This window comes from Ranitomeya variabilis, chromosome 2 (assembly GCF_051348905.1).
Source record: "Ranitomeya variabilis isolate aRanVar5 chromosome 2, aRanVar5.hap1, whole genome shotgun sequence".
Lineage (NCBI taxonomy): Eukaryota > Metazoa > Chordata > Amphibia > Anura > Dendrobatidae > Ranitomeya > Ranitomeya variabilis.
The window spans coordinates 441,875,565-442,342,358 of record NC_135233.1 but is presented as its reverse complement, the minus strand read 5'-3'; the positions used below and the strand labels follow the sequence as shown (position 1 = coordinate 442,342,358).

Genomic DNA, 466,794 nt, shown 5'->3' with positions numbered 1-466,794 from the left:
ACGCCGCCGCTTCTGGGTCCGATGGGGCTGCAGAGCGTGCGGAGGGGAGCGCGGCTGCCTCCCCGGATTGGGGTAGGGGCTTCAGGGACCCGGCGTGCCTCTGCAGAGAGGCCTGGTCTGGAGCGACGGCCTGGTGTGTGAGAGCACCAAGATGGCCGCCGCACCGGATATAGACGCTGTCTACTTCCGGGTCCTGGGGAGCGCGCATGCGCACTGGGGACCAGCGCTTCCCTGCAACGCAGCCTGGAGGAGGGGTGATCGGCGGGCTATTTAAAACACCGCTGTGAGAGCGCCCTTTGCTGCATGCAGTCCCAGTATGGCGGACAGCGATCAGCAGCTCCAGCCGGCGCAGCCCTTACAGCCACCGCCGCAGCAACAGCAGCGTCACCACCAGCGCAAGTCGGGCGAGACAAAGAGAAGGACCTCTGCAGGCACCCGAAGTACCCGCTCCAGGAGCCATTCCACGCCGCAGAGTAAAGCCTCCAATATGTCCAGCCAGCCGACACCTTCTACTTCGGGTCTCATACAAGATCCCGTGCCTCCTCCAGAACTGGTACTTGTAGCTGCGCAAGATGGGTGAGTGATCTTCGTGAAAGTTCACCAAGTAATTAGGGTCCCCTTTTCCGTTTATTTTTTAGGCAAGAAAAAAAACGGAGAAAACTAAACATAGAGACTGTCCCTTATGTGGAGAACCCCTGTTACAGAACTGGGATAAAAAATTATGCGGTTCCTGTATAGGACAAGTCCTTTGTGAGGAAACCCCTAGTTTTGCCTCTGAATTACGTTCAGTAATAAGATCAGAGGTAGAAACAGCGTTTAAATCCCTTAAAGGGGAGGGGGTTAAGGAGAGAACACCTGTCCCCCTTTCTCACTCTGATCCTTCTAGCTCTGATGAGGATGTGTCAGACAAGAAAGGTTCCTCCTCCTCCTCAGACTCGGAGAGTGGAGGCTGCCACTGCTTCCCCTTAGATGAAGTAGATGCCCTTGTAAAGACTGTAAGATCTACAATGGGGGTCCTAGACCCACGTCCTGACAAAACGGTACAGGACATTATGTTTGGCGGCCTGGGCCAGAAAAAACGCAGTTTTCCCACTTAACGAAAACGTGCAGGCCCTGATTAAAAAGGAGTGGGAGAAGCCAGAAAGAAAAAATTCATCTGTACCCTCCCTTAAAAGGAAATATCCTTTTGCGGAAGATGATTCTACAGCATGGGACAAAGCCCCTAAACTTGACGTGGCAGTAGCTAAAGCGTCAAAGAAATTTGCGCTGCCCTTTGAGGACATGGGTACGCTAAAAGACCCCCTTGATAAAAGAGCCGCCACCTTCCTAAAAGGGGCCTGGGAGTCAGCAGGGGGATGTTTAAGACCCGCCATAGCGGCCGCATGTACTTCCAGATCTCTAATGATTTGGATAGACAATCTGGAGAAACAGTTAAGGGATGGAGTATGCCGACAAAAAGTCATCGAATCAATTCCCATGATTTGGTGGGGCGGCAGCCTTCTTGGATGACTCTTCGGCGGACTCTATCAAACTGACTTCAAAATCGGCAGCCCTGTCCAATGCAGCTCATAGAATGCTGTGGCTGAAAAACTGGCCAGGCGATCTACAGACAAAACAAAAACTTTGTTCAATCCCATGTGAGGGAAAATTTCTGTTTGGGGAAACCCTAGATGACATTTTACAAAAAGCAGGGGATTCCCTAACCTGGGCGCACCATACGTTAGGCGGCCCTTTCGGAATTTTTCCGCAGACGCCCCCCTAGAGAACAGAACAGGTGGGACGAGGGGAGAAATAGAGACAGGGGCTTCCTCTTTGGCAACTCCCCCAGAAATAAAAAAAACCCTAAGTGACACCTCCCCCAGGGTGGGAGGGAGACTGTCTCAATACCTTCCGGCCTGGGAAAAAATCTCTTCCAGTACTTGGATTTTAAACCTAATAAAAATGGGACTTCAAATAAACTTTACCACCCTTCCTCCCCAACACTATGTGGTCACTCCATTGAAACCTTCATGGCGGCAACAACAGGCCTTGGAACTAGAAATCTCAAAACTCATAACCAAAGATGTGATCCGAGAAGTTCCATTACCGGAAAGAGGGAAAGGATTCTTTTCCCCACTGTTTCTGATTCCAAAGCCGGACGGTTCCTTCCGCACAATAATAAATCTACGGAGATTAAACGGTTACGTAAAGAATCAAACATTCAAAATGGAATCGATAAGATCTACAATAAAAAACCTGTTTCCAAATTGTTTCATGGTAGTGTTGGATCTCAGCGACGCATACTATCACGTCCCCAATCACAAAAACTCACAGAAATACCTCAGACTAGCAGTAGTCATGGAGGGAGTAGTGAAAGAATACCAGTACGAGGCCCTCCCGTTTGGCATTTCGGTAGCGCCCCGTGTTTTTACCAAGGTGGTAGCAGAAATGATGGCCCACATAAGGGAGGAAGATGTTATTATAATACCATACCTAGACGACTTCCTGATTGTCAGCAACTCAGCCCAACATTGTCGCCAACAGTGCAGCAGGGTGATAAAAACTCTAACAGAATTAGGTTGGCTCCTAAATCTCCAGAAGTCAAAACTAGAACCGACCATGGTGCAAGAGTTTCTGGGCCTAACTCTGGACTCAGTTTTACAGGAATGTCGCTTTCCAGACCAGAAAAAACAAAAAATCTTAAGCATTGTGTCCGGAGCTCGCTCAAACCCTCATATGACCTTAAGAGGAGCGATGTCACTGCTGGGGTCCCTTTCTGCTTGTCTCCCGGCAGTACAGTGGGCTCAGATCCACACGAGAGACCTCCAGTGGGATGTCCTGAAAAATCAGGTTACACTGAGGGGACGCCTGGAAGGTCGCATGACTTTAAGTTCAGACACTATTCGTTCCCTAGACTGGTGGCTAGATTCCAACAATCTATCAAAGGGGGTTCCGTGGGTGATAGATGTACATCGAGTAGTTACCACGGATGCCAGTCCCACGGGGTGGGGAGCTCACCTGGGAAACAGTGTTACTCAGGGGGTCTGGACAGATCGAGAATACCAGGTATCCTCAAATCAAAAAGAACTTTGCGCAGTGAGCCATGCTCTGTCAGTTTTTCTTCCCAAACTACGGGGACAACATGTCCGGGTTTTCTCGGACAATCAAGTAGTAGTGGCCTACCTGAACCACCAGGGGGGGACCAGATCCTAAGCCCTGATGGAAACTACTTCCCAGATCTTCACCTTAGCCGAACATCACTTCCTATCCCTCTCGGCGTTACACATAAGAGGCGTAGTGAACAAAAAGGCAGACTTCCTAAGCCGTACCCAGCTGAAACAGGGGGACTGGGCTCTGAACCAAAGGGTCGTCGATCAGATCACAAAAATCTGGGGGGTACCAGTAATAGACCTCTTCGCCAGTATAGAGAACAGGAAAGTAAAACAATTTTGTTCTCTAAACCACAGAGGGAACCCCCGAGCACTGGATGCATTCTCGATTCCCTGGACTCACGGTCTGACATATGCCTTTCCCCCTTATATACTTATACCGGCAGTCCTACGGAAGATAAGACAGGATGGGGCGAGAATTATTCTAATAGCCCCCTTCTGGCCCAAAAGGGTCTAGTTTTCCTGGCTGAGAATCCTATCGGTCACAGATCCCTGGGTCCTTCCGGATCTTCCGGACCTCTTATCACAGGGGCCGGTGTTCCACCCTCAGTCGGCAAATCTACACTTGACAGCGTGGAACTTGAAAGGTCACTGCTAAGGGCAAGGGGATTCTCAGATAATTTAGTCTCCACGCTATTAAAAAGTAGGAAGACAATAACAACTAAAATCTATGGTAAAACTTGGAAAAAGTTTCTGTCCACCTCTGGGGTAAAACTACAAGATGGGGTTCCAGTGGTCAAAATATTAGAGTTCCTACAGAAAGGCTTGGATATGGGCCTATCGGTGAGCACCTTAAAGGTGCAAGTAGCAGCCTTAGGGGCGTTATACAATGATAGTATTGCCACTAACCCATGGATAGCAAGATTCATTAACCCCTTCACCCCGCGGCCCTTTTTCGTTTTTGTGTTTTCGTTTTTCGCTCCCCTCCTTCCCAGAGCCATAACGTTTTTATTTTTCCGTCAATATGGCCATGTGAGGGCTTATTTTTTGCGGGACGAGTTGTACTTTTGAATGACATCATTGGTTTTACCATGTCATCTACTAGAAAACGGGAAAAAAATTCCAAGTGCGGTGAAATTGCAAAAAAAGTGCAATCCCACACTTGTTTTTTGTTTGTTTTTTTTGCTAGGTTCACTAAATGCTAAAACTAACCTGCCATTATGATTCTGCAGGTCATTACGAGTTCATAGACACCTAACATGACTAGGTTATTTTTTATCTAAATGGTGAAAAAAAATTCCAAACTTTGCTTTAAAAAAAAAAAAAAAAAAAAAAAAAAGTGCCATTTTCCGATACCCGTAGCGTCTCCATTTTTCGTGATCTGGGGTCAGGTGAGGGCTTATTTTTTGCGTGCCGAGCTGATGTTTTTAATGATAGCATTTTGGTGCAGATACGTTCTTTTGATCGCCCGTTATTGCATTTTAACGCAATGTCACGGCGACCAAAAAACCGTAATTCTGGTGTTTCGGATTTTTTTCTCGCTACGCTGTTTAGCGATCAGGTTAATGCTTTTTTTTAATTGATAGATCGGGCGAATCTGAACGCGGCGATACCAAATATGTGTAGGTTTTTTTTTTTTTTTTATTGTTTTATTTAGGATGGGGCGAAAGGGGAGTGATTTAAACTTTTATATTTTTAATATTTTTTTCACATTTTTAAAAACTTTTTTTTTTCACTTTTGCCATGCTTCAATAGCCTCCATGGGAGGCTAGAAGCAGGCACAGCCCGATCGGCTCTGCTACATAACAGCGATCATCAGATCGCTGTTATGTAGCTGAAATGCAGGTGTGCTGTGAGCGCCGACCACAGGGGGGCGCTCACAGCTACCTGCGATCAGTAACCATAGAGGTCTCAAGGACCTCTATGGTTACCTTCCTGACGCATCGCCGACCCCCGATCATGTGATGGGGGTCGGCGATGACGTCATATCCGGCCGCCCGGCCGGATGCGGTAGTTAAATGCCGCTGTCTGCGTTTGACAGCGGCATTTAACAGGTTAATAGCGGCGGGTGAATAGCGATTTCACCCGCCGCTATTGCGCGCACATGTCAGCTGTCCAAAACAGCTGACATGTCGCGACTTTGATGTGGGCTCAGCGCCGGAGCCCACATCAAAGGGGGAGACACGGCATGCGCAGTACATGTACGGCGCATGTCGTGAAAGGGTTAAAGCCGCTGTACGGTCTAGGCCAATAAAAATCAGAAACCCTCCATCTTGGGACTTAAACTTAGTACTATCAGCTCTGACAGAACCCCCGTTTGAACCCATAGATTCGATACCACTTAAAATCTTATCCCTCAAAACGGCCCTTCTTACAGCACTAACATCTGCCCGTAGGATTAGTGACCTTCAGGCTCTATCTGCGAACCCTCCCTTCACACAAATCATGGAGGATAGGGTAGTGTTGAGAACAGACCCTGCTTATCTACCCAAAGTTGCTTCCAATTTCCATAGATCCCAGGAAATAATCCTTCCTTCCTTCTGTCCAAACCCGAAAAATCAAAAAGAGGAAAAATTCCACACCTTAGATGTGAGAAGGTGTCTAATACACTACCTAGAATCCTCCCGACAGTGTAGGAAGGAAGGCTGTCTTTTTGTCTGCTTTCAGGGACCTAGGAAAGGACTCAAAGCCTCCAAAGCCACTATAGCTCGTTGGGTTACTGATGCGATAGCCTTGGCATACTCGTCCACGGGAAACGCAGTTCGTGAAGGACTCAAGGCACACTCTACAAGGGCTATGGCGACCTCCTGGGCCGAAAGGTCGGAGGTACCAATAGATAAAATCTGTAAAGCGGCCACCTGGTCAACACCTTCAACCTTCTTTAGGCACTATCGCTTAGACCTAGCCTCTTCGTCGGACTTAACCTTCGGAAGAAGGGTCTTGCAGGCTGTGGTCCCTCCCTAAAGCAATAATCTCTGCAATTCTCTCTGGTAGTGCTGTCATGGGCGACTGAGAAAGTCGTAGTTACTCACCGATAACGGTGTTTCTCAGAGCCCATGACAGCACCTGCTTATTCCCCCCCTTATCACGTGTGCGGTGAGCACTTTATTATACGAAGTGTGTGTTTGATTTAGACACGGTGTAATCTTCATAAGTATTTTGCTAAAAATGTGTATTTCTTGTGGTCACTAATCTGGAGGTCCTCCGATGCTCTGTAAACTAAACTGAGGCAGGAGAGAGGTACCGCCCTTTTATCCTGTAGGTTTCCTGTCCCTGAAGGGCGGATTCCCTCTCTCTGGTAGTGCTGTCATGGGCTCTGAGAAACACCGTTATCGGTGAGTAACTACGACTTTTTGTTATCACTCATTCACCCATTTTGCAGGGTTCTTTTGTGACACATGGAGCTTTATTTGCATGTAATTTTTATATTCACAATTTTTTTTTTTTTTTAAATATACCACAAAGTACTAAAATTGCTTTTATTTTCTTTTAATGTGTTCATCCCCATCCTTTCCGTCATGCTAATTTTGGGGAAGTTTTTTCTTACCTTATTTTTTTGCTATTTTTTTGTTATTTTAATTATTACCATAAAGGTTAATAAAACGCCTTTTGGCGCATTTTTACCTTACAGTTTGTATTTCAGACTGACATCTAAGTGCAAGTTATAGGGGTAACGGATCCTCCTAACATGCATTGTAGATCTGATCTAGGTATTCTAAAACGCAGCAGCTTCTCGCCCCCTGGCAAACAACGAAACGTTGTGCCTCTCATCATACTTTTCTAATATACCGTACTTTTTTTTTATCAATTCTTCACCAATTTCACGATCTCTGCTTGGTGTTATTCAATGGAACTTCTATAGTTTACACTCAGAAGAAAACAAAATCTCTCCTAGTTCAGTGATGGATACAAGTCCAGAACTTTCGTCACTCTTACCAGCTCTGTGCCCTCTTGTTCATCTCATGACCATGGCAGGCTTTTATTACATGGGAACATACAATGATGGCTCCTGATAAACGACATAAAAAAAGTCAATAAAACCATAAAAATTGATTCATTAAGTTTTTTTCTTTCTGGATCAACAGGGATTACAGCAGGTCTGTAAGCCCCAGAATATTGTTCTAAAAACATAATTTCTATTTTTTTTCACGTTTGACCTTCCCTTCAAGAACTTGTCAGAGTTATAGTAATGGTATATATCATACACAAGAGATCAGTGTGGGGTGCTAGTCACTTGGCTAACCTTCAAATGTAATTTATATATTTTTTAAATTCTTAATGTTTGTGTAACGTGTCTTGGGACATTTTGGGTGAAGGGCACATCTGTAATTTGTAATTGCTGAGCTTTGTGTTTTTATTCTTAGGAAAGATTGTGGGAGCTGTTGTCGGCAGTGTTCTGGGTGCCATTGTTATCGGGGTAATAGTATTTTTTATCGTGAAGATGAGAAGGTAAGAGTCAGAACATTTTATGAGCCTATGTGAACTATGTAGCTATCAGTGCAACTCATTAAAATTCACCTGAAAAGTAAATTCACTTTTCTTGCTGATCCTGTGCTTTCTTAAATTGAACATTAAAGCCATGTTTAATTTTTCTTCTTCTGTGGGCCCGATACATCAAGGTTTTTACTCCAGTATAATGGCTTAAATTTTTTTTGAAAGGTCGCATAATTTTGTCGTAACTTGAGGGTGCTCTAAAATTATGCGACTTTTGGCGTTCTTGTGCCGTTTTTCTGACAAAGTGGGTGTGGCGACCACCGGTCATCAAATTCATGACGAGCAGCAGCATGAATCTTTCTCCAGCAGGGACTGGAGTAGGATTCGTTGTGAGGCGCACACAGAGGTGTACGTCACTCTTCAGGCGGTCCTCATTCATGAAGAGGCATTCGCCTAACTTTAGCGCTTCCCCCTCATCAAAACTGGGGTGAACAACCCTGGGAATTTATAGGTGCTCTTAAACTGTGCTTCTTTTGGTGTTTTCGTTCCCCCTACAAGTTTCTGTGAGAAAATGCCATTGCGATCTGTCAATATAAAATTGATGTCCCATCCTGGGACAATGTAAAAAAGTTTTAAAAAAAAAGTTAATAAAATTTGTAAAGCTAATTAATCAAATTTACAAAAAAAAAAAAATTAAACAAATACATTTCTTTATGTAAAAATAAACAAAAAAAAGTACACATACTTAGTATCGGTGTCCAGAATGACCCCCCCCCCCCCTATAAAATTGACCCACTAATCAACCCCTTCAGTGAACACTGTTAAAAAACATGGCAAAAAACTATGCTTAATCATCATACCACGGAAAAAAAAAAGTGGAATAGAACACGAAAGGATGAATGTAAATAAATATTGGATGTCTGAAAACGTCATCTTCTCTCACAAAAAATAAGCTGTCATGCAACTCAGTCAGTGGAAAAATAAATTTTTTTTTATAGCTTTCAGAATAAAAGCGCCAAAACATAGAAAAAAACTGTAAGTGTGGTATTTCTATAACTGTACTGACCCAAAGAATAAAGCTGACTTGTCAATTTTACCATACAGTGAACAGCATAACCCCCCCCCCCAAAAAAAAAAAAAAATTGCTGTTTTTTTTCCTTCTGCCTCCCAAAAATCGGAATAAAAAGCGATAAAAAAAATGTAATGTGGACGAATGTGATACCAATAAAAACATCAACTTGTCTCGCAAAAAAGAAGCCATCACATGACCCTGTGGGCCAAAATATGGAAAAATTATATTTATCAAGATTTGGGGATGTGAAAACTTGTTTTTGCAATAAAAAGCCTCTTTTGTGTGTGACAGCTGCAAAACATAAAAATCTGGTATTGCTGGATATTCTGCCCTTCCAGCAGTTAGGGGCTCTGTATATGAAGTCCACAAACTATTCTAGCAAAATCTGAGCTCCGTTCCTCCCAAGTCTCGTCGTGTGGCTAAGCAGTACTGTACAGCCACATATGGGGTATTACTACATTCAGCAGAAATTGTGGGACACATTTTCGTGCCATTATTGAAAATGTAAAATATGGGGCTAAAACAATATTTTGGTGGAAAAATGTAATTTTTTTTTTCTTCGCTGCCCAATAGTATAACATTTTGTGACACACCTGTGGTATCAAAATGATCACTGCACTCCTAGAATAATTAACTGAGAGGTGTAGTTTGTAAAATGGGGTCACTTATGGGGGGTTCTGATGTCCTGGCACCTCAGGGGCTGTACCAATGTGACATGGCACCCTCAAGCCAGTCCAGCAAAATCTGAACTCCAATATGGCGCTTATTCCGTTCTGAGCTTTGCACTGTGCCTCAAAAGTAGTTTTCAACAACATATGGGGTTGAGTACACACCAATGTGTACTCAGGAGAAATAGCACAACATTTTTTGGGGTCAATTTTCTCCTGTTACCCTTGAGAAAATAAAAAAAAATCGAGGCTAAAAGAACATTTTTGTGGGGAAAATGTGATCTTTTTTTTCTTTTCATGGCTTAACGTTATAAACTTCTGTGAAGCACCTGGGTGCTCGCTGCACATCTAGATAAATTACTTGAGGGGTCTAATTTCCAAAATGAGGTTACTTGTGGGGGGTTTCCACACCTTGAGTGGTGAAATTTTTAGAATAGTGTCACTTTTGAGTATTTTCTGTCATATAGGCCCCTTAACCCCTTCAAGACCTTGGGATTTTTAGTTTTTCCGTGTTCGTTTTTCACTCCCCTCCTTCCCAGAGCCATAACTTTTTTATTTTTCCGTCAATTTGGCCATGTGAGGGCTTATTTTTTGCGGGACGAGTTGTACTTTTGAACGACATCATTGGTTTTAGCATGTCGTGTACTAGAAAATGGGAAAAAAATTCCAAGTGCAGTGAAATTGCAAAAAAAGTGCAGTCCCACGCTTGTTTTTTTGTTTGGCTTTTTTGCTAGGTTCACTAAATGCTAAAACTGACCTGCCATTATGATTCTCCAGGTCAGTACGAGTTCATAGACACCTAACATGACTAGGTTATTTTTTTACCTAAGTGGTGAAAAAAAAATCAAAACTTTGCTAGGAAAAAAAAATAAATAAAAAATTGCGCCATTTTCCGATACTCGTAGCGTCTCCATTTTTCATGATCTGGGGTAGGTTGAGAGCTTATTTTTTGCGTGTCGAGCTGGCGTTTTTAATGATACCATTTCGGTGCAGATACGTTCTTTTGATCGCCCGTTATTGCATTTTAATGCAATGTTGCGGCGACCAAAAAAACGTAATTCTGGCGTTTCAAATTTTTTTCTCGCTACGCCGTTTAGCGATCAGGTTAATGCTTTTTTTTTATTGATAGATCGGGCGATTCTGAACGCGGCGATACCAAATATGTGTAGGTTTGATTTTTTTTTTTATTGATTTATTTTGATTGGGGCGAAAGGGGGGTGATTTAAACTTTTATATTTTTTTTTATTTTTTTCAAATTTTTTTAACTTTTTTTTTTACTTTTGCCATGCTTCAATAGCCTCCATGGGAGGCTAGAAGCAGGCACAGCGCGATCGCCTCTGCTACATAGCAGCGATCTGCTGTTCGCTGCTATGTAGCAGAAAATCAGGTGTGCTGTGAGCGCCGACCACAGGGTGGCGCTCACAGCTGCCGGGGATCAGTAACCATAGAGGTCTCAAGGACCTCTATGGTTACTATTCTGAAGCATCGCCGACCTCCGATCATGTGACGGGGTTGGCGATGCCATCATTTCCGGCCGCCCGGCCGGATGCGGTAGTTAAATGTCGCTGTCTGCGTTTGACAGCAGCATTTAACTAGTTAATAGGCGCGGGCAGATCGCGATTCTGCCCGCGCCTATTACGGGCACATGTCAGCTGTTCAAAACAGCTGACATGTCCCGGCTTTGATGCGGGCTCACCGCCGGAGCCTGCATCAAAGAAGGGCTTATGACCTCAGACGTACTATCCCGTCTGAGGTCAGAAAGGGGTTAAAGTCACTTTAAATGTGATGTGATCCCTAAAAAAATGTTTTTGTGAATTTTATTGGAAAAATTCCAAATAGTTGATCAAATTTTAACCCTTATAACTTCCTAACAAATAAAATAAGGTTTAAAAAAAATTTCTAATGTAATGTAGACATGTGGGAAATGTTATTTATTAACTATTTTGTGTGACAGAATTATTGGATTTAAGGGCATAAATATAACAAATTTGAAAATTGCAAAATTTTCCAATTTTTCACCAACTTTCTGATATTTTCACAAATAAATGCAAGTCATATCAAACAAATTTTACCACTATTATGAAGTACAATATGTCACGAGAAAACTTTCTCGGAATCGGTGGGATCCGTTGAAGCGTTCCAGAGATATTACCTCATGAAGAGACATTGGTCAGAATTGGTGTGATAACCGGTGGTCAAGTGGAGGAGGTTAAGAACAAAGTACACTAACCTGCCATGGTTATGCTGCTGGCAAAACCATGTCCTGCGGTGCTTATCGTGCACCTTTCGCCATCCCGGGTTCGGAGGTTAGCCGGTCACGTGGAACATCACATGATGCTGATGTCACCGCAGGTCCTCCATCCTTCAGGTCCTGCAGGATGGTTGATAGTCTGCTGTGTCCGTGCTACCTCAAGCCGCTTCCTTGTAAAATGCAAGGAAGAAAAAGTACAGCTGAATAGGGCGCTCAGACCAAGACAGACACTTGTTTTAGATAAAAAAAGAAACTTCTTTACTTGGCCAAGTAAAGAAGTTTATTTATTTTTTCATCTAAAACAAGTGTCTGTCTTGGTCTGAGCGCCCTATTCAGCTGTACTTTTCCTTCCTAGAATTGTAAAATTTGGCCTGGTCAGGAAGGTGAAAACAGGCTTCGGGGCGAAGGGGTTACAATTACCAGGGACTGAGCCTCATGAGTGACTTATTGAAAGGCTGAACCCCATTGGATTTTCCCCACCCACTCCCCTTGAGTGACAGGCCTCTCCCTGTGTGCTCTGGCTTGCTCAGTCCCAGGCGGCTTTTAAAGTATATTTTTTTTCTGAAACGCCCCAGTACGTCAGGATCAAGCATACGTGGCTGAAATCATAGAACCAGTGTCTGATATATGCTACCCATTAATCAGGCAGCATGTACGAGCTGTCAGGTTCCCTTAAAGTGCCAAATTCTATCATTTATTCACAAAGAAAACACATTTGAAAACGCTGTTTCTCAGTTTCTCAGTTCTGTACCAAAAATGCAACAAAAGAAGAAGTATATAAAAAGTCAGGAAATGTATAATATTAAAGGTGTGAAACAGATCACCACTTCTTTTTTTGGAGAAAAAAATGCAGCATGTTTACATGTGGGAACACAACATATAACATAACGTATGTAGAAATGTCTACAGTCCTGGGTGCAGGCATGCGGTGTCACTGCTGTGTATTTCTCACATACATCGCTGAGAGCAGCAGATGGCAGCAGTGCATTGCCTTACATTGCTAACAGCACTCCCTGACTCAGCCAAAAGTGGCTTTAGGGATCTTTTCTTTTTGCTGAGGTGCAAACATAATTTCCAACTTTGTAGCCCAGTTATTATCCTTCCCTGCCCGATTCTACTATTGCTGGTTGGGGTCCTGCTCTTCACTATGCAAAGTAAAGCTTCCAATAAAAGATCTCTGGTTATAGCCAGGCTGGTTTCAGATGTAAAGCCTAGGGGCAACTGAGCATTTCTTTTACCGCACCCTGGATAAATGTGTAGTGTATGTTGGCACTCCGACTCATGGCAATTGTGCTGGGTAGCCTAGTACTGACAAGTGCAAGTCCCACAGGGCTCTGGATACAACACCCCACAGTCCCACTGTGCCTCAGGGGAATGGCTGCGACTAATCCACAGCTGAGCTCAGTTACCTAGACACAAGTCACAGCTGGTTACTCCCTTTTCCCTATAATCTATGTGGTTAGATCATGTTCTTATTTGTTACAGGAAAGGAGAGAAGAAGAACCCTCGTGTCCAACTTCCGTCAATTAAGTGAGTTATTAAGTCATTTCTTCTATGTCTTGGATATGCTTTGTATATGTATGTGTATATATATATATATATATATATATATATATATATATATATATATATATATATATGCATGCATACATACATACATACATACATACATACATACATACATACATACATATACATATATATATATATATATATATATATATATATATATATATATATATATATATATATATATATATATATATATATATAAAAATTGGAACAGCACAATGCTCACCAGCGGGTGCCCGGCCTCCTGGGCGAGATGGTCCACTCATCCACCCAAGTTGCATGCAGATTAAAGAAAAGAAGGCAGCACTCCATGTCCTTTTCAAAGTGGAAACATGTGCAGTTTATTCAAACCCACATCTCTCTTGTGCGACGTTTCGGCTCGCAATGAGCCTTTCTCAAGCCTTGAGAAAGGCTCATTGCGAGCCGAAACGTCGCACAAGAGAGATGTGGGTTTGAATAAACTGCACGTTTTCTACTTTGAAAAGGACTTGGAGTGCTGCCTTCTTTTCTTTAATCTGCATGTGTATATATATATATATATATATATATATATATATATATATATATATATATATATATATATATATATATATATATATATATAATGTGTCAAGCTTTTCAGTGTATTTGTTCCAAAAGCTGAATAGAAATGAAAAAAGTGACCTCCATCCAATATACATGTTTATAGAGCAAAACAAAGTGTAAAAGTTTTTTGAACAGTACAATATATTTGCGTATATTATTATTACAAAATTTGTAGTGCTGTAAAGATAGCTTTTTATTTTTTTCACCATAAAGTTAGAAAAGTATGTATAGTTAAAATTAAATTTCTCATGATTTTGATAAATCTTTTATTCTTTTCACAGGAGATCACAGACCATGAGTACTGATAGTTTTATTAGTCATTTTGACAGGCAGAAAGCCGACTGTAATCTGGGGTTTAGTGAAGAGTATGAGGTGAGTTCTTTTTTTTTTCCAACTGTGCCTCCTATTGGTTGATTTTGTAATTGCATAAAAAAGACCTTTCGACAGTTTTAGTATATTAATATGGCCCCATAATGATAGTGATTACGGGGCTGAATAAAATATTAACTACAATTGATCAAAGCTTTTACGCCCAAAAAAGTGGCATAAAAGCTCTGAAAAGTCGCAACATTTTGGTTGCACCTACATTTTGTGACACTTGCTATTTATATGCCAATTTCTCCCGGCTCCGCTGAAAATGGGATTACCTGAAGACCATGATCACTGCCAGCAGCACAAACTACAGTTCTCGGATTTGGTCATAGAGGGCACCGAGTGTGCCTTATATAGGGGATTGTTAAGAAAACAGTCATGTTTTCCTTAGAAAAATCACCGCAATATTTTTCTAATAACTAAGCTGCAAGAACACGCAAGCCTTGCAGAGGAGTGGCTATGCTTTTCTAAGCCAAAACAACCTCTTTAGCCTAATGTTCATATGTCCCACATTTAGTGTGGATTTTTCCGAAGCTTATCTGCAATTTATCTGCAGCAAAATCCTTGTGTGTTACATGCGGATTTTGCTGCAGATTTGGAGCAAATGTAATCCTTCTCTCTATAAAGGGTGGAATCCAAACTATGCACACAGAATTGCCATGCTGCATGTTTTAAAACCGGCACATAAACTACAGCAACGTGTAGATAAGATTTAATGAAGTCTTATTTACTTAACTGCTACTGTATTACGGTGCAGAATTTCTATACGAAAATCAGCACCAAATATGCAGTTTGTGAATGTGACTTTTAGGCTAGGTGCCACCAAAAATGTTCAAAGTATGAGATCCATAGTAACATCCGCGGCATTAATTAACATAAGGCATAATTCAAATCCGCAGTGCTAGTTAATTTTGCTCTGCAATTTTCTGTGCAGCTTGTGCTTGAGATTTCTTAAATCGTCATAAACAGAGCAGTTATTGCAGATGCCGATTTTCCACTGCCTATGCTTCCCATGTGCACGTACCCTTAGTGTTATATTTTCAGGATTTTGTTAGAGTTATGATTTCTTCACTATTTCTAGGATTAGAGCAAATTAACTATACTTATTAACACTTTTCTCCTTATTTTTCATTTAGAAATTATCATCTGTTGGCACCAAACAAACGAAATTAGTTGCTGATGAGGTAGAGAATAGAGAGAAGAACAGATACACCAATGTGTTGCCATGTAAGTACGTGTAAGGGTGCCTTCACATCAAGCACACGTTCGGTGGCCTTGTTGGGGCTTACGTCCGAACCCCCCAAAACGGGATTCGGACGTATTCTCTGACCCAGCCATAGACTATAATGGTGACAGCAGAGCGAGCATGGACTCTTGACGGGCATCATTTTCCAGTGTCTACTCCTACTGAAGGCGGACACTCAGACGTACCGTAGTAGACTCTAGATGTAGTAAGCAAATTTTTGCACTTGGCAGATTTTATGTAGTAATTTCTGCAACTGAAATCTGTTCCTCATATTTATATAGGGTTATTTCTGCCGCATTTTTTTTTTTTTTTAGATTTTTACAAACTCTATTCATACGGGTCAAGAATTTAACTAAAATCTTCCCTTAGGCTATGTTAAGATGTAGTGGATATCCTGCGGATTTCCACACCTTTACGTAATGATTTCAATGCAGAAATTCGCATGCTGTAAATATTTTACATTTCCAGCTTGTCAGTTCTTTCTAAGGCATTATTGACACATGAGTATTTTGTCAGTATTTTGCATCAGTATAAACCAAAATAAATAGTGAAAAAAGTATAATAAAAAAAATTACAGCTCTTCTGTATTTTTGAGCCACTCCTGATTTTAGCTTAGAAATACTGATCAGTAATACTGACGTGTCAGTAAAGCTTATGGGTTTTCACTGTGGACTGTACCCTTTGCATAGCATTGGATGAAATCCAAAGCAATCCTACATATAATATATTTGGTTTTTGCTGCACATCCACAAAAAATATAATAATTTGCAGGATCATACACATCTGAATAACCCAGGCAGACCATTATTCATGTCATGATGCTCAGTATTAAAAATGGGCATTTTGGTTCAAATTTATCAACTAGTTTGTCAGAAAACTGACAGCACTGTGGACTAATTGTGGAGTGACACAAAAATTGTAAGACTTTTGGAGTTTTCTGGCAGCGTCGCCACAATGAGCAGAGCTGGGGAGGAACTGGGATTGGCTGTGGCGTGGCTGCGCCCGCCATCAAATTAATCAATATTGGTGTGTTTCTTCCTCCGGAAATGTTACGGATGTCTGAGTTTATTTAGTGGCATGCACCTCGTAATGACTTTGACCCATCTTATTCTGGCACACCCCTCATTAAGGCTGGCGTAGGAAATGCCAGTCTTATTGAATCAGGACCTATGTGTTGTACTAAAAAATAATTACCTTGGTAGCCAAGTAAATTTTAAGACATTGAATTTTTTATTGGTGCACGAAAATGTATAAAAGTTCCTTAGAAAAAAGTTAGTATTAAATAAAAACAAGCACCATTACTGCGAGTAAATATGATCCTCATCTGTCTATTTTTTTTTTTTCATTCATTAGATGACGTCTCTCGTGTTGTATTATCAAGTCTCGGGAACCCCACAGAAGATTACATTAATGCAAATTACATTCCTGTAAGCATCTCAAACTTCCATCCAACTTTCAAAAGAAATCTGTTTCGTGTGTATGTATGTGTATATATATACACACGATATATATATATACACTATGTTCCAAATTATTATGCAAATTACATTTTTATTGGATTTTCCTAAATGGTCGGTGCAAATGACAGTCAGTCTAATAAAAGTCATCACCCGTTAGAGTATACATCGAATTTTATTGAAGAAACCTCCCAATGATAACAGTATAATCTCCAAAATGAATAAAAACTCAAAATGCACTGTTCCAAATTATTAGGCACAGTAGAATTTCTAAACATTTGATCTATTTTAAAGAACTGAAAATGCTCATTTGTGGAATTTGCAGCATTAGGAGGTCACATTCACTGAACAAAAAAGCTATTTAACGCCAAAACATCCTAACAGGCCAAGTTACATGTTAACATAGGACCCCTTCTTTGATATCACCTTCACAATTCTTGCATCCATTGAACTTGTGAGTTTTTGGAGAGTTTCTGCTTGTATTTCTTTGCATGAAGTTGGAATAGCCTCCCAGAGCTGCTGTTTTGATGTGAACTGCCTCCCACCCTCATAGATCTTTTGCTTGATGATACTCCAAAGGTTCTCTATAGGGTTGAGGTCAGGGGAAGATGGTGGCCACACCATGAGCTTATCTCCTTTTATGCCCATAGCAGCCAATGACTCAGAGGTATTCATTGTCATGCATGAAGATGATTTTGCTCCTGAAGGCACATTTCTGCTTTTTATACCATGGAGGAAAGTTGTCAGTCAGAAACTCTATATACTTTGCAGAGGTCATTTTCATACCTTCAGGAACCTTAAAGGGCCCCACCAGCTGTTTCTCCATGATTCCTTCCCAAAACATGACTCCTCCACCTCCTTGCTGACGTTGCACCCTTGTTGGGACATGGTGGCCATCCACCAACCATCCACTACTCCATCCATCTGGACATCCAGGGTTGCTCAACACTTATCAGTAAACAAGACTGTTTGGAAATTAGTCTTCATGTATGTGTGGGCTTAATACAACCATTTCTGCTTGTGAACACTGTTTAAGGGTGGCCGAATAGTAGGTTTATGCACCACAGCAAGCCTTTGAAGGAGCCTACACCTTGAGGTTCGAGGGACTCCAGAGGCACCAGCAGCTTCAAATATCTGTTTGCTGCTTTGTAATGGCTTTTTAGCAGCTGCTCTCTTAATCCGATGAACTTGCCTGGCAGAAATCTTCCTCATTATGCCTTTATCAGCACAAACACATTTGTGCTCAGATACAGCCACAAATCTCTTAACAGTACGATGATCACGCTTAAGTTTTCGGAAAATTTCTAATGTTTTCATCCCTTCACCAAGGCATTGCACTATTTGATGCTTTTCAGCAGCAGAGATATCCTTTTTCTTTCCCATGTTACTTGAAAACTGTGACCTGCTTAATAATGTGGAACATCATTTTTAAGTAGTTTTCCTTTAATTAGAATCACCTGGAAAACCAATTATCACATGTGTTTAAGGCTACTTTTACACTAGCGTCGTACGACGAATTGCGTCGTTGCGACGTACCGACGCTAGCAGTGAATGCGCCGCACAACGGGGGCAGCAGATGCTGTTTTTCAACGCATCCGCTGCCCCATTGTGAGGTGCGGGGAGGCGGGGGCGGAGTTCCGGCCGCGCATGCGCGGTCGGAAAAGACGGTCTCGACGCACCAAAAAACGTTACATGCAACGTTTTTTGGTGGCGACGGACCGACGCAACATGACGCAACCATCGCACGACGGTTGCGACGTGTGGCAATGCGTCGCACTGCGTCGCTAATTCAAGTCTATGGAGAAAAAACGCATCCTGCAAGCACTTTTGCAGGATGCGTTTTTTCTACAAAACGACGCATAGCGACGTGCAGTGCACGACGCTAGTGTGAAAGTAGCCTAAGGCTACTTTCACACTGGCGTTAACTGCATTACGTCGCAATGCGTCGTTTTGCCGAAAAAACGCATCCTGCAAAAGTGCTTGCAGGATGCGTTTTTTCTGCATTGACTAACATTAGCGATGCATTTGCGACGCAATGACACACGTCGCAACCGTCGTGCGACGGTTGCGCCGTGCTGTGGCGGACCGTCGGGAGCAAAAAACGTTACATGTAACGTTTTTTGCTCCCGACGGTCCGCTTTTTCCGACCGCGCATGCGCGGCCGGAACTCCACCTCCCCGCACTTCCCCGCACCTCACAATGGGGCAGCGGATGCGCTGGAAAAATGCATCCGCTGCCCCCGTTGTGCGGCGGAGACAACGCTAGCGTCGGGAACCTCAGCCCGACGCTAGTGTGAAAGTAGCCTTAGATTGATTTCAGTGATCCATTGAGCCCTGAGACACAATACCATCCACGAGTTTATTTGAAAAACAAAACAATTAAATCTTTATGACACTTAAATCCAATTTGCATAATAATTTGGAACACAGTGTATATTATAATATATAATATTATTTATTTATATAGCACCATTAATTCCATGGTGCTGTACATGAGAAGGGGTTACATCAAAATACAAATATCACTTACAGTAACCAAACTAGCAATGGCAGACTGGTATATATATATTTAATTTAAATTTCCATCTTAATTATCTACGTGTACTGCAGGAGCATGCCCAGTAAGGGGGTGTTCACACATGCATTTCTGCTGCAGACCTCCTGCAGTGCTCTGCACACAGACACCATATTGATATGCTAATCATTTTAAAGAGAACCTGTCATGTTTAAAAAAAAAAATGTTGTCAATCTCAGGTATATAGCATTAAAATGCTGTCTGGCCGCTGAAATCACGGCTACTGGGAGGAAGCGAATTCATTCATATCCTTTTTGCACATGACAGTTTTGCTTTAAATTTGCTTGGCTGGTCATTTTACACTGAAGACATTTTTTGCATGATATTTCTTAAATTCTCAAGCACATTCCTAAAATTGTAATTTATAGTGGATTTTCACTGTATAAAAAACGTACCCTTGTCAGTAAAATACTCTGATCAGCTATGGCTTCTGTCTAGAATGATTCTGTCTGGATGGAAAGCCAGGACACGGCAAGCTTTGCTTTTAAAGGCAAAATCACTATTGCAAGCGATTTTGAAAAAACAATTATAGTGCGGACTCCTCTCATCCATCAGTACAGAGAGCCAGGCCCTGTCCTACAACATCAGGGTCTGACCTCACAAATGGTCTTTAGGCCTCTTTCACATTTCCATCTTTCTTTTTCCGTCACAATGCGTCATTTTGTGAAAAAAAAAACGGATCCAGCAAATGTTTCTGCTGGATCCGTTTTTTTTCTCATAGACTTGTATTTGTGAAGGATGGCCTTCCGTTTCATTCATCGTGCGCTGGATGCGTCGTAAAATTGCTGTCCATCGGGCGAAAAAAACGCACATAGAAACGTTTTTTGTGTACGTCGGAAAATCGCTCAGCGAAGGATCCTGCGCTGTTTGTCGTTGGCTATAATGGAAGCCTATGGACGCAGGATCCGTCGCTGACTGTCAGAAGCTGGAATCCAGCGACATACGCCATCTTTTGAAACTGGACATGCGTGGCAGAATTTCCCGTCAGGGAAATTCTCTTTTTACTATTGATGCTGCCTATGCAGTATCAATAGAAAAATATATAATGTTAAAAATAATTTAAGAAAAATCATGATATTCTTACCTTCCGGCAGCCCCCGCAGCCTTCCTGATGCTCCCGTTCCCAGTGATGCCTTGTGAAATGACCCGATGACGCAGCGGTGTCGCGAGACCACTACGTCATCACGGGTCATTGTCTCGCAAGGCATTACTGGGAACGGGAGCTGCTGGGAGCATCGGGAAGACTGCGGGGGACGCCGGAAGGTAAGAATATCACAATTTTTTATTTTTTTATTATTTTTAACATGTGTTGTGTTGTGTATGCGTTTTCGCAGCGGAAAAACGTGGCAAAGACTCATACACAACGTGTGCACATAGCCTCGACGGATCCGTCAAAAAACCGGACCCAGTGCATCTGTTTTTTACAATCTGCACAGGATCCGTCTTTTCAACATTTTGACGGATTGTGACTGATTGTAAAAAACGGAAGTGTGAAAGAGGCCTTAGGATGAAGGGGCAAAAATTCCCACAGATGCCTCCAAAAACTTGTAGAAAGAGAAGAGAGGGAGCCATTATATCTGCAGAGGGACGACCCCATATTAATTATTATTATTATTTATTTATATAGCACCATTGATTCCATGGTGCTGTACATGAGAAGGGGTTACATACAGATTACAGATATCACTTACAGTAAACAAACTAACAATTACAGACTGATACAGAAGGGCGAGGACCCTGCCCTTGCGGGCTTACATTCTGCAGGATTATGGGGAAGGAGATGGTAGGTTGGGGGTTGCAGGAGCTCCGGTGTTGGTTAATGTCTATGGATGTAGAATGGGAGGTCAGAAAAGCTCCTTTGGTGGGATGTTGGGGGGTGGCATATTTTTCCGTATACTGTAGATCTATAAATTTTGTACAGTGTGTTATATTATGTTGTTCTTCTTGTCTCTTTTCCAGGGTTACAATTCTACAAAAGAGTACATTGCAGCACAGGGTCCTCTACCAAGGACTGTCAATGATTTCTGGCGTATGATATGGGAAAAAAATGTTCGGGCCGTAATTATGCTCACAAAATGTGTTGAGCTCGGAAAGGTAAAACAATCAAGTTAAGGCTTATGTGCATCACTTGACGTTTTTATTTTTTTTAATGACTGAAACATTTTAATTATATGGGAATAGCAGCCGTGTAAGGGGCTTAACAACGGTTATTGACTGATATGACCTGCTTTAATTCTTTTTGGTGGTTTTTTGTACTCCATTAGTTACTACCTGCTTTAATGGACTTGCGGTACTTTGGGAGCGAGGTGTGATCCTCTCTCTGCCTTGGTGTTATAAATTGCTTATTTTGACTTTTGTTGTAAGTGCAATTTTGCAAATATTTCTCTTTCCAATCTTTGTTGTATTTTTCTAAGAGGCTGTAAGAATGATCTATAGTGTTGATCTATAAAGTACCGTATATGCATATGCATATGCTACATGTTGCATTATGTCTCAGATAGGCAGCGGTGTGATACATGTTGGCACTATATAAGCAACAAAGGGCTAAAAGGTAACTCTATTGTATCTTATGATATTTTAGGTTAAGAGTGAAGAATATTGGCCCCAGAGAAGTGCAAGGATTTATGGAAATCTTTCTATATCCATGAACGATGAACATGTTCTACAGGACTGGACAACCAGAGATTTTACATTAGTGGATGTGAGTTACCAGACTTTATTGCTTCATATACAGATGGAAGAGAACAGTTGATGAAGATCGCTGGGACCCCTACTGATCCATGGCACTGAATGAGGAAGCGCTCAGTCTTTGGGTCACATGACACAGTGTGACTTTCTACTGCGTGTCTGTGACAGTGAAAAAGGCAATCTATTACCATTCCTAAGGTGTCTCAGACACCTGATGATTATTACTATTTGTTTTTAGAGCACCTTGATTCCATATTGTTGTTCATGAGAAGGGGTTACATACAAAATATAAATTACAGAGAACAAACTAACAATGATAGACTCATACTGAAAGGAAAGACCTTTGCATTTGCGGGCATACAGTCTAATGGGAAGGAGACAGTAGGTTAAGGGTTTTTCATTAGTTCCGGTAGTGATGAGGTGGCACCGAGGTTATTGCAGGCTGTCGGTTTCTTAAACAGTTGCGTTCAGTTCAGTTCAGTTAAGTCTGAAGGATCCGAATGTGGAAGATAATCAGCATGTTGGAGCACAGAATTCCAGAGGATGGCAGACACTAGGGCGAAATCTTGAAGGCAATAGGGTGAGGAGCGAATAAGTGTGGAGAAGAGGAGGTATTTAGAGGATTGGTAGTTACGTGCTGGAAGATATCGGGAGATTAGTTCGGAGATGTATGGAGGAAACAGATTATGGACGGCTTTGTAGGTCAATATTAGTAGTTTGAGCTGGATACATTGGTGAATTGGGAGGCAATGAAGGGATTTGCAGAGGGGAGAAGTGGAGAAAGGTGAATTAGTTGGGCAGCAGAGTTAAGGACAGACTGGAGAGGTGCGAGAGTATTAGCTGTGAGGCCACAGAGGAGGGTATTGCAGTAGTCATGGCAGGAGATGATGATGGCATACACTAATATTTTAGTAGATTCAGGTTTGAGGAAAGGACAAATTCTGGAAATATTTTTGAGTTGGAGGCAGCATGAGATAGCGAGAGCTTGGATGTTTGGTTTGAAAGACTAAGCAGAGTTGAGGGTAACTCCCAAGGCAGCAGACTTCCAATACAGGGGAAAGCATGATGTCATTTATTGTGATAGATCAGTTAGGGGCATTAGGTGAGATGGAGGAAAGATTGAGTTCAGGTTTGTCCACATTGAGCTTTAGGAAGTGTAATGAGAAGAAGGATGATATGGCTGATAGACACTCTGGGATTCGGGACAGCAGAGAGGTGACGTCTGGGCCAGAGAGGTAGATCTGAGTATCCTCATATAAGTGGTAATAGAAGCCATGGGATTATATGAGTTGTCCCAGGCAAAAGCTATAGATTGGGAAAAGTAGGACAGAATCTTGAAGGACCTCGACAAAGAGAGGGCGGGATGAGAAGGTAGTGTGGAAGTGGGACACTCTTAATGTGTGATTGGAGAGATGTGAGGAGAATTAGGAGAGGGCAAAGTCTTTGATGCCAAGGGAAGAGAGGATCTGTAGTAGGAGGGAATGGTCGACTGTCGAAGGCAGAGGATAGGTCTAGAAAGAGGAATATAGAGAATTGTCTCTTAGCTTTGGCAGTAAGTCGTTCGTAATTTTGGTCAGCGCAGTTTCTGTGGAGTGGTGTGGACGGAAGCTGAATTGTAGGTCGTCAAAGAGGTAGATAGATGAGACATGGAAGGAAAGTTCAGCATGGCCATTCTGTTCGATGAGCTCGGAGATAAGCAGGAGCAGTGATGTGGGGCAATAGCTGGACGCAGAGGTCAGGTCGAGTGATGATTTCTTCAGGATAGGTGTGATCATGGCATGCTTGAAAGCAGAGGGGAAGGTACAAGAAGTTAGCAGTAGGTTTAAGAGATGGGTTAGAGCTGGGATAAGTGTGGTGGTGAGGTTGGTGAGGAGATGGGATGGGGTCGAGTGCACAAGTGGTGAGGTGTGCTTTTGAGAGGAGATGAGTAAGCTCTCCTTCAGTGATGGTGAGCAGGAAGGTTATGGGAGAGGGACAGTGACCTGTTATACATAGGAGTTGTGGTGCAGAAGCAGTAAATATTTGCCTTGTTTGGTTGATCTCATTTTTTAAATGTGTTGCAAAGTCTTCTGCAGAGATGATGGGTCTCGGAAGGGCGGTGGTGGGTGGAGGATGGAATTAAAGCTTTTGAATAGCTGGTTGGGCTTGTAGGATAAAGAAGATACAGCGGTGGTGAAGTAGTCTTGTTTAGCAGAGGTGAGGGCCAACTTGAATATGAATTTTGCATGTTTAAATGAGGTGAAGTCTTCCTGTGAGTACGTTATCTTCCAGCACCACTACCTGATGACACAGTATAGTATCCAAAACACATTAGGGGTGCACTGAGGGGATTTCTTGTTCATTTTCATATACTCTGTACTTATTTAAGAATTGATTTACAAACAATATACAGCAAATAAACCACAATATAGTAATGAAAACCATCCTAATTGAGAACTACCGGTATATGGCTTTTGGCCAGTACACAGTTGCATTTAGTCACTATTTATTGACCCACATAGATTTTCCTTCTGATAATAACCCTTTAAAATACATCACGTTTATATATTGTTTGATGGAAGCCAGTTTATGAAAACGGAGCCCCGTTCTCAGGATCGTTGGTGGGGAAGGGGTTCCATCTGTCAAAACCACAGCAATCTGTCAGTTATCCCCTATCCATAACTTTGTATCCCTTTTAAGAGGTGTAAATAGTGAAGTATCAAAGGATTACTGACACATTACCTATACTATCCAACAAAGCACACAGAAGATTTTCTTACAACTAGTTCTTTGCTGCATATTCTAAAGTCACAATCATTGCCACAATCTGCTTTACATATGCGCTATATAAATGTATATTCACAGGTATGGCTTCTGAGAAAATGTTAATTTAATTGTCACGGACAGATGGCTGAAGAATGTTTTCAAAACGCTTTATTCTTGCCAAGCTGCATATATTATCATTACTTTTATTTCCTCTTGGGAACAGATTTATATAAAAAGAGTAAAAGCAGAAAAAAAAATTATATCAGATCATGTATGTGATGATACATTCACGAAACCAAGGTTATAAAATATTAGTGCAAAGATAAACCTATTGCATGACAGTAATGGATTGAAGTGGATTGAATGCTATCTGGAACCTTCCCCCCTTGTACCACTGCATATTTACTATTTCGAACTATAGAAATCATCACTTTATTTTGTCTTTTTTTATTTAGATGAAGACAAGACAGAGTAAAGTAGTCCGGCATTTCCATTTTACAGCTTGGCCAGACCACGGCGTTCCGAAGGCAACCAGTGTTCTAATAGAATTTAGAAATTTAGTTCGTGAATACGTGACGAATGACGACTCAATGCATTCACCTATAGTGGTTCACTGCAGGTATGTGCAAAGCTTAGATAATGAGTGATCATCAAATGACCATGCGAGAGGACTATAAAAACTAGTCCAAGTAAAAATAGCTGGAGTTTGTTTGCTGAGGGAAGCAACACTGTTCTTGTACTTGGCTAGTTGCTATCAGAAGAAGAAGTCAAAATTTGCTGGACAAATCATCAACCATCTTAAATATGCAGATGATACAACATTTATGGCGACTAGTGTAGATTGAATGAAGGTCTTCTTACGAAGTGTCAAGATGGAAAGCCCGAGCGTGGGACTCCTACTCAACACGAAAAGGACAGATATTCACTACTGCCAGATGTCATACATATACAGTTGCATCTCAAAAAATTAGAATATCATCAAAAAGTTAATTTATTTCAGTTCTTCAATACAAAAAGTGAAACTCCTATATTATATAGCGTCATTACAAACAATGATCTATTTCATGTGTTTATTTCTGTTAATGTTGATGATTATGGCTTACAGACAATGAAAACCCAAAAGTCATTATCTCAGTAAATTAGAATACTTTATAACACCAGGTTGAAAAAATGATTTTAACCCCTTCATGACCTTGGGATTTTTCGTTTTTCCGTGTTCGTTTTTCACTCTCCTCCTTCCCAGAGCCATAACTTTTTTATTTTTCCGTCAATTTGGCCATGTGAGGGCTTATTTTTTGCGGGACGAGTTGTACTTTTGAACGACATCATTGGTTTTACCATGTCGTGTACTAGAAAACGGGAAAAAAATTCCAAGTGCGGTAAAATTGCAAAAAAAGTGCAATCCCACGCTTGTTTTTTGCTTGGCTTTTTTGCTAGGTTCACTAAATGCTAAAACTGACCTGCCATTATGATTCTCCAGGTCACTACGAGTTCATAGACACCTAACATGACTAGGTTATTTTTCACCTAAGTGGTGAAAAACAAATTCCAAACTTTGCAAAAAAAAAAAGCGCCATTTTCCGATACTCGTAGCGTCTCCATTTTTCGTGATCTGGGGTCAGGTGAGGGCTTATTTTTTGCGTGCCGAGCTGGTGTTTTTAATGATAGCATTTTGGTGCAGATACGTTCTTTTGATCGCCCGTTATTGCATTTTAATGCAATGTCGCGGCGACCAAAAGAACGTAATTCTGGGGTTTCAAATTTTTTTCTCGTTACGCCATTTAGCGATCAGGTAAATGCTTTTTTTTTTATTGATAGATCGGGCGATTCTGAACACGGCAATACCAAATATGTGTAGGTTTTTTGTTTTTTTTTATTGATTTATTTTGATTGGGGCGAAAGGGGGGTGATTTAAACTTTTATATTTTTTTTATTTTTTTCACATTTTTTTTCACATATTTTTTTAACTTTTGCCATGCTTCAATAGCCTCCATGGGAGGCTAGAAGCAGGCACAGCACGATCGCCTCTGCTACATAGCAGCGATCTGCTGTTCGCTGCTATGTAGCAGAAAATCAGGTGTGCTGTGAGCGCCGACCACAAGGTGGCGCTCACAGCTGCCGGGGGTCAGTAACCATAGAGGTCTCAAGGACCTCTATGGTTACAATGCTGAAGCATCGCCGACCCCCGATCATGTGACGGGGGTCGGCGATGATGTCATTTCCGGCCGGATGCGCTAGTTAAATGCCGCTGTCAGCGTTTGACAGCGGCATTTAACTAGTTAATAGCGGCGGGTGAATCGCGATTTCACCCGCCGCTATTGCGGGCACATGTCAGCTGTTCAAAACAGCTGACATGTCCCGGCTTTGATGCGGGCTCACCGCGGAGCCCTGCATCAAAGCAGGGGAGCTGACCTCGGACGTACTATCCCGTCCGAGGTCAGTAAGGGGTTAAAATCCGAAATGTTGGCCTACTGAAATGTATGTTCAGTAAATGCACTCAATACTTGGTTGGGGCTCCTTTTGCATCAATTACTGCTTCAATGCGGCGTGGCATGGTGGCGATCAGCCTGTGGCACTGCTGAGGGGTTATGGAAGCCCAGGTTGCTTTATAGCAGCCTTCAGCTCGTCTGCATTGTTGGGTCTGGTGTCTCTCATCTTGCTCTTGACAATACTCCATATATTCTCTATGGGGTTAAGGTCAGGCGAGTTTGCTGCCAATCAAGCACAGTGATACTGTTTTGTAAACCAGGTATAGGTACTTTTGGCAGTGTGGACAGGGGCCAAGTCCTGCTGGAGAATGAAATTTCCATCTCCAAAAAGCTTGTCGGCAGAGGGAAGCATGAAGTGCTCTAAAATTTCCTGGTAGACGGCTGCGCTGACTTTGGTCTTGATAAAGCGCAGTGGACCTACACCGGCAGATGACATGACTCCCGAAACCATCATTGACTGTGGATAGTTCACACTAGACCTTGGAAATCAAGGTCCCAGAGTCTGGAGGAAGAGTGGAGAGGCCACAATCCAAGCTGCTTAAGGTCTAGTGTGAAGTTTCCACAATAACTGATGGTTTGGGAAGCCATGTCATCTGCTGGTGTAGGTCCACTGTGTTTTATCAAGACCAAAGTCAGTGCAGCCGTCTAAAAGGAAATTTTTAATTTTAGAGCGCTTCATGCTTCCCTCTGCTGACAAGATTTTGGAGATGTAAATTTCCTTCTCCAGCAGGACTTGGCTCCTGTCCACACTGCCAAAAGTACCAATACCTGGTTTAAAAAAACAACAGTATCACTGTGCTTGATTGGCAGCAAACTCTCCTGACCTTAGCCCCACAGAGAATCTATGGGGTATTTTAAAGAGGAAGATGAGCGACACCAGACCCAACAATGCAGACGAGCTGAAGGCTGCTATCAAGGCAACTTGGGCTTCCATAACACATCAGCAGTGCCACAGGCTGATCGCCTTCATGCCACGCCGCATTGATGCAGTAATTGATGCAAAAGGAGCCCCGACCAAGTATTGAGTGCATTTACTGAATATACATTTCAGTAGGCCAACATTTCTGTTTTTGAAATATTTTTTTTTAAACTGGTGTTATAAAGTACCGTATATACTCGAGTGTTGTGAATTCGGTTTGTGGGCTCCCCCGGTGGTCTGTTATGGTAGTGTCTCTTATGTGCCTTCCTCCATCTCTGATTACCTGTCGCCACCCTCTTGGGGAGTTTCCTATTTAAGGCTGCTTGGCTGTTAGTCACATGCCGGCCAACAATGTGCTAGTAGCATTCTGTTGCATTCACCTGCCTCAAGTTCCAGTTCAGCTAAGTTGAATTTTGTTTCTTGTTTTGCTATTTTTGTCCAGCTATCTGCAATGTGACTCTTCAGTGCTGGAAGCTCTTGTGGACAGAAAATTACTACTCCAGTGGCATGAGTTGTCACTGGAGTTTAAAGTAATTTCTGGATGGTGTTTTTGAATAGTGATTTTTAGGTCGACCGTGAAGTAACTCTTTCCTGTCCTTCTGCTATCTAGTAAGCGGACCTCACTGTGCTAAATCTGCTGTTCATCCTACGTATGTCATTTCCTCTGAACTCACCGTCAATATCTGTGGGGGCCTACTATCATCTTTTGGGGTTCCTCACTGGAGGTAAGGCAGGCCTGTATGTTCCTCTTATAGGGGTAGTTAGATCTCCGGCTGGCGCGTGGTGTCTAGGGCATCGTAGGTACATCCCCCGGCTACTGTAAGTGTTGGGTCAGGTTCAGGTCACGGTCGACCTTAGTTTCCATCACCCGAGAGCTAGTCCGTTTTGTATTCTTTTCCCATGGTCATTGGGGTAACCATAACAGTTTGGCCGGCCAGTAAAAAATCTATGTGTTAAAATATGCACTAAAGTAGGAAGGAGAAGAAAAGGTTTTTTTTTTTTTTCTGTGTTTGAAAGTGCACCTTAGTTTGATCATTTGTATTTCTTGCTTAAATTGCAGTCTTCAGCCTTTTTTTTTTCTCCTCTCCTCTTAACATCTGAATGCTTGGGTTACACCCATTTGAAACATGGATCCACAGAGTTTAGTTGCAGGTTTGAATAACCTTGCGACAAAAGTACAGAACCTACAAGATTTTGTTATACGTGCTCCAATGTCTGAACCTAAGATTCCTCTGCCTGAATACTTTACCGGAGACAGATCCCGGTTTTTGAGTTTCAGAGAAAATTGCAAATTGTTTTTGTCTCTGAGATCTCACTCTGCTGGTGATCAGACTCAACAAGTTAAAATTGTTATCTCTCTACTGCGCGGCGACCCACAAAGTTGGGCATTTGCATTATCGCCAGGGGATCCTGCGTTGTTAAATGTAGATGCGTTTTTTCAGGCTTTGGGGTTGCTTTATGAAGAACCTAATTTGGAGATTTTGGCTGAGAAAGCCTTGATAGCTCTTTCCCAAGGGCAAGATGAAGCTGAGATATACTGCCAGAAATTCCGTAAATGGTCGGTGCTTACTAAATGGAATGAGTGCGCTTTAGCAGCTAATTTCAGAGAAGGTCTCTCTGATGCCGTGAAGGATGTCATGGTGGGGTTCCCTGTGCCTACAGGTCTGAATGATGCCATGAAATTGGCTATCCAGATTGATCGGCGTTTGCGGGAGCGCAAATCTGTGCACCATATGGCGGGGTCTTCTGAGGAAGAATCTGTGCACCATATGGCGGTATCTTCTGAGCAAAAACCTGTGCACCATATGGCGGTGTCTTCTGAGCAAAGACCTGTGCACCATTTGGCGGTGACCTCTGAAAAGGCATTAGAGCATATGCAATGCGATCGTGTTTTGTCTAGAGGCGAACGTCAAAATTACAGGCGCAAAAATGGATTGTGCTTCTACTGTGGAGATCCAGCTCATGTTATATCAGCATGCTCTAAACGTATAAATAAGGTTGATAAAAAGGTTGATAAATCTTTTTCTACAGGTACCTTGCAGTCAAAATTTCTTTTGTCCGTGACATTGATTTGTACCTTATCATCTGTGACTGTGAATGCTTATGTGGATTCTGGCGCCGCTCTGAGTCTCATGGATTGGTCCTTTGCCAAGCGTTGTGGGTTTGATTTGGAGCCGTTGGAAGTTTCTATTCCCCTGAAGGGTATTGATTCTACACCTTTGGCTAGCAATAAACCACAATATTGGACACAAGTGACTATGCGTCTTACCCCAGACCATCAGGAGATTATTCGTTTCCTTGTATTATATAACCTACATGATGTCTTAGTGCTTGGATTACCATGGTTACAGATTCATAATCCCGTCTTGGACTGGAAATCTATGTCTGTGTTGAGCTGGGGATGTCGGGGTATTCATGGGGATGCACCTTTGGTTCCTATTTCTTCATCTACTCCCTCTGAGATCCCAGCATTTCTGTCAGATTTTTATGATGTCTTTCAAGAGCCTAAAGTTGATTCTCTCCCTCCCCACAGAGAGTGTGACTGCGCTATTGAATTGATCCCCGGTAGTAAGTTTCCTAAGGGTCGCTTGTTTAATTTGTCTGTGCCCGAACATACTGCTATGCGGGAGTATATCAGAGAATCCTTGGAAAAGGGTCATATTCGCCCCTCGTTGTCTCCACTAGGGGCAGGATTTTTCTTTGTAGGTAAAAAGGATGGTTCATTGAGACCTTGTATCGACTATCGACTTTTGAATAAGATTACAGTTAAATACCAGTACCCGTTACCTTTACTGACTGATCTGTTTGCTCGTATAAAGGGGGCTAAGTGGTTCACTAAGATCGATCTACGTGGTGCGTATAATTTGGTGCGGATTAAGCAGGGGGATGAGTGGAAGACCGCATTTAATACGCCTGAAGGCCATTTTGAGTATTTGGTAATGCCTTTCGGTCTCGCAAATGCCCCTTCCGTTTTTCAGTCCTTTATGCACGATATTTTCCGTGAATATCTGGATAAGTTTATGATTGTGTATTTGGATGATATTCTTGTTTTTTCGGAGGACTGGGAATCTCACGTTCAACAGGTCAGGAGAGTTTTTCAGGTTTTGCGAGCTAATTCTCTTTTTGTAAAGGGCTCAAAGTGTAGTTTTGGAGTTCAGAGAATTTCCTTTTTGGGATATATTTTTTCCCCTTCATCTATGGAGATGGATCCTGTCAAGGTCCAGGCTATTTGTGATTGGATGCAACCTACTTCTTTGAAGAGTCTGCAAAAGTTCTTGGGTTTTGCTAATTTCTATCGCCGATTTATAGCGGGTTTTTCTGCCATTGCTAAACCTTTGACTGATTTGACCAAAAAGGGTGCTGATGTTGCTAATTGGTCCTCTGCGGCTGTGGAGGCCTTTCAAGAGCTTAAGCGCCGCTTTTCTTCCGCTCCTGTGTTGCGCCAACCTGATGTGTTACTTCCGTTCCAGGTTGAGGTGGATGCTTCGGAGATCGGAGCAGGTGCAGTTTTGTCGCAGAAAGATCCTGACTGCTCAGTAATGAGACCATGTGCGTTTTTCTCTCGAAAATTTTCGCCCGCTGAGCGAAATTATGATGTGGGAAATCGGGAACTTCTGGCCATGAAGTGGGCGTTTGAGGAGTGGCGTCATTGGCTTGAGGGTGCTAGACACCAGGTGGTGGTCCTCACTGACCACAAGAATCTAATTTATCTTGAGTCGGCCAGGCGTCTGAATCCTAGACAGGCGCGCTGGTCGTTGTTTTTCTCCCGATTTAACTTTGTGGTGTCATATCTGCCTGGGTCCAAGAATGTGAAGGCGGATGCCCTCTCTAGGAGTTTTGAGCCTGACTCGCCTGGTGATTCCGAACCTACCGGCATCCTGAAGGATGGGGTGATATTGTCAGCTGTCTCCCCAGACCTGCGGCGTTCTTTGCAGGAGTTTCAGGTGGATAGGCCTGATCGCTGTCCGCCTGGTAGACTGTTTGTCCCTGATGATTGGACCAGTAGAGTTATCTCGGAGGTTCATTCTTCCGCGTTGACAGGTCATCCTGGAATTTTTGGCACCAGGGATTTGGTGTCTAGGTCCTTCTGGTGGCCTTCTTTGTCTCGAGATGTGCGCATGTTTGTGCAGTCTTGTGATGTTTGTGCTCGGGCCAAGCCCTGCTGTTCTAGGGCCAGTGGGTTGTTGTTGCCCTTGCCTATTCCTAAGAGGCCTTGGACGCACATCTCTATGGACTTTATTTCTGACCTTCCGGTTTCTCGTAGGATGTCTGTCATCTGGGTGATTTGTGACCGTTTTTCCAAGATGGTTCATTTGGTACCTTTACCCAAATTGCCCTCCTCCTCTGAGTTGGTTCCTCTATTTTTTCAGAATGTGGTGCGTTTGCATGGTATTCCTGAGAATATAGTGTCTGACAGGGGTACTCAGTTTGTGTCTAGATTTTGGCGGACGTTCTGTGCCAGGATGGGTATCGATTTGTCTTTTTCGTCTGCATTCCATCCTCAGACTAATGGCCAGACTGAGCGTACTAATCAGACCTTGGAGACTTACTTGAGGTGTTTTGTGTCCGCTGATCAGGATGATTGGCTTGACTTTTTGCCATTGGCAGAGTTTGCCCTTAACAATCGGGCTAGTTCTGCCACTTTGGTTTCTCCATTTTTTTTGTAATTCAGGGTTTCACCCTCGGTTTTCGTCCGGTCAATTGGAGTCTTCGGATTGTCCTGGAGTGGATGCTGTGGTTGATAGGATGCATCAGATTTGGGGACAGGTTGTGGACAATCTGAAGTTGTCCCAGGAGAAGACTCAACAGTTCACTAATCGTCATCGGCGTATTGGTCCTCGTCTTTGTGTTGGGGACCTGGTGTGGCTGTCTTCTCGATTTGTTCCTATGAAGGTCTCGTCTCCTAAGTTTAAGCCTCGGTTTATCGGCCCTTATAGGATTCTGGAGGTTCTTAATCCTGTGTCCTTTCGTTTGGACCTCCCAGCATCTTTTAATATCCATAATGTTTTCCATCGGTCATTATTGCGGAGGTATGAGGTACCGGTTGTTCCTTCTGCTGATCCACCTGCTCCTGTGTTGGTTGAGGGTGAATTGGAGTATGTGGTGGAAAAGATCTTGGACTCCCGTGTTTCCAGACGGAAACTTCAGTATCTGGTTAAGTGGAAAGGTTATGGCCAGGAGGATAATTCTTGGGTGACAGCATCCGATGTTCATGCTCCCGATTTGGTTCGTGCATTTCATAGTGCTCATCCAGGTCGCCCTGGTGGTTCTGGTGAGGGTTCGGTGCCCCCTCCTTAAGGGGGGGGTACTGTTGTGAATTCGGTTTGTGGGCTCCCCCGGTGGTCTGTTATGGTAGTGTCTCTTATGTGCCTTCCTCCATCTCTGATTACCTGTCGCCACCCTCTTGGGGAGTTTCCTATTTAAGGCTGCTTGGCTGTTAGTCACATGCCGGCCAACAATGTGCTAGTAGCATTCTGTTGCATTCACCTGCCTCAAGTTCCAGTTCAGCTAAGTTGAATTTTGTTTCTTGTTTTGCTATTTTTGTCCAGCTATCTGCAATGTGACTCTTCAGTGCTGGAAGCTCTTGTGGACAGAAAATTACTACTCCAGTGGCATGAGTTGTCACTGGAGTTTAAAGTAATTTCTGGATGGTGTTTTTGAATAGTGATTTTTAGGTCGACCGTGAAGTAACTCTTTCCTGTCCTTCTGCTATCTAGTAAGCGGACCTCACTGTGCTAAATCTGCTGTTCATCCTACGTATGTCATTTCCTCTGAACTCACCGTCAATATCTGTGGGGGCCTACTATCATCTTTTGGGGTTCCTCACTGGAGGTAAGGCAGGCCTGTATGTTCCTCTTATAGGGGTAGTTAGATCTCCGGCTGGCGCGTGGTGTCTAGGGCATCGTAGGTACATCCCCCGGCTACTGTAAGTGTTGGGTCAGGTTCAGGTCACGGTCGACCTTAGTTTCCATCACCCGAGAGCTAGTCCGTTTTGTATTCTTTTCCCATGGTCATTGGGGTAACCATAACACTCGAGTATAAGCCGACCCGAGTATAAGCCGACCCCCCTAATTTTGCCACAAAAAACTGAGAAAACTTATTGACTCGAGTATAAGCCTAGGGTGGGAAATGCAGCAGCTACCGGTTAACGTCAAAAATGAAAATGGATATCAATAAAAGTAAAATTAATTGAGACATCAGTAGGTTAACTGTTTTTGAATATCCATATTGAATCAGGAGCCCCATATAATGCTCCATGCAGTTCATGATGGGCCCCATAAGATGCTCCATATTAAAATATGCCCCATACAATGCTGCACAAAAGTTAATAATGGCCCCATAAGACGCTCCATACATTATGGCCCCATGAGATGCTCCATACATTGTGGCCCCATGAGATGCTCCATACATTGTGGCCCCATGACATGCTCCACACATATATGGCCCCATGACATGCTCCTCATATATGGCCCCATGAGATGCTCCTCATATATGGCCCCATGAGATGCTCCTCATATATGGCCCCATGAGATGCTCCACATATATGGCCCCATGACATGCTCCTCATATATGGCCCCATGACATGCTCCACATATATGGCCCCATGAGATGCTCCACATATATGGCCCCATGACATGCTCCACATATATGGCCCCATGAGATGCTCCACATATATGGCCCCATGACATGCTCCTCATATATGGTCCCATGAGATGCTCCTCATATAGGGCCCCATGAGATGCTCCTCATATATGGCCCCATGACATGCTCCTCATATATGGCCCCATGACATGCTCCACATATATGGCCCCATGACATGCTCCACATATATGGCCCCATGAGATGCTCCTCATATATGGCCCCATGACATGCTCCACATATATGGCCCCATGAGATGCTCCACATATATGGCCCCATGACATGCTCCTCATATATGGCCCCATGAGATGCTCCTCATATATGGCCCCATGAGATGCTCCTCATATATGGCCCCATGACATGCTCCTCATATATGGCCCCATGACATGCTCCACATATATGGCCCCATGACATGCTCCACATATATGGCCCCATGACATGCTCCTCATATATGGCCCCATGACATGCTCCACATATATGGCCCCATGACATGCTCCACATATATGGCCCCATGACATGCTCCTCATATATGGCCCCATGACATGCTCCTCATATATGGCCCCATGACATGCTCCTCATATATGGCCCCATGAGATGCTCCTCATATATGGCCCCATGACATGCTCCACATATATGGCCCCATGACATGCTCCACATATATGGCCCCATGACATGCTCCACATATATGGCCCCATGACATGCTCCTCATATATGGCCCCATGACATGCTCCTCATATATGGCCCCATGACATGCTCCTCATATATGGCCCCATGAGATGCTCCTCATATATGGCCCCATGACATGCTCCTCATATATGGCCCCATGACATGCTCCTCATATATGGCCCCATGACATGCTCCTCATATATGGCCCCATGACATGCTCCTCATATATGGCCCCATGACATGCTCCTCATATATGGCCCCATGACATGCTCCTCATATATGGCCCCATGACATGCTCCTCATATATGGCCCCATGACATGCTCCTCATATATGGCCCCATGACATGCTCCTCATATATGGCCCCATGACATGCTCCTCATATATGGCCCCATGACATGCTCCACATATATGGCCCCATGACATGCTCCTCATATATGGCCCCATGACATGCTCCACATATATGGCACCATGACATGCTCCTCATATATGGCCCCATGACATGCTCCTCCTATATGGCCCCATGACATGCTCCACATATATGGCCCCATACGATGCTCCACACATTATTCCCCATATGCTGTTGCTACGATTAAAATAAAAAAAACATACTCACCTCTCTTCGCTCCGACCCCGGCATTTGCGATAGTCACCTTCCACGTTACATCGCTGCGCGCTGCTCTGTCTTCCATCCTCCGCACTGACTGTTCAGGCAGAGGGTGGCGCGCACATTAATCGCGTCATCGCGCCCTCTGACCTGTACAGTCACAGCCAGAGGACGGAAGACAGAGAGAGCAGCACGCAGCGATGGAACGGTGGACAGGTGACTATCGCGCAATGCTCCCCCTCCCCCGATATACTCACCCGCTCCCGGCGCGGTCCCTGGCAGCGTCTCACTGTCAGATGGTCTCCGGGAGCCGGCGGCATCTTCCTGTGTTCAGCGGTCACGTACCGCTCATTAATAGTAATGAGCGGTACCACGTGACCGCTCTACACAGGAAGATACCGCCGGCTCCCGGAGACCATCGGACATGCAGGGACCGCGCTAGGAGCAGGTGAGTATGTCACCGTGCCGCTCCCCCTCACCCGCCGACCCCCCCCCGCAGACACTGACTCGAGTATAAGCCGAGAGGGTAATTTTCAGCCCAAAAAAGTGGGCTGAAAATCTCGGCTTATACTCGAGTATATACGGTATTCTAATTTACTGAGATAATGACTTTTGGGATTCCATTGGCTGTAAGCCATAATCATCAACATTAACAGAAATAAACACGTGAAATAGATCACTCTGTGTGTAATGACTCTATATAATATATGAGTTTCACTTTTTGTATTGAAGAACTGAAATAAATTAACTTTTTGATGATATTCTAATTTTGTGAGATGCACCTGTATTTGAGATGGACGGCGACGAACTGGAAATTGTAAAGAACTTCAACCTACTCAGATCGATGATAACTCAAGATGCACCGACAACAACTGAAGTCAATAGGAGAATATCTATGGACAAATCAAAAGTGAACTCACTACACAAGGTCTTCAAATCGAAGAACATTTCCCTGGCAACGAAGACACGGCTCGTACATAGTTTGGTCTTTTCTGTGGTAACATTCGGAAGTGAAACATAGACGATAAAGAAACAAGACGGAAGGATGTTATCAAGACCATGGATGGCAAGAAGAACTAACAAATCAATTTTGGAACAAATTAATTCAGACAGATCACTGGAAGTAAGGATCACCAAGCTACGACTTGCCTGCTTTGGACACCTCATATGAAAAGAACAATCAGTGGTGAAAAATATTATGGGTTGAAGAATAGAAAGAAGAACACGAAGAAGAAGGTCACCAACCCAATGGCTTTATACTATCAAGATAACAATGGAGAAGACCCTTGTGGGCCTGTCTAGGCTTGCACAAGAATGACCTTCCTACCAAGTATTCATGCATCAAGTCGCAATGACTCAAGGTCGAGCCGAAGGCCGTTACATAATAATAGTTGCTATCCCGCTCCTCCAGATCAGTGTTATTTGGGATTTGTATGGTGGAGTTATTTGGCACTGTACAGAAGGAACTGTTGGGATGGTGTTTGATACTCTTATTTCAGCAGTCTGCGGAGAATTTACTGTTGTTTGTCCTTTTATTTGCAATTTTTTTTTATATATTATGGCTTTATATTTTCTCTGATTTTTTTTTCTCATCTAGTATCTCTTCCACACAAATAGTGGTTTTGCCCATGGGCCTCCATAGATGTGGATTGCTCACAATTGCTTCTGAATCCATTAACTTTGGGCCACTAACCTATTTTGGATTTCATTTCTTTCACAACGTGCAGTATAAATGACAAGATGGGTTTTATTCTGCACATCAGTATTAATATTCATATATATCCTATATTTTACTACTTTTGCACAATAGAAATCCTTTTAAAAATGTTTTTGTAACATACCATAAAGCTTTTTTATGTTTCCGCATATTTTATTTTTTTGCTTTGTTTTTTTTTTTGTTTTTTTTTTGCGGGATAGCCAGTAGTTTTCATTTTGGAGTACATAAACATTTTTTATGACTTTATTACATTCTTTTTTTTTATTTCTCTCCAGTCTGGGGATGCAAAAACACTGACATTGTTTTTAACTAATTGTGCCAGATAAATATAGTTTGATAAAATGGATCGTTAAGATTCCTGCTAAAAAAATGATGTGAGCTTTATTATTTTGTTACACAATAAAGCATTTTGTAATAATGGGAAAGGTTCATTTTTAATGTTTTTATATTTAGTTTTACTTTTTATTTTTTAAACTCATTAGGAGACTAGACCATGCAGTTAATTGATTGCTGATAGAATTTATGGCCATACTCCTGCATTGGCATGGCTTACGAGGAGTACAGAGATGACCAGTCTGAGGACCTTCATTAGGCCCTTGTATAATATTAAAAACCCTCTGGTACCCTATAATCACCTTTATAATTCTCTCTGATCTATACTTGTCATTCATGTACTAACTAAATTGTAGTAAACTGTGCTCAAATCTATGAAAAATTAACTTTCCTGTATCTTCTGACATGTAAAAAATATACTATCAGTTCCAGAACAAAAGGCACGTGGCCTCCTTGTGAGCACTATGCCCTTTTTAGTTATTGCTCATATATTCTGAACATTTGCTGTGCAGTCCATATTTCTGATGAAGGCCTGAGGGTTAGGGTACTGTCACACAGTGGCACTTTTGTCGCTACGACGGTACGATCCGTGACGTTCCAGCGATATCCATACGATATCGCTGTGTCTGACACGCAGCAGCGATCAGGGACCCTGCTGAGAATCGTACGTCGTAGCAGATCGTTTGGAACTTTCTTTCGTCGCTGGATCTCCCGCTGTCATCGTTGGATCGGTGTGTGTGACACTGATCCAACGATGCGTTCGCTTGTAACCAGGGTAAACATGGGGTTACTAAGCGCAGGGCCGCGCTTAGTAACCCAATGTTTACCCTGGTTACCATCGTAAAAGTAAAAAAAAAAAAAACGTACATACTCACATTCCGGTGTCCGTCAGGTCCCTTGCAGTCTGTTTCCCGCTCTGACTGACTCCCGGCCGGAAAGTAAGAGCAGAGCACAGCAGTGACGTCACCGCTGTGATCTGCTTTCACTTTACGGCGGCACTCAGTCAGAGCGGGAAGCAGACTGCAAGGGACCTGACGGACACCGGAATGTGAGTATGTACGGTTTTTTTTTTTTACTTTTACGATGGTAACCAGGGTAAACATCGGGTTACTAAGCGCGGCCCTGCGCTTAGTAACCCCATGTTTACCCTGGTTACCCGGGGCCTTCGGCATCGTTGGTCGCTGGAGAGCTGTCTGTGTGACAGCTCCCCAGCGACCACACAACGACTTTCCAGCGATCACGGCCAGGTCGTATCGCTGGTCGTGATCGTTGGAAAGTTGCAGAGTGTGACAGTACCCTTAGGATAGAATGAGATGTGTATATTTTAATTATCTACACATCAAATATATGGGCTTGAAAAGACAATTCTTTAGAGTGCCAAGGTTTTCTTTACCTACTGGATTACACAATTGTATACCACCTGTACACCCAACCTTGCAGAATGCTGTGTATCTTGCGACTCCATTGATTTTTTTTTTTTTTTACTAGTGTCTCAAGTCAGATTATAAAACAATGCAATGTATTTTTTGTAAAAGAGAAATCTTCATTGTGCAATTTATCTGCTATTTATATATTTTGTTGATGTTCCTTTTTTTAGCGCTGGAGTGGGCAGGACGGGTACTTTGATAGCACTTGATCGTGTTATGAAACAAATTGAAACAGAAAGCCAAATAGATGTGTATGGAGTCGTTTATGATCTCCGGATGCACCGAGGATTAATGGTGCAAACTGAAGTAAGTGGATGACATTTTTCTGATTTTTCACATGCCTAAGGTCTAAGGATATACTATATAATGATATATATGCATTTTAGGAGTAATAATCTTGATTTATAGAGGTCATTAGTATAGTAGTTATATACTTGTACATGGGGAGCAGTATTATAGTAGTTATATTCTTGTACATAGGGGGCAGTATTATAGTAGTTATATGCTTGTACATGGGGAGCAGTATTATAGTAGTTATATGCTTGTACATAGGAGTAGTGATGAGCGAGTGTACTCATTGCTGGGGTTTTTCAGAGCACGCTCGGGTGACCTCCCGAGTATTTGTTAGTGTTCGGAGATTAAGTTTTCATCGTGGCACCCAAATGATTTACAGCTATTAGCCAGCTTGATTACATGTGGAGATTCCCTAGCAGCCAGGCAACCCCCACATGTACTCAGCCTGGATAGTAGCTGTAAATCATTCAGCTGAGGAGATGAAAACATAATCTCTGAACACAAAAATACTCAGAGATCACCCGAGCGTGCTCTGGAAAACCCGAGCAACGAGTACACTCGCTCATCACTGCATAGGAGCAGTATTATCGTAGTTATATTCCTGTATATAAGGAGCAGTATTATAGTAGTTATATTCTTGTATATAAGGAGCAGTATTATAGTAGTTATATTCTTGTACATAGGGGCAGTATTATGATAGTTACTGTATATTCTTGTACATAGTGGGCAGTATTATAGTAGCTATAGTCTTGTACATAGGGGGCAGTATTATAGTAATTATATTCTTGTACATAGGGGCAGTATTATAGTAGTTATATTCTTGTACATAGGGGCAGTATTATGATGGTTATATTCTTGTACATAGGAGCATTATTATAGTAGTTATATTCTTGTATAAAGGAGCAGTATTATAGTAGTTATATTCTTGTACATAGGGGCAGTATTATAGTAGTTATATTCTTGTACATAGGGGCAGTATGATAGTTATATTCTTGTACATAGGGGGCAGTATTATAGTAATTATATTCTTGTACATAGGGGCAGTATTATAGTAGTTATGTTCTTGTACATAGGGGCAGTATTATAGTAGCTATATTCTTGTACATAGGGGCAGTATTATAGTAGTTATATTCTTGTACATAGGGGCAGTATTATGATGGTTATATTCTTGTATAAAGGAGCAGTATTATATTAGTTATATTCTTGTATAAAGGAGCAGTATTATAGTAGTTATATTCTTGTACATAGGGGCAGTATTATAGTAGTTATATTCTTGTACATAGGAGCAGTATTATAGTAGTTATATTCTTGTATATAGGGGCAGTATTATAGTAGTTATATTCTTGTACATAGGAGCAGTATTATAGTAGTTATATTCTTGTACATAGGAGCAGTATTATAGTAGTTATATTCTTGTACATAGGAGCAGTATTATAGTAGTTATATTCTTGTACATAGGGGACAGTATTATAGTAGTTCTATAATACTGCTCCTTTATACAAGAATATAACTACTATAATACTGTCCCCTATGTACAATAATATAACTACTATAATACTGCTCCTATGTACAAGAATATTAGTTATATTATTGTACATAGGGGACAGTATTATAGTAGTTATATTATTGTATAAAGGAGCAGTATTATACTAGTTATATTATTGTACATAGGGGACAGTATTATAGTAGTTATATTCTTGTACATAGGGGCAGTATTAAAGTAGTTATATTATTAAATGTACATTTCTGTAGCAGATGTATACTACAGTAAATTCTTGAATCAGTCTTACAGTGAGTACATTTGAAATGCAGTGTGGATTTAGTCTTAGCTGCACCAATTTTGCAGCAGACCTTTAATAATCCATATTTATAATCCACAGACCATGCAAATTTAGACTGGACTGTCTTAAAATGTGCCAGATTTATTGTAGTGGTTGATGCCATCTGATAAATCTGGCACATTTTTAGACTATAAAGTCTTTGTTTACACCACTTATTATAATTAGTTGGCTTATTTTGTGCCAGAAATTTTCACCTTGTCTGACAAAAAAAATGAAGTGTCTACAAGTGTTAAAAAAAAAAAAAAATGGGGAACGTCATTTGAGGAGAAATGAGGGGTCAGAGGATGCTCTAGTCCCCTAGCCGGAATTGCATGGACAAGGTCTCATCCCACCAAACGCCAGCTCTCCTTTTACCTTGGACGTAATACTACCATGATTATTTTTATTTATATTTCTTATTTAACTTGATAAATCTCCCTTCGTGTAAGAAAATTTCCCAATGAGTTAAAAAAGTGTTTCTTGTGAAAACTCCTTTGACTGGCAAACAAGTACATCATAATAGATTTATTTTTGCATATCAGTTTGACTGTATTGACTGTAAATATATGCCATTATGATAGGGGGAGAGGGGTTTTGATCCTAGGGGACTATCCTAAGAATGAAGGGTATGCAGCACTGGCTTCCCGTCCTAAGATTTCCCTATACAGTGCCAGCTCACCCACGTTCCCCCGTGGCTGTGCAGGGAACTGCAGCACATCTATATTTGACCTTATGTGCATGTAAGCATTAGATTAAATGGAGTATAAGCCAGTGCCTAATCCCCTTTATTCTCTGGATCTGAAGGGGTAGATTTAATCTGTCGCACCTTAAAGGTTTGTATCTAACAGTTTTATCATTCGTTTACATTGCAGAGCCAATACATTTTCCTAAATCAGTGTGCACTGGATATTATCAAGGCTCCGAGGATGAATGATCCAGATCTGATTTACCAAAACACATCAGCGATATATCAGAATACGAGTACTTCTTTTAAAAAGACAAACTTTTAACCAAGGAACCTCTCAGAAAGAAGGCTCTTGGGATTTCTGGATTTACAACTATCATAGGACCAAGAAGGGAATTGCACTTTGAATAATTAATTGTTTATATTTTGGGCCAAAGAATACAAGAAACATTTAAAAAATGCAATGTCACTGTCCATTCATGGATGCACTATTACAATCTGCTGGATAGATATAGTATATCTTATGTAAAAAGGGCAAAGATACTCTGTAACAATCCATTGGCCATTGCAGTGCCTAAAAATGTTATACATGTATACAGATATGACATTTTGACCAAATCAAATCTATTTTTTTATGGTAAATCATTTTTAAATATTGTGAAATAATTGCAAATGTATATATACAGTGTGTGTAAAATCCTACATACTGTATATATATATATATATATATATATATATATATATATATATTATGATGGACATTTATTAAAGCCTGTGTGAAGGAAAATCTAGGTGTCCCTTATAGCAACCATGACAATTGTAGATGTTGCTTTTGGCTGAACCTTTTTTCATTTGCACTATTGTTTTTATTAAAAATAAAATAATTTTTTACAAAAAGTTTTTAAACATCCTATGGAATATGCATATGGATATTTTATTACCGTATATAAATGTTATGTTTTTATTTCCAGTTTCTGCAAGTCTGTCTAGCAATGAAAATTACCAATTTATACAAAACGTGCTGAGCATTATTGTACCTGTGGAAGATTTTACTCAGGGTATTTCTTGCACTGAACCCATGCAATTTATAGAATGGAGAAGTTTTGAATTGTTGTAAATGTGTATATAAGTGAAAAACGATTTTCTTATTTTTGTGTTTGTACATACCAGATTGTGTTATACGGGAATCTAGTTGTAGAACTGCTGTAGTCAGAGGAAAACGCCTCTGGATAATATGCTGCACTGGAGAATTAACAGGACCGGTCCACTGTAGTATACAGAAATGTGTACTTCATGTCCTCCAAGTGATGACACATTCTTAACTATATGCAAATTATTTATTTTCTGAAAAGATCTCTACTAATTTCCACAGTTTGATTAACCTCCATGATACAGAAACTGTTTCATCCACTGTGAGCACTTTTAAAACATTTTTTAATTTTCAATGCATCCAACAAAAAAATAATGTCAGAACTTTGTAATCCGTTTTGATTGAAAAAAAAAAAAATTTACTTTTTAAATTTACAGCTCCTATGCCAACCTATGTGTGTCGTCTGTTACAGACAACAAACAAAACCGTCTTTTTCTTAGATGGACTCCTAACATGTAACACGTGACTCCTGTAATCATGGAGATACACAATTCTGTATTAACAAATAGAGTGGATTATTTAATATTCAGAGCTGGAAAAATCATATAAATAGAAAAAATACAAGAGACACTGCATATTGCTTGTAAAGACAGTGGACGTACTCTTACAGATTTGTATAAAACATATACATCAGGTAATAAAAGGGTTGTCCACTTCAACAAAAAAAATAATTAAAAAAATGGCTTAGAATGAGACAGGAAAAAAAGTGCTCACCACCCCAATTCACTGCCGTTATGACACTTCCCAGTCCCCATTGGTAACTAGTTCCTGCTACGCGATTACACAAGAACATGTGACCACTGCAGCCAATCACTGACTGAGGTACTGCAGTGATTAATTGGCTGAGCAGTCATTTCCTGTGTGTGTCGAGATGGACAAGGAAGTAGAGACCAGTGTCCAAAGAGGTGGAAGGTGATGATCAGTGAGGTGACGATTACATTTTAGACCGTTCTGATCCTTAAAAAAAAAAGACAGTTGGCATCGCCTTCAAATTGACTTCATCCTGATTAGAACTTTCTTTTTCTAATGTTGTTAATCCACATTAGGTTTATTATATCTGAAAGAACTTTCGTTACTTTATATTGCTGCTATCATTTCTATATGGTGATGCCATAAACCAAAGCGGCCTGCAGTTCGTTTATCGACACGTTACATAAAAATCAAGCAAACTTATAAAAAGCTTTATCTTCTCTTCCATTTCCTGAGTGTTACCAGGATAAGATACTAGCGCTAACTCTTGTTTTGGTAGTCTTTTTTACTGTAAAGAAGGGAGATATATATATATATATATATATATATATATATATATATATATATATATATATATATATATATATATATATATATTATTATGGAGCAGAGGTGTCAAACTGCATTCCTCGAGGGCCGCCAACAGGTCATGTTTTCAGGATTTCCTTAGCATTCCACAAGGTGCTGGAATCATTCTGTGCAGGTGATTAAATTATCACCTGTGCAATACAAGGAAATCCTGAAAACATGACCTGTTGGCGGCCCTCGAGGAATGCAGTTTGACACCTCTGTTATAGAGAATATTTGAAGTAATCATATATGATAATTATGCACAAAGGTGTTGGAAAACTTGAAAGATTATAAGATTTTGTTATTTAATATGTAAATGATCCGTCATGTGATTTTTTTTTTTTGTTAAATAGCCTTTGACCTAAATGTAGTTTTATTAATTTAAATGCAGTGAAGGATCCGATAATGTAAAGAATGGATAATGCGCTCCAATAGTTTAAGGAGTCAAACAGGAGTCAAATGTGAAATCTGTCATACACTGTTCGGTCTGGTGTAAACACTGTAAAGATTTACTGAACCAGCAATAAAGGTGTCCTGATCTTATGTCCTTTTTGTTTTGTTGTTCTTGTCTCTTGTATTGGAACTAGTGAATCTTGAAGGAAGTATATAATTTAGTAAAGTAGCATGAGAAGAGTGCAGAGGTTAGTCATACCCTGCGCTTGTTGTTATGATCTGGTGGCCTAAGAGCAGCATGAGACGTACTCTGGAGAAGGTGGTACCTGTACTGACCGCAGACCCTGAACTTAACACCGCAACTAGAAGTAGCCGTGGAATGTACCTATCACTCCCTAGACATCTCGACACAGCCGGAGGACTTAAATTACCCCTAGAGATAGTTTTCCCTTTTCTATCTTGCCTCAGAGAAAATTCCCAAAGGATAGCCAGCCCCCCACAAATATTGACTGTGAGAGGAGAGGGAAAAAACATACACAGACTGAAATCAGAATTTAGCAAAGGAGGCCACTTCTAGCTAAATAGAAAGGATAGGACAGAGTACTATGCGGTCAGTATTAAAACACTAGAAAATATCCACCACAGAAAATACAAAAATCTCCACAGCTAACTAAAGATATGGAGGGTATATCTGCATCTCCAGAGATACCAGCTTGGCTAAACAAATCCTTATTCAGACCAAGCTGGACAAGACAAAAACATGGAAAAGAACTGAACAATAAGGCCACAGCATGTGGACAGCAAAAATCAAGGCCAGAACTTATCTTTGTTGAAAGGAACAGCAAAGCAGGAGAGAGCAGTGTTATGACCCCAATGGCAGAGGGTCTCAGGAATCAATACCAAGTCTCCAAACACAAAAAACCAGCTCATAGGGCAGTGGTAACTGGGCTGACCATATATCTAATCCTAGCACCACAAATAGAAGTAGCCGGGGAACGTGCCTACGTTGGTTCTAGACGTCTCGCGCCAGCCGGAGAACTAACTAACCCTAGAAGGGAAAAGAAAGACCTTTCTTGCCTCCAGAGAAAAGACCCCAAAAGTTGGATACAAGCCCCCAACAAATAATAACGGTGAGGAAAAGACAAACATAAGAATGAGCTAGGTATTTAGCAAAGAGAGGCCCACTAGCTAATAGCAGAATATAGTAAGATGACTTATATGGTCAGCAAAAACCCTATTAAAATATCCACGCTGGATATTCAAGAACCCCCGAACCGTCTAACGGCCGGGGGGAGAACACCAGCCCCCTAGAGCTTCCAGCAAGGTCAGAAATCACATTTAGTACAAGCTGGACAAAAATAGTAGTAAAGCAAGTAACTCAAAAAACAAAGAAGCAAGACTTAGCTTAATTTTGCAAGAGCCAGGACCAGCAGACAGGAGCAACAGAAGGATCTGATTACAACGATGCCAGGCACTGGACTAAGGATCCAGGAAGTTAATATAGCGACACCCCTGGACTAACGAACCAGGTGAGTGCCAAACAGAAAAAAGACAATCCCAGAGTCATACCACTAGTGACCACAAGAGGGAGCCAAAAAGTCTAATTCACAACAGTACCCCCTGTTATGACCCCAGTGGACAGGGTCTCAGAGGTACGTGTAAGTCTGCGAGATACAAAAATCCAGCTCATAGGGCAGTGGTAACTGGGTTGACCAAATATCTACTCCTAACACCAACACTAGAAGTAGCCGGGGATCATGCCTACGGTGATCGCTAGATGACTCGCGCCAGCCGGAGAATCTAACTACCCCTAGGAGAAGAAAACAAAGACCTCTCTTGCCTCCAGAGAAAGGGACCCCAAAGCAAGATACAAGCCCCCCACAAATAATAACGGTGAGGTAAGAGGAAATGACAAACACAGAAATGAACCAGGTTTGTTGTGAATTTGGATTCGGGGCTCCCCCGGTGGCTACTGGTGGAATTGAACTGGTGCCTTCATCTTCTCTGTTCACCTGTTCCCATCAAGATGTGGGAGTCGCTATATAACCTTGCTTCTCTGTTAGTTGCTTGCCGGTCAACAATGTTATCAGAAGCCTCTCTGTGCTTGTTCCTGCTCCTAGACAACTACTAGATAAGTTGGACTCTTGTCCATGTTTGTTTTTGCATTTTGTTCCAGTTCACAGCTGTAGTTTCGTTACTGTGTCTAGAAAGCTCTTGTGAACAGGAATTGCTACTCTGGTGTTATGAGTTAATGCCAGAGTCTTAAAGTAATTCCTGGATGGTGTTTTGATAGGGTTTTCAGCTGACCATGAAAGTGTCCTTTCTGTCTTCTGCTATGTAGTAAGTGGACCTCAAATTTGCTAAACCTATTTTCATACTACGTTTGTTATTTCATCTTGATTCACCGCCAATACATGTGGGGGGCCTCTGTCTCCTTTCGGGGTATTTCTCTAGAGGTGAGCTAGGACTAATATTTTCTTCTGCTAGCTTTATTTAGTCCTCCGGCTGGTGCTGGGCATCTAGAATCAACGTAGGCATGCTACCCGGCCACTGCTAGTTGTGCGTTAGGTTTAGTTCATGGTCAGCTCAGTTCCCATCTTCCAAGAGCTAGTTCCTATATATGCTGATGCTATGTTCTCTTGCCATTGAGATCATGACAGTTTGACCGGCCCACTAAAGGGTTAAAATCCTTGGCTGAGAAAGGAGAGTAATAAGAAGTCTGCTGAGTTTTTTTTTTTTTCTTTGAATGGCTCTGTGTCCACCTGTTTGTAATGGATCTTCAGAGTGTAACTGCAGGTTTGAATAATCTCGCCACGAAGGTACAAAATTTGCAAGACTTTGTTTGTCATGCACCTGTATCTGAGCCGAGAATTCCTTTGCCGGAATTTTTCTCGGGGAATAGATCTGGGTTTCAGAATTTTCGAAATAATTGCAAATTATTTTTGTCCCTGAAATTTCGCTCTGCCGGAGACCCTGCACAGCAGGTCAGGATTGTGATTTCCTTGCTCCGGGGCGACCCTCAAGAATGGGCTTTTTCATTGACACCAGGGGATCCTGCGTTGCTCAATGTGGATGCGTTTTTTCTGGCCTTGGGGTTGCTTTATGACGAACCTCATTTGGAGCTTCAGGCAGAAAAAACTTTGATGTCCCTATCTCAGGGGCAAGATGAAGCGGAAATTTACTGCCAAAGATTCCGTAAATGGTCTGTGCTTACTCAGTGGAATGAGTGCGCCCTGGCGGCGACTTTCAGAGAGGGTCTCTCTGATGCCATTAAGGATGTTATGGTGGGGTTCCCTGTGCCTGCGGGTCTGAATGAGTCCATGACAATGGCTATTCAGATCGATAGGCGTTTGCGGGAGCGCAAACCAGTGCACCATCTGGCGGTGTCCACTGAGAAGTCGCCAGAGAGTATGCAGTGTGATAGAATTCTGTCCCGAAGCGAGCGGCAGAATTTTAGACGGAAAAATGGGTTGTGTTTCTATTGTGGTGATTCTACTCATGTTATATCAGCATGCTCTAAGCGCACTAAAAAGCTTGATAAATCTGTTTCCATTTGCACCTTACCGTCTAAGTTTATTCTATCTGTGACCCTGATTTGCTCTTTGTCATCTATTACCACGGACGCCTATGTCGACTCTGGCGCCGCTTTGAGTCTTATGGATTGGTCCTTTGCCAAACGCTGTGGGTATGATTTAGAGCCTTTGGAGACTCCTATTCCTCTGAAGGGGATTGACTCCACCCCATTGGCTAATAATAAACCACAATACTGGACACAAGTAACTATGCGTGTTAATCCGGATCACCAGGAGATTATTCGCTTTCTGGTGCTGTATAGTCTACATGATGATTTGGTGCTAGGATTGCCTTGGCTGCAATCTCACAACCCAGTCCTCGACTGGAGAGCTATGTCTGTGTTGAGCTGGGGATGTAAGGGGGCTCATGGGGATGTACCTGTGGTTTCCATTTCATCATCTATTCCCTCTGAAATTCCTGAGTTCCTGTCTGACTATCGTGACGTCTTTGAAGAATCCAAGCTTGGTTCGTTACCTCCGCACCGAGAGTGCGATTGTGCCATAGATTTAATCCCGGGTAGTAAATACCCAAAGGGTCGTTTATTTAATCTGTCTGTGCCTGAACATGCTGCTATGCGAGAATATATAAAGGAGTCCTTGGAAAAGGGACATATTCGTCCATCGTCATCTCCCTTAGGAGCCGGTTTTTTCTTTGTGTCAAAAAAAGACGGCTCTTTGAGACCATGTATCGATTATCGGCTTTTGAATAAAATCACTGTTAAATATCAATACCCATTGCCGTTGCTGACTGATTTGTTTGCTCGCATAAAGGGGGCCAAGTGGTTCTCTAAGATTGACCTTCGTGGGGCGTATAATTTGGTGCGAATCAGGCAGGGGGATGAGTGGAAAACCGCATTTAATACGCCCGAGGGCCACTTTGAGTATTTAGTGATGCCTTTTGGTCTTTCAAATGCTCCGTCAGTTTTCCAGTCCTTTATGCATGATATTTTTCGCGATTATTTGGATAAATTTATGATTGTGTATCTGGATGATATTCTGATTTTTTCGGATGACTGGGACTCTCATGTCCAGCAAGTCAGGAGGGTTTTTCAGGTTTTGCGGTCTAATTCTTTGTGTGTGAAGGGTTCTAAGTGTGTTTTTGGGGTACAGAGGATTTCCGTTTTGGGATATATTTTTTCTCCCTCTTCCATTGAAATGGATCCTGTCAAGGTTCAAGCTATTTGTGATTGGACGCAGCCCTCTTCTCTTAAGAGTCTTCAGAAATTTTTGGGCTTTGCTAACTTTTATCGTCGATTTATTGCTGGTTTTTCGGATATTGCTAAACCATTGACCGATTTGACTAAGAAGGGTGCTGATGTTGCTGATTGGTCCCCTGATGCTGTGGAGGCCTTTCGGGAGCTTAAGCGCCGTTTTTCCTCTGCCCCTGTGTTGCGTCAGCCTGATGTTGCTCTACCTTTTCAGGTTGAGGTCGACGCTTCTGAGATCGGAGCTGGGGCAGTGTTGTCGCAGAAAAGTTCTGACTGCTCCGTGATGAGGCCTTGTGCCTTCTTTTCCCGTAAATTTTCGCCCGCTGAGCGGAATTATGATGTTGGGAATCGGGAGCTTTTGGCCATGAAGTGGGCTTTTGAGGAGTGGCGCCATTGGCTTGAGGGGGCCAGACATCAGGTGGTGGTATTGACTGACCACAAAAATTTGATTTATCTTGAGACCGCCAGGCGCCTGAATCCTAGACAGGCGCGCTGGTCATTATTTTTCTCTCGGTTTAATTTTGTGGTGTCATACCTACCGGGTTCTAAGAATGTTAAGGCGGATGCCCTTTCTAGGAGTTTTGAGCCTGACTCGCCTGGTAACTCTGAGCCCACAGGTATCCTTAAGGATGGAGTGGTATTGTCAGCCGTTTCTCCAGACCTGCGGCGGGCCTTGCAGGAGTTTCAGGCGGATAGACCGGATCGTTGCCCACCTGATAAACTGTTTGTTCCTGATGATTGGACCAGTAGAGTCATTTCTGAGGTTCATTCTTCTGCGTTGGCAGGTCATCCTGGCATTTTTGGTACCAGGGATTTGGTGGCAAGGTCCTTCTGGTGGCCTTCCCTGTCACGAGATGTGCGAGGCTTTGTGCAGTCTTGTGACGTTTGTGCTCGGGCCAAGCCTTGTTGTTCTCGGGCTAGTGGATTATTGTTGCCCTTGCCTATTCCTAAGAGGCCTTGGACGCACATCTCGATGGATTTTATTTCAGATCTGCCTGTTTCTCAGAAGATGTCTGTCATCTGGGTGGTGTGTGACCGTTTCTCTAAGATGGTCCATTTGGTTCCTCTGCCCAAGTTGCCTACTTCTTCCGAGTTGGTTCCTCTGTTTTTTCAAAATGTTGTTCGTTTGCATGGTATTCCTGAGAATATCATTTCTGACAGAGGGACCCAATTCGTGTCTAGATTTTGGCGGGCATTCTGTGCTAGGATGGGCATAGATTTATCTTTTTCGTCCGCTTTCCATCCTCAGACGAATGGCCAGACCGAGCGGACTAATCAGACCCTGGAGACATATCTGAGGTGTTTTGTGTCTGCTGACCAGGATGATTGGGTTGCTTTTTTGCCATTGGCGGAGTTCGCTCTCAATAATCGGGCCAGCTCTGCCACTTTGGTGTCCCCGTTTTTCTGTAATTCGGGGTTTCATCCTCGATTTTCCTCTGGTCAGGTGGAATCTTCGGATTGTCCTGGAGTGGATGCTGTGGTGGAGAGATTGCATCAGATCTGGGGGAAGGTGGTGGACAATTTGAGGTTGTCCCAGGAGAAGACTCAGCTTTTTGCCAACCGCCACCGTCGTGTTGGTCCTCGGCTTTGTGTTGGGGATTTGGTGTGGTTGTCTTCTCGTTTTGTCCCTATGAGGGTCTCTTCTCCTAAGTTTAAGCCTCGGTTCATCGGCCCGTATAAGATATTGGAGATTCTTAACCCTGTTTCCTTCCGTTTGGACCTCCCTGCATCCTTTTCTATTCATAACGTTTTTCATCGGTCATTATTGCGCAGGTATGAGGTACCGGTTGTGCCTTCCGTTGAGCCTCCTGCTCCGGTGTTGGTTGAGGGTGAGTTGGAGTACGTTGTGGAGAAAATCTTAGACTCCCGTGTTTCCAGACGGAGACTCCAGTATCTGGTCAAGTGGAAGGGATACGGCCAGGAGGATAATTCTTGGGTGAATGCATCTGATGTTCATGCCTCTGATCTGGTTCGTGCCTTTCATAGGGCCCATCCTGATCGCCCTGGTGGTTCTGGTGAGGGTTCGGTGCCCCCTCCTTGAGGGGGGGGTACTGTTGTGAATTTGGATTCGGGGCTCCCCCGGTGGCTACTGGTGGAATTGAACTGGTGCCTTCATCTTCTCTGTTCACCTGTTCCCATCAAGATGTGGGAGTCGCTATATAACCTTGCTTCTCTGTTAGTTGCTTGCCGGTCAACAATGTTATCAGAAGCCTCTCTGTGCTTGTTCCTGCTCCTAGACAACTACTAGATAAGTTGGACTCTTGTCCATGTTTGTTTTTGCATTTTGTTCCAGTTCACAGCTGTAGTTTCGTTACTGTGTCTGGAAAGCTCTTGTGAACAGGAATTGCCACTCTGGTGTTATGAGTTAATGCCAGAGTCTTAAAGTAATTCCTGGATGGTGTTTTGATAGGGTTTTCAGCTGACCATGAAAGTGTCCTTTCTGTCTTCTGCTATGTAGTAAGTGGACCTCAAATTTGCTAAACCTATTTTCATACTACGTTTGTTATTTCATCTTGATTCACCGCCAATACATGTGGGGGGCCTCTGTCTCCTTTCGGGGTATTTCTCTAGAGGTGAGCTAGGACTAATATTTTCTTCTGCTAGCTTTATTTAGTCCTCCGGCTGGTGCTGGGCATCTAGAATCAACTTAGGCATGCTACCCGGCCACTGCTAGTTGTGCGTTAGGTTTAGTTCATGGTCAGCTCAGTTCCCATCTTCCAAGAGCTAGTTCCTATATATGCTGATGCTATGTTCTCTTGCCATTGAGATCATGACACAGGTTCAGCAAAGAGAGGCCAGCTTACTAATAGCAGAATAAAGCAAGATAACTTATTTGGTCAACAAAAACCCTATAAAAATCCACGCTGGAGATTCAAGAACCCCCGAACCGTCTAACGGTCCGGGGGGAGAACACCAGCCCCCCAGAGCTTCCAGCAAAGGTCAGGATACAGATTGGAACAAGCTGGACAAAAATACAAAACAAAACAAAAGCAAAAAGCAAGGAAGAGACTTAGCTTTAACAAGCAGGAACCAGGATCAGTACACAAGAGCACAACAGATTAGCTCTGATTTCAACGATGCCAGGCATTGAACTGAAGGTCCAGAGAGCTTATATAGCAACGCCCCTGAACTAACGGCCCAGGTGAGCATATAGGAGAAGACAGAAGCTCCAGTGTCAAATCACTAATGACCACTAGAGGGAGCAAAACGCAAATTCACAACAGTACCCCCCCCCTTAGTGAGGGGTCACCGAACCCTCACCACGACCACCAGGGCGATCAGGATGAGCGGCGTGAAAGGCACGAACTAAATCGGCCGCATGAACATCAGAGGCGACCACCCAGGAATTATCTTCCTGACCATAGCCCTTCCACTTGACCAGGTACTGAAGCCTCCGCCTGGAGAGACGAGAATCCAAGATCTTCTCCACCACGTACTCCAACTCGCCCTCAACCAACACCGGAGCAGGAGGCTCAGCAGAAGGAACTACAGGCACAACGTACCGCCGCAACAAGGACCTATGAAACACGTTGTGGATAGCAAACGACACAGGAAGATCCAGACGGAAGGATACAGGATTAAGGATTTCCAATATCTTGTAAGGACCAATAAAACGAGGTTTAAATTTGGGAGAGGAAACCTTCATAGGAACAAAGCGGGAAGAAAGCCACACCAAATCCCCAACGCGTAGTCGGGGACCCACACCGCGGCGGCAGTTGGCAAAGCGCTGAGCTCTCTCCTGTGACAACTTCAAGTTGTCCACCACAAGATTCCAGATCCGCTGCAACCTATCCACCACAGAATCCACCCCAGGACAGTCAGAAGGTTCCACATGACCCGAAGAAAACCGAGGGTGGAAACCAGAGTTGCAGAAAAACGGCGAAACCAAAGTGGCGGAACTAGCCCGATTATTAAGGGCAAACTCAGCCAACGGCAAGAAGGTCACCCAATCGTCCTGATCAGCAGAGACAAAACACCTCAAATAAGCCTCTAAAGTCTGATTAGTTCGCTCCGTCTGTCCATTAGTCTGAGGATGGAAAGCAGACGAAAACGACAAATCAATGCCCATCCTACTACAAAAGGATCGCCAGAATCTGGAAACAAACTGGGATCCTCTGTCTGACACAATATTCTCAGGGATGCCGTGCAAACGAACCACGTTCTGGAAAAACACAGGAACCAGATCGGAAGAGGAAGGCAGCTTAGGCAAAGGAACCAAATGGACCATCTTGGAGAAGCGATCACAAATCACCCAGATAACCGACATGCCTTGAGACACCGGAAGATCAGAAATGAAATCCATGGAGATATGTGTCCAAGGTCTCTTAGGGACAGGCAAGGGCAAGAGCAACCCGCTGGCACGAGAACAGCAAGGCTTAGCTCGAGCACAAGTCCCACAGGACTGTACAAATGACCGCACATCCCTTGACAAGGAAGGCCACCAAAAGGATCTGGCCACCAGATCCCTGGTGCCAAAAATTCCTGGGTGACCTGCCAACACCGAGGAATGAACCTCGGAAATGACTCTGCTGGTCCACTTATCAGGCACAAACAGTCGGTCAGGTGGACAAGAATCAGGCCTATCAGCCTGAAATCTCTGCAACACACGTCGCAGATCTGGAGAAATAGCTGACAAAATAACTCCATCCTTAAGAATACCAACAGGTTCAGCGACTCCAGGAGCGTCAGGCACAAAGCTCCTGGAAAGAGCATCGGCCTTCACATTCTTTGAACCTGGTAAATACGAGACAACGAAGTCAAAACGGGAGAAAAACAATGACCAGCGGGCCTGTCTAGGATTCAGGCGTTTAGCAGACTCGAGATACATCAGATTTTTGTGATCAGTCAAGACCACCACACGATGCTTAGCACCCTCGAGCCAATGACGCCACTCCTCAAATGCCCATTTCATGGCCAACAACGCCCGATTGCCCACATCATAATTTCGCTCAGCAGGCGAAAACTTCCTAGAGAAAAAGGCGCAAGGTCTCATAACAGAGCAACCCGGGCCTCTCTGCGACAAAACGGCCCCTGCTCCAATCTCTGAAGCATCCACCTCAACCTGAAAGGGAAGCGAGACATCAGGCTGGCACAAAACAGGCGCCGAAGTAAACCGACGTTTCAACTCCTGGAAAGCCTCCACGGCAGCAGGAGCCCAATTAGCCACATCGGAGCCCTTCTTGGTCATATCCGTCAAAGGTTTCACAATGCTAGAAAAATTAGCGATAAAACGACGGTAGAAGTTAGCGAAACCTAAGAACTTCTGAAGACTCTTAACTGACGAGGGCTGAGTCCAATCAAGAATAGCTCGGACCTTGACTGGGTCCATCTCCACAGCAGAAGGGGAAAAAATGAACCCCAAAAAGGGAACCTTCTGTACACCAAAAAGACACTTTGAGCCCTTGACAAACAAAGAATTTTCACGCAAAATTTTAAAGACCATCCTGACCTGCTCCACATGCGAGTCCCAATTATCCGAAAAAACCAGAATATCATCCAGATAAATGATCAAAAATTTATCCAGATAGTTCCGAAAAATGTCATGCATAAAGGACTGAAAAACTGAAGGGGCATTAGAGAGCCCAAAAGGCATCACCAAGTACTCAAAATGACCTTCGGGCGTATTGAATGCGGTTTTCCATTCATCACCTTGCTTAATGCGCACAAGGTTGTACGCACCACGAAGGTCTATCTTGGTGAACCACTTGGCACCTTTAATCCGGGCAAACAAGTCAGACAACAGCGGCAAAGGATACTGAAATTTGACAGTGATCTTATTTAAAAGCCGATAGTCAATACAAGGCCTCAAAGATCCGTCCTTTTTGGCCACAAAAAAGAATCCCGCACCAAGAGGGGAAGAAGACGGACGGATGTGTCCTTTCTCCAGAGACTCCTTGATATATGAACGCATAGCGGTATGTTCAGGTACCGACAGATTAAACAGTCTTCCCTTAGGAAATTTACTGCCTGGAATCAAGTCTATTGCACAGTCACATTCCCTATGAGGAGGCAATGCACTGGACCTGGACTCGCAAAAGACATCCTGATAATCAGACAAATACTCCGGAACTTCCGAAGGCGTAGAAGAAGCAATAGACACAGGCAGGGAATCCTCATGAATACCACGACAGCCCCAACTTGACACTGACATAGCCTTCCAGTCCAGGACTGGATTATGGGTCTGTAACCATGGCAGCCAACCAAAACAACCACATCATGCATTTTATGCAAAACAAGAAAACGTATCACCTCGCGGTGTTCAGGAGTCATGCACATGGTAACCTGTGTCCAATACTGCGGTTTATTTTCTGCTAATGGCGTAGCATCAATACCTCTAAGAGGTATAGGATTTTCTAATGGTTCAAGAATAAAACCACAGCGCTTAGCAAATGAGAGATCCATAAGACTCAGGGCAGCACCTGAATCTACAAACGCCATGACAGGATAAGATGACAGTGAGCAAATCAAAGTTACAGACAGAATAAACTTAGGATGCAAATTACCAACGGTGACAGGACTAACAACCTTAGTTATACGTTTAGAGCATGCTGAGATAACATGTGTAGAATCACCACAGTAGTAGCACAGGCCATTCCGGCGTCTATGAATTTTCCTCTCATTTCTAGTCAGGATTCTATCACATTGCATCAAATCAGGTGTCCGTTCAGACAACACCATGAGGGAATTTGCGGTTTTGCGCTCCCGCAACCGCCGGTCAATTTGAATAGCCAGGGCCATGGTATCATTCAGACCTGTGGGAATAGGAAAACCCACCATAACATTCTTAATGGCTTCAGAAAGGCCATTTCTAAAATTAGCAGCCAGTGCACACTTGTTCCAATGTGTCAGCACGGACCATTTCCGAAATTTTTGGCAATACACTTCAGCCTCGTCCTGGCCCTGAGACATAGCCAGCAAGGCTTTTTCTGCCTGAATCTCAAGATTGGGTTCCTCATAAAGTAACCCGAGCGCCAGAAAAAAACACATCAATATCAGCCAATGCCGGATCTCCTGGCGCCAACGAAAAAGCCCAATCTTGAGGGTCACCCCGTAAGAATGAAATAACAATTTTTACTTGTTGAGCAGAGTCTCCAGACGAACAAGGTCTCAGGGACAAAAACAATTTACAATTATCCCTGAAATTCCTAAACTTAAATCGGTCTCCTGAAAACGGTTCAGGAATCGGTATCTTGGGTTCAGACCTAGGATTTCTGATAACATAATCTTGTATACCCTGCACACGAGCAGCAAGCTGGTCCACACTTGTAATCAAGGTCTGGACACTCATGTCTGCAGCAAGCTTAAGCCACTCTGAGGTAAAGGGGAAAAGAAAAAAAAAAATGAGACAGGAAAAAAAAAAAAAAAACTCAAAATTTTCTTTCTTATAATCCCACTTCTGCAATGCATCAAACATTCAATACTGGCCTGGCATACTGTTATGACCCCAGTGGACAGGGTCTCAGAGGTACGTGTAAGTCTGCGAGATACAAAAATCCAGCTCATAGGGCAGTGGTAACTGGGTTGACCAAATATCTACTCCTAACACCAACACTAGAAGTAGCCGGGGATCATGCCTACGGTGATCGCTAGATGACTCGCGCCAGCCGGAGAATCTAACTACCCCTAGGAGAGGAAAACAAAGACCTCTCTTGCCTCCAGAGAAAGGGACCCCAAAGCAAGATACAAGCCCCCCACAAATAATAACGGTGTGGTAAGAGGAAATGACAAACACAGAAATGAACCAGGTTCAGCAAAGAGAGGCCAGCTTACTAATAGCAGAATAAAGCAAGATAACTTATTTGGTCAACAAAAACCCTATAAAAATCCACGCTGGAGATTCAAGAACCCCCGAACCGTCTAACGGTCCGGGGGGAGAACACCAGCCCCCCAGAGCTTCCAGCAAAGGTCAGGATACAGATTGGAACAAGCTGGACAAAAATACAAAACAAAACAAAAGCAAAAAGCAAGGAAGAGACTTAGCTTTAACAAGCAGGAACCAGGATCAGTACACAAGAGCACAACAGATTAGCTCTGATTTCAACGATGCCAGGCATTGAACTGAAGGTCCAGAGAGCTTATATAGCAACGCCCCTGAACTAACGGCCCAGGTGAGCATATAGGAGAAGACAGAAGCTCCAGTGTCAAATCACTAATGACCACTAGAGGGAGCAAAACGCAAATTCACAACAACCCCCCCCTTAAGGAGGGGTCACCGAACCCTCACCAAGACCACCAGGGCGATCAGGATGAGCAGCGTGAAAGGCACGAACTAAATCGGCTGCATGCACATCAGAGGCAACCACCCAGGAATTATCCTCCTGACCATAGCCCTTCCACTTGACCAGATACTGAAGCCTCCGCCTGGAGAGACGAGAATCCAAGATCTTCTCCACCACGTACTCCAACTCGCCCTCAACCAACACCGGAGCAGGAGGCTCAACAGAAGGAACCACAGGTACAACGTACCGCCGCAACAAAGACCTATGGAACACGTTGTGAATGGCAAACGACACAGGAAGATCCAAGCGAAAGGACACAGGATTAAGGATTTCCAATATCTTGTAAGGACCGATGAAGTGAGGCTTAAATTTAGGAGAGGAGACCTTCATAGGAACAAATCGAGAAGACAGCCATACCAAATCCCCAACACGAAGTCGGGGACCCACACCGCGGCGGCGGTTGGCAAAACGCTGAGCCTTCTCTTGTGACAACTTTAAGTTGTCCACCACATGATTCCAGATCTGCTGCAACCTATCCACCACAGAATCTACCCCAGGACAGTCAGAAGGCTCCACATGTCCCGAGGAAAAATGAGGATGGAAACCAGAGTTGCAGAAAAATGGCGAAACCAATGTAGCGGAACTAGCCCGATTATTAAGGGCAAACTCAGCCAACGGCAAGGTGGTCACCCAATCATCCTGATCCGCAGAAACAAAACACCTCAAATAAGCCTCCAGAGTCTGATTAGTTCGCTCCGTTTGTCCATTAGTCTGAGGATGAAGGGCAGACGAAAACGACAACTCAATGCCCATCCTAGCACAAAAGGATCGCCAGAACCTGGAAACAAACTGGGATCCTCTGTCAGACACAATATTCTCAGGAATGACGTGTAAACGAACCACATTCTGAAAGAACACAGGAACCAGATCGGAAGAGGAAGGCAGCTTAGGCAAAGGTACCAAATGGACCATCTTAGAAAAGCGATCACATACCACCCAGATGACAGACATGCCCTGAGACACCGGGAGATCTGAAATGAAATCCATGGAAATGTGTGTCCAAGGCCTCTTCAGGACAGGCAAGGGCAAGAGCAACCCGCTGGCACGTGAACAGCAAGGCTTAGCTCGAGCACAAGTCCCACAGGACTGCACAAACGACCGCACATCCCGTGACAAGGAAGGCCACCAAAAGGACCTAGCCACCAGATCTCTGGTGCCAAAAATTCCCGGATGCCCTGCCAACACCGAGGAATGAACCTCGGAAATGACTCTGCTGGTCCACTTATCAGGAACAAACAGTCTGTCAGGTGGACAAGAGTCAGGTTTACCAGCCTGAAATCTCTGCAACACACGTCGCAAATCCGGAGAAATGGCTGACAAGATAACTCCCTCTTTAAGAATACCAACTGGTTCTGCGACTCCCGGAGAGTCAGGCACAAAGCTCCTTGAAAGAGCATCAGCCTTCACATTCTTTGAACCTGGTAAATACGAGACCACAAAGTCAAAACGGGAGAAAAACAATGACCAGCGGGCCTGTCTAGGATTCAGGCGTTTAGCAGACTCGAGATACATCAAATTTTTATGATCGGTCAAGACCACCACACGATGCTTAGCACCCTCGAGCCAATGACGCCACTCCTCAAATGCCCACTTCATGGCCAACAACTCCCGATTGCCAACATCATAATTCCGCTCAGCAGGCGAAAACTTCCTCGAGAAAAAGGCACAAGGTCTCATCACAGAGCAACCAGGGCCTCTCTGCGACAAAACGGCCCCTGCCCCAATCTCAGAAGCATCCACTTCAACCTGAAAGGGAAGTGAGACATCAGGCTGGCACAAAACAGGCGCCGAAGTAAACCGGCGCTTCAACTCCTGGAAAGCCTCCACGGCTGCAGGAGCCCAGTTAGCAACATCAGAACCTTTCTTGGTCATATCCGTCAAAGGTTTAGCAATGCTAGAAAAATTAGCAATAAAACGACAATAGAAGTTAGCAAAACCCAAGAACTTCTGAAGACTCTTAACTGACGTGGGTTGAGTCCAATCATGAATAGCACGGACCTTGACTGGGTCCATCTCCACCGCAGAAGGGGAAAAAATAAACCCCAAAAAGGGAACCTTCTGTACTCCAAAGAGACACTTTGAGCCCTTAACAAATAAAGCATTCTCACGCAAAACCTGAAACACCATCCTGACCTGCTCTACATGCGAGTCCCAGTCATCAGAAAAAAACAGAATATCATCCAGATAAACGATCATAAATTTATCCAGATACTTCCGGAAAATATCATGCATAAAGGACTGAAACACTGAAGGAGCATTAGAGAGCCCAAAAGGCATCACCAAGTACTCAAAATGACCTTCGGGCGTATTAAACGCGGTTTTCCATTCATCTCCTCGCTTAATGCGCACACGGTTGTACGCACCACGAAGATCTATCTTGGTGAACCACTTGGCACCTTTAATTCGGGCAAACAAGTCTGACAACAAAGGCAAAGGATACTGAAATTTAACAGTGATTTTATTCAAAAGCCGATAGTCAATACAAGGTCTCAAAGATCCGTCCTTCTTGGCCACAAAAAAGAATCCCGCACCAAGAGGGGAAGAGGAAGGACGGATATGCCTCTTCTCCAGAGATTCCTTGATATACGAACGCATTGCGGTATGCTCAGGTACAGACAGATTAAATAGTCTTCCCTTAGGAAATTTGCTACCTGGAATCAAATCTATGGCACAGTCACAGTCCCTATGAGGAGGCAGAACACTGGACCTGGACTCGCTGAACACATCCTGATAATCAGACAAATACTCAGGAACTTCCGAAGGAGTAGAGGAAGCAATAGACACCGGCGGGGAATCACCATGAATACCCTGACAGCCCCAACTTGACACAGACATTGCCTTCCAATCCAAGACTGGATTATGAGTCTGTAACCATGGCAAACCCAAAACGACCAAATCATGCATTTTATGCAGAACAAGAAAACGAATCACCTCCCGATGTTCAGGAGTCATGCACATGGTCACCTGTGTCCAAAACTGCGGTTTATTTTCCGCCAATGGCGTAGCATCAATACCCCTCAGAGGGATAGGATTAACCAACGGCTCAAGAACAAAACCACAGCGCTTGGCAAATGACAGATCCATAAGACTCAGGGCAGCACCTGAATCCACAAACGCCATAACAGGGTAAGAGGACAATGAGCAAATTAAAGTCACAGACAAAATAAATTTAGGTTGCAAATTACCAATGGCGACAGGACTAACAACCCTTGTTAGGCGTTTAGAGCATGCTGATATAACATGTGTAGAATCACCACAGTAAAAACACAACCCATTCTGACGTCTGATTTTTCCGCTCATTTCTGGTCTGAATTCTATCACATTGCATCAAATCAGGTGTTTGTTTAGACAACACCACCAGAGGATTAGCGGTTGTGCGCTCCCGCAAACGCCGGTCAATTTGAATAGCCAGTGCCATGGAATCATTCAGACTTGTAGGAATGGAGAAACCCACCATCACATTCTTAATGGCTTCAGAAAGGCCATTTCTGAAGTTTGCGGCCAGAGCACACTCATTCCACTGAGTAAGCACGGACCATTTCCGAAATTTTTGGCAATACACTTCAGCTTCATCCTGGCCCTGAGAAATAGCCAGCAAGGCTTTTTCTGCCTGAACCTCAAGATTGGGTTCCTCGTAAAGCAATCCGAGCGCCAGAAAAAACGCATCAATATTTGCCAATGCCGGATCTCCTGGCGCTAGCGAGAAAGCCCAATCCTGAGGGTCGCCCCGTAAAAAAGAGATAACCATTTTAACTTGCTGAACTGAGTCTCCAGATGAACGGGGTCTCAGAGATAGAAACAATTTACAATTATCCCTGAAATTCCTAAACTTAAATCGGTCTCCAGAAAACAGTTCAGGAATAGGTATTTTAGGTTCAGACATAGGACTACTGGTAACAAAATCTTGTATGCTTTGCACACGAGCAGCAAGCTGGTCCACACTTGTAATCAAGGTCTGGACATTCATGTCTGCAGCAAGCTCAAGCCACTCAGAGGTAAAGGGGAGGAAAAGAGGAAAAAAAAAAAAATAATAATTCAGAATTTCCTTTCTTATATCCCACTTCTGCAATGCATTAAACATTCAATGTTGGCCTGGCATACTGTTATGACCCCAATGGCAGAGGGTCTCAGGAATCAATACCAAGTCTGCAAACACAAAAAACCAGCTCATAGGGCAGTGGTAACTGGGCTGACCATATATCTAATCCTAGCACCACAAATAGAAGTAGCCGGGGAACGTGCCTACGTTGGTTCTAGACGTCTCGCGCCAGCCGGAGAACTAACTAACCCTAGAAGGGAAAAGAAAGACCTTTCTTGCCTCCAGAGAAAAGACCCCAAAAGTTGGATACAAGCCCCCATAATAACGGTGAGGTAAGAGGAAAAGACAAACATAAGAATGAGCTAGGTATTTAGCAAAGAGAGGCCCACTAGCTAATAGCAGAATATAGTAAGATGACTTATATGGTCAGCAAAAACCCTATTAAAATATCCACGCTGGATATTCAAGAACCCCCGAACCGTCTAACGGCCGGGGGGAGAACACCAGCCCCCTAGAGCTTCCAGCAAGGTCAGAAATCACATTTAGTACAAGCTGGACAAAAATAGTAGCAAAGCAAGTAACTCAAAAAACAAAGAAGCAAGACTTAGCTTAATTTTGCAAGAGCCAGGACCAGCAGACAGGAGCAACAGAAGGATCTGATTACAACGATGCCAGGCACTGGACTAAGGATCCAGGAAGTTAATATAGCGACACCCCTGGACTAACGACCCAGGTGAGTGCCAAACAGAAAAAAGACAATCCCAGAGTCATACCACTAGTGACCACAAGAGGGAGCCAAAAAGTCTAATTCACAACAGAGCAGGCAAGGATGTGAATCCTCCAGGAACAATGGACAACTGGCACTGACTAAAGGGTCAAGCCAGGCTAAATAGCCCAGTCAGGATTGCAAAAACTTGACACACCTGACGAATGCTGCGATCCAGAGACAGCAGCACTACCACTTATAACCACCGGAGGGAACCCAAGAGCAGAATTCACAACAGCTTGTACAACAAGTGAGAAGAGCAGTATTAATACATGGTGTACGCTAATTTCAGCAAATTTTACTTTCAAAAAGTTAAATGGCGCTCCTTCCCTTCCGAGCCATGCTGTGCGCCCAAACAGTAGATTTCCCCCACAAATGGGGTATCTGCATATTCAGGAGAAATTGCACAACAAATTTTAGCCTCGTGAAATAAAAAAGGTTGGGTCTCCACATTGCTTCATTATCTGTGAAGTAATTGAAGGGTTAATAAACTTCTTGAATGTAGTTTTGAGTATCTTGAGGGGTGCAGTTTTTAGAATGGTATCACTTTTGGGTATTTCCTGTCATATAGGCCCCTCAAAGTAATTTCAAATGTAATGTGGACCCTAATGTGGTTTAGTAAATTTTATTTTGAAAAATGAGAAATCGCTGGTCAACTTTTAACCCTTATAACGTCTTAACAAAAAAAAAGTTTAAAAAAATTGTGCTGATGTAAAGTAGACACGTGGAAATGTTATTTGTTAACTATTTTGTGTGACATAACTAATTTAAGGGCATAAAATTAAAAGTTGCAAAATTTTAAAATTTTTTGTCAAATTTACATTTTTTTCACAAAAAAGGTAAGTCACATAGAAAATTTTTTACCACTGTCATGAAGTACAATATGTCACGAAAAACGTTCTCAGAGTCAGTGGTATCGGTTTAAGCATTCCAGAGTTATAACCTCATAAAGTGACAGTAGTCAGAATTGTAAGAATTGGCCCGGTCATTAAGGTCAAAATTGGTTCGTTCACAAAGGGTTTAAGAATCCTAATTTTCATGGATAAATCCTTTGACCACTTTTACTCAGGATCTGGCAGGCTCCCTCTGTGTCTCATTTCTATGTTATAAATGGAATCTTTTTACCATGGAAACCGTATTTTTAGACCCAAAATGTTCAAAACAATAAACGTATAGAAACTGTAGACTTTTTACAAGTAGTTTTTTTAGGTTAGAGCCATATTGTGACACATCCACTGTGCATGCATTGATCATGTTTTGTCCTTGCTGTCCTAGTTTTGCCTTTGGAGGTGATTTTTCATTCTGTGAGATTACTCTGGAGCTGCAGCTACATTTCCCAGACCCCAGGTAATTCTCTTGTCAAGACCATATCTGAATGCAACCAGCCATAATATTGTGCTCCTTATGGATCTTTTACATTTAAAGGTCAATGAATATTTTAACCCCTTCCTGACCTCTGCCATACTATTACTGCGGAGGTCGGGTCCCCTGCTTTGATGTGGGCTCCAGCGGTGAGCCCACCTCAAAGCCGGGACATGTCAGCTGTTTTGAACAGCTGACATGTGCCCGCAATAGCGGCGGGTGAAATCGCGATTCACCCGCCGCTATTAACCAGTTAAATGCCGCTGTCAAACGCTGACAGTGGAATTTAACCGGCGCTTCCGGCCGCGCGGCCGGAAATGATCGCATCGCCGACCCCCGTCACATGATCGGGGGTCAGCGATGCATCAGGATGGTAACCATAGAGGTCCTTGAGACCTCTATGGTTACTGATCGCCTGTAGCTGTGCGCTCATAGCAAGCCTGCATGTCAACTGCATAGCAGCGATCTGATAATCGCTGTAGCAGAGCCGATCGAGTGGTGCCAGCTTCTAGCCTCCCATGGAGGCTATTGAAGCATGGCAAAAGTTGAAAAAAATCTTTTAAAAAATATATAAAAGTTTAAATCACCCCCCTTTCGCCCCATCCAAAATAAAACAATAACAAAAAAATCAAACCTACACATATTTGGTATCGCCGTGTTCAGAATCACCCGATCTATCAATTAACAAAAAAGCATTAACCTGATCGCTAAACGGTGTAGCGAGAAAAAAATTTGAAACGCCAGAATTACTTTTTTTGGACGCCGCGACATTACATTAAAATGTAATAACGGGCGATCAAAAGAATGTATCTGCACCAAAATGGTATAATTACAAACGTCAGCTCGGCGCGCAAAAAATAAGCCCTCACCTGACCCCAGATCATGAAAAATGGAGACACTACGGGTATCGGAAAATTGCACAATTTTATTTTATTTTTTTAGCAAAGTTTGGAATTTTTTTTTACCACTTAGATAAAACGTAACCTAGTCATTTTTGATGTCTATGAACTCATAATAACCTGGAGAATCATAATATCAGGTCAGTTTTAACATTTAGTAAATCTAGCAAAAAAGCCAAACAAAAAACAAGTGTGGGATTGCACTTTTTTTTGCAATTTCACCACACTTGGAATTTTTTTCCCGTTTTCTAGTACACGACATGCTAAAACCGATGATGTCGTTGAAAAGTGCAACTTGTCCCGCAAAAAACAAGCCCTCACATGGCCAAATTGACGGAAAAATAAAAAAGTTATGGCTCTGGGACGGAGGGGAGCGAAAAACGAGAACGCAAAAGCGGAAAAGGGCAAGGTCGTGAAGGGGTTAATGTCAAGTAACAAAACTTTTAAAAACTTCTCTCTTTGAAATAGAATTGAAAACACACTATTTCGACAATGAGCAGATATTACATAGTGTAAATTACAATTTCTTTAACCCTTTTCCGACATCGGGCGTAATAGTACCCCGATTTCGGACTTCCTCCCTTTGATATGGGCTCTGGCACTGAGCCCACATCTTTTCCTGCACATGTCAGCTGGAATTACGATCCACCCGCTGCTGTAAGCTAGATAAATGCCGCTGTGAAACTCTGACAGCGGCTTTTAACACGCGCTTCCAGATATCCTGCCCATTTGTGACACCGTCACTTGATCATGGGTCACCGATAGGTTGGAATGACAACCAGAGGTCTCGAGTAGACTTCTATGGTTGTCACTGCTGGATTGCTATAAAAAAAAAAAAATCAAACATACACATATTTGGTATCGCCGCCTTAAGAATCGCCTGGTCTGTCAATATAAAAGAAGAATTAACCCGATCACTAAACGGCGTAATGAGAAAAAAAGTCAAAACTCCAGAATGAAGTTTTATTTGGTCACCACAACATTGCATTAAAATGCAATAACGGGTGACAAAAAGAACGTATCTGCACCAAAATGGTATCATTTAAAAACATCAGTTTTAGGCAAACTTTAGAATTTTTTTTCACCATTTAGAGAAAAAAGAACGTAGACATGTTTGGTGTCTATGAATTCGTAATGACCTGGAGAATCATAATGGCAGGTCAGTTTTAGCATTCAGTGGACATGGTAAAAAAAATAAAAAATGAAACAATAACTGTGGGATTGCACTTTTTTTTTTTAATTTCACAGCACTTGGAATTTTTTTCCTATTTTCGAGTAAACAACATGGTAAAATCAATGTCATTCAAAAGTAAAACTCATCTCGCAAAAAACAAGCCCTCACATGGCCATATTGACTGAAAAATAAAGTTATGGCTCTGGGAAGAAGGGGAGCAAAAAATGAAAATGCAAAACCAAAAATACCTCTGGTCGTTAAGGGGTTACATAGTTACATAGTTACATAGTTATTAAGGTTGAAGGAAGACTGTAAGTCCATCTAGTTCAACCCATAGCCTAACCTAACATGCCCTAACATGTTGATCCAGGGGAAGGCAAAAAAACCCCATGTGGCAAAGAGTAACTCCACCATGGGGAAAAAAATTCCTTCCCGACTCCACATACGGCAATCAGACTAGTTCCCTGGATCAACGCCTTATCAAGGAATCTAGTGTATATACCCTGTAACATTATACTTTTCCAGAAAGGTATCCAGTCCCCTCTTAAATTTAATTAATGAATCACTCATTACAACATCATACGGCAGAGAGTTCCATAGTCTCACTGCTCTTACAGTAAAGAATCCGCGTCTGTTATTATGCTTAAACCTTCTTTCCTCCAGACGTAGAGGATGCCCCCTTGTCCCTGTCTCAGGTCTATGATTAAAAAGATCATCAGAAAGGTCTTTGTACTGTCCCCTCATATATTTATACATTAACATAAGATCACCCCTTAGTCTTCGTTTTTCCAAACTAAATAGCCCCAAGTGTAATAACCTATCTTGGTATTGCAGACCCCTCAGTCCTCTAATAACCTTGGTCGCTCTTCTCTGCACCCGCTCCAGTTCAGCTATGTCTTTCTTATACACCGGAGACCAGAACTGTGCACAGTATTCTAAGTGTGGTCGAACTAGTGACTTGTATAGAGGTAAAATTATGTTCTCCTCATGAGCATCTATGCCTCTTTTAATACATCCCATTATTTTATTTGCCTTTGTAGCAGCTGCCTGACACTGGCCACTGAATATGAGTTTGTCATCCACCCATACACCCAGGTCTTTTTCATTGACGGTTTTGCCCAGAGTTTTAGAATTAAGCACATAGTTATACATCTTATTACTTCTACCCAAGTGCATGACCTTACATTTATCCCCATTAAAGCTCATTTGCCATTTATCAGCCCAAGCTTCTAGTTTACATAAATCATCCTGTAATATAAAATTGTCCTCCCCTGTATTGATTACCCTGCAGAGTTTAGTGTCATCTGCAAATATTGAAATTCTACTCTGAATGCCCCCTACAAGGTCATTAATAAATATGTTAAAAAGAAGAGGGCCCAATACTGACCCCTGTGGTACCCCACTGCTAACCGTGACCCAGTCCGAGTGTGCTCCATTAATAACCACCCTTTGTTTCCTATCCCTGAGCCAGCTCTCAACCCACTTACACATATTTTCCCCTATCCCCATTACTCTCATTTTATGTAACAACCTTTTGTGTGGCACCGTATCAAAAGCTTTGGAAAAGTCCATATATACTACGTCCACTGGGTTCCCTTGGTCCAGTCCTGAACTTACCTCTTCATAGAAGCTGATCAAATTAGTCTGACATGAACGGTCCCTAGTAAACCCGTGCTGATACTGGGTCATGAGGTTATTCCTCTTCAGATACTCCAGCATAGCATCCCTTAGAATGCCCTCCAGGATTTTACCCACAGTAGAGATTAAACTTACTGGCCTATAATTACAGAGTTCAGTTTTTGCCCCTTTTTTGAATATTGGCACCACATTTGCTATACGCCAGTCCTGTGGTACAGACCCTGTTATTATGGAGTCTTTAAAGATTAAAAATAATGGTCTATCAATGACTGTACTTAGTTCCTGCAGTACTCGGGGGTGTATCCCATCCGGGCCCGGAGATTTGTCAATTTTTGTGATTTTTAGATGCCGCTGTACTTCCTGCTGGGTTAAGCAGGTGACATTTAATGGGCAATTTTTATCACTAGTCATTTTGTCTGCCATGGGATTTTCTTTTGTAAATACTGATGAAAAAAAGTCATTTAGCATATTGGCTTTTTCCTCATCCTCATCCACCATTTCACCCAGACTATTTTTAAGGGGGCCAACACTGTCATTTTTTAGTTTCTTACTATTTATATAGTTAAAGAATATTTTGGGATTATTTTTACTCTCTCTGGCAATGAGTCTCTCTGTCTCAATCTTTGCTGCCTTGATTTGCTTTTTACAGAATGTATTTAATTTTCTGTATTTATTTAATGCCTCCTCACTACCTACTTCCTTTAATTCTCTAAATGCTTTCTTTTTGTCCCTTATTGCGCCCCTTACAGCTCTATTTAGCCATATTGGTTTCCTCCTATTTCTAGTATGTTTATTCCCATACGGTATATACTGTGCACAGGTCCTATCCAGGATGCTAATAAATGTCTCCCATTTTCTTTGTGTATTTTTGTGTCTCAGGATATCGTCCCAGTTAATTGCACCAAGATCCTCTCTCATCCGTTGGAAATTTGCCCTCCTGAAGTTTAGTGTCCTTGTCACCCCCCTACTACCCATCTTATTAAAGGTTACATGAAAACTTATTATTTTGTGATCACTATTCCCCAAGTGACCCCCAACCCTTATATTTGATATGCGGTCTGGCCTGTTGGTTAATATTAGGTCTAGCAGTGCCCCCCTCCTTGTTGGGTCCTGAACCAGTTGTGAAAGGTAATTGTCTCTCATAGTTGTCAAAAACCGATTACCTTTGCTGGAACTGCAGGTTTCTGTTCCCCAATCTATTTCAGGGTAGTTGAAGTCCCCCATAATAATGACTTCTCCTTGAGTCGCAGCTTCATCTATTTGCTTTACGAGGATATTCTCCATTGCTTCCATTAGTTTTGGAGATTTATAACAAACCCCTATCAGTAATTTATTATTTTTTCCCCCTCCCCTTATCTCCACCCACAGAGACTCTACATTTTCATTAGATTCACCTATATTATCATGCAGGATGGGTTTTAAGGTCGATTTTACATACAGACACACCCCACCCCCTCGCTTATCTGTACGGTCATTTCTGAACAGGATATAGCCCTGCAAGTTAACAGCCCAGTCATGGCTCTCATCCAGCCACGTCTCAGATATCCCCACCATGTCATAATTATGCTCCAACAACATTAGTTCTAATTCATCCATTTTGTTGGCGAGGCTTCTGGCATTAGTATACATGCACTTGATGTTACTCTCTGTACCTCTATTCTTTCTTAAATTACTAACTGTTCTAACCCCACCCCCCATGCCACCGCCACCCCCAACTTCCTTATTTGTGCCCAGGTCTCTATCTGCACTATCTTCCCCTCCTATAAAATGAATACCCTCCCCCCCAATCCCTAGTTTAAACACTCCTCCAACCTTCTAACCATTTTCTCCCCCAGCACAGCTGCCCCTTCCCCATTGAGGTGCAGCCCGTCCCTAGCGTAGAGCCTGTAGCCAACTGAGAAGTCGGCCCAGTTCTGCAGGAACCCAAACCCCTCCTTCCTACACCAATTCTTGAGCCACTTATTAACCTCCCTAATCTCCCGTTGCCTCTCTGGCGTGGCACGTGGTACAGGCAGTATTTCGGAAAATACCACGTTGGAGGTCCTTGCTTTCAGCTTGCAGCCTAATTCCCTGAAATCATCTTTAAGGACCTTCCACCTACCTCAACTTTGTCATTTGTGCCAATGTGCACCATGACCGCTGGGTCCTCACCAGCCCCTCCCAGTAATCTGTCCACCCGATCAGCGATGTGTCGGACTCGAGCGCCAGGTAGGCAGCACACCGTCCGACGATCCCTGTCTTTGTGACAGATTGCCCTATCTGTTCCCCTAATAATTGAGTCCCCCACTACCAGCACCTGTCTGGCCTGCCCTGCTCTCCTTTTTCCCTCCTTACTGGAGCAGTCACTCCTCCGGCTTTCAGAGGACATGCCTGGCTGCAGCAGTGCTACCCCTGTACTGGCACCCCCCTCATCTGCCAACTTAGCAAACTTATTGGGGTGTGCCAGATCAGGACTAGCCTCCCTGGCACTCTTCCCTCTACCCCGCCTTCTATCTGTCACCCAGCTAACTGCCACACTGTCCTGCAGCTCCATCCTACCATCCCCCTCCTCATCTATCCCATTGAGCGTCTGCTCTGTGAGCAGAAGACTCCTCTCCATATTGTCTATGGATCTCAGTGTTGCCAGCTGCACATTTAGATCCAGTATCTGGGTTTCCAAATGCACAATGTGCTCACATCTCGCACAGCAGTATGCACCCTCGACCGGCTGCTCAAGGACTGCATACATGTGGCAAGATGTACACTGGATGGCATTAACAATTGTGGAGCACATTTCCTAATGGGGATTGCACCACACAGAAACGTTAATTAAAAATAAATACAAAGTATTAATTAAACCAAAAAAAATAAAAATAAAAAAACAGAAGCAATTCCTCCCTTGGAAACTCCCTGATTCCAAAGTCACTGAATCACAAGTCACACACTTACCGCCGTTCACACTTACGCTCAGGTCACACTCAGCTCGCTCACACTCGCTGTGCTGAAGATTTATAGATTTTTTTTTTTCTCTCTATCTCCCCTCAACAGCAATCCACCTTGCTGTTCAGATGCACTTCCAAAAAGGACTTGAGCCCCAAACAGCTGCCCCTTATATCCCCTTAATTATGAGCCCCCACCCTAAGTTAACTCCTTATGAATATAGCTACTCCCAATTCAGCAACTCACTCCAATTCACACAGGTATTTGTTAAAGGCCTTCCAAATACCTCCTCACTGAATCACAAGTCACACACTTACCGCCGTTCACACTTACGCTCAGGTCACACTCAGCTCGCTCACACTCGCTGTGCTGAAGATTTATAGATTTTTTTTTTTCTCTCTATCTCCCCTCAACAGCAATCCACCTTGCTGTTCAGATGCACTTCCAAAAAGGACTTGAGCCTCAAACAGCTGCCCCTTATATCCCCTTAATTATGAGCCCCCACCCTAAGTTAACTCCTTATGAATATAGCTACTCCCAATTCAGCAACTCACTCCAATTCACACAGGTATTTGTTAAAGGCCTTCCAAATACCTCCTCACTGAATCACAAGTCACACACTTACCGCCGTTCACACTTACGCTCAGGTCACACTCAGCTCGCTCACACTCGCTGTGCTGAAGATTTATAGATTTTTTTTTTTTCTCTCTATCTCCCCTCAACAGCAATCCACCTTGCTGTTCAGATGCACTTCCAAAAAGCCCACAGCTAATTCCCACAGCTCTTTATAAACATAATCACTGTCCCCATTGGTGCTCACAATCTATATTCCCTATCAGTATGTTAGAGGAATGAGTGAGGAAACAGGAGAATCCGGAGGAAACCCACGCAAACATGGGGAAAACATGCAAACTCCTTGCAGATATTATCCTTGGTGGGATTTGAATCCAGGACCTCAGTGCTGCATAGCAACAGTGCTAACCACTGAGCCACTGTGCTGCCCCAGACCATGTTTTATACACCAGTTTTCATGTGCAGGACTAAGATGTACCAAATTCATTTCTGCAAAAATTTACATCTTCTTTAATGCTAATTATAGCAAGTATGTTAGGCATAGCTATGCCCCATTTCTACTGGAGTTAGTGTAAAAGCTCCAAAAGTGTGGATAATGTTGCACAGTTATGCATTGTGCAAAAATGTACACATTTTCTGGCAAAAAAAGGCTTGGTAAATTGGCTAATAAGTTTGTTTTTTGTTTAGTACAAGAAGCAAGATAGAGTTTCTGTGACAACTCTGTTGCCGTGTGTCCCGGGACCAGGGGCTCCTTCCTTGTTCCTAATGCTAGGGGTGCTCTAGCTCCCCCTATTCCCCAGATTACTTCTGATGGTGAAGACACCGGGGCCACGTGTTTTGCCTTAGCTCCTGAATCCACCCTCAGTCTGTACCCTTCCCTCAGGGAAGAGGGGAGTAGTAGTGTACTGGAATACATCAACCTGACTAACAAGGTAATACGAATAGGGATAAAGGAAAATACCAATCATACACATATAAACAACAGAGGTAAGCACGAGGGAGGGTGAGGTTAAACCAAAGTAGAAGAAAGGGAATTATCACACACTCAAAACTTGGCAACAGTCATAGATAAATCCACCAAACGACTTCTCCAATAGTAACCACCAACAACCTCCAGCCATGCAGCAATAGCTAACTCTGACAATAAGTGCTAGCCAGGACCCAGATTATATAGAAGATGGGAGTGGCTAACTGAGCATCTGAGAGCCTTAATGCAGGAAAGCTTCCAGGAACTCTCAACTGAGCAGATTAACCCCTGCGCTGCTAAAGGAAACATACACCGTTTAATATGAAGGTTAAGTGCTTCTAAACAGTGCAGGAGTAGGAGAAATCAGAAGCTGCAGTCTTCTGGCTCCTCTTTGTTGCGGTAAACCTGTGACAGTTGCATAAAAACAAAGACCAAGATTTTTTGCTCGTTTTTTCAGTTCTTTAAAAAAAATTTAGCTTGACAGTGAAGGAATGGTTTTAGTTATTGATGTTTTCGTAATTTTAGACTTTTCAAAATGTGACAATTTTTCTGCAGTTGTGCTCCAGTAGCGACTCTCAAGACAATAGGGACCCTTGACGTGATTTGTCAGCGTGCGTATTTTGGCCAAAATATCAACTAAGACCCGAGACCACATGCATTTTTTTTTTATCTTTGCAGGATGGAGCCAGGCCCTGTAGTTTTTGTGTGGGGAAAGTTTCTGTCCTTTCAGAGTGCTGGGCAGTATGATCAGGGCCGGCGTCAGCACCCGGTGCACCCAGGCAAGTGCCGGGGCCCTAGCGAGACGGGGGGGCCCATTTTGATAAGTGTGACCAACTTTTTGCTATTGATGCTGCCTATGCAGCATCAATAGTAAAAAGATATGTTAATAATAATAAAAAAAATCATGACATTCTCACCTTCTGACGGCCCCCCACAGCCTTCCCACTCCTCGCCATGCTCCAGGCATCTCCCGTTCCCAGTAGTGCCTTGCAAAATAACCCCAGATGACGTAGCATCACGCGAGACCGCTACGTCATCATAGGTTATTGTTGCAAGTCATCACTGGGAACAGGAGCTGCCGGGAGCATCGCTAAGGCCAGGACTGGATCTGGGGGCTGCCAGAAGGTGAGTATATAACTAGTTTTTGTTTTAATTTTTTTTTTTTAATAGGGATATGGTGCCCAGTCCCTGTAGGAGAGTCTCCTCTCCTCCACACCCGAAGGCTGAGCTATATACTACGTGGGCTGTGTTATACTACATGGCTGTGTTATATACTATATGGGCTGTGCTATATGCTACGTGGCTGTGCTATATGCTATGTGGCTGTGCTATATGCTACGTGGGCTGTATTATATACTATGTGGCTGTGCTATATACTACATGGCTGTGTTATATACTACGTGGCTGTGCTATATACTACGTGAGCTGTGTTACATACTATGTGGGCTATGTTATATACTACGTGGTTGTGCTATATACTACGTGGGCTGTGCTATATAGTACGTGTTTGTGCTATATACTACGTGGCTGTGCTATCTGCTACCCATTTTGCACCTTTACAAATGTTCTACGTTAATACTTTCTAATATTTACTTTAAAACGTTTTCCATTAAAAAATTGTCATATTCAATGTATGCAGTTTTTTCTTTGCAGCAAGTTCACCTAACAATACAATGCCTACTGGTAACTGAGGGAGTAGGTCACAAAAATGGGCATGGTTGACTTTTATATAAAGCCCCTCTGCTGTATGGTATTATAGAATTTACAATAGCTATCACTCATGTAAGAAGTGAAATCTGGCATTGTACTATACCTATATTTCTCTGCTGTATCTGTGCATTATGAATCATGGTATGTGTTACGGGAGGCCCACTGAGACTCTTTCGCCTGGGCCCTCAAAAACCTGGAGCCGGCCCTGAGTATGATTGTAACCAAGCTGATTTGGTGCACTACACTTCTCTGTGTGACTGACGCCCTATACAAGCCCTATCAATATGTATTTGAAATACTAAGCAACCCTGCCTCATAGATGATGGGTGCGTGAGTGTTGTTCGTGTTTTGCACCTTTGCTGCCTTCGCCTTTTATCACTGGGGGCTGCTGTTTGCTGCAGCACATTAGCGTTGTGACCAGGTATTGGCAAATATGGCTGCTTTTTCTGTGGCTTTTTTTTGTGTAGTCCAGGCCCTTGTGAATCACAAAATCTATTTATTTTGTGGCGATGAAGACTAACCTGCAACATTTTAAATCTTATTGAAATAATTGTTCATTTTCTTTTTATTCAGAAGAAGGTGCAAATAACGTAGAAGTGCTGAGAAAAGAAATGGCATTTTGAGTGCGTTAATTTCATCAAACATTGTGTGTCATTTTGATGAATTTGGCTTAAATTGTCCCAACACAATAGAAACATGACAAATTAAAGACTTAGAGATACGAGTAAATGATACATTTCCTTCAAGAAAACTAAATGTAACTTATTTGTATATAATCCGCCAGCTTGTTGCAAAACATCACAGTCCCAGAGTTAAAAACCATGAATACAGTATTTAAGGGGGGAAAAAACACCCCAAAACAAACTCTTGTTGTTTTTTTTTCCCCCCTTATTTTTAGAGCTCTTAATCGTGTCCGCATCTACATTTTATAGGGGTGGACTTGTTCAATTTTCAAAATATTTTTAATCAGCTAAAGTCAATTTCTAGCTTGTGAGCTTAAAGAGGAAGGTTGTATATGCCACAGCCAAGATGATGGATGAAGATTTGAGAGCTGTGATCCCGGACTGATCTCTAATGGAACAAATGCTCCTCAAAGCTATTGATTCCACAGTGCTATTAGCATATTGCTGGGCTGGATTTGTCTCCTCCAGGCTCCATCACGCACCGGAGCAGCATCCTTTCTGCTGCAAACTGTTGGCACCTGTGAAATTAATAGTGCACTGTTTGTAGATAGTAATGTCAGGTGTTTTGTGCAGTCTGGACCCCTGGGTACTGCACATATGACAGCACATAAGACTAATGGCTAGATGCCCCTATGTGCTGTGACAGCTTTGCACAATTTGATTGGCTGTGCTATCGCTTCTTGTGTTGGCAGGCCGCCAACATCACCGTATAGCCAACCGGGAACATGACCGAAGAGGCTTCGCCTGCATGTGGCTGTAGAGAATCTGTGCTGAGAAGCATCACTCATGCCTTGCTGTACTGTAAGTAGACTGCATGAACCCCCCTGAATTCTGCACTGTAGACATCTGCATTGCCTTCACTGACCCCAATACCTCTTGCAGCTTTATTTTTTTATTAATGCACAAATTAAAGTCCTCGTAATATAAAAGGGAGAATTATCCGACACAAAAAAAAATCATTTCATAAGCCCAGGCTTTCATCTCGCCACAATAAGGACATTTCAAAGGAGCACAGATCTCGCTCACAATGCAGCACCATGGATCATAATCAGGGACGGCATGTTCTCTCGTGGAAAAGCAGTTTGAAGGCGTTTTGTGGATCTAGAAGAAATTTCTTCTAATCTGTAGGTGGGGGAGAAAAAAAAAAGTATCCCGGGATCAGATTACTGCATTGCACCCAATCTAGTTGCTGTACTAATATTGACTTGAGCAAGTTTAGAAAGTTATTACTAGATTATATGGAGGAAAAAGGCAGCTAAAAATATTTCTCACCACTAAAAATATATATATATTAAATATTATATTTGTTGAGTATAACATCATAAAATCTGGGTATATCTGCGGTTAACCTCTGCGTACCCTGACATGTCACACTTGTGTACACTATACTAAGAAAATAGCGCCTATGATGCTTTTAAGTTTGGGTCAGAAGACCAGAGGCCGGTCTGTACAAGGGCAACCATATACACCACTGCAAAAATGCTGCAACTTTACAAATAGTCCTGATAAGGAATTCTCTTACCGTTTTGTGTATACAGCGCCTATGTGTCTCCATAGTTACAGACTACAAACAAACCGAGTGTAGTCTGATCCTTCCGTCATTAGTACAGACAGTAGAAATGGGGTCCTTGGGAGAGGAACAACATACATGATGACTGCAGGATCAGACTACAATGAGTTAGTTTGTAGTCTGTAACCATGGAGATGAATAAGTCTGCATAGGAGCTGCATACACAACTTTGTATTTTCAATATTGAGAGCATTTTTTAATTTCAGATTCATTAGAGCAATGTAAAAATAGATGCAAAAGTATAAAAATACCCAGAACATTTGGTGCCTGGCTCATTATAGAATTTGTACCTGTGTTTGTACTTTTCTTTTTTTTTTTTAATCTATTTTATTATTTGTTCACTTGTTTTTTTTCTGTTATTTCGCCACTTTGGGTATAGTTTAGGGTTTCCAGATGTTTTCGACTGATTTGTTTGCTTTTTTTTTTTTTTTTTTGAAAAGTTACTAAATTTGTAGCAAACACACTCCTGTCTTCCTCTGCAGTGATGTTATGTACGTCACAAACTTTGGTGCAAAATTGTAACCATTTTGCTTTAAAAAGACGCTATAAAAGTGTAAAAGACAAGGATAAAGAACGTTTTCATGACCCGGGTGCTGCATTTTGATGAGTTTGGTGCAAACAAACACTACGACTATCACAAGGCGAAAAAGAAAAGTGACTGAAAAAAAAGGGACATGGTGAATCAGGTGCTATAGTTTTTACTTCATAGTGTTGATTCTGTTTTATTAAATTATGTAATACGAAAAGTTATAAAAATGTTACCAAGCTGACTGTTATCATCAGAGATACATAAATCTTTTGTTAAAAAAAAAAAAAAAAAAAAAGAAGAAGCTGTCATCCTTGTTGATCACTTTGAATTACACTGAAGTGGTGACATGAAAAAACCCAAACAACGGTTCTAATGCATGTTGTTAGGTTCCATGCATCATTTACTTTTACAATAGAATTCCGCTGACTTCATATCTTAAAAGTACAAAAAAAAAAAAAAAAAAGAATTTACTTCTATGTCCATCAGTACTAGAGATACCAGATTTTCTTGGATTTGGGACACGATTGGTGTTGAAGGTTTCAGTGATAACAACATAGTTGTGAAGAGCCTAAAGCAAGTATGACATAGACAAAGCACGACCACGACACCAAGGTTGGTTTTACAGCATATTTCATCCCCCATTACTCTGTTGTGTTCACCAGAAATTTGGAATTCAGACCTGCCCCCGAAGAGGCCATAGATGTCAGTAAGCAAATGATAGACTATGCTATCCCTTGTAGATTGTGAGCCTTCGCGGGCAGGGTCCTCTCTCCTCCTGTACCAGTTATGACTTGTATTGTTTAAGATTATTGTACTTGTTTTTATTATGTATACCCCTCCTCACATGTAAAGCGCCATGGAATAAATGGCGCTATAACAATAAATAATAATAATAATAATAATAATAATAATTGTATGTGGATTAAGAGGCGGACACTGTCAAGAAAAGAAGGTCAAGCAGCACCCAAGTTGCATGTTTTGGGATAGGTCTATGGTGTCGCCAAGGGCATGTCTCAAATCCATTTTTTAAGCTTCAAAAAGAAGCCCCTATTGGAGTGAGGAAGAGGCTGAAATGGGGTCGGAAAAATGTCTTAGTCCAATTCAGGTTAATCACATTCGATCCGCCCACTGTGCCCCTCTGATGTTGTATGGTAGTATTTTAGGCACTGTGTGCACATTTCTGGCATTGAACGGAGCATAGTTAGCATCACGATTTCAGAACTCACAGTGAAAGACAGCTCTGCCGCCCTATGGGACCGAGGTCTGGCTGAGCTGTCAGGATTGTGAGTAACAGCTCAGCCGTCCTATCTGGCGGTCCTCCAGGTGTCATCCGTTCTGGGTGATTACAGGGCTATTTAGTACTCTCACATTGGTCAGACCTTTGCAAATTGTAGCTTTGCTGAAGCGGTGTGTGTTTGCTCTGTGCTCTGAGTTGTATTCTCATCTCTGTTGCGGACCTTGGATTTACCTTTGACTATCCGCTTGACTTACCCCTTTGTCTTGATCCGCTACTTTCCTGATACTCTGATCTTCGACTGTGACCTCACTCCGCTTTTGTCTTTTCCCTTTGTCTATTACGAGCCTTCTTGGTACTAACCCCCGGACCTCTTGACTATCCTGACTCATGGGAAGTCTGAGAGTAGTGACTAGCATCACAATGAGTAGTGACTGTCATCACACTTATCTCTGTATAGTAGGGTCTCTGGTGCTTCATGGAAACATTTCTAGCAATATATGTGTACTTCTATATGTGTATGTGAAACATGTTTGAAACAGTATGGGAGCATTTGCGGCACTACACAGTAGCATTTTTACCTCTGACACTAGAAGTTTGCATCTCCAGTTCTGTATCTGGCACTGTCTGGGGCATTACTGCCACTTTATTGCATAACTGTGACACTATGGCCAGATTTATCAATGCAGTGTTAACTTTTGGTCAGTGCAAATTTACACTAGACAGTGTTATTTTACTAAATTTATCACAGTGGCTTGTTCATTATTGATTGTGTCTTTTTATATCTAGCTTTAGGTGTTTTTAGCCAATTTTTTATTTTCACCAAAATCTTTTTACTTTGTAAATTATATCTTATGGGTTCTCCTGTTTTTTTCATGTTCATCTTTATATGCAGAGGTTTTCAGTTGATTAATCAATTGCGACTTTTTAAAAAGTCATAACATTTTTGTTCAAAGATACAGCACCCACGACCCTGGGATAATTTATGTACAACTGGAATGTTGTGACATTTTAGATGACCATGTGTTGTTTTTAATAAAGTCGCAATTGGCTGAAGGTCCATAACTTTGAAAAAAAATTATGAACCACGTGCACCATTTTGAATAGTTTGGCGCAAAAAAGAATGCAAGTGAATACCGCAAGGCTAAAAAAGAAAAATGACTTAAAAAAATAAATCACAATTGATGAATCGGATCCGTGGTGTTTGATAAATCTGGGATATTGTAAGACTGTCTAGTGTAAGTTTACACCATGTCACACAATTTTGGGGCACAGCGTTGCATCCTAGGTGTTACTCCTCTTCCTGACTAAGCCATGTCCCTTTCCAGTGAATCACATGCGACATCGTCCAGACATGATATCAAAATATGGTGCGAGTCATTAAACAGTTATTTTGGAACAAATTGTTGCAGAATTCTGGTGCATTTTCCTTGATAAATCTCCCCCTTTATGTTTGTATCACTGGCACTGTATGGAAACATCTGTGGCACAGTATACAGTTGCACGCAGTACCATGGAGGGAAAAGGGAAAAAGATGGAGGCACTAACATAAAGAGATCCCTCTGTTGACAAGTTTTGGGGGATTCTGCTTTGGAGGAATAGTTAGAATACTGGATCCTGCTATTAGCGAGCTCTAAAATGTGAGTTATGTCTCAGAAAATAAAACAATGAAATCTTGTAGGTTGTTGCTAGATATTCTCTTTATGGCTGATGTAATCCTATATAAATAATATCCGTGTTGATGACGATAAAGGTTGGCGGAAATTATTACTTTCATATGAATTTTACATCCATACGCATAGCAATTGTAATGACTCACTACTCAGGTCATGGTAATAACTGCATTTAATATTTCTATATCTGAAATTTGCTTCATATTTACTTTGCGTCATTCATATGTACCGTATATATTAAGGGGTTTACTTCATATATACCCCATATATGTATATATAATTATTATTATTTATTATAGCGCCATTGTGTATATATATATATATATATATATATATATATATATATATATATTTATTTTTTTTTTTATTTTTATTTTTTTTATTTACCGGTATGTATTTTTTATGTATGTATTTTATTTACCTGTATTACTGGGCTTCAGGCTCATTTTTCTGCCAGCATTGTATTATTAAGAAAAATAGTGAATTTTGTAAACACAAGATAACCTACCCTTTAAAGGAGAACTCCGAACACAAATATTAAATTTCCTGCTGTCCCTTAACCTTTTTTCCTCTTGCTTTTTGTGATTTAATTAAGCAATTAATAACCTGGTAATCACAAACCAGAACTGGGTTGTTGCTGTCAACTTTATTTCCACTGGCAGCTCGGACAGGAAGGGTCAGAACCACGAATATAAAAAGGTGCTACACAGATCTCCAAACGTGTATAAAAAAAAAAAAGGAGAGCACAGCAGCACTATGTATAAGTTTAGGCCATTTGAAAACACAGAAAAACATTAAAAACATAATCTAGATTTTACTACTCAAAAAAAATTTGCAAAATTTTTTATTTTTTTTTTAACTTACGGAAATGAATCAAAATGAAGGTTCTTAGCGCATAAATTGGCCAATTCATGTATTTTATTCTAGACAACTACATAAAGGAAAATAATTTACTGGGAAAAAAAATAAAACTCTCCTTTAATAAGAAATTAAAGGGGATGTCCACTACTCAGACAACCTCTTCCGAATCCCTATGTTTCTTCCCAGTAAAATAATAACACACTCACCTCCGGTTCCGGAGCCGTTCTTGTGGTGTCAGCACTGGCTCTCCCGGGGATTGTCTGACGTTGTTATGTTACGCTATACCTGCAGCCAAATAGCGCTGGCTTCACTCTCCTCTCCTATGGACAAATCAAGACATCCAGAGGAAGTGAGAGAACAGCCGCAGCTCTCACTTCGTCCGGATGTCAATTATGTCTGTAGGAGAGGACACTGACGCTGCTGGAATGGCGCTGGCAGTATAAGTGTTATTATTTTACTGGAAGGAAACATAGGGATTCAGAACAGGTTGTCCTCATAGTGGACTACCTCTTTAAATGGGTTGTCCATGACTTATATATTGGTCAGTTTAAAGGGACTCTGTCACCCCCTCCAGCCGTTATAAACTAAAAGAGCCACCTTGTGCAGCAGTAATGCTGCATTCTAACAAGGTGGCTCTTTTAGTTTGTGGTGCAGTTATAGCCAAAATAAAGCGTTTTATAATTTCGCCAAAATACCTGTCTTTAGCCCTGGAGGCAGGTCTTAACCCCTCTGCTGCAACCGCCACACTTCAGTCACTCAAATCTTCTTCGGCGCCGGGCGCCACCCCCTCCGCGCTGTTTTCCACTCAAATCCGGCGCCTGCGCTGTTTAGTACTGGCTGGGGCAGGCGCAGTGAGCTCTGGCCGTCTGACCTCACATGCAGTCTTGCAGACTGCGCCTGTGCGGCCGCCCTGCTTGTGAATCCCAGCCCTGCACTGTGCATAATGCATAACACACTGCGGGGTCTTGACCAACCCGTGGAAGCGCATTTGCGCAAAACGGCCGTCGTCTAGTGGAAGCCAGCCTTTCCCTGCCTGTCCTATATTTGACTCAATGTCGGAATAAAGATTGGATTTTATTTGGATGGTGAGTGCCCGCCTTTTTCCTCTTTCTACTTGCAGCGTAGACTTATATATGAATGTTCCCTCTAAATTAATCAAAATAAATAGATTTGCCCAGTGTTCCCTACTGGAAGATGCCAGCAAAATCCAAATCCTGAGTCTGCTTCTACGCTTATTGTACTACGAGGACTGGTTTACATAGGTACGTGCACTGTATAGACACATTTTATAGCCGTAGTGCTATTCTGCTGTTTAGGTCAGGTTCTGCCTGCTATTTACCTTCACTGCAGAGAGATGGCGCTCTATCAGAACGGAATTACACATTGCTGAGGGCATTTATGGTGTGTTGCATAGCAACCTTGCAAGAAAATGAAAAGGGAGAGGAGCGAACATTTAAGAGCCAAAAAAAAAAATCCACATTTATAGACGCGAAGGAAGAGATGGAAGCTTTCAATAATGTGTCCCGGCTTTTTTTTTTTTTTTTTTTTTTCTCTGAGAGTTATCAGATTAGCAGAAAAAATGGGGACATCTCTATGAATGGAATAGCTGCATAGTGTTTAAAGGGACAGGCACTCCGGGAATAACTCAGATTGTATTTATCATCATTTTGTGAAAGCTTGTCGGCATCATCAGCACATTTATTACTGACATTTTATCATATGAATCTCTTGTATATTACATAAAATAAAGATGGAGCCATGGATTTTATGATATTTTAGACGTCACACGGTGCGTCTTACAGACTCATCAGGGCTTCAGTATTGTCCTTGTGGATAAAGGGCTACTAGTGATGAGCGCAAGTGCTCGTTACTCGAGTTTGCCAAGGGTGCTTGGGTGAGAAATTCGTGTCCCCACAGCCGCATGTTTTGTGGCTGTTGCCCGTATGTCAGGCAATCCCCGCATGTTTTGTGGCTGTTGCCCGTATGTCAGGCAATCCCCGCATGTTTTGTGGCTGTTGCCCATATATGTCAGGCAATCCCTGCTTGTTTTGTGGCTCTTGCCGGTATGTCAGGCAATCCCCGCATGTTTTGTGGCTGTTGCCGGTATGTCAGGCAATCCCTGCTTGTTTTCTGGCTGTTGCTGGTATGTCAGCCAATCCCTGCATGTTTTGTGGCTGCTGCCCATATATGTCAGGCAATCCCTGCTTGTTTTGTGGCTGTTGCCGGTATGTCAGGCAATCCCCGCATGTTTTGTGGCTGTTGCCCGTATGTCAGGCAATCCCCGCATGTTTTGTGGCTGTTGCTGGTATGTCAGGCAATCCCCGCATGTTTTCTGGCTGTTGCCGGTATGTCAGCCAATCCCTGCATGTTTTGTGGCTGTTGCCCATATATGTCAGGCAATCCCTGCTTGTTTTGTGGCTGTTGCCCGTATGTCAGGCAATCCCCGCATGTTTTGTGGCTGTTGCTGGTATGTCAGGCAATCCCTGCTTGTTTAGTGGCTGTTACCGGTATGTCAGGCAATCCCCGCATGTTTTCTGGCTGTTGCCGGTATGTCAGCCAATCCCTGCATGTTTTGTGGCTGCTGCCCATATATGTCAGGCAATCCCTGCATATTTTGTGGCTGTTGCCCGTATGTCAGGCAATCCCTGCTTGTTTTGTGGCTCTCTAACAGTGGCGAAACATGCGGCCGCAGGGACGCAAACTTCTCACTCGAGCACCCGTGATACTCTGTACATAACCGAGCACCCTAGGCAAACTCGAGTAATGAGCATTTGCGCTGATCACTAATGGCTATGAATCCTAGCAGCAAAAATCTAACTTCAAGAATATACAGTATGTTTTCAATTCACATTATATTGGTTTAGTACTCAAGAAATAAGAAAATGAAGCAACTTTGTAAAAAGCCTAGATCAAAACTTACCCATCATTTTGTGCTTGCAGCGCTTATGCAGATCCATGTTTCCATGGTTACAGACTACAAACAAACCTTGTGTAGTCTGATCCTACCATCATGTCTTACTCTATCTGCTGGACCTGCAGACAGTAGAAGAGAATAACATGTAACATATGACTGCACAAGGTTTGTTTGTAGTCTGGAGATATATAGAATGCATAGGAGCTGTGGGCACAAAATGGTAAGACATTTTTCAAAACAATTTACAAAATTACTGTAAATATGGCCTTTTTAAAACTTTCCTTGAAGAATAGGAGTTAAATAAACAATTCTGCAGGGTCAACAAACTCCACAGCAATGTCCATGAGTTTTGGAATGTTTGTCACATTTGGATCATAATTGCCAATATTTGGAATACCAAATTAGGGGCATTTAAACCCCACCATAGAAATCACTCCATTGCTTTTTCCGGTCTAGTTTTTATCCTCATAAAATTCTTTTAAACATCGATCCGGATTGCTAACCCACAATGTTGGCTTTGGTTTCCTGAGGAAAAAGTGGGTTACACTTCGAAATGCATAGAAAAATAAAGACAAATTTTTTAATGATATTTTCTCTGGCGTTTGACATTTCATCATCATCTGGCAGCGCGGATATAGACCACAAACGTTTCATTTTTATTTGTAATTTCTGGTGAAATCACTGATGGATTTGCAGCAGCCATATAACCCTAGATCAGGTCAGCATACAGTATTGATACCGATTCTGATAATCAGCCACCGGATAAGACCCTATTTTGCGCTATTTTTTTAATCTCAGTTTTTTAACATATTTTTAACACAAAAGGTGTGTGTTATACATATGTATACATATGTATACATATGACTTAAATGTATGTCACAGGCGCCATAGATTCTAGAAGACATCCTATTATAACTATGCACTACATGGACAAAATTACTAGGACACATCCCATTGCCCCTGATGAATAACACCCAACCCTGTTTCTCCTAATGTATAACATATGTCCCCATTGACCCCGGTGCATAACTTCCAGCCCCATTGCTCCCCCAGCATATAACATCTGTCCCCTCATCACCAGGTGTATAATATCTGCCCCCTCCGCACCATGTCTTCTGCCATTACTAACATGCGACAGAGCGGCCGGTGGTGCGGAGCTCCTGATACCAGCGCGGTCCTGTAATAGGAGCCACCTGGGTAACAAGTCCATCCATGACATTTCCCTCCTAAATCTTCCCCATCACCTGTGAGTGATATTTTTGAGATATGTAACGAACTGCAACAACTCAGCCACGAAGTGGGGACCCCGTAACGATACAGAGCGGGGGGCCGAGTACTGAGGAGCAGAAAGCAGAAAAGTCACCACCGCTCTGCTGACTCCATGACTGCAGAGTCCAGACCTCCTCTGGTATCAGCACAAACACTGCACCCCCACAGGGAGCTTTGTGGCCGAGCAGCTGCATGCAGCCGTACATCACCAAGCACAATGCCGAGCGTCAGATGGAGTGGTGTAAAGCCGCCACCACTGGACTCTGGAGGAGACGTGTTAACTTCTGTGTAGTGACCGATTGCACTTTATTTACGTGTGATGGAGGAGTCTGGGTTTGCTCAGCGTTACCCACCTGACTGCATAGTGCCCACTGTAGTTTGGTGGAGGGGGATAACGCTATGGGTTGTTTTTGACATCTGCCAAAAAGTGAAGGGAAATCTTAACACTGCAGCACAAGACATTGCGGACAATTGTAGTTTGCATCTTTATGGGAACAGTTTGGAGAAGACCCTTTTCTGTTCCCCATGACTGTGCCACCGTGCACAAAGCAAGGCCCATAAAGGCATGTTTGATGCAGTGTGGTGGTGAAGAACTTGACTGGTTCACTCACTGTCCTTTCCTGCTTTTGAGGGTGAAGCCGACTCCAGGTATCAGGATAGTTTTAGGACCGCGGTACGTGCTGCCATAAGTTTCCATAAATGGTCCCTATATTCAGCTAAGCCAGAGGACGTAACTTGAACTGACCAGTAAAGATAATTACGAATACGTGTACATATTAGTCCAAACTCATAACCTAAACACCATAGGTCACACTCCGTACATAACAGCTGTTTCTTAGAACCAAAAAAGGCCCATGAAGTATATATAAAACAATTGATAAAGTTTGTTTCGAATACATATCCATAAAATCATGTAAACAGTATATAATGGATGCCTCAACAAACGACTAACAACCAACAGCAGAATAACACACTGATTCACATACAGGTATACACCATGATAAGTATCATAAACATATGGTAACCACCAAAACCATTGCTCAAATCCAATCTACTATAGATACAAGTGCTATTTATGGTACACCCTAATAACAATCAATCCATGGTGATTACCATCAATACATGTATAATGCTAAAGTGTCTATGTGCATAGTGCTACTCTATTTTGAAAATATAAAGTGCATGGAGTCACATACTAATACCTGTGTGAAGTGTCAATGCAACTGCGTCTCACCCCAACGCGCGTTTCGACTATTTTTTTTTTTTGGGGGGGGGGGCACCCATATGATTATGATACTTATCATGGTATATACCTGTATGTGAATCAGTGTGTTATTCTGCTGTTGGTTGTTAGTTGTTTGTTGAGGCATCCATTATGCACTGTTTACATGATTTTATGGATATGTATTCGAAATAAACTTTATCAATTGTTTTATATACACTTTATGGGCCTTTTTTGGTTCTAAGAAACAGATAATTACCAATGGAGAAATCTATTGGGAAATTGCTATTTATGCAGTCGCTTAGACTTTATTATGGGATTCGGATAAGATACGGAGCAGATAATACGGATGCTGTGGTCACGACCAGCTCCCGCTCCCCTCCACATCTCTGCTCATCCTCTGACATCAGACTTGTGCTTCCTCCTCCTGCTGTCCCTGTGGGCTCGTGCTGTGCTGCCTACACTCCACATTCTGCCACTGACATCGGCCGCTCTGTGCTGTAGAAGCCGGAGCTGCTAGTCCTATATCTGAGGAAAAAGGGAAAGTGAGAAGAGACTGGGCTGTAAGACTTGCATCCTCTGGAGAAGGCACGGCACACAGGACAAGGCAATGACCTGCAATGATGTTCTTGTTTTGGAGACTCCGTAGCATCAGGACAACTGCCAGTTGGGCAGTTCCCTGATGCCCTAATGTGCCACTAGATCCTGCCCTTGACTGACAAGGTAAGAAATAAGAATCCATTCTCCTTTTTTCCCTTTCTTCCTTCTGCGGTGACTCGAGATGCTGTGAGCAGACTGTGTTTTACCATTAACTGTTGCTGGTGCCTTTTATAACAGAACATAGCGACGAGAGAAATATGACAGTAATTGTAGGAAGAAAGACGTAAACAATGGCTACATCCACGACAGAGGCCGATAGGGAATGAATGGAGGTACACAAAGGGTTGTGGCGAGGGTTGTACAAATGTCTGTGGGTAAATGATCATATAACGAGGCTGTGAAACACACACAACAGTTTACAGAACTTCACCGTTATCGGGGTTTATGAATGGCCAAGAGGGGTTGTACATAGACCATGGGCATGTCTGGCGATGACCGAGGGGTATGAAGGGGATGTGCGATATGTGGATATTACAGATCATACATCCTCGTAGTTGGGGATCAAAATATGATCATTGGGTGTTGTGTGGTGGTCAAAGAAGACCATAAGGCATAATCAGGGGTCCTACAAATGACCGTGGGATATAATAAGTCGTGTAACATGTGGACATAACAATTTACACAACTTCTTAGTGGTGGGTTGGTCAAAGGTCGTAGAGTATAATGAGGGGTTGTAGAAATGACGGTAGGGGGGTATGAGAGGTGAATATAACAATTGCGTGAATGTTCATGGTGTACAAGGAGAAAGAGGTTGATCTGTTTTCTGTGAGGTATAATGTGGGCTGTTAGGATGACCATGGGATATAATGGAGGTGATACGCAATACCATGGAATATAGTAGAAAATATGCTATTAATGATGATGGAGGTAAATGAGGGTCGTGTAACAATGGGATCTACTGGGAGTTGAATGATTTGACCATTTGGGATAAGGAGAGTCATTAAAGTGAGTACTGGTCATAGTGCGGGTGTGGGGTATTACAGGTGTTGGACAAATGATCATTAGGTAAAGTAGGGGTCATAAAAGAAGTTGTACAATTGAAAATAGATTGTAGTGGAAGTCGGCATAATGACCAGCAGGTATAAGGTTCTGTTTCATCCCAGCTAGAAAACTGCTAAGTGGGTAGATAACAAGGTGTTAGTGTGAATGACTACGGGGTATGTGAAGAGATTGAGGGGGTAAGAGTCCAGAACATGGATGTAAAGGGAGCTGTACTAATGGCTATGGTATATAGTTCAGTGTATATTGATGACTATGGGGTACAGTGGTGTAACTCATATTCATAGACAAGGTAACATCTCAAACACGGCACCCAAGTATCATGGGTCGTTGTTAGTATTGGTCTTCTCATATGGGCCAAAGGGAACTTGTGGACCATCATCTGGGCTCCAGGACCTGGGTGCGACTGCAACCCTTGCACCCACTATAGTTACACCCGGTAGGTTATAGTTCGGTGGCTGAGTGACTGGAGAATAGTGGGAAGTTATACTACAGGTTTTGCCGTGCTAACAACTACGACATATATGTAAACGATATCTGTAACTCTGTATGTAACCCCCTTCTCATGTACAGCACCATGGAATTAATGGTGCTATATAAATAATAAAATAATAATATTGGGGGTTGTACTAAAGATTATTGGGTCAAATGTTGGAGAAACTAAGCTTTTGTCATAGTAAGACTGAGTTTACAACTGCATTATCATTTCCATTTTTTTTTTTGTTCTGTAATAGGAAAAATAACAATGACAGAGTCTGTCACATGATGGACTCCAAGGGCATCTGACAGACCCCACTACTTGTAATGGGGTCCGTTGTGTTTTGTCTGCTTCTCAGTAGTTCTTACAGTAAAATAGCGCTGAAGGCGGTGGTATTTTTTTGTGCCAAAAATATGCAACATCACAGCCTTAGGTCCAGTATCAATGAAAATTGTGATGTCTAACCTGTGTATCTCCCACAGAGGCCTATGCATTATGTGACTTATAGTTCTCCCACCTATGAAAATACATTATGGTTTGTATCCAGTTTGATGTTAATTCTTTTCTCCATACAATGAATCTGTGGGGTTTCTCGGGCTTCATTGCACATTCTCCTAGTGTTTGCAGGCAGACCCGGCTGATGTCACTAAGAGAATTTGTGAATAACTCTTCCTTTCACTCTCACAAAAACACTGCTGAATGCCATTAGGAAACCAGGGAAATGTGTTTCTTTGGCTGGAGACATTGCTCTCTGCCTGCTCATTAGCTGGGAAGCTGGTTCAGCTGTCACACAGTTATTCTGCTTCTCTTGGTGTCTTGCACAAAATTGATAAAAAGTTAATGTAGCTATAATGTGAGATCTTCAATGTATCCAGTGTAATTAAAGTGACAGTCCATAATAAAAATTAAAAAATATACAGTATATATAAAAACACAATGTATGATATATGACATTTTATGGTGTATAGGGTTTATTCATGTTATAGTTTCTATTAATTCCACTGACAGCTGAAGAGCCCGGCGTTGTCTGGGCATAGTAAATATCTGTGGTTAGTTATATCACCTCACTTCTCTTATTTTCCCATCACGCCTCTCATTTTTCCCCTCACATCTCTCATTTTCTCCCTTACACCTCTCATTTTCCCCCTCACTCCTCTTATTTTCCCCCTCACTCCTCTCATTCCCCCCCTCACTCCTCTCATTCCCCCCTAACACTTGTCATTTCGACCTCACATCTGTCATTTTCCGATCACTCCACTATTTTCCCTCACTCCTCTCATTTTGCACTCACACCTTTTCATTTTCACCTCACACCCCTCATTTTCACCTCACACCTCTCATTTCCCCCTCAGTATATACGTTTGTCATCTCCCTTATATATAGTATACACCTGTATGTCATCTCCTGTATATAGTATATACCTGTATGTCATCTCTTCTGTATATACTATATACCTGTATGTCATCTCCTCCTATATATAGTAAATACCTGTATGTCATCTGCCCTGTATATAGTATATACCTGCTGTATGTCATCTCCTCCTCTATATACCTATGTGTCATCTCCTCTTTTGTATAGTATATACCAGTGTTTCATCTCCTCCTGTATATAGTATACCTGTGTGTCATCTCCCCTGTATATAGTATATATGTGTGTGTTATCTCCTCCTGTATATAGTATATACCTGTATGTCATCTCCTCCTGTATATAGTATATACCTGTGTCATCTCCTGTACATAGTATATACCTGTGTGTCATCTCCTCCTGTATATAGTATATACCTATGTGTCATCTCCCCTGTATATACGTGTGTCATCTCCCCTGTATATAGTATGTACCTGTATGTCATCTCCCCTGTATATAGTATATACCTGTGTGTCATCTCCTCCTGTATATAGTATATACCTGTATGTCATCTCCTGTATATAGTATATACCTGTATGTCATCTCCCCTGTATATAGTATATACCTGCTGTATGTCATCTCCTTTATACACCTATGTGTCATCTCCTCTTTTATATAGTATATTCCTGTATGTCATCTCCTCCTGTATATAGTATATACCTGTGTGTCATCTCCCCTGTATATAGTATATATGTGTGTCATCTCCCCTGTATATAGTATATACCTGTGTGTCATCTCCTCCTGTATATAGTATATATCTGTGTGTCATCTCCCCTGTATATAGTATATATCTGTGTGTCATCTCCCCTGTATATAGTATGTACCTGTATGTCATCTCCTCCTGTATATAGCATGTACCTGTGTCATCTCCTCCTGTATATAGTATATACGTGTGTCATCATCCCCTGTATATAGTATATACCAGTGTCATCTCCTCCTGTATATAGTATATACCTGTGTGTCATCTCCTCCTGTATATAGTATATCTGTGTGTCATCTCCCCTGTATATAGTATGTACCTGTATGTCATCTCCTCCTGTATATAGTATGTACCTGTATGTCCTCTCCTCCTGTATATAGTATATACCTGTGTGTCATCTCCTCCTGTATATAGTACAGTATATACCTGTGTGTCATCTCCTCCTGTATATAGTATATATCTGTGTGTCATCTCCTCCTGTATATAGTATATACCTGTGTGTCATCTCCTCCTGTATATAGTATATATCTGTGTCATCTCCCCTGTATATAGTATATACCTGTGTGTCATCTCCCCTGTATATAGTATATACCTGTGTGTCATCTCCTCCTGTATATAGTATATACCTGTGTGTCATCTCCTCCTGTATATAGTATATATCTGTGTGTCATCTCCCCTGTATATAGTATATACCTGTGTGTCATCTCCTCCTGTATATAGTATATACCAGTGTGTTATGTCCTCCTGTATATAGTATGTACCTGTATGTCATCTCCTCCTGTATATAGTATGTACCTGTATGTAATCTCCTCCAGTATATAGTATATACCTGTTTGTCATCTCCTCCTGTATATAGTATATTCCTGTGTGTCATCTCCTCCTGTATATAGTATATACCAGTGTGTTATGTCCTCCTGTATATAGTATATACCTGTATGTCATCTCCTCCTGTATATAGTATATACCTGTGTGTCATCTCCTCCTGTATATACCTGTGTGTCATCTCCCCTGTATATAGTATATATCTGTATGTCATCTCCTCCTGTATTAGACCGCGTTCACACGTTATTTAGTCAGTATTTTTACCTCAGTATTTGTAAGCTAAATTGGCAGCCTGATAAATCCCCAGCCAACAGGAAGCCCTCCCCCTGGCAGTATATATTAGCTCACACTTACACATAACAGACAGGTCATGTGACTGACACCTGCCGGATTTCCTATATGGTACATTTGTTGCTCTTGTAGTTTGTCTGCTTATTAATCAGATTTTTATTTTTGAAGGATAATACCAGACTTGTGTGTTTTTTAGGGCGAGTTTCATGTGTCAAGTTGTGTATGTTCAGTTGCGTGTGGCGACATGCATGTAGCAACTTTGTTGAGATGAGTTTGTGTGGCGACATGCGTGTAGCAACTTTTTGTGTGTCGAGTTGCATGTGACAGGTTAGTGTAGCAAGTTGTGTGCAGCAAGTTTTGCGCATGGCGAGTTTTGCGCGTGGCGAGTTTTATGTGTGCTGCGTTTTGAGTATGTGCAAGTTTTGTGTGAGGCAACTTTTGCATGTGTTGCAACTTTTGTGCATGTGGCAATTTTTCCGCGTGTGCAAGTTTTGCGTGTGGCGAGTTTTCCATGAGGTGAGTTTTGCACGTGTGGCGAGGTTTGCGTGAGCCTAGTTTTGCATGTGGCGAATTTTGCGCGTGGCGAGTTTTGAGCGGTGACTATTGTGTTTTGACTTTTATGTGGCGAGGTTGGTGTATGTGTGGTGAAATGTGTGCTGAGGGTGATATATGTGTTCAAGCCCTTGGTAGTGTGTGGCGCATTTTGTGTGTGTGTTCATATCCCCGTGTGTGGTGAGTATCCCATGTCAGGGCCCCACCTTAACAACTGTACGTTATATACTCTTTGGCGCCATCGCTCTCACTCTTTAAGTCCCCCTTGTTCACATCTGGCAGCTGTTAATTTGCCTCCAACACTTTTCCTTTCACTTTTTCCCCATTATGTAGATAGGGGCAAAATTGTTTGGTGAATTGGACCACGCGGGGTTAAAATTTCGCCGCACAACATAGCCTATGACGCTCTCGGGGTCCAGACATGTGACTGTGCAAAATTTTGTGGCTGTAGCTGCGACGGTGCAGATGCCAATCCCGGACATACACACACACATACACACATACACACATTCAGCTTTATATATTAGACTAGCTGTACTACCCGGCTTCGCCCGGGTTAATGACTGCTGTTAGCAAAATAGAATGGTTAACAAAAATGTATTCTGCACGCAAAAACCACAAAACAAATAGATAGAAATGTAATTATTAAAAGGCAAAAACTAAGCTAATAGAAGCATTTCACAACATATATTAGCTTTGTTATACTGAGAATGTCTTTGTTGCCTATATTAACCAATCAGAGCTCAGATTAATTAACTGTAGCAAAATAGAAGCTGAGCTGTGATTGGTTGCTATTGGCAGCCTGATAAATCCCCAGTCAACAGGAAGCCCACCCCCTGGCAGTATATATTAGCTCACACATACACATAATAGACTGGTCATGTGACTGACAGCTGCCGTATTTCCTATATGGTACATTTGTTGCTCTTGTAGTTTGTCAGCTTATTAAATCAGATTTTTATTTTTGAAGGATAATACCAGACTTGTGTGTGTTTTAGGGCGAGTTTCATGTGTCAAGTTGTGTGTGTTGAGTTGCGTGTGGCGACATGCATGTAGCGACTTTTGTGAGATGAGTTTTGTGTGGTGACATGCATGTAGCAACATTTTGTGTGTCGAGTTGCATGTGACAGGTTAGTGTAGCAAGTTGTGTGCAGCAAGATTTGTGCATGGCGAGTTTTGCGCGTGGCGAGTTTTATGTGTGGTGCGTTTTGAGTATGTGCAAGTTTTGTGTGAGGCAACTTTAGCATGTGTTGCAACTTTTGTACATGTGGCAATTTTTCTGTGTGTGCAAGTTTTGCATGAGGTGAGTTTTCCATGAGGTGAGTTTTGCACGTGTGGCGAGTTTTGCGTGAGCCTAGTTTTGCATATGGCGAGTTTTGCATGTAGCGAGTTTTGCGCGTGGCGAGTTTTGAGTGGTGACTTTTGTGTTTCGACTTTTATGTGGCGAGGTTGGTGTGTGTGTGGTGAAATGTGTGCTGAGGGTCGTATATGTGTTCAAGCACGTGGTAGTGTGTGGCGCATTTTGTGTTTGTGTTCATATCCCCGTGTGTGGTGAGTATCCCATGTCGGGGCCCCACCTTAGCAACTGTACGGTATATACTCTTTGGCGCCATCGCTCTCATTCTTTAAGTCCCCATTGTTCACATCTGGCAGCTGTCAATTTTCCTCCAACACTTTTCCCTTCACTTTTTCCCCATTATGTAGATAGGGGCAAAATTGTTTGGTGAATTGGAACGCGCGGGGTTAAAATTTCACCTCACAACATAGCCTATGACGCTCTCGGGGTCCAGACGTGTGACTGTGCAAAATTTTGTGGCTGTAGCTGCGACGGTGCAGATGCCAATCCCGGACATACACACATACATACATACACACATTCAGCTTTATATATTAGATATACCTGTATGTAATTTCCTGTATATAGTATATACCTGTGTGTCATCTCACCTATATATAGTATATATCTGTGTGTCATCTCCTCCTGTATATAGTATATACCTGTATGTCATCTCCTCCTATACATAGCATATACCTGTATGTCATCTCCTCCTGTATATACTATATACCTGTAGGTAATCTGTTCCTGTATATAGTATATACCTGTGTGTCATCTCCTCCTGTATATAGTATATACCTGTATGTCATCTCCTCCTGTATGTAGTATGTACCTGTATGTCATCTCCTCCTCTATATAGTATATACCTGTGTGTCATCTCTCCTGTATATAGTATATATCTGTGTCATCTCCTCCTGTATATAGTATATACCTGTGTGTCATCTCCCCTGTAAATAGTATATACCTGTGTGTCATCTCCTCCTGTATATAGTATATACCTGTATGTCATCTCCTCCTGTATATACTTTATACCTGTGTGTCATCTCTCCTGTATATAGTATATGCCTGTGTGTCATCTCCCCTGTATATAGTATATACCTGTGTCATCTCTCCTGTATATAGTATATATCTGTGTCATCTCCTTCTGTATATAGTATATACCTGTGTCATCTCCTCCTGTATATAGTATATACCTGTATCTCATCTCCTCCTGTATATAGTATATATCTGCATGTCATCTCCTCCTGTATTAGCCCTCGTTCACACGTTATTTGGTCAGTATTTTTACCTCAGTATTTGTAAGCTAAATTGGCAGCCCGATAAATCCCCAGCCTACAGGAAGCCCACCCCCTGGCAGTATATATTAGCTCACACATACACATAATAGACTGGTCATGTGACTGACAGCTGCCAGATTCCTATATGGTACATTTGTTGCTCTTGTAGTTTGTCTGCTTATTAATCAGATTTTTATTTTTGAAGGATAATACCAGACTTGTGTGTGTTTTAGAGCGAGTTTCGTGTGTCAAGTTGTGTGTGTTGAGTTGCGTGTGGCGACATACATGTAGCGACTTTTGTGAGATGAGTTTTGTGTGGCGACATGCGTGTAGCAACTTTTTGTGTGTCGAGTTGCATGTGACAGGTTAGTGTAGCAAGTTGTGTGCAGCAAGTTTTGCGCATGGCGAGTTTTGCGCGTAGCGAGCTTTATGTGTGGTGCCTTTTGAGTATGTGCAAGTTTTGTGTGAGGCAACTTTTGCATGTGTTGCAACTTTTGTGCATGTGGCAATTTTTCCGCGTGTGCAAGTTTTGCGTGTGGCGAGTTTTCCATGTGGCGAGTTTTGCACGTGTGGCGAGTTTTGCATGTGGAGAGTTTTGCGCGTGGCGAGTTTTGAGCGGCGAGTTTTGTGTTTCGACTTTGATGTGGCGAGGTTGGTGTATGTGTGGGCAAATGTGCGCTGACGGTGGTATATGTGTTCGAGCACGTGGTAGTGTGTGGCGCATTTTGTGTGTGTGTTCATATCCCCGTGGTGGTGTGGTGATTATCCCATGTTGGGGCCCCACCTTAGCAACTGTACAGTATATACTCTTTGGCGCCATCGCTCTCATTCTTTAAGTCCCCCTTGTTCACATCTGGCAGCTGTTAATTTGCCTCCAACACTTTTCCTTTCATTTTTTCCCCATTATGTAGATAGGGGCAAAATTGTTTGGTGAATTGGAAAGCGCGGGGTTAAAATTTCACCTCACAACATAGCCTATGACGCTCTCTGGGTCCAGACGTGTGACTGTGCAAAATTTTGTGGCTGTAGCTGCGACGGTTCAGATGCCAATCCCGGACATACACACATACATACATACATACACACATACACACATTCAGCTTTATATATTAGATTACAATATAATTCTGATTACATTGCTTTTGCAGAGGCAATGAGCTGAGTACTGCAATAATTGCTAGAGTGAAGGGGCATCATTGTTAAATATGTTTCTACTTCATTTGAGGAGTGTAATATAATGTTCTGCAGCAGCTGAGGTGTGTATTATAATATTCTGCTGCAGCTGAGGTGTGTATCATGAAGTTCTGGAACAGCTGAGGTGTGTATTATGAGGTTCTGCAGCAGCTGAGGTGTGTAATGTGAAGTTCTGCAGCAGCTGAGGTGTGTAATATGAAGTTCTGGAGCAGCCGCGGTGTGTATGATGGGGTTCTGCAGCAGCTAGGGTGTGTATTATGAGGTTCTGCAGCATCTGAGGTGTATTGTAATATTCTGCTGTATTATGAGGTTCTGCAGCAGCTGAGGTGTGTAATATGATGTTCTGCAGCAGGTGAGGTTTGTATTATGAGGTTCTGCAGCATCTGAGATGTGTATTATAATATTCTGCTGTAGCTGAAGTCTGTATTATGAGGTTCTGCAGCAGCTGAGGTGTGTATTATGAGGTTCTGCAGCAGCTGAGGTGTGTATTATGAGGTTCTGCAGCAGCTGAGGTGTGAGTTATAATGTTCTGCAGCAGCTAAGGAATTTACTATGCGGTTTTGCAGCTGCTTGTGTTTGTATTTTGAAGTTTTGCAGAAGCTGAATTGTTGTTTAAAGGAGCAAAAGTTTACCTGCTTCTGCAGTAGAGATAAGCACCGATCTAGCGCTGCTCATCTCTAATTATCAGGTTGACGTTAGAATGTGAAGTTTTCTACAATGATAACAATGGGAAATTTTCATTGAAGGGTTTTCTATAAATAACGTAATATAGCGAGAGTATTACAAAATATAATGTAAAGGATGGAGGATACAGTAATGTAATATTTATGCTTATTATCTTACATATTTTCAACATCATTCCCCTGCGAAAGTGGTACTACAAACCTCAGCATTGAGATTGATAGTGTCACAACTGCTGGGGCTGCCTGGTGGCGCTTATCATGGTGGCACTTTACTAAATCCAGGCTGAGACATAATAAATTATAACACTGTGAGCAGCGAGACACTGGGAGGGTCAGCTACCTTAATTACTGTCTGATGATCACAGGATGACAACCTGCTGGACACTGCGACATTGAGACACTCAACATAAAAGGCTGCAATTTCATCTGCCCATTCAAGGGAGAAGCGGTGAAACGTCACATACAGTATTATACAATTTATGTTGTTGAATCACCGTGTAAGATAGTTCATATTACTGTATACTGTTCTTATCTAAAGTAATATTCAGAGCTGCACTCACTATTCTGCTCAAGTGATTGTTTATATGTATTACATCCTGTATTATACCCCAGAGCTGCACTCACTATTCTGCTGGTGCAGTCACCGTGTACATACATTACTGTTGTGAATTTGGATTCTGGGCTCCCCCGGTGGCTACTGGTGGAATTGAACTTGTGACATCATCTTCCCTGTTCACCTGTTCTGATTAGATCTGGGTGTCGCTATATAACCTGGCTTCTCTGTTAGATGCTTGCCGGTCAACAATGTTATCAGAAGCCTCTCTGTGCTTGTTCCTGCTCCCAGACATCTACTAGATAAGTTGGACATTCGTCCATGTTTTGCTTTTGTATTTTGGTTCCAGTTCACAGCTGCAGTTTCGTTACTGTGTCTGGAAAGCTCTTGTTGATCAGGAATTGCCACTCTGGTATTATGAGTTAATGCCAGAGTCCTAAAGTAATTTCTGGATGTGTTTTGTTAGGGTTTTCTACTGACCATGAAAGTATGCTTACTGTCTTCTGCTATCTAGAAAGCGGACCTCAAATTTGCTAAAACTATTTTCCTGCTGCGTTTGTTGTTTCATCTCATATCACCGCCAATATATGTGGGGGGCTTCTGTCTCCTTTTTGGGCATTTCTCTAGAGGTGAGTCAGGTCTTATATTTCCCTCTGCTAGCATTATTTAGTTCTCCGGCCGGCGCTGGGCATATAGGGATAAAAAGTAGGACATGCTACCTGGCTACTTCTAGATGATGCGGTAGGTTTAGTTCATGGTCAGTACAGTTACATCTTCCAAGAGCTTGTTCCTATTGAGGCTTATGCTAGTTCTCTGGCCATGGAGATCATGACAGTTTGACCGGCCAACTAAAGGGTTAAAATCCTTGGCTGAGAAAGGAGAGAAATAAGAAGTCTGCTGAGAATTTTTTTTTTTTTTTTTCTCTAGTTGTGAGTGTGCTCTTAATTGGATCACTTGCCAGTCTGTCTATGCTGCAGTCTTTCTTTTTTTTCTCTCTCCTTCTAATCTTTGAATGGCTCTATGTTCACCTGTCTATAATGGATCTACAGAGTGTAACTGCAGGTTTGAATAATCTCGCCACGAAAGTACAAAGTTTGCAAGATTTTGTTGTTCATGCTCCGGTATCAGAGCCGAGAATTCCTTTGCCGGAATTCTTCTCAGGGAATAGATCTAGCTTTCAGAATTTTAGAAATAATTGTAAGTTATTTTTGTCCCTGAAATCTCGTTCTGCTGGAGACCCTGCACAGCAGGTTGGGATTGTGATTTCCTTGCTCCGCGGCGACCCTCAAGATTGGGCTTTTGCATTGGCACCAGGGGATCCTGCGTTGCGCAATGTGGATGCGTTTTTTCTGGCCTTGGGCTTGCTTTATGAGGAACCTCATTTGGAACTTCAGGCAGAAAAAACTTTGATGTCCCTATCGCAGGGGCAAGATGAAGCTGAAATTTACTGCCAAAGATTCCGTAAATGGTCTGTGCTTACTCAGTGGAATGAGTGCGCCTTGGCGGCTACTTTCAGAGAGGGTCTTTCTGATGCCATTAAGGATGTTATGGTGGGGTTCCCTGTGCCTGTAAGTCTGAATGAGTCCATGACAATGGCCATTCAGATCGATAGGCGTCTGCGGGAGCGCAAACCAGTGCACCATCTGGCGGTGTCCACTGAGAAGACGCCAGAAAACATGCAGTGTGATAGAATTCTGTCCAGAAGCGAGCGGCAGAATTTTAGACGGAAAAATGGGTTGTGTTTCTATTGTGGGGATTCTACTCATGTTATATCAGCATGCTCTAAGCGTACTAAAAAGCTTGTTAAATCCGTTCCCATTGGCACTTTACAGTCTAAATTTATTTTGTCTGTGACCCTGATTTGCTCTTTGTCATCTATTACTACGGACGCCTATATCGACTCTGGCGCCGCGTTGAGTCTTATGGATTGGTCCTTTGCCAATCGTTGTGGGTATGATTTAGAGCCTTTGGAGACTCTTATTCCTCTGAAGGGGATTGACTCCACCCCATTGGCTAATAATAAACCACAATACTGGACACAAGTGACTATGTGTATTAATCCGGATCACCAGGAGACTATTCGTTTTCTGGTGTTGTATAATCTACATGATGATTTGGTGCTGGGATTGCCATGGCTGCAGTCTCACAACCCAGTCCTTGACTGGAGAGCTATGTCTGTGTTGAGCTGGGGATGTAAGGGGACTCATGGGGACGTACCTTTGGTGTCCATTTCATCATCTATTCCCTCTGAAATCCCTGAGTTCCTGTCTGATTATCGTGACGTCTTTGAAGAACCCAAGCTGGGTTCATTACCTCCGCACCGGGAGTGCGATTGTGCTATAGATTTAATTCCGGGTAGTAAATACCCAAAGGGTCGTTTATTTAATCTGTCTGTGCCTGAACATACTGCTATGCGAGAATATATAAAGGAGTCCTTGGAAAAGGGACATATTCGTCCATCGTCATCTCCCTTAGGAGCCGGTTTTTTCTTTGTGTCAAAAAAAGACGGCTCTTTGAGACCATGTATTGATTATCGGCTTTTGAATAAAATCACGGTTAAATATCAATACCCATTGCCGTTGCTGACTGATTTGTTTGCTCGCATAAAGGGGGCCAAGTGGTTCTCTAAGATTGATCTCCGTGGGGCGTATAATTTGGTGCGGATCAGGCAGGGGGATGAGTGGAAAACCGCATTTAATACGCCCGAGGGCCACTTTGAGTATTTGGTGATGCCTTTTGGTCTTTCTAATGCCCCTTCAGTCTTCCAGTCCTTTATGCATGATATTTTCCGCGATTTTTTGGATAAATTTATGATAGTGTATCTGGATGATATTCTGATTTTTTCGGATGACTGGGACTCTCATGTCCGGCAAGTTAAGAGGGTTTTTCAGGTTTTGCGGTCTAATTCTCTGTGTGTCAAGGGTTCTAAGTGCGTTTTTGGGGTTCAGAGAATTTCCTTTTTGGGATATATTTTTTCTCCCTCTTCCATTGAGATGGATCCTGTCAAGGTTCAAGCTATTTGTGATTGGACGCAGCCCTCTTCTCTTAAAAGTCTTCAGAAATTTTTGGGCTTTGCCAACTTTTATCGTCGATTTATTTCTGGTTTTTCGGATGTCGTTAAGCCATTGACCGATTTGACTAGACAGGGTGCTGATGTTGCTAATTGGTCCCCTGATGCTGTGGAGGCCTTTCAGGAGCTTAAGCGCCGTTTTTCTTCTGCCCCTGTGTTGCGTCAGCCTGATGTGACTCTTCCTTTTCAGGTTGAGGTCGACGCTTCTGAGATCGGGGCTGGGGCAGTGTTGTCGCAGAAAAGTTCTGACTGCGCCGTGATGAGGCCTTGTGCCTTCTTTTCCCGTAAATTTTCGCCCGCTGAGCGGAATTATGATGTTGGGAATCGGGAGCTTTTGGCCATGAAGTGGGCGTTTGAGGAGTGGCGCCATTGGCTCGAGGGGGCCAGACATCAGGTGGTGGTATTGACTGACCACAAAAATTTGATCTATCTTGAGACCGCCAGGCGCCTGAATCCTAGACAGGCGCGCTGGTCATTATTTTTCTCTCGGTTTAATTTTGTGGTATCGTACCTACCGGGTTCTAAGAATGTTAAGGCGGATGCCCTTTCTAGGAGTTTTGAGCCTGATTTACCCGGCAACTCTGACCCCACAGGTATTCTTAAGGAGGGAGTTATCTTGTCAGCCGTTTCTCCAGACCTGCGGCGGGCCTTGCAGGAGTTTCAGGCGGATAGACCGGATCGTTGTCCGCCTGATAGGTTGTTTGTTCCTGATGATTGGACCAGTAGAGTCATCTCTGAGGTACATTCTTCTGCATTGGCAGGTCATCCTGGAATTTTTGGTACCAGGGATTTGGTGGCAAGATCCTTCTGGTGGCCTTCCCTGTCACGAGATGTGCGAGGCTTTGTGCAGTCTTGTGACGTTTGTGCTCGGGCCAAGCCTTGTTGTTCTCGGGCTAGTGGATTATTGTTGCCCTTGCCTATTCCTAAGAGGCCTTGGACACACATCTCGATGGATTTTATTTCAGATCTGCCTGTTTCTCAGAAGATGTCTGTCATCTGGGTGGTGTGTGACCGTTTTTCTAAGATGGTCCATTTGGTTCCCCTGCCCAAATTGCCTTCTTCTTCCGAGTTGGTGCCCCTGTTTTTTCAAAATGTTGTTCGTTTGCATGGTATTCCTGAGAATATCGTTTCTGACAGAGGAACCCAATTTGTGTCTAGATTTTGGCGGGCATTCTGTGCTAGGATGGGCATAGATTTGTCTTTTTCGTCTGCTTTTCACCCTCAGACTAATGGCCAGACCGAGCGGACTAATCAGACCCTGGAGACATATCTGAGGTGTTTTGTGTCTGCTGACCAGGATGATTGGGTTGCTTTTTTGCCATTGGCGGAGTTCGCCCTCAATAATCGGGCCAGCTCTGCCACTTTGGTGTCCCCGTTTTTCTGTAATTCGGGGTTCCACCCTCGATTTTCCTCCGGTCAGATGGAATCCTCGGATTGTCCTGGAGTGGATGCGGTGGTGGAGAGATTGCATCATATCTGGGGGCAGGTGATGGACAATTTAAAGTTGTCCCAGGAGAAGACTCAGCTTTTTGCCAACCGTCACCGTCGTGTTGGTCCTCGGCTTTGTGTTGGAGATTTGGTGTGGTTGTCTTCTCGTTTTGTCCCTATGAGGGTCTCATCTCCTAAGTTTAAGCCTCGGTTCATCGGTCCGTATAAAATATTGGAGATTCTTAACCCTGTTTCCTTCCGTTTGGACCTCCCTGCATCCTTTTCTATTCATAACGTTTTTCATCGGTCGTTATTGCGCAGGTATGAGGCACCGGTTGTGCCTTCCGTTGAGCCTCCTGCTCCGGTGTTGGTTGAGGGTGAGTTGGAGTACGTTGTGGAAAAAATCCTAGACTCCCGTGTTTCCAGACGGAGACTCCAGTATCTGGTCAAGTGGAAGGGATACGGCCAGGAGGATAATTCTTGGGTCACTGCATCTGATGTTCATGCCTCTGATCTGGTTCGTGCCTTTCATAGGGCCCATCCTGATCGCCCTGGTGGTTCTGGTGAGGGTTCGGTGCCCCCTCCTTGAGGGGGGGGTACTGTTGTGAATTTGGATTCTGGGCTCCCCCGGTGGCTACTGGTGGAATTGAACTTGTGACATCATCTTCCCTGTTCACCTGTTCTGATTAGATCTGGGTGTCGCTATATAACCTGGCTTCTCTGTTAGATGCTTGCCGGTCAACAATGTTATCAGAAGCCTCTCTGTGCTTGTTCCTGCTCCCAGACATCTACTAGATAAGTTGGACATTCGTCCATGTTTTGCTTTTGTATTTTGGTTCCAGTTCACAGCTGCAGTTTCGTTACTGTGTCTGGAAAGCTCTTGTTGATCAGGAATTGCCACTCTGGTATTATGAGTTAATGCCAGAGTCCTAAAGTAATTTCTGGATGTGTTTTGTTAGGGTTTTCTACTGACCATGAAAGTATGCTTACTGTCTTCTGCTATCTAGAAAGCGGACCTCAAATTTGCTAAAACTATTTTCCTGCTGCGTTTGTTGTTTCATCTCATATCACCGCCAATATATGTGGGGGGCTTCTGTCTCCTTTTTGGGCATTTCTCTAGAGGTGAGTCAGGTCTTATATTTCCCTCTGCTAGCATTATTTAGTTCTCCGGCCGGCGCTGGGCATATAGGGATAAAAAGTAGGACATGCTACCTGGCTACTTCTAGATGATGCGGTAGGTTTAGTTCATGGTCAGTACAGTTACATCTTCCAAGAGCTTGTTCCTATTGAGGCTTATGCTAGTTCTCTGGCCATGGAGATCATGACACATTACATTACTGATCCTGAGTTACACCCTGTATTATACCCCAGAGCTGCACTCACTATTCTGCTGGTGCAGTCACTATGTACATACATTACATTACTGATCCTGCATTACATCCTGTATTATACTCCAGAGCTGCACTCACTATTCTGCTGGTGCAGTCACTATGTACATACAGTACATTACTGATCCTGCATTACATCCTGTATTATACTCCAGAGCTGCACTCACTATTCTGCTGGTGCAGTCACTATGTACATACATTACATTACTGATCCTGAGTTACATCCTGTATTATACTCCAGAGCTGCACTCACTATTCTGCTGGTGCAGTCACTGTGTACATACATTACATTACTGATCCTGCATTACATCCTGTATTATACTCCAGAGCTGCACTCACTATTCTGCAGGTGCAGTCACTGTGTACATACATTACATTGCTGATCCTGTACTGATTTTCAGTTACTTCCTTTATTATACTCCAGAGCTGCGCTCACTATTCTGCTGGTTGCTATTAGTACCAGTAAGGCCTGTCTACAGATACTTTCGTATATGATGTGTAGGAGGGAAGTTTTCCTAGATGACTGTACAGTGCTTATTGTAAAGAAGATACTTTCCAGATGGAAAATCAGCAGAAGACTCTTTATACAGGGAATGTTGGGAGATTTCGGCTCTGAACTGTAAGGGTACGTTCACACAGGACTTTTTTGCTGCTTTTTTTTGCTGCTTTTTTTTATGCTAATTTAGGTGCGTTTTTTTGGTGCGTTTTTGGTGCGTTTTTTGGGTACGTTCACACAGGACTTTTTTGCTGCAGATTTTTGCTGCAGATTTTTGCTGCTTTTTTTATGCCAATTTTCAGCTGCTAGGACACCTGGCAATGGCTCTTCACACCTTACTACCAGGAACTCCCTCACAATAGATCACAATCAGGACACCTCACAATGGCTCTTCACACCTCACAATGGCTCACCACACCTCACTTACAGGAACTCCCTCACAATAGATCACAATCAGGACACCTCACAATGGCTCACAATGGCTCTTCACACCTCACTACCAGGAACTCCCTCACAATAGATCACAAACAGGACACCTCACAATGGCTCTTCACACCTCACAATGGCTCACAATGGCTCTTCACACCTCACTAACCACACCCCTAAGCTCTTGGCTGTGAGATCCCTTCCTGCTGGCCATGATTTTCTGCACAAAAAAAGCAGCAAATAATGCTACATGCGTTTTTTCAGCGTTTTTGCAGCGTTTTTTTCATCACCCATTCAAGTCAATGGGTGAAAAAACGCTGCAAAAACGCTGCAAAAACGCTGAAAGAAGTGACATGCCCTATGTCCAAAAAAAGCAGCAAAGCAGAAAAAACTGATCAAACAAAAAACCAACGTGTGTGCATGAGATTTCTGAAATCTCATAGGTTTTACTGGTACTGTAAAAAGCAGCTGAAAATTAGCATAAAAAAAGCAGCAAAAAAAAGCAGCAAAAAAGTCCTGTGTGAACGTACCCTAACAGAAGTTTAGAACAGGACAAGTTATGTAAAGTATCCACAGAGTTACTAAACTGAGGTGTGGTTTATGTGCCCTGATATGCGTATTCCTGAGAAATAGGACCAGATGCAGAAAAGTCAGAACATTTGCACTATTTTCGTATGGGATTTCCTCTGCAGTCCCGCCACACTGTGCTTATAGATGACCGCAGAAAAGGCCCAATAATCTGAGGCCTCTTTATTTCTTTCATGTTTATAACATTTCAAAATGTCATATCTGCCAATATAATCTCGGAAACTGACATTTACAAATGTCATCCTGACGATGTGGAGTTTGGTTTCTCTACCCCCTCTGCCTGAATTTGACTGTCGGCTATCGTGTCTCGTCAGGCTGGGATTGATCTGTTCTGCTTTGTACTCACTGCGGGAAATAAAAGGAAAAGCCCAAAGTGATTAAGTCTAACTACAATCCAACTAAGCAAACAGCGCACACAGTTACACCGTTCATGTCTTTTATTCAGAACATTGAATAAATATCCACAGTGCAGGGAGAAAAATTAAGTAAACCCTTGAATGTAAAGGGATTGTCTCCTTTCAGAAAACTTTTGGCAATGTTTGTAGTAAGAAAATGAACAGCACTTTAATTAACTAAAACCCCCTAGGTCTTTAACAATTCTTATTTTATTGTTTGGGAGCTTTATGTGTTTCCATAAGGGTTCATGGAGCCCACCGTAGTTTTGACGGATCGCACTCGGACCAATGTTATTCTATGGGGCCATGCATGTATCCAATTTTTTCCTCGGTCTGAATATGTCCAGGAAAAAAAAACTGCAGCATGCACGATAATTGGATGGCACACGCCCATTCATGTGTATGGGTCCATGGAAAACATTGCACCGCACTTGGATGACATCCGAGTGTGGTCCGATTTTCAGTGACAGACTGAATGGAAAATATGGAGAAACTTTTTTTTTTTTAAATTTATGATCTGATCAGGGTCTGAATAGCTTATCGGAACATACAGTTCGTATGCACCTAGATCTACTCATCATCCGAAGTTGTCTGAAAGTTGTTTGCCTTGAAGCATTGTCCCCTTTAAGCAGTCCTTAATGAGAGGAAAATGTTATAGTGACCAAACTTTGATCTATTTATCTATCTATGTACAAACAAAAGAATACAACAGCCAGGGTAAGCGCTAAGATGTGCAAACATTGCATTTATGACATTTACACTGCATCACTGTTCTATAGACTATACTTATAAAATGAAAGGACTTAGCGCACAAATTAGCCAAATCATGAGAGCCCACCAACCATGACAAAAGGCGATCTTCCTGTGATGGAACCCTAAAACTCATTTTTATCTGACATGGCTAAAAGCTAAAGAGCAGGTAGGATTCAGCATCTATCTATTATCTATCTATCTATCTATCTATCTATCTATCTATCTATCTATCTATCTATCTATCTATCTATCTATCTATCTATCTATCTATCTATCTATCTAGTATATTTATCTATCTCATCTATCCATCCATTATCTATTTATCTATCATCTATCACCATTACTCCCAAGCAACATGACCGCCTGCCTTGGGGTCATACTTGATTCCGAACTTTCCTTCACCCCCACATCTGATCATTGGCTCGCTCTTCTTATCTGCATCTCAAAAACATTTCTAGAATTCGCCCTTTTTTTTATTTTCGACTCTGCAAAAACTCTTAGGCTATGTGCACACTTTGCGGTGTGCTCTGCGGGTTCTCCCGCAGCGGATTTGATAAATCTGCAGGGCAAAACCGCTGCGGTTATCCCTGCAGATTTATCGCGGTTAGTTTTGCGGTTTCCGCTGCGGGTTTACTCCTATACTATTGATGCTGCATATGCAGCAATATGCAGCATCAATAGTAATGTTAAAAATAATAAAATGGTTTATACTCACCCTCTGATCTCCTCGGCGCTGCATGCGGCGATCCGGTTCCAAAGATGCTGTGCGAGAAGGACCTTCGTGACGTCACGGTCATGTGACCGCGGCGTCATCACGGTCATGTGACCGCGACGTCACCGCAGGTCCTGCTCACACAGCAGCTCTGACCGGACAGCCGCGTGCAGCGCTGAGAGGTGAGTATATCATTATCTTTTATTTTAATTCTTTTTTTTTTTTACACTAATATGGTTCCCAGGGCCTGGAGGAGAGTCTCCTCTCCTCCACCCCGGGTACCATCTGCACATGATCCGCTTACTTCCCGCATCGTGGGCACAGCCCCATGCGGGAAGTTAGCGGATCAATGCATTCCTATGGGTGCAGAATCGCAGCGATTCTGCACAAAGAAGTGACATGCTGCGGGTTGTAAACCGCTGCGTTTCTGCACGTTTTTTCCCGCAGCATGTGCACAGCGGATTGCTGTTTCCATAGGGTTTACATGTAAATGTAAATGCAATGGAAACTGCTGCGGACCCGCAGCTGCAAAAAAGCTGCGGATCCGCGGTAAAACCCGCAAAGTGTGAACATGGCCTTACTGTTTCACTTATTCATTCTCGTCTGGACTATTGTAACTCTCTACTAATCGGCCTCCCTCTTACCAAACTCTCCCCGCTCCAATCTGTCCTGAGTGCTGCCGCCAGGATTATATTCCTCACCAACCGTTACACCGATGCCTCTACCCTGTGCCAGTCATTACACTGGCTACCCATCCCTCCAGAATCCAGTGCAAAACTACTACCCTCATCCACAAAGCACTCCATGGCTCAGCACCACCCTACATCTCCTCTCTGGTTTCAGCCTACCACCCTACCCGTGCTCTCTGTTCTGCTAATGACCTGAGGTTAGCATCCTCAATAATCAGAACCTCCCACTCCCGTCTCCAAGACTTTTCACGTGCTGCGCCAATTCTTTGGAATGCACTACCCAGGTTAATATGATTAATCCCCAATCCCCACAGTTTTAAGTGTTGCCTAAAAACGCATTTGTTCAGACTGGCCTACCGCCTCAACGCATTAACCTAACTATCCCTGTGTGGCCTATTATAAAAAAAAAACAAAAAAAAAAAAACATAATCAGGTTCCTCGCATCATGTTCTCATACATTTTATGCAGTTAATATCCCTCTGTGTCTGTACTGCTACATACTTAGGCTGTTAACTGGTTCATGCAGCTTTACATGAACACCCGAGCCTTACACTATGGCTGGTCCAAATAACTAAAGCAATTGTTACCATCCACCTCTCGTGTCTCCCCTTTTTCCTATAGGTTGTAAGCTTGCGAGCAGCAGGGCCCGCACTCCTACTGGTATCTGTTCTGATCTGTGATTATTGTTATGCTGTAATGTCTATTGTCTGTACAAGTCCCCTCTATAATTGTAAAGCGCTGCGGAATATGTTGGCGCTATATAGATAAAATTATTATTATCTATCCATCCATCTATCTACATGTCTCTATAGTAGATATGTACAAAGTATTAATTAACAAGGAAGTCTAGAAACTTCCTCAGCATCTTAGACCTGATGAAATCCTCAGCTTCTTGGATAACTCGTGTAGGGATAATGAATTGGCTTTGTTAATTTTTACCATGTTACCTAATGGATCTCATTACTGTGTAATGACTCTTTAGTATTTCGCTCTCTTGTATATTCCTTAGTTGGACATTGGATAAATGGTATCATTTGCACTAATAAGAAATGTTTATTAAAAAAAAAACAAGGAGAGCTGAACATTAAAGGGGATCTATCATCTTACTACATGACCTTAATTGCAAGGTGCTTGTAAAAAAATAAATAAAAAAAGCAACTTTACAATTTATTTATAAAAGACCCTCTCTGTTCTCAAGAATGGAAGGATTTTAATTTTATAGCTTACTGCCAAGGTTACTAGGCAAAGAGCGAGCGCTTTAAAGTCTGCAAGTGCTGCTCTGCCTCTGGCTGGGATTGCTGGACCTGGCTAGTTTTGCTCTGCTAACAGCACAGGAGCGCTCTCAGTACGGACCACTATGTCGCTGAACCAAATTGTCAATATTCAGGAGCTCACCTCCTTTGGCAAACAAGGAGCCAGGGGAATGGTGCGCTCCTGAGATAAGAAAATGAGAACACGCCTTTAATTGTTATGAAATTAAAGGGATTTTCCACTTTCACAAACATGGTGCCCAGAGAAATGTATAGTTGTAAAACGACAAACATGGCTGTGTGCACACTTTTCCCGGGGGTCAGCCTTGGGTCTCCACCACTTATACAGTCTATGTGTTTGGGTTGCATCTGTGACATCACCACTACAGCGCTCATCACCGCTGCAGCCAATCACTGAGCTCAGCACATTTAGATGGTATGAGCTGCTAAGCTCAATATTTGACTTGTACACTATAGTTGTAATGTCATCGATATTTTTCTAGTTAACTTGATGTAACTGTTTTCCTGCCGTATTGGAAGTCACTCTTGAATTAACTTCTTAGCAACTGATATATTGTGATATGCTGAAAAACGATATATTGACATATTGTGAGTATGTTCAATCAATCACAAATTTTTAGAAATTTTTGAGAAGCTAATTCAATGAAAAGCACTGATGTAGTTGCACTTCCTGTTGCCACTTTTGCAAAATGGCTGCCGCAATTAAACAGAAAAACGTCAATATCTCTGTAAGTTATAGACACATTGTTACAAAACTTTGGCTACTATCTCTTATGGTTAACTAATAAAGGTTTATGCCAACTGGGAGGAAACGTTTTATATCTTGGACAATCCCTTTAACCCTTCCTGGGTCACTCCTCATCACCCTCTGCATAACTCCAGTAAAACCTAAGAGGAAACCCCAGCTAATGACAAGGTGTTGTATATCCAGGGGGAGCGGGAAGCATCTCCCACACATCCACACGGCACATTCTGGAAGTGTTTGCAGCCAGATCTGACTGCTTTGATAAACACTTGTAAAGAGGATTTGTGAATAACTGTTCCTTTCATTCTCACGCTGTTAAATTCCATTGGGAAGCCAGGAAAATCTGTTTATTTGGCTGGTCACACCGCTATCTGCCGTTCATTAGAGAGGAGACATAACGGTTCGGTGATTACGAGAGCCACCATTGGTTTCTGTGCCCACACATATGGAGGAGATTTAAAGGGGACCTGTCACCATTTTTGTCCTATGCAATAAACATATAGTATTGGGCAGCAGCCTACTACAATGCTGATGGTCACATGTTTTATATATTTCTGTTCCAAAATCCTTCAATGCAAATCATGTCATTAAATGTCTCTTCTACTGTTTCTATGGAAAAGAGAATAGTTTGCTACAATCTATCAGTTCAGGTAAAATGTACATTCCGAAGTCTGGAATGGTACATTTGGAAATTGGGACAGATTTATAATACTTGTTGTTTCTCACAAGATTATCCAGGAAAGGCCGTACTGGGCCCCTGGCCCTCAAGAGAGGCCAGCATCACGGGGTCACGGGGAATGGCAGAGCCTCAGGGTGGGCAAGTCGGGGTTAAATAGTTTGCTTGGGCTGTGTACTTTTGAATTTGGACACAGGGGGGGCGGGGTTTGGATGAGTCAGAGAGGAGCAAGCAGGGGGAGCTTACTGAGGGGGTGATTTGGATAAGAAACTGACAATTTCACCTCAGCAACGGCCACGCTTACCTGCTGGTCCGGCGGTGGCTGAAATCAATCCCCAGTGATGGACGTGGAGGCCTTATTGCAGAGACTGCGCGAACAGGCCAGCACACAGGGCACCGAATGGCTGCAGCAGTCCGTCAGCAGCCTTCTGGACGGAGCGGTGACGGGACCAGCCCAGGTACCAGCCCAGGTACCTGCAGAGGGCCGCCGGCCGCGGAGGTCCAGGCCTCCTGTGCGCTTGAGCCCCGACGTCACCCCTCAGGCCCGGCGCCATATCAGGAGCCCCTCTAGGAGGGGCGAGCGGCGGTGCAGCAGCGGCCCGCGGCAGAGCCGGGAGGAATCCGGCAGCACGGCGGGACCTGCAGCAGGGGAAAGTGTCGGCCTCCTCCTCGGCCCGTGTGACTCACCAGGTGTCGGGACCAGGAGCGGCGGGCTGCGCCAGGTCAGGTGAGCCTGCTCAGCGCGGAAGAGCGGGTGCTTCCAGGAGACGGGGGCCTTATTCCCAGGCCTCTTGGCGTGTGGCATCTAACGGGCGGCGTTCTGCCGGCCCTGTCAGCAGCGCTCTGCCTGGGACGGGGCAGGGAGCTGGAGGGCTGACTTCCTCTAGCCAGCGCAGTCCGGGGCTGAGTCCATCCAGGGGATCTGGCCATGTCACAGCTGCAGATAGGAGCACTTCCCAGCACGGGCAGCGTTACGCTGGCTCAGGCATCTTCACAGCGGCGGCGTCAGCAGCAAGGGACCCTGCACCTTCGGATGGGGTGTCACAGGACGGCAGTCGGCCTTCTGACTTACCCGGGGACCAATGGATGGAGAGCTCAGGAGAGGAGCACGTACGTCTGGCTTCAGGATCTTCGGCTGCCGGGTCCACAGCGCTCGGGCAGCTAGGTGAGAACAATCCCTTTCTTTCATGTACCCCTGTGTTAGCTCCCTTTGTCAGTGTTAATAGGGATGTATTTATGGGGGGGTTAGGGCTTATCATGCACGGACTTAGAGATCTGGCGGCGCTATGGGGATCGGGGGGTTCAAACCTGGGGTCTTCTCCTTCTGCTGCATGGCTTGGGAATCCGGGGGAAGTTTTGGGTTTGAGGGGTTCTCTGGGGGGTTCACTGATATGAGTTCTAGGAGTATGTCGTCAGATAACGTGGGGAATGATGCTGCGGCGACGAGTGCCGCCGTACCTTCAGTTAGCGTGTCTGTTGCCAGTCAGGCAGGGGAAGCGGAAAAAGATACCTCAGTGCGTTTGGATGACGCGGCCCGTGGGGAGGTATACGTTTGTTTCGAGGGACCGTTGGGGGCACACTTAAAAAGTGAAACTAGGGATAAAATTTGGAAAGGGGAATACGTGGAAATATTCTCCTTATTACCACTAGAGCGTTTTCATTTGGACAGGCTGCACAAAGATGATTTAAAAAAAGAGGAGGAAGAAAAGAGGCGTTTTAGGCTGATTCCTAGGATGTTTTCTAATTGGTTACAGGCATTCGCCATTTTGGCGAGTGTGATTGGTGAGAGGTCCCCCGAGAACTGCTCGGGGCTTTTTTGTTACATGGATGCGATTGGGGAAGCTTATCGGACTTACGGGGGCCAAGGTTGGCTCAGATACGATGAGCAATTCCGGCAACGGAAGGCCATTAGGCCCAGTATTCGGTGGGATCACAAAGATATAGCTTTGTGGATGAAGGTTATGGTCCCGTCACGCTTCGGGTCAGGCAGCCAGTCGTTTCTTGGAAGCGCTGGGGGTTCAGGGCAGTTGGGACACTCAGCGGCAATGCAGAGAGGACTGTGCTTTGCATTCAATGAAGGGTCATGTAAATTTTGGGGAAAATGCAAATTCAAGCATGAATGTGCAACTTGCGGGGGACCGCACGGGTCATCCAAATGTTTTAAGGGTGGCAGTCAGAGAAGCGGAGACGGTTCTGAAAAAAGGAATGACGCCAATTCGTCTGGACGTGATGGTGCGATTTCTAAATAGGTACCCTGATTCACCAGCTGCAGTTTTGTTAGAAGGAGGTTTTCGGGATGGTTTCCGTATTCCATTCGTGGATGCGGAACATAAATTTTCCACAAAAAAATTGAAATCGGCTTTGCAATTTCCTGACGTGGTTGCTAAAAAGCTGGAAAGCGAAGTTAAATTGGGTAGGATGGCCGGCCCTTTTCCAGTGGCGCCTATATGCAATCTGAGGGTTTCCCCGTTGGGCGTGGTACCAAAAAAGGAACCCAATAAATTCAGATTGATTCATCATCTGTCCTTTCCGAAAGGGTCCTCAGTAAATGACGGAATTGACCCTCAGTTATGTTCGGTGATTTACACTTCATTTCATGCGGCTATGGATTGGGTGCGGGTATGTGGGGGTGGCGCACTGTTGGTGAAAACGGATATCGAAGTGGCTTTCAGGCTACTACCGGTTCACCCGGAGAGTATGCATCTCCTGGGTTGCTATTGGGATGGAGGTTTTTACGTCAATCGCTGTCTCCCCATGGGTTGTTCCCTTTCCTGCGCGTACTTTGAAACTTTTAGCACCTTTTTGGAATGGGTGGTGAAAGACGTGTCGGGCTCGAAATCTTGAATTCACTATCTGGATGACTTACTGTTCATAGGCCCGGCTCAAAGTACCGATTGCTCGGTGCTATTGCACACTATGGAGAGAGTGTGCAAGATTTTCAGGGTTCCTTAGCTCCGGACAAAACTGTGGGTCCAGTCACTGTTCTGAGTTTTCTGGGTATAGAAATCGATACCTTAGAAATGGTGTGCAGGCTGCCTGGGGATAAGGTCAGCGCTCTGAACGAGGGCATGTAGTGCTAAAAAATTGAAGCTGAGGGAGGTACAATCTTTGCTTGGCAAATTGAACTTCGCTTGCCGTATTATGCCGATAGGAAGGGCATTCTGCCGCAGGTTGTCTTTGGCGACCAGGGGCGTTCGATCTCTGGTTCATTTTATCAGACTAAAGAAGGAATTGTGTGAAGATTTGGCAGTATGGGCAAATTTTTTGAGAATTACAACGGAAAGTCTATCTGGATAAAACCGGTTGTGAATTCAGATGATTTGGGTTTCATCATTGCCGTGGTGGATGATCGTGGTTTTGGTTTGTTTTTTCAAGGCAGTTGGTTGTTGGCTGAATGGCCTGGTTTCTGGCGGGAGCAATGTTGGCTACAAAATCGGGTTCTTCCTCATTTGTTCCCTATCGTTGTTGCGTTGTCGTTATGGGGTAACAGTGTGCGAGACAGGAAGATTCGTTTTCCATGTGGGTCCGATGTGGTTGCCGTGGCGATAAATTCACTGTCGGTTGATTCAACGGCGGTAGTAAAAATGTTGCTGCGTTTGGTGTTTTTGGGCTTATCTTTGAATTTGTGGATTGTGGCGGAGGTCAGGGCGATGGCTTCTAACCCTGTCTCTTTTGCTCTTTCTCACTTGCAGGGAGATCGTTTGCGAGAATTGGTACCTCAGGCGGAGTCAACAGGCCGGGAGTGCCCAGCGGAGTTATGGAAGCTTCCTGGCGGGCAGTAGATTATCTGTTTCAGAATTCTTTATCGGCTAGGTCTTGGAGTCAGCATCAGCAGGCATGGGGTATTTGGGAAGAGTGGGGTGTTTCTTTGGGGGCGGGACTACAGGATGAGAGCAGATTATTGTTGTTGATCGGGCATTTTAAAGAGTCGGGTTGGTCCGTGTCTAGACTGAACAAGTTGTTGGTGGGCATTGCATTTGGTTTAAAGGCTCGGGGCCTTAAGGACGTCACAAAGTCTTTTTTGGTAGTTCAGACGTTAAAGGGATGGAGAAAAGGTTGGGCGGTGAGCGATAAAAGACGCCCGGTATCATACGAGGTATTGTTAATTTTGGGTAATCAGTTAGCTTCGGTCTGTTCATCGCAATGGGAAATAATTCTTTTTAAGGCGGCCGTCGCATTAGCGTTCTTTGGAGCCTTTCGGTTAGGGGAGTTGGTCAGCCCCTCTAAAAGAACCAAAGGGGGTTTGTTGAGGGAAGACGTGGACGTGTATAATGATAGGGTAGTTATTCGGCTTCGATTTTCTAAGACAGACAGTCAAGGTAAAGGCTGTAAAGTGGTGTTATTTAAGGTGGCCGGTTCCCCGTTATGCCCGGTCCTGTGTGTCAATGCTTTCATGGGGATGGGTGGAGGATTGTCCAACCCCGTTTTGGCCCATGAGGACGGTTCCTTTTTATCTCGATTTCAGTTCATAGCGGTTTTTAAGAAATGTTTGATCGCAGGGGGAATTTCACCAGGGGATTACAGTGGGCACTCTTTTAGGATCGGCGCAGCGACGGAAGCTGCCAGGAGGGGCCTGGGCGAGGAGGTGGTAAAAAAGATCGGTCGGTGGGAGTCGAGGAGATTCATTTCCTATATCCGCCCGAACTTGGTCTAATGGTTTAATAGTTGAGTTGTTTTTTTCTTATTGTTGTGTTATCTATTTCAGGCCGCGAGCACCGGCTGGTGTGGATCATGGGCCACTCTTTCGTTTTTTGGGCGGCTTTGCGGGCCGCAATTCGGCCGGACGGGCAGCAACTGGGGTTCTCAAGAGAGACAGCGATTCTGCGGTGGATCGGGAAACGAGGAATGATATGGAGCCAGCTTTTGCCGTAGTTCCACCAGTTTGTTTGTTTGGATCGAGCTCCGGATGTGGTAGTAATTCATTTGGGCGGCAATGACTTGGGCAAAAGGCCCTGTAGGGAGTTGATAAAGGACATAAAGTTCGACATTTTGAGACTTTGGGCGGCTTTTCCGAAGTTGTTAGTTGTCTGGTTGGATACTATCCCGAGGAAGGTGTGGCGAGGTGCTCTCTCAATTGAGGGGATAAATAAGGCCAGAATAAAAGTAAATAGGGTGGTATCTCAGTTCATGGCGCGGAATGGGGCATTGGAAGTGCGTCATGTAAATTTGGAATCCGGAAAGGGCGAATATTGGAGGGCAGATGGCGTGCATTTAAATGCAATCGGGGTTGACATGTGGTGTCTCGCTGTTCAGGAAGGAATTGAGATGGGTTTGAAGGTGTGGAGGGACACAAATGTTTGAGGTGTCAAAACATTTATGTTGGTGGCGGGGGAGGGAGGTCCTCGAAGTTGGTGGAAAGAGGGGAATGGCGGATTCTAAGGGGGGGACCTCTAGTGGTCCTGGACTCCCCTGGAGTGGATTGCGAGTGGATGTGGTAGATCAGCCCGTGGAGGGGCTGATTAAAGGATTTGGTAACCGGTTGATTTGGCCGGGTTGGTCATTATCTGCCTCCGAGCTGGTGCTTAGCGGCTGGAGGCAAGACTAAGCCTGGAGGCCAAGGTACACAATTTGAATTTCTGCAAGGTTATTTTTGAGGCTTCGAGGACCACCACTCCCTGGGGGATTGTTTACATGTTGTGTTTATGTTTAATAAAAGGCTGCTGTGGCCATTTATTCCAAATCTGGTGTAATGTCATATTCAGGAGGGGATCTTATGATAAGGCAGTTTACGAGAGATCCGATGCAGTAAGTAATTAAGGTTAGGCATTTAAGTCAGTAAAGAAGGCGGTCATGAGTCACGTGTACCCCTTACGTCATGAATTAGATATTTTAATGGGTCCCATGCACACCCCTCACCCCTCCAGGTAAGGTGACAGGAAGATGGCTAATTGTATGCAAGGAAAGTTGGGTGTAGAACATAATTCTAATTTGTTATATTTTCCCACAGGGATGCCTTAGTGAAATAATATGACCACCATATTTCTGAACATACTTTCAAAGTCTTAGACTCATCAAACATGGCTATGATATATCTATAATTCGAGTTGATAGTGGTTTCCCAAGGCTGAAAATCCTGGCGCTTGGAACCACACAAGCTATTATATCCTCCGATATCAAACATATACGAGGATGGTGTTCACAGCCGATTATTATTGATAAGGCTTGGAAATACTGCACTTCCATTGTGCCATGCGATGTCCCTGGTATGGACGGCAGACGTCCAGTCTACCTGGGGCAATTATCTTCCTTGCATATTTTAGTACCTCTTCGCCAGTGACGAAGCACGCAGAGAGAATTTGGTCTCCCTATAGACTGGCTGACTCCTCACTTTATTTATCTACTCACAGAGGAGATGCTGTCAGGTGTCCAGTGATATCAAATTTTTATTTGTCTAAACCAAAACACAATTCATAGCAATCTGGATAACCAAAATCACACACAATAAAAAAAAAAAACAGACAAAACTAAATAAAATTAGCTCTAAAGAGGTCGCATATTAAATAAACAAAGTTCAAATAAAAAGGCAGTATTAGAACCATTGTAGCTATTAGTCTATTAAACTGTCGCTGTGTGTGATTTTCAGGTTTTACCAATATCATCTGATTTATCAGAGTTATGAGCAATAGAGACATAACTTTTCAGCAGATCTCCCCATGTTGGATCTGCCCATGCTCTGTATATAAACATCTCATTTATGACCAGCTTTAGACAAGAGCTTCAAAGATGGTGGCCGTTGGTTGGATAATGGTTGTCAAAAATTTGGAGATTTGCAAGACATTTTCAAAACCTAGGGAAATCTTCAGAAGTGACAATTCCATTAAAATCATTGAGATAAGTCACCACGGAGTCATGTCTCAGGCTACGTTCCCACGATCAGGAAGTAGCAGGGCTTTGGACGCAGCGTATTTTTGCGGCATCCACAGCGTTGCATTGTAATCACGCAGGTAAATCCGCATGTGTTCACGGAACAATGCGGATTTACCGCATCCAATACAAATCTATTCTGGACATTTCTGTTGTGGATTTCTATAAATCCCATCCACTGTGATTGTATCGTAGAATGCTGCGGTTTGGACGTAACGCAAGTGCGCTGCTGTTCCTGATCGTGGACGCGTACCCATATAGGTGTCGATACACATTGGATTAAAGGGGTTGTCTGTTATAGAAAGGTCTGCGCCGGCTGCAGAAGTAAGACTTGCTTTGTTTGGAAGTCAGAAGACCGCTGCAACAGTCGAGTGACTAGTCACAGGCTGCAGCAGTCCTCTAGTTTCTGGAGCCTGTGCAGACCTCTGCTCTGCTGGATCTGCGGGGGCACTGGAAGATGGAGATACCACTGTTTTTTTTTTATTTATGCATATTTGTGCCTTATTTTTTTCTATATTGAGCAACCAATTTAATATCAGCAGATAACTCCCCTCTACATATTGAATCGGGAAAAATAGCCATTATATACTGTATATAGCAATTATGAAGCTCTGTGAAGGCTCCTAATGGACCGTGGCTGCGCAATTCATCCTCCCTGTTTACAGCTGATTGAACCGATGCAAAGATCAATGAAAACACAAGATCTGGTTGTTTGCCTCAGAGCAGACGTTCAGTACAGCAGCCTCCGGGATGAAGTGACCTTTCCGAGTAGTGCCTTTATCTCCTAGTATAGGACATTGATCAATACATTCCCTGGACTCCAGGGAGAATCTGCACTCCTAGTGAGTTCATGATGTCCTCGGAGCTGTGCAGCCTACAGACAGGAGGGGGCTATAAAATCAGAGGACACTATCACCAGTCTAGATGAGGATACGGATGCCCTGGAAAATCTTTAGTTTTCTGGCTGTAAGGTGCATCTGATCTAACCGCATGAATGTATCATAGATGTAGCAAAGCAGAGTGTAGCACAAATAAAATAGGAAAATGTAATCAATAATAAATCCACATCCAAGAGAAAAAGAACAGATATGACCGGCACTGAAAGCTGTGTAGTATGCGGGACTATTAACATATAGTCTTCAAAGGATAGGACAGACTTGGCTTCATGAGAGACATGGGTGGTGCTCTACATACGGAATCCACAATCCAAATAGTACACGCCAAAAGAAGAAATGCGGCACTCACCATTTTATCTTCAGCTCAATTTGTGTCCTTTATTTAGCACTTAAGCCATAACAGACATTATGTGGCATCGGCAGGAGTGAACGAGGGAGCGGGAGAGTGAAGAGACGGGACGACGGCCGTTTCCAGGGGTCCATGTGAATTACAATGGTGATGTCATTTCATTTTATAGGGTTATGCTCACCACATATACAAAACAGTTTGTACAAAATAATAAAAACAACAATCTGTCCAGTTTCAAAATCTCGTTTGTCTCTGATAAATTTTTTTTTTTCTTTTCCTTTGTCTCCATCTGTACAATTACCAGCTTTATAAGAATTTCGTAAAAAAACTGGAGAAAAAGCTGGTAATTGTACAGATGGAGACAAAGGAAAAGAAAAAGAAAAATTTATCAGAGACAAACGAGATTTCGAAACTGGACAAATTTTTTCATGGAATAAAAATAATAATAAAAAGATGTTTTCCAGAAGTCGCTCCAAAAAATTTGTTAAAAAGCAAAAATCGTCCAGAGATGGGTGGATAACAAACTCAGATTCGAGCGCAGCAGAAGAACATAATGAGGAAATAGCATCGACCTCAACATGTACTGGCACACCCATCCTTTTAGGAAAAAAAACAGACGAGGAGGTAGAAAAAAGCGCAATGAGAAAGCGCAAACAGGTTTCATGGAGGAAATAAAAGAACAGGTTAATTCCTATGAAAATGAAAATACTCTACAAATTATTAATTTATCCCAGAAAATTTTAACGACAGACCAAATTCGGGTCCTACCGCGGGGTTTGAATTTTTGTTTGCCTGAATCCTTTTATTTGTGCGAGTTCAAGATTGACTTATTCAAGAGTATTAGAAAATTGCATCTTTATAAATATTTTTGTAAGAATAAAGAGAGAGCGATATCGACTGCCACTACGGACAGCCCTGTGAGCATTGGAAGTCTGGGGTTTATGGCTTATCCAGTAACAGATGTAAAGGATATAGAAGATGCGGTTTTACTGGCAAGTTTATGTGATAGTGGCGAGGAATCAGCTACCATGCACACTTCTCCGAGTAGATCCCAGGTTGTAGAACTGTTTATAAGGGGGGTTAAGTCTAGTTTCATACCCCCGGTGTCACCGGGTAACGTTGTAGATCTATTTCATGATTTAATCATTAAAGATATAGAGGCGGTTTTATATAGACAACCAACTAAAAACCTCCCGAGACATGAAGAAAAAGCCTTATGGGATATACAAAAAACGGGATGACGTGATTATTAGAAAAGCGGATAAAGGCGGTAATCTAGTTATTCTAGACAAATCATATTACATTAATGAAGCTCTCTCACAATTGAACGATTCAGACACTTACTTTTTGTTAGATAAAAACCCGACAAATTCAAAGAAAAATTAAGAAGCCTTTTAAGAAAGTATGTGGAGAAAGGCACAATAACTAAGAGTAAAGCGGAGAAGCTCTTACCGGAATTTCCAAAATTTCCCGCATTGGTACAGCATTCCTAAAATTCACAAGAACGCAGAGAAACCACCTGGACGACCGATAATTTCGGGAAAAGACTGCTTGACAGAACCCCTGTCTCAATTTCTGGATTGGTTGTTGAAACCACTGCTTTCGAAAATTCCTTCCTTCGTAAAAGACTCAGGAGATTTTCTCCTGGCCTTAAAAGATTTTCAGTGGCAACCGACTTTTGCACTAGCCTCAATTGACATAGTAAATCTCCATACAAGAATTCCACAGCAAAAAGGGCTGGAGGCAATTTATCGAATCTTGTCAAACACAGAAAAGGATCAGAATTTCATCTCGTTCGTAATTGACTGTTTAGACTTTGTACTTTCTCATAATGCCTTTAAGTTTTTAGACAGATGGTACCTTCAAAAGACCGGTACCGCAATGGGTACTCCGGTGGCATGTGTTTTCGCGAACCTGTTTTTAGCAGCGTTCGAGGAGAAGCATGTCACCGGGTCCCAGAATCCCTACCTCAAACACATACGGCTCTACTTACGCTTCGCCGATGATATTTTCATAATATGGGATGGTGGAGAGCAGGCATTTAACGAGTTCGTTTTGTTTCTCAATGAGAACAATGATGAGAATATGAAATTCACAGCGGTCTTCGGAGATGATAAATTAGAATTCTTAGACGTAAAAATTGAAATTAAAGAGGAGAAAATAAATACAAGTGTTCCCAGAAAAATAACTGCTACTAATAATATCTTGCATTTTCAAAGTGCACATCCTGGTCATACCAAACAAAGTATTCCATACAGCCAAATGCTAAGGTTGAGAAAAATCAATAATAATGAGGACAGTTATAAAAAAACAAATTAGTGAATTAAAAACACGCTTTACCAATAGGGGATACCCAGAACATATATTGCAACAGGCAGAATTATGGGCGGCTAATTTGTCCCAGATTAAACTTTTGGAAAAGGGCAAAAAAGGAAAAAATAAAACAAAAATTGGGGTTGATAGTTCAAATATTAACCGAAGGTTTACTTTTGCATTCAAACATAGCCCAATTGATAGGGAAATTCATGCGGCCATACGAAAAAACTGGCACGTACTCCAAAGGGATGCTGACTTTTGCAATTTAACGGCATCTGCCCCTTTATTTGCCTATAAACGATCTAAAAATATAGGTGACCTTTGAGGTCAAAAACCGGCTTCAACCGATTGATAAGAATTGGCTTAAAAAAACGATGTTATGCGGCAATTGCAGTTTTTGCTATTTGCACAAAACTGATAATCCCCTAAACATTGGCACTATAGAGCACTACGTTAAGGATTTTATAACCTGTAAAAGTAAATTTATAGTATACGTAATTTTCTGCCCGTGCAATCGTTTTTACATTGGTAAAACAATAAGACCTTTAATGATCCGATTTCGTGAACACTTTAATTCAGCGTCAACGGGAAAAGGGCACGTACGTTTTGTGAAACATATGCAGGAGAAACACTGCGGCGACCCCAACCTATTACATTTTGCCGGCTTAGAGATGGTTAACTTCCCTCCGCAGGGCGGTAATCATAATAAATTACTTTTACAACGGGAAGCCAAATGGATTCTAAGAACGAACGCCCAAGGTCCGATGGGCCTAAATGACAAGCTTGATATGGCAATCTTTATCTAGTTCGCGTGTGAGAAGCAGTCAGTTGTCAGAGATTGTTGTTTTTATTATTTTGTACAAACTGTTTTGTATATGTGGTGAGCATAACCCTATAAAAGGAAATTACATCACCATTGTAATTCACATGGACCCGTAGAAGCGCCTGTGCGCGAAACGGCCGTCGTCCCGTCTCTTCACTCCCCCGCTCCCTTGTTCACTCCTGCCGATGCCGCATAATGTCTGTTATGGCTTAAGTGCTAAATAAAGGACACAAATTGAGCTGAAGATAAAAGGGTGAGTGCCGCATTTCTTCTTTTGGCGTGTACTAATCAATAATAACGATGCACCAGAAAGAAAACAACTTAATTACAAATCGAGGTTTGATACATATTTAGAATAAGCACATGCTGATTACAATATTTATTTCCAATTGTTACCATTATCTTTTATCATCTTTTCTTGCCTAAACGTTCTAAATATTAGCGCCAATATGTCAAGTAGTAAAGCTGTTCGGTTCCCCACTATGTGATTATTCTGCTGGTGTCGTCTGGCATGTGGCCAATGGTGCCATTTACACCAATGGATGATTGGTCCCATTCTGCCCGATCATTATCCTATACAGCTCTGGCAAAAATTAAGAGACCACTGTACAGTTTAATAAAAATCAGCTTCTCTACATTTCTGAAAGCCATTCCATTTCAGTGTCAGTTGAATTCCAACCAGCGTACACCTCATTCTACTAAATGTGCTTCTGATTAGGCGATCACCTGAACCAAATCTTATTTAATGAAGGAAAGTATAAAAAAAAACCTGCTGTGGTGTTCAAAACATGGTAAAACAAGTGCTAGTAATATCCCAAAAGTAATAGGAATGATAAAATAACTTTTAACCATGCCAAAGGAGTTGAAAAGAAAAGTCTTGAGTGAGGAAAAGAAGCGCTCAATTCTGGCTTTACTAGCAGAGGGATATAGTGAGCGTCATGTTGTCTCCATCTTTATCATTTCTAAGACGGCAGTCCATTACAACAAGGTTAAGCAGCAGACATTGGCGACAACAAAGCTACAGACCGGAAGAGGGCGAAAACGACTCTCCACTGAGCAGGATGACCGTCATCTTATTCGAATGTCACTCAGCAACCGCAGGATGACATGAAGTGACATACAAAAGGAATGGCAAATGGCAGCTGGGGTGAAGTGCACGTCAAGAACCATTTGTAACATGCTCCTAGAGGCAGGGCCAAAGACCATAAGGATTGACCATAGAGTATTGAATTAAGGTAATCTTCTCTGATCAATTTAATTTTCAGCTTTTCCCAAAACCTGGTCATCTAATGGTTAGACAGAGACCTGGAGAGGCGTACAAGCTACAGTGTCTTGCTGTCTTGTCTTGCCCCCACTGTGAAATTTGGTGGAGGATCCGTGATGATCTGGGGATGCTTCAGCAAGGCTGGAATTGGGCAGGTTAATCTTTGTGAAGGACGTATGAATCAAGCCGCATACAAGGTTATCCTGGAAAAACAGTTGATTCCTTTTGCTCAGGTAATGTTCCCCAACTCTGAGGACTGGTTTCTCCAGCAGGACAATGCGCCATGCCACACAGCTAGGTCAATCAATGTGTGAATGAAGGACCACCACATCAAATCCCTGTCATGGGCAGCCCAATCTGCAGACCTGAACCCCATTGAAAACCTCTGGAATGTAATCAAGAGGAAGATGGATAGTCGCAAGCCATCACATAAAGAAGAACTACTTAAATTTTTGTACCAGGAAAACTGAACTCTTCCTGAGTTAAAACATTAGTATTCTTGTTTCTAAATGATTTTGAACTTTTTCTTTTGCATTATTTGAGGTCTGCAAGCAATGCATTTTTTTTGTTATTTTGACCATTTCTCATTTTCAGAAAATAAATACAAAATTTATTGCTTGGAAATTCGGGGGACATGTCAATAGTTTATAGAATAAAATAATTTACATTTTACTAAAAATATACATATAAAGAGAGAAATCAGAGCTGTAAATGTGGCCAGGTTATGAAAACAAGCCGGACACATAACTCCCTCCATCTGCGACATCAGCCGCCCTTTTGGCACAGGTGTTCTTAGGCCGGTTTCACACGTCAGTGGCTCCGGTACGTGAGGTGACAGTTTCCTCCCGTACCGGAGACACTGACACACGTAGACCCATAAAAATCAATGCATCTGTTCAGATGTCATTGATTTTGTGCGGACCGTGTGCGGACCGTGTCTCCGTGTGCCAAACACGGAGACATGTCAGTGTTCGTGGGAGCGCACGGATTACACGGACCCAATAGAGTCAATGGGTCCGTGTAAAACACGCACCTCACACGGACATTCTCCGTCTGGGGTCCGTGTGGCGTGCCGGAGACAGCGCTACAGTAAGCGCTGTCCCCCCCACATGGTGCTGAAGCCGCCATTCATATCTTCCCTGTAGCACCGTTTGCTACAGAGAAAATATGAATCATAGTGTTTAAAATAAAGATCCATGTGTCCGCCGCCCCCCCACCCCCTGTGCGCCCCCCCCGCTGGTCAGAAAATACTTATCCGGGTCCCCCGTCGGCAGTCGCTCCTTCCTGGTCTGGCCGCGCCTCCTACTGTATGCGGCCGATTACACTCATGAATATGTGGCTCCACCTCCAATAGGGGCGGAGCCGCCTATTCATGAGTGTAAATGAGCGGCCCCACGTGACCGCATACAGTAAGCCGCGGCCAGACCAGGAAGGAGCGACTGCCGACGGGGGATCCGGGTGAGTATTTTCTGACCAGCGGGGGGGGCGCACAGGGGGTGGGGGGGCGGCGGACACATGGATCTTTATTTTAAACACTATTCTTCATATTTTCCCTGCAGCAAACGTTGCTGCAGGGATGATATGAATCGCAGCTTCAGCACCATGCAGAGTGGGTACCACACGCTCCGTGTGGTACCCACTCGCCATACGGGCGGCACACGTGTGCCGCAGGTATGGCCTCCGTGAGTTCCCAGGCACACGGACACGGATAACTCCGGTACCGATTTATTCCGGTACCGGAATTATCTGGACGTGTGGGACAGCCCTAAGGCAGTGCAGGCGACTTTGTAAGTTTCTTGAATCTGGATTTCAGCTCTTTTACTTTTTGTCTAACAGAAAAGTGAGATCAATGAAGTGTGACAGCTTAGAATTATTCTAGTAATGCAAGTGAGAGGACTTTAATAGGCGACCATCCCCATGGGGAGCTGTCATGGCTATCTGTGGTTCTTGACATTTTCCAAAGTTCTGTTGTTATAACCTAGCACAAAAGCTTGTAGAAAAGAAGACGAAAATAAAGACAAGTATCCTCCAGGCGAGTTTTGGCTTTTGGGGTGAAGAATACTCTTTATTATAGCAAATGCAGAAAAATCTCACAGTACATGGTACATGTTCTAGTACGTATGTTTTATAGACTGCTACTGGCTAATAAAGTAGTCTATTCAGAGTCATTATATTCCTTATCCGTCCTATCCATTAATCTCCATTTTATAGAACCGTCTCATTTTATCTTACATGACTGGATTTCCTAATCTAATGTGAGACATCTACAGGGAAACCTTTTCTTCACGTTCTGTACATATAGCATTATGCCGCCTAGCCCAAGATTTGTATGTAGATCCCTGGTGTTCCTTATCTTACAGCATGACTAGAGTTAAAGGGAATATCCTTCATTTTCGTGTAATGTAAATAGGACCAAAATTATGAATAAAATAATTTCTTCTGTAGCTGTCATTTCAGTTGACTTTTCAGGATACGCTGTTGCTTGCGTTTATGAAGAAAGAATAACACTATTTATAATCATTACCTAACTTGAATCCTAAAGTTCTCCCCCTTAAATTTTCAATTGTCATTGAACTAATCTATGGAAGCTAACTACTATCATGGCTCCCATGCACTGCAGACAGAAACATGAGTGATTCCTGCTATCCTTTCTCTGTATATGGCATATGTTCAAAAGTATCAGCAGTATCCTGGAGTTTAACATACATCTGTATTGAGCAGTGTAGCTGTGAGGCCGGGGTCACACTTGAGAGTGCAATGCGAGAAACTCACACTACTCTCTCACATCAATACCCAGCACTACCGCCGGCACTCGGAACCGGAGCGTGCTGGTATTTCTATTTCTCGCATTGCACTCGCAAGTGTGACCCCGGCCTAATGATGAGTTCACGATGTAGGAGAGAGGAGAAGTATTTGCTCATAATTGTATAAAGAGGCAGATTTCTCTGCTAAAGATATATTACAAGATTCTTAGATTTGCTTGTATTTTTTAGTCTTGCAACAGTGACCACATATTATATGTTTATGACCGTTAGAGATCAGTTTTTGGACATTTTTAGTCTAGAACATTATGGGTCTTATTTAAGGATTACCATTTTTCTCCACTGATAAATATTTTTAGGGATCTTGTTCATACAGATAGACATTTATATATTTCTGGAGAAATCCTTTAAAGCTAATTAGTGGATCCATTGGTAGTCTAATATATATTTGGCCTCATCCTTCAACATCTGTCATTCAGGAAAAAAAAAAGGATCAAGTTGGATTTAGGGCAATCCGATGTATTGCCTCTTCTGGAAATAAGCATAATCAGAAATATCTGCCATCTACTTTTACTCACTATTAAAATAACATAGAAAGCAGATTACAACCAGCCAGTAACTGAAGTCTATGGCATCTATACAAAAACAATTCACCAATACCTTTTTTAGTGTATCCTGAACTAATAGAGGAGGGTCCCTTAAAGGGAACCTGTCAGCAGGATTGTGCACAGTAACCTACACACACTGTCAGGTCGGCGCCGTTATACTGATTAAAATGATACCTTGGTTGACCTAAATCCGTCTTTATTTTCAGTTTGTAGTTAATGAGATTCTCGTGCCCTAAGGAGGGTCTGCAGGGAGGTCATGTGGTGCTCTGATTAGATATTCATAATGCAGACTGCTGACAGGTCACTGATCCCTCACTGACCTGCCCCCTAGTTTGCATAATGAATATCTGTATATACTTTTAAAAAAAAAAAGCACTTCTGCAGGCAGATACCAGCCATGGCACCTGCTTTGCAGCAAAATCGCATGTTTTGTGGCACAATATTACATTTTTTATTTCAGGTTATTCATGTAGAGGGGAAAAAAAATTAATTTGAAAATGGCGCCCGCCATGCCTGCGCAGTAGCTGCTATCGGTGTCTGCTGCTGTGATCCGATAGCTGTTACTGCGCATGCACCGACGGCACCATCTTATTGCAGAAGAAGAAAAAATTCTTTATCCAAGATAGCGCCACCAACGCCTGCACAGTAGCAGCTCTCGGCTATCTCCGACCTGCTACTGCAGAGGCGGCGCCATCTTGGAGGAGAAATTTTCCTCTTCTTCTCCAGTAAGTTGGCGCCGTCGGTGCATGCGCAGTAACAGCTATCTGATCACAGCTGCAAACACTGATAGCTGCCCCTGCGCAGGCGCGGCGGGAGCCATTTTCAAATTATTTTTTTTTCCTCTACCTGAATAGCCTGAAAAAAAATGTACTATTGGCACACAAAACATGTGATTTTGCTGCAGAGCAGGTGCCATGGCTGGCACTTGCCTGCAGAAGCTTTTTTACACATAGTATATACAGATATTTATTATGCAAACTAGGGGGCAGGTCAGAGCACCACATACATCAACCCGCCTTAGGGCACAAGATGTTGCCATCTTACGATTGGGCAGCATTATACAGGGGAAAAAGTTAACACCCCAGAGAAGAAATTCTGTTACTGCCTCCTTAGTTGAATGGGAAATTTGCATATTTTCATTGATATGGACTAGGCTTTTTGTTGTTGTTTCATTTTTAAATATGTTTTAACATGTATGTTGTGTGCTAATAAAAATTTCCCTGTTTTTGACATTTGGAGACTTTGCGTGGTGTGCATCCTTACAGTGGTACTTTTCCTCATTTTGGCATTTGCATATTTGGACACGCTAAATTTCAAAAACCTGTATCTCAGCTCTAATCAGCACTTCAGCCCCTTTTTATTGAGCCACAGAGTTTAAAATAAAACATGTAGTGAAATATGTTCAGGATCTTCACTTTCTAGCCAGAATTGAGAGTATCAGGTCATGTACACATGTTCAGTATTTGGTCAGTATTTTACATCAGAATTAGTAAGCTAAAACCAGGAGTGGGTGATAAATGCAGAACTGATGCATATGTTTCTATAATACTTTTCTTCTGATTGTTCCGCTCCTGATTTTGGCTTACAAATACTGATGTAAAATACTGACCAAATACTGAACATGTGACCATGGCCTAAGGAGCATCTATCCCTGAGTAAGGAGTGTCATGTCCTATGTTTCACAGAAAACAAATTATTATGTGAATACTCGTTTTGTAATACCTAATTTCACCTGTGAGGACATTGCAGGGAAAATGAGCATTTGCTACAAGATTTCGCCACAGATTAAAGTTGAATTCTGAGGTTCTAACTTGTGGACCCCTTCCGATCCACTTATGGTCAAGCTACCTTTTTAACAAATAGAGATTGTCCAAAGTGAAGGACCCATCTAAAGACTGTTCTACATGCAATACTATTTCCTACAGGGACTACTAGTCAATTGGAGACCATGTCCTGGACCTTAACAGGGCAGATTCTGAAGTCAGAATGTATTAATGATTGATTAATGATAAGATACTGTTGACCACATACTGTTCGCTGTTTTCATGCCATTGTGCGTGAGTGAATGATGTCTTGTCCTGTGTAGGTAAAGGAATTTTTCCCATGAACATGTACGCTTCGTTGTAATCAGCGGCAGCTTGTCTCCCGGTGACATTTCCTATTCTCTGTGCTGTTGTGTAATCTGTAAAGTGTCCTTATCAGAATTCTCTCAGTAAATATCTGAAAGACCTCATCCTCTTGACAGAAAATTCTCCATGAAGAGAAATGTATTTTGCTGTGACGAGACTGTGGCAGGCTGTCTGGAGATTCATTATAAATTGGTGCAGACCCGACCAAAGACACAGGAAGTTCTCGGCTACAAATAGATAGGAGGTTGCGGAACACTAATGAGATGAATGTCGAGGTGTCAGAGCCGAGACTTGTCTCCCACTCCTATCCTCGGCTGTTAGCTGCGTTGTTATTGAGATGCTGAATTCCTAATAAGTTTGGAGTAATCAGAAGACCGAGGCTGGAAAGATCAAGAAAATTCAAGTATAGGCAGATCTTAAGCCCATAAAAAAAGAACATTGTGTCAAAAATCTATATATATAATCGTCTATGGTCCACTTCCGTCTGTTTTTCTGTTTGTCAGTCACGGAAATCCCACATCACTGATTGGTTGCGGCCGGCAGTCCGGCCGCGAATTGGCGCGGGATTTTAACCACGCTTCGCTAGTTGGTCACACCCGGCCGGCCGAATCCTGTGTATTCATTGCATTATTCTGAAATCTTAATAAATAAACTACATACATATTCTAGAATACCTGATGCTTTAGAATCGGGCCACCATCTAGTATATAATCGTCTAAGGGGCACCTCCGTCTGTTTGTCTGTCTGTCATGGAAATCCCGCGTCGCTGATTGGTCAGCGACAGGCACAGTCCGGCCGCGAATTCGCCCCTTCCTACTCTCTGTCAGTGCCCGCTCCATACTCCCCTCCAGTCAGTGCTCACACAGGGTTAATGGCTGCGTTACACCGCGTTATGCCGCAGTGTAATGCAGTCCGTTAGCGCTGCTATTAACCCTGTGTGACCAACTTTTTACTATTGATGCTGCCTATGCAGCATCAATAGTAAAAAGATCTAATGTTAAAAATAAGAAAAAAAATAAAAAATCATTATATACTCACCTTCCGACACCTTTCCCGCTTATCGCGACGGTCCGGGCCATGCATTGCGGTCTCGCAAGATGATGACATAGCGGTCTCGCAAGACCGCCAAGTCATCTGGGTAATTTCGCAATGCATTGCTGGGAACGGAAGCTGGCGGCTGCATCACGCGCATAGGGACAGCTTCGCTGGACGCAGGAGGGTGAGTATATAACTATTTTTTATTTTCATTCCTTTTGTAACAGGGATATGGTGCCCATAGTGCTATATAGTACTTGGGCTGTGTTATATACTGCGAGGCTGCTATATACTACGTGGGCAGTGTTATATACTGTGTGGCCTGTTATATACTGCGTGGGCAGAGTTATATACTACGTGCTACGCAGGCAATGTTAAATACTACTTGGGCTGTGTTATATACTGCGTGTATGCTATATATTACGTGCGCAGTGCTATATACTACGTGGGCTGTGTTATATACTATGTGTAAAAAGATCTAATGTTAAAAATAAGAAAAAAAATAAAAAATCATTATATACTCACCTTCTGACACCTTTCCCGCTTATCGCGACCGTCCGGGCCATGCATTGCGGTCTCGCAAGATGATGACATAGCGGTCTCGCAAGACCGCCAAGTCATCTGGGTAATTTCGCAATGCATTGCTGGGAACGGAAGCTGGCGGCTGCATCGCGCGCATAGGGACAGCTTCGCTGGATGCAGGAGGTGAGTATATAACTATTTTTTATGTTCATTCCTTTTGTAACAGGGATATGGTGCCCACAGTGCTATATAGTACTTGGGCTGTGTTATATACTGCGAGGCTGCTATATACTACGTGGGCAGTGTTATATACTGTGTGGCCTGTTATATACTGCGTGGGCAGTGTTATATACTACGTGCTATGCGGACAATGTTAAATACTACTTGGGCTGTGTTATATACTGCGTGTATGCTATATATTACGTGCGCAGTGCTATATACTACGTGGGCTGTGTTATATACTACGTGGGCAGTGTTATATACTATGTGGGCAGTGTTATATACTACGTGGGCTGTGTTATATACTACGTGGGATGTGTTATATACTACGTGGCAGTGTTATATACTACGTGCGCAGTGTTATATACTACGTGGGCTGTGTTATATACTACGTGGGCAGTGTTATATACTACGTGGCAGTGTTATATACTACGTTGCAGTGTCATACTACGTGGCTGTGTTATATACTACGTGGACAGTGTTATATGCTTCGTGAGCAGTGTTATATACTACGTGGCAGTGTTATATATTATGTGGCTGTGTTATATACTACGTGGACAGTGTTATATGCTTCGTGGGCAGTGTTATATACTACGTGTGCTGTGCTATATACTACATGGGCAGTGTTATATACTACGTGGGCTGTGCTATATATTACGTGGGCAGTGTTATATACTATGTGGCAGTGTTATATACTATGTGGCTGTGTTATATACTGCGTGCACAGTGTTATATACTGTGTGGGCTGTGTTATATACTACGTGGGCTGTGTTATATACTACGTGGCTGTTATACTACGTGGCTCCTATATACTACATGGCTGTGCTATATACTATGTGGCTGTCTGTGTTATGTGGCCTCTGCTATATGCTATGTGGCTGCTATATATATATATATATATATATATATATATATATATATATATATATATATACGCATACATACATATTCTAGAATACCTGATGCGTTAGAATTGGGCCACCATCTAGTCTAGTATACTATAAGATCTCTTTTTGCTGTTTGTGAATGGAAACATTTATTATTTACATTCAGATTCTAAAACCTGCCTGGTTCTGTGTTACAATGTATCAGTGTAGATTAGAACTGTTGAGTTAATGCCTCCAAACACAGTAGATGGCAGTCGTATGAACGATGGTTCAGCAGATCATTCAGCCCATAGCTATCTTGGACATCTCTCCCATACACAGAAGCGCTCGTTTGGCCAAGCGCTCCTTTATTTTTCTATGAGTACGCTTCCGACAAACATCTCTGCCAACCATTTATCTCCAGGAGAACATATCGATTGGCAGTCTGTCAGACATGCCCAAGCGACACCTCCACCAACAATCAGTTGGCCATGCCTCCATATACATTACAGTGTTGTCTGAACTCATAGATATTGGAGGAAGCAGCCGACATCAGTCTAATGTGTATGGGGGCACAGAGACTGTTCTGAGTTGTAGTTGTGCTTTGCTCATAGATGTTGCTAGATAACAGAGAGGGCACATGCTCTAGAGCAGTGTTTCCCAAACTCCAGTCCTCACGGACCCCACGGGTCATGTTTTGAGGATTTCCATAGTGTTGCACAGGTGAGACAATTCCTGATGCCTTGTCGATACTTCCACTACTTGAGCAATACTAAGGAAATCCTGAAAATATGACCCGTGGGGTCCGCGAGGACTGGAGTTTGGGAAACACTGCTCTAGAGCCTCCAATAGTCACCCACACTCATGATGGCTTGGGTTCTCATATCTCGTCAAGCAGTAGCATTTATAAAAATTGGCCACCTACAAAGAAGGTCCAATTTGGGACACCCCAGGGAACCCAGCTGCAAACAAACAACCCATCACGTTCCTCCGATCACATTGGCATGTCTAATCACGTAGGTGCCATGGTTGCTGTTCATCATTGGCATTTAATTAGTAAACTTCTATGATCAGAGCTGTCTCCTGGGTGAAACAGCTGGCACCCACCAGATAAGGAACTTGCTCAACACTTGATTCAGGCGAAGTTCCCCAATGATAGGCAGTGGACATGGCCATTCCATACCAGGCCCCCCACTGATGCCATTGATGCTATGCCACTACAACTAAGTGGTGACTATGCATATATGTGACTCTCTCTAAGGGAGTCACTGTTTTGTGTCTGGAGAACCTGGCACATCTGCACATTACTTGAAAGCCCATAAATGTCAATGTAAACTGTGTAATACTTTACTTCTGAGATGACACTGCAAAGAAAATGAACACCTTCTGCCAACCTGTGATTAATTTATTTAGGAAACCCCTTTCAACTTTGGGTAAAGTAGTGATGAACCCTATAAGCTGGAGTCTACTATTTGACACTGAAGCTGTGGATTTCTCTATATTATCAAAAAATCTCACCATCCCCTTTGTACGGTATGAAAAGATTAAGGTCTTTTTCTCCTAAAGACATGGAATTATAACATCAGGAAGGAATCGTCCACTTTTACTGAATATGAAAGATTATAGGATTTCCTGCCATACGATTTAACGACTCAGTAACACACTTTTCAGTGACTGACACATTGAGCAATGTGTTACAATGTATTTGAAACTCAGAGATGGTTGTGATACAATTCTCTTTTTTGTTTTAGAAATTGTACTTTTTAAATGGCAAAATGTAATGTACAATATAATGTGTTATATTTTTATATTCCCCCCCCCAAAAAAATGCAATTCCACATTCTTTTTAATTGTCTTTTTTTGGGGGGAGGAGAGTTTATTTTTACAGTTCAATAATGGCAATATAAAATTTACATGGTCTTGTTTTGATACTTTTATAAAAATGAAAAAAAAATAAAAATATATATATATATATATATATATATATATATATATATATATATATATATATATATATATATATACACTCACCGGCTACTTTATTACACCATGCTAGTAACGGGTTGGACCCCCTTTTGCCTTCAGAACTGCCTCAATTCTTCGTGGCATAGATTCAACAAGGTGCTGGAAGCATTCCTCAGAGATTTTGGTCCATATTGACATGATGGCATCACACAGTTGCCGCAGATTTGTCGGCTGCACATCCCAAAGATGCTCCATACAAGGCAGGATGGATCCATGCTTTCATGTTGTTTACGCCAAATTCTGACCCTACCATCCGAATGTCGCAGCAGAAATCGAGACTCATCAGACCAAGCAACGTTTTTCCAATCTTCTACTGTCCAATTTCGATGAGCTTGTACAAATTGTAGCCTCAGTTTCCTGTTCTTAGCTGAAAGGAGTGGTACCCGGTGTGGTCTTCTGCTGCTGTAGCCCATCTGCCTCAAAGTTCGACGCACTGTGCGTTCAGAGATGCTCTTAGGCCTACCTTGGTTGTAACGGGTGGCGATTTGAGTCACTGTTGCCTTTCTATCAGCTCGAACCAGTCTGCCCATTCTCCTCTGACCTCTGGCATCAACAAGGCATTTCCGCCCACAGAACTGCCACTCACTGGATTTTTTTTCTTTTTCGGACCATTCTCTGTAAACCCTAGAGATGGTTGTGCGTGAAAATCCCAGTAGATCAGCAGTTTCTGAAATACTCAGACCAGCCCTTCTGGCACCAACAACCATGCCACGTTCAAAGGCACTCAAATCACCTTTCTTCCCCATACTGATGCTCGGTTTGAACTGCAGGAGATTGTCTTGACCATGTCTACATGCCTAAATGCACTGAGTTGCCGCCATGTGATTGGCTGATTAGAAATTAAGTGTTAACAAGAAGTTGGACAGGTGTACCTAATAAAGTGGCCGGTGAGTGTGTATATATATATATATATATATATATATATATATATATATATATATATACACACACGCCTCCGAAACGCGTGTTGGGGCGGAGGCGTGCGCCAGGAGTGTCTCCCGTTATTGCGGTGGGTAAATAATCGTTATGTGCTCTCTTCATTTTACCATTCTTGTGGCGCTGTACCTTTGTTTATTTGTGCAATGGTTACTATGAGTGATTTATGGCCACAGCGCTTAGCATTTATAATGAGCATGATATAATATCGGTGTGAGCCCCATACTGGGAGCGATTAATGTTTGGGTATACCGCCTCATTATCCCATTACCTTGTATATAACAATATGTTTGGTTGGTGATATCCGGGTTGGGATTAGATTGTTTGACCTCCTGTCACATGCCTCTTGCCATTTTCTTTGCAGCACTATTTTAGACTTTTTCCCGTGTATTGCTTCTTCATACCTGTTGTCATTTTAAATAATAAAGTTTTTTGATGTTTTTCACTATTACACTGAATATCATCTTTTTTCGGATATATATACACACACACTGTATGTTGCCATATTTACTGAGACTGAGAGCCATAATTAATTTCCACTGGTGGACTTGACAAACAAAAAAACAAATATCAATTCTGATTTTGTTGTGTGTTTTTTTTTTTTTTTTTTTACAGTGTTCACCTTGCTAGATAAATAACATAGTTACATAGTTACATAGTTAGTAAGGCCGAAAAAAGACATTTGTCCATCCAGTTCAGCCTATATTCCATCATAATAAATCCCCAGATCTACGTCCTTCTACAGAACCTAATAATTGTATGATACAATATTGTTCTGCTCCAGGAAGACATCCAGGCCTCTCTTGAACCCCTCGACTGAGTTCGCCATCACCACCTCCTCAGGCAAGCAATTCCAGATTCTCACTGCCCTAACAGTAAAGAATCCTCTTCTATTTTGGTGGAAAAACCTTCTCTCCTCCAGACGCAAAGAATGCCCCCTTGTGCCCGTCACCTTCCTTGGTATAAACAGATCCTCAGCGAGATATTTGTATTGTCCCCTTATATACTTATACATGGTTATTAGATCGCCCCTCAGTCGTCTTTTTTCTAGACTAAATAATCCTAATTTCGCTAATCTATCTGGGTATTGTAGTTCTCCCATCCCCTTTATTAATTTTGTTGCCCTCCTTTGTACTCTCTCTAGTTCCATTATATCCTTCCTGAGCACCGGTGCCCAAATCTGGACACAGTACTCCATGTGCGGTCTAACTAGGGATTTGTACAGAGGCAGTATAATGCTCTCATCATGTGTATCCAGACCTCTTTTAATGCACCCCATGATCCTGTTTGCCTTGGCAGCTGCTGCCTGGCACTGGCTGCTCCAGGTAAGTTTATCATTAACTAGGATCCCCAAGTCCTTCTCCCTGTCAGATTTACCCAGTGGTTTCCCATTCAGTGTGTAATGGTGATATTTATTCTTTCTTCCCATGTGTATAACCTTACATTTATCATTGTTAAACCTCATCTGCCACCTTTCAGCCCAAGTTTCCAACTTATCCAGATCCATCTGTAGCAGAATACTATCTTCTCTTGTATTAACTGCTTTACATAGTTTTGTATCATCTGCAAATATCAATATTTTACTGTGTAAACCTTCTACCAGATCATTAATGAATATGTTAAAGAGAACAGGTCCCAATACCGACCCCTGATTTTTTTAATCACTCGGATTTTTACAGACACTGTAATACTAATGTTATTTATTTTTTTATTGTTTATATTTTTTCAAGTAAACAATGGGGAAAGATTTTTTGAGCTTTCAATGTTTTTGTTTATATTTTTTTAACTTTTCCTAAAACATTTTTTTAGTCCTATTCTATATATCTCATTCTATCTTCTGTATCTTTCATATATTTTTGGCCACTTATTTGTCTATATATTTTTATTTCTTTATCATACATTCCTGACCCATTTTTTGCACTATTTGTATATATTTATATTCTGATTAAATCTCTGTCTATATGTCTGCATTTTCAGTAATTCCTTTATTGAGGATGAAATGCTGAGGGTTAAAGCTTTTCTGTCGAGCTACAAACAACAATAATAAATGCCTTTCTAGATCATATCCCGGCAGCAGCGTGCAGCTCCCAGGATAAGCGCTTAATCTTTGCTTCACCGTCTACATAGTGACTTGGTGCAGTGAGACTTAGCAGGCTCGAGATTCCTATTCCTATGTCCTAATAATTGGAAGAGGAATTTAAAAAAAAAAAGAAGTGCCCACATCAGTGTCGCTGGCACTCCTATGGTTCCGCTTCATTAACTTGACAAATTACATCCACAAGCTGAAATAATGTAACCCCTCTGCCAAGTCCAGGCCCAGGGATAATGTACGTCACAGTCCATAAATCTGTATGGATTCTGCTCTCTGACCCTGTTTCCTGGATCTTCAGCTTTTAACAAATAGATGGGGGTTTTAATTAACAGGTTACAAGTCCCATGAGGTTGGCAAAGAGGGCTCCATGCAATTTCCAGATTCATACATTTAATATAGGATCGCGCCAAGCTGTAAGTAATGAATTGTTCTGTCATACTCTGGGTCTGTAAATGATAAGGAGAGCAAAGCGTAAAATCATAATAGTAAACTACACATAGTAATATCTATGGTTTTGCACCTAGAGGATTTGCTGACACAAAGCCTAACTGGAAAGTTGCAAAACCTTTGAATTGCAATAAGTTTGGCTTGGGGTTACACTAAGGAGTGAAATCTAATGGTTTTTTTGATCTTCACACCTGTACCCCTATACAGGGACCCGGAGCTGGCTATAAGCATCATTTTCAGGGTCACAACCTTTTTTACAAATTTGCTGACAGATGTTGGATTCCTCTCTCTCTATATATACAGTTGTGTGAAAAAGTGTTTGCCCCTTCCTTATTTCCTATTCTTTTGCATATTTGTCACACTTAAATGTTTCATCACCAAACAAATGTGTTATCTTTTGTCTAATATTTACAAGTAATCACAATTTGCAGTTTTTAAAGGAAGGTCTTTATTATTAAGGGGAAAAGAAATCCAATCCTATAGGGCCCTGTGTGAAAAAGTGATTGCCACCCCCTTAAAACATAAAATAAATTTGGTCTATCACATCTTTGGGAAGCGGAGTTCAAATTTTCTAGCCACACAAGCATGTTTACTGCCACACCTGTTTTCAATCAAGAAATCACTTAAATAGGAACAGCCTGATAAAAGGAAGTAGATTAAAAGTTCCTCAAAACTTAAACATCATGCCACGATCCAAAGAAATTCTGGAACAAATGAAAAACAAAGTCTGGAAAAAGTTGTAAAGCCATTTCTAAAGCTTTGGGACTCCAGCGAACCACAGTGAAAGACATTATCCACAAATGGCGAAAACATGGAATAGTGGTGAACCTTCCCAGGAGTGGTCGAAAATTACCACAAGAGCGCAGCAACAACTCATCCAAGAGGTCACAAAAGACCCCACAACAACATCCAAAGAACTGCAGGCCTCACTTGCCTCAGTTAAGTTCAGTGTTCATGACTCTACCATAAAAAAAGAGACTGGTCAAAAATGGCCTGCATGGCAGAGTTCCAAGACAAAAACCACTGCAGAGCAATAAGAACATAAAGGATTGTCTAAGTTTTGTGAGAAAACATCTTGATGATCCCTAAGACTTTCGGGAGAATACTCTGTGGACTGATGAAACAAAAGTTAAACTTTTTGGAAGGTGTATGTCCCATTACATCTGGTGTACAAGTGACACAGCATTTTAGAAAAAGAACATCATACCAACAGTAAAATATGGTGGTGGTAGTGTGATGGTCTGGGGCTGTTTTGCTGCTTCCGGATCTGGAAGACTTGCTGTGGTACATGGAACCATGAATTCTGCTGTCTACCAAAAAATCCTGAAGGAGAATGTCCGGCCATCTGTTTGTGACCTCAAGTTGAAGCGCACTTGGGTTATGCAGCAGGACAATGATCCAAAGCAAACACCAGCAAGTCCAGATTTGAATGGCTTAAGAAAACAAATTTAAGATTTTGGAGTGGCCTAGTCAAAGTCATGACCTTAATCTGATTGAGATGCTGCGGCATGAACTTAAAAAGGGGGCTCATGCTCGGAAACCTATAATGTGGCTGAATTATAACAATTCTGCAGAGATGAGTGGCGAAAATTCCTCCAGAGTGTTGTAAAAGACTCATTGCCAGTTATCGCAAACGCTTGATTGCAGTTGTGGCTGCTAAGGGCGGCCCAACCAGTTATTAGGTTTAGGGGCAATCACTTTTTCACACTGGGCCCTGTAGGTTTGGATTTCTTTTTCCCTTAATATTAAACCAAATTAATAAAATTAAAGACCTTAATTTATAAACTGCATTTTGTGATTACTTGTGTTATCTTTGTTCAATATTTACATTTGTTTGCTGATCTGAAACATTTAAGTGTGACAAACATGCAAAAGAATAGGAAACCAGGAAGGGGGCTGTGAGGGGTTGACTCACTCCGCTGCTTCACAAAGGTAGACACAGGAACAGTCCTAGTAGAAATTCACCTGCTGGTTTATTTTAGACAGCGTAAACCTTCGCATGGTTCATGAAAACAAACAAAGCCTTTCTGGCAAAAAGGTAAAACAAAGGTAAAGTCTCTCAGAGTCCTGCAGGCTGCACTGCAGGTAATGCACACAGCTCCTTAGCTCCTACGGGAGCCACGTGGGAGTTCCACCTCTCTCCCAACACCCCCCCGACTGAACCACAGATCCAGATATATATCACATGTACTAGTCATGTGAGCATGACATCACTGCAGGTCCTGCAGGGGAAAGGAGTACGGTGAGCACCCTCCCATCCGCACTGCGGGTGCTCACATAAAACCGACCCATTAAACTCTGTACCAGCCCCTCAGCACCTAGTGTGCTGGAAACACAAAAACACTCCAGTTTCACATCACTGACCACCGCATGGGCAGTGACACGTACCTCCATTTCTCCACAAAGCCAGTGACTGTCACAGGGAAAACACTTTTTCACACCACTGTGTGTGGCTGTATGTATGTATAATACATATATATATATATATATGTGTGTGTGTGAAACGTAGTCAGATGGTCCATGGTCACAGAAGGCAAAGTTCTCCCAAAGCTGTAGAAAGAAGGCCAGTGGGAATCAAGCTGCCTGAGCTTACATTATTGCTCAGGCAGTGAGCAATGGTAAAATGGTCTCTTAATTATTCTAAGTTGGTTAAACTTTGCTGCTCAGTGACATTTCAAGAGACTAAGAATCAGGGATTGTGTACACCCTAGAGGTACACCCAGAGGTCCCAAAAGGAGGTTAGTATTGATGAGCAGGAGGATATTGTTGAGAAGTTGATTGGCAGGATTGGCAGATAGAGGTCTTGGAGCAATGATGGGTAGCAATCATACATATTGTATATCTGATGCAACATACAAATATGGATTGCATGTATGATACTGACCAGAAGATGGAGTCATTATGACCCCATAATGTATAGTCAAAACAAAAGTTGCTTAGCTAATGACATAACTACTGATTTGGTTTGTGAATACTTCAGTTTTTCCTACATGAATCATATTCATTATTTCAGAATGTTTATTGAATATATATATATATGCATAACATATATATATATATATATATAATGAACTTATAATAATTGAAAAAATGAATATCTATGGCAAAACTAGAGTTGCCTATGTGCCACTATAGGCCGCTATGTTTGTCCAGGGTACTAAGTGAGGCCAGTGAAGAAGTAGTCACAATTTGAAGAAAAGTTGATGTCTTAAACAGCTCGAGTTCAGATACATAAAAATTACAAGGGCAGGGCTGTCATGCCACACACTGAGCAATAATTCTAATCTACCATTTATTATTTTATCATCCACTGATGATTCCAATAGGATGAAACGCGTTGGATTACAGACATTATAGCCTTGACCAGGACATAGGGGCAGAGGAGTTTCTATAGAGTAAGTTTGCCAAATGTGTTTGTGAGGGAACTAATCTTTTTTAGGACGCTAGTCTCTAATAGCAGCTATGGTCTCGATGTCCAACATCCGTTTAAGAGCACTAAAGTTAACTATCCTTTTTAGCATGCTCTGTTGGTATACTTGGGGTTGGTATGAGGCTTAGTGTATATTAGTTGGGACATGAAAATAGGAAGCCTTAGGGCTGTGTATGATAATAAAACTGGTACTGGTCCCCTTAAACTGAGGAAACTGCCCATATATACTTGCCATATACATGTGTTGCTTCTTGTGCTTAGATGCTACAAACTTCACCCTGGAGTTTGAGATTTTAATGTTTCAATTGTTTGGTGCACTTTATATCCACTATATTGGTTTCAAATGTTTATAATAAAAGTTAAGTATTAAAATGCTCCACATTCTGTTTTTCCCTGTCCAGATACATAATATGGACTGGTCAGTTTAATGGGGGCCAAATAATGGTATGGGGTAATTTTGTATGGTTTGAGGGCCTTTTACTTTCAAAATCTCAATGCTCCTAAAGTTTCGCATGACAGTGACCACAGGCACAAAGTGCAAGGAATTAATTGCAAAGAGTCCTAACTTCAAACCAATAGAACATTTTTGGATTTGATTGGAACATCAATTTTAAGACCTTGTCATTCATCATCAGGGTCTCCCTAGTGGGTCACAGATGATTTCCAATGTTAGGAAAAAAGTCGAGTGTCAGAATCCAACAGGGGTCAGTCAAGAGGACAGCACAACACACACACACAGCGGGATGGAAAAATGGAGAAGGCCCTAACATTAGGGAACGAGGGATGGGGCACCTCCTAACACAGCCTGTGCCTATCCCTAAGCTCCCCTAATGCCTAGGCAGGTCCTTCCCCCCCACCGCCGTCACATGCCTAGTCCATAGCTGTAACCTCACTAAATCCTGGATAGTGCACTTGCAGCGCCCCCACCGCCGCAGGGCCGAGGGGTACCCGGTACCAGGCCTCTGAGTCTCTACTCTGGGGTTGTCACGGTGGTTAGGCCCGGTCCGTGACCCTGCCGTGGGGCCCACAGCAAATAGAAATGATGTGGTGATGATGATAGTGGTGCAGTGCAGTAAATAACGAGGACACCAGGTTGCAGTCTCTTTACCTTACTGAAGATCTCTGAGTCCTCAGTCCGAAATACGGTTCACCAGGCTGCGCAAGTCCGGCCGGTCCAATGGCACCTCCAGAGTTCTCTTAACAGGTGGAAATCTGTGCCTTCCTTCTAGCGCTATGTGTTGCGGTCCTTCCCTGCTGTGCTTACGGAAAGTCCCCACAACTGTTGTGTCTGTTTCTTAAGTTCCCTCACAACTCGATTAGATGATGTTCTGCTAATCCTCCGTCCCTCCCTGATGTTACGGTTGGGACGGCACCCGTTTGACGGGTAGGCTCGGAGCTCTTCCGGGACCCTAGAGTCGCCCCTCTCCACAAGTTGCCCCCCAAGACTGCATAGGTGATTTAGGTGAGACAGCCCGCCTTAGACTGACTGTCCTGCCGCTGTTTAGAGTATTGCTTGAAGCTGAATATTGTAATACTCCCTCGGCGTTCCGGCCGCCGGCTGTGCGCCTCAGTAGGATGTTGCCTCGGTCTTACAGCACGACTCCTACTGGTATTCTCCTTGTTGCTTTGATCTCGTTTCTCACTCAGCACAATCTATCTCGCTTCTAATCCTTTCTTGGGCACCGCCGCTATCCTGAGCAGGCACGGTCCCGTTACATTCGCTCAAGTTGCCAAGCCTCTGTCAGGATCCCACCCCTGACAGAGACCCTACTGAATCTTCCCCCACAACACCCTCTGCCACAAGGTGTTGCCTGGTTCTAACCCAGTCAGCTTTCTCATCTAACTTCCTGCCTGACCCCCAGTTTACCCACAATGGTGGGGAGTGGCCTAGTGAATAGAACCCTTAGCTCCCCCTGGAGGCCCGACTGTGAAATGTATTGGTGTCTGTGATACCTGGTCAGATGAACTCTTTCAGTGCCATCAGACGTACCATAGTTCCCCTTAGTGGCGGAGCCACAGTACTGCAACGACCAGGACTCTGGGGCGCTGCACACTGGCCTGCAAGGACACTAGCCTCACCACTGCAGATGGTACAAACACAGGGGAGAGTGACAAGCACGAGACAGACAAGGTAAATAAACTACAAAAATTTAGCTCAGCTTCTGCTGCAAGCTCCACACATCAGAGGATATGGATCCAGGAACTAAAGCAGCTTATACACTGCTGGCACCAGAGAACTCCCAAATACAAGGCTGGTCTTCAAAGAAAAACTCTATTACCAATAGTCAGCTGATGCATCATGTGGCTATTTAAAGGATGGTGGGAGTGGTCACCACCAACATCAGCTGTCCAGCAACACAGCACCTGCCAGAAAGGAAACTGACATTAACCCTTGCTGTCACGAAAGCAAAAAACAAAGTTTAAATTAAAGCAGAGCCAGAGCTGTCACGAATCCAAAAATGAATAGTGACAATGAGTTTAAAGTAGAAATGTGCTTGTTCTAGCGCTTTTGGTACTGTCTCTTTTATTGGATTCTCTTATTTTACCTTTTTAACTAAGAAATGAGTTCTGCGCACTGTGTTAATACGAGCTGACAGCGCCTGATACAAACTCATTCTTCTAATATTGAAATTCACCGGTTATACCCATTGTACCCCAACCAGGGAGACCCAGATGAAGAGGCACAATACAGAATTGTGCTAGGCGTTTTTGCACAGCTCAGTAGCCGAGCAAAGACGTGTACTGTACATCTGCACTCCTCTCTATTACCCTAACAGTGTTTCACTAGGGAGCTGATCCCTTATCTTTTTCATCTTTTGCATAGAGTGTTATTCACCAGTGGATCCAGAAGAGGCTACTCCACTGGATAGAGATACCTGGAGGAGCGGTGCGGTTGACATACATTTGAGTGGTAGACACAGTTTTTTCTGTAGATTTTGTGGGTTCTCCTGCTGCTACTTGATATCATTCATCTGCAGGATTCTGTAGATTTGTTTAGATGAGACATTTCTGGCTGTTTGCTGAGGTGTTAAGTTGTTGATGTGTTAAATTGCCGCTGTCTCTCGGTCTCTGAAGATCTAAGACTTGCCTGTACAGGGATCCATCTCCCAATGGTGCAATTACGGCTTGTTACATTTCTCTGTATTCCAGAATATATAATTGTATCATTTATTCTACTGCTCTGACTGATGAAGCTTACATTATAACCACTGGAGATTATGGGTTACGACTCCCTAAACTCCCATGTGTCACGCTCTCCCTGGACAGTCCTCTTATTTCCAGTATCTCTAGTACTTCTGGCCCTCCGGTACCTGCAGGGGACAACTCATCAGGAACATTAGGGCATAGCGACGACATTGCAGAGAGACCCTCTATAAGACAACAGCAGCTATCACTATGGCTAACCTATCCGTCCCAGCCATTATGGGCTCTGTATCATGACTTAATTGTGTCAGATCTGGCATACTTTACATAAGGGAATTTATTGAGAACATCTGAGGGGTTACCTCTGCAGCCTGTGCATGGACATGGATTTCTGCTTGCATGATTAAGATGAAAGGAACATTTGCAGAAAGCTGTGTGACTCTGTTCTACAAACGTCTCCTACGTCACAGTCTCCAGTGCCAATACCAATGTGTGATAATTAATTAATATGGCATCCGTCTTGTTCCACCTCCTCCTAGGTTTTTGCAGGATGCTGCTCCCCGGCCCTGTGTCTCACATCCCCCTGTAGCCATTTACTGGGCCAGTGCACCGAGCGGCTATTAGTTCAACCTCACTGACTATGTAGGTTACGTGTTTCTATGTAACAGAACCTGTCTAGAACAGATTGACATAATGGCTCTCTGAGTGCAGTGTTATGTAACCACCTCCTGACAGGTAGTACCATAAATGACAATGGTGGTGCGGTGGACTGGCCAAATTAATGTTACATTGTTTTTCTTTAAGCAAAAGGAAATAGAAAGCTGCATTGTGTAAATATAAGAAACTCGAACTATAATGACTGGAGCAAGTGACTAGAAATTGCTTTGTAATATTCACTGTGTACCTGCAGTCCTATGCAAAATCATAGATACTACATTGAGAGGTCACCTGGAGTTTACACTAGACAACTTATCTCACTCCTGACTTGAAACGCTTATGTCCACTTCACAAAGTGGTTCTGCAGCAGCTGAGATGCCTATCTATCTATCTGTAGCCTCAAAGGAAGGCAGCACTATACAAATCAGATATAACAAACAGGTGCACACCTCAGGATACCCAGAATCCTCCAGATACATACAGAGAAAATGGCAGCACTACAGACGTGAAATAGTGAAAAAAAAAACTGTGGTTTTTACTCACCCATGTATGTGCAATGTTTTGGCTCTTCAAAGTATGTGACTTTCACAAGCCATGAAACTCTATTTATGTATTATCTATCTATCTATCTATCTATCTATCTATCTATCTATCTATCTATCTATCTATCTATCCATCCATCCATGTTATATACACACATACAGTGGGTACAGAAAGTATTCAGACCCCTTTAAATTTTTCACTCTTTGTTTCATTGAGCCATTTGGTAAATTCAAAAAAAGTTCATTTTTTTTCATTAATGTACACTCTGCACCCCATCTTGACTGAAAAAAAACAGAAATGTAGAAATGTTTGCATATTTATTAAAAAAGAAAAACTGAAATATCACATGGTCTTAAGTATTCATACCCTTTGCTCAGACACTCATATTTAAGTTACATGCTGTCCATTTCCTTGTGATCCTCGTTGAGATGGTTCTACTCCATCATTGGAGTCCAGCTGTGTTTAATTAAACTGATAGGACTTCATTTGTAAGGCGCACACCTGCCTATATAAGACCTCACAGCTCACAGTGCATGTCAGACCAAATGAGAATCATGAGGTCAAAGGAACTGGCCAAGGAGCTCAGAGACAGAATTGTGGCAAGGCACAGATCTGGCCAAGGTTACAACAGAATTTCTGCAGTGCTCAAGGTTCCTAAGAGCACAGTGGCCTCCATAATCCTTAAATGGAAGAAGTTTGGGACCACCAGAAGTCTTCCTAGACTTGGCAGTCCAAACAAACTGAGCAATCATGGGAGAAGAGCCTTGGTGATAGAGGTAAAGAAGAACCCCAAGATCACCGTGGCTGAGCTCCAGAGATGCAGTAGGGAGATGACAGAAAGTTCCACAAAGTCAACTATCACTGCAGCCCTCCACCAGTCAGGCCTTTATGGCAGAGTGGCCCGACGGAAGCCTCTCCTCAGTGCAAGACATATGAAAGTCTGCATAGAGTTTGGTAAAAAACATATGAAGGACTCCCAGACTATGAGAAATAAGAGTCTCTGGTCTGATGAGACAATAATAGACTTTTTTGGTGATAATTCTAAGTGGTATGTGTGGAGAAAACCAAAACTATTTAGAATTGAGAGCCCTCAGTCCATTATCAGGCGTAGACCTGAGTAGTCTCGAAAGCCTGCAATTTGTTACCATCTTTTCAGTTAGCCATTAAAAGGTATCAACCACTGATGACTCTCAATTCTACATATTTTTCTATCTACTGGCTAACACGGTACCAAGAGATATCTCTTTCCTGTGGTGAAAACCAGGCACTGCTCATCACCTGGCCAATACAATCCCATTCCCAACAGTGAAACATGGTGGTGGCAGCATCATGCTATGGGGGTGTTTTTCAGCTGCAGAGACAGGACGACTGGTTGTCATTGAAGGAAAGATGAATGCGGCTAAGTGCAAAGATATCTAGATGAAAACCTCTTCCAGAGTGCTCTGGACCTCAGAGTTGGCCGAAGGTTCACCTTCCAATAAGACAATGACCCTAAGCACACAGCTAAAATAACAAAGGAGCGGCTTCAGAACAACTCTGTGACCATTCTTGACTGGCCCAGCCAGAGCCCTGACCTAAACCCAATGGAGCATCTCTGGAGAGACCTGAAAATGGCCGTCCACCAACGTTCACCATCCAACCTGACGGAACTGGAGAGGATCTGCAAGGAAGAAGGGCCGAGGATCCCCAAATCCAGGTGTGAAAAGCTTGTTGCATCATTCCCAAGAAGACACATGGCTGTACTAGCTCAAAAGGTGCTTCTACTCAATACTGAGCAAAGGGGCTGAAGACTTATGACCATGAGATATTTCAGTTTTTCTTTTTTAATAAATTTGCAAAAAATTGTACATTTCTGTTTTTTTTAGTCAAGATGGGGTGCAGAGTGGGAAATGATGAGAAAAATGAGAAAAAAACCCACTTTTTTAATTTACTAAATGGCTGCAATGAAACAAAGAGTGAAAATTTATAGGGGTCTGAATTCTTTCCATACCCACTGTACCTACAGGAATGTCAGCCTTAGTAGAACACACAATAGATCACTTGGAAGGGTCACATATGACTGAGGTGCGGAAGGCTCCCAGCCGCTGTATCTACTGATGCTGAAATTCTTCCTGAATGCAACAAAAAATAGTGTAATTAGTAAAACAGAGCATATGCTCTACCATCGAGAGCCAGCCTGGCTGAGATCTGGGTCCATATGGGAATCTATGTCTATGTTCTATTATTTAGAGTTATTTATGTGACAAGAACTAAATCAGTCGATAATACATTTTTCCAGCACCAGCTCCATTTCCTGGTTAACTTTACGCTACAACTGTATCGTCATATGGCTATTAGTATATATACCATTATTTACAGGTCTCTGCTTGTACCAAAGGCTGACTTCTGATGTGTACGGGCCTTTATACACAGTGACTGCACTAGCAGAATAGTGAGTGCAGCTCCGGAGTATAATACAGGATGTAACTGAGGATCAGTAATGTAATGTATGTACACAGTGAATGCACCAGCAGAATAATGAGTGCAGCTCTGGAGTATAATACAGGATGTAACTGAGGATCAGTAATGTAATGTATGTACACAGTGAATGCACCAGCAGAATAATGAGTGCAGCTCTGGAGTATAATACAGGATGTAACTCAGGATCAGTGCAGGATAAGTAATGTAATGCATGTACACAGTGACTGCACCAGCAGAATAGTGAGTGCAGCTCTGGAGTATAATACAGGATGTAACTCAGGATCAGTAATGTAATGTATGTACACAGTGACTGCACCAGCAGAATAGTGAGTGCAGCTCTGGGGTATAATACAGGATGTAACTCAGGATCAGTAATGTAATGTATGTACTCAGTGACTGCACCAGCAGAATAGTGAGTGCAGCTCTGGAGTATAAAATAGGATCTAACTCAGGATCAGTAATGTAATGTATGTACACAGTGACTGCACCAGCAGAATAGTGAGTGCAGCTCTGGAGTATAATACAGGATGTAATTCAGGATCAGTACAGAAAAATTATGTATGTAACAAGGTGGCGTTGTATGTAGAATATGTCTGATTGTTTGGATCAGAACAATTACCTTAAATCCTTTACTTTAAGGAAACTTATGTGTAAATTGGGTATTTCATGAAAAATGATGGTGACTCATGTAAACATTTTTCTTATCCAGAAACCTTTTACCCATAATGCACGTTAGCTAGAAGTGACTTTTGTGACAGTAGCCAATGACGTCTGTAGTTCTCACCTGACACCCACGCATTCCCGCGGGTCAGTGAGAGATCAATGTCTGTCAGCCCCTGAGAGCGCCCTCCTGACATTGCTCGGACAACCTCTGACTACTCTCATGGTGCGGACACCGGCTGAATTTTTGAGGTTCTGTTATAAACCCAACCTCGTAGCATATAGGCGGCTGCTGCTCAGGGGCTAAATGTAGAGGCTTTTTATAAGCAGTAATCTGGTGCCAGCAGTGCTGTGCAGTCATTTATATTAGTCATGGGAGAAATGTGGATTATTACTATATTCAGCAGTTGGGTCGACGTGTTCTGAGCTGCAAATATTCTCCAGAACAATATAATCATAGATTATGTGTTGACTGTAGCAATTAATGACCCTGAAGGTTGAGTCTAGACGCTGAGATCAATCTCGACGTTTAAGAAAGTCTGTTGTTGGTCATTTTACGTAAACTATGAAAAGGAGTTACTATTTTTTTTTTTATGTTATTTTCGGGAAAGCTTGTAGGGCTTCTTGGAAGACACAAGCAAGACGGCTCCTTGCTGTTGATATATTCCGTTAGGCTTTAATTTATATTCCAAGAGCTTGTTTAAAATCCTCAAAAAAGTATACAGTATAAGCTGACCATTTGTGATAGATTTCGCTCCATGCAACCGTAGCAGTTGTCACATGGAAAGAGGCGTCATTGCGGGGCACTAGGTTACACAGACACTGGTGAGGGACTCGTTGGCTGAACCTTCAAAACTTCATGTGACCCCCATGGGCTGGCTATAGAGACCTCATGAACACATATTACTATAAATCCCACATTTGCCTCCTAATTCTCACCTTTCACTTTTTATCTTCAGAAAACCTCCCCGGCGCACAACATGAAGGAGGAGAATTTCCTCCGGCGCAGATTCTCCCTGTGTCCCACCACCATTACTCCTCAGAAGAACGATAATAACAAGCTGGCGCGGAACTTGTCATTTGGAGCTGATCATGATATAAATGCACTTAATACAGGTGAGTATTGGGGTCTCCAGTGATTTATGAAGTGATCTGTTACTCCCAGACACAAGTGTAACGTCATAGATCAGTTTTCTCAACTCCAGTCCTCAAGACCCCACAACAGGTCATGTTTTCAGGATTTCCTTAGTATTGCATAGGCGATGGAATTAATGCTTGAACAGGAGATGAAATTATCACCTGTGCAATACTAAGGAAATCCTGAAAACATGACCTGTTGTGGGGTCTTGAGGACCGGAGTTGAGAAACACTGTCATTGATAAATGTATCTTCCTGAGGACCAACAACAAGCGGAAGCACTGCTGTTGATGGATCTTATCATATCTTTATTTTGATGCCAATTATGCCTCTTGCCGTTAATACACACATTGATATTACAGCTGATTTATAAATATCTAAGGCTAATGAGGGGTTCATGCTCTTTTATTGTTCCTCTGCAGGAAAAGATACAGAACATAACAATTTACCAAATGTGAAAGATGAAGCTCCGTTGACTCCAAATGCTGCTAATAAGGTACCAGATATGTATTTGGAATAATGTGTATCCATGATTTATACACAGGAGACATTTATTGTGGGAGGGTCAATTTTCAAATAACAGATACTCACTTTCTGCATGAGCGCCGTTCCAGTGATGTTGGCTCTGGGGCTCCTAGGGTTCACGTGACATTATTAGGCCACGTGAGTCCACTATTGGGATGCTGCAACTTTACTTCCCTTGGACGAATGTTGGACAAGCGAAAAAAAGAGAGATTGCAGCAGCCCGATATTGGCCGCTGATTTGTTCTTGCATCTCTGGAAAGTTGCCGGTGTGAGAGGTGAAGATTATTTTTTTATTTTACAAAGGGAACTGCTTCATTTAAAAATGAGGTGTCCAAGGTGGGAGATAACCCTGCAAGGAATCCGCTGCTTCATAGCTCAGTGACTGTGGCGTTGCCTGTGGTCCTTTCCTTGCATTATAGTCCTCTTGTCTTGTTTATTTTAAACATAATTGGATGGCTAAATGCCCATTTTAAAGTTTATTATTTTGGCTATTTTAAGGTGTTGTCTGAGACTAGAAGGGAAGAGTTTTCTTTTTCCCTTTGCATAGCGCAGCTCTTTACCTGTGTTTTCTATTGCAGCTCAGTGTAATTTAAACCTAAGAGTGATGATATTTGTTAAAAAAAATAAAATAAATCAGACTCCATCTTTCCAATCACATCCTACCCCTATAAACTTATAGCATTCTATTGCATGAAATATATGAAAAAAGAAATAGATGCTTTTATTTTTGGAGAAACAACAATTCTTGTCCATGTGCGTGAGGTTAAGCAAGCTGCAATGCAGACACAGCCTTTGCACAGAAATGGCCTTTTTTGTACAGTGTTTTTAGAACCTGGAAACCCAATTCATTGCTCAGATGCATTTTTGTGGATATGATCCAGTCCTGAAAATCTGGCTTTCTCTCTTGTGTCCTGGCAACCGAACACATGAAATATCCTCCTAAATCTTAAAGGTGTAATGAGTGATACTACTGTTGCTGTAATGGTTTAATGGAGCTGTGTAGTCAGGGTCCAGCCCCAGCCCCGGACCAGGAGACTGCAGCAGAATCTGTTCTAGCACAGATGTAAATAATTCATGTCGGAGACTCTGCAGTAAACATACTGTACATAAACCAGTGCCGTGCCCATGCATTATTCATACCCACAATCTCCAGCCTGGGAAATATGCTAATTACCCAGATTGTCAATAAACGCTACATTGTATTATTGTAACGGTTTACTCATAAGAATAAACTATTGATATCGTGAGACTGACACAATTCTTATATTCAAATGGCATCTACTCTGCTGCGGCGCCTGTGTATGCTTAACAATTATAAATGCTCATTCCTTTTTTTCTGATTCATTATATGTATACTCATTATATATGGTGTATATATATATATATTTTTTTTTAATGCAAAACTAAATTAGGTTTATATGCAATAGTTTAAAGGATATGGAAACATTTGCATAATTGTTGTAGGGCATTTTATATATTAGATGGATTTAAACATTTCTGCAATTTTCAAAGAATCAAATAATTTTTGCAGTTTTTCTTGCATATATTACAACACACTCCAAGCTGCTGAATTCTGTACAGTCTCAATCCCAACTACTGTACCTGTCCTGGGTAGTTTTCAGCTCCTCTATTTTTTCCTCTTCAATGTGAATTATAAGCCCAAAACAGCTTAGATGCGCCTTCATCAGAGGGGAGAGAGGAGCTAGAGACTGAGCTGACATACAGAGGGCTGCCAAGATTGAGGCCGAATAGTGTTAAGCAGCTTGCGATGTGCTGTAATGCATGCAAGCTGTAGAAGACAAAATGAAACAGAATAAATCTCCCTTGCTTTTCCTCTCGCATGACCATGAGAATGTGAAGTGATAGCCTAATAGGACGAAAGCACATTATAGAGAGAAACACCCTGTTCAGGACTTTAAATGAATAACATGATCCAGCTCACCCCTTTGTCAAAATTAATCCAGTTAGTGGGGAAGTCCAGAAAGTGGAATACTGCATGGCATTTTAGATAGATATGTCCATGAAAGGTAAAGAATCCAGCTTCCAGTATATATATAAAAAAATCACATTTAATTTAGTCGATTAAAAAACATACGGTACATTTGCAAAATGTTGAAGTGAATACACTATGTAAAAACCAACGCTACAGCGTTCTTAATCCAGGTCTTTCTACATGGACAAAAATATGTAGATTTTTTCACTTTTTTTAACAGATTAAATAAAATTTGATGTTTTTTTCTGTATACTGGAAGCTGGATCCTTTACCTTTCTTGGACATATCCATCCTTCTCATGACCCCTTTTTACAATCCAGAGTGACTCTAATTTTGGAGGTCTCAAACAAGCCATGTATTACAGGTGAAAGGAGCTGATCGCTAGACAGATTGCAGACCTGTTAATTGCTGGGGTGGCTTCATTCAGAAAAGAGTTTATCCTTTTAACCTTTTCACAACAAGAGGTATTTCTGTTCTTTGCGTTTTCATATTTTGATCCCCTTCTTCCCAGAGAGGTTATTTTTTATTTAAGTAGTGGAAAAAAATCCAAACTTTGGTACAAAAAAAAATGGCACCATTTTCCGAGACCTGTAGAGTCTCCATTTTTCGTGATCTGGGGCTGGGGTGAGGGCTTATTTTTTTGCGTGCCGAGCTGATGTTTTTATTGATACTATTTTGGTGTAGATACGATCTGTTGATCGCTCGTTATTACATTTTATTGCAATGTAGCGGCGACCATAAAAACGTAATTCTGACGTTTTACATTTTTTATCGTTACACTGTTAAACACAGATTGACAGAGGCATTTAACTAGTTAACAGCCAGGGGTGGATCGCAATTCCATCCGCAACTGTTGCAGTCACATGTCAGCTGTATAGATCAGCAGTCATGTGCCCGGAAAGGTGCAGGCTCAGCGCTGGAGCCCACACCAAACAGGGGGAGTCTGACATTGGTGTACTATTACACTCGATGTCGGAAAGAGGTTAAGGTTCATTGTGCTGAATACAAACATATGAAAAACATATATATTTTTTTCGTTAGTTATGTAGATTCAAATCATTCCTTTCCTTGCTACACTGGAATTTGGTTCTTCATTTAATGGCTTGTAATATTGTCAAGATTTACATTATTAACGCTGCACTAACAGACTTTGTGTGCCAAGATACTGGTTACTTTTTCTTGGCATAAAAGTCTATAGTGCTGGAGGAAATTTTTCCTCAACATTTCCCTTGGTCATAACAATAGGGGAAAGAAGTCAATTCTGTGATATTAATGCTAATAAATAATGCAAACAAGCAGAACTGCAATGTAAAGTATGGGGGAGTTGCAGAGAAACAGTTGAGTATTCTACTGGAGGTAGAGCTCAGACTGCCTCAGAATCTATTAGAAATAAAGTTTACATACTCCGCTGTTTATTAATTTTTTATTATATTCTTCCCATCATTAGTCTTTTATGAGGACCCCCCTCTATAATAATTTGCTCATACATTATAATAGATTCACTTTTAAAAATAGCAAACTATATTGTGGGGTAATTACCTCTGCTTGAGCAACTGCACCTGGAAATTTATTGTAAAAATCCAAAGTGTGAGCGTTTACGGAGAGAAGCCTGGAAGACTGGCAGCGTGAGAGTACTACTGCTGCACATTATAATAGGAGCATACAATGCCACCGAGGGAGCTAATAAAACTTGAGCAGAAATGTCTGTGAACTCTAGAATTACATTACACCCATCATTGTAGATTACTCTATTTTTTGACTATAAGACGTACCCCAGATCTAGATGATGGAAAATAGGAAAACAATATTTAATACTAATTAAAATTTCAGGTGGTTTAAAGGGGTATAGTCAAGTTGTCTCCGGCATAGCCCACAGCTTTTGAGTTTCTTTAATTTCCTGGTTGCTGGCAGGGTGGGCTCTCCTCCTTGAGCGATAGTTCTTTTGATAGTAGAATTGTAGTATTAGGAGAACTATGAAGCACAGCATACATTCCGTTATTAGAGGTTTGTTCTGGAGTAGAGACTGCTATCACTTTATTTGCATATAGAAATAACTGTGCATTTGAAAAGTACACAGCTCAGGACAGTGAGAGCAGTGATTAGAGACGCCAGTGATTTTGCAAGACTTATATCAGCAGTTCATCAGGAGCTGAGAGGGAGATGTGCAGATAACTGCTGTATACAAATCAATGGGCTGGAGAGAACCGGCTGGTATTTTAGGAGTTAACCCCTTCTCTTGGGATGTAACTGCTGCACACTCTCGGCCAGGGTCTGGGCAGGCAGAGGAAGCAAAGCTCTCACAGCAGAGAAATTATAGGAGATAGAAAAAGCAAGTCAATTGCAAACTTGCTTACTTTCATGCTGTCTAACTAAATCAATTTCTTAACATGAGAATAACCCTTTAAGGAAGTGCAAGGGATAATGCCACTAATGGTGATCTAGTCACCAAATCTGACCGGCATAATTGGGGGAAATTTTCCTAAACATGCTGCACTTGAATAGTGTATTGTGTTGTGGTGCTCCTGCTATTGAGTAGATCCATAGGGCACAAAAATGGCTCTGTCCCTATGTAAAGCTTACGGTAATTGAGGGGAGCACTGGGATTTATATATCGTGTGACAGTCCTACCCAGTAACAAGGTGAGATGGAGTGTACTGCAGGCACACAATCATTGCTTATAAAAGGTACATATACAGATAGTGCACACCAGCACTCTGGGAGTGGTGTTCAGCAAGAAGAGAACCACTTGCCTATTGTTGCCTTCAAGGAAGCAGTCATCTTCCGGACCTCCCGCCTCCAGAATATGAGATGCAGACACATTTTAGCTAGTTATTATCCTGCTAAAAAGTGAGTCTTATAGTGTGAAAAATATAGTCGTTATACAGAGCTTAATTTTCCAGTGTTGACCCTCATAAAATCCATATCTTCTGATAATTTTTAGAATCATACAACATTCTGAATCAGTTTTTAATTTCCTTCAATAAAAAGTTAGAGGTTGTTCAGGATTAAGATATTGATGATCTATCCTTAGAATAGGTCATCTGCATTAGATCGGTGGGGGTCTTAGACCCAGCACCCTTACCAAATAGTTATACGGTGAAGTGAATGGGAACTGAGGGGCAGAACCCAAGAAGGCCAGTAGGCAGTGTATGGCGCCGTGGTGTTTAGTTCTGTGCACTGTGAATTTCCTGCCACCGCAGGGGCCGGTAACGGCTGATCAGTGGGGTTACGCTGTGTCAGCTCCCAACCTATCTGATATTGATGATCTATCCAGAGGATAGACCGATGAAGACACAAATAATATAACATATTGTGTAAGCTTCCACCTGAAACCGTATTGGTGCTGTACAGTATAATAAGCCGTGTACGATGGGAGGTGGGATGTGTCCTCTTGCAGCAGATACATTGATTAATTCTCTGCCGTACTGAGGCCTCTTTTATGGATTGCCTGGGAAAGGAGATGCAACGAGGAGGATTTTCTGCTGAGAGAAGCAAGAATGTTTGTATAAAATTCCCCGGTGACATTTAACCAGCAGGGACGTGTCGCTCTTAATTTCTTTAGTCCTGTTGAGAGCAGCAGAATCCACTGAGCAGCTAAATCAGGAGGAGGCAGCGCTGCGTTACAAAGGAGCCAAGATTCCCAGTATTAACACTGCCCTAATGGACTGTGTGTGCCATTATACCCGCTGCGCTACCTCTTCTTGTCACATACATCCATTGTGCTGGAGCAAAATAGTCATCAACATTTCCCTAGGTGATAACAATGGTGCCCCCTACTGTTCAGGAAGAAGAAGGTCAGGTCTGCAATGTGAATTTATATGAAAAATTAAAAAGGCTGTTAATTGATATTATAAACTACTTTGCACCGTTTCCACCCCCCCAAAAAAAATTCAGCAATACCGTTACACCTTTACTGGCAATACTATGCATGAGATCGTTAATAAAGAGATGAAAAATAATTGAGACTATTAAGGATCCTTGTGGTTGCCACTACTACCAGTATTAATCCTTGTGGTCCTCACTACTACCAGTACTGATCCTTGTGGTCCCCACTACTACCAGTACTGATCCTTGTGGTCCCCACTACTAGCAGTACTGGTCCTTGTGGTCCCCACTACTACCAGTACTGATCCTTGTGGTCCCCACTACTACCAGTACTGGTCCCTGTGGTCCCCACTACTACCAGTACTGATCCTTGTGGTCCCCACTACTACCAGTACTGATCCTAGTGGTCCCCACTACTACCAGTACTGATCCTAGTGGTCCCCACTACTACCAGTACTGATCCTTGTGGTCCCCACTACTACCAGTACTGATCCTAGTGGTCCCCACTACTACCAGTACTGATTCTTGAAGTCCCCACTACTACCAGTACTGATCCTTGTGGTCCCCACTAATATCAGTACTGATACTTGTGGTCGCCACTACTACCAGTACTGATCCTTGTGGTCCCCACTACTACCAGTACTGATCCTTGTGGTCCCCACTACTACCAGTACTGATCCTTGTGGTCCCCACTACTACCAGTGTTGATCTTTGTGGTCCCCACTACTACCAGTACTGATCCTTGAAGTCTCTAGTGCTCCCAGTACTGGTCCTTGTGGTTCCCAATACTACCAGTACTGATCCTTGTGGTTCCCACTACTACCAGTACTGATCCTTGTGGTCCACACTGCTCCCAGTACTGATCTAGTGGTCTCCACTAATACCAGTACTGATCCTTGTGATCCATGCTATTATCAGCACTGATCCTTGTGGTCCCCACTACTATCATTACTGATTATTGATGAGCGAATATACTCATTACTCGATATTTCTCGAGCATGCTCGGGGGTCCTCCGAGTATTTTTTAGTGCTCGGAGTTTTAGTTTTTCTTGCCGCAGCTGAATGATTTACAGCTATTAGCCAGCATAAGTACATGTGGGGGTTGCCTGGTTGCTAGGGAATCCTCACATGTACTTATGCTGGCTAACAGATGTAAATCATTCAGCTGCGGCGCTAAAAACTAAATCTCCGAGCACTAAAAAATACTCGGAGGACACCCGAGCATGTTCGGGAAATGTCGAGTAACGAGTATACGCCCTCATCACTAGTACTGATCCTTGTAGTTACTACTGCTCCCAATACTGATCTAGTGGTTCCCACTACTACCAGTACTGATCCTTGTGGCCCACACTGCTCCTAGTACTGATTTAGTGGTCTCCACTAATACCATTACTGATCCTTGTGGACCACGCTATTACCAGTACTGTTCCTTGTGGTACCCACTACTATCAGTACTGATCTTTGTAGTTACTACTGCTCCCAATACTGATCTAGTAGTTCCCTCTACTACCAGTACTGATCCTTGTGGCCAACACTACTACCAGTACTGATCCTTGTGGTCCACACTGCTCCTAGTACTGATTTAGTGGTCTCCACTAATACCAGTACTGATGCTTGTGATCCACGCTATTACCAGCATTGATCCTTGTGGTCCCCACTACTATCAGTACTGATCCTTGTAGTTACTACTGCTCCCAATACTGATTTAGTAGTTCCCACTACTACCAGTACTGATCCTTGTGGCCCACACCACTACCAGTACTATTCCTTGTGGTCCACACTACTACCAGTACTGATCCTTGTGGCCAACACTACTACCAGAACTGATCCTTGTGGCCAACACTACTACCAGTACTGATCCTTGTGGTCCACACTGCTCCTAGTACTGATTTAGTGGTCTCCACTAATACCAGTACTGATGCTTGTGATCCACGCTATTACCAGCATTGATCCTTGTGGTCCCCACTACTATCAGTACTGATCCTTGTAGTTACTACTGCTCCCAATACTGATTTAGTAGTTCCCACTACTACCAGTACTGATCCTTGTGGCCCACACCACTACCAGTACTAATCCTTGTGGTCCACACTACTACCAGTACTGATCCTTGTGGCCAACACTACTACCAGTACTGATCCTTGTGGCCAACACTACTACCAGTACTGATCCTTGTGGTCCCTACCGCTGACCTTATCCCATTAATAGAATGTACTGGTTACAATGACTATTTGTTTTCTCGTCCTTTAGCCAGATTCTTATCCATGTGCATATAGTGTCCCCTAGTCCCTGCCTCTGGAGCTTCAGTATAAAGCTGGTATGTGATACAGCACTAAATGCCTTTGCAACGTCCAGATATATCACATCAGCTGTATGACCAACATCCAGATTTTCATTTACCTCCACCTAGAAACCCAGCATGTTGGTTAGACATGACTTGTAATTCATGAATCCATGCTGGTTGTTAGTTATTGTATTATTCTCTGGAATATACTTCTGCAGGTCATCTCTTATAATGCCCTAAAATGTTAGATACTTTCTTACCCTTATTCTATATTGGTACCAATCCAGTCATCCTCCAATCTTGTGGCACTGACATTATTTTATTTTTAATTACAAGAGAGTCTGAAAAATTGAGATACAGCTGTTACTGAGCTCAACTCCCTCAATACCAGTGGATGAATGCCATCTGGCCCGGGGCCTTTGTCAATATTTAATTTGCTCAGTCGCAGCCATACTTCTTGTGTTTAGTGTTATTGGGTGGTAAACTTTGATTGCTGCCTTCCTGAATGATACCTGCACAGGCACTACATTGGTGAACACAGATGGACAGTGCATGTGTAACATCTTGGCCTTGCCTTTGTCCTCTACAATTATATTCCTCTAGTCATCCTTTGTGGGCCAGAGATATTTTTCTTTTTGGCGAAAATATATTTTTAATAGTTCTTTAGATTTATTTTAATGTTGCTGTTGGCGATTTGTTTCTCTGGGCTAACTTTGTAGGTTTGATCTCCTTTCTACTTTTACTATTGAGATCTTTATATGCTTGGAATGCTATTTCTGACGCACTAGGCCTTAAAAGTTGTACATTTCTGTTGTTTTTGGCAATTGGTAAACATTTTAGTTCATTTACACACCATTATATAGATAATTAGAATGGATTATGGAATAAAAATTTTATATGAGACTTCTTATTTAATGCAATCCTAATCCTTGCCCCGCTCTGGAAGCCTCGCTTGGAGTCTTTGGAATACGTTGCAGAACTTTTCTGGTGCAGATACTATCATAGGGTAAATGTCTTAATGAAGATGTAATTTCTTACTATCATTTTATAATTTAATGTTTGACCTGTGTCTTCTAGTGCGATAATAAACTCTGCAATGGGACAGACAAGGAATGCTTATCTCCAACATCCAAGTCGGTCAAGATGGACACCCTCAAGGTAAAAGATGTCAAGTAACCATAGTCTGATATATTGTGTTACAAAGGAAATAACCAATATGACTTGCGGGCTTTGTAATACTGGAGTGTTCTCAGGGTCTGGATCATTATCAGTCTTACATCAGGACAGTGTAACATTCATCAATGTTGTGTCTTAGAGTAGCCACTGGGCAGTATCACAGTATTAAACCTCAAAATCATCTAATACTAAACCTTTCTTCCTTTGTTTTTTTATTTAAAAAAAATATATATTTTTTTTAACTTCAATATACACTGTGTTCCAAATTATTATGCACAAAAAGTTTAGGAGTGATAAGGTTAGAATTGTTTTGTTTGTCATTTAAACTCATTGATGGTGATGTGTGTCAGGGCTCTTTATATCACTGAAAGCAATTGCAGATACCTGTGCAAATTAGTTTGGCAGATGTGTCCAAATAAAGGCAAGACTACTTAAGAAGGCTGTTCCACATTATTAAGCAGCCTACATTTTTTGCCAAAATGGGAAAGAAAAAGGATGTGTCGGCTGCTGAGAAGCAACAAATTGTGGAGTATTTAGGTCAAGGCATGATTACAATCAACATTGCCAAGACACTTCATCGTGATCATCGCACAATCAAGAAGTATGTAGCTGATTCCCAGCACACACCTGTGCGTGCTGATAAAAATTGAGGACTCTTTCCAACAGGCAATTGCGTAAGGTTAAAAGAGCAGCTGCAAAAATGCCTTGTCATAGCAGCAGACAAGTTTTTGAAGCTGCTGGTGCCTCCAACGTCCCCAGAACCACAAGATGCAGGGTCCTTCAGAGGTTTGCAGCTGTGCGTAAGCCATCCTGTCGACCACCTCTATCCACTGCACACAAGCAGAAACGGCTCCAGTGGGCCAAACGATACATGAAGACTGACTTCCAAACTGTTTTGTTCACCGATGAGTGCCGTGCAACGCTCGATGGTCCAGATGGATGGAGTGGAGGATGGCTGGTTGATGGACACCCCATGAAAACACGGCTAAGGCGCCAACAAGGAGGAGGTGGAGTAATGTTTTGGGCTGGAATCATGGGGAGAGAGATTGTCAGCCCCTTTATGATCCCTGAAGGGGTAAAGATGAACTCCATATTCTATGTGGAGTTTCTAAAACAACACTTCCTGCCATGGTTCAAGAGGAAGAATCGTGCTTTCCGCAGCGAGATCATTTCCATGCATGATAATGCACCGTCTCATGCTGCAAAAAACACATCTGCATCTCTGGCTGCTATGGGCATAAAAGAGGACAAACTTATGGTGTGGCCACCATCTTCCCCTGACCTCAACCCCATTGAGAACCTCTGGAGCATCATCAAAAGGAGTGTCTATGATGGCGGGAGGCAGTTCACATCTAAGCAACAGCTCTGGGAGGGTATTCTGTCCACATGCAAAACAATTGAAGCAGAAACCATCCAAAAACTGACAAATTCAATGGACGAGAGAGTTCAGAAGCTTCTTTCGAACAAGGGGTCCTATGTGCAAATGTAACATCACCTAGAATAAAGTTTTCACTTGAAAACGGTTTGATTTCATTTTGTAATAAGCTGATAATGCTTATAACTTCACAATTGACCATTTTTTTGTTCAAAATTAAAAAAAAGGTTGAAAACTCTGCTGTGCATAATAATTTGGAGCATGCATTTTGAGTGTTTATTTTTTTTAAAATGATACGGTTTTCATAGGCATTTTGTTCCAAAACATTGCAATTATACTAGAATAGTAGATGACTGGAAAATAACAATGACTGCAATTCAGATAGGTAATTTAGAGAAAATATGAGGAAATATTATTTGCATAATAATTTGGAACACAGTGTATACTATTATCAGTAAAATTACCAACAGTAAAGAATATCCACCATATATCCCTCCTGATTAATTTCACAGTCCTTTTATAATGGACGGGTTAGGGGACTAAAACATACAGTATGTTCATGGTGCTGTTAATTTTTGCAGCCTTACCGTCCATAACATAAAGCTATTGTTTCTTGTAGTCACCAATAGAATGAGCTAATTTTATACTACTTATACAGTGAATGCAATATTAACGCCTTAAGGAGCCAATTTTTCACTTTTTTATCATCATATTCCTGAAGCTATGACATCTTTATTTGTTAGTCAGTGTAGCCATGAGGTCTTTAGGTTTTGCGGCACAAGTTTTTACTTTTTTAATGGTGCTATTTTGGGGTATATACGGTATTTATTAATTGTTTTTAGCTTTTTTATGGAAGCAAAAAAATAACAAATTCATTTCATATTTTAGATTTCAGTTTTACAGCAATCACCACATAGTATAAATGATTTGCTACATTTATTCTGTGTGTCAGCACAATTTAATTCTGAATTTATATATATATTTTATTACCATAATAAAAACTAAATAAAACATACAAATAATGAAAGCACTTAAAATGTAATTTGATTTTGTGTCTCGATTTCATGACTGCTATTCCTTTTTAATTTGTTTTTATCTGCATCAATTAGGGTTACATATGAATTTTTTATCGCATTTTATGTCACTCTTTTTTAGATCAGATAAACAAACATAGTAATTCTGTGTTATTTATTTAATTATTTGTCATGGCTTTCATGTTACGAATCTTCAAAACTTTTTTAACCTTTTCAACCCTTTTTAGCCCTACTTTCGTACTTGAACATGTTCTGATGCCTGTTCTCTTGTAGCATACACTGGAATACTTCAGTTTTGCAAAGTATTGTGACTCTCAGTGTAAACTAACAGGTATTCTAGTAGGAACATACCTAAAGGCTGAGTCACACATAACGATATCGTTGCAACGTCACGCTTTTGGTGACGTAGCAACGATCCCGCTAACGATCTCGTTATGTGTGACAGCGACCAACGTTGGTCGTTGGGGAATGATCAGGACCATTTTTTGGTCGATGATCACCAGCCGTCATCGCTGGATCGGCGTGTGTGACGCCGATCCAGCGATGTGTTCACTTGTAACCAGGGTAAATATCGGGTTACTAAGCGCAGGGCCGCGCTTAGTAACCCGATATTTACCCTGGTTACCATTGTAAAAGTTAAAAAAAAAACAGTACATACTCACATTCTGATGTCTGTCACGTCCCCCAGCGTCCACAGGGTTAAAACTGCTTTCGACTGTGTCAGCGCCGGCCGTAAAGCAGAGCACAACGGTGACGTCACCGCTGTTACTGCCGGCGCTGACACATTCAGTGCAGGGAAGCTCTCGGCAGCAGCGCATGCATTAGCAGCGCTCTTGCCGAAAGCAGTTTTAACCCTGTGGACACCGGCGGGGGACGTGACAGACATCAGAATGTGAGTATGTAGTGTTTTTTTTTTTTTACTTTTACAATGGTAACCAGGGTAAATATCGGGTTACTAAGCGCGGCCCTGCACTCAGTAACCCGATGTTTACCCTGGTTACCCGGGTGCTGCAGGAGGACTTCGGCATCGTTGAAGACAGTTTCAACGATGCCGAAGTCGTTCCCCTGATCGTTGGTCGCTGGAGAGAGCTGTCTGTGTGACAGCTCCCCAGCGACCACACAGCGACTTACCAACGATCACGGCCAGGTCGTATCGCTGGTCGTGATCGTTGGTAAGTCATTTAGTGTGACTTAGGCTTAAGGCAGTATCTAATAGGTGTACTTAGAAGGCATTCACAGGGGAGCCATTGTTTAGGCCTCTTACACACTTCCATTTTTTGCAATCAGTCACAATCCGTCATTTTTAGAAAAAAACGTATACAGCAAATGTTGCTGCTGGATCCATTTTTTTCTCATAGACTTGTATTAGCGACGGATTGTGACTGATGGCCATCCATTTCATCCGTCGTTCGCTGAATCCGTCGGGCGGAGACAACGCACAGAGGAACTTTTTTTTGTACGTTGGAAAATCGCACAGCGACGGATCCTGCGCCGTCCGTCGTTGGCTATAATGGAAGCCTATGGATGCAGCATCCATTGCTGTCTGTCAAAAGACGCAATCCAGCGACGGATTGCGTTTTTTGAAACTGGGCATGCCTGGAAGATCTTCTCTTCATTCAATTTAACCCATCTCTCTCTCGACTTGTGTTCCTTTAAATTCCGGCAGATGCTGCTTCGACGAATCCGTCAAAAAACAGGATCCAGTGCACCCGTTTTTTACAATCTGCACAGGATCCGTCTTTTAAAAACTTTGACGGATTGTGACTGATTGTAAAAAACGGAAGTGTGAAAGAGGCCTTAGACTCCCAGCTGCCAAAACAGCCCATCAAATTGAAGGGGTGCTGATGGGGTCGGTCACAGAGGGAGCACTGTCCCCACCATCATTATTGACTGTGGTATCCTTAGGCTTAAATTGCTCAGAAGCTAGCTTCAATCCTGGCAACTGTACAAGTATCAGGACTGTGAGTTACAGCTCTGCATGTGCAACTGATCTTGTGGCTGCATTACGTGCCTCTTCAAGATTAGTCTTACAAAAATGCACATCAGGATAAGAGCCAGCTACTGACCATGACATACATTTTCTTCATGAGTTGGAAAAATTATAAAAACGTATTCAGTAAGTTTCCTCTAGCTGTGTCTGCAATCAGTCAAGCTGGGTAACATAAAAACAAGTGCAAGCATAACTAAAGTATAGTGGAAATCATAGCGCTCACATAGCTGAATAAAACAAACTGTAAATCAGACTTATATCAGGATCACACTATGTGTTTGCTGGACATTTCCTCGGCTCGGCTTGTTAGCACAGTATGAGATTTAATGAAATTTCATCCTTTAGCTTTGCTGTCTCAATAAATGCCTCCATACGTACTTTATATTTGCACACGTGTTTATGTGACCTATCCGTCCTTGTTAGTGATTTAATAGTGTGACACGTGTTGACAGACTCCATATTGCACTGCGTATACGGGCAATTTAGAGCTGTGTATCAGGGGGGAAAAAATGGAGTGTTAAAGTGATGACAGCATGGTGTTCAAGGCTAGAGACTCGCAATAATTAGTAAATCTATGCAAAGTTATTGTTTGAGTTGTCACAGATACAATAAGAGCATCACTTTGTCAAAGTCTGTAAGAATGAAGGGATCAATAAAGGATACAGGAATATTGAGAGTGTTGCCATATTTTCCATTGCTCCATTGCATTTAAAATGAAAAATTGAAGCCTCCACTGTTTTGTGTGCACAGCCCCTTGGTATCTCCATGATTACAGACTACGGTACACATCCTATGTGGCCTGATCCTGCAGTTATGCAGTACTCTTTATCTTTTTGATTACTAAAGTCCTCCATGCACTACATAGCTGTCGGCCAAATGATTGCCAAGCCAGCATTTGTTTTTGCATGAATCCTCCATAGCTGAAGTTCTCGCTGTGCCAAGCACGCCTGTGTTCTCAATCAGAGAGCCAATGTCAGACATCTCTGGATATGGATTATCTGTTACAGAACAAAAGAATCGGCAGTCGGAAATCAGACAAGCTGGATCCTTATCTCATCAATACATCATCTGTCAGGGGAAAGTCGGCGTCCACTATACACAGACTGTTGGTCAAACTTCTTGATATTGACGGATTTAGCAGACGTTAGTTTAATATGAATGGGGGGCCTTTAGAAAAGGAGGAAAAGGGAAGTACCATATGACTACAAGACCCAGTTTTTATATACAACCCACTCAAGATCAAATTTTAGACTTCCAGTTCAGAGCAAAGTGTATTTTGTGCAACAATTAATCTTCCTCTATTCTATTGTTTAACAGGTTCAGAAAAAGAATTATAGGCAGGAGAAGAAGAGGGCCACAAAACAGCTCTTCAGTGCCCTAAAAGACCCCAGTGTAGTGATTGTGGCTGACTGGCTAAAGGTAATTCAACGGGAACATTGAACTTGTCCATGAATTCTGTAATGCTTCTATCAGGTGTCTACAATACAAAGTCACTGGGCTTATTATCAACAAACAGGAGCTGCTTTGGAGCAACATTACTGCTCCTCTTTATAATCACAGCGGCGACAAAATATATTTGAAGGGTATTCCTTCCAATCTCCTAAATTACATATATCAAGAGAGAGATAAAACTATAGTGACCACAAGGGATTGAGGACTGCAATAATTTATCGATATTCTTGTACATGGGGGGCAGTATTATAGTAGGTATATTCTTGTACATAGGGGGCAGTATTATAGCAGTTATATTATAGTACATAGGGGCAGTATTATAGTAGTTATATTCTTGTACATAGGAGCAGTATTATAGTAGTTATATTTTTGTGCATAGGAGCAGTATTATAGTAGTTATATTTTTGTGCATAGGAGCAGTATTATAGTAGTTATATTCTAGTACATAGGGGCAGTATTATAGTAGTTATATTATAGTACATAGGGGCAGTATTATAGTAGTTATATTCTTGTACATAGGAGCAGTATTATAGTAGTTATATTCTTGTACACGGGGCAGTATTACAGTAGTTATATTTTAGAACATAGGAGCAGTATTATAGTAGTTATATTCTTGTACATAGGGGCAGTATTATAGTACTTATATTCTTGTACATGGGGCAGTATTATAGTAGTTATATTCTTGTACATAGGAGCAGTATTATAGTACTTATATTCTTGTACATGGGGCAGTATTATAGTAGTTATATTCTTGTACATAGGAGCAGTATTATAGTACTTATATTCTTGTACATGGGGCAGTATTATAGTAGTTATATTCTTGTACATAGAGGCAGTATTATAGTAGTTATATTCTAGTACATAGGGGCAGTATATATTAGTTATATTCTTGTATGTACGTGGCAGTATTATAGTAGCTATATTCTTGTACATAGGAGGCAGTATTACAGTAGTTATACTCTTGTTCATAGGGGCAGTATTATAGTAGTTATATTCTAGTACATAGGGGCAGCATTATAGTAGTTATATTCTTGTACATAGGAGCAGTATTATTGTAGTTATATTTCTTGTACATAGGGGCAGTATTATAGTAGTTATATTCTTGTACATAGGAGCAGTATTATTGTAGTTATATTCTTCTACATAGGGGCAGTATTATAGTAGTTATATTCTTGTACAGAGGAGCAGTATTATAGTAGTTATATTCTTGTACATAGGAGGCAGTATTATTGTAGTTATATTCTTGTACATAGGAGCAGTATTATAGTAGTTACATTCTTGTACATAGGAGCAGTACTATAGTAGTTATAGTCTTGTACATGGGGCAGTATTTTAGTAGTTATATTCTTGTCCATAGGGGGCAGTATTATAGTAGTTATATTCTTGTACATAGGGGGCTGTATTATAGTAGTTATATTCTTGTACATAGGAGCAGTATTATAGTAGTTACATTCTTGTACATAGGAGCAGTACTATAGTAGTTATAGTCTTGTACATAGGGGCAGTATTATAGTTATATTCTTGTACATAGGGGGCAGTATTATAGTAGTTATATTTTTTACATAGGGCAGTATTATAGTAGTTATATTCTTGTATATAGGAGCAGTATTATAGTAGTTATATTCTTGTACATAGGAGCAGTATTATAGTAGTTATATTCTTGCACATAGGAGCAGTATTATAGTAGTTATATTCTAGTACATAGGGGCAGTATATATTAGTTATATTCTTGTACATAGGAGCAGTATTATAGTAGTTATACTCTTGTACATAGGGGCAGTATTATAGTAGTTATATTCTAGTACATAGTTGCATTATATATATGTTATATTCTTGCACATGGGGCAGTATTCTAGTTATATTTCTTGTACATAGGGGGAAGTATTATAGTAGTTATATTTCTTGTACATAGGAGCAGTATTATAGTAGTTATATTCTAGTACATAGGGGCAGTATATATTAGTTATATTCTTGTATGTACGTGGCAGTATTATAGTAGCTATATTCTTGTACATAGGAGGCAGTATTACAGTAGTTATACTCTTGTTCATAGGGGCAGTATTATAGTAGTTATATTCTTGCACATAGGGGCAGTATTCTAGTAGTTATATTTCTTGTACATAGGGGCAGTATTATAGTAGTTATATTCTTGTACATAGGAGCAGTATTATTGTAGTTATATTCTTCTACATAGGGGCAGTATTATAGTAGTTATATGTCTTGTACATAGGAGCAGTATTATAGTAGTTATATTCTTGCACATAGGAGCAGTATTATAGTAGTTATATTCTAGTACATAGGGGCAGTATATATTAGTTATATTCTTGTATGTACGTGGCAGTATTATAGTAGTTATATTCTTGTACATAGGAGCAGTATTATAGTAGTTATACTCTTGTTCATAGGGGCAGTATTATAGTAGTTATATTCTAGTACATAGGGGCAGCATTATAGTAGTTATATTCTTGCACATAGGGGCAGTATTCTAGTAGTTATATTTCTTGTACATAGGGGCAGTATTATAGTAGTTATATTCTAGTACATAGGGGCAGTATATATTAGTTATATTCTTGCACATGGGGCAGTATTCTAGTAGTTATATTTCTTGTACATTGAGGGAAGTATTATAGTAGTTATATTCTGGTATGTAGGGGCAGTATTATAGTAGTTATATTCTTGTACATAGGGGCAGTGTTATAGTAGTTATATTCTGGTATGTATGTGGCAGTATTATAGTTATATTCTTGTACATAGGGGCAGTATTATAGTAGTTATAGTCTAGTACAAAGGGGGCAGTATTATAGTAGTTATATTCTTGCACATAGGGGCAGTATTCTAGTAGTTATATTTCTTGTACATAGGGGGCAGTATTATAGTAGTTATACTTTTGCACATAGAGGACAGTATTATAGCATTTATATTCTTGTACAGAAGTATAGTGGTTATTTTCTGTATTATAGTATGTTTACATATAGAAGATATGCTGCAGATTTTCCATCTGGATTTGCAGTAGTAGCAAACTGGACAACAAACGAAAATCCTATGCAATAAAATTCACAAACTCGGGCAAGCCCTCTGAGTTTTTCAAACAGAAAATCATTCAGGAAATTCTAGCATTTTTGTCCTGTAACGGTTTTCCAGTTGTTTATTCGGCGTTTTTTCGACCCTTTTGGCTTCTGGATTTTTCGGAGTGTTTTCCCATGTTTTTTTTTTTTTTGTTATTTCCCAGTGACATTGAATAGTGAACACAATGATGTCAAAACATTACAAAAGACATCAGGCCAACTTTTTGAGCTTTCCCTTTGACTTGTATTTTAAAGTGTCCTTTAGCGGAGAGCGCCAGTAGGATAGTGCGCTCACTTCTTTTAGCCACCTAAGGCTTTGGAAACCTGAAGTGGTGAAAAGACATTCATAATACTGAACATATGCACAGCAAGACATTTTTTTTCCAAATAAATGCATATGTTCATTCTGTGAAGTATTTTCTGACATGTTTTTCACATGGTTTCACATGGCGGAATCAGCCTGAAGAAGATATTGTGTTTTTATAGCCTTTCAGTGGATTTTTATGCACATTTGCTATAGATGGGGCACAAAATCCGCAGCAGACAATTTGTAGGTGTGAATATTTTCTTCAGGCTGTTGCATTATTGGTTATTTCAGATTCGCGGCACATTGAAGAGCTGGACAAAGCTGTGGTGTGTTCTGAAGCCAGGACTGCTACTAATATACAAAACACCAAAGATCGGGCAGTGGGTAGGAACATTAATGATCCACTCGTGCGAACTGATTGAGAGACCCACCAAGAAAGATGGCTTTTGTTTTAAACTTTATCACCCACTGGATCAGTCCATTTGGGCAGTTAAGGTAATTTTTCAGTTATTCTAACACAGCTGACTTATAAGAAATGGAAAATGAATTACTGGACTATAGTCAGAAGTGATATTGTAGTGGAAGCCAAAGACTCCTCTGAGGGGGGCCCAAAGACTGATTTGATCAATAATATCAGAGGAACGAGCTTGGTAGTCAAGTTCTGATATCTATATAAGAGAAGGCTATACATGTGGATTCGGCAAAATTCTAAGAACTTTTCCATATTTAGTTACCAGACACTAAATGTCTTGCTTTTCAGGGTCCTAAAGGTGAAAATGTTGGATCCATTACTCTACCTCTTCCGAGCAGCTACTTAATATTCAGGGCAGCTTCCGAATCTGATGGTAAGCCCAGAGTTTTTTTGTGTGCAATTGTTTATATAGATAAATGATAGAAAATATGGATTATTAGATTCAATTAAATTGTTTCCGTTGGAAATCACCAACATGCATAAAAATAAAGTATTAGTACGTATGATGTGTACTTACATAGGTGATGCACAACCCACTTAATCTAATACTATGGGGACGAGACGAACAAGCTGTTAGCTAGCGTGGTGCACTACATGTTATCAATGTCACTGGCACCTTATCGATGTGCATTTATAATGCTAAGGTCCACTAACCCGCATGGATGGTAGGTGTGAGACTGGATATTTCAGTCCTTTGGACATGTTCTCCCTCCACCCCATCCATTGGTGCCTGTCTGCATTATGAAGTGAGATGGTATTTTTACCTTGCATTGTTAAGTATGGCCTAATTATGGTGATGCATCATGGATTTGATCAAATCCTTTTCTTTGAATTGCTTTTAAATTTCAGGATTCACCAACAAGTAGCACTAAATGTGGCTGGGAGAGGCTTATTCAGCTGTACCTGTAGAAATAACAGGCTTGTTTTATCAAGATCTCGGTGAATTTATCCAACTTAGATCAAATAACTTAAATCTGACCAAAGACATGAGATTTTGGCCGATGTAGCAACTACAGGTGGTGGCATCTGCTAGCAAGTCGCTAAGTTCACCTTACACATTGTATCACAGTTAATCAGTTCAACTGTACTGAACAATCATCACCTGCATTGATGAAATAAATGATTGTTTCAACCAACGAATGGCTGACAAAAGTTAGTAATTGTTAGAATACCGGTTGGGCATGTTGGCTTTTTCCAGATGATGTTCTGCACTGGCTGCATCCAATTACTATTAGATATAGCAAGTTCATATTATCGGCCAATGCTATCTGATGCTGGGGCTATGGCCGAACAATTGTTTGTTTGTTCCTCAGCCCATTTTCATCTAAGGTGTTTGGCCAACTTTGAAAACACCATGTGCACCAAAATTCACCTTATCTGGTAACTAGTATCTATGCTCAGATTTCGACTCTGAATACATTTTAACCTTTTGTGATGCCTGGCATTCTGTTACACTTTTTGAGACTTCCGACTTCGTTCTCCTTGTGTTTCAGGACGATGTTGGATGGATGCTCTTGAATTGGCTCTTCGGTGCTCCAGTCTCTTCAAGATTAATTTGCCCAAGCAAGGAAAGGAAGGAGATGCCATCACTCCACCTGATGTGACCCACAATGGGCTGTACACATTACTACAGGCATCTACCATTTCAGAGCAGGAACTCTTCCTGTAAGATTCTTAGGCCTGTAGCTAAATTGCCAAAACTTATTTTAGCCAACCTTAATCAGGCTTTAGTTGTAGTTTAGAATCATGCACAGACTTCTTGCTCAGTCTGTGCTGGGCTTGTGACTCTACACAGCAGCCAGTCCGATCAAGCAGAGCTGCAGTGTAAAGCATAGGATGGGACAGAGCAAATTAGAGAGCTATTCCTGTGCCTGCTTGTGACATTGTAGGGAGAAAAAAATCTATAGTGATCCCTCCACCCTCCATGTCACTTGATGTACAGGCTCCATTAATACATACTCATATCTCAGCTTTCTGGTATCCAAAATGAGGAGAGTCGCATTTTTTTGGTTATCGGCAGTCATACATGAATTTTTTCTAATTTTAAATAAAGTTTGTCGTTAAAAATATTATTGACATAATGGAAATCAATCTGATAGGCACTCGGATAGAAAATGTTAATAATCTGATAAGATTTGTAATAATTTGATTTAGTGAGTAGATTTTTGTGGTTTTAGGCTTCATGAATCTGTAGCAGAAAATGATGCCTTGTCTGACAAGTCAGAAAAAGACAATATAGAAGAGTCTGAAACTGAACAAAGTCGGAAAACAAGCGAGAGCGACCAGTCGGAATTACACGGAGAGATCTCTCTAGATAGAGAAGGGACCACATACATGGAGGAACTGTATGAGGAATTTGGAGAGGTGTGTTGAGACATGGTTTTATCCTGTAATATTCCGGAAAATTGCCCATTTCAAAACTTGAATGCTGGACATGCTGGGAAAACTGCAAAATCAATCAGTCATCAAAATTATTATTAATGGTTGTGTTGTTTTGCTGTTAATGCCATTGTTTATCCGCAAAATCATGTAACTATTAACAGTCTGAATAGTAGTTAAAACTAGTAATGAGCGCGTATACTCGTTGCTCGGGTTTTCCCGAGCACGCTTGAGTGGTCTCCGAGTATTTGTTAGTGCTCGGAGATTTAGTTGTCATTGCCGCAGCTAAATGATTTACAGCTACCAGCCAGCTTGATTACATGTGGGGGTTGCCTGGTTGCTAGGGAATGCCCACCTGTAATCAAGCTGGTAGTAGCTGTAAATCATTCAGCTGCGGCGATGAAAACTAAATCTGTGAGCAGTCACAAATACTCGGAGACCACCCGAGCAATGAGTACACTCGCTCATCACTAGTTAAAAAGCATGTAGGCATGTACTTCACCTGAATGATGGCCATTATGGATGCAGTGGTGTAGCTTGAAGCTCAAGGGCCCCAAAATATTCAATAGTATCCCCAACTATCAATGGGTCTTTAACAGAATTGGTCTTCTTATATGGGCCATAGGGACCTTTCATGACATCAGCCGCCGCCTGCTCTCACTGTTATAAGCGGCAACAGGCATCGGTTGATGGGAACAGTAGCCCCATCAGCTGGCATCAATGATTGAAGGTAAACTTTTTACCTCCGATCACAGCTGCGGGTTCACGTTATCATTTGACAACGTGCGAACCGCGGTAATGAGTTTACCGTCAATCAGAAGCAGTGTTTGCCGCACTGTCATGCGCATGTTAGCATGGCAAACACTGGATGTTCAGGTCCCCCTAGTGAATGAGGTTCGGGGCTGGGTACTGTTCTGGTACATGAATCCTAACTTATATTAACTGTTCGGGTAAACCCGTTAGACCCAAACATCCAGGGGTCCAACAACATGTTGTGCTGCACCTGCTAGATTTATTTTCATAATGGTTTCCCCAAGCTTTTCATACCTTCTCCTGGAGGTCTGAAATGATGACACTTGTCCAAACACTTAGTTGTCTGTTCTTTTTATTTTGCATACTACTTTTTACTGGACTGGGAACATGCAGACTCAGAGTACATTGCTTCCACTATCACGATACTCCATGTTGTACAGAGATGATGAGTCTCAGTCATTTCTTACGCTGCTCTGGTAAAACCTGAGCTCAGATTTCTATTGCCAAGAAAGACAGTTTTCCTGTAAGACAGTACTGGTGAATGGGATCCAATAAGTGTTGTCATGTACAAATCACATATGGAAAATGGGGCTGTTTTTTGTGACACATTGTGTTCAGCTTTGTTTGTCGGAAGACAATAGTTAGAAGTGGTTCATCGTATATCTGGTAAAAAATGAGGCAGAAGTTTAGAACCTGTCCAAATCTGCAATCATTGTTTGACTGCTTCAATTTTCCTTCTTGTTTACATTTGAAATGCAATGATATGGTGTCCATGTCCCTAAACTGATTCATTGTCTTACATCTATACTGTTAGATTGGAGAAGCGTCGCAGATGGAGACAGTGTCTGATGAAAACAAAAGCCTGATGTGGACGCTGCTAAAACAAATGAGACCCGGCATGGACCTGTCTAGAGTCGTTCTACCAACATTTATCCTGGAGCCTCGCTCTTTTCTGAACAAATTATCGGATTATTACTATCACGCAGACATCCTATCACAGTGAGTCCATAACACAGCAAATAAATTATATATAAGCAAAAAAATTTGAGAAGTTTAATCTAATTTGAAGATTTTTAATGTTTTTCTGTGTTTTCACATGGCCTGGATTAATGCACAGATGCTGCACTCACTATTCTGCTAGTGCAGTCACTGTGTACATACATTACATTACTGATCCTGTACTGATCCTGAGATACATCCTGTATTATACTCCAGAGCTGCACTCACTATTCTGCTGGTGCAGTCACTGTGTACATACATTACATTACTGATCCTGAGTTACATCCTGTATTATACCCCAGAGCTGCACTCACTATTCTGCTGGTGCAGTCACTGTGTGCATACATTACATTACTGATCCCGAGTTACATCTTGTATTATACTCCAGAGCTGCACTCACTATTCTGCTGGTGCAGTCACTGTGTACATACATTACATTACTGATCCTGTACTGATCCTGAGATACATCCTGTATTATACTCCAGAACTGCACTCACTATTCTGCTGGTGCAGTCACCGTGTACATACATTACATTACTGATCCTGAGATACATCCTGTATTATACCCCAGAGCTGCACTCACTATTCTGCTGGTGCAGTCACTGTGTACATACATTACATTACTGATCCTGAGTTACATCCTGTACTATACCCCAGAGCTGCACTCACTATTCTGCTAGTGCAGTCACTGTGTACAGACATTACATTACTGATCCTGTACTGATCCTGAGATACATCCTGTATTATACTCCAGAACTGCACTCACTATTCTGCTGGTGCAGTCACCGTGTACATACATTACATTACTGATCCTGAGTTACATTCTGTATTATACCCCAGAGCTGCACTCACTATTCTGCTGGTGCAGTCACTGTGTACATACATTACATTACTGATCCTGAGTTACATCCTGTATTATACCCAAGAGCTGCACTCACTATTCTGCTGGTGCAGTCACCGTGTACATACATTACATTACTGATCCCGAGTTACATCTTGTATTATACTCCAGAGCTGCACTCACTATTCTGCTGGTGCAGTCACTGTGTACATACATTACATTACTGATCCTGTACTGATCCTGAGATACATCCTGTATTATACCCCAGAGCTGCACTCACTATTCTGCTGGTGCAGTCACTGTGTACATACATTACATTACTGATCCTGAGTTACATTCTGTATTATACTCCAGAACTGCACTCACTATTCTGCTGGTGCAGTCACCGTGGACATACATTACATTACTGATCCTGAGTTACATCCTGTATTATACCCCAGAGCTGCATTCACTATTCTGCTAGTGCAGTCACTGTGTTCATATATTACATTACTGATCCTGAGTTCCATCCTGTTTTATACCCCAGAGCTGCACTCACTATTCTGCTGGTGCAGTCACTGTGTACATACATTACATTACTGATCCTGAGTTCCATCCTGTATTATACCCCAGAGCTGCACTCACTATTCTGCTGGTGCAGTCACTGTGTACATACATTACATTACTGATCCTGAGTTACATCCTGTATTATACTCCAGAGCTGCACTCACTATTCTGCTGGTGCAGTCACTGTGTACATACATTACATTACTGATCCGGAGTTACATCTTGTAATATACTCCAGAGCTGCACTCACTATTCTGCGCCTTTAGTTAATGGTCATTGGTGATAATATCCCGTTTTTCCAGGAGATAATCTGTGGTCAATGATAAATCTGGCAGTAGCTTTCTCTCCTCTTCCTAATATAACAGCACAAGAATTGAGATGATTACACAATAACTCCAGGTTGCCCCTCTGTCTGTTCCACCCCATGAGGCTCCATGAATGATACTGCCATTTATAAGGGAGTCATGTCAGCTATGGCCAATCAGTTTTATAGCCAGGGGCAGTGATGTTATTAGAAAATAAAAACTCGAGATTATCTCATGTCTGCAGGAAGCAAGTCCTATACTTGTCTGGTTTCATTCGTCATCTGTAAGTTTTGGTCCTATGTGTCTGCAGTTAGATGGATTTGTGTTGTTGCGCTCCTCCGGCCATCCGCTAAAAAGACTTGGGTTTTGCTCATTATTTCTTGACCTTATAGAGAAAGAGGGTCGACTCTCAGAGGCTTGTCTGGATTACACTCTAGTAGTCCATTAAAAGCTGGACGATGAATAGCAGATGTCTTTCTGCATTGTCTTTGGCCTATTTGATGATCCTGAGAAGAGTCATTCAATTATGAGTCCATCACTCTGATCAAAAGCAAAAGAGCGCTTACATCAGACAGCACTAAAGGCTCAGCAGCACCACGATAAGTGGCTTCTGATTGTCCACAAATGGAGCCTAAATGTATCAGAACTGTTCCATTGTGGTGGAGAGAAAATAGGCAGATTTATACGTATCTATCACCGTGCTGGGATGTGGAGACTATCCTGCAACCAGGACATACTCTCAGCTCTCCTTATTTGCCTCTATAGAGTTCTATACCCCAGAACCACACTACTGCCATACAGTGCCCAAATAATAGTGCTATTCTTTACTATACACTGTAAAATGTGCTGACCTTTAGAAATACCCTGGTTTAGGGAAAGAGGGAAAAAAAGAGACAAGTGCGGCGCTTCCTCTGAGCATAATACGGTACGTTGTTACCAACAGTTAAAAAAAAATTCTTTTAATTGTGGTTATGCTCACCTTCAATCGGTAAGAAATGCACGTTGAGATTCTCAAGGAATCAATTCTTTAGGCAACTCTTCTCCGTATCTTGTATAATCCAATAAGGTGTGCAGCTCACTTTGGAGAACTATGTGTTGATCCTGCTTCGGATCCATATAAGTGGTGAAATCAAAGGGAAAATAAACTCCAAGCAAATGTGGCGCTAAGCACCTTAGGATTTTTTGAATGCATCCACTTCCAGTGAAAATTTTTTAATAAAAGTCAATGTACTTTTTCAAAACAAAAAGAAGGAAAAAACCAAAATTATATTTTTAAAATACAGTACAGCGCGTTTCAGCTGCTATTTTTACAGTGCAGCCTTCATTAGGTAACAAAAAAAAAAACCATACAGAAGCACTAGGGGTCCCGCCCTGCTAATCCCTTCTAGGAACCCTCATAAATAAGAAAACTTGAAGGTTGTAACATCACCTTATAGTGCTTTTGAATGTTTGTTTGTTTTTTTGTTACATGATGAAGGCTGCACTGTAAATTTTTTTTTTTTTTTTTTCCTTCTTTTTGATTTGAGAAAATAAATGAACTTTTATTAACATTTTTTCACTGGAAGTGGATGCACTCAAAAAATCCTAAGGTGCTTAGTGCCACATTTGCTTGGAGTTTACGGTATTTTCCCTTTATAAAATGTGCTGAGCTATGGTTGAGACGGGGATAGGCGAGAAGCCACAGCTCTTCATACATCTTGACCCCAACACCCCCCCTCATCAAGAGTGGTGTGAAAATCCCAAATATTGATGAATCAGGGCCTATATATCATGCTAATGCAATTAAGAGCTGAAATATCAGACCTGCTCTAGACACTAAATATGTATTTCCTAAAAATAATACTATATAGTACGGTATACCAAATACCAATGCACTTCTACAGAGTCCTATGATATGTTACTTATGGTGCCTAAATCAGCAGATAACCCATGTATTACAGCCATGAAAAGCACATGAGTAAGGGTGCAGAGACAAGGCGTGTGTCACAGGTGCTGGGTGCCAGGGGGGTCACCAATAAGCTGCTCTGACTTGGCTAGGGTATTTAGATGACCGGTCAGGGCATCCTGTACATCTTCAGGAAAGAAGGTTTAATCATAATCACAGGCAGTGATTCTTTACTGTAAGAGCAGTAAGACCATGGATTCTTTACTGAACAAGCAGTGAGACTATTTCACTCTCTGCCAAATAATATTATATGTTGATTCACCAAAGAAGTTCAAGGACAGGCTGGATGCCTTTTGTGGCTCAGTGGTTAGAACTGGAGTCCTGGGTTCAAATCGCACCAAGGACAACATCTGCAAGGAGTTTGTACATTCTCCCCGTGTTTGCGTGGGTTTCCTCCAGGTTCTCCGGTTTCTTCCCACATTCCAAAGACATACTGATAGGGAATTTAGATTGTGAGCCCCATCGGGGACAGCGATGATAATGTGTGCAAACAGTAAAGCGCTGCAGAATATGTTAGCGCTATATACAAATAAAGATTATTATTATATTATTCTAAATATAATCTTACAGGATATGGGTACCAGGTTCTGTGATGGGACGTTGATCCAGGGAACTAAATTGATTGCCTTCTTGCCCCTCTTATACTGTAATTCAGTCCTTGGCACATCTATTATATAACCTCAGTGGTGTAAAAACCTGATGGTAGTTTATCAACTAAATATATGGAATAAAAGTTTCCTCCTGATCATAATCTATCAGACAGATGTTTTGCAACAGGATCGTCATGCAGAAAACAAGTCTGATCTACTTTGCTTACAGAATTGCTGGAAACCATAAAATCCTCTAGAGATTTGTTCTTTTATTTAGAATTTTTTTTTATTGTTCGTTTCATAAACGATCTGTGCAGTAATATTCCAACAAATACCTGAGAATTAGATTTTTCCTGAACAGACTCCGAAGCTCCTGGCAGGAAAAGGACGAGTCTTGCAGTTTTCAATGCTTACCTGGCTAATTGAATGTAGTTAAGGTTATATAACTTCTTCATCAGGATCACTCTCAGGCTCATTATCATTTACTTCATGCTGTAAAAATGGAAATTACCGTAAATAGAATATTGCAGTGTGATAGCGAGTCATCGGGAAATTGTGGAAAGAAACACAGAAAAATGGCTCCAGAGTGACAATAAAAGAGTCAGCAGTCAAATAGCCGCAATAGATAATATTTTTGGCAAGTTTTCATTTTTCATATGGTGCCGACATATACCATAGCGTCTATTTAATGCAATTCAAAAAGTATAAGTGAAGACTGTACCTGAGTCCTCCCTGTATTTAGGTTTTTAATACAGAAATAAGCATATATATAAAATATATTATTGCACTTGACTCTTCAGTGTTCCCATAGGTTGGGGAGTATGCTAGTGTAAGGATCTGTCTAAGGTCGTTGGCTCAAAAAGGCAACCCCCTGACAGACTTGGCACAGAGGAACCCTACCCTTAACCCTTATACTGTGATCTCGACTTAAAACCAGGACCCCCTAGGTTACGATCACAGAGTAGCTGATGGCCGCAGGAGAGAGCCTAAAGCAAGAGTTGGTCAAACAAGCTGGGTCAGTAACAAAAGAGTCAAGATGGGAACAAAATATAGAGACAAGACCATAGTCAGGGACAGGGGTCAAGTACCAAGAGGTCAAGCAACGGAGAGTCAAACTAGCCGAGGTCAGAATCAAGGGGGAAAAGCAGAGTAAGATGAAGTTAGGGTCACGAGCAGAAAGAATGCAACAAAAGCACACCACGTGTACAGGGGTACCAAATACAATAAGGCAAGGGCTACATGGCGATATCGCATTTAATAATGCAAAGAGTCAAAAAATGTTATTATATGTGTTTGATTTTCTGTAGCTGGACTCACTTGCACTAGACTTCAGTACAAATAATTTGGGACTATGATTTGGCTACTCTTTTTTTTTTTAAATCAACAAAAGGTTTTAAATAGAAGAACCAGGAGGGGATGTAACCGCTCGGGAGACGAGCACTGTGTCCTCCCTACATTTCTATATAAGCCTTCTGCTCACCAGCTATTACACCACTATTATATGTACACTTATTTATAAAGATAATAATGGTCCAGGATGCCACAGCTTCAGGCTAAGTCCTCGGATCTTACAAGCAACATTTCCTGTGATTTCAGGGCAGCAGTAGAAGACGACCCTTACTGTCGAATGAAGCAAGTGCTGAAATGGTATTTGTCGGGATTTTATAAGAAGCCAAAGGTAATAATTATGTTACCTTGTTCTATCATTAGAGAAGAAGTTAGCTTAACGGGTAATGACGAAGACTTTTCCTAATTCCCTCCATTAATCTCATAGGGAATAAAGAAGCCGTATAACTCCATTTTGGGAGAGAAATTTCGCTGCTGTTGGTTTCATCCACAGACAAATAGTCACACGTTTTACATAGCAGAACAGGTAACGGATCTTAGTACTTTAATTATGGGAAGTGATCAGGGGTTGTATGTGGTGGTAAAGAATGAATCAAGGCCTGCAAATCTCAGTGTATGCGGATAGTGGTAATGGAATACATTTTGCTCTTCTTCCCAGCCCTCATGTAGATCTCCAGTTTGCAATCTTTGTAAGGATGTGCAATGTTAGCAACTGCAAATGCCATGGATTGATGAGAAAACTGAGAGGAGCGAGACTTTTCGCAAATTGGGTCATTGCGATTTTGCATATAGGATATGCATAGTTATCTCTATGTTTAATCTACATTTTTCCTATTTCTTGCAGGTTAGTCATCACCCACCAGTGTCGGCCTTCCATGTCAGCAACAGGAAAGACGGATTTTGCATCACAGGAAGCATTTTGGCCAGATCCAAATTTTATGGTAACATCTGATTTCTTTATTCTAGATGTTAACTTTATCATTTAGTCTACAGGTCCTTCTCAAAAAATTAGCATATAGTGTTAAATTTCATTATTTACCATAATGTAATGATTACAATTAAACTTTCATATATTATAGATTCATTATCCACCAACTGAAATTTGTCAGGTCTTTTATTGTTTTAATACTGATGATTTTGGCCTACAACTCCTGATAACCCAAAAAACCTGTCTCAATAAATTAGCATATTTCACCCGTCCAATCAAATAAAAGTGTTTTTTAATAACAAACAAAAAAACCATCAAATAATAATGTTCAGTTATGCACTCAATACTTGGTCGGGAATCCTTTGGCAGAAATGACTGCTTCAATGCGGCGTGGCATGGAGGCAATCAGCCTGTGACACTGCTGAGATGTTATGGAGGCCCAGGATGCTTCAATAGCGGCCTTAAGCTCATCCAGAGTGTTGGGTCTTGCGTCTCTCAACTTTCTCTTCACAATATCCCACAGATTCTCTATGGGGTTCAGGTCAGGAGAGTTGGCAGGCCAATTGAGCACAGTAATACCATGGTCAGTAAACCATTTACCAGTGGTTTTGGCACTGTGAGCAGGTGCCAGGTCGTGCTGAAAAATGAAATCTTCATCTCCATAAAGCATTTCAGCCGATGGAAGCATGAAGTGCTCCAAAATCTCCTGATAGCTAGCTGCATTGACCCTGCCCTTGATGAAACACAGTGGACCAACACCAGCAGCTGACATGGCACCCCACACCATCACTGACTGTGGGTACTTGACACTGGACTTCAGGCATTTTGGCATTTCCTTCTCCCCAGTCTTCCTCCAGACTCTGGCACCTTGATTTCCGAATGACATGCAAAATTTGCTTTCATCAGAAAAAAGTACTTGGGACCACTTAGCAACAGTCCAGTGCTGCTTCTCTGTAGCCCAGGTCAGGCGCTTCTGCCGCTGTTTATGGTTCAAAAGTGGCTTTACCTGGGGAATGCGGCACCTGTAGCCCATTTCCTGCACACGCCTGTGCACGGTGGCTCTGGATGTTTCCACACCAGACTCAGTCCACTGCTTCCTCAGGTTCCCCAAGGTCTGGAATCGGTCCTTCTCCACAATCTTCCTCAGGGTCCGGTCACCTCTTCTCGTTGTACAGCGTTTTCTGCCACATTGTTTCCTTCCAACAGACTTACCATTGAGGTGCCTTGATACAGCACTCTGGGAACAGCTTATTTGTTGAGAAATTTCTTTCTGGGTCTTACCCTCTTGCTTGAGGGTGTCAATGATGGCCTTCTTGACATCTGTCAGGTCGCTAGTCTTACCCATGATGGGGGTTTTGAGTAATGAACCAGGCAGGGAGTTTTTAAAAGCCTCAGGTATCTTTTGCATGTGTTTAGAGTTAATTAGTTGATTCAGAAGATTAGGGTAATAGGTCGTTTAGAGAACCTTTTCTTGATATGCTAATTTATTGAGACAGGTTTTTTGGGTTATCAGGAGTTGTAGGCCAAAATCATCAGTATTAAAACAATAAAAGACCTGACAAATTTCAATTGGTGGATAATGAATCTATAATATATGAAAGTTTAATTGTAATCATTACATTATGGTAAATAATGAAATTTAACACTATATGCTAATTTTTTGAGAAGGACCTGTATATATAAACTCGGGGGTAGACTTGGCATATAGTGGAATGGCCAGTATAACAAAGCCAGATATACAGCATGGGCACATGAACACCCTAGAACACAGATACTTAAAGTACAAATGGTCAATATTACCTGAATCTAACAGGATAAAACGCTAGTGCATAATATATCTACATATACAATGCTGTGCTGCAGAGAACTGGTCATGCAGAAAATGTTAAGAAAAAAATCATATACGCATAGGACATGTTAAAAATGATGTAGGGGGAGGAGCATGAAATTTAGTATTACCCCTTGTACATACAGTATAAAAGCCAAACTGATATCCCATAATAATGACATTATGTTAACTGAAAAATATGTGCCATTAAAGGGGTACAAGAAATGAGGTTGTGTACCTATATAAGGCAACTGCTCACCTCCGCTCCTACACCCCGAGGAAGCATGTAGTAAAACACATGGAGAGATGGGCGCAGGAGTTGTTCTACTATAATATAAAACTGCGTCTATCAGTGGCTATTATTTGTTCTTATGTGACTGACACTTTGGCCTCTTTACTCTGATATCTTTTGTGTCTAATTCTTATTGTGTATATCTATACTATACTTGCACTGCTTCTTGTTCCCCAGATTGACTTTTATACCGTATTAGCCTATGATTGTATACTGAAAGATAATGACAATACTACTCCTCAACCACCGTTGTTTTTCACTTGTCTTTTATGTATATGGCTGTTTTCAACATTTTTGTATGCCCAGTTCTTAGTTCTTAGCATTAAAGGATTGTATATTTAGTGATATTGTGTACGAGCATTTTATCCTGTTAGATTCAGGTAATATTGGTTTATTTTCTGTCATGTAATGGGACTGTGGGTTTCGCCATGGAGGGGCCTACCTTCCTATGATATGGCCCTCCGTTATGTCCACCTTTACACAGGATTATAGAGAGCCTCTCACCAGTTTTAGCATGCTATACCGGCCACATCATGGAACAGTGGCTGCAGAGCTGAATAAAACGTCTGCTATTTTTTACTTTCTCATCTCTGTTGCGTAGATAATAGCTTGTAAAGTTTAGGTTAAAATTTGTGATTATCTGAACTGGGCGTTACCAGAGATTTGTTTTTGGGGGCTTGTTCTTTTTTCCCATGCATGATGTTGACCAATCATAAGCAAGAAGCGTCATGCAGGGGAAAGAGAACACACCCCCGAAAGGTCAGAAAAACATGCTTTCTCCTGTCAGATGTAATGATAGATAGCCGTGCGGTCTGCATCTAGTGTATATAGTACAGCAGAGCCGAGTGTGATTACAAACATCTCCAGTATTCATCTCAATGCAGTCAGTGTGGGGGTAAGGGATGACAAGGCTGAGAGAGAAGAGCTCCAGCTACAGAGGTGTTTGTATTGACACATAGCTCAGCAATATGCCCCATCACCCCACACTGACAAATGTGAGATGTAAGCTGGAGGCGTTTGTAATCATGCTCAGCCCTGTTGTACTCTACACTGTAGCTGCAGATATCAAGGCTAGCTATCATTACTTCTCACAGGAGAAGGCAGGTTATTCTGACCTTCTTGGAGCATGTTTTTTTTTCTACATTCTGCTTAAAATTCAAAGCATATAGGTCAGTGTCATGCAGTGGTAGAAGAAAACGTCCCCAAAGACAAATATCTGTTGACGCCCAGTTGGACTTATAAATTATAACCTAAACTTTACAAGTTAATCTCTATGCATCAGAGCTGAGAAATGCAACTTTTTTTTTTAAGCTCTGCAGCAAGTATTTCAAGATGTGGCCAATTTAATTTAAGCAAAAACTGGTAAAAAGTCCTCTTTAGAAAACTGCAAAGAGCCCTTGCTACTTGTGTAAGATGCATTGATGTTCCAGATAAGTAATACTCTATATAGTATTATGTAAGTCATCTGAAGATCATACAAAAAACACAGGATTTTTTGTACCCATTGGGATTGTCACATAGAAAGACGACACTTGAGGACAGCTAATTGTGCATTAGATTTTGCTTGACTAGAACAGTTACTGTATGTCATTATACACTGCAGAAATGAGCAATTAGAAAATATAATATGGTGCCAATTCTCTTTATTACTTTACATTATGACTCATTTTTTAGCTTCTACTGTGTAAATAAATATCTTGTTGCTGTCTGGAAATAGCTAACAAGCTGATCTTACTATAACTTATTTATTGTAATTAAGACTTGTGCTATCAGCCCAGGCCAGATGACCTCATTAACTCATAACACCCATGATCACCCCAATAAAATGGTTATTGAATATGGTAGCTTCAGCATTATATGTGTTAGTGAAGAAGACTTCTGGGACTATTAAGTTGTCAATCAATCTTTTCAGGATTCAAAGTACTAAATTCACATTAAACTGATAATAATGGATCTATACATACAAATCCCAGAATCTTATATTCTCCCTGACCTCCAGGATACGTCCTCTGCCAGTATCAGCCAAGCAGCGTGGCCATGTCACTCCATGTAAGTGAAGAGAGGTGACAGCCCCTGTCATGTATCATTCAACAGTTCCAGGGAGAATGATAACATTTAAAAACCAAGCCAAAATATCTTAGACGTCAGAGTGGTAAAAGATATTCTGTGTAGAAACTTTCACTGTCGAGGTATATTCTAAGAGCCTCAATAAAGTATTTATGTACCGCCAAGAGAAAATGAGAACTCAAGGAAGCAGGAACTTTTTTTTTTAAGAGATTAAAATTGACATTCCTATTTTTAAAAATGAGAACAGACCTAATAGTGGATTATTATTCCATCGTTACATAGTTTAGTGTCTGTGCATTGTCAAGCCAGATATGCATTACTGGATGAGCAGTTTGACTACCAGAGGTACCGTGGGACCCAAGATGGGAAGGGGCTGTGACACCTGCAGGAGCGGCAGCTGCTCCGCTCAGATTTCTGGATTGAGTTCAAGACTAGCAAAGGACCCAGGCTTATGAAGAGTTTCAGCAAACAGATGTTTTTATAGAGTTTTTACAGTTTGGTAGTTGCTCATGTGCAGTAGGAAAGGGTTAAAATGTCCCATGTATTGCATTCAAAATTTGGGATTTGTGCCATAAGTGATAGAGACAGGGGTTAGCAGAAGGTGCCAAGATCCTACATATAGTGGTGCATGGGGATGAAAAATACTGTACATATACAATACAGGACTGAGAGGAAACTATATTTGTATATTAGGAAATGCTTCTTTTCCTGATGTAGTACCAGATCACAATTCCAGATTATTTACACTGTCCAACAATTTATATAGGAAACTCGCTGTCTGCAATACTAGATGGAAAAGCGAGGCTCACGTTTATGACCCGCGATGAAGACTACATCATCACCATGCCGTATGCGCATTGTAAAGGTATGAGAAGGTGTTCCTTTTAACATGGTTGACTGCTGGATAAGATTGGAACTTCTGGGACCACAAAATTGGATTAATAAGGGTCTGACTCTGATTTATAGTTTACCAGTAGTGATGAGCGAATGTGTTTTGATAAGTTGTTATCCGAGCATGCTCGTGCGCTGAGTGTCTTCGGTGTGCTCAGAAAATAAGTTTGCGTCCCCGCGGACGCATGTCTCGCGACTGTTCGACTGAGCAAACACATACAGGGATTCCATGTTTGTTAGAATGACAACGGGAGTCCCACACTGTCGCATCAACAGACGCAGCTGAATCCCAGGCAGGAGCAGTCTGTGCCGGGGAAGAACAGCACCGGGCACAACAGGCAGGAAAGTGCTAACACAGATGTGTTTTTTTGGGGGGGGGATAATACAAAAACCCACACATCTTGAAACTGCAATTATACACAACTCAATATAACAATATCTAACCTACCATATAGAACAGACTGACTATAAGTGCCATAAAGACATTTTATTGAATATATATATATATATATATATATATATATATATATATATATATATATATATATATATATATATATATAAATTTTGTTTTTTTTAAACTATTTTTATTGAAATTATAATTATAACAAGAAACAATTCAAATAATGTCATCATTGACAAGAATAAGAAATTCTGCAATTCCCCAAACCCCCCTACCTGCGTGCACATGTTATAACAAGAAGATCAAAATATATATATTTTTTAATATCCTCCTGAGGAAGTTACATTACGAAACGTGCGTTGGGGTGGCAGGATAACCATTAATGCCCGGTCTGCACATGTAAGTTGCTATTTAGCATTTTACCATATGCCTTAGCATTTGTAGACTGTAGCACTTTATAACTCATGCACCTTAATAGGCAATGTTAAACCCGTGTGTATAATATCACGTTTTTGAGCTTTGCAGCCTCTGGTACTCTGTATTTTATTGCCTTTTAAAAATATATATTCAATGAAATTTCTTTTTATGGCACATATACTCAGTCTGTTCTATATGGTAGTTTAGATTTTTTTTGTAAATTCCCGGATATACCCTTTAATAGATATATATTCTAATAAGGCATTTTCATATGGTTTGTCCTCATGGGTCAACCCCTTATAAAGCGTAGTTCTACATTAGAGCTCCACTCGACATAATTGGGGAGAGGTAAATGGTATCTATATTTTATGTCTAATTTAATCGAGATCATACATAACATCTTATAGGACTTCTGTACGGCACAATGACAATGGAGCTCGGAGGAAAAGTTACAATAGAGTGTGAGAAAACCAGGTACACGACGGAGCTGGAGTTTAAACTGAAGGTAAGAAACCTGTATATCGTAATTAAATAAACGTTGGGCAATTTTTGCTTCTGGCTTCTCACCAGATGGATCAAGATAATTCGTAGGCCTCTCCATTAGCGGTGTATAGATATGCCGATATGAAAAATACTGCTCAATTTACTTTTCATTTATATTAGAATAAGTACTACAAAGTGAGGCGTTTATGTGACTAAACCATTGATTACCGCAGCGATAGAAAGGACTGTGCAGATTAAAATCACTTTGGTAAATACTGACCCCCCTTCTGAGCCTCAGCAACAATAGGTCCATTTACTGCGCAAGATAATCGCGAAATGAGCGCTACTAGGTGCATTCATGTCATAATAATCCTGTAGTCTAATCAGACTGCTAATTATCTGATGAAGGAGAAAAATCCTTGTTCATCAGGTGAAATGATCTTTAGAGCTGCACAATAGATCACTGTTCTTGGCAGCGCATTGTCCTGTGTGAACAAAACTCACACTATCAAGAGCAATGGCAGCCTATGTGCGCTGAGCAATCTACTACAGATTGTTCAGTGCACAATGGTAAGTTGGGTCTGCCAGTGTAAACAGGCTGCTTAACGACCATCGATCTGGAAATATTTACTGATCAGAGGTGCAGCCGGTCGGTTTATATAAAGGAACCCTAAGGGCTGACAGACCGACCGTGCTTCTGATGTGCATAGGGCAAACCATAATAGTTTGATCGGTGCGCATAGAGTGCGCACTATATAAACACAATACACAATGTATAAAAATTTTTTTCCTTAAATGCAAATATTCGGGGTCAAAAATCACTTTTGCAATTTGGTTTCATTACACATTTTGCACCATTTTGCTTTTAAAGGCTTTCTGTTTCCGCACATTCAGCTTCCATGTGGTCTGTGGTCATAAATTAGCTGGGCATTAAGAGTTACAAACTCTCCCATTGGTTTCTCAGAAGAAGCTCACTGATTGATTCTCAGTTAACTCATTCTGCAGCAAGCAATAGACAGTGCGACACAGAGGCTATAGAAGGCAAACGCTGCAACATGTTTAATGAAACTCCATTAAATAAATAATTTGTAGCTAAATATGCTTGCATTTAACCCCTTAAAGACCGCCGATACGCCTTTTAACGGCGGCAGTTAATGGTACTTAAACCACAGCGCCGTTAATTAACGGCGCTGTGGAAAAAGTGAATAGCGCCCCCCAGAGTCGGATTTTCTCTGGGGTCTCGGTTAACGGGGGTAGCAGAGACCCCAGAGAACATGATTCAGGGGTTTTTTACCTACCCTCAGGTTGCGATCGCCGGTAATTAACCGTTTACCGGCGGTCGCAAAAAAACCCCAAAAAACGCGATTTCCCATTTAATTTCTCTGTCCTCCGATCTGATCGCACATCAGAGGACAGAGAAATGGGGTCCCCGATTGCCCCCCGATACTCACCTGTCTCCCCCGGTGCTCCTCGTGGCTCCCAATGGGTGCCACCATCTTGTTCCGGCCAAAAAATGGCGGGCGCATGCGCAGTGCGCCCGCCGGCCGGCACCCGGAAGATCTTTGGGGGTCTCTGCTGCCGGGGGTAGCCGAGACCCCAAAGAACATGATCGGGGTCGGTTTTTACCGACCCCTGTTTTGCGATCGCCAGTAATTAACTGTTTACCGGTGACCACAAAAAAAAAAGCGGTGTAATTCTCTCTGTCCTCTGATGTGATCGCACATCAGAGGACAGAGAAATAGGGGGATTCGGGGACCCTGTTATACTTACCGGTGTCCCTGGGTCCTTCTGTGTCCCCTCCTGGCCGCCGGCTTCTTCCTTCGGTGAGAAAATTGCGGGCGCATGCGCAGAGCACCCGCCATGATCTGCCGGCCAGCAGCTAGAGGAGTTGGGGCTAAAATTAGGGTTAGGATTGGGGCTAAAGTTAGGGTTAGGGTTGGGGCTAAATTTAGGGTTAGGGTTGGGGCTAAAGTTAGGGTTAGAGTTGGGGCTAACTTTAGGGTTAGGGTTGGGGCTACATTTAGGGTTAGGGTTGGGGCTAAAGTTAGAGCTAGGGTTAGGGCTAAAGTTAGGGCTAGGTTTAGGGCTAAATTTAGGGTTAGGGTTGGGGCTAAAGTTGGGGTTGGGGCTAAAGTTGGGGCTAGGGTTGGGGCTAAATTTAGGACTAGGGTTGCGGCTAAAGTTAGGGTTAGAGTTCGGATTAGGGTTAGGATTAGGGTTACGTTTGGGATTAGGGTTAGGTTTGGGATTAGGGTTAAGGTTAGGGTTGGGATTAGGGTTAGGGGTGTATTGGGATTAGGGGTAGGTTTGAGGTTAGGGTTGAGATTAGGATTAGGGGTGTGTTGGATTTAGGGTTCTGATTAGGGTTATGGTTGTTTTGGGGTTAGGGTTGTTATTATCGTTAGGGTTGTGATTAGGATTATGTATCGGGTTGGGATTAGGGTTAGGGGTGTGTTGACGTTAGGGTTGGAGTTAGAATTGGGGGGTTTCCACTGTTTAGGTACATCAGGGGGTCTCTAAACGCCACAGCCAATTTTGTGCTCAAAAAGTCAAATGGTGCTCCCTCCCTTCTGAGCTCTGCCGTGCGCCCAAACAGTGGTTTACCCCCACATATGGGGCATCAGCGTACTCGGGATAAATTGGACAACAACTTTTGGGGTCCAATTTCTCCTGTTACCCATGTGAAAATAAAAACTTGGGGGCTAAAAAATCTTTTTTGTGGAAATTTTTTATTTTTTTATTTTCACGACTCTGCATTATAAACTTCTGTGAAGCACTTGGGCATTCAAAGTTCTCACCACACATCTAGATAAGTTCCTTGGGGTGGTCTAGTTTCCAAAATGGGGTCACTTGTGGGGGGTTTCTACTGTTTAGGTACATCAGGGGCTCTGCAAATGCAACATAACGCTCGCAGATCATTCTATCAAAGTCTGCATTAAAAAACTGTGCTCCTTCCCATCCGAGCTCTGCCATGCGCCCAAACAGTGGTCCCCCCACATATGGGGTATCAGCGTACTCAGCATAAATTGCACAATACATTTTGGGGTCCAATTTCTCCTGTTACCCTTGTGAAAGTAAAAATTTGGGGGTGAAAAGATCATTTTTGTGGAAAAAATATGATTTTTTTTATTTTCATGGCTCTACATTATAAACTTCTGTGAAGCAGTTGGGGGTTCCTAGTGCTCACCACACATCTAGATAAGCTCTTTGGGGGGTCTAGTTTCCAAAATGGGGTCACTTGTGGGGGGTTTCTACTGTTTAGGTACATCAGGAGCTCTGTAAATGCAACATGACACCCGCAGACCATCCCATCAAAGTCTGCATTCCAAGCGGCGCTCCTTCCCTTCGGAGCCCCGATGGGTGCCCAAACAGTGCCCCCCCCACATATGGGGTATCAGCGTACTCAGGACAAACTGATCAACAGATTTTGGGGTCCAATGTCTCCTGTCACCCTTGAGAAAATAAAAAATTGCAGGCTAAAAAATCATTTTTGAGGAAAAAAAAAGGATTTTTTATTTTCACGGCTCTACGTTATACATTTCCGTGAAGCACTTGGGGGTTTAAAGTGCTCACCACACATCTAGATAAGTTCCTTAAGGGGTCTAGTTTCCAAAATGGGGTCACTTGTGGGGGGTTTCTACTGTTTAGGCACATCAGGGGCTGTCCAAACGCGACATGGCGTCCGATCTCAATTCCAGCCAATTCTACATTGAAAAAGTAAAACGGCACTCCTCTTCCAAGCTCTGCGGTGCGCCCAAACAGTGCTTTACCCCCACATATGGGGTATCGACGTACTCAGGAGAAATTGCACAACAACTTTTGTGGTCTAATTTCTCCTGTTACTCTTGTGAAAATAAAAATTTTGGGGCAAAAAGATCATTTTTGTAGAAAAAATGCGATTTTTTTATTTTCACGGCTCTACGTTATAAACTTCTGTGAAGCACCTGGGGGTTTAAAGTGCTCACCACACATCTAGTTAAGTTCCTTAAGGGGTCTAGTTTCCAAAATGGTGTCACTTGTGGGGGGTTTTCACTGTTTAGGCACATCAGGGGCTCTCTAAACGTGACATGGCATCCGATCTCAATTCCAGCCAATTCTGCATTGAAAAAGTCAAACGGCGCTCCTTCTCTTCCAAGCTCTGCGGTGCGCCCAAACAGTGGTTTATCTCCACATATGGGGTATCGGCATATTCAGGAGAAACTGCACAACAGTTGTACACTTGTGAAAATAAAAAAAAATGGTTCTGAAGTAAAATGTTTGCAAAAAAAGTTAAATGTTCATTTGTTCCTTCCACATTGTTTCAGTTCCTGTGAAGCACGTAAAGGGTTAATAAACTTCTTGAATGTGGTTTTGAGCACCTTGAGGGGTGCAGTTTTTAGAATGGTGTCACACTTGGTTATTTTCTATCATATAGACCCCTCAAAATGACTTCAAATGTGATGTGCTCCCTAAAAAAAAATGGTGTTGTAAAAATGAGAAATTGCTGGTCAAGTTTTAACCCTTGTAACTCCCTAACAAAAAAAAATTTTGTTTCCAAAATTGTGCTGATGTAAAGTAGACATGTGGGAAATGTTATTGATTAACTATTTTTTGTGATATATCTCTGTGATTTAAGGGAATAAAAATACAAAGTTTGAAAATTGCAAAATTTTAAACATTTTCGCCATATTTCCGTTTTTTTCATAAATAATCGCAAGTAATATCGAAGAAATGTTACCACTAACATGAAGTACAATATGTCACGAAAAAACAAACTCAGAATCAGCGGGATCCGATAAAGCGTTCCAGAGTTATAACCTCATAAAGTGACAGTGGTCAGAATTGTAAAAATTGGCTCGGTCATTAAGTACCAAATTGGCTCTGTCACTAAGGGGTTAAGTTAAAAAAAGTCACCAATGCATTATAATCCCCGAGCCAGGATAGGATGCAGCACCCGGCAATTGTGCTGGGACTTTTTGGATACCTTATAGTCACTGTTTTCTCAGGTGTAAGTAGATTGAATATTCGCAGGACCGCAGGCAGCATTGATTCATGTTCGGTGGACGTGTGTCTGGGAATATGCGTCTTAAAGCAGCAGCCTGGGATCCCGCACTATATCATTTCACTAGAAGTGATTTTGTCTTGCAGATTATTAAGGACTGTAACAGAACAGATGAGAAAATAGGACATTTCTGTCAAATGTAGAAATGGATAGAGCAGTAAGGAAACTATATCACATTCAGCCAGCAACATTTGTATGCCGCGATTGCAAATAGACGACCACTTCACTACATATAGTATGATTTGTCTCACAAGCGGAGATCTTAAAAACCCTCCGGAGATCTGATATAAAAGTATCTTGGAAAATCATAGAACTTTCCATGTTACTATGAATAACATTTATTAAATCTGGAATATCCATATAATATCCATCTGGGGCTCTGTGTTTCTAGATATGCTGGGTGTAAAGCTGGCGTTGTGTGTCAGTGGTGCAACATTATTTATCCCACATGCAACATATTCATCATATAGATCGGGCATAGACTAAAATTGCCTCAGACTCCTAGTAGGAAATTGGTGGAATTATTTTCCAAATTTACCTAATTCTTCCAGTCCCATTCATATGTAAAAATAAAAGAGGTGCAGGTGCTTCATAAATGTGGCGATCGGCTGGTTATTGATCATGTTTATTTTTCTGCTTGTAAATGAGTCCATTTAGTGCATGGCTGGTAATAGTTACTCCGTTTATCACACACTCTGCTACTCTTTCAGCCTTTCTTCGGGGGAAGCGATACATTAAACCAGATCTGTGGGAAGATAAAAACTGGCGGCGAAGTTCTGGCAAACCTGGATGGACATTGGGTGAGAATCCTTTGTAAAGTAGGACGTAATTCAAGGGAAGAGGGAAAAGTTGTAAATTCTTATTTAGGGTACGTTCACACAGGACTTTTTTGCTGCTTTTTTTTGCTGCTTTTTTATGCTAATTTAGGTGCGTTTTTTTGGTGCGTTTTTGGTGCGTTTTTTGGGTACGTTCACACAGGGACTTTTTTGCTGCAGATTTTTGCTGCAGATTTTTGCTGCTTTTTTTATGCCAATTTTCAGCTGCTAGGACACCTCACAATGGCTCTTCACACCTTACTACCAGGAACTCCCTCACAATAGATCACAATCAGGACACCTCACAATGGCTCTTCACACCTCACAATGGCTCACAATGGCTCTTCACACCTCACTACCAGGAACTCCCTCACAATAGATCACAATCAGGACACCTCACAATGGCTCTTCACACCTCACAATGGCTCACAATGGCTCTTCACACCTCACTAACCACACCCCTAAGCTCTTGGCTATGAGATCCCTTCCTGCTGGCCATGATTTTCTGCACAAAAAACGCAGCAAATAATGCTACATGCGTTTTTTCAGCATTTTTGCAGCGTTTTTTTCATCACCCATTCAAGTCAATGGGTGAAAAAACGCTGCAAAAACGCAGCAAAAACGCTGAAAGAAGTGACATGCCCTATGTCCAAAAAAAGCAGCAAAGCAGAAAAAACTGATCAAACAAAAAACCAACGTGTGTGCATGAGATTTCTGAAATCTCATAGGCTTTACCGGTACTGTAAAAAGCAGCTGAAAATTAGCATTAAAAAAAGCAGCAAAAAAAAGCAGCAAAAAAGTCCTGTGTGAACGTACCCTTAAAGTGCAACTCCAAAGCAAAATAGGAAATTGAGCTTTTATCCAGAGTTATGAAGCTGTACTCCAATATTTCGGGTCGTGTTAAACTGTGCTGGGATTTCTGGCCTTAACAAACGGATAGGAAAATGGACTTAATGATTATGTGATACTTCCCTCATACAGGGAGGAATAGATGGGTTTCCCAAAAAGTGATCTTGTCCAACATTGGGGACCATGATGAAGTCAAGCAGTACAAGAAAAAAAGCGATCTCTGTTTTAATATAGTCAAATTGAAGGGAAAGTTAGAGAATTGTAGGGGGGGGGGGGTTAGATAATATTTGCATAGGGAAGCCTAAAATAGTGTATGATAAGTGGAAAAAGTATACTTCCACTTTCAAAATAAGAGAGAAGTGACTTTTTTTTAATCTCTCATCCTAAAATCCCCCATGAACAGTGTCAGGCAATGTTTCCTTAGAAATAAGTTTCACCCATAAATAATATCAGTCAGAGATCCGAGGAAAAATGGCAGCAGTCATTTCATATTGACTCTTCAGCACAGACACCATAGGGGCAAAATATTTAATCAATATTAATATCTGCCTCATTGTAAAAAGGGGGAAACTGAACTTTAGGGGTGTCATACAGTGAAGTAGGAAAACTTATCTGTGCTCTTATTACAGGATCGGGAGGTTTATCTCAGTGATGGACACACCGGACACAGGGACATATTCTGGAATCCGACTGCCGAGATCCGAAGGCAAAGGCTCAAACGTCACATTGTGCTGTTTGAAGAGCAGACGGAAATGGAGTCAGAGAGGTGACGACAACCTACAGGCCCTGTATAGTAACCGGCAGCAATGATCCTCCATGTATACTGTATGTCAGTGGTCTACAGATGATGGCAAACTACAACTCCCAGTATGGCAGGGCATAATAAAAGTTGTAGTTCTGCAACAACTAATGAGCAAAATGTAAAAGAGCAGGACAGTATATAAGAATTAAAGCAATGTTTCGTATCATATCACTGTATGCTGGAGTCTAAAAACAAGGGCCAAACCATCTACAAATCAAATCAGACCCCTTGTAAGAATTTGCTGCAAATTTTTGATGGAATATCAGTGAAGATGAACAAATAAAGATATGAGTGAGACAATGAACTTGGTAGAAGGCGTGCCACTTTCAGGACCCTGATATTTTATCTAAGGGAGACTGTAAATAAGAGTGAGGTGTAATGCTCAGTCTCACCTGTGGGGGCACTGCTGGGAAATTATACAATCGCTACCAGATCCAACACGGATTAAATCTGACCACTGAGGACCCCTCAGCCTAATGTTGGGGACCCCTGATGACAAAAAGGAGCTGCCGCAGAGAAGAGCCCTTTTAAGGAACTTCTCGTTGAAGAAAATGAAATGTGCTATAAAAGTAGCACATTTGTTGGGTGCTTCATATTTCTAAAAAATGGGAACCCTTTTTAGTCGGGTTGTGACGTGTCATTTTGGAAATGTGCGTCACTGCCCATAGATCCCCTTATTCTTTATACGCTCTGCTTTTATAAAACCGGTAACTGATTGCATTCCCACGCGTTTCACGACTGTCGGTGACTCTTGCATTACTCAGTCTAGCAGTGAAGGCCTCTCCTATGGCTGTATATAGTTACTCCAATTAAACTTATATGATCATTATGGTTACCATGGCAACATCAATGACAGAAATAAGGTGTAATTAACTGAGCAATCGAAAAAAAAAAATATGTGGCATTGCGAGTACAAATTAAAACTTTGAATGTGTTTCCGTTATAGACTCTGGCAACACGTGACCAGCGCCATCAATGATGGTAACCAGCATCAGGCCACTGATGAAAAGTATATTATAGAGGACGCTCAACGAAAAGCCGCAAGGGAGAGGAAGGAGAGTGACGAGGAGTGGAGTCCACAGCTCTTTGTCTATGACGACATCCTGACAGAATGGCGCTATAAGTATGAAGAGTGAGTTGCCTCTTAAAGAAGAACGTTACCCCCCTCACTTACGAACCGCTAGGTCTCCATATGATCTATAGAATAAAACTCTGCAAAGTCCTGCCTGAATAGGGCAGAGGTGTGAGTGCTATCCTCCGCTCCATTTACCATCTATGAGACTGCAGGAAATAGCTGAGCGCTGCTCTCCGCTTTTTCTGGCGGTCTCATGGATCGAGGATGTGCACTTCAGCTCCATTCAGAGAAGGTCCTGGATACCACCATATTCAGGATCACTGGGATTTCCAGCCATCAGACCTACATTGATCAGTGAGTTATCTGCTATAGTATGGATAGGGAAAAACTTTCAATTGTGGGAAAACCAATCAGGCCTGTCAGGCAATACGAGAACATAAAATAATTTCACTGCCATAATTAGACTAATGCGTTAAATGTCATGAATTCTGCAGCAGCCGACCCTGGCATCCTCTGACTGACATTGCACAATACGAGAAGGATGGCGTTCTGCAAACCGTGAAGAGGAACCTGACCAGTATGCTGGCCCCACGGGCGGACCTCCAGCACAAGGTAGACACCTCTGATTCAGCTAAGGTTGTATTCACACACAGCTGATTTGTGTGTGCAGAAATTTCTGTCACGGAGAATCTTTTCCATTCATCTGAATAGATGCAGCTATTATAGCGCATTGATTTGTGGACCCACCAGTCAGATACATGAGACAGTGGCAGAAATGTATTCAACAAATCTGCTGCCTGTGAATGCATCATAACACTTGCAAGCACAGGGCAGGTAACACAGGGCAGGTATCACAGGGCAGGTATCAGCAGGTATCACACGGCAGGAATCAGCAGGTATCACAGGGCAGGTATCTGCAGATATCACAGGACAGATATCACAGGGCAGGTATCAGCAGATATTACTGGGCAGGTATCACAGGGCAGGTATCACAAGGTAGGTATCAGCAGATATCACAGGGCAGGTATCAACAGGTATAACAGGGCAGGTATCAGCAGGTATCAAGACAGGTATCACAGGGCAGGTATCGCAGGGCAGGTATCGCAGGGCAGGTATCACAGGGCAGGTATCACAGGGCAGGTATCAGCAGGTATCACAGGGCAGATATCAGCAGATATCACTGGGCAGGTATCACAGGGCAGGTATCAGCAGATATCACAGGGCAGGTATCACAGGGCAGGTATCAGCAGATATCACTGGGCAGGTATCACAGGGCAGGTATCAGCAGATATCACAGGGCAGGTATCACAGGGCAGGCATCAGCAGGTATCACAGGGCAGGTATCACAGGGCAGGTATCAGCAGATATCACAGGGCAGGTATCACAGGGCAGGTATCACCAGATATCACAGGGCAGGTAGCACAGGGCAGGTATCACAGGGCAGGTATCAGCAGATATCACAGGGCAGGTATCACAGGGCAGGTATCACAGGGCAGGCATCAGCAGGTATCACAGGGCAGGTATCACAGGGCAGGTATCAGCAGATATCACAGGGCAGGTATCAGCAGGTAGTACAGGGCAGGTATCATCAATTATCACAGGGCAGGTATCATCAGGTATCACAGGGCAGGTATCATCAGGTATCACAGGGCAGGTATCAGCAGATATCACAGGGCAGGTATCATCAATTATCACAGGGCAGGTATCAGCAGGTATCACAGGGCAGGTATCATCAATTATCACAGGGCAGGTATCAGCAGGTATCACAGGGCAGGTATCAGCAGGTATCACAGGGCAGGTATCAGCAGATATCACAGGGCAAGTATCAGCAGGTATCACAGGGCAAGTATCAGCAGGTATCACAGGGTAGGTATCACAGGGCAGGTATCAGAAGGTATCACATGGCAGGTATCAGCAGGTATCACAGGGCAGATATCACAGGGCAAGTATCACAGGGCAGGTATCACAGGGCAGGTATCAGCAGATATCACAGGGCAGGTATCAGCAGATATCACAGGGAAGGTATCACAGGGCAGGTATCAGCAGATATCACAGTGCAGGTATCACAGGGCAGGTATCAGCAGATATCAAAGGGAAGGTATCACAGGGCAGGTATCAGCAGATATTACTGGGCAGGTATCACAGGGCAGGTATCAGCAGGTATCACAAGGTAGGTATCAGCAGATATCACAGGACAGGTATCAGCAGATATCACAGGGCAGGTATCAGCAGATATCACAGGGCAGGTATCACAGGGCAGGTATCAGCAGATATCACAGGGAAAGTATCACAGGGCAGGTATCAGCAGATATCACAGGGCAGGTATCACAGGGCAGGTATCAGCAGATATCACAGTGCAGGTATCACAGGGCAGTTATCAGCAGATATCAAAGGGAAGGTATCACAGGGCAGGTATCAGCAGATATTACTGGGCAGGTATCACAGGGCAGGTATCAGCAGGTATCACAAGGTAGGTATCAGCAGATATCACAGGGCAGGTATCAGCAGATATCACAGGGCAGGTATCAGCAGATATCACAGGGCAGATATCACAGGGCAGGTATCAGCAGATATCACAGTGCAGGTATCACAGGGCAGTTATCAGCAGATATCAAAGGGAAGGTATCACAGGGCAGGTATCAGCAGATATTACTGGGCAGGTATCACAGGGCAGGTATCAGCAGGTATCACAAGGTAGGTATCAGCAGATATCACAGGGCAGGTATCAGCAGATATCACAGGGCAGGTATCAGCAGGTATCACAAGGTAGGTATCAGCAGATATCACAGGGCAGGTATCAGCAGATATCACAGGGCAGGTATCAGCAGATATCACAGGGCAGGTATCACAGGGCAGGTATCAACAGATATCACAGGGCAGGTATCACAGGGCAGGTATCAGCAGATATCACAGGGCAGGTATCACAGGGCGGGTATCAGCAGATATCACAGGGCAGGCATCACAGGGCAGGTATCACAGGGCAGGTATCAGCAGGTATCACAGGGCAGGTATCATCAATTATCACAGGGCAGGTATCATCAGGTATCACAGGGCAGGTATCAGCAGATATCACAGGGCAGGTATCAGCAGATATCACAGGGCAGGTATCAGCAGATATCACAGGGCAGGTATCATCAGGTATCACAGGGTAGGTATCACAGGGCAGGTATCATCAGGTATCACAAGGCAGGTATCAGCAGGTATTACAGGGCAGGTATCACAGGGCAGGTATCATCAGGTATCATAGGGCAAGTATCAGCAGATATCACAGGGCAAGTATCAGCAGGTATCACAGGGTAGGTATCACAGGACAGGTATCAGCAGGTATCACATGGCAGGTATCACAGGGCAGGTATCAGCAGGTATCACAGGGCAGGTATCACAGGGCAGGTATCAGCAGATATCACAGGGCAGGTATCACATGGCAGGTATCACAGGGCAGGTATCAGCAGATATCACAGGGCAGGTATCACATGGCAGGTATCACAGGGCAGGTATCAGCAGATATCACAGGGCAGGTATCACATGGCAGGTATCACAGGGCAGGTATCAGCAGGTATCACAGGGCAGGTATCAGCAGATATCACAGGGCAGGTATCATCAATTATCACAGGGCAGGTATCATCAGGTATCACAGGGCAGGTATCATCAGGTATCACAGGGCAGGTATCACAGGGCAGGTATCATCAGGTATCACAGGGCAGGTATCAGCAGGTATCACAGGGCAGGTATCAGCAGGTATCACAGGGCAGGTATCAGCAGGTATCACAGGGCAGGTATCACAGGACAGGTATCACAGGGCAGGTATCATCAGGTATCACAGGGCAGGTATCAGCAGGTATCACAGGGCAGGTATCAGCAGGTATCACAGGGCAGGTATCAGCAGGTATCACAGGGCAGGTATCACAGGACAGGTATCACAGGGCAGGTATCAGCAGGTATCACAGGGCAGGTATCATCAGGTATCACAGGGCAGGTATCAGCAGGTATCACAGGGCAGGTATCAGCAGATATCACAGGGCAGGTATCACAGGGCAGGTATCACAGGACAGGTATCACAGGGCAGGTATCAGCAGGTATCATAGGGCAGGTATCATCAGATATCAGGGAAGGTATCACAGGGCAGGTATCAGCAGGTATCACAGGGCAGGTTCACAGGGCAGGTATCAGCAGGTATCACAGGGCAGGTATCATCAGGTATCACAGGACAAGTATCAATAGTTTTATATAGACAAGTACCCCTGCCTCTAACAGTAGAGATCAGAGCTAGATCCAATCTCTGCTGTTTAACCACTTAAATGCCACTTAAAATCTCTGACAATGGAATTTAAGTCACAGAATCCCAGTGGCGTGCCTGTTCAGGCATCCATCTCACCCCCTTCAATGTGATTGAGAGGTATAGATTGGTTGCGCATGGTCTGCTGAAAGCCCCCCTCTATGGCATCTTGGTACTAGTGCTGCAGGCAGGGCTTCATAGGAGGCCGTCATTTTTATTGTATATTGCAATCCAAAGGTATTTGCAGTATATAGAACAATAATTATAATAAATAATGAATAATTGCAGGTTGAAGTTCCATTTGGGGACTGTAAAATAAAGTGTAAAAAAATGTTTTTGAAAAAATAAATAAATAAAAAATATATATATATATATATATATATATATATATATATATATATATATATACCGTATATATACAGTACAGACCAAAAGTCTGGCCACACCTTCTCATTTAAAGATTTTTCTGTATTTTCATGACTATCAAAATTGTACATTCACACTGAAGGCATCAAAACTATGAATTAACAAATGTGGAATTATATACCGTATATACTCGAGTATAAGCCGAGATTTTCAGCCCAAATTTTTGGGCTGAAAGTGCCCCTCTCGGCTTATACTCGAGTCACGGTCGGCGGGTGAGGGGAAGAGGGCGCTGAGGCATACTTACCTGCTTCCGGGGCTCCTGGCGCTCCCCCTGCCCGTCCCACGGTCTCTGGGTGCCGCAGCTCTTCCTCTGTCAGCGGTCACGTGGGACCGCTCATTAGAGAAATGAATAGGCGGCTCCGCCCCTATGGGAGTGGATCCCATAGGGGCGGAGCCGCCTATTCATTTCTCTAATCAGCGGTAACGGTGACCGCTGACAGAGGAAGAGGCTGCGGCACCGAAGACCAGCTGTCCGGGGGAAGGAGCGGGACGCCGGGAGCAGGTAAGTATTACATATTCACCTGTCCGCGTTCCACACGCCGGGCGCCGATCCATCTTCCCGGCGTCTCTCTCTCCGCACTGACTGTGCAGGTCAGAGGGCGCGATGACGCATATAGTGTGCGCGCCGCCCTCTGCCTGATCAGTCAGTGCGGAGAGACGCCGGGACGAGACGCTGAGGAGCTGCAAGCAAGAGAGGTGAGTATGTCATTTATTATTTTTATTGCAGCAGCAGCACAGCTTTCTATGGCACAGCTATGGGGCAATAATAAACGGTGCAGAGCACTATATGGTACATCTATGGGGCAATTATGAACGGTGCAGAGCACTATATGGCACAGCTATGGGGCAATAAGGAACGGTGCAGAGCACTATATGGCACAGCTATGGGGCAATAATGAACGGTGCAGAGCACTATATGGCACAGCTATGGGGCAATAATGAACGGTGCAGAGCACTATATGGCACAGCTATGGGGCAATAATGGTGCAGAGCACTATATGGCACAGCTATGGGGCAATAATGAACGGTGCAGAGCACTATATGGCATAGCTATGGGGCAATAATGAACGATGCAGAGCACTATATGGTACATATATGGGGCAATTATGAACGGTGCAGAGCACTATATGGCATAGCTATGGGACAATAATGGTGCAGAGCACTATATGGCACAGCTATGGGGCAATAATGAACGGTGCAGAGCACTATATGGCACAGCTATGGGGCAGTAATGAACGGTGCAGAGCACTATATGGCACAGCTATGGGGCAATTCTGAACGGTGCAGAGCACTATATGGCACAGCTATGGGGCAATAATGAACGGTGCAGAGCACTATATGGCACAGCTATGGGGCAATAATGAACGGTGCAGAGCACTATATGGCACAGCTATGGGGCAATAATGAACGGTGCAGAGCACTATATGGCACAGCTATGGGGCAATTCTGAACGGTGCAGAGCACTATATGGCACAGCTATGGGGCAATTATGAACGGTGCAGAGCACTATATGGCACAGCTATGGGGCAATAATGAACGGTGCAGAGCACTATATGGCACAGCTATGGGGCAATAATGAACGGTGCAGAGCACTATATGGCACAGCTATGGGGCAATAATGAACGGTGCAGAGCACTATATGGCACAGCTATGGGGCAATAATGAACGGTGCAGAGCACTATATGGTACAGCTATGGGGCAATTCTGAACGGTGCAGAGCACTATATGGCACAGCTATGGGGCAATAATGAACGGTGCAGAGCACTATATGGCATAGCTATGGGGCAATAATGAACGGTGCAGAGCACTATATGGCACAGCTTTCTATGGTACAGCTATGGGGCCATAATGAACGGTGCAGAGCATTATATATGGCACAGCTTTATGTCGAGCATCTATGGGGCCATAATGAACGGTGCAGAGCATTATATGTGGCACAGCTTTATATGGAGCATCTATGGGGCCATAATGAACGGTATGGAGCATCTATTTTTATTTTTGAAATTCACCGGTAGCTGCTGCATTTTCCACCCTAGGCTTATACTCGAGTCAATAAGTTTTCCCAGTTTTTTGTGGCAAAATTAGGGGGGTCGTCTTATACTCGGGTCGGCTTATACTCGAGTATATACGGTACTTAACAAAAAAGTGTGAAACAACTGAAAATATATCTTATATTCTAGGCTCTTCAAAGTAGCCACCTTTTGCTTTGATGACTGCTTTGCACACTCTTGGAATTCTCTTGATGAGCTTCAAGTGGTAGTCACCGGGAATGGTTTTCACTTCACAGGTGTGCCCTGTCATGTTTAATAAGTGGGATTTTTTGCCTTATAAATGGGGTTGGGACCATCAGTTGTGTTGTGCAGAAGTCTGGTGGATTCACAGCTGATAGTCCTACTGAATAGACTGTTAGAATTTGTATTATGGCAAGAAAAAAGCAAAGTAAAGAAAAACGAGTGGCCATCATTACTTTAAGAAATGAAGGTCAGTCAGTCTGAAAAATTGGGCAAACTTTGAAAGTGTCCCCAAGTGCAGTGGCAAAAACCATCAAGCGCTACAAAGAAACTGGCTCACATGAGGACCGCCCCAGGAAAGGAAGACCAAGAGTCACCTCTGCTTCTGAGGATAAGTTTATCTGAGTCACCAGCCTCAGAAATCTCAGGTTAACAGCAGCTTGATTAGAGACCAGGTCAATGCCACACAGAGTTATAGCAGCAGACACATCTCTACAACAACTGTTAAGAAGAGACTTTGTGCAGCAGGCCTTCATGGTAAAATAGCTGCTAGGGAAACCACTGCTAAGGATAGGCAACAAGCAGAAGAGACTTGTTTGGGCTAAAGAACACAAGGAATGGACATTAGACCAGTGGAAATTTGTGCTTTGGTCTGATGAGTCCAAATTTGAGATCTTTGATTCCAACCACCGTGTCTTTGTGCGACGCAGAAAAGGTGAACGGATGGACTCTACATGCCTGGTTCCCATGTGAAGCATGGAGGAGGAGGTGTGATGGTGTGGGGGTGCTTTGCTGGTGACACTGTTGGGGATTTATTCAAAATTGAAGGCATACTGAACCAGCATGGCTACCACAGCATCTTGCAGCGGCATGCTATTCCATCCGGTTTGCGTTTAGTTGGACCATCATTTATTTTTCGACAGGACAATGACCCCAAACACACCTCCAGACTGTGTAAGGGCTATTTGACCAAGAAGGAGAGTGATGGGGTGCTACGCCAGATGACCTGGCCTCCACAGTCACCAGACCTGAACACAATCAAGATGGTTTGGGGTGAGCTGGACCGCAGAGTGAAGGCAAAAGGGCCAACAAGTGCTAAGCATCTCTGGGAACTCCTTCAAGATTGTTGGAAGACCATTCCCGGTGACTACCTCTTGAAGCTCATCAAGAGAATGCCAAGAGTGTGCAAAGCAGTCATCAAAGCAAAAGGTGGCTACTTTGAAGAACCTAGAATATAAGACATAATTTCAGTTGTTTCACACTTTTTTGTTAAGTATATAAATCCACATGTGTTAATTCACAGTTTTTATGCCTTCAGTGTGAATGTACAATTTTCATAGTCATGAAAACACAGAAAAATCTTTAAATGAGAAGGTGTGTCCAAACTTTTGGTCTGTACTGTATATATATATATATATATATATATATATATATATATATATATATATATATATATATATATATATATATATATATATAACCTGTGTAAAATAAAGAAGACAGATTGTAGAATATATAAAACCATTCATATTAATTTACAAATTGGCCTAAAAGTGACATCAGATACCTAAAATGCAAATTATGCCTGTTGGAGTTCCAGGTAGGCAAGAGCTCCCTCTGCTGGTAATCTTTTGAAATAAGGGGATACTTTTTATCATGTGCGCAGTAGAGGGAGGCTGCCTCTGCCTTACACTCTCTACAGTGGTACTGTCTAAATTGTGAGCATTAAGACTTAACTTCTCTATAAGGTAATATATTACATTAAGAGCAGCTTTATGTGAGGAACTTGCAAAAAAACCCCCACTTTTTGTCATTTTGGGAGTTGAGGGGTTTCAGGTTTGTATTTTTTTCCTGATACAATATTTCTGAAGTCTAATGCTTCACGCTGTGATATCATGAGTCCCGATTCTGATTTCTTACATATTTTACTAGAGAGGAATCCATGAAGGAAGACATCGGAAAGCCAGCAAGCAGCCATCCATCAGCAGCCAGACCACGGAGAGCAGCTGCTCCACTCCTGAGCCCAGACATGAATCTTCCGATGATGACGGTTTGTTATGACCCTCCTATCAGACACATATAGATATCCATTGTTTTTGGAAAACTCCTACGTTTTAAAAATCTGATCAGTGAAGTCTTCTATGAAAATGACGGCCTATGGTGAAAAAAACCTTAATAGTAATAAAGCTGTCTTCATACTGAGTTCACCCTCTATTCATTATTTCCTTGGTGTTCTCTATATCCATTTGTCCAGAACTAAACATAACATACCAGGGTTTCTTTACTAATCAGACAGTGTAAACTTAACTAGAAAGTCTCAAAATTCAACAAATGTCTTTCAGAGGCTCACACTGAATGATATATTTGGTGTCTCTTTAGACTGTCATCCAATAGTTGGCTTACTGTGTCCCGGAATGTATCAGTTATACTGAAAATGGCAGACTATGCGTCATTTTGTAACTAATTGTAAGTTTAACACAGTTCACCCTGTACCAATCATTTTGTTACATTTTTGCATTGGAAATGTTGGCAAGTATGCAATGGTGGCATCTAATCAGTTAGATAAAGGAAGGACAAAATACATAAAATGCAGTGTATTATAGAAGTAACTGAATGACCACATGGTCAAGGTCCATAAGGATATGTGCACCGATCAGGAATGGCTCAGGATTTGACGCAGGTGAAACCTGCACCAAATCTGCATCTGAAGTCACTGGCAGGTCACCTGCGTTTTTGATGCGGTTTTTCCGCATGCGTTTTTGTCACTTGAAATAAAGCTAATTGAAAGTAGGCTTCTGCGAAGGAAAAAAAAAAGTGATTTCCTGTATGCAGATATATTGGGGTATGTGCACACAGTCAGTATACGCTGCGGGTTTGACCAAAATACTTATTTTCCACCATAATTTGCAAAATAAATCTTGCCAAATCAGACAAGGTGATTTTCTGGATTTGTTTTCTCATTTTAACTCTCATAGTTGTGGTCTACCTATGATGTCAATTACAGGCCTCTCTCATCTTTTTAAGTGGGAGAACTTGCACAATTGGTGGCCGACTAAATACTTTTTTTCCCCACTGTATATGGGGTCCATTATACTGCCTGGAACATTATATGGGGTCCATTATACTGTATGGAGCAATATAATGGGGCCATTATACTGTATGGAGCAATATATGGGGCCATTATACTGTATGGAGCAATATATGGGGCCATTATACTGTATGGAGCAATATATGGGGCCATTATTCTATATGGAGCAATATATGGAGCCCATTATACTGTGTAGCAGTATTTGGGGTTCCATTATATTGTATAGAGCAATATATGGGGACATTATTTTGTATGGAGTAATATATGAGGCCCATTCTGTATCGGGTAATATATGAGGCTCATTATACTGCATGGAGCACTATGTGGGTTCATTATACTTTATGGAGGACTATGTGGCGTGTCTTATGTTATTCTTTGTGTTATATAATTGAGCTTCATGCTGCTTTTATTGATAGACTCGCATTTACACATTTGATCTGCTTTCTACGTTGGCTATCTTTTGATCAAAGACAGGTCAGGTATGATTTTTATCCTCTTAGATTCCTTTCTTTGTTGGAGAGCATTTCTATTCAGGTCTTCAGGGGCATGTCACATGTCAGTAAAAATTTTAGACTGTGAATTTGAGTCTAGTGGTCCAGAACATTTTTTTTATTAGGTAGGCAACCCTGCATCCCACACAAGCACAAGTTAATGCATACATTGCTATGCAGTGCCATTATGTTTTTCTCCCCTGATGATTGCCTACCTGTTACATTATCACTACATGTAAAACCCGCCTTGTCACAGATCTTAGGTTAACGATAATATATGCAGTTGTTATTCCAACAAGTGCTGGGAGGTGACGATACATACCAAGCATTAATTTTTTACGTTTTTGTGTTTTTAGGTTTTCAGGGACCATGTTCTCAGTGTGGAAAAGAGAAACATGAACTTAAAGAAATCCAGGCTGCAGTGTTATCACTGCAGAAAACACAACAGGATATAAATAGGTGAGTTATAATACTGCCCCTATGTACAAGAATATAACTACTATAATACTGCCCCTATGTACAAGAATATAACTACAATAATACTGCCTCCTATGTACAAGAATATAACTACTATAATATTGCTCCTATGTACAAGAATATAACTACTATAATATTGCCCCTATGTACAAGAATATAACTACTATAATACTGCTCCTATGTACAAGAATATAACTACTATAATACTGCCCCTATGTACAAGAATATAACTACTATAATACTGCTCCTATGTACAAGAATATAACTACTATAATACTGCCCCTATGTACAAGAATATAACTACTATAATACTGTTCCTATATGCAAGAATATATCTACTATAATACTGCTCCTATATACAAGAATATAACTACTATAATACTGCCCTATGTAAAAAATATAACTACTATAATACTGCCCCCTATGTACAAGAATATAACTATAATACTGCCCCTATGTACAAGAATATAACTACTATAATACTGCTCCAATGTACAAGAATATAACTACTATAATACTGCTCCTATGTACAAGAATATACAGTTAGGTCCATATATATTTGGACAGAGACATTTTTCCAATTTTGGTTATAAACATTACCACAATGAATTTTAAACAAAACAATTCAGATGCAGTTGAAGTTCAGACTTTCAGCTTTCATTTGAGGGTATCCACATTAAAATTGGATGAAGAGTTTAGGAGTTTCAACTCCTTAACATGTGCCACCCTGTTTTTAAAGGGACCAAAAGTAATTGGACAGATTCAATAATTTTAAATAAAATGTTCATTTCTAGTACTTGGTTGAAAACCCTCTGTTGGCAATGACTGCCTGAAGTCTTGAACTCATGGACATCACCAGACGCTGTGTTTCCTCCTTTTTGATGCTCTGCCAGGTCTTCACTGTGGTGGTTTTCAGTTGCTGTTTGTTTGTGGGCCTTTCTGTCTGAAGTTTAGTCTTTAACAAGTGAAATGCTGCTCAATTGGGTTGAGATCAGGTGACTGACTTGGCCATTCAAGAATATTCCACTTCTTTGCTTTAATAAACTCCTGGGTTGCTTTGGCTTTATGTTTTGGGTCATTGTCCATCTGTAGTATGAAACGACGACCAATCAGTTTGGCTGCATTTGGCTGGATCTGAGCACACAGTATGGCTCTGAATACCTCAGAATTCATTCGGCTGCTTCTGTCCTGTGTCACATCAATAAACACTAGTGACCCAGTGCCACTGGCAGCCATGCATGCCCAAGCCATCACACTGCCTCCGCCGGGTTTTACAGATGATGTGGAATGCTTTGGGTCATGAGCTGTACCAAGCCTTCGCCATGCTTTTCTCTTTCCATCATTCTGGTAGAGGTTGATCTTGGTTTCATCTGTCCAAAGAATGTTCTTCCAGAACTGTGCTGGCTTTTTTAGATGTTTTTTAGCAAAGTTCAGTCTAGCCTTTTATTGTTGATGCTTATGAGTGGCTTGCACCGTGCAGTGAACCCTCTGTAGTTACTTTCATGCAGTCTTCTCTTTATGGTAGATTTGGATATTGATACGCCGACCTCCTGGAGAGTGTTGTTCACTTGGTTGGCTGTTGTGAAGGGGTTTCTCTTCACCATGGAGATTATTCTCCGATCATCCACCACTGTTGTCTTCCGTGGGCGCCCAGGTCTTTTTCCATTGATGAGTTCACCAGTGCTTTCTTTCTGTCTCAGGATGTACCAAACTGTAGATTTTGCCACTCCTAATATTGTAGCAATTTCTCGGATGGGTTTTTTCTGTTTTCGCAGCTTAAGGATGGCTTGATTCACCTGCAAGGAGAGCTCCTTTGACCGCATGTTTACTTCACAGCAAAACCTTCCAAATGCAAACACCACACCTCAAATCAACTCCAGGCCCTTTATCTGCTTAATTGAGAATGACATAACGAAGGGATTGCCCACACCTGCCCATGAAATAGCCTTGGAGTCAATTGTCCAATTACTTTTGGTCCCTTTAAAAACAGGGTGGCACATGTTAAGGAGTTGAAACTCCTAAACCCTTCATCCGATTTTAATGTGGATACCCTCAAATGAAAGCTGAAAGTCTGAACTTCAACTGTATCTGAATTGTTTTGTTTAAAATTTATTGTGGTAATGTCTGTAACCAAAATTAGAAAAATGTTGTCTCTGTCCAAATATATATGGACCTAACTGTAACTACTATAATACTGCCTCTATGTACAAGAATATAACTGCGGTACTATAATACTGCCCTATGTACAAGAATATAACTACGGTACTATAATACTGCCCTATGCACAAGAATCTAACTACTATAATACTGCTCCTATGTACAAGAATATAACTACTATAATACTGCTCCTATGTACAAGAATATATCTACTATAATACTGCTCCTATGTACAAGAATATAACTACTATAATACTGCTCCTATGTACAAGAATATAACTACTATAATACTGCTCCTATGTACAAGAATATAGCTACTAGAATACTGCCCCATATGTACAAGAATATAACTACTATAATACTGGCCCTATGTACAAGAATATATCTACTATAATACTGCCCCTATGTACAAGAATATAACTGCTATAATACTGCTCCTATGTACAAGAATATAACTACTAAAATACTGCCCCTATGTACAAGAATATAACTACTATAATACTGCCCCATGTACAAGACTATAACTACTATAATACTGCTCCTATATACAAGAATATAACTACTATAATACTGCCCCTATGTACAAGAATATAACTACTATAATACTGCTCCTATGTATAAGAATATAAATTACTATAATACTGCCCCATGTACAAGACTATAACTACTATAATACTGCTCCTATATACAAGAATATAACTACTATAATACTGCCCCTATGTACAAGAATATAACTACTATAATACTGCTCCTATGGGTAAGATTAGAACTGACTATGAGTGATATACAACTGCATCCAAATATGAAAGGTCTATTAGTAGCAATGAGATATTTCACTTTTCATTGCTTGATATTGATACATTATTATATTTTTTTATGCCGGTTTCTTATCTCTTTGCTCTCACTACAGCACTGTATAATATTTGCCTCTTGTTTCTCTGCTTACAGGAACCTCAATTCTCTGACATCTCACCGCTCGTTTTCTGCATGCTCACCATCCAGGGCCTCTTTGCTGAATTCCCGCCATTGGCTCCTTCTCTGCCTTTTTCTTGCCTGTCAGCTTTTCATCAACTTTGTCTTTAAATAAAATCTAAAAATGGACAGCACGGACACAACGTATTGCACCTCCAACATCATTGTTAACTCCTCTTGCCTGGACATTAAGGGAGTGAAGCCTGGGAATGGTCGCTTCCATTAGTTATTATCCTAATGTGTGACTTAACCACCTTTCAAGTGACGAAAAGGTTAAAACGCTAGGTTAACAAGCAAGCATGAGCTACAGAATAACTTATGGTTATGTTTCACAGGGACTGATAGAATTATGCAGATTTCATACCATGTTTTGTCCTGTTTGCAGTGCTGAGTACTTGCCTGGCTGAAGATCATTTTCCTTAAAAGGCATTTCCACCTTATAAAAATAATAATGTAAATAAAAACCAGTCGTCTTTTTATGTCAAGTTTTAGATTTAATTATTTAATAATTTCTTACAACTTGACAGCAAAGGATGACTGACCAGTGAGCGCAGCTCGCTTCTATACACCCCTCCTGATTGTACCTCCTGGGCCAGATGAGTGGCGTCAGTGGAGATGTAGGAAATCTTGTACTGAAAGTTTCATCAGAAAAGTGCTTGTATATACGCATCTGTTATAGAACTAGATGGACACTGCCACCTTGACACCAATGCCCCTCACTCCACACATTAACCCCGTGATCAGAGGAGGCGGAACCAGGACAGAGTATATAGAAAGTTGCACTTTATTGCTGCTAAGTTTTTGTTAAAGTGTATGGCTCCTTGAAGATGGAAATTCTTTGTAACACTGTCCATCAGAATCCAGCGTAGCCCCGATGCTCTTGGGATTTCATTTAAGGAAATAGCACAAATGTCCACAGGTTTAATGAGGCACAAACTGTTTCACCTCCGTCACCGTGAGACCTCAGTGATGTATCGTTCTTTTGTATTTTTGATGTTTGTTTTTTTATGCAACCTTTATTGTCTATGGAAAGGGACTGTACAGCGTACCAGCACCCCTGTTCCTCCATAGCCTGCCACCAATCACCAGGTCTAGAGCATGCCTAGCACTTTATTCTGCATCCAGAAATCAAGAAATATTCCATTCCAGACTCATGTTTTTTATCACTTATGTCTGTCTTTCTATCTCTTAGTTTCTATTGCTCTATATGGTATTTTAAACATTATATTTAAACCACGTGTCCTATGAACATCTTATGTATTGATTTAATCTACATATAAAAGGTTTAATCACCTTATAGATAAATTACATTATTTACCTTGTGCTGATCCTGAATTATATCCTGCATTATACTTCAGAGCTGCACTCACTATTCTGCTGGTTATTATTGGAAACAGCAAGTTTATCCACAGACATCGCATTGCAGGGAAGAGTTAGGATTCCTGAAATAAGACAGCTTTACAATATCCGGTGTAAAGATGAAAATTCCCAAAATGCAAATCACAAGAACAATCTCTGTGCTGCCACTGAACTCCCAGCTCTCAAGCTGTAGAATTGTGAATGCAGCTCTGGAGTATAACACAGGATGCAATTTAGAATAATTACTAGATGGGCAATGTATTTACAAAGTCACACTGTAGATTAATTCTATATGTAAAAGATGAAGATATATTTTAACATAAAGTAATAAAACATAATATATATTTATTTGGTGGGGGGCATATTCCATGTATATTTGTGTCATCACAAATACTCAGATTCATCTATTTTCAGATTGTCTTGTTTCTTTATACATCACACAGAACAAAAATGTACAAAATAAAAATAACTATATATATATATATTACCTGCAGTTCTGCATTGTGTTTTTGTACAACATAGAAATAAAAAAAGATTAGTTCTGCAGGGGAGGAGCAGGAGCAGCTACAGTATGGCACTTTTTTAACACCTCCGAGAAAGCCGCTTACCACTCAAAGTCCCTTAGTGGCTTAACGAACAATACTACTGACTCCTGGGGAAGAATCATCAGAACTTATGGACAGAAAATGTGCCGCAGCTGCTCATATCAACCAATCAGAATACAGACTTCATTTTTAACGGCTCTACATAAAAAAAAAGAAAGGCTGAAATTTCTGCAATTCGTCTACTTTTTCACTACAAGGAGATACAGCACAGCAATATGTATAACAGAAACTGAGTGCTTACGCTTGGCTGCATAACAACCAAGGGTCGGAAGTGCCGGGTGTTGCACCCCCACGATCACATATTGATGATGACTTATCATTACAGCAGGCCATCAATATAATAGTCCTGGATAACCACTTTGAGTACTGAACAACCCCTTAAAACACTTCTCCTTCTGAAGTACTACATTGCCCAGTGTAAAATGAAAATAATAGATGCTCAGCTCCGTGACTGCACCATTCCAGTGGTGTCTTTGCCAGGTGTCCCAGGGCTCATATGACATTGGCTGCAGTAGTCCCCTGGCATAACAATCAGTGACTGCTCAACACACTTTCTTTAGAATAACCTTGGAGGGCAAAAGGAAGTGTGAGAACTGCTGTCCATTCGTGGCTGCTGATTGTTATTCCTTATGACCATTGCAGCCATTGTTACACAAGCCTTTGGAGATCCAACTCCAACATTGGCACAATTGTGGCGGTGTGGGAATTGAGTATCTGTTATTTTTATTTCACACTGGTAAATATCTAATATAAAGAAAAATGGTTGTCCGAGTAGTGGACAACCACTTTAGGCAATTAGTTCTTCCTACTTCATTTTTAACGTTTTATATATCTTGCTCGTTTTTTGCTAATAAAAAAAAAACTGAAAAAGACAACATTTTAACACCCAACAGAAAAGTGCTTTTTTTCCCATATTTCTGACAGCCACAGCGGTGAGTCTATGCACCCTGTCTTCTATTCTTCAAACAGACTGCTTTTCAGCATTCCCCAAGGTGTAATATGGAACACTGACATGCTCTGAATTGAGCCTCGCCCATGTCAGCTCTTTGAAAACAGGCTGAGGACAGCGATTCTCAATAACAGAGACTAAAATGCTCTCTCAGGACACATGATACCTCCAATCCCAGCTACCACCCCCCCCCCCCCCCCCCCCAAAGGACCAATACAAGTATAGCTCGGTCTGTAAAAGAAAAAGTGAAAGTAAATTACTGCTTAGGGCAGGAAATGTAGTTAGTTATGAACTAAAGATGGTTCTATCATTTGTTATTATACAACTAATATGGAGCTCACTTTATGCCTATCCCAAATGTTTCCCCTGAAGACTGGGATCATAATCTTCAACCTCATCAGCCTCGTAGCTGGTAAGTCTCATCGTCATTCTCCTATCATTATGTCTGCTGCAAAGTGTAACTGTGTGGAGAGACTGGAATATGGAGTGCTGTAATAATCTATGAACCTACAGTTAGTTATACGCTGTAATATACATTTTTATCCTTTATCCAACAGGACAGTACCAAATATAGGGAGCTATCTGGGAATGTCAAGGGTATGTCCAGGTAATGGTGGCGCAGGGAGTCCTTAGATAAAGTCACATAACTGGGCAGCAGACGCTAGCTCAGAGGATCAGGACACACTGACAAGTGCTATGCTTGAGTGAGCGTGGGTAGGGGACAATTGTAAAATTGTAAAGTTCTACTTCTATCAGAGTAGCAAAATTGAGTGATTGTTCTGATAAATGAAAGTTTAAATTACAAATTCTCTCTCTCTTTGATTCTATTAGTAATGTTCTGCATGATACCATAATTATATTAATCGAAAAAGAAAGAGGAAGTACAAGACCAAAAGTAAAACTAAAATATTTTATTCACAATAGGTTAAAATTGAGGATCATCAATATAGAAAGGGGAGTCAAACAGGGCAGAGTGAGCTCCAAGCAACCCATAACATGATTTAGGCTAGGTTCACATTGCGTTAGTGGGTGTCCGCTGACGGAATCCGTTTCATAGCGGCACTAACGCAATGTAACGGATCCGTTAGCGCACCTATTGACCACAATGTATGTAACACATCCCTAACGCATGCCATTTTTGGCATGCGTTAGCGATGTTCCGTTATTTTGTGACGGACCTCGAACGCTGTCTGCAGCGTTTTTGGGTCCGTTCTCGCTAGCGCAGATCGGGCATCTGCGCTAGCGCGATTGCTAAACACGATCCCTTTTTGGACATTGTGTTAACGCAGTCCGTTAGCGTATGCGCTAAACGGACTGCACTAACGCAATGTGATCCTAGCCTTATAGTGATGACAACCACATACAAGATCATAAAAGCCAATAAATCCTGAATAGGTCAAAGTGTTTTAGTGGTTTTAGCATATATGAAACAAAGGTGCAACAGCAAGCTCTGGATTATTGGAATACATTTCAGAAAGACCAGTGTGATTGATACACAGTCTGCCTGTAATGGCTAGAGGTAGCTAATGCTAAGGTGCAAGTGCATAAACTGTAAACATATCTCAATATATCAGGTCAAGGGAGGATATCATGTAAGGGCTAAAAATGACTTGTATTAAGGTGCAAGTGCATAATTGTAAAACAAGTCTAAATACATAATAGACCTTATGAGAACCAGAGCCTAGAGTAAAAGAGTAGTGACACCATGCTGTCTATTACCTGTGTTGTGGGGATTGCTGGGAGGAGAAAAACAATCAATCTTAAGAGGAAATGCAAAAATAATGAAAAAATATTTGAAGAAAAACAAAACCAAGTTATACCAGGAATGATAATATACTATACTAATGCTCGCCGATCATGATTAAAGAATATAAAACAAAAAAAAAAAGAACAAAAAATGTATATTTATAAACTACAATTGGCTTTAAAAATAACACAAAAGTCAAGCCATTGCTAAAAAACAAGGGAGAACAGGAGAACAATGAATTAATGTTATAATTCAAAAAGGTAAAAAAATACAGGGAAATAAATAATGATGAATGGAAATGTATGATATAAATACTACATAGGTGCTCTAAAAATAACAATATATACTCTGCATTATAACAGTAGTGACCAACAATAAGTAGAAAATGAGCGTGCGCAATTTTTTTATTTTCTCAAGGGTAAAAGGAGAAACTGGACCACGATCGCTGTTGTCCAATTTGTCCTGAGTACGCTGATACCTCACATGTGGGGGTAAACCACTGTTTGGGCGGACGGCAGGGCTCGGAAGGGAAGGAGTGCCATTTGACTTTTTGAATGAAAAATTGGCTCCAATCTTTAGCGGACACCATGTTGCGTTTGGAGAGCCCCCGTGTGCCTAAACAAGTGACCCCATTTTGGAAACTAGACCCCCCAAGGAACTTATCTAGAAGCATAGTGAGCACTTTAAACCCTCAGGTGCTTCACAAATTGATCCGTAAAAATTAAAAAGTACTTTTTTTCACACAAAATTTCTTTTAGCCTCAATTTTTTCATTTTCACATGGGTAACAGGATAAAATGGATACTAAAATTTGTTGGGCAATTTCTCCTGAGTACGCAGATACCTCATTTGTGCGGGTAAACCATTGTTTGGGTGCACGGCAAGGCTCGGAAGGGAAGGCGCGCCATTTGACTTTTTGAATGGAAAATTAGCTCCAATCGTTAGCGGACACCATGTGCCTAAACATTGGAGCTCCCCTACAAGTGACCCCATTTTGGAAACTAGACCCCCCAAGGAACTTATCTAGATGCATAGTGAGCACTTTAAACCCCCAGGTGCTTCACAGAAGTTTATAACGCAGAGCCGTGAAAATAAAAAATAATTTTTCTTTCCTCAAAAATGATTTTTAGCCCGGAATTTTTTATTTTCCCAAGGGTAACAGGAGAAATTGGACTCCAAATGTTGTTGCCAGTTTGTCCTGAGTACGATAATACCCCATATGTGGGGGTAAACCACTGTTTGGGCGCATGGCAGGGCTCGGAAGGGAAGGCACGCCATTTGGCTTTTTCAATGGAAAATTAGCTCCAATCATTAGCAGACACCATGTCGCGTTTGGAGAGCCCCTGTGTGCCTAAACATTGGAGCTCCCCCACAAGTGACCCCATTTTGGAAACTAGACCCCCCAAGGATCTAATCTAGATGTGTGGTGAGCACTTTGAACCCCCAAGTGCTTCACAGAAATTTATAACGCAGAGCCGTGAAAATAAAAAATCATTTTTCTTTTCTCAAAAATGATGTTTTAGCAAGCAATTTTTTATTTTCACAAGGGGAACAGGATAAATTGGACCCTAATAGTTGTTGCCTAGTTTGTCCTGAGTACACTGATACCCCATATGTGGGGGTAAACCACTGTTTGGGCACAAGTCGGGGCTCGGAAGAGAAGTAGTGATGTTTTGAAATGCAGACTTTGATGGAGTGGTCTGCGGGCGTCACATTCCATTTGCAGAGCCCCTGATGTGCCTAAACAGTAGAAATCCCCCACAAGTTCCCCCATTTTGGAAACTAGATCCCCCAAGGAACTTATCTAGATATGTGGTGAGCACTTTGAACCCCCAAGTGCTTCACAGAAGTTTATAACGCAGAGCCGTGAAAATAAAAAATCATTTTTCATTCCTCTAAAATTATGTTTTAGCAAGTAATTTTTTATTTTCGCAAGGGTAACAGGAGAAATTGGACCCCAATAATTGTTGCCCAGTTTGTCCTGAGTATGCTGGTACCCCATATGTGGGGGTAAACCACTGTTTGGGGCGCACGTCAGGGCTCGGAAGGGAGGGAGCACCATTTGACTTTTTGAACGCAAGACTGGCTGGAATCAATGGTGGCGCCATGTTGCGTTTGGAGACCCCTGATGTGCCTAAACAGTGGAAACCCATCAATTCTAACTCCAACACTAACCCCAACACACCCCTAACCCCTACTCTAGCCATAACCCTAATCACAACCCTAACCCCAACACACCCCTAACCACAACCCTAACCCTAATCCCAACCCTAACCCTAATCCCAACCCTAACCCCAACTTTAACCCCAACACACCCCTAACACTAACCATAACCCTAACCACAAGCCTATTCTTAACCCTATTTCCAACCCTAGCCCTAATTCCAACCCTAACTCTAATTCCAACCCTAAGGCTATGTGCCCACATTGCGGATTCGTGTGAGATTTTTCCGCACCATTTTTGAAAAATCCGCAGGTAAAAGGCACTGCGTTTTACCTGCTGATTTACCGCGGATTTCCAGTGTTTTTTATGTGCATTTCACCTGCGGATTCCTATTGAGGAACAGGTGTAAAATGCTGCGAAATCCGCACAAAGAATTGACATGCTGCGGAAAATACAACGCAGCATTTCCGCGCGGTATTTTCCTCACCATGGGCACAGCAGATTTGGTTTTCCATAGGTATACATGGTACTGTAAACCTGATGGAACACTGCTACGAATCTGTAGCGGCCAATCCGCTGCGGATCCGTAGCCAAATCCGCACCGTGTGCACATAGCCTAATTCTAACGCTAACCCTAACCCTAACCCTACCCCTAACCCTAAACCTAACCCTACCCCTAACCCTAGTTCTAACCCTAGTGGAAAAAAAAAATATTTTCTTAATTTTATTATTGTCTCTACCTATGGGGGTGATAAAGGGGGGGGGTTCATTTACTATTTTTTTTATTTTGATCACTGTGATAGGTTTTATCACAGTGATCAAAATGTAGCTGGAACGAATCTGCTGGCCAGCAGATTCGGCGGGCGCACTGCGTATGCGCCCACCATTTTGGAAGATGGCGGCGCCCGTGGAGAAGACGGATGGACACCAGGAGGCCCAGTAAGTATGAGGGGGGGTATCGGAGCACGGGGGTGATCGGAGCATGGGGGGGTGGGATCGGAGCACGGGGGGAGCGGACAGAAGGACGGGGGAGCGGACAGGACGACGGAGGGGAGCGGAGCACAGGATGGAGGACTGGGGAGGCGATCGGTGGCGGTGGGGGGTGGACAGATCAGGGTTTCCAGCCATGGCCGATGATATTACAGCATCGGCCATGGCTGGATTGTAATATTTCACCAGTTTTCATAGTGAAATATTACAAATCGCTCTGATTAGCTGTTTCACTTTCAACAGCCAATCAGAGCGATCGTAGCCACGGAGGGGTGAAGCCACCCCCCCTGGGCTGAAGCACCACTCCCCCTGTCCCTGCAGATCGGGTGAAATTGGAGTTAAACATTTCACCCGATCTGCAGGGACGCGATCCGTCCATGACGCCACATAGGCGTCACAGGTCGGATTGGCACAGACTTTCATGACGCCTACGTGGCGTCATGGGTCGGGAAGGGCTTAATACAAACCCTGCATAATGTAGCAATTCTCTTGTTCCCCGGCCATGAATTCTGACTCGCGTTTCGCATAACCTATATTAGCGAATGAGGTAGAAGTGTGTCCCCAGCTGACTCCTGGAAGCTGTTGTCGTGTCGGATCCCCCCCTGCAGCTATGTCCAAAGCCATGATCGAGGCCCTGCGGCAGAAAGCAGCACAGGAAGGTGAGCAATGGTTACAAGCCCTTATGTCTGGCCTAGGTGCTCACCTCCCTGTGCCCTCTCATGACTCCCTAGCCTCCCCTCAGGCCCCCTTCATCAACATCCCCCAGGGCTCCTGACCTCTCCTTAGTCCACGCAGGCAGCGTCGCTCGGTATCTCTTGGTCCCCTCTTCTAGGCCGTCTCCCCCTCTGTTGACTCACCACTGCCAACCGCCGCGCTTGCGGGAGAGCTGTCCTCCCCTGGCCAGCCCGCGGCCCCTTCCGTAGCCACCGGTGTCCACACTCCCGATGGTGCGGCGGGTATACACTCTGCGTGCTCCTTCCGCCCCCGGAGCGTCTTCATGTCGGCAGGGAGGCGGCGCTTTCCAGTTGCCGTGCCCGCGCTGCTGCCCCGTCCACCGCTCCGGGGGGTACGGCGGGCGCCATGATCGCTGAGCGCCGCGGCCGACGTCGTGAAGCCCGGACCACAGGCCCACTTGTTCCGGTCTCCATTCTCTGCAGCTACCGTCCATGCCCAAGCTTCCGCCCAAAGCGCAGGGCGAACCATGGTGGCCCCGCCCACTTCCACACCTGGTGTTGCGCCCCAAGCCCCCACAGCCCCAAGCCCCCACAGCATGCGCCCATGGCTCCTGGCAGGTCCCGCAAACTACACCACTGCGGACCACCAGCCAGACACTACCTGGCCCACAATCTCCCTACTGCAGTCACAGCTGCAATGCCTGCACAGGGGGCCGCGGGGTCAGTTCGCAGAGCCCCCAACAGGGGTCGCAGAGCACGCTGATTGGTCCGACCAGCGCGCTCTGCAGCCAATACAGTATGTCACAAGTACGCACATTGTCACACGTAACATGAACACGCCAATCATAAACAGCACACCACCAACACCCCCAAACACTCAGACACAAATCGATAACGATTTTCCATCAACCCCTTCAAGCATATCCCATGTGGCAACTCTCGCGGATATAACGCCATCTCTTTCATCACGCCCCACACCTCTAGTCATGGCCCATAGCCAGCATAACGACCCCCTTAGCCTCGAAATAAGCATCACCAACACATTCTCTAACCATGACAGTCGCAGGCATATACGCCGCAGACCCTCCCCATCCTCCTCCGAAGATTCCCGCCATCATCATTGCTGTCCCTCTAATTCTTGCTATTCCCCCTACCGACGCAGCTCACGTAGGTGCCCCCACAGATCTCGTTCCTCTAGATACGATATGTTATGATACACTTTAGTGATCCCTGGGGAAATTACGGTATTACAGCGGCAATGCAAACAAACAGCAGTTCATAAAATATTAGGACACAAATCTTGCACAAGTATACTGTCACGGCTTCCTCTTCTGCAGCCATGCCTGCTGCTAGGACCACCGCCGCTCCCTCCGCTCATACTTACCTGCCAAGGTGCGCTCCTCCTGTCGCTCCTGCTGCCAGGTCCACCGCCGCCATCTCCGCTCATACTTATCAGCTGCGGCACGTTCCTCCTGCAGGCGCGTGTCCCCTCCTTCAGTCTTCTCCGCTCCCTGGCTCTCGTCGGGTACGCGTGCGCACCACCCACTCCAGCGCTCCTCTGCGCACACGCACTTCCTCTCTATGATTTACAGATGCTCTGTATCTCCTCTCTGTGTTCCTGGAGGACCCTGACCCGGAAGTCCTACAGCACGCCATGTATTTAAGGTAATTCCTTCTGGTGCTCCTTGCCTGTCTGTCAATTGTGCTTCTTTGACTCTGGCCCACTTTTGTCTAGCACTGCCTGTTCTGAGTCTCCTCTCTGTCCAGCCAGTTCATCTTCTCTGCCTTTCCCAGGTTTCCTTGTTTCCTCGTCCAGACTAGTCCTCCCAGTGTCCTCTCCTTACCCTGTCGGTCAGGTGTCTCTGTCCTGTCCTGCTTCCTTTGTGTCTTCCTCTTCCCAGGGTCTCTTAGTCCCGCCTGTACTCTGCATATAACAAACCGTACCTCGTCTTTCCCGCTCTGTCCGTTCTACGTCCAGCTTCTCTATTTAGTATCTCTTTCTACCTGTTCTGGGTTCCAGCTTCTGCGGTAATAGTCTCCCTTGCGCCTGCCCCTAACGCTCCCTGTATAGGGGGTGGTCTACCTGGTCACCTCACCCTTGGGAGGTTCATTGTCGCGGATCTGCGGGTCCACTCCAGGTGTTTTGAAAGACCTTACAGTACAGACAGGCCATGGATCCCGCTGGTATCCAGACTCCTACCCAGAAGAATTATTGTTCCTTAGGGAAAATCAGTCTAGGATTATGTCCTTTTTGAAAACCTTGGAATCTTGTCTTTTGTCCCTGCAGGCCTCTGATCCTGGGAGCGCTTCACAGTTAGCTAGTCTCCAACAGGAGCTGGCCCAATAGCGTGACACTCAACTCATATTCTAAATTTTATGGCTTCTGTGGATGATTGTCTTCGCGCCCTCCAGTCTTCTGCTCCCGTCTCTTCTCAGGCCCCGGCTCCTCATCCACCTCCCCGTCTGGCTAAACCTCCTCGTTATAGTGGGGATCCTAAATTATGTAGAGGGTTTTTAAATCAATGCCAGCTTCATTTTGAGTTACTTCCTATGCAGTATCCCACTGACCGTTCTAAAGTGGCTTTTGTTATCTCTCACTTAGAGGTTGAGGCCTTGGCATGGGTTAATCCTCTCTGGGAGCGGGATGATCGTCTTGTTTCTCAACTCTCCACCTTCCTTGATACTTTTCGCAAAGTACTTGATGAACTGGGTCTTTTGGCCTCTACCACCGAGTCTTTGTTCAACCTTCTACAAGGTACTCTTTCGGTGAGTCAATACGCTATCCGGTTTCGCACCCTTTCATCTGAGTTAGGATGGAATAATGAGGCTTTGGTGGGAGCCTTCTGGTGGGGGCTTTCTCCTCGAATTAAGGATGAGTTGGCGGGATGTGATACTCCGACTTCCTTGGAGGATCTCATCTCGTTGGCAACCCGCATTGACTTACGTTTTCAAGAACATTCTCGAGTGTCCGCTAGAGAGAGATTTCCTCGACTTCCTCCTGTTTCTCCTAGTCCTTCCCATCCACGGTCTGAGTCTTCTTCTGCTAATCCTGCCCCAGAACCCATGCAGGTGGATTGTCTTAAGCCTGTGGAGCAACGTCGGAAAGAAAGACTTACTCAAGGTCTCTGTTTCTATTGTGGTAGTGCGTCTCATCTCTTGGGTTCCTGTCATTTGAGGCCGGGAAAAGCCTCCACCTAGGACAGGTAAGAGAGGTCTCCCTAGGTATCCCAGAACCCTCTCTACCCCTCACTCTTTCTGTTCTTTTACATCTGGGTAATAAATGTTTCTCTGACTGCCTATATAGATTCCAGGGCAGCCGGGAACTTTATTCAACTCGAGGCAGTTAGGAGATTGCGGATTCCGGTCAGATCCCTGGAGACTCGTCGACAGATTGCGTCAGTTGATGGCCAACCTCTGCAGGAGTCCGTTACGTTGGTAACCGAAGAACTGGAACTTCAAATTGTAATCCTGCATCAAGAGATGATCATCTTCTATGTGCTGCCTTCTTTGTCCCACACGTTTCTTCTTGGACTTCCATGGTTGAGGACTCACGAGCCTTGTATTGACTGGCGGTCTGGTGAAATCCTGCGTTGGGGACTCTTCTGCCAGAGTAACTGTCTGCTTCCTGTTTTGCCCAGAAGACCTTCTCATCCAATTTCGGTGTCTTCAAATTTACCTTCTTCGTATTTGTCTTTCCTGGATGTCTTCGATAAGAAAGAGGCAGAGACTTTACCTCTGCATCGACCCTACGACTGCCCAATTGATCTTGTTCCGGGCTCTACTCCTCCCCGTGGTCGAATCTACCCGTTGTCTCCTACCGAGACTCAAGCCATGACTGAATACGTCCAGGAGAATTTATCCAAAGGTTTTATTCGCAAATCTTCCTCCCCTGCAGGTGCGGGTCTTTTCTTCGTCCGTTCGTCCTTGTATAGACTACCGTGGTCTCAACAATCTCACGATCAAGAACAAGTACCCGCTACCCCTCATTCTTGAGTTGTTTGATCGCCTGAGGGGAGCCCGAATTTTCACGAAATCGGATCTTCGTGGAGCGTACAACCTAATCCGTATTTGTTCAGGAGACGAATGGAAAACCACTTTTAACACCCGAGATGGCCACTATAAGTATTTAGTCATGCCTTTCGGCTTGTGTAATGCTCCAGCGGTGTTCCAGGAGTTTGTGAATGATGATTTCCGAGATCTACTCTACTCCTGTGTGGTGGTATATTTAGATGACATTCTGGTGTTCTCCTCAGATCTTGCTTCCCACAGAAGGGATGTCCGCAAAGTGCTGTCTCGTCTTAGAGATAACTGTCTTTATGCCAAACTCGAGAAGTGCGTTTTTGAGCAGTCTTCGCTACCATTTCTTGGCTATATAATTTCTGACTCTGGCTTGCAAATGGACCCGGAAAAAGTATCTACTTAACTGGCCACGTCCTCAGGGAATGAAAGCTATCCAACGCTTTCTCGGGTTCGCAAATTACTACCGGCAGTTTATCCCACACTTCTCCACTCTGGTCGCCTCAATTGCTGCTTTGACTGGCAAGGGTTCCAACCCCCACATCTGGTCTTCTGAAGCTGAAGATGCTTTTTGCTCTCTGAAGCAAGCCTTTGCCTCGGCTCCCGTACTCCGTCGGCCTGAGGTCAACAAGTCCTTAATTCTTGAGGTAGACGCTTCTGCCATTGGTGCTGGTGCAGTACTCTCCCACAAAGATCCTCTTCCGGACAACTGGCTACTTGTGGTTTCTTTTCCAAGATCTTCTCCGCCTCGGAGAGGAATTACGCCATTGGTGACAAGGAACTATTGGCCATAAGATTGGCGCTGGAGGAATGGCGTTATCTGTTGGAGGGAGCTGTTCACCCTTTCAAGATCTTCACAGATCATAAGAATTTGGAATATATTCGCTCGGCGCAAAGATTGAATCCTCGACAAGCCAGATGGTCGTTATTCTTTGCCCGCTTTGACTTCGAGCTACATTTTCATCCTGGAGACAAGAATTTCAAAGCCGATGCTTTGTCCAGGTAATTTCTCGCATCCGATGTTGAGGAGCAACCGGCACACATCGTGAATCCCAGCAAAATTACAGTATTCTCGTGGCTCCGGTTAACATGTCTTCTTTACCACCAGGTAAAACCTTTGTCCAGGTGAACGAGAGGTCTTGAGTCCTACGTTGGGGCCATGCCTCAAAACTGACAGGCCATGTAGAATACACGAAGACACTTGCTCTCATCACTCGCCACTAGGGTTGAGCGAAACGGATCGTTCATTTTCATAAGTCGCCGACTTTTGGCAAAGTCGGCGTCTCATGAAATCGACCCGATCCCTGTGTGGGGTCTGCCATGCGGTACGCGACTTTCGCGCCAAAGTCGCGTTTCAATGACGCTAAAAGCGCCATTTCTCAGCCAATGAAGGTGGACGCAGAGTGTGGGCAGCGTGATGACAAAGATCTCAGTCCCCACCATCTTAGAGAAGGGCATTGCAGTGATTGGCTTGCTTTCTGCCGCGTCACAGGGGCTATAAAGGGGCGTTCCCGCCGACCGCCATCTTACTCCTGCTGATCTGAGCGTAGGGAGAGGTTGCTGCCGCTTCTTCAGAAGCAGGGATAGTGATAGGCAGGGTACATAAAGCCACAAACCGCTTGTGCTGTAGCGATTTCCACTGTCCAACACCACCTTTTGTTTGCAGGGACAGTGGAAGCTACATTTTTTTTTCCTCAGCGCTGTAGCTCATTGGGCTGCCCTAGAAGGCTCCCTGATAGCTGCGTTGCTGTGTGTGTACGCCGCTGTGCAAACCAACTGCTTTTTTCAAAGCACAAATCCTGTTGTTCCTTCCTTTCTGCACAGCTATCTTGTGTGTTTGACCCCACTTTTGTGTGCAGCAGTCCTTTTTATAGCTGCCTGCCATACTTTCCTGAGATTACTGCAGGGAGATAAAGATTGGCAAGTCTGCCTCTGTGCCAGTCCTGTGTGTGTCATCTGTCTCTCATTGTGTGCCACCACAAACCACTGTGTAATACTGGTCCTTTTTTTTTTTTTTTTAAATTCTCCCTTTTAAAAAAAAAATAATTAGTGGGAGATAAAGATTGGCAAGTCTGCCTCTGTGCAAGTCCTGTGTGTGGCATCTGTCTCTCATTGTGTGCCACCGAAAACCACTGTGTAATACTTGGCCATTTATTTTTTTTGGGTAAATTCTCCCTTTTAAAAAAATAATTAGTGGGAGATAAAGATTGGCAAGTTTGCCTCTGTGCCAGTCCTGTGTGTGGCATCTGTCTCTCATTGTGTGCCACCGAAAACCACTGTGTAATACTGGGCCATTTTTTTTGGGGGGGGTAAATCCTCCCTGTAAAAAAAAAATAATTAGTGGGAGATAAAGATTTGCAAGTCTGCCTCTGTGCCATTGCTGTGTGTGGCATCTGTCTCTCATTGTGTGCCACCGAAAACCACTGTGTAATACTTGGCCATTTATTTTTTTGGGGTAAATTCTCCCTTTTAAAAAAATAAATAATTAGTGGGAGATAAAGATTGGCAAGTCTGCCTCTGTGCCAGTCCTGTGTATGGCATCTGTCTCTCATTGTGTGCCACCGAAAACCACTGTGTAATACTTGGCCATTTATTTTTGGGGGTAAATTCTCCCTTTTAAAAAAAAAAAAATTAGTGGGAGATAAAGATTGGCAAGTCTGCCTCTGTGCCATTCCTGTGTGTGGCATCTGTCTCTCATTGTGTGCCACCGAAAACCACTGTGTAATACTGGGCCTTTTTCTTTTTCTAAATTCTCCCTTTTAAAAAAAAAAAAAATAGTGGGAGATAAAGATTGGCAAGTCTGCCTCTGTGCCAGTCCTGTGTGTGGCATCTGTCTCTCATTGTGTGCCACCAAAAACCACTGTGTAATACTTGGCCATTTATTTTTTGGGGGTAAATTCTCCCTTTTAAAAAAATAAATAATTAGTGGGAGATAAAGATTGGCAAGTCTGCCTCTGTGCCAGTCCTGTGTGTGGCATCTGTCTCTCATTGTGTGCCACCGAAAACTACTGTGTAATACTTGGCCATTTATTTTTTTTGGGGTAAATTCTCCCTTTTAAAAAAAAAAAAAAATTAGTAGGAGATAAAGGTTGGCAAGTCTGCCTCTGTGCCAGTCCTGTGTGTGGCATCTGTCTCTCATTGTGTGCCACCGAAAACCACTGTGTAATACTGGGCCATTTTTTTTGGGGGGGTAAATTCTCCCTGTAAAAAAAAAATAATTAGTGGGAGATAAAGATTGGCAAGTCTGCCTCTGTGCCATTGCTGTGTGTGGCATCTGTCTCTCATTGTGTGCCACCGAAAACCACTGTGTAATACTGGGCCTTTTTTTTTTCTAAATTCTCCCTTTTAAAAAAAAAATAACTAGTGGGAGATAAAGATTGGCAAGTCTGCCTCTGTGCCAGTCCTGTGTGTGGCATCTGTCTCTCATTGTGTGCCACCGAAAACCACTGTGTAATACTTGGCCATTTATTTTTTGGGGGTAAATTCTCCCTTTTAAAAAAATAAATAATTAGTGGGAGATAAAGATTGGCAAGTCTGCCTCTGTGCCAGTCCTGTGTGTAGCATCTGTCTCTAATTGTGTGCCACCGAAAACCACCGTGTAATACTTGGCCATTTATTTTTGGGGGGTAAATTCTCCCTTTAAAAAAAAAAAATATTAGTGGGAGATAAAGGTTGGCAAGTCTGCCTCTGTGCCAGTCCTGTGTGTGGCATCTGTCTCTCATTGTGTGCCACCGAAAACCACTGTGTAATACTGGGCCATTTTTTTTGGGGGGGGTAAATTCTCCCTGTAAAAAAAAAATAATTAGTGGGAGATAAAGATTGGCAAGTCTGCCTCTGTGCCATTGCTGTGTGTGGCATCTGTCTCTCATTGTGTGCCACCGAAAACCACTGTGTAATACTTGGCCATTTATTTTTTGGGGGTAAATTCTCCCTTTTAAAAAAAAAATAATTAGTGGGAGATAAAGATTGGCAAGTCTGCCTCTGTGCCATTCCTGTGTGTGGCATCTGTCTCTCATTGTGTGCCACCGAAAACCACTGTGTAATACTGGGCCTTTTTCTTTTTCTAAATTCTCCCTTTAAAAAAAAATAAAAATTAGTGGGAGATAAAGATTGGCAAGTCTGCCTCTGTGCCAGTCCTGTGTGTGGCATCTGTCTCTCATTGTGTGCCACCAAAAACCACTGTGTAATACTTGGCCATTTATTTTTTTTGGGTAAATTCTCCCTTTTAAAAAAATAAATAATTAGTGGGAGATAAAGATTGGCAAGTCTGCCTCTGTGCCAGTCCTGTGTGTGGCATCTGTCTCTCATTGTGTGCCACCGAAAACCACTGTGTAATACTTGGCCATTTATTTTTTTTGGGTAAATTCTCCCTTTAAAAAAAAAAAAAAAATTAGTGGGAGATAAAGGTTGGCAAGTCTGCCTCTGTGCCAGTCCTGTGTGTGGCATCTGTCTCTTATTGTGTGCCACCGAAAACCACTGTGTAATACTGGGCCATTTTTTTGGGGGGGGGTAAATTCTCCCTGTAAAAAAAAAAATAATTAGTGGGAGATAAAGATTGGCAAGTCTGCCTCTGTGCCATTGCTGTGTGTGGCATCTGTCTCTCATTGTGTGCCACCGAAAACCACTGTGTAATACTGGGCCATTTATTTTTTTTTTGGGTAAATTCTTCCTGTAAAAAAATAAATAATTAGCTGTGTAATACTGGGCCATTTATTATTTGGGGGGTAAATTCTTCCTGTAAAAAAATAAATAATTAGTGGGAGATAAAGATTGGCAAGTCTGCCTCTGTGCCATTGCTGTGTGTGGCATCTGTCTCTCATTGTGTGCCACCGAAAACCACTGTGTAATACTGGGCCATTTTTTTTGGGGGGGTAAATTCTCCCTGTAAAAAAAAAAATATTAGTGGGAGATAAATGTTGGCAAGTCTGCCTCTGTGCCAGTCCTGTGTGTGGCATCTGTCTCTCATTGTGTGCCACCAAAAACCACTGTGTAATACTGGGCAATTTTTTTGGGGGGGCGTAAATTCTCCCTGTAAAAAAATAAATAATTAGTGGGAGATAAAGATTGGCAAGTCTGCCTCTGTGCCATTGCTGTGTGTGGCATCTGTCTCTCATTGTATGCCACCGAAAACCACTGTGTAATACTTGGCCATTAATTTTTTGGGGGTAAATTCTCCCTTTTAAAAAAATAAATAATTAGTGGGAGATAAAGATTGGCAAGTCTGCCTCTGTGCCAGTCCTGTGTGTGGCATCTGTCTCTCATTGTGTGCCACCGAAAACCACTGTGTAATACTGGGCCATTTTTTGGGGGGGGGGTAAATTCTCCCTGTAAAAAAATAAATAATTAGTGGGAGATAAAGATTGGCAAGTCTGCCTCTGTGCCATTGCTGTGTGTGGCATCTGTCTCTCATTGTGTGCCACCGAAAACCACTGTGTAATACTTGGCCATTTATTTTTTTGGGGTAAATTCTCCCTGTAAAAAAAAAAAAATTAGTGGGAGATAAAGGTTGGCAAGTCTGCCTCTGTGCCAGTCCTGTGTGTGGCATCTGTCTCTCATTGTGTGCCACCGAAAACCACTGTGTAATACTGGGCCATTTTTTTTGGGGGGGGTAAATTCTCCCTGTAAAAAAAAAATTATTAGTGGGAGATAAAGATTGGCAAGTCTGCCTCTGTGCCAGTCCTGTGTGTGGCATCTGTCTCTCATTGTGTGCCACCGAAAACCACTGTGTAATACTTGGCCATTTATTTTTTGGGGGTAAATTCTCCCTTTTAAAAAAATAAATAATTAGTGGGAGATAAAGATTGGCAAGTCTGCCTCTGTGCCAGTCCTGTGTGTGGCATCTGTCTCTCATTGTGTGCCACCGAAAACCACTGTGTAATACTGGGCCATTTTTTTTTTTTTTTGGGTAAATTCTCCCTGTAAAAAAAAAATTATTAGTGGGAGATAAAGATTGGCAAGTCTGCCTCTGTGCCAGTCCTGTGTGTGGCATCTGTCTCTCATTGTGTGCCACCGAAAACCACTGTGTAATACTTGGCCATTTATTTTTTTTGGGTAAATTCTCCCTTTTAAAAAAATAATTAGTGGGAGATAAAGATTGGCAAGTTTGCCTCTGTGCCAGTCCTGTGTGTGGCATCTGTCTCTCATTGTGTGCCACCGAAAACCACTGTGTAATACTTGGCCATTTATTTTTTGGGGGTAAATTCTCCCTTTTAAAAAAATAAATAATTAGTGGGAGATAAAGATTGGCAAGTCTGTTGTGAATTTGGATTCTGGGCTCCCCCGGTGGCTACTGGTGGAATTGAACTTGTGTCATCATCTTCCCTGTTCACCTGTTCTCATCAGATCTGGGTGTCGCTATATAACCTGGCTTCTCTGTTAGTTGCTTGCCGGTCAACAATGTTATCAGAAGCCTCTCTGTGCTTGTTCCTGCTCCCAGACATCAACTAGATAAGTTGGACTTTTGTCCATGTTTGTTTTTGTTTTTTGGTTCCAGTTCACAGCTGCAGTTTCGTTACTGTGTCTGGAAAGCTCTTGTTGATCAGGAATTGCCACTCTGGTATTATGAGTTAATGCCAGAGTTCTAAAGTAATTTCTGGATGGTGTTTTGTTAGGGTTTTCTGCTGACCATGAAAGTGTTCTTTCTGTCTTCTGCTATCTAGAAAGCGGACCTCAAATTTGCTAAAACTATTTTCCTGCTGCGTTTGTTATTTCTTCTAAAATCACCGCCAATATATGTGGGGGGCCTCTGTCTCCTTTTTGGGTATTTCTCTAGAGGTGAGCCAGGTCTTATATTTCCCTCTGCTAGCATTATTTAGTTCTCCGGCCGGCGCTGGGCATATAGGGATAAAAAGTAGGACATGCTACCTGGCTACTTCTAGTTGTGCGGTAGGTTTAGTTCATGGTCAGTACAGTTCCCATCTTCCAAGAGCTTGTTCATATGTAGGCTTATGCAATGTTCTCTGGCCATGGAGATCATGACAGTTTGACCGGCCAACTAAAGGGTTAAAATCCTTGGCTGAGAAAGGAGAGAAATAAGAAGTCTGCTGAGAGTTTTTTTTTTTTTTTTTGTGCTCTTAATTGGATCACTTGCCAGTCTGTCTATGCTGCAGTCTTTCTTTTTTTTCTCTCTCCTTCTAATCTTTGAATGGCTCTGTGTTCACCTGTTTATAATGGATCTTCAGAGTGTAACTGCAGGTTTGAATAATCTCACCACGAAAGTACAAAATTTGCAAGATTTTATTGTTCATGCTCCGGTATCTGAGCCGAGAATTCCTTTGCCGGAATTTTTCTCGGGGAATAGATCTGGTTTTCAGAATTTTAGAAATAATTGCAAGTTATTTTTGTCCCTGAAATCTCGTTCTGCCGGAGACCCTGCACAGCAGGTTGGGATTGTGATTTCCTTGCTCCGCGGCGACCCTCAAGACTGGGCTTTTTCATTGGCACCAGGGGATCCTGCGTTGCGCAATGTGGATGCGTTTTTTCTGGCCTTGGGGTTGCTTTATGAGGAGCCTCATTTGGAACTTCAGGCAGAAAAAACTTTGATGTCCCTATCTCAGGGGCAAGATGAAGCTGAAATTTACTGCCAAAGATTCCGTAAATGGTCTGTGCTTACTCAGTGGAATGAGTGTGCCCTGGCGGCTACTTTCAGAGAGGGTCTCTCTGATGCCATTAAGGATGTTATGGTGGGGTTTCCTGTGCCTGCAGGTCTGAATGAGTCCATGACAATGGCTATTCAGATCGATAGACGTTTGCGGGAGCGCAAACCAGTGCACCATCTGGCGGTGTCCACTGAGAAGACGCCAGACAGTATGCAGTGTGATAGAATTCTGTCCAGAAGCGAGCGGCAGAATTTTAGACGGAAAAATGGGTTGTGTTTCTATTGTGGGGATTCTACTCATGTTATATCAGCATGCTCTAAGCGTACTAAAAAGCTTGATAAATCTGTTTCCATTGGCACTTTACAGTCTAAATTTATTTTGTCTGTGACCCTGATTTGCTCTTTGTCATCTATTACCACGGACGCCTATATCGACTCTGGCGCCGCTTTGAGTCTTATGGATTGGTCCTTTGCCAATCGTTGTGGGTATGATTTAGAGCCTTTGGAGACTCTTATTCCTCTGAAGGGGATTGACTCCACCCCATTGGCTAATAATAAACCACAATACTGGACACAAGTAACTATGCGTATTAATCCGGATCACCAGGAGATTATTCGTTTTCTGGTGCTGTATAATCTACATGATGATTTGGTGCTAGGATTGCCATGGCTGCAGTCTCACAACCCAGTCCTTGACTGGAGAGCTATGTCTGTGTTGAGCTGGGGATGTAAGGGGACTCATGGGGACGTACCTTTGGTGTCCATTTCATCATCTATTCCCTCTGAAATCCCTGAGTTCCTGTCTGATTATCGTGACGTCTTTGAAGAACCCAAGCTGGGTTCACTACCTCCGCACCGCGAGTGCGATTGTGCTATAGATTTAATCCCGGGTAGTAAATACCCAAAGGGTCGTTTATTTAACCTGTCTGTGCCTGAACATGCTGCTATGCGTGAATATATAAAGGAGTCCTTGGAAAAGGGACATATTCGTCCATCGTCATCTCCCTTAGGAGCCGGTTTTTTCTTTGTGTCAAAAAAGGACGGATCTTTGAGACCATGTATTGATTATCGGCTTTTGAATAAAATCACGGTTAAATATCAATACCCATTGCCGTTGCTGACTGATTTGTTTGCTCGCATAAAGGGGGCCAAGTGGTTCTCTAAGATTGATCTCCGTGGGGCGTATAATTTGGTGCGGATCAGGCAGGGGGATGAGTGGAAAACCGCATTTAATACGCCCGAGGGCCACTTTGAGTATTTGGTGATGCCTTTTGGTCTTTCTAATGCCCCTTCAGTCTTCCAGTCCTTTATGCATGATATTTTCCGCGAGTATTTGGATAAATTTATGATAGTGTATCTGGATGACATTCTGATTTTTTCGGATGACTGGGACTCTCATGTCCAGCAAGTCAGGAGGGTTTTTCAGGTTTTGCGGTCTAATTCTTTGTGTGTGAAGGGTTCTAAGTGCGTTTTTGGGGTTCAGAGAATTTCCTTTTTGGGATATATTTTTTCTCCCTCTTCCATTGAGATGGATCCTGTCAAGGTTCAAGCTATTTGTGATTGGACGCAGCCCTCTTCTCTTAAAAGTCTTCAGAAATTTTTGGGCTTTGCCAACTTTTATCGTCGATTTATTGCTGGTTTTTCGGATGTCGTTAAGCCATTGACCGATTTGACTAGACAGGGTGCTGATGTTGCTAATTGGTCCCCTGATGCTGTGGAGGCCTTTCAGGAGCTTAAGCGCCGTTTTTCTTCTGCCCCTGTGTTGCGTCAGCCTGATGTGGCTCTTCCTTTTCAGGTGGAGGTCGACGCTTCTGAGATCGGAGCTGGGGCAGTGTTGTCGCAGAAAAGTTCTGACTGCTCCGTGATGAGGCCTTGTGCCTTCTTTTCCCGTAAATTTTCGCCCGCTGAGCGGAATTATGATGTTGGGAATCGGGAGCTTTTGGCCATGAAGTGGGCGTTTGAGGAGTGGCGCCATTGGCTTGAGGGGGCCAGACATCAGGTGGTGGTATTGACTGACCACAAAAATTTGATTTATCTTGAGACCGCCAGGCGCCTGAATCCTAGACAGGCGCGCTGGTCATTATTTTTTTCTCGGTTTAATTTTGTGGTGTCATACCTACCGGGTTCTAGGAATGTTAAGGCGGATGCCCTTTCTAGGAGTTTTGAGCCTGACTCACCCGGCAACTCTGAGCCCACAGGTATCCTTAAGGATGGAGTTATTTTGTCAGCCGTTTCTCCAGACCTGCGGCGGGCCTTGCAGGAGTTTCAGGCGGATAGACCGGATCGTTGTCCGCCTGATAGACTGTTTGTTCCTGATGATTGGACCAGCAGAGTCATCTCTGAGGTGCATTCTTCTGCATTGGCAGGTCATCCTGGAATTTTTGGTACCAGGGATTTGGTGGCAAGATCCTTCTGGTGGCCTTCCCTGTCACGAGATGTGCGAGGCTTTGTGCAGTCTTGTGACGTTTGTGCTCGGGCCAAGTCTTGTTGTTCTCGGGCTAGTGGATTATTGTTGCCCTTGCCTATTCCTAAGAGGCCTTGGACGCACATCTCGATGGATTTTATTTCAGATCTGCCTGTTTCCCAGAAGATGTCTGTCATCTGGGTGGTGTGTGACCGTTTTTCTAAGATGGTCCATTTGGTTCCCCTGCCCAAATTGCCTTCTTCTTCCGAGTTGGTTCCCCTGTTTTTTCAAAATGTTGTTCGTTTGCATGGTATTCCTGAGAATATCGTTTCTGACAGAGGAACCCAATTTGTGTCTAGATTTTGGCGGGCATTCTGTGCTAGGATGGGCATAGATTTGTCTTTTTCGTCTGCTTTTCACCCTCAGACTAATGGTCAGACCGAGCGGACTAATCAGACCCTGGAGACATATCTGAGGTGTTTTGTGTCTGCTGACCAGGATGATTGGGTTGCTTTTTTGCCATTGGCGGAGTTCGCCCTCAATAATCGGGCCAGCTCTGCCACTTTGGTGTCCCCGTTTTTCTGTAATTCGGGGTTCCATCCTCGATTTTCCTCCGGTCAGGTGGAATCCTCGGATTGTCCTGGAGTGGATGCTGTGGTGGAGAGATTGCATCATATCTGGGGGCAGGTGATGGACAATTTGAAGTTGTCCCAGGAGAAGACTCAGCTTTTTGCCAACCGTCACCGTCGTGTTGGTCCTCGGCTTTGTGTTGGAGATTTGGTGTGGTTGTCTTCTCGTTTTGTCCCTATGAGGGTCTCTTCTCCTAAGTTTAAGCCTCGGTTCATCGGTCCGTATAAAATATTGGAGATTCTTAACCCTGTTTCCTTCCGTTTAGACCTCCCTGCATCCTTTTCTATTCATAACGTTTTTCATCGGTCGTTATTGCGCAGGTATGAGACACCGGTTGTGCCTTCCGTTGAGCCTCCTGCTCCGGTGTTGGTTGAGGGTGAGTTGGAGTACGTTGTGGAGAAAATCCTAGACTCCCGTGTTTCCAGACGGAGACTCCAGTATCTGGTCAAGTGGAAGGGATACGGCCAGGAGGATAATTCTTGGGTCACTGCATCTGATGTTCATGCCTCCGATCTGGTGCGTGCCTTTCATAGGGCCCATCCTGATCGCCCTGGTGGTTCTGGTGAGGGTTCGGTGCCCCCTCCTTGAGGGGGGGGTACTGTTGTGAATTTGGATTCTGGGCTCCCCCGGTGGCTACTGGTGGAATTGAACTTGTGTCATCATCTTCCCTGTTCACCTGTTCTCATCAGATCTGGGTGTCGCTATATAACCTGGCTTCTCTGTTAGTTGCTTGCCGGTCAACAATGTTATCAGAAGCCTCTCTGTGCTTGTTCCTGCTCCCAGACATCAACTAGATAAGTTGGACTTTTGTCCATGTTTGTTTTTGTTTTTTGGTTCCAGTTCACAGCTGCAGTTTCGTTACTGTGTCTGGAAAGCTCTTGTTGATCAGGAATTGCCACTCTGGTATTATGAGTTAATGCCAGAGTTCTAAAGTAATTTCTGGATGGTGTTTTGTTAGGGTTTTCTGCTGACCATGAAAGTGTTCTTTCTGTCTTCTGCTATCTAGAAAGCGGACCTCAAATTTGCTAAAACTATTTTCCTGCTGCGTTTGTTATTTCTTCTAAAATCACCGCCAATATATGTGGGGGGCCTCTGTCTCCTTTTTGGGTATTTCTCTAGAGGTGAGCCAGGTCTTATATTTCCCTCTGCTAGCATTATTTAGTTCTCCGGCCGGCGCTGGGCATATAGGGATAAAAAGTAGGACATGCTACCTGGCTACTTCTAGTTGTGCGGTAGGTTTAGTTCATGGTCAGTACAGTTCCCATCTTCCAAGAGCTTGTTCATATGTAGGCTTATGCAATGTTCTCTGGCCATGGAGATCATGACACAAGTCTGCCTCTGTGCCAGTCCTGTGTGTGGCATCTGTCTCTCATTGTGTGCCACCGAAAACCACTGTGTAATACTGGGCCATTTTTTTTGGGGGGGGGTAAATTCTCCCTGTAAAAAAAAAATTAGTGGGAGATAAAGATTGGCAAGTCTGCCTCTGTGCCATTGCTGTGTGTGGCATCTGTCTCTCATTGTGTGCCACCGAAAACCACTGTGTAATACTTGGCCATTTATTTTTTGGGGGTAAATTCTCCCTTTTAAAAAAATAAATAATTAGTGGGAGATAAAGATTGGCAAGTCTGCCTCTGTGCCAGTCCTGTGTATGGCATCTGTCTCTCATTGTGTGCCACCGAAAACCACTGTGTAATACTGGGCCTTTTTTTTTTTTTTTCTAAATTCTCCCTTTTTAAAAAAAAAAGAATTAGTGGGAGATAAAGATTGGCAAGTCTGCCTCTGTGCCAGTCCTGTGTGTGGCATCTGTCTCTCATTGTGTGCCACCGAAAACCACTGTGTAATAGTTGGCCATTTATTTTTTTGGGGTAAATTCTCCCTTTTAAAAAAATAAATAATTAGTGGGAGATAAAGATTGGCAAGTCTGCCTCTGTGCCAGTCCTGTGTGTGGCATCTGTCTCTCATTGTGTGCCACCGAAAACCACTGTGTAATACTTGGCCATTTATTTTTGGGGGGTAAATTCTCCCTTTAAAAAAAAAAAAACATATTAGTGGGAGATAAAGATTGGCAAGTCTGCCTCTGTGCCAGTCCTGTGTGTGGCATCTGTCGCTCATTGTGTGCCACCGAAAACCACTGTGTAATACTTGGCCATTTATTTTTTTGGGGTAAATTCTCCCTTTTAAAAAAATAAATAATTAGTGGGAGATAAAGATTGGCAAGTCTGCCTCTGTGCCAGTCCTGTGTGTAGCATCTGTCTCTCATTGTGTGCCACCGAAAACCACTGTGTAATACTTGGCCATTTATTTTTTGGGGGTAAATTCTCCCTTTAAAAAAAAAAAATATTAGTGGGAGATAAAGATTGGCAAGTCTGCCTCTGTGCCAGTCCTGTGTGTGGCATCTGTCTCTCATTGTGTGCCACCGAAAACCACTGTGTAATACTGGGCCATTTTTTTTGGGGGGGTAAATTCTCCCTGTAAAAAAAAATAATTAGTGGGAGATAAAGATTGGCAAGTCTGCCTCTGTGCCATTGCTGTGTGTGGCATCTGTCTCTCATTGTGTGCCACCGAAAACCACTGTGTAATCCTTGGCCATTTATTTTTGGGGGGTAAATTCTCCCTTTTAAAAAAAAAAATAATTAGTGGGAGATAAAGATTGGCAAGTCTGCCTCTGTGCCAGTCCTGTGTGTGGCATCTGTCTCTCATTGTGTGCCACCGAAAACCACTGTGTAATACTGGGCCATTTTTTTTGGGGGGGTAAATTCTCCCTGTAAAAAAAAATAATTAGTGGGAGATAAAGATTGGCAAGTCTGCCTCTGTGCCATTGCTGTGTGTGGCATCTGTCTCTCATTGTGTGCCACCGAAAACCACTGTGTAATACTGGGCCATTTATTTTTTTTTGGGTAAATTCTTCCTGTAAAAAAATAAATAATTAGCTGTGTAATACTGGGCCATTTATTATTTGGGGGGTAAATTCTTCCTGTAAAAAAATAAATAATTAGTGGGAGATAAAGATTGGCAAGTCTGCCTCTGTGCCATTGCTGTGTGTAGCATCTGTCTCTCATTGTGTGCCACCGAAAACCACTGTGTAATACTGGGCCATTTTTTTTTGGGGGGGGGGTAAATTCTCCCTGTAAAAAAATAAATAATTAGTGGGAGATAAAGATTGGCAAGTCTGCCTCTGTGCCATTGCTGTGTGTGGCATCTGTCTCTCATTGTATGCCACCGAAAACCACTGTGTAATACTTGGCCATTAATTTTTTGGGGGTAAATTCTCCCTTTTAAAAAAATAAATAATTAGTGGGAGATAAAGATTGGCAAGTTTGCCTCTGTGCCAGTCCTGTGTGTGGCATCTGTCTCTCATTGTGTGCCACCAAAAACCACTGTGTAATACTTGGCCATTTATTTTTTTTGGGTAAATTCTCCCTTTTAAAAAAATAAATAATTAGTGGGAGATAAAGATTGGCAAGTCTGCCTCTGTGCCAGTCCTGTGTGTGGCATCTGTCTCTCATTGTGTGCCACCGAAAACCACAGTGTAATACTTGGCCATTTATTTTTTTTGGGTAAATTCTCCCTTTTAAAAAAAAAAAAAAATTAGTGGGAGATAAAGGTTGGCAAGTCTGCCTTTGTGCCAGTCCTGTGTGTGGCATCTGTCTCTCATTGTGTGCCACCGAAAACCACTGTGTAATACTGGGCCATTTTTTTTTGGGGGGGGGTAAATTCTCCCTGTAAAAAAAAAATAATTAGTGGGAGATAAAGATTGGCAAGTCTGCCTCTGTGCCATTGCTGTGTGTGGCATCTGTCTCTCATTGTGTGCCACCGAAAACCACTGTGTAATACTGGGCCATTTATTTTTTTTTGGGTAAATTCTTCCTGTAAAAAAATAAATAATTAGCTGTGTAATACTGGGCCATTTATTATTTGGGGGGTAAATTCTTCCTGTAAAAAAATAAATAATTAGTGGGAGATAAAGATTGGCAAGTCTGCCTCTGTGCCATTGCTGTGTGTGGCATCTGTCTCTCATTGTGTGCCACCGAAAACCACTGTGTAATACTGGGCCATTTTTTTGGGGGGGAGGGTAAATTCTCCCTGTAAAAAAATAAATAATTAGTGGGAGATAAAGATTGGCAAGTCTGCCTCTGTGCCATTGCTGTGTGTGGCATCTGTCTCTCATTGTATGCCACCGAAAACCACTGTGTAATACTTGGCCATTAATTTTTTGGGGGTAAATTCTCCCTTTTAAAAAAATAAATAATTAGTGGGAGATAAAGATTGGCAAGTCTGCCTCTGTGCCAGTCCTGTGTGTGGCATCTGTCTCTCATTGTGTGCCACCGAAAACCACTGTGTAATACTGGGCCATTTTTTTTTGGGGGGGTAAATTCTCCCTGTAAAAAAATAAATAATTAGTGGGAGATAAAGATTGGCAAGTCTGCCTCTGTGCCATTGCTGTGTGTGGCATCTGTCTCTCATTGTGTGCCACCGAAAACCACTGTGTAATCCTTGGCCATTTATTTTTGGGGGGTAAATTCTCCCTTTTAAAAAAAAAAATAATTAGTGGGAGATAAAGATTGGCAAGTCTGCCTCTGTGCCATTCCTGTGTGTGGCATCTGTCTCTCATTGTGTGCCACCGAAAACCACTGTGTAATACTGGGCCTTTTTCTTTTTCTAAATTCTCCCTTTTAAAAAAAAAAAAAATTAGTGGGAGATAAAGATTGGCAAGTCTGCCTCTGTGCCAGTCCTGTGTGTGGCATCTGTCTCTCATTGTGTGCCACCAAAAACCACTGTGTAATACTTGGCCATTTATTTTTTTTGGGTAAATTCTCCCTTTTAAAAAAATAAATAATTAGTGGGAGATAAAGATTGGCAAGTCTGCCTCTGTGCCAGTCCTGTGTGTGGCATCTGTCTCTCATTGTGTGCCACCGAAAACCACTGTGTAATACTTGGCCATTTATTTTTTTTGGGTAAATTCTCCCTTTTAAAAAAAAAAAAAAATTAGTGGGAGATAAAGGTTGGCAAGTCTGCCTTTGTGCCAGTCCTGTGTGTGGCATCTGTCTCTCATTGTGTGCCACCGAAAACCACTGTGTAATACTGGGCCATTTTATTTGGGGGGGGTAAATTCTCCCTGTAAAAAAAAAATAATTAGTGGGAGATAAAGATTGGCAAGTCTGCCTCTGTGCCATTGCTGTGTGTGGCATCTGTCTCTCATTGTGTGCCACCGAAAACCACTGTGTAATACTGGGCCATTTATTTTTTTGGGGGTAAATTCTTCCTGTAAAAAAATAAATAATTAGCTGTGTAATACTGGGCCATTTATTATTTGGGGGGTAAATTCTTCCTGTAAAAAAATAAATAATTAGTGGGAGATAAAGATTGGCAAGTCTGCCTCTGTGCCATTGCTGTGTGTGGCATCTGTCTCTCATTGTGTGCCACCGAAAACCACTGTGTAATACTGGGCCATTTTTTTTTGGGGGGGGGGTAAATTCTCCCTGTAAAAAAATAAATAATTAGTGGGAGATAAAGATTGGCAAGTCTGCCTCTGTGCCATTGCTGTGTGTGGCATCTGTCTCTCATTGTATGCCACCAAAAACCACTGTGTAATACTTGGCCATTAATTTTTGGGGGGTAAATTCTCCCTTTTAAAAAAATAAATAATTAGTGGGAGATAAAGATTGGCAAGTCTGCCTCTGTGCCAGTCCTGTGTGTGGCATCTGTCTCTCATTGTGTGCCACCGAAAACCACTGTGTAATACTGGGCCATTTTTTTGGGGGGGGTAAATTCTCCCTGTAAAAAAATAAATAATTAGTGGGAGATAAAGATTGGCAAGTCTGCCTCTGTGCCATTGCTGTGTGTGGCATCTGTCTCTCATTGTGTGCCACCGAAAACCACTGTGTAATACTGGGCCATTTTTTTGGGGGGGGGTAAATTCTCCCTGTAAAAAAAAAATAATTAGTGGGAGATAAAGATTGGCAAGTCTGCCTCTGTGCCATTGCTGTGTGTGGCATCTGTCTCTCATTGTGTGCCACCGAAAACCACTGTGTAATACTGGGCCATTTATTTTTTTTGGGGTAAATTCTTCCTGTAAAAAAATAAATAATTAGCTGTGTAATACTGGGCCATTTATTATTTGGGGGGTAAATTCTTCCTGTAAAAAAATAAATAATTAGTGGGAGATAAAGATTGGCAAGTCTGCCTCTGTGCCATTGCTGTGTGTGGCATCTGTCTCTCATTGTGTGCCACCGAAAACCACTGTGTAATACTGGGCCATTTTTTTTGGGGGGGGGTAAATTCTCCCTGTAAAAAAATAAATAATTAGTGGGAGATAAAGATTGGCAAGTCTGCCTCTGTGCCATTGCTGTGTGTGGCATCTGTCTCTCATTGTATGCCACCGAAAACCACTGTGTAATACTTGGCCATTAATTTTTTGGGGGTAAATTCTCCCTTTTAAAAAAATAAATAATTAGTGGGAGATAAAGATTGGCAAGTCTGCCTCTGTGCCAGTCCTGTGTGTGGCATCTGTCTCTCATTGTGTGCCACCGAAAACCACTGTGTAATACTGGGCCATTTTTTTGGGGGGGGTAAATTCTCCCTGTAAAAAAATAAATAATTAGTGGGAGATAAAGATTGGCAAGTCTGCCTCTGTGCCATTGCTGTGTGTGGCATCTGTCTCTCATTGTGTGCCACCGAAAACCACTGTGTAATACTGGGCCTTTTTCTTTTTCTAAATTCTTCCTTTTAAAAAAAAAAAATTAGTGGGAGATAAAGATTGGCAAGTCTGCCTCTGTGCCAGTCCTGTGTGTGGCATCTGTCTCTCATTGTGTGCCACCAAAAACCACTGTGTAATACTTGGCCATTTATTTTTTTTGGGTAAATTCTCCCTTTTAAAAAAATAAATAATTAGTGGGAGATAAAGATTGGCAAGTCTGCCTCTGTGCCAGTCTTGTGTGTGGCATCTGTCTCTCATTGTGTGCCACCGAAAACCACTGTGTAATACTTGGCCATTTATTTTTTTGGGGTAAATTCTCCCTTTTAAAAAAAAAAAAAATTAGTGGGAGATAAAGGTTGGCAAGTCTGCCTTTGTGCCAGTCCTGTGTGTGGCATCTGTCTCTCATTGTGTGCCACCGAAAACCACTGTGTAATACTGGGCCATTTTTTTTGGGGGGGGTAAATTCTCCCTGTAAAAAAAAAAAAATTAGTGGGAGATAAAGGTTGGCAAGTCTGCCTCTGTGCCATTGCTGTGTGTGGCATCTGTCTCTCATTGTGTGCCACCGAAAACCACTGTGTAATACTGGGCCATTTATTTTTTTTTGGGTAAATTCTTCCTGTAAAAAAATAAATAATTAGCTGTGTAATACTGGGCCATTTATTATTTGGGGGGTAAATTCTTCCTGTAAAAAAATAAATAATTAGTGGGAGATAAAGATTGGCAAGTCTGCCTCTGTGCCATTGCTGTGTGTGGCATCTGTCTCTCATTGTGTGCCACCGAAAACCACTGTGTAATACTGGGCCATTTTTTTTTGGGGGGGGGGTAAATTCTCCCTGTAAAAAAATAAATAATTAGTGGGAGATAAAGATTGGCAAGTCTGCCTCTGTGCCATTGCTGTGTGTGGCATCTGTCTCTCATTGTATGCCACCGAAAACCACTGTGTAATACTTGGCCATTAATTTTTGGGGGGTAAATTCTCCCTTTTAAAAAAATAAATAATTAGTGGGAGATAAAGATTGGCAAGTCTGCCTCTGTGCCAGTCCTGTGTGTGGCATCTGTCTCTCATTGTGTGCCACCAAAAACCACTGTGTAATACTTGGCCATTTATTTTTTTTGGGTAAATTCTCCCTTTTAAAAAAATAAATAATTAGTGGGAGATAAAGATTGGCAAGTCTGCCTCTGTGCCAGTCCTGTGTGTGGCATCTGTCTCTCATTGTGTGCCACCGAAAACCACTGTGTAATACTTGGCCATTTATTTTTTTTGGGTAAATTCTCCCTTTTAAAAAAAAAAAAAAATTAGTGGGAGATAAAGGTTGGCAAGTCTGCCTTTGTGCAGGTCCTGTGTGTGGCATCTGTCTCTCATTGTGTGCCACCGAAAACCACTGTGTAATACTGGGCCATTTTTTTTTGGGGGGGGTAAATTCTCCCTGTAAAAAAAAAATAATTAGTGGGAGATAAAGATTGGCAAGTCTGCCTCTGTGCCATTGCTGTGTGTGGCATCTGTCTCTCATTGTGTGCCACCGAAAACCACTGTGTAATACTGGGCCATTTATTTTTTTTTGGGTAAATTCTTCCTGTAAAAAAATAAATAATTAGCTGTGTAATACTGGGCCATTTATTATTTGGGGGGTAAATTCTTCCTGTAAAAAAATAAATAATTAGTGGGAGATAAAGATTGGCAAGTCTGCCTCTGTGCCATTGCTGTGTGTGGCATCTGTCTCTCATTGTATGCCACCGAAAACCACTGTGTAATACTTGGCCATTAATTTTTGGGGGGTAAATTCTCCCTTTTAAAAAAATAAATAATTAGTGGGAGATAAAGATTGGCAAGTCTGCCTCTGTGCCAGTCCTGTGTGTGGCATCTGTCTCTCATTGTGTGCCACCGAAAACCACTGTGTAATACTGGGCCATTTTTTTTGGGGGGGGGTAAATTCTCCCTGTAAAAAAATAAATAATTAGTGGGAGATAAAGATTGGCAAGTCTGCCTCTGTGCCATTGCTGTGTGTGCCATCTGTCTCTCATTGTGTGCCACCGAAAACCACTGTGTAATACTTGGCCATTTATTTTTTTTGGGTAAATTCTCCCTGTAAAAAAAAAAAAAATTAGTGGGAGATAAAGGTTGGCAAGTCTGCCTCTGTGCCAGTCCTGTGTGTGGCATCTGTCTCTCATTGTGTGCCACCGAAAACCACTGTGTAATACTTGGCCATTTATTTTTTGGGGTAAATTCTCCCTGTAAAAAAAAAAATAATTAGTGGGAGATAAAGATTGGCAAGCCTGCCTCTGTGCCAGTCTTGTGTGTGGCATCTGTCTCTCATTGTGTGCCACCGAAAACCACTGTGTAATACTGGGCCATTTTTTTTTGGGGGGGGGTAAATTCTCCCTGTAAAAAAATTAATAATTAGTGGGAGATAAAGATTGGCAAGTCTGCCTCTGTGCCAGTCCTGTGTGTGGCATCTGTCTCTCATTGTGTGCCACCGAAAACCACTGTGTAATACTTGGCCATTTATTTCTTTTGGGTAAATTCTCCATTTTAAAAAAAAAAAAAAAATTAGTGGGAGATAAAGGTTGGCAAGTCTGCCTTTGTGCCAGTCCTGTGTGTGGCATCTGTCTCTCATTGTGTGCCACCGAAAACCACTGTGTAATACTGGGCCATTCTCCCTGTAAAAAAAAAATAATTAGTGGGAGATAAAGATTGGCAAGTCTGCCTCTGTGCCATTGCTGTGTGTGGCATCTGTCTCTCATTGTGTGCCACCGAAAACCACTGTGTAATACTGGGCCATTTATTTTTTTTTGGGTAAATTCTTCCTGTAAAAAAATAAATAATTAGCTGTGTAATACTGGGCCATTTATTATTTGGGGGGTAAATTCTTCCTGTAAAAAAATAAATAATTAGTGGGAGATAAAGATTGGCAAGTCTGCCTCTGTGCCATTGCTGTGTGTGGCATCTGTCTCTCATTGTGTGCCACCGAAAACCACTGTGTAATACTGGGCCATTTTTTTTTTGGGGGGGGTAAATTCTCCCTGTAAAAAAATAAATAATTAGTGGGAGATAAAGATTGGCAAGTCTGCCTCTGTGCCATTGCTGTGTGTGGCATCTGTCTCTCATTGTATGCCACCGAAAACCACTGTGTAATACTTGGCCATTAATTTTTTGGGGGTAAATTCTCCCTTTTAAAAAAATAAATAATTAGTGGGAGATAAAGATTGGCAAGTCTGCCTCTGTGCCAGTCCTGTGTGTGGCATCTGTCTCTCATTGTGTGCCACCGAAAACCACTGTGTAATACTGGGCCATTTTTTTGGGGGGGGGTAAATTCTCCCTGTAAAAAAATAAATAATTAGTGGGAGATAAAGATTGGCAAGTCTGCCTCTGTGCCATTGCTGTGTGTGCCATCTGTCTCTCATTGTGTGCCACCGAAAACCACTGTGTAATACTTGGCCATTTATTTTTTTTGGGTAAATTCTCCCTGTAAAAAAAAAAAAATTAGTGGGAGATAAAGGTTGGCAAGTCTGCCTCTGTGCCAGTCCTGTGTGTGGCATCTGTCTCTCATTGTGTGCCACCGAAAACCACTGTGTAATACTTGGCCATTTATTTTTTGGGGTAAATTCTCCCTGTAAAAAAAAAAATAATTAGTGGGAGATAAAGATTGGCAAGCCTGCCTCTGTGCCAGTCTTGTGTGTGGCATCTGTCTCTCATTGTGTGCCACCGAAAACCACTGTGTAATACTGGGCCATTTTTTTTTGGGGGGGGGTAAATTCTCCCTGTAAAAAAATTAATAATTAGTGGGAGATAAAGATTGGCAAGTCTGCCTCTGTGCCAGTCCTGTGTGTGGCATCTGTCTCTCATTGTGTGCCACCGAAAACCACTGTGTAATACTTGGCCATTTATTTCTTTTGGGTAAATTCTCCCTTTTAAAAAAAAAAAAAAATTAGTGGGAGATAAAGGTTGGCAAGTCTGCCTTTGTGCCAGTCCTGTGTGTGGCATCTGTCTCTCATTGTGTGCCACCGAAAACCACTGTGTAATACTGGGCCATTTTTTTGGGGGGGGGTAAATTCTCCCTGTAAAAAAAAAATAATTAGTGGGAGATAAAGATTGGCAAGTCTGCCTCTGTGCCATTGCTGTGTGTGGCATCTGTCTCTCATTGTGTGCCACCGAAAACCACTGTGTAATACTGGGCCATTTATTTTTTTTTGGGTAAATTCTTCCTGTAAAAAAATAAATAATTAGCTGTGTAATACTGGGCCATTTATTATTTGGGGGGTAAATTCTTCCTGTAAAAAAATAAATAATTAGTGGGAGATAAAGATTGGCAAGTCTGCCTCTGTGCCATTGCTGTGTGTGGCATCTGTCTCTCATTGTGTGCCACCGAAAACCACTGTGTAATACTGGGCCATTTTTTTTTTTGGGGGGGGTAAATTCTCCCTGTAAAAAAATAAATAATTAGTGGGAGATAAAGATTGGCAAGTCTGCCTCTGTGCCATTGCTGTGTGTGGCATCTGTCTCTCATTGTATGCCACCGAAAACCACTGTGTAATACTTGGCCATTAATTTTTTGGGGGTAAATTCTCCCTTTTAAAAAAATAAATAATTAGTGGGAGATAAAGATTGGCAAGTCTGCCTCTGTGCCAGTCCTGTGTGTGGCATCTGTCTCTCATTGTGTGCCACCGAAAACCACTGTGTAATACTGGGCCATTTTTTTTGGGGGGGGTAAATTCTCCCTGTAAAAAAATAAATAATTAGTGGGAGATAAAGATTGGCAAGTCTGCCTCTGTGCCATTGCTGTGTGTGGCATCTGTCTCTCATTGTGTGCCACCGAAAACCACTGTGTAATACTTGGCCATTTATTTTTTTTGGGTAAATTCTCCCTGTAAAAAAAAAAAAATTAGTGGGAGATAAAGGTTGGCAAGTCTGCCTCTGTGCCAGTCCTGTGTGTGGCATCTGTCTCTCATTGTGTGCCACCGAAAACCACTGTGTAATACTTGGCCATTTATTTTTTGGGGTAAATTCTCCCTGTAAAAAAAAAAATAATTAGTGGGAGATAAAGATTGGCAAGCCTGCCTCTGTGCCAGTCTTGTGTGTGGCATCTGTCTCTCATTGTGTGCCACCGAAAACCACTGTGTAATACTGGGCCATTTTTTTTTGGGGGGGGGGGTAAATTCTCCCTGTAAAAAAATTAATAATTAGTGGGAGATAAAGATTGGCAAGTCTGCCTCTGTGCCATTGCTGTGTGTGGCATCTGTCTCTCATTGTGTGCCACCGAAAACCACTGTGTAATACTTGGCCATTTATTTTTTTGGGTAAATTCTCCCTGTAAAAAAAAAATAATTAGTGGGAGATAAAGATTGGCAAGTCTGCCTCTGTGCCAGTCCTGTGTGTGGCATCTGTCTCTCATTGTGTGCCACCGAAAACCACTGTGTAATACTTGGCCATTTATTTTTTTGGGTAAATTCTCCCTGTAAAAAAAAAAATAATTAGTGGGAGATAAAGATTGGCAAGCCTGCCTCTGTGCCAGTCCTGTGTGTGGCATCTGTCTCTCATTGTGTGCCACCGAAAACCACTGTGTAATACTGGGCCATTTTTTTTTTTGGGGGGGGTAAATTCTCCCTGTAAAAAAATTAATAATTAGTGGGAGATAAAGATTGGCAAGTCTGCCTCTGTGCCATTGCTGTGTGTGGCATCTGTCTCTCATTGTGTGCCACCGAAAACCACTGTGTAATACTTGGCCATTTATTTTTTTTGGGTAAATTCTCCCTGTAAAAAAAAAAAAATTAGTGGGAGATAAAGGTTGGCAAGTCTGCCTCTGTGCCAGTCCTGTGTGTGGCATCTGTCTCTCATTGTGTGCCACCGAAAACCACTGTGTAATACTTGGCCATTTATTTTTTTGGGTAAATTCTCCCTGTAAAAAAAAAAATAATTAGTGGGAGATAAAGATTGGCAAGTCTGCCTCTGTGCCAGTCCTGTGTGTGGCATCTGTCTCTCATTGTGTGCCACCGAAAACCACTGTGTAATACTTGGCCATTTATTTTTTGGGGGTAAATTCTCTCTGTAAAAAAAAAAAATAGTGGGAGATAAAGGTTGGCAAGTCTGCCTCTGTGCCATTGCTGTGTGTGGCATCTGTCTCTCATTGTGTGCCACCGAAAACCACTGTGTGATACTTGGCCATTTATTTTTTCGGGTAAATTCTCCCTGTAAAAAAAAAAATAATTAGTGGGAGATAAAGATTGGCAAGTCTGCCTCTGTGCCAGTCCTGTGTGTGGCATCTGTCTCTCATTGTGTGCCACCGAAAACCACTGTGTAATACTGGGCCATTTTTTTGGGGGGGTAAATTCTCCCTGTAAAAAAAAAAAAAATTAGTGGGAGATAAAGGTTGGCAAGTCTGCCTCTGTGCCAGTCCTGTGTGTGGCATCTGTCTCTCATTGTGTGCCACCGAAAACCACTGTGTAATACTGGGCCATTTTTTTTGGGGGGGGTAAATTCTCCCTGTAAAAAAAAAATTATTAGTAGGAGATAAAGATTGGCAAGTCTGCCTCTGTGCCAGTCCTGTGTGTGGCATCTGTCTCTCATTGTGTGCCACCGAAAACCACTGTGTAATACTGGGCCATTTTTTTTGGGGGGGGGGGTAAATTCTCCCTGTAAAAAAATTAATAATTAGTGGGAGATAAAGATTGGCAAGTCTGCCTCTGTGCCATTGCTGTGTGTGGCATCTGTCTCTCATTGTGTGCCACCGAAAACCACTGTGTAATACTTGGCCATTTTTTTGGGGGGGGTAAATTCTCCCTGTAAAAAAAAAAAATTAGTGGGAGATAAAGGTTGGCAAGTCTGCCTCTGTGCCAGTCCTGTTTGTGGCATCTGTCTCTCATTGTGTGCCACCGAAAACCACTGTGTAATACTTGGCCATTTATTTTTTGGGGTAAATTCTCCCTGTAAAAAAAAAAAAAATTAGTGGGAGATAAAGATTGGCAAGTCTGCCTCTGTGCCAGTCCTGTGTGTGGCATCTGTCTCTCATTGTGTGCCACCGAAAACCACTGTGTAATACTTGGCCATTTATTTTTTTGGGGTAAATTCTCTCTGTAAAAAAAAAAAAAATTAGTGGGAGATAAAGGTTGGCAAGTCTGCCTCTGTGCCATTGCTATGTGTGGCATCTGTCTCTCATTGTGTGCCACCGAAAACCACTGTGTAATACTTGGCCATTTATTTTTTCGGGTAAATTCTCCCTGTAAAAAAAAAAATAATTAGTGGGAGATAAAGATTGGCAAGTCTGCCTCTGTGCCAGTCCTGTGTGTGGCATCTGTCTCTCATTGTGTGCCACCGAAAACCACTGTGTAATACTTGGCCATTTATTTTTTTGGGGTAAATTCTCTCTGTAAAAAAAAAAAAATTAGTGGGAGATAAAGGTTGGCAAGTCTGCCTCTGTGCCATTGCTGTGTGTGGCATCTGTCTCTCATTGTGTGCCACCGAAAACCACTGTGTAATACTTGGCCATTTATTTTTTCGGGTAAATTCTCCCTGTAAAAAAAAAAATAATTAGTGGGAGATAAAGATTGGCAAGTCTGCCTCTGTGCCAGTCCTGTGTGTGGCATCTGTCTCTCATTGTGTGCCACCGAAAACCACTGTGTAATACTGGGCCATTTTTTTTTTTTTGGGTAAATTCTCCCTGTAAAAAAAAAATTATTAGTGGGAGATAAAGATTGGCAAGTCTGCCTCTGTGCCAGTCCTGTGTGTGGCATCTGTCTCTCATTGTGTGCCACCGAAAACCACTGTGTAATACTTGGCCATTTATTTTTTTGGGGTAAATTCTCCCTTTTTTAAAAAAAATAATTAGTGGGAGATAAAGATTGGCAAGTCTGCCTCTGTGCCAGTCCTGTGTGTGGCATCTGTCTCTCATTGTGTGCCACCGAAAACCTAGTGTGTAATATTGTTTTTTTTGTTTGTTTTTTTAAATTCTCCCATAAAAAAAAAAAATAGTGGGAGATTAAGATTGGCATTTCTGCTTGAGTGCTGGTCCTGTGTGTGCCATCTGTCTCAAATTATTGGGGCACAGAAAACCTAGTGTGTAACATTGGGCCTGATTTTCCTTTCAGTGTCAGGCACCTATAAAGGTATATATAAATCCAACAGAAGTTTGAGTTCACCTTAGAAGTTGTTTTACAGTAACAAATACCGTTACTTTGGTTACGTTTTGCAAACAATGAGGAAGTCTAGTGGAAGAGGTCGTGGGCGTGGACGGTCATTGTCAGCTGGTAATGATGGTAGTGGTGGTGGAGCATCAGGTGGTCGTGGTAAAAGCAGTACAGCACCTAAGTCTCGAGTTGTTGAGCCAGGTTCGTTGTCTGGCTACACAAGGCCTCGAATGCTCTCTTTTCTGGGAGTAGGAAAACCACTTTTGAAGCCGGAGCAGGAGGAACAAGTATTGGCTTTCATTGCTGACTCTGCCTCTAGCTCTTTCGCCTCCTCCTCGGAAAGTGCCAAATGTCAGAGCAGTGCATCGTCAGTGGATGCTCCCGGTCAGGAACAAGTCGCTTCCTTGTGTCCTTCACCCAGAACAACAGTGAAGGATGCGTCAGTCGACAGAACAGGTTACTCCATGGAGCTCTTTACACATACCGTTCCTGGGTTAGACAGTGAAACAGTTAACAGGCCATGCCCATTCGAAGTTGAATCGGACATGGAGTGCACAGATGCACAGCCACAGCCAGATTACTATGCTGTTCCTTTGACTCAGACCAGAACATTGCCCTCGCAGTGTACTGAGGCAGAATCAAACCCAGCGGAGACTATGGTGCCCCGTCACGAACGCAATACCACTGGCTTACACGGTGACACAGATGAAGTTGCACACGACATAGAAGAGGAGGTCATAGATGACCCAGTTGTTGACCCCGATTGGCAGCCATTGGGGGAACAGGGTGCAGGCGGCAGTAGTTCTGAAGGGGAGGAGGAGGAGCCGCAGCAGGCATCAACATCACAACAGGTTCATCTGCCGGGCCCGTATCTGGCCAAAAACGCGTGGCAAAACCAAAACCAGTTGGAGGACAGCGTGGCCATCCGGTTAAAGAAGCTCAGTCTGCAATGCCTGAAAAGGTATCCGATAGTAGAAAGAGTGCAGTCTGGCATTTTTTTAAACAACATCCAAATGATCAGCGCAAAGTCATCTGTCAAAAATGTTCAACTACCTTAAGCAGAGGTCAGAATCTTAAAAGTCTAAATACAAGTTGCATGCATAGACACTTATCCACCATGCATTTGCAAGCCTGGACTAACTACCAAACGTCCCTAAAGGTTGCAGCACCCTCGGCCAATGAAGCTAGTCAGCAACGCTACATCCCTTCCCTCACTGTAAACCCACCATTTCCCGCACCACCTGCAGTATCTGTGCAGCTTTCATCGCCAGGCCAAAGCAGTCAGGGAATCACCAGGTTTGCAGTAGGAAACACTGCATGTAGGGCACCGGCAAGAATACCATCTCCAACCCTCTCTCAGTCACCCATGTCCACCGGCACCACCGCTAGTTCCACGATCTCCAGCTCTCCAGTCCAGCTCACCCTACATGAGACTGTTAGGAAAAGGAAGTACTCATCCTCGCATCCGCGTACACAGGGTTTGAACGCCCACATTGCTAGACTAATCTCATTAGAGATGATGCCCTACCGGTTAGTTGAAAGCGAAGCTTTCAAAGCGCTGATGGACTACGCTGTACCACGCTACGAGCTACCCAGTCGGCACTTCTTTTCTAGAAAAGCCATCCCAGCCCTCCAACAGCATGTTAAAGACCGCATCGTCCATGCACTCTGGCAATCTGTGAGTACAAAGGTGCACCTGACAACAGACGCATGGACCTGTAGGCATGGCCACGGAAGGTTACGTGTCCATTACGGCGCAATGGGTTAATGTGGTGGATGCATGGTCCACAGGGGACAGCCTACTAAGTCTGTCTGCAGTCCCTAATTCAAATTGTCCTCCACTGTCTAAATCTGAGCTTCAACTTTCTGGCTCTCATTAAGTGCTGTTTTTTTAAAAAATTGGTGGTTACGGCCTACTAACGGTGTCTACCGCTCCCTGGTGTTCTCTTCAACTGAATAAATCTGAGCTTTAACCTTCTGGCTCTCATTAAGTGCTGTTTTTTAAAAAATTGGTGGTTAGGGCCTACTAACGGTGTCTGCCGCTCCCTGGTGTTTGTCCTCAACTGTATAAAGCTGAGCTTCAACCTTCTGGCTCTCATTAAGTGCTGTTTTTTAAAAAATTGGTGGTAACGGCCTACTAGCGGTGTCTGCCGCTCCCTGGTGTTTGTCCTCAACTGTATAAAGCTGAGCTTCAACCTTCTGGCTCTCATTAAGTGCTGTTTTTTAAAAAATTGGTGGTTACGGCCTACTAACGGTGTCTGCCGCTCCCTGGTGTTTGTCCTCAACTGTATAAAGCTGAGCTTCAACCTTCTGGCTGTCATTAAGTGCTCTTTTAAAAAAAATTGGTGTTTGGGGCCTAATACCTCTGTTTGCCGCTCACTGGTGTTCTCCTCAACTGAATAAATCTGAGCTTCAACCTTCTGGTTCTCATTTAAAAAAAAAAAATTGGTGGTTGGGGCCTAATACCTCTGTTTGCCGCTCACTGGTGTTCTCCTCAACTGAATAAATCTGAGCTTCAACCTTCTGGCTCTCATTAAGTGCTGTTTTTTAAAAAATTGGTGGTTAGGGCCTACTAACGGTGTCTGCCGCTCCCTGGTGTTTGTCCTCAACTGTATAAAGCTGAGCTTCAACCTTCTGGCTCTCATTAAGTGCTGTTTTTTAAAAAATTGGTGGTTACGGCCTACTAACGGTGTCTGCCGCTCCCTGGTGTTTGTCCTCAACTGTATAAAGCTAAGCTTCAACCTTCTGGCTCTCATTAAGTGCTTTTTTAAAAAAAATTGGTGGTTGGGGCCTAATACCTCTGTTTGCCGCTCCCTGGTGTTGTCCTCAACTGAATAAATCTGAGCTTCAACCTTCTGGCTCTCATTAAGTGCTGTTTTTTAAAAAATTGGTGGTTACGGCCTACTAACGGTGTCTGCCGCTCCCTGGTGTTTGTCCTCAACTGTATAAAGCTGAGCTTCAACCTTCTGGCTGTCATTAAGTGTTTTTTTTCAAAAAATTGGTGTTTGGGGCCTAATACCTCTGTTTGCCGCTCCCTGGTGTTGTCCTCAACTGAATAAATCTGAGCTTCAACCTTCTGGCTCTCATTAAGTGCTGTTTTTTAAAAAATTGGTGGTTACGGCCTACTAACGGTGTCTGCCGCTCCCTGTTGTTTGTCCTCAACTGTATAAAGCTGAGCTTCAACCTTCTGGCTTTCGGTCTATAGTATCAGATATTAAACAGCATTTGGCCTTCAACTTTGGTTGCGGCCTACTAACGGTGTCTGCCGCTCCCTGGTGTTTGTCCTCAACTGTATAAAGCTGAGCTTCAACCTTCTGGCTCTCATTAAGTGCTGTTTTTTAAAAAAATTGGTGGTTACGGCCTACTAACGGTGTCTACCACTCCCTGGTGTTGACCTCAACTGAATAAAGCTGAGCTTCAACCTTCTGGCTCTCATTAAGTGCTGTTTTTTAAAAAGCTTGGTGGTTACGGCCTACTAACGGGGTCTGCCGCTCCCTGGTGTTGTCCTCCACTGTATAAAGCTGAGCTTCAGTCTTTAGGCTTTTGGCCTATAGTAGCAGATATTAAACTGCATTTGGCCTACTAGTGTGGTTGGGCCCTTAAAACAGTGTCTGCTGCTCCTGGGTTTGCTACTCCACTGAACAAAGCAATGCCGCCTGTTTAGTCCTGTTACCAATTTTGAACTGCATTTAGCCTACTTTATTCTTTGGCCCTATATCTGTGTTTCCTCCTCATCCTGCCCATTGCCCAGCCACTGCTAGATGAGTCTGCTGGTACATTGACCTAGACCACTACATTCCCCTTGCACTCTACACAGCCAGAATCTGACCCTGCTGAAAGTAAGGTTCCCCTTCCCGCATGTTATACCACCTTACACAGGGACAAAGCGGAAGGTGCAGATGAAAGTGCAGGTTCCTTCATCAGGTGGGGGGGCATACTCGTTGGCGACGTCACTGGCACAGGGCCCCTCAGAGTACGCAAAAGTGTCGCTGCTGGTGGGAGGTGCCCCCGCCGTGCAAACACACCGCTGTACTTTGAGGTGCCCTGTGCCAGTGCCAATGCCAACGAGTGGGCCCCCCCTGCTTGCTTAGGATCACAGCACTTGCAAACTTGACATACTTACCTCTCACTGCTCCACCGCCGTGACGTAGTCCACGTTTCCTGGGCCCACTAAAACCTTGAACCAGCCCTACCCCCCACAACTTTTGCCAAATGACCCCCAATTTCCAATGCCCAACTATTATTATAAAGTTAATTAAGATTGACAAGCTTCAGAAACAAGAATGGATGTTTTTGGCATTAAAATGGGCACTGTAGGTGTTTTCCTGGCCTCCACTCACTGTCGACTATGCTTCCCCATTGACTTGCATTGGGTTTCGTGTTTCGGTCGATCCCCGACTTTTAGCGATAATCGGCCGACTGCACTCGACTCGACTCTGGACAAAGTCGGGTTTCGCAAAACCCGACTCGATCTTAAAAAAATGAAAGTAGCTCAACCCTACTTGCCACTATTGGTGGCCATCTCTTCTTTCGGATGTTCGAAGTTTTGTCGCCTCATGTCCTTCCTGTGCAAGAAACAAGATCCCTAGACATCTGCCCTCCGGTCTCCTACATCCGCTTCCAGTTCCTTCGGCTCCTTGGCAGCATATCGCTATGGATTTTATTACCAACCTTCCTCAGTCTTCTGGTCATACGGTCATTTTTGTGGTTGTGGATCGATTCTCTAAGATGGCTCATTTCGTCCCTTTGCCAGGATTACCTTCCGCTCCTGAATTGGCGAGAGTCTTCATTGCTCATATCTTCCGGATCCACGGTTTTCCGTTGCACATAGTCTCTGATAGAGGAGTCCATTTCTTTTCTCGTTTTTGGCAAGCTTTATGCAAAATGATGAATGTTACCTTGGATTTCTCTACAGCTTATCATCCAAGACCAATGGACAAGCAGAGCGCACTAACCAAATACTGATGACTTTTCTCCGTCATTTTTCCAACGGTCGTCAAAATAACTGGTCTGATTTGCTTCCATGGGCTGAGTTCGCGTACAATAACCACATCAATGAGTCTTGATAAATCCGCAGAGCAAAAACTGCACATTTTTCCTGCCGATTTATTGCGGATTTACAGCAGATTTACCGCGGTTTTTGTGCGGATTCCACTGCGGCTGTACACCTGCGGTTTTCTATTATGGAGCAGGTGTAAAACTGCTGCTGATTCCGCACAAAGAATTGACATGCTGTGGAATGTAAACCGCTGCTTTTCCACACGTTTTTTTCTGCAGCATGTGAACTACGGATTGTGTTTCCCATAGGTTTACATTGTACTGTAAACGCATGGGAAACCACTGCGGATCCGCAGCAAAATCCGCAGCGTGTGAACATAGCCTAAAAGCTCCAGTTAAACAGGTGCCAGAAAACAGTACACAGTTGGTTTGTCTCTGAGGACATGTGGGCTGAGGAGCTGCTTTGCCAATAACTAGTCTACTAAACTGTTTTCTCACGTCGCTTTGGGAGACAGTGAAAGCAGGCAGTTTATCCCCCAATGTCAATGCTGTCGATCGTTCCCCAGCTCCATCCCCATTCCTGATGACGCTGTGATTCTGTTGGTGAATTTGTTGAAAAACTAATTCATTTCATTAGCCAAGGGCAGATCCACTTCCCCACGCTCCGGCTTTGCGTTAAACCCAGTTAGCTGTTTCATGCCAGACCACGCCTCCATGGAATTGCTGTGTGACAATTTATTTTCTAATTTAATTCGGAACACCTCATGGGCATTCTTAATTTTCCCCTTTAAATCTCTTCGTATCAATTTCAGTTTCTTTGTATCCTTCATTTTAAATGCCATTTTTTTTCTTGTTTAGTAAGTGTTTCAATTATTTTGTAATCCAAAGCTTGTTATTTGCATAACATCAAATCTTTTTAGCTGGTACGACAGTGTCAGTACAAAAATTTATATAATCAGTTACTCTCCAGACAATAACATTTATATCATCATGCTCTCCCCTGTCGCATATCACCTCCCAGTCTGTGAGGTAAAAGCAGACTTGCAGAGCCTCCTCTGCTGCTGGAGTCCACTTCCTGATTATTTTTATTGTCGCTCGTTGTTTGCTAACAACAGGTTGGTATGATGGAGACAATAGTATGAGGTTGTGGTCTGATTTCCCCAGGGGGCAGTGCAGACGATGAATAGGCATCTTTAACATTCGCATAGAGGAGATCAAATATACTGTTGTCCCTTGTGGCACATTTTACATATTGATAGAACTTTGAATGAGCCTTTGAGATCATGGCTCTGTTAAAGTCTCCAGAGATTACAGTTAACGATTTTGGGGGCTTTGTCTGAAGGCGAGCTAACACCCCTGACAACAATTCCCCAGCTGCCTCTTGGTTTGCGGATGGAGGTATATACATGAATACTGTAATGTAAATGGAGAATTCCCTAGATAGTAGGGCCTGAGGCTAAGAGTTCAATGTTTTGACAGCAATGACTTTCCTTCACAGTTACATGCCGCTGATTGCACCATCTGTTATTAATGTATAGTATCACCCCACCACCCTTCTTCTTACCACACTTAGCTTTGTCTCTATCACACCCAAACCATGTGAAACTCTGGAATTGAGACACTTGAATCCGGGACCTCCCCAAGTAACCAGGTTTCTGTAAAGCACATCAGACTGCATTCCTTGAACTCCGTCTGGGTTTTACACAGGGCTAGCAGTTCATCTGTCTTATTTCCCAGCGAGCGTACATTACCCATGATAATGGATGGGACAGCTGGTTTAAACCTTCTTCTCCTGGACTTCATCTTTTTTCCTGCTCTGCAGCCTCTGAAAGGTCTCCACACTTCATGGGGAACAAATGGTATGGCCAGAGCTGGAGTAGCCTTCATCCCCCCTTGTAGCCTTCATCCCCTTAATCCTGCTCAGCTCCAGAAGTCGATCCCTTGAATACACATGTTTAGTGACAGACTTAGGGGCAATCAGATCAGTGTCTCTGTCCTTCGCTCCAGTCTGCGCCGTATCTGACTGTTTCCAGTGTTCTCCTCTGTACACAGATAGCTGTATCAGTAACCAAGGTAGAAGCTGTGTGTATTGTGGAACTGTAGCTGGTAGTGGTTTCGTTAGATTCATGTCCATGGGTGCGGTGCATCACTGGTATCCACTTAGGAGTTGCATGTACCTGTAGGGGGGGATGTACGTAGTAGTGGCAGATCCGGGTGCTGATCCAGTGCTGCGTGTCCAGAGGCAGTTGGTTGTATGGGTGAGTGGTTTCCACCTTCCCGCAATGGTCCGTCATATAGCAACAGTGCGATCCAGAGTATAAACCATCCATCAATCCGTGGTTACAAATTAGGAATCCATAAAGGTACCAAAGCCAGTAGAAAGTCTAAAAGAACAAACATACAGAAACAAAAGAGTAGCTGCTGCTGCAATGGGCTGCCAGTAGCATGGTGCCATGTTATCTCCTCTGTCTCCTCCATCTTGCAGAGAGCAGATAGGCACGTCTGTTCACTTCAGAGTCTAGAGAGAGAGATGGTGCTCCCCATCCACATCCGGATGGTCTGACACATCTGAGAGCCACGATAGGCGGTACCGTGGCGGTCACCCCTTTATCCTTCGCCATCAGAAGGGGGGTACATCTAGACTCCCCAGGGCCTCCAGCCAGACCATCGACTATATGAGGGCCGGAGTTCCACCATCTGCGGTAATCGCTCGACCTCGGGCACACGACAAGCCTTTGATATCATGTGCTCCATCCTTGGCTGCCAACCGGGGAGACCCATCCATATCTCCCAGGGCCACTCAATCTACCTGAGCTTCCGGCCAACACCAAAGCACCACTACAACAGGAGCCGGAGGAGTCACTCGCACTCAAGCACATGGCTGTCTCCAACAACCACGTGCAACATCATTGGCTACCGGCCAGGGAGCCCCATCTCCACGTATCTGGGCTTCCAGCCAACATCAAGTCATCGCTACGGCGGGAGCCAGAGTACCTCCATCCCGGGAGACACTCAGCCTGCGTCTGACAGCGGTGAGTATTTTGAACTCAGCGAGCACCACGCCATACACAATGTAGGAGAAAGCGAATTAGCATCTATTATAAGGGCGCTAGTTCACCATTTGACTTGCCCAGCCGGGTCAACCAACATTAGGACAACACCTCAATCAGCTAGCCTTCATAAAGATGCATTTTTCTGTGGAATTAGCCAGCTAGGTGCACACGTAGACCTAGAGACAAAACAGAAAATATGGGATAACAATTACGTGGACATATGGTCGCTATTATCAGCAGACCAACAGACCGTAGATAAGGAAAGGAGGACAGACGAATGGTTATATGATACAAATAAACCAAAAATAGTGCAAACAATGAACAATTGGCTTCAGGCCTTTGCAGTCCTAGGCTGCATTATGGGCCAAAATCATCCAGAACGCTGTTCTGAACTATTTATCTATCAGGACCTAATATATAGTTCATACACGTCCCATGGCGGTTCTGCATGGAGATGGTACTGTGAAGAGTTCCGCAGGCGGCTGGCCATGCAACCCGATCTAGGCTGGGGCGTAAAAGCAACAGATGTATGGTTACAACTCATGCTATTCCAAAAACAGCCCCCTTTTTCGTCAACAGCCACTAATTACCCAGCAGCCGCAGGCCAAAATTCAGTGGTCGTACGAAGACCAGGGGCCTGCTTGCTGTTTAATGAGGGATACTGCCGCTTCCACCCGTCCTGTAAATATAGGCACGACTGCTCAGCCTGTGGAGGTGGACCCCCAGCAGCAAGGTGTACCCGCCAAGCAGAGCACGTACAAGGCATAACCCCAGTGAATGTAACCACGATGGGCCCCTGGCTAAGCCTTTACCCCAATAAAGAAGCGGCACAGCAGCTATACCACGGCTTTAAATTAGGCTTTTTTACCTCCTTCAAATTTTGTCACACACCAACATTGGCGAATAATATAAAATCGCCGCGTGAATTCCCTGAGATTTTACATAAAAAAATCAAAAAAGAGGTTGAACTAGGCAGGATGGCGGGCCCATTTAAATCTTTACCATTCAGGAATTTCAGAATTTCACCATTAGGCAACGTTCCTGAAAAAGAACCTGGAAAATATCGGCTGATACATCACCTCTCATACCCTAAAGGCTATTCGGTTAACGATGCAATACTACCAGAAGAAGCATCCATAATTTACGCTTCATTTGACAGGGCAGTTGAACTCGTGCGCACAGCTGGGCCCCGGGCATTGCTGGCAAAAATCGGACATAGAGTCAGCATTCCGCCTATTACCCGGTCACCCCGAATGCTTCCACCTGTTAGGTTGCAAGGTGGACCAGCTCTTTTACTTTGACATGTGTTTACCGATGGGCTGCTCCATCTCCTGTGACTATTTTTAGCTTGTTAGTACTTTCCTGGACTGGGGAGTACGTTACGAAACAGGTAGCAATTCGACGGTTCATTACCTCGATGATTTTTTGTTCGTCGGACCTAAAGACTCTAAACTCTGCTCTTTCCTTCTCCAAAAATGTAAGTTTTCAACTAGACAATTCGGCGTACTACTATCACCAGAAAAAACAGTCAGCCCGTGTAATGTGCTGCCTTTCCTTGGCATCGAAGTAGATACCAATGCAATGGTTTTTCAACTACCAGCAGAAAAAGTACAAAAAAATTATACAAATGGTTGAAAGTATCTACGGAGTTAAAAAAGTCACCCTCCAACAGATGCAGTCCCTGCTAGGTTTGCTCAATTTTGCTTGCCGCGTAATGCCGGCGGGTAGATCCTTCTCATGCCAATTATCGCTGGCAACGAAGGGCATTTCCCAGCCGGGCCATAGAATTAGGCTCGATCGCACCCTGAAGGAAGATTTGCTAGTCTGGAGAACATTCCTAAAATCCTACAATGGTCATCCTAAAATCCTACAATGGTCATACTTGTGTCATGTCACAAGAAACGCTAAGCAAAGATTTAGGACTAGCGGTGGGAGGAAATGTCAGAGACGGTTTCGTGGCAATCTACAAGACCCAATGGTGCAAAGAAAGCTGGCCAGTGCTATAGACCACAGCCAGCTGGGGCCGCGACCCAGCCCTGCTAGAAATTTTTGCTATAGTATCATCAGTTGAGCTCTGGGGCACACAACTAGAAAACAAGATTGTTAGATTTTTAACTAAATACCCGGGAACCGCAAAGAGCTTAAACAGCATGTCTTCTGCATCCCCGCCTTTACTCGCTCTTTTGCGCCGCCTAGCATTTCTATGCCTAAAACATAACAACTGGTGTCCTGCCAGATTAAAGTCGTCTGCCGATGATAAGCGGAGCTGTACCGGAGGTGGATGTCCTGTGCCCGAAAGAGGACTGGCATGTGTAACGATTGCAAGGTGGATATGGTGCCCAGCTGCTATCTGGAGGATATCCTGGGCTGTGTACGGCTGTGTGAGTAAAGAGTCTGTGATACAGCGGCGCAGGACACCCACTGGAACTAGTCAGAGGAGGACTGGTGTGTGTAGTGTTTGCAACATGTGAAGCTGTGTTTGAAGACTGTATGGCGTGCGGTCACCCCATGGATACTGGACAAGGAGAGGTCCGGTGTGTTTAGGAACTGCAATCTAAAAGCCATTTGATGTGTAGTGCTATGAAGCGGGCACTGAGACGAGATGCAACTGTGTGTATTGAACTTTTATGTTGTGTACTATAAAATGCTATGTGTTGTGAACTCTGTTTCCGGGCTCCCTCCTGTGGTCGTGAGTGGTACTGTGTGAGTTCTCTCTTTGGGCTCCTCCTGGTGGCTCTTTTTGTTAGTTTGCAGGTTTCTGGCTGGGATCAGCTGTCTCGTCATCTGCTAGTCAGGTTTCCTATTTAATCCACCTGGTCCTTCATTCCTTGCCTGTTGTCGTTGTATTCAGTGCTATTCTGATTGCTCCTGTCTACATCCGTTATCAGTCTCTCAAGAGAAGCTAAGTTTTGTTTGCTTATTTTTGCTCATCTGTGTTCAAGATTTCTCCTAGTATATGATGAGTTTTGTCCAGCTTGCTAATATGTGATTTCCTTGCTTGCTGGTGCTCTGGGGTGCTGAGTTGCTCCCCCCACATCGTTAGTTGGTGTGGGGGTTCTCGCATTCTCTGCGTGGATATTTTTGCATAGGGTTTTTTACTGACCGCACAGATCCCTTGCTATTTTCTGCTATCTAGCGTTAGCGGGCCTCATTTGCTCAACCTGTTTCATCTCTGCATTTGTCTTTTCCTCTTAACTCACCGTTATTATTTGTGGGGGGCTTCTATATCTCTGGGGTTATTTCTCTGAGGCAAGTGAGGTCTTTACTTTCTCTTTAGGGGTAGTCAGTTTCTCAGGCCGTGAAGAGACGTCTAGGATTTCAGGAAACGTTCCACGGCTGCCTATAGTGTTTGCGGTTAGGATCAGGTTTGCGGTCAGTCCAGTTACCACATCCCCAGAGCTCGTCCTATTATCTTCTACTTAGCTGGTTAGATTTGTGATCCTAAGCCACTAGGATCATAACAGTACAACAGGCCTAAAAGTGTTTAATGCATCGCAGAAGTGGGATAAGAGAAGTCCTGAGTACAATTTTTTTTTTTCCTCTCCCTTTGCTGCAGTCTGTCCAGCTTCTCTCATCCCCTTAATCTCTGGGTGGCTTTGAGTTCAGCTGCAGACATGGATATTCAGAGTCTGACTTCTAGTGTGGATCATCTTGCTGAAAGGGTGCAAAGCATTCAGGATTTTATTGTTCACAGTCCTATGTCTGAGCCAAATGTACCTATTCCTGAGTTGTTTTCTGGAGATAGATCTAGGTTTCTGAATTTTAAGAATAATTGTAAATTATTTCTTTATTTGAGACCTCGTTCCTCTGGTGATTCCGCTCAGCAAGTTAGAATTGTTATCTCCCTGTTACGTGGCGACCCTCAAGATTGGGCCTTCTCCCTGGCGCCAGGAGATTCTGCATTGCTGAATGTGGATGCATTTTTTCTGGCGCTTGGATTGCTTTATGAGGAACCTAATCTTGAGAACCAGGCAGAAAAGGCCTTGCTGGCTCTCTCTCAGGGTCAGGAGGAAGCTGAGGTGTATTGTCAAAAATTTCGGAAATGGTCGGTGCTTACTCAATGGAATGAGTGTGCCCTGGCTGCAAATTTCAGAGAAGGTCTTTCCGAAGCCATTAAGAATGTTATGGTGGGGTTCCCCACGCCTGCAAGTCTGAATGAGTCAATGGCTTTGGCCATTCAGATTGATCGGCATTTGCGGGAGCGCAAACCTGCGCACCATCTGGCGGTGTTTTCTGAACAGAAACCTGAGTCTATGCAATGTGATAGGACTCTGACCAGAATTGAACGGCAAAATCATAGACGTCAGAATGGGTTGTGCTTTTACTGTGGTGATTCAGCTCATGTTATCTCAGCATGCTCTAAGCGTACAAAAACTAAGCTAAATCTGTCACCATTGGTACTGTACAGCCTAAATTCATTTTGTCTGTTACTTTGATTTGCTTTCTGTCATCCTACTCAGTTATGGGTTTTGTAGATTCAGGTGCCGCGCTGAATCTGATGGATTTGTCATTTGCCAAGCGCTGTGGTTTTATTCTTGAGCCATTACAGTTCCCTATTCCATTGAAGGGAATTGATGCTACACCATTGGCCAAGAACAAACCTCAATACTGGACTCAGGTGACCATGTGTATGACTCCTGCACATCAGGAGGTGATTCGCTTTCTTGTGTTATATAATTTGCATGACGTTGTCGTGTTGGGTCTGCCATGGTTGCAGGCTCATAATCCAGTCCTGGATTGGAAAGCAATGTCTGTGTTGAGTTGGGGTTGCCAGGGAATTCATGGTGATGCTCCATTGGTATCAATTGCTTCCTCTACTCCTTCTGAAGTCCCTGAGTTTTTGTCGGACTACCAGGATGTATTTGATGAGCCCAAATCCAGTGCCCTACCTCCTCATAGGGATTGTGATTGTGCTATAAATTTGATTCCTGGTAGTAAGTTCCCTAAGGGACGACTGTTTAATTTGTCTGTACCAGAGCATGCCGCTATGCGGAGCTATGTAAAAGAGTCTTTGGAGAAGGGACATATTCGCCCCTCCTCGTCCACTCTTGGTGCAGGATTCTTTTTTGTGGCCAAGAAGGATGGTTCGTTGAGACCCTGTATAGATTATCGCCTTCTAAATAAAATCACGGTCAAATTCCAGTATCCCTTACCATTGTTGTCTGATCTGTTTGCTCGGATTAGGGGGTCTAGTTGGTTCACCAAGATAGATCTTCGCGGTGCGTATAATCTTGTGCGTATAAAACAGGGCGATGAATGGAAAACAGCATTTAATACGCCCGAAGGCCATTTTGAGTACTTGGTGATGCCTTTTGGACTTTCTAATGCCCCTTCTGTGTTTCAGTCCTTCATGCACGATATCTTCCGAGAATATCTGGATAAATTTATGATTGTGTATCTGGATGATATTTTGGTCTTTTCAGATGATTGGGAATCCCATGTGAAGCAGGTCAGGATGGTATTTCAGGTCCTGCGTGCCAATGCCTTATTTGTGAAGGGTTCGTTCCAAATGTCTCTTCGGAGTCCAGAAAGTTCCCTTTTTGGTCTTTCTTTTTTCTCCTTCTTCTATTGAGATGGACCCAGTCAAGGTCCAGGCTATTCATGATTGGACCCAACCTACATCGGTTAAGAGTCTTCAGAAGTTCTTGGGTTTTGCTAATTTTTACCGTCGCTTCATTGCTAATTTTTCTGGTGTGGTTAAACCTTTGACGGATTTGACCAAGAAGGGTTCTGATGTGACTAACTGGTCTCCTGCGGCCGTTGAGGCCTTTCAGGAGCTGAAGCGCCGGTTTTCTTCAGCTCCAGTTTTATGTCAGCCAGATGTCTCTCTTCCCTTCCAGGTCGAGGCTGATGCTTCTGAAATTGGAGCAGGGGCTGTTTTGTCACAGAGAAGCTCTGATTGCTCTGTGATGAAGCCATGTGCCTTCTTTTCAAGAAAATTTTCGCCAGCTGAGCGAAATTATGATGTTGGTAATCGGGAGTTGTTGGCAATGAAGTGGGCATTTGAGGAGTGGCAACACTGGCTAGAGGTAGCTAAGCATCGTGTGGTGGTCTTGACTGATCATAAAAATTTGATCTATCTTGAGTCGGCCAAGCGGTTGAATCCTAGACAGGCTCGTTGGTCGTTGTTTTTCTCACGTTTCGATTTCGTGGTCTCGTACCTTCCTGGTTCGAAGAACGTGAAGGCTGATGCTCTTTCTAGGAGTTTTGTGCCTGACTCCCCTGGAGTTTCTGAGCTGGCTGGTATCCTGAAAGAGGGGGTAATTTTGTCTGCCATTTCCCCAGATTTGCGACGGGTGTTACAGGAATTTCAGGCGGATAGACCTGACCGTTGTCCATCAGAGAGACTGTTTGTCCCAGATAGATGGACCAGCAGAGTTATTTCCGAGGTCCATTCTTCAGTGTTGGCGGGTCATCCTGGGATTTTTGGTACCAGAGATTTGGTGGCTAGATCCTTCTGGTGGCCTTCTTTGTCGCGGGATGTGCGTTCCTTTGTGCAGTCCTGTGGGATTTGTGCTCGGGCTAAGCCTTGCTGTTCTCGTGCCAGTGGTTTGCTTTTGCCTTTGCCGGTTCCTAAGAGGCCTTGGACGCATATTTCCATGGATTTTATTTCGGATCTTCCGGTCTCTCAGAGAATGTCTGTCATCTGGGTGGTTTGTGATCGTTTTTCTAAAATGGTCCATTTGGTGCCCTTGCCTAAGTTGCCTTCTTCCTCCGATTTGGTTCCGTTATTTTTTCAGAATGTGGTTCGTCTGCACGGCATCCCTGAAAACATTGTGTCTGACAGAGGATCCCAGTTTGTGTCCAGATTTTGGCGGTCCTTTTGTGCTAAGATGGGCATTGATTTGTCTTTTTCGTCGGCCTTCCATCCTCAGATGAATGGCCAAACCGAGCGAACTAACCAGACCTTGGAAACTTATTTGAGATGTTTTGTTTCTGCTGACCAGGATGATTGGGTGACTTTTTTGCCATTGGCCGAGTTTGCCCTTAATAATCGGGCCAGTTCGGCTACTTTGGTTTCGCTTTTTTTTTTTGTAATTCTGGTTTTCATCCTCGTTTTTCCTCGGGTCAGGTTGAGTCTTCTGACTGTCCTGGGGTGGATTCTGTGGTGGATAGGTTGCAGCGGATTTGGACCATGTGGTGGACAATTTGACGTTGTCACAAGAGAAGGCTCAGCGCTTTGCTAATCGTCGTCGCTGTGTGGGTCCCCGACTTCGTGTTGGGGATTTGGTGTGGTTGTCTTCTCGTTATGTTCCTATGAAGGTTTCTTCTCCTAAGTTTAAACCTCGTTTTATCGGTCCTTATAAAATTTTGGAAATCCTCAACCCTTTGTCATTTCGTTTGGACCTCCCGGCATCGTTTACCATCCATAATGTGTTCCATAGGTCTTTGTTGTGGAGGTATGTGGTGCCTGTGGTTCCTTCCGTTGAGCCTCCTGCTCCGGTGCTGGTTGAGGGAGAATTGGAATACGTGGTGGAGAAGATCTTGGGTTCTCATATTTCAAGACGGAGGCTTCAGTATTTGGTTAAGTGGAAGGGCTATGGTCAGGAGGATAATTCCTGGGTTGTTGCCTCTGATGTTCATGCGGCCGATTTGGTTCGTGCCTTCCATGTGGCTCACCCTGATCGCCCTGGGGGTTCTGGTGAGGGTTCGGTGACCCCTCCTCAAGGGGGGGGGGTACTGTTGTGAACTCTGTTTCCGGGCTCCCTCCTGTGGTCGTGAGTGGTACTGTGTGAGTTCTCTCTTTGGGCTCCTCCTGGTGGCTCTTTTTGTTAGTTTGCAGGTTTCTGGCTGGGATCAGCTGTCTCGTCATCTGCTAGTCAGGTTTCCTATTTAATCCACCTGGTCCTTCATTCCTTGCCTGTTGTCGTTGTATTCAGTGCTATTCTGATTGCTCCTGTCTACATCCGTTATCAGTCTCTCAAGAGAAGCTAAGTTTTGTTTGCTTATTTTTGCTCATCTGTGTTCAAGATTTCTCCTAGTATATGATGAGTTTTGTCCAGCTTGCTAATATGTGATTTCCTTGCTTGCTGGTGCTCTGGGGTGCTGAGTTGCTCCCCCCACATCGTTAGTTGGTGTGGGGGTTCTCGCATTCTCTGCGTGGATATTTTTGCATAGGGTTTTTTACTGACCGCACAGATCCCTTGCTATTTTCTGCTATCTAGCGTTAGCGGGCCTCATTTGCTCAACCTGTTTCATCTCTGCGTTTGTCTTTTCTTCTTAACTCACCGTTATTATTTGTGGGGGCTTCTATATCTCTGGGGTTATTTCTCTGAGGCAAGTGAGGTCTTTACTTTCTCTTTAGGGGTAGTCAGTTTCTCAGGCCGTGAAGAGACGTCTAGGATTTCAGGAAACGTTCCACGGCTGCCTATAGTGTTTGCGGTTAGGATCAGGTTTGCGGTCAGTCCAGTTACCACATCCCCAGAGCTCGTCCTATTATCTTCTACTTAGCTGGTTAGATTTGTGATCCTAAGCCACTAGGATCATAACAGCTATGTACCTTTTATGTGTGAAGTAACACATTAAAGAGACTTTTGTGTTTGAACTTTGTGGGTCATTGCCTCTTCAATGCGTACGATACTACCGCAGCATTACAAGGGGTACATGTGATATTACTATTCTGAGGTAATTATTATACTGTATGATATAATACATGTGAGGGTATCAAGAATTATATAGTGGTACATGTGATATTACTATTCTGAGGTAATTATACTGTATGATATAATACATGGGAGGGTATCAGGTATTAACCAGCTCTACCCTCTCCTAGTGTATCCTCACCCATCCCCTGTAGACTGTGAGCCCTAGCTGGCAGGGTCCTCTCTCCTTCTGTACTAGTGTGTGCATTGTATTGCTCATGTTGACTGTACTTGTCTATGTATGCCCCTTTTTCATATGTAAAGCGCCATAAATGGTGCTATAAAAATTAATAATAATAATAATAATAATGTGGATATGGATATTGCTGGCTGGATGTCTGTTGAAGTGCAAAATTTGATGGAATAGATGTCAGATGCCATGTCACGAATGCAGAGCCCCTGATGTGCATAAACAGTAGAAACTCCCCACAAGAGACCACAGTTTGGAAACAACACTCGTCAAGGAATTTATCTAGAGGTATGGTGAGCACTTTGACCCACAGGTGCAGCACACAATTTTATAACATTGAGCTGAGAAAATTAAAAATTAAATTTTATTCAGTCGTCATGACAGCACTAACGAGAGAGGGGATCCGCCCTTCAGGGACAGGAAACCTACAGAGATAAAAGGGCGGCACCTCTCTCCCGCATCAGTTGGTTTCCTGTCCCTGACAGGGGACCCTGCAGAGGCCTTTGGAAGAAGGCGAAGAAATTTTGACCCAGGTCCGACTCACCGATCCTGGAGGCGGGATGGCCCCTTCCTCGGTGTTGATCGCGACGCTGGAAGTGCCGCACCACAGAGGGCTGTGGGGGTAGGCAACAGCACGGCAGGAGCAGCCTTCAGGGGGAGTGCTGTCTCCAGGGGTGTCCCATCGCCAGGTACGCGTGAGTATACTGTGGGAGGCCCTCCATTCCCTGGCGTCCCCTCTCACCAGCGTTCTAAACGGTACTCACATCGCAGCAGCGGTACTCTTACGGCCGGCACTACACTGGAGCGTCCCCTCTCATCGGCGTCTAAACAAACACACACAGCGCGGCAGCGGTACTCTTGCTGCCGGCACTGCGCTGGAGCGTTCCCTCTTCACCGGCATCCTAAGCAGCACGAGCACTGCGTTCAGCGTCCAGGAAGCGTCGCACCGGAGGTGACGCGCATAGGGGGGCGGGGCTTAATTCGGCAGCAGACAATGACGCTCGGCGCATGCGCAGTGCGTCGCGCTGGGGAAAACATGGCGGCGCCCGGCGGTCTCTTTTGTATAGTCGGCGTGCGCGGATTTTTCGGGTATTTCTGGCGGCGCTACTTCCAGACGAGGATCGTGGCGCCATTGGCGGGGGTCTTGGAAGGGGAGGGGCCTCCCACACGCCAGATTGTACCAGGCAGTTCACCGGAATTGGCCGGCTGTCCCCCATCAGGGGGAGGTACCTTTAGGGGGCCGGCTATTTAAGGATTCAATGAGGGCTGCTTCATGCTTCATGTCCATGGTTACAATGGAGTCTCAGGAGCAGGACCAGTTGCCTTCTGTGCAGCAGTGTTTAACCCTGGAGAAGCCCCATACAGCGAACACCCAGCGACGTTCTAGTGGCAGTAGTCGTCCTGGAGGTAAAGCTGATCAATCTGATAAAGCCGGAAAGTCCTCGAGCCGGATGGATAGTGCTTCGGTGGAGAGGGTCCCCCCGCAATCTTCGGTACCACTTGGACACTGTAGGGGTAAGTGATCATCGTGAAAGTTCACTTAGTGATTGGTGTCCCTCCTTATTCCCTCTTTTTACATCAGGGAAAAAAGCGGTCCTCTAAATCCAAGCACAAGGAATGTGCAGAATGTGGTATTCCTCTCCCTGACGAATACGTTAAGAGACTATGTGGTCCGTGTATCCAGCGTCTAATAGCGGAAGAAACACCAGATTTCGCTTCTAGTCTAAGACAGATTGTTAGACAGGAGATTAGAAGCTCTACAAGATCTCAATCTCATAGGGGGTCTAAAATAACAGACCCTGGATCCCCAAGTTCACATGAGGATAGTGACTTAGGAGATCTGAAGTCGGAAGTCTCTCTCTCGTCAGTATCCTCCTCGGGTTCTGAATACGAACATTCTTGTTTTTCTTTTGACCGCATAGACCGCCTAGTTAAAGCGGTAAATAATACAATTGGGATTGAGCAGACGACACCAGAGAGATCCATGCAGGATGTCATGTTCCGAGGTCTGGACCGTAAATCCCGCCGATGCTTTCCGGTAGTGGAAAAAGTTAGCGCCCTAATTTCCAGAGAATGGAAAAAAACGGAAAGAAAAGGTTCTCTTCCTCCATCCTTCAAACGGAAGTATCCGTTCGAGGAGTCTGCTTCGGCCACGTGGGATAAAGCCCCGAAGCTTGATGCGGCTGTTGCCAAGGCTTCAAAAAAGTCCTCTCTACCGTTTGAGGATCTTGGTACTTTAAAGGATCCACTGGACAGAAGGGCAGATGTGTTTCTCAAGGGAACCTGGGAAACTTCAGCAGGGGCTCTCAGACCATCAATCGCTGCCACCTGCACGGCACGGTCTATGATGGTGTGGTTGGATAGCCTGGAGAGTCAGCTGAAGGACAAAACGCCGAGAGATGAAATATTATCCTCCCTCTCTATGATTCAGGGGGCTGCGGCTTACCTTGCTGACGCTTCAGCGGACTCAGTTAAATTGGCGGCTAGGTCGGCCGCGCTCTCTAATTCAGCCCGTAGAGCAATCTGGCTGAAATGTTGGCAAGGAGACATGCAGGCCAGATCCAAATTGTGCAACATCCCGTGTGTGGGAGAACACCTATTCGGTCCGGTTCTGGACGAATTATTAGAAAAAGCGGGAGACAGTAAGAAACGGTTTCCCTACCTCGGTAGGTCCTCTTACAGAAGAGGCGCTAATAGAAGGTGGTTTGATCGAACAAGACCAAATAGAGAAAGATCCAGATATGATGCCAACAAAAAGAAAGGTAGAGGCTACATGTTTAGCTCCTTTAGAGACAACAGGAAGCCACAATGACTGGCGGACCGGGTAGGAGGCAGGCTTCTAGCCTTCTATCCGGCATGGCGTACTATATCCAATAGCCCGTGGGTCTTGAACATTGTGGAGTCTGGTTTAAAGTTTGACTTTCGATTCACTCCTGACGACAGGTTTCTGGTAACACCATTGCGTTCTTCCTCCACAGAACAGCTGGCGTTAGAGAGTGAGGTCCAGGAACTCCAACAGAAAGGCGTTTTGGTGGAGGTTCCTGAAATACAGAGGGGTAAAGGATTCTATTCTCCCCTCTTCTTGATTAAGAAGCCAGATAACACTTTTCGCACAATTATAAACCTGAAAAGCCTAAATAGATTCTTGTGGATCCCGTCATTTAAAATGGAGTCGGTCAAGTCTGCAATAAAGTTATTGTTTGGCGGGTGCTTTATGGTCGTCTTGGATCTGAAAGACGCGTATTATCACGTCCCCATACACGTAGACCACCAGTGTTATCTAAGAGTTGCAGTCCTCTTAGGAGAATCAATAAGACACTTCCAATACAGGGCACTCCCCTTTGGTGTTGCGGTGGCCCCTCGGGTATTCACTAAAATAATGGTGGAGGTTATGGTGCATCTTCATGAGCAGGATATTCTCATAGTTCCATATCTCGATGACCTATTAATAATAGGAAACTCCGAATCACACTGCACGTCCCAACTACACAAAGTAATCGCAGCCTTGCAAAGGTTGGGGTGGATAATCAATTTTAAAAAGTCACGGTTGCAGCCTCTAGAGATTCAAGAATTCTTGGGTCTCATATTGGACTCAAGGTTACAAGAATGCCGTCTACCTGACGTTAAGTTGGAAAAGATCCAACGACAGATTCTTGGAGTGATTGCTAATCCAGTTATAACATTGAGGGGAGCAATGTCACTGTTAGGCTCACTCACGTCGTGCATCCCGGCAGTACGATGGGCCCAATACCACACCAGGGTCCTACAGTGGGAGGTTCTGTACAACACTCGTCGGTTAGAAGGTCACTTGGACAGTTTTCTTTCCTTGTCAATTGCCACTATTCAGTCTTTACGTTGGTGGTTACACGCTCCAAACCTTCGTAAGGGGGTACCCTGGATAAACCACATATCACGAGTATTAACCACAGACGCTAGTCCCACGGGATGGGGGGCGCATATAGGCGAGATGTGGGTCCAGGGGGTTTGGTCACCCTCCGAACAGAGTTTGTCTTCTAACCTCAAAGAGTTGTTGGCCGTAGAACGAGCTCTGAGATATTTCCTTATATCCTTACAGGACCATCACGTCAGAATATTCTCAGACAATCAGATAGCCGAGAATCATCTACGGTCACTAACATCACTGCACATAAAGGGGAAGCACAACGTTGTAGCCGACTTTCTAAGTCGCAGAAAGCTCGGGCAAGGAGAGTGGGTGCTCAATCAGACCATCTTCGATCAGATCACCCATCGTTGGGGATACCCACAAATAGACCTCTTCGCCAACAAAGAAAACAAAAAATGTCGTCGATTTTGTTCCCTAAATCCCAGAGACAATCCGGTGGCGGTGGACGCTCTCCTGATTCCTTGGCACTTCGAAACAGCCTATGCCTTTCCCCCGTTGAACTTGATCCCGATAGTCCTCAGAAAGATTCGGGAGGACAGAGCTCATGTGATTCTGATAGCGCCATTCTGGCCCAAGAGGCCGTGGTTTCCTTGGTTGAGGAAAATGTCCATTTCTCAACCATGGATTCTCCCAGAACTCCCAGACCTCCTCTCACAGGGTCCGATCTTCCATCCACGAGTGGCCAGTTTACATCTGACGGCGTGGGATTTGAAGGGTCATTATTAAGAAAAAAGGGATTTTCGGAGGGACTTATTAATACCCTATTAAAATGCAGGAAAAACTCCACAACAAATATTTATGTAAGAATCTGGAGAAAATTCCTTTCAGTCTCAGGATCGGTTATCAGTCAGAAAGCTAGTATTCCAAAGATCTTGGAGTTCCTGCAGAAAGGTCTCGAAATGGGGCTAGCTACAAGCACCCTCAGAGTCCAGGTTTCAGCCTTGGGGGCACTGTATAATTGTGGGTTAGCTAAAAATTATTGGATTGCTCGATTTATTAAAGCGGCCGCTAGATCAAGACCCATCATTAAAAATAAACTAGCCCCGTGGGACTTAAACTTAGTCCTCTCAGCGTTAACGGAACCCCCCTTTGAGCCTTTAGAATCTGCATCTATAAAGATCCTGTCCTTAAAAACTGCTCTTTTGATTGCTCTTACGTCTGCTAGGAGAGTTAGTGATTTGCAGGCCCTCTCTAGACTAACTCCATATATGCAGATTAGAGAAGATAGAGTAGTATTAAGAACGGATCCCCTCTATCTCCCAAAAGTAGCATCTAGGTTCCACAGACTCCAGGAGATAAATCTCCCTACCTTTTGTCCTAATCCTAAAAACCCAAAGGAACTCAAACTCCATACATTAGATGTCAAAAGATGCCTTCTTAAATATATTTCTTTAACAGATCCCTGGAAAAAAGACAATTCCCTGTTTATATCCTATCAGGGAGTCAAAAAAGGGTTTAGAGTGTCCAAAAACACCTTGAGTAGATGGATTAGGGAGGCAATTTCTCTGGCTTATTCAGCAGGTGGCCTAGAAGTCCCGGAAGGCGTAAAGGCTCATTCCACTCGTGCCATGGCATCTTCCTGGGCAGAGAGATCGGAGGTGTCAATTGAGGACATATGTAAGGCGGCCACATGGTCATCTCCGTCTACTTTCTTGAATCATTATAGATTAGATCTTGGTAGCTCCAATGATCTCACATTTGGTAGAAGGGTGCTGGAAGCAGTAATCCCACCCTAATACTCTTTTCTCTGTAATTCTCTCGTTAGTGCTGTCATGACGACTGAATAAATACTCAAGCTACTTACCAGGTAGCGGTGTTTTTCAGGAGTCCATGACAGCACTCCTATATTCCCTCCCTTTCTACTGGTATGGGTTTCATCACGATAAGTATATTCTCATGTAGGTTAATCTTCTACAAAATTTAGTCACAAGGTGAAATGTGTTAAGATATTTATGTGTTACTAATCAATGGAGGTCCTCTCATGCTCTGTAATCCAACTGATGCGGGAGAGAGGTGCCGCCCTTTTATCTCTGTAGGTTTCCTGTCCCTGAAGGGCGGATCCCCTCTCTCGTTAGTGCTGTCATGGACTCCTGAAAAACACCGCTACCTGGTAAGTAGCTTGAGTATTTTTCCACAAAATATATTTCCTTATGCTCAAATGTTTCATTTTCACAAAGGCAAGAGGTGAAAATGGACACTGAAATTTGTTATGCAATTTCTCCTGAGTACACCGATACCCCATATGTTGTGGGAAACTACTGTTTGGGCACACTGCTGAGCTCCAAAGGAGCGACATTTTGTAGCGCAGATTTTGATGGAATGGTTTGCGGGCACAATGTCGCATTTGCAGAGCCCTTGAAATACCACAACAGTAGAACCCCCTCATAAGTGACCATAGTTTTCAATTTATCTAGAGGTGTACTTTACTAGTATGTGAACTTATAATGTGGTGGCATATACAAATTGTTAAGAGCACATCAAGTGATGCAGGGTAAATTAAAAATAAATGTAACAATCCATAGATGAGTGGTAGACATTGAGACAGCTTTTTATGCACAAGCCAGGTTTTTAAGGGCAGGTGTCACATTGCCAAGTGGTGTCCTTTCTTATACCCCTTTTGTAACAAACTCTGCACCTTTTCTGTGTTCTTCACCTCCTTGGAGTTTGGGGGACCTCACTGGGAAAATGTTGCCTTGTACTATACAGGCACCTACAGTTCCAGAGGTACTGTAAGATGTGTACAGCCACTTTTTTTTTTAACCACACTTGTTTTCCACTTGGTACTGTAAGGGTACCGTTACACTAAACGATTTACCAACGATCACGACCAGCGATATGACCTGGCCGTGATCGTTGGTAAGTCGTTGTGTGGTCGCTGGGGAGCTGTCACACAGACAGCTCTCCAGCGACCAACGATGCCGAAGTCCCCGGGTAACCAGGGTAACAATCGGGTTACTAAGCGCAGGGCCGCGCTTAGTAACCCGATGTTTACCCTGGTTACCATCGTAAATGTAAAAAAAAACAAACAGTACATACTCACATTCCGGTGTCCGTCAGGTCCCTCGCCTTCAGCTTCCCGCACTGACTGTGAGCGCCGGCCGGCCGTAAAGTAAAAGCAGAGCACAGCGGTGACGTCACCGCTGTGCCCTGCTTTCCGGCCGGCACTCACAGTCAGTGCGGGAAGCAGACGGCGAGGGACCTAACGGACACCGGAATGTGAGTATGTACTGTTTTTTTTTTTTTTTACATTTACGATGGTAACCAGGGTAAACATCGGGTTACTAAGTGCGGCCCTGCGCTTAGTAACCCGATGTTTACCCTGGTTACAAGCGAACGCATCGCTGGATCGGTGTCACACACACCGATCCAGCGATGACAGCGGGAGATCCAGCGACGAAATAAAGTTCCAAACGATCTGCTACGACGTACGATTCTCAGCGGGGTCCCTGATCGCTGCTGCGTGTCAGACACAGCGATATCGTATGGATATCGCTGGAACGTCACGGATCGTACCGTCGTAGTGACCAAAGTGCCACTGTGAGACGATACCCTAAGACTGGAGGACTTGATCAGAGAGATTAACTCTCCCAATGTTGTTATTGTAACACAGAACACAGTTTGCTTTGGGTATCTATGTAGTGGTATCTTGTATAGCAGTGGGGGTGCTGCCATTTCCATGTATTGTGATCAAAATAAATTCATCCCTCTTGTCCTTATACTTGACCATCAGCAGATTGTCACTACATTGGGCTCTGCTCTCACCCTTTCTTAGCAGCTGCCCAATTATCGTTGGTAGCTTGGACAGTTTTCTTGCCTGTGTGTTTGGGATCATTGTCTTGATGAGATGACCAACCTTGTTTCATCTTCATCATCATGTTAGATGGCATCAGATTTTTATCAAGAATGTCTTGGCACATTTGTCCAGAAGAAGAAGTAAGCAGGCTCCTTGCATCTTCTCGCCCGACCACTTGCACCAGTGACCCCATTCCGTCTCATCTCCTCCAGTCCCTTTCCCCGGCTGTCACCTCTCACCTAACAAAAATATTCAATCTTTCCCTCACTTCCGGTATTTTTCCCTCCTCATTTAAGCATGCCATCATACATCCATTACTTAAAAAACTCTCGCTCGACCAAAATTGTGCCGCTAATTATAGACCTGTCTCTAATCTTCCCTTCATCTCTAAACTCCTCGAACGCCTGGTCCACTCCCGCCTTGCCCACTATCTCTCAGATAACTCTCTTCTCGACCCTCTTCAATCTGGCTTCCGCTCTTTACACTCTACTGAAACTGCCCTCACTAAAGTCTCTAATGACCTACTAACAGCTAAATCTAATGGTCACTACTCCATGCTAATTCTCTTGGATCTCTCCGCAGCATTCGACACTGTGGATCATCAGCTCCTCCTCACTATGCTCCACTCCATCGGCCTCAAGGACACCGTTCTCTCCTGGTTCTCCTCCTATCTCTCTGACCGATCCTTCACTGTATGTTTTGCTGGTTCCTCCTCCTCATCTTCCCCTTACTGTTGGGGTTCCTCAAGGATCAGTCCTAGGCCCCCTCCTCTTCTCTTTGTATACTGCCCCTATTGGACAAACAATCAGTAGATTTGGTTTCCAGTACCATCTCTATGCTGACGACACCCAATTATACACTTCTTCTCCTGTTATCACGCTGACCTTTTTAGAAAACACCAGTGATTGTCTTACCGCTGTCCCTAACATCATGTCCTCCCTCTATCTGAAACTGAACCTGTCAAAAACTGAACTCCTCGTGTTCTCTCCCTCTACTAACCTACCTTTACCTGACATTGCCATCTCCGTGTGTGGTTCCACCATTACTCCAAAGCAACATGCCCGCTGCCTTGGGGTCATCCTTGATTCCGAGCTTTCATTCACCCCCCACATCCGATCACTGGCTCGCTCTTCTTATCTGCATCTCAAAAACATTTCTAGAATTCGCCCTTTTCTTACTTTCGACTCTGCAAAAACTCTTACTGTCTCACTTATTCATTCTCGTCTGGACTATTGTAACTCTCTACTAATCGGCCTCCCTCTTACCAAACTCTCCCCGCTCCAATCTGTCCGGAATGCTGCTGCCAGAATCATATTCCTCACCAACCGTTACACCGATGCCTCTACCTTGTGCCAGTCATTACACTGGTTACCCATCCACTCCAGAATCCAGTACAAAACTACTACCCTCATCCACAGAGCACTCCATGGCTCAGCACCACCCTACATCTCCTCTCTGGTCTCAGTCTACCACCCTACCCGTGCCCTCCGCTCCGCTAATGACCTCAGGTTAGCATCCTCAATAATCAGAACCTCCCACTCCCATCTCCAAGACTTTCCATGTGCTGCGCCGTTTCTTTGGAATGCATTACCTAGGTTAATATGATTAATCCCCAATCCCCACTGTTGTGAATTCCGTTCTCGGACTCCCTCCTGTGGTCATGAATGGTACTTTGGTTAGTTCTGCTCTTGGACTCCCTCTGGTGGCTTTGAGCGGAACTGCTGGTCACTGAGGTTGGCTTTGTCAGCTGCTCTCGTTTATTGCTATACTGGCTTCCCTATTTAACTCCACTCAGATCGTTACTTCATGCCAGCTGTCGTTGTTTCAGTATTGGTTCAGATCTCTCTTGGACTTCTCTGAGGACCTGTCTACTCCAGCAGAAGCTAAGTCTTTGCTTGTTCATTTTTTGTTACTGCTTCCTGAATATATTTCTTAGTACTGCTATTTCTAGTCCAGCTTGCTATTATGATATTCCCTTGCTAGCTGGAAGCTCTGGGGTGCAGAGTGGCACCTCCACACCGTGAGTCGGTGTGGGGAGTCTTTTTGCTTACTCTGCGTGGCTTTTTGTAGTCTTTTGTGCTGACCGCATAGTTCCCTTTTCTATCCTCTGACTAAATTAGTGAAGTCTGGCCTCCTTTGCTAAAACCTGTTTCATCCCTGTGTTTGTGACTTTCCTCTTAACTCACAGTCAATATATGTGGGGGGCTGCCTTTACCTTTGGGGAATTTCTCTGAGGCAAGGTTAGGCTTCTATTTCTATCTTTAGGGGTAGTTAGCTCTTAGGCTGTGAAGAGGCGTCTAGGGAGAGTTAGGTACGCTCCACGGCTATTTCTAGTGTGTGTGATAGGAGTAGTGTTTGCAGTCAGCAGAGTTCCCACTTTCCCAGAGCTTGTTCCGATTTCTAGTTTACTCATCAGGTCATTCCGGGTGCTCCTAACCACCAGGTCCATAACAGTACAGCTGGCCTTCAAAGTGTTAATGCATCTCAAAAGAGGGATAAGAGAAGTTCTGAACCCATTTTTTTTTCTTTGCAGTGTTTTGTCTCTCTTTTCCCCTTAAGCTCTGGGTGGTTCAGGACTCAGGTGTAGATATGGATATTCAAGGTCTGTCCTCTTGTGTGGATCATCTCTGTTATGATGACCTGGTGGTTAGGAGCACTAGGAATGACCTGATGAGCAAACTAGTAATACAGGACAAGCTCTGGGAAGTGGGAGCTCTGCTGACCGCAACCCCTAATCCTATCACAACAACTAGAAATAGCCGTGGAGCGTACCTGACTCTGCCTAGACGCCTCTTCACAGCCTAAGAGCTAACTACCCCTAAAGATAGAAAATAAGGCCTAACTTGCCTCACAGAAATTCCCCCAAAGAGAAAGGCAGCCCCCCACACATATTGACTGTGAGTTAAGATGGAAGTCACAAACACAGGAATGAAATAGGTTTCAGCAAAGGAGGCCAGACTTAACTAAACAGACTTGAGGATAGAAAAGGTATCTTTGCGGTCAGCATAAAAAACTACCAAAAAACCACGCAGAGTGTGCAAAAGAGACCCCGCACCGACTCACGGCGTGGAGGTGCCACTCTGCATCCCAGAGCTTCCAGCTAGCAAGGCAGAATCATGTGAAGAGGCGTCTAGGGAGAGTTAGGTACGCTCCACGGCTATTTCTAGTGTGTGTGATAGGAGTAGTGTTTGCGGTCAGCAGAGTTCCCACTTTCCCAGAGCTTGTTCCGATTTCTAGCTTACTCATCAGGTCATTCCGGGTGCTCCTAACCACCAGGTCCATAACACCCCACAGTTTTAAGCGTGCCCTAAAAACTCATTTGTTCGGACTGGCCTACCGCCTCAATGCATTAACCTAATCATCCCTGTGTGGCCCATTCAAAAAAAAAAAAAATCAGGTTCCTCGCATCATGTTCTCATACACTTTATGCAGTTAATAGCATTCTGTGTCTGTACTGCTACATACTTAGGCAGTTAACTGGTTCATGCAGCTTTACATGAACACCCGAGCCTTACACTATGGCTGGTCCAAATAACTAAAGCAATTGTTACCATCCACCTCTCGTGTCCCCCCTTTTCCTCATAGTTTGTAAGCTTGCGAGCAGGGCCCTCATTCCTACTGGTATCTGTTTTGAACTGTGATTTCTGTTATGCTGTAATGTCTATTGTCTGTACAAGTCCCCTCTATAAGTTGTAAAGCACTGCGGAATATGTTGGCGCTATATAAATAAAAATTATTATTATTATTATTCATCCTGTCACAGCACAGTTGCTAGAGATCCTGGAGGTAGGAGCTCCTTCCCTAACCCTGAGGCCATGTGCACACGTTAAGTATTTTTCGCGTTTTTTTCACGTTTTTTCGCTATAAAAACGTGATAAAAACGCGAAAAAAACGCTTACATATGCCTCCTATTATTTTAAGTGTATTCCGCATTTTTTGTGCAAATGTAGCCTTTTTTTCCGCGAAAAAATCGCATCGCGGAAAAAAAAGCAACATGTTCATTAAAATGCGGAATTGCGGGGGATTCCGCACACCTAGGGGTCCATTGATCTGCTTACTTCCCGCACGGGGCTGTGCCCACGATGCGGGAAGTAAGCAGATTATGTGCGGTTGGTACCCAGGGTGGAGGAGAGGAGACTCTACTCCACGGACTGGGCACCATATAAGTGGTCAAAAAATAAGAATTAAAATAAAAAATAGTCCTATACTCACCCTCGATGTCTTCCCGCCTCCACTGCACGCTGTCGCTTCGGTTCCTGTAGCTGGTGTGCGGTGAAAGACCTGCCGATGACGTCACTGTCCTGTGATTGGTCGTGAGCAGTCATGTGACCGCTCACGTGACCGTGACGTCACGGAAGGTCCTGTGCGCACAGACCAGCTATAGGAAGAGGAACGGACGCCGGTGAGGAGATGTCTGGGTGAGTATAAGCATTTTTTTTATTTTTAAACATTCTCTCTTTTACTATAGATGCTGCATAAGCTGCATCTATAGTAAAAAGTTGGTCACACTTGTCAAACAGTATGTTTGACAAGTGTGACCAACTTGTCAGTCAGTTTTCCAAGCGATGCTACAGATCGCTTGGAAAACTTTAGCATTCTGCAAGCTAATTACGCTTGCAGAATGCTAAAAAAACGCGAAAAAAACGGAAAAAAAACGCAAAAAAAAAAAATGCGGATTTCTTGCAGAAAATTTCCGGTTTTCTTCAGGAAATTTCTGCAAGAAATCCGCAACATGTGCACATACCCTAAAGCTACGGGCTCCCTAGAGATCCCTGTTCCCCAGACAACTTCTGATGGTGAAGACACCAAGTCCACGTGCCTTGCTGAGCTCCTAAATCAGTCCTAATATTTCCCCTCCCCCCACAGGGAATTGGGGAGTAGAAGTGTATATGAATACACAAACCAGACTAACAGGAGAAGACTTGCAGGGATAAATGAGAATACCATTCATGCAATTATGCACACATAAACTACAGAGTGGAACACCGAGATGTAACTGGAATAAAAACTACTAAATAGGAGAGGATGAGGATATACACACAGAAAAATAACCAAGCAACAGTCTTTAGAACAACACTCCAAATGCTTCCTAACAACCAACACCTCCAACTCCAGAACCAGGGAGTATTAAACTAACACTAGCAATCCCTGATTGCCAGAGGTGAGTATATATAGAACAGGGGAGTGTCCAACACTCAACAGCTGAGACCATCAAAGCAGCAAAGCTTCCAGGAGCTCGCAATTGAACAAATTAACCCCTGCACCGCTAGCAGAAACCTTCACTGATTAATATGATGGTGAAGTGCTTCTAATCACTCTGTCGTAGTAAACCCTTGACACATCCTTCAATCATATGAAGCTTGCCAGTGCCGTATGCTGAAAAACATCTCCACACCTTAATGTTCCCACCTCTAAACGTCACTGTTGGTATGGTGTTATTGGAGTGACTTATAACACCTTTTGATATAACTGACACCTGAGGAAGACGGAGCTATTCTGTTGAAAGGCATTGTGGAAACTAATAAATGAAGATTTTATATTAACTCACCGTCTCTCATGCGCTCCTATGACCGTTTTTTTTGTCCCTTCTTGTTTGATCCTCTTGCGAGGCATCCGGCTGGAGCTGCAGCGTATCTTCCGTTTTAACCATCCCTAACACCAGCTTGGCGCTCCTGTGAAGCCGTTCATCATTTTCTTTTTCTTTATAATGCCTTTTGGCCTCCAAACATGGTGTGTATTATGGCATCCAAAGAGTTCAATTTGGGTCTTATCTGTCCAGACTATATTCTACCTTTATTTCACAAGCTTGTCTAAATGTTGAGCAAACTTTAAATGAACTTTAACATTCTCTTTATTCAGCAATAAAGTCTTGTGTAATGAGTGTACATGCAGACCGTGGAGGATGTGTGGTAAATGTACATGCAGACCGTGGAGGATGTGTGGTAAGCGTGCATACAGGCCGTGGAGGTTGAGTGCACTACTTATAGTTTTCTTTGAAACAATTGTACCTGCTGATTTCAGGTCTAGTTGTAGCTCTCCATAGATGGTCCTTGGCTCTAGAACAACCCTTCTAAAAATGATTTTCACTCCTGCGTCTCAAATCTTACGGGGAACACCTGTTCATATATGGTTTATGGTGACATGATGTTCTTTTCACTTCTGAATTATGGCCGCAACAGTGCTCACTGAAACCGTCAATAGTTTAGAAATTCCTCTGTAACCAATACCATCAGTACTGTTTTGCAACAATAATGTTGCGAAGGTCTTGAGACAGCTTACTGGTTTTACTCATCATGAGATGTTTCTTAGGTATCACCTTGGTAATGAGACACCTTTTTATAGGTCATCAGTTGAACGAGCTGATTTTTCACTAAGTGGCAGAATTGCTGTCTAATTTTTGATAAAATTCAGCTGGTGTCATGACTTTTCATTGCTTTTTGCACCTCTCTTTCTTCATGTGTTCAATACTTTTCCATGTGTCATTTCCCATTATTACACATAACTTAATTTATAAACATCTATGGTTTGATTACTTCTTTTGTTTGGATTGGATGGGTTGTTATCGACCTCTGGTGAGAATTTCATGTTAATAGCACCTTTAGAATTATATTTACTCAGAAAATAAATGATGTGTTCAATACTTATTTTACTCTCGCTATATATACAGGGGGCACAGGGCAACTAATTATTATTATTATAAGGGGAGCATCGGGCAGCTTATTATATAGAGTGGAGAAAATAAGTATTTGATAAACTGCAAATTTTGAAAGTTTTCCCACCTACAAAAAATGGAGAGGTCTGTAATTTTTATCGTAGGTACACTTCAACTGTGAGAGACAGAATCTAAAAATAAAAACAAGAAAATCACAGTGTATGATCTTTACATAATTAATTTACATTTTATTGCATTAAATAAGTTTATGATACAATAGAAAAACAGAACTTAATATTTGGTACAGAAATGTTTGTTTGAAATTACAGGTCAGACATTTCCTGTAGTTCTTGACCAAATTTGCACACACTGCAGCAGGGATTTTGGCCCACTCTTCCATACAGATCTCTAGATCATTCAGGTTTCGGGGTTGTTGCTGGGCAACATTGAGTTTCAGCTCCCTCTAAAGATTTTCTATTGGGTTCAGATCTGGAAACTGGCTAGGCCACTCCCGGACCTTGTAATGCTTCTTACGGAGCCACTCCTTAGTTGCCCTTTCTGTGTGTTTTGGGTGATTGTCATAATGGAAGACCCAGCCATGACCCATCATCAATGCTCTGAATGACGGACGTTGTTGGCCAAATTCTTGCGATACATAACCCCATCCATCCTCCGTTCAATACGATGCAGTCATCCTGTCCCCTTTGCAGAAAATCACCCCCAAAATATGATGTTTCGCCCGCCATGCTTTATGGTTGGGACAATGTTCTTGGGTTTGTACTCACCCTTCTTCTTCCTCCAAACACAGTGAGGGGAGTTTATACCAAAAAGATCTACTTTGGTCTCATCTGACCACATGACCTTCTCTGGATCATCCAGATGGTCACTGGCGAACTTCAAACGCGCCTGGCCATGTGCTGGCGTGAGTAGGGGACCTTGTGTGCCCTTCAGGATTTTAATCTATGATGGCGTAGTGTGCTACTAATGGTAATGTTTGAGACTGTGGTCCCAGCTGTCTTCATGACTAGGTCATCCCATGTATTTCTGGGCTGACTCTTGGCCTTTCTTAGAATCATCTTTACCCAATCGAAGCAAGATTTTGCATGGAGCCCCATGTGTTTCTTCCATTTTCAAATAATTGTGCAAACAGTTACCTTCTCACCAAGCTGCTTGCCTATTGTTCTGTAAGTCATCCCAGCCTTGTGCAGGTCAACAATTTTGTCCCTGGTATCCTTAGGCCATGTTCACACTTTGCGGTTTTTACCATGGAACCGCAGCGATTTTGCCGCTGCGGGTCCGCTGCAGTTTCCATTGCGTTTACAGTAACATGTAAACCTATGGAAACCGCAAACCGCTGTGCACATGCTGCGGGAAAAACCGCGCAGAAACGCAGCGGTTTACATTCCGCAGCATGTCACTTCTTTGTGCGGAACTGCAGCGGTTCTGCACCCATAGACCTCCATTGTGAGGGTCAAACCCGCAGTAAAACCCGCAGATGAAAAACTATCTGCGGGTTTTCTGCGGTTTGGGTGTAGAAACAGCTGCAGCAGGAAGTGCGGGGAAGCGGGAGGAAGTGCGTGGGCGGAAGTGCGTGGGCGGAGTGTGACCGTCAGCATGGAGGCATATCGTCCCCATGTGACCATAGTGCCACCCAATTGTGCTAAGTCGCAGTATGGGATTACTACTCCCATCCGATATTAGGATGGGAGAATTGTCCCTGTGTCCGGCGACTTAGCACGATTGTCAGTAAAACACAAACACATACAATACACATACAATAAACGTAACATACATGACAGACATTACATACACCATATAACATAGAGTATATACTCACCATACAGCACACTGGTACGCGAAGCCCTCGGTCCCCTAGGGAAAAAGTCCCCAAAAAATAAAACAAATCCATACTCCCTGTCCGCAGATATCCCAACGAGTGTCCCACGCCGATCGCTTGCTCTCCGGCGATACACTACCAGGAGCGAAGCTCCTGGCAGTGTATCGCGTACTCTAACGGAGTTCAGCGGCTCCGGCGTCTCTATTTACGGCATCAGAGCTGCGTGTGAACTTTCCCATGCAGCATTGCCGCAAAGCGAGAGTATCGGGGTCAATGAACACCGGTAAACTCTCGCGCATGCGCAGTTACACACCGACAGGAGCCGGAGCTCCTGTCAGTGTGTTGCTGCAGCCGTGGAGAGCAGACACATCTCTGGATGTGTCTGTTCTCCATGGCAGATCGTCGTGGGACACTCGTTATGGGATTTCTGCGGACAGGGCCAGGGAGTATGAATTTGGTTTGTTTTTTTAGTTCTTTTGCAGGTCGAGGGTCTTCTGGTGGATTGAGCGTATAATAAAAGAATGGTCAAAAAGTGTGTTTCTTTATTTCATTAAAATATTTTTTTCTACTGTGTTTTTTTTTAACCCTTTCATAGGATTAATAATGGATAGGCGTCTTATAGACGCCTCTCCATTGTTAACCGGGCTTAATGCCACCTTACAATAGCAAGGTGGCATTAACCCCTCATTACCCCATATCCCACCACTACACGGGAGTGGGAAGAGAGGGGCTAAGTGCCGGAATAGGCGCATCTTTTAAATGCGCCTTTTCTGGGGCGGCTGCGGGCTTCTATTTGTAGCCGGGGGGGGGGGCAAATATCCATGGCCCCTTTCCTAGGCTATGAATATAAGCCCACAGCTGTCTGCGTAGCCTTTCTGGCCTAAAGATATAGGGGGACCCCAACACTTTTTTGGGGGGGGCTCTCCCTATATTTGAGAGCCAGAAAGGCTACGCAGACAGCTGTGGGCTAATATTCCTAGCCTGGGAACAGCCAGGGGTATTTTAACCAAATATGGAGGATGAAAGGGGTTTGACAAGGAAATGACATCATGTGGGTTTTTTTCCCCCACTGCAGTTCAAGCTTTATTTGTGTCAAAAACACAGACAATCCCGCAGGAAAATCTGCAATGTGTGCACATAGCCTTCGACAGCTCTTTGGTCTTAGCCATGGTGGAGAAGTTGGAGTATGATTGTTTGAGTGTGTGGACAGGTGTCTTTTATACAGGTAATGAGTTCAAACAGGTGCAATTAATACAGGTAATGAGTGCAGAGTAGGAGGGCTTCTTAAAGAAAATCTAACAGGTCTGTGAGCCAAAATTCTTGCTGGTTGGTAGGTGGTCAAATACTTATTTCATGCAATAAAATGCAATTTAATTATTTAAAAATCACACTTGAAGTGTACCTACAATAAAAATTGCAGACCTCTCCATTCTTTGTAGGTGGCAAAACTTGCAAAATCAGCAGTGTATCAAATACTTATTTTCCCCATTGTATAGAGGGGGCACAGAGCAGATAATTATATATACAGTGAATGCAAGACGGCTAATTACATATAGATTGGGACAGTGCAGCTAATTATATATACAGGGGATATAGGATGGCTAATTATATATAGAGGGGAACAGCACAGCTAATTATATATACAGCGGGCACAAGATGGCTAATTATATATAGACTAGATGGTGGCCCGATTCTAACGCATCGGGTATTCTAGAATATGTATGTATGTATATAGCAGCCACATAGTATATAGCACAGGCCAGGTAGTATATAGGAGTACTATGTGGCCTGTGGTATATACCATGTGGCTGCTATATACATACATATTGTAGAATACCCGATGGGTTAATATAGGCCACGCAGTAAATAACACAGCCCACGTAGTATATAACACAGCTCACACAGTATATAGCAGCAACGCAGTATATAACACAGCCCACATAGTATGTAACACTGGCCATGTAATATATAACACAGCCCACGTAATATATAGCACAGCCCACGTAATATATAGCACAGCCCACATAGTATCTAACAGTGGCCACGTAGTATATAACACTGCCCACGTAGTATATAGCAGCCATTGTTATGATCCTTAGTGGCTGAGGATCACAGAATGAACTAGCTAAGTTACTGAACATAGAACGAGCTCTAGGGAGGTGGTAACTGGACTGACCGCAAAACCTGATCCTAACCAAACACACTGAAGGTAGCCGGTGAACGTGCCTGAATTCCTGGACGTCTCGACGCAGCCTGAGAAACTTGCTACCCCTATAGAGAAAGTAAGACCTCACTTGCCTCAGAGAAATGACCCCAAAGATATAGTAAGCCCCCAACAAATATTAACAGTGAGGTAAGGGGAAAATACAAAACGTAGAAATGAAAACAGATTCAGCAAATGAGGCCCACTAATACTAGATAGCAGAAGACAGGCAGGGAACTGTGCGGTCAGTAAAAAACCCTATACAAAATATCCACGCTGAGAATACAAGAACCCCCACACCAACTAACGGTGTGAGGGGAGAAACTCAGCCCCCTAGAGCTACCAGCAAGCAAGGAAATCACATATTAGCAAGCTGGACAAGGACAAGTAAATAACCAAGAAACATATTGAACACTAATGAGCAAAAAATAACCAAACAGAAAACTTAGCTTCTCATGGAGAGACTGATAGCGAAGGAATTCAGGAGGATCAAGATAGCACTGAATACATCGACAGCAGGCAAACACTGAAAGTCCAGGTGAGCTAAATAGGAAACCAGCTAACAGATAACGAGACAGCTGATCCGCCTCAGACCTGCAGAAAGACACAAAGAGCCACCAGAGGGAGCCCAAAGACAGCACTCACACAGTACCACTTGTGACCACAAGAGGGAGCCCAAAAACAGAGTTCACAACAGTACCCCCCCCTTGAGGAGGGGTCACCGAACCCTCATCAAACCCCCCAGGGCGATCAGGATGAGCCACATGGAAGGCATGAACCAAATCGGCCGCATGAACATCAGAGGCGACAACCCAGGAATTATCCTCCTGACCATAGCCCTTCCACTTAACCAAATACTGAAGCCTCTGTCTAGAAATACGAGAATCCAAGATCTTCTCCACCACGTACTCCAATTCACCCTCAACCAGCACCGGGGCAGGGGGCTCAACAGAAGGAACCACAGGCACCACATACCTTCGCAACAAAGATCTATGGAACACGTTATGAATGGCAAACGACGCTGGGAGGTCCAAACGAAATGAGACCGGGTTAAGGATTTCCAAAATCTTATAAGGACCGATGAAGCGAGGCTTGAACTTAGGAGAGGAGCCCTTCATAGGAACATACCGAGAAGACAGCCATACCAAATCCCCAACACGAAGTCGGGGACCCACACCGCGACGGCGGTTGGCAAAGCGCTGAGCCCTCTCCTGTGACAACTTCAAATTGTCCACCACATGGTTCCAAATCTGCTGCAACCTATCCACCACAGAATCCACCCCAGGACAGTCAGAAGGCTCAACCTGACCCGAGGAAAAACGAGGATGGAAACCAGAATTGCAGGAAAAAGGCGAAACCAAAGTAGCAGAACTAGCCCGATTATTAAGGGCAAACTCGGCCAATGGCAAAAAAGTCACCCAATCATCCTGATCAGCAGAAACAAAACATCTTAAATAAGTTTCCAAGGTCTGATTAGTTCGCTCGGTTTGGCCATTCGTCTGAGGATGGAAGGCCGACGAAAAAGACAAATCAATGCCCATCTTAGCACAAAAGATCAGCCAAAATCTGGACACAAACTGGGATCCTCTGTCAGACACAATATTTTCAGGGATGCCGTGCAAGCGAACCACATTCTGAAAAAATAGAGGAACCAAATCGGAGGAGGAAGGCAACTTAGGCAAGGGCACCAAATGGACCATTTTGGAAAAACGATCACACACCACCCAGATGACAGACATTCTCTGAGAGACTGGAAGATCCGAAATAAAATCCATGGAAATGTGCGTCCAAGGCCTCTTCGGGACAGGCAAAGGCAAAAGCAAACCGCTGGCACGAGAACAGCAAGGCTTAGCCCGAGCACAAATCCCACAGGACTGAACAAAGGAACGCACATCCCGTGACAAGGAAGGCCACCAGAAGGACCTAGCCACCAAATCTCTGGTACCAAAAATCCCAGGATGGCCTGCCAACACTGAAGAATGAACCTCGGAAATAACTCTGCTGGTCCATCTATCTGGGACAAACAGTCTCTCTGGTGGGCAACGGTCAGGTCTATCCACCTGAAATTTCTGCAGCACTCGTCGCAAATCTGGGGAAATGGCAGACAAAATCACTCCCTCTCTGAGGATACCAGCCGGCTCTGAAACTCCCGGAGAGTCAGGCACAAAACTCCTAGAAAGAGCATCAGCCTTCACGTTCTTCGAACCAGGCAGGTACGAGACCACGAAATCGAAACGGGAGAAAAACAACGACCAACGAGCCTGTCTAGGATTCAGCCGCTTGGCAGACTCGAGATAAATCAGATTTTTGTGATCAGTCAAGACCACCACACGATGCTTAGCTCCCTCGAGCCAATGTCGCCACTCCTCAAATGCCCACTTCATAGCCAACAACTCCCGATTACCAACATCATAATTCCGCTCGGCAGGCGAAAACTTTCTTGAAAAGAAAGCACAAGGTTTCATCACAGAGCAATCAGAGCTTCTCTGCGACAAAACAGCCCCTGCTCCAATCTCAGAAGTATCAACCTCGACCTGAAAAGGAAGAGAGACATCAGGCTGACACAAAACTGGAGCCGAAGATAACCGGCGCTTCAGCTCCCGAAAGGCCTCCACGGCCGCAGGAGACCAATTAGTCACATCAGAACCCTTCTTGGTCAAATCCGTCAAGGGTTTAACCACGCCAGAAAAATTAGCAATGAAGCGACGGTAAAAATTAGCAAAACCCAAGAACTTCTGAAGACTCTTAACAGATGTAGGCTGAGTCCAGTCATGAATAGCCTGGACCTTGACTGGGTCCATCTCGATAGTAGAAGGAGAAAAAATAAAACCAAAAAAGGAAACCTTCTGTACTCCGAAGAGACATTTTGAGCCCTTCACAAATAAGGCATTAGCACGCAGGACCTGAAATACCATCCTGACCTGCTTCACATGGGACTCCCAGTCCTCAGAAAAGACCAAAATGTCATCCAGATACACAATCATAAATTTATCCAGATATTCTCGGAAGATGTCATGCATGAAGGACTGGAACACAGAAGGAGCATTAGAGAGTCCAAAAGGCATCACCAAGTACTCAAAATGGCCTTCGGGCGTATTAAATGCTGTTTTCCATTCATCCCCCTGCTTAATACGCACAAGGTTATACGCTCCACGAAGATCTATCTTGGTGAACCAACTGGACCCCTTAATCCGAGCAAACAGATCAGATAATGGCAAAGGATACTGAAATTTGACCGTGATTTTATTTAGAAGACGATAATCTATACAAGGTCTCAGAGAACCATCCTTTTTGGCCACAAAAAAGAATCCTGCACCAAGAGGGGAGGAGGACGGGCGAATATGTCCCTTCTCTAAAGACTCCTTTATATAACTCCGCATCGCGGCATGTTCTGGTACAGACAAATTAAAAAGTCGTCCCTTAGGGAACTTACTACCAGGAATCAAATTTATAGCACAATCACAATCCCTGTGAGGAGGCAGGGCACCGGATCTGGGCTCATCAAATACATCCTGGTAGTCCGACAAAAACTCAGGAACCTCAGAAGGAGTGGAAGAAGCAATTGACACCAAAGGAGCATCACCATGAATTCCCTGGCAACCCCAACTTGAAACAGACATAGCTTTCCAATCCAGAACTGGATTATGGGCCTGCAGCCATGGTAGACCCAAAATGACAACATCATGCAAATTATGCAGCACAAGAAAGCGAATCACCTCCTGATGTACAGGAGTCATGCACATGGTCACTTGAGTCCAATACTGAGGCGTATTCTCAGCCAATGGTGTAGCATCAATTCCCCTCAGTGGAATAGGGAATTCTAAAGGCTCCAGAACAAAACCACAGCGCCTGGCAAACGACAAATCCATCAGGTTCAGGGCAGCACCTGAATCCACAAAAGCCATAACCGTGTAGGATGACAAAGAACAAATTAAAGTAACAGACAAAATGAATTTAGGCTGTATAGTACCAACGGAGACAGATTTAGCGATTTTTTTTACGCGCTTAGAGCATGCTGAGATAACATGAGTTGAATCACCACAGTAAAAGCACAACCCATTTTGACGTCTATGATTTTGCCGCTCAATTCTGGTCAGAATTCGGTCACATTGCATAGACTCAGGTCTCTGTTCAGAAAACACCGCCAGATGGTGCGCAGATTTGCGCTCCCGCAAACGCCGATCAATCTGAATGGCCAAAGCCATTGAGTCATTCAGACTTGCAGGCGTGGGGAACCCCACCATAACATTCTTAATGGCTTCAGAAAGACCTTTTCTGAAATTTGCAGCCAGGGCACACTCATTCCATTGAGTAAGCACCGACCATTTCCGAAATATTTGACAATACACCTCAGCTTCATCCTGGCCCTGAGAGAGAGCCAGCAAGGCCTTTTCTGCCTGGTTCTCAAGATTAGGTTCCTCATAAAGCAAACCAAGCGCCAGAAAAAACGCATCCACATTCAGCAATGCAGGATCTCCTGGCGCCAGGGAGAAAGCCCAATCTTGAGGGTCGCCACGCAACAGGGAGATAACAATTCTAACTTGCTGAGCGGAATCACCAGAGGAACGAGGTCTCAAAGAAAGAAATAATTTACAATTATTCTTAAAATTCAGAAACCTAGATCTATCTCCAGAAAACAACTCAGGAACAGGTACTTTTGGCTCAGACATAGGACTGTGAACAACAAAATCCTGAATGCTTTGCACCCTTGCAGCAAGATGATCCACACTAGAAGTCAGACTCTGAATATCCATGTCTGCAGCTGAACTCAAAGCCACCCAGAGATTAAGGGGATGAGAGAAGCTGGACAGACTGCAGAAAAGGGAGAGGAAAAAAAAAAAAAAAATTGTACTCAGGGCTTCTCTTATCCCACTTCTGCGATGCATTAAACACTTTATGGCCTGCTGTACTGTTATGATCCTTAGTGGCTGAGGATCACAGAATGAACTAGCTACGAGCTCTAGGGAGGTGGTAACTGGACTGACCGCAAAACCTGATCCTAACCAAACACACTGAAGGTAGCCGGTGAACGTGCCTGAATTCCTGGACGTCTCGCCGCAGCCTGAGAAACTTGCTACCCCTATAAAGTAAGACCTCACTTGCCTCAGAGAAATGACCCCAAAGATATAGTAAGCCCCCAACAAATATTAACAGTGAGGTAAGGGGAAAATACAAAACGTAGAAATGAAAACAGATTCAGCAAATGAGGCCCACTAATACTAGATAGCAGAAGACAGGCAGGGAACTGTGCGGTCAGTAAAAAACCCTATACAAAATATCCACGCTGAGAATACAAGAACCCCCACACCAACTAACGGTGTGAGGGGAGAAACTCAGCCCCCTAGAGCTACCAGCAAGCAAGGAAATCACATATTAGCAAGCTGGACAAGGACAAGTAAATAACCAAGAAACATATTGAACACTAATGAGCAAAAAATAACCAAACAGAAAACTTAGCCTCTCATGGAGAGACTGATAGCGAAGGAATTCAGGAGGATCAAGATAGCACTGAATACATCGACAGCAGGCAAACACTGAAAGTCCAGGTGAGCTAAATAGGAAACCAGCTAACAGATAACGAGACAGCTGATCCGCCTCAGACCTGCAGAAAGACACAAAGAGCCACCAGAGGGAGCCCAAAGACAGCACTCACACAGTACCACTTGTGACCACAAGAGGGAGCCCAAAAACAGAGTTCACAACAAGCCATGTAGTATATAACGCAGCCCACGCAGTATAGAACACAGCCAACATAGTATCTTACACTGGCCAGGTAGTATATAGCAGACACGCAGTATCTAACGCAGCCCACGTAGTATTTAGCAGTGTGGGCACCATATCCCTGTTAAAAAAATAAAATAGTTATATACTCACCCGCAAGGATCCAGACCGCTAAGTCTTCTAGGTAAATTCGCAATGCATATCTGGGAACGGAAGCCGGCGGCAGGCGCGAGCGCATCGTCAGACTATGGAAGGTGAGAATAGCAGGTTTTGTTTTTTTTTTAATTATTTTTAACATTAGATCTATTTACTAATGATGCTGCATAGGCAGCAGCAATAGTAAAAACTTGGTCACACAGGGTTAATAGCGGCGGTAACGGAGTGAGTTACCCATGGCATAACGCGGTCCGCTACCGCTGGCATTAACCCTGTGTGAGCGGTGACTGGAGGGGAGTATGGAGCGGGCACTGACTGCGGGGAGTATGGAGCGGGCGCTGGGCACTGACTGCAGGGGAGTAGGGAGGGACCAATCGGACTGTGGCCGTCCCTGATTGGTCGCGGCAGCCATGACAGGCAGCTGGCGAGACCAATCAGCGACTTGGATTTCCATGACAGACAGAGGCCGCGACCAATGAATATCTGTGACAGACAGACGGAAGTGACCCTTAGACAATTATATAGTAGACTAGATGGTGGCCCGATTCTAACGCATCGGGTATTCTAGAATATGCACGTCCACTTAGTATATAGCACAGCCACGTAGTATATTGCCCAGTTACGTAGTATATTGCCCAGCCATGTAGTATATTGCCCAGCCACGTAGTATATTGGCCAGTTACGTAGTATATTGCCCAGTCATGTAGTATATTGCCCAGCCACATAGTATATTGCCCAGTCACGTAGTATATTGCCCAGCCCACGTAGTATATTGCCCAGTCACGTAGTATATTGCCCAGTCACGTAGTATATTGCCCAGCCACATATATTGCCCAGCCACGTAGTATATTGCCGAGTCACGTAGTATATTGCCCAGTCACGTAGTATATAGCACAGCCCATGCAGTATATTGCACAGCCCACGTAGTATATTGCCCAGCCCATGTAGTATATTGCCCAGCCCACGTAGTATATAGCAATGTGGGCATCATATCCCTGTTAAAAAAAAGAATTAAAATAAAAAATCGTTATATACTCACCCTCCGTCGGCCCCTCTGATCCACAACAGACCTTTCCTGCTCGCGACGCTCTGGTAACAGGTCCATGTGCGGAGATCATCATCTCGCGAGATCGCAGCATGGACCGGTTACCGGAGCGTCACGAGCGGGAAAGGCCTGTTGTGGATCCGAGGGGCCGACGGACGGTGAGTATATAACGATTTTTATTTTTTTAATTATTTTTAACATTAGATATTTTTAATATTGATGCCGCATAGGCCGCATCAATAGTAATACGTTGGTCACACAGGGTTAATAGCAGCATTAACCGAGTGCGTTACACCGCGGCATAGCGCTGACGGGGGGGGAGTATGGAGGGGGCACTGAGTGCGGGGAGTAAGGAGCGGCCATTTTCTTCCGGACTGTGTGCGTCGCTGATTGGTCGTGGGCGTTTTGCCACGACCAATCAGCGACTTGGATTCCATGAGACAGAGGCCGCGACCAATGAATATCCGTGACAGACAGAAGGACAGACAGACAGAAAGATGGAATCGGGTATTCTAGAATATGTATGTCCACGTAGTATATTGCACAGCCCACATAGTATATTGCCCAGCCACGTAGTATATTGCCCAGTGACGTAGTATACAGCACAGAGCCACATAGTATATTGCCCAGTTACGTAGTATATTGGCCAGTTACATAGTATATTGCCCAGTGACGTAGTATATTGCCCAGTGACGTAGTATACAGCACAGAGCCACGTAGTATATTGCACAGCCCACGTAGTATATCGCCCAGCCACGTAGTATATTGTCCAGTGACGTAGTATATTGGCCAGTTACGTAGTATATTGCCCAGTGACGTAGTATATTGCCCAGTGACGTAGTATATTGCCCAGTGACGTAGTATACAGCACAGAGCCACGTAGTATATTGCACAGCCCACGTAGTATATCGCCCAGCCACGTAGTATATTGCCCAGTGACGTACTATATTGGCCAGTTACGTAGTATATTGCCCAGTGACGTAGTATATTGCCCAGTGACGTAGTATACAGCACAGAGCCACGTAGTATATTGCCCAGCTGCGTAGTATATTGCCCAGCCATGTATGACACAGGTTAAAAAATAAAAAATAAACATATACTCACCTTCCGCAGGCGCGTTGTAGCTCTGTCGCCTGTGTGGGGTGCAGGCGGCAGCTTCCGGTCCCAGGGTGTGATGACGTCGCGGTCACGTGACGACGTCGCGGTCAAATGATCGTGACGTCACGGTAGGTCCTTGTCGCGCAGGTCCTTTCCGCGCAGGCGCGCAGGACTTGTGATGACGCATTCCTTTCATTAACTGCTCAAACAGATCTGAGTAGTGAGGTCTCGGTAGCATAACTTTTCCTTTTTGGCAGCATTGAGTAAACTGATTGTCGGATGGTTTTTCATCAATAAAATTCAGAGAGTCGCATTTAGAGCAAAGTGCATTCATATTCCCACAGTAGTGTTCATGAATTGTACTTTCATTGTCTGTTACATAATGTGCAAGTTGGTGAATATTGTCCTGGTCGTGCCTTAGTTGGTAGAGCATTCGTTTTTTATGAATTTGGCGATCATGTTGTTCCTGTCGTACAACAGTTTGTTGTGGTGTCTCCGGTAGGCGATGGTGTCTGTGAGACTCCGCATCCTGGGCTTTTCTAGCAGCAGTTTGTTGTGGAGTCTCCTGTTGGCGACGTTGTCTGTGAGATTCCCCATCCTGGGCTTGTCTGGCGGCAGTTTGTTGTGGTGTGTCCTTTTCCCGATGTTGTTGTTTTCTTGCTGCTGCTGCTGCTTTTCTGTCATCCTCATTGGCGTATTTTCGTTTACGACCCATTCTAAGATAAACACAGGGAAATGCCGCCCATACAGGGAGACGCAGGCACACACCCTACACATTGGCGGCACTTGACAGCAGTGGAGGACAATGATAGTTCCAGAATTCGCGGCATACTGTGCCCGCCGGCTGGCCTCGACCAATCAGCAAGGCGCGATTTCCGAGACAGACAGACAATTAGACCCTTAGACAACACAATGGCGGCACTTGACAGCAGTGGAGGACAATGCCCGTCGCTGATTGGTCGAGGCCGGCTGGCCTCGACCAAACAGAGACTGTGCGTCGGGTATTCTAGAATATGTATGCGTAGTATATTGCACAGCCCACGCAGTATATTGCACAGCCACACAGTACATTGCGCAGCCCACATAGTATATTGCGCAGCCACGCATTATATATAGTGCGTGGCCTGTATTAACGCATCTGGTATTCTAGAATATGTATGTACCGGTATGTATATAGCAGCCACATAGCATATAGCACAGGCCACGTACTATTTGTCTGCTATATACTACATGCCTCCTATATACTATGTATATAACACTGCCCATGTAGTATATAGCACAGCCCCCGCAGTATATCACAAAGCACACGTAGTATATAACACTGCCCATGTAGTATATAGCACAGCCGTGCAGTATATCACACACCTCACGTAGTATATAACACTGCCCATGTAGTATAGCACAGCCCCTGCAGTATATCACACAGCCCACGTAGTATATAACACTGCCCATGTAGTATATAGCACAGCCCACGCAGTATATAACACTGGCCATGTAGTATATAGCAGCCCCTGCAGTATATCACACAGCCCACGCAGTATTTAGCAGTGTGGGCACCATATCCCTGTCGCCTGTCGCTGATTGTTCGCGGCCGGCCACGTAGTATATAGCGTAGTATTCTAGAATATGTATGTAGTTTATTTATGAAGATTGAAGAATAATGCAATAACGGGTAAAATATATTTATTATCATTAAATTTTATTAGTCATAGAACTTAATACAATTGAATGAAATTATGAATTTGTCCAAAGTTGAGCTGGATTTGTAGGCGGTCCAAATACACAGATGTAGGCAAACAATTCATGAAGTTGCTTAGGCATAAGTAGGGTAACTGCGTCTTCTAAAGTAAGTTTCCACACAGTATCATCCAATAGAAGCCCTAAAGCCAAAGCTGCAGCTTTAAATGTATCGTCCAATACTCCGTTAACTGTTTTCAAATCGTCATAAGTTTTAGCTCCTTTGATATGTAGTAGTAACAGCCGAAGGCAATATCTTTCTTGATCCTTGACACTAACAGTATACATGCGTCCAATTATTTTGCTAACTCCTCGTTGTCTTGGATTCCAAGTTTTATTCCAAATGTAATGCTCTGGAATCTCTCGGTACAAATAGTGCCTTGCGTTTTCATCATGTTGGTTCAGCAAAAACCATTCCATTAATGTTGATGTCGTGCTTAAAGTTTTTGAGACGTCTTTGACTTCAGCATCTTCAAATAAATAAAGCTGCTGTTGATTTGGTAAATGAATAGCTAAACGTATAATGGCATGGGACTGTGAATGCATTGGAAACGCAAATATCCTCCAAGCAGCTTCTGGAGCACTGACATATCTTGAGTCAACAAAAGTTGATGATTCATTGTGATTGACTGTTTTCTGTTGTATTTTGATGATAGCTTTGTCATGCCCCTTGTAGATGTACTTGAAGAGATATTTTACACTTTTTATTGAAGCACAGATTTCTACGTTGATGTGACAGTTGTAGCATTTTGATAAGTACGGGTTGTATGGGACTATCCATGAGTTATTTATAATTTTTTTGTTGCAAGCAATGTTATCAATGTGTTGTCGCCGGTAGGATGGGTAGCCATCCAAGTCTTTAACAGTGTGCTGTTTCAACTCCTTTGGAAACCCTTTTGTACACTTTCCGTTTTCCATGCATGGACTTTTTGGATTTGCTACACCGCATGGGCCATGAACCATATGAGAGACTACAATATTATACAGTTCAGGATACTTTTCTTGGTTAGGAATTTCAGCCCACACTATATTGTCGATTTCTTCCTCCGTACGAATCTTGGAATCCGTGTCTAAGATAATTAGTATATGCGCATGTGGGAGACCTCGTTTCTGAAACTCTATGACGTGTACCATTGCTACGACTGTTCCAAAAAGCCCATTTTTTATGTCTTTCAAAAGGCTGATGAGTTTCAGTCGAAATACGCGTGCGACTAAGTCCGGCCTGTGTTCAACTTTTTGCCAGGGTTCTAGATTTTCGGTAATTTCCGGCCATTTAGGATTACAGGTCATTGTCACAAAAATGTCTGGTCTTCCAAACTTTGTTACTATTGCCATTGCATCTTGATAACGCTGTTGCATGTTGCAGGGGCTACCTTCAAACGACGACAGGAGGATTACTGTTTTTCCAATTGGAATTCCCTTTTTAATTGATTGTTTTTGCAATAGATAGGGACAGCGCAGCTACTTGTATATACAAGGGAATACAGGATGGCTAATTATCTATATATATATAATTGTCTAAGGGTTTAATTGTCTGTCTGTCCTGGAAATCCCACGTCTCTGATCAGCGACGGGCACAGTCTCTGATTGGTCGAGGCCAGCCGACCTCGACCAATCAGCGACGGGCACAGTCTGCCGTGAATTCTGGAATCATCATTGTCCTCCACTGCTGTCAAGTGCCGCCATTGTGTAGGGTGCGTGCCTGCGTCTCCCTGTATGGGCGGCATCTCCCTGTGTTTCTATCTTAGAATGGGTCGTAAACGAAAATACGCCAATGAGGATGACAGAAAAGCAGCAGCAGCAGCAAGAAAACGACAACATCGGGAACAGGAGACACCACAACAAACTGCTGCCAGACAAGCCTGTGGGAATATGAATGCAGTTTTCTCTAAATGTGACTCTCTGAATTTCATTGATGAAAAACCATATGACAATCAGTTTACTCAATGCTGCCAAAAAGGAAAAGTTATGCTACCGAGACCTCACTACTCAGATCTGTTTGAGCAGTTAATGAAAGAAATGCATCAACACAGTAGAAATTTCATGGAAAATATCAGAAGCATCAACAGTTCTCATGCGTTTGCTTCATTCGGTGCCAATATTGCACCGCCCCCTGGATTCGGACCGTATTGTTTTAAAATTCACGGCCAGATCTACCACCGCACTGGAACACTTCACCCAGAAATAGGACAACCACCAAAATTTGCACAATTATACATCATTGATACAAATGAGGCTACAGAACAAAGGATGAACCTAAAAGAAAACGAAAAGTGTGATGCTGAACTGATGAAGCAAATTGCTGTACATTTACAAAAAATAAGCCCATTTGCTGCCGCATATCGCATGCTAAAAGACATTCAAGCTGAGGAGGAACAGAGGGCTATACAAAATGGTACTGAAATGCCTTCTATTGTCATGGCCATTAAACAAGAACGTAAACAGAATCCTCGACTTTACAACAAACCACGTGTAAGTGAGGTCGCAGTTGTTTTTCAAAACTATGATGGAGAACCTCCTTTTCAAAGGGATATATTAGTCCATCTTAAGCCAGACCAAAACAACCCTTTGGTTCCTAAGACACAACGAATTAGCATTTTGCACAGCAACCTTGATGCTCTTCTGTATCCGCTATTCTTTCCAAAAGGTGAACAAGGGTGGCATGAAAACCTAAACCAACAAGGAACTTCAGGAAGAATTACACAGCTGCAATACTACAGTTTTCGTCTGTCTGTCCGAAATTACTTCAATCCTATTTTAAACAGTGGGAAACTGACACAACAGTACTTAGTTGACGCATATGTTAAAATTGAAGCTAATCGTCTAAATTTCATAAGAATGAACCAAAAACAACTTAAAGTTGAAGACTACTGCGTTCTTCAAGAACATTTGCAAAAACAATCAATTGAAAAGGGAATTCCAATTGGAAAAACAGTAATCCTCCTGTCGTCGTTTGAAGGTAGCCCCCGCAACATGCAACAGTGTTATCAAGATGCAATGGCAATAGTAACAAAGTTTGGAAGACCTGACATTTTTGTGACAATGACCTGTAATCCTAAATGGCCGGAAATTACCGAAAATCTAGAACCCTGGCACAGTCGTAGCAATGGTACACGTCATAGAGTTTCAGAAACGAGGTCTCCCACATGCACATATACTAATTATCTTAGACACGGATTCCAAGATTCGTACGGAGGAAGAAATCGACAATATAGTGTGGGCTGAAATTCCTAACCAAGAAAAGTATCCTGAACTGTATAATATTGTAGTCTCTCATATGGTTCATGGCCCATGCGGTGTAGCAAATCCAAAAAGTCCATGCATGGAAAACGGAAAGTGTACAAAAGGGTTTCCAAAGGAGTTGAAACAGCACACTATTAAAGACTTGGATGGCTACCCATCCTACCGGCAACAACACATTGATAACATTGCTTGCAACAAAAAAATTATAAATATCTCATGGATAGTCCCATACAAACCGTACTTATCAAAACGCTACAACTGTCACATCAACGTAGAAATCTGTACTTCAATAAAAAGTGTAAAATATCTCTTCAAGTACATCTACAAGGGGCATGACAAAGCTATCATCAAAATACAACAGAAAACAGTCAATCACAATGAATCATCAACTTTTGTTGACTCAAGATATGTCAGTGCTCCAGAAGCTGCTTGGAGGATATTTGCGTTTCCAATGCATTCACAGTCCCATGCCATTATACGTTTAGCTATTCATTTACCAAATCAACAGCAGCTTTATTTCTTTGAAGATGCTGAAGTCAAAGATGTCTCAAAAACTTTAAGCACGACATCAACATTAATGGAATGGTTTTTGCTGAACCAACGTGATGAAAACGCAAGGAACTATTTGTACCGAGAGATTCCAGAGCATTACATTTGGAATAAAACTTGGAATCCAAGACAACGAGGAGTTAGCAGAATAATTGGACGCATGTATACTGTTAGTGTCAAGGATCAAGAAAGATATTGCCTTCGGCTGTTACTACTACATATCAAAGGAGCTAAAACTTATGACGATTTGAAAACAGTTAACGGAGTATTGCACGATACATTTAAAGCTGCAGCTTTGGCTTTAGGACTTCTATTGGATGATACTGTGTGGAAACTTACTTTAGAAGACGCAGTTACCCTACATATGCCTAAGCAACTTCGTGAATTGTTTGCCTACATCTGTGTATTTGGACCGCCTACAAATCCAGCTCAACTTTGGACAAATTCATAATTTCATTCAATTGTATTAAGTTCTATGACTAATAAAATTTAATGACAATAAATATATTTTACCCGTTATTGCATTATTCTTCAATCTTCATAAATAAACTACATACATATTCTAAAATACTATGCTATATACTACGTGGCCGGCCGCGAACAATCAGCGACAGGCGACAGGGATATGGTGCCCACACTGCTAAATACTGCGTGGGCTGTGTGATATACTGCAGGGGCTGCTATATACTACGTGGCCAGTGTTATATACTGCGTGGGCTGTGTGACATACTGCGGGGGCTGTGCTATATACTACATGGGCAGTGTTATATACTACGTGGGCTGTGTGATATACTGCAGGGGCTGTGCTATACTACATGGGCAGTGTTATATACTACGTGAGGTGTGTGATATACTGCACGGCTGTGCTATATACTACATGGGCAATGTTATATACTACATGTGCTGTGTGAAATACTGCGGGGGCTGTGGTATATACTACATGGGCAGTGTTATATACTTAGTATATAGGAGGCATGTAGTATATAGCAGACAAATAGTACGTGGCCTGTGCTATATGCTATGTGGCTGCTATATACATACATACATATTCTAGAATACCAGATGCATTAATACAGGCCAAGCACTATATATAACACAGCCCACTTACTATATAACACAGCCCACGCAGTATATAGCAGCCACGCAGTATATAACACAGGCCACGCAGTATATAACACAGGGCACATAGTATATAGCACAGCCGACGCAATATATAACTGCGCCGCCCTCTGCCTGAACAGTCAGTGCGGAGAGACGGGACGCTGAGGAGCAGCGATGAGAGGTGAGTATGTGATATTTTGTTTTTATTGCCTCAGCAGCAGCATTACATGTGGCACAATGCTGTATGGAGCGTATATGGGGCCATAAAGAACTGCATGGAGCATTACATGGGGCATCTATGGGGCCATAACTGCATGGAGCATTATATGGGCCATCTATGGGGCCATAACTGCATGGAGCATTATATGGGCCATCTATGGGGCCATAACTGCATGGAGCATTATATGGGGCATGTATGGGGCCATAACTGCATGGAGCATTATACTATGTGACTGGGCAAAATACTACGTGACTGGGCAATATACTACGTGGACATGCAATGTACTGCGTGGGCTGCGCAATGTACTGCGCAATGTACTGCGTGGGCTGTGCAATGTACTACGTGGGCTGCGCAATGTACTGCGTGGCTGAGCAATGTACTGCGTGGGCTGCGCAATGTACTGCGTGGGCTGCGCAATGTACTACGTGGGCTGCGCAATGTACTGCGTGGCTGTGCAATATACTGCGTGGGCTGTGCAATATACTACGCATACATATTCTAGAATACCTGATGCACAGTCTCTGATTGGTCGAGGCCAGCCGGCCTCGACCAATCAGCAACGGGCATTGTCCTCCACTGCTGTCAAGTGCCGCCATTGTGTTGTCTAAGAGTCTAATTGTCTGTCTCTCTCGGAAATCCCGCCTTGCTGATTGGTCGAGGCCAGCCGGCCTCGACCAATCAGCGACGGGCACAGTATGCCGCGAATTCTGGAATTATCATTGTCCTCCACTGCTGTCAAGTGCCGCCATTGTGTAGGGTGTGTGCCTGCGTCTCCCTGTATGGGCGGCATGTCCCTGTGTTTCTATCTTAGAATGGGTCGTAAACGAAAATACGCCAATGAGGATGACAGAAAAGCAGCCGCAGCAGCAAGAAAACGACCACATCGAGAACAGGACACACCACAACAAACTGCCGCCAGACAAGCCCAGGATGTGGAATCTCACAGACAACGTCGCCAACAGGAGACTCCACAACAAACTGCTGCTAGACAAGCCCAGGATGCGGAGTCTCACAGACACCGTCGCCTACCGGAGACACCACAACAAACTGTTGTACGACAGGAACAACATGATCGCCAAATTCATAAAAAACGAATGCTCTACCAACTAAGGCACGACCAGGACAATATTCACCAACTTGCACATTATGTAACAGACAATGAAAGTACAATTCATGAACACTACTGTGGGAATATGAATGCAGTTTGCTCTAAATGCGACTCTCTGAATTTCATTGATGAAAAACCATCCGACAATCAGTTTACTCAATGCTGCCAAAAAGGAAAAGTTATGCTACCGAGACCTCACTACTCAGATCTGTTTGAGCAGTTAATGAACGGAATGCGTCATCACAAGTCCTGCGCGCCTGCGCGGAAAGGACCTACCGTGACGTCACGGTCATGTGACCGCAACACGGTCATGTAACCGCGACGTCATCACAGGTCTTGCGCGACAAGGACCTGCCGTGACGTCACGGTCATGTGACCGCGACGTCGTCACGTGACCGCGACGTCATCACACCCTGGGACCGGAAGCTGCCGCCTGCACCCCACACAGGCGACAGAGCTACAATGCGCCTGCGGAAGGTGAGTATAGGTTTATTTTTTATTTTTTTAACCTGTGTCATACATGGCTCGGCAATATACTACGCAGCTGGGCAATATACTACGTGGCTCTGTGCTGTATACTACGTCACTGGGCAATATACTACGTCACTGGGCAATATACTACGTAACTGGCCAATATAGTACGTCACTGGGCAATATACTACGTGGCTGGGCGATATACTACGTGGGCTGTGCAATATACTACGTGGCCCTGTGCTGTATACTACGTCACTGGGCAATATACTACGTCACTGGGCAATATACTACGTAACTGGCCAATATACTACGTCACTGGGCAATATACTACGTGGCTGGGCAATATACTACGTGGGCTGTGCAATATACTACGTGGCTCTGTGCTGTATACTACGTCACTGGGCAATATACTACGTCACTGGGCAATATACTATGTAACTGGCCAATATACTATGTAACTGGGCAATATACTATGTGGCTCTGTGCTGTATACTACGTCACTGGGCAATATACTACGTGGCTGGGCAATATACTACGTGGACATACATATTCTAGAATACCCGATTCCGTCTTTCTGTCCTTCTGTCTGTCACGGATATTCATTGGTCGCGGCCTCTGTCTCATGGAATCCAAGTCGCTGATTGGTCGTGGCAAAACGCCCACGACCATTGCCACGACCAATCAGCGACGCGCACAGTCCGGAAGAAAATGGCCGCTCCTTACTCCCCGCACTCAGTGCCCCCTCCATACTCCCCCCCCCGTCAGCGCTATGCCGCGGTGTAACGCACTCGGTTAATGCTGCTATTAACCCTGTGTGACCAATGTTTTACTATTGATGCGGCCTATGCGGCATCAATATTAAAAATATCTAATGTTAAAAATAATTAAAAAAATAAAAATCGTTATATACTCACCGTCCGTCAGCCGCTCGGATCCACAACAGGCCTTTCCCGCTCTCGACGCTCCGGTAACCGGTCCATGCTGCGATCTCGCGAGATGATGATCTCCGCAGCATGGACCTGTTACCAGAGCGTCGCGAGCAGGAAAGGTCTGTTGTGGATCAGAGGGGCCGACGGAGGGTGAGTATATAACGATTTTTTATTTTAATTCTTTTTTTTAACAGGGATATGATGCCCACATTGCTATATACTACGTGGGCTGGGCAATATACTACATGGGCTGGGCAATATACTGCATGGGCTGTGCTATATACTACGTGGCTGGGCAATATACGTGGCTGGGCAATATACTACGTGACTGGGCAATATACTACGTGGGCTGGGCAATATACTATGTGGGCTGGGCAATATACTACGTGACTGGGCAATATACTACGTGGTTGGGCAATATACTATGTGACTGGGCAATATACTACGTGGCTGGGCAAAATACTACGTGACTGGGCAATATACTACGTGGCTGGGCAATATACTACATGACTGGGCAATATACTACGTAACTGGCCAATATACTACGTAACTGGCCAATATACTACGTGGCTGGGCAATATACTACATGGCTGGGCAATATACTATGTAACTGGGCAATATACTACGTGGCTGTGCTATATACTAAGTGGACATGCATATTCTAGAATACCCGATGCGTTAGAATCGGGCCACCATCTAGTCTACTATATAATTGTCATGGCTGCCGCGACCAATCAGGGACGGCCACAGTCCGATTAGTCCCTCCCTACTCCCCTGCAGACAGTGCCCAGCGCCCGCTCCATACTCCCCGCAGTCAGTGCCCGCTCCATACTCCCCTCCAGTCACCGCTCACACAGGGTTAATGCCAGCGGTAGCGGACCGCGTTATGCCATGGGTAACTCACTCCGTTACCGCCGCTATTAACCCTGTGTGACCAAGTTTTTACTATTGCTGCTGCCTATGCAGCATCATTAGTAAAAAGATCTAATGTTAAAAATAATTAAAAAAACCAAAAAACCTGCTATTCTCACCTTCCGTAGTCTGACGATGCGCTCGCGCCTGCCACCGGCTTCCATTCCCAGAGATGCATTGCGAATTTACCCAGAAGACTTAGCGGTCTCGTGAGACCGCTAAGTGATCTGGGTAATTTCGCAATGCATCCTGGGAATGAAAGATGGCAGCAGCCGAGCGCGCATCGCCAGAGGTTCGCTGGATCTACGCTGGATCCTTGCGGGTGAGTATATAACTAATTTATTTTTTTAACAGGGATATGGTGCCGACACTGCTAAATACTACGTGGGCTGCGTTAGATACTGCGTGTCTGCTATATACTACCTGGCCAGTGTAAGATACTATGTGGGCTGTGTTCTATACTGCGTGGGCTGCGTTATATACTACATGGCTGCTATATACTACGTGGGCAGTGTTATATACTACGTGGCCACTGTTAGATACTATGTGGGTTGTGCTATATATTACGTGGGCTGTGCTATATATTACGTGGGCTGTGTTATATATTACATGGCCAGTGTTACATACTACGGGGCTGTGTTATATACTGCGTGGCTGCTATATACTGTGTGGGCTGTGTTATATACTACGTGGGCTGTGTTATTTACTGCGTGGCCTATATTAACCCATCGGGTATTCTACAATATGTATGTATATAGCAGCCACATGGTATATACCACAGGCCACATAGTACTCCTATATACTACCTGGCCTGTGCTATATACTGTGTGGCTGCTATATACATACATACATATTCTAGAATACCCGATGCGTTAGAATCGGGCCACCATCTAGTATATATATAAAGGGGAACAGCGCAGCTAATTACCGTATATACTCGAGTATAAGCCGACCCGATTATAAGCCGAGACCCCTAATTTTGCACCAAAAAACTGGGAAAACTTAATGACTCGAGTATAAGCCTAGGGTGGAAAATGCAGCAGCTACTGGTAAATGTCAAAAATACAAATAGATACCAATAGAAGTAAAATAAAAGTAAAATTAATCGAGACATCAGTAGGTTGTTTTTGAATATCCATATTGAATCAGGAGCCAAATATAATGCTCCATAAAGTTTGATGGGTCCCATAAGATGCTCCATATTAACCCCTTCACCCCCGGAGCTTTTTCCGTTTTTCCATTTTCGTTTTTCGCTACCCTCCTTCCCAGAGCCATAACTTTTTTATTTTTCCGTCAATTTGGCCATGTGAGGGCTTATTTTTTGCGGGACGAGTTGTACTTTTGAACGACATCATTGGTTTTAGCATGTCGTGTACTAGAAAACGGGAAAAAAATTCCAAGTGCAGTGAAATTGCAAAAAAAGTGCAATCCCACACTTGTTTTTTGCTTGCCTATTTTGCTAGGTTCACTAAATGCTAAAACTGACCTGCCATTATGATTTTCCAGGTCAGTACGAGTTCATAGACACCAAACATGACTAGGTTCTTTTTTACCTAAGTGGTGAAAAAAAATTCCAAACTTTGCAAAAAAATAAATAAATAAAATTGCGCCATTTTCCGATACCCGTAGCGTCTCCATTTTTCGTGATCTGGGGTCGGGTGAGGGCTTATTTTTTGCGTGCCGAGCTGGCATTTTTAATGATAGCATTTCGGTGCAGATACGTTCTTTTGATCGCCCGTTATTGCATTTTAATGCAATGTCGTGGCGACCAAAAAAACGTAAATCTGGCGTTTCGATTTTTTTTTTCATTACGCCGTTTAGCGATCAGGTTAATGCTTTTTTTTTATTGATAGATCGGGCGATTCTGAACACGGCGATACCAAATATGTGTAGGTTGGGCTTTTTTTTTATTGATTTATTTTGATTGGGGCAAAAGGGGGGTGATTTAAACTTTTATATTTTTTTTATTTTTTTCACATTTTTTTTTACTTTTTTTTTTAACTTTTACCATGCTTCTATAGCCTCCATGGGAGGCTAGAAGCAGGCACAGCCCGATCGGCTCTGCTACATAACAGCGATCATCAGATCGCTGTTATGTAGCTAAAATGCAGGTGTGCTGTGAGCGCCGACCACAGGGGGGCGCTCACAGCCACCGGCAATCAGTAACCATAGAGGTCTCCAGGACCTCTATGGTTACAATGCACAAGCATCGCCGACCCCCGATCATGTGACAGGGGTCGGCGATGCGCTCATATCCGGCCGCACGGCCGGATGCGGTAGTTAAATGCCGCTGTCTGAGTTTGACAGCGGCATTTAACTAGTTAATAGCGGCGGGTGATCGCGATTTCACCCGCCGCTATTGCGCGCACATGTCAGCTGTAAAAAACAGCTGACATGTCGCGACTTTGATGTGCGCTCACCGCCGGAGCGCACATCAAAGCGGGGGTCCCGACATGTGACGTACTATTACGTCACATGTCGGGAAGGGGTTAAAATATGCCCCATATAATGCTGCACAAATGCGGATTATGGCCCCATAAGATGCTCCATACAGACATTTGCCCCATATAATGCTGCACAAATGCGGATTATGGCATACAGACAGACATTTACTCCATACAGACATTTGCCCCCTATGATGCTGCAGAAACCGTTGATTATTACCCCATAAGATGCTCCATAAAGATATTTGCCACATATAAAGCTGCCCAAGTCTACCACCCTACCCGTGCCCTCCGCTCCGCTAATGACCTCAGGTTAGCATCCTCAATAATCAGAACCTCCCACTCCCGTCTCCAAGACTTTACACGTGCTGCGCCGATTCTTTGGAATGCACTACCTAGGTTAATACGATTAATCCCCAATCCCCACAGTTTTAAGCGTGCCCTAAAAACGCATTTGTTCAGACTGGCCTACAGCCTCTACGCATTAACCTAACTATCCCTGTGTGGCCGATTAAAAATAGAAAAAAAACAAAACACATAATCAGGTTCCTTGCATCGTGTTCTCATACACGTTATGCATTTAATATCCCTCTGTGTCTGTACTGCTACATACTTAGGCAGTTAACTGGTTCATGCAGCTTTACATGAACACCTGAGCCTTACACTATGGCTGGTCCAAATAACTAAAGCAATTGTTACCATCCACCTCTCGTGTCTCCCCTTTTCCTATAGGTTGTAAGCTTGCGAGCAGGGCCCTCATTCCTCCTGGTATCTATTTTGAACTGTGATTTCTGTTATGCTGTAATGTCTATTGTCTGTACAAGTCCCCTCTATAAGTTGTAAAGCGCTGCGGAATATGTTGGCGCTATATAAATAAAAATTATTATTATTATTATGCCCCATAAGATGCTCCATGTAGACATTTGCCCCATATAAAGCTGCACAAACATTGATTATGGCCGCATAAGATGCTCCATGTAGACATTTGCCCCATAGAAAGCTGCACAAACATTCATTATGGCCCATAAGATGCTCCATGTAGACATTTGCCCCATATAATGCTGCACATGGCCCCATAAGATGCTCCATGTAGACATTTGCCCCATATGCTGTTGCTGCGATAAAAAAAAAAAAAAAATCACATACTCACCTCTCGTCGCTCAGGCCCCCGGCACTTGCTATATTCACCTGCTCCCTGTTTCACTGCCACCGGCCACTGCATCTTCCCGGGTCCTCTGCACTGACTGTTCAGGCAGAGGGCGGCGCACACACTAATCACCTCATCGCGCCCTCTGACCTGAGCGTCATTGCAGAGGATGCTGAAGACGGAGCCGCGGCCGGCGGCGGTGGAACGGGGAGCAGGTGAATATCGCGCACTGCGTTATACTCACCTGCTCCTGGCACGGTCCCTGGTTCCCCGGCAGCTTCTTCCTGTATTGAGCGGTCACATGGTACCGCTCATTACAGTAATGAATATGCGGCTCCACCCCTATGTAAGTGGAGTGGGGTCCATATTCATTACTGTAATGAGCGGTACCATGTGACCGCTCACTACAGGAAGAAGCTGCCGGCGCCGGGGAACCAGGGACTGCGCCAGGAGCAGGTGAGTATGATTACACAGCTGCTGCTCCACCTCCCCTGCCGACCCCTGGGTATGACTCAAGTATAAACCGAGAGGGGCAATTTCAGCCTAAAAAAATGGGCTGGAATTCTCGGCTTATACTCGAGTATATACGGTATATATACAGAGGGCACAGGATGGCTAATTATATATAGATGGGGACAGTGGAGATTATTATATATACAGGGGGCGCAGGATGGCTAATTATAAAAAGAGGACAGCGCAGCTAATTATATGGGGGCAAAGGGCAACTAATGATTTAATTATATATACAGATGCTGCATTTAACTTTCCAAGCAAAGTGGATGTGATTTTATGAAAACTCTTGCTCGCTGTGTGTTTAGAGACATTGCTGAACTGTGCATTTTTAATGAGTTTTTTTTCTCCATCGGCTTCTATAGGGAGCCTGAGAAAAAACACAGGTTTACAACCCAACTGTGTTTTAAGTGCAGAAAGAAAGCTAATCTGTACTAAAAATATTAAACATGCTGTTTCAAATCTGCACTAAAATCAAATCAAATAAATAAAAGCAAGCTTTAAAAAAATGCAATAAATCAGATTAGATTGTTTTGTTATAGCGTATTTTTATGCGGACATCTACAGGAAACATGTAGATAAAAAGCAGTAGAAAATACACAGCATATATGCTACTTGGGAATACGGCCACAACAATAATATACAGCGGAAGCAGCAGTTGAGTTCCGGACTTGGGGAGGGTGAGTAACGAGCAGTGGGTTTTGTTTTATGTAACAAACTGCGCCCAGAGACAAGCAATTTCTGAAAGGGAACAATCCATTTAAATTATTTTTACTGCACCAAAATAATTATTTGCCTCCATTTTTTAAGTTTATCAGCTAAATAAAACATGCAGTATTAAATTGCTACTAATTAGATTATTCTTGCCTATCTTTCAGGTAATTTAGATATCACCAGGATCGAACCCCCTATACAAGCTCTGCTGGGTCATAACATAACCGTCCCTTGTCACTTTTTAGGCTACAAGACTTCACCTTTGGATCTTTCTAAAGTTTCTGTGCGCTGGACTATGAAAACACCAGAAACTAACGAAACACGGGTTTATTTTTTTGATGGTACACGTCACATCGCTGACAGACCTGGATCCCGTATACCGGACAGTGGACTTATGGAAGGAAATGGCAGTCTGTACCTACCCAACCTTCAGTTCAGCGATGAAGGAGAATACACCTGTTCTATTATCGTCACCCCTGCTAAGGAGACAAGTAAAGTCTCTCTACAGATATCAGGTAAGTGCTGAGATCAGAGACACAGCGGAGATCAGGGCTCATAGGATATTTTTGGAGATTTTGAACAGTTGCAGATCAGGGTTGCAAAATCAAGCACCCACAAAACAGAACAGGAAGCACTATCATGTCATTGACTGTAGACGTACAGATTCAGGTGTCCTCTACTTTGGAGTTACTTTAAAGAAGTTAGTGAGATTGGAAAACAGCACCACCTATTTAGATGCTTCTTTGAAAACTTGTCTCTATTCCAATATTGTACCGCACCTTTAAGTGCCGTATTAGGAAATTAATAATTTTTTCAACAATTCATTAGTCTCATTTGCAAAAATCAGCAGCATAAAAAGTCTTACAGTGCAGATCAGCATTTGCAGCCCGTCACTTTCTGCTGTGGATTTGTACAGAGACTTGGGGAAAACAAATGGAGTGTAACCATACCCTATCATGTTTGGAGAGGGTCCGTTCTTACAAACAATGGAAAAAGTGCCTACAAAACTCTTAAAAAACCTCTCTATTAATTTCTATGGCGAAAAGTCTTGCATTTACATGTTCAGTCTTTTGAGCGTCTTGTAAATGTTTCAGGCTTTCAAAAGTGTCAAGTGTTTAAAAGAAGTGACCGGACCATTCCACTTACAGTAATCGGTGCAGAAATGCTGCAGAAAATCTGCAACGTCAAAAACTTACCAAAATCTCATCATGGGAACGTAGCCTTAGGGTAGGGTTTTTTTTTTCCCGCAGGCGGTTTTGGAGCAGAATCACTACGAAAAATCACACAAAAAACTTGAAAGACTCTTCTTATTAATTTTTATTGAAAAAGGAGTTGCGGTTTATAGTTTAAGTATTTTGATCAATTATTAATCAACTTAAAGTTTCTGAGAGTGTTTAAAAGAAGTAATATGTCCATGCTTTAGGTGTTTTCGGCTATAAAGCTGCTATATACTTGACAAAAGAAGTCAATGGGAAGTCTCCAAAAAAACACATGGGTGTTTTCTTTTTTTATAGCTTCTTGCGCACATTTTGAGGCAATAATGCCTTAAAAATGCTAGTGTTTTATTCATTGCTTAAGAATATTAAAAATCATGAGAAAAATTGCAAAAAAAAGATTTTAAAAAGTTAACAGAAAACGCCTAAGAAAAATATTAACAAAATGTTTCAGGTCAAAAAACCATGTAAACACCAGTGATTTGTGTGAACATACCCTTTGCGCACCGTCCCACGGGTCAAAAACGCAGCAAAAAATCCTCAGTGCAAATTATTTGCTGTCATTTCATGCTGCGACTATAAGTTCATATTTCCCCCTTTTAAGTGCAAAGGGTTAAATGTGTGGGAAATCCAAACCTATTCCACAATGAGATTTCACAGTATTTTTTTCCTCTGCAAAAAATTAGCAACAGACACAACACACAGGAACATACCCAAATTATCAGGTTAAAAGTTGTATTAAATGCTGTTTAGTATCTTTATTATATTATTTAGAATATATAGAAATAAGCCTGTGGATGTGACCTCAACCCTGCACAAACTTTATGAATAGAGTTTTTAACCACGAGTCTGAAATCACAAGCACTGTGTCGCGATTCATACACTCAGTGTGGTGACTGGCAGGTCAGCCGTCCAATCTAGGGCAGGGGCCTGCTTAGCTGTCAGTATTGTGATAGGCAGCTCGGCCGTCCAATCTAGGGCAGGGGCCTGCTTAGCTGTCAGTATTGTGATAGGCAGCTCGGCCGTCCAATCTAGGGCAGGGGCCTGCTTAGCTGTCAGTATTGAGATAGGCAGCTCGGCCGTCCAATCTAGGGCAGGGGCCTGCTTAGCTGTCAGTATTGTGATAGGCAGCTCGGCCGTCCAATCTGGGGCAGGGACCTGCTTAGCTGTCAGTATTGTGATAGGCAGCTTGGCCGTCCAATCTGGGGCAGGGACCTGCTTTGCTGTCAGTATTGTGATAGGCAGCTCAGCCGTGCAATCTAGGGCAGGGGCCTGCTTAGCTGTCAGTATTGTGATAGGCAGCTCGGCCGTCCAATCTGGGGCAGGGGCCTGCTTTGCTGTCAGTATTGTGATAGGCAGCTCGCCCATCCAATCTGGGGCAGGGGCCTGCTTTGCTATCAGTATTGTGATAGGCAGCTCGGCCGCCCAATCTAGGGCAGGGGCCTGCTTAGCTGTCAGTATTGTGATAGGCAGCTCGGCCGTCCCAATCTGGGGCAGAGACCTGCTTTGCTATCAGTATTGTGATAGGCAGCTCGGCCGTCCAATCTAGGGCAGGGGCCTGCTTAGCTGTCAGTATTGTGATAGGCAGCTCGGCCGTCCCAATCTGGGGCAGGGACCTGCTTTGCTGTCAGTATTGTGATAGACAGCTTGGCTGTACAATCTGGGGCAGGGACCTGCTTTGCTGTCAGTATTGTGATAGGCAGCTCGGCCGTCCAGTCTGGAGCAGGGGCCTGCTTAGCTGTCAGTATTGTGATATACAGCTCGCCCATCCAATCTGGGGCAGGGGCCTGCTTTGCTGTCAGTATTGTGATAGACAGCTCGGCCGTCCAATTTGTGGCAGGTGCCTGCTTTGCTGTCAGTATTGTGATAGGCAGCTCAGCCATCCAATCTCGGGCAGGTGCCTGCTTAGCTGTCAGTATTGTGATAGACAGCTCAGCCGTCCAATCTGAGCCAGGGGCCTGATTAGCTGTCAGTATTGTGATAGACAGCTCGGCCATCCAATCTGGGGCAAGGACCTGCTTAGCGGTCAGTATTGTGATAGGCAGCTCGGCCGTCCAATCTGGGGCAGGGACCTGCTTTGCTATCAGTATTGTGATAGACAGCTCGGCCGTCCAATCTGGGGCAGGGACCTGCTTTGCTGTCAGTATTGTGATAGACAGCTCGGCCGTCCAATCTGGGGCAGGGACCTGCTTTTCTATCAGTATTGTGATAGACAGCTCGGCCGTCCAATCTGGGGCAGGTGCCTCCTTAGCTGTCAGTATTGTGATAGACAGCTCAGCCGTCCAATCTAGGGCAGGGGCCTGCTTAGCTGTAAGTATTGAGATAGGCAGCTTGGCCGTTCAATCTGGGGCAGGGGCCTGCTTTGCTGTCAGTATTGCGATAGGCAGCTCGGCCGTACAATCTGGGGCAGGGACCTGCTTAGCTGTCAGTATTGTGATAGACAGCTCGGCCGTACAATCTGGGGCAGGAGCCTGCTTAGCTGTCAGTATTGAGATAGGCAGCTCGGCCGTCCAATCTGGGGCAGGGGCCTGCTTTGCTGTCAGTATTGTGATAGGCAGCTCGGCCGTACAATCTGGGGCAGGAGCCTGCTTAGCTGTCAGTATTGTGATAGGCAGCTCGGCCGTCCAATCTGGGGCAGGGACCTGCTTTGCTATCAGTATTGTGATAGACAGCTCGGCCGTCCAATCTAGGGCAGGGGCCTGCTTAGCTGTCAGTATTGTGATAGACAGCTCAGCCGTCCAATCTGGGGCAGGGACCTGCTTAGCTGTCAGTATTGTGATAGACAGCTCGGCCGTCCAATCTGGGGCAGAGACCTGCTTTGCTGTCAGTATTGTGATGGACAGCTCGGAAGTCCAATCTGGGGCAGGGGCCTGCTTTGCTGTCAGTATTGTGATAGACAGCTCAGCCGTCCAATCTGGGGCAGGGACCTGCTTTGCTGTCGGTATTGTGATAGGCAGCTCGGCCGTACAATCTGGGGGAGGGACCTGCTTAGCTGTCAGTATTGTGATAGACAGCTCGCCCGTATAATCTGGGGCAGGAGCCTGCTTAGCTGTCAGTATTGTGATAGACAGCTCGGCCGTCCAATCTGGGGCAGGGACCTGCTTTGCTGTCAGTATTGTGATAGACAGCTCGGCCGTCCAATCTGGGGCAGGGACCTGCTTTGCTATCAGTATTGAGATAGGCAGCTCGGCCGTCCAATCTGGGGCAGGGGCCTGCTTTGCTGTCAGTATTGTGATAGGCAGCTCGGCCGTACAATCTGGGGGAGGGACCTGCTTAGCTGTCAGTATTGTGATAGACAGCTCGCCCGTATAATCTGGGGCAGGAGCCTGCTTAGCTGTCAGTATTGTGATAGACAGCTCGGCCGTCCAATCTGGGGCAGGGACCTGCTTTGCTATCAGTATTGTGATAGACAGCTCGGCCCTCCAATCTGGGGCAGGTGCCTGCTTAGCTGTCAGTATTGTGATAGACAGCTCAGCCGTCCAATCTAGGGCAGGGGCCTGCTTAGCTGTCAGTATTGAGATAGGCAGCTCGGCTGTCCAATCTGGGGCAGGGGCCTGCTTTGCTGTCAGTATTGTGATAGGCAGCTCGGCCGTACAATCTGGGGCAGGGACCTGTTTAGCTGTCAGTATTGTGATAGACAGCTCGGCCGTACAATCTGGGGCAGGGGCCTGCTTAGCTGTCAGTATTGTGATAGGCAGCTCGGCCGTCCAATCTAGGGCAGGGGCCTGCTTTGCTGTCAGTATTGTGATAGGCAGCTCGGCCGTCCAATCTGGGGCAGGGGCCTGCTTTGCTGTCAGTATTGTGATAGGCAGCTCGGCCGTCCAATCTGGGGCAGGGGCCTGCTTTGCTGTCAGTATTGTGATAGGCAGCTTGGCCGTCCAATCTGGGGCAGGGACCTGCTTTGCTGTCAGTATTGTGATAGGCAGCTTGGCCATCCAATCTGGGGCAGGGACCTGCTTTGCTATCAGTATTGTGATAGACAGCTCGGCCGTCCAATCTGGGCAGGTGCCTGCTTAGCTGTTAGTATTGTGATAGGCAGCTTGGCCGTCCAATCTGGGGCAGGGGCCTGATTAGCTGTCAGTATTGTGATAGGCAGCTCGGCCGTGCAATCTAGGGCAGGGGCCTGCTTAGCTGTCAGTATTGTGATAGGCAGCTCGGCCGTCCCAATCTGGGGCAGGGGCCTGCTTTGCTGTCAGTATTGTGATATACAGCTCGCCCATCCAATCTGGGGCAGGGGCCTGCTTTGCTATCAGTATTGTGATAGGCAGCTCGGCCGTCCAATCTAGGGCAGGGGCCTGCTTAGCTGTCAGTATTGTGATAGGCAGCTCGGCCGTCCCAATCTGGGGCAGGGACCTGCTTTGCTATCAGTATTGTGATAGGCAGCTCGGCCATCCAATCTAGGGCAGGGGCCTGCTTAGCTGTCAGTATTGTGATAGGCAGCTCGGCCGTCCAATTTGTGGCAGGTGCCTGCTTTGCTGTCAGTATTGTGATAGGCAGCTCAGCCATCCAATCTCGGGCAGGTGCCTGCTTAGCTGTCAGTATTGTGTGTCATGATTCTCAATGGCGAGAGAACATAGCCCAGCATATATGAGAACTAGCTCTTGGAAGATGGAAACTATACTGACCATGAACTAAACCTGCCGCACAACTAGAAGTGGCCGGGTAGCATGCCTACGTTTTTTATTCCTAGATGCCCAGCGCCAGCCGGAGGACTACCTAATCCTAGCAGAGGAAAATACAGTCCTGGCTCACCTCTAGAGAAATTTCCCCAAAAAGGCAGACAGAGGCCCCCACATATATTGGCGGTGATTTTAGATGAAATGACAAACGTAGCATGAAAATAGGTTTAGCAAAATCGAGGTCCGCTTACTAGATAGCAGGAAGACAGAAAGGGCACTTTCATGGTCAGCAGAAAACCCTATCAAAACACCATCCAGAAATTACTTTAAGACTCTAGCATTAACTCATAGCACCAGAGTGGCAATTTCCGATCACAAGAGCTTTCCAGACACAGTAACGAAACAGCAGCTGTGAACTGGAACAAAATGCAAAAACACACAAGGACAGAAGTCCAACTTAGCTGGGAGTTGTCTGGTAGCAGGAACATGCACAGAAAGGCTTCTGATTACATTGTTGACCGGCATGAAACTGACAGAGGAGCAAGGTTATATAGCGACTCCCACATCCTGATAGGAGCAGGTGAACAGAGGGGATGATGCACACAAGTTCAATTCCACAAGTGGCCACCGGGGGAGCCCAGAATCCAATTTCACAACAGTACCCCCCCCTCAAGGAGGGGGCACCGAACCCTCACCAGAACCACCAGGGCGATCAGGATGAGCCCTATGAAAGGCACGGACAAGATCGGAGGCATGAACATCAGAGGCAGTGACCCAAGAATTATCCTCCTGACCGTATCCCTTCCATTTGACCAGATACTGGAGTTTCCGTCTGGAAACACGAGAGTCTAAGATCTTTTCCACAACGTACTCCAACTCACCCTCAACCAACACCGGAGCAGGAGGCTCAACGGAAGGCACAACCGGTACCTCATACCTGCGCAACAATGACCGATGAAAAACATTATGAATCGAAAAGGATGCAGGGAGGTCCAAACGGAAGGACACAGGGTTAAGAATCTCCAATATCTTGTACGGGCCGATGAACCGAGGCTTAAACTTAGGAGAAGAAACCCTCATAGGGACAAAACGAGAAGACAACCACACCAAGTCCCCAACACAAAGCCGAGGACCAACACGACGACGGCGGTTGGCAAAAAGCTGAGTCTTCTCCTGGGACAACTTCAAATTGTCCACCACCTGCCCCCAAATCTGATGCAACCTCTCCACCACAGCATCCACTCCAGGACAATCCGAAGATTCCACTTGACCGGAGGAAAATCGAGGATGAAACCCCGAATTACAGAAAAACGGGGACACCAAGGTGGCAGAGCTGGCCCGATTATTGAGGGCGAACTCCGCCAAAGGCAAAAAAGCAACCCAATCATCCTGATCCGCAGACACAAAACACCTCAAATATGTCTCCAAGGTCTGATTAGTCCGCTCGGTCTGGCCATTAGTCTGAGGATGGAAAGCAGACGAAAAAGACAAATCTATGCCCATCCTAGCACAGAATGCCCGCCAAAATCTAGACACGAATTGGGTCCCTCTGTCAGAAACGATATTCTCCGGAATACCATGCAAACAAACAACATTTTGAAAAAACAGAGGAACCAACTCGGAAGAAGAAGGCAACTTAGGCAAGGGAACCAGATGGACCATCTTAGAGAAACGGTCACACACCACCCAGATGACAGACATCTTCTGAGAAACAGGCAGATCCGAAATAAAATCCATCGAGATGTGCGTCCAAGGCCTCTTCGGGATAGGCAAGGGTAACAACAATCCACTAGCCCGAGAACAACAAGGCTTGGCCCGAGCACAAACGTCACAAGACTGCACAAAGCCTCGCACATCTCGTGACAGGGAAGGCCACCAGAAGGACCTTGCCACCAAATCCCTGGTACCAAAGATTCCAGGATGACCTGCCAACGCAGAAGAATGAACCTCAGAGATGACTCTACTGGTCCAATCATCAGGAACAAACAGTCTACCAGGTGGGCAACGATCAGGTCTATCCGCCTGAAACTCCTGCAAGGCCCGCCGCAGGTCTGGAGAAACGGCAGACAATATCACTCCATCTTTAAGGATACCTGTGGGCTCAGAATTACCAGGGGAGTCAGGCTCAAAACTCCTAGAAAGGGCATCCGCCTTAACATTCTTAGAACCCGGTAGGTACGACACCACAAAATTAAACCGAGAGAAAAACAACGACCAGCGCGCCTGTCTAGGATTCAGGCGCCTGGCAGACTCAAGGTAAATTAAATTTTTGTGGTCAGTCAATACCACCACCTGATGTCTGGCCCCCTCAAGCCAGTGACGCCACTCCTCAAAAGCCCACTTCATGGCCAAAAGCTCCCGATTCCCAATATCATAATTCCGCTCGGCGGGCGAAAATTTACGGGAAAAAAAAGCACAAGGTCTCATCACGGAGCAGTCGGAACTTCTCTGCGACAACACCGCCCCAGCTCCGATTTCAGAAGCGTCGACCTCAACCTGAAAAGGAAGAGCAACATCAGGCTGACGCAACACTGGGGTGGAAGAAAAGCGGCGCTTGAGCTCCCGAAAGGCCTCCACAGCATCAGGGGACCAATCAGCAACATCAGCACCCTTCTTAGTCAAATCAGTCAATGGTTTAACAACATCAGAAAAACCAGCAATAAATCGACGATAAAAGTTAGCAAAGCCCAAAAATTTCTGAAGACTCTTAAGAGAAGAGGGTTGCGTCCAATCACCAATAGCCTGAACCTTGACAGGATCCATCTCGATGGAAGAGGGGGAAAAAATGTATCCCAAGAAGGAAATCTTTTGAACCCCAAAAACACACTTAGAACCCTTCACACACAAGGAATTAGACCGCAAAACCTGAAAAACCCTCCTGACCTGCTGGACATGAGAGTCCCAGTCATCCGAAAAAATCAGAATATCATCCAGATACACAATCATAAATTTATCCAAATAATCGCGGAAAATGTCATGCATAAAGGACTGGAAGACTGAAGGGGCATTTGAAAGACCAAAAGGCATCACCAAATACTCAAAATGGCCCTCGGGCGTATTAAATGCGGTTTTCCACTCATCCCCCTGCTTGATTCGCACCAAATTATACGCCCCACGGAGATCAATCTTAGAGAACCACTTGGCCCCCTTTATACGAGCAAACAAATCAGTAAGCAGTGGTAACGGATATTGATATTTAACCGTGATTTTATTCAAAAGTCGATAATCAATACACGGCCTCAAAGAGCCATCTTTCTTAGACACAAAGAAAAAACCGGCTCCTAAGGGAGATGACGAAGGACGAATATGTCCCTTTTCCAAGGACTCCTTTATATATTCTCGCATAGCAGCGTGTTCAGGCACAGACAGATTAAATAAACGACCCTTAGGGTATTTACTACCCGGGATCAAGTCTATGGCACAATCGCACTCCCGGTGCGGAGGTAGTGAACCAAGCTTGGGTTCTTCAAAAACGTCACGAAAGTCAGACAAGAATTCAGGAATCTCAGAGGGAATAGATGATGAAATGGAAACCAAAGGTACGTCTCCATGAGTTCCTTTACATCCCCAGCTTAACACAGACATAGCTTTCCAGTCGAGGACTGGGTTATGAGATTGCAGCCATGGCAATCCCAGCACCAAAACATCATGTAGATTATACAGCACCAGAAAGCGAATAACCTCCTGGTGATCCGGATTAACACGCATAGTCACTTGTGTCCAGTATTGTGGTTTATTACTAGCCAATGGGGTGGAGTCAATCCCTTTCAGAGGTATCGGAGCCTCCAATGGCTCCAAATCATACCCACAGCGTTTGGCAAAGGACCAATCCATAAGACTCAAAGCAGCGCCAGAGTCGACATAGGCGTCCGCGGTAATAGATGACAAAGAACAAATCAGGGTCACAGATAGAATAAACTTAGACTGTAAAGTGCTAATTGAAACAGACTTGTCAGGCTTCTTAGTACGCTTAAAGCATGCTGATATAACATGAGTTGAATCACCACAATAGAAGCACAACCCATTTTTTCGTCTAAAATTCTGCCGCTCGCTTCTGGACAGAATTCTATCACATTGCATATTTTCTGGCGTTTTCTCAGTAGACACCGCCAAATGGTGCACAGGTTTGCGCTCCCGCAGACGCCTATCGATCTGAATAGCCATCGTCATGGACTCATTCAGACCCGCAGGCACAGGGAACCCCACCATAACATCCTTAATGGCATCAGAGAGACCTTCTCTGAAAATCGCCGCCAGGGCGCACTCATTCCACTGAGTAAGCACAGACCATTTGCGGAATTTTTGGCAGTATATTTCAGCTTCATCTTGCCCCTGAGACAAGGACATCAAGGCCTTTTCCGCCTGAAGCTCTAAATGAGGTTCCTCATAAAGCAACCCCAAGGCCAGAAAAAACGCATCCACATTGAGCAACGCAGGATCCCCTGGTGCCAATGCAAAAGCCCAGTCTTGAGGGTCGCCCCGGAGCAAGGAAATTACAATCCTGACCTGCTGTGCAGGGTCTCCGGCAGAGCGAGACTTCAGGGACAAAAACAATTTGCAATTATTTTTAAAATTTTGAAAGTGAGATCTATTCCCCGAGAAGAATTCAGGCAAAGGAATTCTAGGCTCAGACATAGGTGCATGAACAACAAAATCTTGCAAATTTTGTACCTTTGTGGCGAGATTATTCAAACCTGTAGCTACACTCTGAAGATCCATTTCAAACAGGTGAACACAGAGCCATTCAAGGATTAGAAGGAGAGAAAGAGAGGAAGGCTGCAGTATAGGCAGACTAGCAAGTGATTCAATTAAGAGCACACTCAGAACTAGAGGGAAAAAAAAAAAAAAAAAATTGTAGCAGACTTCTTTTTTCTCTCCTTTCTCAGCCAGTAATTTAACCCTTTTTTTGGGCCGGTCAAACTGTCATGATTCTCAATGGCGAGAGAACATAGCCCAGCATATATGAGAACTAGCTCTTGGAAGATGGAAACTATACTGACCATGAACTAAACCTGCCGCACAACTAGAAGTGGCCGGGTAGCATGCCTACGTTTTTTATTCCTAGATGCCCAGCGCCAGCCGGAGGACTACCTAATCCTAGCAGAGGAAAATACAGTCCTGGCTCACCTCTAGAGAAATTTCCCCAAAAAGGCAGACAGAGGCCCCCACATATATTGGCGGTGATTTTAGATGAAATGACAAACGTAGCATGAAAATAGGTTTAGCAAAATCGAGGTCCGCTTACTAGATAGCAGGAAGACAGAAAGGGCACTTTCATGGTCAGCAGAAAACCCTATCAAAACACCATCCAGAAATTACTTTAAGACTCTAGCATTAACTCATAGCACCAGAGTGGCAATTTCCGATCACAAGAGCTTTCCAGACACAGTAACGAAACAGCAGCTGTGAACTGGAACAAAATGCAAAAACACACAAGGACAAAAGTCCAACTTAGCTGGGAGTTGTCTGGTAGCAGGAACATGCACAGAAAGGCTTCTGATTACATTGTTGACCGGCATGAAACTGACAGAGGAGCAAGGTTATATAGCGACTCCCACATCCTGATAGGAGCAGGTGAACAGAGGGGATGATGCACACAAGTTCAATTCCACAAGTGGCCACCGGGGGAGCCCAGAATCCAATTTCACAACAATTGTGATAGACAGCTCAGCCGTCCAATCTGAGCCAGGGGCCTGCTTAGCTGTCAGTATTGTGATAGACAGCTCGGCCATCCAATCTGGGGCAAGGACCTGCTTAGCGGTCAGTATTGTGATAGGCAGCTCGGCCGTCCAATCTGGGGCAGGGACCTGCTTTGCTATCAGTATTGTGATAGACAGCTCCGCCGTCCAATCTGGGGCAGGGACCTGCTTTGCTGTCAGTATTGTGATAGACAGCTCGGCCGTCCAATCTGGGGCAGGGACCTGCTTTTCTATCAGTATTGTGATAGACAGCTCGGCCGTCCAATCTGGGGCAGGTGCCTCTTTAGCTGTCAGTATTGTGATAGACAGCTCAGCCGTCCAATCTAGGGCAGGGGCCTGCTTAGCTGTCAGTATTGAGATAGGCAGCTCGGCCGTCCAATCTGGGGCAGGGGCCTGCTTTGCTGTCAGTATTGCGATAGGCAGCTCGGCCGTACAATCTGGGGCAGGAGCCTGCTTAGCTGTCAGTATTGTGATAGGCATCTCGGCTGTCCAATCTAGGGCAGGGGCCTGCTTAGCTGTCAGTATTGAGATAGGCAGCTCGGCCGTCCAATCTGGGGCAGGGGCCTGCTTTGCTGTCAGTATTGTGATAGGCAGCTCGGCCGTACAATCTGGGGCAGGAGCCTGCTTAGCTGTCAGTATTGTGATAGGCAGCTCGGCCGTCCAATCTGGGGCAGGGAACCTGCTTTGCTATCAGTATTGTGATAGACAGCTCGGCCGTCCAATCTGGGGCAGGGACCTGCTTAGCTGTCAGTATTGTGATAGACAGTTCGGCCGTCCAATCTGGGGCAGAGACCTGCTTTGCTGTCAGTATTGTGATGGACAGCTCGGCCGTCCAATCTGGGGCAGAGACCTGCTTTGCTGTCAGTATTGTGATGGACAGCTCGGAAGTCCAATCTGGGGCAGGGGCCTGCTTTGCTGTCAGTATTGTGATAGACAGCTCAGCCGTCCAATCTGGGGCAGGGACCTGCTTTGCTGTCAGTATTGTGATAGACAGCTCGGCCGTCCAATCTGGGGCAGGGACCTGCTTTGCTATCAGAATTGTGATAGACAGCTCGGCCGTCCAATCTGGGGCAGGTGCCTGCTTAGCTGTCAGTATTGTGATAGACAGCTCAGCCGTCCAATCTAGGGCAGGGGCCTGCTTAGCTGTCAGTATTGAGATAGGCAGCTCGGCCGTCCAATCTGGGGCAGGGGCCTGCTTTGCTGTCAGTATTGTGATAGGCAGCTCAGCCGTACAATCTGGGGGAGGGACCTGCTTAGCTGTCAGTATTGTGATAGACAGCTCGCCCGTATAATCTGGGGCAGGAGCCTGCTTAGCTGTCAGTATTGTGATAGACAGCTCAGCCGTCCAATCTGGGGCAGGGACCTGCTTTGCTATCAGTATTGTGATAGACAGCTCGGCCCTCCAATCTCGGGCAGGTGCCTGCTTAGCTGTCAGTATTGTGATAGACAGCTCAGCCGTCCAATCTAGGGCAGGGGCCTGCTTAGCTGTCAGTATTGAGATAGGCAGCTCGGCTGTCCAATCTGGGGCAGGGGCCTGCTTTGCTGTCAGTATTGTGATAGGCAGCTCGGCCGTACAATCTGGGGCAGGGACCTGTTTAGCTGTCAGTATTGTGATAGACAGCTCGGCCGTACAATCTGGGGCAGGAGCCTGCTTAGCTGTCAGTATTGTGATAGGCAGCTCGGCCGTCCAATCTGGGGCAGGGACCTGCTTTGCGATCAGTATTGTGATAGACAGCTCGGCCGTCCAATCTAGGGCAGGGGCCTGCTTAGCTGTCAGTATTGTGATAGACAGCTCGGCCGTACAATCTGGGGCAGGAGCGTGCTGGCAGCATTTTGAGTGACAGTTCAGTAGCCCTATAAGGGGCACGGTGTGCTGGGTTTCCTACAGCTCTGAGTAATTACCTGGTTATTGGAGCATATTTGCCTTGTTCTTCAGTGTAATGTCTCTGATCTACAGTATTGCTACCCGACCTTGGAGCTTTTCTCTGATGATTCATTTGCCTAGCCCCTTTGTCTTGATCCATTACCTTTCTGAAATTCTGACCTCGAACTGTGACCTGACTACGCCTTTGCCTTACCCCTTTTGTCTTTGATGAGCCCTATTGATAACTGACCCAGGACCTCTTGACTACAGAGCCACACGGCTTGTCCATGAGCAGTGACAAGCGTCACACACTGTGTAATAATTAATAATGTTTTTCTTTGCAGCTGAGCCAACTTGTACATTGAGTGACTCCGGGCTAGAGATGAATCCGGACACAGAGAGATCTGTGACATGTTATGTAAATGGCTACTATCCGAAACCTGTAACAATCCAATGGGTGAAGTACAGTAAAGCTTCTTCCAATTCTAAACTGGATAGCCGAACCTGCACCACTGAACCAGTCCTGAGCCAAAATGAAACTTACAATGTGACAAATGTGCTGTCTGTGAAGCCCAAGAGCACAGATGAGGACAGAGATGTATATTCCTGTGTAATTACCCACAGGTCACTGAAAGACAAGCTTACTTGTAATGTTACTCTCTCAGTCACTGCTAAGGAAGGTAAGTGTTAAAGCCAGTAGCTAGGATGGCTCTAGTCATAGACTTTAGAAGAGTTGCTCTTATATGGCCACTGGAGATTTATTATAGATCACAGCATTAGGCTACCACTTGTGGTTACATATGGAGACGTGAGATCTGTATATTTAACAGCAGCTGAATATGGTTTCTACCTTTCCTTGAAACCTTGATCACTTTGTGATATGCAATGTTTTAAAAATGAAATAGAGTGGAATGGGGAGCGAAGTTTTCCCATCTACTATATAATTGTCTAAGGGTCACTTCCGTCTTTCTGTCTGTCTTTCTGTCTTTCACGGAAAACCCAAGTCGCTGATTGGTCGCGGCAAAACAGCCACGACCAATCAGCGACGGGCACAGTCCGGCGGAAAAATGGCCGCTCCTTACTCCCCGCAGTCAGTGCCCGCTCCATACTCCCCTCCAGTCAGCGCTCACACAGGGTTAATGGCAGCGTTAACGGACCGCGTTATGCCGCGGTGTAACGCACTCTGTTAACGCTGCTATTAACCCTGTGTGACCAACTTTTTACTATTGATGCTGCCTATGCAGCATCAATAGTAAAAAGATCTAATGTTAAATATAATTAACCAATGCACTCTTGGGACCGGAGCGCACGAGGAGCATCGGTAAACGCTTCGCCTGGATCCGGGGGCCAACGGAAGGTATAACTATTTTTTTATTTTAATTCTTTTTTTTAACAGGGATATGATGCCCACATTGCTATATACTACGTGGGCTGTGCAATATACTACGTGGGCTGTGCTATATACTACGTGGCTGTGCTATACACTACGTGGCTGTGCTATACACTACGAGGGCTGTTATATACTACGTGGCTGTGCTATATACTACGTGGGCTGTTATATATTACGTGGCTGTGCTATATACTACGTGGGCTGTGCTATATACTACGTGGGCTGTTATATGCTATGTGGCTGTGCCATATACTATGTGGGCTGTTATATACTACGTGGCTGTGGTATTTACTACGTGGGCTGTGTTATACACTACGTGGGCTGTGTTATACACTACGTGGGCTGTGTTATACACTACGTGGGCTGTGTTATACACTACGTGGGCTGTGTTATACACTACGTGGGCTGTGTTATACACTACGTGGGCTGTGTTATACACTACGTGGGCTGTGTTATATACTGCGTGCGCGGGCTGTTATATACTATGTGAGCTGTGTTATATGCTATGTGGGCTGTTATACACTCCGTGGGCTGTGCTATATACTACGTGGCTGTGCTATATACTCCGTGGGCTGTGTTATATACTACATGGCTGTGCTATATACTCCGTGGGCTGTGCTATATACTACGTGGCTGTGCTATGTACTATGTGGCTGTGCTATTTAGTACGTGGGCTGTTATATACTACGTGGCTGTGCTATATACTACATGGCCGGCCGCGAACAATCAGCGACAGGCGCAGTCCGGCCGCGAATTGGTGCGGGATTTGAACCACGCTTCGCTAATTGGTCGCAGCTGAATCCTGTGTATTCAATGTATTATTCTAAAATCTTCATAAATAAACTACATACATATTATAGAATACCCGATGCGTTAGAATCGGGCTACCATCTAGTATCTAATAATGGACTTGTCTTCTTCATGCACTATGTCATCTAATGATGGGCATGTCTTTCTACTGTGTCACAGATGTGCCAAGTACTTTTTCTACATTGATAAAGGTACCGTCACACTAAGCGACGCTGCAGCGATACAGACAATGATGCCGATCGCTGCAGCGTTGCTGTTTGGTCGCTGGAGAGCTGTCACGCAGACTGCTCTCCAGCGACCAACGATGCCGAGGTCCCTGGGTAACCAGGGTAACCATCGGGTTGCTAAGCGCAGGGCCGCGCTTAGTAACCCGATGTTTACCCTGGTTACCAGTGTAACATGTAAAAAAACAAACACTACATACTCACCTTCGCGTCCCCCGGCGTCCGCTTCCTGCACTGACTGAGCGCCGGCCCTAACAGCAGAGCGGTGACGTCACCGCTGTGCTCTGCTTTCACTTACGGCCGGCGCTCAGTCAGTGCAGGAAGCGGACAGCGAGGGACGTGTGACAGACATCAGAGCGTGAGTATGTACTGTTTGTTTTTTTACATTTTACACTGGTAACCAGGGTAAACATCGGGTTACTAAGCGCGGCCCTGCGCTTAGTAACCCGATATTTACCCTGGTTACCATTGTAAAACATCGCTGGTATCGTTGCTTTTGCTGTCAAACACAACGATACACGGCGATCTGACGACCAAATAAAGTTCTGAACTTTAATCAACGACCAGCGATATCACAGCAGGATCCTGATCGCTGCTGCGTGTCAAACACAACGATATCACTAGCCAGGACGCTGCAACGTCACGGATCGCTAGCGATATCGTTTAGTGTGACGGTACCTTAAGACCTTGTAGGTAGATTACATTATTGGTATTGCGAGTCAATTACTCATGATCTCTTTTCAGGTGTTTATTTCCTTCACTTCTCGGTTTAGTTTTACTTTAGGAAACTAAATCTCCCCAAATATATTATTATAATACTGTCAACTGCTTAGGAAAATAGTAGTGGAAATCTCATGAGGACGAGTCATTCCCCCATCATTGTGATTAATTGTACATACCTTCATTTTGTTGTCTTTATTCTCTTATAGGACACAGCACAGCATGGATTGTAGTTGGGACTGTTGTGACTATAGCCTTCATTACAGTGGCCCTAGCTATATGCTATTACTATTGTACAAAAGGTAAAAAGTTTACTCACAGTCTCTAAGAAAACCTTGTTACATATATAATTGTACTAGAGATACAATGGCAGTGTGGACACCTTCTGATCCTTTAAGGCCTCCATTTGGGAAAATGGTAGCAAAAACTGAGACATGACCATGACTTGTGAATAAGTCCAAAAGTTGGAGGCAAATAGGAAAATCAACTGGTGTTAGGAGCTACGAGACTTAAAGTTCAATATTGTATCTTATAGGGTTTGGCTTATGACAAATTTAGGAGATATATCATTTGTATGTACTATTCTTATCTGATAACTAGGGGTTCCGCTATTTTGACTCCCTTCTGAATGCTAAAACATCTCCTATTGGCTTCTTAGTGCTTTTTCTGGAAGCCGCGTGGTATTCACACCAGTATCACAGAAGCTCCGTTTTCAGACTCCTCTCACCACAAGCCCCATAATGTGGTGTATGTAAGGCTGCTTTCACACTAGCGTCGGTACGGGGCCGTCGCGCTGCGTCGGCCCGACGTACCGACGCATACTGTGAAGAAAATGCCCGACGTGGGCAGCGGAAGCAGTCTTAAGATGCTTCCGCTGCCCCATTGCAAGGTCCGGGGAGGAGGGGGCGGAGTTTCGGCCGCGCATGCGCGATCGAAAATGGCAGACTAGACGCACAAAAAAAGTTACATGTAACGTTTTTTTGTGTCGGCGGTGCGCCAAAACACGACGCAACTGTCGCACGACGGTTGCGACGTGTGGCACTGCGTCGCTAATAAAAGTCTATGGAGAAAAAACGCATCCTGCAGACAACTTTGCAGGATGCGTTTTTTCTCCACAACGACGCATAGTGTAAAAGTAGCCTTACCTATCTGGTAGGGAAACTACTGGTCCTGGTGCATAATTTACACTGCATGCATACACTAGCGTTACATTGTAAAAAAAATACACTTTATTTCTTGTTTTTTAGTTGCCACTGTGCTTTAATGAGATTTTCATCATGAAATGGGGTCATTTTGGCAGGAAATCAATTAACCTTTGACTGCACTTGGACATAATCCAAGCAAAATCATGGAGGTCATAAAAACTCTACACAGATGTGATCCTTGGTCAAATTTAAACCCAGAGCTCATAGTCAACAACATTGCCAACCATTGAGCCACCTTACTGTTTGTGTATGATATACCGCCCTATGGCCTTAGATAATACTACTGTCCGCTTAGCTCACTTAAAGCCGTATAGCTTATGTATGAGTACTCAATGTGTATACCTGCTTGCTACCTCACTGAATGTCTCACCACCAATGAGTTGTTGTTTCTCAAGGATTTCTATAAGCAAGTGTAATAAATGATGTCATTTCGGATCTTTACAGCATCACCGACTGTTTCGGAGATCACTAAGGAAGACCTAATTCATTTGGAAAAGAGTACTCTGAAATGTTATATATCTGGCTTCAGACCACAAGACCTTACTATAACGTTGTATTTAAAGAATGGAATCGGAAATGAAATTGAAGTCTGTTCCTGGAACTCCAAAAAGAACAGAAATAAATCACATAACAACAATAATGAGCTGGAAATACCTCTACAGTCTAATAATGATCCCATATGCTTGGATCCAATTGTAACAAGAGATAAACTAATTTACTTTAATTGCATCTGTGGCGTACATATAACTCCCATCTTCCAAGTTCATCATGGGGCCGTGCTTACTATGAAAATTCAGCATGGAAGTCTACCGTTGCCTATTTGCAAAGATCTATCATTGAGGGTGCAAAGTAAGCATGATGTTTTTCTCTTACCTTTTTCAAAAACTGGCAGCATGAAACAGGGGTAGGCTCCCAATGGCAGACTTCTAAAAAACCAGCCTAGAGCGTGCCATCTGGTGACTCCCTGCCTGGGTGAGCTAAACTCATAGGTCTCGCCCTACAAAGCAAATGTACCCCAAATTGTGTCAGAAGAACAACTACAACCCTCCCATGAGCATCAAACCACCAGCTTTGTCAATGCAAAAGAATAAAGTTTATGGCTCTTGTAATGTGTTAATGTAAAATAAATGAAAAATTGGGGAAAGTAATTTAGACCAATGCCTCCCTGTTCAAGGCTGATAGAAAAAAAGAAAAACTTGGACATAAGGATTGTACAGAGCAGAGTGCATTGTCCTCCAGTCAGCAGGTGTAAGAACATTATATGGCTATGTTCACATGCGTAACAACCAAAAAAGCAAATAAACACTAGAAAAATTAATAAAATATACATTTTTAAGAACACCAAATGTTAAAACAACTGCATTTTAGCAGAGACATACAAATACATATAGAGGGGAATAAAACTAACAAAGCAAAATCATGGGAAAAAACATATAGAAAATGGGTTTAGTAATAATATGATATGGTTCATGAATATCAAAAAGTGATGCAGAAATAACAACAAGGTAGCCGTTGTAAATAAATATTAAATAACAATATAAATCCACATGAACAGGTAGAATAGTTTCATATACGAAGACACCCAGCAGATATACAGTTCTGCTCAAAAGATTACATACCCGGCAGAATATTTGCTTTCTTGGCCTTTTTTCGGAGAATATGAATGATAACATCAAAACTTTTTCTCCACTCTTGGTTAGTGGTTGGGTGAAGCAATTTATTGTCAAACTACTGTGTTTTCTCTTTTTAAATCATAATGACAACCTAAAACATCCAAATGACCCTGATCAAAAGTTCACATACCCTGGTGATTTTGGCTTGATAACATGCACAGAAGTTGACACAAATGGGTTTGAATGGCTACTAAAGGTATCATCCTCACCTGTGACCTGTTTGTTTGTAATCAGTGTGTGCATAAAAGGTGAGTTTCTGGGATCCAGACAGACTCTTGCATCTTTCATCCAGCCACTGACGTTTCTGGATTGTGAGTCATGGGGAAAGCAAAAAAAATTGTCAACGGGTCTACGAGAAAAGGTAGTTGAACTGTAAAAAACAGGAAAGGGATACAAAAATATATCCAAGGAATTGATAATGCCAGTCAGCAGTGTTCAAACTGTGATTAACAAATGGAACATCAGGGGCTCTGAAAAAAACAAACTACGGTCAGGTAGACCAACAAAAATGTCATCCACAACTGCCTGGAAAATTGTTTGGCCTGCAAAGATAAACCCACAAATAACATCAGCTGAAATACAGGACTCTCTGAAAACTAGCGCGGTGTGGCTGTTTTAAAATGCACAATAAGGAGGCACTTGAAGGAAAAATGGGCTGCATGGCCGAGTTGCCAGAAGAAAGCGATTACTGCGCAAATGTCACAAAGTATCTTACCTACAAAGCGCAAAACGGCATAGACAGAAGCCTCAAAACTTTGGGAACAAGGTCATTTGGATTGATGAGACCAAAATTTAACTTTTTAGCCATAACCATAAACGTTATATTTGGAGAGATGACAACAAGGCCTATGATGAAAGGAACACCATTCCTACTGTAAAGCACGGAGGTTGATTACTGATGTTTTGGGGATGTGTGAGCAACAAAGGCAGATGAAACTTGGTCAAAGTTGAAGGAAAGATGAAAGTAGCACATTATCAGCAAATACTGGAGGCAAATTTGCAATCAGCAGCCTGGAAGCTGCGCATTGGTCGTACTTGGACGTTCCAACATGACAACGATCCAAAACACAAGGCCAAGTCGACCTGTCATTGGCTAGAGCAGAACAAAGTGAAGGTTGTGGAGTGGCCATCTCAGTCTCCTGACCTCAATATCATTGAGCCACTCTGGGGAGATCCCAAGCGCACAGATCATGCTAGACAGCCCTAGAATTTACAGGAACTGGAGGCTTTTTGTCAAGAAGAGTGGGCAGCTTTACCATCTTAGAAAATAAAGAACCTCATCCACAACTACCACAAAAGACGTCAAGCTGTCATGTAGTATGTAAACTTTTGATCAGGGTCATTTGAATGTTTCGGGTTGTCACTATAATTTAAACAGAAAACAGTAGTTTGACAATAAATGACTTCACCCAACCACTAACCATGAGTGGAGAAAAAGTTTTGGTGTTATCATTCATATTCTCTGAAAAAACGAAAAACGCCAAGAAAGCAAAAATTCTGCCAGGGTATGTAAACTTTTGAGCACAACTGTATCTAAACATGAATAAATAGATAAAAATAAATTGCCATATATAAATACCCAGTAGCTCCAACGTACGTTTCGCCAGGTGGCTTTCTCAAGGATTAAGGAGGAGTACATCCAAAAGTTAAAAAGCCTGTTCCATTGACATGTAGGGTTTGTTATAGGAAAACCACTAATCACTTATATCAGTTGGATACGAGATTACAATAGGTTTTACTGGATATAAACAATGAACACGTGTATTTATTGACAATATGTCAAGATGGTAAAAAAATTAAGAAATTTAAACCCAAAGTGCAACAGAAAGATGCAAAACTTGACGTTAAAGGGGTTGTTTACGGTTTAAATATTGATGATCGATGATTAGTCTAGGTCAACATTATGATTTTGATGGGATCCAACACTCAGTACCCCAACTGAACAGCTCTGGGAGTGGACAGATGTAAACATTGAATGGACCTGGCACAGCGTAGCTCCATACATTGTGTACCAGCCAGTCTCAGGAGCTTGGCTTCTATTGAAGTGAACTAGATCTGTGAGGAACAGCCACTACACAGCGCATAGAGCAGCACAGCCCTCACTGGAGCTGCAAGCAGCTGATCGTTGGGGGCTGCCTCTTGTTGGACCCTCATGATCTTATATTTGTGACATATTCTAAGGTTAGACCATCAATATTTCAGTTATGGACAACTTATTATATTTTACTTACATAGAACAGGTAAAAGGTGAATAAAAAGTCACAAGATGAATCTCAGTAGAGCAATGGACAGAGATCAGACATTCCTGACAGACTGCAGCAAGCGTTCTTGACCACATTAGGACAAGCTATTCTGAAACTGACTTTGAAAAGTTATTTTATTTTTATTCACTAGGACAAGCTATTCTGAAACTGACTTTGAAAAGTTATTTTATTTGTATATTTTTTTTTATCTTCAGCTATAGCGAAATTAGACCCAATTCGGACAACGCAAAACTTCTACCATGTTGGGGACCTGCTGGATCTGGAGTGCAGAATTCACTCTTTTTATCCAAACAGCATACAAGTATTATGGTACAAAGACACAGAAATCATTTTTGAACAAGATATTAAAGCCAATACCAAAGAAAATAGCCTCTATTATGTGACAAGTTCTGTCCAGCACACTGTCAGAGAGGAAGACTTTTGGAAAACATTCAGATGTAAAGTGACGCATCAATCTAAAACCTCTGAGTATGTCAATTGGAAACTGAAAAAAACAGGTAAGTAACCAAGTAATAAATACCGAAACAGGCCAGAACATTGTTCTATCATGTGTGAGATAGCGCTCACTGCATGTGTTGGGGAACACTCGCTTGGCAACGGGATAAATGCACACGGGCACGGTATTTAACACAAAACAGTCTATCCGGTTTATTCAGGTATCATAAACCGCAACCACGAACAGTTCATTACATCACTTCATATACGGCTTCAGCTCACAGACACTAAACATGCCGGACCTTACTTTGTCCAGTTGCCCTGGGTGACCGCATGCCGCACAGTTCATTGAACACAATAAGCACCAACAGTCTGTGGAGGTACCTTATGGGAGCTCCTGCTCCACCCGCTGACTCCTTGTCACTTCTCTCTATCCTCTAGAGAAGCTGCCTTACGGGGATCACATCAGTTAGTTCCAGACCCACCGAAGGACGGCAACTTCCCCAACACAGTAGCCGTCACCAGCTCTGCAGATCCATGGCCTCAGCTCGTGCTCTTCAGGGATCCGGTCCACATTCTGGACCTCCCAACAGAGAGGCCACTCAGGATCACAGCCTCACCTCGTGCTCTTCGGGGATCCGGTCCACACTATGGACCTCCCAACACAGAGGCCACTCAGGATCACGGCCTCATCAGGTGCTCTCCAGGGATCTGGTCCACACTCTGGACCTCCCAACACCCAGGCCTTTCCTCTCACAGGACCTTACAGCTAAGAACCATTCAGGTCCATACACTCACAGCCATGTAACTCACATCCTGGTAACATTATCAATCCGATGTGTGTGGTTAGCCAGACACGCCCAGCTCTCCAACTAACCCTGCAAGCCCCCCTTAAGTAAACAAACACAAAGACTTGTGGGACTACAGGTCCCAAAACAACCTTACTTCAGGCTTACAGCGCAGATTTACTCTGTGACACATACTGGCCATTTACCACCCTGCTGGTTACTGTTTGATCATCATAATCACAGATACGCCTCCATGCGCATCCCGAGGAGACCATGCAGCACCCCCTACCTGTAATAGCAGTCACTGCATCACACATGCAAAATTATACTAAAACAGATGCATGCTCCATTGAGCACATATTTACAGTTCACATATGGATAGAATGCATACATACAATGTAACCTACATTACTTATCTTCTACTGATCCTGAGTTACTTCCTGTATTATACTCCAGAGCTGCACTCACTATTCTGCTTGTGCAGTCACTGTGTACATACATTAAATTACTGATCCTGTACTGATCCCGAGTTACATCCTGTATTATACTCCAGAGCTGCACTCAAAATTCTGCTGGTGCAGTCACTGTCCTACAAATAAGAATGAGTTCAATGCCCCAAGAATGTGTGTATGTGTTCATCAATAGACAAAAGGTACATATAACGAAAAAAAATATGTATTATAGTCAGTAACATAAGGTAATAAAAGATGAATGGATATGGTGAAGACAAGATGCAGAGGCACTAGGTCATGGTAGAGGTCAGGTGTCAAATACAAAAACACATCAGGACAGTAAAAACATATGTGTGATACATCCAAAGAGTCTAGATATAGTATCTCCCCTAAAGGTGTAGGGTGAACACCTAAAAGACTATGGTCCTCATGCTGGTGTGAAGCCTGAATAGAAGACCAGGATTGTCACAATATGTAAACTGACGTGAACAGTGCTGCCAAAAGGTGCTTACCCATGAGAGATGACTAGTGCTTCCGACGCGCGTTTCACGTGGTGGGATTCCTCGGGGGGGGGGGGGGGGTGTCTGAGTGGACTGTGCTGTGTATGATTGTCTTATATAGGGACCTTCCCAAGTGTATCACATGGATGCCACAATCAGGTCGGCGCATGGGAGGCGGATGCACGGGCACTGCCGTGTCACTTCCGGCCATCCAGGAAACCAGTGCAGGTCAAGGGGAAAACTTCACGTGACATCACTGACCAACACTGGACCAAAATAATGCCTTAGGGGACGTGGACGGAGTGTGGAGCGGCGACACATGCGGGCGATGCGGCGGACATTTTGCTTAAGGGAGGGAGTGTGGACAAAAACAAAGGCAAGTATGAAGGACCATATCAATGGGTGGGGAACAAGTATCAATACAGCATAACCAGAATACAGAGGACAGACACAATGACATTAATATAACTTAAAATTCAACTGTAAATTCGGTATGACAGGTTGCTTATATCCCCGAATGGTCACTTGATTATCCAGCTGGAGCAGCGGGGGTAAATATAGAATCAATGAGAACAGTATGATCCATCAGCAGAAATCCAGGGGAAAAGGTACTCAATGAAAATAAAAATAACTAAAACCAACAACAAACAGGTAAATTTATGCCTTGTTTTCGTAGTGCGGCAGGGTTGTTGTCGTGGCACAGCTTCAAATGCCTGGGAATCATTTTGAGGTTCCTCATGTGAGCCAGTTTCTTTGTAGCGCTTGATGGTTTTTGCCACTGCACTTGGGGACACTTTCAAAGTTTTCCCAATTTTTCGGACTGACTGACCTTCATTTCTTAAAGTAATGATGGCCACTCGTTTTTCTTTACTTAGCTGCTTTTTTTCTTGCCATAATACAAATTCTAACAGTCTATTCAGTAGGACTATCAGCTGTGTATCCACCAGACTTCTGCACAACACAACTGATGGTCCCAACACCATTTATAAGGCAAGAAATCCCACTTATTAAACCTGACAGGGCACACCTGTGAAGTGAAAACCATTCCCGGTGACTCCCTCTTGAAACTCATCAAGAGAATGCCAAGAGTGTGCAAAGCAGTCATCAAAGCAAAACGTGGCTACTTTGAAGAACCTAGAATATAAGACACACTTTTTTGTTAAGTATATAATTCCACATGTGTTAATTCATAGCTTTGATGCCTTCAGTGTGAATGTACAATTTTCATAGTCATGAAAATACAGAAAAATCTTTAAATGAGAAGGTGTGTCCAAACTTTTGGTCTGTACTGTAGTCGTAGTCATGGATAAACAAATCTATTGCTCCCAAATATATGTGATGTTGTCAGATACTCATACTTCCCATTTGTTACACAGGAATCTGGGAGATACATTCCAGGAAGAGTTGTTATTTGTGGTTGAAGAGGGTTTTTCTTTTTTTTAGAGAATTTATTATAGTGCACCAACCTATAACCTCAATTTTACATGCCCTACCCAAGATCCACAAGGAGACCAATCCACCACCAATGAGACCTATAGTTTAAATTATCGATTCATGTAGTAAAAAACAGGGGCTGGTTGGATCATGTACTACAACCACTAATCCAGTGGTTACCTGCCTATTTGCAAGATAGCTGTGACACTAGTCACAACCCACGGACAGGCCGTGAGTCCGCAAAGTCAGATGTTCCGGGGTCAATACCAAAAGAGCACGTAGTAAACCAAGGGAAAATACGAAGTCGGAAGTCAAATCACATTCCAGGGTCAGAATACCAGAGAAATAGTAGATAAGCAAACGGACAATAACAAACGGGTAGAGTCAGAACACAGTCCAAAGGTCAGCAGCAAAGATCAGAAGTAAAGGGGCAATAACAAATGGGTAGTCAGAACATGCTCTGAAGGTCAGCAGCAGAAGATCAGCACTTACAACACAGGGATCAGGCGAACACATACGAGAGCACAAGCTTTTGACTGGCAGTGATCTGGGTCAGACCACTCACCTAAATAGCAGGGCAATTACCAAGAACAGGGAGCACCTGTGGAAATCTCTGCAGCTCCCAGTCTGATAGGTCAACCAAGCTGTCAATCAAAACATTGACAGCTCAGCACGCTCCAGCACAGGAGAGGATGACAGAGATGTCCATCATTAAGTCCCAGACACTCTCAGTCGAGGAATCGTGACAATAGCAAGTCAATTCTGCAGAATTTCTATAACATGAAATGGGAGGCCACATTTCACTGGCTCACTTGTGATGCTGTTTCCCTTAACACCTCGATTCCTTTGAATGTTGCTCTTGAAGTAGTCAAATTCCACATGCAATCCCATAATAATCATACTTCTGATTTTATTGAATGTTTTGTCTGTTGAGTCTTTTTTGATGACTTATGATTTTTTTTATTTGATCACGAATATTATTTACAGGTACAAGGAGTACCTGTGGGAACGAAAAATTCTCTGTCATTCGCAAACTTGTTTATGTCTTGGTGGGAGTCATTTATTTTTACAATCAATAATCCATTTTTAAATTGTATCCCATAGTATGGCAGATACATTGATGATTTGGTCCTTATCTGGCATCATTATATATCTGCCATACCATGCTTTGCTGATTATTATGTCAACAACAATTCTCTCAATTTAAATTTTTTTTTGCCATTCAAATAATACTACTTTTTTGATTTTGACGTTAGAAGGTATTGCTGGAAAACCCATTATTACTTCACTTAATCGTCACAAAAGGGCTGGTAAAACTATCCTTACAGCTAATATTGCTCACACCTCCCATGTCAAAAAGGGAATACCCATGGGGAAATTAACACGTATTAAAAAAAAAAAATTGTAGCAGATCTGAGGATTTTTCATTACATGCGAATATGTTACATTCTAGATTGAACAAACATAATTACCCCAACAAAGTGCTAACAACAAACAGAGATATGATTTAATATTTGCACCCTCTTCCGAAACCATGTGTAATAATAAAAACAAACCAACTCTAGTTTTGGAATACAGTAATTAATTTTCACATATCAAAAATATGGTTTTAAAATATTTACCTGTCTTATTTGAGGACCAAAGGCTTTGTCAAATTTTTGATAAGGGATGTAGGGTAGTGGCTCGTCGTGCTTCAACTATTGGAAACAAATTGTGACACAGTCATTTAACTAATCCTTCTTGGAAAATATTGTTACATAATAGAAAATAAAGATTAAAACAACAACCACAAGACGGATTTCATCAACCAAGGTATCACTGTAATCAGTATAATAGTGCCGATCTGACACTGTGTGTAGGTTACTGAGCACAATCCTTTGACAGGTTTCCTTTAATGTGAGAAATTGTGGAAAAGTTCACATGGTATGAATACTTTTTCAAGGCACTGTAAATACATCTTATAGCAAAGATGCTACATGTGCAGTAAATTAAACATGGAGCCGCAAAGTAATTGCATGTACATGATATCAATAAAGACACTAAACTGGTTGAAGTTTGTTAGTTCTTTTCTCGTTTTTATTTTGGTACATCTGTAGATTGTAGTGACTTATTTTAGGATCTTTTGCTTAGTTTTAGCCATCCTCAAATTATTTTTCCTCTGTTTGTCTGATATAATTCTATATATTTATAGCTCAACCCTCATTGGATTCAAATGAGAGCATCCTAGAAATCTCTGATGGAAACCAACAATAAGAGTGTCCAATGGAAACTGGAAAAAAGGTAATAAATGCCAGGAGACTGTCTCAATTTATATTGTCCTATCTCGTAAAACTGTATAATTAATTCTTTTTCATCAAGTATCCGCTTCTATTTACAAACATGAACAGATCTCCCACAGACACAACACCAAGTTCTCCTCGCCTCCATAAATATTCCTGTAGGACTTCATATTTTGGCTTCCTTCTTATTTCTCTGTCTGCACACACTGTGAGTGCAGTGGAGAAGAAGCTTGGCAGGATAAGAACTGTTCTTACACAGTCATCAATTCATGATGGTCAAACACTATGAATATTTATCTAAAATATTGCTAATTATATAAAGGCAAAATGAATGTTAGATGGTTCCAAATAATGTTCGAAAAGAGACCATGAAGAAGAATTTGATAAAAGGTCCATAACGTGTGCCAGAAAAGTGTGAAAACTGTTCTCTGGTATCTTCAATCCTGAAATATGATCAATTGAAGTCCAAAGCCGGAGGGTTGCTGGCATCATTGAGACCTTGTGTGAAATCGTCTTAAACATCAGTGCTCATATACATACGTTCTTGTTTAACCTAGGTAGGATGTAAATATATGCGTCGATGGTGACTAAAATCCATACAGAATCCATTAGGTTGTCTTTAAATGGAAACAACATAAAAAACTGCAGCTTTTAGTGACATACCATGGAGCTTTAAACAGGGTTGCCACCAGGAATTTTCAGACACACTTGAGACTCCGCCCAAGCTCCACCTCCACCCCGCAAACCTTCCACAGTCCCACCACCCACTCTTGGAAAAACTCTACTTCTGCACCACGTCCTCACCGGTCACACATTAACAGTTCACATTGAACACCATATCACACACATAGCCATTAAGCTTTTGTTTCAGCCAAAAGATTTTTTAAGCCGCCACCACAACAAGGTAGAGTCTTTTGGCCGGGCACTAATCAACTCTAAACTATTAAACAATTCTTTAAAAACTCAGCACTCTTTATGGGAATATTTGTATTTATTTTTCTTTAAAGGAATGAGTGATATACATTTTTTTAAATGAACACTAATGCCACACACAAGGCACAAATACCGTCACATTATGGCGGGATCTCACAATACCACCACTTTGGCTAAAAGATTAGGATGCTGAACAGACAGACCCCCTACGTTTAACTCAGTATTCTCAAAATAAGGTACAATAAAATGTGGATTCTAGAAAAAAAAAAAGAGGTTGGCAACATAATATTTTATTTCCACTTATGTGTTAAAGATATGATTTTGTGACACTAATATAAAAAAAGGTATTACAGGTTTTAAAAATGAAAAATGAAGTCCAGCATCCTGAAAATCTTCTTAAGGGTATGTGCACACGTTGCGGATCCGCAGCGTTTTTTTCCGCGCAGAAACGCTGCAGATCCGCAAGTGATTTACAGTACAATGTAAATCAATGCAAAAAAAAAATACTGTGCTAATGGTGCAGAAAATTCCGCACGGAAAACGCTGCGGATTAAAACAAGGAGCATGTCATTTACTTGTGCTGATCTGCAGCGTTTTTGTACCCATTCCATTATAGGAATCCGCAGGGGTAAAAACGCATGAAATTCGCACAAAATCCACACCTGTGTTTTCTGCCAAGAGATGCAGAATCCACACAAAACATTCCAGAGGCAAATCTGCAAAGTGTGCACGTAGCCTAAGGGTATGTGTCCACGGTCAGTAAACGCTGCTTGTTTGACGCTGCGCAGAGCTGCAGCGTCAAACACTCAGCGTCCAGATGTTCCAGCATAGTGGAGGGGATTTTATGAAATCCTGTGTCCACTATGCGTGGAAACACGCACGCGGCGGGCCTGTGACTCTGGACATGCTGCGCGTCTTTTCAGATCGCAACATGTCCGTGCTACCTGCGGCGACGCTGCGTCGCCGCAAGTAATATCACAGGGCCCTATGGGAGGGTGCGATGATCCCAGATGTGTACAGTTAACACATCTGGCATCATCACGTCCCAGAAAGGGGGCGGGGCTTAGCGCCGAGCGGCTTCGCCGCTCCGGCGATAACGCCGGCCATCCTGACCGTGGACACGTACCCTAAAAAGTCCAACTGAGTTTTTCTCTATGAACATGGTCTTTCAGATTGAAACCCGTTGCTATGGCTATGCATTTTTAATTCAAGTTTTATTCACTATTGGCATGGACTACACATCCTTTCAACCTTTTCTAATAAATATGGACTTTTAAGAAGATTTTCAGGATGCTGGACTTCATTTTTCCTTGTTAAATTCCTGGGAATCCGTGCAATCAAATAATCTCAAGGAGGGTGGGCGGAACATTTTCCTTTTTTTTTTTCTTATTAACCCCTTCATGACCTTTTGATTTTCCGTTTTTCCGTGTTAGTTTTTCACTCCCCTACTTCCCAGAGCCATAACTTTTTTAATTTTCCGTCAATTTGGCCATGTGAGGGCTTATTTTTTGCAGGACGAGTTGTACTTTTGAACGACATCATTGGTTCTAGCATGTCGTATACTAGAAAACGGGAAAAAAATTCCAAGTGCAGTGAAATTGCAAAAAAAGGGCAATCCCACGCTTGTTTTTTGTTTGGCTTTTTTGCTAGGTTCACTAAATGCTAAAACTGACCTGCCATTATGATTCTCCAGGTCAGTACGAGTTCAGAGACACCTAACATGTCTAGGTTATTTTTTACCTAAGGGTGAAAAAAAATTCTAAACTTTGCTAAAAGAAAAAAAAATTGCGCCATTTTCCAATATCTGTAGAGTCTCCATTTTTCATGATCTCAGGTTGGGTGAGGGCTTATTTTTTGCGTGCCGAGCTGACGTTTTTAATTATAGCATATTGGTGCAGATACTTTCTTTTGATCGCCCGTTATTGCATTTTAATGCAATGTCACGGCGACCAAAAAAACGTAATTCTGGCGTTTCAAATGTTTTTCTCACTACGCCGTTTAGCGATCAGGTTAATGCTTTTTTTATTTATAGATCGGCGATTCTGAATGCGGCAATACCAAATATGTGTAGGTTTGATTTTTTTATTGATTTATTTTGATTGGGGCGAAAGGGGGGTGATTTAAACTTTTATAATTTTTTAAACATTTTTTTTAACTTTTTTTTTTTTTTTTACTTTTGCCATGCTTCAATAGCCTCCATGGGAGGCTAGAAGTAGGCACAGCAAGATCGGCTCTGCTACATAGCAGCAATCTGCTGTTCGATGTAGCAGAAAATCAGGTGTGCTGTGAGCGCCGACCACAGGGTGGCGTTCACAGCTGCCGGGGATCAGTAACCATAGAGGTCTCAAGGACCTCTATGGTTACTATTCTGAAGCATCGCCGACCTCCGATCATGTGACGGGGGTCGGCGATGCCATCATTTCCGGCCGCCCGGCCGGATGCGGTAGTTAAATGCCGCTGTCTGCGTTTGACAGCGGCATTTAACTAGTTAATAGGAGCGGGCAGATCGCGATTCTGCCCGCGCCTATTACGGGCACATGTCAGCTGTTAGAAACAGCTGACATGTCCCGGCTTTGATGCGGGCTCACCGCCGGAGCCCGCATCAAAGCGGGGCTTCTGACCTCGGACGTACTATCCCGTCCGAGGTCAGAAAGGGGTTAAAGGTTTTCGTCTTGCACTTCATACTGCAGCTTTCATGGACTGCACGGCTCTTCTATCCATACTTTAGCTGCTGGTGAAAGAGTATGTGACCAAACCAGTCCATCAGCCCTCTTCAACCAAAAAAACTACTTTTGGTCACATCCTCCTCCAAGCCACTTTATGATCATGAATGCAGTTTCATCTATGAGGTGGACTCCACTAGGAAAGTAAAACCTGCAGTACTTATGTATTAAGTGTCACAAATTCATGTACGATGTACCCAATACATTTGTTAAAATAAAGATAAGTGGACAACCTCCTTAAAGGCTTATTCCCATCTTGTACATTTATGTCATGTCATGCTGCTGCAGTGCAGTATAGCGCAACCTCCACCAGGGGGAGCTTGTGAGGAAAGTGAGGCTGCACACACAGAGTAGCACCATAGAGCAGCAGCACAGGCACCACCAAGTGGCGAAAGTGATCAGACAAGCTAAGTCAAAAAAACAGAAGAAGTACCAGAGGTTGCAGCAGTACACATGGACAGGAACAAGCCAGGGGGTTCAGCAACGGTCAGAAGTGGATAAGACAAAGACAGAAGGCAGAAGCGAGTCCGAATCCAAGCCAAGTCAAAACCAGGGAATCAAACAAACTTACAGGGAAACACTGGGAAAAGGCAGACAGAGGGAGTCAACAGACACGGGGCAAGTCAGGGATCACAGCAGGACAAATCAAGATCTACCAGAGTCAGGTACACACGCCGAAGGCAGAACTATAGCTGACACCGCCAGCAGGATGCATCGGAGGTAAATAGCAAACCTGAACCCAGAATGAGGCAGAGCAAAGCTAACCCTTGACATGATCCGCCCGGAAAAAGGGGAGACGGGACAAAACCCCGGAACGGATCATGACATGTCATATTCACAAAATATGTCATTAATGAATGCTATATGCGAGTCTCACCACGAGAGCAGGACTCGTGATCGTGCCTGGACAGCTCTCTGCATTCAATTCTATAAGAGCTTCAAAAATTTCTGCGCAATAGTCAGCTGCAAAGGGCGATAACTGCTATAGATGCCCAATAGTTTACAGATGAAATGTGTTCCTTGCAGTTGTAACAGCAAAGCATTGTTAAAGTGCCATATTTTTACTTGGATGCCACCATATCACATATATCTAATGATCAGCGCAATGTAGGCACCACAGAGTTTCATTGCTTACTTGGGAACAGTTGCACCTCTACAAGCAGGCCGTGCATGGTACCGCAGATTATTATATTCAGTTTTCAGGCACCCAAACACAGTGTTAAGTTGACGAAAATAAACATTTTCTACAAAAATCATGGCTACTTCAGGTGAAAACTTGATTCTTGCCTACCAATCATAGACTATCGAAGTGGTTGGTTTTGCTCAATATTTTGTATAGCATATTCCTAATTTCACAAACGTTAATTGGACAGATATTGTGGCAATTACTAAAAAATTTTCTTCCTTTATCCTATAGGAAATTTTAGCATAATTAATTCCATGCAGTGTCATCGCTGGATAAGTCTATACTCCAATGAAGGAGAATCACAGAAAAGTCCTTACTTATTTGGGAGCAAAAAGATGAAAGGATGGTGATCACTGGACTGGCCGGTCTACACACCAATCACAATCTGGTGCTGACAACTGAAAAGCAATTTCTTACATGGTGCCGACAGGTCTTCTGTACACTCAAATGGTTGCTAACCAGTCCTTTATCAGGACTTACTAGCTGCTGACCAGTCGTTTGTCAGGACACCACTGGCTGCTGACCAGGCTACTATCGAGGCACTAGTTTCTGGACAGTTCAGATTTGAAGGAAACGTCACTCAAAATATGATGTTCTTTATTTTACTGTTTCATTATCTATTATAGAGAACCACAGTTCAGCAATCTGACTGAAGGCGAATCAAATTTTTCAAATTTTTTGAAATTTGTTCAACCAGGCAAATTTGAACAATTTGCTCTTCGTTCTGCGTGAATCACCAAAAACTGCAGGCGCCATTTATCTATTGCGGATTTTACACATTTTTTGTACTATGCCGTGTACCGAGCATTTCTTATTTAGTCATTTTTGTGAATTTTTTTTTTTTTTTTAAACACAAATCAAAGGTAAAAATAAACTACAGACTTTGAACCGTAAGGCCATGTTCACACGTTGCGTTTTTGATGCAAATTTGAAGCTGCGTTTTACAGTACAAGCAAAAGCTATGAGATTTCAGATATGCACACACATTGTTTTTTTTCTCCTGACTGAATCAGAAAACTGTTTTGTTTTTTTAAAACTGCATAACGTCACTTCTTTCAGGGTTTTTTTTCACCCATACAAAGCAATGAGTAAGTGCAAAAACACAGTGTTCAGATTTTGCTGCATTTTTTTATGAAAAAACCTAAGAAAGTTTCATCATGGTTTTTTTTGGGCACTAAACATTATCAGCATGCACAGGAGAAAAAAAAAAAAAAAAAAAACAGAACAGCAAAAAACTGCAGAAAAAAAAGTAGTAAAAACGCAACAAGTGAACAGAGCCTAAGACTTTAATAACAAAGTCTTACAAAGTTTAACAAAGTGTTCATGTCACATATTACTGCCATTTTAGACGCACATTGTATTAGTCAAAGCAGAAATACGCACATGCCCCAGCAACGCTGCAGCCTAAAATACAACTTTACCGCATCAACAATCTTTAGGCCGGTGTCACACTAGCGTATTGCATCCGATGCGAGAACATCGGATGCGATATGCTAATGACACTCCTGCTCGCAGCAGAGCAGGAGCCGAGTGTCATGCGTCTGTGCTCAGATTCTCTCGCACAGGGAGGATCGGAGCACAGCTGCGGAGGAGGCGGTGAAATGAATTTCTCCATCTCCTCCACTGCTGGGGTCCGCTTATAACGCACATCACTCGTATGATATCCAAGTGGTGTGCGTTGTCTCACTCGCACCCATAGGCTCATATGGGTGCGAGTGAGCCGAGAGTTTTCCTCGATCCGAGACAATCGCAGCATGCTGCGATTGTCTCGGACCGAGGAAAACGGCCTACAAAAAGTCAGCTGCTGGGAGCTGCCCCATAGCTTAACATTGGTCCGAGTGCAATGTGATTTTTTATCGCATTGCACTCGGCCGTTTAAAACGCCAGTGTGACGCCGGCCTTAGAGAAGAATCCACATTCTCTACAATCCTCCAACTTTATCACATTTACAGTAACGGTGCAATCATCCAATAATATTACTATCAGCCATGCTGAAACTTCTTGTTCTACAAGCGATCACTGACAACAATATGGTCACAAACTTCCTTTTAGGCTACATTTCCACGATGAGCTTTTGATGTTGAAAAATTTCTGAACCATTTCTGAAACTACAGTATTGTATAAATTAATTTACGTTGCGTTTTATCATAGCATTATTGTGTGTGTTTTTTTAACATGAGTTTTTATTGCGTTTTTTGTCTCCTTTTTGTGTCATGCTTTAACTAAAGCTGCTTTGTTTTTGATACTGTTTTTTTGCTTTGACAAAGCTTTATTGCTATCCTTTGGTGCAGATTACATGTATTTTTTTATGCATTTCCTCTGCGAAGACGCACTAAAACCGCGTGTGCGTTCTTTTTTTGCTATGGATTTTCCGCATTTAATGTAAGTCTATGGGGGAAGTCCACGCAGAAAACTTAGTGAGCCCGTAAGAGAAACTTACATGCTGCGAATGTGAAAAACGCATGGCAGGGGAGTTTATGCTGCGTTAGAAAGAAGCAAAGTGGACATGAGGTTTCTATAAATCCCATCCATTTTGCTGGAACTCTTAGGCTGCCGTCACACTAGCAGTATTTGGTCAGTATTTTACATCAGTATTTGTAAGCCAAAACCAGGAGTGGGTGATAAATGCAGAAGTGGTGCATATGTTTCTATTATACTTTTCCTCTAATTGTTCCACTCCTGGTTTTGGCTTAGGGTACTGTCACACATTGGCACTTTGATCGCTACGACGGTACGATTCGTGACGTTCTAGCGATATCGTTACGATCTCGCAGTGTCTGACACGCAGCAGCGATCAGGGATCCTGCTGAGAATCGTACGTCGTAGCAGATCGTATGGAACTTTCTTTCGTCGCTGGATCTCCCGCTGTCATCGCTGGATCGTTGTGTGTGACAGCGATCCAGCGATGTGTTCGCTTGTAACCAGGGTAAACATCGGGTAACTAAGCGCAGGGCCGCGCTTAGTAACCCGATGTTTACCGTGGTTACCAGCGTAAAGGTAAAAAAAAACAAACAGTACATACTCACATTCCGGTGTCTGTCCCCCGGCGTTCTGCTTCTCTGCACTGTGAGCGCCGGCCGGCCGGAAAGCGAGCACAGCGGTGACGTCACCGCTGTGCTTTCCGGCTGGCAGACACAGTGCAGAGAAGCAGAACGCCGGGGGACAGACACCGGAATGTAAGTATGTACTGTTTTTTTTTTTTTACTTTTACGCTGGTAACCAGGGTAAACATCGGGTTACTAAGCGCGGCCCTGCGCTTAGTAACCCGATGTTTACCCTGGTTACCCGGGGACTTCGGCATCGTTGGTCGCTGGAGAGCGGTCTGTGTGACAGCTCCCCAGCGACCACACAACCACTTACCAACGATCACGGCCAGGTCGTATCGCTGGTCGTGATCGTTGGTAAATCGTTTATGCTAGGTTCCCATTGCGTTAATGGGATAGCGCTAACGGACAGCGTTGCACGGCGAAATTAACGCCGTGCACCGCGTCTGTTAGCGCTCCCATTGCCGGCAATGTTAGAGCGCATTGCTAGCGCGTGTCATTTTCGGCACGCGCTAGCGATGTGCCGGTCTTTTGTAGCGCGCCTCGGACGTTGCTTGCAGCGTCCGCGGCGCGCCAGAGGTCCGTTCCCCGCTCTTGCAGATCGGGGATCTGCGAGAGCGGGGACGTTAACGCGACCCCTGAACGCGGCCCCGAAAAATACATTGCGTTAGCGCAATCCGCTAGCGCTCGCGCTAAACGGATTGCACTAACGCAATCTGAACCTAGCCTTAGTGTGACAGTACCCTTACAAATACTGATGTAAAATACTGACCAAATACTGCTAGTGTGACGGCAGCCTTAGGGTAAGTTCACACAGGGCATTTTTGCTGCTTTTTTTTCTGCAGCAAAACCCGATCTTCTTGGCAGGAAAGAAGCTGCATCCAAAACGCAGGTTGAGGCCTGTTTCACACGTCAGTGGCTCTGGTACGTGAGGTGACAGTTTCCTTATGTACCGGAGACACTGACACACGTAGACACATTAAAATCAATGTGTCTCTGCACATGTCAGTGATTTTTCGAGACAATGTCTAAGTTTCTCCGGCAGCACGGTCCGCAAAGCGTCCCGCACACGTGCGCACGGAGAACAGTGTGCACTCTCCTCCATGTGCACGTACCGCCGCAGGAGAAACAGCGTTACAGTTAATCGCTGTCCCCTGCTTTTGGTGCTGAAGCCGGCATTCATTCCTTCTCCCCAGCAGCGTTCGCTGGAGAAGGAATGAAAAATCAAGGTTTTTTTTTATTTTTTTGTGCTTAAAATAAAGTTCGTGGTCACCTACCGCCTCCCACCCCCTGTGCGCCCGCCCGCTTGCATTAAAATACTCACCCAGCTCCCGCGATGCTTCCTCTCAGCGCCGCAGCTTGTCCTGTGTGAGTGGTCACGTGGTACCGCTCATTACAGTGATGATTATGCAGCTCCACCTCCCATAGGGGTGGAGCTGCATATTCATCACTGTAATGAGCCGTGTGCCGCCCGTGTGCCACACTGATGTGCCACGTGAGCACACGGACACGGATAACTCCGGTACCGATTTTTCCGGTACCGGAATTATCTGGACGTTAGACTGGCCTTAGGTGCGTTTTTTCGGCGTTTTTTGTTGCGCATTTGGTGCGTTTTTTTCCTCTTTGTCCATGCTAATGTCCTTGGATTTTCAGCAGCAAAAATGCAGCAAATAATGATACCTGCGTTTTTGATGCATTTTTTTCAACACCCATTCAAGTCAATGGGTGAAAAAACACAGCAAAAACGCTGAAAGAATTGACATGCACTATGTCCAAAAAAAGCAGCAAAGCACAAAATACTGATCAAACAAAAAAACAATGTGTGTGCATGAGATTTCTGAAATCTCATAGGCTTTGCTGGTATTGTAAAAAGCAGCTGAAAATTAGCATAAAAAAAGCAGCAAAAACGCCCTGTGTGAACTTACCCTTAAGGGCTGTCCCACACGTCCAGATAATTCCGGTACCGGAATAAATCGGTACCGGAGTTATCCGTGTCCGTGTGCCTGGGAACTCACGGAGGCCATACTTGCGGCACACGTGTGCCGCCCGTATGGCGAGTGGGTACCACACGGAGCGTGTGGTACCCACTCTGCATGGTGCTGAAGCTGCTGAAGCTGCGATTCATATCCTCTCTGCAGTAACGTTTGCTGCAGAGAAAATATGAAGAATAGTGTTAAAAATAAAGATCTATGTGTCCGCCGCCCCCCCACCCCCTGTGCGCCCCCCCGCTGGTCAGAAAATACTTACCCGGGTCCCCCGTCGGCTGTCGCTCCTTCCTGGTCTTGCCGCGGCTTCTCCTGCATGCGGTCACGTGGGCCCGATCATTTACAGTCATGAATATGTGGCTCCACCTCCATAGGGGCGGAGCCGACTATTCATGATTGTAATTGATCGGCCCCACGTGACCGCATACAGTAGGAGGCGCGGCCAGACCAGGAAGGAGCGAAGGAGCGTGTAAGTATTTTCTGACCAGCGGGGGGGCGCACAGGGGGTGGGGGGGCGGCGGACACCTAAATCTTTATTTTTAACACTATTCTTCATATTTTCTCTATAGCAAACGCTGCTACAGGGAAGATATGAATACCGGCTTCAGCACCATGTGGGGGGGACAGCGCTTACTGTAGCGCTGTCTCCGGCACGCACACGGACCCCAGACGGAGAATGTCCGTGTGAGGTCCGTGTTTTACGCGGACCCATTGACTCTATTGGGTCCGTGTAAAACGTGCGCTCCCACGAACACTGACATGTCTCCGTGTTTGGCACACGGAGACACGGTCCGCACACGGTCCGCAAAAAATCAATGACATCTGAACAGATGCATTGATTTTTATGGGTCTACGTGTGTCAGTGTCTCCGGTACGTGAGGAAACTGTCACCTCACGTACCGGAGCCACTGACGTGTGAAACCGGCCTCAGACACAGCATTTTTTATGCAGCAAAAATGCACCAAAAGCTTATCGTACGTACGTAGAGCAGCTTTGCTGGACAATTAGCTTCCTAATGATTTTTTTTGTTATTATACTCACAAGAATAGATATGTTTACCTATATTTTTTCCTATATATCGATTTTTAATTCACTTACTCGTCAGTATGATAAAGAAACCCCAAATGGGAAACAATTCTATGTTAACTTTTTGAATGCCACTGTAAACCACTGACACACATCAACGTGTATGCAGGTCATTAACTCCACTTATTAGCACGCCTGTGAAGTGATCTTGGGTCGCAGATGGGTCATTACAGCTAGGGTTCAGCTGATGACCTCCATGACTGTCATTACACTGTTTCTTTGAAGCGATGCTGTGGCAAAATGACCCCTCTCCCCAGAGGTATTTTATTCCTATCCCAATGTACAACTTTGTATGATGATGATTTTTTGATATTTTTGCATAAAAATAAAATATTATACAAACAATTATAAAATATTGGATGCAGTCTTTTAAATACACCAGAAATCCAGTGTCTGTGTTTTTGTGGACGGGATGCTACAAATTTGCGTCAACTGCAAAGCTGAGCTCAGTAAGTACCGTATGTTAAAATGTAAAATGTATTTATTTTATAGTGTAACAGCCCTTTATAGTTATCACTGGAGTATTTAATGATAGCCGGACAAGTCTGGTGATGTGTTGTTAGTATAGTTAATCTTTTACTAGAGATCACAGAAGTGAACACATCAAACAATAACAGAGAGGTGAGGTATACCGAAACCTGTCACATTGTAAAAACATATATAACCAATTGTTAAATCAGATAATGCTCATTTCTTACTAGATCAAGGAGTCTCGTACCTGGACTTTACACTGCTGTGTCATTCTACCCATCACTGGCACAGAGAGGAAACTTGTATGAGAAAGGGTAATGTCACCCTCTGACCACTAGGAGGCAACAGAACAGAAGATAATGTCACGCCGCCATTATTTTGAGGATGAGCAGAAACAGACTGCTGCGACCCAGAAAAACTCCTCTCCCACAAAGTGACGACACACCTGCTTATTTAATTATAACTTGTTTATTTAGGAAAGATTTATTCAAAAACAACTTTCATCTTTTCTTTGGCTTAAAATTATGGTCGCAGCTTAACACAGGCAACATTTGCCAACAAATCGGGTGCAGGGAGATTGTCTGCCTTCTGGTCTCCCAGTGCAGGTATCTTCACCACCAGAAACTCCACCCATTCCACAGCTGCAACTGAAAAACCATCTAAAATAGGGGAGGGAGGGCGGGAACCAGGTCCAGGTTCAGAATGGGGACCGGAAGCCGCGTCAGAGTGCGACCGTCCCCCTTCTGAATGAGGCCACGCCCACAAGCGGCGCGGCCACCCAATCCCGAGCGACGTCACCCCGTGGGAGACCGGGGGTAGCCATGCAGGGGCCCGGCAGTCAGGGGACAGCGGGATTGCCGCAGTGTCCCTCATTCACAGGAGCCCGGAGCAGGCAGTGTAAACGTCCTCAGCCGACACTCGAATGTGTGAGTGCAGCTCTCTGCTCATCTCTACCAATAACCCATTTACTTCTGCACCTATGAATGCAAGGGGTTTGGAGCTGTGTATCAGAAAACCAGAGCAACAGCCTCATATAAAGATCATTAACACCAGCTGTATAGATAATAACATACGTGGAGGCGATTACAGAGCACTCACACATCACCCACCCCATGTAATAGCAGAGGTCACACCAGCCCTTGTATCAGCGACCCCGGGTGCCCATCTTGTATCAATGACCCCGGTCAGCTATTTTGCATCAGTGACCCCAGGCCTTCATCTTGTATCACTGACCCCGGGTCTCCATCTTGTATCACTGACCCCGGGTCTCCATCTTGTATCACTGACCCCGGGTCTCCATCTTGTATCACTGACCCCGGGTCTCCATCTTGTATCACTGACCCCGGGTCTCCATCTTGTATCACTGATCCTGGGCCTCCATCTTGTATCACTGACCCCGGGTCTCCATCTTGTATCACTGACCCCGGGTCTCCATCTTGTATCACTGATCCTGGGCCTCCATCTTGTATCACTGATCCTGGGCCTCCATCTTGTATCACTGACCCCGGGTCTCCATCTTGTATCACTGACCCCGGGTCTCCATCTTGTATCACTGACCCCGGGTCTCCATCTTGTATCTGTGACCCCGGGCAGCCATAAGATAACTCCTCCTGTCAGCTGTGATATATAATAATGCATATTACTCACTATTACACTAAGATGAGGCTCAGGTGCAGAAGTAATGGCGGCATACAGCAGAAACATGTAAGCCCTCTGTCATGGTGTTACAGATAGGCGGATGTGAGGCCTTCATGGAATAAAGAAGTCAGTGCTGATTGGTTAACAGGTAGAGAATTATCTCCTGTAGTGGCCCCACACAGTAAATGAGTAACTAAGCTGGAAGCTGATTGGCTGCCATTGACCAAAGTGCAATTCTGAAAGTTGTTTTTCGGGCTTTGTTTTTACGTCCTTCATTGCATGGCAGCAGGATTCTCCGGGTCAGTACGATTACACAGACACCAAACTTGTCCAAGTTTTTTCTTTATTAAAGTGGTGAAAAAAATATCAGAAAGTTGTAAAAAAAAAAAAAAATGGTGTCGTCATTTTCTGTATAACTGATATAAGTGATCAGCGTTGTTTATCTTTATTTGTATCATTTTGCTTTTTTATTTAGGGCGATGCGATGATGAAAAATCTGTAATTCTGGAGTTTACATTTTTTTTAACAGCATTTAGAACAAGGGTTAAATAATTTCACGTATTGTTAAACTGCCTTTTGCAAACTTGATGATATTAAATATTGCTTGGTTGTTTTTTTGTTTTTTTTTAATTATCCGATTGTGAAAAAGGTGATTTCAACTTTTCTTACTTCCACCCACATTTTACCTCCTTTTTTGTCCCTTCAGGCAACAGAAACCTGCGATTATATATATATATATATATATATATATATATATATATATATATATATACACTCACCGGCCACTTTATTAGGTACACCTGTCCAACTTCTTGTTAACACTTAATTTCTAATCAGCCAATCACATGGCGGCAACTCAGTGCATTTAGGCATGTAGACATGGTCAAGACAATCTCCTGCAGTTCAAACCGAGCATCAGTATGGGGAAGAAAGGTGATTTGAGTGCCTTTGAATGTGGCATGGTTGTTGGTGCCAGAAGGGCTGGTCTGAGTATTTCAGAAACTGCTGATCTACTGGGATTTTCACGCACAACCATCTCTAGGGTTTACAGAGAATGGTCCGAAAAAGAAAAAAAATCCAGGGAGCGGCAGTTCTGTGGGCGGAAATGCCTTGTTGATGCCAGAGGTCAGAGGAGAATGGGCAGACTGGTTCGAGCTGATAGAAAGGCAACAGTGACTCAAATCGCCACCCGTTACAACCAAGATAGGCCTAAGAGCATCTCTGAACGCACAGTGCGTCGAACTTTGAGGCAGATGGGCTACAGCAGCAGAAGACCACACCGGGTACCACTCCTTTCAGCTAAGAACAGGAAACTGAGGCTACAATTTGTACAAGCTCATCGAAATTGGACAGTAGAAGATTGGAAAAACGTTGCTTGGTCTGATGAGTCTCGATTTCTGCTGCGACATTCGGATGGTAGGGTCAGAATTTGGCGTAAACAACATGAAAGCATGGATCCATCCTGCCTTGTATGGAGCATCTTTGGGATGTGCAGCCGACAAATCTGCGGCAACTGTGTGATGCCATCATGTCAATATGGACCAAAATCTCTGAGGAATGCTTCCAGCACCTTGTTGAATCTATGCCACGAAGAATTGAGGCAGTTCTGAAGGCAAAAGGGGGTCCAACCCGTTACTAGCATGGTGTACCTAATAAAGTGGCCGGTGAGTGTATATATATATATATACACTGCTCAAAAAAATAAAGGGAACACTTAAATCCCACATCATAGATATCACTGAATGAAATATTCCAGTTGTAAATCTTTATTCCTTATATAGTGGAATGCGTTGAGAACAGTAAAACCTAAAAATGATCAATGTAAATCACAACTAATATCACACAGAGGTCTGGAGTTGGAATGATGCTCAAAATCAAAGTGGAAAATCAACTTGCCGGCTGATCCAACTTCAGTGGAAATGCCTCAAGACAAGGAAATGATGCTCAGAAGTGTGTGTGGCCTCCACATGCCTGTATAATCTCCCTACAATGCCTGGGCATGCTCCTGATGGACAACAGATAATTTTATTTATATAGCGCCAATATATTCCGCAGCGCTTTACAAATTGTAGAGGGGATTTGTACAGACAATAGACATTACAGCATAACAATAATCACAGATCAGCACAGATACCATGAGGAGTGAGGGCCCTGCTTGCAAGCTTACAGACTATGAGGAAAAAGGGGAAACACGAGAGGTGGATGGTAACAATTGCTTTCGTTGTTCGGACCAGCCATCGTGTAAGGATCGGGTGTTCATGTAAAGCTGCATGAACCAGTTAACAGCCTAAATATGTAACAGTACAGACACAGAGGGCTATTAACTGCATAAAGCGTATGAGAACACGATGCAAGGAACCTGATAATGGTTTAAGTTTTTTGAATGGGCCACACAGGGATAGTTAGGTTAATGCATTGAGGCGGTAGGCCAGTCTGAACAAATGCATTTTTAGGGTACGCTTAAAACTGTGGGGATTAATCGTATTCACCTGGGTAGTGCTTTCCAAAGAATTAGCAAAGCGTCTTGGAGACGGAAGTGGGAGGTTCTGATTAATGAGGATGCTAAACTCAGGTCATTAGCAGAACGGAGAGCACGGGTAGGGTGGTAGGCTGAGACCAGAGAGGAGATGTAGGGTGGTGCTGAGCCATGGAGTGCTTTGTGGATGAGGGTAATAGTTTTGTACTGGATTCTGGAGTGGATGGGTAACCAGTGTAATGACTGGCACAAGGTAGAGAAATCGGTGTAACGGTTGGTGGGAAAATGATCCTGGCTGCAGTATTCAGGACAGATTGGAGCGGGGAGAGTTTGGTAAGAGGGAGGCCAATTAGTAGAGAGTTACAATAGTCCAGACGAGAATGAATGAGTGAAACAGTAAGAGTTTTTGCAGAGTCGAAAATAAGAAAAGGGCAAATTCTAGAAATGTTTTTGAGATGCAGATAAGAAGAGCGAGCCAATAATCGGATGTGGGGGGTGAATGAAAGCTCAGAATCAAGTATGACCCCAAGGCAGTGGGCGTGTTGCTTGGGAGTAACATGCCCACACGGAGATGGCAATGTCAGGCAAAGGCAAAAAGATGGAGATTATTGGCAATTATCAAGACACACTCAATAAAGGAGTGGTTCTGCAGGTGGGGACCACAGACCACATCTCAGTACCACTGCTTTCTGGCTGATGTTTTGGTCACTTTTGAATGTTGGTTGTGCTTTCACACTCGTGGTAGCATGAGACGGACTCTACAACCCACACAAGTGGCTCAGGTAGTGCAGCTCATCCAGGATAGCACATCAAAGCGAGCTGTGGCAAGGTTTGCTGTGTCTGTCAGCATAGTGGCCAGAGGCTGGAGGCACTACGAGGAGACAGGCCATTACACCAGGAGACGTGGAGGGGCCGTAGGAGGGCAACAAGCCAGCAGCAAGAACGGTACCTCAGCCTTTGTGCAAGGAGGAACAGGAGGAGCACTGCCAGAGCCCTGCAAAATGACCTCCAGCATGCATGCGTCTGCACAAAAGGTTAGAAACCGACTCCACGAGGATGGTCTGAGTGCCCGACGTCCACAGATGGGAGTTGAGCTCACAGCCCAACATCATGCAGGACGCTTGGCATTTGCCACAGAACACCAGGATTGGCAAATTCGCCACTGGCGCCCTGTGCTCTTCACAGATGAAAGCAGGTTTACACTGAGCACATGTGACAGACGTGACAGAGTCTGGAGATGCCGTGAACAGCGATCTGCTGTCTGCAACATCCTTCAGCATGACCGGTTTGGCAGTGGGTCTGTAATGGTGTGGAATGGCATTTATTTGGAGGGACGCACAGCCCTCCATGTGCTCACCAGAGGTAGCCTGACTGCCATTAGGTACCGAAATTAGATTCTCAGACCCCTTGTGAGACCATATGCTGGTGTGGTTGGCCCTGGGTTCCTCCTAATGCAGGACAATGCCAGACCTCATGTGGCTTGAGTGTGTCAGCAGTTCCTGCAAGATCAAGACATTGAAGCTATGGACTGGCCCACCCGTTCCTCAGACCTGAATCCGATTGAATACATCTGGGACATCATGTCTCGCACCATCCACCAACGTCACGTTGCACCACAGACTGTCCAGGAGTTGGCGGATGCTTTAGTCCAGGTCTGGGAGGAGATCCTTCAGGAGACCAGACGCCGCCTCATCAGGAGGCACGTGGAGGCCACACACGCTACTGAGCATCATTTCCTTGTATGAGGCACTTCCACTGAAGTTGGATCAGCCTGCAATTTGATTTTCCACTTTGATTTTGAGCATCATTCCAACTCCAGAGCTCCATGGGATATTAGTTGTGATTCACATTGATCAGTTCATTTTTAGGTTTTACTGTTCTCAACGCATTCCACTATATAATGAATAAAGATTCACAACTGGAATATTTCATTTAGTGATATCTAGGATGTGGGATTTTAGTGTTCCCTTTATTTTTTGGGGCAGCGTATATATATATATATATATATATATATGTATGTGTATATATATATATATATATATATATATATATATAGCGGTATATAGTATAACTAACAAGTGCCAAGATGGTGGCAAGAGGGTCTTCAGTGGGGCCATAGTAACCTATCAGCACCTTTTGATTCTGTCGCGGGGAGGGGGGACAATGTACACATGGATCCCCACACCATTTAAATACAGTTGTCTTAGAGCTAATCTGTATTATAAAGGTGCCCGGCCACTGTACTGGAAGTGCAGCATCCGGATCTTTATTCCTCCCCGGAGCCGCCGGCTTTCAGTCCTGCAGGTGCGGCTAGAGTCACAGCTCATTACACAGCGATCGGCAGCTGTAACCACAGCCTGGCACTGTTGCCGCTATTAGTGCTGAGAGAACTGTAGTCCCTCCTACATGACTAAAAGCTGGCGGCTCCTGGAAGTACTAGAGTTTCTTTTTCCCGGGTGTAGCACTTTCAGTCCACCATCCTGGCACCTCCGTAATGCTATTAACCTGCAGGTTGACACTACATCTGCAGGTTAATAGCATTATCGGACCTGACAGGTCCCGTCCCTCTCAATACAACCATTTTGTCAATATTGAGTCTACTCATTGCCATACTTCTAGAACAAGCACTCGATTACTCTGGTATTTGCCGTGTGATGATATAAACACAGGTTTACCGGAGAGGAAATCTCCTGTTGTGTATCCAGGCTGAGGGCTCACCCGTGTAATGTTTGTAATATCATCCCATTGACACCTGAGAAGTGCTGTAATAATGTTGTATACATAACTGTAGTGTAAACTTCTACAAGGAAGTACGGAGCTTCCAGGAGTCGCATCATTGGATTACTTTCATTTCACAATTCACAATGCAGTGGGCATATTAGTTGTCTACTGGTGTTACCCTTTAAATACAGTGATATCTGGTGTAAGGGTCCTTTCCCAACTCAAGGATGGTGGATGAATTCAGACATACACTGGAAATAGTTCAAAATGACTTCACTCACAAAGAAGAAAAAACATAATAATTACAAAGTTTCTTAAAGGGCAATGTGCTTGGTAGTTACAAATGTTCTCAAATAAAGCAACAACTTAAAGCGAGATCATGGACTTGCAGTTAAAAAACAGAATGACTCTATACTCCTGATATTAATATGAGCATTTTAGAAGTTGGCTATAGAATGAAATGGCTCATGAGTCTGAGTGTACTTAATCTCTGCCCTCCCAGTCTGTCTGACAGCTGAAGGTTGTACTGAGCAGTGAGAAATCTCAGCAGGGAGGTGGGACTCTGAGCAGTTGTCAATCAGACTAGATGGGGAGAATTTCAGCAGCAGGAAGGAGACACTGTCAATCAGACTAGGTAAAAAAAACTGTAGGGGAACAAAAGCACACAAGACCATCAGATTATACCCTTTTGGGTATAAGAAAAGTAGAAGGAAGGTGCTTACTTGAGCACGTTGTATGCAAGGGCAAGTCCTATGAATGCCTGAAAATATCACTGCTGTAATGAAAAATCCTTAAGACCAAGATAAGTTGGACTAGCGTCTTTTTCAAGTGAAAAAAAAAAACAACAATTGCATAGCCTGGAGCCTAAGGATTCTTCATTATAGAAGCACAGCCTAATATTGTGTTATAAAAATAGGAAAAAAGGAAAAAATGGGAAGAAAATAAGTCAGCTCACCAATCCCTCAACAGTGCAATGATGTCCACGCACGGAGCCGCCTTGGTCAAGGGCGTAGTCCAGAGCCAGCAATGAAAAAGAAAAAATCTCCAGCATGGATCTTCTAAAAGTCAATTTATTAGAAACACTTTAAAATGCAAACATTTGCAAAAATTTGCCATGACTAAGACCTGATGGTCGAAACGCGTCGGCGTTGACCACCTGGGACCCCCATCTCTTTTTTTTTGCAAATGTTTGCATTTTAAAGTGTTTCTAATAAATTGACTTTTAGAAGATCCATGCTGGAGATTTTTTCTTTTTCAATATTGTGTTATTGTCCAAATTGGTCAATCAGACTAGGTAGGAGGATTTTCAACAGCATTCGGAGGGACAGTGAGGAGTAGGTAGGTCAGACTATGTGGACAAGTATTCAGTTTCAATGAGGAGGAGCACTGAGGAGTAGGTATATCAGACTATGTGGACAAGTATTCCGCAGCAGGGAGGAGGGTCACTGAGGAGTATGTAGAACAAACTAGGTGAACAAGTATTCAGTTTCAATGAGGACCACTAAGGAGTGGGTAGGTCAAACTAGGTGTACAGGTATTCAGCAGCAGAGAGGAGAGACACTGAGGAATAGGTAGATCACACTAGGTGAACAAGTATTCAGCAGAAGGGAGGAGGGACACTGAGAAGTAGGTAGATTAGACTAGGTAGACAAATATTCAGCAGCAGAGAGGAGGGACACTGGGGAGTAGGTAGATTAGACTAGGTAGACAAGTATTCAGCAGCAGAGAGGAGGGACACTAAGGAGTATGTAGATCAGACTAGGTGGACAAGTATTCAGCAGCAGGGAGGAGGGACACTGAGGAGTATGTATATCAGACTAGGTGGACAAGTATTCAGCAGCAGGGAGGAGGGACACTGAGGAGCATGTCGATCAGACTAGGTGGACAGGTATTCAGCAGCAGGGAGGAGGGACACTGAGTAAGTAGATCAGACTAGTTAGACAAGTATTCAGCAGCAGAGAGGAGGCACACTGAGAAGTAGGTAGATTAGACTAGGTAGACAAATATTCAGCAGCAGAGAGGAGGGACACTGGGGAGTAGGTAGATTAGACTAGGTAGACAAGTATTCAGCAGCAGAGAGGAGGGACACTAAGGAGTATGTAGATCAGACTAGGTGGACAAGTATTCAGCAGCAGGGAGGAGGGACACTGAGGAGTATGTATATCAGACTAGGTGGACAAGTATTCAGCAGCAGGGAGGAGGGACACTGAGGAGCATGTAGATCAGACTAGGTGGACAGGTATTCAGCAGCAGGGAGGAGGGACACTTAGTAAGTAGATCAGACTAGTTAGACAAGTATTCAGCAGCAGAGAGGAGGCACACTGAGGAGTATGTAGATCAGTCTAGGTGGACAGATATTCAGCAGCAGGGAGGAGGGACACTGATGAACTGTCAAACTAGACTAAAGTAGAGATTGTAAATGTTCACAAAGGATTATATAGCCATGCTGACATGGATTTAAAATGTGTACACAGCCTCCTTATCAGAGGCCTATGAGATCTACTTAGTAATGCATACTGTTTGTATTGTGATATGTGGTAACAGATGTTATAAACCCGAAAATACACTGCAATTACTAGTATGGTACTGAAAAAAGCTTAGAACCCCCACCCAGTTCCCTACAAGAACAAGAGAATGGCACAAATTCTGAGTGAATCCAGGGCTCTTTTCAGTATAGAAGTCATACTTTGTTCTTTTTAAAATATCTAATAGGATCAACAGAACTGTAAGCAGATAGACATATTGCGGATAGTAGAAGTTGTTCAAGAGTGCGCATCCTAGAAGTAAAGAGTGTATTGTGCCATATATTGCATATTTAAGTTTATTTGCGGGTTACTGCAGTTGGTGTGACTGTAGCGGACATGCTCTGTTATGTGCAGCCATCACTGCGCAGAGATGGGGAGGAGGGAAGACAAGGGAAACCATCATCATCCCCTTGGGTCAATGGAGTGATTCTATGTTGTAATCGATTTTTGTACCCAATTCTAGTCATTTTGACGGCACGCACAATATAAACATGTCAGAACATAATAGGTTCTGCAGTTCACACTTTGCAGAGCAGTAATCAAGCTGTTTCCTGCTGGAAACAAAGGTCACATAACCAAGTCGCTGCGCCTCCTCTCCTTCCCCTATGTCACTTGGTGACGTTGCGCTGCACTTGGGCTGCACTTTTACTTTCATATATAAAGTGCACTAGAAGTCACATCGATCCCACACTGATTTAGACCTCATCCTGTTGCCTCTGCCTAGAACGTCACAAGTATCATAACGTGGTTTGAGTAACCTTTTTACAGATCTGCAATTTTTGCAAATACCATATTGTGTGTTTTTTGACTGTAGGGCCACAATCAAGACTTGTAGAGATCCATAGACAAACATTTTTTTTCTACAGTGAAGAATAATACTGTTTCAGCCATAGTGTCATACAATATAGTGCACCAATAATGGCGCTATACAGATGCAGCTGTACAGTACTGTACTCACTATGCGGCCAGACAGTAAACCATACCTTGTGCCGTACATTAATCACATAACACAGTTTCTTCCAGTGAAGAGAAAAACTGGAAAGGAAAAAAAAAGCGTAATATGGTCTTATCAGGGTATAAAGATATTTGAGGACATGCACAATGGTGCTCACCTGGTTCGGTTTTGTGCACACAACCAATGAATAGGGCTTGAAGCTGCTGCAGAACCAAGAGGAAATTAAGACACAAAACTGGAAACAAATGGGTTAATTTGTGCTGCCATTGAAGAAGACTGCAAGATTAAGAATGCAAATGTAATCGATTAATTAGTCAACCCGTTTCAAAGTTTACACCTTCTTCATCAGTACAAAGCTCAGGAGTGAGCAGCCAGAGGCAGACAACAGACATTTTGCTGCAAGTTCTTCTGAAACAATTGTAAATGTCTAATTCTTTTTGGCTCTCAAGGAGGATAAGACACTGCCGAGGGCATCTGGCAGCGACTTTTTTCCCTCTCCGCACCGGCTAAGAGTTCATGTGTATGAGGGAGGTCAAGAGAGATGTCTGTCAACTACAAAAGCATTCTGCTAACGGCTATCCAAAGTGTATGGAGACTCTATAAGGTTATTTCCATCATCTTCATAAGGTTTCATACACATTGCAAAATAAAAACTTTTGTAATGTACTTACTGGTTAATTTCCTCTCCCAGAAGTTCACATTTTAATTTTATTGTCCTCTACTCATTGGCAAGAGTTCTGGCCACCCCTGCCGTCCACGAGCAGTAGCCAAATATAAGCAGTGCTTACAAGTTCCTTCTTATGTAGCTTGTAAGCACTGCACTGAAGACAGCGGGGATCACGGGAGCACCATGTAGTTCGTAATCTGGCTCATTAATTGGCTAATTACGACGTTCTAAATGTTCCATGAGAAAATTCTAACAACTCTTTAAATACACTATGTTCCAAATTATTATGCAAATGACATTTTTCTCTGATTTTCCTAAATGGTTGGTGCAAATGACAGTCAGTCTAATAAAAGTCATCACCCGTTAGATTATACATCGAATTTTATTGAAGAAACCTCCAATGATAACAGTATAATCTCCAAAATGAATAAAAACTTAAAATGCACTGTTCCAAATTATTAGGCACAGTAGAATTTCTAAACATTTGATATGTTTTAAAGAACTGAAAATGCTCATTTGTGGAATTTGCAGCATTAGGAGGTCACATTCACTGAACAAAAAAGCTATTTAACTCCAAAACATCCTAACAGGCCAAGTTACATGTTACCATAGGACCCCTTCTTTGATATCACCTTCACAATTCCTGCATCCATTGAGTTTCTGCTTGTATTTCTTTGCATGAAGTCAGAATAGCCTCCCAGAGCTGCTGTTTTGATGTGAACTGCCTCCCACCCTCATAGATGATGATACTCCAAAGGTTCTCTATAGGGGTTGAGGTCAGGGGAAGATGGTGGCCACACCATGAGTTTATCTCCTTTTATGCCCATAGCAGCCAATGACTCAGAGGTATTCTTTGCAGCATGAGTTGGTGCATTGTCATGCATGAAGATGATTTTGCTCCTGAAGGCACATTTCTGCTTTTTATACCATGGAGGAAAGTTGTCAGTCAGAAACTCTATATACCTTGCATGCAGAGGTCATTTTCACACCTTCAGGAACCTTAAAGGGCCCTACCAGCTGTTTCTCCATGATTCCGGCTCAAAACATGACTCCTCCACCTCCTTGCTGTTGTTGCAGCCTTGTTGCAACATGGTGGCCATACACCAACCATCCACTACTCCATCCATTTGGACCATCCAGGGTTGCTCAACACTTATCAGTAAACAAGAATGTTTGGAAATTAGTCTTCATGTATGTGTGGGCCCAATGCAACAATTTCTGCTTGTGAACACTGTTTAAGGGTGGCCGAATAGTAGGTTTATGCACCACAGCAAGCCTTTGAAGGAGCCTACACCTTGAGGTTCGAGGGACTCCAGAGGCACCAGCAGCTTCAAATATCTGTTTTCTGCTTTGTAATGGCTTTTTAGCAGCTGCTCTCTTAATCCGATGAAATTGCCGGGCAGAAATCTTCCTCATTATGCCTTTATCAGCACAAACACATCTGTGCTCAGATACAGTCACAAATCTCTTAACAGTGCGATGATCATGCTTAAGTTTTCGGGAAATTTCTAAAGTTTTCATCCCTTCACCAAGGCATTGCACTATTTGATGCTTTTCAGCAGCAGAGAGATCCTTTTTCTTTCCCATGTTACTTGAAAACTGTGACCTGCTTAATAATGTGGAACATCATTTTTAAGTAGTCTTCCTTTAATTAGAATCACCTGGAAAACTAATTATCCCATGTGTTTAAGATTGATTTCAGTGATCCATTGAGCCCTGAGACACAATACCATTCACGAGTTTATTTGAAAAACAAAACAATTAAATCTTTATCACACTTAAATCCAATTTGCATAATAATTTGGAACACAGTGTAATAGGGTGATAAGGGGTGAAGGAAAGCAATTGTGTAGGCCGTCAGATCAGTGCCCTTTTATAATTTACCACCTAAGGGGCTGTCTCATCTCTACTTGATGTCAGTCTCTGGCTCATGATAGCGTAAAAATATAAAATGTGTCAATCTCATCTTGATATGCCTGAGGTCTACATTTTTATTTCAATATTTTTCTTTTTACATTGTGGGGAAAAAGGGAGAGCTGACAAAACCAGTATGGTCAGATTGTTTCCACGTGACAGAATTCATCATGCTACAGGACTTTCCATGGTTCACTGCATTGTTCTCCGATAGTGTCATTAATGACACTGACAATCAACATAACAACAGTCTACAATCTTTTTATGCAACACACAAATATTATGAAAGGTTACAAATGTACTGTATATACTCGAGTATAAGCTGACCCAATTATAAGCCGCGGCACCTACTTTTGCCACGGAAAACTGGGTAAGCTTATTGACTTGAGTATAAGCCGGGTATGCATTGTCCCCTCATCCCTGTCCTGCTATGCATGGCTCCATCTTCCCTGTCCTGGTATGAATGCCTCCCCATCCCTGTCTGCATGCCTCCCCTGTTCTGTCCCTGTATGCATGCCTCCCCATCCCTGTCTGCATGCCTCCCCCGTTCTGTCCCTGTATGCATGCCTCCCCATCCCTGTCTGCATGCCTCCCCCGTTCCGTCTCTGTATGCATGCCTCCCCCGTTCCGTCCCTGTATGCTTTCCCTGTTCCGTCCCTGTATGCATGCCTCCCCGTTCCGTCCCTGTATGCATGCCTCCCCCGTTCCGTCCCTGTATGAATGCCTCCCCATTCCGTCCCTATATGCATGCCTCCCCGTATGCATGCCTCCCCGTATGCATGCCTCCCCGCTCCATCCCTATATGCATGTCTCCCCGTTCCGTCCCTGTATGCATGCCTCCCCTGTTCCGTCCCTGTATGAATGCCTCCCCGTTCCGTCCCTGTATGAATGCCTCCCTGTTCCATCCCTATATGCATGCCTCCCTGTTGTGAATTCGGTTTGTGGGCTCCCCCGGTGGTCTGTTATGGTAGTGTCTCTTATGTGCCTTCCTCCATCTCTGATTACCTGTCGCCACCCTCTTGGGGAGTTTCCTATTTAAGGCTGCTTGGCTGTTAGTCACATGCCGGCCAACAATGTGCTAGTAGCATTCTGTTGCATTCACCTGCCTCAAGTTCCAGTTCAGCTAAGTTGAATTTTGTTTCTTGTTTTGCTATTTTTGTCCAGCTATCTGCAATGTGACTCTTCAGTGCTGGAAGCTCTTGTGGACAGAAAATTACTACTCCAGTGGCATGAGTTGTCACTGGAGTTTAAAGTATTTTCTGGATGGTGTTTTTGAATAGTGATTTTTAGGTCGACCGTGAAGTAACACTTTCCTGTCCTTCTGCTATCTAGTAAGCGGACCTCACTGTGCTAAATCTGCTGTTCATCCTACGTATGTCATTTCCTCTGAACTCACCGTCAATATCTGTGGGGGCCTACTATCATCTTTTGGGGTTCCTCACTGGAGGTAAGGCAGGCCTGTATATTCCTCTTATAGGGGTAGTTAGATCTCCGGCTGGCGCGTGGTGTCTAGGGCATCGTAGGTACATCCCCCGGCTACTGTAAGTGTTGGGTCAGGTTCAGGTCACGGTCGACCTTAGTTTCCATCACCCGAGAGCTAGTCCGTTTTGTATTCTTTTTCCCATAGTCATTGGGGTAACCATAACAGTTTGGCCGGCCTATAAAAAATCTATGTGTTAAAATATGCACTAAAGTAGGAAGGAGAAGAAAAGGTTTTTTTTTTTTTTTTTTTTCTGTGTTTGAAAGTGCACCTTAGTTTGATCATTTGTATTCCTTGCTTAAACTGCAGTCTTCAGACTTTTTTTTCTCTCCTCTCCTCTTAACCTCTGAATGCTTGGGTTACACCCATTTGAAACATGGATCCACAGAGTTTAGTTGCAGGTTTGAATAACCTTGCGACAAAAGTACAGAACCTACAAGAGTTTGTTATACGTGCTCCAATGTCTGAACCTAAGATTCCTCTGCCTGAATACTTTACCGGAGACAGATCCCGGTTTTTGAGTTTCAGAGAAAATTGCAAATTGTTTTTGTCTCTGAGATCTCACTCTGCTGGTGATCAGACTCAACAAGTTAAAATTGTTATCTCTCTATTGCGCGGCGACCCACAAAGTTGGGCATTTGCATTATCGCCAGGGGATCCTGCGTTGTTAAATGTAGATGCGTTTTTTCAGGCTTTGGGGTTGCTTTATGAAGAACCTAATTTGGAGATTTTGGCTGAGAAAGCCTTGATAGCTCTTTCCCAAGGGCAAGATGAAGCTGAGATATACTGCCAGAAATTCCGTAAATGGTCGGTGCTTACTAAATGGAATGAGTGCGCTTTAGCAGCTAATTTCAGAGAAGGTCTCTCTGATGCCGTGAAGGATGTCATGGTGGGGTTCCCTGTGCCTACAGGTCTGAATGATGCCATGAAATTGGCTATCCAGATTGATCGGCGTTTGCGGGAGCGCAAATCTGTGCACCATATGGCGGGGTCTTCTGAGGAAGAATCTGTGCACCATATGGCGGTATCTTCTGAGCAAAAACCTGTGCACCATATGGCGGTGTCTTCTGAGCAAAGACCTGTGCACCATTTGGCGGTGACCTCTGAAAAGGCATTAGAGCATATGCAATGCGATCGTGTTTTGTCTAGAGGCGAACGTCAAAATTACAGGCGCAAAAATGGATTGTGCTTCTACTGTGGAGATCCAGCTCATGTTATATCAGCATGCTCTAAACGTATAAATAAGGTTGATAAAAAGGTTGATAAATCTTTTTCTACAGGTACCTTGCAGTCAAAATTTCTTTTGTCCGTGACATTGATTTGTACCTTATCATCTGTGACTGTGAATGCTTATGTGGATTCTGGCGCCGCTCTGAGTCTCATGGATTGGTCCTTTGCCAAGCGTTGTGGGTTTGATTTGGAGCCGTTGGAAGTTTCTATTCCCCTGAAGGGTATTGATTCTACACCTTTGGCTAGCAATAAACCACAATATTGGACACAAGTGACTATGCGTCTTACCCCAGACCATCAGGAGATTATTCGTTTCCTTGTATTATATAACCTACATGATGTCTTAGTGCTTGGATTACCATGGTTACAGATTCATAATCCCGTCTTGGACTGGAAATCTATGTCTGTGTTGAGCTGGGGATGTCGGGGTATTCATGGGGATGCACCTTTGGTTCCTATTTCTTCATCTACTCCCTCTGAGATCCCAGCATTTCTGTCAGATTTTTATGATGTCTTTCAAGAGCCTAAAGTTGATTCTCTCCCTCCCCACAGAGAGTGTGACTGCGCTATTGAATTGATCCCCGGTAGTAAGTTTCCTAAGGGTCGCTTGTTTAATTTGTCTGTACCTGAACATACTGCTATGCGGGAGTATATCAGAGAATCCTTGGAAAAGGGTCATATTCGCCCCTCGTTGTCTCCACTAGGGGCAGGATTTTTCTTTGTAGGTAAAAAGGATGGTTCATTGAGACCTTGTATCGACTATCGACTTTTGAATAAGATTACAGTTAAATACCAGTACCCGTTACCTTTACTTACTGATCTGTTTGCTCGTATAAAGGGGGCTAAGTGGTTCACTAAGATCGATCTACGTGGTGCGTATAATTTGGTGCGGATTAAGCAGGGGGATGAGTGGAAGACCGCATTTAATACGCCTGAAGGCCATTTTGAGTATTTGGTAATGCCTTTCGGTCTCGCAAATGCCCCTTCCGTTTTTCAGTCCTTTATGCACGATATTTTCCGTGAATATCTGGATAAGTTTATGATTGTGTATTTGGATGATATTCTTGTTTTTTCGGAGGACTGGGAATCTCACGTTCAACAGGTCAGGAGAGTTTTTCAGGTTTTGCGAGCTAATTCTCTTTTTGTAAAGGGCTCAAAGTGTAGTTTTGGAGTTCAGAGAATTTCCTTTTTGGGATATATTTTTTCCCCTTCATCTATGGAGATGGACCCTGTCAAGGTTCAGGCTATTTGTGATTGGATGCAACCTACTTCTTTGAAGAGTCTGCAAAAGTTCTTGGGTTTTGCTAATTTCTATCGCCGATTTATAGCGGGTTTTTCTGCCATTGCTAAACCTTTGACTGATTTGACCAAAAAGGGTGCTGATGTTGCTAATTGGTCCTCTGCGGCTGTGGAGGCCTTTCAAGAGCTTAAGCGCCGCTTTTCTTCCGCCCCTGTGTTGCGCCAACCTGATGTGTTACTTCCGTTCCAGGTTGAGGTGGATGCTTCGGAGATCGGAGCAGGTGCAGTTTTGTCGCAGAAAGATCCTGACTGCTCAGTAATGAGACCATGTGCGTTTTTCTCCCGAAAGTTTTCGCCCGCTGAGCGAAATTATGATGTGGGAAATCGGGAACTTCTGGCCATGAAGTGGGCGTTTGAGGAGTGGCGTCATTGGCTTGAGGGTGCTAGACACCAGGTGGTGGTCCTCACTGACCACAAGAATCTAATTTATCTTGAGTCGGCCAGGCGTCTGAATCCTAGACAGGCGCGCTGGTCGTTGTTTTTCTCCCGATTTAACTTTGTGGTGTCATATCTGCCTGGGTCCAAGAATGTGAAGGCGGATGCCCTCTCTAGGAGTTTTGAGCCTGACTCGCCTGGTGATTCCGAACCTACCGGCATCCTGAAGGATGGGGTGATATTGTCAGCTGTCTCCCCAGACCTGCGGCGTTCTTTGCAGGAGTTTCAGGTGGATAGGCCTGATCGCTGTCCGCCTGGTAGACTGTTTGTCCCTGATGATTGGACCAGTAGAGTTATCTCGGAGGTTCATTCTTCCGCGTTGACAGGTCATCCTGGAATTTTTGGCACCAGGGATTTGGTGTCTAGGTCCTTCTGGTGGCCTTCTTTGTCTCGAGATGTGCGCATGTTTGTGCAGTCTTGTGATGTTTGTGCTCGGGCCAAGCCCTGCTGTTCTAGGGCCAGTGGGTTGTTGTTGCCCTTGCCTATTCCTAAGAGGCCTTGGACGCACATTTCTATGGACTTTATTTCTGACCTTCCGGTTTCTCGTAGGATGTCTGTCATCTGGGTGATTTGTGACCGTTTTTCCAAGATGGTTCATTTGGTACCTTTGCCCAAATTGCCCTCCTCCTCTGAGTTGGTTCCTCTATTTTTTCAGAATGTGGTGCGTTTGCATGGTATTCCTGAGAATATAGTGTCTGACAGGGGTACTCAGTTTGTGTCTAGATTTTGGCGGACGTTCTGTGCCAGGATGGGTATCGATTTGTCTTTTTCGTCTGCATTCCATCCTCAGACTAATGGCCAGACTGAGCGTACTAATCAGACCTTGGAGACTTACTTGAGGTGTTTTGTGTCCGCTGATCAGGATGATTGGCTTGACTTTTTGCCATTGGCAGAGTTTGCCCTTAACAATCGGGCTAGTTCTGCCACTTTGGTTTCTCCATTTTTTTGTAATTCAGGGTTTCACCCTCGGTTTTCGTCCGGTCAATTGGAGTCTTCGGATTGTCCTGGAGTGGATGCTGTGGTTGATAGGATGCATCAGATTTGGGGACAGGTTGTGGACAATCTGAAGTTGTCCCAGGAGAAGACTCAACAGTTCACTAATCGTCATCGGCGTATTGGTCCTCGTCTTGGTGTTGGGGACCTGGTGTGGCTGTCTTCTCGATTTGTTCCTATGAAGGTCTCGTCTCCTAAGTTTAAGCCTCGGATTATCGGCCCTTATAGGATTCTGGAGGTTCTTAATCCTGTGTCCTTTCGTTTGGACCTCCCAGCATCTTTTAATATCCATAATGTTTTCCATCGGTCATTATTGCGGAGGTATGAGGTACCGGTTGTTCCTTCTGCTGATCCACCTGCTCCTGTGTTGGTTGAGGGTGAATTGGAGTATGTGGTGGAAAAGATCTTGGACTCCCGTGTTTCCAGACGGAGACTTCAGTATCTGGTTAAGTGGAAAGGTTATGGCCAGGAGGATAATTCTTGGGTGACAGCATCCGATGTTCATGCTCCCGATTTGGTTCGTGCATTTCATAGTGCTCATCCAGGTCGCCCTGGTGGTTCTGGTGAGGGTTCGGTGCCCCCTCCTTAAGGGGGGGGTACTGTTGTGAATTCGGTTTGTGGGCTCCCCCGGTGGTCTGTTATGGTAGTGTCTCTTATGTGCCTTCCTCCATCTCTGATTACCTGTCGCCACCCTCTTGGGGAGTTTCCTATTTAAGGCTGCTTGGCTGTTAGTCACATGCCGGCCAACAATGTGCTAGTAGCATTCTGTTGCATTCACCTGCCTCAAGTTCCAGTTCAGCTAAGTTGAATTTTGTTTCTTGTTTTGCTATTTTTGTCCAGCTATCTGCAATGTGACTCTTCAGTGCTGGAAGCTCTTGTGGACAGAAAATTACTACTCCAGTGGCATGAGTTGTCACTGGAGTTTAAAGTATTTTCTGGATGGTGTTTTTGAATAGTGATTTTTAGGTCGACCGTGAAGTAACACTTTCCTGTCCTTCTGCTATCTAGTAAGCGGACCTCACTGTGCTAAATCTGCTGTTCATCCTACGTATGTCATTTCCTCTGAACTCACCGTCAATATCTGTGGGGGCCTACTATCATCTTTTGGGGTTCCTCACTGGAGGTAAGGCAGGCCTGTATATTCCTCTTATAGGGGTAGTTAGATCTCCGGCTGGCGCGTGGTGTCTAGGGCATCGTAGGTACATCCCCCGGCTACTGTAAGTGTTGGGTCAGGTTCAGGTCACGGTCGACCTTAGTTTCCATCACCCGAGAGCTAGTCCGTTTTGTATTCTTTTTCCCATAGTCATTGGGGTAACCATAACACCTCCCCATTCCGTCCCTGTATGCATGCCTCCCCCATTCCGTCCCTGTATGAATGCCTCCCCGTTCCTTCCCTATATGCATGCCTCCCCGTTCCGTCCCTGTATGCATGCCTCCCCGTTCCGTCCCTGTATGAATGCCTCCCCGTTCCGTCCCTATATGCATGCCTCCCCATTCCGTCCCTGTATGCATGCCTCCCCATTCCATCCCTGTATGCATGCCTCCCCCGTTCCGTCCCTATATGCATGCCTCCCCCGTTCCGTCCCTGTATGCATGCCTCCCCATTCTGTCCCTGTATGCATGCCTCCCCGTTCCATCCCTGTATGAATGCCTCCCCGTTCCGTCTCTGTATGCATGCCTCCCCCGTTTCTTTATGCATGCCTCTCCGTTCCGTCCCTGTATGCTTGCCTCCCTGTTCTGTCCCTGTATGCATGCCTCCCCTGTTCCGTCCCTGTATGCATGCCTCCCCGTTCCGTCCCTGTATGCCTCTCTATTCCCCGTCCTGTCCCTGTATGCATGCCTCCCCGTTCCGTCCCTGTATGCATGCCTCCCCCATTCTGTCCCTGTATGCATACCTCCTTATCCCCTATCCCTGTGTCCATGTTTCCTATTGAAAAAAAAAAACATCATACTCACCTACCTGTGCGTCCTGGGTGCTGGCGGTGCATCTTGCTCCGGTCACCTGCAGCTCTTTCTGTGCTTAGCGGTCATGTGGTACCGCTCATTAAGGTGATGAATATGCGCTCCACGCCTATGGGAGTGGAGTCGCGTCTATATTCATCACCTTAATGAGCAGTACCACGTGACCGTTGAGCACAGGAAGAGCTGCAGGCTGGCGCCGGCGGCCGGAACGAGATGCAGTGACAGCACCGAGGGCGCGCAGGTAGGTGAGTATGACGTGTGCGTTGGCTCCTGACACCCGCTGCTCCACCGCCCCCCCCCCACCCTGTCGGCTTTCTGTACCATGACTTGTGTATAAGCCGAGGGGGGGCGTTTTCAGCACAAGAAAATGTGCTGAAAAACTCGGCTTACACACAAGTATTTAATATGGTGTTTATTTTTAAACTTTTTTTATGAAAAAGGGGTTTATTTACTGTCTAAAATAATATCTTCATGTGATTGAATGTAAGTCTTGTAACCAGTTTGGTTGCTACATATTAGTTAATTATTGCTTTAGGAGTATACTTTAGCATCATAGTTTGCATGCTGCAAGAATAATTTATTTGCGGTGTTTTCCTTATAGTCCCCACCTACCGTAATTGATGCAGCTGACATAGGTGTGTGTAACATAGTAACCATGTTTAAAACACTAAGCTCCACATTGGGATAAAAAATTCCTTCCCGACTCCACATACGGCAGTCAGACTAGTTCCCTGGATCAACGCCCTATCAAGGAATCTAATTTTCAAGAAAGACATCCAGTCCCTTCTTAAATTTTAATAATGAATCACATCACTCATTACATCATACAGCAGCGAGTTCCATAGTTACACTGCTCTTACAGTACGTCTGTTATTATGATGCTCTTACAGTAAAGAAACCGCATTTGTGATTATGCTTAAACCTTCTTTCCTCCAGACGTAGAGGATGCCCCCTTGTCCCTGTCTCAGATCTACGAGTAAAAAGGTCATCAGAAAGGTCTTTGTACTGTCCCCTCATAAATTTATACATTGTAATAAGATCACCCCTTACCCTTAGCCTTAGTTTTTCCAAACTGAATAACCCCAAGTGTAATAACCTGTCTTGGTATTGCAGACCCCCCAGTCCTCTAATCTCAGATGGAGAATACAGTCATTTAAAGCTATTAAAGGATGCCTCCTAGGCATTTCAACAATTTGTGGCATCCTCAGGGCTTCCACGACTAGTAGTGAAGGTCAATTAGATGTTTGGTCTTTTATAACCTAACTAGCTGAAGAGCCCGGCGTTGCCTGGGCATAGTAAATATCTGTGGTTAGTTATAGCACCTCACTTCTCTTATTTTCCCATCACGCCTCTCATTTTCCCCATCACATCTTTCATTTTCCCCCTCACATCTCTCATTTTCTCCCTCACACCTCTCATTTTCCCCCTCACTCCTCTTATTTTCCCCCTCACTCCTCTCATTCCCCCCTAACACTTGTCATTTCGACCTCACATCTGTCATTTTCCGATCACTCCACTATTTTCCCTCACTCCTCTCATTTTGCACTCACACCTTTTCATTTTCACCTCACACCTCTCATTTTCACCTCAGTATATACATGTTTGTCATCTCCCTTATATATAGTATACACCTGTATGTCATCTCCTGTATATAGTATATACCTGTATGTCATCTCCCCTGTATATAGTATATACCTGCTGTGTGTCATCTCCCCTGTATATAGTATATACCTGTATGTCATCTCCTCCTATATATAGTATATACCTGTATGTAATCTCCTCCTGTATATAGTATATACCTGTGTGTCATCTCACCTATATATAGTATATATCTGTGTGTCATCTCCTCCTGTATATAGTATATACCTGTATGTCATCTCCTCCTATACATAGAATATACCTGTATGTCATCTCCTCCTGTATATACTATATACCTTTAGGTAATCTGCTCCTGTATATAGTATATACCTGTGTGTCATCTCCTCCTGTATATAGTATATACCTGTATGTAGTATGTACCTGTATGTCATCTCCTCCTCTATATAGTATATACCTGTGTGTCATCTCTCCTGTATATAGTATATATCTGTGTGTCATCTCCTCCTGTATATAGTATATACCTGTGTGTCATCTCCCCTGTAAATAGTATATACCTGTGTGTCATCTCCTCCTGTATATAGTATATATCTGTATGTCATCTCCTCCTGTATTAGACCTCGTTCACACGTTATTTGGTCAGTATTTTTACCTCAGTATTTGTAAGCTAAATTGGCAGCCTGATAAATCCCCAGCCAACAGTAAGCCCACCCCCTGGCAGTATATATTAGCTCACACATACACATAATAGACTGGTCATGTGACTGACAGCTGCCGGATTCCTATACGGTACATTTGTTGCTCTTGTAGTTTGTCTGCTTATTAATCAGATTTTTATTTTTGAAGGATAATACCAGACTTGTGTGTGCTTTAGGGCGAGTTTCGTGTGTCAAGTTGTGTGTGTTGAGTTGCGTGTGGCGACATGCATGTAGCGACTTTTGTGAGATGAGTTTTGTGTGGCGACATGCGTGTAGCAACTTTTTGTGTGTCGAGTTGCATGTGACAGGTTAGTGTAGCAAGTTGTGTGCAGCAAGTTTTGCGCATGGCGAGTTTTGCGCGTGGCGAGTTTTATGTGTGGTGCCTTTTGAGTATGTGCAAGTTTTGTGTGAGCCAACTTTTGCATGTGTTGCAACTTTTGTGCATGTGGCAATTTTTCCGCGTGTGCAAGTTTTGCGTGTGGCGAGTTTTCCATGAGGTGAGTTTTGCACGTGTGGCGAGTTTTGCATGTGGAGAGTTTTGCGCATGGCGAGTTTTGAGCGGCGACTTTTGTGTTTTGACTTTTATGTGGCGAGGTTGGTGTATGTGTGGTGAAATGTGCGCTGAGGGTGGTATATGTGTTCGAGCACGTGGTAGTGTGTGGCGCATTTTGTGTGTATGTTCATATCCCTGTGGTGGTGTGGTGATTATCCCATGTCGGGGCCCCACCTTAGCAACTGTACAGTATATACTCTTTGGCGCCATCGCTCTCATTCTTTAAGTCCCCCTTGTTCGCATCTGGCAGCTGTTAATTTGCCTCCAACACTTTTCCTTTCATTTTTTCTCCATTATGTAGATAGGGGCAAAATTGTTTGGTGAATTGGAAAGCGCGGGGTTAAAATTTCACCTCACAACATAGCCTATGACGCTCTCGGGGTCCAGACGTGTGACTGTGCAAAATTTTGTGGCTGTAGCTGCGACGGTTCAGATGCCAATCCCGGACATACACACATACAGCTTTATATATTAGATAAAGAGAATCTGTCTGCAGGTTTTTGCTATGTAATCTGACAGCACCATAATGTAGAGGCAAAGATCCTGATTCCAGGAATGTGTATCTTACAGGGCTGTGTTTTGCCATTTCAATACAATCAGTATTTTATCAGCAGGAAATTAAGACTACAGAACTAGGTGTCTCGTGACTCCTAGACCAGCCACATCCTCACCACTAATCAGCAGCTTTCTGTCACTATATGATGTACACAGAAAGCTCAACAACTGAGCTCTGCTAGATCTGCAGCAAAGAAAACTGTGACAATATCACATACATGTCATACTTTGGCCCATGGGCCAAATCTGGCCCTGAGGTTGTTTTTATTTAACCTGCGACACCAGAACCACCACCCCTATGTGGGTCCCATTATTCTATATGGAGGACTATGTGAGGCCCATTATTCAGTATGGAGGACTATGTGGGGCGCATTATTTTGCATGGAGGACTATGTGGAGCCCATTATTCTGTATGGAGGACTATATAGGGACCACTATTTTGTATGGACGACTATGTGGTGCCCATAATACTGTATGGAGGACTTTGTGGGGCCCATTATTCTGTATTCAGGACTATGTGGGGTCCATTATTCTGTATTCAGAATACTAAGTGATACATAGCTAGTATCAGGTTATTTGTCCCTACATCATGCTGCTGTCGGATTACATAGCAAAAAAACTTTCATAGATTCCCCTTAACGCTGTCAATCACAGCCAATAATCAAATTAATCTCTTTAACATACTCCACCACTGATTTTAATATTAATGTTCAATAGGGTTTATTTATTTGCCTTTCATTTAGGAGTCTTATTAGCAATGCTGCATGCGAGAGGGAAGTTAGCTATCTCACCAGGCCCACCTGTTGGAGGTAGCAGCCTTTAAGTCAATGTACAATACAAGTCTTGCAATACGACCAGGAATATTAGTAAAGCCAGACTCCAATCTGTCCATAGCTGTTTCATGCACAAGGTTTATCTAGTACAAGTCTTTGATGCAGATTTGGGGATAGGGGAGTGATATTGGTTCTCATCAAGGAGACTAGTTGTGAATAGTCATAAGATTGCCAATGCTCCAACTCAGATTTGCAAATTGTCTCACAAATGTGGAGCGGCCCCCAAACGCAGGACAGCGGGGTACTCGAATCCGGGTCTCTCGGTTCTGAGGATATCACGGTGGCACGACCCGGTCCGTGGTCCTGCTAAGGGGCGCCCAATAAAAGGTGTTTGTGGTGGTGTAGGTCGCAGTAAATAACGAGGACGCAGTCTCTTTACCTCTTTACTGAAGGCTTCGGCATCCACAATCCAGAGCACTGCTAACAGGGCTGGCTGAGACCGGCCGGTCCGAAGGCACATCCAGAGTTCCCTTTGCAGGTGGAAATCAGTAGCCTTCCTACTAGCGCCTGGGTGTTGTAGTACCTCCCTGCTGAGCACCACGGGATAGTCCTCACAACTGTCGTGTATGTTTCTGTTCTCTCTCTCCGTCCCATAGATGATATGGATAGGACGCACGCGTATGACGGGGTAGGCCTGGAGTTATTTTATAGGGACCCTAGAGACGCCCCTCTCCCACAATTGCCTCCGTTGTCTTCATTAGGTGATTTAGGTGAGGCAGCCAACCTATAATTAACTGCCCTGCCGTTGGTTTGAAGTAATGCGTAGAGCCCAATACTTCCTCGGCGTTCCAGCCACCGGCTACGCGCCTCAGTAGGATGTTGCCTCGATCTTACGGCACAACTCCTACTGGTTCTATCGCCTTTGTGCTGTGATCTCGTTTCTCACTTCTCCACAATATACTTCGCTTCGTGTCCTTTCTTAAGAGGCCGCCGCAATGATGTGCAGGCGCGGCTCCGTAACGATCTGTCCTTTCGCTAGGCCTCTGTCAGGATCCCACCCCTGACAGGGACCACCCTGGATCTTCCCAAGCAACGCTCTTCTCTCACTAGATGTTACCTGGGCAAAACCCAGTCAGCTTCTCCCTAACTTCCTATCCAACCCCCAGTTTTACCAGAGTGTGAGGAGTGGCCTAATACATAGAACCCTTTGCTCCCCCTGGTGGCCGGAGTGTGAAGTGTAATGTGTGACTGTGATACCTGGTCAGGTGAACTCCTTTAGTGCCATCAGACGTACCATCACTCCCCTTAGTGGCAGAGCGACAGTACTGCAACGACCAAGACTCTGGGGCGCTGCAAATGCAACTAGTAGTTACTCCATTAGTCAATATGCAATACTTTACTGGGACTTATATCATGTCCAACGGTTGGAGCCAAGCCCGCCACCTATTTGTAGACAGTTGCTTTGCTCCTCGTCAATATATTGTATGATTGGCTGAGATAGACATTTAGACTCCATACATAACTGATCTTAAATGAGAGTCACCTCCCCAAAGCCACACTGGAGGCATCTCATTCAGTGAGCCAGCCCCTGCAATGTACTCACGGGCAAAAAGGGGTCTGCTAAAGAGATAGACATAATAAGAGGCACGATACAGTCAGGACAGGTAATGTTTTCCTGGCAACCAGCAAAACCATACTCATCCATCAGACCCCGGATAGAGAAGTGCGATCTGGGAGAGACACACCGGGGTTTGATACCTTTGGGGCTGTTAAGGATTTGCATATTTTTGCCAGGTCATTGTTGTTCAAAAGGTATTACTATAATGATGAATTTTACAAACTTTTTCCAACAGAGGAGGAACAAGAGGCAGTAAGAGTTCTGGAGGAATTGTCCGAGGAGCATACTAATGCAGGAGGTAAGATCCCACCATCCATCCGTCCGCGTTCTACTAGGTTTCCCCCTTTTTCCACCTGTCCCAGCATCGATTTGTTCGTCCGGGTGGTATCCCATGAGTTTCTAAGTATCCCTAAATTTCGTGGTACAGATAATTTAACAAAGGAGGAGAGGATACGGTTGAGGTTCCTTCAAGAACTGCCGCATATAGTGCTTAAACCGGCCGACAAAGGTGGCAACATCGTTGTCTGGCCAAAACAGATGTATGAGAGGGAAGCATTTAAACAACTTAATAACACCACGTGTTATAGGAAATTAACCTATAATCCCCTCTCTGCATTTGTTTCTAAACTAGAATCCATCATTAAGAGGGCCTTAGACAATGGTGTTGTCACCAAAGATCTGGCCTCGGCACTTCTGGTGAAGGAGCCCACCATTCCTACTCTTTACCTTTTACCGAAAATACACAAGGACCCATTGGTGCCACCCGGTCGACCTATCGTGTCTGGGAGGGGGAATTTTCTTGAACATGTTAACGGATGGATTGATTATTATTTGCAGCCACTTGTGTCCTCCCTGCCGTCTTTTCTTAAGGATACCGGGGATTTCTTGCACAGGATCGATGGACTGTGCTTTGAGAGTGACACTCTTTTAGCTTCCGTGGATGTTGAATCCCTCTACACCAATATTAGACATCAGGACGGTATTAAAGCGGTTCGGTTTTTTCTTGATTCTTCTACTCTTGCTTTACCGCTGAGGGATCTCATCCTGGAGCTACTTGAGTTCACTCTCACACACAATTTTTTTGTGTTCAAGGGTTCCTTTTACCTGCAGACCCAGGGGACAGCCATGGGGGCGGCCTTTGCGCCCTCCTATGCGAATCTGTTCCTGGGTCTGTGGGAGAGGGACCTATTCCTGTCCGAAAACAGGGGTCGATTGAGCGTGTTCTTTTATGGGCACGCTATATCGACGACATCTTCTTTGTCTGGCAGGGCACCTCCATCGACCTTGCGCAATTTGTCTCCACTTTGAACAACAAAGACCTAAATATACGCCTCACCCCTGTTTGGGATTTGAGGAAGATTGATTTCCTGGATGTCACGATCTGTAAGGATGCGGGGGGTATGCTTCAAACGGACATTTTTAGGAAGCCTACGGCTACCAATACCCTCCTGTATTCCTCATCATGTTATCCTTCCCATATGATTAGGGCTATCCCGGTCGGTCAATTTTTGCGCCTTAGACGTATTTGTTCCAGCGAAGAGGACTTTGAAGCTCGTGCCAAAGAGTTAAGATTACGCTTCCTCTCAAGGGGTTATAGTGGGCGTATTTTAAAAAAAGCGTACCATCGTGCAAAGTATTCTGACCGGGATGTCCTTCTCTATGGGAGGGCCAAGACAAGACCCACGACAAGTAATCAGATAAGATTTATTACTTCTTTTCATCCCCAACATATTTCTATGCGGGCAGCTATGAAGAGAGCTTGGCCAATTCTACAAGCTGACCCAATTCTAAATAAGTTTCTTCCGGCCGGTCCGTTACTTACGTTCCGGAGGGCTAGAAACCTTAGGGATCAGCTCACTCACAGTCACTACGTTGGTCAGCCAGTAACTACATTCCTCAGCAGTGCTGCCGCATGGAGTGGATGTACCCCCTGTGGTAAATGTATTGCCTGCCCGAACATTGAGCGGTGCTCCTCTTTCTCTAACTCAGATGGCACTAAGAATTATATCATTAAAAAATATATATCATGTACCTCGAGGTACGTGATATATTATGCCACCTGTCCTTGTGGGCTTATCTATGTTGGTTTGACCACAAGACAGTTTAAAGTTAGAGTGAGGGAACATGTTCTGGGTATTTTGGCAGCGGCTGAATGTACGGATGTTACTACCCTTAAAACATTGCCCAGGCATTTCAGGGACTTCCACTCCTGTGATGCAGCACTGCTGAGGGTAAGGGGTATAGATATTCTTAATATTAACATTAGGGGTGGTGCTTTGTCCAAACGCCTTGCCCAATTGGAGACAAGGTGGATATGGACCTTACGTACCATTCACCCGTATGGGTTGAATGAGAATATTTCATTCTCCCCATTTTTGTGATCCACTCCTTGCTGCGTATCATGTGGGTATCGTGATCTACGGCCTGGTTTTTAATTTTTATTTTTCATTCCATTTTTGTGTGTTTTCTGTGTGTTTACTGTTTTTAATTATATTATGTAGTACTCGGATACCTTGAACACTGGAGTATTGATGGATGTGAGAGAATTCTTCTAGCAAATATCCCTACGTGTCAATATCCTTCATCGGCTCTTTGCACTGTTATGTGGTGATTGTAATGCTGCTGTTTCCATGTATATGCCATGTTTGCTTAATTAGTGGTATTATGTACCAGGGTTTTTTTGTTATCCCACATCTGTAGCATTTAATGTCTAATCATGATATTTGTATGGAGTGTTTAAATTGCATTTTTGCAGATATTGCCATTATGTAGTCCTATTACTCCGTGAGTAATATTTATATCTGAGTTATACATTGGTGATTTTTTTCATGCTGGCATTTATGTATTGCATTGTATAGTTGTCCTTGTAATTTTTCATGTCTTTTCATTTCTGCCCCATTTCAATATGGCAGCGTTACTGCTGGCTAGCTGTATGCGCATGCGCCTGTGCGCTCGGCGGTGTGAGCTCTCCTGCTTTCCGTCCGGCATATGATCACGTGGGGCCCCACGTGTTTCCGGTGCTGGCGGCCATGTTGGATGTGGCTCGTGCCGTCTGGCGTTCAGGTGCGGCGGTTTGTTATGTTATTTTACACACTTCCGCCTTTGCGGTATATAAAGCACACCATATGGTCGGTATACTTACCCCCTGATGAAGGAGCAGCTTGCTCCGAAACGCGCGTCGGGGTCGGATCCAGGCACGCTTCCTATTTGCCGGTCTTACGGGTGTTAGGTATGTAACAACACTGATATGTTATTAGTGTGGTAATGTTACCTATGATGGTCCCATGCTCTTATTAAGTGCACTGCCTCTAACTAGCATGGGCAATTACCCTAATATCGCATAACCCTGTGTGTGATCAGTTTATGGGTTTCTGTTCTGGTCCGGTTTACTTGACCGGTTTCGCATGTGTGCCCATCTTCTCCTGTGCCATATTTCCTATTTCTGTCTGATGGTTTTTATATTGTATACTTAAATAAAATTATTTTTTATTGGACCTTCATGGCTGTTTGTTCCTTGTTGTTTCTTATATTCAAAATACAGCAGAACAATCCTTTTTACATCATTGAAACATCTTAGGCTGGTTTCACACTTGCGTTTTGATCTGCAGCGTTTTTAAAAAAAAGCGCATGTGGTGAAAAAACGCATGTAAACGCGGCAAAACGCTGCGTTTTTGCATGCAGAAAAAAAATGCGCTGTTTTGCGGCGTTTACATTCGTTTTTTCCTGCGTTTGCGTTTTTTAAACGCATGCTGAGAAGTGTGTGACAGCTGCCAATCATCAAAATCAACTAGAAAACCCACTAAAAACAGAAATAGCTAGGGTTAGGATCCCTAGTAACCCTAGGGATCCTAACCCTAACCCTAGGGATCCTAACCCTAACCCTAGGGATCCTAACCCTAACGGTTAGAATCGTAACCCTAACCCTTAGGGTTAGGATCCCTAGGGTTAGGGTTAGGATCCCTAGGGTTACTAGGGATCCTAACCTTAGGGTTAGGGTTAGGATCCCTAGTAACCCTAGGGTTAGGGTTGGGGTTTTCTTGTTTATTCTTGTGTTTAGGGTTAGGGTTTTCTTGTTTTTTCTTGTGTTTTTCTAAAAAACGCATGCGTTTTTAACGCAAACAAACGCATGTGCTTAAAAACGCATGCGTTTACATAGACAGCAATGCATTTTTTTGCCGCGAATAAACGCATGCGTTTTTTTGCGGCAAAAAAACGCCGCTAGAAATTACTACATTAAAGACATCCCACAATGGACCACAGTATTTTTGATCTCCTACACCTACTCATCATATGATGTAGGAAAAATAATCACCTAGGAGATCAAAACATATCAATCAAGGACACTCCAAGCACATGTTATATCGACTGAAGAAAGAACCATACGGAGTTTGAGTCCCATTTGTAAAGAAAGAAAAAATACAATTTTTATTTATAAAACCAGTACAGAACAATAAATATTCACAAGTAACTAGAGACAATGAGGAAACCTTCAGAGAACACTGAAAAATGACGGCAGTGAGACCCTCTATGACACTGGTAATATTAAATCAGAAAAGTGCAAAAAGTGCATGTTTAAGGTCAAAGAGCCTGCTATATTACATAGCTAGTATACAGGAATATGCTAGGTCCACAACGGGTACCCTTTCGCCCTATCAGCGTGCATAACATCCCACAAAATCAGATTAGCTCTTACCCATAAAGAACCGGTGCCAGGGGAATCACCGCCGCTGCCATCTAAAAATGGCAGTTTGGAGAAGGCACCCTTCAAATATCAGGGTCCTGGAGCAGTTTGCCAAAGAAGAATGGTCTAAAATTCCAGCAGAGCATTGTAAGAATCTCATTGATGGTTACCGGAAGCGGTTGGTCGCAGTTATTTTGGCTAAAGGTTGTGCAACCAAGTATTAGGCTGAGGGTGCCAATACTTTTGTCTGGCCCATTTTTGGAGTTTTGTGTGAAATGATCAATGTTTTGCTTTTTGCTTCATTCTCTTTTGTGGTTTTTCATTTAAGACAAATTAAATGAAGATAATACCAAAGAATTTGTGTTTGCAATCATTTTCAGGAAGAAACTGAGTATTATCTGACAGAATTGCAGGAGTGTGAATACTTTTGGCCATGACTGTAATTGATTTGGTCATTAAGACCGCTGTGTATCACAGTATTCAGGTAAAAGATTGCTAATTTGTCCATTGTGTTGGTTGTTAATGTGGCGGGAGATGGAAATGTCTCTTTTATGTTCAACATCTCCAATATGCTCGCCAACTCTCCTTTTGAATTCTCTGATCAATTTGCCAACATATTCTAATCCACAGGATCATGAGATCTTATAAATAACACCCTTGGTACTACAGTTGTTTGTTTGAATATTGTTTACCAGTCGCGTTGCTCACAAAATTACTGACCGCCACTTTACCAACCAACACAATGGCCAAATTAGCAATCTTAAGTTCATGGCAATAGAAAAAGTGTCTAGACCAGTAAGAGGAGGTAATTGGGATCAACTGTTATTACAGAAAGAAGCTAAGTGGATCTTTTACCTGAATACTGTGATACTTTACCGGGAGAGTTAAGGTGGGGTATAGTAGGGCCATCATACTGTACTCTGCGAGTGGAGGGTACTTTGTAGGAATTCACTGTGGGGGTATCTTATAGTTTTTGTGTTGCACTCTTGTTGGAATCCTTTTTTTTTGTTGAGGGGAGCTAAATTAGGACTTCTGCTATGGGGCCCCGTGATTTCTATGTACGCCCCTGGATAGAGTACATTAGTGAATAATAATGTATAAACTTTACAATATCCTCAGGATGGATGTGTAAGGATGGTGGACTGCTGCGGTTGCGGTCCTACTCATGAAGACACCAATTGCGTTATGTAAAGCGTTATGTGTATTATGTTATGTATTTTTGTAAATGTTATGTGGTATGTAATGTATAGTGTGATATATGTTTAGTTAACAGCAGGGTCAGATAAGTTAATGTTTGGGACTAGCCCACAGTGGGAGGGGAAAGTCTTAGGAAAGCGACTCCTTCCTGTTAGGGACAGAAATAAGTTTTGGAGTGCAGAGGCAGCAGTGCCGTATGGAAGGATGACCCTAAATGAGAGGAGACTGAAGAAAAAGGGGTAGCGTCTCTTAGGAAAAGTGACAAGAGAGACAGAGTGGCCTTCCGGATGACGCTTAGCCACGAGACCTGGTGCTTATAACGCAGAAGGTAACAGTCCTTAGCAGGACTGAGAGACTGGGACTACTGAAGGGTCCTGAGTGTGAGATCCAGGGCACCAGTAGTGGAAAAAATATGACACAGAACCGTTGAACAAGTAAAGGAGACCTGTTAATCAGGAACATAGCGTGAAAACTGGATTATGGTAACATAGAAAGAAACAGTGGACATAGAGAGCCCTGGAATATACTAGGAAGGATACTGTGTGGAATAATGCTTTATATTGTAAAGGAATTGTCCATAAAACTTTGTACCCCCTACCCCTTGCACATAACCCTTACCAAGTTATTGTTCAGTAACATGTTTATTTTGGAATGGTGGCCTCTCTCTCATTGAACTGTGTAACATCTGATCTTGGCTAACCTGCAACACAACACTACATGTGGCCTGCAAGGGTGTAAGGCCTTCACAGCACAAGTCCACAAACCCAGCCAGGACCACCACCTTCATGTCACGCTGAAGACAAGTACCTCGCCAGCGGCAACCGCCCAGCACCACGTTACAGATGTCGCCAAATTACATATTGTAAAGGCAAAAGTACAGAGGAGCAGACTCTGTATAGTCACTTATCTCTGTCAAGAAGAAAGCTAGTTGTTGTGAGAAGAGATGAGCGAATTTGTTTGTATTCGGTTCCGAATACGATCATAATCGAATATTGTTTTTGCAACACAGCCGAACGTCGTAAGAGTCAATGGCAGTGGGAATTACCAAATATGTTCAGAACCGATCATAAGACATACATTCAGCACGAATAGTGTTCGAATATGGCTCAAAAATGTCAAAATTAGATTCGGGGCAAAAATCCGAACAAATTCGCTCATCTCTAGTTGTGAGGTGCAGTACCTGGGCTCAGCCAGTTACAGTGCACATCTGAATCTGATCGGTATCTGTCCCCCCATTGACCTAATATTAATTACGTATTCTCTGTTGGGTCATTTAGAGAGAAGCAAAAAGATTGTAACTACCCTGGTCTGTCGTTCAGTTGGGTTCTCCATGGCAGTGTGACCAGGGCAGGATTCACTTTTGCTCTATCAGTTTTCTGCCCACCATCCTGGGAGCCTCTGCCACTTCCTTGGCCTCCTGATGTAATGAAGTCGTGGTACAGTGCACATCATGACATCACGTGAGCTTAGCGACTAGGGCTCAAAGTCAAGTCATGGAGGCCCAGTAATCAGTAGAAGCACCCAAGATGCTGGGCAGAGAATTGGCCACAGACTGACCTGATCGTTGGACCATGGTAGTTTAAATCGTTTTGCTTGTCTCTATTATCAATAAGTTCTTTTTTTTTTTTTTAAGTTTAATTTTCCATTGAAAAAGAGCGTACTATACGTGTTTCAGTAAAATGCAAATCATGAACAGTGACCACATGGACCAATGTTATAGAATAGAGCCGTTCAGATGATAGTGTTTTGAATGAGGCTTGCCCATTCCGGTGTATGGGTGCACAAAATATAAAAAAACAAACAAAAAAAACACAGATCCCATTCAGAGCATCCATAATGCACTTTTCTACAGATACATTGAAACTATTACCAGGAATCTATATTTTATATCTATTGATTGTATAAAAACGGATTTCATGAAAATGTGAAAAAAACATACAGATGACATGGATGGATACGGATTTCATGAAAATGTCAAAAAAACATACAGATGACATGGATTGATCATTGATACACTCGTCAGCTCTTTCTGGATGGAAATAGGATGATTTTTCATACGCTTGTCTGAACTCAAATTTAGGGCTCGTGGACACGACCGTAATTATCGGATGAATGCTATATGTCGTTTTGATGGATATCACTCGTCCCCATATTACTCAATGAGGCGGGACACATATCTTATATTTTTCCTTGGACAGAGTCTGTCCGAGAGAAAAAAAAATTGCAGCCTACCCGAGAAGGATCATGTATTTGGAACATACTCGGTCATACAAGTCAATGAGTGCGTGGAAACCATCGGATTGTACTTGGATAATATTTGACTGCAGTCGGATTTCCATTTGCTCACAGAATGGAGAAGTGGATGCAGAATTTTTTTTCTCCTCATCAGTGAGAATTGGATCACGCTCTGGTCAAACTTTGTCCCGAGCTGACTTGATTTTCTCGGACGAGAAATAGTACGCTGATGTGCACCTAGCCTATGATGTAAAAAAGCATAGATGAGAAAAATGAACCTGAAATTCCTGCACACTCTATTGCAAAAAGTGTGTACCGCTGCGGTAGTGCATAACCGCGCACCTACTCTAAGCCTCCTGGTCACCATACCTTGCGGCAAACCCCCAGCAAACTTCAGCTTTATATTAATGTAAGAGAGAACATAAGGCAAGCATGAGATAATTCTAGCGTTGTTTGAAAAAGACCCAGACGGGGTCAGAACGTCACACGCTACTACACGCTACTTGATCTCTGTCTCATCACTAGAAATTTTTTTTTTGCCTTTTGTGGTGTAATTATTCACATAAATTATTTTTGCAAATTAGTTGACAGTGCGGTCTATTTTAACTCTTAAACGCTGTATAAAAGATTGGGAATTCCCTCATATATAGAATTTGGGTCGCTGACTTTTCCCTCTGATTACAATTCTGCAATATTACCTGTCTTTATAAGGGCTCATTCAGACATCAAATTTTTGCGTAGGAGTGCTTTTCATGGATAGCATTCACACCCATGATAGTCTATGCAACCATTGACATATTTGATTTTTTTCTCGGACTTCTGCGGCAAATATCGGAGACATGTCCGATTTTGATCCGATGGTCGGATCAAAATTGCCCAATGTGTGTCAATGGGTTCATTGATAAAAATCGTACTGCACTCGGATGACATTGATCAGATTTTAATTGACTGTGAGAAGGGAGAAGGTAGAATTATTATTTTTTTTAATTTCTCCACATATGAGAAAATGGGATGACACTCTGATGAAACTGTGATCACAGTCTAATCAGAATAATGGGTCTGATTTTTTTCTTACGTGAAAAAATTGGACTTCAGAATAAGACATTAGGCTGAACCTACACCCAGACCTACTGTCGTAATCAGTTACCTGTCACTTAGTGCATTCTTGAGAATGGAAACTATCACTTAATATGGTAACATTTTGCAGCACGTAGCCCTAATTTGCATTACAATTGCAGGTAGCAAATATTTATCCTGCAGAGTTTTCTGACTGTATACAGTAGGAGGTGTGTGCAGGGTGTGTGCAGCCAGTCTTGTGATCACTGCTCCTCCTCCAGTCATATGAGCTGCCCTCCCTCCCCAGCCTTCAATTCCTGCAGACACATCACTAGCTGAACAGAAGTACATTGGAAGAGCTACGATAACACTGAGAACCGTACATACAACGACTTAGCGATCAGAACTGGATCACTTTTTCATCTCTTCTCTCTTTATGACCGATCGTCTCCTTTAAATAAGTTTTTTTTAAGTTTCAAACTTTTCACAATGTTAAATATTTGGCTGCTGCTGCTTGTACTATTGAAGGTGAGTCCAAACTTTTACCTGAAGTTATATAATGCAAATGACGCAATCGTGAAAAGTGATTTACTTTGTCGTAAAAAATCCAGAAATTGTGTAAGAAACACTTGGATTTGGAGTTGATTGCTAACCTTGTCTATATCATGGCAGTATTGTTCAATTTGAGTTTTTGTGTTTTGATAATGCAAGATTAAAATTTGTGGATTTAGCAAAAGTGACCGATAAGGACATTGGAAAAATAAAACTAAAATATTGTTTAGGATTTTTCTAGTTTGGTGTCTGATTATGATTCAATTTAATGTGATGCGATTGTAGGTAAAGATACAATTGATTGGCTTTTATTTTTTAATGATTACAAAGTATAAATGGATATGATGGCACAGTAGTAACCCGCCTGTGGGTACGATATAGTTACTGCTGTCATTTTAATTAGTGGCTTCACCTGTTATACCTCAGGGCTGCAGAAAAGAGGGGTATACATTAGGTGTAACCATATTATTAACAACAGCAACTAACAATCAGCGGGATGTTATCCGTCACTTTATGGCAATTATATATCTATGATGGCTTTTTAAGGGGAAATCTTCCCATTATGCATTGATAAGAGAAACATGTCCATACGCCTCGAAATAAAGCACAGGTCGTATGTTGCGCCTCTTGTTCCCATTAAGCCGAGTTACAACTTTAAATAGATCCAATGGATGGGGGGGTGTTGTTTCTGGAAAAAGGCAGCCATGTTTTCCAATCCCATAGAAACCCTTTAAGGACATCTTTTCCAGACTTGCTTTCATTTCTAGACATCGATCAGAAGGGTCAAAATACTTGATCATTGACAGTATAGGAAAGTTTTTATGATCGAGAAACTTTCACAAGTGTTCTGAAAACTTTTACAACTTTTGCTTTTACCCATCGCCTGTGATCCGTTTACCTGCGAGAAATATCGCACAGATCGCTTGTCAAATATTCGGTTTTGTAGAATGAAGTCTCCCGTTCAGTAAGACTATGCAGGGTTAAATATTGATGGCGTCATTTCTACCTCACATCAGACCTCATTGCAGCCATAAACCGAGTTGTACAATTATTTTTTGTGGGGGAGGGGAGGGCTGCGAGGCCATTTTCTGGCCAGTTTTATGTGGACGCCATTTTTTATGGAGCGGATAACTGGCGCAATGACTTTATAGATGTAGGTGTCTCTTATATTTATTTGTTCTTGTGCCGCTGTTGCAATCATTTTGTTTGTGGGGAGAAAAAAGGGATTTCCAGGCTCTTGTCATGGCTGCCAAAAACAAACACGTTCCCACAGCATGGCCGAGAGTTACAACAAGCTCATTACGATTATCAGACTATAAAGCAGCGGTGGTGACGTGATAGCGCGGTGCGACACATTACACCACCCTGGTCTAATTCACTGGTCATTTTTGAATTTTGGCGCTTTTTTTTTTAGGAAAATTATTTTACTTTTATTCAAAGCTAAAAAAGGAGACATTGAAAACAATATTCATTGTAATGTGGAATATGAGGCTCAAACTTAGTAATACCTTGCTCAGGCCAGACATATTTATTGAAAAACAAGGTCACGTTCGCAAAGAGTGCCGAGCTGCCATTACATTGCATGTACTATTCTGCAATTTTGTAAAAATTTTTTATATATACGGTATATATATATATATATATATATATATATATATATATATCATACTAGATGGTGGCCCGATTCCAACGCATTGGGTATTCGAGAATATGTATATAGTTTATTTATGAAGATTTCAGAATAATGCACTGAATACACAGGAGTCAGCCGACCGGGCGCGACCAATTAGCGAAGCGTGGTTCAAATCCCGTGCTAATTCGCGGTCGGACTGTGTCTGTCGCTGATTGGTCGCGCCGGCCGCGACCAATCAGTGAAGCCATGGCCGGCTCCAGGTTTTTGAGGGCCCTGGGCGAAACAGTCTCACAGACCACGTAGCATAGAACACAGCCCACGTAGTGTATAGCACAGCTACGTAGTATATAACACAGCCACGTAGTATATAGCACAGCCACGTAGTATATTGCACAGCCACGTAGTATATAGCACAGCCACGTAGTACATAGCACAGCCACGCAGTATATAGCACAGCCACGTAGTATAAAGCACAGCCCACGTAGTATATAACACAGCCCACATAGTATATTGCACAGCCCACGTAGTATATTGCACAGCCATGTAGTATATTGCACAGCCACGTAGTATATAGCCACGTAGTATATTGCACAGCCACGTAGTATATAGCACAGCGACGTAGTATATAACACAGCCCACGCAGTATATTACACAGCCCACGCAGTAAATAACACAGCCCACACAGTATATAACACAGGCCACGTAGTATATAGCAATGTGGGCACCATATCCCTGTTAAAAAAATAATTAAAATAAAAAATAGTTATATACTCACCTTTCGGCGGCCCCCGGATCCAGCCCAGGCCTTTAGCGATGCTCCTCGCGACGCTCCGTTTCCAGTAATGCCTTGCGGCAATAACCCGTGATGATGTAGCGGTCTCGCGAGACCGCTACGTCATCTGGAGTCATTGCCGCGATGCATTCTTGGAACCGAAGCGTCGCGAGGAGCGGGAAAGGCTGCCGTGGACGCCGGAAGGTGAGAATATAATGATTTTTTTTAATTATTATTATTTTTAACATTATATGTTTTTACTAATGATGCTCCATAGGCAGCATCAATAGTAAAAAGTTGGTCACACTTACAGGGGTAATGGCAGTGTTAACGGACTGCGTTATACCGCGGTGTAATGCAGTCCGTTTAACGGTCTGCTAAAACGCTATGTGGGTGCTGAGTGGAGGGGAGTATGGAGGGGGCACTGAGTGGAGGGGAGTATGGAGGGGGCACTGAGTGGAGGGGAGTATGGAGGGGGCACTGAGTGGAGGGGAGTATGGAGGGGGCAATGACTGGAGGGGAGTAGGGAGGGGCCAATTTGCGGCTGGACTGTGCCTGTCGGCCGCGACCAATCAGCGACGCACAATTTCCGTGACAGAGATACAGACAGACAGACAAACAGACGGAAGTGAACCTTAGAATATTATATATATAGATATACTGTATATATTTTTTATTCCCTCACAGAAAATCAGCCACATGCATATTGACTATAATGGGTCCATAGCATGAACGGACTGAGAATACGTTCTTCTAATGTGCTACAAGTCAACTTTGGTTTTGGTCACGCTAGGAAAAATCTCCCGCAGGGAAATGGGATTGCAAAGTATTCCAACAAACAAGTTGGAAACGGTTTGGATTTTTGGTAACCTGCTTGTCGCGGTACCTAACGGGTCACAATGTGGCTGGAGTATAAAGACTAATCTCCGTGAACATATATCAGCATATTTTCATACTTGCGGTATGATTACAATTATTCGCCTGAAGGTGCTGGGGAGATATTTACTAAGAAAAATGAGCTAGAAATTACGTACCATAAAATGGGGCACACGTGCAAACCTGGTTCAAACAAGCGTGCCACCAATGACGTACGCCATTATTTCGGCATTGACTATTGGCACAGATATATGCAAACAATAATAATAATAATTTTTATTTATATAGTGCCAACATATTCAGCAGCACTTTACAATTAGCGGGGACATGTACAGACAATAAATTCAATACAAGTTAAGACAATTTAAACAGTGACATTAGGAGTGAGGTCCCTGCTCGCAAGCTTACAATCTACAAGGAAATGGGGGGACACATTAGGTGAAAAGTGCTTGTTATTTCAGGTCTGGCAATTATAATAAATAGGGATTTTCATATAAAGCTGCATGATCCGGTCATCAGCCCATGTGTTTAACTGCAATAGTCAAGTATCAAGTGCAGTTATCTTGTGCATGGAGGGTGTGGAGACAGATGAATAGTAGGGTGCAGATTCAGAATAATATTTGGAAGGAGGGAACAGGGCAAAGTTAGTTTACTGAGTAGTTGATGTGGTAGGCTTGTTTGAAGAGATGGGTTTTTAAAGCGCGCTTGAATAGGTCGTGTCAGGACTCTGAACATTTTTTACCTTTTGTGCATTACTGCCCTTTTCCAAGATGGCGTCCTTGGTCTCATGTGCACTGTGTCTTCCTGCTATAAAACTCCACCCCAGCCTTCAGTCTGTGCTAGAGTATTCTGCCTTGCATCCAGCTCCTGACCTCTGATTACTCCCTGGCTATACACCTGCTCCTGTGAACCTGTGTGGTGATCCTGCTACTCTGCTCTGAGTTCCTGCTGCATACACAAGTTTCCAGTAATCCTCCTTCATCTGCTGCTCGTGTTTACTTCCATCTGCATTTGCTGGACATGTAAGCTGTTGCTGCTTTGCAATAACCTGAGACTATTAACCAGGCCTTCCTGGTTGAGCTAAGATTTGATTTGGAACTGCCTTATAAGCATATCTATCTGTGTCTGGACTAAGACAAGGATTTATTTGTGCCAAGAATCCTCAAGAATAACTGTGCTTCATAGACTTTCTGCTTGATTGCATTTTCCTCTGATGTTTCCTATAGACTGCTAAGCTGCGTTTATTATTTGCACCAAGTGCTGTGGACTTGAGTTTCTCTCTGCACCTGTTTGAATCACCGTGTGATAATATAGACTTTACCACTTATAAAACTGTGTCCTGTAGTTGTCTTGTTCCACGCAAAGAGTCTCCTGAGTTATCCCCTATAATTATTACAGTCGGGGCTAGTTTTAGGGTTAGGGCTAGGTTTAGAGTTAGAGCTAGGGCTAGGTTTAGGGTTAAGCTTAAGATAGTGCAAAGGCTAATATTAAAAACAAAATCCATTAAAAACAAAAGAAAATAACAATGTGCAACTTTTTAGTTTTAAAATGTTATGTCTGATTTCAGCAAAAAGGAAAAAAACTAGTGGGTCAAAGGTTAAACTATAATTACATCAGTATTTCCTTGAAATACAATACATGAGCTTAAGGGGATAAGGGGATCGGTCCTGGACTTGTGGAATGGATTTAGGGAGTGAGGACAGATCATGGGTCAGGGAGCGTAAAATACTTGGTAACCCATGTTGTGCCCATGCGTCTCTCGGATCTTGCCATGTTGGAAAAATACCAGGAAATTGCTGTGGTCATGGCAATAAGCTGAGATTTCCGTGCAACTTTCATGTGCAGAGACCGTGCTGTGTTGAAGCGATCACACCCAAATCAAAGTCCGTCGCTCAATTAAATAGTTCTGGTTGCCCAGTAACAAAACATATCAGTATAGGGAGGGTGTGTGGAGCAGGCAGCGAGCCCCGGGCCGCCTCGTCTCCTCGCTCACATGACTAAAGGTAAACCAAGGCCGGAATGCAACCACCTGTTAACAATCCGACTCCTCTAGAAATTTCTACATGGTAATCCGGCATTTTTGGAGAGTTGGGCGATAACCAGTATGAGGTTACCTAGATTCCTAGTCAGGAATGATACCTGGCATTGAGCAAAAGCAAAGATAAACAAATATATATGTATATTTAATTCAGTGTCGCAGGGACAAAGAGGTTGCTGGATTATCAGATATTCCAGATTACTGGACAGGTCTAGAAAACCTGACACCAGGGGTTAATTATTAAATACTAGATGGTGGCCCGATTCTAACACATCGGGTATTCTAGAATATGCTATTGCCCAGCAACGTAGTATATTGCCCAGCCACATAGTATATTGCCCAGCCACATAGTATATTGCCCAGCCACATAGTATATTGCCCAGCCACGTAGTATATTGCCCAGCCAAATAGTATATTGCCCAGCCAAATAGTATATTGCCCAGCCACGTAGTATATTGCCCAGCCACATAGTATATTGCCCAGCCACGTAGTATATTGCCCAGCCACCTAATATATTGCCCAGCCACGTAGTATATTGCCCAGCCACATAGTATACAGCATATCCTTGTTAAAAAAAAGAATTAAAATAAAAAATAGTTACATACTCCGTTGGCGCCCAGATCAAAGCGGCCGGTCACCGATGCTCCTCGCGCCCTCCGGTCTGAAGAGTGAATTGAGAGACCGCTACGTCATCATCTCGTGAGATCGCAGCATGGACCGGTTACCGGAGCGTCGATCCGGGGGCCAACGGAGGGTGAGTATGTAACTATTTTTTATTTTTTTTAATTATTTTTAACATTAGATCGTTTTACTATTTATGCTGCATAGGCAGCATGAATAGTAAAAAGTTGGTCACACAGGGTTAGTAGCAGCATTAACCGAGTGCGTTACACCGCGGTCAACGCTGCCATTAACCCTGTGTGAGCGCTGACTGGAGGGGAGTACGGAGCGGGCACTGACTGCGCTGATTGGTCGTGTCTGTTTTGCCACGACCAATCAGCGACTTGGATTACATGACAGACAGAGGCCGCGACCAATGAATATCCGTTACAGAAAGACAGAAGGACAGATGGAAGTGACCCTTAAACAATTATATAGTAGATTCCAGATTATTGGACAGGTTTACAAAACCTGACGCCAGGGTTTACCGGACCTTCAGGAAGGCAAGTAAGCCCTCCGAAAAAAAATATTCACACAAAATCTGCTATGGACACTGTGTATTAGGCCCCAGTCACACATCCGTTTTTTCCATGTTTTCACATATAGACAGGTTCCTATTATAGTCTGGAGCTGTTCACTTGTCTGTGTTTTTCTTTTCATGGGTAGGGTTTTTATTTTTTGCATATGAGAAGCATGGCAGCCGGATAGCAAAAAGCAGCACAAAGACAAAAAATGGAGGAGAATGGTGGAAAAAACACATCTAGATAAGAAGCTCCTATGTAGATTCCTTTTCTTAGTCTTCGGTTACTAATCTCCTCACCGGCTTTGTTGATCATTGCTTGAAACAAGTGCCACATAGTTTAGAAATGATCAAATGCTTGGTTAATGTAGTTTTAACATTTCCAGATTATCAGATGCCAGATTAACAGACTTTCATTGTATTTTCGCATTTACATGAGATTTGTGCTGCATGGCTTCCGCCAGGTAAACATTTTGGCACTTAGTCTTTGTACATATTGATTTAGGATCGATTCTCGTTTTATAGGCCCGCTCACATGGACTGATACAAAAAGTTCGGGAACTGAAAATCGTTAATTTTTCTCTTCCCATATAGAATGCCGACAAAAAATTATTTTTATGTCTGCAATACGATCCAATCAGCCGCTGAATGAGCGATTTGCTTGCTCGTCTGGTTATATGACACTTATTGGGAATGTTTAGGTTGGGGGGTTTCCTTGCAGTAGAAATAGAAAAGGTGGTGGAGCTCGGTTCACACAAGGTCCTGCAAGGCTTAGGTCAAGTTTTCCAATACTATTGCATCAGACTGTATTAAAGCTTAAGGACAGCAGCCATGACTCCTACATAACCCTGGATGAGCAGTGCCCGGGACTCTTTGCTCGTCCTCGGTAGTGAAACTTGGCAGTGATCCATATTTTCTTACATCATACCGGTCATGAGTTGTATGCAGCTCAGTCCATCACACAGCCCTGCCCCATTGTGCAGCCGCGCCAGCTACAGGTTAACTCTTATATTCCCGGAGTCTACAGTTCCAAACAGTAACAGTTGGGTGTATCCATTTTGTAATGGTAATTGGTTCATCACACAATCCTCTATGTTCTGCAAGGACTGTTACATTGTAGCTGCCCAGTACAAGTTTCTGTAATTCGTTTGTTGATTGCAAACAAACAAAACTCTACATCAGGGATGGGGAACCTTTATTTCTGCCAAGGCTCATTTGGATAATTATACCATCAACTCGGAGGCTGAACAAAATTATCAACTTGAAAATGATCCTCATATTTAGTCAAACCTTTAACTCGCCCCTAATATAATGGCTGGAGCTTCTGGTGTGCCTGTGATGTTGGGCATTGATGTTGCTACTCAAAACTGGTTTTTCAAGTTTGTGGCAGTTTTGAGTAAAGTGGACTGTTTGCGATACGTTTTGTAAATAACTCGCATCAGTTATTTGTTTCGAACACAGATGTATATTATACTGCATGTCTCCTCAAAGTGGGAAATTCATCACTGCTCACATCACGTTTATTTAACTCAAGCAGTAGGAGGTCTGCAGTATACATCACATAGGAGATACCGAGACTGCTGTATATATATCACATAGGAGACTCTGGAACTGCAGCATATACATCACATAGGAGACACTGTAGCTGGTGCATATACAACACATAGGAGGCACTGAGACTGCTGTATATACATCACATAGGAGACAAAGGGTCTGCAGAATATAAATCACACAGGAGACAATGGGTTGGTGCATATATATCACATATAAGACACTGGGGCTGGTGCTTATACATTATACAGTAGACACTAGGGTGGTGCATATACATCACACAAGAGATACTGGTGTGGTGCATATACATTACACAATATACACTGGGGGTGCATATACATCACATAAGAGACACTGAGGTGGTGAATATACATTACACAGTAGACACTGGGAATGCATATACATTACATATGAGACATTAGGGGTGTATAGACATTATACAGTAGAAACTGGGGTGGTGTATATACATCACATAAAAGACACTAAGGTGATGAATATACATTGCACAGGAGAAACTGGGGGGTGCATATACATTACACAGTAGACACTGGGGGGTGCATATACATTACACAGTAGATACTGGGGGGGGTGCATATACATTACACAGTAGATACTGTGGGGGAGCATATACATCACATAAGAGACACTGGAGTGGTGCATGTACATCACATAACAGACACTGGGGCTGGAGCATATACATACTCAATACTGACGCTCAATTTTTTTCTGCTGTCATTCTTCTAGGTTTAGAGGTAATAACTGACTGCTGACATAAATATGGAAAAAAGCAAGCATAATATTTTTCCACTTCTAGAAAATATTTGTTTTGCAAGTGAGTGATGTAACTGAGTACAGTAACCGCTGTCAGTGTAACCTGCACTTCCTGCCACATGACATTGCAACGATACGTCAAGCCATAACCACGGCCGTATGGTCATCCCCACACCCACTATGATGATTTACGGCTACATCATCAGTTACGGGAGTAGGTTACATTAAGGTTCAGTTTACAAATCTTTTCTATACCTGCTGCATTCTTACTATATGACTTGGGATCGAAAACTGGAGACACAGCAAAACTTGCACTTGACATTTTAGATGCGACGCAACATGGGAATTTGCATAAATTTACCTGAGCATAAATTGATTCTGTCTCCAGGTATATGACGCCCTATCTGACGACAACATGGGGTCATGACACTTAATTGCTTGTCAATTTTGGGTAGTTTTCATTTCCTCAGGTACAAAATGAGCCGCGCAAATGTGAGCGTTATAGTCCTGGGAATTTAGGTTGTCTGTCGTTGCTTTATGCGTCCCTCAGGGAGGACAGAATAAGCATGTGACGACAGATTCAAGTTAAAAAGGACATATCAAAACCACAGCACTGACCCCATAACAAGCAATGTAATAATCCAATATCACCTAATAATTAGAAAAAAATCAGTAATCTAGAAAAGCCACAAATCAAATATCAACTACTGTGGTCGCCATATTTGCACTCTTTAATCTAGCTATTCATACAGTGATAAGAGTGCAAAAGTATTATAGCTATATTCTCATACATAGATTGTGGTATTATAATTTTTTTTTTAAATAAAGGGCCATATTATAGTAGTTATATTCTTATACATAGAGGCAGTATTATAGTAGTTATATTCTTGTACATGGGGCAGTATTACAGTAGTTATATTCTTGTACATAGAAGCAGTATTATAGTAGTTATATTCTTGTATATAGGGGCAGTATTATAGTAGATATATTCTTGTACATAGGAGCAGTATTATAGTAGTTATATTCTTATACATAGGGGCAGTATTATAGTAGTTATATTCTTGTTCATAGGAGAAGTATTATAGTAGTTATATACTTGTACATAGGCGCAGTATTATAGTAGTTATATTCTTGTACATAGGGGCAGTATTATAGTAGTTATATTCTTGTATATAGGGGCAGTATTATAGTGGTTATATTCTTGTATATAGGAGCAGTATTATAGTAGTTATATTCTTGTACATAGGGGGCAGTATTATAGTAGTTATATTCTTGTACATAGGGGCAGTATTATAGCAGATATATTCTTGTACATAGGGGCAGTATTATAGTAGTTATATTCTTGTACATAGGGGTAGAATTATAGTAGTTATATTCTTGTACATAGGGGCAGTATTATAGTAGTTTTATTCTTGTACATAGGGGCAGTATTATAGTAGTTATACTCTTGTACATAGGGGCAGTATTAGGCCGGAGACACACTGGTGCGAGAGACGGCCGAGTCTCGCTGGTTAAAAGCAAGCTGTGGCACCTGCATTCCGGAGCTGAGCGTGCAGCTCCATGTATTGCTATGGAGCCGCACGCTCCGCTCCGGAGTGCAGGTGCCACAGCTTGCTTTTAACCAGCGAGACTCGGCCGTCTCTCGCACCAGTGTGTCTCCGGCCTTATAGTAGTTATATTCTCTCTCTCACCACCACGGACTATGCACCAGACTTCAGCATAAAATACGTGACTGTCCTGTACAAATGCCGAACATGTATGATTGGGTGCATCCATCTCTAATTATACTCTCATTCGTAGTACCCTCATACATAATATTGCCATGATACACAAAGTGTGTTACTTATTAATAGATAATAAGAAATAAAAGAACAGTAAATATGTGATCTACATATGGGTCTGTGATATTAAGAAAGCAAGCGCCTTACAGGACACAATGAATTACTACTTGAAATGTTCTGTGTCAGCAAGTACATGAGTCATGTAAGAGGAATGGTACAAGGCAAATAAATTGTCTGCACTTCCTTCTGGGAAGAGAACCTGTTTTCATACTCAGTCTCTACATCTTCAAACCATGTACATTAAAAAACAACCAGAATAGGTCATTTCACTGGACTTTTAGACAATTGTTCTACAAATGTATCAAATCAAGAAGAAAAATTGTGCAATTCAGTAATAAATTGGAGTAAGAAGTGCAAAGTGATTGACAAGTACTATTTAAGTTAGCTGTTTACAATCAGTTGTAGAAGTAGAAATATAGTTCCCAGTAGAGATTAGATGAACATCGCCTACTGACAGGGAAGGTATTAGACAAAGTGGGGCCCTGAGCAAAAGTTTAAAATGAGGCCCTAAATGCTGACATATTGCACCATGACACTCAAACATTGTGGTTGCATTTACATGCTCTGAGTTCAGGTCTTCAATGAGTGTGATTGACAATATTAAAGTCGTTTGGCTCTTGTTTCTCGGACTCTTTACACCGGCTGAGGAAGAAGGATGGACATAGAACAATCACTAATAGATAATTCTATCTCCATGCATATCATGTTATCAGCAGTAGGACCGTGGAGTCGGTGTCCATTTTGGTGGAGTCGGTATCAAATGGACAGACTCTGACTCCTTAAATACAGTATATAATACATTGGGTGCAGGATGTGATGTATCATAATTTTTTTAATATTAATTTGGGAAGTTATGAAATGTCCCATAAATGTCTGTTCTGTTCCTGATCTAAGGATCTTGCTTTCAGTTGAGATGAATCTGTGCTACACTTAATGTACATGATCATTAGTGACTGGTGCTGTGGAGTCATAGATGAGATGAATCTGTGCTGCACTTTATATACATGCCCAGTAGTGGGGCAGGGCTGTGGAGTCGGAGTCAGAGAAGTTGAGGAGTCGGAGGTTTGACTTACTGACCTCACAGCTCTGATCAGCAGCATATCTGCAAATTACACCGGCGATGTGCTGCCGAGAACAATGATTTATGTTTCGCCATACACAATGCAATCACCCGATGAATGAGCAGCATTTTGCTCTTTTGCTGGACGATTGCCAACATGTTTATATATATGAACTCTTGTCTGTGCAGCCGGTATTTAAAAATTTGCATGACTCACATACAGTGTGTCATATACCGCCACACTGTGTCTATACCCAGCCATCTACATATACAAATAAGATATATTCAAGTTAGAATAGTGCAAAAAATTATATAAATAAACACACATACATATATGTATAGCACACACTTACACACACATTTACAGTTGTGCTCATAAGTTTACATACCCCGGCAGAATTTTTGCTTTCTTGGCCTTTTTTCAGAGAATATGAATGATAACACCAAAACTTTTTCTCCACTCATGGTTAGTGGTTGGGTGAAGCCATTTATTCTCACACTACTGTGTTCTCTCTCTTTAAATCATAATGACAACCCAAAACATCCAAATGACCCTGATCAAAAGTTTATATACTTTGGTGATTTTGGCCTGATAAAATGCACAGAAGTTGACGCAAAAATTCTGCTGAGGTATGTAAACTTTTGAGCACAACTGTACATGGCACACACTTATGAACACACGTACATGGCACACACACACGTATGTACATGGCACACACATGTACATGGCACACACTTATACACACACGTACATGGCACACACACATGTACATGGCACACACCAAAGGTCCTGACAGTCCCAGAGTACATGGCCTGTGGTAACATCACAGTAACATGGCAGGGGTTACATGATCGTGATGTCACTACAGGTCCTCAACCAGTCTCTACATCGGAAGCTATTATCAGGGAAGCTTCTGCTATAGACGCTGGGGGCCCCTAAGGCAGTGGGGGCCCTAGGCAGCTGCCTGATCTGCCTAACCCTGACGCCGGCCCTGCCTACTGATTTCAATGTCACTTGCCAGCCCTCTAATCTGCATACGGATGAGCTGTTGTGGCAAATAAGGATCGAGTGTTGGTAATTTCTCGTACATAGAAGTATTAGTCACATACTTACATATACTATTGGCAGTATAGTATTTATACTTTATAGGTGGTGGTATATTCTTCTTTGTTCTCATGGTAGATGAGGCACTGACCATTTCCCCATGACAATATCTATTCCCTTCTACTTATTGGTGAACCTGAAAGCTCATGCGCTTGGGCTAATCAGAAGAAATAGCTGTTGACAGAGTGAGAGTACAGTTGGCAGTTAAGATGTACCGCAACCTTAATGATATCACAATCTTTTCACAAAGACAGCGCCATTTTTCCAAAAGCACATTACATCACTTTTGTCGTGCATTTTTGATGATTAACATTCTCTATTGTTTGCCGAAGATATATTAAGTGAAAGAATGTAAATTATTTTTAGCTGCATTTAGTAAATCGATCGAATGGGAATGATGTTTTTCTGCCTAGAATTGTCTCCCTTGGGCCAGGATTAATATGGATAGACAGTGTCGTAGCGTTCCAATCTAGCACCGTTCTTTGCTCGATCACTTTTACTGTGGGCAATTCCTTCCTTGCTTATTGTTAGTTGACACCTTATGTACAGATGAGACGTCAGCACTTTTTTTTTCTTTGCGAACTATGGGTGGTGCACAGGTGAAAGAAAGTTCCCCAGGTGAAAAAAATGAATGTCTTAATAAGGTGAAATGTTGAGGTTTGTAAGAGGAAGTTGTGAACAAGCCTGTACTGATGTTCACTTTACCTTAATTGCTAAATGCCAAAGATACCTTTATTAGAAAATTATTAAAATTGTCATAGACAAACAACAAACCTTACAAACCTATAATTCATAAATTTAAAAACCAACACTTAGAACTATCGTTACCATATCCTACTTTGATGCACTTTCTTTATCTATTAGGGGTAATACCATATTCAATATTTTATATCCCCTTCCTACTTGGTGGCTGTTTGTACCCAAAATACTAGTCGGCTCTACTACCCCCGGGACTACCACATAGCCCACATTTATATATATAGGGATTTGCCGCTATGAAATGTACAAACAGGGAAAGGATAATGCCTATTAAAAGAGCTGTGCACTAATGATACCCAATTGTCAAACCACCACAGATTTGTTATTCTATCTATGGTTATGTAACACAATAGTCTAGTAATACCAGATAATGCTTAGATACCCGCAATAACTGAAATGGGGGTGTAGTATGTTGTAAGGGTACTAAAGACTAACCTTATCGCCTACAAGCAGGGTATGATTATGGCCGTATGCTGCATCCCCACATAGCGGTCTCCCCCTCGGCCTCCTGAGGAACTGATATCGGGGCAGGGAAACGCGTTGAGGCAGAACATGTTCATCTGAACACCAGATAAGACTTATGCATTTTATCATTATGAACTGGGTGGCTTATGTATGTATAGGGTAGGGTACAATCAAAGGAGGAGTTGTCTGTTGGTGTAATAGAAAGTACATGAGTATGATATTGACCTGCACTTGATAGATGGTTTTGAACCAAAAGATGCTGCAGGGCTTTGTCTGGCCATTGATCAACTAGAGGGGGACTGGGCATGACCTTGTGCAGCTACCTGATTGATCATTGTGGCATCAACTAATAATTGTCTATGTGCATTAATTGTATGTTTCTTTAAACACTCCACATACCTACCTGTATCAGTAATTGTCCCTACATTATCCCATACCCCTATAGGATATCCCCTTCTCTAGGACCCAATATTCCAGTGTGGGTTGGCTTATGGGCCAAGTCTATTAAAATAGGGCTACTGAGGGTGAGCCGACGTGACCGGGGGCGCCATTTGCGTGTTTTATTCAGGGGTGCCAACCTCCGCATGCTAGGCAGGGATAGGGGCAGTAGGGACTGATAAGGTTAGTCTTTAGTACCCTTACAACATACTACACCCCCATTTCAGTTATTGCGGGTATCTAAGCATTATCTGGTATTACTAGACTATTGTGTTACATAACCATAGATAGAATAACAAATCTGTGGTGGTTTGACAATTGGGTATCATTAGTGCACAGCTCTTTTAATAGGCATTATCCTTTCCCTGTTTGTACATTTCATAGCGGCAAATCCCTATATATATAAATGTGGGCTATGTGGTAGTCCCGGGGGTAGTAGAGCCGACTAGTATTTTGGGTACAAACAGCCACCAAGTAGGAAGGGGATATAAAATATTGAATATGGTATTACCCCTAATAGATAAAGAAAGTGCATCAAAGTAGGATATGGTAACGATAGTTCTAAGTGTTGGTTTTTAAATTTATGAATTATAGGTTTGTAAGGTTTGTTGTTTGTCTATGACAATTTTAATAATTTTCTAATAAAGGTATCTTTGGTAATAGTTGTTTTTTGGAATATTATGTTTTGATCACTACACCAACCCATTTGTTATTAGTATTCTTAATTGCTAAATGGAAAACAGTTTTCAACAAGTTTCCAATTACATTGAAAGGGAGATGATCAGTAGCCGTGATAGTTTTGACAATGGCAGTCAGACTCTCTAATGCCAATTTTCTAATTTAGTACAAATATTATGATTTCTTATGGATACAATAGGAATTAGTAGTTTGAACGTAACGTTTTTGACGCCTTAAGACACTATGTCACACCCCCCAGCCCGTGAAGTCTGTGTGAACATTGCCTTTAAGGGGCCATTACGTAAAATGATGTAATACATGGACTGATGGAGAATGGTTACAGTTGGGTGGTGGTTTCATAGTCTGAACTATGTTCTATTTTGCAACAGGTTTCATCTGCGTTACCAGCAAACCTACATAATGGGAACGTCCATAATAGAACTGTACGGGAGACAGAGTGCAATGGTCGTGATGATGAATATTGGCACAAAGGTCATTGCTGCAGGAGTTGTCCAGCAGGTAAGACTCACAGGAGTATAACATGATTTTATGTAATTAAACATTTCTCTCGGTTATATAAAGATCGGATGTGGTCTTATACTCAGATCAGATTGAAGAAGCGTTATTAGTGGAGTCCCACAATATATTGGGTCCTGATCCTTGCAATATATTTACCGGGATTGCACACTAACAGTTTTAGAAGATACTTAACTTGCTTTCAAATATCCAATTGATCAACTGCCTCTCTATTCATTCTCTATGGGGAGGTTGGAAAAAAAAGGAGCTCAGTCCCATAGAGAATGAATGGCACGGAGGTCCACTCCATTCTAAAGGGGGATATAAGTGTCACATTTTCAGATTGTTGCAGACCCCCTATCAATCGATAAGCTGTTACTCATCTTTTGGATAGGTGATAATTTGTCTTGACCAGACACCCCAGTCACCAGGTCAAAAGTGGTCAGTTTTTATTTTCATTTTATTCCCGAAGCTCCCCTGAGTGTTTGTTTTTTTTGAATGTTTATTTTAAATCTGCCATATGGTTCCAGATATATGTCCCTTTCGACTTAATGCTAATGGTCTTTTATGGTCTGTACCAAAGGAGTGTGGCTTGCAATAAAATAATGCAGAGCAGCATAAAGACACGCCCCTGAGGATCCTGTGAGCCACGCACCCTTGGTAAAGACCCTAAAATTTAGCACTACATAAAAAGGCAAATGGCAGAATGTAAATAAATATTCAGGGGAGCAGCGGAAATAAAATGCAAGCAAAATCTGACTACTTTTGACCTGTGACACTGCTCTTTTAAATGCATGGAAATAAATACAATATATAGAAAAGGGGTCCAGATTGTGAGACACAATTGGCTTCAATGGTGCAGTGCTAGAAAAAAAAACACCAGGAGTCATTCATTAAAGTGATCCTAAAGAATTGGGTAGTAGGTCACTGTCCAAACCAAGCTGCAGGCACTCTGTGCACTGTGGCGGGGCCAAATGTTTAAATGCACGTTCCCACCTGCCTGTTATCTCTCTAACTCCACCCCTTCTTCTTTGATTGACAGCTCTGGCTTCATAGAGCCAGGGAAGGGCAGAGGTGGGAAGCTGAACTGATTGGTCCACCATGATGCACCGAGCGCCCGTGCTTGGTTTGAACATTCATTCCTTGCAAAGTTCTGTGAAACTCATTTAACCTTACATTTGGTAATCCAGAAAGTCTAATAATCCGGCACTTTATTTTCATCCTAAAGGTTCTCTAATATAAAAGGCTCCCTTATAGTCGTACTGTCCGATAATCCAGAATATTTCACAATCTGACACCTATTTGATTGCATTGATACCAGATTTAAAGGAATTTTTACAGTAGCCATGTTCACGAGGAGTAATCTGATCATTCATTATGTCTCGTGCCAGGAACGCACGTCTCTGCGCATTGCACTGTGAACCACGCCCGTGGAGTATGTGAAGCCTGCACTCGGGGAGAAGACTATACTGCCGCCCCCAATGGACTTGATGCCTGCTTATCTTGTCACACCTGTAAAGACGGTAATGCAAAAAGATGACGTTTTATAACCTGAGCGTATCAACCCCATAAGGACGCAGACTGTTTTCTTTTTTGTAATTTTCTATGTTTTTTTCACTCTTTTTTTTCCAAGAGTCGCAACTTTTTTTATTATTTTTTTTTTTTCACTTTTCTAGTGTATTTTTTTAGTTCTCATTGCTGGCTCACCTGTACTATATACTGCAACATTCCAGTATGTTGTGTATACCACTTGTCACCTATGAAGCCTAGACTGAGGGCGCTCCATATACCAGCACCCAACGGGTGACCAACATGTACATCAGGAAGGAGTTTTAGTCAATGGACTGTCTGTGTACATGTGCACAAGTGCATGGATGAATGCTACATTTTGTATGGACACCCTACAACTTCACAAAAGACATTGTCTAGCGAGTCCCTACACTGACATTACAAAAGAATCACAGAAAATGGGATCAGATCTGTCTGCTCAAATTCCAAGAAAGCCTATAAAACAATCCCGCACTGTCAGAACGCCCGGAAAACACCCACATAGAGGTCGCCCTACTGTACAGACGCCATGCTCTTTATTGTAGAGCATAGAAGGCATTGTACTTTATGTGTCTGGACAATTTTGGCATTATTATTGGCTGAATTGCTGACCATCTAAACCCCATGTTCTTATTTTGCCTGAATCAGTGGATATGCATTGACCTTTCCCCAGCTCTCCCTGGCTCCTGAATGTTTCTGTTTATTGCATTGAATTTCCATGGTATGCATTGACCTTTCCCCAGCTCTCCCTGGCTCCTGAATGTTTCTGTTTATTGCATTGAATTTCCATGGTATGCACTGACCTTTCCCCAGCTCTCCCTGGCTCCTGAATGTTTCTGTTTATTGCATTGAATTTCCATGGTATGCATTGACCTTTCCCCAGCTCTCCCTGGCTCCTGAATGTTTCTGTTTATTGCATTGAATTTCCATGGTATGCACTGACCTTTCCCCAGCTCTCCCTGGCTCCTGAATGTTTCTGTTTATTGCATTGAATTTCCATGGTATGCATTGACCTTTCCCCAGCTCTCCCTGGCTCCTGAATGTTTCTGTTTATTGCATTGAATTTCCATGGTATGCATTGACCTTTCCCCAGCTCTCCCTGGCTCCTGAATGTTTCTGTTTATTGCATTGAATTTCCATGGTATGCATTGACCTTTCCCCAGCTCTCCCTGGCTCCTGAATGTTTCTGTTTATTGCATTGAATTTCCATGGTATGCATTGACCTTTCCCCAGCTCTCCCTGGCTCCTGAATGTCTCTGTATATTGCATTGAATTTTCTATGCCTTCCCTGGATCTGAGTGTCTTGGTGCAGCACATATAATCCTTTTTAGTATGCTTTCTTACCTATCAGCCTGTTTCCATGACCTGTTCCATATATCTCATTGTGTTATTCTGGCATCTCTCTGAGTGGTCACTCCAACCCCTCCCTCTCTTTATGACCTCTGCTTAACTCGCTACATCTGGTCTCCCATACCCAGCCACCTCCTCATTCACACCTGAATGCCCTTAACTGGGGATATATTCACATGCAGGCATCTGCTACATTTCATCTTTTATCTTCCATCTTTTAAATTACATCTTTTTAATTATGAATTTGAATTGGACTGGAATTGACTGGAAGGTAACAGAACACCAACCTCTACAATGTTTCGGTTTCTTTTCTCATTCACCCCCATACTACTTTCCTTCTTACAATCTCCTGCCTGCAATCCCTCCACCTTGTAAGGAACTAGTCATTTCTTCCTCCATCCTCCCCAGCCATCTCACCTTATCCTCAGAACTGTTCCTCCACATACAATCCTTTTTCTCCAGACACACACGGCCACATCATGTCCTATCCTGCTCCCACCTTCTAACGCTCTGTCTGCTACTCCTCATTGCCGGTGATGTATCCCCAAATCCCGGCCCACCTCAACACATCCCCACGCTCATTTCTAACCCCCTACCTCGATCCTCCGCACGTTTTCCCAACCATGACAACCTCATACCCATTCATCCAGCCCCCACTCCCCCGGTCCCCTTACCTGGAGCACTATGGAACGCACGCTCCGTCTGCAACAAACTGCCATTTATCCATGACCTCTTCATCACCAACAAACTCTCCTTCCTTGGCATCACGGAAACCTGGCTCACCCCCTCTGACTCAGCCTCTCCAGCTGCGCTTTCCTACGGCGGTCTCCACCTCTCTCACACCTCTCGCTCCACCAACAAACATGGTGGAGGGGTTGGCTTGCTCCTGTCTGACACCTGCTCCTTCGCTCCAATCCCGCTACCACCCTCCGCTACTCTTCCCTCATTTGAGGTGCACTCCATCCGCATCTATTCCCCCTCCAACCTCCAGCTGGCTGTCATCTACCGCCCCCCAGAACTAGCCATCTCCACCTTTCTCGACCACTTCACCACATGGCTACTTCATTTCCTCTCTGTTGACATCCCCACTATCATCATGGGCGATTTCAACATCCCGATTGACACTTCCACCTCAGCTGCCTCTAAACTTTTATCACTGACTGCCTCCTTTGGCCTCACTCAATGGTCCTCTGAGGCCACTCACAAAGATGGCCACATGCTGGACCTCGTCTTCACCCGCCTCTGCTCCCTTACTAATCTAACTAACTCACCCCTCCCCCTGTCTGACCACAACCTACTGACATTCTCTTCCCTCTCCTCTCCTAGTGTGCAACCCCCACTCCACGAACTCCCTCGCAGAAATCTCAAACATCTCAACTTACAATCACTCTCTGAGTCCCTTCTCCCTCTTACCGACATAGCCTCCCTTCATGACACAAATGCTGCTGCTGCTTTTTATAACGCCACAATAACAGCAACACTCAATTCGGCCGCCCCGCTCATGCATAGCAAAACTCGTACAGTCAACAGGCAGCCCTGGCTGACCAGCCTGACTAAAGAACTGAGACGGGCTTCCAGGATCGCTGAGCGAAGATGGAAGCGATCCCGCTCTGCTGACCACTTCACCGCATACAAGCAGTCCCTCGCCAGCTTCAAGTCCGCGTTCACTGCCGCAAAACAAACTTACTTCTCATCTCTCATATCCTCCCTGTCTCACAACCCTAAACAGCTTTTCAACACTTTCAATTCTCTACTCCGTCCCCCTGCACCCCCTCCCTCCCCTCTCATTTCTGCTGAAGACTTTGCCTCTTTCTTTAAACAGAAGATCGATACGATCAGAGAAAGCTTTGGCCCACAGCGCCCACTGCCCCTCTTAGCTGCTCACCCCTGCTCCTCCAAAACCAGCTTCTCCACCATGACAGAAGATCAGCTCTCCACCCTCCTGTCGAGCTCACACCTCACCACCTGCACACTCGACCCGCTCCCATCTCACCTCATCCCTAACCTTTCCACGGTCTTCATCCCAACCCTAACGCACCTCTTCAACCTCTCACTCACAACAGGTGTCTTCCCATCATCCTTCAAACACGCCAAGATCACACCCATCCTCAAAAAGCCCTCCCTCGACCCATCCTCTGTGTCTAGCTATCGCCCGATATCTCTTCTTCCTTATGCCTCCAAATTGCTGGAGCAACACATCCATCTTGAACTGTCCTCTCACCTCTCCTCCTGCTCCCTCTTTGATCGATTACAATCTGGCTTCCGTTCCCATCACTCAACTGAAACTGCCCTAACTAAAGTCACCAATGACCTACTAACTGCCAGGAACAAGCGACACTACTCTGTCCTCCTTCTCCTGGACCTGTCTTCTGCCTTTGACACTGTGGACCACTCCCTTCTGCTACAAATCCTCTCATCTCTTGGCATCACAGACTTGGCCCTTTCCTGGATCTCATCATATCTGACAGATCGGACATTCAGTGTCTCCCTCCGCCACACCACCTCCTCACCTCGCCCCTTGCCAGTCGGTGTTCCTCAAGGCTCTGTTCTAGGACCCCTACTCTTCTCCATCTACACCTTCGGTCTGGGACAGCTCATAGAATCCCACGGTATGCAGTACCATCTCTATGCTGATGACACGCAGATCTACCTATCCGGACCTGACCTCACCTCCTTACTTACCAAAATCCCGCACTGTCTGTCTGCTATTTCAGCCTTCTTTTCTGCTCGCTTTCTACAACTGAACATGGACAAAACAGAATTCATCATCTTTCCCCCATCTCACTCTACCCCTCCACCAGACCTATCCATCAATGTCAATGGCTGCTCACTTTCCCCAGTCCCACACGCCCGGTGCCTCGGGGTGATCCTCGACTCTGCCCTCTCTTTCAAGCCACATATCCAAGCCCTTGCCTCCTCCTGCCGCCTCAAACTCAAAAACATCTCCCGGATCCGCGCATTCCTTGACCGTGACACCACAAAAACACTAGTGCATGCCCTTATCATCTCCCGCCTCGACTACTGCAACCTCCTACTCTCTGGACTCCCCTCTAGCACTCTGGCACCACTCCAATCCATCCTACACTCTGCTGCTCGACTAATCTACCTGTCTCCCCGCTATTCCCCAGCCTCTCCCCTATGCCAAGCCCTTCACTGGCTTCCTATTGCCCAGAGACTCCAGTTCAAAACCCTCACAATGACCTACAAAGCCATCCACAACCTATCTCCTCCATACATCTGTGACATGATCTCCCGGTACCTACCAACACGCAACCTCCGATCCTCTCAAGACCTCCTTCTCTACTCCCCTCTCATCTCTTCTTCCCACAACCGCATCCAAGACTTCTCCCGTGCTTCCCCCATACTCTGGAACTCTCTACCCCAGCACATCAGACTCTCGCCTACCATAGAAACTTTCAAAAAGAACCTGAAGACTCACCTCTTCCGACAGGCCTACATCCTGAACCTACTGATCCTGAACCTACTGAACCGCCTGAACCGCCGCACAACCAGCTCTGCCCTCTCCTAGTGTATCATCACCCATGCCCTGCAGATTGTGAGCCCTCGCGGGCAGGGTCCTCCCTCCTTATGTACCCGTGTGCCTTGTTTTTTTTTGCTCATGTCTAATGTATTTGTCTATATTTGCCCGTATTTCACATGTAAAGCGCCATGGAATAAATGGCGCTATAAAAATGAATAATAATAATAATAATAAATTCATAAAATATCACAGTGATGATTTACTAATATAGGTGCAAAAATCAAGGATAGCACTCATATGCAAAAAAACCTGACGTCTGAATGAGCCCTAAAATCGGGTTCAAACGAGCGTAAAAAGTATCCGATTTTCACCCAGAAAGTTCGGATGATTTTTGTCTTTCATCTGTGTGCCATCCATTTTTTTTTTTTTTTACAACAGCAGCTCTTAATAATTTACAAGACTGTATACAGATTCTTGTGTTAAAGAATTGCAATGTATCCATAAAGATCGGTTGCTAATATGCATGCTGCTGGGAATTGATGTACTGTATTTGGCAGTTTGTGCTGCAGAGCTGCCCTTCCCATTGTAACTTGGGACAGGAATTTACAATCATGGGCAGTCACATTAAATATTATTGAACACTTGTTGTGGTCAACCGGCCATTCAACAGATTTCCAAGTATGCACAAGCACGATCTTCACTATATTAGCTCAGAAAAAGGGCTGGTTCTGCTTCTAGGTGTTGAAGGGTATTTGGGTGACATAGGTCCAGTGTCTACTCAAGAATGTTCCTGAGACTAAGTCTAGATGCTGAAAAGGCATTTGACCGTCTCAACTGATCTTTTATATTTGAGACTTTAAAGGATTTTGGCTTTTCGGACCCTTTTCTAGGAGCTATAAGAGTACTATACAGCACCTCTTCTGCCTCAATCAGGCTTACTTTTCACATGTCCCCCACATTTAAATACACTATGGGACCCGGCAGGGATGCCCTCTTTCACCCCTATTATATGTTTTATGCATCGAGTCGTTATCGGCAATGATTAGGCAAAACCCGAACATCACGGGAATACAAGTTCGCGATAAGATGTTTAAGATATCCCTATTTGCGGATGATGTCCTTTTAACCCTGTCTAATCTCCACGTTACGCTACCTAATCTGTTAGATGTTCTTAATAAATATGCCGATTTTTCGGGATATAAGTTGAACACTTGTAAAACAGAAGCCCTCCCATTGAACATGCCCTCCCATTGAACATCCCCTCTCAAATGCTTGACCATTTTAAATTGAATTTTAAATTCAGATGGAAAGTTGATGATATTAAATACATAGGGGTTAAAGTGTCCTCCTCCTATGGTAATTTATATGGCTGCAACTTCCCCCCTGTTCTGATTGAGTTGAAGAGATTGCTAGACAAATGGAAGTCGCTCCCGCTTTCATTACTAGGTTGGATTTCTTCGGTCAAGATGTTGCTTCTTCCTAAATGGCTTTATTATTTTGAGACCTTGCCGGTCAGGTTTCCCATGAATGAGCTCAAATCTCTCCAGGCCGCCATATTGAGGTTCCTCTAGAGGGATGGTCGTCACAGGATTTCTAGGCGTGTCCTCGTTTCCCCTAAGTCTTTGAGAGGATTATCGTTCCCAGATATTATTAAATACTATTGGGCGGCTCATCTTCGTAGAATACCTTCATGGGCCTCGTTCAGGGCATTCAATAAATGGACTGAGATAGAGAAACTTTGGGTAGCTCCAATCCATCCAAATTCTTTATTATGGCTGAGGAGACCTGTGGTGGTTCCGGAACCCTTTTTGGGTCCCATACGATTCACAAGGGAAATCTGGCTTTCATGTATGAAGAAGTTTGGCCTGGCTTCTCCAAACTCGCCTATGCTTTCATTCATACTTCAACCTCTGATTCCAAGTAGTTTAGAGCATGTAATGGCTTATCCTTGGTCCTCTGAGTGCCTGTTTAGATTTGCGGATATGGTAGACGGGGACACACTTGGGCTTCTTCCATTTGACGAGGTTAAATCTCGATTCTCCATTTCTAACAAAGAATTCTACCAGCACCTGCAGATTAGACACTTTGCCCTTTCCCTCTTTGGCTCCTCGGGGTTCTCCTTGCCAACAGACTTTGAAAGGATTTGCTGGGGAAGGCCGACGACCAAGGGGCTGATTTCGGATATTTATAAAATTCTTTCTATCCCTCGAGATGTTTGTCACCCAAAACACCCCTATATGAGCATCGGGGTATCTATACTGGGAAAAGAACTTTCGCCTCAAACTTGGCACCTTATATGGGATAGGGCAGCCAAGTCATCACTTTGCACCCTTTACAAGGAGAACCAGTATAAGATCCTAATGTTCTGGTATCATACCCCAGATCTGTTACACAGAATGAATCCCGTAATTTCAGATCTGTGTTTTGGCTTTGGTCTGGAGGTTGGTACGCTGTATCATATAATCTGGACGTGCTCGAGGATTCTGAGTTTCTGGAGGGAAGTGGGTAAGCTGATAGCTAAGGTTCTTTATGCCGAGGTGGGTCTGGACCCGTCTATTTATCTTCTAAACCTTCCCCTTAGAGGGATGGGGAAAAGGTCAGCTAAACTGCTCTTACACATTCTTACCGTGGCTAGATGTCTGATCGCCCTTAACTGGAAGCAGGTGGCTCCTCCGCCTTTCCTCCATCTCCTTCATAGAATTAATGATATTCGTAGAATGGAGTGCATATGACTGCGATTCTAAATGCTACGGTGAAAAACTTTGAATCAGCCTGGGCTCCCTAGGACTACTTCTGGGCACAGAACCAATTTAGATCAATATTAACTCTGAACTTTCCCCCCGGGTTTGGGCTCTTTCCCTTCCCCTTCCTTCCCTTTGGTGTATGTCTTGTCTTTTTATTTGCCCATTCCTGTGATACATGTTAGTTTACTAGTTGATGTTTTTTTTTCAATGGGTGGGTTAAAGACACTTTGTTGATCTACCCATCCCTTTTGTACTGTACTATATAAGTTCTCTTTGACTTTCCTAGAATTGTCAATACTTTAATAAAAATTTACAGTAAAAAATAGAATGTTCCTGAGCTACGTTTCCCTAACAAAACTCATCACCTCATTGTTCTCCAAGGATTTGATCATATATTATATAATTTATTAAAAGCACAAAATGAAGACAGTTGGAGCAACCATTCGAGAGGGTGGAATGTATTATCCAGACTACAATTACCACATATTGAGAACTTAATGTCTACCCAACCTTTGGCTTTACAAGGGAAGAGAATGTCTACCTCGATTGCAATGATACCCCAACCCAGTGGTCCATTATATCTGTTGAGGTTTCTATGCAGCCTACAAGTACACAAATCTCATCCTCTTTTTCTAATGATACAATATACCAATCATGAGAAATCTAGCATAAAAGCCATATGCACTTTAGAGTGGAAGCGTACTGTATGGGTGGCAGAAGCAGTCCAATGCACTTCTACAAAAAAGTATTTATTTTATAGGGATACAAGCCCCTACATAGTGTAGCAAACCCAGGTAGGACTGGGGTTAAATCCTAGCATTGCAGGTCTTAACCAGATGCACCTGGTTGGCTTTGACTAGGAACCAGGAAATGTGTTCACTTGTGTCAGTCTGGTAGATGTTTAGTAGAGTGGAGTGTGATGAAGCTGGTGAGTGACCAGCCAAAATGTGAGCTGTAGCTGGCAGAGAGACAAGCCAGAGTCTCTCACTAAATGGAGACTGCACAGGTCAGCTAGGAAAGCTGATCAGTCTGTGTGTTGGAACTGCAGAGTAATGTGTGGAAGCTGCAGTCTGTTCAGTGTGAACAGTGCATGGAAATGAACACTTCTGTTTGGAGCTATAGTTCAGGCTGGAGGTGATACTGAGAATGGTAGCGCTGTACCTCTTCTGTGTGTAAAGTTTGCTCCTGTAGAAAGAACTGTAGTCTGTTTGGGTGAGCCTCCACTGACATATCTGCCTGCAGAATGAACTGTTTATTTGCTGTTATAGCTTTGTGCCCAGAAGAGGCTGTTTTTATTTTTTTTACTCCCTTGGAGTTTTATGAAAGTAATAAAGCTGCATGTTTGAACCAAACCCCACTGCCTAGGTGAACACTACCGAATGCCTACTTGAGAGCGTGGATCCATACAATAGCTATACCACTAATACCTGCTGACAGGTTCTCTGTAAGATCTGTCATATCATTTTAATTAGTTGTGAATATATATATATACAGGAGAGCTCACTTGCTTATTTCCTTTGTATGTTGCAGATCAAGTCTTAGTACGTGAGTGTACACCGGAAGCCAATGCTGAATGCGAATGCAAACCCGGGTCTTATTGCATTCCTAACGTATCCTGTGAAATCTGCAGACGATGTTCAAGGTATCGAATAATATGAAAAATATATGAAACCACGAGAGATATGATGCCTTGTAATATGTCACTGACAACAGCAACACTCATAGTCTGTATGCACGCCCGGGGCTTTTCAGAGTAAGCGCTGCTCCATCTGCATCATCCCTTCCTGTCCTGCATTATATGGCGTATGAGAAAGGGTTGTGTAACGTAGAGAAACCCTCTAATTTAAAGCATATCATTGCGGTGCTTATCAAATACCACTTAAACAATATTCACCAACGCTGAGAGCAGTTGGATGATATAACACCACTCATGCTGACAGTAGTGAAACTTAGAGCTCATGGACTCCAATGCAAAAGCTCTAAAGGGGTCCATAATTATTGCAAGTATTTAATAGTATAGGTCTTTTTATATAGGCCAAATGGACTTTTTGGGCCTCTAGGCCCTTTGAAAATGAGGTCATCTACTTATGACCATTCGATATGCATGCTACATTTTTGGCAACTATGTCCGTACGATGCAAAGAGTAGAACTATGGCTCAGTGTTGAAGGAAAGCCTCAGTTGTAACAGGGCGAGCTCCAAAGGGGTTGTGTGGCACCTCTCACTTCCGCATTAAGAGGTGAGTAGCGTTAATGAGGTGAGTTACCAAACAGTATAATGGGTCCCACGTAGCGCTCCATACAGTATAATGGCCCCACATAGTCCTCCATACAGTATGATGGCCTTACATAGTGCTCCATATAGTACAATGGCCACACATAGAGCTCCATACAGTATAATGGGTCCCACGTAGTGCACCACACAGTATAATGACCCCACATAGTTCTCCATACAGTATAATGGCCCCACATAGTGCTCCATATAGCATAAAGGCCCCACATAGTTCTCCATACAGTATAATTGCCCCACATAGTTCTCCATACAGTATAAATGCCCCACATAGTGCGCCATAAAGTATAATCGCCACACATAATTCTCCATTCAATATAATGGCTATGCATAGTCCTCCATACAGTATAATGGCCACGCATAGTGCTCCATACAGTATAATGGGGCCCAGCATTGTCCTGCATACAGAAAAATAGGGCCTACATTAATTTCATGACTTTATCGCACCCGCTGCGCTGGCACATTAGATGCAGAGGGATATTGTCAGCTAACGCTCCCTCCTCCATCATTGCTTTCAACTGTATTGGTATCCAGGATGCTAATACAGTTAAAAGTGCCAAGCCAGGTAGTGCCGGCGTCATGGGCCAAATATACTCACCCTGTGGGCCAGAGTTTGACATGTGTTCTAATGGATGCATAATAACTTCTGATACTACATGTGCCCTGGCAGATATATTCCGATGCAGCATCATCCGCTCCACTCGCATCCTGATGTGGAAGTGAGCCACACCAGACAACCCTTTCAGCAGTGTGCGTGACCATAGTGGATGTTAGATTGCTTTTGTGGAACTAATAATATGCTCACTGTATGATGGTATTATTTGAGCACTTATGGGGGTTTACATTGTGTCTGTGCGACCTAAGACATCACCATGTTTCTCCTAAGGTGTGGTGAAGGTCAACGGATCAAGAATCCATGTACGCCAACTTCAGACACAGTTTGTGAAGACGTTTCTGCAACAGATCCTACCTCAACAAAAGCCAATGTGAACGACCAACCGACCGGTACCGTATACAGTCTGTATTCTGCACCTCTTAGGTCATTCTGGGTCACACTGCAAACTGAGGCTTTTCTATCGCTAAGCTTGGCATCCATGATTTTGGAACAACATCTTATCAGATAGGCGAACCTTCATGTCTGCAAAACAACTGATTCCAAGTGATGAAGTCTCAATGATGACGATCAGTCAAAACAAAAAATTATGTGTTATTTCCAATAATCCCCTTAGGTCTTTGTATCTGGGGAGCAAGGAGTAGGGAGTGCAGCATTATTCCATTGAAAAAAGTGGCCATAGATCTATAGTAAAAGCTAAATAACATATAAAAAAGATGTCCTCTCTTGCCTTACTCTCATGTCTATCCCCATACCAGAAGGCCCAAGTATCTCCCATTATTGCCTCCACCTTGGTACCCCATTTCTCTCATATTAGTACTTCAATGTGTACTTTTAATTTTTTTACATTCACTCAAAGTATTTTTTTATCATTTTTAGTGCTGAAGCCAAATGATTCATTCAATGATGTAACTAAACACAAAGCAAGTAAGTGACAAGGGTATAATCCCGGATATTAATATGTGGGATTGGTAGTTGAAAAGCTTATGGCCCATGGGGGCAAATACAAGAAACCATTGTGAGATCATTCAAGTTGGTGTTTTCTGTTCTGCTCACTCTTGGATGTACTTTTATTGATTTTAGTACCAACTGATCCGCCGGATGACCAAGCCGAATCCCAATTAAGTGAGTAGATAAGATCAAATGCATTAACTACATGTCCAATTCTCGTACACTACTCAGGATAGGTCATGAATGTCTGATCGGTGGGGGTGCGACATTCAGCTATTCTCGGTGTCAGCGCCAGCCAAAACTGTTCAGTTACGGAGCCGCACAGCTCCATTGGCAGTATAGAGACAGCGGCCAAATTCTGCACATTCGCCCGATTGATTTGAATAGGGGGCTGAGGTGCACTTCCCAGCCACGTCCACTATAGACTTGTGTTAAAGTAGCGGACAACCTCTTTAAGAATGACATTGCTCACACTGGACTTAATAAATGGCTCTCTGGAGTACGATGCATCAAATTCATGAATAGGCCACACCACTTAAAAAATTTGGCGCATCTTATCAGTGACGTGTGCGTCCGTGCGCCTCTGCAGAAATTTAACGTTTCTGGCATAAGAAACGCTGCCACTTTTGATGGATTTGGAAAGCGTAGCCTAGCCATGGTTCCTCTTTAGATTTGCCCGTTTTGGCAGAGCTGCCCGAAACTGGCATGAAAACTAAAGGTCGCTAATATTTTTGCACAATGTGAAGTTGTGAAAACATGTTGTGGCTATCAAAAGTGCTTTACTCCAGTTTTCTTATGTAAACACTTTGATGTATCAACTCCATTATCTATTGGATTGTAATTCACTGAAAAGAACGTCAAGTCCAAAAAACGTTACAGAAAAACAGGCCATACTTATCAGTATTGTGCAGAATGGAGTCAGGACCAGAGTGATATATGGGGGAGGCGACACTGGTGCAAAATACTGATGGCAGCTGCCAACCTCCCATCCAGGAGGAGGAGGTGGTTTGTTTTTTCATATTTGTAGGATGCAGTCGAGGTATGTAATGTTGGGGGAGAATTGGGGTGTCCGTCCTTGTGGAGTGCACATAATTAGCCCTGGGCAACCCACCTGATCTAATATTCTGGGCGTCACCTGTACCGGCTCCACCTGTTACCATGGGGGCTTCTGCATCCTGCAGTACGTTGATATTGTGAAGAGGTATTAGTAAGTGTGATCATTTTTTTGTGAGTTCAGTTTTAGGTCGTAGGTTGAGGTCACATGAGCATGGATACTCTCATGCGAGAGAATCAGATCGTTTATAGCCATGACACTCCGATCAAACTATCAGCTTAGTGTGATCCGATTCTCTCGCAGCACAGGTGAGGAGAAGATGGAGGACAAGATTTCTCCATCTTCTCCATTGTGTGAGTCCGCAGAACTCGGACATCCGAGTCCGATGATTTCCATGCACCTATAGACTTAGAATGGCTGCTCGTGATCCTATTTGCGCTCCCACTCTCAGTATGCTGCAACTTTTTTTTTACGTCACAACAGTAAGAGAAAAAAGTCGCAGATCTACACTACCCCATAGAAAAACATTGGTCCAAGTGGTAGCACTCGTCCGATGAATACACTAGTGTGAGCGATCCCTTAGAATGGAAGTTTTTGCTAACTTATGTGCTTTATGGACATTCCCTGTAAACTTTTTACTCAAAACTTTTTTTTTCCTTATTTTACAGACCTCTATATAGCATTACCCATAGCAATTTTTCTCCTAATTATCATCATCATCGTGATTGTTGGATACCTTTGTTACAGAAGTAAGTAATGGTCCTCCGCAGAAATCTTAATGGTTTCTCTACAGGCAGAATTATTTCATGTAGGTTTGTAGATAGAGCAAGATAGATCGATACTAGTAGATTGTGAGCCCTCGCGGGCAGGGTCCTCTCTCCTCCTGTACCAGTCGTGACTTGTATAGTTTAAGATCATTGTACTTGTTTTTTATTATGTATACCCCTCCTCACATGTAAAGCGCCATGGAATTAATTGTGCTATAATAATAAATAATAATAATACTAGGGTAACAACTAGTGATGAGCGAACGTGGTTGGATATCTGAGCATGCCCATGGGCTAACCGAGTGTCTTCAGCGTTCTCGAATATGTTCCAGTCCCCGCGACTGTATGTCTCACAGCTGTTCGACAGCCGTAACACATGCAAGGATTGCCTGTTTTCCGTGTTGCAACTGTCGAACAGCCATGAGACATGCAGTCGCAGGGACTGGAACATATTATTTAAGCACGCCAGAGTCACTCAATTAGCACATGAGCATGGTAACACCTTATCTGAGCATGTTCTCTCATCACTAATGGATAAATAAATGGACAGCAACATGTTTTCTCTACAGTTACAAAACTGTGGTCTTTAATCGAAACATCGCTCGTAAAGCGACGTTTCGATTATTTAAACTATGACCCTTTGTCGTGGCATGAGCTTGCAGTCCAGAGCCAAAAGGTTGCATGTACATAGGGGAACAAAGACCACATTTTTTTCCATTATTGCACATCTGGTGTGCTGCCATTTTTTGCTCTACGTATATGGAGACTTGAATCCTTTACTAAACCTGTTTTGTATAGTCCTGTTATCTCTGTAGATAAATATTAATTGATAGATAGGACATAGATGGAGTTAGATAGGCTTGCATATAATGGCGTTTTCTTACATTTATGAGGCTAAATTCTTAATAAAAATTTGTGTTTGTTTCCTTTTAGGAAAGGCTAATGAAAACAAGGTAAGCAATGTATATTTTGTATATTTCTTATTTTTGCTTTGGGAGGCGAATGATGCATCACCAGGTGCCTGCCAGTATGCAGCAAGTATCATGCTCGCTTCCTCGCCAGCACCTGTCAATGCAATGTCATCACTGCTGCTCGCCTCCTAGAGATAAACCTAGAGAGACATAACTAGGGATGTTCACATCCCTTCGAGAAGTCACTGTTAGGCTACATTCCCACAAAAGTTTTTGGTGAGCATTTTTCGCAGAGTATTTAGAAAAAAATACTAGTGCAAAATTGGAACACAAAATCTGCAACATCAAAAGCTAATCATGGGAGCCAAGTCTTAAAGGTTTGTGTACATGGAATCTTTCTTAGGTGTCTGGAACCCATCTGAAAAAAACAAAAAAAAACTACCAAAAAATGGACTATGTACAGTACAAACCAAAAGTTTGGACACACCTTCTCATTTAAAGATTGTTCTATATTTTCATGACTATGAAAATTGTAAATTCACACTGAAGGCATCAAAACTATGAATTAACACATGTGGAATTATATACTTAACAAAAAAGTGTGAAACAACTGAAAATATGTCTTATATTCTAGGTTCTTCAAAGTAGCCACCTTTTGCTTTGATGACTGCTTTACACACTCTTGGCATTCTCTTGATGATCTTCAAGAGGTAGTCACCGGAAATGGTCTTTCAACAATCTTGAAGGAGTTCCCAGAGATGCTTAGCACTTGTTGGCCCTTTTGCCTTCACTCTGCATTCAGCTCACCCCAAACCATCTCGATTGGGCTCAGGTCTGGTGATCATCTGGCATAGCATCCCATCACTCTCCTTCTTGGTCAAATAGCATTTACACAGCCTGGAGGTGTGTTTGGGGTCATTGTCCTGTTGAAAAATAAATGATGGTTCAACTAAATGCAAACCGGATGGAATAGCATGCCGCTGCAAGATACTGTGGTAGCCATGCTGGTTCAGTATGCCTTCAATTTTGAATAAATCTCCAACAGTGTCACCAGCAAAGCACCCCCACACCATCACACCTCCTCCTCCATGCTTCACGGTGGGAACCAGGCATGTAGAGTCCATCCGTTCACCTTTTCTGCATCCCACAAAGACACGGTGGTTGGAACCAAAGATCTCAAATTTGGACTCATCAGACCAAAGCACAGATTTCCACTGATCTAATGTCCACTCCTTGTGTTCTTTAGCCCAAACAAGTCTCTTCTGCTTGTTGCCTGTCCTTAGCAGTGGTTTCCTAGCAGCTATTTTACCATGAAGGCCTGCTGCACAAAGTCTTTTCTCAACAGTTGTTGTAGAGATGTGTCTGCTGCTAGAACTCTGTGTGGCATTGACCTGGTCTCTAATCTGAGCTGCTGTTAACCTGCGATTTCTGAGGCTGGTGACTCGGATAAACTTATCCTCAGAAGCAGAGGTGACTCTTGGTCTTCCTTTCCTGGGGCGGTCCTCATGTGAGCCAGTTTCTTTGTAGCGCTTGATGGTTTTTGCAACTGCACTTGGGTACACTTTCAAAGTTTTCCCAATTTTTCGGACTGACTGACCTTCATTTCTTAAAGTAATGATGGCCACTCGTTTTTCTGTACTTATTTTTTCTTGCCATAATACAAATTCTAACAGTCTATTCAGTAGGACTATCAGCTGTGTATCCACCAGACTGATGGTCCCAACCCTATTTATCAGGTAAGAAATCCCACTTATTTAACCTGACAGGGCACACCTGTGAAGTGAAAACCATTTCCGGTGACTACCTCTTGAAGCTCATCAAGAGAATGCCAAGAGTGTGCAAAGCAGTCATCAAAGTAAAAAGTGGCTACTTTGAAGAACCTGGAATATAAGACATATTTTCAGTTGTTTCACACTTTGTTGTTAAGTATATAATTCCACATGTGTTAATTCATAGTTTTGAAGCCTTCAGTGTGAATTTACAATTTTCATAGTCATGAAAATACAGAAAAATCTTTAAATGAGAAGGTGTGTCCAAACTTTTGGTCTGTACTGTATATATTCCCAACAATGTAAAACATTGTACTGGGCATATGCTCTATATTTTTTTACTTTTCTTGGCTTCCAAATTTGTGACATAACAAAAAAAAGTGACCTGTCCATTCTCCTGGCCAATAACTATCAATACATACAATTAAAAAAAAAAGTTGCTTCAACAAAAAGCCTGTGTCTTTTTCAGAAAAAAACTGTCTACCATGGGCACATACCCTTATGGGTGCAGCTTGTGCGGTGGTACGGTGTTGCACGCTCGGGGTGTTATGTTGCACACCATTTGCTTCCTTGTCAATTGCATCCTCCATTTATTTTAATACAGAACTCTCTCCTTGGCATCATTCAGAACAGTGAAAACACATCGTTAGATTCCATCCGTACCGAGGATAAAAATCCCAAAGAAGAGGAACTCCCCCCGGAACACCAACCGCTGGTGACGCCTGTATGTTTCCTGTGTAGAAGTTCTTGTAATTGTTACGTGTGTCATGTGCCTGCTCCAGAAGCCGTATCTTATCCTTTTCCAAGCAGATGGTTGTGAGGAAGGACAGATAAAGCCCCCCTAACAGTAATATCACATGCTCCTTCCCAGTGTGGAAAGTACCCGCTGGTAATTATACTCACAGTCCCCTACATCAGGAGCTGCTGCAGATTGTGCAATGATTGTTACCTACAATCCCATTTTATAAGAGAACCCTGATCACAAAAAAACAAATAGCTTTAAAGGGAACCTGTCACCCCCAAAATGGAAGTTGAGCTAAGTCCACCGGCATCAGGGACTTATCTACAGCATTCTGTAATGCTGTAGATAAGCCCCCGATGTATCCTGAAAGATGAGAAAAAGAGGTTAGATTATACTCACCCAGGGGCATTCCCGCTGTGGTGGGCGTTGCGGTCCGGGGCCTCCCATCTTCTTATGATGACGTCCTCTTCTTGTCTTCACGCCGCAGCTCCGGCGCAGGCATACTTTACCCTGTTGAGGGCAGAGCAAAGTACTGCAGTGCGCAGGCGCCGGGCCTCTCTGACCTTTCTCGGCGCCTGCGCACTGCATTACTTTGCTCTGCTCTCAACAGGGCAGACAAAGTACGCCTACGCCCGAGCCGCAGCGTGAAGACCAGAAGAGGACATCATCGTAAGAAGATGGGAGGCCCCGGACCGGGATGCCCATCGGAACCGGACCGCAGCGGGAACGCCCCTGGGTGAGTATAATCTAACCTCTTTTTCTCATCTTTCAGGATACATCGGAGGCTTATCTACAGCATTACAGAATGCTGTAGATAAACCCCTGATGCCGGTGGGCCTAGCTCAACTTCCATTTTGGGGGTGACAGGTTCCCTTTAAAGGGTTATTACCCTCTTGAAATAAATATGCATTGAATGATAGAGCTTGTAAATACAAGGAGTCTTGCAATTTACTGCTTATTGAAATGTTCAACCATTCCTGACATATTACCACTTTTCTTTGTTTACAACTCATTGCCTTGGATGCCGACCACCGCCGCTAGACAGCAGAACGTGCAGTGCTTACAAGCTGATTTTTGTTGCACCTGTAAGTGCTGTTTTCAAGATGGTCAGGATCACTGGAGTTCACTGATAGCGTCTAGTCCTGGCCAGCTTCAGTGCAGTGCTTACAAGCGAGACAGCGGCGGTGGTCGGTCTCCTAGGCAACAAGTTGTAAACACACAAATAAGTGTTAATATCTGAAGAACGGCTGCAAATTTTAATAAGAGGTAAATTGCAAAAGTGCTTGTTTTTACAAGATTTATCCAACAATATCCATCTATGAAGATGAGAATAACCGCTTTAATGCATGAGGGAACCTGTCAAGAAGTGCTCAGTATAAATGCAGCACCTCTACAGGAGAGGAGCATTACATGGTTATTATTTAGGTTAATGAGCTGTCTGTGCAATACAGGTCCTCAAAGAGAGGAAGACTTTCCTTATAGCTGCTCTCTACTTCTGTAACCTATGAGGGACGTGGAGAACTTTGGCCTTTCAAGAGTCGGCACATTTTTTTCAAGGCTGCTTTCCCAGAGACAGACATTATTTTACTTTTCCACCAACATAAATACTGTATGTAATATATTGACTTCCTCTTTATGTGTCTTAACTTTCCAGGAAACTGCGAGAATCGAACAGCAGATTCATCAGATGGCAGCTCCCTGTTTAGTGGGAGCTCAGAGGGAACCTGTGAAGAACCACGAGTCTCCGGAGGGTGATGTGCAGTATGAAGAAAGCCCACAAGTGGGAGAAGTGAGTACATAATCAATATAGCTCCTCATAATTCACAATTCCATAATTCTTTGGAGGTGGTAGTGGCTCTGTTACCTCTTGGGCTTCTGTACAGCTGCACAGGTTGCACCAATGGTAGATCCTCCCCTGAGCAATGGTAGATCCGCCACTGAGCAATGGTAGATCCGCCTGAGGAGGTCATTTCCAACCTGCGACCCTTAGGCTACTGCACAAATACAACTTCCATTCCAGCTCACAACAGCTGGAGAACCACTGGTCTTAGACCATTGCTCTAAACTGATAAGGAGATGCCTAGAATTCATTAAAAATTTTCCTTAGCGGCATCCACTATATGGCACATGTGAACAAAATGGATTGTATGGAGCCGGCTCAGGAGCTGAGCTTGCTCCATACCTGGCAGATGATGGCTGTGTTATACAAGTAACACCTGCCTGTAGTTGCCAAAACAAGTCTGATCCCATCAGTGCAACCTCTTAGATGCCGCAGTCAATGGTGACCAAACACCTAAGCGGTTAAATAGAGTGGGACCTGCTAAGAGTGCTGATAGATGTTCATGGCAGCTAGGTAGGGCCTAGTGAGGGCCTCATGTGAGCCATGTTAGTACTTCAATTTAACCACGCAACATGCACAGTTATAAAAGAGGACAGAGACTGCACAAATTTCTGCAATATAGAAATATTATGGTGTATTATAGCACAGGACAAAAGCATCGAGTGCATGTTCAAGTTCCCTATTAAAACTAAAAAAAGTTAACAAAATATTTAAAATAAAAACTCAAAACTAGAACATTTTAATCACTTTTTTTCCCATTTGTTACATACAAAATCTAAACAATAGACAAACAAAATTTTGATATCACTGCGCCTGTAGCTACTAAAACATGGTGTAATTTATCATGCATGTTTAAGAGAATCTGTGAGTAGGATTAACCCTTCTAAGCCATCTACACGTGTACGAAAGTCACAGAAAGTTGAATAAAGTGATACCTTGATATCTGTGATCTGATGTCTTATTCCAGAGAAATCCACATTTTTCTTAATATACTGTATAAATGAACTGTTAAGATCTATGGGTTGGTCATAGATCTCCCAGAGAATCTGCTCCAGAGCATATTTTAAATGAAAGACGGGATGAGAAATGTAGATCAGAAGAGCAGACTGTCAGTCATTACATGTCCCACACTGATATTGCCCCCTTTCATTTAAAATAAGCTATGGAGGCAGATTCTCTGGAAGATCTATGTTCGGCCCATAGACCTTAACAGAGCATTTACATATTCAGAAAAATGTGGATTTCGGAAGAAAACATCGGCTAACAGATATGAAAGTAGGGTTAATAAAACTATCAGTCAGTACTGATCTTTATTTTTTCCTTTTTGCAGCCTTGCAAACTCTGTGACAAACTGCAGCCATGTGATACGCGTAAGTATGAGATAACATGCATTTGTGTTCTTTGGCGCTTTTACCTGTAAGCATCTGTAAGTGGCACTCTGACAGCTTGTCTGCTGAAAGTATTTGGTGTGCCGCCTGCTCGAACGGCCGGCATCATGCACCTTTTGAACTCAACTCTACATAAAAGTTACCATCAGCATGAGCCATTGTGACAAAACTGGAACATCTAGTCTAATTCTTAACTGCCCCATTTGAGTTTAGATACCTTTACTGTATAGTTTTACTTGCCTACTACTTTCAGAGCTGGACTTAGCTGGAGCATGACTATGACCGCTACTACCCCGGTTCAGACTAATGGTTGTATATCCTTTCGGAGACCCAACTAATATGGATACAGAATGAGCCCATTGAGCAGATTTCAGAATGCAGCGCTAACATTTTGATATCAGGGGGACTTGTGTTGTATACTGTATGTACAGTGCCTTGAGAAAGTATTCGGCCCCCTGGAACTTTTCAACCTTTTCCCACATATCATGCTTCAAACATAAAGATACCAAATGTAATTTTTTGGTGAAGAATCAACAAGTGGAACACAATTGTGAAGTTGAACAAAATGTATTGGTTATTTTACATTTTTGTGGAAATTCAAAAACTGAAAATTGGGGCGTGCAATATTATTCGGCCCCTTTACTTTCAGTGCAGCAAAGTCACTCCAGAAGTTCATTGTGGATCTCTGAATGATATAATGTTGTCCTAAATGCCTAATGATGATAAATATAATCCACCTGTGTGTAATCAAGTCTCTGTATAAATGCACCTGCTCTGGGATAGTCTCAGGATTCTGTTTGAAGCACAGAGAGCATCATGAAGACCAAGGAACACAACAGGCAGGTCCGTGATACTGTTGTGGAGAAGTTTAATGCCGGATTTGGATGCAAAATGATTTCCAAAACTTTAAACATCCCAAAGAGCACTGTGCAAGTGATCATAATGAAATGGAAGGAGTATCATACCACTGCAAATCTACCAAGACCCAGCCGTGCCTCTAAACTTTCATCTCAAACAAGGAGAAGACTGATCAGAGATGCAGCCAAGAGGCCCATGATAACTCTGGATGAACTGCAGCGATCTACAGCTGAGGTGGGATAGTCTGTCCATAGGACAACAATCAGTCGTACACTGCACAAATCTGGCCTTTATGGAAAAGTGGCAAAAAGAAAGCCATTTCTCAAAGATATCCCTAAAAAATGTTGTTTGAAGTTTGCAACAAACCACCTATGAGACACACCAAACATGTGGAAGAAGGTGCTCTGGTCAGATGAATCCAAAATCGAACTTTTTGGCAACAATGCTTAACGATATGTTTGGCGTAAAGGCAACACAGCTCATCGCCCTGAATACCCCATCCCCACTGTCAAACATGGTGGTGGCAGCATCATGGTTTGAGCCTGCTTTTCTTCATCAAGGACAGGGAAGATGGTTAAAATTGATGGGAAGATGGATGGAGCCAAATACAGGACCATTCTTGATGAAAACCTGTTGGAGTCTGCAAAAGACCTGAGACTGGGACGGAGATTTTTCTTCCAACAAGACAATGATCCCAAACATAAAGCAAAATCTACAATGGAATGGTTCACAAATAAACGTATCCAGGTGTTAGAATGGCCAAGTCAAAGTCCAGACCTCAATCCAATCGAGAATCTGTGGAAAGAGCTGAAAACTGCTGTTCACAAACGATCTCCATCAAACATCACTGAGCTCGAGCTGTTTGCCAAGGAAGAATGGGCAGGAATTTCTCTCGATGTACAAAACTGATAGAGACATACCCCAAGCGACTTGTAATCACAGCAAAAGGTGGCGCAACAAAGTATTAAGTTAAAGGGGCTGAATAATATTGCACACCCCACTTTTCAGCTTTTGAATTTCCACAAAAATGTAAAATAACTAATAAATTTCGTTCAACTTCACAATTGTGTTCCACTTGTTGTTGATTCTTCACCAAAAATTTACATTTGGCATCTTTATGTTTGAAGCATGATATGTGGGAAAAGGTTGAAAAGTTCCACGGGGCCGAATACTTTCGCAAGGCACTGTGTGAAAATACAAACCGAAAAGCTAAATATTGTACAACCCCAATTTCCCAAAATTTGGAACAATGTGTAAAATGTAAAGAAAACAAGGATGCGAAGATTTGGGAAACTCTTATCCCATATTTTATTCACAGAAGAACATAGGGCACAGATCAAAAGTTGAACGTTGGACATTTTTCAATATAATTTGAAAAAAAATTATCATTTAGAAATTGATGGCAGTGACAAAGCTAAAAAAAAAGATGTGCCTGGGCCATGTCCACCATTGTGTAGCATCCGTTCTTTTCACAACAGTCTGTAAATGTTGAGGAAATTAAGAGAAAATTGCTGGAGTTTTGGGAGAGGAATGTTGTCCCATTCTTGTCTGATGTAGGATTCTCGCTGCTCCACAGTTCGGGGTCTTTGACGGACAGGGCCGGACTTAGCCCAAAAGGCGCCCTGTGCGAGACTGCAGGACGGCGCCCCCCCCCCCTCCAAACTTTGAAAGAAAACAATAACTCTTTAATATTCACAACAACACGTTTACTTAGAAAACTTGTGTTTCCCTGCAAAACACTTGAAGAAACACTAATATTGCAATAACGGGAATTATAAAGTGCTTTAAAGCGGACCAAAAGGAAAAAATTACGCTTGGTCCAAAGCCATATGGGCTGACAGCCAATCAGAGTGCAGAGCGGCGGCCTGCAAGGCCAAACACCGCCACACCATGACCAGATGACATATTACCACCACAGTGATCGAATAATATCAAATACAAGGAACGAATACCACAACATCATGACCAGACCACATATTACCACCACATAGTGACTGAATACTACAATACTGATCAATAATAAAAAAAACCACAATACTATCACCATAAGTGCCATTATACACAGGAGATCTGTACTTAGTATGCAGCGTCTGTGTATAGGTAATACAGTGATCACCGGTGACATACACAGGACCTCAGTATATAGTATACAGTGTATAGTGTCAGTGTATAGGTAACACACTGACTCACCAGTGACATCTCTAGGTGAAGTCCTTCATCTTTCATCCCACACAGACCGCCATCACTTCATCCAGCCAGGACTCGTCTCTGCAGGAAATAACACAGTTATCTCGAGTTCCACTTGCAGAACACATTACTTAATTTTCCCAACTTCTACATTACACCACATGAAGAAGGCGACATAGTGTCACTCTACACAGTAATAGGACCGCCCCTCCATTTAAAACAGTATACTCAAAAAATAAAATAAATACATCACTGCAGTAATAATATCCCTTAATTAGCCCCTATGGTAATAATATTCGCCATCCTGGCCCCCGTGTGTCTCATTCCTGGCGTCAGCCATATATTCTCCCATCCTGCCCTAATGAGTATCTATCCTGCCCCATATGATCTTCCCATCCTGCCCCATCTGTCTCCATCGTATCCATCCTGCCCCATCTGTCTCCAATCCTGCCTCCAGTGTCTCCAGTCATGACGCCATGTCTGTCATCCTGCCCCGTGTCTCCATTCTGCCCCTGTGTCAAGCATTCTGCCCGTGTCCAGCATTCTGCACCAGTGTCCAGCATTCTGCACCAGTGTCCAGCATTCTGCACCAGTGTCCAGCTTTCTGCCCCTGTGTCCAGCTTTCTGCCCCCTGTGTCCAGCTTTCTGCCCCAGTGTCCAGCTTTCTGCCCCAGTGTCCAGCGTTCTGCCCCCGTGTCCAGCGTTCTGCCCCCGTGTCCAGCGTTCTGCCCCAGTGTCCAGCGTTCTGCCCCAGTGTCCAGCGTTCTGCCCCAGTGTCCAGCCCGTGTCCAGCGTTCTGCCCCCGTGTCCAGCGTTCTGCCCCAGTGTCCAGCGTTCTGCATCAGTGTCCAGCGTTCTGCCCCAATGTCCAGCGTTCTGCCCCCGTGTCCAGCTTTCTGCCCCAGTGTCCAGCTTTCTGCCCCAGTGTCCAGCTTTCTGCCCCAGTGTCCAGCTTTCTGCCCCAGTGTCCAGCTTTCTGCCCCAGTGTCCAGCGTTCTGCCCCCGTGTCCAGCGTTCTGCCCCCGTGTCCAGCGTTCTGCCCCAGTGTCCAGCGTTCTGCCCCAGTGTCCAGCGTTCTGCCCCAGTGTCCAGCGTTCTGCCCCAGTGTCCAGCGTTCTGCCCCCGTGTCCAGCGTTCTGCCCCCGTGTCCAGCGTTCTGCCCCAGTGTCCAGCGTTCTGCCCCAGTGTCCAGCGTTCTGCCCCAGTGTCCAGCGCTCTGCCCCAGTGTCCAGCGTTCTGCCCCAGTGTCCAGCGTTCTGCCCCAGTGTCCAGCGTTCTGCCCCAGTGTCCAGCGCTCTGCCCCCCCTGTGTCCAGCGCTCTGCCCCCCCCTGTGTCCAGCTTTCTGCCCCGTCTCCAGCTTTCTGCCCCAGTGTCCAGCTTTCTGCCCCAGTGTCCAGCATTCTGCCCCAGTGTCCAGCGTTCTGCCTCCCTGTGTCCAGCTTTCTGCCCTGCCCCCCCCTCCCGATCGCCGCTCTCAATAATAATTAAAAAAAAAAAACAAGTTCTTCTTACCTGACCGCGATCCTGCTCTATCTGCTTATCGGTGGGGGCGGCCATCTTCCTGAGGCCGCGCGTGCGCAGGTGGAGTGCTCTGCTGCCCGGGGCTTCAGGAAAATGGCCGCGGGATGCCGCGCATGCGCAGATGGAGATCGTGGCGGCCATTTTTCTGAAGCCGAGAAGCGAACAGCCAGGTAAATTCTGCGCCGCCGGCGACCCGCCCCCCCGCATTGTGCCGCCCCCCGCATTGTGCCGCCCCCTTCCTACGCCACTGCCAGGGGGGGCCCGATGACCGGGGGCGTGGTAACCGGAACGCTGGCAGATGGAAATTTTAGAAAACGGCTGCCCCGTACCGGGTCGTACCGGCTGAATCCCACCCCTGATTTTGATGTAATGTGACATTAATCTGCTGAGCTCAATAAATGCGCCCCTTGTATGCTAACGAGCCTTGGCGCCCTGTGCGGCCGCACAGGTCGCACAGGGCAAAGGCCGGCCCTGTTGACGGATTTTTAATTTCATAATGTTTTTGATTGGTGAAAGTTCCGGACTGCAGGCGGCCGATTAATCACCCAAACTCTTCTTCTGGGTAACTGTGCTGTAGTGATGGATGACGTATGTAGTTTACCATTGTCTTTCTGAAATATGCAAGGTCCCTGAAAAAGATATTGTCTGGATGGATCATAAGATGCACTAAAACCTCTATATAATGCTCAGTATTGATGGAGCCTTTCATGTGTAAGCCGCCCATTTCATAGACACTAATGCAGCCCCAACCATCAGAGATGCAGAACTGTGTGCTGCAACAAGCTGGATGGTCCCTCTCCTCTTGAGTCCGCAGGACATGGCGTCTGTGGTTTCCATAAAAATAAATAAATTTCAGATTTTTATTCTTTTTACCACAGATCATTTTTCCATTTTCCCGCATTCTGTTTTAAATGAATTTTGGAGCAGAGAAGACAGCGGTGTTTCTGGATTGTGCTGATATTCTTCTCCTTCACATGATAGAGCTATAACTTGCCTTTGTATACTGCACGGTGATCTGTTCATAGACAGTGATTTCTGAAAGTATTCCACAGCCCATGCAGTGATTTGCATGACCGAATAAAGCCTGTTTTTATTACAGTGCCACCTTAGTGCTCTTAGATCATTCATTGTTGCCCATTGGCCTTGTCCCTTGTGCTCATGGATTTCTTCCCAATCTCTTAAATTTTTGATGACATTATGTAGTGTAGATTATGGGATATTCAAAATGTTTGCAATTTTACATTGAAAAACATTTTTGTGAAATTGTTCTACAATTTTTAGATGCAGTTGTTTACAGATTGGTGACCTCTGACCATCTTTGCTTCTGAGAGACTCTGCCTCTCTAACATAATCTTTTTATGCGCACTCGTGACTTAGTTTAAATTTGACCCTCCGGCTGCTTTTCTTTAGTATCACTTACTGTTCCAGCCTTTTCCAAATTTTTAAAGGTGTGCTGCTGCCATAAATTTCTAAATCAGTTATTTTTTGAATATCTGACATTCAGCTTCTGATCTGTGTTCTATGTTCTGTTGTGAATAGAATATGGCCATAGAAGATTTTAACATCACTGCATTCTTGTTTTCTTTTTACACAGTGTCCCAACATTTTTTTTTAGATTTGAGGTTGAAGTGAATTTGCATGTAGTAAAATAAAAAACTTGTTTTTTGTTGTGTTTTTGTTTGTTAATTATTTACAGATTGTTGTTTTTTTTGTCTTTTTCAGAGTGGTCGGAATTTATCTATAGTGTGATTAATAATGTGGATCAGAAAAACATAACTCAACTTGCCCGAAAGTTGCATCTCTCTAGAAATACAATCAATCAAATATCAAATGATAATTCTAATGACTGTAGAGAACGCAGCTATCAGTTATTCGAGAAATGGAGGGAGCAAAGTGGCAAACGGGCCTCTATGAAAAATGTACTGAAACAGCTAGATGATATGGATCTAGGGGGATGCCGTGAAAATATTGTAAATGATTTAAGAACTAAAAAAATTCCTATGAATTAGTACAAATCAGAAATTTCTGGTTTGCTTCACTGGGACCAAAAGCCTCTGATGTTCATTGGCTTAGTCACTTGGGTGCATTTATATGGCTCCTTTACTTAATCTGCCCGTAGCCTTCATACGGCAGTAGTATAGGGCCTTTTATTAGAAGTGCCTCCTAGCTAGGTGCAACCCAAAATAGTAACTACAGGAAAAAAGATCAGAAGCGAGTAACTGTTCCTGCTCCTGATCTCAGTGCCTTATTGCACGGTGCTCGATAAGTACTATTGTTTATTTGGTATATGTATGTTTTAAAGGGATTGTATTCCCATGCAGACAACTGGATATAAGTTTGTTGATGTTTTACAGTGTAAGTTATGGAGCTAAATCTTTTTCAAGGCTGCCGTGATTACACATTAAGTGGACTCAGGCTTTAGGAAGCCACGCCCCCGAGCTTATCAAGCCCCACCCCTGCTTATCTTCATCCAGCTGCAGCAATGTGAACATTGATTACCTCGTCACTTGGTTGGGAATAGGAGCAAACACAAAAGATAGTGACGTGGGAGAATACAAAGAGGAAACATAAGAAAAGGATGCAGTGACTTTTAATGTATTCTAAAGGTGTGACCTCTTGTGTTGTAGATATTGTTTTATTTTTATGCCATGAAGTGTTTTATACAATATCTTGCAATTTTTTAGTATAGTAATTTTTTTTACTATTCTTGTAAATTCAGGGCTTAAAGGGAAACAAACAATTTTGCTAAAAGAAGTTCTATGGCAGAGATACGTTACTCGATGCGATACCACTTTTGCTTAGTTTTGTGGTCGGTGCCTAGTGAAATGACGTCATTTCACAAAGATGAAAGCCACAAAGAGTTCTTGTGACTCAAACTTGATGCTATAAGCATTATACCATAGATGTTAGTGGTGTTTTAGGGCACTATTGTTGTTTTTTTTTCCCCAAGACGCTATGATATAGATCATATTTGTCATGATCGGATGGTTGATTGCGTCTGTAAAAAAAAAAAAACAAGAAGAAACAAGAAAATTAAAGGGGAAATATCCACTAAGGGCTTCAGAAGTTGGAGGTGTAACTTTGGACTCAGTGTAGTATTTGTAGCAAGGCCCCACACCTGCCATTTATAATACTGGTGTCTTTGACAGCACAGGGGTCTCCCCAGGCACCAAGGCCAGGTGGGACTGCTACCTCTACAGCCCTTATAGCTCTGCCCTTGGAATTCTGTAGAGTTGTCGAAGCCCTTCTGCGCTACTGAAATTTCCATCACTGCAAGCTACTGAATTAAGGTGGAGTTTCCCCCTTTAGATCATGAAGGCTGTGTTTTCCAGATTTCTTCCAGAATCTGTGATACGTTGGAATGAAGCATGCCAAATGAACGAAAATGTATTATTATTCCGTTTATTGGTATTTATGCCAGCAAGCATCAGTGTATAACTAATGATCAAGCGCTGGATGCATTGTTAGAGCATTCTGTAATGTACAACTTACGGGATGTAACTTCGTCTTTAAGGTGCACCCTCGATCCACACAGAAAATGGAGGTAGCCAAACAAAACTCTGTAAACTATCCACTAGGTGACAAAACACTGCGGAGACAATAAGGTTTACAAACAGATATTGTATATTGGCGCACGAAAGATTCCTCCCATCATGTTGATCGGAGTTTTACAATGGGAGGTCGATGATTTCTATACTGATGACCTAAAAGAAAATTATCAATAGACAAGGATTGCTTTGGGGTTTTCACGTATTTATAATCACCCTACATTTAAAATAACAATATTATGTCCGTACTGACTGGGAGGGTAGTAGAGAAGAAGCTTCGGCAGCGGCGGTGCAGTGTAATGTCTGTAAAATAGTAGCAACCAGTGGAAGTTCTTCGTAGGTACTAAAAATTCTGGACACTATTGGAAGAAGAAATTAAATATTGCTGCCATAAGTAAAAATAGAAGTTTCTCGTTAAAGGTTGTCAGTCCACAAAAGGTCTTCCTTGCTTACTGTGAAGTGACAGGCAGAAGGCCCTTGACTTCTGTTCATTCTCGCACGATTGCTTCTTCCTCTGTAATAAATGGGAAGACTTTGACAATCTTGCGTTTTGTGTGCACTTACAGAGAGCGCACTAGAGAAGAAGTCCAGAAAGGCAAATACTGCTTCTACAAAGCCTGCCCAACCAAGACGGAAGAATATGGCGTTGCCTTTTGTATACTAACCACAGGCAGCATAATGACACTGCTGTCACTATTAAGTTATAGTAATATAATATTAAAAAAAGGGATTTTTTTAAATTAAAGGGTTATTCTTATCTTTAGGAGAGCAGCTCTTCTCTGCCTCCTGGCTTCCTACAATCAGAGATGCTTCTGAAAATTGACAGTTTGGCCAGCGGCATGCTCGGACCAAACTGCAAACTAGCAGAGGTAACTTTACCTCTGCAGCATCGTAGGAACGCAGAAGCACAGAAACAAGCTGGATCCGGTGATCCGACCAGCTTCAGAGCAGCGCTTACAAGCTCTATAGCAAAGTGTTTGCAAATGTGCACTCCTTGCCAAGGAAACCGGGCCACCACTGATAAGACTGCAGAGGTGGCCAGTAATCTAAGGAATGAGCAGCAAAAAAAACAGAATTAAACATTTTAATGAGCTGTAAATCTCAACGTTGAGTGTTTTTTACAAGCGCTTTGCAATTTTACCAATTTATGATCGTGAGACCGCCCCTTTAAGGCTGTTATATATAGTCTTCAAACTGTCTTCCTTGATGATCAAATGCTTAATTAAAAGTAGACTTTGTCTATTGTTCTTCTCATGAAATAGAAAAACTATAATAATGTCCTTTAGTTTTGTTATTTCACTGTGTGCACCAACTGGAAGTGCACTAGAGATGAAGCTGAACAGGACAAATGTCACTTGTACAGGCCCTGTCCAACTAATATACAGTATACTCAATGTGCTGAAATGTGTTTCATTTTCACAATAGGCACGATAATTCGTGAGAGGACTATAAAGATTTGTTAACTGTATGCACTAACCAGAAGTGCACTAGAGAAGAAGCCAGAAAACTGTCCAGAATTAAATTAAATGTTCACCTTTGAGGACATTTTTTTTTCTTCAATGCATGAATTTTTTTCTTAGAAATTTTTTTTTTATTGGATTTGATTAAAAATTTAGCATTTTTGCCTTCTATAGCCTCAGTGTGGCAGAATGAGTTATCTGAGAATCCGTCAGTGAGCTCGTTTTAAAGGGCGACTTTATAACTCCTTTAGGCTACGTTCACATTTGCGTTGTGCGCCGCATCGGCGACGCAACACACAACGCAAATGTAAACGCATGCACAACGCAGCGTTTTGTGACGCATGCGTCCATTTTTGCATGGTTTTGGGCGCAGAAAAAAATGCAACTTGCTGCGTCCTCTGCGCCCTGACGCATGCACCACAGTGACGCATGCGTCACAAAACGCAAGTGCAACGCATGTCCATGCGCCCCCATGTTAAATATAGGGGCGCATGACGCATGCGGCGACGCTGCAGCGCCCGACGCTGCGGCGCAGAACGCTAATGTGAACGTAGCCTTATCCCTCATTTTCTTTTCCTTGCAGCTGATTTATGACCACAGATCACATCAAAGTTGAATTTACAGAGAAATAAAAGAGCCTGTAAAAGTCAAACGGTGCAATTTTTTTAATGGGACCCAATTGCAAAAATGATTTTTAGTTCAAAGTACATGCATTTAAGTAAAAAAAAAAAGAAGGGGGGGTGGACAACTATTTAATTCACGCGAAGAAAGAGTGTGCATTCCTAGTCCTCCGTTAACATGATGATGACTACCTCCACTGTGTGCATGTAGGGAGGACTGTAAAGTGCACTGTCTGAAATCAGTATATCATGGATGCTGAGATATGAATTGTGGTTTTGCTGCTGTTATTCTCTGTGTACGTTATTTAAAAAAAAAATGTAATTTATGTATTTATTTCTATTTATTTTTTTATGACATTTGCACATCACAGAGAAAATTCATCAGGGAAATGTGAAATTTCTTGCCTCATCCTCTTCCTGATGTGTACTATTAAAAAAAAAAATGGTTACTATTGCCCCAGCGACCATCTTATTTCAAAGGTGCCCTATGAATTTGCACCAATGACAATACCTCCGAAGATCTGAATGCACACTTGTGGGACATTGACTTGCTCCCGATTTGCCCCGGAGGTATATATAAAAAAACCAGGACAGTTCGGAGATCAATGTCGTGTGCAATCAGAGTGATTGACAGATCCATGTCAGTCAGTCGCTGCTACCGGGGTCAAGCAAATATTAGCCTTTTAGAGAGCCGGCAGGCGGTTTATTGGATTTTCCCTTTAAGCACTTTCTGTGATATGAAAAAAAAGTATATATTTTATGATATATAATTGCACATCCTACAGCTCTTCATCCCGCACAGAAAGTATTTGTACATATATTTTTTTGTTACATTTGTTCGATATGAAGGAGGAGAGTGAACGACCGCACACAAAGCCTCCGAATGAAGTGGAAGGATTGTACATCGCAGCCAATCAGAAGTCAGTTTTCATTTTCTAATTTGCCCTGGAGTATTAAAACGTGGTTTCTGATTGGCTGCTTTGGCCAAGACGGTCTTCTGATCTTGGGCTGCTGTGTGGTCTTACACGTGGAGTGCTGCCGTCTAATAATATAAGATGAGTGAACTGTGGGCTTTTTTATGTCAGCTGCTGTTTGTTTCATATATTTGTCTTATTACGTTTTCATGTCTTGTAAACTTGAAATGTAAATTTTAAGGGCCATGTCCGCATGACGTCTTTTACAGGTGGGCCGCCTCCAAAACCCACCTGAACAAGTGTATTTGTTTAATAAAATTAAGATGAAACCAAAGCAGAACTTTGTGCTTTTGATTTCAGTCACTAATTTTTTGGAAACTAAAAGTTATGGACCTCGTCTCTAACAACTTTCCGTGTCGCCCAAGTCAAACAATCAGGGTTTAGTTTCCATTTCCTCAAAGGCTGCACATTGATTGGTTGTGGTGGGGACATGTCCAACCCCCGAAGATCCCAATTTTGTAGATCCATCCCATTCGGGGCAGGAGTTGCGTTAACCTTACCCCACACACTCTTTTTAGAATTTTCCAAGATTTTAATTGTGTTTTGAGAAGCCTACCAGGGACTGCCAATCCGAGGCCGGTCCCAGTTGGCTTCTTCTTGACCCGCTCCGCTAGACTGTTAGATCCTTTCCTAAATACACAGGGAGAGACTTGTCAGTCTTCGGAAGATAAGAAACCACCTCAGACCGGTCTCGGACTAGTCATACAAGGTGACAAGGGTATAAAAGTATGTTTTCTCTAAAATATTACATGGAAGCCACACTTTAATTAATACTGCTCGTTGTTCAGACAGACTGATTTCCGTTTTGCATCTTCAGACCCCATTGACTTATATTGCTAGTCATTGGGGTTCAGTCGAGGTTTCATTCACTTTAAGTCACATTCTGCAGTATTGCTGCAGTCAAAAATAACCGAAACCTTGACAGAACCCAAGGAGCACAAAACGGTGAACACAAAACCTGACATTTTACCATATCCCAAATGGAGGGAAGTGATAGTTAAAAGGTAACTGTCACAGGTTCCTTCTCCGGTATCACACAATCAACAGAGCAAGAGAATAGTGAACAATTCCAGAACCTTTACTTAGGCAAAAACACGAAAGGTCCATATACGATCCACCACACAAAGGATAAAAATATTCCAGAACACAAATGCCGTTCAGTTACAGGATAAAAGTCCAACAATCGAGCACAGAGGATAACAGTCCATATTCCCTTCTTTCTCTCTCTGACGTGCTGTGTTCACTTCATAGTTCCAAACAAGACTGATCTGTGTATCACCTCCCCATTCACAGGTTAGGGGGGTGGGTCGCAGGGGCTCATTGTTTCAACAAGCTAGGTCAACATGTCATTAGCTTATTAGCAAACAACATTATTCACTGACCCTGTAGAGAGATAACAATACAGAACTGTGGGGAGAATATCAGATGGCAAATAACAACTCAACACCATGAAAATAAGTAAAATAGAAATATACACAAAATGATAACCACATAGCATATCACACCATCACAGTAACTAAAAGTCAGCCTGACTACTGCCAAACTCCTAATTGAAAAGTATCACCCCGGACTGTAGAGGAATGTTCTGAATTACATCCAGATCACACAAACATTGCAATACATACATCAAGAATATGGGGTCTGAAACAAGAAAATTGTGGTATTGTATCAATCCTGACAAACCTCCCAATGGAGCTGCTGCAGTTTCGGGGATAAATCCTTCAATCCCAGAAAATAGTCAACTGGAATAGCAAATAACCAAATAACCACTACGCTACAACATTGGGTGGAGATGGAAAGAAGGCTCCCCGCCTAATATAAATGCAACAGAGTGTAAACTGGTTCTGCCGAGTGTGCAGTCTGACCCAAGATTTCACCCTATGAATGACTGCTTCTTCTGGGGCTGTAGTTAGTGTTCTGGTGGTAGCTACATCTGTACCTTACCGCATTATGCAACCAAATGATTTGCAAGCAAAATAACATCCCGCACATGTGTAAAATGAGAATAATCACATATCCAACTATGCCAATTTCATCAAATGGCATGGCTTGTAAACCATTTTTCATGTAATTAAACATGCGATATGGCATAGTTGGAGTTATCACCAGAACGCTGACCAGGCCCCAGAAGAGGATGTTATTTGTATGGTGAAACCCTTGGTCAGGCTACACACTCTGCATCTGCCACGAGGCGGATTGTAATTTTTACTATTCATTCAGTCTTGTAGATCGATATTATATTCCATTCATATCGGCTTAGATACCTTGCCACTTTGATTTATCCACTGTATTTCATCTGAACTGTGACGTATATCATGATACCGCCTGCTCTGCTACTGATTTTCTATTAGACTGATTATTCCGAAGCGTCTGACCCTGTTCACACTATTTCTCATTTGTACTACATGGTTAGACTCATACTGTTTGTAACTAATCCAGTGCAGTGCACGTGTAGTGACCCAGTCCAGAGTGTGTCCTTCCCTTTAAGTAATCCTGCATTGTGAGTAGCTTCGGTACACTACAGCTCACTCTCTAACTGCCCCTGTACATTATTCCCTCCATTTGTGATCTGTAATTCTCCATTTCTAGTCACCTCCATTTTAGATGCAATGCATTTCTCATTTGCTGTGGTCTGGCGTCATTTAATGGTGAAAGGGTACAATGACTCATAATTATTGTTTTGTAAGGATCTGAGATGTGAATCCGGTGTCCTATTGGCCAGCTCCTAGTCACATGGTCAATAGGAGGAGCTGTTTTCCAGGCAAGACTAGAATGTTTTTTTAGTCTGAGGGATGCCCTCAGGGAGAGAGGAACACACGTGGAGGCTGCTTTCACTACAAGATCTCCTGCAGGCCTAAGAGCCTGGGTTCCCTCTAAAACCTCTACAGACATCATTCTAAAGTCTTTCTGACTGAAATCACCTCAGATTTTACATTCAACTATAAGTGACATTATTCTAAAGTCTTTCTGACTGGAATCACCTCAGTTTTTACATTCACCTAAAAATACTTGTGCACGTGCAGTGACACACTGTGGAGCTAACCCTGAGTACAGGTCTGTTACCTCTCATTGCTGCGTTTACCTCCTTCTGAAAGTTATCAAATGACACTGTCCAGTGCTCTTAAAGCTCCAGACCCCAGTCACATCTCAGCATCTAAGTGTGAACTGTAATTGCCATGGACTACCCATGAGAGACTGTTCCTTATTTGTTCCAAGTTATAATTCCCGTTCCTGCTGAAGTAAAAGCAACTGTTATCCCCAAGACCGATGTGTGTCATGATTCCTTTGGCTGTGGACACCGTATGGGGGTGGATAGCAGGGAACGTTGGGCCTGGTCATTACACATGCAGTATTACAGATGGTAGCCTTAGGTACACCAACTCATAACACAGTATCCAAAATGATAGGATTAGATGCATCTACAGATCAGACTGTCATGTGTAAAGAGCTTAGACACACAGCCTGTGATGTAACTTGAACCTTGTGGGCCTCAATGCAAAATCTCCAACAGAGCCCCAACTATTGCAGGTTTTTAATAGCAATAGTCTTTTCATAAGAGGCAAAGGGGCCTTTTGGACCCCCATAGGCTCCAGGGCCTGAGTGTGATTGCAACCCCTGCACCTATTAGTTACACCAAAACCAAAAGAACAAACCTACCCCTTAAAAACATTAATCTTTATTAATAATCCAGCATAATACCAATTGTTATCAAAAATCTAGATAAAAAACATCCCAATTAGGGGACCAAAATCCTGGGATTAGAGACACCGCCTATCTATATCTCATTTAAATACCAAAATAACACAATAGAAAAAATCAACAAAACGTGAAAAATAACACTAAAAAACAAAAAACATGAAAAAAACATAAAAACTAAGAATATTGGATATAGTATGCCTATGTTGACCCTAATATGCCCTAAGGTCTGATAACCTTCCTTGCAGCGGAGGTTGGCACCCTAAATTATCGATATGGCGCCCCCGCTCAACGGCGGCTGTCCCTTATTTCCCTAGGTGACCCCTACAAATCTAATACCCACAGACAAAAACCACCACACATATATGGATCAAATTAGATCCATAGTACAATACCATTAAGTCCGCTCAATGCTGCACCTGATATTCAAACTAAAGTTAATAATAGTGGATATAAAATAGAGATCTAGAACTGCACCTAAGTTGTTTAATGTATATTAGCAACAGCTATATCTAGCCAGCAAACCTATAATATGCAGACTTGTCCTAACTCAAGGCATAGACTTTAGTAGATCCTCATATGCGTGTTAGAGGAGAAAGTATTAGTCACTTATCACCAAGGGGATATACTCCCAAAAATCTAATATAGTTTCTAGCTAAAGTTTTAATCAAAAACACAGTGCTGAATAGACTAGTTATCACCCATATATTATTCTATCTATATGCAGTTCAGATCCACACTCCCAGTTTCCTGATTTACAGATAACGGGGATATACATACCGGTATATCATATGCATCACTAATTTAAACAAATCAAGTGCTTAGTATGCCATAGATTGCATCATAACGCTAAACTCAATACAAGTTATCCACTTAGCTCCTTGTTCCTCAGATGTTCCCTCATAGCTGCCATGTAAATCCATCGGCTCATGTACACGCTGTCCCGACGCGTTTCTCCCCCGTTCTATTAATTCAGGGGGTTCATCAGGGGACTTTAGATTATTCTGCCATAATAGGTCATAGAGCCACAAGCAGGAATCAAGATACTGGGTTCCACAGTCTGTGCCGCGGGGGAGAAACGCGTCGGGACAGCGTGTACATGAGCCGATGGATTTACATGGCGGCTATGAGGGAACATCTGAGGAACAAGGAGCTAAGTGGATAACTTGTATTGAGTTTAGCGTTATGATGCAATATATGGCATACTAAGCACTTGATTTGTTTAAATTAGTGATGCATATGATATATGTATATCCCCGTTATCTGTAAATCAGGAAACTGGGAGTGTGGATCTGAACTGCATATAGACAGAATAATATATGGGTGATAACTAGTCTATTCAGCACTGTGTTTTTGATTAAAACTTTAGCTAGAAACTATATTAGATTTTTGGGAGTATATCCCCTTGGTGATAAGTGACTAATACTTTCTCCTCTAACACGCATATGAGGATCTACTAAAGTCTATGCCTTGAGTTAGGACAAGTCTGCATATTATAGGTTGGCTGGCTAGATATAGCTGTTGCTAATATACATTAAACAACTTAGGTGCAGTTCTAGATCTCTATTTTATATCCACTATTATTAACTTTAGTTTGAATATCAGGTGCAGCATTGAGCGGACTTAATGGTATTGTACTATGGATCTAATTTGATCCATATATGTGTGGTGGTTTTTGTCTGTGGGTATTAGATTTGTAGGGGTCACCTAGGGAAATAAGGGACAGCCGCCATTGAGCGGGGGCGCCATATCGATAATTTAGGGTGCCAACCTCCGCTGCAAGGAAGGTTATCAGACCTTAGGGCATATTAGGGTCAACATAGGCATACTATATCCAATATTCTTAGTTTTTATGTTTTTTTCATGTTTTTTGTTTTTTTAGTGTTATTTATCACGTTTTGTTGATTTTTTCTATTGTGTTATTTTGGTATTTAAATGAGATATAGATAGGTGGTGTCTCTAATACCAGGATTTTGGTCCCCTAATTGGGATGTTTTTTATCTAGATTTTTGATAACAATTGGTATTATGCTGGATTATTAATAAAGATTAATGTTTTTAAGGGGTAGGTTTGTTCTTTTGGTTTTGGTTTGCTGTAGACTCCCCTGCTTAAATTGTTTAGACAGTTGTCCTATTAGTTACACCCCTGGTTGTAGCTCAGCAGACTGTAATAATTATAGGGGATAACTCAGGAGACTCTTTGCGTGGAACAAGACAACTACAGGACACAGCTTTATAAGTGGTAAAGTCTATATTATCACTCGGCGACTCAAACAGGTGCAGAGAGAAACTCAAGTCCACAACACCCGGTGCAAATAACAAATGCAGCCTAGCAGTCTATAGGAAACTTCAGAGGGAAATGCAATCAAGCAGAAAGTCTATGAAGCACAGTTATTCTTGAGGAAACTTGACACGAATAAATCCTTGTCTTAGTCCAAACACAGATAGATATGCTTATAAGGCAGTTCAAATCCTATCTTAGCTCAACCAGGGAGGCCTGGTTAATAGTCTCAGGTTATTGCAGCAGCAGCAACAGCTTACATGTCCAGCAAATGCAGATGAAGTAAACACGAGCAGCAGATGAAGGAGGATTACTGGAAACTTGTGTATGCAGCAGGAACTCAGAGCAGAGTAGCAGGATCACCACACAGGCACACAGGTTCACAGGAGCAGGTGTATAGCCAGGGAGTAATCAGAGGTCAGGAGCTGGATGCAAGGCAGAATACTCTAGCACAGACGGAAGGCTGGGGTGGAGTTTTATATCAGGAAGACACAGTGCACATGAGACCAAAAACGCCATCTTGGAAAAGGGCAGTAATGCACAAAAGGTAAAAAATGTTCAGAGTCCTGACATGACTCCCTCCTTAGAAGCGGCCTCAGGACGATCCTGGACCTGGTTTCTCAGGGAATCTCTGATGAAAATGAGAAATCTTCTGTTGGGCATTGATGTTTTCCACAGGTTCCCAAGAGTCTTCCTCAGGGAGATATCCCTGCCATCTTATCAGATATTGGAGCCGATTCCTGCGAATCCTGGAATCAATAATTTCCTCCACCACAAATTGTTCTTGCCCATCAATCACCACAGGCTGCGGAGGTGGCACAACACGTCCCTGGAAGGTATTAGGAGATACAGGCTTTAGTAAAGATACATGAAAAACTGGGTGTACCTTCATAGTCCTAGGCAGCTTCAGCCAGCAGGCCACAGAGCTCACAATACCGTTGATCTTGAAAGGGCCAATGAATTTCTGTCCAAGTTTTTGTGAAGGAACGTTTAACTTCAGATTCTTAGTTGCTATCCACACGGAATCTCCTACCTTGAACATGGGTGCAGGTTTAAGGAATCTATCAGCCGATCTCTTATAACGCTCTTGAGCTGTGGTCAGGGATTCCTTCAGAAGCTCCAGATTTTGTCTCATCGCAGTCAGCCTTTCCTCCACTGTCGGAACTGGAGAATTAATTGGAGACCTAGGTAAAATACACGGATGATAACCCAGATTGGCAAAGAAAGGTGTAATTTTAGTGGAGGCGCTCTGAGAATTATTATATGAAAATTCGGCTAACGGCAGCAACTGCAACCAATCATCCTGGAGATGGCTGACATAGCATCTTAGATATTGTTCCAGTGTCTGGTTGGTACGCTCAGTCTGACCATTTGTCTGGGGATGGTAAGCAGAAGAGAGACAGACATTAATATTGAGTGCAGAGCAAAACCCCTTCCAGAATCTTGAAGTGAACTGTACTCCACGGTCAGAGATGATCTCATCCGGAACCCCATGCAACCGAAAGACATTCTGTATAACCAAGTTCACTGTATCTTTAGCTGACGGGAGGCCGGTGCTCGGAACAAAATGAGCAGCTTTAGTCAGGCGATCAACTACCACCATGATTGTATTAATGCCCCCCGATGTAGGCAGCTCCACAATAAAGTCCATTGATATAGACCCCCAAGGGCGGGATGGAACAGGAAATGGTTGTAGAAGACCCGTAGGTGCCACATGAGGAGTCTTGTAACGGGCACATACCTCGCAAGAGAGAACATAGTCCTTGGTATCCTTCAGGCAAGTTGGCCACCAGAAGAATCGGCTCAGGAACTCTTGTGTCTTCTGTACCCCCTGTGACCAGCCAACTTGGAGTCATGTACCAACTTGAGGATCTGCAGACGGATGACCTCAGGGACGTAGATAGGTCGATCTCTGAACCACATGCCACCCTTAAAGACAAGATTAATATCCACAGGTGGGTTGGCCAGAAATACATCACCTTCATAGGCCTACCTGCACTCCTTCCACAAGTCCTGATCGTGGATAACTCCGATGAAATTGGCATCAGATAGAATGGTCTTAGACGGGGCTCCAGGTACGGAATCCGCAGCATGGATTCGGGATAAAGCATCAGCCTTCCCATTACGAGAACCTGGACGGTACGAGATAACAAAGTTAAATTGATTTGGAAATAAGTTCCAACGAGCCTGACGAGGAAAAAGATATCTAGCGGATCTAAGGAACTCTAGATTGCGATGGTCAGTTAGCACTATGATCTGTTGTGCAGTTCCTTGCAGATGATGCCTCCATTCTTTGAAAGCCACAATAATTGCCAGCAATTCCTTGTCTCCCACATCGTAATTCTTCTCTGCTGAGGTTAGTCTACGGGAAAAGAAAGCACAAGGATGTAGCAGACCCTTCTCTCCAGTTCTTTGGGAGAGAATAGCCCCCAAAGCATTATCAGAAGCGTCCACCTCCACAATGAAAGGATGTGTTGGATCTGGGTGTATCAACAGCGGTGCTGATGTGAAACAGATCTTAAGCCGATCAAATCTTCTTGAGCCTGTGAAGACCACTTAAAGGGCTTTTCCTTCTTTGTCAAGGAAATAATGGGACGGACAATATCAGAAAAATTTCGAATGCAGCGTCTGTAGAAATTTGCAAAACCAATAAAACATTGGACCTCCTTAACGTTCTTGGGTACCGGCCAGTCAAGGATAGCCTGAATCTTACCAGAATCCATGTTCAGCCCCCGGGGACAGATGATATAACCTAAGAACTGTATCTCAGAACGATGGAACTCGCATTTCTCCGGCTTAATATACAGATGGTTCTCTTTCAGACGTCTTAAAACAGTTTTGACATGTTCTTCATGTTCCTGTAGAGAGTCAGAAAAGATTAGTATATCGCCCAAATAGATCACCACAAACTGGTCCAACAAATCTCTGAAAATGTCATTAGCAAGGTGTTGAAACGTTGCAGGGGCATTACAAAGCCCGAAGGGCATCACGAGATATTCAAAGTGTCCATACCGGCATCTGAATGCTGTCTTCCACTCATCCCCTGGACGAATACGCACCAAATTATAAGCCCCACGAAGATCCAGTTTAGAGAACACCTTAGCATGGCGGACTCTTTCCAGTAATTCAGGAATCAGAGGCAAAGGGTAACGGTTTCGTACGGTTACCTTATTGAGATCCCGATAGTCAACACAGGGTCTCAGGGTCCGATCCTTCTTCTTTACAAAAAGATAGGTGCCCCTGCTGGTGAGGAAGAAGGACGTATGAAGCCTTTGGCCAGATTTTCATCAATATACTCCTTTAAGGCTTGAAGCTCAGGTGCCGCCAAAGGGTATACGTTACCAAAAGGAATAGCTGCCCCAGGAAGCAACTCAATGGGACAGTCATAATGCCTGTGTGGAGGAAGATGATGATTATTATTATTATATTATTATTTATTTATTTATATAGCACCATTAATTCCATGGTGCTGTACATGAGAAAGGGGTTACATACAGGGTTATAAATATCATTTACAGTAATCAAGTTTACAGTGACAGACTGGTACAGAGGGGAGAGGACCCTGTCCTTGCGGACTTACATTCTATTCATAGCTGATCTGCATTCTTCTTGTCACAGATGTCAGAGAACTCTTTATATGCTGGAGGTAAAGAAAATACCTGTACATGTGGTTCCATAGCCGTGGACTCAGGGACAGCTTCTGTTAGCGCTGAGTTGATCCTTGTTGGGAAGATAATCTCCTTGGTCTCCCAGTTGATAATTGGGTTCTGAGAACGCAACCAAGGAATGCTTAACATCACAGGAAAAAGAGAAGAAATTAGCAAGAAAGAAAGTTGCTCCTGATGATTAGGCTCCAACAAAATTTCAAGGGGTACGGTCTCCTGATCCACAGGCCCAGAGATTAAAGGTGACCCATCCACTGTTTCCATGGTAAGTGGAGAGGCTCTTTGCTGAATTTCAATACCATGTTCCTTGGCAAATGCGATATCCATGAAATTGCCACCTGCACCAGAGTCAATCATAGCTGCACTGGAAATCCACTGTCCTGAACACAGGATCTTAATAGGGAGAGAACAGTGAGAGTTCTTTTCCTTCAGCTCCTTGGGGGGTGAAGTCATAGAAAGTGAATGGAATACAGCGTTTAAAAGTAGGCTACATTCAGAGATGTCAGATTCATCATCACAGTTGTCATACTCCCCTATTGCTGCTAGCACCTTGTTAGGCCGTCTAGGACACTTAGGACAATTGATCAAGAAGTGGTCAGACTGGCCACAGTAGAAACATAGACTTTCACAAAGGCGATGCTCCCGGCGCTCATTGATCTCGCGCCTCTGAATGGAATCAATTTGCATGGGCACCCCCTCCACCTCCCGAAAGGTTTTACCTGCAGGCTCTTTGGAAGGAAGGGAAAAGTTAGAAACACGGTTATATCAGCAAATTTCTCCTGCCTACGCTCAGTAAGGCGAATGTCTATGCGAACACAATGCTGTATAAATGTCTCTAGCTCTTGTGGTGACTCAGAGCGGGCTAGTTCATCTTTTACAATACTAGACAGACCCCTTTTGAAAATAGGCAATTGCGCATAACTGTCCCAATTGGTATCTACCGCTAATCTCCTGAATTCAGTGGCATACTCAATAACAGAACGTTTAGCCTGGCATAAAGACAACAAAGCAGATTCAGCGGTTGCACGGCGATTACCTTCATCAAACATTAATGCCATAGCGGCCAAGAAATCATCCAAGTTATTTAACCGAGGGTCACGAGACTCAATCATCGGATTCGCCCAGGCGAGCGCTCGTGAGGTCAGTAGCATTATTACACACAATACTTTGGATCTATCAGTAGGAAAACGGTCAGCATGCATATCAAAATATAGCATACATTGATTCACAAAGCCACGAAATTTGTCGCGATCACCATTAAATCTGAATGGGGGCAACTTAGGTGGGCTAGCTGGTGGCGGTTGCCCAGAGGGTAAAGTCACTTGTGCAGCTATTTGCGTGCTTATGTCCTGAAAAGCCCATCCATACTGGGACTCTATGCCAGCAAGTTTGTTTTCCTGGGCTGCCATGCGATTGCTTAAGTCCTGCAAAGTTTGTCCAAACACTTGTTGATTGTGTTCAAAGCTTCCAAACTTCTTTTGCAGACCTTCTACATCTTTCTGCAGTGATCTAATTATGGAAAACATCTGCTCTAATCTGCTTTCTGCAGTCATTGTTCCAGCAGTCTCCTTTTTTTATGGCTAGAGTATCCTGTAATAATTATAGGGGATAACTCAGGAGACTCTTTGCGTGGAACAAGACAACTACAGGACACAGCTTTATAAGTGGTAAAGTCTATATTATCACACGGCGACTCAAGCAGGTGCAGAGAGAAACTCAAGTCCACAGCACCCGGTGCAAATAACAAACGCAGCCTAGCAGTCTATAGGAAACTTCAGAGGGAAATGCAATCAAGCAGAAAGTCTATGAAGCACAGTTATTCTTGAGGAAACTTGACACGAATAAATCCTTGTCTTAGTCCAAACACAGATAGATATGCTTATAAGGCAGTTCAAATCCTATCTTAGCTCAACCAGGGAGGCCTGGTTAATAGTCTCAGGTTATTGCAGCAGCAGCAACAGCTTACATGTCCAGCAAATGCAGATGAAGTAAACACGAGCAGCAGATGAAGGAGGATTACTGGAAACTTGTGTATGCAGCAGGAACTCAGAGCAGAGTAGCAGGATCACCACACAGGTTCACAGGAGCAGGTGTATAGCCAGGGAGTAATCAGAGGTCAGGAGCTGGATGCAAGGCAGAATACTCTAGCACAGACTGAAGGCTGGGGTGGAGTTTTATAGCAGGAAGACACAGTGTACATGAGACCAAAAACGCCATCTTGGAAAAGGGCAGTAATGCACAAAAGGTAAAAAATGTTCAAAGTCCTGACACAGACAGTATGGCATTGAGTCCTATACATTTGACTAAAGTCTGCCAAATCTATCGATATTGGTCTGATTGACCACCAATCTAATGTGTATGGGGTCTACCAACTCTTCATTAACAGATGATATCAGGGGAGGTAAGGATCAGCATGTTGGATTTCCAACCACCGATCCTTTAGTTCTCCACGAGATAAGGTGCTGCCCAAGGAGTGCTAGGCTATGCCGAGCTTCCCTGTGTATGAGGGAGTCGGGGGAGATATGAAACCCTTAAAACTATATAAATTTTATTCAATATATTTAAAAATACCACTTCCCAGTGTAATCAAAAATGATAATAGTAACGACTCTACTAAGCACTCGGGAGAGATCTAGGGATACTCCGGACCTTGTCAGACTCGTAGGGACCTATGATAATCAGTCTGACAGGGTATACCAGATTATTAGAAGGCACTGGGGTGTACTCCAGGCTGATCCAAACCTTAAGGATTTCATCTCCCCTGCACCAAATATCACCTACAGAAGGGGGAGATCAATTGGGGACCGCCTGGTACATAGTCTTTATCAAAAACCACAGGCAGCGGGCACCTGGCTTGAGAGAAGACCTTTGGGCTTTTTTAGGTGCGGAAATTGCTCTAAGTGCCAATATGCTAGGCAAACTAAACAATTTATGAGTGCAGCCAACGGGAGATGCTTTGAGATTAGAGACTTCGGCAACTGCAAATCCACAGGAGTCGTCTATAAGATCACCTGCCCTTGCCCCCTTGACTATATTGGCAAAACTAAACGTGAGTTAAGAACAAGATTTGGGGAACATCTCGGGGACATTAGGCATGGCAGAGACACTCTGCTTGCCCGCCATGTCAATCAGGTACATGGAGGCACCGTACTGGGGACCACTTTCTGTATGATCGAATTATTGAAACCCAAAGTACGAGGGGGCAATTTTGATCAGGCCCTCCTTAAACGTGAAGCGGAGTGGATTTTTCGTATGCAGTCAATGTCGCCGAGAGGTTTGAATGAATCTCTCACATACACTTGTTTTCTGTAATGCAGTCTATCAGCATTACATGGTCTGGACTGTGTGTTGTATGCCTGTTCTACGTCGCATTGATCAACTAGGGACCCTATTTTTGTAATCACCATACCAAGTACTCTACAGTATATCTGTAGCTGTCGATTGTGACTAGCATTAACTGTATTTCAACTTTTTCTCCCGTTTATTATCGTTTCTGCACATGCACCTCCGCACCGTCCTTCAGATGTTTTGTAAGGGGCGCTAAGTTGTCTCTCTGCGCTATCGTACATCTAGGTTCTGCGCGTGCACGCTGGGTTATCCTTACTCATCAGTGCGTGCACGTAGGCAGACTGACTCTGATAGGCTCCGGGCGCATTCGCAGGGGCAATCTATTATGCCCAACACTGCGGCGCCCAGAATAAATTGTTTGCTCCTGTTATGTATCAGCGCCGCTCCTTAGTGCGCAGGCGCGGCCCTCATGGGGATTACGCGTGCGTACTGGAGTGTCCTCCTTGTTCACTCTGCCCTGTACGCAGGCGCCGGCAGCCTCACTACATTATGGCTGGGCGCATGCGCAGAGGCAATCTGTCACATCTAATATGGCGGCGCCTGTATGTACTATCTGTGCTCTGGTTTTCTATCAGTATTTTCTCTAGACACGTTAATACCGCCCTCCCGGCCCTGCATCTTGGTCGGGCGCATGCGCGGCTGAATGACCACTATGGCGGCGCTTATCACTATCATATGGTTTGTAAGACGGGCGGAAGCCATGTGCGGTACGTTATTTATTTTTCACTAATGATCCATGTGTATAGGGGGTTGGGAGTTCCCTCTAGTATGGATATTGATCTATTGATCGGCACACATTAATTTGTTATGTTTGTGGGCACTACTATACCCGGTGCTATTCCGGAATGTTACTGAGAGGAGGGGCTTCTAGCATCCGGCTAATTCTTTGGCAGGTGCTTTACCGCACTATATAAGTCCCTCCTCCTTGGATCAAATCAGGTCTGTCCCGGTATCAGGACACCTGCATCATTGACCTCCGGTTCATCACATCCATCTGTGCCCCCTGAGGAACCGTATGACGGGGAAACGCGTCGGGGCGTCTGTTGACTGACAGCTAAGTGTTCTGTTTTTGGGGAAAATATCCCCCTCACTGGCTGTTTTTGTTTTGGTTTATCTCTTTTTTTAGTCCAATGCTCCATGCATGAATATTGACACTGACTATTGCTTATCGCATATTGGCATTTGTATACCATCTCATTTTTTGCGCTTTCAGGCATAAGGGTTTTTGTCTGGATGTTTGTACATATATTTATTATAACAGTTTATATAGTGCCAGTTAGTTGCCCATGCATGGGTTCCAACTAATTTGGACTGAACCAGGTAATTTGTGTTTATGCTTTCTCCTCCCATTTATGTCTTATTGTCTCTGAATATGGGTTCATTTCTGTCATTATGTGTGACAATGACCACATGTATATCTTGAGTTATATATTATATTGTCCTGTGTGGGACGCCATCTAGGGAGGTTGTCAGCAATTTATGTGCACCTTAGTCTCTCTCTGCTCTACCTTCATTCCTTTTATTGCTTTATGTTTTCTCGCCTATAGCGGGCTAGTGATTTTATAGGGCCAGCAGGCGATAGTCGTCGCGGAGTGGGGGCGCCAAAACATCTATCAGGGTGCCAACCTCCACAGGCTAGGAAGGGATAGCAGGAGAGTGTAGGGTCAGGTTATCAGGATAGGTGCACTAAGTAGGTCTGTTACTATTATCATTTTTGATTACACTGGGAAGTGGTATTTTTAAATATATTGAATAAAATTTATATAGTTTTAAGGGTTTCATATGTTACACGTTTTGATTTTCCCTTTTTTTCTAATATTCTACTGTATGTTTCTACTTAATATTCCTTGTTATGGCGGGATTTCTCTCGGGTCCCATTGATACTAATGTGTGGGCACAGGATGCAAACATAGTCTTCTCTATCAGTGACACTCCCCCTCAGGACTCAGCCAATCCCTCTCTCCAGAACCTATTTAAAGATATATATGTATGTTACAAAGACAACTTGAAATCGTGGTGGGAGATTAAGGGGTTGGAAAATTATATAAAAAATCGGATTGTGCCCAAGGGATTACGTATTCCAATCAGACCTTCCCCTCGGACTGCCAATTCCACTGTGTTAGCAGCTTGGACACAGGAGTCTATTGATTCCTCGATCCGCTTTATGCAGATATTACTTGGGGAAGAGAAGAGACTCTTTGAGGCATCTAGCTCTAAATTAAATTCTCTAATCGAACAGGTCCAAAAACAGAAAACAGACCCTGAGTATACCAGAAGAGAGAATTTTCTACAAACATCCATAGAAAAATTCCAGAATAGGCTGAAAGATAGAAAACACTCACAGTTCACTAGGGATCTGAATGAATTTAAGGCCAATAAGGCATTTGACTATCAGCCTCAAAATACTGTGGACCTCTCTTCCTCTGATATAGATACATCAGACACAGAACGGTCGGAACAGGGGAGTGTCCCTTTCCACAAATGGCGATTGACAAAGAACCAATACAGACAAAGGGGAAAGGGGGGAAGAGGAAGGGGTACAAGGGGACCTCAAGGTACTTTTGGTTCTACACCTCAGGCAACATCCTCCTCCTCTTTTTCAACATCATCTTTTTTAGACAACAGACCATCAGTAAAATACGACCTGAGGAGACGGCCCCTTTAGCCCCTATAGCCCAGGGCCAGATCATCAATCTGACCCCGTTTGTATTTTCAAGGGAAGAATATGCCGTATTGCGGAGGGGCCTAAATTTTGTCCCTACAAATGGGTTTAACTGTTTCAACTGGGTTAAGGATGTTAACCTCTTCGGCCGTAACCTTAAGTGGAAGCTGTTTTTTCAAAAAAATGATTGGGAGAAATGTAGAGAACTGGGTCTTAGTGAGGAAGATCTTGAGGGTTACAATACCCTGGTGGATCTCCTGCACGAAAATGAGAGAGGGAGGGGTGAAGGACCATATACATCTCTGAGGAGGAGGAGCAAGAGGATGCCACCTACTGGGGATGTCACTAGTGTTGATATTTTTGTCAAACTGGTTGAGGCAGATCTATGTAAGATCTCCAACAATCAGGTGCATAAGGACTACAACCTATCAACAGATGAGTTTACAGCTCTGAAGAAGCTGGAAAAAAATACCAATCTGATTTTTAAATCGTCCGATAAAGGTGGTAACCTTGTCATTTTAGACCATCCCAAGTATCTCCAGATGTGCGGCTTGCTTCTCAATGACCATCATACTTATGAAATTCTACCGGGAGATCCAACAAAAAACTACTCTGATGAGCAGTTGGGTCTACTGGATATGGCGGTGGACAGACGGCTTATATCAAAAAACGAGTACTCCTTTCTTGCTCCCTCTTTTCCTGTTGTGCCAACATTCTATGCACTCCCGAAGGTGCATAAGGGCCTCGATCCATTAAAAGGCCGTCCGATTGTGGCCGGGATTGATTCAATATCCCAGAATGTCGGTATATACATAGACCAGATTTTGAGGCCCTTTGTTTTAACACTTCCCTCATATGTGAGGGACACTTTGCACCTTTTGGGTATGCTGCAGGATGTTGTTGTGGAACCTCATATGATACTAGCCTCCATTGATGTTGAGGCGCTGTATAGCAGCATCCCCCATGAGTTTGGTATAGGGGCGGTTGACCATTTCCTGAGGTCACGAGCAATTGAATGTGCTGAACACAACAAGTTTGTCAGACAGCTTCTCCTCTTTATCCTTACCCGGAACTTTTAAATTTTTAATGGTAAGTACTTCCACCAGCTCAGGGGCACAGCAATGGGGAGCCCCTGTGCCCCCACTTATGCTAATTTGTTCCTGGGCTGGTGGGAGGAAACCTTTATTTTTCCGGAGGAGGAGAAATGGTGGCAGCCCCACATCGGCCTCTGGGCCAGATACATAGATGACATATTTGTTCTCTGGTCTGGCCCAGGGGCTGATTTTGAGAGGTTTGTCAAGGAGATCAATATTAACAACATTGGCATGAGATTCACCTTCGAATATCAGGAACACACTATTGCCTTCCTGGATCTCACAATCTCAAAAAATAGCAATGGGGGTCTAACTACGAACACCTATCGTAAGCCGACCGCAACAAATAGTCTCCTACAATGGCTTAGCCATCATCCCACCCCGCTTAGACGTGGGATACCGAAGGGGCAGTTTCTGCGAATCCGTAGGAACTGCTCCGAGGTGGACACGTTTAGACATCAAGCTGGTGAGCTCTATCGTAGGTTTCAGGAGAGAGGGTATCCTTCCGAGGTCCTTACTAAATCCTATAGGGAAGCGCTTGAGAGTGATAGATCGACTCTACTAAGCACTCGGGAGAGATCTAGGGATACTCCGGACCTTGTCAGACTCGTAGGGACCTATGATAATCAGTCTGACAGGGTATACCAGATTATTAGAAGGCACTGGGGTGTACTCCAGGCTGATCCAAACCTTAAGGATTTCATCTCCCCTGCACCAAATATCACCTACAGAAGGGGGAGATCAATTGGGGACCGCCTGGTACATAGTCTTTATCAAAAACCACAGGCAGCGGGCACCTGGCTTGAGAGAAGACCTTTGGGCTTTTTTAGGTGCGGAAATTGCTCTAAGTGCCAATATGCTAGGCAAACTAAACAATTTATGAGTGCAGCCAACGGGAGATGCTTTGAGATTAGAGACTTCGGCAACTGCAAATCCACAGGAGTCGTCTATAAGATCACCTGCCCTTGCCCCCTTGACTATATTGACAAAACTAAACGTGAGTTAAGAACAAGATTTGGGGAACATCTCGGGGACATTAGGCATGGCAGAGACACTCCGCTTGCCCGCCATGTCAATCAGGTACATGGAGGCACCGTACTGGGGACCACTTTCTGTATGATCGAATTATTGAAACCCAAAGTACGAGGGGGCAATTTTGATCAGGCCCTCCTTAAACGTGAAGCGGAGTGGATTTTTCGTATCCAGTCAATGTCGCCGAGAGTTTGAATGAATCTCTCACATACACTTGTTTTCTGTAATGCAGTCTATCAGCATTACATGGTCTGGACTGTGTGTTGTATGCCTGTTCTACGTCGCATTGATCAACTAGGGACCCTATTTTTGTAATCACCATACCAAGTACTCTACAGTATATCTGTAGCTGTCGATTGTGACTAGCATTAACTGTATTTCAACTTTTTCTCCCGTTTATTATCGTTTCTGCACATGCACCTCCGCACCGTCCTTCAGATGTTTTGTAAGGGGCGCTAAGTTGTCTCTCTGCGCTATCGTACATCTAGGTTCTGCGCGTGCGCGCTGGGTTATCCGTACTCATCAGTGCGTGCACGTAGGCAGACTGACTCTGATAGGCTCCGGGCGCATTCGCAGGGGCAATCTATTATGCCCAACACTGCGGCGCCCGGAATAAATTGTTTGCTCCTGTTATGTATCAGCGCCGCTGCTTAGTGCGCAGGCGCGGCCCTCATGGGGATTATGCGTGCGTACTGGAGTGTCCTCCTTGTTCACTCTGCCCTGTACGCAGGCGCCGGCAGCCTCACTGCATTATGGCTGGGCGCATGCGCAGAGGCAATCTGTCACATCTAATATGGCGGCGCCTGTATGTACTATCTGTGCTCTGGTTTTCTATCAGTATTTTCTCTAGACACGTTAGTGCCGCCCTCCCGGCCCTGCATCTTGGTCGGGCGCATGCGCGGCTGAATGACCACTATGGCGGCGCTTATCACTATCATATGGTTTGTAAGACGGGCGGAAGCCATGTGCGGTACGTTATTTATTTTTCACTAATGATCCATGTGTATAGGGGGTTGGGAGTTCCCTCTAGTATGGATATTGATCTATTGATCGGCACACATTAATTTGTTATGTTTGTGGGCACTACTATACCCGGTGCTATTCCGGAATGTTACTGAGAGGAGGGGCTTCTAGCATCCGGCTAATTCTTTGGCAGGTGCTTTACCGCACTATATAAGTCCCTCCTCCTTGGATCAAATCAGGTCTGTCCCGGTATCAGGACACCTGCATCATTGACCTCCGGTTCATCACATCCATCTGTGCCCCCTGAGGAACCGTACCGTATGACGGGGAAACGCGTCGGGGCGTCTGTTGACTGACAGCTAAGTGTTCTGTTTTTGGGGAAAATATCCCCCTCACTGGCTGTTTTTGTTTTGGTTTATCTCTTTTTAATCCAATGCTCCATGCATGAATATTGACACTGACTATTGCTTATCGCATATTGGCATTTGTATACCATCTCATTTTTTGCGCTTTCAGGCATAAGGGTTTTTGTCTGGATGTTTGTACATATATTTATTATAACAGTTTATATAGTGCCAGTTAGTTGCCCATGCATGGGTTCCAACTAATTTGGACTGAATCAGGTAATTTGTGTTTATGCTTTCTCCTCCCATTTATGTCTTATTGTCTCTGAATATGGGTTCATTTCTGTCATTATGTGTGACAATGACCACATGTATATCTTAAGTTATATATTATATTGTCCTGTGTGGGACGCCATCTAGGGAGGTTGTCAGCAATTTATGTGCACCTTAGTCTCTCTCTGCTCTACCTTCATTCCTTTTATTGCTTTATGTTTTTTCGCCTATAGTGGGCTAGTGATTTTATAGGGCCAGCAGGCGATAGCCGTCGCGGAGTGGGGGCGCCAAAACATCTATCAGGGTGCCAACCTCCACAGGCTAGGAAGGGATAGCAGGAGAGTGTAGGGTCAGGTTATCAGGATAGGTGCACTAAGTAGGTCTGTTACTATTATCATTTTTGATTACACTGGGAAGTGGTATTTTTAAATATATTGAATAAAATTTATATAGTTTTAAGGGTTTCATATGTTACACGTTTTGATTTTCCCTTTTTTTCTAATATTCTACTGTATGTTTCTAGTCGGGGGAGATAGCCATGGACGAAACCATCATTCATCCGTGAACCATCTAGTGTGTATGGGGCTTTATATACATCGACTCAATCGACAGTATCAAACGTTATCAGCTTAGATAACTTATCTCAGCAGCACCCAGTATCACACATGATAGACTTAGATACATATCGGGCAATCTACCAAGACTGTAATTTTGTACAAGTAAGGTGCACAACATTCGTTAAGCTGCACTCCTCATGGGATATGTGTTGCACCTTTGGGTTGTCCATGCTCTAGAAAATTACATCTACTTTATTCAAGTCATGAGCTAGCAGATTTCACCAGTTTTCTGGCGTACTTGATAAGTAAATCTGTTGCACGGTAGAAAGCTAAGCCCAATTTTACTAGACAATGTCTACATTTTGTGAGTGTCAGAGCAAGAACAGAATGTGTCGCAAATATCATTTGCAAAATATTTGACTTTTTACACCAATTTTTAGTCAATAAGGGACAAATCACCTGTTTGCTAGAAAACTTGGGGGGAAAAAGTCACAAGTGGGATTTGTGAAAAAGTTATGTAACTTGTTACCCTTTACGTTGGCTCTGACATAATCGAACACCGGCACATGTAGCTGAATTTTATACCAGTTGTGACTGGCGAACACTTCATTTTCCTTTGCTCATAGAGGTTCCAAATTTAGAAAAAAAAACTGCCACAATCGATAAATTTTCCCACTCTACTCCAGCGATGTAAGAATCGCCGTCCTTGATAAATTTGCTGCCATATTATGAAAATTATTGGTCACTACATTCAGCCTTGTGCCAAGCCATCAGATGCCAGGATAGGGGTGAATCATGTAGCATTTTTATGTCTATAAAAAAACAGGGTTTTTTTTATACATTTAAAAAAAAAAAATAGTTTTACTTATGGCGTTTTTTTCCCTTTAAGCTTTTCTATAAGACTTAAATGCTTTGAAAATAGCAAAGAAAGCCTTGGGCAACTACAGCAAGGCGCAAGGAAAAATCTTGGACTTATGTTAGCTACGACGTAATGGCACAATAATTTCTATTGTGAAATGCGGAGCTGTGATTGGCTGATGCCGCTCTCCTGATCTCAAGAGGTGATGACGCTCCGGTGACTCACAAGCTGTGAACTTTATCACACAGAGGATTGTTAATGCCTCCTCCTCTTCATCCTCCTTATCCCCCTCCTTGCTGTCCTCTCCCTTGAGATTTTTTTTACTTCTTTTAAGGTTATTTTAGGAATGTTTTGCAAAGAGAGAGAGAGGGCTGAAAAAAGTGATTTCTGTATAAACATCCTGAGTAGAAACCGGACGCCTGCACAGAATGGCAAATTTCTATGCATAGTTATGTGCCGTGATTGCATAACGGACGTGGTACACTTATTATTACCTACCACTACAGGTCTCAATAGTTGAGCTCTGCAATCATACTGACATGCAACCATTTAGGCCAAGACTTTAGCTCAACAAACCATACACACCAAACAATCTATGGATTTGCAATTTGTTTTGCGTGAAATGTCTATTTTACAAATTGCAGAAGCTTGCTTCAGTTAGAGAAAGCTTACAATGACCTCAGGCACTGCTGCGAGGCTTCCCCATAATGTCTTGCAGCTATCAGAACACATGGAAACACCAAAAAAAAACATTTATGGATCATAAGAAATAAATCCAACTCTAAAACACATAGGTCACAAACGAAAAGACCTCAAAAATTGCAAAAAGAGGTCAAGTCCAGAGTATCTTATAGAAAAAATTATCTTTATTATATAGAATACAGTATTATAAACATTTATCAGAGTATAGCTAACCAAGCAGGGTAGGAAAGGTACTTCATCACTATATAGGAAAAAATAAATAAATTATACACACTATATCAAATATTACATGAAGTGTAGCTAATCATAAATTTGCATATAAAAAAATTATTCCAGCTCATTGCATAGTTAATCCCAACAATCATATATAAAGTGCATGTGCACAGGAATCTATTGCAGCACAGCTGTACACCATAATCAAATGTCCAAAAGGGGGCTAATATAGTAAAAGGTTATTGCACAAGTTATCCATGAAAAAATACAGTGCAAATGCTTGGAAACTTATACAGAGTATAGAGAATACAGAGCTACATACTAAAAATATGCGGTGCATGTATAATCATGTTACTTACATGTAGTGAGAGACCTAGACCCCAGCCTGCTGCCTCACAACACATGGTATAACACAGCCAATCATCAGGGACTATCACATGCAGTATAAAAGCCAAGGCTAGGAATGTAGCAGCCCCTTAGTAGTGAATTTAGTGATAGAATGTTGCAGCTCACTGACTAGCCACAGATATTGAGAAAGAAAGCTATAAACCACTGAATAAACATTACAGATAATGTGTGACAGGACATCTGTGAAAAACAGCTACCATACATATACCCATAGATATACAGCAGGTGAAATAAGTATTGAGCATGTCACCAATTTTCCAAGGAAATATATTTCTAAAGGTGCTATTGACATGAAATTCTCTCCAGATGTCAGTAACAACCCATTCAATCCACACAGGCAAAGATATCAAACCATAGATGTCCAAAAATTATGTTATCTGTTATATTGAGAAATGACACAAGGAAAAAGTATTAAACACATGAAAAAAGAGATGCAAAAATCCCTGGTAATTATAAAGCAATCCTGCCACTTAAACAACAAATAATATCAGCTGGTTCAACTATAAAAAGGAGTCTCATTACCAAGGTACCACACAAGAAGCAGCTCATGATGGTTAAAACCAGTGAGCCATCTCATGACCTTATTGTTACAAAACATACGGCGCCAGGCACAACAGGAAGGTAGATAGCAACTACCTGCCTGTTAGTATTTAGGCACATTTTTCTTTTTTTAAAGTCCCAGATATCCCCAATAATCTCTATGGCCTGCATGCACACTCACTACCCATTTACAGTTTGCTCAACAACATTTAGATAGGCCTGTGAATTACTGGCAGGATATAGTCTGGTTAGATGAGACCAAAATTGAACTTTCTAGATGCCATAATACACATTATGTTTGGAGGCCAAAAGGCACTGCATATCACCCCAAAAAAAAACACCATACCAACAGTGAAGTTTGGAGGTGGGAACAGCAAGGTGTGGGGCTGTTTTTCAGCAGACGGCACTGACAAACATGATATGAGTGAAATAAGGATGAATTGACAAATGTACTGAGACATTCTGGATAAAAATCTCCTTCTATCTACCAGGATGGTGAAGATAAAACGAGGGTGGACATTTCAGCAAGACAATGACATTAACCCCTTCATGACCCAGCCTATTTTGACCTTAATGACTTGGCCATTTTTTGCAATTCTGACCAGTGTCCCTTTATGAGGTAATAACTCAGGAACGCTTCAACGGATCCTAGCGATTCTGAGACTGTTTTTTCGTGACATATTGGGCTTCATGTTAGTGGTAAATTTAGGTCGATAATTTCTGAGTTTATTTGTGAAAAAAATGGAAATTTGGCGAAAATTTTGAAAATTTCTCAATTTTCACATTTTGAATTTTTATTCTGTTAAACCAGAGAGTTATGTGACACAAAATAGTTAATAAATAACATTTCCCACATGTCTACTTTACATCAGCACAATTTTGGAAACAAATTTTTTTTTTTGCTAGGAAGTTATAAAGGTTAAAGTTTGACCAGTGATTTCTCATTTTTACAACAAAATTCACAAAACCATTTTTTTTAGGGACCACCACACATTTGAAGTCAGTTTGAGGGTTCTATATGGCAGAAAATACCCAAAAGTGACACCATTCTAAAAACTGCACCACTCAAGGTGCTCAAAACCACATTCAAGAAGTTTATTAACCCTTCAGGTGTTTCACAGCAGCAGAAGCAACATGGAAGGAAAAAATTAACATTTAACTTTTTAGTCACAAAAATTATTTTTTAGCAACAATTTTTTTATTTTCCCAAGGGAAAAAGGAGAAACTGGACCACAAACGTTGTTGTGCAATTTGTCCTGAGTACGCTGATACCTCATACGTGTGGGTAAACCATTGTTTGGGCGCACGGCAGGGCTCGGAAGGGAAGGAGCTCCATTTGACTTTTTGAATGAAAAATTGGCTCCAATCTTTAGCGGACACCATGTCGCGTTTGGAGAGCCCCCGTGTGCCTAAACATTGGAGCTCCCCCACAAGTGACCCCATTTTGGAAACTAGACCCCCCAAGGAACTTATCTAGAGGCATAGTGAGCACTTTAAACCCCCATGTGCTTCACAAATTAATCCGTAAAAATGAAGAAGTACTTTTTTTTCGCAAAAAAATTATTTTAGCCTCAATTTTTTCATTTTCACATGGGCAACAGGATAAAATGGATCCTAAAATTTGTTGGACAATTTCTCCTGAGTACACCGATACCTCACATATGGGGGTAAACCACTGTTTGGGCACATGGTAAGGCTCGGAAGGGAAGGAGCGCCATTTGACTTTTTGAATGAAAAATTATCTCCATCGCTAGCGGACACCATGTCAGGTTTGGAGAGCCCCTGTGTGCCTAAACATTGGAGCTCCCCCACAAGTGACCCCATTTTGGAAACTAGACCCCCCAAGGAACTTATCTAGAAGCATCGTGAGCACTTTAAACCCTCAGGTGCTTCACAAATTGATCCGTAAAAATGAAAAAGTACTTTTTTTTCACACAAAATTTCTTTTAGCCTCAATTTTTTCATTTTCACATGGGCAACAGGATAAAATGGATCCTAAAATTTGTTGTGCAATTTCTCCTGAGTACGCCGATACCTCATATGTGGGGGTAAACCACTGTTTGGGTGCACGGCAAGGCTCGGAAAGGAAGGCGCGCCATTTGACTTTTTGAATGGAAAATTAGCTCCATTCGTTAGCGGACACCATGTCGCGTTTGGAGAGCCCCTGTGTGCCTAAACATTGGAGCTCCCCTACAAGTGACCCCATTTTGGAAACTAGATCCCCCAAGGAACTTATCTAGATGCATAGTGAGCACTTAAAACCCCCAGGTGCTTCACAGAAGTTTATAACGCAGAGCCATGAAAATAAAAAATTATTTTTCTTTCCTCAAAAATGATTTTTAGCCCGGAATTTTTTATTTTCCCAAGCGTAATAGGAGAAATTGGACCCCAAATGTTGTTGTCCAGTTTGTCCTGAGTACGATGATACCCCATATGTGGGGGTAAACCACTGTTTGGGCGCACGGCAGGGCTCGGAAGGGAAGGCACGCCATTTGGCTTTTTGAATGGAAAATTAGCTTCAATCATTAGCGGACACCATGTAGCGTTTGGAGAGCCCCTGTGTGCCTAAACATTGGAGCTCCCGCACAATTGACCTTATTTTGGAAACTAGACCTCCCATGGAACTAATCTAGATGTGTGGTGAGCACTTTGAACCCCCAAGTGCTTCACAGAAGTTTATAACGCAGAGCCATGAAAATAAAAAATAATTTTTCTTTTCTCAAAAATGATTTTTTAGCCCACAATTTTTTATTTTCCCAAGGGTAACAGGAGAAATTGGACCCCAAAATGTGTTGTCCAGTTTCTCCTGAGTACGCTGATACCCCATATGTGGGGGTAAACCACTGTTTGGGCACATGACGGGGCTCGGAAGGGAAGTAGTGACGTTTTGAAATGCAGACTTTGATGGAATGCTCTGCGGGCATCACGTTGCGTTTGCAGAGCCCCTGATGTGCCTAAACAGTAGGAACTCCCCACAAGTGACCCCACTTTGGAAACTAGACCCCCTAGGGAACTTATCTAGATGTGTGGTGAGCACTTTGAACCCCCAAGTGCTTCACAGAAGTTTATAACGTAGAGCCGTGAAAATAATAAATGTGTTTTCTTTCCTCAAAAATATTTTTTTAGCCCAGAATTTTTTAATTTTCCCAAGGGTAACAGGAGAAATTTGACCCCAAAAGTTGTTGTCCAGTTTCTCCTGAGTACGCTGATACCCCATTTGTGGGGGTAAACCACTGTTTGGGCACATGCCGGGGCTCGGAAGGGAAGTAGTGACATTTGAAATGCAGACTTTGATGGAATGGTCTCCGGGCGTCACGTTGCATTTGCAGAGCCCCTGATGTGCCTAAACAGTAGAAACACCCCACAAGTGACCCCTTTGTGGAAACTAGACCCCCCAAGGAACTTATCTAGATGTGTGGTGAGCACGTTCAACCCCCAAGTGCTTCACAGAAGTTTACAACGCAGAGCCGTGAAAATAAAAAATCATTTTTCTTTCCTCAAAAAATATGTTTTAGCAAGCAATTTTTTATTTTCACAAGGGTAACAGGAGAAATTGGACCCCAATATTTGTTGCCCAGTTTGTTGTGAGTATGCTGATACCCCATATGTGGGGGTAAACCACTGTTTGGGCGCACGTCAGGGCTCGGAAGGGAAGTAGTGACATTTGAAATGCAGACTTTGATGGAATGGTCTGCGGGCGTCACATTGCATTTGCAGAGCCCCTGATTTGCCTAAACAGTAGAAACATTCCACAAGTGACCCCATTTTGGAAACTAGACCCCCCAAGGAACTTATCTAGATGTGTGGTGAGCACTTTCAAACCCCAAGTGCTTCACAGAAGTTTATAACGCTGAGCCGTGAAAATAAAAAATAATTGTTCTTTCCTCAAAAATTATGTTTTAGCAAGTCATTTTTTATTTTTGCAAGGGTAACAGGAGAAATTGGACCCCAATAGTTGTTGCCCAGTTTGTCCTGAGTACGCTTGTACCCCATATGTGGGGGTAAACCACTATTTGGGTGCACGTCGGGGCTTGGAAGGGAGGGAGCACCATTTGACTTTTTGAACGCAAGATTGGCTGGAATCAATGGTGGCGCCATGTTGTGTTTGGAGACCCCTGATGTGCCTAAACAGTGGAAACCCCTCAATTCTAACTTCAACACTAACCCCAACACACCCCTAACCCTAATCCCAACTGTAGCCATAAACCTAATCACAACCCTAACCCCAACACACCCCTAACCACAACCCTAACCCCAACACACCCGTAACCCTAATCCCAACCCTAACCCTAACCCCAACCCTTACCCTAATACCAACCCTAACCACAACTGTAACCCCAACACACCCCTAACCCTATCCGTAACCCTAACCACAAGCCTAATCTTAACCCTATTTCCAACCCTAGCCCTAATTCCAACCCTAAATCTAATTCCAACCCTAACCCTAAGGCTATGTGCCCACGTTGCGGATTCGTGTGAGATTTTTCCGCACCATTTTTGAAAAATCCGCAGGTAAAAGGCACTGCGTTTTACCTGCGGATTTACAACGGATTTCCAGTGTTTTTTTGTGCGGATTTCACCTGCGGATTCCTATTGAGGAACAGGTGTAAAACGCTGCGGAATCCGCACAAAATTGACATGCTGTGGAAAATACAACACAGCGTTTCCGCACGGTATTTTCCGCACCATGGGCACAGCGGATTTGGTTTTCCATAGGTGTACATGGTACTGTAAACCTGATGGAAAACTGCTACGAATTCGCAGCGGCCGATCCGCGGATCCGCAGCCAAATCCGCACTGTGTGCACATGCCCTAACCCTAACCCTAGTTCTAACCCTAACCCTAGTGGAAAAAGAAAAAAAAATATTTTCTTTTTTTTTATTATTGTCCCTACCTATGGGGGTGATAAAGGGGGGGTCATTTACTATTTTTTTTATTTTGATCACTGTGATAGGTTATATCGCAGTGATCAAAATATACCTGGAACGAATCTGCCGGCCGGCAGATTCGGCGGGCGCACTGCGCATGCGCCCGCCATTTTGGAAGATGGCGGCGCCCATGGAGAAGACGGACGGACACCCGGAGGCTCGGTAAGTATGAGGGGGGGGGATCTGAGCATGGGGGGTGAATCGGAGGACGGGGGGGGTGGCATCGGAGCACGGGGGGAGCGGGCAGGAGGACGGGGGAGTGGACAGGACGACTTAGGGGGGCGGACCACATAACGGAGGACTGGGGAGGAGATCGGTGGGTGTGGGGGGGACAGATTAGGTTTTCCAGCCATGGCCGATGATATTGCAGCATCGGCCATGGCTGGATTGTAATATTTCACCAGTTTTTTAGGTGAAATATTACAAATCGCTGATAGGCAGTTTCACTTTCAACAGCCAATCAGAGCGATCGTAGCCACGGGGGGGTGAAGTTACCCCCCTGGGCTGAAGTACCACTCCCCCTGTCCCTGCAGATCGGGTGAAATTGGAGTTAACCCTTTCACCCGATCTGCAGGGACGCGATCATTCTAGGACGCCACATAGGCGTTGTAACAACTCTGCTGGCATCACGGCATGGCCTCACATCTCTCACACTATCTTACCCACTGCTCCAGGCCATGATGTGTTTTCTGTTTTATGCCAGCTCCATGTTCTGTGTCTCTGCTCTCTGCATGCTTCATGGCTTTGTGTATAGGGGGGCGGCGCCTGAACTTTCTGGTTCTTATAGCAATCAGGTGCATCTGTCTAATCTGTTCCTGACCAATTACCAAGAGGCCTCCAGTATATAGTGCAGCTCCACCCAGTGTTCTGGGCCTGTGCAATGTGTTAGCTCAGTTAGTGTTTAGCTTCTGAGTTTGCCAGGCCTTGCTGTGAGTTACTCCCTCTCTGGAGGCTTTTCTCTGTATTTTTGCCTTGGTCTTGTTGTCCGCCCTCCAGGAGGCAGAATATCCTGGTCTCTGTGTCTTTGTCCTTGTGTCTTGTTCCATTGCCTTGTCTGTACTTAGTCTTATCTCTGTCTCCTTGTCTGTGGCTTCCTTCCCTGCTGTGTCTTTCCTTGTGTTCTCAGTCTGCTTACACTCTGCACTCTTGCAGCTCTGCCTGCTCTGTACCTTTGTGGCTTTTACCTCTGTTCCGCACTCCTGCGGTTCTGCTCCGTTCTTCTCTGCTCCGCTCCCGTTGCTGTAAGAATCTCTTTCTGCAGCTCCCCTCCGCATTCCTTGCGGTTCTGCTCCGTTCATCTCTGCTCCGCTCCCGTTGCTGTAAGAATCTCTTTCTGCAGCTCCTCTCCACATTCCTTGTGGTTCTGCTCTGCTTTTATTGCTGCGCTATCTCTTGCTGCTCTACCTGTTCCTTCATTCTCCCTTCCTTCTGGTTTATTTCCATACCTACATCTCCTGTGTGAACAGGTCCTACCTGTTCCTTCATATTTCTTATCCGTTCCCGCACCACCTGTGTGAACATGTCCCTACCTGTTCCTTCTTACACCACATCAACCAGTCCTGTGTTCTCTGCCGTGCCTGCCAATCCAGTGTTCCTGCCAATCCCGTGTTCCTGCCAGTCCTACCGTTCCTGCCGTGCCTTCCAGTCCTGTGTTTCCTGCCATCCTAGCCAGTCCTGTTTCCTGCCGTCCCTGCCAGTCCTGTGTTCCTGCCAGCCCAGTGTTCTCTGCCGTGTCTCTGCCAGCCCTGTGTTCTCTGCCGTGTCTCTGCCAGCCCTGTGATCTCTGCTGTGTCTCTGCCAGCCCTGTCTCAGCTGTGCCAGCCTACTCATCTGAGTTTCAGCCGTGCTCTTCTGCCAGTCCTGCCTGATGCCTGCACCAATCCTGGTGTTCCTGTCTCCCAAGTGGGATCAGCAGCCACAGCCAGACACCACCCTGGAGTAGCACCTGGCAGCTACCTGCTGCACAAGCCTGACCTCACCATCAGAGGCTCCAGTGAAAACCCAGGCAGCTGTCATAGTCACGCCCCTTCCAGGGTAGTCTGGTTTGTGGCACAGTGAGGCCACAACCCCCCCGAGCTCACGCCTATCAGTCAGGGCGCGAGCGTGACAGTTTGCACAGGCAATGGCCTCTGCTGTATCCCATGTCCTACCGCTCGCAGAGCATGATGAACTTTCTCTCTGCCCGTATGAGCAACCTGATAAATTTGTTCCATCAAGGGTGGTTCAGAATGAAGAGACCTCTGACCCAATTATAGTCTCTAATGCTCTCTTCAAGCAACTTCAGGCCTATGAGGAGGAGAACTACCCAGCTGACCCACCTATGTTCTATGGGAATCCTGAAGAATGCCAGGGGTTCCTGAAACAGTGCTTACACTACATCCTGCAGAATGCAGCTTGTTTTCCCTCTGACTGGGTCAAGGTGGGTTACATCATGTCCTACCTGGCCGAAGATGCTCTAATATGGATAACTCCCCTCTGGGAAGCAGGGGATCCTATCGTCATGAACCTAGGGGCCTTCCTGGTGGCCTTCCGTAGAGTCTTTGACAATCCTCGTCCTGCTACTCCTGTGAAGTCTTCCCCATCTAGATCCGAGAGGCACTCCAGACGAGCGAAACCCGTGAAGAAACCCCCACGTCAAGCCATGACCGTCTGTGACCCTCCAGTTCCTCTACCCGTTAATGCAGCTACCCGTGTGAAGCCTAAGAAGGTTGATGAGAGTGGGCTGGCAAAGCTGCAGCCTGAAATCAGCCATAAGAAGGGCATACAATGTCGCTGCTGTTGTGAGGAACACCTGGATGGCCTCTGTCCAGGGGATCTAAAGCTCAAAAACCTCGGGCCAGTAAGAGGGACTGCCCTTGGTGAGAATAACTCCCTTCCGCTAAAGTCTGTGTCTGTTCCTGTGCCTTCTGGGAGATTTGGTGTGTTTAAGCCGCCTGTCATACAGAGTCGGTGTATGGTCTCCGTTCTGCAGCTCCAGAACCCGGTGCGGGCGTTGCCTGATAATGGCCGAGCCCTGCTAAAGAGCAGTCTAGTCCTGCAAGGACAACTACAGCTCCAAGTTGGAGCCTTATACACGAAGAAGTTTGTTTTCCGTATGCTGTCTGCTATGCCCATGGGTCATTCTAAGCCAAGGACTCTACCACCCGCTCTGGTCAAGAGTTCCAGTAAAGTGCTTCGTTTGAACTTACCCAGTCTTGAGAAGTGTCTGGTTCCCATGCATCAAAGACACTCAGCAGTGACATCTTCTTCAGCTGGTCTGCTAGTCGTGGAGTCAAGGTGTGCTGACGTCACCGAAGATGGGGAAACGGTGAGGATGTCTCCACACATCCCCAGCGACTATACCAGTAAACAGTTAGTCGTCGAGTCAAGGTGTGCTAATGTCACCGAAGATGGGAAAGCGGTGACGATCTCTCCTCACATCTCCTACGACTCTACTTGTAATCCGTTCCTAGGAACCTCCCCGCCGTTTGGACGATTTCTTCTGGATAACGGGCAGAAGATGGTTCCTATGTTTATACCTTCAGCGTCCTTGTGGCCGGCTGGTGAAGACTTCAAAACAGAAGTTTGTTCACCTCAATTTTTCTCTGACCCAGTGGAGCTGATGCTCTCCACACTCATCTCTAATGACTTTTCCTGTGTTCAGTACTCTAGAACATCTCTGCTACCTGAATGTTTGTCTCTGGATATCGGGCAGAAGGTGTATCCTGTGAGTATTCCTTCGGCTTCCATGTGGCCGGCTGGTGAAGATAACAAGTCGGTAGCTTCCAAGTCCCTGCTTCTTGTCTACCCTGAGGAAATGGTCCAGTCCATTGAGAAAGCTAACCCCACTGGGTACAATGAGACTTTGCTATCCAAGATTTCTGATGAAGCTAACCCTGCAGAGCACAAAGAGACTTTGTTTTCTGAGATTCCTGGTGGCCCGCCTGCCTTATTCTACTCTGAAGATGTCATGTTGGCCAGGACTATGTGTGCTCCTATCCTTCTTCTACAAGTTATTCTGGCGGGCTTGAAGAAGAGGGGCCGTAAAGGGGGGTACTGTAACAACTCTGCTGGCATCACGGCATGGCCTCACATCTCTCACACTATCTTACCCACTGCTCCAGGCCATGATGTGTTTTCTGTTTTATGCCAGCTCCATGTTCTGTGTCTCTGCATGCTTCATGGCTTTGTGTATAGGGGGGCGGCGCCTGAACTTTCTGGTTCTTATAGCAATCAGGTGCATCTGTCTAAAGGTACCTTCACACGAAACGACTTTGTAACGATATCGCTAGCGATCCGTGACGTTGCAGCGTCCTGGCTAGCGATATTGTTGTGTTTGACACGCAGCAGTGATCAGGATCCTGCTGTGCTGTCGCTGAATAAAGTCCAGAACTTTATTTGGTCGTCCGATCGCCGTGTATCGTTGTGTTTGAAAGCAAAAGCAACGATACCAGCGATGTTTTACACTGGTAACCAGGGTAAACATCGGGTTACCAAGCGCAGGGCCGCGCTTAGTAACCCGATGTTTACCCTGGTTACCAGCGTAAAAGTAAAAAAAACAAACAGTACATACTCACCTGCGCGTCCCCCAGCGTCTGCTTCCTGACACTGACTGAGCGCCGGCCCTAAAGTGAAAGTGAAAGCACAGCGGTGATGTCACCGCTGTGCTGTTAGGGCCAGAGCTCAGTCAGTGTCAGGAAGCAGACGCTGGGGGACGCGCAGGTGAGTATGTACTGTTTGTTTTTTTTACTTTTACGCTGGTAACCAGGGTAAACATCGGGTTACTAAGCGCGGCCCTGCACTTAGTAACCCGATGTTTACCCTGGTTACCCGGGGACCTCGGCATCGTTGGTCGCTGGAGAGCGGTCTGTGTGACAGCTCCCCAGCGATCAAACAGCGACGCTGCAGCGATCGGCATCGTTGTCACTATCGCTGCAGCGTCGCTTCGTGTGAAGGTACCTTAATCTGTTCCTGACCAATTACCAAGAGGCCTCCAGTATATAGTGCAGCTCCACCCAGTGTTCTGGGCCTGTGCAATGTGTTAGCTCAGTTAGTGTTTAGCTTCTGAGTTTGCCAGGCCTTGCTGTGAGTTACTCCCTCTCTGTAGGCTTTTCTCTGTATTTTTGCCTTGGTCTTGTTGTCTGCCCTCCAGGAGGCAGAATATCCTGGTCTCTGTGTCTTTGTCCTTGTGTCTTGTTCCATTGCCTTGTCTGTACTTAGTCTTATCTCTGTCTCCTTGTCTGTGGCTTCCTTCCCTGCTGTGTCTTTCCTTGTGTTCTCAGTCTGCTTACACTCTGCACTCTTGCAGCTCTGCCTGCTCTGTACCTTTGTGGCTTTTACCTCTGTTCCTCACTCCTGCGGTTCTGCTCCGTTCTTCTCTGCTCCGCTCCCGTTGCTGTAAGAATCTCTTTCTGCAGCTCCCCTCCGCATTCCTTGCGGTTCTGCTCCGTTCATCTCTGCTCCGCTCCCGTTGCTGTAAGAACTCTTTCTGCAGCTCCTCTCCACATTCCTTGTGGTTCTGCTCTGCTTTGCTTTTATTGCTGCGCTATCTCTTGCTGCTCTACCTGTTCCTTCATTCTCCCTTCCTTCTGGTTTATTTCCATACCTACATCTCCTGTGTGAACAGGTCCCTACCTGTTCCTTCTTACACCACATCAACCAGTCCTGTGTTCTCTGCCGTGCCTGCCAATCGAGTGTTCCTGCCAATCCTGTGTTCCTGCCAGTCCTACCGTTCCTGCCGTGCCTTCCAGTCCTGTGTTTCCTGCCGTCCTAGCCAGTCCTGTTTCCTGCCGTCCCTGCCAGTCCTGTGTTCCTGCCAGCCCTGTGTTCTCTGCCGTGTCTCTGCCAGCCCTGTGTTCTCTGCCGTGTCTCTGCCAGCCCTGTGATCTCTGCTGTGTCTCTGCCAGCCCTGTCTCAGCCGTGCCAGCCTACTCATCTGAGTTTCAGCCGTGCTCTTCTGCCAGTCCTGCCTGATGCCTGCACCAATCCTGGTGTTCCTGTCTCCCAAGTGGGATCAGCAGCCACAGCCAGACACCACCCTGGAGTAGCACCTGGCAGCTGCCTGCTGCACAAGCCTGACCTCACCATCAGAGGCTCCAGTGAAAACCCAGGCAGCTGTCATAGTCACGCCCCTTCCAGGGTAGTCTGGTTTGTGGCGCAGTGGGGCCACAAACCCCCCGAGCTCACGCCTACCAGTCAGGGCGCGAGCGTGACAGGCGTCATGGGTCGGATTGGCACGGGTTTTCATGACGCCTACGTGGCGTCAAAGGTCAGGAAGGGGTTAAACCCACAGCCAAGGGAACGTTCAATTAGTTTCAGAGAAAGAAAATAAATCTGCTAGATTGGATGAGCCGATCACTGGACCCGAATCCTATAGAAAATGTGTGGAAGGAACTAAAGCTCAGAGTTCATAGAAGGAAACCAGGGACGTTTAGGGATGTGAAGAGTGCTTGTATGGAAGAATAGGTCAAAATCACACCTGAGCAATGCCTGTGACTAGTTTCTCCATACAGTGGATGTTTTGAAGCTGTCATCATCACCAATGGTTTTTGTACCAAGTATTAAATAAATTTCAGTACATGTGCTCAATATTTATTTTTTCCCTGTGACATTTCTCATTATTACATATAACTTAATTTTTGGACATCTATGGTTTGATCTCTTCACCTGTGTGGATTGGATGGGTTGTTACTGACATCTGGTGAGAATCTCATGTTAATAGCACCTTTAGAAATAGATTTACTTGGTGACGTGTTCAATACTTATTTCACGCGCTGTATATGTTGCTGCCACTTTGTGTTCTGTTACAGAGCTGTAATACAGTCCTAGGAGACATAGAAGTGTTATATATCTCTTTTCAGGGCAATTGAAGACTTTGCAATACTTTTGATTTATGTCAAATTGATGACGAACTCAAATTTTCAAAGATTAGATCAGTGCAGATCGCAGCTATCTCCAATACTGTTTCTTGCAGAAGGACCAGGTCTGTGTATTATACCGCGCACCTACTGCAATCTCATAGGTACATTGAGCAGTGCTCACAATATTGTAGTGATGGATATAACCATTGCTGGACTGGAGTCAGCACCCACTGATATCAGATATAACTGTCATCAGTCGTTATGAGGTTAAAATAATAATCTGACTAGAAAAATCCCTGTTAAGTAGGACGATTACCAGAGAGTAAGCTGTTCACAGGTTGCCCCTATTGCAGGTTTCAGCAGAATTATCAGCACATTGTGGGTGAATGAACTGTTTTACTTGGGACATACAGCAATTGACACAAACCAAAGAGATTACACAGTACAATTTTAAACTCTTACAATTAACACAGCACCATCTCCTGTTGACTCCAGGTAGTCCCTCCACAGCACAAGTCTGCAGCTGTTGTGTAATCAAACAGTACCCCCCTCCTCAAAGGTGGGATCCTGAGTGATCGGCTCTATTCTGTGAGAAAACATGGCAGTAAGTGTTTATTTTTCCTGCAGCACCCCCCTCTGGAGAAATATAACATTACAGAGTGCCCATTCACATTGTATTGTACTTTTAGTACTTGAACATGGCAGGGTCTCCACAGAGGGCACTATTAGAATTTGTTCTCCGTTCTTGCTACTAAATGGAAGCAACAAACAGGGGCGAACATAGAAATCGTGTGGCCCCATAGTGAAAGTCCAAACAAACTCACCCCCCCAAAAAAAAACAAAAAAAAAAACAAATCACTGCATTTAACTCTCTGGAACTGAAGTATGGAGACCCTCAACTAACAGCAGCTACTTCATGGACCCAACCCAGGGGGCTCCTGCAGAAAAAGCCAGATCCCTCCATAGGGGGTGAATGGGTGACAACAACCAGCCGATCCCTGTAACCTGCTATGCTAAGTGACTTCAGGCAGGTCTGGCAAATAAAGTGCTAAAAAGACTTGACAGACCTCTAAAACATCTATTATTTAAGTTCTATATGGGACTATTATGTGGTTGGTGTACAGCAGTGCTGTATAGGTATTCTATGGAACTATAGTGCCAGTGCATAACAATTCAGATTACATGCGGAAAGCGATGCAAATACATCCTGATTTAATCAAAACAGATATAATAAAAGTTTATTTCCCTCACTAATCATTGAGCCTTTTGCTTTCATTATATCTGTTCTGATTAAAATTTGTATCTGAATTGTTATGCACTGGCACTTTGTATTTCTAATATAATCATTAGTATTATCATGTTTTCAGCAATTAGCAAATTGTATTCACGTGCTTCAACACTAGATTTTCCTATTTCTATATTTGTACTGCTTTTATAGATTGATTGCTTGTCAATCACTTGGTTTAAGCTATTTTTGCATTCCATGGTAACCTTGGCCCCTGTAATCTGGAACCTAGCAGACTTTTATATTTTAGCATATGTTTAAATAAAGTTTGATATCTTTGGATTATACTCTTACTGTGGTGGTCCAATTTATCCCCCAAATTTACTGTTAAATATGAAAATCACACCTGAAACCAGATAAAAAGGAGAGAAGTTGACTCAATCTTTGCACTCTGTCTGTGTATGCCACACTAAGCATGGAGAACAGAAAAAGGAGATTTTCTAGTGAATAAAGAAAAGTTTTTTTCACTACCTTTTTGAGCTGGATTCTCCATTTCTTCTGATTACTACACGCCCTGACACAATGGTTCCGTGATCCGAGTTCCTCAGGATGTCAACTATGGTGACCTGGACTTTGTTCTATTCAGAGATTTTTGTTACAGATCATTCTACTGTTTACCAAAAATGGAATGAGGCCTTCAAAGAAAAGAACACAGAACCTATAGTCAAACATGGTGAAAGTTCAAATAAGTGTTGGTGCTGCTTTGCTGCCTGTGTCACTGTGTGCCTTGACAGTGTGCAAGGCATCATGAAATCCGAAGATTATCAAAAGATTTTGAGTCAAAATTTGACTCAATGACAATTGTTCCCAAAACTATATACGACTATTCTCCAATTTCAGGTTATTTATTTCTAGGTCCTCTTTCACAAAATAATTATTTATGGAAGTGTAAATCTACTTTATTATATCTCCCTGAGTATAAAATGGTTATTGAGACGGCTCTAAAAATTATTGTATTGATAATTGTTCTGAGAAATCAGACTTCCTCTGTATGGAATGCTCACAAAGCAGTATTGAGAGGTATAATGATGCAATTGTCTTCCAAATATAAAAATTAGTAGAGGAAAAATTAATTCACTTGACGCCCAGATCAAGTCCAAGGAAGATTTATTATCAATTATGACCTGCCCTTCTTCTAATATTTACAATGATATCCGAAAATTAACACAAGAATTAAAATCAGAATTATATTCCTCATATATTTCTTTTATTAAGACTTCACAATTTAACTAACTCATATCTGAATAAGCCAACAAGGTTTATGGCAAAAAAAACTGAAACAAAGTAGACTTAAGAACACAATAAACAAAATTGTTTCTTTAAAATGAGAAAATATAATAAACGCTAAAAGCATCGCAGATGCATTTGCTGACTATTATCATAAAATACATAACTTGAGAGATGACACCTCCATTGACAATCCAGAGGAAAACAAAATTATGAAATTCCTTTCAACCTCCCCAAAATTAAACAAATAGACTTGAACCTTTAGACAAGCAACAGATGATACTAGGAGATTCCTAAATATTATTAAGAACATCAATTATTTAAACCTTCTTTCAATACTTTTAACTTTAGATGCTGAAAAAGCATTTGATAGACTCAATTTGACATATCTCATATTAACCCTTTCCAAATTCGGCTTTAGTGATCACATTTTATCCCCTATATTAGCTCTTTATTCTTTTCCTAGTGCTAAGATTTATATAAATAACCATCTATCACATCGCATCTTAATTACTAATGCCACTAGGCAGGGCTTTCCATTGTCTCCGCTTTTATTTGTCCAAGCTATAGAACCTTTAGCCCAAACAATCAAATTCCAATATTAAAAGAATTTTATCAACATCCCATCATTTTAAAGTTGGTCTTTTTGCCGATGATTTAATCCTATCTCTTTCAGACCCTCTTAACTTGCTTAGAGAACTTCTAAAAACTCTATTCATTTTCGGACGTCTCACACATATCAACTCTGAAAAATCGTAGTGGTCACATAGAAAGGGAATGTTGGTCTTTAAACTGTAATTTCTTGAGGCGAAGGACCGACCCTCAGGAGAACAATGCATAGGTCCAGATGATCCTGACTGGGGCCTGAAATATGTCGGCTATCGCCCCATCAGTCCGATCGCAATGAATGGTATCCCTTTCCCAGCACTACTAGACACTGGATCGCAAGTCACCACAATTCAGCTACCACAATATAAACGTTACTGGAAAACAGTCCAGCTAGCAAAAATTACTTTGGCTGACCTCAACATTATCACTAGTAACGGACAACCTGTTCCTCAAGACAGCTACTAATTGTCAGAACTGAACTACTTAAACAAGGCTTTTTGTAGTCGATACGGGAGAAGACTAATTTCCCCCTGTAGTTTTAGGTAGGAATGTACTACAAATTTGTTTTGACGAACTGATTGAAGGCATGACTTGTGCGCGTAGTGCTGCGTCCCCCATGAAGAGAACCATTCAGAAGACACTCCGCATTCTCGTTAGTCATCAGAAATTCACTAATTCAAGAGGGGAGATCGGCCCTGCCAGAATAATGGACTCCAGGCCTGTAATCCTGAAACCACGTACAGGAACTATGGTGTGGTGCAAAAGCAACATGGGTCTAAAGGGTCAGGACTATAAAGTTCTAGTTGAACCAAATGAACACAAAGGTGATATTCATTATAGCTGCAAGAAGTTTGGCTACTGTAACTCACGTTTGAGAACCCGTAAGTCTCATAAATTGCTGGGACTAAATTGTGACCCTGCATAAATATACCACAGTAGCAAAACTGAGTAGACTCAATTTTCAGGATATCATTCAAGAATCCCAATGCTCTATCCAAGTGAAACCTTCCCCAAGTGTGGAAGTTGAAAAGGAATGGTGGCACGAGCTCGACATAGGCACTGAAAAGACCCCCCTCGAGCAAAAAGATGGAGTACTTAGAGTTGCCAACAAAAACCAGCATATATTCAGCAAGTTTGCCTTTGACTTTGGTAGAGTCCGTACAATTGAGCACCCCATTCCCACTGGTTCACATCCTCCAATCAAAGAAAAGTACAGACCTATACCTCCAGCCATGTACCAGCCAATAAAGAAGATGATACAAGAAATGAAGGATGCTGATGTGATTAAGGATAGTCGCAGTCCTTGGGCAACACCAATTGTTCTTATCAAAAATAAGGATGGGAGTATTCGTTTTTGTGTTGATTATTGTAAACTTAACAACATTACCCACAAAGATGCATACCCCTGCCCAGAATAGATGAATCATAGACTGCCATGAAATCAGCAGCCTATTTCTCCACCCTAGATCTCACTAGCAGCTACTGGCAAGTACTAATGGTCCCAGAGGACCAAGAGAAGACCGCAATCACTACCACCATAGGTTTGTTTGAATTTAACTGCATGCCCTTCGGTCTGTGCAATGCTCCGGGAACCTTCCAGAAACTCATGGAATGCTGCTTGGGACACAAGAATTTTGAAACTGTGCTACTGTATTTAGATGATGTAATTGTCTATTCCAAAACCTACGAGGAACATCTCCAGCATCCTGCTGAGGTCTTTGAAGTTCTAGCCATGTAGAGTAGCTGCGGAAACAGCATCACGTGTTTCTCAACGCAAGCAGTGAATAGCCAGGCCTTTCCCGGGAAGGAACAACCATGGGAAGGGCAGCATCCGATAAAGGAAAACATCCAATAAAGGAAAACCTCCTATGCCAAGCATGGTATCCATCCACAGACAGCTGTTTCGGGGTTTTTGCCCCTCATCAGTGTGGAGTAGGAAACTGGCTATTAGGAGCAGTGCCTAGTAAAAAGGCTATGAAGGTACAGATGATTGACCTCGTGGAGACCAAAACATCCAACATCGCGGAGACACCATCACGTGTTTCTCAACGCAGTGATCCAGAACACTGCCCCAATATGCAAATGCATGTAGAGTAGCTGCGGAGACAGCATCACGTGTTTCTCAACGCAAGCAGTGAATAGCCAGGCCTTTCCCCGGGAAGGAACAACCACGGGAAGGGCAGCATCCGATAAAAGAAAACATCCAATAAAGGAAAACCACCTATGCCAAGCATGGTATCCATCCACAGACAGCTGTTTCGTGGTTTTTTGCCCCTCATCAGTGTGGAGTAGGAAACTGGCTATTAGGAGCAGTGCCTAGTAAAAAGGCTATGAAGGTACAGATGATTGACCTCGTGGAGACCAAAACATCCAACACCGCGGAGACACCATCACGTGTTTCTCAACGCAGTGATCCAGAACACTGCCCCAATATGCAAATGCATGTAGAGTAGCTACGGAGACACCATCACGTGTTTCTCAACGAAAGCAGTGAATAGCCAGGCCTTTCCCCGGGAAGGAATATCCAGTTTCCTACTCCACACTGATGAGGGGCAAAAACCCCGAAACAGCTGTCTGTGGATGGAT

The 466,794-nt window shown here is 43.3% G+C and overlaps 4 protein-coding genes across 6 annotated transcripts; all 4 read left to right on the top strand.

Annotated features, from left to right (window-relative positions):
• Positions 1–7,432: 7,432 nt before the first annotated feature.
• On the top strand, positions 7,433–44,164 carry LOC143806512 (receptor-type tyrosine-protein phosphatase eta-like). The gene is made up of 10 exons (XM_077287130.1): positions 7,433–7,538; positions 13,000–13,044; positions 13,953–14,043; positions 15,180–15,270; positions 16,643–16,716; positions 21,280–21,414; positions 21,902–22,021; positions 25,209–25,372; positions 39,719–39,854; positions 42,535–44,164. The coding sequence occupies exons 1-10, from the start codon at positions 7,531–7,533 to the stop codon at positions 42,670–42,672; spliced, it is 1,002 nt and encodes a 333-aa protein (XP_077143245.1). The 5' UTR covers positions 7,433–7,530; the 3' UTR covers positions 42,673–44,164.
• A 31,285-nt stretch (positions 44,165–75,449) lies between these two features.
• OSBPL5 (oxysterol binding protein like 5) lies at positions 75,450–209,101 on the top strand. 2 transcript variants are annotated; one of them, XM_077287127.1, is made up of 22 exons: positions 75,450–75,800; positions 147,864–148,020; positions 148,464–148,537; positions 157,743–157,823; positions 163,558–163,659; positions 167,356–167,559; positions 167,825–167,909; positions 169,030–169,201; positions 169,714–169,900; positions 171,483–171,667; positions 177,491–177,572; positions 177,669–177,767; positions 178,086–178,182; positions 183,123–183,221; positions 184,475–184,572; positions 190,302–190,391; positions 191,885–192,021; positions 193,004–193,189; positions 193,627–193,744; positions 201,998–202,115; positions 204,001–204,103; positions 207,227–209,101. In XM_077287127.1, the coding sequence occupies exons 1-22, from the start codon at positions 75,786–75,788 to the stop codon at positions 207,363–207,365; spliced, it is 2,628 nt and encodes an 875-aa protein (XP_077143242.1). In that variant the 5' UTR covers positions 75,450–75,785; the 3' UTR covers positions 207,366–209,101. The 2 variants fall into 2 exon arrangements, with proteins under 2 accessions (XP_077143242.1, XP_077143243.1); XM_077287128.1 differs by lacking the exon at positions 75,450–75,800 and adding an exon at positions 86,717–86,994.
• Positions 209,102–210,424: 1,323 nt separating this feature from the next.
• Positions 210,425–337,216, top strand: LOC143806507 (uncharacterized). Its single transcript, XM_077287120.1, has 8 exons — positions 210,425–210,575; positions 303,744–304,094; positions 317,320–317,655; positions 320,329–320,421; positions 321,769–322,173; positions 325,456–325,758; positions 331,062–331,150; positions 336,223–337,216. The coding sequence occupies exons 1-7, from the start codon at positions 210,494–210,496 to the stop codon at positions 331,121–331,123; spliced, it is 1,632 nt and encodes a 543-aa protein (XP_077143235.1). The 5' UTR covers positions 210,425–210,493; the 3' UTR covers positions 331,124–331,150; positions 336,223–337,216.
• Positions 337,217–378,164: 40,948 nt separating this feature from the next.
• LOC143806506 (uncharacterized) lies at positions 378,165–426,269 on the top strand. Of its 2 annotated transcripts, none has more exons than XM_077287119.1 (13): positions 378,165–378,362; positions 393,943–394,072; positions 395,461–395,592; positions 404,723–404,834; positions 406,367–406,485; positions 406,973–407,020; positions 407,177–407,218; positions 408,767–408,847; positions 409,799–409,818; positions 412,174–412,269; positions 413,942–414,076; positions 415,458–415,497; positions 421,805–426,269. In XM_077287119.1, the coding sequence occupies exons 1-13, from the start codon at positions 378,324–378,326 to the stop codon at positions 422,089–422,091; spliced, it is 1,281 nt and encodes a 426-aa protein (XP_077143234.1). In that variant the 5' UTR covers positions 378,165–378,323; the 3' UTR covers positions 422,092–426,269. The 2 variants fall into 2 exon arrangements, with proteins under 2 accessions (XP_077143234.1, XP_077143233.1); XM_077287118.1 differs by having other exon boundaries at positions 412,150–412,269.
• The last annotated feature ends 40,525 nt before the right edge of the window (positions 426,270–466,794 follow it).

Coding starts and splice junctions, on each gene's coding strand:
- OSBPL5 (XM_077287127.1), top strand. Junction 177,573..177,668: donor GATTTTATAAGAAGCCAAAG/GTAATAATTATG, acceptor TTAATCTCATAG/GGAATAAAGAAGCCGTATAA. Junction 193,190..193,626: donor TGGCGCTATAAGTATGAAGA/GTGAGTTGCCTC, acceptor TGAATTCTGCAG/CAGCCGACCCTGGCATCCTC.
- LOC143806512 (XM_077287130.1), top strand. Junction 15,271..16,642: donor ATACACCAATGTGTTGCCAT/GTAAGTACGTGT, acceptor TTCATTCATTAG/ATGACGTCTCTCGTGTTGTA. Junction 22,022..25,208: donor GAGATTTTACATTAGTGGAT/GTGAGTTACCAG, acceptor TTTTTTATTTAG/ATGAAGACAAGACAGAGTAA.
- LOC143806507 (XM_077287120.1), top strand. CDS start 210,494: ATGGAGCTCACTTTATGCCTATCCCAAATGTTTCCCCTGAAGACTGGG. Junction 304,095..317,319: donor AGTCTCTCTACAGATATCAG/GTAAGTGCTGAG, acceptor TTTTCTTTGCAG/CTGAGCCAACTTGTACATTG. Junction 322,174..325,455: donor TCTATCATTGAGGGTGCAAA/GTAAGCATGATG, acceptor TTTTATCTTCAG/CTATAGCGAAATTAGACCCA.
- LOC143806506 (XM_077287118.1), top strand. CDS start 378,324: ATGTTAAATATTTGGCTGCTGCTGCTTGTACTATTGAAG. Junction 378,363..393,942: donor TGCTGCTTGTACTATTGAAG/GTGAGTCCAAAC, acceptor ATTTTGCAACAG/GTTTCATCTGCGTTACCAGC. Junction 408,848..409,798: donor TGGATACCTTTGTTACAGAA/GTAAGTAATGGT, acceptor GTTTCCTTTTAG/GAAAGGCTAATGAAAACAAG.